This window comes from Lagenorhynchus albirostris, chromosome 3 (assembly GCF_949774975.1).
Source record: "Lagenorhynchus albirostris chromosome 3, mLagAlb1.1, whole genome shotgun sequence".
NCBI lineage: Eukaryota > Metazoa > Chordata > Mammalia > Artiodactyla > Delphinidae > Lagenorhynchus > Lagenorhynchus albirostris.
The window spans coordinates 117570006-118143676 of record NC_083097.1 but is presented as its reverse complement, the minus strand read 5'-3'; the positions used below and the strand labels follow the sequence as shown (position 1 = coordinate 118143676).

At 45.2% G+C, this 573671-nt stretch overlaps 24 protein-coding genes, 3 long non-coding RNA genes, 1 other non-coding gene and 1 pseudogene across 69 annotated transcripts in view; 8 read left to right on the top strand and 21 right to left on the bottom strand.

Moving 5' to 3' along the window:
• Window positions 1–93820: 93820 nt before the first annotated feature.
• ARAP3 (ArfGAP with RhoGAP domain, ankyrin repeat and PH domain 3) lies at window positions 93821–117918 on the top strand. Of its 5 annotated transcripts, none has more exons than XM_060143840.1 (33): window positions 93822–93940; window positions 95569–96112; window positions 96224–96285; window positions 96391–96502; window positions 100306–100506; window positions 100652–100721; window positions 100991–101111; window positions 101201–101385; window positions 101466–101572; window positions 101804–102003; window positions 102102–102187; window positions 102348–102530; window positions 102616–102751; window positions 103370–103486; window positions 103938–104085; window positions 104193–104295; window positions 106138–106357; window positions 107049–107112; window positions 107359–107522; window positions 109913–110125; window positions 110396–110501; window positions 111588–111735; window positions 112214–112282; window positions 112966–113040; window positions 113139–113253; window positions 114862–114990; window positions 115070–115203; window positions 115441–115523; window positions 115620–115655; window positions 115791–115854; window positions 115955–116092; window positions 116295–116333; window positions 116875–117918. In XM_060143840.1, exons 2-33 carry the CDS (start codon window positions 95586–95588, stop codon window positions 117358–117360), a joined length of 4641 nt encoding a protein of 1546 aa, XP_059999823.1. In that variant the 5' UTR covers window positions 93822–93940; window positions 95569–95585; the 3' UTR covers window positions 117361–117918. The 5 variants fall into 5 exon arrangements, with proteins under 5 accessions (XP_059999827.1, XP_059999823.1, XP_059999825.1 ...); XM_060143843.1 differs by having other exon boundaries at window positions 93877–93940; window positions 95601–96112; XM_060143842.1 differs by lacking the exon at window positions 112966–113040.
• Window positions 117919–119786: 1868 nt separating this feature from the next.
• FCHSD1 (FCH and double SH3 domains 1) lies at window positions 119787–131493 on the top strand. 7 transcript variants are annotated; one of them, XM_060143827.1, is made up of 20 exons: window positions 119787–119854; window positions 120088–120185; window positions 120777–120822; window positions 121205–121272; window positions 121598–121733; window positions 121819–121955; window positions 122054–122117; window positions 122963–123091; window positions 123528–123650; window positions 123823–123918; window positions 124348–124473; window positions 124879–124983; window positions 125179–125340; window positions 126112–126240; window positions 126318–126401; window positions 126569–126686; window positions 126784–127004; window positions 127767–127854; window positions 129015–129070; window positions 129209–131493. In XM_060143827.1, exons 1-20 carry the CDS (start codon window positions 119834–119836, stop codon window positions 129272–129274), a joined length of 2073 nt encoding a protein of 690 aa, XP_059999810.1. In that variant the 5' UTR covers window positions 119787–119833; the 3' UTR covers window positions 129275–131493. The 7 variants fall into 7 exon arrangements, with proteins under 7 accessions (XP_059999810.1, XP_059999809.1, XP_059999815.1 ...); XM_060143826.1 differs by having other exon boundaries at window positions 121577–121733; XM_060143831.1 differs by lacking the exons at window positions 119787–119854; window positions 121205–121272 and having other exon boundaries at window positions 120121–120185.
• RELL2 (RELT like 2) lies at window positions 128953–133857 on the bottom strand. Of its 3 annotated transcripts, XM_060143837.1 has the most exons (8): window positions 133058–133857; window positions 132391–132630; window positions 131932–131997; window positions 131770–131836; window positions 131142–131327; window positions 130499–130874; window positions 130349–130382; window positions 129699–129903 (listed from the first exon to the last, which is right to left on the bottom strand). In XM_060143837.1, the coding sequence occupies exons 2-7, from the start codon at window positions 132572–132574 to the stop codon at window positions 130350–130352; spliced, it is 912 nt and encodes a 303-aa protein (XP_059999820.1). In that variant the 5' UTR covers window positions 132575–132630; window positions 133058–133857; the 3' UTR covers window positions 129699–129903; window position 130349. The 3 variants fall into 3 exon arrangements, with proteins under 3 accessions (XP_059999821.1, XP_059999820.1, XP_059999822.1); XM_060143838.1 differs by lacking the exons at window positions 129699–129903; window positions 130349–130382 and adding an exon at window positions 128953–129134; XM_060143839.1 differs by lacking the exon at window positions 130349–130382 and having other exon boundaries at window positions 133058–133853.
• A 52-nt stretch (window positions 133858–133909) lies between these two features.
• On the top strand, window positions 133910–146035 carry HDAC3 (histone deacetylase 3). Of its 4 annotated transcripts, none has more exons than XM_060143833.1 (15): window positions 133910–134105; window positions 134213–134295; window positions 135630–135772; window positions 137946–138027; window positions 138159–138215; window positions 138546–138658; window positions 138756–138913; window positions 139422–139502; window positions 139929–140002; window positions 140158–140222; window positions 141440–141529; window positions 141655–141713; window positions 141972–142051; window positions 142363–142520; window positions 145387–146035. In XM_060143833.1, the coding sequence occupies exons 1-15, from the start codon at window positions 134051–134053 to the stop codon at window positions 145454–145456; spliced, it is 1368 nt and encodes a 455-aa protein (XP_059999816.1). In that variant the 5' UTR covers window positions 133910–134050; the 3' UTR covers window positions 145457–146035. The 4 variants fall into 4 exon arrangements, with proteins under 4 accessions (XP_059999816.1, XP_059999819.1, XP_059999817.1 ...); XM_060143834.1 differs by having other exon boundaries at window positions 133952–134105; window positions 138780–138913; XM_060143835.1 differs by lacking the exon at window positions 138546–138658 and adding an exon at window positions 138335–138390 and having other exon boundaries at window positions 133952–134105; window positions 138780–138913.
• Window positions 146036–147882: 1847 nt separating this feature from the next.
• LOC132518403 (protein diaphanous homolog 1-like) lies at window positions 147883–191251 on the top strand. Its single transcript, XM_060146368.1, has 17 exons — window positions 147883–148085; window positions 174587–174613; window positions 175625–175780; window positions 178467–178568; window positions 178906–179036; window positions 179231–179317; window positions 180162–180225; window positions 181406–181545; window positions 182762–182870; window positions 183331–183441; window positions 183760–183878; window positions 184541–184657; window positions 185286–185401; window positions 187131–187195; window positions 188126–188305; window positions 189444–190211; window positions 191099–191251. Exons 1-17 carry the CDS (start codon window positions 147969–147971, stop codon window positions 191249–191251), a joined length of 2562 nt encoding a protein of 853 aa, XP_060002351.1. The 5' UTR covers window positions 147883–147968.
• Window positions 191252–192072: 821 nt separating this feature from the next.
• On the top strand, window positions 192073–244438 carry LOC132517156 (protein diaphanous homolog 1-like). The gene is made up of 12 exons (XM_060143825.1): window positions 192073–192090; window positions 203979–204061; window positions 226773–226871; window positions 231028–231122; window positions 231448–231549; window positions 231771–232010; window positions 232143–232272; window positions 233011–233135; window positions 233778–233942; window positions 234076–234211; window positions 236145–236231; window positions 242505–244438. The coding sequence occupies exons 1-12, from the start codon at window positions 192086–192088 to the stop codon at window positions 242657–242659; spliced, it is 1422 nt and encodes a 473-aa protein (XP_059999808.1). The 5' UTR covers window positions 192073–192085; the 3' UTR covers window positions 242660–244438.
• LOC132517157 (uncharacterized) lies at window positions 235781–240762 on the bottom strand. The gene is made up of 3 exons (XR_009539602.1): window positions 239386–240762; window positions 237982–238080; window positions 235781–236255 (listed from the first exon to the last, which is right to left on the bottom strand). It is a non-coding gene; the product is annotated as an uncharacterized LOC132517157 (long non-coding RNA).
• Window positions 244439–247400: 2962 nt separating the features above from the next.
• On the bottom strand, window positions 247401–416316 carry LOC132517152 (protocadherin gamma-C4). 23 transcript variants are annotated; one of them, XM_060143820.1, is made up of 5 exons: window positions 338515–338706; window positions 336136–337494; window positions 261815–261873; window positions 254405–254493; window positions 247401–249429 (listed from the first exon to the last, which is right to left on the bottom strand). In XM_060143820.1, exons 1-5 carry the CDS (start codon window positions 338557–338559, stop codon window positions 249203–249205), a joined length of 1779 nt encoding a protein of 592 aa, XP_059999803.1. In that variant the 5' UTR covers window positions 338560–338706; the 3' UTR covers window positions 247401–249202. The 23 variants fall into 23 exon arrangements, with proteins under 23 accessions (XP_059999803.1, XP_059999804.1, XP_059999781.1 ...); XM_060143821.1 differs by lacking the exons at window positions 336136–337494; window positions 338515–338706 and adding exons at window positions 268852–269922; window positions 279003–279164; XM_060143798.1 differs by lacking the exons at window positions 336136–337494; window positions 338515–338706 and adding an exon at window positions 413752–416316.
• On the bottom strand, window positions 326814–329673 carry LOC132517903 (protocadherin gamma-B1-like). The gene is given in 6 exon segments (XM_060145939.1): window positions 326814–326825; window positions 327333–327425; window positions 327427–328715; window positions 328718–329014; window positions 329017–329107; window positions 329446–329673. Coding segments are annotated over 6 exon segments (2010 nt in total).
• Window positions 352454–354461, top strand: LOC132517155 (uncharacterized). The gene is made up of 3 exons (XR_009539601.1): window positions 352454–352651; window positions 353693–353744; window positions 354159–354461. It is a non-coding gene; the product is annotated as an uncharacterized LOC132517155 (long non-coding RNA).
• On the bottom strand, window positions 380212–382651 carry LOC132517902 (protocadherin gamma-B3-like). Its single transcript, XM_060145938.1, is given in 3 exon segments — window positions 380212–380391; window positions 380394–382303; window positions 382306–382651. Coding segments are annotated over 3 exon segments (2436 nt in total).
• On the bottom strand, window positions 397452–402020 carry LOC132518416 (protocadherin gamma-A4-like). 3 transcript variants are annotated; one of them, XM_060146378.1, is made up of 2 exons: window positions 399478–402020; window positions 397452–397841 (listed from the first exon to the last, which is right to left on the bottom strand). In XM_060146378.1, exons 1-2 carry the CDS (start codon window positions 401899–401901, stop codon window positions 397764–397766), a joined length of 2502 nt encoding a protein of 833 aa, XP_060002361.1. In that variant the 5' UTR covers window positions 401902–402020; the 3' UTR covers window positions 397452–397763. The 3 variants fall into 3 exon arrangements, with proteins under 3 accessions (XP_060002361.1, XP_060002362.1, XP_060002363.1); XM_060146379.1 differs by having other exon boundaries at window positions 397452–397767; XM_060146380.1 differs by having other exon boundaries at window positions 397452–397713.
• LOC132517901 (protocadherin gamma-B1-like) lies at window positions 403986–405612 on the bottom strand (annotated as a pseudogene).
• LOC132517154 (protocadherin gamma-A3-like) lies at window positions 408468–410973 on the bottom strand. The gene is given in 2 exon segments (XM_060143823.1): window positions 408468–408518; window positions 408520–410973. Coding segments are annotated over 2 exon segments (2490 nt in total). The 5' UTR covers window positions 410959–410973.
• A 3191-nt stretch (window positions 416317–419507) lies between the features above and the next one.
• LOC132518415 (protocadherin gamma-A1-like) lies at window positions 419508–423606 on the bottom strand. Its single transcript, XM_060146377.1, has one exon. It carries the CDS (start codon window positions 423460–423462, stop codon window positions 421027–421029), a length of 2436 nt encoding a protein of 811 aa, XP_060002360.1. The 5' UTR covers window positions 423463–423606; the 3' UTR covers window positions 419508–421026.
• A 4505-nt stretch (window positions 423607–428111) lies between these two features.
• LOC132517151 (uncharacterized) lies at window positions 428112–437057 on the bottom strand. The gene is made up of 3 exons (XR_009539600.1): window positions 436670–437057; window positions 431080–431168; window positions 428112–428826 (listed from the first exon to the last, which is right to left on the bottom strand). It is a non-coding gene; the product is annotated as an uncharacterized LOC132517151 (long non-coding RNA).
• A 362-nt stretch (window positions 437058–437419) lies between these two features.
• On the top strand, window positions 437420–439743 carry LOC132517150 (transcription initiation factor TFIID subunit 7). The gene has a single exon (XM_060143797.1). The coding sequence runs from the start codon at window positions 438162–438164 to the stop codon at window positions 439209–439211; it is 1050 nt and encodes a 349-aa protein (XP_059999780.1). The 5' UTR covers window positions 437420–438161; the 3' UTR covers window positions 439212–439743.
• Window positions 439744–444420: 4677 nt separating this feature from the next.
• LOC132518407 (mitochondrial ornithine transporter 2-like) lies at window positions 444421–445326 on the top strand. The gene has a single exon (XM_060146371.1). The coding sequence runs from the start codon at window positions 444421–444423 to the stop codon at window positions 445324–445326; it is 906 nt and encodes a 301-aa protein (XP_060002354.1).
• An 11602-nt stretch (window positions 445327–456928) lies between these two features.
• Window positions 456929–484320, bottom strand: LOC132517148 (protocadherin beta-15-like). 3 transcript variants are annotated; one of them, XM_060143796.1, is made up of 3 exons: window positions 481926–484320; window positions 467528–467588; window positions 456929–457951 (listed from the first exon to the last, which is right to left on the bottom strand). In XM_060143796.1, the coding sequence occupies exons 1-3, from the start codon at window positions 484182–484184 to the stop codon at window positions 457920–457922; spliced, it is 2352 nt and encodes a 783-aa protein (XP_059999779.1). In that variant the 5' UTR covers window positions 484185–484320; the 3' UTR covers window positions 456929–457919. The 3 variants fall into 3 exon arrangements, with proteins under 3 accessions (XP_059999779.1, XP_059999778.1, XP_059999777.1); XM_060143795.1 differs by lacking the exons at window positions 456929–457951; window positions 467528–467588 and adding an exon at window positions 468885–468902 and having other exon boundaries at window positions 481803–484320; XM_060143794.1 differs by lacking the exons at window positions 456929–457951; window positions 467528–467588 and adding an exon at window positions 478188–481020 and having other exon boundaries at window positions 481808–484320.
• A 2475-nt stretch (window positions 484321–486795) lies between these two features.
• On the bottom strand, window positions 486796–489346 carry LOC132518401 (protocadherin beta-18-like). The gene has a single exon (XM_060146366.1). The coding sequence runs from the start codon at window positions 489234–489236 to the stop codon at window positions 486846–486848; it is 2391 nt and encodes a 796-aa protein (XP_060002349.1). The 5' UTR covers window positions 489237–489346; the 3' UTR covers window positions 486796–486845.
• Window positions 489347–495412: 6066 nt separating this feature from the next.
• LOC132518395 (protocadherin beta-14) lies at window positions 495413–498328 on the bottom strand. The gene has a single exon (XM_060146360.1). It carries the CDS (start codon window positions 498326–498328, stop codon window positions 495929–495931), a length of 2400 nt encoding a protein of 799 aa, XP_060002343.1. The 3' UTR covers window positions 495413–495928.
• Window positions 498329–507474: 9146 nt separating this feature from the next.
• LOC132518391 (protocadherin beta-16) lies at window positions 507475–510535 on the bottom strand. Its single transcript, XM_060146355.1, has one exon. It carries the CDS (start codon window positions 510188–510190, stop codon window positions 507791–507793), a length of 2400 nt encoding a protein of 799 aa, XP_060002338.1. The 5' UTR covers window positions 510191–510535; the 3' UTR covers window positions 507475–507790.
• A 1293-nt stretch (window positions 510536–511828) lies between these two features.
• LOC132517147 (protocadherin beta-8-like) lies at window positions 511829–516706 on the bottom strand. Its single transcript, XM_060143793.1, has one exon. The coding sequence runs from the start codon at window positions 516561–516563 to the stop codon at window positions 514164–514166; it is 2400 nt and encodes a 799-aa protein (XP_059999776.1). The 5' UTR covers window positions 516564–516706; the 3' UTR covers window positions 511829–514163.
• A 2735-nt stretch (window positions 516707–519441) lies between these two features.
• LOC132518390 (protocadherin beta-7-like) lies at window positions 519442–521833 on the bottom strand. The gene is given in 5 exon segments (XM_060146354.1): window positions 519442–519486; window positions 519488–519561; window positions 519564–520415; window positions 520418–520933; window positions 520936–521833. Coding segments are annotated over 5 exon segments (2385 nt in total).
• A 4093-nt stretch (window positions 521834–525926) lies between these two features.
• Window positions 525927–525999, bottom strand: TRNAW-CCA (transfer RNA tryptophan (anticodon CCA)). Its single transcript has one exon. It is a non-coding gene; the product is annotated as a tRNA-Trp (tRNA).
• An 11430-nt stretch (window positions 526000–537429) lies between these two features.
• Window positions 537430–540743, bottom strand: LOC132517145 (protocadherin beta-17-like). Its single transcript, XM_060143791.1, has one exon. The coding sequence runs from the start codon at window positions 540393–540395 to the stop codon at window positions 538002–538004; it is 2394 nt and encodes a 797-aa protein (XP_059999774.1). The 5' UTR covers window positions 540396–540743; the 3' UTR covers window positions 537430–538001.
• Window positions 540744–542897: 2154 nt separating this feature from the next.
• On the bottom strand, window positions 542898–545376 carry PCDHB6 (protocadherin beta 6). Its single transcript, XM_060143792.1, has one exon. The coding sequence runs from the start codon at window positions 545374–545376 to the stop codon at window positions 542983–542985; it is 2394 nt and encodes a 797-aa protein (XP_059999775.1). The 3' UTR covers window positions 542898–542982.
• An 11358-nt stretch (window positions 545377–556734) lies between these two features.
• On the bottom strand, window positions 556735–559596 carry LOC132518386 (protocadherin beta-5). Its single transcript, XM_060146349.1, has one exon. The coding sequence runs from the start codon at window positions 559427–559429 to the stop codon at window positions 557039–557041; it is 2391 nt and encodes a 796-aa protein (XP_060002332.1). The 5' UTR covers window positions 559430–559596; the 3' UTR covers window positions 556735–557038.
• Window positions 559597–572086: 12490 nt separating this feature from the next.
• The window catches only part of LOC132518382 (protocadherin beta-4), a 2386-nt gene continuing 801 nt past the window's right edge, over window positions 572087–573671 (bottom strand). Inside the window, exon 1 of the mRNA XM_060146347.1 lies at window positions 572087–573671. This exon is cut by the window's right edge and continues 801 nt beyond it. Coding sequence (XP_060002330.1) covers window positions 572087–573671 — 1585 coding nt within the window.

Sequence of the window (573671 nt, the reverse complement as noted above, 5' to 3'; positions counted from 1 at the left end):
GTTACTAGAAGGAGGCAGGGCGGCTGGGTGGTTTCTTTCAGAGCTCTGAGAGGGGGGAATGCTCTGCGTCTGAGGCGGGCGGACAGGAGGGCTTTGTGAGGCCTGGGGCGGGGGGCAGTGGCTGGGGGAACTCTGAGTCACTCTTGTTCAGAGCCTGGGACCTCTGGGGTGGGGGAGGGCGGTCTGTGCGGGCAAGGGCCACCTCTGCTCCTCGGAGGCAGACCACGCTCGGCTCGCTCTGGCTGCTCTGGATCCTGTTGCCATGGAGACACCAAGGCTCCTCTGAGAGCATTAGAGGTACTGGGCACGTCCTGCCCTCAGCATGGTTTAAAGCCTGCAGCGGGGGTGTGGCTGCAGTTGGGGCAGCAAAGAGCTTTGGTAGGACCTTGTCGGGCACAACACCAAAGACATAGGCGACGTGGCAGCCACCGGCTTTAGAGTCCACAGACCTGGGCCAGAATCCCATTTATTAACTGGTGGCCTTGGACAAGGGACATCACACCTCTGAGCCTCAGTTCCACCATCTGTAAAACGGGGTCGATAAGAGTCTTCCCGGGGTTGTCCTGCCGCTCTCTCGAGCCTGCGCTCGGAAAGCACAGTGCTGGGCCGGGGAGACTCGGTGAGTGGTAACCATTAGTTCTCTAATGGGCATTAGGGTTGGTGCTCTGCAGGAGTCTGCCTTGAAGGCAGCAGCTCCCTGCCCTCAGCCTGCTCTTTGGGACGCCTGGGTGGGTCTGGAGAGCGGCCTGACTCTTCTCCACAGACGCAGGCGATCAAGAGTCAGGACTTATGTCATCCTTTGAACGTGGGCCTGGAGGCTCTGCCGCAGGTACATCTGAAAAATAAATAATAACAACTTGAATAATTCACAGAATCCGCGTGAATAATTCACCATGGCCTCCCAAGCACCAGCCGATTAGTCACCGCAGACCCAGGCTCCGGTCCTCTCTGCCTCTGGCTGTCCTGGGGAATGTGGCCTGGCCCCAGGGGCGGGAGGCGGAGCACATGCAGGACCACTTGCGGGGCGGGGAGCCGGGCGTAGGGAGGACTCCCAAGGCTGTAGGGGCCTGGGGGCACAGCTGGGGAGGTAGGGTCCATGGTGTCTGTGGGTTCTACAGAGACCTCTGTGCTGGGGCAGCCAAAGGGGACTGTCCGAGGGTCCCTGAGCAAAGGGGATCCTGCAGCTGGCCATCGCTGCTTCCCCTCTGGGCTGCCTTTTGGAGACTTAGAGGGAGGACAGCCCTTCTTGGTACATTTTCATAACTAGTGACTAACCCACTGTAGCCCCATCTCCACAGGGACCCCAGGCTGGGAGGTCTCTCAGCCCTGAAATCAATCCTCCTGCAAAGCCCACACAGACCTCTCATGTTTCTCCTGGGAGGTAGGATGAGGTGGGGATTAAATGCCTCCGCTCAGGGCTCAGGCAGAGTTCAATTCAACCACCCGCTCACTGACTATGCGACTTGACCAAATGGCACAAATGTTCCGGGTCTCCACTTCCTGGTCTGTAAAATGGGGATTAAAAACACCTGCTTCATAATGTTATTACTGTTCTGCGGATGAAATGATGTAATGACCATAAATTGCTTAGCGCAATGCCTGGCACGTAGTAAGTGCTAAAAAACAGTAGCTGTGATAGAGACTCATTATCTTTCCCAAGATAGCATGCTGGGGACTCAGGGCAGGAAGAGGGCTGCTCAGACATTGCAGATGTTCACATAAGACATGATCTGCAGGCCCAGGAGACGGGCGTAGACTGCCAGGCGACCCAAGGGAGGCCCGTCTGTTAAAGTGTGTGTGGCCTCCAAGATCCTGCCTCCAAGGAGGTCCTCCACTCGAAACACCCGGGATCCTCCTGAGCACTTGCCACGATTTGTGGTTATTTTCTTGGCTATTTATCCCATTCTGATTACGTGCCTTCCCCAGTCGACTGTGAGCTCCATGAGGACAGGGGCCTCATCTGTCTTGTTGACCAGTATCTCCGCAGGCCCTAGAATACTGCCTGGCACGTAGTAGGTGCTCAGTAAATATCTGTCCATTGAATGAATAGATGCCTCAGCTGGGCAAGGTTTTAGAAGGCACGAGATCATGAAGAGCTGCTGGAACGGAGCCTCCACTGTGGGTGGGTCGGGAGGGGTTCTGGCAACAGGAGCTGGGTGTGCAGCTCAGAGGGGGAAGGTGGTCCTGGGGCCCCTGCCACACTGGCTGCTGGTGATGCTTCAGGGGTGGGGGCAATGCCTGTCTCCCTGCTTCTTACCTCCCAGGTAAGCCTTCCCTAGACCAACAGCACAAAGGAGGCTTAAAGGTGGCACAGGCTCGCTGCACCTTCCCCAGTAATGATTTAATCGCTTGTTTAGAATTTCCTGTGGCATTAATGATTATCCCCCAGAACAGAGGGAATAATCGTCTGTGTTCTCATGGTGAGCGAGCTCCTTGTTAGCGGGGAGCTGAGCCTGCTCTTCTGTAATCTTCTTCTCTCACCTGCCTGTCACTCACCCGCCAGGTGACAGGGATGGATGAGCTCCTGCGTGCAGGGCTGCTGGGAAGCCACCTGGAGCTGCACGACCTCGCCAGGGCTAGGAGGCTGCAGGGAGGGCAGAGGGACTGAGGAAGAGAACGCAGAAACGCAGAGAGCGATGGAGAAACAGCAAGAGGCAGAGACGGTGAGAGAGAATGATACTGGGAGTCTGTGTTCTTGGGCTGAGTAATCCCCACGCTCAGCTCCAGTTCTCCCCAGCCGCCTCACTCGTGCTGTTTTACAAAAGCTTCTGTGCATGAATGTGAACACTCCTGTGTGCACGTGTGGACATTTCTAGGGCAGTGGTTCTCAAAGAGCGGTACCCGTACCAGCAGCATTAGCAGTACCTGGCGTTTGCTTGAAATGCACATTCTCAGGCCCCACCCCAGACCTTCTGAATCCCAAACCTGGAGGTGGACCATAGCACTCTGATAAGCTTTCTAGGTGATCCTGGTGTACCTAAGGGTGAGATGGCCTGCTCTAATGTACAGAGTGTGTAGAGGTGTGTCAGGTGGATACACGTGCTGCTGTGTGGGCACGTGGCCACGTGTACACATATGTGTACAGGTTGCTGGCCTCAGCTCTGACCCCCTGCAACGTGGCTCAAAGGGAACCATGTCCTGGCCCCGCTAGACCGGGGACTGGGAATCCCAGGGACCTGTCTCCACCCCACCCCTCCGTGAGCCACTGCTGTTGGGCTTTGAGGAAGTGACTTTTCAGGGATTAAGCAATTTAAGGAGTACTATGCAAGGCTGGGGGAGCGAATGATTGGCTCTCAGCCGAGAGCCACAGCACCCACCTGCCGGAGCAGCCGGCAACTCAGCACAGTTTTGGCTTGTGGGTGATATTTCAGGAAGGGAGAGTGGGAGGCAGGGTGGGGTGAGAGCGACCCTGGGTTCTCTGAGGGTGGCTCTGGGATGTGAGGGTATTGCAGGGGGAGGGGAGGGGAGGGGAGGGGGAGAGGAGGGTTATGATGGGGGGTGTGCGTGGGGAAGGAGGGGGAAGACGAGGGAGGCTGGGCAGACTGAAGGAAGTGAGGGAGGGAAGAGGAGGGAGAAGAGCAGAGAAGGGAGATACTGTGGGTGGAGGAAGGAAGAGAAAGAGAGACGAGTGGTCAAGACAGCAGAACAGTGAGGGTGGTGTTACCAAAACGGTCTTTAGGGGGCTAGATGGAGGGAGGTCTCTAGGGAGTGGGGATGCCTGAGGCTCAGGGAGGAGGGGGCATGGGGCCCCCTCCCACCCTAGGCTTACCTGAAGGAAGGGGTGTGGGCATGAAATTCACTAGGAATCTGAAACAAATAAAGTGAGCTGCTTGTTGGGTTTTGTATTTAACAAGACAAATAAATGGAAGGAGTATGAATAATTAGGAAGTAATGAAGACCTTGCAAAAATAGCTTTTTCTTAAAAAAAAAAAAGGTAGAAAAGAAAATAGGTACTCAGAAAGCCAGAACATATGCAAATTACCCAACCTGGGCTGGTGAGTGAGTCAGCAAGCCAGGACACCGGCCGGAACAGCTCAGCTGGGCCTGGGGAGGGGGGGGAGGGGGGCAGTTGACCAGGCAGCCAAATCCTGCCAGAGTGGGCTGGGAAGTTGAGATCATGTACCTCCCCCTCGCTTCCCAGCCTGCCGCTCTCTGCTGGAGCACCTGGGACCCATTTGGGGGAGACCATAGCAGTCCCCAGCAGGGATGCTGACCTCAAATGTCTAAGCCCAAACCCCCAGCAGCTCTCACTTCCTTTAATTACCACTGGGGACCCATCATCCATTAATTTCATGCAACCCTTTCTGAACTCCTTTCTATTTTCAGCTTGTGCAGACCCCTTGAGGGTAACAAATTCCAGAAGTTGGACAGCAGCTGTGTAAAGCAGGACTTCCCTTTAGAAATCCTAAATTAAGTAACTCCAGCTTCAGAAGGAACCTCCCTGTTCTGCACTAAGGTTTCCTTATCAGTAACTTGGTAGGTTTGGTCCATCCCTCCTCCCAGCCCGCAATGTTTCCAACAGCCCCCTTGCTCCAACATTACAAATATTCTGAGCTCTGAAGTCAGACTTGGGTCCAAACAGGGGCTCTACCACTTCCTAGCTGTGTGATCTTTGAGCAACTCACTTATCTTTCTGTCTGTAGTGTTTCCATCTGAAAAATGAGAAGTAATTATATTGCCTATTTCAAAAATTGGCACATGATGAAATAATGTACGTAAATCATCTAAAACAGTTCCTAGCACATAGTAAGTTGTGGTTCTGCGCTGTTCTAGCCCCAGTGGGAGAGCCGTGAGCAAGACAGGGAGACCCCTGCCCTCGGGCAGCTGCCATCCCAGGAGGATGTGGGGAGGTGACCATTAGCCAGGACACAAAAGAATACAGTGATCCCAAAGAGTGGTGGAGCTCTGAGGACAATGAAAAGGTGATGGGAAGGTGGGGGACAGATGGCTGATCTGGGAAGACCTCTCTGCTAAAGTGGCATTTGAGCTGAGAAGAAGCCCGAGAAGTCGTCTGGGGGAGGAATTTTTGAAATTAATCTCAAGGTTCGTAAGCAGTTCAGGACCACACTTTCTGTATCCTGTGTGATTTCAGAGAATTTGACCCCCTCAACCCTCATCCTACTCTCCTTCCTACTCAGGTTCCCCGCTCTGGGCTGAGTCCCCGTCTGTTCACGGTTCCAAGGCCCGAGAAAGCAGTGGAGCTGCCAAGGGGCTAAGAGCTCGGCCTCCTCCTTCCTTCGCTCCCTCACTCCCACGCCGTCCCTCCCTGGTTCTCTCCCCTTGCCACTGCCCAGGGTGATGGATGCCTCCTTCCCAGGGCTGAGTCATGCGCTGCCTCTTGGAAGCCCTGGGCGATGTCTCTGCCACCTCCCCACTCCCTGCCAGCCGCAGTGGGGAGGCACCTTTATAGGGCCTTTCCCCGGGGACACACATAAATTCTGCTTCACTCTGGCTTCAGGCTGCCGGAGAAGGGGCCGCTGCTCAGAGCTACTGTCTTTAATGCACACCAGGAAACTGAGACAGGGAGGCTTGCCTGTGCCGCCACCCAGCAGAGGCTGAGCAGGGGCTTGAGGCCAGATCTCCAGACTCTGTGTCCAGTGCTCTCTTCCTGGCACACTTGACTGCTTGCCTGCATTTAGGGCTTTGCCAGGATCTCAGCTTCTTGAGTTCCAGAGCTGGGTCTGTGCAGCCTCCTCTGAGTAGCCCACAGTCCAGCGCTCTGTGTAACTAGCCTCACTGTGGCTCTGGGACTGATGGTTAGTGACTGCTTAGGGTGCGTGTTGAGATTTTTGATGCTGCATGGGGCTTAGAGGAAAGAGCGTTATAGTTAAGTGGTTCTCAAATTTCAGCCTGCATCAGAATCACCTGGAGGGCTTATTAAAACACAGATTGCTAGCTTCCACCCCCAGAGTTTCCCATACAAGGGGTCTGGTGTGAGGTCTGATAATTTGCATTTCTAACCAATTCCCAGGTGACGCTAACAGCTGCTGGTCTGAGAACCACTTTGAGAACCACTGCTGTAATTGTCTAGTGCTGTCTGCTTTGGGTATGAGAATGGGCAATTCTGACAAGTATGGAATAAATTTTCCATCCCTCTTCTAATATGATTTCTGAATCTTTTTGTCATAATTTGCAAATCTTTATTTCACAGACAGCCAGAGTAATCTTTTCAAGATGCAAATATGATCATGTGATTTAAAACCCTTTGAGGACACCAGATAAAGAGAAAAGGCCATAATGTGGTCTACAGGGTCCTGCACCGTGTGGCCACTGCCCACTTCTCCAGCCTCATTTCATACCACATGGCCCCCTATGTCTCCCTTCAGTCCCTCCCATTTGCTAGCATCTCTTTGGGCACAGGACATTTGCACATGCTGTTCCCGCTGTCTAGAATGCTCCTACCACCAGTCAAGCTCCCTGACTAATAAACTCCAACTTATTTCTCAGATCATCTGGGCAGAGGGAAGAGCAAACGCAAAGACCCTGAGGTGGGAATGAGCTGGAGCAGAAAGAAGGTCTGATGCCTTTAGTGAGGTGAGTGGATTGAGGAGAGTGATGAGGGATAAAGTCGCAGGGTCAGGTCATCCATGTCTGTGCATAGACAGATGAAGGCCAAGGTGAGGAGGCGAGCTGATGACCAAGCAGGTTGCCGCTGACTGCTCTTAGGAACAGGGGGAGGTGGGCTTCTTCTCAGAGTCAGAGAGGCTGGGCCCATACCTGGACCAGAGCATCCCCCTCCAGGCAGGACCTGAATGAAGACCTGTCTGTGGCATCCTTGCAGCCAAGATGCAGGCCCAGGAAGAGCCCGTCTCCTGACCACTCACAGTCCTGGTGAGATTTCCTGGATCCCCTACTCAAGAAAAAACTGGGATGTGCCTCTCAGGTACAGTGATGAACAGGTGTTCTTTGGCAGGTGTTTCCACGACTGGCGGGTGTTTCTGAGTTGGGGGGTGTTGAGTCCCTCTGTCTTGGCCTCATTTCTGGGGCTCGAGCAGCCCCTCCCTGGGGCAGCCAGACTTGGGGGGTGGGGCTTCGGCAAGCGCGATACAGCGAGGAGAGCTATTTAAAGCTGCCGGCAGCTCGCCCCTTCTGTTCACGGCTCTGGGCTCTGGGCTCTGCCGGGTGGGAGCTGCCATCGTCACGCGCCCACCGGCGCACACAGCAGCCCAGTGCACCCACACAGAGACGTGGGGGAGGGTCTTTCTGCACCTCCACATTCTGGCCGGGGGTCCTGCTGCTCATAAGGCAGGGCCAATAAGGCAGGTGTGGATCCTGGGGAGCCCCTCACTCCCAGCGCATGTTCCCATCCACAGCCCAGGCGCGTCGCCTAAATTTAGGTCACTCCCACCCACACTGGCTACAAGTGTAACCAATTAACGGCTTTCCGAGGGTGTTGGTGGGGGGCGCAGGCGGGGGGTGGGGGTGGGGGAATCTTCAGGCCCACGAGGGACTGGAGGGGCTTCTTTGGTTCCGGAAGGCTGTCCCAGACCTTGAGGGAGGAACCATGAGCCCCCGGCTCCTCCCACAGCTGCAACCCCAAATGAGTGGGTCCCCCTGGAACGGTAGTTAGCGGTCCTCCCATCTGCCACTCACACCTCCCAGGGTCCCACAGCAGGGAATCGCCTGTGAGGGCTGCCCAGGGTCCGCAGGGGTTCAGAGCATAATCCGTGGAGGCAAGCGGGCCCTGGTATGAACCAAGCAGGTAGCTTAACCTGAGCCTGTTTCTTTCTCTGGGAACTGGGGGTAAAAATAATGTCCACCTCGTAGCTATGAGGATTTTAATTATAAATGCACAGAGCTTCGCCACAGACTAGCACTGAGTAAGCTCTGAATAAGTGATGGCCTTTGCCAACATTACTATGGTTATCATGCTATATTTTGAAATTGGCCCCTTCTCCCCCACACCGGGTACGGTGGCCCCCTCCAGGCCCCTGTAGATACAGACCTGGGCTGAAAGTCCTGGGGGCAGGGGTGGGGGTGGGGGACACAGTAGGTGACTTTGGCCTTGACTGTATGTGCTGGTTGTGTCCTGGACACACACGGGCCCTGAGCACACATCAGGATTCTAGCAGTGCTGACGAGAATGTGCTGGAAACTCCGTCTCTGCTGTGATCCTCAGCAGAAGCACATCTGGCTCACAGAGCCCAGGCCCAGGAGCTACGCCACCGGCTCCTTCTCAGGTGAGAACCGCTGATTCCTCCAGACTGGGGCAAGTGGGAACTGGGGCTCTTCTTTCTGGACCAGGCAGACAGGTAGACAGGCAGACAGACAGCTCTCTGCAGGGTCAGCCCTGAAATACAGTCTGCCACCTGCAGGACCAGCCCACCCCTTACAGATGTGGGGATCCACAGGGGCGATGTCCTAAGTAGGAAAGGCTGTTAGCAACTCACAACTGCAGAGGGAGAGTGGAGATGGGGAAGCCTAGGAACTGAGAGGTGAGGGCTGGAAGCAGCAAAGTGAGTGAGGGGAGAGAGAGGGCTGCATGAGGTGCAAGTGGGGAGAAAGGAGAGGGGCAAGCAGATGGAGGGCCCTAGGAGGCTCATCCCATGGCCTTTCACCACATCCATGCCTCTTGTTTCATTTAATGCCTACTTCTGACCCCTCCTATAACCGCTCCACTCACATTCATTGTCCCTTGAATCCTCTCCTGTGTCCCATCACTCCCCCCACCCCAGGCTCCTCCCCCCCCCAGGGGCTCCTTCATCACACCCAACCAATGTCCCTTCCTCCCACCCCAGCCCTTCACTGAACCCTCTTCACATCTAGGCCACGTCGTTGCATCCAATGGGGCCACGACCCCCACCCAAGCCCTCCATTGTCCCGCCCAGAGTCTCCTCTAGAAAGCCCCAGGTCCTCTGCCAGAGTTCCAGAGATCCAGCTCCAGCCCAGCTCCCTTTTCTGGGTCCCCATCACCCGCTTCCATCATCGTGTTCCACAGCCAGCCACCCGGGAGCTGAATCAGAGCCACAGAGCTAACATTTTGCACACACGTCTCTCCAGATGACAGGCAAGATGGGCCTTCTGCCCTCGGCCCACACGCACCGGTGCTCAGGAAGTACAGAAAGCCAGGGCTGCACCCCACACCGGGTGGGGGAAGAGGGCTGGGGGGCCCTTCTCCTTCTGGATAACTGGCCTGGACCCGGCCTCTCGAGATTTTGCTCAAGGCTGGGACTTACCTTTTACGGAGCAGAAAAAATACACTGTAAGATGGAGAAAGACATAGAGGCTGTAGACAGAGACTGGAGGAAAGTTCCTATCAGAGATGGGGATGGGACAGGAAAACAGGGCAGGAGAGGCAGGGCGAGAGACTGGTTAGACACAGACATCAGAGACAAGGACAAGGAGAGACAGAAATAGGGAGACGGAGAGGGAGACGGAGAGGGAGACGGAGAGGGACTGAGGAGGGGAGACGGAAGCAAGATGAGCAAAAGGAAGGTAATTGTGAGAGTGGGGGAGGGAGAGGAAAGGGACCCTGAGAGCGGACAGGAGCTGTCAGCCAAGGGGGGGAGGAGCTGCGGGAGCGGGAGCTAACACTGAGGGGAGCCCTCACAGACACTCAGGGAAAACAGAACCCAGAGCCTCCACAGAAGGATCCAGAGCTTTACCCTGAGGGGGGAGAGCAGAGGCAGTTCCCAGGCACCCCCCACCCACCCACCCTGCCCTGGGACCAGAGGGGAGCTGCTGGCAGGCGAGCCTGAAGAGATGGTGAGGACCACGCACCCCCGACCTGGCAGAGCCCAGGCCCAGACTCCTGCTAGGAAGGGTTGGGCTGAGCCCAGGGGAGGCCCCTGATGCCAGCCCAGTGCTCTCTTGCTGCCAGCATTGCTTCTGCCCAATCATATTCACAATAGCCACCATTTATTTGCACCCCTACTAGGTGCCACTTACATCCGTTATCTCTTCCAATCCTTTCACATAAAATGCTGCAAGGCCAACACCATTGTTACCCCCGTTTTACAGATGAGAAAACTGAGACTCAGAAACATGAAGAGAGGGGCTTCCCTGGTGGCGCAGTGGTTGAGAGTCCGCCTGCCGATGCAGGGGACACGGGTTCGTGCCCTGGTCCGGGAGGTTCCCGCATGCCGCGGAGCGGCTGGGCCCGTGAGCCGTGGCCGCTGAGCCTGCGTGTCCGGAGCCTGCGTGTCCGGAGCCTGTGCTCCGCAATGGGAGAGGCCACAACAGTGGGAGGCCCGCGTACCGCAAAAAAAAAAAAAAAGATGAAGAGCTTTGTTTAGATCTAACTCCCCACATTGTCTGTGAGCCTCTGCTTTTCTAGCGGTACCATGAAGTTCCATCTCTGCTCTAACATTTTGTGATTCTGCAGTTTTCCAACACATACACGTGGGTGGACTCCAGGACACACACACACACACACACACACACACACACACACACACACACACACACACGTGTCCCCGGAGGGGACTTGGCATCTGTCCTTCATCTGCCCCTTGGCTTCCCCACCCCCACCCCCAGCATCTCATGCTTTCCCTCCACAGTATCTCAGATTGCCTCCCTCTAGCTCAGCAGCTAAGCACGAGGATGATGTCATTCTTTTTATTTAAAGAAAAGGGCTGAGCTGGAGCTTCAGGATGGCAGTCCACGTGGGAGAAGGAGGCAAGTGACGGGCCACGCCGGCTCCTGGCGCAACCTCTTCTGTCCCCCCAGCTGCCATCTGCTGGGCTGCTTCATGACCCTGGCCCCTTTCCCCGAGAAGCCCCTTAGGAGGCCCTGCTCAGCACGGGAGCAGTATGGGTGAGACGAATGGGAGAAGGAAAGTGGATGCCAGAGGTCTGCAAGGATAGCATGCTTGTTAAGGGCTCCCTGGGCTCAAGGAATGTGGTGCTGTTAAAGCCGTGATGCAGGGGAAACTGAGGCTCCAGGACAGAGTAAATCACTCAGGGTGGTTATCTATGTACAGCATCCCGGTTAGAGGGTACCTGGGAGGAGGACTGAAAGGGGAACTTACTCCCTGAGTCACTAAGTCTGAGTTCTTCCTCCTTCCTCATTTCATGGTCAGAGTCTAGTCACCTGTTTCTCTCTGGATCACCCAAGAGTGGGCATCAGTGAGGAAGAGCCCCTGTTCCAGGAGCGGGACCTGCTTGGCTTGCCCTCAGTTCCCAGTTCCCTTCCAGGGCCTGTCCTCCCATCCATGCAAGACCTCCTAGCTGTATCTCTACCCCGTTCCAGCCTCAGCCTCACTCCCTTCTGGGAAGCCTCTTTTTGGAGGGGCATGGAGAATTTATGACCTCATGTAAATCTAGCAACATCGCTAAGAGGTTGGTATGACAACTGCCTTCCTCATTTTACAGCCAAGGCAACTGAGGCTGGGAAAGAAGGAGCAGCCTGCCCAGGTCGCACAGCTGGTCAGTGGCAGAACCAGCGTGCAAATCCAGGTTTGTCGCGTTCCGAAGCCACTGTCCTCTGCTTCTCCCTATTCTGCAGGACTCTCCCTCAGCTCCCGAGAGACCCCCACAGCTTCCCTGCGCTCCCCAGCCCTCTGCCAAGGCTGAGGAGCTATTAGGAGTCCACGGGCCCCCATTCTCTTCAACTATGTCCTGGCGAGAGGCTCCATACCCGGTGAACACCAGCTTCTGTTCCCCCAATCTGTTCCCAGGGTCCCTGGCCCAGGCAGCGTTCAGTGAGTCCCTGCCAGAAGCAGGCGGAGATGCTTGTTCTATGTTTTATTTAGCCACTAATTGCCTGCATTTAAAAGGCATCACGGTGCCACAGTCGTCCTCTGTTTTATGCCCTGATGCGTGTTTCTGCACGAAGGGACACGGGGGCAGGGGAACCAGTGAGCGAGAGGCCACGGGCTCCCCAGTGACGGCTTTAAAAGCCTGACCCCAGCGCTGAGTGCCAGAGGATGTCAGGTCATCACCCTGAGAAGCACGACGGGGGCGGGCAGGGCTGGGGCCTCTGCAGAAAGGAGGAGAGAGGTCAGGGCTCTGCCAAGGGCCAGGAAGGAGTGGGAGGGGGCACTCCATGTCCCCACTCACCCCCAGGATGAGGGCCCCGCTGATGGAGCCCTACCCAGAATGCTTGGAGACCTCTGCGACAAGCAGCTGCCTGGAAGAGAACATGGTACAGGCCTCAGTCATATCTGCTGTGCTCAGGAAGGAGGTGACATGTGAGCCTTGCCTGTGCAAGAACAAGAGGTGAAGTCAAAGGAGATGAGGGCAAGGGTGGGAAGGTGGAGGTAAGTGGGTGAGACAGGTGGTTGGCGGCAGGTACATTTTGAGACAGCCCCAGTAGCCCACTTTGGGTTTTCCACCTGTTCACCCAGGTAGGTGAAGAGGAAACTTGTTTCCCACCATTTCCCAGTCACTTCCAGGTCTAGTTTGGAGCCAAATATCGTGTCACTCTGACCCCAGCTCTGACTCACACCAATGTCAGACCTATACTTCAGCGACAACCCTCACCTTATCTCCAACCTCAACTCCAACCCTCATCCCAGCTCCAACTTCACCCCCAATCCCTCCCCTGATACCAAAATCAAGCCAAAGCCCACCCCCAATTCTTACCCTAACAGCAATAATAGTCCCCATCCCATTTCCAACTCCAACCCCCACCCTGTCTCTCATATCAACCCGCCTTAACTCCATCCCTGCCTCCAGCCCCATCCATCCTCTAATACCCATTTCAGATGGGAGTCCACCCCCAACTTCCTTTCCAGTCCTTATTTCTCACCTGATCTGACCTTTTCTCCAGCCCAAGATGACCTCCTAACTGCCACTGATGCCAGTCCCTCTCCCTGGCACCACCCCCTGCCCCTGGCCTGGTCCCACGGTGCCTGGTGAGGCTGAATGTGGGTTAGAGGTCTGCCATCTTGAGCCGAGCCACCAGGCTACGGGGAGCTTTGGGGCGGTGCCTCCCCGCTCAGAATGCTCGAGGTCCCAGCTCTGAGTGCAGGAATCTGGGCCACTCCTGCCCTTTTCAGTTCTCAGCAACCGGCCAATGACACCAGGACATAGGCAGGGATGTGGCAGACCCCCCCCAGCTGAGGAGCCGTGCTTCTCTGGAGGAATGGCGAGGTTAGTACTCTGCAGAGCAGCCCACCACTGCCACTCCTCACACCTCACTGGGTAATTTCTACACGGCCAAGGACTGAGGCTAATGGGCCGCCTCCTTCCATCCAGCTGCACAATCAGGGAGGGCAGCCCCCAGGCGCTCCCACAGACCGAGGGGCTCTGCGTTCTGCTGAAAGGATGCCATTTCCATCCTACATCCGTCACAAGAGAAGGGCACTCTGAAAGCTTGGAATCCTGCAGCCACTGGGAGAGAATGAGCAAGTTAGAATGCTCCGCTGAGCCCTAAGAAGCAGGAAAACTTTCTCTCTGGGGATGGGCAGAGAAGGCATCCCTCTCAGTGGCTTGAGTGCCAAGGAGCCACCGTCTGAGCTCAGCGAATGCCGAGTGATTAAGCCTCCAATGTGCAAAGCCTTCCAAACAGCCCCTTCCAAGAACAACTTGGTGTACCCGTGCCCTGTTCCCGAGGCCCACCGCTGTCCACCCTCGAGCCACCCGGTGACAAACACCGGCCCTCACCACCGCATGGGCTGGCGCCCCCCCAGCCCGCTGTCATCACCCACCCCTCTTCCTGGGGTCTGTCTGCCTGCTCAGATGGGGAGCTGGTGGCCGGGCTAGCTGCCAACTCTGCACTTCCTGCCGGGCCCAGTGCACCATGGTCGCTCACCAAACACAAACTAAATGTCTGGTCCGAACTTTCTCCAGTTTCATTTCCCGGCAACTTCCACTTCCTGGGAGGTGAGATGGTGACTTTTGCTCCATCCTGCAGGGAGGCAAGATGGTCCAGTGATTGAGAGTTCCAGTTCTAGGATGAAACAGATGTACCTGGACGCCACCCACACTTCCAGCCCCACCATTTGCTAGCTGTGTGACCTTGGGCAGGGTGTCTTCACTTCTCTGAACCTTGGTTTTCTGTTTTGTAAAATGCAGGTACTTACGGGATCTGTCTCACAGAGCTGCTTTAAAAATTCAATGAGGTGGTGCACAATCAGTGTGTGTGTGTGTGTGTGTGTGTGTGTGTGTGTGAAGTGTCAAGCATAGTAGCTTTAGGTCCTCAGTAAACACTAGATCTGCTGATGATACGGCTACAGACGCTGGTGCCTAACTTCAAGACAAGGTCCCAAGAGAGCAGGACAGCTTGGGTCCTTCTCCTGGGGAGAGAATATTCGATACTGTTTACAGTCCTGTCTGAAGCACCCACTCCCCTTTCTCTTCATCCCACCAGACATTCTCCTTTGCCCGTCCCCAAGCCTGGGCCAGGGAATCTAGTTATGTTCATTCATTTGCTCATTCACACCTTCCTCTAACAAATATTTATAGATTGACTATTCTGGGCAGGTCCTGTGCTATGGGCTGGGAGAGAAGCAAACAGGTCGAGGTCGTTAACCTCACAGAGCTCGTGGTCTAGAGGGGTGGGGACAGGGGCTTGTCAGCATAAGCATGGGGGGCGCACAGGAGGACCCCCGGACTAAGGGAAGGGAGGTGGGATGGTCTGAGCTACCATCTGGAGGACCAGATAGGAGGTAACTGAGGAAAGGGGAGAAAGAGAGGAAAGCAGAGGAAACAGCCCCAGCAAAGGCCTGGGTAGGAGAGAAAAGGCAGATTTAGGGCTTCGAGAGTGTCCAGGGTAGAAGCAAAGCCATAGGTGATGTGGCATCATCACACAGGCTGGCGTTTGCCTCTGTCTTCAGAGCTCTTCCTTTGGAGACTGACAAGGCCTAATGCTTTCCCCTCTCTCTGCACGTGGCCTCTTGTCTCCACAAGGAGCCCTTCCTGAGCCCCTGCCTAGTTGGTGCGCAGTGGGAGGAGGTAGGGTGGGACCCAGGAGAGGCGTTCACACCTGGGAGGGCCTGGGATGGACGGAAACCAGGAGGAGGAACTTGTCAGCTGGAGAGAAGGTCTGCCACTGCCAGTGTGACCAAAGCATTCACTCTATTTTCTCGCTCAATATTCCCAACATTGCAAGAAGATACCCTTGGTAGTTCCATTTCACAAATGAGGAAACTGAGGCACTGAGATTTTCAATAACACAAATGTGGCCCTGGTATCAGTCCCCAAAGCCAGTGTTCCGAACCACCAGGCCACCCTGGAGGTGGGATAGCGCTGGGGGAGAGGACCAGGCACAGGAGGGGACAGGAGAGGGAATGGAGCTTTCCGGGGGGTGACTCTCCTTGGCCTCCCCACTGGCCTCTTCCCCAGACACAGACCCCGGGAGCCAGAGCCTGCCAGTCCCTTGAGGGGACAAAGCCCCCATTCAGGGCTCTGACCGTCTCCCCTCCCAGCTGCTCAGCTCCTTGCAAAGCATTTTCCCTTAATAGCCTCCCATTCAGCAGGACGCCTGCAGCCCACATCTGTGGAAACCAGGGCACAGCAACTCCTCCTACCAGGCCAGCAAGGCTGCCACGCCATGGTCACCATGTCCCAAGTGTCTCCTTTTCCTCCAAGTCAGGAACCTTCCAACCCCCTTCCACTCCACCTGCTATTTCTGGGACTCTGCCTGTAGAGGGGGAGAGAGCTGAGACCCTGTCCTTCAGGCCAGTCCTTAACTTTTCTCTGCAAAATGTGTCTGAAGGGTGGGGATGGAGAGCAGGAGGAAGAGAAGATCTCTGGGTTCTAATCCCTCCTCTGCCTCCAATTTGCTGGGTGACCTTGGGAAAGTTCCTTCACCTCTCTGGGCTTCCTGTTTTTTCAACTGTAGAATGAGGAGGTAGCCCAGGCATGGATTCAGACCACCCAGGACTGAATCCTGGACCCACCACTAGCAAATTGTGTGACCTTTGACATACCTCTCTGAACCTCAGTTTCCTCATCTGTGTGAATGGGATGACCTACCTCAACGGCCGTTGAGAAGATTCGAAGAGGTAATCAGTGTGAAGCACTTAGCATAGTGCCTGGCTCACAGTAACAATCAATAAATGTTTGCTGTGATTATTACTATTACCGTAATAGATGTTTTTCAAAACAGCTGTAGAATTTTTTTCTTTTCGAACACAATTTATAATCAAAACTCTGATAGTGGGAAATGGCGGGCAGGGCCTGTCCACCCTTTCTTCCAGCTCTTCCCAGCTCTCACCCACAGTGGCCTCTGGTTGTAACCAGTAAGTCTCAGACCTGGCTGGTTCTCAGCTCCTCCTGGGAGGGTTTTAAAGTCAGCTTCCCAGGCTCCACCTCTGAGATTCTCATCCAAGTAATCTCGGGGGAGCCCAGAAGACAGATCTTGTAGAATCACCCCAGGTAGTTTTAATGATCTCCCAGGTTCAGGCTGCACTAAGGTCCTTTCTGGCCCTTAGGTGACATCAAGACTTTAAGGACAAGGGCCTCCTTCCCCGTCGCCCCCTCTGAGGCTGAAAAGTACCCCACACAGGCCCAGAGGGTTCCAGTGGTCCCCACAGCCTTGCCCAGCTCCCAGTCTGTCCCCTACCTTCATCAGAATCCCTTCTGCAAATTCTCGACTGAGAGGGGACAGAGGTGAAGGGCTCCTTCACCCACCTCCAGGCCCAGCCCTCAGGCACCATGTTCCTGCCCCTCCTTTCCAGGCCTGTCTCTTTTGCTAATAATGTTTAAAAAGCCTGGGAGGGCTTACCATGTGCCGGGCCCTGTGCTAAGCTCCTTATAGATATCATCTCGTTAAATCCTTGCAAAGCCCTATGATGTATGAATTACCATCCCCAGCGACAGATGAGAAAACAAAAGCATAGAGAGGTTAAGTGACTTGATTCTAGTCACACAGCTATAAGTAGCCCAGATGAAACTCTACCCTAGGTCTGCCCAACGCTGTAACTCATGCTCTTAACCGCTTTGCTGACGTCCTCCCCTCAGTGCCCCCACTCCTAACCCTTCTCCATGAATCCCCACTCCCTGCCTCTACATCCCCAGGGGCCTGCTGAAGCTTCTCCCAAGAACGTGGCTCTGGCCACAGCTCCAATGGCAGGCAAGAAGCACCGCAGCAGAGCTTGCTCTAACTGGCGCCTGAGAGCATGCCTAACCTTGGGGTAGAGAGGCCAGACACTCCCTTGGGAGATCACAGATGCCCTGGTGAATCCAGTCACCCAGCCAGCTCCTCCCAAGCAGACTCCCATCAGCCCTTCTGTCTGCCATGTGACAGTCATCCATCCATCCGGACATCAGGTCAGCCTGCACTTACCAGCCCTGGGCATCTGTCAATCTTCCTTCTGACATCAGAGGCCACCAGATGGTCCTTACATGCTTCTCGGTTCATCAGTCAGTCAGTCCCTCTCCTCAGACCAAGGGCCTTGATGTGTGAGTCTCCAGGGTGGAGATCCCTGACGCAGGGTCAGTGGGAACAGACCTAGCAACTGTCCCTGGAGACCTTATCATCGGACATCCACAGAGCCAGCATTCACCCAGCAGCCGCCTAGGTCATGATGCCAAACAGATCTCCCATCCTGACCCACCGCCACCTCATCTCCCCTGGGCCCATCTGCCCCCCCACTGCTGGGGACCTTTCCCTTGGCGACATGTCTAGGTAATTTGGAAGGTGATTAACAGCAATCATGCTTGAGTTTGACATCCAGGCATGGCCGCTAAATTGAGGCTCACAAAGCCTCCTTGACATCCAATATGTTATATGCTTTTCCCCTTAATTAGGAGCTAAAGTGGATAAATATGAAGTTGCCATGGCAACACCCTCCCAGGTTGGTGGAGGGATGCAGCTCAGTTTCTGTCGGCTGGCTGGCTGACATGTTGGCTGATGGACCAAGTCGGCTCCTGGGAAGGAGTAGGATGGGGCCCCCTTCCACTTCCCTGGGAACCTGTCCCCCAGGCCCAGTTCTGGTTATTCTGTCACTGTTCACCAGACTTCACAGAGCCCTGGAATGCCCCACCTGGACCATAGACCTCAGCTGGTCTAAGCCCCTCATGGAGAAGGTGGGGAAACTGAGGAGGAAAGTCTCTGCTCCAGGAATGAAAGGCAGACAAGACCTACTGACTTTGGGACCAGAGTCCATAGTCATTCCTCACCAACCTGGGATCCTAGATCCTTTGGAGGATCTGCTGAAGCCTATGCATTGTCTATCTGGATACACTTTCAGGAGGTCCAGGCCCCCGAAGCGTGTCTGTGTACTGTACCCAGCTTTTACCACCTGCAGAAACTCCTAAAAAAATGCATTTGTGTGGTAAGTCTTCACTCTTTCATGTCTGCTTTCCCCCACTTGATAGTTTTGTCTGAGACACCCCGCAATCTTCTCTTCCTCACCCCACCTCTCTTAGGCACCCTTGACAAGGTGCCTAAGCTCTTCCTCCACCAGGATTCTATGTGTGTAGCCGGAGTGGGCAGGGGGCAAGGGTAGGACGGTAGGGGTGGGGAGCCTCTGGGACTGCAGCATGGCTTCAGCGAACAGCTTTTCCTGCTCTGCAGCTGGAGGGTGACCTACACGTTTGGTTTTTGCCTGGGAACGGGAGGCTTGGGGCTGTGGGGGCAGTGATGGGGTGAGCAGAGTCAGTCAGATCTGAGGGGAAGTCTCTGCAACGTGGGCCTGAGATCAGCCACATAGTGGGGTTCAGGCCCAGAACTGGACTTTGCTTTTAAACTTTCATAACTAATAGCTGAGCACTTACGGTGTGCATTTTCTCATATTATCTCATTTAATCCTCAGCAATTCTACAGAGCCGGTACTATGATGATCCCTACTTTACAGAGGAGAAAACAGATTCAGAGAGATTTAGCCATCGTCAAAATCACACAGCTAGTAGGTGGAGTCGTCAGAATTTGCACCCACGTCTGTCTGACTGCAGAATCCAAACTCTAACCACTACACTCCACGGGCATTTGAACTGCCTTTCCCTGACCCACAAGCTAGCAGCTATGGGGTTTCAGCCAGGGAGCCTTTCTGCTGGGGAGGTGGGGACACTGAAAAACTCCTCCGTCTCTGCCCCCAGCTCTGCTCTTGGGGCCGGTGGAGGAGAGTCTATGGGCTCATGCCTCACACAAGTTCCCCTACTGAGGAAGAGCCAGCCTCAAACAGCTTCTAACAGAGTCAAGATGTTTAAACCTTGAAGGAGGAAGTGAGGGCCCTGGTCAAAGAGTCCACAAAAGGAAGCACCTCAGAGTGACCTAGTCCTATTTCAGGAGACCAAACTGGGTCTTTCTTCTTCTCCACCCTCTCCCTCTGTGCCACAGCCCTAGTGCAGAGCCGCGTGTTCAGGCAGGGAGAGGAAGCTGCACTCCCTCCCCAGCCCCACTGCGGAGGGAGCGTGTCCCCTCATCTCATCCATCGGTCCTGCGCCTGTGCTGGCAGGTGGGAGGGAGCCTCCTGAGGAGCTGGGACTCGGGGCTCCCACGCGCCCCCGCACCACGTGCCGTGGGTGCTGGCAGCGGGAGCTGGGGCTGGTGGCGTGGCCCCCGAACTTCCTTTCCTTCCAGTTCTGACTAAAGATAGAGACGGCAGGGACGAAGCTCGTCCTGTCAGACAGTGTTGGGGGGGATGCCTGTGCAGACACAGCTCCCCGCTTCTTGGCACGTGACACCCAGCCCCCAATTTTCCCCACGTACACCCCCTGCTTCTCACAGTCTCCCTCTGCTGTGGCAGCGACGGCCCAGGATCCAGGGTTTCTTGGGGGAGATCTGCTGCTTTCCCCCAAATCTCAGCAAACGTCCTCATTGGTCTCTGACTCCAGGGAGGGGTCCAGGTCGGGGCTGTAGTCTAGAGGAGCAGAAGACCTGACTTCAGGGGTTTCCTTTCCCTCTTCCCTCAAGCCACATAAGGTGGGGCGACAGGGCTGTCAGGACTGGGGCCCCTTCATATCTTTCAATATTGGAATAAGGCCCAGAAGCCCAGTCAGCTAAGTGGAATAGTCTTGGTGGTAGAGGCAGGGGAGGGGAGCATGTGCTCTAAGAATGTCTTGCATTTTTCAGGGAGGATGACTTTCAAGCCTCAAGCCTCAGGGTCCCTCCTGCCTCTTGGCCTTCCTGCAGGTTCCCCTGCTTCAGGTGACTGAGAGAAACCAGGCCCAACTTAGTCTCCTGTTTAGCTGCTCGGTTCCTGTAGGCAGCCCCACACAGCAGAGAGGCCTGGAGGGGTCTACAGTAAGGGCTAAGGGAGGAGCCTGGCATCCTTTGCTGCTCCTCTCTGCCATCCCCACCCCACCCTGGCTGCCCAGTCTGGAGCTCTGCTTGGGGAGAAACACACACACACACACACACACACACACACACACACACACACACACACACACACACACACACATTATCCTGGACACAGCATGAATTTATAAGCTCACACCAGGTCCTGAGGGCATGAAAAGCTAGTGCTGGGCTGGGGACGGGCACAAAAAAGATACCTCTACCACAGTTCCTTGTCACCCAAAGAGATGCTTTTCTCTTGGGGACAGAGACCAAAGCTGAGACCTCTTCTGATCCCCAACCCCAATCCGATCCAGGCGCCCGAAAGGTTCTAGATCTCTGCTGGTTCAATGGCACATGGGGTGGAGGGCAGTGGGCAAGAGGAAACAGTTTGCTGCTGTATCCCCAGTGCCTGAAGCAGTGCCTGGCATGCAGTAGGTGCTTAGAAATATCTGTTGAGTAAGTGAATGAAAGAATAAACGAACAAACAGGATGCAGTCGAGACCCAAGACAGGAAGGGGATCATCATCATGGCACGTTTGCACCAGGGCTGGATTGGAAAACGAGAGAGCCAAGGGTAGGCTAATAAATTCAGTGCCTCCTCAAACCAACACTCTCTCAATATTTGTTCAGTATTTGTTTGGAAGAGAAGCTGTGCAGGGACTGGGCAGGGAGCCCCGCCTCCGCCCCCGCTGCAGCCCTCAGCCTCTCCTCCACCAGCCCCAGTGATTCAGCTTTGGCCCTAACCTCACCAGTCCCGCCAAGCTACACAGAAACCCTTTGGTTCCGCAGGACCCCCTACTCCGAAAGGAGTTTAGTGAATAATTGTTGTAGCTTGAGCGCCCTGTGGGAATCTCACCTCTGTGCCCAGCGGTTTATGGAAGCATTCCTGCCACCCCTCACTCCCACCCCAGGCTTGTGCCTGGTAACTACTCTTTTCTCCAATTCGTTAAGTGACCAGTGAAGCTTTAGCGCACTTTAGAGATGGGTGCCCTGGGCAGCTGCCTGGTGGGCCGCCCTCCGCTGGATCTCCTCTCCGGGTGACTATGGAGGGGAGAGGCATGGGGGTGTCTACACAGTGCCCTCTTCAGCTCCGACAATCTCCTTCCCCCGTACCTAGGAGGGAAGGTCAGGATGGGGAGGTGGAGTGTCCGGAGGAGGTAAACCCCCTTGCTTCCAGCTCTGAGCAGGTGAGAGGCGAGTGACCAGCAACCAGAATGGACTCCTACTCCCTTCCCAGGGAGCTCCAGGGGCAGACCCGCTGCTCTCTGGCCCCCATTCTGCAGGGTAATGACCTGAGCCCCGAGATCCAGCAAGTGCAAGTGAGCCCAGGACAAATGGCATTAGAGCTGCTGAACTAACGCCACCTGACTTCCATTCCGCAGGGGTGACTGTGAAAACCAGATGTCTGGCCAATGAGACCATCACCGGAACAAAATCTTTAAGTAAATACACAGTCACTCATAGTCACTCACTTCCGTTTCCTCTGCTCTGCCTGACCCGCCCTCCCCTGCTTTCTGATTCCAGCCCCAACTTCCCACCTCAGCCTGCCTGCCCCCTGCCCCCATCCTCTCCCTGCAGCTGCTTTCCCGGCCCCCACCCCCGCCCGCGGAGGGCTTCTCCATCCTCTCCCAAGCCCCCTGCCACCTGAGCAGCATAAAATGAAACCTCTGAGCACCTGTGCAGGTGAAGGAACAGTAACAACATGAACACTATTTCTCGAGCACTCACCCTGTGCCAGACGCTGGGCTACAATACTTCTTTTATTTATTTATTTATTTGGCTGCGCCCGAGCGGGGGCTACTCTTCGTTGCAGCGCGTGGGCTTCTCATTGCGGTGGCTTCTCTTGCTGTGGAGCACGGGCTCTAGGTGCGCGGGCTTCAGTAGTTGCAGCATGCAGGCTCAGTAGTTGTGGCGCACGGGCTTAGTTGCTCCACGACAATGAGATCTTCCAGGACCAGGGATCGAACCTGTGTCCCTTGCACTGGCAGGCGGACTCTTAACCACTGCGCCACCAGGGAAGTCCCTGGGCTACAATACTTCTTTATGTGCATTATCTCATTTACTCCTCACAGCGACCCTGAGATATGGATACCATACATCATTTAGGATAAGGCTCTAGGGTCAGACAGAGTCCCAGCTTTCTCGCTCACCAGCTGGGTGACTACAGGAAAATCACTTAGCCTCTCTGAGCCCCTGTTTTCTCAACTGTAAACTAGGGAGATTCACAGTACCTACCTTATAGGGCTGTGAGAGGATATGAAGAACTAAAGTGCTCAGCACAGTGCCTGGCACATAGGCAGGCTGACTCGCGGCGCCATAATCATTATTATCTTCTTTTCAGTTGAGGAAACCAGGGAGGCTAAGTCAGGTGCCAAGGTCATGAGTGACTAGAACATGGCAGGGTCCGGGCTCTCACCAAGGCCTCCCCATCCTGTCTGAGGGGCTCAGCTTGGGGCCAGGTCAGACATCTCCCCCATCCCTTGACTCTGCCGGCCCCCAGGGTCACGGCCCCTCTTTCTCCTGTGGGAAGGAAACTGGAACTGAACGAGCTGGAGTGAGCCTGTGGATCTCTGGCGACAGCCAGCATCCCACAGTGTTCTCCGGAATGTGTGCACACGCCCACCTGCCAGGCCTGGAGGAATCCAGGCTTTAGACTTGAAAGGTAATTCCATCCCCCGTGCTTCCTACCCTCCCCCGCAGCCCTGGGTGTCCATGACCGCAACACAGACCCAGTTTCAGAGGAACAAGCCCTCAAGTGCAGAGCCCGATGTGCGCCCGCCTTGCTCTCAGGCAGCCTCCCTGGTGGAAGCAGCAGCTCTGCAACTAGCTGGAGACATAGCCACCCCTGGCCTCTCACACCTCCTCTGGACTTGACAACTCTCCACCCTTTCCTCAGCCTGCCGTGTCCAGGCTCCTCGTCTCTCTCCCTCGCCCCAGCCTGGGGAAGCTCCATCTCCCTGCCCATCCTCTCCCCTGCCTCCCAGGCCCCCGACCCAGGGTCACTTCTCATCACAGTGGACACTCCACGACTGCCCCTGTGCCTCCCCATTCACCTACCACCTCCATCCCCACCCTCTACCTGTTTCTCTCCACCCAGTGGCCCAACTCAGCTCAGGCCCTGAGCCTGGTGCCCAGCGCTTGGGACTGGGTCAGGAGGAAGCCTGGAGCAGCTCAGAGCTCTGTTTAACTACTAATGAGAATGAAGCAATCTGTAATTAGGGGATGGGGGCATGTGGCTGTGCTCCGTGGACCCTGCGCTGGGGGAGGGGGCTGGAGCCCCTGCACACGTCCTCACATGCCTCCGGCCCCCCATCTCTGGCCAGATTCCTCTCTCACTCACCCTCCCACTTCATACTGGGTCCCGTGGCCAGCTCTCTGACCGTGATCCCCATTCATTCAGTCCGCAGGACCTTCACCACTCAATCCTGCCCCGGCTTCTTGTCCCAGCCTTCTCCACTGAGCAGAAGGTGCCCATTCCCTGCAGTCACAGAAATCCCCAACTCTCGCGGCATCACAACTCCCTCAGGGGGCCAGGCCAGACCCCCATCCCCAGCCAGGCCTTGAGTACTTGGAACAAGAAGCCCCCGCAAAGGAATCCACAACGAGTCAAGCCCCACGCCTCTCCTGCTCCGCCATTTGGCTTCTACTTTCTGTCCCCCTCCATTGGCATCTGCCCTATTCTCCCCACCCACCCAGCAGGGGGCCAGTGATAACCCCTCCAGCAACCTTCCCCATCCCAGCCAGTCCCCTGTCCTCTTCCCCTCTGACTCCTATGAGAGCTTCTTGGGTGGTGGGAAGGCAGCACCCCACCCCCTTCCCACCCCCACACCCCTTTGTCCAGGGACAGGAGGAGGATGTTGCCCTCCAGTGGCTGTGGCTAGCAGTAGCCCAGGGAGGGAAGGATGTCCAGGCTCCTTGGACTGTCTCAGGCCCCCATCTGTCTAGGGGCGGAAGCTGGAGGGGGGGGTCCTGCCAGGCACCTTTAGAGCTGGGTGCTGCCTAGTAGCCTAGTTAGCGCTGATCCCCTCACTCTGGCCCCGTGGGCCTGCTTGATCAGGTTCATCCCTGACCCCTCCCCCCACCGGAATATTTTCTGATACTTTCACCAGCTCTTGAGATCTATTCTAGCACATACTCTACCCACACCCTCCCACCCAGCACCGTCCAGCAACGGGCCTGGCACAAGGTATCAATTAATTACGAAAATGACAAGCAAGATCAACACTCCTATGGAGCACTCCCTGCTTCCTCTGCGCTAGGGAAGGGCTTTGCAAACGCTGGCCGCTCAGTCCACACGGCAGCCCCAAGAGGTGAGGGAAATTGTCAACCCCACGTTACAGATGAGGAAACAGACTCTCAGGGAAATGAGGTAATATCCTTGTTCACCCAGCCAGGAGGGGCTGACTTAGGGGTCTGACTCGAGAGCCCAGCTCTTGGCCAGGAGATATTTGGCCATAATGGCCATTGATGGAGGGCTGTATGTAGGTGAGAAGGGGGTTAGGGACAGGCAGGGGGTGTGGCCAGCATAGGGACATGAGGAGCGAAGTGGGAGGTGAGGGAGTGTCCGGAGCAGCAGAGGGTTCCAGAAAGTGATGTGAGGCGGGGATGTGCAGGGTGGATAGAGGGTGAGAAGTGGTGGGGAAAGAGTGTGAGGGGTGCAGGGGTGAGCCAGGGAGGGGTGAGGTGTGAGGAGGGAAAAAGGAGGGGAGGGGGTGTCCAGCATGTGAGAGACGTGTACGCAGGGAGTGGTACAGGGCTGAGGTTGAAGAGAGATGAGGTTTGGGGTGAGAGGGCAACGTGAGGACAAAGCAGGAGGTGGAGAGAGTGTCAGTGTGTGGGGGGGTGTGAGGCGGAGGGCGGGAGGCCTGAGGGGCACGAGGGGTGAAAAGGTAGGGCAAGGATGAGTGGGAGGTGGGGGGAGTGTCAGGTGTGGAGGTGTGAGAGGCACGAAGCGTTTGAGGGAGAAAGTGAGAAAGGTGTGTGGGGATTGCGAAGGTCCCTGAGTATCTGGAGGACATGAGCAGGGGAGAGGAGCGGAGGAGGGGCGGGCATGGGTGGTGTGGGGAGGGGTGCATGGATCTGAGGGGCTTCCACAGTTTGGCTTTTGTCCCTGTTTTCGTCCCCAGCTGCCGCAGCCCTGCCAGAGCTGGCCTCACTGCCAGGCTCATTTCAGGGATGGGTGGAAATTTCCATTTCAGCAAAATCCATTTGTGAAGCCCTGGAGCTGTGAGCCTTGTTCTGCTCTGCCCACCTGGCTCTGGCCTGCCCAGCCAGCCCTACTCTCTACCCCAGACCTCCCTCTGCTCTCCCTCCCCTTCAGGCAGGGGTGGACTCAGGGACTTGCCACCCCCAGCCCCGCCAGACTCCACTCCAACTCCGCCCGTATAGCCTGCAGAGGAGCCTGCACTGCAGAGCATCTCGATCTCCTGGATGCCCGCAGGGTCTGGCGGGTGTGAGGGCCTGGTCACCGCCTTGTACTCAGCTAGAGTACCATCAGTACACCGTCTGTCCCCACTGCCCCCTTTCCCAGTGCTGTGGGTGGGTGTGACATCACAGGATAGCAGAATGGGACAGGCTCTTCTTTTTTCTCTTTTTAATTTATTTATTTTAATTTATTTATTTTTGGCTGCATTGGGTCTCTGGGCAAGCAGGGGCTACTCTTTGTTGCGGTGCCCACGGGCTTCTCATTGCTGTGGCTTCTCTCGTTGCGGAGCATGGGCTCTAGGTGCGCAGGCTCAGTAGTTGTGGCACACGGGCTTACTTGCTCGGCGGCATGTGGGATCTTCCCGGATCAAGGCTTGAACCTGTGTCCCCTGCATTGGCAGGCAGATTCTTAACCACTGCGCCACCAGGGAAGCCCGGGACAGGCTCTTCAAGATAATCCTATTTAGAGCTCTTCACTTTCTAAATGAAGAAATAGAGGGCCAACCAGGAAAAGGCACTTATTTGTCCAGAGCTACACAACTGGCTGGTGTGCAGGGCCTGCACGACCCCCTTACTTAGAGGAGGAATTGTAGAAAGACAGTCATGCAAACTTAGATGCAAACCAAACCTGGTTCTGTTGGAGTGGCATGCCTTCAACAAGTGGTTTTACTTCTCTGCACCTCAATGTGCTCACCTACCAAGTGGGGCTTGTGACCACCCAGGCTGGCGTAAGGGTGGTGAGTGGACCATAGCTAGATGCAGTGAAGTGGGCGTAGGTAAGAAAAGCTGCTGGGCCCTTGAGTCCATGGGGCAGGCAGGCACAGACACCAGTTCTAGATTCTGGCCTTTTGCCTTGCTCCACACCTTCCCAAGGACCACAGAAACTGCAGGGACCATCTGGGATGACATGGCCAGGGACTGGGGCTCTGGATGGAAAGATGAGCTGTGGGCTCCTGGGGTAGAAAGTGAGGGGACACCTTGGGCCATCTCACTCAAGCCTCTGAGCAAGGCTTTCCTCTTCTAGCCCGTAAGGAGTGGCCACTCTGGACTCAGGGAGGAGGGATGGATCCCCTGGGTTTGAGCCACAGCCCTGCATTGGGGGAAAGACGGAGCTCCTCAGGAGCAGGGGCAGGGTCTCTCTTGCTCACTTCTGTATCCTGGCACGGCACGCGGCAGACAGGGTACACCCCTCAGGCGCTGCCACAGCTAGAGAGAGCTTAGGACAGATCTTAGTAGCCAGTACATGGCAAGCACCAAGGGCCACTTGACCTAGCCTGCGATCTGCCCAAGACCCACATCCTAGGTGCACCCTGCACACATGCCCCAGCACACACTGGAGCCAAGCTCAGCTCTAGCACGTGCCCCAGCACATCCTCCAGCTGCTGCCCTCCTCCCCCAGCCTCCACAGGAATCCCAGGGCCCATCTGCTCCACTTTCCTGAATCCCCCCTGAACATCTGGACTGCTCCCGAAATCTGACTTCAGGGAGTTGCTGGAGGGAAGAGGAGACTCCTAGGTCCCATTTGTCCTGAGCTGGAGCCAGGGAAGTCTCTGCCTGACCCGCTACTCACAGCCTGCAGCTACCAGAATGAACAGGCCTGATGGGACCCTGGTCCCTAGCTCCTACTTCCCCTACCCTTGGGTACCCCCTTGCCTGTAGGGTTGTAACTATCCTCTTCTCTCCGTGCACATGTTACGCACCCTACACAACCTCCCCAGCATCTGCCCAAGCGTCACTCCATTCTCTTGAAGAAAATACATAATCTGAACGTATTTAATTTCACTGAACTGTACACTTAAGAATGGTTTTTATGTTATGTGTACTTTATCAAGAAAAATAAAAAAAACAAACAGACCCCAAACCCCAAACCATAATCTGCTCATGTGTTTAGTTTTGCACTCGACACACAAAGGCTCCCAGAGCTTCCTAGCAAGGGCTGTGGTCCATCCAGAACTGTACAGCCCAGAGCACAGGCTGCCCCTCCTCCCCCTCCCCCTCTCCTTGGTTGGGTTGTGGGGGACTTTGTCCAGGGCAGCAACCAGTCTAGGTCCCAGTTAGGAGTCAGCCAGCCTAGGAGAGCCAGGCTGGGAATGACCCTCCCCTATGTCCAAACCTTTCCCCACCACCTCTCCCTTACCTCCACCTCACCAGCTCTCTTACAGGCTATCCTAGTTCTTTCTTTGGTTTGGTTCAGGAGAGGGCCTCTCCCCGGCGTGATGCTCTCCATGGTCCTGAATCACCAGGTCAGGGCCGTATGACTTCCCCTTAACCTTGAGGAGTGGGTCACACTGACCCACACATCTCCAAGGCACATTGACCGAGGTAAGGAAGGAGATGATAGTGAAAGAGAGGACAGTGGAGAGACAACAGAGGCAGAGAATGGGGACACAGGGACAGAGAGAAAGGGATCAACATGAGACTGCCAGAAGGAAGAAAAAGTGATTTTTGTTGTTCCTTCTAAGAAAGGCAACCTTCCCTCTGGGTACTTGGATGTGATTTAAGACCTCCTCCCTTATCCTATGCAGATGCCAGCTCCTGTTTGCCCCTGCAACCTTCCAGCTGTCCCACCTTCCAGTTCCTTCTCTTACCCACTGTTTCCTGCCCCTCGCTGACTTGGGATCCCTGTGTGTTGAGTGCCATCCCCAGCCCTGGCCCTAAAGGCTCAGCTGCTGCTGCCTTCTCCCTGAAAGCTGAGAGAGGCGACCACTCACCAAACTTCTCCCATCCACCACTCCTCCAAGAGCAGGTTAGGGATGCAGAAGTCCTGTTCAGTCTCCCTAGAGTGGCGCCCCCCTCCCCCAGTGCCCTCCTGAGCAGAGGGATGCCTGTAGCCAGAGGGAGGGACGGACCCAGCCTGGGGGAGTCCTCGGGACTGAGCCTGGAAGGAAGGAGCTGGGGAAACAGAAAAGAGTGCAAAGCGGTTTCCCGTTCTGTTATGGCTGTTATTATTTATTTATTCATGTATTTTTTTTATTAAAGAGGAGATGGCCTAACGAGCGGGAAGCCCTGCCGGCTCTCAGGGGCGGAGCTGGGGGTAATGGGGCGCTAGCCACTCATGCAGGGCTCCCTCCCCAGCCGCCAGAAGTCCTCAGTAGAATCTCCTCCATGCTGGCTCCCTCCCGCTCCACACTGCGCCTCTGCCTGTGCCACAGGGGCCCAACCCTCACCTGGGCAAGCATTTCTCTCTTCCCCATCCCTCCCAGGTTCTGTGGACACAAGAGCCAGGGCTGGAGCCTCAGAGGATGTCCCTCTTCCTTCTCTGACAGCCCCCTTCCCACACCCCACCTGGTGAGACCATCCCCCTCCCAGGCTCCTTCTCTAACTACAGAGCCAGCTCCCAGCCCTCGCCAGGTAGGGGAACAGCCCGGCTCTCATCCCCTCGTCAAAGGTCATGCCAGCCTTCATCAAGGACAAGATTTAGCTTCAGCTCTAGCTTTCAGTCAACAGCAAGCTTCAGACCTAGGTACACTTCAAGTCTTAAATCCAGCTCCTAACAGGCAGCTAGCCTCAGACCTGGACTGGATCCTCACTCCCTGCACGTGGAGACAGCGGCAGCCTAGTCCCAGCTCTGAGGCTCTCTCTGGGAAACTAGGCTTAGACCCAGCTCAAGAACCAGCACCTATGGTAGGTGTAGCCTCAATCCCTGCCTGTACTGTAGAAGAGCCTCAGACCCAACCTCCAGCCCCAAGCCCAACCCCAGGGTTTAGGGCAGTGAAGAAGGTGAACACTTTTGGAGGTGATGCCAGTAATAGCTTGGCTGGTTCGGGGAATATGGCTGCGGGGACGAGCAGGGGCGACTGGTTGTTCCTTTTGCACCGGACCACTGCAGGCTTACTCCACTGGCAAAGGGTCGCCTCCTACTTGTCATAAGGACCTAGCGGAGGGCACACCCTGGGAATTTATGGAGAGGAGGTGGGGGTGTGGGCCCTGAGAGACCCCTACCTATGTGAGCACAGCGCCACAATTTCCATCAGGTTCCCCTCAACGTCCAATGGAAGCTGGACCAAGGGAAGTGATGCGTACAGCAAACATGAGCAGTGCCCTGCTGTGTGCCAGGATCTGGGGACAAGAAGAACATCCCCAATAAGCCACGTCTCTCTAACGGTGGGTGGGGGACAAGCATAAAGGTCTTAGCAGCACCGAACTACTGAGCATGTACTTATGCCAAGCCCTGTGCCTCACAGCATTAACCCACTGCATCACTACAGCCCTACAAGGTACACGCTGTTATTGTTCCCCTTTTATTTATTAAATAACATTTTATTATTACAGAGGCAATACATGTGCGCTGTGGAAAATTTAAAAACACAAAAAGCAAAAACATAAAAATAAAAACATCACATTCCTACCACGATTCACACCTTAATGTACATCCCTCCAGACCTTTTTCTTACTTATAAGTATCTTTTAACCAAAATATGACACATTTTACATACATACTGTTTCATGATCACCTTTTTTTCAGTCAACAATCTCCAGCTTTCCATTTTAGTACGTTTTCATCCCTTTTAATATCCAGACCCTACACAAACCTCCCCGTTTGCTGCCCCCCGAAGTCCTTTATGGCTGGTTTGTCAGAATCCAACACCAGGCCGCACATGGCGTCTGATCATTATGTGTATTAAATTGTTTAAGATGGCGCATTGCCCCATTTTTTTTTTTGGCCACCGCACCACGAAACAGCCAAGTCAGTTTTCCTACAGAGTATCCCTCCTTCTAGATGTCTGGTTACTTTCTTGTGCTGGATACTTCCAGTGTTTTCTGTAAACCAGAAGTTAGATCTAAAGGCTAGAATGATTCAAGTTAAATGTTTTGGGCTAGAACACATGCGAGGCTCTGTCACACACTTCACTTCCTACCACATCGGAAGACACAACATATCTCATTCATCCACTGATAGAAATGCTCAGATGAACACCAGCTAATGATAGTTATGGCTCTCTCTTCACCTTGCTCCTAGAAAATAGTGTGTGTGGGTTACTATGGCACCAAACAAATGCCAATGTCCCCATCAACCATTCCCTTAATAGTTTTTTTTTTTTTTTTTTTTTGCGGTACTCAGGCCTCTCACTGTTGTGGCCTCTCCCGTTGTGGAGCACAGGCTCCAGACGCGCAGGCTCAATAGCCATGGCTCACGGGCCCAGCCGCTCCGCGGCATGTGGGATCTTCCCGGAACGGGGCACGAACCCGCGTCCCCTGCATCGGCAGGCAGACTCTCAACCACTGTGCCACCAGGGAAGCCCCCCCAATAGTGTTTTTTTTTTTTAAACATCTTTATTGGGGTATAATTGCTTTACAATGGTGTGTTAGTTTCTGCTTTATAACAAAGTGAATCAGTCATACATAAACATATGTTCCCATATGTCTTCCCCTAATAGTTTTTAATACCAATCCACAACCCTTGTCTGATTACTTCCAGTTTTAAAGATGAGAAAACTGAGACTCAGGTCGGGGAAGAAAACCAGTCAAGCTCACACAGCCAGCAAATTTTCGTCAGGTTTTCGTCCTCTTTCCCACCATACTGAGCTGGGTGCACAGTACGTATCTGGTACACATTTAAATGAATGAAAATCTGGGACTTCCCTGATGGCGCAGTGGTTAAGACTGCAAACTCCCAATGCGGGGGGCGTGGGTTCGATCTCTGGTCAGGGAACTAGATCCCACATGCCTGCTGCAACTAAGGGTTTGCATACCACAGCTAAGGAGCCCACGAGCCACAACTAAGGAGCCCGCCTGCCACAACTAGTACCCGGCACAACCAAATAAATATTTTTTAAAAATTAAAAAATATATAAATGCATAAAAATATGCGGGGAAGGGGTTTCCCCTCTTCCTAGACTAGGCTGACCAGAGGTGGAAAAGGTTCTTGGTGAGGCCCAACCTGGGTCTGAGAGCTGTTGCCACTAATGATGGCGCTAGCAAAGAGACTTTGCGCCTGTTATGAGGGGGCCCGTGCTAAGTGCTTTACAAATGCGAGCTTCTTTGATCCAGACAACAACCTGCCAGCTATGCACTATTAAAACCCCAAGCCCCAATTTACAGATGAGGAATACGAGGCTCAGAGAGGTAAAGTACTTGCCCAAGGCCACACAGCTAGTGATCAACGGAGCCATGGTTAGTTCTTCTGACTCCAAAATCCAGGCACTTTACCACCACCCTGACCTGCCTTCTCAAGCTGGTCTCCCTCCCAGGCCTGAGACTGGAGAGTAAAACTAACCAGAGGGGCTTTGGGCCTCCTCCTTGCATGGGCTGGTTCTGACCCTGCCTCCAGCCCCTTATGGCCATGAGTCAGCATCGACTGGAGCAAAGAGGGTTCCCTGTGTCTCCTTTGCTGGCCTCTCCTCACCAAGTAGCTCTCTCCATCTGTGAAACTGCTAGAATCTGACCTGGTTCCTCCAGCCTCTGCACCCAGTTAATCCCTCCTAAACTCCATTCACCCTGCCCTCCCCCAAGCCCACTCTAGGCCTTAATGCCCCCATCAGAGCCCTTCACACTTGCACAACAACCTACAGTTTATGAAACACTTCCTTTTTCTCACATGTATGTAGTCGGACCCCACAATCATCTTTTGAGGGAGGCAGGGATCATGTGTCCCGTTTCACAAATGCAGACATTGAGGTTTGCTGAGGAGAGTTCTGAGCTCAGAGCTGCCTCACTCTTCCCCAGTTCAGTACAGTGTTTTCAAGGTGGGACCTAGGCCCGTGTGCCAGCTCAGGGCCAGCCCAGATGATGGAACTTTGCCGTCCTTTGGAAGGTGAGGCTCGTTCGTCCCTGGGAGACGCCTGTGACCTGAGCCCGTCTGAGCCTAGAGCAGGGGCTGAGCGGTCAGCCTCCCGTCTTCCATCCCTGTCAGGGAGCAAATCTCTGAAATGTCACAGCGCTGAGGGCGTCCTGGGAAATGTCAACACGTGCTGATTCGGGTCCCTTGGCAGAGGGTGGAGCCAGCCTTTCTCTGCAGGGCCTCCCTCCACCATCTCCCTGTTCCCAACAGCCAAAGGAACAGATGCCAGGGAACTCTTAGGGCTGGTCCAACCTGATTTTATAGATGGGGGAACTGAGACCCAGGCTCACAGAGCAAGCTGGTGATTTCTTCTTTGAAAACATCAAGGATTAGTGACGAATCCCCACCCACCTCCCCACTCCCTCTTATTTCCTATCTTCCTCTGAGCCCTGGAAACTCACCCACACACACACCCCCACCTCCTCTCCCCGCCCACTCCCTATCCCCGTCACCCCCGAGTCAAGACACCAATTCCGGCAGCTAAGGGAGCAGAGGGAGGGCCTGAGGAGTGGCTCTGGGCCTGGCATCAGGGGCTGTGCTAAGGAGAACAGCTTGAGCTAGCCGCCACACCAGCCTCTGCCTTCCCCACCCCCTCACTGGACTGACACCTGGACCAGGTTCTTCCTGCCACCTCCAGAATAGAGAAAATAAATGTTCTACTGAATGGCGGCACGTGGGCTGCGGCGGCGACGCAGTAGCCTCCATGTACCCTGGGAAGCCACCACCCTCTCCAGTCCCTACGTGCCTGGTGCTCCTGACGTCTCTCACCTTCTCTCTGTTGGGGCCTCTTTTTCCATCACCCACCCCACCTAAGCAAGGAAGGCTGCCTCTTGCCCCAACCCAGGCAGTCCTACTGAGGCTCCATCCATTTGTTTTCACATCTACTGGATCCTGCATCACCATCTCAAAGAATCATCCCCGGGGCCCTGGGGAGTCTGAACCCTCTGTTTTCAGCGGCAGAGTCCACGTCCTTTTCTCTGCCAGCCCTCTCACAATTGTAGTGTATAGCAAATGCTGAGTCCTCTCTGGGCTGCGTCCGTCTATCTGTAACGAGAACAGGATCCAATGCGGGGAGGGCACGTCTGTGTTCGTGCTTACCCTCCAGGCCTGCCATGTCACAAGTACACAGCAAATTATCATTGAGGAAATAAACACTGATATCCCAGATCAGGCCCAGACTGTACCTAATAGTCTGCACTTCTGCCTCGAAACACTTTGAGGTTGGTCTTCCCCACAGACTGTTAGCTCCCTGAAGGCAGGGACCATGTGTTTCTGATTCATTTCTGCATCCTTAGTGATTAACACAGTACCTGGCCCACAGCAGGCGCCCAGTAACTCTTCATGGAAGGGAATGTTTGAGTGGGTGGATGGATAGATACATAAATGGGTGAATCATCTAGGCAGGAGGTTTTTATTCTCTTATTAATGGGGAACTGAGACTCAGAGAGGATGGACACCAGGAAAAGTCTTCCCAGATGTCAAGTGGTAGAGTCAGGATTTTAATGCAGGAAAAGCTGGCCCAGGAGGCTTGGAGCTACAGGCTGGGGGTAGGTGAAGGGAGCGGGGTAGGGTGAGGAGTTGAATGGGGAAGCCTTAGGGCTGCGGCCCAGGCAGTGGAGACTCTGCCTGGGAGGAAGGACTTTCCTGGAATTATCCTGCCTCCAGGTGGAGAAGCAGGGAAGCCTAAGTGGTTTTTCAGATCCTGGAGCTGGGTCCATAAATCATGGCTCCATTCAAGACATGGGTGCCTTCTCTCCAGAGACCGGGTATGACTGGATACACATTCCTAGTGACATGGGAAGGCTTGCAGCCTCCACATGCAGGTGCCTGTGCCACCCTCGCCCAGAATAGAAGGCACCACACAATAGGGTCTGCCAGTCCTCTGCGGTGTGTGAGGCGTATGGGGGCCCAGGGGAGGTGCAAGCCGGGGAGGGGACCCCAGAAAGGCAGTGAGCCCAGAGCGGGAGGGCAGGAGAGTGGCGACAGCCCAAATAGCCTTCCTTTGGTGAGTTCAATCCCACTCACTATTTATCGAGCACCTACCTTGTGCCAGATGCTGTGCTGGGCGCCGGGGCCCCTGACATAGCTCAGACGCAGGAGAGAGAGAGGGAGAGACAGCTACAGAGACGATAATCACAGCACGGGTGATAAGTGCTTGAGAGGGGTGTACAAAGTGCTCTGGGAGCTCAGAGCACCAGGCCATTAACTCTTCCCGCGTGGAGAAGGATTTAGAAGACTTCATCGAGGAGGAGGCGGTTCAGTTGAGTTAGTTCGGTTCAGAGGCTGGGAGAGGGAGGGAAGGGCCCTTCAGGCAGAGGTGAACATGTGCAAAGGCGGGGGTGGGAAAGAAGAGTGAGAAAACTTCTGTATGGCTGGAGCAGAGGGGAGGCAGGAGAAGAAACTGGACAGGGAGCCTCGGGCCAGAATTTGCAAGGCCATGAATGGTCCTACTAGAGAGTTTGGACTTGATCCAGTCGTGGGCAAAGGGGAGCCATTGAAGGATTTCAAGCAGGGCTGTGACAGGACCAGATTTGTGTTTTAGAAAGCCTTCTGGTGGGGGGAGAGAGAATGAACCAGGACTGTGGCCAAAGGGCAGAGAAAAAGAAGTGGATTCTGGGGACGTTTTGCAAGGAAAATGGAGAGGACCTTTTCCTTCCTAAGTAATTATTTTGGACCTTCTTGCCTTTCTACCCAGGCTCCGAGTTCCGCTGGGGAGGGAGCTGCTGCCTCCTTTCTCTGTCTGATGCAGGCTTCTGCATTCACAGAGCTGAATTACAAGGTCTGATTGACTGATGTAGCAGAACTGGCTCCCAGTGGTCAGGGAGTCCTGCTCTGAGGAGGAGCTGGTGACTTCTTTCCAATTCAGTCCATAAACCCCAGAGCAGGACAAAGCTTAACCCAGGCCTGTGGGGAAGGCTCACTTGGCCCTCTCCTCCCTCCTTCCTTTTTTCCTTCTCCTCCCTCCTTCTCCTCACCAGAGCCCAAGCTTCCTTGCTGGGATCCTCTCAGAGCCAGCAGAGCTGTGGATGAAATGGTTCGGTGGCTCCAGCCCAGCTGCTACCATGGCAACCAGGCTGCCTGCCAGACCCACAGTCTAGGAGCAGACCCAGCTTTCCTGCTCTAGAACTACAATTCCCGGAATGCAAAGCATCTGGGGTCTCTGAGAGAAACCCAACTCCAAATGGGTAGACAGCCAGAGCCCTCCAGCTTGGAAGAGGACACAAATGGACACCCCCAGGGGAACACGGTACAGAATGTGGGAACCTGGAGCGGGGGGACAAGGCAAGGGATACTTCTGGGGGAGGCCTGGGAACCCCTTCTGATGGTGGCCCAGCGGACATCCCAGAAGGAGGACAATGGTTACAAGAAGGTGCAAAGGATCAGGATGGGTGCTAGTCCTGGTTTTGCCACCAGCCTGTGGTACGGCTTGAAAACTTTCTCTCAAGAACTGTCCACTACTCTCAATCTCCACCAGCACATTCCTGGTCTGAGCCCAGATGGCTGCAACCCTTACTGGTCTCTGCCTCTGCTCAAGCCCCTCCCTTTCTCCTTCGACTGAAGCCTATTGAACGACCTTTTCAAAATGTAATTCTGATTATGTCACTGCTGCCTAAGCCCGCCCCCCTACTCTTTCAACTCTTCAGTGTTTAAACCTTTTGCTCTTAGATGAAGAACTAAAGTCCTTACCTCACCTGACAAGGCCCTGCATGGTCTGGCTTCTGCCTGCTTTCCAGCCTCCCCATTCACCCCACACACTTCAGACCTTCTGGACTTTTAGTACCATGTAGAAGCCATGCTCCTTCCTGCCACAGGTCTTTGCACATGCTGTTCTCTCTCTTCAGGACACTCTTTCCTCCACTGTTGCTCTACACAACCCTCTCTATCTCAGAGAAATATTTTCTACTCAGGAAACTTCCCTGACCTACTGAACTTGACCAAATCCCCCTTTCATGTACTCTCATTAGCACTACAAGCCTCTAAAGTACCTGTCATGGTTGCAATTTTATAGTAATTTGTATGATTAGTTGACAGCTATCTGTCTCACCACCAGAATGCAGCCTCTGTGAAGAAGGGGAGTGCCTTTTTGCCTGCCTCTGCGTCCTCAGGGTCCAGCGCCATGCCTGATGCTCAAGAACCATTCACTGAAGTAAATGACTCTGTCTAAGCCAGAGTCTTCCTGGCTGAGTGCCCACCACGTGCCATGCACTGTGGACGTGGTGCCAGAGATACAGCAGTGGACAAGACACACAGGTGTGGGCCCTCCTGCTGTGGAGCTCACAGTCTAATGAGGAAGATAGACACTGAATATATAATGACCAGAGGGCTGAGTGTTGCAAACAGTGAAGAATGTAGGGCCCTGGTAGCCCAGAGACAGAGGATCTGGAAAGACCCACCAAGGAAGAAAAGTCGGAGTTACGAGATAAACAGGGTGAGAGAACATTGCAGGCAGAAGGGGCAGCCTGAGCGAGGGTGCTACTGAGGCAGAAGAGAGCATGCGGTGTTTGAGGCATGAAGGAAGGCCAGAGTTGCTGGAGCGTAGAGGGAATGGGAGGTGGTGTTAGCTTCATCTATGTGCTTTGGTTTTACTGGGCAGAAAGTGGCATTACATGAGCTATCTTTTTAAACCAGCTGGCCCTTGTTTCCATCCTCCTCCCCCCTGTTCCAGGCCCAGATGGAGATCCAGCATGAACACACCCAGGCTGTCCCACTGCTCAGGCACACTGTCCTTCACCTCTGAGCACCCACTGCTGTACTTCAGGTGTCCTGTGCGGGCCCTGTCTGTGTCTTGTATGATGGGGCTGTGACATCTGGTGTGTGTGTGTGTGTGTGTGTGTGTGTGTGTGTGTGTGTGTGTGTGTGTGTGGAGGGGGGCATGTGCTGGGGGAGCAGTCAATCAATTGTGGAGCATACACTGTTGACAAGTCGGGGATGGGGTGGGGTGCCTGAAGAGGCAGAGAGGCTGGCCTGGGGCATGGGGGTGGGCACACAGCTTGCCTGGGAAATGAGGCATGACTTACCAGCTGCAGACTTCCATGGGTAGGGAGCAGAGGCCCCTGGGCACAGAGCAGGGAGGGCTTTTCTCCTCCTCACATCTGGTGCTGTCCTCCTCTTCCTTTAGGGTCCTGGGTCAGGCGGGGGAACTATCCCTAGCTGGCTGAGCCCTTCCATTCCTTCCTTTGAATTTGGGGGCTCCCTCACAAGTAGATCCCAGTGGCACATGCTGGAAATAATGGGTGTTAGCTTCTTCATTCCACTGTAGGTATTCCAGCCACTACCCTTCCAACACACACAGAGACATGCACTGAGCAGCCAAGATCTCCGGTTCTGTTGAGATCTCCCTGGAGCAGAAGCCCCCAGCTCACCCATTCCCCAGAACAGTGTTTCTCACCATGTGAACTTCAGACCCACTGCATCAGAATCATGCGGAATGCCTGTGAAAATGCAGGTTTCCGGGGAACTCTGATGCAGAGGTTCATGGACCACATTTTAAAAAGCTTCATCTGGAGGATACCTAATTCTGTCCACAGAACTGCCAAGGCATTCCTTTCCCCAGAAACGTCTCCTCAAATCCATCCAGTGATGGTATACTTGGCGATTCAACCCTGGACCCTGGGCCCATCCCTTCACAGCCAGACCTCTGCCAGAAGGGCAAGCCATCCTGCCCCTTCAGACCTGCCACATCATGCAGTCAATAGACATGCACCAAGGACCTACTAGGTGGTAGGTGCTAGAGTCCTGACAACGACACGGTGCCCACGATCCCTGCCCTCATGGGTCTTCTAAGTTAGGAGTGAGGACAATTATTATAGAAGCAAATAAATAAATAAGCAAGATAATAGCGGCAAGTGCTATGAAGAAAATAAAATACAGTTATCTGAAAAAATTTCCCAGAGGACCCGCTTAATTCCAGGTTCAGGGAAGGGGGCTACCTTGGTGCTTATGAAGAGTAATGTTCTGGAAATGAAAGAAAGAACCCTTCCTCTCCCTTTGCTCCTGTCTTTGTCTCTCTTCTTTCTTTCTTTTCTTTACCTTGGCTTGGCTCTCTGTTTTTCTGGTTAAATTCCCTCTTTGTCTCGTTTCTTCTCTCCTCCTCTGCTTCCCTCCCTCCCGCTCCCTTTGCCTCCCTCTTCTTCCCACCCGCCTCCCTCTCTTCTGCTCCCTCCGGAGAAACAGATCCCTCTGCCTCTCAGGCTAGCCAGCAATAATTGAGCTGTGGGCTTGCTCAGCAGCTGGACCTGAGAGCAGGGCTAGGGGAGGAGAGCAAGGAGGTCAGAGGGGAGCTGGAGGTGGAGGAGAGCTGGAGGGACAGGAGCAGGGAGGGGCCTCGGGAGGGTCAGGACTCTCAGAGGGACTGGAGGTGGCTGCTGTGCCAGGTAATCTAATCGGGGGTGAGTCATAAAGATCACTCACTCCTGTGCACCGGACTGGCCCAGGAGATCACATTCATTTCAGGAGGGTGTAAAATCTACCGAGAATTCCCCTCTTCACCACACACATGAAGATAAACTGTCTTCGGCTTCCAATATGATCTTACAACAGCTTGTCAGTGACAAAACAGCCTCAAATCCGCCCATTTATCAAACGGCCAATCCTGTTAACAGCCTAAAAGAGACATAATTACCTGCGGCCTATTGTGCGATTCTTTATACTCACGCCGCTTCCTTCTTCCTGGCAGAGTTCCAGAACGTGAGCTCAGAATTCATTCCTGGTGACTGGGGAGATCATCGGAGCTGTTAAGGTTGGGGACAAGAGGGAATGGTTGAGGTGAGAAGTTTGCACCGTGGGCGGGTATGTGGGTCAGCACCACGGACAGAGACAGGGCCGGGCGCCTGGGAGTGGTGGCCTGCACGGTGGGGGGAGGAGCCAGGCCCAACTCGTGAGGGCAGAGCGAGGGCCCGCAAGGGGCCTGGCAGGCATCTCAAGGGCTAGGTTCCAGCTGCCTGTATAGAGAATGCAGTGGAGCTTCAGCCCGTGGGGCGTCAGCACTGACAGCAGGGACAGTATAGAGCACAGCTTGACCTGTAGATCAGCAGTTTGGGTAGAATTGTCCACTCTCAGGCAGAGCCAGGAGTCCCTTCTGTTGACCTCAGGATGGCTGACACAATTTGGGTTTCCATGGCTTCAGAATCCGCCATGCTGCTACCTGGGTGAGTAATCATGCTGGTTAGTAAAAGCTAACATTTACTGAATGCTTGCTATGGGCCAGGCTGTTCTAAGCTCTTTAAAGATATAATCTTAATCAATATAAACCTTATGCAAATCCATTATAGGATCCAATTTTATAGATGAAAACATGGGTGAGGTTAAGTTACACGTCCAAAGTCTCCCAGAGCTGATTTAGACTTGCGGTCTGTGAGCTGGGCTGCCTCCAAGGCAGCCTCTGGCCATGATGGGAAATGAGTTTTGCAGCTCTGGTTTGGTCTCTCTCCCTCTCTGCACTTCTTCCTATTCCTCAGGGAGCCCAATCAAGGCAGGTCTCTGCTCTTACAGCTTTGGGGAGAAGGATGGGAGAACAACATGACATGACCTTTTCCTCCATGAGAAATAAGACACCCTGGAAACTGGCGTCTCTCTAGCCAGGGCTGCTCTATTAATGTATCTTCATTCCCTATCCCCTCCCTCTCTCTGCTGGCCCTAGGTACCTCTCCTCCACCCATTCCAAGAGGCCACCACACCCCTCTTCTCCTACTTCCCAGTGCCAAACCCCCTACTTGCTACTAGCTTTCCCCACACTCCTTTCCATTTTCCAGCAGGTCCACGGGAATCCTCTCCTGGGAGGAAACCATTAGAGTTCATTTGGAAGCCAGATAAAGAGGCAGACAATGAGACAGACAGCAAGAGACAGACAACAGACAGACTGAAAATGAATTGTGAAGCACTGTTGAGTTAATGATTGTGGTCAAATCCTGTTGAGAGACAAGGCCAGGATTAGCTATCTGAGACTGTCTCACAGAATTTCTAGAACTCAGCTTTAACTCTGCTGGCTCCCTCTGCCCACCAGCCCTCCAGCCTCACCACTCTCCTTCCCTGGGCTGCCCCCCAAACTAGCATCCTTTCTCCCACCCCACCCAGCCACAGGGCATTCATCACTTGGGTTAGTGATTTATCAAAGTCTCCGACAGTTGCCGCTTGGCAAAAATCAATCTGTGAAGAATGGGACCAACCCAGGGCCCCCTGTTCTCCCAAGCCCCCACCATCAATCTGCCCCAAAGGAACGCAGCAGCTCCAACCTCAGTACTGCCTCCCTGACCTCAGCCTCACCCCAGCCTTGGCGGGGGGGGGGGGGGGGGGGGGCGGGGGGGCGGGGTGTCTCTGGATCCCTTCCTGTTCTTAGAGAGAGGGGAGTGAGGGAAGGAGGACAGAGAGAGAGAGAGGTGTGAATTAGTGCCTTTGTTAAATGTTTATTTTGTTGTTTTTAAGTGAGAAAGTCTGAGCTCTATTAAATGCAATCAATACTTGGCCCAAGAGAAGCTTCCCTTCTCTGAGACATTTGAAATCTGGTCAAATCGTTTTGCCCCAATACAAAGTAATTCATCAATTTCAAAACCCTTCTAATCAGTAGAGGCTATGGAGTCCCCATTCCTGCCCTCTTCTGTGGCAGGACACACACACACACACACACACACACACACACACAGCTGTGCACAAACTCCTCCCTCCCCCCCCCCCCACCTCCCGAGGACTGCAGAATGTCTTCCCCTCAGCTCAGCCTCCAGGCTGGGCGCCATCCTCAACGTCCCCAGCACAGCCTATGTGCTTCTGGCCCAGAGAGGCTGCGGGGCCCCTGCAGGTCTGTGGCGCTCAGCCCTGGGGAAGTGGAGGTGGGCATGGGCCCAGCCACAGTGCACTGCTGAGTGCACTCCTCTTCACCCAGTGAAACAGCCAAGTGGGGACGATTCCTGTTCATAGACAGAGCCCAGGACTGGAGCCAAGCCACCAAAATCATCCCCTAGGACCTTGGCCTTAGTCTCCAAGGGGCAAGCAGGATCAGCTGGTTGGAGAGGGGTTTGCTGGCTGAACCTGGGGATGATGTCACAGTACTCTCCTGCCTCTGAAGCTGCTATTTTTGCCCTCGAGGACAGCCTGTGTCTAAAGGGAGACTGCGACAGCAGCGAAATCACCTTGCAACTCACCTGCCCACTCCCAGGAAGGGTAGCTGGAGCCTTTGCCATGCCATTAGATTGGGTTCTCGGCAAGCCTTTTGTGGCCACAAGCTGTGGTGGCCAGACAGGCCACTGACCTGTGGGTAGGGGCCACCCCCTGAGTGGCTGATTCAAATGCTCTCCCCACAGTGGACTCTGCACATTCCTCCGTCAGAGAGTGACTGAGGAAAGTGACTCAGCAAGCCAGAGGCCACCCCACAAGGGAACTCAGGAGCACAGATGGCATAGGAGCTTTCTGAGACCTCCACCCACAGAACAGTCAATCCAACGGTCTTACCTGGACCTCCAAGGCCCTGCCATGAGGCCTAACCTAAAACCTCCAATAGACCTATGAAAGCATGCCTAGTCCTCTGTAAATATGTGTGCAGTCAATGAATGTGTGGAACTCTCTGTGTAGCTCTGCCCCCTGCTTTGTGCATTCTCCCCCCAAATCCATCACAGCTCCTCTAGGGCTAGGTCTAAGGATTTTGCATATCTTGGGAGCCCTCATAGTTTTTCCCCGAGGCTTCTGCACAAAGTAATATTAAACTAGAGTGAGCAATGTGCCCTACAGTTTATTAGGTATTTTAATATTAACTATCTATTCTGCAATAATGCTGGGGCGTAGGTATTATCCTAGTTTTTACTGAGAGAAACCAAGGTTTAGAGAGGTGAAGTCATGTGTCCCAAATCACGCGGAAAGTGCTAAACCTGGCTTGCCAATCCAAGTTCTCTGAATCCAAATCCTAAAATCTTTCTACATCGTTCACTCCTTCTTTTATCATATAAATATTGAGCCTCCTTCTTATGTCGAAAGCTTTTTTCATGGAAGTCTAAAGTTAGGTGACATTATCCCCTTTCTAGAGACTGGGAAACAGAAACTCCACGGTGAAGTGATTTGCCCAGGTAGCACAGTGTAAGTATGAGATGGAAGTAGATTAAACCCAGGTCTTCTGACCTCAAATCTGGAGTCCTTCCCATTGCACCACACAAAATTTTCATGGCCATGCAGCATATCAAAGAGATATCCATGTAAAGGGGCCATGTTTCTCCTTGATCCTGTAGACCATCTGAGGGCAGCCACTCCAGTCCAGCCCCCCACCAGGACTGCTTGTGGGAATTATGAACGTCATTCCCCCAGGAATTTGAGAAAACAGTAGGAGTATGGCACCACGAGCCACGCTAGCTGGAGGTGGTCCCCAGGGCTAAGCAGAGAGGAGAGGCACACAGATCCAGGGCTGAACCCTTCCAGGGGACAGGTGGAAGCAGAGAATCATTGAGGAGGTGACTGGGAAAGCAGATGACTTCTGGGAACTACGGTGCCCATTACTGTGTTGGATCTCCCAACCCCGCGCCCCCCCCCAGACCTGAGGACTGCCCAAGCCTCCCCCAGGAGGGGACGTCCCCCACAAAGAATGGCTGCAGTACCAACCAGCTCCTCACCCCGATTGCTTCCCACATTGATGGATGAAAGCGCCTCTGCAAATTAGAAAAATAACTAATGTGCTACTCCCAGCCCCTGCTGCCTGTGAGTGGAGGGGGCTTTTCTGGCTTAACCCAAGAAGTGGGAGGAATCAATCCCCTGAATAACAACCTGAAGCAGCAGCAGGGAGAGGCTCCTAGCCTGGTGGGGGTGGAATTACATTTCCTACAGGGTGTTCTCGATGTCGCCTCTCATCACCATAATATTTACATCAAATGCAAAAGGCCTCCTTGGAATAGAACCCTGAGGTTGTAGATGCCAAATCCAAGAATGTCAGCAAAGGCAAAAGATCAAGTTCTTTTTTTTTTTTTTCCCTTTTTTGCGGTAGGCGGGCCTCTCACTGTTGTGGCCTCTCCTGTTGCGGAGCACAGGCTCCGGACGCGCAGGCTCAGCGGCCATGGCTCACGGGCCCAGCCGCTCCGCGGCATGTGGGATCTTCCCGGACCTGGGCACGAACCCGTGTCCCCTGCATCAGCAGGCGGACTCCCAACCACTGTGCCACCAGGGAAGCCCAAAAGATCAAGTTCTTTAAGCAGCAGTCTCTCCCTCCCTGCCTGGTGATGCATGCCACAATCCCCCCGGGGGAGGTGGGTGGGCCCCTGAACAGCCCTGAACCTCACCCAAGATCTGGAATGGCTGGGAACTTGCAGGGAGCTCAAGCTCCCAGAAGGACACTCTTCTCTGGTCCTGGCATGCCAGGAGGTCTTGTCCCTTCCTCCAGGCTTTACACAAAGTCTGAGGAAATGTGTCCACATTTCCTCCCTGTGAAGAAAGGACACCTCATGGACAGAAAGACAGGCGAACTCTCTTCTGTGAACCCCAGAGCCTCCGTGATCAGGCCTCAGTATGGTCAGCAATCCAGTTCTCAGCCCAGTGTGCCCCTCCCTTTTCTAGCTCCACCCTTGGGGAAACTTTTCTGAGGTTGTTTGTCCATCGAGCATTTATTGAGCACTTACTTAGCACCAGGCCCTGGGAATACAATGGTGAACACCCTGCACAGCTTATGTTCTCAAGGGCAAAACACAATGCCCTTGTGTTTTATTAATCAGTCAAGATCGCTCAACAAATAACTTCAGATGGTATTAAGTGCTGTGAAGGAAAGAAATTGGGATGAAGGGATAGAGGGAAGGATGGAGCCCATTGTTGCCTGGGTAGTCATGGAAGCCCTCTCCAGAGAGGTGGCACTTGACCTGAAGAATGAGAAGGAGCCACTTCGTGAAGATTAGGTGGAAAAGCGTTCCAAACAGGGAGGCACAGCAAGTGCAGGAGCCTTGAGAAGAGAATGAGCGCATGTGCAAGAGGAACAGAGAGCAAGCGGGCAGCTGGGGCAGAGTGAGTGATGAGTGGGAGGTGAGGTTAGATGTGCAGGGTCTTACCAACCACAGAACGGAAATGGATATGTTTTTTTTTTTTGGAAACGGATTTCATACTGGAGACGCTGGGAAGTCGTGGGAGTGACTTAAGCAGGGAATGACACTATCTGATGTACATTTTTTTTTTTTTTTTTTTTTTTTTTGCGGTACGCGGGCCTCTCACCGCTGTGGCCTCTCCCGTTGCGGAGCACAGGCTCCGGACGCGCAGGCTTAGCGGCCATGGCGCACGGGCCCAGCCGCTCCGCGGCATGTGGGATCCTCCGGGACCGGGGCACGAACCCGTGTCCCCTGCATCGGCAGGAGGACTCTCAACCACTGCGCCACCAGGGAAGCCCCCCTGATGTACATTTTTAAGTTTTGCTCAGATTATAAAAGTCTCAATCTAGTTCTGGCTTCCCAGCTTACTCACTGTGTGATCCTGGGCCAAGTGCCTGCATTAGTAAACCTCAGTTTTCTTAAGAACTCCTTGGGGAGTCAGAAAGGTGACATGAGTTAACATGCATAGTGTGTCTAGTTCAGGGCCTGGTGTCAGTAGGTGCACAGTTAATGCCCCACATTGTCTCTCCCACTCTGTGCGTCCTCTGAGTCACAGCCTAGGCCCCATCTCTCCCCAGGTGTCACACACTAAGTGCACCCAGGGCCTACCTGGGGTCACAGAGCAGGGGGAGGGGCCTTGTCCACTGGCATCAAGACCAGCTGAGGTGGAGCCAGTGTTCCCTTCACCCAGCATCCCAGCATTTGTGGTCCCCGCCCCTTGGGCCACAAGAGATCAGACTTCACGGGACTCCCCAGGGGCCATCAGTGGAGTGGTGTCCAAGATGCTTAGGCACGTTTGCGTGCAGACACTCTGCATTTCCATGTCACCTGCTGCACCAGTAGGGCAGACACAGCATCCAGGGGAAAGGTTATTGCTGCTATCAAAGGTTGTGCTCCTCTAGACTCATCTGCATTCCTCCCCAAGTCCTTTGCGCCAGAAGTTGCCTGGAGAAGATTGGGGGAAAGGGTGGAAGCAACTGGAGGGAGCAGATTATAAAGGCTTTTGTCAGGCTGTGTGGAAACTGAACCAGGGCTGGGAGCAGATGGGTGACCCCAATTCTCCCTGGAGCTGGCCTCACTCTGCAGCCAGCTCCCAAGTGGGGAGAGGGTGGCAGCTCTGAGAGAGGATCCTCCCAGCAGCTGCCTGGGTCCACAGGTCCCCTTGACTGTCCTCAAGAATAAGGTAGTTCTCCTCCCTCCCTCCCTGTACTGGGCTCCACAGAAAGGATATGATGAGGTTAATTAATTGCTCATAGCAAGTTCTTTGGAAAGAAGAGAAGAGGCAAGAGAGCCATCACGTCTGGAAGCCAGAGGGTCCTCAACACAGGGCTAGCAGCGAAGTCCTGCCAGACACAACAGGGAGTAAGGTGGGGGGGAAGGGGGTTGTGACGGCTGCAGGCAGGCACAGGAAAGGAGAGGGGCAGCAGAGGAAAGGGGTGTGAGAGAGGCCTCAGATAACAGCCTCACAGGAGCCCCCAACCCTGGCATGTTTGGGAAGCCCACAGGAGGAAGAAAGTTTGGTTGGGCAGGGATGGCAAAGCCCAGATTGGCTCAGCCCAGTTCCTCAGACAAGGAGGACGAGGAACGCAACGCAAGCCACAGGCACTTCCTCTCCCTCCTCCCCCCAAATCTAGGTACCCATGAGGGGCCCTCCTTCTCCCCATCCAACTTCTTAGAAACCCCTGTAGCCGCAGTGAGGCCCCCAACTCTCTCTTGAACTTTACACGTAGGGCCACTGTACTTAGCATCTCCACCAAACCCAGAGGTATTAACATGAAGCAGGCTGGAAACAGGCAGAGAAAGCGGGTGCTACCGGAACCCCGAGGGTACTGGCCAAGGTCCTGAACAGCCCAGTTCCTTCTACAGAACCTTCACAGTTCTTCCTATTCACCCTCTCCTCCCATCCCCACCCACACATCTACCCTGCTGTACCTCCAAGGCTTCATCCTGAACGTGAACCCTCGAAGGGCTGGTTAGTCAGGGAGCTGAACTCAAGAAGCTCCTCTAGGTTTCAAACCTCCTCCCGAAAGCAGCCGCCTGCCCCCCTCCCTTCCTCTCCCTAACACTGGCTCCGTCTGTTCTATCAGCTCCTTCAAGGACAGCCCCCTGTGTTCTGACCATGGTAGCAGCTGGCAGGGCCTCAGGCTGCACTTGACATCCTGATCTAACCATATTCTTGGAGAGGAAGCAGGTTGGGAGTTCCGCATGCTTGCACACACCTGCACGTACCGTGCTCACACCCTCAATGTCAGCCTGGACTAGAGAAGTGGTTCTTAGATTTCCTGGGTCAGAGACCCTTTGGCTGTGACGAAAGCCAGGCACCCTCTCTCTGGAAAAATGCACACATACACAACCTTTTGTGTGTCCTATCAGGAGGGCCTGGAAGAGGGGTAGCCCTCCCCCTGATTCCTGCTCTCAGCAGCAATCCTTATCCAGGGGTTGGGGTTCCCCTAAGAAGACGTTTTCCAGGCAGATGGGGATTTGGCCAAATCACAGGGCGCCCTTTCATGGGTTGAGTCTTCAGGAATCGCCAGAAATAGTGCCAGTGGGGCTGGGCTAAGGGGGGCAAGAGGAGTCTGAACAATCTCCAATGCCACCTCCATTTCTCAGACTCAAGGACTCAGTAGTTCTGTCCCACGCATGCCTTTTGCTAGCCAGTGAAGTCCAGGCATTATCCTCCCTGCCTGTGGAGGTTCTTTTTGAACCAGGACAAGTAAGCTCTGAGCTCCTGGTGTCTCCTTGAGTCACTGCACTGTCTGACCAGGTTTTTGCCATCCACAGTGAGCATCAACCATGTAGACAAGAAACCTGAGCTCTGTGTGGTTTCAAAGCTCCCTCTGACCAGGCACGAACTCACTGCCTTGGGTTCGGTGCACACCTGTAGACACACAGGCACTGACACACAAAGCACGCACACACAAATTGTGCAAGAGCATAGAAAAACACACAAACCACAGAAGCAGGAGGAAGCACGTAAAACTGCAAAAGGCACATACATGAACACGCTATTCATATACACATAATCACAGTCACGTAAACCATATGTGTGCCCATACATGCTCTAATGTGTAACTTCCCATTCCCACCTCCTGGGGAACACGCCAGCCCCACTAAACTTTCTATTTCTCTCTGCCATACTTTCGTGTAGTCTGTTCCTTGGGATGGAATCACTCTTCCCTCCTTTTCCTCACATGGTAGTTTCCTAGTTAGCCTAGTAAACCTTCGTATTAGGGTTTTCCTAGGGATGCCATAGCAAAGTACCACACGATGGATGGCTCATAACAACAGAAATTTATTCTCTCACAGTTCTGGAGGCCAGAGGTCTGAAATCAAGGTGTCGGCAGGGTTGATTCCTTCTTGGGAGCTCAGAGTGAGCATCTGTTCATGCCTCTCTCCTAATCCTCTCTGGGGATAGGCAGGGGTGTGCTGATTCTGTACCCCAAGCTGTGGGAACACGGGGGCAGCCCCTGGTAGGGCTCTTCTCCTTCCTCGGAAGCTGTGGATAGTAGCAGTACCTGATGGAAGGGCAGGGTCAAGCTCAACCACTGGTCCCTCCACCCACTCCTTCCCTGGCAGAGGTAAGTGACAAGCTGGCAGAAAGCTTCGCTGACACCTTTGTTGGCAAAGCAGCCCCTGTCGGCCACCGATGACAGGGTGGGGGCCATGGCCAATGGGTAAAATGAAATGGTGCCTCTGGCTCTCAAAGCTCCTTCCCATCCCCCGAGGCCTGGCACCCAAGGGCCCCTGAGGAAATGGCCAAGCAGTGGTGAGGGGAGGCTCAGCCAGGAAGAGGGGGGAGCAGTGCCTGCCCTCACCAGGGAGGGTGAAGAGATGGGGAGCTCTTTTCTGGGTACTGAGAGAAAAGATCATTTGTTCTCTCATCCTGCAGAGACAAGGAAGGACTGAGTCTGGGGCTAGAGAAGCAACTATAAGGCCTCTGTCACCCTACTGGCCTCCTCCGTCACTTGCCATCTCCTAGGGATGTGGGGTTCGGAAGTAGCTGCTATCACGGGAGTTCGGAGAATCCACTAAGAAGAAAGTGGAGACCGCCAGGAAGAGGAGGGGGGCTGGGGGTTCCAGGATGGGAAATTTGGCCTGAGCACCTTCCAACAGTAGACACCCTGTCTCTGTCCCTACAGGTCCTGCTTGGAAAGGCCCCCAGAGGGAAGGAGGAAAGAGTAGGACACACTCTGTGTTTGGAAGGTGAAGTGATTTTCTTGAATCTGCAAGATAGGGTTCTGGAAAACCGTTCCCCTGGGGCACCTGGGTGGGTCATTGGCAAGCAGCTGGGCAAGCAGGTGGAGCTGGAGCCGGGAGCCAAGGAGGGATGAACACTCACGGCCTCCCGGGTACCATCTGCAGCTGCTCGCTCTGCAGTGACCCTGGATACAGCTCTCCTGCAGGCAGCAGGAGTGTGCCGTGGATCGTCCAGCCCAAGTGAGGGCTGCAGTGTGAGACAGGATGAGCACCCCTGATGGAGGGCTGGCCGGCCAAGCAGGCTCCACGGAGAGAGATGGGCCGGAGGAAGCCCACAACTGGACAAAAAGGACAGAAGTAGGTGGCAGCACGAAGGGGGCGAGAGGGCGAGGGAGGGGAGTTTGAGGGGCCAGGCAGTCAGGAGAAAGCTCTGGCAAGCTGTCAGGGGGCCATCTCCCCGCCACAAGGTCTCAGGGGTCCCCCAGTCATGCCCATCTGGGAGCCCAATGACAGCCTCCTGATAGGGCAACCAGGTCTTTCTCGGCAGCCCCCCGTCCAGCTCTTCACGAGGACTTGGTTTGCTAACTTGACACCATTCGCTCAAGTTTACCCCACCGCCAGCCACAGATCGTGGCCAACTGGGGAGTCTGAGGCCAGTTTTCTGGGCTTGCCTTAAGGTGGAACAGGGTAGTCAGACCCCTGGATAGCCGAGCTCCTAGAAGAACTCTTCTCAGAGTCAGAGTCACCCACAAGCCCAGACTTGTCCGTGCCCACGTTCTACCTTCGCTCCCACACCAAGATCCGTCTCCCAAGTCACAGCCGAGATCGGTGGGGGTCGGGCAGAGGCTGACCCAGATGCCGCCTTCTCTCCTCTTTGCTCTTTGTCAGGCCCCCGCCCTGCCATGGCTGCGGGGCCCTACACGCCTCTGTGAAACCCCATTTCCTCTCCATTCAATGACACAGTCTCTCCCACAGACTCTGACTTCCGTCCCACATCCTGAGCATTTCTAGGCCAGAACCCCTAGCCGGCAGGATCACAGAAGCCTGCCGGCCTGCAGCAGCCAGCAGGCAGGAACGCTGATTGGTATTAACAGAGACCAGGCCACCAGATCACAAAAGACTCTCTTCCTGACCAGAGCCACGCCTGGGGCACAGCCTGCTTCTGGTGTCTGCTCCGGGGAGGAGGGGGCCCCTTTGTGGGGAGGGGAACAAAGGCGGGGGCGGGGGCGGGGTGCCCGCTGGGACCCCCCTCCTGGCGCTCATATACACTCAGCAAGGGGCTGGCCCTTCTCACTGACCCGCAACACGAGTCCTTGGGTAGCACAGAGCATACCAGGGACCTTGTCCCCTCAAAGCCCACCCTGTAGGCTCATTTAAATCTAACCTCACCTGGAACAAAAAGCTCTGAGTTCAGAATGCCTGCACTAATATTCCAGACCACACTAACGTGTGTGACCTTGGACCAAAACACGGTGCCTCTGGTTTGCCGTCTGTGAAAGGGAATAACACTACCTACCTCACTGGGTTGTCGTGCAGATTAAATGCTATTCATCAAAAGCTCCTAGCATTGTCCCCAGCATGTAGTATGCACTTCCTCAATAAATGGTAATTGCAGTTATAGGATTATGATTATGATTTCCTGGATTCAGTTCCCTTTATTATAAGAAGTTCCCATTTCAGGACTTCAGCACTGAGCATAGAGAGTGGAATAGAGGGGCATCCCAGAGAAGTTTGTTGAATAGATGGAAGGAAGGCAAGGAGAGAGGGAAGGAGGAAGGAAATCGGATGTATTTATCACAGGTCAAATCAGTTTTATGGGTAGACAAGAAAGACCCCTATTTAATAATCCACCTGATAGACAGTCACTTCCTAAAATTTCACCAATGTTGATTCATTCCTTTGAGTGAAGCACCGCCCTCTTCTCATTGGTCCCCTTTAAGATGCAGACAATCACACTTTAGTTTGAATGAGTTATAAGACTGACTGATGAGAGGAGGTGGTTGGAGAGCACTAGAGCCTTAGTGGGGAGAAAGGGAATTTTGACGTGAAAAGTGAAGGGATCAGGGCTTCCCTGGCGGCGCAGTTGTTGAGAGTCCGCCTGCCGATGCAGGGGACGCGGGTTCATGCCCCGGTCCGGGAGGATCCCACATGCCACGGAGCGGCTGGGCCCGTGAGCCATGGCCGCTGAGCCTGCGCGTCCGGAGCCTGTACTCCGCAACGGGAGAGACCACAACAGTGAGAGGCCCGCGTACCGCAAAAAAAAAAAAAAAAAGTGAAGGGATCATACAGTTGTGCAGGAGGCTGTCTGTAAGAAAATTGAGTGCAGGACACTGCAATTTGCCTTAGTAACAGTTCAGATGTGACTGAACCTTATATTCAAGAATGTCTTCCTTTTCTTTGTCCCAGATCCTTCATGCTATGGATTATAGAACAAAATGGTCATCTATTTCTCCACAATATGGGCCCAGCACAGAATGTATGACTGCATTTGTTCCTGAAGATTTTCTTTTTCTCGTGGTAGGAACTGTCCATATGCAATCTCAATCCTAAAGTGACTTTCATTTGCTGGGGAAATTTGAAGACTATCTTTTGCCAGTCTGAGGTTAAACACAGAGGGAAATCTAAATGCAATTTTCCTGTTTGAGAAGCAATTACAATATTTTTAAACAACTGAAGCTTCAAAATTTCAAATTCACCATACAGTTAGGCCCCCACCACAGGAGCTACAGATTTTGCAAAGTTTACAAAGCAGTGAAATAGCTCCATGGCTTTTCCCCGAGTGCTGAGTCTTTGAGTATTTCACAAATGAAGATGCTCCAGGAGACTAGATGCAGTTTTCTTGGTGTTTGGCTTTTTGGGGCCTTTTAAAGTAAGTGTTACATGGGGAAAAATTAAGAGGAAAGATGGTATAATAAAATATCAGAGCAACAATACATTTTTTTAAAATTAATTCATTTATTTGTATTTATTTTTGGCTGTGCTGGGTCTTCGTTTCTCTGCGAGGGCTTTCTCTAGTTGTGGCAAGCGGGGGCCACTCTTCATCGTGGTGCGCGGGCCTCTCACTATCGCGGCCTCTCCCGTTGCGGAGCACAGGCTCTGGACGCGCAGGCTCAGCGGCCATGGCTCACGGGCCCAGCTGCTCCGCGGCATGTGGGATCTTCCCGGACCGGGGCATGAACCCGTGTCCCCTGCATCGGCAGGCGGACTCTCAACCACTGCGCCACCAGGGAAGCCCAAGACCTATCTCTTTTGCCACAGCTGATTTATCATTATCAGGAATTTGGCAGATGATCCACAGGCGAGAAACCCCCTCTGGGGTCTGGTGGGCGGAAAAAAGTGAGATGCGTTACTCAGAGTTTCTCTTCAAGGAGTCTAAACAGGCAAGCATAAGGACCATGATGGACAGGTACTGTTTTTGTCTGCCCAGCACTCATTTCACAGTTCTCTAATAATAACACCTCCATATTCTTTGGGGGAGCAACTGCTCTACCGCTTTCAGTCCCTAGAGTTTAGGTAAGCTGGTCCCACCCCTAGATTCAGGGATAGAGCCCCAATCCCAAGTCCGACCAGTCAGCAGAACCCACCCCGACCACAACGGTGGGTTCAAGAGGGGAAAATGAATACATTAAGGTATTGGTCTGGCTACTGTAACAAAGAGACCCATACAGCCATCGCTTAAACAAGACAAAAGTTTGTTTCTTTTTCATGTAAAAGCCCAAGTGAATGCAGTAGCTCTGCTCCATGGAAGTCCTCAGGAACCCAGGACTCCTGCTGGACTTCTTCTGTCTTCTGCTCTGCCCCTCTGGGGTTTACTCTCATCCCCTCCACGACCACATGGCAGCCAGAGGCAGGAAAAAAGGAAGGGGAAGCATGACCTTTCCTTTGAAGGGAACAGCCCAAGAGTTGCACATGTCACTGTTGCTTACAACCCATTAGCCAGAATTTAGCCCCAGACCACACCTAGCTGCAAAAGAAGCCTTACGGCCAGCTACAAACTTCTACCAAGTTGGAAGAAGAAGAGAATGACAACGGTGAGGCAACCAGAGGCCCTGCCATGGCAGCCATCCTGTCCCCATGATGGGAGAGTCTGTCCACAGATGGAGTTAACACAGAGGAGAGAAGAGATGACTGATGGCGAGAACGTCACTGAGGCCCACCGATCCAGCCATGCTGAAAGCCAGCTCTACCTCTGATTTTTCAGTTATGTGACCCAATAAACTCCCTTCCTTTTTTTTCTGTTTTCTTTCCTCTTGTTTTTGTTTTTGATTAAACTGGTTTGATTTGGGTTTCTGGCACCAGAACCCAAAGAGCTCCGGCGAATCCATGGCAACATTAGAAGATAAATGGTCGTAAGGAAGAAAGAGGTCAAAGAGACCATGACGAGAAAGCCAAAGGCATGAGGAAACAGGACCCTCACAAGACAAAAAAAAGGGGCAGAGAGTCAAGGATGGTGAGAGGGGAAGAGGTGGACACACAGAGGGAAGATAAACTTTCATCTCCTTCTGTAAATGTCCCTCCTGCCAAGCCACTCTGAGGTTCAAATTACCTTCTAGTTCAGTTACAATGTAGGGAAAGTTGTTTTATTTTTCAAAATATTTGCTGCCCCTCCCTTGGGTGCCCTTTCTGAAGGAGGAATAGACTTCCCATTGATGTCAGCCTTGGCCATGTTATTTACTTTGGCCAATAAAACGTGAAGGGAAGCTTTAAGCCCCAGTGTGCTCCTCTGTCCGCCTGGGCTCCAGAGTGAAGCAAACATGTAGCAGAGCTGCAGCTGACCCACAGCAGACATGTAATATAAAGGAGGAAAAAAAATTTGTCATAAGCCTCTGAGATTTGGGGATTGTTTGTCACTGCAGCATAACCTAATGTAAGCTGACTGATGCACATGTCTTTAAGGCCTATATTTCCTGCAGTTCCTGCTGATCTTGAAGCTTGATTGTTCATCTTTCCATGGGTTCCCAAGCACATATTTCCTTACAGTACTACCTCTCCTCTACTTGTAACCGACAGGGAGTATGCCTTGGAGAATCATCCTGATGTCTAGGAAATTTGGAGAGTTCTATCCATTAAGTCAGGAATGACAGGCCTATGCTTCATGAGCAAGTACCCCTTATTACCAAGTCCTTTTCCAATTCCTTCTCCCCAGTTCCACCTGTAGCCCCAAGAGGACATGGAACAGATCTGATTATTATAAAACTGAGTAACTGCATGATTAAGTAGTTTCATATCTGCAAATCTTACAGAATTTCTGTAAGACAAAATCAGAAATGGATCATTTTACCGATGCTGACTTATCGAACTTGAGGATGTTTCACGTTAGTGTATGTGCTGCACTAGCAACGATAATGATGGTGGACAAATTCACGCAGTGCCTTCTATTTTCAAAGCATGTCACGTATTTGCTTGCTTTAAATTCACAATAGCCTGCAAATATTATCCCCATTTTACATACAGGGAGACCGGGGGAGAGAAAGCTGAAGAGACCTTACAAACTTTGGAGCTCTGGCTCTTTGTCCCGCTTCTTCTCCCTTCCTTCTACCTGAATCACAGCAGGAAGAGAACACCTCCTCCATGACAGGAGCTTGGGAAGGGCAATCAGAGACACCCTGATTTAAATAAATAAGTGAATGCATGAATGTAGGACTAAATGGATGGCTAGGTAGATAGGTGGATGGATGGATGGTGGATAACTGGACGAGTGGATTGATGGACAGATGAATGGTTGGGTGCCTTGCTGGATGGATCCCTTTTGTATGGGTGGGTAATCGGTAGGTGGATTGGGGTGGCTGCTGTGGTCAGAGAGAAAAGGCAGTGGTGTTCTCTCAGAGTCTGAAAAGTGTGCACAATACCTCTAATGCTCTGCTACCCAGAATGCCCTATACTTGGCCAATATCTTAACCCTGCCTGCCCAAGTATTCTAATTCCCCCTCACCCCCAAGAAAATAGAATGTGTTTCACCCAAAAGGTTGCCTACTGTTACTCTACAACTTATAAGCCATGTTCACTACATCTCTCCATGCCTCAGTTTCTTCATTTGTGAAGTGGAAATAGCACCTCCCTCTTAGGGTTGTTGTGGGAATACATAATATATATAGATCATTTAGTAAAGTGCTCAATGTATCATAAGTTCTCCATAAATAATAACTATTAAAATTATTATGTCCTAAAGTTCAGGATGGTTGCCTGTGGAAATCAAGTTAAGTTTCCGCTAAGCATACCCAATTGTGATTACCGTCTTTAGCCCTTTTTCATTAGTAGTGGAATCTGTAATAATACAATAACCTTTATTTTATTACACAGCCCTTGGAAATTGAGGGTTTCATCCGTGTCAATTAATTCCTTTGCAGCCCACGTTGGCAGCGACAGTCAGAATGTCAAAATGTCTCAGAGGATTCCTAGGAAATCTGAGGCCCTTCACGACGAGCCTGCCTGGGTGAGAGCCCAGCCGGAGTGAATCGTTAATGTACTTCACAGGAAGGGGACTCTTCCCAAATGCTAATACAATCAACCTGAAAGGCAAACTAAGCGTCCCGCTCAGTGATCACAGAGGCGCTCCCGGAGCTGGGGCGCTGTCCGCTGAGGAGGCCAGAGGCCCTGCTTCCCGCCCAGCCTTCCCGGGGAGGAGCAGCCCGTCAACGAGGTTGCAGCTGCCTCGTGCAAGGTCAGCAGGCACATCCTGCCACAGACAGCCGGGCAGCGCCCTCACCGACTCTGGCCGCACGGACCTGGGTCCGCCCCAGGGAAACAGCACATTCTGGAGGAGGCTTAGCCAGGAAACCCACATGGAGCGAGAAAGGAGATATCTGGATAAAGGAGGAACTGCCTAATTCCCAGCGTTTGCTCCTGGGACCCTGTTTGCCGCATCCTGTGGAGCCAGACTGCTTCAGTTCAAACCCTGGCTCCCCCGCTCCGCTTCCTAGGTGTGTAGCCTTGGGTACATTACTTAACCTCGTGCGCCTTACTTTTCTCATTTGTAAAGTGCAGATAATAACAACATCCACCTCCTAGGGTTGTGTGAGGATTTAATGATTTAATAACTATAAAGCACTTAGAGCAATGCCTGGTGCATGGAAAGCACTGTATACACGTCTGCTATTATTATTCATTCTTTCTTAAATCCCTTCCTTCATGCCTGCATTAATTCTTCCACCCATCCATTTATTCCTGCACGCGTGCATTCATGTATCCAACCTGCCTATCCGAACCTTGGATGAGGTCATGTTAAAAATGAATAAATAACAAGGTTTGGTTTGAGAGACAAAGAGCTGCCCTGGGTAGCTGGGGAAGGTATCCTAAATCCCCAATTCCTGAGGCAACGTTCCACACAATCAACAGCTGGATGCCTTCGCTCATGTGGTTGTCTCTCTTTGGATAGCTGCCTCCCTCCCTCTTCTCCCCTCAGAAAACTCTTACTCATCCTTCAAGGCTCAGTTCAAAGGGCACCTTTTCTAACTCCCAGGCATATCTATTCTCCATCTCCTCAATGAATGCTTATTTTAATGAGTGAATGAGTGACCGAATGAATAAAGGCTCCCAATGCTTTGTTCATATTAGTTATTATAGCCAGTATCACCTTGTGTTACAATTAGTCATTAGTACTCTCCCTTGTGCCTGGAACACTCTTTCCCCTTCTAGTAGGCCATTCCTATTTGTCATTCAGGTCTTGGTTTGGAAGTCACTTCCTCCAGGAAGCCTTCTTTGACTTACCAGACGGAGTCTTGGAGCGTCTCCTGTAAACTCTTGCAGCCCCTGCTCCTCCCCATCACCTCACTGGCCACACTGTGAGATAATTCCTAGTTCATCTGACTGTCACCCCTATGGGACAGCATCTTCTGTGAGGTTAGGGGCCAGGTCAGGCATTCCCAGCACCCAGTAAGGCGTCAGGTACACATGTCCACAGAATGGACAGCAACGCAAAGGGTTGGGCACTGCACAACTGTGGATGGCAGCCCTGCCCTGGAACGGTAAATTCTATTAACGGTAAATAGATGGTGGCAAAGCCTAGCACTCCAGGTCCCTGTGCCTGGTGTTTCTCCTCTGCTGCTCCAGGCCCCTTCTGGGTGCCGCAGAGGTGTTGCGGCTTCTCTCCTTCTCCTCTGTCAGGAGGTTTTCTGTGTTTGTGAACCTCTCAGTGCACCTGGAGAGAAGTGGATGGTGGAATGGAATGGGATGGAGAGAGGCGGGTTCCCTGAGCCTGGAAGAAAGGAGGCTGTGGCTCTCACCTTGATAACAGTAAATACTGAGCGTTTTCTGGGGATAACGTAGGCCCTGCCCGAACACCTCCCTCCAGCTCTGACAAAGGGTGCCTGGAGCCCCTCCTTCTCAAAACATTTAGGCACTGCAGGACTCTCCCCACAGAGGGCAGGACAGGGGAGTGGTTAAGAGCAGACCACATTGCAAATTCCAACCCACTTCCTACTGGCTGTGTGGCTTTTGGCAGGTTGCTCAGCCTTTCTGAGCTTCATTCTCTCACCTGTTTAAGGATCATACCTCACAGGAAAAATGTGAGAATTAAATGAAATGGCACATGTAATATACCCAGCCCAGAGTAAATGTTCCACGAGTGTTTGCTAAGATTATTATTGTTGTTGTTATTAATCATCTTGTCAGAATCAGATGGGAGCTCAGAACAGATGCGTAATGTGGTGTTGATCTATCCCCACCTCAGTGCAGTCCCTCATTGAGTCCTGGAGGCAAATGACGGTTTGTCAGAATCACAATCTGGCAGCAGAACCAGAACCTTCCCATCAGTGTTCTCCCCACCACGTTGTCAGTGAAATGTCACTTACTTCATTCCTTTCCTCAGCGTCTGGAGGCTACGTATGCAGTGGAGGGTGAGACGGGACACTGGATTGAAATTCTGTGTTTAGCACCTAGCAGCCACGTGAACTTGGGTGAGTTACCCTCTCTGCCCTTCGGTTTCCTCATCTATAAGATGGGAATAATCATAATAATTCCTGCCTTAGTGCGAAGCATCAGTAGATTATCAGAAGTTAATCAGGAAGTTCAAGGAGAGTACTCAGTACACTGGCTGGCACAGAGTAATAACTGTTCATTATTATTATTATTTTATTAGTAAGTCTTAGGGTAGATGGCTGTTGGGGGAGGGAGCATTTAAACTGTGTCCTTGAAGGAGGCTTTTATTCTCCCTGGAAGTCCAGGCTACGGTGCTCCTGACCTGGGCACACCATTCTCATCTCAGGCCTGGGGGCCACCCCCCATGCCCCATTGTGCGATTCCTCCCCACTCCCTTCCATACTGCACCTCGCACTCCACCCAGGCAAGCTGCGGCCTGCTTCTACTTTCCTGGTGACCTCACCAGGGGACACTAATCTCAGATGCTTCTTTCTGCGAAATGCAATCCATGTCTGATGACAGAGGGACCCAGGCTCCCCCAGGCTGGGCTGGCTGCTGGGATGGCTCTGTCTCGTAAGGCAGACAGAAACCTCTACTAACCACAGGGGAGCCGGCTGCTGGCTGCCTTCTGTGTGCTCTGCTCTACCTGTCTGCAGCCGGAGCCGCTGGCTGGTTCTTGAGGACGGGCAACTGACCTGGGGTTTGTTCCTAAGCTGGCATCACTGCCCTCACTCCAGTGTCATCCAAAGAGCTATTTGTCCTCCTATGTCCCAGAGCAACCTAGATGTCTGGGGGCCCCTCTACTCTGTTGTACCCAGGAGCTGTGGGATTCTGGGGAGGGGAGAACCCCTGGCCCCATCCTTTCCTCACATCTCCCACCAACTTCTTTTCTGGGAGCAGATCTGCGGGGCCCCCACCTCCAGGCGCCCAGAGGCCTGAGTTGTCGAAACCACTGAACCTGACATGTATAATCATAGGAGATGCCAGCCGTCTCCTCCAGATGCGGACTAAAAATACAGAGGAGCAAGGGCCCTTGGTAATGGAGACTTTAAGAGCCTGTGACATGCGGCAATGGCTGCGCGGTCGCTAATGAGCTCTGAGCCGGTCGATGCCTGGGCCGGGAGTGAGCGCGTGGGCTGGGAGCAGGGATGGGGGTGTCACTCAGCATTTGTCCATCCTGGCTCAGAAACCTGGAACGCTGGTGTGCGCCAGGGACTTGGGGACCAGCTTGAGTGACCCCTGGACGATCAGATGGGGAGACTGAGGCCAAGTGACAGGAGGTAGGAAGACATCCAGGGCCCCCAGCCACACACCCCAGAGCTCAGCACACAACCTGCACCGGGACAAACGGGTGACGACTGACCAACTGAGTAAACAATTGAATGAGTGAATGAATAAATATCTTCCTCACTGCAATGTGAGCTCCCCAATGACGGGGACTGTAACTTAGTCCCCTGTCCCTCTAGGAGCGCCTGGCACAGAGTAGGCACTCAGACACTGCTTGCTGGCTGAATGAACACGTGATCTGCTTCTTCATCTACCCTCTTCCTGAGTGCAGAGAGAAGGAAGCCTGTGCAAACTGTTCCTGGGGTCTCCTTCCATGGGTCCTGCTGCTCAAAAAGCCAAGGCGTAGTCCCACCTACCAGAGAGAAAAACCACCACGACACAGCAGACGTCTCTTAAACACCCTCCTAAGAACGTGGCACAGATTATCTCACTTAGTCTTCACGTCAACCTTATGAGTTAAACGCCATGTTTACACGCATTTTGCACAGGAGGAAGCTGAAGGGCTCAGAGGGGTTGTGTGACTTGCCCTGGGTCACGCCTCGAGGAAGAACTGGGGCCAGTATTCAAACCGGACCAGCCTGCCCCCCTCCCTCCTGAACCACTGTGCTACCCTGCCTCCCCTAAAGTACAGCAGGAGAGGAGAGGAGAATTGCGGGCCAGAGAGAGCCAGCAGCATGGAGGCAAAAAAAATACCTCCAGGGCTCATAAAGTGTTTGATAAATTCCAGGAGAAGAATAGGAAGAAATAATGAGCATTTGTCAGAGTCTTTTATAGCATATAATACGCTTTCCCCTGCATTCTCTCATGTGATCTTCACCACAGGCCTGGGAGGAAGGTATTATCATTATCTACATTTTACTGGGGAGGAAAGGAAGGCTCCCACGCATCCCTGCTCAGGCTGGGCAGGCTGCATACCTTTGGGGGTCTGGGGAGACGGTGATGTGGTGATGGGGACTTGCTTCCCATCTCCTGGACGTTGTCATAAACCCTTCCCAAACTGTCACTGGCTCAAAGGCTAAATCCAGGCTGAGGCCCATGACATTTCTGAGCTCCCTATCACCACAGGAGAAAGGCCAGAAGAGGGCAGAGGGCGGACCAAATGCCACCTCCGCCAAGGAGCCTGCCTGGACCTGCCCAGGCCTTGCAGGCCTCCGGGAATCTCACTCTTCTCTGAGCTGTTCATCTCCTCCATTTCTTTGGCAGCCCCTCCCAAAGTAGGGCCGAGCTTGCTATTTCTGCGTCATCACAATAGGTATTAGCCAACAAATAGTTACTCTCAGGCGGTGGGAAAGTAAACACCTGTGCAAGTTTGCTGGTGCACTGGTATGTGATGGTTTCAGGGCTGAAAGTATGTGTGGAATGAAGCCAGAGGCCCTCACTCTCTCTTTGCCCCTCTGGCTCCCCAGCTCCTCTGTCAGCTTCTCAACCATCAGAGCTTGTGGCCGAGGCTGGGCACAAAATGGGTGTGGTGACACCTTTTCTGAGGCTCCGCATGAGAAATGAAATTCAGATATAACATGTTGGAGGGCTGGTGGAAGGTTCCTGTCCTACGCCCAGTCACTGTGCTCCAAAGTGAATGAGGGTGTCAGGCAGTGACTGCCCTGTGATTATTTGGAACTCCCTCAGCTCAGTATAGGGTCAGTTGCGTTCAGCATAAGTCATCATCATTACTTTTTGTGCCAGTTCAGATGGATGGAAAAAAAAAATATTGTTTCTCACCAACGCTACAAAAATGAGAACCCAGGGCTTCCCTGGTGGCGCAGTGGTGGAGAGTCCGCCTGCCGATGCAGGGGACACGGGTTCGTGCCCCGGTCCGGGAGGATCCCACATGCCGCGGAGCGGCTGGGCCCGCGAGCCATGGCCGCTGAGCCTGCGTGTCTGGAGCCTGTGCTCCGCAACGGGAGAGGCCGCAACGGTGAGAGGCCCGCGTACCGCAAAAAATAAAAAATAAAAAAATAAAAAAATTTAAAAAAAAATAAAAATGAGAACCCAGGGGCTTCCCTGGTGGCACAGTGGTTAAGAATCCACCTGCCAATGCAGGGAACACGGGTTCAAGTCCTGGTCTGGGAAGATCCCACATGCCACGGAGCAACTAAGCCCGCGTGCCACAACTACTGAGCCCGGGAGCCACAACTACTGAAGCCTGCCTGCCTAGAGCCCGCGCTCTGCAACAAGAGAAGCCACTGCAACGAGAAGGCCGCACACCACAACCAAGAGTAGCCCCCGCTCACCGCAACTAGAGAAAGCCCGCACATAGCAATGAAGACCCAACACAGCCAAAAATAAATAAATAAAATTTTAAAAAATAAATGAGAACCGAGGTTTTATGCGATTGAATTTCTTGGACCCCGGTTAATCCATATGGTGGAGTTTTACAGTCCTTGTGATTGAAAGGGGGAGCCAGAGCAGGAACGTGCCTGAGCAGGAGGCAGGCAGACGGTCCACAAACATATATGGAGCCCCTGCTGCGTGCCCCGCACTGTGCTAGGCTTGGAGGACACAGTGGTGAACCAGGTAGACACTCCCTGTTGTCAGGAGTTTCCAGTCCAGCGGGGGACGGGCAAGCAAACTTCTCAGGGCGGTAGGTGCTCCTAGGGGTGGGGAGGGGGAGGGTGTTTCGTGTACCGAGAGCATGAAAGCCCACAGAAAGCTCCTGACATAATTAAGGAAAGAGAAGACCTCTGGGAAGGGGTTGAACCTGGGCTGAGTCCTAAAGGATGTGTCGTGATAATGAACGCCTGACCTGGAACCTGGGCTCTGCTACTTCTAGGGGGTGACCTTGGGCAAGTCACTTGAACACTCTGTGCCTCGGTTTCCTCATGTATAAAATAGGGATAATAACGGTAACACCCCATGCGGTTGTGAGGATCAAGTGAGTTCACACATATAAAGCACTTAGAATAGTGCCCAGCAAATGGTTAGCATCTCCCACATGTCAACTATGATTATTTTTACCTCTCAGGTTGTTGTGAGGATGAAATAAGGTAACACTGAAGCACTCAGCGCAGAGAGTAAGTGTCAGCTGCTATTATTTTTGTTATTAAGTAGGCACTTGCCAATGCTGGCCAGGTGGAAAGAGGGCCAAGGAGAAGAGGAATCCAAGGCGGACACAACAGCATATGCAAAGAGAGGCCTGGAGGCCACAGAAAGCCCGGTGCATTTGGCAAAGTTTAGACATTCAATTAGACTGGCACATAGCTAGCTTCCAGGAGTGAGGCAGGACCGGGCTGGAGAGGTAGAGGTAGGGGCTGGATGGGGAGGTATTGGGAATACTGAGCCTCCCGCCCCTTACTGACAGCCCAGCTGAGAGTGCCTAGGCGTTAAAGGCTTGCCTGGGATGGGGGGCTGCTCGGCTCCATCCCCCACCCTGCCCAGTGCCACTCTGTGTGGAGCTGCCGGCTGTCAATTAGGCAGCCTCAGTGCAAGAGGCTCTCTTTCCTCATGCAATACATGTCACATCCGGGAACGATCAAAACAGCTTTGCTTTGGCAAAACGTCTTGTGCTGCGTGTTTGTTCTTTGGTGTCTGAGTGTAACTCCTGTTCTTCCTGAGACACCTGTGATTTGCTGGTCCCTGACAGCCATTACCTGCTCATAGTCTCTGCCTGCCACACACCCCGCCTGGTGGCACCACCATTCCTTTCTCTGCCATCCCCAGAGCACTAAATGCCTCTCCGGGCCGCAGGGGTTGAGGCTTGCACGGAATCAGACATAGCTGGCAAGAATGGCCAATTTTAGGGCTTCCCTGGTGGCTCAGTGGTTAAGAATCCACCTGCCAATGCAGGGGACATGGGTTTGAGCCCTGGTCCGGGAAGATCCTACATGCCGCAGAGCAACTAAGCCCGTGCACCACAACTACTGAGCCTGCGCTCTAGAGCCCATGAGCCACAACTACTGAGCCCGCACGCCACAACTACTGAGACTGCACACCACAACTACTGAAGCCCACGTGCCTAGAGCCCCTGCTCCACGATAAGAGGAGCCACCACAGTGAGAAGCCTGTGCACCACCACAACGAAGAGTAGCTCCCACCTGCTGCAAGTAGAGAAAGCCCGTGTGCAACAAAGCCAAAAAAAAAAAGAATGGCCAATTTTAGTAATCACCTCTGCTATTGGAGAATACCTACTGTGTGCCGGGTGCTTTAAATGCCTTATTACTCTGCCCAACAACTCCACAGTTCAGGTTTATTATCTTTATTTAACTGAGGCACAGTAAAGCTAAGAAACTGGCCCAAGTCCACCCAGTAGATAAGAGTCCAAGGCAGCATTTGAACCCAGATCTCTTGGCCGCCACAGCCTGCACACCTGCCGTGACACCAGGCTGCCTCTCTCCAGCTCACTTCCTCCACAGCCAGCTGCTTCTGAAAGGACGGTCTTGAGGATGGCTGGATTCAACATAGGCAGGAGATAAACAGATGAGAAGTCAGCTCCTCTGGCCCCAGGGCCCCTCAGCCCCTGAGGACAGGCCCCCTCGCAGGTAGCAGGCCCCCAGTGCTTGTCTCCAGAGCTCAGGCCCCGACCAGCTCTTCCTGCAGGCAGCCCCTCCCCTGTCTCTTTCAGCTCCTGGACCCATCCTTTGGCCTCCACCATCTACCCACCAAATCTCCCTTTGAGTTCATACGTGTCAAGCATTCAATTCAAGCTAACTGTTGTTAGTATTATAATGGGTGCAATCATAGCCTTATGTAAGGCTTGAGAGCCCTGCCTTTTTCCCTACTTTTCCCCCTTTCCGGGACCAAAGGAGGTACAGCTGCTCCATTTTGTGATAAGCTCCTTGAGGGCAGAGCCCTGTCTGATTCACCCTTATTTTCGCAGTGCCTTGAACCACAGTAGGTACTCAGAAAGTATTTGTTGAATAGTCATCTCCACAGCTGCTATAATTGAGCTGCCCTGAGCATTTCACTTACATGACCCCGTTTAGTTGTGATAGGAACCATATAAAGGGGGTATTATCTTCCCCTCAGATGAGGAAACGGAGGCTCTGAAAGATGGAGCGATGTGTCATCAACCACCGTTAGGAGGTGGTGGAGCCAGGATTCAAAGCTCAGGGCTGCCGGGCTCCAAGCCCGCCTTTCTTACCCTCCATCCTCTACTCTCTGTTAATGTAATCAGTCAATGAATAGTCAGTCAGTGAGTGAATGGAGGAGTCTCACGTGCCCTCTGCAGTTAGCTGCACCTGGCCTGAGCCCTCCCACCATCTCCTAGGACACTGGAGTCCCTGCCCATCCTGCCCCTCCCCTGGCCATGGGCTCAGAGCAAAGCCTCTTCCAACAAGGCTTATTATTTCTAATCTTAGGAGAGAAGCCTCAGTTCAAAGGCATTTCAATTCCATTGGAGACATGGAACACTTGGCCTCTCTGACCCCCTTCTACCCCTACCTCCTCCTCCACCTGGCGCCAATAACACAAGATAAATCTTTCCTCAGAAATATAATAGTTGTTCTTCCTCTTCCCGTTGAAGTCTCTGCCAGGTAATTAGCATACGCTGACACCCTGATAGATGAAAAGAAAGGCATGAGATAATTCCCTTTAACCACTGTAGTATGAAGCAGCCTTTCAGTGTGCCAGTTACCCCATCCAGCATTCCTGAACGCAGCCCACTGTGTGATATGTTATTCTAGCTGATCCTACCATCTCCGGTAACCATCACCAACCCCAGGTCACGCTTGACAGAGCAAATTCTCCCTCTTCACACTGACACCTCTCTAGTAGGAGGGGCAGCCAGGGTTCAGATGGTCTGGAAATTGTAGGGATGATGCCATCACACTTGGTTGGGCACCCCCAGCTGGCAGCCTGAGGCCTCTTCCAAGGGCCTCCAGGGGCACTTTCAGAATCCTCCCCCTCTTCTTCTTTCCTGCTCCCCAAAGAAGCTGGCCTTTGACCAGGGCTCTGGAATCCCTGCATTTGATGATGCAGCAGGAGTTTCAGCTTGCAACTGGTGGTCTTTCTTTCTCCTCACCGACACACACACACAACATACACACACACACACACACACACACACACACACTCACTCTCTGGGCTCATGGGCCTGGCATCTTGGGGTGGTGCCCAGCCTCTTTACAGGGACTGTTCCTCCATGGTCATATGTATGTTTACATGTATATGACTTTCTCCTTGTCCTTTTTGGGGGGTGAGGGATAGGAGAATGAATTCACTTAATTCATTTTACTAAATGAAATAAATAATTTATTAACTGTTTATTAAGTGTTTACTATGTGCCAGGCAGACAGGGATGAACAAGACAGGTTACAGCCCCCGCCTCATGGAGTTTATAATTCAGTCCAAGGAAGCACACAAGGAATTATTAATAAACCAGTAAAAGGTATAATTTCAGATGGTGATATATGCTGTTTAGGGAAACAAAACAAAACAAGTGAGGGCATAGGCAGGGCATGGGAGGACTCTCTTGAGACAGGATGGCCGGAGAGGGCCTGAGATGTGAACTGACAAATGATGAAGGTGAACAAGCCAGCTGTGTATGAGCGCGGGGGAAACATTCCTGGAAGTGGGAACAAATACTCACCACTCACAAACCGGTCTGAGAATGCGTCATCCTGCAGCTGGGACCGTCACTTTGGAGGGGTCTGTCCCACCCTGACGCAGTCTGACTTTCCCTGGGACCGCAGAGGGTGGGGCAGGGTTGGGCGAGCAGCTTGCTCCTCCGTTGGGAGATGGTGAGAAATAGCTACCTGGGTCTACCAGTCACCCAGGCCATCCGCAAGGCTGGGGACCAGGCACCCCACACCCGAGCAGAAACCGAAAGCAGATCAACTCTATCATCCTCTCAAAGGTTGCCCAAAGAAATCTAGCCCCCCTGCCTCAACCCTCTTCCACTCCAGGCAGGAGGCTCAGCTGCCCCTACCTTGCCCTCCCCTGTTTGCCCACTGGCTCCACCTTTTGGATGGGACAGGCTCCTGACACCCTCACACTGGGCCCAGGGGCTGGGGGCTGGGGAATGAGAGCCTGCCAGCTGCCTGCATCAGCACAGACACTACTCTTGTCAGCCAGCTAAGAGAAAGTAAGAATTTTCTTTAAAGGAAACTCATCTAGCAAAAAGAGGAAAAAATAAAAGAGAAAGAAGTCGGCGGGGGGGTGCAGTGGTGGCGGGGGATGCAGAAGCTGGGAAACAGGTATCCACAGAGCTGGGGTTTTGGACTCAAGAAATTCAAACCTAGCCACAGCTCACTTGGCCTCCTGCGGACTTCACCCCACCACCATCCTGTGGCTCAGGATGCAGGAGGGCCTTGGGACAGCGCTCAGGTTGCCAGGTGACTTGTCAGTCATTCTGTTGGGGGGTGAGGAGCACAGGCCCAGAGCCCAACTGGGCCACGTGGAGCCTCTCCTTCCCCTGCGTCACAGGGGACCTGTTGGCGCTCCCAGCCGCCTCAGCCTCCAAACCTGTCTCCCCACCTCACCCTGTGCCCTCCCCCCATCTATTCTCCATACATGAAAACCAGTGATTCTTTTTAAAAACAGTATATATGAATCAGGTGACATCGTTGATGGATAAAACCCTCTACTGAATAAACACTAGGATGGGCAAGAGAGAAAGGTCTGGATACATGGGATGAACAACATGAACTGCCAGCCAGACCTCCCACCTCCCTTCAGGGAAGGGCCGGGTGCCCCAGGTGCTGGAGTGCCGTGGACAGACAGCTGCCAGCCCTCAGCCCCTCCAGAGACTGCCTCAGCTGCAGAGAACAGAGTTCAAGGCCACGCCGCTTCCTGGGGTCTCCGAATCCTAGAACTGACTGATGTAGGACACGAAGGACAAGCCATCAGCTCAGCTCCGAAGGGCCGTGCCAGCTATAGAGCTCCCGATCAGGCTGGCCAAGGCTGTCCTTGACCTATATCCCAGCTCCGCCTCTCCCTCTGCCCTGGCCAGCCTCCTTCCACAGGTGCTGATCCCAAACGAACACCTTAATAAAATCTTGCACACTAAAGCAAAATCAAAACCAGAAATAGGAAAATTCCACTGACCTCCCACAGTATTTTCAATAAAAAAATCAATTTTTTTACGAGAGCCAATAGACCTTGCATGCATGCCCTGACCCCAGCCCGCCTTTCTCAGCTCGTGTCACTGAGGTCCTCCCTGGCCACCTTGTCTAAAATGTCAACCTCACATGGCCATTAATTTTTTTTCTCTTTACTATTTATCACTATCTATCATACTATACATATTTTAAAATTTATTTATCCAGTTTATTTTCTGTCTCCCTACTAAAATATAAGCTCTAGGGGGACAGGAGTTTTGGTCTTTTTTTTCCTATTGTGCCTCCACAGCTTAGCACAGTGTCTGGCACGTAGTAGGTTGTTCAGTGAAATAATCAATGAATCTCCTACCTACTGCTATCTCACACAGAACCTGGAACATAGTAGGCATGAAATAAATATTTGTAGACCAAATGAATGAAAGAAAGAATGAAGCTGTGTCCACCAAGTGGGCCTCTCTCCAAAATCCTCCATTTGTTCTCAAGGGCTCCTGCCCCCCCAGTTCCTTAAGTTCTCTCTGGTAACCCCTCCAGGAGCCCAAGGTCACAGGGATCCGGTGACAGAGTTGTATGCCTGTCCCCACCACCTGTAAGCCTCTGATCATAGACTCTCTGACCACGGACTGTGTGGTCAGTGCTAACAAACCAGGGCTCTGGAACCAAACTGCCCGGATTCAAGTTCTGGTCCAACCGCTTATCAATTGGGTGGCCTTAATATCTGTGAGCCTTTCATCTGCAAAGTAAGGAGGATGACTGTGCCCACCTCATGGGGTTCTGGCATGTGCCTACTGAATGCTCGTCCCCCACTACATCCTGAATGCTCAGAGGGCAGGACCAAATATACAAGGTCACAGCTGACCCCTCAGCACTTAACAGGTACACGGTAAATGGGAGAAGGAAATTCCGTTTCCCACTGTCCATGGCTCCCCAGATGTGCACGAGTGAGCAGAACTGGTGGGACGGCACGGCAGAGGCAGCTCCCTAACGGCTGCACTCAGGGGTCTCTGCCCGATCACCCAGGGTTTGCTTTCTCCTTCCTTCGCCTGAGGACTGCCTCTATTCTCTTATTTGGTGGGGAGGAGGAAGTCCAGTGGTGGTCATCCTATGCCCAGGGGTCCCTGCGTACCCCCGGATGACCACGCTACCCTGCAGCTTCTCTGCTCATGGGCCTCTGACCGAACCCCAATCTCTTCTCTGGCACCCCCTCTCCTTACTCCAGGATCCAGCCGAGTCCTCCTCCAAACAGCCTCTGATAGCTCAGGCCACAATATTCTCTCCCCGTCCTGACCACCCACTGCATCTATCGACTGAATCGTGCTTGCTGGTATTTGCTTCCACCTAGGTCTGCATTTGATTAGGTTCTTCCGCAGGTTCCCATCTCACTTGCCTGTTAGATCTCTCCAAATCGACTTTAATAATAATAACCGTAATGCTCCCACACATCTGGGAACCCACTGCGCACTCATACAAAAGGCTTCAATTGCTTTTATCTCTGTCTCCACCACCACCCCAGAAAGGAGAAAGTGGGGATGTAGACTCTTCCCCACTCTGCAAGTAAGGCAACCAAGGCTCAGATAGGCTCACATCAAAAACTCCTCACCCCGACCCATTCCCCTTTCACCAGCTCAGTCACTGGCACCACTGTCCACCAAGATGCCAAGCCAGAAATGGGGGTGACATCACCATGCTTCACCTCATCCTTTCTCTCACAGCCAGACAGTCCCCAAGCCCTGCCCAGGTCACCTAAGTCTCTCCCCCGACCACTCTCCAGCTCTGCCGTCTTGGCCATGTGAGCTGGCCATCCCCTTCCCTAGAGGATTGCAAAGGTCTCCCTCCTCACCTCCATCATCGTCCCACCCCACCCCATCCTTCTGTACACTGCATCAGAGTGGTCTTCCTCTGCTGCATCCTCATTTATGTATTCATTCATTCACTCATTCAATAGTTTTGAGAGCTTACTCTGGGCCATGCCACTGTTCTAGATGCTCGAGGTTCAGCGATGAACTAAATAAAGCCCTTGTTCTCACGGAGCTTATATTCCAATGGAGAGGTGGGGGACCAATAAGAAATAATCGAGTAAATATATAGCATCTAGAGAGTGTTAACCTTCATGGAAAGAAAAGAAGCAGAGGGAAACAAGGAAGTGCTTGGGCAGGAGAGAGGTTTGGGATTATACAAGGTAGGGAGGGAAGCAGACTTCTCCTGGAAGAAGTGAGGGAGTGAGCCTCCTTGACACCTGGGGCTGTTCCAAGCAGATGGAACAGCAAGTGCAAAATCCTCGGGTGGGATTGCGCTCGGCAAATTCACCTTTGAGGAAGTGCACAGTGACCAGCAAGGCTAGGGGAGTAAGAGAAGAGGGAGGGATTTGGCAGGAGCCCACACCTTGCAGGGTTTGTAGGCCATCTTCAAGATTTTGGCTTTGACTCTGAGTGAGATGTGGAGCCATTGGAGGGTTTGAGCAGAGGATCGACATGATTCGTTGGACATTTTAACAGGATCCCGCTAGCTGCTCGATAGAGAACAGACGACAGGGGGACAAGAGTAGAAGCAGGGAGACCAGTTAGGAGGCCACTGCGGCAACGAGGGGAGAGATAATGATGGCCTGGACCAGGGAGGTGTCTGTGGAAGTGGTGAGAAGTGGTCAGGAGTCATACGATTTACAAAGGTAGAGCTGACAATATTCTCTAATGAATTGGATATGGAGTGTGAAAGAGAGGACGCAGGAATGACACCAAGGACGACTGCAGATCTGATCTTGTCACTCCACTACTTCCCCATTGCTCTTTGGTTTGTCCAAACCCCTTAACAGGGATTATAAGGTCCTCATGATCTGAAGCCCCCCTTTACAGAAGAGGAAACTGAGGCCCAGAAAGGTTAAATAGCATGACCAAGGTCACACAGCTAGTAAACAGCAGACTCAGGATTTGAATCCAGGCATCCGATTCCAATGCTCCTTCTTTAACGAGAGACTGAAATTTCAGTTCCACAACCAGCCATGAGCTCATTCCCCTAAACTCTGTGACTCCCAACAGGCAGCTCCACGTGTCGAGAACATTCTCCCTCCCACCACTCACACACCCCTAACCCACCCCCCCCCCCGCCCCGCCACACACACACACTTTTGTCTGGCTAAATTGCCTTCCTCTGGGAAGCCAGTTAGGGTTAGGCACCCCTGCTCCGAGCAACCACGGCTGCCTGTGCTTGCCGTGTGACAGTCTGCCACGCTGCCTACCTAAGAGCCTGTTTATCTACCTACTAGATGATCTCTGTGTGCACACGGGCCAGTATCCACAGAGCAGGAACGAGGGCCTGGCATCTGTAATTATCTGTGACGGATAAAGGAGACAGAGCTCAGACTCAGACATTCTACCTCTAAGAAGGATGCACTTTGTATCCCCCCTCTAATGAACTCTAGGTCTGTGCCCCTCCACTTTGCCTTCTCACAGCCCCTACACTGCTACCTACGTAGTAGATAATAATAATAGCTGACATTTACTGAGTGCTTACTTTGGACCAGGCACAGTACTAAGCAGTTACATGCACTATCTCTCTTAATCCTCCCAACACATCTATGAGATAAACATGCTTATTATCTCCATTTTACAAGTGAGGTAACTGTGGCTCTCGGAGGTTAAGTAAACTCCCCCAGGGTCAAAAGTACTTGGATGCTAAACTAATAGCTGATGAACTGAACTGATGACATTGGCAGTAACCTGTGCCTGCTTTCTGTGGGTCCACGGCTCTCAGCCCGAGACCTGGCACAGAGTGAACAATCGGCTCAACCAGTGAACAGATCCGCAGCCCAGTTTTCAGGCCACAGAGGAAGACCTCCCTCCTCTCTTCCAGAGCTTCCCTCTCCTCATTCGTCTCTCCCTTCACACCCTTAATAAAAGCCCTGAGAGTGACCGACCGAAGGCTGTGATTTCCTCCGGAGAGCAGCACCATTTACGTGGGAACATTCAAACAGGAACAGAATTCTTCCGCGAGGGCATGGGCTTCAGAAGACAGCTGTGGATGGACAGTTGTTGTTGCGGAGGAGGGGGGTGACCGAGGGATGGGGAACGATCCTTTATTTCCCTCTCAGAGCCTTCACCTTTCATTAAAACAGCCTCCGGATGGGGGTGCAATCAAACATTCATTAGACAAGCAAGGTACATTTAAAAAGAAAACTAACAACGCCCAAACGCGCACGCGCACAGAGCAATCATCTGCGCAATGAAACCAGTCCTTCAGGCGAGAACAGCAGGCTGTGAGCCTCCGCACGATGCTCCCGGGGCCCTGGGTCTACCCCCTGGTGACCGTGGCTCCCTCCCTGGCTGCGTGCCCGCCGCGGTCCCTTAGCTGTCTGCCCCTAAGCTACGACCCTGGGATATGTCACCTGTGGGATACTGCACGTGCGGAGCAGTCCGTACCCCCACCAGCGGGTCTGACACAAGGGGGTCCTTCCTGATGCTCCCACCTCGACAGGTTTGCCCACCGGCCTCAGACGCACAGAGTTCTCACTTGCATCTGTTCGCACATCCCGACCCGAGGCTCAGACCTTGGCCCCGGGGGTCGTCTTCACGGAGCAGTGGCATTTCCCCAAAGCCCGGTGGTTGGGGGAGTGGGGGATGAAAGGCAGTTGTCCGGAGGCCTCGGCTCTCCTCCCCTCAATCACGACCGGCTTCCCGCAGGAGACGGCGGCGGAGCCCGGAACGGGGCAAGGAAGTGGCTCGACAGATGGGGAGTGGGAGGCTCTTCCCAGCATATGGGGCTGCGTAGGCATAAGGAGTCTGGGCCGGGCATGGGGGAGGGGGGCACAGGGCTGAGGAGACGGTCCCTGGAGTCGGGACCCGCACTGGAGTGGGGGTGGGCGTGTGAACTGGACGGAGAGGGGAGGAGGTAACTCCTTAAAGGTGGGGGCGGGGGAGTGGGGGAGGCCTTGGATGCGCTCATCCCAGAGCCTTCGGAGTGCGCAGCACGCCGAGCGCCTTGCACAAGAGCGCCCCCTGATGGCGCTTCTCACGTCAGACACGGTTTCCATTTTCTTCTCTTACCAGTTTAACAAAATCCTTCATGGAGAGCTCCTTCGGAGCCACGCGCTGGGCTGAGATCCTTGGAGGATCCTACCATGTCCATTTTTCAACTAGGAGAATGGAGACCCAGCGAGGTTATACCGCTAGACCTGGGTGGCAGGAGGCAGGATTCCAACCCGTGCACTCATTCATTTCACAGTCATTAAGAAGTCCCTCCTGTGTGCTGGGGGCTAGGGATACTGCAGTACACGAGACCAACGGGTCCCTGGCCTCGTGGGGCTTATGGTCTAGGTGAGGAGACAAGACAGTACACAAGTGAACAAATAAAGGAGCAAGATAATTTCAGTGTGCAGAGGAAATAAACCAGGGTGTGGAGCTAGGCAGCAACTGTTCTCGGCTTCCCCCAGCTGGCCTCCTCCTCACTGCTCCATGGGGGACAGGGATTTGTCAGCCGTGGCTTCTAGGCAGCAGCAGAGGAAGGTGGCTCTGGGGGTGAAACTAAGGTGCAGGGGTGTGCAGATTCCCAAGGCCAGGAGCTGCTCCCCTCCCTGGCACCCCCTCCCACGTGCCACCACCAGCACCTGCAGCCCAGGCTCTCCCACTGTGGCCAGCAGGCTGAATTATCTTCTCATCTCAACCCGGAGAGTTTTTAATCTGTCCTTACACAGGAGCCTGGCTGCCTGCGCCAGGATTATTACTGAGTTCTCTGCACATCGCTCCTGCCTCCCCTGGCTGTTCTGACCAAGTGAGGCTCTGAGATGGAGGCTGGAGGAGTCTCTGCTCCAGAAAGATCTAGGGGAGCACCAGTGCTTGCTGTGGGCAGCGCCCTGAAGCGTTCAGGAAGCAGATGCTCAGGAGTTCAGGGGCACTGTCACGCAAGATGGGGTGCAGCCAGGGTGTAGAGGTGTGGGGAGGAAGGGGCAAAGTTCACCATTGGAGCTCAGGAGACGGGGCTGTTCCTGTAGTACCAGGTTACTTGGCAGCTCCAAGGGGAGAGATGAAAGGAGGCAGGAGAGGCTGGGACGGCCTAGGAAGGGACAGGAGATCAGGAGAACAGGGTTCCGGTCCCACCTCTGCTATTTACAAGCCGTATGCCCTTGGGCAATTCTTTTTTCTGTAAAATGGAGGTGAGGAAAATATTCTGATAACATTTAATGAGGTGGTGTACGCACACGGTATTCCCACAGTAAACACACGGTCGTGTCGGCTGTGGTTATTAATATCATTATCTGTAAGATGGGAGTAGGAGTGCTGGCTCTGCTTCCTGGACAGATCTCTTGTGAAACTCAAGTGGACAGAGGCACCAGGCACACATCTGCGGCCAGCTCACCGAGGCTAGTAAAGGTGTGAGGAGGTGTGAGGCAGACACACGCAGTCAGTCGCTTCCGCGCTGGGTCAGTGACAGACACACACTGACAGCTGTTTATTAGACATGCAGCCTGGATAACCCCAACCCCACGCCGCACCCCGCCTTCGCACCAGGCCTAATAGCAGGCACTGTGGAACGGAAGCTCCCACACGCGACTTTGTGTCTGCCCTGGTGCCAGTGGGTACTTGAGAGTGGACTTTCAAGTACGCAAATCTGAGCGTCTCAATCATTGCCCTGGGATAAGCCCCCGATGCCCTCCGTGGTCTGGGTATGTCTTCTGTTCCCGCCTTGCTGCTCACCTCTCCTGCCCCTAGCACACTGAGTTCCCTAGGGCTCCTATTGTATACTTGGCCTCTCTTATCTCTTCCCCCACACATGCAGTTCCTTCCTCCTGGGACACTTTTCCCTTCAAACTCTAACCCCCGATAACAGAGACTTGGTCTATGGGTTTATCCAAAGTGGATGATCAGTAACTATTGGTTGAATTGAGTTGAATCCACCCTCATCCCAGCTGACTCCTTCCGCCCTCAGCTCAAACCTCAATTCTCAGGAAGAGCCTTGCTGCTGCGGAGGCTGGATAAAGCCTCAGAAAACCACCTGTACCTCCCCTGGGAAGTAGACTAAACTCCACAAGGGCAGGGACAGCTCTTTCTCGTTTACTTTTCTGTCTTCAGTTACCCAGCATGTAGCAGGTGCTCAGGAAATATTTTGAATGAGCAAATAAATGGATGGATGGTACCAGGACACCCTGCTTCCTGTTTTAGTCCCTCCCACTCACCCTCCTTCCCCATCTTCAGAGGAATGACTTCCGTATCTCAGGACCAGGTCTTTATTCTCCAGCCCCTTTTCCTTCTGTCTCCTTCTTCCATACCCATTCACTTCTAGGCCACGCCCTGGCTCCTGGGCACACCCCTCTGGCTGGGCCCTCTCAGCTTTGGGGGCCCGTCCCTGATGAAGAGTAGGGTCTGCTCTGAGCTCCTGGGGCAGGCCTGTCCCTGGGCGCTCTGAGCCCACCTCCCTTCCCCGCTCCAGAGATCACAGGCTGTGAGCCTGCAGACACAGTGAGGCTGGGCGCCTCTCTCCCCTCACCAGCCAGCCCCGCCTAGCAAATGCCGAGTCATCGGCTGCCGCTCGTCTCCAGCTCCTCCAGCCTGAGGAGCTGCCAGGAGCAAACCCAGAAGAGCCGCCCCTGGCAGCATCTGAAGCACTTCACACCTGGAGCCAAGGAACCTCTGCTCCCTTTGTGCAGACTCCCACTTCTGCAAGGTAGGTGGAGGCCCAAAGCTGGGTGGGACCACTGACCCATCTCAGTGCCGCCTCCCCACCCCAACCTCCACTGCCAAGGGCCTCTGGACACACGCTGACAACCGGCCTCAGTTTCTCCACGGGGCCCTTTCCATGAAGGAGCTACCAAGGGAACTGCGCCAAAGCTTTGGTGCCTGTGAATGCAGACTAATAATTAAGCCCCTACAAACTGCCTGTAGAGGAACATAATCCCTGCATTTGTACAGCCCTGCACAATTTCAAAGCCTTTTCACATATATTATCTCATATGATCTCCCACAATAATCCTATTGGGTAGTTACTGGGAAGAAAATTAATGTCCTTATTTTGTAGAGGAGGAAACCAAGACTCAGAGAGGGAAGAGTCTTGTCCGAGGTCACACAGCTTGTGGGGGGCCAGGGTCGGGCCCAGGACACAGGTTCCTAAGAGTCCGTGGCTCATAATTATCCCCTTGCCCGGGATCCTGGAGTAGCCTCTACAGCACAAACCCTCTCAGCTCTCCTGCCCACGTTATAGATGAGGTGGCCAAAACTTAGAGAAGTTAAGTAACAGCCTAAAGTCACACAGGCTCTTCAGATCCAGGACATAATGCTTGTCAGTTTGACCAATCTGACTTTAATCCCTATCCTTAGGCTCTTTCTGGCTTAACTGAGGCTCCTTCTCAGACCCCAAACCTTCAGAACCTCTTCCTTGAAGTCTGGGACTATTAGAGAACTCCCTCTTCCATGGCTCTCTGCACTCCCACGTCCTCATTCACTCACACGTTCATTTGACAAACATTCACCGAGGCCCTTCTCTGTGCCTGGCATTATGAATACCACAGTGGACAGTGGGCCAATCTCCTGCTCTGGAGGAGCTAGCCCAGGCTGCAGAAACCTGGGAAGGCTTCTTGGAGGAAGGGGCACCCAAGATGAATCGTGAAATATGATTAGGGGGCAGGCAGCGGAGAGAGAAGGAAGAATGTGCCAAGCAGAAAGAGCCAGAGGTAAGAGAGAGCAGTATCTGTTCAGAGATGCCATAAGTGAGGCGGTTTGGCTGGAGGAGAGAAGAGAAGTAAAGCTCATACAGTGCTGAAGAGGGGCATGTGGCAGGGTCGTCATCCTGCCAGGCCTGTGTTAAGGATGCTGTGGAGGCTGTGTAGAGGGTGGGGCTGGCACTGGGGACACCGTGTTCCCAGGCCTTTCTTGTCCAGGACCCTTGGAGCCAGGCTTGCAGGCTGTGGGGGTGTGGGAGGGGCCTTCCAGGGCACTCTTGGCTGAGCTTGGGGGAGACTTTGGAGGCCGGGGGGGAGGGTGGTTTGTGGATGCGGTAAGATGTGAGAGCCAAATCTTCCCACCAGTGGTCCCCAGTGAGGTACCCGTTTGCGAGCAAGCAGAAGGAAGGGCATTCTAGACAATGGGAACACCATGTGCAGAGGCCCAGAGGCAAAAGAGAGCAAAGCCAGCTGTGGAGCTAGAGCCGTTCAATATGGCTGAAGAGGGGGTCTGAGCTGGGTGGAGCCCCTACTATGCAGTAGGAGTGAACTCCGACTTTAATGGGTGAGAGTCCAGGGGTTCTGCAGATGGAACACTGCAGGTTCCAGCCCCAGCTCCTACTACCCAGGTGTCCTGGGGCAAATTATGTCATTTCTCTGGTTCTCAGTTTTCTCCTCTATAAAATGGGATTGTTGTGAGGATTATACAAAACAATACACGAAACACAGCATATAATAAACACTTAATAAGTGCAGCCTATGTTATTATCGCTCTCATTAGTATTAGCAGTTTTGCAGTGAGAAATCCAAAGTGGAGTACCATGTTGTAGGGGAGGAATCTCATTTTAAAAAGTAAAAACAAGTTGCAACGTGTGCTTATCTGTAATCTCCACATTCACAGATATGTGTGAAATTTCATCTGCAACTGTTTTCTCACCGTGTCATCTCATCCCAAATCAAATGATGATGTTGGATGTTGGATGTTGTCACAGGAATAGTAGGGGCATCACAGCAAATGGTAACAGGCTTGAGGCTGGGAGTGGGTGCAGGGGAGGGGAGGGGGCCTCTCTCAGTCCCCGGAGGGGTGACGAGCGCATGTTTCTGAGCTGGGACACTCAGCTCAGAGTGGGGGACACTTTGAGGACTGGGAATGAATCTACCTGCCCCAGTTAGGATGAGAGAATCAGCCACACTTTTCTGGAGTGAAGGCTGCGAGAGGAGTCTGGGACACGGCCCCTGCCTCCAGAAGCTTATCATTTTTTAGAGTTATGAATTAATCTCATAGAATCTGCATTGTTTAAGCACGGGGATTGAGATTTTCAGGTGTTAACCACGAGACCCCATAGCTCCAACATGGTCAGACAGGCCAACGAGGACCAGGAAGCCTGTGCTCCAGAGTCCTGCCTGGTTGGAATCCTGCCTCCATCTGTGCACCCATGAGCCTTAGACAAGCTACTTGTCTAGGTTTTGGTTTCCTTCCCTATACAACTGAACCAATAATTAGACCTACCTCAAGGTTTGTGTTAAGATTCAAAGAAATAACGCCTGTACAGTGCTTGACATGGGGCCTCCCACGTGATCAGGGCTCAAAAACTAGCAGTGGTAATTGCTGATGTGATGTGGTCATTGCCAATATGATGTGCTTCTCCTTCTAGGAAGCTTGATGACCAACCTTAGAGCTCCAGGTAGACTGCCCATGGAGAGGGGCAACAGGAACCTCTAACAGCAACTGGGGAACAAACTGGGCCTTGGCCTCAGCAGTGAGAACAGGGAAGGAGGTCAAATCAGCCACAGGGCTGGCTGAACAAGGACCTCTAACCAGCACACGGGGTGCAGAGCCCGGGGCAGGGCGAGGTCTGCATCGGGAGCGCTGGTCTACCTCTTGGTGGAGGTAGGGAGCAAGGCCAATCATTTTCCAGGCCTTCTGAAATTCAGGAACATGAAGCTTTAAAAAACAGCACACACACAAAGAAATGGTTTCTTGCAGCTGTTTTGGCATTTGGGGAGTAATTTACCAACTTGGAGTTCAACTTAATGAAGTCGGGGGTAGGCAGCTTCCATGGGAGTTCTGCTTCCTAGCAATCTGTGTTCGCCTGGCCGGCAAAGAGGGCCGAGCGGGTGGTCGGTGGGGAGCATTAACAGTAACATGTTGTGTATTTGTCATCAGAACGGAGCCCCCAGGCACTGGGGTAGTGCCCATAGCTGCTCAATGATGCATTTGTCATGTGGCCACTGACACAATCAATTGACCCCCTTACACACCGGTGTTTACTAGCCATTGTACAAATATTTCACCCCTCCCCGGCTGACACGTAATCTCTTCTTTGCTGCCTCTGACAAATGAACATTTCTCTGTAGACTCTTAAATGAGTATGTGTCACAGCTATGTCACTGATTAATTTTTTTACCACCACGAACAACGATGCATAGAAATGTAACTTATATTCATTTCCCGGCTTGAGCCTAGCTGTCTAAAAAATTCCACCAGCAGATACGACTGACAGACAGCTATCCTAGCGCTTGGGCGTGCTGACATGTGGTTGTGTGAGTGCCAGCTTGTTAATTACGGGCTTTCTCTTCCGGCCTGGCTGCGGAGTAACCAGCCACAAGGACCTTAATCACTGTCGGGGCCGGGAAGGGCCTGCTTCAGAAGGCTCCGGGGGCTGGCTCCCCAGCCCAGCCTAACCACACACATTTTTTTCCTCCAAGCATTGGCCACATTTGCCTCCGGGCCTTGGTTTGGGAATGCCCCTGAAGTCACCCTGGTAACACTCATTGCCACCTTGAACTCTTCACACACTGATCTGTGAGATCATGAGGTTAGGGACTGGGTCTTATTTGCTAAGCACAGGGTGGATGCTCCCCAAACATTTGCAGACATCAAATGAGCCATGGTGTAATTATTGAACAATGTACCGGACACTTGACATGTATTGTTCATTTCACCTTTTCAGTGAATATTCTTGGAACCCCTACTATGCAGACCTAAAGACCTGGGGCCAGAGGAAAAGGTGACCATTGCTTGGAGAAAAAAACGGAGTGCGTGGTTAGACTGTGGTGGGAAGCCTCTCCCGGGAGTCTTCAGAAGCTGCCATTCCTGGGCCCAACAGTGATTAGGGTCCCTGTGATGGTTACTTGGCCGCTGGGCCAAAATGAAGTTCAGGTTCTAGTGGTGCAGGACTAGAGTTTCTCGGAGTAGGCACTATTTGTACCCTGGTTTGCAGCTGAGAAAACTAAAGGGCAGTTCTTGCCACTGGAGTCTGGCTAAGAGCCTGTGTCATCGATACCAGAGCCTGCACACCTAACCATCCTCTGTCAATCTCCCCACACCCACAATCCTTTCCTGGGGCTGCCTTAGTGTCCCCCCACTGCAGCTCACCTCCCCGCCTGTCCTTTCCTCTCCTTCACATTTTCCTCTTCCTGGCAGATTCCAGACTCACCTTGGGCTTCAGAGCCGACTCAGCATCCCTGCCCCAACCCCGACCCTGTCCATCTGCTGCTTCCCCCTCCCTACCCACCCACCCACTGGCATGGGACTGAGCCTGCAGCAGGTGTCTAGGCTGCTCCCACCCCACCCCCTACCTCCATGCACCTGTGTCCCATGCACCTGTGTGCCTTCTCTCATGTCATGTAACCACTGGCTGGGAGCCAAGTCCACGACACCTGGGGGCACTTCCGATAGATTAACTAACTCACACCAGCTCCACTGTCGCCCGCAAGGCTCTCAAGAGACTGACCTGAGGGAATTCCCGGGCGGTCCAGTGGTTAAGACTCAACATTTTTCACTGCCAGGGGCCCGGGTTCGATCCTGGTTGGGGAACTAAGATCCCACAAGCCTTGCAACGTGGTCAAAAAAAAAATTAAAAAGGGAGATTGACCTGAGATATAGGGATCCTTCCCCTGCCTAATGTCGTGTCCCTGGAGTCCACACAAATCAGTCAAAACCACTGATGTATGTAGTAAGGTAGAGAGCCTGGAATGGGAGACAGTCTGAATCCCAGTTTCTCTATTTACCCACTGTGTATCCTTGGGCAAGTCACTCATTTTCTTCTTGTCTTTGACGCTGGGGCTGCCGATACCCCTTTCACAGGGTTGTTATAAGGGTGAAAAGAGCTCACGTGAAACAGCACCAGGCATGGTGCCTAGCACACAGTAGGTACAGAGTAAATGGCAGACATTTCAAGGAAAGGACTTTCAAGACTCCTTCCCATCTTGACCAATCATCTCCCAGTCAGAGAAGAAAAGCTGATCGAATCCATCTCCTGAGACACACGCAGGTGCCTGTCGATACCCAGCCCACACAGACCTAGGAGGTAGCCCTCTGAGACCCCACGTATCAGGTGGCACTGCCCGCCTTCTCCCCTCCTGGCCTGAGTGGTGTGGGAAGAGGGGCAGCTCTAGGGAATGAGATGAAACTGCTGGGGGTGGAGCTTCCCAGAGGATCTGCTCTCACTTTCAATAAGCATCATCCAAAATGATGGCCACATATGAACATTCAGTCCAGGCAGCACTGAATGAAGGACATGTTTATGTGCATTATCCCCCCGAAAAGTCCCCCAAGCCCTCTGAGTTAGGTATGACCGACCTCCTTCTACTGGTAAAGAAATTGAGACCCAAAGAGATTAGGGAAACTATAAAACGTCACACAGAGCCAGGACTCACTTGAACTTGGGTCTACCTCCTTCCCAATCAAATGCTCTTAACTACCACCATATGTCACCTCCTTCCGATCTCCTTCCCCACTAAGCCTACCAAGTGTGCTCCAGGGGGCAGGTACCACCTGCTCGATGATGTCATCCAGGGCCTGTGCTGTGACGTCACAGCCCCAGTGGGCTTGCCTTGCCCCACCTGTGGGGACTTAGTGGTGCTGAGGGCAAGGTCAGGGGAAGGAAAAGCCCAGATGATGCAGTACTGGGTCAGAACCAGGATGACAGCAGGTCCGGGGAGGGGGCTGATGCAAGAGAGGGGCCCACACAACTGGCCCTTCAGTTGCAGGCTTGGCTGTGCCATCCCCCATACATTTCCTTGTTCGAAATGGAGCCTGGAGCCCCGGAAATCAGGACAAAGCACCACCCACAGCTCTGGTCTCGATGACTCAGATTCCACCTCCCACAGCCTCTTCCTGTGTGTGTTTCTGAATGTGTGCGTACCCGAGCGTGCACCCCGCCAGTGCATGAGGCTGTCAGCTGTGTGTGCACGTGTGTGCACATGCACACACAGGGACGAGTCCACATGTTTACCTGTGTCCATCTGCAGACCTATTTCCAAGCCCGAGCCTGCAGGATATGACAACCAGCAGGGTCGGTGATAATCATAACGTTAGTAGCAGACGCACTTCCTCTGTTCAAAGGCACTGTGCTAAGCACTTTACATGTAGCATCATGTGGAATCCTTACAACAGCCTTATGAGATAGGTACTATCACTATTCCCATTCTACTTATGATGCGACCAAGGCTCAGAGAAGTTACACTACTTTTCCAAGGCCACACAGCCAGGAAATGGTGTAATCTTCAGATGCCAAAGCCTGTGCCCAATAAGATGTGCTTTCCTCCTTGCCCTCTAGGGGGTTTGGAGAGAAGACCCCAAGGGTCCTTTGTATGCAGAAAGCAGCCAGGGTCCCTGAAGGAAAGGGGGCCAGAAGCCAGAGTCTTGGAGGAGAAGGGGGCAAAGAGCACATAGATGCCTGAGCAGGAGGGGGCAGGGCAGCTGTCTCTCAGAACAGGTGTTAGAGAAGCTGTGACAGCCACTTAGAACCATAGTGGCAAGCCTCCTTTACATGCCGATTTGCATATATTTGCATGTATTTGCATCACGAAATCCGTGGAATCGGCCTTAATGGTCCCTGCCTCGGAAGACTGGCAGAAGCTAAGAGGGTAGGAGTGACAGGGTGGGCCTGGGGAATTCGGGAAGGGAAGGAGGGAAGAGGCAGTACTGTGGAGGCACTGGGAGGTGCTGGGCACTGCTAAGAGACAGTTTCTAGGGGAAAGCAGGAAGATTCTTCCCCCTGTGTCCTGAGTCCATCTCCTGAGGGCAGCGGGGAAGAGCGGGGTGGAGGTGAGGGGAAGGGAGGGGGGGGTGGATTCAGAAGTCGGGGACAGCGGAGTGGGGTGTGGGACCTGAGTCAGGGGGTAGGACTCGACAGGAAGGCCGAGGCTGAGTCGAGAGCCCCCAGCCCCAGGTCCTGGGAAGACTGGCAGGAGGACAGGGGAGGGCCTTGCCCGGCGTGTCCCCGCTGGGCGGCCGCCCACTCAGCCGCTGGAGCTCAGTGGCTCGGTGTTGGGCGCCATCTAGTGGACATATGCGGGAACGCTCCTTCTTCCTGCCTACTCTGGCGCAGCACCTTCCTCTGCCTGCCTGAAGAAAATGGGTATCTGCTTTGCCCCTGCGGAGGAAGCACATCGTGGACCACGGTCCCGCAGCCCGCTGTCTGAATGGGCCTGGGAGTTGCGACTTTCCGGAGGATCACCAGCAGGGACCTTCCTATGGGGCTCAGGCCAGGCTAAGATAGGCTAGTATAGCTAAGTGATGAAGAGCTTAGGCCTTAAGGTCAGAAAAACACGGCTGTGCCAGTTACTAGCATTGTGACTTTGGCAAATTAACCTCTGAATCAGTTTCCTCATCCGTCAAAGGGGGGTGATAATAGTTATTTGTGGGACTGAAAGGAGCGAATATATGCTAGGAGCTTATTAGTAGATCAGGATTAGGAAAAGGCAAGTGAGGTGACTGGGATGCAAAATTTAAGGACTTGGGACTTGCAGGACACAGAGACCTCTTTAAAATTTGTGTCCTAGGCCCCACATTCTTTTCCCTCTAGTCCTGGCCTTGCTTATTAGCACATTGCCTTGGCACTGAAGGAGCTACTGTTGGTGTTATTATCACAGCGTTACTGCTGCGAGGATGCTAAGCCTTGGAAGGCAGCCCTACCCCCAAGGCCCAGCAGGCAGTAGCACCCCAGGTCCCATCTGGCCTGGTCTGGCAAGGATGTGAAGCGCAACTGGAACCCAGAGAGGTGAAGGGTCACTTTCCAGTGAGTCAGGAAGTCACAGGCAGATAGGATCTAGGCGGATATTGGGTCACAAACTTTGTGTGGCCTCTTAGGTTCCCTGTGCCCAACTGGTAGACGAGGATGGGGCTCGGGCCTGTTTCACAGAGGGTCAGTGTGATATGTTGGTGAGAGTTGGAAGTGGACTGTGGCCACATTATGGCCCTCTCAGGGTGACCCTAAAGGGCATCAGTGAGGGGAAGTCCCACCCAGTGTGCAAAGCTTTGAGCGGTACTCTTGGTCCAAAAGAAGAGATGGACTGAGGTGTGGATATTCCCTGACTCCTGGGAAGCAGTGCGTGTCTTGGCTGGTTGGTCAGGAGCCTGGAATGAACAAGACCAGTGTCAGTAGCAAAGAGGACTAGGGAAAGGTAGATGGACAGACTTCTGGGAGTGGCCACCAAGTGTGCAAACTTCCGGTCTCAGGTAAACACCCCGCAGGGTGTCCACTGCCAGGAGGCTCTGAACCAGGCAAATAGAGTGATTCATCAGGTGGGTGAATCTCTTCCTGTCCACCCCAAATGCCTGCACCATAGCCCTTGAACAGAGCGGTCATGGTGCCAGGGATGGGGATGAAGCGTGGGCCCGCCAGCCTGGGCTCCCCTCACCAACGCTGAGCTGGTCTACCACCCTGCGGGCTCAACCCACTTACTGCGAGACCTACCCTGAGTGCGTGATGACTCTTCCTCAGAGGAGCAGCCAAGCCCCTGGTGGCAGGTGGATTGCACTGAGCCCCTTCCTTTCACCCTGGAGGGAACAGTGACTCATCCTTCCTGGAACCAGTGAAGGCTCAGGATTCGGGCTTGTCTTCCCTGTCCACAGAGCCTCTGCAAAGAAGGTACAAAAAAGGGGTCATCTAAGACTTTTACACTTGCAGCTCTTACATCTAGGCCTTTGATTGTTTTGGGTTAATTTTTATCTATGGTATGAGGTACTCGTGCGACAGTGATCAGCAGATTCATCTCTCTCACTCCCTTGTACCTCATCACCCACAAGCGGTCAGCCTGGCAGAACAGTGGAGCGGCCTGCTGAATGCTCAGAAGATGCCGGCGGGGTACACCTGTGGGTTTGGGCCCTGACCTCTTTGACAGGGTATTTGTTTTCAACAGCACTGTGTTCCCTATACCTAGAAATTACAGGTCCCAGAGTCAATGTGGCAGTGGAAGTGGCCCATCTCACCCTCAGATTTGCACAGCTTTTGCTTCCTGTCCCCCAAACTTTAGGCTGTGCCAGTTAGAGGTCCTAGCTCCCAGGGAGGGAGAACTTATACCAGGGAACTCAGTAATGTTTCCACTAAACTGAAAACTGTGCCTGCCACCTGGCCACCTTAAGCTCCTCATACCAGGGAACCAATAGCCAAAAAGGGCATCACTGTACATTCAAGGTCATTGGGACTTCCCTGGCGGTCCAGTGGTTAAGACTCCACTCTTCCAACGCAGGGGGCGCGGGTTCGATCCCTGGTCGGGGAACTAAGATCCCACATGCTGTGTGGCGTGGCCAAAAAATTAAAAAATATTAAACAACAACAACAAGGTCATTGATCCTGGTTGCCAGGAGGAACCAGGGCTGTAGCATGTAGATACAATGAAGGCAGGGCAGGGTAGATCTGGACCCAGTCCGGAGATTCATGGGGCATCTCCTAGAACCTCCTACCCAGTGCTAATTGACAATGGACAGCCTCAACAATGCCAATCCCAAAAGGGCAGACAATCAAAGAATCAGACCTTTCCAGGATGAAAGTCTGTATGGTCTCATCAGGTTAGTAGCCCAGATCTGCAAAGGGCTACTTGAGGGGAGGTGGGGAAGGAGATAACATCATCAGTTATGGACTCAGGACCAGCTACAGCGGTGGGTCCTGGGCTCGCTTCACTAACCCTCTTGCCTATATCTTCCTTGAGATCCCATCAGGCACTATCTTAAAGGGGATCTGTTGACAGTGGACTGTGCCTCCCTTTGAGGAAAAAGTGATAACTTTGTTCTCACGGAAGAAAACGGAGGCCCCATGGTGTCGTATGGAAGTCAGGTATAACGGGAGGGCTCCAGGGGATCTCAGTGGCTCGAGCGGTAGGCCGTAGGGAGACACAAACCTTCCTTCTCAAATGCCTTGGCTACCTCCTCTCCTTCTGACGCTGCCCCTCCGCTTTCAGGCCTAGACGCAAGACCGCACTGTGCAGTGTGGGATCTGGTTTCCGAGTGCCACAGGGGCTGGATGACAGAACCCAGAAGTTTGGGGTGCACTGGACGCCCCGGGCTAGGTTGTGGGTGGGAGCTGTGGGCCCCTCCAAGGTGTGACCCTCCTCACAGCCTTCGGCAGAAGCCCCCTACCACACGCTGCGAGCGCACCGGCTGAGCCCTGCAGCGCCTCTCTGTGGCCAGTTTGAAGCACAGCCAGGACAGCAGGGCATCATTGCCCCAACTGGCCTTGCAGCTTCCCCGCCCTCGTTTCCCTTTGCCTCACCCTCGGCCCCCTGGTTTCCACCTGAATCCTAGCCACAAGCTCTGCTTCTAGGGGACCTAAGACAAGGGGTGTCTGAGAGCCGTCTCCCCCGTGTGTCCCATTTCGTGGCCACTGCCGGAGCCCGTCTGACCAACCCAGCACTGCTGCCGAAGCCAAAGAAATGAAGACTTCAGTGGGCGGGGTGGGAGGGGCAGGAACCAGCTAAGGACTTTCCAGATGGGGGACAGAGAGGGTGGGCATCTGAGAGATGAAGGAGGAAGCCCAGAGCAAGAGGGTAGAAAGTTAAGTCCCAGTGAAAGTTGTCTTCTGTAAATGGGTCTATGCAGGGAGCTTTGGGGAGGAAGTGGCTGGAGCCTGGAGGTGAGAAGGGAGGACAGTATTTCCTCCCCACATCGGGTGGCCTCGCAGGGCCAAAGGCAAGTTCCTCTGAGCCCCCTCAGACCTCCATATTCCTGGGTTGGGGAGTGTCTGATTCGCAGATGATGTGGACGGTGAAAACGGCAGGCGTGAGTGAGTGGTGCTGGGGGCAGGAGGAGGCGGCATCAGGCAGAAGGCCTGGAGCAGCAAACAGTTCCCCTTTTCTAGTGCAAGGAGGCCAAGAGGGGCTGGACAGGGGCTGAGCAACCCCCTCCTTGCCGAGGTCTCCCCACCTCCTCTGGCTACTCCAAATCCCCCAGTTCATAAACACTGCAGGCTTCCGGCACGACCCCATCTCTAGAGCACAGCTTCACACTACAGTGCAGTTGTGTGCCCCAGGAGGGACCGTCCCAGTGGCAGTCTGGTGGTTTTCAGGGAGGCCGGGCAGGAGGAAGTTCAAGCAGACACTGAGACCAAATGTCCCTAATGTCACCGCTGCCCCCATCCTGCCTTTCTTTAGATGTATGGGAAGTACTCCATGCTGGGGGCAGAAGTCCTGGCTTAAAACTGTTCTGCTTGGAATATAGCCAGTGTTTTATAATAACTATAAATAGAGTATAACCTTTAAAAATTACGAATCGGGCTTCCCTGGTGGCGCAGTGGTTGGGAGTCCGCCTGCCGATGCAGGGGACACGGGTTCGTGCCCCGGTCCGGGAGGATCCCACATGCTGCGGAGTGGCTGGGCCCGTGAGCCATGGCCGCTGAGCCTGCGCGTCCGGAGCCTGTGCTCCGCAACGGGAGAGGTCACAACAGTGAGAGGCCCGCGTACCGAAAAAAAGAAAAAAACAAACTACGAATCACTACGTTGTACACCTGTAACTTATATAATATTCTTCATCAACTATGCTTCTATTTAAAAAAAAAAAAAAGGACTGTGTTCTGCTAGTCCCTAGGTTCTTCCCAGTCATTCTTCTACCTCCAGGGCAGACCCCACTTTTCTGCATTTTTAAGGCAGAAAGAGGGGCAGGTAGACCAGGGACCTGAGCCCCAGGCAGGGGACCCTGCCTGCTTGGGCCACATAAGTGGGACTGGAGGGGGCCACCTATGATAGAGTGCATGAGAAGGGGTCCATAACTGTCATTGGAATTCTCATAAAAGTTTTGCCCCGCCATGCAGCTTGCAGGATCTTAGTTCCCCAACCAGGGATTGAACCCGGGCCACGACAGTGAATATGCTTTCCTGGTTAGGAAAGTCAGTGGTTAGTGGCTTTCCTAATCACTGGGCCACCAGGGAACTCCCTAAAAGTTTAAGATCTGAATGTGCTGTCCAGTATGGTGGCCACTAGCTACATGTGGCTATTTAAGTTTAAATTAATTACAATAAAATAAAACAAAATAAACTCGTTCAGCTCCTCCAGCTCACCAGCCACACAGTGTCTCAACGGCCACATGTGGCTAGTGGCCACCATGCTGGAAAGCACAGATAGAACATGTCCATCATTGCAGAAAATTCTACTGGACAGCACTGCCCACTAACTTTAAAAAAATTTTTCCCACCTTTATTGAGGTACAATTGACAAATAAAACTGTATGAATTTCAAGCATATGTGCAATGCAACATACATATATATATTGTGAAATGATTATCACAATGAAGTTAGTTAACACATTCACCACCTCACATAGTTACCATTTTTTTGTGTGGTGAGAGCATTCAAGGTCTACTCCCTTAGCAAGTTTCATATATATTTTTAAAAATTTATTTAGGTTGCGCCAGGTCTTAGTTGCAGCACACAGGATCTTCACTGCAGCACGCAGACTCTTAGTGGGGGCATGCAGGCTTTTAGTTGCAGCATGCATGCATACAGGGTCTAGTTCCCTGACCAGGGATCGAACCTGGGCCCCCTGCATTGGGAGCGCAGAGTCTTACCCACTGGGCCACCAGGGAAGTCCCTCCCTTAGCAAATTTCAATATGCAGTACAGTATGGTTAACTGTAGTCACCGTGCTGAACATTAGATCCCTGCCCACTAACTTTACACACCGAGAAACTGAGACCTGTGGAGGGGGTGACCTGCCCAAGGTCCCAAAGGGAGTCTAGTGGTAGCTGCAGGACTAGATGCTCTTCATAAAATGTCTTGCAGTGAAATTGCATTAAAATATCTCCTTATATACAGCTCACATCAACAGCCTGGGGTGGAAGGGACAAGGCTCTAGTTTCAGGGGTGGGGATGGAGGGAAGGGAGGTGTTCTGTGTTTGTTCCTCCCCTCCCAGCTCCCAGGGCTGCCCCAGTCCTCCAAGATAAAGGAGGCTTAGAGGCCTGGCACTCCCTCCCCTCCCCCACGATGACCTCATCCTCACAAAAATGTGCAAAGGGCACTGGGGAGGGGCTGCGTGGAGGGGAGTGTATGGGTGGGGGAGATGGCACAGTCTTCAGGCCAGAGAAACTGGGGGTGGGGAGAGCTGTGAGGACCCTAACTGGTCTTCTGAGTGGGCATCCTAAAAATGCAAGGATGGGGGCTTCCCTGGTGGTGCAGTGGTTGAGAGTCCGCCTGCCAATGCAGGGGACACGGGTTCGAGCCCTGGTCTGGGAAGATCCCACATACTGCGGAGCAACTAGGCCCGTGAGCCACAACTACTGAGCCTGCGTGTCTGGAGCCTGTGCTCCGCAACAAGAGAGGCCGCGACAGTGAGAGGCCGGCGCACCGCGATGAAGAGTGGCCCCCGCTCGCCGCAACTAGAGAAAGCCCACGCACAGAAAGGAAGACCCAACACAGCCAAAAATAAATAAATAAATAAATAAATAAATAAATAAAATTTTTAAAAAAATGCAAGGATGAACCTATCACCTGTTTGAACTCTTCTTGGAATGGAGACCAAATCCCAACCAAGAACAACAAGGGTCTTCATGGCCTGGTCCCTGAGGTCCCTTAATCTTGGGTGGCCTCAAACTCCCAGCCTCTTTGATCTGTCTCTATTCCTCACCAGGCTTGCATCCCCCTCGGGATCTTTGCCTGGAAAACCCTCCTTCCCACCCCCAATTAACTCCTAACCATCTTTCTGATCTCAGCTTAAGCACGGCTTCCAGGAAACGCTTTCCCAGACCCCCAGGCCAGGTTGGCTTCCTCTGTTTCATGTTCTTGTAGTGCTTCCCTTCAGAACACTCATTTTGGGGTGTAATTATACATTTATTTGGGGCACTCCTCTAGTAGACCAAACTCTCCACAGTCTGTTTCTGCTCATTGTTGTACCTTGTTGGGAAGGGGGGAATTTCCCCCTCTACCCCTCTTAAGCTCTTGTGGCTAGACTAATAATAAAACTGACACAGAGAGATTAACAGAGAAAAAGAAACAAATTTTAATTCATGTGCATGAAGGTCTCATAGAAGTGGGACCTAAGAAGTGGCCAAAGCAGGCAGCTTTTAGAGTTTTTAGACAAAGAAACAATAAATGTGTGAGAAATTGACAGGAGACAGAAACATGGGTTTTGGGTGCCCAATTAGTGAAAAATTTAAACAGAGTTTGGGCTTGGGGCAGTACATTAAAGAAGGAACAAGGTTTGTTTATATAGGCTCCTTGGCCTGACTTCCTATCTTTGGTGATAAGGGCATCCTTCTACCTCCAGATGCAGGGAGTGCATCTGTCACGTGAGAGATTGATTTCCTGCTTTCAGGGAGACAGAGAGTCAGGGTGTCCCTCTTGCTTTGGCTGTTTCTTAAGTCACTTTAATTCAAAACAATCAATATGTCATTGAGGCACATTTTGGGGTGGCCAACCACGGACCCCAACACTCTCTAAACCCTTGAGCAGCGGTTGGTCCATAACAGACACTCAGTAAAAATATGAGAGATGTCTAAACATGGGGAGAAATATGAGAAATAAATGAAGTGATCGAATGGGAGTATTCCTTCCTGCAAGAAACGTGCCCCTCAGAGGCCACCCCCACCCCAGCTGGCCCAAATATGGGTGACGGTTGTGCCCTCTACCACACAGAAGGGGAGTGAGACCTGGAGGCCACTGGAGACAATGGAGGTGATCAGGAGTCACAGGGGTGACAGGAAATTAGATGAGGAATAACAAAATTGGTGGAATGGAGATGACAACCAGGGACCTTGGGGGATGGTAGAAATAGGACAAGTGCAACGTGGTCTAATTTAACAATAGGATGCCATGGGATGATTGATTAAAACAAGATCAGGGGATGTACCAGGGCGATGGGGTAACAGGCAAGCTGGTTGTAGTCTAAAGTCACTGTGGAAGTGACTGGTGAAAATAGTAACAAAGAACGGGAAATGTTTATGAGCACTTGCTGTGTTTCAAGCCCTTTGCCCATATTATCCATATATCTCCATGGATTAATCTTTACAGCAACCCTGTGAGGTAGGCACTATTATTATCTCCACTTTGCAGAAAAGGAAACTGAGGCACCAAGATTTAAGTAACTTGCTCAGGTCCCAGCACTGGTAGAGGTGGGGGTCAGGGTTTGACTTTAGAGATTTGCTCTTAATTACTACATCATACCATCCCCTTCCAGGGAGCAAAATGGTATTCTAAGTGACAGGGGCTGTAGCAGTCAGTCTATGGTGCGGGTGGGGAAGGGGAGGACAGAGCCACGCAAAGGGGTACTGGAAAATTCCCTTCCACACCCACCCCTTGTTTCTGTCCCTCCCTCTGCTCACTAGTGCCCCTTTGTCCCATGTGTTAGGGTTAAGATGTACTAATGTCACATTTCATTCTTACTCCTCTCTCCCTGCAAAATGCCAGAGAGGCTGAATCAAACCACACAACAAAGACCATGGGAGACAGAAAGGCAGGGCTGGCTATGGGAAGGTCTTTGGGGAGATGGAGTATCAAGGAGTGAGACGACCCAGACAACTGAGGTTTGTGAAGCACACAGAAGTGTTGCTGTAGGTTACAAGGTCTTTTGAGAGATGAAACATTGGAGAACCTGGCCATTGTTTTTGGTCCTGGACTGTACCTTATTGTTAAACCATGGCTCCATGCACACTCTGGGTCACGTGAGCCCTGCAGCTTATGTTTGGTAGACCAGAGCAGGCAGATCAGACGATGATTGTCAGTAATGCAGTCTCTCTTGCCAGGGTGAACTGGTAGGGGTCCAGGGTTAAGGTTTGAAGAGGGACCCTTCTAAGGGGTACCTTTTGCACACGTGGTACCACTGAAGGAGCCACAGACGATAACCCCCAAAGGAAAAGGCAGCTCAGCTCAGATTACCAGCCGTGGCTGTCCATGGAGTAAAGTGAGTTCCCTGGCTCAGCCTGGCATTGCTGATCTTGCTGTAGGTGGACTCCTTGGGCAGTGAGAAGGAAGGAGGTCTGGTTAAGGAACAGGGATCCAAGACAGCCCCCCAGGGAAAGAGCCCCTTCAAGGGACATGAGCCACCGACCCAGTCTCCCTCTCATTCCTTTGAGCTGGTTTACCCTGCACAATACCACTCCCCCTGCTCTCTTCTCCTAGGATGCCTTCAGCTCTTTCAGGACATGCTGTGACCGCTCTCTACCCCCAGTTTCTGAGACCAACAGCCCTCCCCTGGTCCAAATCATCTTGGGAGGCATACACCCCAACAAGGGAAGAGCTGATTTGGTACTCCACCCCATTCTCAAGTATTCGGAGAAAAGATCAACCCCAGAACTCCATGCTCCCCTTCCTTGAGGCCACTGACCTCCCTTCAGCCCATCCATTAGGGGCCAGGGCTGACATCTGCTGTAGACTTACTCCAGAGCCTCTGTGCCCTCGACCCAGACCTGGTCAGTTGCTCAGTGCTCTTTTGGGGGCCTGGAGGAGGGCAGAGGACAGCCTCGACCTCTGGATTCCTGGACTGCAGCTCCACGGAGTGGAATTCAGGGAAAGACCCCTTGGACCCAAGTCCAGGATCACAGGGGCTTCAGCCCTTGTCTTCTGGAGTCTGGGATGCCTCCATTACCTGCCTTCGTTCTCACTCATCTCTGTCTTGGCCTGTTTCTGCCCCTAAGAAGGCTGAGAATGGAAGAGGGGGTGGGGAAGGAAAGACCTGCATCTCCCCCCAGAGCCCGAGGCTCAGGGACATTCCCTCTTCCAGGTCCCAGTGACCCTAGAATTACAGAGTTCTCCTTGCCCCACTGTGCTCAGGCTACAGGAATCCCCTGAGTCTGCCCTGTTCCCTCAGTGACAGATTATGGGGACACAGAGGCACACAGAGACAGAGACAGAGATTAGAGAAACTGGGAAAAAGAGCCAGGGAGAAAGAGGGAAGGAAGATACCAGCCAAGGACCAGATGCTCCACCAGCCCCAAAGGGTTGAGTCAGAGAGGGGAAGTAGGGTCAGAGGGAAGGAGCTGGGCCTCCTTCTCTGTGGCTCTGCCCTGACTCTCTGACTCAGGTGTCCTTATCTTGGAGTCACTGAACTTGGATGGGAAAAAAAAATTATATTATTTTCACTAATCTCTAGCTGAAATGTAGCATGTCCTTCAATTATGACAGCAGCAACAAACCAGTCATATTAGCCACAACTATGGCTTTGTCACCCATAGAAATCATATATATATTTTTATCATATTATTACAGTATTGCAGATAGTTTGAAATATCATGCACGCTCATCACTGCTTCAAAATTATGTGAGGTGTCAACCTACTGCTAGATCTTCTTTAAAGCATTAATAAAGAAGTACATATATTACTATATCACTTAAAATAGTTTTATAACAGTATTGCAATATAATTGGTTTCCTTTGTAATCCTACATATTTCATTTTATGCATTTTTAAAACATTATTCTGAGATTGGGACCATATCCTTTACCTGATTGCCAAAGAGGAACCTGACACAAAAAAGGATTCAGAACTCCTGCATCTGGGCCCTGACCAGGACCCCCCCCCCACCGGCGCCCATCCCTGCAGGCTCCCCGTGCCCTCTACTAATTTACCCAACTCTCCTTTCTTGCTGGGTTACTCTGAGTCCTCCAAGAAGAAGCCACCACGGCAGGATGAAACGTGCAAGGATCTGATTAAAGCAAAGCAAGGGAGCCAGGAGCTGGGAGAGCTATGAAAGAGAGAGGGAAGGAAGGAAGGGTGAGAGGAAATATCCTAGACCACGTATGCAGAAGAAGGAAAGTTCAGCAAGCCCATGGGGGAATTCTCGAGTCAATGTCAGCTGTGAGAGGAGCCCCCTGTCTTCCAGGGCTAGGCCTGCCTTAGGATCTCTGCTGAGCTTGGTCATTGGCTGGGAGCGGCCCAGGGGGAAGCTGGCCTTAGAGTAGGAGCTGATGGATTTCAGAGAGAAGCAGCTGAGGCCCTTGGTCAATTTTCATTCCTTATAGCTGCAGGTCTATGAGGAGCATTCTCCTGCCCCGCACCCCCCAGTTAACCATCCAGAACGAAGACATCCAGGAGACTGTCTCCTTATCTGTAAAATGGAGGTGGTAAATTCCCTATCTTAAGGGTTGCCGTGAGAATGAATCAAACTGCAAAGCAGTGTTTGCGCAGGGCCTGTGACATAGTCAGCTTTCAATAACTGGTAGCCATTATTATGGCCATTTGAAGTATTAATTATTATCATTCTCTTTCTCAGCTAGAAGGGCTCCAGGAGGCCGAAAATGGCAGTCCCCTTACAAGCTGGGGCAGCTGGGAGAGGCGGGGACCACTTCCCCACATTCCCTTCACCTTCCCCTCAGGCAGGGGTCTTCCCCTAGCTACTGATAGTTCCTGTGTCTGCTGACTCACAGCCAACTTCCTCTCATACAAACCGGAAAGCACAGCCCGGCCAGCGGGCGCCCCTACCCCGCCCCCCAACCCACACACAGCTAAAGGCCAGCCCCACTCGGAGGGGGAGGGGCCTCAGGCTCTGGGGGGCAGGCTCTAAGGTTAGGGCTCCAGGCAAGATCCCGAGAGGGGAGAGGAGCCGTTTCTCCTCAGGGACCCCTCTCCCGCCCCCCCTCACCACACACACACACACACACACACACACACACACTGCAGTGGGAGGGTGGGGAGAAGGGGCTTCGCCCGAGGATGCAAAGGCTGCTCGCCGGGTCACCGTGCTTACAGGGCACCAGCCTTATCTTCAAAAAGGCAGCCCCGAGACCTGACCTTCATCTCTGGGAAGAAACCTAGACCAGGCCCTTGGAGAGGGAGAAGCAGTCGCGGACTCCTCCTCTGGGCCTCTGCCTCTTTCCCCCAGGTCATACGGCTGGGCTCCTGCAGGTTCGCCAGCTTGGAAGGCTGTGGATATCCGTGACTTGTGGATATCAGCTTCTGTTCCCTCATTAACTGGGTACCAGAGTCCAGCCACCCTGCGGGGCGTGGGAGAGATGCCCTGGGGACTTAAGGCCCTATTCTTTTCCCTCCCCTTTCGGCCGGACGGGGAGGGAACAGCGGAGGGCATGCAGAGCTGTCCCCCGCAGCACTCTCCTTCTCTCTCTGGTTCTACCCCTGTCCCCATCTCCGTCTGGTCTCTGCCTTTTTGTCCTGCTCTCTAAGGCTGTCTCGGCCTCCAACCCTGTTCCGGTCCCCCCCCTTTCTTGGCCCCTCAAGGGGCTGAGCTTGCCAGGCTGCGAGATAAGCGCAGCGGTTGGGTAAGGAGCCCAAAGCTTTTGGAGGCCGCCGCTTGCACAAGGAGTGGCCGGGGCCCCGCCGAGGGAACCGACGAGCGGGGCGGGGCTGGGCCCCGTCGGGGGAGGGCTGAGGGGAGGCGGGGCCGGCGCGGCAGGACCCGGAGCCTACTGCAGCGCGTCGGGCACCTGGGAGCCGACTGCAGCCGCTTAGTGAGGTGAGGACCCCCGCGCCCCCGGGCCCCTGCCTCCCAGACTCCTCCCCATCACCTCCTCGAGAGCGTTCGTGGGATCCCCGGCCCGCTCCGCGCCGGGGGCCCTCCCCTCTCCCCCTCCCCGCCGCGACCGCCCCTCCCTCGGGTTGCAGGTCTCTGCCCCCTCCCTCCTTGCCCCCTCCCTCGTCGTAGCCGGAGCTGCTCCGCGCGGCCTGGCCCGCCCCCCCGCACTCCTGCCCCGCGCACCTCCTAGTTCCCAGTCCCATGCCCTCGAGTCGGGCCTGAGTCACCGGGAAACTGGACTCTGAGTCAGGGCGGGAGGCGCAGCACCCCGGCCCTAGCTTGGGGAGGGGCTCGGCCACAGAGAGGCAGAGAGGCCAGAGCTGATGCTGGGGCGAGAGGGAGTCCTGGCCGGGACCCCGCAGGAGAGAAACTGGGAGAGAGCCGTCAGGGCAGAGGCAGAGACAGAAACCTAGAGCCAGTTTCATGTGGCCAGAGACACAGATGAAACCGAACATCTAGTTAAAATTGGAGACGGAGGCAGGGAGAGGCTTAATGACAGAGAGCAAAACAAGGAGAGGGACCAAGATGGATTTAGAGGTAGAGATGGAGATGGAGTGGGGTAGGGACAGGGACAGGGTAGAGATAAAACTCAGGGAGACAGAATCCAAGGTAGGTCTAGGCAGTAGAGCAGGGTCAGGGTCAGGCTGGTGGAATGGGACAGAGCCTCAGAGACCTGAGTCCAAAGGCATGAGCAGGGCGAAGGAGGACTTGGAGAAAGCAGAGGTAGGGGGATGTCATTTCACATTGTGAGTTCCTGCAGGGTGGGTGCTCCTGTTTGCACACACGTGTGTGAGAAGATGCTGCAGAGTGAAGACCCTGGTGTACCCCTGGTCCCTCATCTCTCTGACTCAGTTCTCTGCCCCATCCTCACTCCCCAAGTGGCCTCTGCTCAGATGTCGGTACTGCTTAGAGCTCTCTGGGCAGCCTGACCAAGGGAGGCAGGATGTGGGGGCAGCCAGAGCCGGAGGGAAAGGAAGGAAGTCTGAGCAGAGACAATAGGTGGAAGGGGAGGGGGAACTGGGAACGTCCAGGATTAGGATGGCCCGAGCCTGTACCTCAGCTCTGGAAACCAGCGGGAGTGGGATCTGCATCTCCCCTCTCCTCTTGTGCCACAGCCGCCCTATCCCCACGCTGTGCCACAGCAGGATTAGGGCACATCGTGGGCCCTTCCTCCCCACCATCCCCCCTTCACCCTGCAGGGGCAGGGTTCCGGCCTCTTGTCCCAGACTTACTTAGTTGAACGTGCAGTAATGCAGAGGCAGAGCTTTGACCCAGACACAGGGTGGGCAGGAGCTAAGGGACCAACACTGCCATCGATAAGCCAACTTGCTGTGAGCCCTGAAAGCCTCTTCCCCTCCCTGGGCCTCAGTTTCCTCGTCTGCAAATGAAGGGGTTCACCTGCAATGAGAAAGCATGTTCTGGGATGGCTCTGCCCCCGGATTACAGGCCTCTAGTCATTCTTCTTTGGAGGAAGACTGGAGTCTGGTACCCCTGTCCAGGCCTCAGACTTTGGCACAGGGAGGGGGAATCTCAGCCTGAGCCCTCCCTTCACCTGCCCCTCCCCCCAGCAATGGCCTGAGCCCCCATGGCTGCCCCTCAGGACCTGGACATCGCTGTGTGGCTGGCCACGGTGCACCTGGAGCAGTATGCAGACGTGTTCCGGCGGCATGGCCTGGCCACAGCGGGTGCAGCCCGGGGCCTGGGCCACGAGGAGCTGAGGCAATTGGGCATCAACGCCACAGGGCATCGGAAACGCATTCTGCGCCTGCTGCAGGCGGGAACGGCAGAGGGCTCCCCGGATCCCCAGCTGGGAAGTGCCATGGAGCCACCGCCCAGCCCAGCCCCCCAGGCGCAGCCCCCCAAGCCTGTGCCTAAGCCCAGGACGGTATTTGGGGGGCTCAGTGGCTCCACCACCACCCAGAGGCCTGGGTTGAGTCCAGCTCTCTGGAGACCAGAAGCATCCAAGAGCCCAGAGCCCAGCCCGAGGTCCCCTCCTGTCCCTCAGAGGTCCTCCTCTGAGCAGCCTTCAGCCTTGAATACTGTGGAGATGATGCCCAACGCCATCTACTTCGGCTTGGACTTAAGAGGCGGGGCACAGACAGCTCAGGACACGTGAGTGGAGTTGGCTCCCTGGGGATCCCATGCTGGGGGCAGGGAGGAACAGGGCATGAGGGCTTGTCCTTCCTTCTCTTTCCTTTAATGACACTAGCCCTTTCCCCTAAGGGCCCCAGACAGCTCCCAGACAACTGCCCCCACTCCTGCCCTCAGGCCCACAACGGGCACAGGTAGGTGGGTTATCATGGGTCGGGGGAAGAGGGGCAGTGCCCTTCAGGACGTCAGACACTCTCACCTGACCTCTTCCCTGTCTCCCCTTTTTTTCCTCCTGCCAGTGCACATCATGGACCCTGGTTGCCTGTACTATGGGGTCCAGCCTGTGGGGGTCCCAGGGGTCCCCGACAGAAGAGAAGGCAGAGCTATCTGTCAGGAAAGGGCTGAACACAGGTGAGTGGTCCATAGCATGATGATGGCAGGAAGAGGGGCAGCTTGAGGAGCGGTTGAGCTGGTGGTGGCCGTGTTTCCCGTTATCTGTCAAACGTGCATCGAGTGTCCACTGTGTGCCAGCCGGGTTCTTGAGGTACAGGATGAATATGACAGACCCAGTCCCCCGTTAGGGAGCTTGTGACTCAGTGGGGACAGACAGGAAATAAAACAGGTAGACAAAGAAATGGATGTATGATTTAAAATAGGGAGCAGTGCCTTTCATTCCTTCATTTAACTATCTTTATTGAGCACCTACTGAACGCCGGATATCGTTGTAGATACTTGGGATAGATCAGAGATCCCTGCCCTTGTGGGGAGATAGTTAATTAACAACAGATATAATAAATGAGCTACACCATACGTTAAAAGGTGATAAGTGCCATGGAAAAAATCGAACCGGGTAAGAGGGCTGGGATGGAGTGAGGGGGGAGTGGACTGCAGTTTTTCATGAAGAGTTGCCATTATTAAGAGGATGACATTCAAGCCAAAACTTGAAGGAGGGGACGGAGTTAGCCCTCTTCTAGGAGAAGAGTGTTGCAGGCGGGAAGGGTGGCCAGAATAGAGGCTTTAAAGAGGCCAGTTGCCCACAGGGATCCAGGAGTGATGACAGGGTCGGCCGGGCTGGGGCAGAGTGGGGCAGGGTGGGAAGAGTTGGGGGAGATGCTGCCATCAGAGCTGTAAACGGAGCCAGATGGGTAGGACCTTGTAGGGACTTGCTTTTACTCTAAGTGAAATGGGAAGGCAGCCACTGGAAGGTTTTTCGGTTTTTTTTTTTTTTTTTTTTTTTGCGATACACGGGCCTGTCACTGTTGTGGCCTCTCCTGTTGTGGAGCACAGGCTCCGGACGCGCAGGCTCAGCGGCCATGGCTCACAGGCCCAGCCGCTCCGCGGCATGTGGGATCTTCCCGGACCTGGGCACGAACCCGTGTCCCCTGCATTGGCAGGTGGACTCTCAACCACTGCGCCACCAGGGAAGCCCCGGAAAGGTTTTGACTTACATTTTAAGAATCCCTCTGGTTGCTGTGTTGGGCATGGTCTGTAGGGGGCAAAAGCAGAAGCAGAGAGACTAGTTAGGAGGTTCTTGCAGTGATCTAGGTGAGACATCTCAGGTTAGTGTGATGGGAGTGGAGATGGTGAGAAGTGGTTGGTTTGTGTTGTATTTTGAAGGTGAACCGTCCTGGTAAATTGAGGTGTGAGAGAAAAGAGCAGTCAAGAATGACTTCAGGGGTTCTGGTCTGAGCCTGTACTGTCCATTGTGGTGGCCAGTAAACAAGTGTGGTTGCTGAACGCATGAAACGTGGCTAGTCTGGTGTGAGCTGTGCTGTAACTATGAAACAACCACATTTCAAAGATTTAGTACCACAGCACTGTTCTGAGCAACTGGAAGTCCCTCGAGTTGCCATGGTCGGAGATGGGGAAGACTGGGCATAAAGCAGAGGTAGGTGGGGGGCAGATGAGGCGTTCAGTTTTAGATGTGTTGAATTTGAGGTGTGTACTATACACCCAAGAAGAGGTGGCAAATAGGCCACTGGATATACAAGTCTGGAGTGTGGGGAAGAGGTCCGAGCTGCAGATCCAGATTTGTGAGTCGTCAGCGTTTGGATGGGTATATGTAGCTGTGAGTGAGTGTTGATAGAGCAGAGAACCAAGCACACTCCAGTATCAAGAGGTTTGGGAGAAGAAGGACAATCAGCAAAACAGGCTGAAAAGAAATGGTTAGTGAAGCAGAGGGAAAAGCAGGAGAAGTTGATGCCACAGGAGCTAAGTGAAGAAAATGTACAAGGAGGAGGGAGAGGTCAGCTATGTCAGGTGCTGCTGAGAGGTTGGGTAAGTTGAGGGCTGAGAATCGACCGCTGGAACTGGTAACATGGAGGTCACTCGGGACCTTGACAAGTGCTGAGGATGAAAGCTGGATCAGAGTGGGCTCAAGAGAGAACGGAAGGAGAGGAGTTGCAAATGTGAAGACAACATTTTTTGAGGAGTTTTTCTGCAAAGAAGAGCAGAGAGTTGGAGTGGTTACTGAGAGTAGAAGTGGAGTCAAGAAGGGGGTTTTTATAGCATAGAATGCTACGTATGTTCATAGGTGAATAGGGATGACCTGGTAGAGAGGGAGAACTAGCTGATGTAGGGGAGAGAAAAGAGAGAAAGTCTGGAGCGATGTCATTGTGTAGGTGAGGGGACTAGGATCAAGTGCTCAGAGGACGGACCGGCTTTAGACAGGGCTATTTATTCCAGTACCAGGAGGAAGGCAGTGTGTGTGTGAAATGGGGCAGATGAGGCACTGGGAGTCTGCGGGGATTCTCGTCTGATGGCTTCAGTTTCTCAGTGAAGTAGGAAACAAATGGGGTAGAGGTTCTCAACCTCAGCGGCACTACCTCCTGGGGAACTTTTTTTTTTTTTTTTTTTTTTTACCAGTATATGGGCCTCTCACTGTTGTGGCCTCTCCCATTGCGGAGCACAGGCTCCGGACGCGCAGGCTCAGCGGCCATGGCTCACGGGCCCAGCCGCTCCGCGGCATGTGGGATCTTCCCGGACCTGGGCACGAACCCGTGTCCCCTGCATCGGCAGGCGGACTCTCAACCACTGCGCCACCAGGGAAGCCCCCCCTGGGGAACTTTTAAAACAACAGATGCCTGGGCCTCATTCCCAGAGACTCAAATTTAAGTGTCTGGTGTGGGGCTCATATACAGGTATTTTTAAGTTTCCTGGGTGATTCTGTGCAGCTAAGGTAAGGAACCACTGGAAAGTGATAGAGAATAATAGAGGACTTTCTGAGAAGGAACACTTGAAGGATGAGAAGAAGCAGCCCAGGGAAGCGTGCTCTAGGCAGAGGGAACACTGTGTGCAAAGGCTCTGAACTGGGGAAGAGAATGTGGCTGGACTGTAGTAAGCCAAGGTGAGGGCGATACAGGGTGAGGTCAGGGGAGTTGCCACGGGTCTCACTGTACAAAGTCTTGCAGCCCCTGGTAAGGAATTTCAATTTATCCTAAGTGCAGATGGGAAGTCATTGTAGAGGTTCATGCTGGTGAGTGAAATGCTCTCATTTGCATTGTTAAAAGAGCACTCTGGTGTCAGTGGGAGAACGGATGTTTGGTGGGAGGGTGCGAGTGGAAGCAGGTGACCAGTTAGGCGATTCCCTTCACCTCGGTGAGAACTGATGGAAGCTTGGTCCCCGGAGAGAAAGGCAAGAACTTTCTGGAGCAAGAACCAGTCAGGCTTATTGATGAGATATGGGCAACTGTGGCAGAAAGCCATCTACTCAGCCCTTCCCCAAATTTTCTGCCAAGTAATCCTAATGGCAGAGGCGAAGGACTGAAATTTTTTGTTTGTTTGTTTTTTGGGGTTTTTTTTTTTTTTTTTTTTTTTTTTTTTTGTGGTACGTGGGCCTCTCACTGCTGTGGCCTCTCCCGTTGCGGAGCACAGACTCCGGATGCGCAGGCTCAGCGGCCATGGCCCACGGGCCCAGCCGCTCCGCGGCATGTGAGTTCTTCCCGGACCGGGGCACGAACCCGTGTCCCCTGCATCAGCAGGTGGACTCTCAACCGCTGCGCCACCAGGGAAGCCCAGACTGAAAGTTTTCAAATGCAAAGTCCAAGTGTGCTCGGGGAAGAAGCTCCATGCTAGTGTTTTGGGTTCTCAACCTCCCTGTTCCCCTGTTTGAAAAGCAGATCCAGTACCTGCCAGGCATTCCACTAGGCGCTGAGGGTGGGGCTGTCCAGGGAACTGGGTCTAATGTGTGTCCCTCTCTGTCTTGGCCCCCACAGGCTCAGCAGGCAGGATCTGGAGGCACGAGAGGATGCTGGCTATGCCAGCCTTGAGCTGCCGGGGGATTCCACCCTCTCACTGCCCGCCCTGGACGCGGAGACCAACGATGACCTCATTTCACCCTATGCCAGCTTCTCCTCCACGGCAGACCGCCCCATGCCCCTGCTCAGTGGCTGGCTAGACAAGCTCTCCCCTCAGGGGTGGGGCTGCTGGGAAGGGCAGGGGAGGGGGGCGTGGGAGGCTGCGTGGTGGTGGTGGAGGTCAGGCCCCAAGTGCTCCCAGCTCCTAGGACGCCCCGGGATGCAGCTTCCACCACTTACTGGTATCGGCCCCTGCCTTCCCCAGAAACTACGTCTTCCAGAGGCGCTTTGTGCAGTTCAATGGGAGGAGTCTGATGTACTTTGGCAGCGATAAGGTGGGTCCGGGAGATGCTACATGGGGCCTGGGGAAAGGGAGAGGGAGAGGGAGGGCTGAGGGAGGCTCAGGACTGGAAGGCCAGTCCCCCCCTGGTGGGGGAGGCAGGTACCGCATGACTGGTGTCAGCATCTAAAGGAGCTCGGTTAGCAGCTGTACCCCTGCTTGCGGAATGAGTGCTGATCTCATTAAAAGTTGGCACTGGCCCCCCCGGGGTCAGCGCACGTGGCTGAGTTCCTGTCCCCATGGGCCAATGGTCTGTCCCTCCAGGACCCCTTCCCCAAGGGTGTGATCCCTCTGACAGCCATCGAGATGACCCGCAGCAGCAAGGACAACAAGTTCCAGGTCGTCACTGGCCAGAGGGTGTTCGTGTTCCGCACAGAGAGCGAGGGTGAGGGCCAGGGCCTCCCGGGCCAGGGCAGGGCTGGGGAGGCCAGGTAAGCACACAGCCGGCTGACCCTCTTCCCTGTCCCCCGCCAGCTCAGCGGGACACGTGGTGCTCCACGATGCAATCCTGCTTGAAGGAGCAGCGCCTCCTGGGCCACCCCCGGCCCCCACAGCCACCCCGACCCCTTCGCACGGGCATGCTGGAGCTGCGTGGGCACAAGGCCAAGGTGTTTGCTGCGTTGAGCCCCGGAGAGCTGGCCCTGTACAAGAGTGAGCAGGTGAGGAGGGCCGGGCTGGGGCCGAGGGGCCTGACCTATAGCCCATTCTGGCCTCACTGTGCCTGCCCCGACCCTGCCAGGCCTTCTCTCTGGGCATCGGGATCTGCTTCATTGAACTGCAAGGCTGCAGCGTCCGGGAGACCAAGAGTCGCAGCTTCGACCTGCTCACACCACATCGCTGCTTCAGGTGGGGCCCAGACTGGCAGGAGGCAAGGCTCGGGGAGAGACATTGGTGGGGGCACAGGGGTGCAGAGGACCCGGGACCTCCTCAGTAGGATTCAGTGGGTGTGCACTGACAGGAGGCCAGTGAACAGGGTCAAGGATGTCAGGAAGGTCTGGGCTGGCCCACATGTGGCCAGGGGGATGGAACAGGTCGGGGGGTATGTCCATGCCCACGGACTGGCTGTCCACCCCTCAGCTTCACAGCCGAGTCTGGGGGGGCTCGGCAGAGCTGGGCGGCCGCTCTGCAGGAAGCAGTAACCGAGACCCTGTCTGACTACGAGGTGGCTGAGAAGATCTGGTCCAATCGGGCAAACCGGCACTGTGCGGACTGTGAGGCCTCCCGCCCGGACTGGGCCGCTGTCAACCTGGGGGTGGTCATCTGCAAGCAGTGCGCAGGTGAGGGCTGGAGCCTGTAGCTGAAATGGGGAGAAGGAGGGAGTTGGGGGCAGGAGGGCTCAGGGTGCCCCTGCCACATGCCCTTCATACCCTAACAGGTCAGCACCGGGCCCTGGGTTCTGGGATCTCCAAGGTGCAGAGCCTGAAGCTGGACACAAGTGTCTGGAGTAATGAGATAGTGCAGGTGAGGAGTCTGAAGAGGAAGAAAGTGTGTGTGGGGGGCCGGGGTTGCGGATGGAAGGAGAGCATGCAGAAAAGGCCTTGGGTCCTGCTTGGGGCAGGATTGGAATGTCTGGGGACTCTTGAGTTCCTGTCACTTGCCTCTGCCCCTTGTCATCCTACAGTTGTTCATTGTCCTGGGAAATGATCGTGCCAACCGCTTCTGGGCTGGAGCGCTACCCCCAGGTGAAGGGCTGCATCCAGATAGCACCCCTGGCCCTCGGGGAGAGTTCATCTCCCGGAAGTACCGGCTAGGTCTCTTCCGGAAACCCCACCCTCAGTATCCAGATCATAGCCAGCTTCTCCAGGTAGGAGGGAGGGCCGGGGCTGACGGGGAGGGGGGAAAGCAGTCTCTGAGTTGAAATGCCTAAACTTGCAGTGTTCTCCCTGTAGGCACTATGTGCAGCTGTGGCAGGACCCAACCTGCTAAAGAACATGACCCAGCTCCTCTGCGTCGAGGCTTTTGAGGGAGAGGAGCCCTGGTCCCCTCCAGCCCTCGATGGCAGCTTCCCTGGTCTCCTGCCCGCAGGTAATCCCCACCAATGCCTCCTCTCTCTCCCTGCAAGAACTCCCAGCCCCGACCTGAGCCTTGGTTCTTCCGGGGGGCGGGGGGAGGGGCAATTACCTCTCACCCAGCCCATCACAATGGTCCAGCCTGGGCAGTTTCCCAACCCTCCAGGTCCTCCAGGTCCTATTTCTTGATGTTATGAAATGACCACTGTCTGGAATGGATCTGGAGGTTTGAGGTGTTACTTTTGGCCTACCCCTGATGGGATCAACCAGTAGGCCGGGTCCCACCTCCCCAGGGGTAGTCTGATCATAGAAATGGTCATGTTATAGAGGCTGGTCTCCAGTAGTCGTGCCAAAGGGGCCAAGACACTTGCAGGATGGCCCATGCTCTGAGGCCTCCACCCAGAGCTGACTTGTGGTGGGGACAGACAGTGGGCAAGGCCTGGCTTGGAAGCCTCGTCACTCCCTGCCACCCTCTTTTCTAATCTAGGTGGTGAGATGTCCCCACTGGGCTCTACTTGGCCATGCTGCCAATGGAGTTGGGTCCCACTGTCTTGCTTGATTCAATCCCTTCCCAAGGAGGTCAGGCTGTCCCATTACACTGGCTTGACCTGACCACTTCTTCTTCCCCTTGCAGACCCCTCCCCTGGCGTGTACAATGAGGTGGTGGTGCCTGCCACTTACAGCAGCTTCCTGTACTGTGGTCCCGTTAGCAACAAAGCTGGACCGCCACCCCCTCGCAGGGGCCGAGATGGTGAGAAGGGAGGGCAGAAACCCTCTGGGATGCGAGGAGGTGGGCAGAAACCAGGATGGGAACGGGTGTTCCATAGAGGGACAGGGAGGAGAGGACGGGGATGGGACATGCCTTGGAGTGGGCTGAGTGCCGGGAGTCAGAGAGGGACCATGGCAGGTGGCAGCATTGGGTGATTGTTGAGAGGCTGTGCTTTGAAGTCAGACTGTGGAGGTCAAATTCCAACTCCGCTACTTTCTACCCATGTGACTTGGGCAAGCTACTCAAATTCTGAGCCCCAGTTTCTCCTTCTGCAAAACAGGAGTGAATGTAAAACCCACCTCATAGAGCCGTGAAGATTACGTGAGATCATACACAGGCAGAGGGCTTGGCATAGAATAAATATCTGGTAAATGGGAATTCTGACAGTGGGGACAGAGGTCAGCCGCCTGCTGACCATCAGTTTCCTTCTTAGCTCCCCCCCGACTGTGGTGCGTGCTGGGTGCGGCTCTGGAAATGTTTGTGTCAGAAAGCAGCCCTGAACCCCTCAACCTCATCCAGCCCCAGGATGTCGTATGTCTGGGTGTGAACCCCCCACCCACTGACCCAGGTGACCTCGACAGGTAACACCCACCATGTTCCCTGAACTCCCCTTTTCCCTTCCTGAGCCTGAGCCTGCCAACCCCCTCACTCACCCCCATTCTCCGCCCGGACCTCATCTTCTCTCCAGGTTCCCCTTTTCCTTTGAGCTCGTCCTCACTGGGGGGAGGATCCAGCATTTTGGCACAGATGGAGCCGAGAGTCTGGAGGCCTGGACCAGCGCCGTGGGCAAGGTGAGATAGCCGAGACCCCCTCCCTGACAGCTCATGGTTTCCCTGTCCCCACCTGCCCCCATCCTGTCCTCTCTTATTCCTACAGCCACTCCTACCCCTTCCACTAACAGCTAAGGTTGACTGAGCGCTTATTCTGTACCAGGCCCTGTGTTAAACTCTGCCCACTCAATGTCTCAGTTAAATTTCACAACAACCCTCAGAGGTAAGGATTATTAATACTTCACACCTAAAGAACTCAGAGGTTATGAAGTCACGTGGTCAAGGTCACAGAGCTAGGAGGCAGCAGAGCACAGGGCGAAAATCAGGCCTCCGTCTCCAAAGCTCATGGGCCAAACCTCACTGTGCTGGGCCTCTTTCCACAGAGAGGCTGCCTCTGACTCCCACTCCCTTCCCCCAACCCTCAGATCTCCAAGTCCACAGGCAAAGCTGCCTTCATCTGTTCCACCTTCTCCATTCCCAGGGAAGCCACTGTCTCTCCACCCTGCATCCCCTCTGTGGCATTAAAAGTTCAGGCGCGAGAGTCAGATATCCTGGGACTTGAGTCCTCCAACTCTCACATGTGAGCTCTTCCATGTGAGTAGAGTGGTGTAAAAGACCCCACCCCCTAGTGTTGAGGATTAAGTGACACGCGAGGCCTACACTGCCCGGCACGCAGCAAGCCCTCCACCTGTGGGTGCTGAAGTAGTAATGGCAATGATGATGACAATCGCTCCCATCCTTAAACAGCTTTTCCCCCAGCCCTGCTCCACCTTCCACTCACCATCCTGGCGCCCTCCTGACAACTCCTTAGAAAGTTGTGTGCTCTGGCAGCCTGCAGTTCCTCCTTAACCCCTTGTGGCTGCCCCCCTCTGCCATACTCTTCTGAGCTGCTACCCTGCAGGTGGCTGGTGACCTGTCCTTGGTAAAGTCCAAGGGCCTCCTTCTGGCCTCACCAGGTAGTCTCTGCATCTCACACTCCTCTGTGGGAAATGCTCCCCTGCTTTGGCTTCTGACCCCACTCTCCTGGTTTGCCTGTAACTCCTCACACCAAGAAGTTATCTCCATATCCTCTAAGGGCTTTGTCATGGCCCTCCCAGCCAGGTCCAAGTCTCTTCGTATTATCTACTCTCCAAAAATCTAGCCCATCCTTTAAGGCAGTGCTACCCCAAGTGTGGTCTGTTAACCCATCCTGGCCCAGGGACTCTGTTATGGCCCATGACAGCTTAAGTACAGGGCTTGAGTCAGCATTTAGAGTCTTTCATAGCAATTTGACAGAGAGATTTTATGTGTGCAATCTAATTTTAAAACTTGGGGGCTTATTTTGTAATTCTTCTCATTTCATTTTTCTAGTAATTCATTTTGTTGCTTTTTAATGAAAGTGTTGGTTCGTGACAGATTGGAAAATTTTTTTAAAACTCCCTGTTCCTTCACCGCAAGTAGCTTGAGAAGCACTGCTTTGAGGTTCACCTCGAATAGTCCTTTCTCCATGAAGCCTCTGCCCAGCCCCAAGAGGGTGGGACTTCCCGGGGCCTCGTGACTCTTCGGTTACAGCATGTAGCTACCCATTCCGTCTTCCCCTACATCCCAATTAAGGGCATAAGGCTGCCTGCCACACAGGGATCTTCTCTGGGTTGGCTGGAGCAAATCAAATTGAATTGCATTTCTTTCTTGTTTTTCTCCATCCATCTCCTGTCTCCTTCACTGGTCTTTGCTTCATTCTCTCCCCATCCCTTTCATTCCTCTGTTTCCTTGGCTTTCTCTCCATGTTTTTCTCTGCCTTTCCCTATCCCTCTCACTCTTCTCTCCCCCACTCCTTGTCTCTTTCCCTATTTTCCTCTCTCCCCTTGTCCTCCTGCCTCACAGTGGTTCTCCCCACTGAGCTGTCACCAGCTGCTGGGCCCTGGGCTGCTGCGGCTGGGCCGCCTGTGGCTGCGGTCCCCTTCCCATACTGCCCTGGCCCCTGGCCTCTGGCTGTCTGGGTTCGGACTTCTTCGTGGAGATCACCTCTTCCTGTGCCCAGCATCGGGCCCGGGCCCCCCAGCCCCCGAGGACATGGTTCATCTGCGCCGGCTACAGGAGATCAGTGAGCAGGGCTGGGGGCAGGGATGGAGGGTGGCTATGGGGAGTTAGGGTGGGTAGTGGACCTTCATCTATTTGGGGGTCCCTATGGGAGACAGCAGGAATAGTGGATTCAGGCACAAGTTCTGGAGTCAAATTGCCCAGATTTAGAACCCCACCTCCATCACTTCCTGGCTGTGTGACCTTGGACAAGTTACTTAACCTCTCTGTGCTTTAGTTGCCTCATCCTCACAACAGGCACAATATTAGGGTTGTAATGAGTTTCAAATAAGGCAATGCCTGTAAAACACTTATCACAGAGCCTGTCAGGAGGCATCTTGTAGGTATTCAATAAATGTTATTTGTTATAAATGTTATTGTTATTATCATTATTTGGAGTTGCTTGCTTGTTGGGAACTGGGAGAAGGGACTGGGAATTCTCATTTCCTCTTAAAAGAGGAACAGTGTAGGATAGTGTTTTGAGGTTTTGGAGACAAACTTGAGTTCTATTTTATAGCAGGTAATCTGAGGCAAGTTACTTAACCTCTCTGAGCTTATGTGTACAATGGGGATAACAATATGTAACTCACAGGATTTATTGCAGTATTGTTTGTAAGGCTCCTAGCATGGAACCTACGTACCTTAAATACTTAATAAATATTAGTCACTATGATGAAGACGACAACGATGATAATGTCCAATGATTCTCCTCCCAGGTGTGGTCTCAGCCACTGACACCCCAGACAAGAAAGAGCATTTGGTTCTGGTGGAGACAGGAAGGTAAGTCTTGCCACTACCCTTGACTCTGGGCCCCCCTTTCTAGAGCACAGCTCACACCCTCCACCCTGGCCTGCTGGACCACTGCCCACTTCCTCAAAGCCACTTCCCTAGTTCAGGGGCCCTGTCTGGGTTGGGTGTTGTTGCCCCCTGCTGGTGTCTCTGGGAGGTCTGGTCCTTGTGCTCCTGGGCCTCTTAGTCGGAGGACTCCTCTGGAGCTGGCTCTGACTCAGGTCTCTTGGGTCTCAGGACACTGTATCTGCAGGCAGAGGGCCGGCTAGACTTCTCAGCATGGAACGCGGCCATTGCCGGGGCAGCCGGCGGGGGAGGCACAGGGCTGCAGGAGCAGCAGATGAGCCGGGGTGACATCCCCATCATTGTGGATGCCTGCATCAGTTTTGTCACTCAGCATGGTGAGTGGGTACTGGCTGACACCGAGTGGGGGATGGGGAACGTGGGCGCAGCGGGGGGGGCAGGTATTTGCCCTGTGTGTGTGTGATTTGCCTTCAAAAGCTTTGCCTCCAGAGACTGCAGCCTGACAGCAACGACTGTATCACCCTTGGCAAGCTGCTTTGCTTTTGTGAGCCTCAGTTCCCTCATCTTTAAAATGGGGCTACTAACAGTGTCATCTTCCAAGATAGTTGTGATAGTGAGATAACACATGTAAAGCATTTAGTGCAGGACCTGGCAGGTAGTGAAGTGTTCCAAGGCAGCTGTTACTGGGGCGTGGGCATGGAATGAGGGGGGCACTGAGTTGTGACTGGAGATGCAGAGCCATGGAGAACAAAGAGGGGGCAGCTACAAGGCAAGAGACATGCTGTGCAGCAAAATCCTTGGGGCTCTGAGCAGAATTATTCTGTGTGGGAGGTTTTCCAGCCATAAAGGATCAGCTATGCAAGGGGTTCCCAGAATGCTTTGTGAGTTTTTGGCCTCCGTTTTATTTTCTTTCCCAAGTAAGGACTAAGTTGAATCTCTTTTCCCCGAAAACCCTCTTTAGAAGGCTGGGCTCTTGAGAAGGAAAATTCACAGAAAACTAAGGAGGACAGTTGGGGTAAAAGGCACGTCCATGCACCGACAAGTAGTTGTGCTTACTACACGGACAAGGGATAGTCAGTGGCTAAAGACATTCTCCACGCCTTGGCAGTAGCCTCGTGCACTGACTTCCCCCACTCGCTAGACCCCTATCCCCTTCCCAGCCTCCCTCGTGTTCATAAGAGGATTGAAGTAGGAGGCCCAGTGAAAAAGCCCTGGGGAAAGTGTGGGTGTTCTTCCCTGCTCCTCCACAGTTCCTGCATTGCCACTCTTCGTTCAGCAAATGTTTATTGAGCTGCTCCCCTGTGCCAGACACGGGGGATATGGCAGTGAACGAGGAAGGTTATATGAAGCTCAGAGACTGGTGGGAGAGATGGGTAATAATTAAGAAAACAAATACAGTCAGTTCTCGCGATTCACAGTACTTATATTCTATAAAGTCACTGAAAGGACTGGATCAATGAATGCTGAACCGTTGCCCCAGTGGAAATACAGGGTTAGGTTCCTGGGAAACTCTGGTCATATTTTCATTAATTGATCAATATGTAACTTTGTTTTATGTGTCTTTCTGTTTAAAGACACTTTTTTTTTAAGCTTCCATCTTTTTTTTTCCTCTTTTTTTTTAAAGTGAAGTATAGTTAATTCATAATGTTGAATGTGTTAGTTTCAAATATATGGCAAAGTGATTCAGTTTTATATATATATATATATATATATATTCTTTTCCATTATAGTTATTATAAGATATTGAGTATAGTTCCAAGCTTTCATCTTTAAAAAAATTTTTTTTGAAGTATAATATTAGATAAATTACAAGGGTATAATATAGTGATTCACAATTTTTGAAGTTTATAGTCCATTTATAGTTATTCTAAAATATTTGCTGTCTTCCCTGTGTTGTATAATATATTCTTTTTTTTTTTTACAATATATTCTTATAGCTTATTTTATACCAAATAGTTTGTACCTCTTACTCCCCTACCCCTATACTGCCCCTCCCCCATTCCTTCTCGTCACTGGTAACCACTAGTTTGTTCTCTGTATCTGTGAGTTTGCTTTAAAGATACTTTATTTAATATAAATTGTTGATTCGTTAGTTTTGACCGCACAGCCAGCAATACTCAGCAACTCATGCCTGAACAAAGTTTATCTGACACATGTATTTTCTCAACAAGGCACATCAGAGCCTTCTTGTGCTTAGGAACACTAGACAGCACTTCAGCACTACACTTGGGGGCTAGTTTAAACCGTGAAATCCCCCCCAAAAAAGAAGCACAAGATGCAAAAAATGTGACTTTAACTATACCACGAAATGATACTTGTTTACCATATGAGGCCTTAGCTAGAAACATGTCCATCAGGCAACTCAAAATTTTCTCCACTTGGGCATGTTCACAAGTGACTGCAAAGTGCCACAAGTATTGATTCGGGGGCTCCAAATATACTTTAGCAAGTAGATGAATTCATAAGTATAGAACCTGTGAATAATGAGGCCTGAGTGTAATGTGATTTCAGAGTGCTATTTAAAGATCAAAGTGGGGGAGGGGAGAAAGAGAGAGAGTGAAGGGTGCTGCTGTGTGATTAGGCAAGGACCTTCTGATGATGAGGGCTGGAGCAGGGACCTGAGAAGCAAGACCACAGAGGCCGATTTCTTCCTCTCTGACCCTCCTGCCTCCAATAGCCACATACCATGAGGGGTGACAGACAGGATGGTGGGTGGGTTGTGGCAGGTCTTTGGGCAGCGGTGAGCTGAGATAATGGCCGTTCTCAGGGCTCCGGCTGGAGGGCGTATACCGGAAAGGGGGTGCCCGCGCCCGCAGCCTGCGGCTCCTGGCTGAGTTTCGGCGGGATGCCCGGTCAGTGAAGCTCCGACCAGGGGAGCACTTTGTGGAGGATGTCACTGACACGCTCAAACGCTTCTTTCGAGAGCTTGATGACCCTGTGACCTCTGCTCGGTTGCTGCCTCGCTGGAGGGAGGCTGCCGGTAGGTGCTCCCAAGATCCCTAAGAACTCCTCACCGACAACCAAGACCCAACCAGGAACTCCACCCACCCCACCAGAATCCCTGAGCCTCCCCTGTGGGATTGGGCGGCCGCCCTCCCCAATACCCCTCCACTGGAAGATCACCCAGGGACTCAGCTCAAGGCAAGGTGGGAAGGGGGCAGAAACACATCCATCCTGGGTTTGTTTCTCTAAAAATCCCTCTACTCTTCCTTCCCTGACCCTCTCCAACCCTTCCCCATCCCATCCCCAGAGCTGCCCCAAAAGAACCAGCGCCTGGAGAAATACAAAGAAGTGATTGGCTGCCTGCCACGGGTCAACCGCCGCACGCTGGCCACCCTCATTGGGCATCTCTATCGGTCAGTACAGCCAGACCCCCTGCAGGCTTCCTCCCTGACCCTTCATCACCTCTGTCCAACCCCCTGGCTTACATTCACATATTCATCCCACAGATAATTGTTAAGTGAAGGTATCACAACATAAAGGCTCACAGCGTGGACTTTGGAGTCAGACAGACCTAGGCCTTAATCCAGCTCCACTATTCTAGCGCATGACTTTATTTTTTTATTTATTTTGGCCACACCGCGCGGCCTGCGGGATTTTAGTTCCCCAACCAGGGACTGAACACAGGCCCTTGGTGGTGAAAGCTCAGAGTCCTAACCACTGGACCGCCAGGAAGTTCCCTAGCGTGTGGCTTTAGAGAAGTTATTTGCTGTCACTGAGCCTCGGTTTCCTCATTTGTAACAGGAAGATGGTATAAGGAATAGTATCGACCGCATAGGTTATACGAGATTTAAATGAGATGATCCTTGTAAGCTTCTTACTACAGCACCTGGCATGTATGTAGTAAGCATTCAGAAATGGTGAGCAATCAGTATTATTTTGTTTTATTTATTATTCTATGCCAGGCAAAGATTAGATGTTGACGACACAAAGAAGAATAAGATGCACACCTACCTTTACCAGTCTATTGGGGAGACAGAATTTTAAATGATTCCAGGGTGAGCCTCAGCTCTGTTGTACTGATTACACTATATCACAGGGACTGGACAACTATGGCCTATGGGCCAGATCCAGCCCATTACTTGCTTTTGTAAATAAAGTTTTGTACATAAAATATAAAGTCATGCCCATTCATTTATATATTTTCAATGGTTCCTTTCACCCTACACAGCAGACTGTATAGCCTGAAAGCCTAAAATATTTACTCTCTGTCCCCTTACATAAAAAGTTTGCTGACCCCTATTTATAAGTCTGTCTCTCCCCTAGACTGGGAGCACTTAGAGCCAGGGTTTTGTCTAACTCACTGCCGTATCCCAAGCGCTTAGCTCAGGGCCTGGCATACAGTAGAGACTCAATAACCTTTTGCTGAGTGAAGGGAGGGGTCGATGAACAAGTGAGCGGAAGCTCACTGCATTCCTCATGACCCTCACACCCCTCTGCAGGGTGCAGAAGTGTGCGGCTCTAAACCAGATGTGCACGCGGAACCTGGCCCTGCTATTTGCACCCAGCGTGTTCCAGACGGATGGGCGGGGGGAGCACGAGGTGCGGGTGCTGCAGGAACTCATTGACAGCTACATCTCTGTGTTTGATGTAAGCTTTCCCAACCCCTGACCTACAGTCCCTCTTCCTGGACTCTGGATCCTGCTCACCCTAACAAAGGCCCAGCCTAGCCCTCTGAAGGCCTTCCACATCAGGGACCACCTCCCAGAGCCCTGGGCCCCAATCTCCTGTAACTATGCTCCTAACATGCTTGCCCCACTGGTTCTTAGCTCTTCTGGCCTCTAACCCTCTCCTACAGGTGCTCCGGTCTTGCACATCTCTCCCTGCTTCCCTCCTTTCCCGGCAGCCCGCCCCCCCCGCCAATGCGCGCGCGCGCACACACACACACACACACACACACACACACACACACACACACACACACACACACACACACACACACACACACACACACACACACACACACACACACACACACACACACACACACACACACACACACACACACACACACACACACACACACACACACACACACCCCGCCTTCACCCTTTTGGCTCTTCCACAGATCGACCCTGACCAGGTAGCTCAGATTGACTTGGAGGTCAGTCTTATCACCACTTGGAAGGATGTGCAGGTAACTTGTCCTGACCCTAGACTCCCGAGTGGGCCAGGAGGGGACATCAGGACAGGAAGGTGACCATCTGCTTCTGGACACTGGCCCTCAGTTCTTTGGGACACAGGAAACCCAAGGAGAGGAGTGCTTTGGGGAGGGGGTTTGGTTTAGGATTTGCTCCATTTATTCCACCATGAGGATTCTTTACAAAAGGGTGGCAGGAGCACTTCAGTTTCATGTGTAAGAGATCCAAGGAAGGGTTAGCTAAGTTAGACAAATAGGTGAGAAGAATAACAAATACAGTAGCAAACAGCTGAGGACTAATTATATTCCAAGCACCTGTACTCTCACTTTAGCATCACCCAACTCCAGGAGGTAGGTAGTCCCATTTTTTCAAAGAAACTGAGGTTTGGAGGGTCACTTACTCAAGGTTGTACTGTAGCAAGTGGCAGAGTTGGAACCCAGACAGTCTGACTCCAAACCTGTCTTCCCAAGCACAGCTGCACTGCCTTGGGAAGCTCTGTACACAGTTCCGCCATGCCTGGAGATTTTTCTCTTTGAAGGACCTGAGCGATGTTTGGAATGAGGGTTGGGAGGAGGCTTCTGTGGCGGGGGGGAGCACTCGTGAGGCAACCCGAGGAGTCCTCTGACCTTGATTCTTTGCACCGTCTGGGTCCTCCTGATTTCTTTACCCCTCCCCTCAGCTGTCCCAGGCTGGAGACCTCATCATGGAGGTTTTTATAGAGCAGCAGCTCCCAGACAACTGTGTCACCCTGAAGGTCAGTCCTGAGGGGACAGGAGGGGAGATGAGAGGATGGTGGGGGGCTGGGGCAATGGCCTGACCGGCACGGGTCCTCTGCTCTTGCCCTGACCCCAGGTGTCCCCAACACTGACTGCCGAGGAGCTGACTAACCAGGTACTGGAGATTCGGGGGACGGCAGCCGGGATGGACTTGTGGGTGACGTTTGAGATTCGAGAGCGTGGGGAGCTTGGTGAGTATGACCGTGCATGTGCGCATGCACGTGTGGTGCGGGGTGAAAGTCACCAAGACTTATGTGTTACCAGATATGCAGTTGTCCACTTGCTCTTTCTCAGTACTCTCTGCCCTCTTGGCTTTCGTGGACCCCACAGAACCTTGGTTTCCCTTCCACCTCAAAGGAGGCTTCTCTTTCTCCTTTGCCCAGACTCCAAATGCTGGAGGAACCAAGGGCTCAGTCCTCAACCCTCTTCCTTTCTCTGTCTACATTTTTTCCTTGGATGAGCTCATCCATTCCCGTGGCTCTAAATGCCATTAATAAGCTGGCCCCCAAATGTTTATGTGTGACCCAGACCTCTCCTCTGAGCTCCGGCCTCACATATCCAGCTGGCTACTTGACACATCCACTTGTACATGTTATAGCATCTCACATTTAAAACGTCTAAGACCAGGACTTCCCTGGCAGTCCAGTGGTTAAGACTCCATACCGCCACTGGAGGAGCTGCGGGTTTGCTCCCTGGTTGGGGAACTGAGATCCCACAAGCCGCCTGGCACAGCCAAAAAAAAAAATGAAAAAAAAAAAAAAAAGTCTAAGACCAAACTCAGTTCCCAGTCCCCTCCCCTAACAAAATGCCCAAGCCATTTCCTAGTTTCCCTAACTCGGTCAGTGCACCAGCATTCACCCAGTTATCAAGGACAGACACTTGGGAGTCTTCTGGTACTCCTTCCTTTCCTTCATCTTCATACACAATGGGCAACTAGTCCTCTTGAGTCATTTCGAATCTATCACCTCCATCTCCATCGTTACCACCAACCTAGTTGAAATCACCATGATCTTTCTACTTCCCAGCATTAACCACTAAAATGTACAGCCCGGGAAAGGGCATAGCTGGCCAATGTTCCCTTCTCGCCCCCCAACAATCCATTTTCCGCGCAGCAGTCAATGAGCATTTCAAGCATAAATCATCATGCTATTCGCATGGTTAAACCCTTCCAATGGTTTCCCATTGAACTTAAAATAAAATTCAAACCCCTTATTATAGCCCACAAGACCCTGAATGTCTGGCCCTTGCTTATTTCTCAGACCTCGTCTCACATAACGTATTCTCTTTGATTGAGCCACACTGACTGTTTAGTTCCTCAAGCACATCTTTCTAACTCAGGCCCTTTGGTGTTGCATTTTGTCACGCCTGAAGTCTTCTTCCCCCGATCTCAGTGTGGCTTGTTCTTCCCAATCCTTAGGTCCTCTGAGTCTCATCTTCAAATGCCTCCTCTGAAAGGCTTTGCCTGGTCACCCTGTCTCAGTAGCTGCCCTGTTACTGTCTCTCAGCTTCTTATTGCTTCTTTCAGAATAATGGTTTGTCTTTAGTTACCTCATTTACTTATCCGTTATTCTCTGCTCCCTCGCCAGGCTGTGGGCTTTGTGAAGGCAGGCTGTGTGTTTCATGCTCCCCACTGTATCCCCAGGGCAGCCCAGCACCTGGCACAGTCAGTGCTAAATAATGTCTGTGGCTGGATGGTGGAATGGACGAATGAATGAATGAGCGACTGGTGGGCGAGGAGGGGGGCGCTCCAGGCTGTGGATCGATATCTGGTTGATACCTACCCTCATCTTGCCCCTTAGAGCGGCCACTGCACCCCAAGGAAAGGGTCCTAGAGCAGGCCCTACAATGGTGCCAGCTCCCAGAGCCCTGCTCGGCCTCCCTGCTCTTGAGAAAAGTCTCCCTGGCCCATGCCAGCTGCCTCTTCACAGGTGAGCCTCCTGCTTCAGCCCAGCACCTCCCAGGCCTCTTTCAGGGACCCTCCACCTAGCCCTGCCCATCTGTGCCCAGGTATCCGCCGTGAGAGCCCACGGGTGGGCCTGTTGCGGTGTCGGGAAGAACCGCCCCGCCTGCTGGGAAACCGCTTCCAGGAGAGATTCTTTCTGCTGCGTGGCCGCTGCCTGCTGCTGCTCAAGGAGAAGAAGGTGGGCCCTAGGCGAGCAGGGAGGGATGCTGGGTGGCCGTGTGGGAGGAGCCCTGACGGCACTGACCCTGTCACTCCACAGCCCATGTTCTCATCAATCTCATTGCTTCCCTGGCCCTTTGACTTCTGTGACCCTTTGACCTCACACAACCCCAGTGCTTCCATGACTTCTTGACCTCCTTAACCACGATCCTTCTCTCTCACCTCTCAACCTCACTGACTGCCTTCGCGTTGTCAGAGCTCTAAACCAGAACGGGAGTGGCCTTTGGAAGGTGCCAAGGTCTACCTGGGAATCCGCAAGAAGTTCAAGCCTCCCACCCCGTGAGTTTTTTTCCCCAGTCCACACTTCTAGAGCCTTCCTGCTGCCACCCTGCTGGCCTTTCCGATCACCCATCACTGTTCTCCTTTGCCTCTCAGGTGGGGCTTCACGTTGATCCTGGAGAAGATGCACCTGTGAGTACCTCCCAGCCTGGCTTCTCCTGTGGCCCAGTCAGGCTCCCTGTCCTCTACCTTCTCGCTTTTTCTATCTTCCATCCCTCTAGCTGTGACCCCTTCCCCTCCTGCTGATTCCCCTCTGATCACCCCCAGCTACCTGTCCTGCACAGACGAGGATGAGATGTGGGACTGGGCCACCAGCATCCTCAAAGCCCAGGTGAGGGGAAAGAGAGAGCTGAGGGGTAGGTCTGTGGACTCAGCACTAACCCTCAGCACCTCCCATGCCCACCAGTGCCATCCCCTCACCCTCTCTCCAGCATGATGACCAGCAGCCAGTGGTCTTACGACGCCGTTCCTCCTCTGACCTCGCCCGTCAGAAGTTTGGCACCATGCCTTTGCTGCCCATCCGTGGGGATGACAGTGGGGCCACCCTCCTCTCTGCCAATCAGACCCTGGTGAGGTCCCCCTAGCCTGCCCCAACCCCTCCGGATCCCTGCTCACGCCCTTGCCACACTGCAGAAAGGAGTGGCGTGCCTGCCAGCCTGGTGCCCCCTCTGCCTTCTCTATGCCCCAATCTCTACACCTGCCTCCTGTTGCCAGGCCTCACTGTGTCTCTGTGTCTCTCCCTCCCTGCCTCCCCACCCCACCTGTGCCCAGCGGCGACTTCACAACCGGAGGACCCTGTCCATGTTCTTTGTGAGTACTGTGCCTGCTCCAGTTGTGTGCCTGTCAACCCTGTGTCCCTGTGTTCCTCTGTGCTGCCTGAGCCGGTGTGCTCTCTGTATTTGTCCTGATGCAGACCATCATTGAGTGTGTGTGTGTGTGTGAGAGAGACAGAGAGAGAGAGAGAGAGAGAGAGTGTGTGTGTATTGGGACCAAAAGGAATGAGGAAAACAAGGGATGGGAGGATGCGGTGAGGAAAGGGGAAAGTGGTCACAGGATCTGAGAAATAGAAGGGAAGTGGTTACGTGAATGCATTTTGGAGTCAGACAGACCTGGGTTCAAGCCCCAGCACCACCTTTTACTTAACTGTGTGACTTGGGCAACTTACTTAACCCCTCTGTACCTCAGCTCACTCACCTGCAGTGTAACCATCATACAGGGTTGTTTTTGACATCATACATGCAAAGTATTTTGCAGCATCTGGTAAAGAGGAAGAGCTCAATAAATGTTAGCGATTAATAATCTGGTAACTCTAACTCTGTGCCTGCCTCTGGTTACCCCCATTTCCATCCAGCCGATGAAGTCATCCCAGGGGTCTGTGGAGGAGCAAGAGGAACTGGAGGAGCCTGTGTACGAGGAGCCGGTATATGAGGAAGTGGGGGCCTTCCCCGAGCTGACCGAAGACACCTCCACCTCCTTCTCCATCACACCGGAGCGGACAGCCAAGCCAGAGACCCCACTGGCCAGCCAGCGGTCCTTTGATCAGTCTCCTCTGCCCAAAGCAGGCCCCCTGGGCTGGGAGGAGAGACCACCTGAGCCCCCTCCGGGGCCCCCTTCAAAGAGCAGCCCCCAGTCACGTGGGTCCCTGGAGGAGCAGCTGCTCCAGGAGCTCAGCAGCCTCATCCTGAGGAAGGGAGAGACCACCGTAGGCCTGGGCAGCCCCTCTCAGCCCTCCAGCCCCCAGCCCCCGAGCCCCAATGGCCTTCCAACACAGACACCTGGCTTCCCCACCCAAGCTCCCCGCACTTCCAGTCCATCCCCCAGCCAGCCCCTCACATGACCCTGGGACCAGCAGTCTGAGGGGTAGGTAACCAAAGGCCCAAGCTCTCCCCATGGCAGACCCTGCTGGGAGCATCCTTTGCCCTGGTTGATAAGACTCTAGAAGCCAGTATAGTGCTGTGGAAGGAGAACGGGGCCGAGAGCTCCCGAGGCTGCGTCCTGCTCAGAGAAAGGCAGGTCGTGGTGCCTCTCTGGGCCTCCGCTGACTTACCTGTACCATGAAGTAACTGAAATAAGGAGAATGGTGAATCTCAAACTGTTTCTCAGAGCTGTAAGCCCCACATAGTTTCCCTCGAGAAGGGCAGCTTCCGCTCTATGTATTTGATATGTAGGGGTTCTATGAGAGATCTTGGGTTTGAAAAGAATGGTTTTATGCATTAACAAAAAAAAGATTTGGAAGGCACAGATTTGAATGATCTCCAAGTTTATCCCACCCCACCTTCAACATTCAGAGACTACAGTGAAGCCCCAGAGTGGGGAGGTTGATTAGGGCTGGGAACTGGGGCAAAGAGGAGCCAGAAAGGATGCGTCACTGTTAATAAACCTTGGAACAAAAAGACTGCCATTTTTTACTTCATTCATTCAATTATTCAACAGATATATATATATATATATATATTTTTTTTTTTTTTTGCGGTACACGGGCCTCTCACTGTTGTGGCCTCTCCCGTTGCGGAGCACAGGTTCCGGACGCGCAGGCTCAGCGGCCATGGCTCATGGGCCCAGCAGCTCTGCGGCATGTGGGATCCTCCTGGACTGGGGCACAAACCCGTGTCCCCTGCATCGGCAGGTGGACGCTCAACCACTGCGCCACCAGGGAAGCCCCAACAGATATATATTGAACACCTAATTGGTGCCAGCTATTGAGGATATAGTGTGAACAAAAGAGATGGGGGTCCTTGCTTTAAGGGGAACAGAATATGCACACACAAACAAAGGGCTGTGAAGAAACTAAACCAAAGTGATGTGCTTGTGGAGGTGACATTTGGGCTGGGTGGAGGGTAAAGGTAAGAAGCCAGGCATGTGGAGTGCTGGGAGGAGGAGCACTCCAGAAGGAAAGGGAAGGCAGTAGGCATGAAGGCTCTGCAACAGGAAGGGAGTTGTCATGTTGGGGGAAGAGCAAGGAGGCTGGAGTGGCTGGAGCACAGTGAGTGGGGAGCTGGACAGGAGGGGGAAAGACTGGCAGGGACCCAGTGATGAACAGCCTTGTGGGCCATGATTTTATTCTGAAGCAATTGAGGAGTCTTAGGGAAGAGAGGGATGAGATTTTGCTTCCTTTGAACAAAAAGATCAATCACTCTGGCTGTTTTCTGAACAATGGGTTGTAGGGGGAAGACTGGAAGCAAGGAGGCCAGATATCAGACCAGGAGACTGATAATGGGGACTTGGACCAGGTTGGTGGTTCTGGAAATTGAGGGAAGTTGATCAATGGGAGATAGAACCTATAGGCCTTGCTGATGGATGGAAGGTGGGGGTAGGAGGAAGGGTACATAGACTCTGGCTTTCTGACTCTCCTAAGTGGATGGAGAATGGTTCCATCTAGTATGTTACCTGGGGGAGGTGACTGGGGAAGGATCAGGTAGAAGGAGCCGTTTGAAAGTTTGAGGTACCTATTTAGATGAAGTGGTGGTGTCAGGTGAGCTGTTGGAAATGTGAATCTGGAGTTTGGGCCACAGATATCTGCCTTTTCCAAGTCGGGGGTGTAGTGAGGAGGTGTGGGCCATGGATAGGTGAGGAGGATGAGGAAAGTGTGTGTGCAGATCCTCAGAAAGCAGTGCCAGGGCGGGGATAGGGGGTATGTCCTGGGGTGTAGAACCTTAAGGGCAGGCCCTAAAGCCGATAGGGGCTTTCTGGGTTGCAAGTCCCCACTCTCATCTCCCAGCTCTCATCTCCCAGCTCACGCCCACTCCATTGGCCCTGTCTTTTCCTCTGGTACTGGTTCCTTCCTGGCTCCAGGCGTCTTTCTCACCCTCACTCACGCAGGCTTTTCCAGTTCAGTGGGAATTAGGAAAAGGTCTGGGATCAGCCCTGTTTCTCTCATCACACGCATCTGCGCTCAGGCATCCAGTGATTCAGTTTCCCTGGTTACAGATTTGAGTTCCTCACCATCCTTCACCCATCGCGTCGGGATTGGAGGTCTGCATATGTAAATGAATGATTAGAAATAATTACGAGCTAAGTCAATAGCTCTCCACCAGAAATAGAACCCAGGCGTCTTGACACAGAAACCTGGGGTTCCCCCTACCGCCCAGCGGACGCGGCGTCCACAGGGCGGCGCGGACCCTTTCCGGGGTATTCTCAGCAGTAACAGAGGTTTAGTTCCTGCCGCTCTTGGCGCTTCGCGGCCCAGCGAAGGGACTGATCAGGCGTGGGCGGGGCGAGGGCGGAGCTGGGCCAGATCCTGGGCGGGGCTTAGCTGTGGGCGGGGTTTCCTCGAGTTCCGGAGTCGAGTTGCTGCCTGGGCCGGAGCGGAGATGCAGCCGCCGCCCCGAAAAGTGAGCTTGGCCTGGGGACGGGGATTCCTGGCGGGCTGGGGGAGTGATGCGGCCCAAAGGGGCACCAGACCTGCGGTGGGGGACGAAGAGTAGGAAGGGGTTCAAGGGCCAACCCAGAAGTAACCGAGGAAACAGCCCAGCTCCTCCCTGGCCCCGCCCCCTCACCGCTCCCTGCGCGGAGTGTTTTTCAGGTCCCTGCGCCAGGGGTCTTCATCTTCTTCTTACCCACACAGGTGAAGCCATCCCAGGAGGTGAAGCTTCGCTTCCTGGAGCAGCTGAACATCCTTCAGACCCGGCAGCAGAGAGAGGCGGACCTACTGGAGGATATCAGGTAGCCCTGACCCCCTCCACGTACCCCGACTTTCTCTGTCACACGCTCCGCCTTTTCTCCAACATACTACAGCTGTCGCGGTGGGCGGGGGTGAAGAGCTCTCCAACCTGCCCATTCAAGGCCGTCATCCTAGGCCTCCCTCTCCAGATGCCGGATACGAATTATCCTTCCACGCACCCCAACACACATAAACACACAGGGACCCTCTCTCAAACCCCTTCACTCCACACCGCCCCCTCCACACCCACAATCAAACTCAGGACAGAATCCCCCCTCCCTCTTCCAGACCTGTTGGAAGGCTGGCACACACTGTACTCAGCTGACCCCCATCAGTCCTCACCTCCAAGCACACAGATGGTTCTCCAGGGGTGGGGAGGATCCTGCTGAGGCTCTGAGCACTGAGATGAGGTTGTCCTTTGCTGCGGCTGCCCGAGGTGATCTCAAGGACTCTGTCTTCAGTCTCAGGCCCTCCTGGTATAGTCACACTCCAGGCCTGGCTCCCCTCTCCCTCCTGCCCAGGCTAAGGAGAGGGTCGAGGGTGGGAGAAAAGGACCGAACAGTAAGACCACCCCATCCCCCTAATCTCCACAGATCCTACAGCAAGCAGAGGGCAGCCATTGAACGGGAGTATGGGCAGGTATGGGACTCCTTTCTCTGGACCTTCCCTTTTGTTCTAGCCTCCTTTACACTACCAGCAATGTGCCTCCACGCATACTCCTGTTCTGGTCAAGAGCAAATGCCTAGCACCAGGCAAATTTGTGTCAAATCCCTGCTGTGGTACTTTTTAGCTGTTTGACCTTGGACAAGTTACTTAACGTTTCTTGGCCTCAATTTCTTTCTCTGTAAAATGGGAATAATAATAACTGTACCTTCACGCAAGGTTGTTGTAAGGACAGAATAAGTTAATGCATGTAAAGCACTTAGCAAAGTGGGTGGCATTATTATACTCTGATCGTATGTTCTCCCAAGTGGGGAGAGTCTTTGAAAGGGAACTGGGTCTGTGATGACTTTCCCACCAGGCACTCCAGAAACTGGCTGGGCCATTTCTGAAGAGGGAAGGACACCGGAGTGGGGAGATGGACAGCAGGTGGGTCCCATGGTGGGGTGGCAGGGAGGCCAGGGAGCCAAGAAGGGATGAGGAGCTCAACCCCAGGAACCTATGAGGAGGGCACGTGAGCGGCAGGTAGAGCTGACACGGCAGCGGGATAGCAGCTGACCCAGCAAGGACACTGGATGGGGGCGGAGGGCATAAGTGATCCTTGTGGCCGAGCTAATGGGCTGATCGATTGATGGGCTCCCAGACGAGGGGGATGGGAAAGCAGTCTGTCTCCCATGGTGTTGGGGGGGGGCGCATCTCGTGAAGCTTTGGAGTGCTCCCCTCGTCAATGCAGACTTTCTCTGGGGAGAGGCAGGATGGTGTTTGGTGCCTGGCGCTGCCTGCTGGATGCCACCATGGCTGGGGGCCAAGCCCGGCTCCAGGCATCTGACCGATACCGTGACCTGGCAGGAGGCACAGGGCGGAGCGCTAAGGAGCAGGTGCTTAGGAAGGTACGGCTCAGTGGATGGGGTGAAGGAAGGGCTGACTCAGGGATGGAGGTGATCTGGATCAGGACTTGTGTGTCCATGCCCCTAGGGAGCAGAGAACCTCCAGAGGGCGCAGGCCGAGGTGCTGCAGTCTGTCCGGGAGCTGAGCCGAAGTCGAAAGCTGTATGGGCAGCGTGAACGGGTGTGGGCCTTGGCACAGGAGAAGGCGGCTGATGTCCAGGCCAGGTGGGGTCATGGGGAGTTAGGAAGCCTGTGGCGTCGGGGGATGGAGCCAAGGTGCCATGGCTGGGCCTGACCTCCGCTCCTCTCCCTTGCCTGCACAGGCTTAACCGAAGTGACCATGGCCTCTTCCACACTCGGACCAGTCTCCAGAAACTCAGCACCAAGGTTCAGAGGATGTGGGCATGAGCCGGGGCAGGGAGAGGTGGGCAGATTAGTCTAGTGGTTTGGAACCCGGGGGCATAAGTCAGAGAGACTGGGATGAATCCAGGCTACCCTACTTCCTTGGTGCCTAACCTTGGTAAATTTGATCTCTCTGAGCCTCATTTTCTTCATCTATAAAACGGAAATAGTACCTTTGTTTTTCATTCCTTTAATATGCAGTGATTGAGGACTTCTATGTACTTGGCATTGTTTGAAACACTGGGGAGATGATGGGGAACACTACCAGCAGAGCTCCTGCCTCCACAGCCTGGTTAGGGGAGACAGATAGTAAATAAACAAAGACTCAGAATAAATGAAAAGAAGGTGATATGATAAAGCATAACAGGGGAGTGTAATTTAGAGGGAAAGCCTCTCTGAACAGGTGGCCTGAGTGTCAAGGAGGAGCCAGCCGTGCAGAGATGTAGGGGAAGAACATTCCAGGGAGAGGCAGCGGTGAGTGCAAAGGCTCTGAGGTGGGAATAACTTTGTAGGCTCGAGGAACTGAGGGAAGGCCAGTGTGGCTGGAGCACTGTGAGCAAGGGGACGAGCACTGTGGAAAGACTCAGAGAGGGTGCAGGGGCCAGCTCATGTTGGACCTGATAGACCACCGTAAGGAGCAGTTGGGATTTTATCCTAAATGTATGCAGTTGCCACTAGAGAATTTTGAGCAGGAATTGCGAGTATGTAAAATTTTTAGTATGGTTTGCCAGTTATCTCAGTCATGTGAGAATCCATTCTGGATCTGGCTTGGCCGTGGAAGGACCCCAAGGGTCCAGGGCTCCCAGTTGACACCTATGTTCCTCTCCTAGCTGTCTGTCCAGTCGGCCCAGTACTCCCAGCAGCTGAGAGCGGCCCGCAATGAGTACCTGCTCAACTTGGTGGCCACCAATGCCCACCTTGACCACTACTACCAGGAAGAACTGCCGGCCGTGCTCAAGGCCAGTCTCAGCCTAGATACCCCTGCCTCTCAGCAGGGAGGGCATCTCCCTGCTTCCCACCACGATCAGGCTGGGTGGGGCTGGGGACCTAGTCTGCTGAGTGGGCAGAAGATACATACCTAGGTTCTGCTTCTGCTTCTAGCTGGCTGCATGACATTGTGCAGAACACTTGCCCCTCTGAACCCCAGTTTCTTCCTCAGGACTAACCCCTGCTCTGCCTACTTTATAAGACTAATGGGGCTCAAGGGAGAGAATGAAGGTGAAAATGCTTTTTAAACTGTTAAGTGCTGTGCACACATGAGGGCCTATTATTAGAAGCATAATAATGTCTTATTCCTTCTCAATTTCCCATACCTCATACCCATCACCCATTCAAACCTGGACAGAGAGCCTGCTTGGGGGAAGGGTGGTGTCAGCATCTTGGGGTTCTCTCCAGGCCCTGGTCAGCGAGCTGTTGGAACACCTGAGGGACCCGCTGACTTCACTGAGCCGCATGGAGCTGGAAGCTGCAGAGGTGGCTCTGGAGCATGCCCACCGTGGGGGGCAAGCGACCTCCCAGGTAAGCTCCCCAGAGATCCTCTTTACCCTTCTCTCCCAGTACAGCGCCCCCTCCACCACTGCATGTCTGCCCCTTTCCTTCTCACCTTGTCCTCTCTCTACCAAGAAGGGCTGGGGACAGGCTTGGAGAGGGAGCCAGTGAGTGGCCGACTTTGATTTTTTCCAACTCCCAGGTAAGCTGGGAGCAGGATCTGGAGCTTTTTCTTCAGGAGCCCGGAGTATTCTCCCCCACCACAGCTCAGCAGTTTCAGCCAGCAGGGAATGATCAGGTAAGACCTCTCTGCTAGGTGCAGTCAGGCCACTTGGAAAGGGGACTGTGGTGTAGGCCTCTTCCCCATTATCCTTGTCCTGGTTTTAACTTAGGGACTATTAAACCATGGAGAGAGGGTTTCAGAACCCCAGTTCACCTCCCTCCCACCAGGACACAAATTAACGCACTTCCTCCCACCCTTCTGTCCCTTCACTGCACTATCTTCTTCATTCTACCTCTGTCCCTCAACCTGGATCCCACTTCTGGGACTCTCTGTGTGTCCACATGAATGCACTCCTGTGTCCACAGTCATAGGTGTGTGCTCCCACCTATTTGTCCCTGACCCTGGAGGTCAGGAGACAGGGAAGAAAAAAAGGAGGGAACTGGAGGGAGGGGGAACGGAGAAGGAGCAGCATCAGGGCATCCTCACAGCTCCCCATTCATTCAGGTGTGTGTCCTGGAGCTCGAGCGGGGCGCAGGAGGTGTGGCCGGGGAGAGTGGCCTGGAGAAAGAAGTTCAACGCTGGACGAGCCGAGCTGCCCGAGACTACAAGATCCAGAACCATGGGCAGCGGGTGAGGTGGGGAGTGCAGGTGTCGGGGGTGGGCAAGAAGAGCTGAGAGATGGGGATCCCGGCCTCACTGGGGATGTCATGGGGCTGCAGGCAGGAGGGGAGGGAAGGGTAATTTAAGCCGACAGTGTGGCACAGTAATTTAAGAGCGTAACCTTTGGGACTAGACTCACCTGGGCTCAAATCTTGCTCTGTTGCTTCCTAGTTATGTAACCCTGAGTAAGGGAGTGACTTAAGCTCTCTGGACCTCAGCTTCCTCATCATTAAAGTGGGGCTAATGATAGCACCCACATCACAGGGAAGATGAGATGACATAATGCATGTGAAACAACTAGGAAACTCCCGGGTTATCAGTAAGTTGTGCCCCATAGTATCTCCACCCACTCCTGTCCTCTGCGTCCCCAACCAGGTGCTGCAGCGGCTGGAGCAGAGGCGGCAGCAGGCTTCAGAGCGGGAGGCTCCAGGCATAGAACAGCGGCTGCAGGAAGTGAGGGAGAGCATCCGGCGGGCACAGGTGAGCCACAGCCCTGGGGTTAGAGCCACTGAGACCGCACCTCCTCCGGCAACACCCTCCTCTGCTCCTTTATCTGATGGTGGGGAGACTGGAGGCAGGAGGTAGAGGGTGGACACATCTGGGGAGGAGGCTCCACTCACCTCCCAAGGGCAGGCCCAGCCACAGCCTTGACTGACCCCCTCTTCCCTGTGTCAGGTGAGCCAGGTGAAGGGGGCTGCCCGGCTGGCCCTGCTGCAGGGGGCTGGCCTGGATGTGCAGCACTGGCTGAAGCCAGCCATGACCCAGGCCCAGGTTGAGGTAGAGCAGGAGCGACGGCTCAGCGAGGCCCGGCTGTCCCAGAGGGACCTCTCTCCCACGGTGAGCTCCCTCCACTCCCTCCCCATACACACCAGGAGGGTAAAGAGCCCCAGTGGAAAGCAGAGCTTATAAAGTGGGAATCACACTAGTAGCTAACTCAAAGGGTTGTTGTGAGGCTGAAATGAAATCACTTAAGTATGACTCTTGGCACAGTTTGTAACATAGAGAGCTCTCAATGAACTTTTATTATGGAGTATAGGATGGTGGTTATGAAAGGTCCCGAGAGCAGACTATAAGCAGTTTGAGTACCAGCCACTCCACTTACTAGCTGTGTGATCTTGGAAAGTGACTTAGCCTTTCTGAGCCTCAGTTTCCCATTAAGTAAACTGAGGTTGATAGTTTCGCAAAATAACACTGGGTTATTAAGAAGTTTAAACAAGACAATGTACGTAAGATACTTAGCATTGTGCTTGGCACATATAAGCGCTCAATACTGTAACTCTGTGATTATTGTTAGTGTTATCTTGCTCTGTGGTGGTTCTGCCTGTGACCCAGGGTGAACGGATGGGTGGTACTACCTGGGAGGAGGATCCACAATGTTAAGGGTAGGATGGGGTGGGAGGGAGGCGCAAGAGCGAGGGGATATGGGGATATATGTATACATGTAGCTGATTCATTTTGTCATACGGCAGAAACTAACACAACATTGTAAAGCAATTATACTCCAATAAAGATGTTTAAAAAAAAAAAAGGTAGAATGGAGGAGTGAGAGATATAGTGGGTGGTACTTGAGACTGGGCCTCACAACGATGCCTGTTCTCTGTCCCCCAGGCTGAGGATGCTGAACTGTCTGACTTTGAGGAATGTGAGGAGACGGGGGAGCTCTTTGAGGAGCCCGCCCCCCCAGCCCTGGCCACCAGGCCCCTCCCCTGCCCTGTCCATGTGGTGTTTGGCTATCAGGTATGAATGGAGGTGGGGACCTCAGACAGGCAGGGATGGGGAACAGCCAGTCCTGAATCCTTCTTTGTGGGTCCCAGGCAGGACATGAGGACGAGCTGACCATCACAGAGGGCGAGTGGCTGGAGGTCATAGAGGAGGGAGATGCCGACGAATGGGTCAAGGTGGGTATGGACCCGGGGCTCTGCCCTTGGCAAGGGGGCAGTGGGAGGGACTTCTCTGTGGTCCGTAAAGACCCAGCCAGGCAAAGCTGGAAGCCTGAGTGGAGGAGGGCCAGGGCCGTGGACTGCTGAGGCAAGCCTGCTTTCTGTTCACGTTGCTGGGTGAGCAGGCTCGGAACCAGCACGGTGAGGTAGGCTTTGTCCCTGAGCGGTATCTCAACTTCCCGGACCTCTCCTTCCCTGAGAGCAGCCATGACAGCGACAATCCTTCGGGGGCAGAGCCCACAGGTAAGAAAGGGAGAAGAGTTACTGAGTGGTTGTAGCCCTGGTCTGGGGGCACTGCTGCCCGCCTCTTCCCCTCACCATCTCTCCCGGGCTTCCGCAGCGTTCCTGGCCTGCGCCCTGTACAGCTACACGGGACAGAGCGCAGAGGAACTGAGCTTCCCCGAGGGGGCGCTTATCCGCCTGCTGCCCCGGACCCAGGATGGAGTGGATGATGGCTTCTGGAGGGGAGAATTTGGGGGCCATGTTGGGGTCTTCCCCTCCCTGCTGGTGGAGGAGCTACTTGGCCCCCCAGGGCCATCTGAACTGTCAGACCCTGAACAGGTGAGGCTTCCTTTTCCCTGGGTCCCCAGGCACCAATGGGTTGACCCTCCCATGCCAGGGAGGTCCCATATTCGTCTTAATGCCCCCTCCCCCCCTATAGTGGCTTGGGACTCCCCATCTCCTTTGGCACAGAGAAAAGGGACACCAAGGCAGTCTTCATTAGAGTTTGGTCGTCCTGCTTTAGAGCTGGCTCTTAGTTCAGATTCCTGTTCTGTTACTTTAGGCAGTGATTAGACCTCTCTGAGCTTGTTTCTTCACATGCATGTAAAAGGGGGACAATAATGCCTCTTTCAGGAGGCTAACTATCCTGATTAGAGATAGTGGAAGTGAAGTGCTTAGCACAGTGGCCCATAGGTGCTTTGATATATGGTACCTGTTGTTCTAGCAAGAAGAGCATAGGAGTAGGAGTCAGGAGTTCTAGCCAGGACTTTGTCACTAACTAGCTCTGTGATTTTGGATAGATGGATTAACCTGAGTCTCACCTCTGACATAGGAATCATCAAATCCTTACCTCATGGGGTGGTGGTGAGGACTGAATGAATTAGTGCATGCGAAGTGCTAGCAAAATGCCTGGGACATATTAAGTGTCAATATATATTGACTGTTGAAATGTGTATCACCTACAAGCCTCACCCAGATACAAGCATTTGGTCACTCTCTGAACTGGGGTGTGACGGGACAGGAACTGAAGATGGGATGGGAGGAAGAGCTGGTGAAACCTTCCCACATGCCGGGAATAACTCTTTGCCCCCTCATCCCCAGATCCTGCCATCCCCTTCCCCTCCCAGCTTCTCCCCTCCTGCACCCACCTCTGCCTTGGATGGCTCGCCTGCACCTGTCCTGCCCGGTGGTGAGTAGAAGGAGCTGGGGCCCTGGGAGGGTAAGAGACAGGAAGAAGGAGGAAGTCTGGAGCTCCTGGGTTACACTCAGCCCCTCTGCCTGCCCTCAGGAACCTCCTCCATCAGGCTCTCTGATGCATGATGGTAGAAGAGCTTGGGCTTTGGAGCTGGGCCCACTGTTCAAACTCTGCTCTATGACGTCCTAGTGTGTGATTTAACATGCCTGGGCCTTTACAGAGTGAGAAGGAAGGTCCCTCCCTCACTGAGTTGTGAGAGTTAAAGGGATGTGTCTATAGAGTGCCCAGCGTTGTGCTGGGCACATAGCAAGCATGCAATTAGTAGCTGTTTTCTCATTATTATTATTTTAAAAATTAGCCAGGGGGCTTCCCTGGTGGCGCAGTGGTTAAGAGTCTGCCTGCTGATGCAGGGGACACGGGTTCGTGCCCCGGTCCGGGAAGATCCCACATGCCGCGGAGCGGCTAGGCCCGTGAGCCATGGCCACTGAGCCTGTGCGCCCGGAGCCTGTGCTCCGCAACGCGAGAGGCCACAACAGTGAGAGGCCCAGTTACCGCAAAAAAAAAAAAAAAAAAAAAAAAAAATTAGCCAGTTTCTCCCACAGTGTTTTCCCAATACACATCCTCTGCCCTTAGTGTTCTTGAATCCTGCAAACACCTGGTTTGCATCATCATTTTCCTCATCCATCTTTTCTTTTTTTTTCCTTGTTTTTGTTGTTACCTCATTCATCTTTCCTAAAACCATCTTTTCTAAAAGGTTCTTTCACTTTCTTCACTGCACCCCCCACCCACCGCGACCCTGGAACCCCGTGAGCGTTTTCTGCACCCTGCTTCTCCAGCACCCGTCGTTCACTTTGAATGATTTAGTACTCAGTCATTCATTGTGTCTGTTAGTGTTTCATTATGTGGTTCCTGGCAGCCATTAGGGGTGGGGGCGGTGTGGATCCCTCCTGCCCCCGGGTACCTTTAGCAGGCCCGATTATACAGCAGGTGCTCAATAAGCGTTGAGGTTGGATGGATTGATGGATATTATGACCCAGGTTAGTGACTATTTGTTAATTCAACAAATATTTACAGAGTGCCACTGTCCTAAGTGCTGGAGATACAGAAGCGAACAAAACAAAGTCGTAAGACTGACTTGTGGTTCTTATTTCCAGACCAAGACCTGGACTGCCCTGGACCCCTGGATGTGGTGGCGCCTCGACTCAGGCCGGTAAGGGCCCCGCCCTTGGAGGAGGGTGTTTGGAGAGGGGTCACTCCAACTTGTCCTGTTTTATCTGCAGGACAGAGGGAATGGACAGGGATATCCCCAAGGGAGGCATCTGGTGCACTGACTGTGTGTTCCCTACAGATGCGTCCACCGCCTCCCCCGCCAGCTAAAGCCCCGGATCCTGGCCACCCAGATCCTCTCACCTGAAGCCCGGGGGAATCACTTTCCCCCAGTGATGCTGCTGCCCCTATCTCCGTGCTATCAGAGACCACCCCTCCCCACGGTGATCCAGAGCGACACAGCCAGAAGCTGGAATCTCCCTGATTTCCGTTCTCACCTTCACGGGTAGAAATTTCTTCTCTCCCCATTTCTGGGGCTGGAACCCACTCCTTTTTTGCCATCATCCTCCAGCCATCTCTAAGGGCTGAAACTACTCCTTTGTCTTCTGCTACCACCCCATCTCTAGGGTGGTGAAGTACCCTGAAATCTCTGGGACTGGAATTCATCCCCCAAAGTCTCGAGTGGCTCTGGCTTATTTGTGTCTCCACCCTGGTTCTGTGAATCACCCCACTCCAGATGCCAGAGCCACGGGGGATGGGGGCAGGCCTGTCAGAAGGAGCTGGAGCCAGTATGCGAAGCAGCTGTAATCATCTGAGCGGATTTATTGACAGTGAATAAAGGGCACAAAGCCCAAGCCAGGGCCTGGGCCTCTTGTGCCAAGAGGGCAGGGGGTCTAAGGTGCTATTGCTTTAAGGGCCCACCAAGGGCAGGGGCCTGCTCCCAGCCGCACGCTCTAGCATATGGAGTGAGGTGATGGGGAAAGCAGGTCAGGCGGCCTGTTGGCAGACAGGGGAAGGGGAAGAGACTGAGGACCAGAGGTGGGACTTCTCCCAAGGTCCCCCAGCCTGAGACCGTGCAGTTCCAGGTGGAAGTAGGGCTGGTCCCTCAGCTGGGGGGCAGTGCTGTCCAGTTGAGAGGAGGGGCTTCATGCCCACCCAACCCCTGGCCCTGCCAGCTGGTAGTCCATCAGCGCAATGAAGGAGAGGAAGGGTAACAGTGTTGCCTCCTCTTCAAGCTGTGTCCCTGCTTTTCCCCAGGGGCTGCAGGACCTTCCCTGTCCCCTGGAGCACAAGCCCACTCCCCACCACCAAACCAAGGAATATGTACCAAAGGCTAAGCCTGCAGTTTAGCTTGGGGGTTCAGGGAACCAATGGGCTTAGGTAGTTTAAAGTAGGGGGTGGGAGGATGAGATTATCTGACTTGGGGCCCAGGCAGACTCACCTCACACACCCCCTGCCCCCTGTGGTGGGGACACCTGAGAGAGAGAGGAGGGGTCACCAGTGGGAGAACAGGAGGTGGGTCATATCAGTGCCCCCTAGAGTAGGGGCAATAAGAGCTGAGCCCCCCGCAGCCCACCACATGTCTTCATACCTGGTGATCTGAGGTGTCCGGTTTGCTTGGCTGTCCATTTGCCTCTTGACTGGCCAGCCCTGGGCTTGGGCCCCTTCCTCCAGCCCCCAGCATCGACTCTGCAGAGGCTCCAGGGCTCCTCTCAAGTGCACGAGGGACTAGGCTGCTGTCCCTGAGTCCTCCATTCCGCACTGGGGGGCTGGCAAGGGCCAGGGGCTGCGGCCTCTCAGGGGGAAGGCTCTCAGTGGCAGGCATCCCTGTCCTGGGCTGCCCTCCCCCAGACCCCTGGCCACCCCCTGGGTCCAGCCCCCCACCAGATCCCCAGCTCCTGTCCGTGGGGGAGCCATCACGATGCTCATGCAGCCCATAGCGCTTCTCAATGTGTGTCACCCGGAACCTGGGAGGGGAGGGAACACTGGGGCTTAGGACCACCACTCAGAGGCTGCTTGGCCCTTCCCTCCGGTCAGGGACATCCTGGGTTTGATAGGCACTTCCCTCTGGCCTAGGGCAGGGGAGACCAGATTGTGGGGCACATTGTGCAGCCTGGCTTCTGCTGTGGCTCACAGGCCACAAAGAAAGAGCCAGGGCCTACCTTTGGAGGCAGGTGCCTGACCGTTGGGGTCCCCACCTCAACCTCCCTTTCCCTGGGGCACTCTATACCCACCTGCCCACAGAGAACACAGTGGTCTCCCCAGGCCGGGGGCGACTCTTTCCTTCCTTGGAGCGTCCCTGACGGACAAGTGGGGGTCTCTTGTTGCGGCTGCAGTGGATGCAGGGGGCTGCGGAGCCCAGGTGCACTGTGTGATGATGGGAGGGGGCTCCGTCCTGCAAGCTGGAGGTGGCATCCACACTGGACGGTAGGGAGGAAAGGACCAGGGGTGACATTCCCAGTTTTCTTCCTGTTCGACTTGCTCCTGTTCTTTCAGCGTGCTCCTTAAACCCCAGATGCCCCACTTGCCCCAGGCCCCACCGTTCGTTTCTTGTCTTTATCTAATAAACTCAATATGAAGATAGTAGTGACCATGTGTTCTCCCTCCCGGGGCTAAAAAGCGGGCAATGCTTAATGCAGAGGAGTGGCATAAGGGGTGAAGGTTAGGCTTGATGATATCCAGAGGAGAGATGTGGTTTGAAGGACTCAGGATTTCTACAAAACGTCCTTCTTCCTGTATGTTAACCAGCCTTACTCTCCCTTGTCAACCCAAACATGCAAGGAGACTAGGAGAGGAATGTGCAGGAGGAGAGGGTACTCTCCAAGGCAAGCTCAATCGTGCTGGCCCTTGTTCTCAGCTCACCTGGACAGCTGCATTGTCCCTTCTCCTTCACTGTCCCCCAGCATCTCCTTCAAGGCCTCAGCATTGGCTGAGGGCAGAAGGAAAAGAGGGGGTCAGCGGAGGCAAAGGCCGGGGCAAGGGAAAGCTGAGGAGGTGGGGAACAAGGGGCCAGCATGCACCCACCTTCATTTTGGATGATGCATCGAACAATCCTCTCTACTGTGTCCTCATTCATGTCATCGTCCTCAGCTGAAGGATGAAAGAGGTCGGTAAGGAAGCAGCAAATGAGTCAGCTTTGGGGGTACATTACCTGGTGGCTTCTGTGGCTTCTTGCTCAAGACCTACCCCTTTAGCAAATTGCCATGGTGCTGTACATTAGCATTCCAAGGGCCAGGGCAGAAAAGATGGGGAAATCAATGGGAGTCCAAGACTCATCAGTGGGCCCTTCCCACCCATGCTGCCTGCTCTAGCCCTGCTTTCGGGGTGGTGGCAACCCAATTGCTTTTGCAGAGTCAAGAAAGCATTACTAGACCTCCTGAAAACTTGGTCGGGATTTGGCCTGGGTCTGTTGACCAGGAAGAGGTGTGGGGAGAAGGGTCAGGGAGAAAGGTGACTGAGCCAGGTTCTAGGCTGTTCACTCACGGGGCTGGAGCTGGGTGTCGTCAGGCTCCGAGCCCCTCGAGGTGCGGCAGCGGTAGCCTTTCTTCTTGAGCACGTGGCAGATCATGAAGCCTACCAGGCCCATGAGGAAGAAGACCAGCACAAGCAGGAAGAGCATGTACAGCCCATGTTGGGGCGGCTCCAGGTCAGGCTGTGGTTCCGACATGAGGCCCTGGGGGGCGAGCGCGGGCCAGGGCGCCTCCTGGGGTTAGGGGGCTGCAGCTAGAGATGGGGGGAGGGATAGGAATGCCTCCTTCAGGATCCGAGACAGGCAAGCCTCTAAGGTCTGGCCCCACCCCCCTACCCAACCAGGGAGCTGTCCGTGCCAGGGGTGCTGGTCCGGGCCAGGGGTGCCAGACGGCAGCTGCGCAAGCTGTCTTCCACGACCCTGGTCCGCTTCCCCGACGCCCAGAACGTTCCCCTTTCCAGCTTGTCCTGAGCTTCCGTCCCTCCCAAGGACACTGCAGAGCGAGATGGGACGGAATTCTCAGGCGGCCTGCACAAGGATCGTGCCTGAGTCAGCGTCCACACCTCCTCTGCGTTGGCCTGAGCCAGGCCTCCACAGCCCCCTCCCCTTCCTGTACTCTCGCGTACACACCCCCTCCCGCCTTTCTATTCCTCCCATCCTGACCACCTGGCCCACCGGTACCGGTGGTTTAGCTCTGGCTCCGGCTCCGGCTCGGGTTCCGGTTCCAGGGGCGTCCTAGTCCGGCTCAGGGCCCCCGACGCCCTCCCGGCGCTCATCCCTTGCTTTCTTCCCCTCCCCCCTTCGCCGCCTCAAGGGCTCCGGGCTGCGGCCGCAGATACCCTTGCCGCGGCAGGCGGGGGGAGGGAAGGATGGAGAGGGATGCGGGCTGGTTGGGACCGGGGAGAGGCTCCGGACAACTCCAGCCCTGGGAAGGGAAGAAGGGGGACGCCGCCGCCGCCGCCCTGGGTTCCCAAAAGCCTTCGACCGTCGCCGGCCCGGGACCAGGGGGCGGAGCGCAGGTGTGCCGGGCGGAGAGCGAGAGCCTTGCGCGCTTGTGAGCGCAAGTGTGATGCGCGCGTGACTGCGCCGCTCCCCCCCTTCCCCGACCCCGCGTCGGGGGAGTGTGCGGTGCCGAGTCTGGGTCCGGTGAGGAGGACAGGCAGTCAGGCGAGAGTGCTCTCTACTGGTCTATCGGGCACGGCTGGCTTGGCTTCTGCCCTCAGATGCCCCGGCCGGATGTGTAGCAGGGAATCTTCCCAGCGGGCCGGAGGGAGCCGGCTTTCTGCACCCGAAAGGAACACAGTGGCCGGTTCTCCGGAGCCTCCTAGAGAGGTGACATGGCCTGCGCCCCGTTTTGGAGAGGTAGCTGGACGGGATGGCTCGGCTTCCCGAGGATTTGACCCCCGCCCGGAAGGAAATGGCCCTATCATACTATTACCGACGCTACAGTCCTCCGGCCAACGCCAGACGCTCACGCCCCAGAACCTAGAAGGGCGTAGCAAGGCGAGGGCGGAACTCCGCAGGGGGCGTGGCCTGGGCGTGGTCTAAGGGAGGCCGGCTTGGGTCTCCCAGTTCCGCAGAGGCAGGCTGCGTGCTTACGCAGCACGCAGGACCGGGGGTGGGGCAGGCGGCCAGGCTGGCGGCGGAGGCGCTGGGCCTGGTCCCGCCGGCACCATGGCCAAGACTGTGGCCTATTTCTACGACCCCGACGTGGGCAACTTCCACTACGGTGAGGGAACAAGGTTGTAGGCGAGGGATTTCGGGACGCGGAGGTTTCGAGGTCGGGGCTACAACTCCAGGAATGCGTACTGACGAACTCTCTTCTCTCACCCCCAGGGGCTGGTCACCCTATGAAGCCCCATCGCTTGGCATTGACCCATAGTCTGGTCCTGCACTACGGTCTCTATAAGAAGATGATCGTGAGTCTCGCGGCTTCTGCTGGGGATTGAGGTTGGGGAGGAGCTGCGGCCCTAGGGATGGGTAGGCTGCACTGAATGCGCCAAGAGCGACCCACCCACCCCTAGAGTGTGTGTGTGGGGGTAGAAGGAACCAGGAGCACCCCCATATGCAGAGTGTTGGTGGGTGCATCCACTGACTTAATGAGAGATACTTTTTCACCTTAGGTCGGCCACCTTTTGACCTCAAGTGGACCAACTCTTGGCCTAGGGTTAGGGTGGAGTGGGGCTGGTTTGAAGACACAAAATTTTTCCCTCCTCAGCATCTTAGGGCAGTTCTGTGGCCTCAAAGAAGAGAAGGTGGCTGGATCACTGTATCTGGATGTGAGGTTTACCCTCATTCCCATACCTTCTCTGCCACCTCTCTCCACCTCCAAGCTAGAGCTCCAGGGAGGACTTTGCAGCCCTCTGTGTAAATGTGTATGTGTGTGTAGGACAGAAGGAGATGTCCTGGGTATTCCCTTTTCAACCTAGAATACCACCCGCCCCCCCCCCCCACACACACATAGTTATACTTAATTACTACCTATCCCTCCATCTCCTGGATATACACATGCTGTCTGTTCCTGGCCTGGCATTTATAGCAGTGATATGTGATTATAACATATTGCTCGGCCCTGATGCATTGCAAGGGGAATTAGTCAACAGTATGAATGAGTGTCCACTGCTTGTGCTGAGGCACAGACAAGTTAATTGGTCGTAGAAAAGACTGAGGTGATGTTAGTGCATGAATCCCTGACTCTCTTGAAATTGTTTGCCAGTATGTGCCTTTGAGCATTTTCTGGGGAGAGAAAAACTTTTTGCTCTTGTCCAATTTCTAAAGAAATGTGTGAACCACTCAAAAGATAATAAATCTCTGGCTTATTAGCACCTGGGCATCTTGGGTTTTAATTAGAAGGTTGTCATGTGTCCCATATTATTTGATTCCAAAATTAAGAAGAACTCAGAGGAGAGAGTGGACAGAATCAGAGCCCAGGGGAGAGGAGTATGAAGAGAATCAGGAATAGGAGATCCAAGGAACAGGGCAGGTGGAAGGGGGTTAAGGTTTGAGAAGGTAGGAAAGGTGGGATGGAAAAGGCAAGCCCAGTGGTCTTTAGGGGGCTTGATCATAATAAACCACCAAGCTAATCAGAGTCTCTCTTCACTGACATTTGTCTCATAGAATAACAAGGATTGGGGGGCGAGGGGACTGCTGTGTGTAGTTTTGGACAGTCCCCAAGTCTGGGCTCAGTGTGGGCAGTCTCAGCCCAGTGAGTGGGACTGACCCTGCCTGGGTTCACCTTGTGTTTCCATCCGAGGTCTTCAAGCCATACCAGGCCTCCCAGCATGACATGTGCCGCTTCCACTCTGAGGACTACATCGACTTCCTGCAGAGAGTCAGCCCCACCAATATGCAAGGCTTCACCAAGAGCCTTAATGCCTTCAACGTGGGCGATGACTGGTGAGGGGAGGACTGGGACCTTTGATGCCAGACACCTTGTTGCCAGGCATTTCAGTGAGAGCACTTGAGTGAGGTCTTGTGGCAGCAGTGGGAAGATATGATGGAGGGGGGATACTTGTCAATGAATCATCATTTACTCGTTTATTCAACAAATATTTATTGGTCATTGGCTCTAGGCCAGGCCCTGCGCTAAATGCTAGGGACGCAATGATCAACAACAACAAAACAATTTTAATATTGCACTTGTGCTAAGGCCTGTGAAGGAGACGTATATGACAGACTATGAGAGTGTATACATGGGAGAATTCTGTAGCCTGGGCAGGGGCTGGTCAGTGGAGGCTTCCTAGAGGAAATAATAAAGATTGAGCTGAGATCTAAAGAAAGTAGGAGGTAGTTAGAGGAAAGGTAGTTGGGAGGATGGAGGGTGAGGGGAAGAATGTCTTGGGCAGTAGGGACAACATGTGCTAAGGGTCTGTGGTAGGACAGAGTGAGACTTATTTGAGGAACAGAAAAAAGGCCACCCACACAATCTGAGAGTGATCTGAATCGAGGCTAAAGAGATAGGTAGGGCCTTTGAAAAGTAAACAGCCCTATTATGAATTGGGGTTTTGAACCTCTTGAGTAGGGGGAAGTCATCAAAGGGTTTTAAAAAGCAAGAGAGTGATTAGACACTACCACATTTACATTGAACTCATATCATAAGAAGTAGACTCAGAGTTAGGCCCTGTGGGAAGAAGGTGGACAACAAAGATAAGCCATGATCCTTGCTTCCATTCTAGTCTACATCCACAAAAATATAGTGACCACAACAGCTGCCATCTGCACAATTCATTTCTAAACTTTTTGTTAGGGAAAATTTCAAACATTTCTGAAAGTACGGTGAACCCGCACGTATCTATCACTGAGCTACAACACTTAGAGCAAATGGCTAATCTTACTTCGTCTATATCCTCCCATGTTAGATTATTCTAAAGCAAATTCCAGATGTCACACCCTTTTATCCATAAATACTTTACTATATATCTCCAAATAATACTCTTTAAAAAAAAGTGAACAATATCATCACACCTGAAAAATTAACAGTAATTCCTTCATATCATCAAATATGCAATCAGTACTTAAATTTCTCCAGTCGTCTCAAATTTTTTCCTTTTTGCAGTTAAATTACTTTAATTAAGATTTAAACAAGGTCCACATATTATATTTGGTTGCTACGTCTCTTAAGACTTTTAACCTATAATGTTTCCTTCTCTCCTTTGAATTTATTTTTTGAAGAAACGTGGTTGTTGATCCTATAGTTTCCTACAACAGCTACAGTTTATTGAGTACTTATTCTGCTGTGCCAAGGATTACTGGTATATCCACCTAATTCTCACACCACCCGTGAGATGTACTAGTCCTTTTCCTGATGGTAGGCATAAGTACATAAACTGAAATTTGAGGAGATTTTGGTAACTTAACCTGAGTCACATAACTGGTCAGTGGAGGTGGCAGGATTCAGATCCAGAGCCTAGGTTTTTAAACACTACATTAATCCGTTTCCCTGAAAGATCCTACCAACAGAAGCAGCCTGGGCTGGAGGATAGAGGCCAACTCCTCAGGCTGGCCCTGAGCACCTTCCCAATCTTATCCCCACACCCCTGCTGCACAGGGTATCTTCCTGGAGTGCCCTTTGTTCCCCATTCAGCCTCACCAAGGCCTTCTCAGCCTTCACACCACCATGAAGCTTCATGCCATGGAGCCTTTCTTGAGCACACCAGTCGCAGTGGTCTGTCCTGCACACGCTGCCCTGCCCATTGGATTTTTCAGTTACATGCTGTCTTGGGAGGTTTTTGTTTTTTGTGTTATTGCTGCTGCTATTTCTGAGTTCACTTTATAGATCTGGGAATGCAGAGTCAGCCCTCAGGCCACAGCTGGGGCCGTAAATGCTCTTTGTGCAGCTAGGGAATACTACCACTGGGCTTCCCTACTTCCCATCCAGTGCCTCGCACAAGGCTCGGTACATGGTTTGGTCTAAAATATTTGTCAAATAAATTTGCAGATAACCCAGGTATGTAGGAGGGGCAGGGGGGTTATTGAAGCATGGAGATCAGAGGGCTTTGGGGTAGGGAGAGAGGTGTAGGAAGGGAGTGGACAAAGGTAAAAGGGCTCCAACTTGCTCTTCTTCCTGCAGCCCAGTGTTTCCCGGGCTCTTTGAGTTCTGCTCCCGTTACACAGGTGCATCTCTGCAAGGAGCAACCCAGCTGAACAACAAGGTGACCATAGCCCCGAGTCCTATTTCCCCCTTCCTGTGGGTCCCTGAATCCAAGGCCTTAACCCTGATCCTGAGCTCCCAGCTTTGGCGGTGGGCAGGAGAAGGACTGTGAGTTGGGTGTTTGTCTTTCAGATCTGTGATATTGCCATTAACTGGGCTGGTGGTCTGCACCATGCCAAGAAGTTTGAGGTGAGTGAGGAGGAGATAGGGGAGACAACAGCTACTGTAGGGTAGGAGGTCAGGATGACACTAGGGGGCAGCTGGGTGGAGGAGTCGTTCCTCTCTGTAAGACCACTCTCTTACCATAGGCTTCTGGCTTCTGCTATGTCAATGACATTGTGATTGGCATCCTGGAGCTGCTCAAGTAAGTAGCCTGGGAGGAGATGGCGGGACTTAAGAGGCTCTTGGCTGAGGAGGTCTGAGACTGCCCTGGCCCTGACCCTGACCTCCACCCCACACTAGCTTTTCCCAAGTTCTTGATGCTTTTCTCAGGCTGCCTCTTCCTGTGCTCTGCTGCAGATTCCCCGCTGCCTGCTCACATTTCAGCCTTCTCTGCACATCCCTCTCCTGTCCCTGCCTCCAGGCTGGAGCCCCAGGGTTGCCCTTAGGGAACTGGTGGTATTAGGTTTCAGGTGACTTGGGCCAATGTAGACTCTTCATAATTCCAGACCTTGTGTTTGGGAGGAGCGGGTTGGGGGGTTTTCCTCCTGGGGTTCACCTCTGCCTCAGACCCCGGCTTTGCCCTCACCCCAGGTACCACCCTCGGGTGCTCTACATTGATATTGACATCCACCACGGTGACGGAGTTCAGGAAGCCTTCTACCTCACGGACCGGGTCATGACAGTGTCCTTCCACAAATACGGAAACTACTTCTTCCCTGGCACAGGTATGGGAATAGGAACGTCTGTCCCCTTCGTACTCTTCAGCTCTTACCATGACTTTCTCCTCCTCAGCCTCAGGTCTCAGCTCAGATGGCCCCCTCCTTGGAGAAGGCTTTCCTGATCACCCCGTTACTCTGTCACATCACTCTGCTTAGTTTTTTCAGAGCACTCACTGCTGTTTGAATTTATTGCGGTGTTTTGTTTTGTTTACTGCCTCCCCCCTTATCATGCCTACCTCCCAAGAACATAAGCTTGGTGGGATTTCAATCATTTCGTTAGTTCTCTTTACTGCTGTATCCCCAGTGCCTCGCTCCCAGCTTGGCTCATGGTAGGCCCTCCAAAAGTATCTGTTGAATGAATGCAAGCTGCAGGGGACTTAGTGGTTCGAGGGAGTGAGTGGCGGGCGCACATAGATGGAGTGAGAGGCCCTCGGAGTACAGTTGGGGTTGAAGCGGCTGGGTTGTAGATACCTCCCGGGTACCGCTGCCACTCCCACCCCCCACTTCCCTACAGGTGACATGTATGAAGTTGGAGCAGAGAGTGGCCGCTACTACTGCCTCAATGTGCCCCTGCGGGATGGCATTGATGACCAGAGTATGTACTGAAGTCTTCTCCCCGCTCACTAGGCTCCTGCTCTCTCTCCTTGAGTTAACTTCTTCTGCCTGATGTTGTCTACTGTTGGGCCAGGTGTCCTTAAGGATGAATGGCCTTCAGAGGGACCGTGAATTCCCCGGAAATTGTATGCAACATATTGTATGTGCATTTTTCTGGGAAAAGGGTCATTAGCTTCCATCAGTCACTCCAGAAGTTCATCAGACCCCACCTAGAAGTTCAGAACCAGTGGTTGCCCCTTTGGGTTTCCCCATTCCTGGGGCAACATCTAGAAGCGTATACTTTGGCTTTTGGTAACTTCTGCCACGCGTTCCTGGGCTCCACGCTCTCTGAACCCCCTTTTTCCTTTTGTTCCCTGTCTCCCCATCCCCTTGGGGTGCCAGGTGCCCATCTTTGGCCCTCTCCCAGGTTACAAGCACCTTTTCCAGCCAGTTATCAACCAGGTGGTGGACTTCTACCAACCCACGTGCATTGTGCTCCAGGTAATACTGTCAGTGCCTCCTCAGGCACTGGGCTTGAGGGAAGAGAGCAGGAAAGAGGAGAGTCCCTAGGCTGGTGGGGGAAGGGAAGTGAAGGACATCTGTGACATTCTGAGTAGTTATCTCACGGTAGCCACCTTGGGTTTTGGTTTTTGCAGTGTGGAGCTGACTCTCTGGGCTGTGATCGATTGGGCTGCTTCAACCTCAGCATTCGAGGACATGGGTGAGGCCTGCCCTCCTTCCACTCCCCCAGGTTTTCACATGGCCTTGGGCCTCAATACATGGAATGGGAGTAGTTGGGGAATGGACCTCACCTCCTTTTGTGACTCAAAAATAGCTACATGTTGTACTTTGAACCAGAAATGTCACCTTGAACAGTGTTCCCCAGTTGGTCATTCATTCACAGTAGGTTTTTGTTAAGCACCTATTATGTTCCAGGCATTGTACTAGGAGATGGGGATGCAGTGGGAAAACTCCCATGGAGTTTACAGTTTAGCCTAGGAAACAGACAAAAAATAAGTAAGCAAACAAGACAGGTAGATAGTTATAAATTCTGTGAAGGAAAAAGATAGAAAGCTAAGACACAGGATAACAATGGAGAACCTACTTTAGATAGCACGATTTGGGAAGAATTTCCCAAAATTCTGAGCTGAGACCTGGAGGCTAAAAGGAGCGAGCCATAAAAGGAGCAGAGGGAGGTCTATCCCAAGCAGTGAGAAGGACCCATGCAGAGGCTCTGAGACAGGGCAGAGCTGGTATAGTGGAGGAGATGAAGTAAAACCAACAAGGTAGGGACAGGGAGAGCAGGCTGCAGGTGGTTTGAGGTGAGATCTGAGAAGTCGGCAGTGGTGGGGTTGTGCAGAGCCTTTAGACCCTGGTAAGGAGTCTGGATTATATTTCAGATGTGATGGGAAACTTTAGACAGGTTTTAAACAGGGAAGTGATATGATCCGGCTTATATTTTAAAGTGACTGCTCTGAGTGCTGAATGGAGAAAGGTTTGGGGTGGCGGGGGGGCGGTACACAGGAGTGGAAGTGGGAAGACCAGTTAGGAAGCTATTGGTATTGTGTAGGCAGGATGCCAAGTTGGAGGAGGTGGTTGATGGAGAGAAGCAGATGATTTGAGTTATATTTTGGTGGCTGAACTGACAGCACTTGCTGGTGCCTTGGTGAGAACAGTTGATTAACAGGTCGGGTGCCAGGGTGGGTGCTGAGCAGGACAGAGGTAGGAGTGCGCCCTATTTTAAAGTTTTTATTGAGACACAACATGTGGATAATACAGTGCGCAAATCTCAGGGATATAACTTAGTGATTTTCACTGCCTAGATCAAGATAGAGAACATTTCTAGTTTCCTTGTGCACCTTTCCAGGCAATATCTAGAAGCATATACTTTGGCTTTTGGTCACTTCTGCCACCTGTTCCTCTGGTTCCTTTTAACAGGGAGTGCGTTGAATATGTCAAGAGCTTCAATATCCCTCTGCTGGTGCTAGGTGGTGGTGGCTATACTGTCCGGAATGTTGCCCGCTGTTGGTGAGCACGCCCCCGTTTTTCCTCCTCCCCCTTGTCCAGTGTGAGCTAGGGGCTCCCTGAGAGATGGCCAGGTGGGCCCTTCAGCCCACTTGTTCAGCCCGCCCCCCTCTGCTGGTTTGTTTCAGGACGTATGAGACATCGCTGCTAGTAGAAGAGGCCATTAGTGAGGAGCTTCCCTACAGTGGTAAGGACCACCCCATGATGCCCCCAGAACAGGAAGGCCATTTTCACAAGACCCCAAAATGGCCTGGTTTGAAAGCAGGTGGAAAGTTTGACTTTCTCAGAGCTCTGCAGACTAAACCCCTGGACCCAGGTCAGGGAAAAGGTTGGGCAGCTATTACGTAGGGGTTTCAGATGGAAAGGAAAGGGAGTGGCAAGTCTTGGGACCTGCCTGCCTCTATCTGAGCCATAACGTCTCCTCCTAATCTCCTTTTCCCCCAAGAATACTTTGAGTACTTTGCCCCGGACTTCACGCTCCATCCAGACGTCAGCACCCGCATCGAGAATCAGAACTCACGCCAGGTCAGCAGCTCGGAGAAGCTGAGCACCAGGGCCGGGGAGCCCAGGAGAGGTCCAGGATGTGGGAAGTCAGAGAAACCAGGGAAGAAAAGAAGTTCTCAGCCATCACTGTCACTGTTCTCAGCTAGGAGGCAGCCCAGGTTAAGGCAGAAGCAGTCAGGGTTGGGAGGAGGGACAGTTAACAGCTGGGAGACTCAAACTAAGATGCGAGGTGGGATTGAAACTAGGACAGTAGGGGCAAAAGGCAGTTAGAAGCATAGATGCCCTGGGAATCACTGGGAGCTGCTCACTGTCTATTCCTCATCCCCAACCAGTATCTGGACCAGATCCGCCAGACAATCTTTGAAAACCTGAAGATGCTGAACCATGCACCTAGTGTCCAGATTCACGATGTGCCGGCAGACCTCCTAACCTATGACAGGACTGATGAGGCTGACGCAGAGGAGAGGGGTCCTGAGGAGAACTACAGCAGGTCTGGGGCAGGGACTTGAGAGCAAGGGATTCCCACAAGCTTTTTGGGGAGGTTAAGAGGGAAAAAGTACATTAGAGGGCATTAGCCTAATTGTCCTTGGCTTACCTCCTTTGGTATGTGGCAATCCCACACTTTTCTGCCCTGCTTCTAATGACGTAAGTAACATATGTTTGTTGTAAAAATTTTAAACAGCACCAAAATATGTTCAGTTTGCTTTTACACGATCCCAGACCCGTTTCACAAAGTATCCAATGTTAATAGTTTGACTTCTATCTTTTCAGATTTTTTCTGTAGATTACAACTGTACTATTTAACATTCACATATAAACACAAGGGCACACATACACTCATTTTCAGAGTTGTGCAGTCTTTTTTTTTTTAATACAAATTGGATTACTCTATACATGTTCTACAATTTCCAACTTTTTTTTAACATAACAGTGTATCTTTTCATGCCAATATATATAAAAATCTGCTTCATTATTTTATTAGCTCCATTGTGTGGATGTAGCATAATTTAACCAAGTGCCATTGACAGGCATTTACATTATTTCCCATTTTATCCATATTACAAAGAGTATGGAAGTGAATCCCCGTCCATATACATCTTTGCATGCTTGTTTGAGTGGGTGAGATTCCTGGAATTGTTGTTGCTAGGTCAAAGGCTGTGTGCACTAAAATTTTTTTATTTGTTGCCAAATTGCCTTCCATAAAGTCTGTAACAGTTTATATTCTTGGCAGCATTTTACTCACTCCTTCCAGATTCTAAGCTGGACAGGTCACTGCCCATGTACTGCTCTTGAAAGGCCCTTAGATTTCTTTCCTCTGTTAATTTTCTCAGTTGTATTATGTATGTGTGTGTGTTTTTATGTCTTTACCTTTCTGAGATACATATTAAAATATTTACAGATGCACTGAATAGGGGAAAAAAAAAGACTAGAATAGACTTTTTAAAAAACTCCAAACCAGACTTTTCTGAAAAATGAAGGGAAAAAACAGCAGAACCCAGAAGTGCAGAAACAGATGCACTTAATAGAGAACAGATTTCCTTACGTGACTGGGGGATAACCACAGCTGGTCGCTTGTAGGACACCTGGTCCTGCTCCCATGCACTGTTAGATGTTTGATCTGGCTCTGCTGCGGAGTCTGATGGGCTTCTCAGTCCCTTCCAGAATCTTCTGTCTTTCTTAGAGTTCAGGCTTTCAGATCTCTCCTCTGGACCTGGGCTCTACTGCTTAGACCCTTGGGACCACTCCAACCCTTCTTCTCCATGAGTAACCCCTTATTTTCTCTCTTGGTTGAGGAAGTATCTGAACATCTGGCCTCAGGGATCCTTTTTGACCCCTCATCTCCTTCTCAACTTCTCCAGGTCTCTGGGGCTTGACTTTTAGAAATTGATTTTCTTAAAAATCTGTTTTTAAGTTCTTCCTTTTGGCAAAGTTTGTTTTATTTTTATCTGTAGTTCCAGGCTGGTATCTGGGCCTAGTTTCTGCATTATACAGCCTGCTCTCAAGAGCCAGCAGAAAAGCCTCAGGCCTCTTCCTGTCCTAAGCCCTACCATCAGACCACCCACTGAACTCCTTTTCTTTGATGCCTATAGCTCCAGCTTGCATATCATTTGCAGAGTAGTAATAAGTTTTACCACTTTTTGTGGGTTTGCTAAGCAGCAGACTGTTACTGAGTGCTTTATATTAAAACATACATGATACAATGTCATCCTGTCATCAGTCTCTTGCCATCAGACAACCCTAAGAGGCGCTATTCTTAAATTACCAGAAGAGGAATCTAAGGCTCAGAGAGGCTAAATAACTTTCTGAAAGTCCCACAGCTAGCTAAATATCAGGGCTGAGATTCAAACTCGAGTCTCTGACTCCTCACCTTTAACCCTTGTGCACTTAGAGGTAACTGAGACATTGCTTTCCAGGCAGAGGGGCCTTTCCTGACTTTGTTCCCTGGCTTCTCTTTGATGACTTTCTTCCTTCTTTCTCAGTTATCAGCCGTGGGCAGGATAATTCAGTTATACATATTCTCCCAGAGAATAGTTTTCCAAAAAGAAAGAGAGCAGTATTGAGTGCTTACGGGATCTTGTGTTGCTTTCACATCCCTTTGCTCACTACAGGTTTATAGTATATCACTCGTCTGCTAAAAATGCTCCTTTCCATTGCACTTAGAAGAAAATCCAAATTTCTGACGGTGGCTTTAAGAGGCCCTGCATGCTTTAAAGGCCCTTACCTATGTCCCTGGTCTCATCTCTAATGACCATCGTCTGTGCACACTTCCCCTAGCCATCTTGACCTCCTTTTCTCACTGGAATACATCAGTCTCCGTCCACCTTATAACTTCTGTACTTGGTTTTCTTGCAGCTTGGAATGGTCTTCCTGATGTCTTTGCCTGTCCAGCTTCTTCTCAGACTTCAGGTCTTACCTTGTTAGAACAGCCTCTCCTGATAATCCTATCTGAAATTTTACCTGTTTCCTCCCATCACGCTCAGTCACATCCCTTTATTTCATTTTATTCGTAGTGCGTTCCACCATCTGAAATTACCATATTTATGTTTTTACTTTGTTAGTTATTGTCAGTCTCATTTATTCGGTGAGTTTTTTGAGGATAGGCAGAAATTTTGTCTGATTGATTCTCTACTGCTAAGGCTTATGACAGTGTCTGGCACAGAGCAGTCTGTCAGTAAATGTTTATTGACTATATGAATGCATGAATGAATAGCAGTCAGTCTCTACCAGCAGAAGGAGAGGAGTGGTTCCCTGACAATGGGGGCCTGAGAAATGGCTCCAGAGAGGGTACCTATGTGGGAGAAGATTGGAACTTGGAGAGTGGGAACCTGACCTCTCTCTCTTTCCTTACTTTGTAGGCCAGAGGCACCCAATGAATTCTATGATGGAGACCATGACAATGACAAGGAAAGCGACGTGGAGATTTAAGAGTGGCTGGGCTTGCTGTGTCCCCAGATATTCCTTTTTACCTCTTGGTTGGGTGGGAGGGAAAAGGTGTGGCTCTTCCACCCCTGGTCAGGTTACTCTCAGGGCTTTTACCAACGCTGGGGGAGGGTTTGGAGACCACATCTTGTTCTGGAACCAACTATCCCCTCTCTTCTCCCTCCCAAGGTCTGAGAATGGTACCTATTAGGGATTGGATGGGGACAAGGATAGCCATCTCTAGGACATCTTGGGCGGTGAGCCCTAGAGGCTAGTCCCAGCCCTTCTGGCTCACTTATTCCTTCCCTACTTCCCTGTAACCCAGAGGCTTTAGGGGTGAGGGGGTAGACAGGAGTAAGGTTGCCTTTGACTTCCTCCTGGGTTCTCCTAATGCAGGCCTTGTTTCCAGTGCAGGTGAAGAGTAAGGGATTTTAGGGGGCTCTGGCTCCCTAACACCTTAACCCAGATGATGGGAAGTGCAGCTTTGAGATCGGGGAGGGTGTGAAAATGTCCTGTTCTAACTTCTGGCTTTATGTCCATTTTACCACCCTTTTTATTCAATAAACCAAGTTGGTATTTTTTGTACCTTTTGCCTTTCTGGGAATATTCTTAATTCTTGCTAGCTGCCTGTGTATGAAGAGAGAGGAAATGGGGTGATGATGTATATAATAAAAATCATAGTTAACATTCATTCAGCACTCACCTTACATTAGGACCTGTATATATGTATTCTACATGGATTGTCTTACTCATATATAGGGAGTTAAGAGAGCATATTAGTTAAGAGTTAGACAAACCTGAGCAGATTACTAGCTTAAGAGAGGGAGTAGAAGATGACTTCAGGTTTTTGAACCTGGGTGTTGGGATTGGTGATGCTAGTTGGTGAGGATACACTGAGATAAAATGGTGACTGACATAAGCAGTTGCTCCTTATCTTCATTGTCTATGTGAAGAATGATGCTAGATATTGTAGTAGCCACAAACATGGACTCTTCCCCAGTAGGGAGTAAGATAAATGCTATAGTAGATGTAGACAGTGGTACAAGAAAGAAGAGTAATACCTGGATCACTCCTTGCATGCTCTGATCCTGTCGTTTCTCAACACTAGCATAGAAAGTAAGTAGCTTTTGAACTGTTTGGGACAAATTGATTTCGAAGTGTGGGCTGGACAACTCTGCAACTGTCCATCAGGCAATTAGAAAGTGGAAGGTAAGAGATGAAGGTCAGATTTAGGAGCCAGCCAGCTTGGCAGAGTCTTTGTAAAATAACAGACCCTAGACTGAGCACTGGGCTCCCTAATGAATGAGTCACTGACTGCCCTCCAGGAACATGCAGTTGAAATCTTTTGCCAGTCGTGGGAAAGATAAGTCCAGACTTTGAGGACTTACTGGGTACCACAGGCTTTTCACACAAGGGACAGATGTAGCTATTCTTGAGAATAGATGAAATCACTGAGGGAGGAATCAAGCTAGTAGAGCAAAGAACATACTTTTGGAGAATGCCTGTTTTTTTCACTCAGGTTTGGTTTATGTCAGTAGGGAATCCTGGTTAAATATAGGGCTTGGCCGTCAGACCAACCTGGTTTTAAGTTTTTTGTCACTTCATTATGTGTCCCTGGGCAAGTCACTTCAATTGTCGATGTCCAAATTTCCTATCTTTAAAATGGTGAGACTAGTGGAATCTATCACATGGCATTGTGGGGATTCAGTGAGAAAATAGGTGTAGAGTGTTTTTGCATAGAGTCTGGCATAGAACAAGTGTATGGTAAATGGTTAGCTATTATTAAGCTTCAGGCACACTGCAGCAATAACTAGTTTTTCCAGATTAGAAACATGGAAAGTAGTAGACCTTGGATTTAGAACTAGGTAATCTAACTCCAGAGCTAGTCGACTTCAGTCTAGCACTGGCCCTGGACCAAGCTCTGTTCTTGGTACATAGCTTTCAATAAATGGTAGCTATCACTTTATTTTTTCATGTGCTCCATGGGTATTGAACACATAAAAACTATATTATCCTGGAAAGCCCGGCACTAAATTTTCTGCAAAGATAACAGTCTCTCTTATGCGATTTTTGGTTCAGATAATAATATCCTGGTCTGGAGTGTGAGAGGGTCCAGGCTTTACAGCCACGTGGGCACTGCGTGGGAGCAGGGCGGCCTGCGCCGCTCCAGCCGCCAGGTGGCGCTGCCTGGGAGAGTTGCACCGCCCACTCACCATCACCCCCCCAACGTGGGTCCGAATGGTTAGGCCCGCCAGGCAGGTAGTGCGCTTCCGCGGCTTTCCTCCACCCCCCCTCCCTTACCCCGTTGGTAGGGGCTGCGTGTCCGGGCGGAAGTGGGGCAGGCGGGCGGGAGCGAGGCGTCGCGGTTGTATATTCATGAGGCGCGCGCAGCCCGGCATGCTAATGAGGCGGGGCGCGGCGGCTGGCTGAAGAGCTGCTGGGCGGCGGCGGCGGCGGGCTTGGAGCTGCCGGGCGGGAGCGGCGTAGGCGCGGGGTCACTAGCAGCGCGAACCTGGACATGGAGCCGCCCGGCGGGGGCCCGGGGCCCGGTCGCGGGACCCGGGACAAGAAGAAGGGCCGGAGCCCGGACGAGCTGCCTTCGGCGGGCGGCGACGGCGGCAAATCCAAGAAATTTGTGAGTGTCCCTCCCACCCGGTTCCCTCAGCCTGGCCCCGTAACCGCCCTCCGGACCCCGGAGACCTCCGCAGCTGGCCCCAGGGGTGCACGCCAGTCTCTGGGGAGCCGACCCCGCGCTTCCCTTCCTCATTTTGCTCGGTCCTGGGCTCCAAAGCCCAACCTCCGACTGCTCCGGGACCTCCCGGAGCCCCGGAGTCCCAACTGGCTCTTGCCCCGGCAACCTCGGGGCTTCCTCATCCCCCAGCTCGCACGCTCTGCTCTTAGCCCCCGTAGCCCTGGCCGGTCTCGGCCCCATCTCTTCCCTCTCAGCCCCACTTCCTTTCTTCTTTCTCCGTTACCCGAACACGCCTTCTCTATCTCGATCCTGTGTGCTTTACGGGGTCCATTTTCTCTTATTACCCTTCCCCCTGTTTTTGGTATCCTCCTGTTTGCTTCTCCAAAGGTCACTTCCTTGCCCAAGATTGATCTCTTTCACCTGCTAACTTTCCTCCCGCCCAGTCTCCTCTCTGGGCCCTCAGCCCAGTGTCACCTGATAATCCTTCCCCCCAGGAATGTTACCTGACTTTGGCCCTGCCTTCCCTCCTCCCTTGGACGTTTGTCCTTGCGGCTGCAGGAATGGGTACCTGCCCAGTTACTCTGGTCATTGGGCATGACGGTAGTTGGCTTCCCAGTATTTCTTTATCCAGAGAACCTGTCCTTTTGCCCTGTTGCTTATCACTTAGCAAGGGGTTCGAACTTCTCTCATGAATATGCCCTTCTTAGGACGGTGATCACCCTCCCCCATGGGGAGGAAGTTAGACTAAAAGGCCAAGAAGTTTGTGAGTACCTAAGGGAATTGCCTTTTGTACGTTTCCCATGATAACTATCTCTTCAGCTCTTCTGCCACATCCTGTGCCCCAAGGCTACTGACAACCCTTTTCCAACCTGTAGAAGAGTCTGACTTTCATCAGGTGCCAATTCCAATCTGAAAGAATATTGATAATTCGTGTAACACTGTGGTATCTCATTACCTTTGCACACACTGCATCTTCTTTTTTACTCCTCTCTCCAGGGAGTTGTTTGCTTTTTACTGTAGAAGCTTTGAAAGATAGGGGGCGCTGTCCAAGAGAGGGAGTTTTGGATCTTAATAACCGTTTGCTAGTCGTAACTGTAATGTAGTCTTCTCTCCCACGTAATTACTCTGCCACCCCAGTATCTTTTTCTACTAACCAAAAGGTTTCTAACTTTTTCCTCTTTCTTTCTCTTTTCTCTTATCCCCACCCCTTAGCGTTCGGACCCAACTCCACAAGTCTGGGAAGAAAACTGAGAAAGTGATGAAAAAGGATAATGTTGCTTTGGGACCTAGAGGGTTGGAATGTGGAGAGCACTAAACAGAATTAAAATAGTGACTCATCTCTTCCTACCTATTTCTAGCAAGACAGGTGCTTCTGGATGTCCTTTCCTGTGACTGTAGGCTGGCAGTCACTGCCTGTGTTTTTATCTGGTGAACATCTTTTTTCCCCCAGAAATGTAGGTTTAATAGTAGTGACAGTTTTCCCCCTATGGTGACCAAAGCAATATTTCCCTGTGTTTCTTTAGGATAAGCATGAACTTCTAGTTAGGGAGCTTTCCTTCTAAGCCTTAAGTTTTAAGGCCCATATTTCTTCTATTTATGTATCATTTTGTTTTGCTTTTGTTTCCATGGTTACCCTTTGACCTTTCTCACCCAAATTCCAGCAGTTTTTGCTGATCTATAGTGACCTCTGTGACTTGTAAATGTTTTTCAGGTTCTAAATGGAATTTTACATGTGCTTTTGTTTTATCTAACACTTACGTGTTTCACAGATTTGTAAATTCTACTAAGTGTGTGGGGCTGAAAGGTGAGATACCTGAGGAAATTCAACTTCTTTTCACCTGTTTTTTGGCATGTCCGTGGAGTCTTGTGTATGCTGAGTGCATTAGGCTCAGAGTCGTTGGTATTTGCTTTAGAGAGGGTACAGCTGAACCAAGTTCTCTTTTTCTTTCTGAGGTGTTGGTCTTAACTCTTAATCTGCTGAATTTTAAAAAAATATGTAGCACACACAGGTAGTGAGGAGAATTGCATTCCTGGCTAGGAATTGGAAAGTTTCCAGGAAAGTAGAGCTGCTTAACCCCTTTATTGCCAACTATACCATACCTCAAGGCTTCAGGATATTCTGTCTTTCTCATTGCTCTTTATATAAGAACTCTGTGGAAATGAGAGCCTAGGAGGAGCATTGCAATCCACCTCTCTTTGTGTCTGTGTATGTATATGGCGGTGGGTAGAGTGGGCGAGATTGCTGGTTTGCTTTTGTTACCCATGGTGTAGTTTTCTTGAACTACAGGCTAAAAGTGAACTCAAAGCTGTTTCGCCTGCTCCACCTTTTCTACAGTGTGTGTCCTCGGGAGCTACATTAAGAATACATTTTATAAAACTGCACTGGTTTGGACCTAGTGTGCCTGAAGGTATTTGTTTGCACCTGAGGGGTTACTAATCCCTTTAGCTGCTACATACCTTTCCAAGCTGATGCAGGTTCTAATTACAGATCAACTGATGAGAACACAGAGCTCACAAATTGCCTAAGATCTGCTCTTTACCCTTAAAGGCATCTAGTGTGGAAAGGACACAAGGAGTCTAAGTTTAAACAGTGGTAGGGCTCATCTTTTTAAAACATGTGGTTGTTCGAGATGCTAATGTGTGTGGTGAAGCCAGGCTGTCTGGTGTTCCATTCCCCTTGGTTCTTCTTGAGTCTGTCGTCTCCTGGACCATGAGCTTATCCCCTTGTCCAGCATTATACCAGTTCCTTTTGGAAGCCCTTAAGATGAAGGGAAATAAAAATGCTAAATGAACAGAGTGTTTTCTGCCTTTTCAGCAGTAATGAATGTGGGTGTCAGAGAGACTGATTTCTGAAATATGTGTAAGGGGAGTAAGTATAACCAGGATGTTAGGAAGCTGCAGAGTATTCCTGCATTTTACAGACTCCATGTCTTCTCATACAATCGAGAACTGATCCATTTTAAGAAAGACTATCGCATCTTGATTCAACTAGGAGCCTAACTTCGTAAAACATGAATTTTAGTGTGGGATTAGAAATAATAGAAGATATGTAATTTTTAAAATCTTGTTTAGTTTTGGATACTAAAATTATGTATGTAAAATTATTGCTGTGTTGCAGTTTCATGCCCTTCTAAAAGCAAAGTGAGGGACTTCCCTGGTGGCGCAGTGGTTAAGAATCCGCCTCCCAATGCAGGGGACACGGGTTTGAGCCCTGGTCCGGTAAGATCCCACATGCCATGGAGCAACTAAGCCTGTGTGCCACAGCTACTGAGCCTGCACTCTAGAGCCTGTGAGCCACAACTACTGAGCCCGTGTGCCTAGAGCCTGTGAAGCCACCGCAATGAGAAGCCCTCGCACCACAATGAAGAGTAGCCCCCACTTGCTGTAAGTAGAGAAAGCCCGTGCGCAGCAACGAACACCCAACATAGCCAAAAATAAAAAATAAATACATTTATTTTTAAAATAAATAAATAAAAGCAAAGTGAGAGTGAAAGTATATTTAGTTGTAGACCCCTGTTCATCCAAAATGAAGGATGCCAGGCAGAATTTTTTTTTTTTTTTTAAAGATATTGGGGGTAGGAGTTTATTAGTTTATTTATTTTTGCTGTGTTGGGTCTTCGTTTCTGTGTGAGGGCTTTCTCTAGTTGTGGCAAGCGGAGGCCACTTCTAATCGCGGTGCGCGGGCCTCTCACTATCGCGGCCTCTCTTGTTGCGGAGCACAGGCTCCAGACGCGCAGGCTCAGTAGTTGTGGCTCATGGGCCCAGTTGCTCCGCAGCATGTGGGATCCTCCCAGACCAGGGTTCGAACCCATGTCCCCTGCATTAGCAGGCAGACTCTCAACCACTGCGCCAGCAGGGAAGCCCCGCCAGGCAGAATTTTAAACAAATATTAGGAAAAGTAGAGATTATGAAAGAAGTGGAGTTGTTCATGCAGATACCTGCTTTAATTTTGATCCAAAAGGTCGCTGAAAACCAAGGAGTATGCGTAGAACTTTGTATAAGTCATTTGTGTTTTTTGAAGTTGATAAACACAGGGATTACTTAGTTTGGAAAGAGGGAGGGGAGCCTACAGGAATGTTATTGAGAGTTTGAGATGACAGAATGATACCTTAAAAATTTGCCCTCTGCCTGCCTGGTCTTTAAAGAGACAGCACAAGGATCCACTGGATAATGTTACATTTACTTGTCTCAAAGGAAATCCTCCCTCACAGGAGGTGAAACTGAGGGAATGCCTCAATTAAAATCTCTGCCTTGAGAGAGTTGTTAAATGTTCGGATATTTTTATAAAAAGAGTTGAAATTTTTATGACCTGTAAATTGTTTATTTAAAAAGCTAAGAATATAGTAATAAGTGAGAAGTGATTTAACTTTGTTGATGGGCATATGGGTCAGAATAGACTAATTTTATTTCCTGTGTGATAAAATCACCTTTTGTTATCCCCTGGGGTGTTCAGTGTATTTTATAAATGGATTGCCACGTTATTCTTGGAGAGTGTTATATTTTCAGTGAAATGTAACAGAGGCTTAAAAGATAAGGTTATACCACGTATGATTTAGAAAAACAGCTTAAAATCATGTTTATTAACAAGAAATATTAGGTATTATAGAGAAACAGAGTTTGTATATGCAGGTGGTGTTTTCTCTCATTTTATGTCTCAGCTGAAATCATGACTACAAAAAGCATCCCCATATTGAAAGAAATCTTAAGTGTTTTTCTTTATTATGTTGAGCCTTCTATTCTCAATCACTTTTGTCTGAAAGTAGTAGGAAAAAATTCATCTCTTGCTAACCAGCAAAGCAGCATTGGGTGTTTGCCCCTTGTTTGGGTTAGATGAGACAATGCCAACCCTCTCCCTGTGCCTAGCTGTCTTATCATTCCCTCCCTCTTTGTTTTTACTACTGCCCTGCTGCTATAAGGACTCGTTCTAGTTCCTTGGATAGCCAGACCTTTGGGGAATCAGGAGCAGTAAAAGATGCTTATACTAAAATTTCTTAAAACCTTGAAGCTAAAATGGAAAAACAAAGAATATTTTAATCACTATGAACATATCTTACCTTATTTTCTACCTGTCTTTTTTTTTTTTTAACAAACACAGTTTTTCTAATCAAAGAACCTTTTTTAAGAAAGTAAGAGAATTACTGTAGGAAAAGGGAAATTGAGACCAGTATTTTAAGGAATTTTACCACTGATTACAGGATAACTCTGGGTGAATCATTGTTCTTTCAACTTTGAGATTCTTACTTCCATTCATTAGTAAAGCTTGCTGTGAATGGTAGTCTTAAAATTTTAGAGTTGGAAGGGACTTTAAATGTCATCAAGCCCAAACACCTGCTCAGTGTAGCATCCCTTCTTACAGTTGTAGGTTGGAAATTGGATAAATAAATGGACGAGGCAAAAGCATAAAATTTTGGATTCTACATTTCCTTTAGTAAATTTCAGGATCTTGGAGGAAAGGGATTATATAAAAGGAAGAGATACGCTAGAAGCTATGAGACTGAAAGGGAAAAGATTGAAGAAATTGACTCTGTTGCTTGGCTCTGTGACAATTAGGGAGTGTCAATTGGTCCTTTAAATATTTGCTTAAATTTCTTCCCTTCAAGAAGGGGGATGAAACAGATAAGGGGACAAAAAAGAGAAAAATCATAAAGAACTTAATTAAGAGAAAGAAACACAGCATTCCTATATGGAAGCATTATTATATGGAAGATGGGAAATTCCATCCTTGATTGTGGTTATGAGTGGTCTTTAGGCAGTAGCTACTTTGTCATTTTGTTAGGTAGCAGATACAGGTAGCGTTTATGGTGTCCTAGATTATTTTTCTGGATTTCTGATTCTGTGACTTATTCCCTGTTTTAGGAATAGTACTGTTTGAAAGCAATAGGATTTGCATTTTCTTTGAAGAAATAAAAAGTAAATCCTTTTTACTTTTTATTTCTTTTATTTCTTCAATAAGGATTTACTTATTGAAGAAGTAAATCCTTACTTCAAGGATCCAACAGAGGTTGCTTTATAAACCATCTTTGATCCTAAAGGTCACAGAAAACCAAGGTAGTGGGCTTATATCTCAGATATAGCTGCCTTTTTTTTTTTAATGTTAAGTAATTAACATTAAAGTAAATCAAGTAAAAAGATAACCCATGCTTGCTTTTTTTTTTTTCACCTAGAGTAGCTGATACTTTATTCAGGGGTCTTCACCTGTTTGTTTTGCCACAGATCCTTTGGACATCTTTTTTCTTTAAACATCTTTATTGGTGTATAATTAACATACAATAAACTGCATATATTTAGTGCACAATTGGTGAACCCATTGCCACAGGCAAGATAACAAATATATCCATCACCCTCAACAGTTTTTTCCTGCCCCATTGTATTCTCTCCTTCTCATTCCTCCTTGTGCCCCAATCCCCAGGTAACTAACGACTGATTTGCTTTCTATAACTATAGATTAGTTTGTATTTTCTAGAAGTTTATATAAATAGACTTATACACAATATGAACCCTTTCTTTTGTCTTCTTTCAGCATAATGTATGTTAGCTATATTAATAGATCATTCTTTTTTATTCCTGAGTAATATTACATTGTATGGGCTTACTGTACTGTAATTTGTTGATGGGCATTTGGATTGTTTCCAGTTTTGGTTCTTTTTTGTTTTGCTGTGAACATTCATGTACAAGTTTTTGTCTGGACATATGCCTTCATCTCTCTTTTGTAAATACCTAGGAGTGGAATGACTAGGGTATATGGTAGGGCTATGTTTAACTTTTAAAGAAGTTGCCAAACTGCTTCCAAAGTGGTTATACCATTTTACATTCTCACAAGCAATACATGGGTTCTGGTTCCTTGTCAGCTCTTGGTATGATCAGTCTTAAATTTTAGCCATTCTAGTGGGTGTGTAGTGAGTGGACAAAGAATGTCACTGTCGCTTGCCATTTCAGTAAACAAAGGATGTTGTGGCCATAAAGTCATCAGCCACTGTAGGAGTCCCTGTTGGTGCACCCTGAGGGGAATGCAGGAAGGAGAAAAACAGGTTGCCAGCCACCAAGCCATCAGTCACTGTAGCTGTCCAGACTATGCACCCTGAGGGGAATTCAGGATGGAGAAAAACAGGATACTGGCCTTAGGTAGTTAAGATGCATATCAAAGGAATGATTTCAGTAAGCCCAGACTCTTACATCTTCCCATATACAGAAAAGCACTAAAAATCATTAACTTGAGATGTCTGTTTTTTTGTGATTAGCAGTAATCTTTTGATGTTCAACTTCATGGTTTGTTTTTTTTTTTCCAGCAAGAATTCCCGTATATCCCGGCTCCTCTCTTAAATCTTTGGAGTAGTCCCTCAGAACTATCTGAGAGGCTGCCATCCGGTGCTTTAGTCCTCAGTAAGGCCTCTGAATAAAACATAATTTTCAACTTTTAAGTTGTGCATTTTTTTTCCAGTCTACAAACGGTATCTCAGTGTGGCTTTAATTTGCATTTCCTTAATGATGTTGAGCATTTTTTCATGTGTTTATTTGCTGTATATCTTCCTTGAAGTATCTGTTCAAAAATTTTGCCCACTTAAAATTTTTTTATTACTGTCTAAATACAAGTCCTTTGTTGGATATGTTTTACAGATGTTTTCTTCCTCCTGTGACTTGCCTTTTCATTTTCTTAACAGTGTATTTTGAAGAACAAAAATGTTTAATTTTGATGAAGTCCATCCAATTAATTGTTTTTGCTTTTTGTATCATATTTCAAAAATCTTTGCTAAAATCATAGTCACTAAGATTTTTCTCCTAAAAGTTTTATAGATTTAGCTCTTAAATTCTCCTATCACTGTGGAAATGTCAGTTATATTCCACATGTTCTCTTTGGGGTATTAATTTTCACCTGTAGACAAGACAGACCATTTCTGATACTCTTGGAATTGGGGACCTTTGAGATTCTATTTATAGTGAAAGCATTTTCATCTCTTATGTGGTGTTAGAAACCTTTTGTTTTCCTGTGCTCAGTGTGTTACAGGTTGTATAATGCCAATCTTCCTATCTATAGATATTAACGAGTGCTCATCATCTTTATAGATAGGAAGATTACTTCATTGCAGACTGGAAGGACAGGGAGTAATAATAACTGTAACAGTAATAATAGCACTTGTTTGTTGCATACTTGCTATAGCCCTAGAGCTGCACTGAACAGCTCTAGATATAAAATAGGTACTATTGTTATTCCTGCTTTCTAGGTAATTAAACTGAAACTCAGTGAGATCAGCAACATGCTTTAGGTCATAGAACTGGAATTCAAACCTAGGTCTGGCTGATTTAAACACACACACACACACACACACACACAGCCATCTTCTTGTTCACTGCATTGTATTGACAGTTTACAAATGTCCAGTTTTTGCACTTGTTGTATCAAAGGGTATTCACTGTTAGGAATTTCATAGAAAATTTTGATGGCATATCTTTAGAGCCCTTTGACTACTGCAGTCTATTAAAACTGGACTCTTTTTCAGTTCAGTTAGTGGGAAAAGAAGTGTTGGGTCTAGATGAACAAAGTGCAGTGGCTAAATGCCTGACTGCGTTTTGCATTTAATAATTTAGACTTTGAGACCATTGCAGGAATCTTAATTAAACCTTTCTTAGGCATGTAAAAGTAGCTGTTATAGTGCATGCAAAATATACCTTTCCCCTGGCTCATACGTTATTAAGAAGTTGTCTAAATTATTATTATTTTTTAATGTAACCTTATCTCCTTTGTAAATAGAACAGCTCTAACAGCATCACCTGGCAGGAATTTTAGTTGTTTAAATTGCTGCGAGCAGCAAGTAGTGGTGACGTATAGGAAGGAGGAAGCTGTTGCTAGACCAGCTCCATAGTTATCTTTTCTATATTTTAGAATTGGCCCTGAAACAAATAAGGATTGCAAATGGTTACTAACTCTAGGGTCTCTCCTGAGTCTGGGGACTGCTGAAGTTTATTCTTTAGACCTGGCAGTTATTTGCCTGTGGTTAATAATTAAGACTTTGCCACAGAGGTCCAGGTACCTGGAACTAGGATTTTCTGTATGATTGGTGGCAAAGAGTAGAGAATAGAGTTTCTCTTGTTTGTGTGAATCTACCCTAGATCCAACAGGCTGAAGATCAAGAGCCATGTTTTTGACCTATCAGGTTCAGTCCATGCTTTTTAAGAGATTGTAATCTCAGCCGTGTCTGTAGAAGAATAGGTAGGAAAAGCTTAAAAGCCATGAGCATAGACTTCAAAAGCTGTAGAAATTCAGAGAATTTAAGGAATTATGTGGAAAGATTACTGAGCTGAGAGTCAGAAGACCTGTTTCAGAATCATAGAATGCTGAAGGTGAAAAGGATGCTATTTAATTCAAATCCTTTATTTTATAGATGAAGGAATGTGGGCCTAGAGAAGTGATCTGTCCAAGTTTACAACTAGACCTAGGACTAGAACCCCCATCTCTCACTCTTACTGAAATATTCTTTCCATATATTGCTACTTAGTTTGACTTTGCTACTAATTAACTGTGTGAACTCTGGGCAAGTCACTCTTCTTTCTTGGTCTTTCCTCATAAAATGAGAGAGTTAGCATGAATGATTTCAAAGGTCTATACTAATGTCCCAAATTCTACATAAATGATCTAGAATACAACTGTGGGCAATGCTAGTTAGCCTCATGGAAGATGAAGCCCTGGAACATGAAGGAACATGATAGGCCCTGGAAGTAAATCCAGGGATTGGTAGAGGAGAGGGGTAAGGGGTTTCGTGGGGTGGGGAACAATGTGAACAGAGGCTCAGAGGTTTGAATGTATGGCTGTAGTAAAAAGAAATGGCCCGGTTATAGCAGTCAAGAGGATCAGTGGGAGATGAATCATTTAAGAAAGCCACTTCATAGAGATTATTTTATCCCTGGGAAGGGCTTTTAGGTTCTCTTTCTGTAGAAACCCACGGAAAGCAGAATGGAAAAACTTGCATTTTGTAACATGTCATGATGCATGTTGATGCAGTTTTTGGCCTTGTGAATATGTGGTGGTGAAGAACATGAACAGATTAGTGTTAAGGTTCCAGCAAATCACTTCTGCTATCTAGATGGGAGTTTAGGTAGTTAAGTTTGTTTGATTTCCATTCCTTATCCATTGTAATAATCCATCTTCTCAGACTTTCAGTGATCATTCTAGATTTTAAAAGATGTGACTGTCTTCATCTGGATCTCAGCACTGTATAGTCAAATTGTGGGCTCAGAGACTTCCCTGGCGGTCCAGTGGTTAAGACTTCACACTTCCAGTGCAAGGGGCGCAGGTTCAATCCCTGGTTGGGGAACTAGGATCCCACATGCCATGCGGTGCGGCCAAAGAAAAAAAAAGTTGTGGGCTCAGGTGGGAAATTGTGGGAATAATCTGAGCCTATCTCTGGGACCTGTTATTTTCTTCTAAACATACTTTAGCACAGTGCAGTTATACTGGTTTTGATTGCATGCTTATTTGAAGTGTTCTTTAGTCTTTCATGAATGCACTATATATATATTATGTATATATATTGTGTGTGTATATATATGTATGTATAAAGAGACAGAGAGAGAAAGACAATGATATCGAAATCTCTTGAGGAGGGTGGGTCTTATCTCCCATCTAGCTTGTAAGGTATCTTAAGAGTGGTGGTGTTTAGCTCATATTAGCAATAACCTGTTATGTATTTTAGTTTTACTGTGAGTCTTGTGACTCTTGGGATTACTTTCAAGTCTCTCCATTTCTGTGGTCTAATGTAGGAGATTGACGGTTTTGAAAACATTAGTCCTCTCACCAAGGTAACTGTGAGGCAAAGAGAACCACTGATATGACTATACCAGACCAGAAGAACTCTGTTGAGAAAAGATTTTTATTTTTCTCTAGAGATAGTGTCTTAGGTTTTGTCTTGTATCAATATTTAATGAAGGATCATGTCTATCGGATTTTAAATCTGCATTATTTTACATAGCACAGGGCTGCCAGCTTTTATCGTTATAAATGAGAGCAGTATTTGACCCACTGCTCTAGGGATTGATAACATACATTTAAAGGGAATAATTGCTAAGTTCCTATATTATTTGAATCAGTACCACAGTCTTTCATGGCTACAGAAAGGTTTACACAGAATATTAAATAAAGGAGACCAAGATGAGTCTTCAGGTCCTCAGGATATGTCTGGATCTCCACAGAAAATGCTGCTGGCAGTAGGATTGCCTTAGTTTTTTCTCAAAGTCACATATTTCTGTCCATAGCTATGGAGTTCCTTTGATTCCTTCATTTGGCCGTAGAAGCAAAGTAGTTTTAAGGACTCTTCTAAAATTATTTCATCATGCTTTCACGGGGCCTAAAGAGATATTTTTAGTTTTGTTAGTTTTTGTGAAAGATGTGTGTCAGGCTCCCCAGACATAGAGGTTTCTAGTGATTTCTTGATTCTGGTATTTTAAAAAGATGGGAGTTGGCCTTAGTTGGCAGCTCTTTGCATCCGCCAGGGCTTGTTCGTTACTTACTTCTAGGCCCATGGGTGACGTCTGTTTCCTGTGATTGAAACCACAAGAAGAAGTGGTGAGAAGTCTCTGTAGGATATGTCCTATCAAGCAAGCAGCAGGCATTGGGCTGCCCTCAAAAAGAACACTAGTAACTAAGCACTGTCTTTAAGGGTCCCTGAAGAGACCCTAGAAATTATCTGACTCAGCCTCCTCATCTTAACATGAGAATGCCACTGAGGCCTAGAGGTATTAAGTTGCTCAAGGTCATGTAATTAGGTAAGCTAGCTTTTAGACTCCACTAACTGTTCATTATTCTTTCTCACATTGCATTGTCATCCCTAAATTTTGTGACTGTGCCCTGCCAGAGTGCTGCCTTAAGCAAAGTACTACTGGAAAAGAGTAAATGCTGGTGGGCATTTTGAATATGAATATTGGATATTTTGCTTTTCGATGCTGTGCTAATTTTTATACTCTTTTAAAATAATTTTTATACTCTTTTTGAAAAGACATATACATACATTTTCAAAATAGCAAAATCTAAGAACCCCCAATTTTTATTTTTTACTTCACTTAGTATTTGAATATTCTAGTCATCTCTATGCACAGATATTTTTACAACATTGCAATTACAGTTGCTACACATTTTCTGCTTTTAAAACAATGTGTCATAAACATTTTTCAGCTCTCTAATCTTTGAAAATTGGTACTTTTGTTTGAAATGGAAATTTTGTTTTATTTTGCTTTGGCCGCACCGCACGGCTTGTGGGATCTTAGTTCCCCGACCAGGGATCGAACCCCAGCCCTCAGTGAAAGCATGGAATCCTAACCACTGGACCACCAGGTAATTCCCTGGAAATGTATTTGTATCATAAAAATGATACACATTTTTCTAAGAAAATGTAGATGTGTATAAAAATAGAGTAAAACAATATCCTAACTCGTTTTCCAGAAATTTTAGTTATTTTTCAGTAGTTAGAACCAAAGAGAAAAATACATGGTACATGGAAGTCTCTTTGGAGCCTAAGTACTTTGGCATGAAATTCTGTGATGTGTTTGCATTAGAACATAGTTCCACACAAGTATCGTTGCTAGAAGTATTGGAAGTTTCTTGTTTTAACTCTTGCTTATATTTCTGGTTATAGAGGAGTAATGAGATTTCACCTCATGCTGTCTCCCTCCTCCCTTCTCCAAATTTTCTCAAAATAAAATCTTAATTCTAGATTTGTAAAAGGCCAGTAAATGTTTACTGTGGTTTCATAAGATCAAGTCTGGCTTTTTGAGTAGTAGTATAATTTTTGGATCAGTTAAGCTATTATCAGTAGGTCGTGATTACTTCTTGTATTCAGGAATGATGTGAGGGTAGAAGAAGTGTAACCATCATTTAGAAATGAAGGGTTTGAGAATGGGATTTAAAACAAGGTGGCCTCATGCTTGGTGCCTGTATGTAGAAGCAATATCAGCTGCAGGAACTTCCTGTCTGTCAGGCCGTTGGGTGTGTCATTCATGTGCTCACCCTTGAGAAAGAGTAGATGTCCTGCTACTCACATCACAACATGGGAGGAGAAGACAGTTGCTATGGAGATTGGGAAACAGCATTCCTGAGTCATTGACTGTTTCCAAATGAATGAACAACACCCCTTTTTTCTTAGCTTCTCTAAGCTAAGGCAGTGAAGAGAGAGGCCTAATAAGAAAGTAAAGAACAAGTATCAGTATTTGGAGCTTGAGTAGTATGTCAAAACTTTGGAAAAGTAGGTTAACGTTATTTATTGTTTTCTATATATGTATTTGAAAGTTTTATTAGAACCTTTGGATGTTTGAAAGGGAGGAAGCTTTGCTTACTCTGCCCTCTCACCAGATGACAGAATGTGTGTGCGCCTCCTTCCTGACAGCAAAGGAGAGGAGCGTGTCTGCCACGTCATGTGGTACTTGATAGGAAACTAGGACTTCTAGAATCTGAGCACCTTCTCTAGTGGCAACTTGTTTTCCCGGCCCTTGAGTGCTTTGTAGTGCAGGGGGCTGGCAGTTTGTGTGCATGGACATAGAGGAAGAATGCAATGTTCCCAGCCTGGTTTCCACCTGTTCTGCTGAGCTGGAATAGTGAAACCTGAGTGGACTGTCCTTCTTCCTCGAGGCTATCAGCTATCTAGGATGCAGTCTCTGCCAGTCCCAGGCTTCAGGATGAGCTAAGCTGGAGGCAAAAAGTTGCCCTCTCCTTTTCCCCAAGAGACTTGCCTTCTTGGACTATTAGAGAACTGTTCGAACGTACTGGACCTGTCTCTCAGAGGATTGAATTCTAATATTAAGATAGTTTTTTCCCCTCATTTTAATTATAGTCGGGAAATGTGGTTTATTGGAAAGCAGACTCTAAACAGTTTTAGACAGTCGTGAGGGAAATTGAGTTTGTTGCTTTGAATTTATAAGCAAATTGCTTCAAGTTTATAATTATTGAAACGAGATGGAGTACAGTTACCTAATAATATTCTTTACATGGCCTTTAAAAAATGTATTTTTTTTTTTTTTTTTGGCTGCGTTGGGTCTTAGTTGCAGCATGCAGATCTTTTGTTGCGGCAGGCGGGCTTCTCTCTAGTTGTGGCGCATGGGCTCCAGAGCATGTGGGCTCTGTAGTTGCAGCACACGGGCTCTGTAGTTGTGGCATATGGGCTTAGTTGCCCCACGGCATGTGGGATCTTAGTTCCCCCACGGCATGTGGGATCTTAGTTCCCCAACCAGGGATCGAACCCACGTCCCCTGCTTTGGAAGGCAGATTCTTAACCACTAGACCACAAGGGAAGTCCCCTATATGGCATTTCTAACTTGTGCTTCACATGGGCCACTGCCTGGAATCTTTCTGGACTCCCTGGGTTGTATCAGGATAAAGATACTGATTCTAGAAGGCAGGGGTAGATTGAAAGACGTCTTTTAATTAGGAGTAAAAGATCTTGGGGGCTTCCCTGGTGGCGCAGTGGTTGAGAGTCTGCCTGCTGATGCAGGGGACACGGGTTCGTGCCCTGGTCCGGGAGGATCCCACATGCCGCGGAGTGGCTAGGCCCGTGAGCCATGGCCGCTGAGCCTGCGTGTCCGGAGCCTGTGCTCCGCAGCGGGAGAGGCCACAACAGTGAGAGGCCCACGTACCACAAAAAAAAAAAAAAAAAAAAAAAAGATCTTGGGCTCTTCTCTACTGTATTTCCTGTGTTGTCTCTTGTATGAGTTGTCACAAATTTAACTCTCCAATACTGAGTTTAGCTGTGGGGCTGCTGAGGCAGTGTGGAACTAAGTGGATGAGCTGCTAGAGTCTTACTTGTTCCTTTAGCACTTTTTCCTTAGCAGTCATGGAGAACATGAGTGTGCCATCTCATTTCTGGGGGTTGCTAGATAATCTTCAGTTTTCTTTCCCTTAAGCGCATTTAACTTTATAATGGTAAATTAGCTTTAGAGTTCATATTTTTCAATTTCTAGTCATTTGGTGCTCTTGTTTTAGACTTCCTTTCCTCTGATATACCTTTTTTCTTTGATTTTCTTTTTTGAAGTGGGTACTCCAGTTTTACACAACTCCTGTTGAGGCTGTTGGCACTAATAAGTAGTGATGTCAGGATCTAGTTTGTTTCTCTGTAAATGGAATATGAGATATTGACTCATTCCATGCCATCCATGGGCCGTTATTTTAAAATGGAAGGGAAAATTTCCTACATTTGAAGGTATCCATTATTTCCTTCTCTCTAGTTCGAATTGACTTCTCTATAAGGAGTGGGAATTGAAGGGAGTTTCATTGGTTCCATCATCATATATTATTTACCTTTTACAAAACACTTTGCAAAACAAAGTGCTTTACGTCTATTTTATTATTTATTCTTCACACAAGCCCTATGAGACAACATAGTCCTAAAGATAGGAAGGCTGAAACTGTGGTGGATAAAAAGAAGAGCTTGGGACTTCGCTGGTGGTGCAGTGGTTAAGAATCCTCCTGCCAATGCAGGGGACACAGGTTCGATCCCTGGTCCGAGAAGATCCCACATGCCGCAGGGCAACTTAGCCTGTGCACCACAACTACTGAGCCCGTGCTCTAGAGCCTACGAGCTGCAACTACTGAGCCCACACGCCTAGAGCCCGTGCTCTGCAACAAGAGAAACCACCGCAGTGAGAAGCCTGTGCACCGCAACAAAGAGTAGCCCCCACGCTCAGCAACGAAGACCCAGCACAACCCCCCCCAAAAAAAAAGCTTACCCTGCCTTTACTGTCCTTTAGTGGAAATGTAGCAAATCTTGTGGCAAAGCTGGAATAGGGCTTGTTGGTAACTGAATTCACATCCATGTTATGACCCTCTGTTGCCTCACTATCCTAAGAAACTGAATGTCAGTCCTGTGCTAGAATAAAAAAATGAATCAGAGCCAGACCCTGCTCTTTGTTCTTTCTGATTCTGAATGACAGATACCTGACCTGTTCCTTCCTGGGTAGGTATATTGGGACTTGAAAGGAAACTGTTGTTGGCTGCAGTGAGACTTATTTCCCATTTTACCCATAGGTAGCCTATATCTTTACTGAAGGCTTATTGCTTTTCACAGGTGGTGGAAGACTCCCTAGGTGACATGTGTGCCATAATTGGATATTTTCCCCACGGACAACTAACAAATATGTCATGTGGGCTGAAGCATCACTCAGGGTCTCCTGGCCTTATTCATAGGGAAAGACATTATTCTTGAAGGTTTGGTCTGAGCTGTCTATAACAATCATACTGTACTGTCATAAACCTTAACTTGAAACTTTTCTTTAGCTTGTTCAATTTGCATAAAGTAATGAATAAATGAATATACTGTGCTTAGGATGATGTTCTTAAATCTAGAGTGATGATAATTTTTAAAATATTTATTAAATATTGGACATGTCAAATGAACAAAGCATGGGTTCTTGCCCCCAAGCAACTTACAGTCTGGTCCACAGAAACAGCTACAATAACGGTCTGAAGAAGGATCTGATATAAAATATCAGATCAGAGCCTGGCTTGGCTGAGTCCTTTAGATCTTTTTGTGAAATGATTGGCTATGGCTAAGTATACAATTTACAGATGAGGAATAACTTTTTCCTTATGCCATGTTGTAGGAGTACCGTGTCAACTAGTACATGTGTATATTTTATGAGAATATATTTCTGTAGTAATAAGAGTACAATTGCTTTTATAGAATGCTCTCTCACTCCATTTTATGATCTTAGTTGTCCCAAGAAGTGTGTGTCTGGTTTTGTTTTGTTTTTTAATAAATAGGGGAACTGAAGCATGAAGAATTAACGCGATTTGCTCAGAATCATACTTGCAGTTGTTTAGCATGCCATAAATAAAAATTAGGACTCATGATCTTTTTCCTTTAGCTAAAGTTCTAGATAAATTTTGTCAGTTTGCTTACTGTATTAGTTGCCTACTTTTACATGACAAACTCAATAGCTTAAAATAAAACCCACTTATTAGCTCGCAGTTCCGTTGGTCAGAAGTCCAGCAAGGATAGTTTGGCTGGGTTCTCAGAGTATCACAGGGCTGAAATCAAGGTGTCAGCTGGGCCTTTTCTCATCTGTAGGTGCTGGAGGAAAACCTTCCAAGCGCATTCAGGTTGGAAGAATTCAGCCTCTTGCAGTTGTAGCACTGAGGTCCCTGTTTCTTTGCTGGCTCTCAGCTCCTAGATGCTGCCTGTAATCCCTGCCATTTGGCTTCTTTTATGCTGAAGCCAGAAATGGCATGTTGGATCCTTGTGTTTCTGACCTCTTACCCTAGGTTTAAAGGGCTTGTGTGATTGGGTCAGACCCACATGGATAATTTCCCCTTCTTAAAAGTCAGTTGTGCTAAATAATATAACCTAATCACAAGAGTGATATCCTATAATATTTACAGTCCTGGTGATTATACAGCGTATGTACTTCAGGCTGGGAATCTTGGGGGACGTCCTAGAATTCTACCTACCACACTAAATATTTCCCTCACGCTGAATTAGCCCATGAGCAAGTGTGGATGTCAGAAGAGGGAGAGGTGGGAATTGAGTATATTGAGGCAGTGAATTGCATTGTGATTATAGGTGTTATGAGAAAAACCTGGACCTCCTAGAATCATCACAGAGCAGGGGCCAAGTGGCATTCACCTGTGGTGTTCTCCCTTAGCCGAGAGTTCAGATATAGTTGTCCCCTATAAGTTAGCCTGAACAAAATCTTTAGAAAGTACCGAAATATGGGCTTGCTCTAATAGGTTTATATTACCCGTATGCTAGCCACATGGTTCATGAGGTAAAAGTCCATGATTAACTGTTCCTGTGAAGCACATTGGTAGGAATTAGAAACACTTTTTGCTATGTAAAGTACTCTGTGATCAGAGTAATGATTAATCATATTCTCTTATTAGATCTCTCCTAACCTCTCTTCTGCTAAGGACACTACCTAATTACTTTTTGTTAGGCTACATGAGTATCCTGTTCCAAGAGACTGTCCTTAATTGTCTGAGAATCCTATGCCCTTTTTGTGACCAGATGGAAAAGTTAAAGATTCAGGGAACTGGGTAGAAGTGAATCAGTGCCTTGGATGAATTTTCTTATATCCTTGAATTTATAATAAGACCAGTTCTGTTACTAGGCAAACAGAGGGAACCTCTGTCCAAAAAGACTGCCAAGTTTAGTCCGATCGGCCCACTTTTAAAAAGCTGAAGTGCTAATAGATGCAGCCACCACCACCACAACAAATCCAGCTGTGGAAAAGGAGTCTTAGATTTCATTTGCATTTATTATGATAATAATTGATCAGAGTATGTTTCAGACTCATTCAGTCATGAATTTATTTTAATTAGCTTGGCCTCATAGGGCATACCTTGGGAGATTGACTTTAATTTTTGGTTTCTTAGAGAAACCAAACTGTAAAGTCTCTAGGAAGTTTCTTATTTCCTGCAGATGGTAACCAAAAGATTTATCTTACCACATATTACATTAGGATGTGGTGACTGAATCAGCGCTTTGAATTACACTCTGGAAGGAGAGCGAAGGGACAGCTTTTCATTTTTATGTTGATTGATGGTCTTAATGCAGAGCAGTGCCCAGCCAAGTATATTTATTCTGATGCTATTACTTTTGATGCAGTGTACCTTTGAGCAATTTGTGTTAATTTAAGTAAGATTTGATAATACTGAGAATCTTTTAGAGGAAATGAATCTTATTTTAATAAATGCAGTTTTGTTAAGGTCTTTTCCTGTACCAGCTAATGACCTTCAGAAATTTATTTACCCATCCCATTCTATTGAATAAAAAATTCCTATAGAATAAATGTTTTTCTGCCCCTTTAAAAAATATTTTGTGCTTCTATTTATCATTGTTTGCGTATAACTGAAAGATTTATTATAAAAATTGAGTAAGAAGCAAAAATCTAGACTATATTTAAATGACAATATTGCCACCCTGAGGAGGAGGCTCCCAAGTGTTGGAGTCATAGTCTGACTTTAGATTCTCTGTGTGTTTACAAGGGCTCCTTCTGAGGGTATCCGTGGGTTAAGCCATGAGGAATGTAGGGGATCACCACAAAGATCCTGGAATCTTTGTCCTAGGGATTTCTTTTACCTCTTTCATGTGTTAGATCTCCTGTTTCCTGTATTTCAGGTCTTTAACTTTCTTGGTTTGCTCCCTCATTTTGGTGGAGCGTATCCTACAATTGCTTCCTAAAGTGCACGGGGATAAATTTTTTGAAAGCTTCAATGTCTGAAAATATCTATTTTGAACTCACATTTGATGAGTAATTTGGTTGGGTATAGAATTCTAAGTTAGAAGTTTTTTTCTTTTTTTTTCAGATTTTAAAAAGGCCTTTTTTCATTGTTTAGCTTTTTGTATGTAGTTTAAAAAATTCAAAGCTTCTCTGATTTCTTTGTATATGACCGGTTTTCCTCCCTTCTTCCCCGCCCCCGCTTGCCCCAGCCGCACTGCATGGCATGCGGGATCTTAGTTCCCTGATCAGGGATTGAACCTGCTCCCCCAGCAGTGAAATTTCGGAGTCTTAACCACTGGACAGCCAGGGAAGTCCCCCTTCTTTCAAACTGTAGGATTTTCTTTGTTTTCCCAGTGTTTTGGAATTTCACCATGATATACCTTTGTGTGGTGATCTGTTTTTGTCTTTTGTGATGGGAACTTATCCTTCAGTACTGGAAAATTTTTTTAAAAATTGACCTATAGTTGATTTACAATGTTGTTAGTTTCTGCTATACCCCAAAGTGATTCAGATATACATATGTATACATCTTTTTAATATTCTTTTCCTTTATGGTTTATCACAGGATTTTTTTTTTTTTTTTTTTGGCTGTGTCGGGTCTTCGTTGCTGCACGCAGGCTTTCTCGAGTTGTGGTGAGCGGGGGCTACTCTTACTTGCAGTGCACAGGCTTCTCATGGCGGTGGCTTCTCTTGTTGCAGAGCATGGGCTCTAGGTGCATGGGCTTCAGTAGTTGTGGCTTGCGGGGTCTGGAGTGCAGGCTCAGTAGTTGTGGTGCATAGGCTTAGTTGCTCCATGGCAAGTGGGGTCTTCCCGGACCAGGGCTCGAACCCGTGTCCCTTGAATTGGCAGGCGGATTCTTAACCACTGCGCCACCAGGGAAGTCCCTATCACAGGATATTGAATATAGTTCCCTGTGCTATGTGGTAAGACCTTGTTGTTTATCCATTTTAGATATAATAGTTTACATCTGCTAACCCCAGCCTCCCAATCCATCACTCCCCCACCCCCCTCCTTGGCAACCACAAGTCTGTTCCCTATGTCTATGAGTTTGTTTCTATTTCATAGATAGGTTCATTTGTGCCATATTTTATTTATTTTTATTTTCTTAATTTAAAAAATTATTATTTTATTTATTTTTGGCTGCGTCGTGTCTTCGTTGCTGTGTGCGGGCTTTCTCTAGTTGCGGCGAATGGGAGCTAGTCTTCGTTGCGGTGCGTGGGCTTCTCATTGCGGTGGCTTCTCTTGTTGCGGAACACGGTCTCTAGGCGCTTGGGCTCAGTAGTTGTGGCTCGTGGGCTCTAGAGTGCAGGCTCAGTTGTGGCGCACAGGCTTAGTTGCTCCGCGGCATGTGGGATCTTCCCGGACCAGGGATCAAACCTGTGTCCCCTGCATTGGCAGGAGGATTCCTAACCACTGCACCACCAGGGAAGCCCTGTGCCATATTTTAGATGCCACATATAAGTGATATCATATGGTATTTGTCTTTCTCTTTCTGACTTACTTCACTTAGTATGATAATCTCTCAGTACATCCACGTTGCTGCAAATGGCATTATTTCTTTCATTCTTATGGCTGCGTAGTATTCCATTGTATATATAAACCACGTCTTCTTTATCCACTCATCTGTTGATGGACATTTAGGTTGTTTCCATGTCTTGGCTATTGTGAATAGTGCTGCTGTGAACATAGGGTTGCATGTATCTTTTAAAATTATAGTTTTTTTCTGGATATATGCCCAGGAGTGAGATTGCTGGATCATATGGCAACTCTATTTTTAGTCTTTTGAGGAACCTCCATACTGTTTTCCAGAGTGGCTGCACCAACTTACATTCAGTACTGGGAAGTATTCTTGAATTATTTCCTTGATAGCTTCCTCCTCTGTTCTCCTGTTATTTGGATATTGGACCTCCCAAACTGATCTAATTTTCTTATCTTTACTCTCTTATTTTTCCATCTCTGTCTTTTTGCTCTAATTTTGGGAGATATCCTCAAATTCTTATCTTCCAGCCCTTATATTGAGTTTTCTCTTGAGTTTCTGTTCTCATGTGTTCAATTTCTCAGGGTTCTTTTTCCTCTGAATGTTTCTTTTTAAAATGGCATTATAGGGACTTCCCTGGCAGTCCAGTGGTTAAGACTCTGCACTTCCACTGCAGGGGGCGTGGGTTTGATCCCTGGTCGGTGGGCTAAGATAATGGATGCCGCACAACATGGCCAAAACTTTAAAAAAACAATTTAAAAAAATGGCATTATGTTCTCCCTTGTGGATATTAATTTTTTTTCCTAATCTTTCTTTTTCTTGCATAGTCTCTGTATAATGAGTTGCTTTTTCCCCCCCTCTTATTAGGATTTTTCCTCATGTGTTTGATAATCCTTGGTTGTCTGTTAATGTTTAAAAATGCGGGGCTAAAAAACTCATTGGTAACTCTGGATGCATGGGTAGGGTTTGTTAGCTGTGCAGTTTATTGTAGGCTAGCCCTGTCCAATAGAAATATAATGTGAATCACATATGTAATTTTAGATTTTCTAGTAGCCACAGAAAAAGAAAAAAGTGAAAAGAAACATGTGAAATTAACTTTAATAATAAAATTTTTAATCCAGTATATCTAAAACATTATTTTAACATGTAATAGATATAACAATTATATATAATTATATATAACAATTATATATATCTATAACAATAGATATAACAATTTTAACATGTAATAGATAATAACAATTATTACCTTCTGTTTTTTATATGAAGTTATTGAACTCCAGTTTTTATTTTACATTTATAGCACATCTCAATTTGGATGCTAAATTTTCATGAAGATACTTGATGTGTATTTAGATTTGAAAAAATTTACAGGTGAAAGGTAGATTCACATACCTAGCGTGTTCCAAGCACATTGATACTTAAGTTTAACAATAACAGTAAAATATTAGCTTTTAATTTTAAATTTCAATAAAATTAAATAAAGTGAAAAATTCCTTTTTCAGTTGCACTAGGCACATTAGAAGTGCTTAATAGTTACCTGTGTCTGGTAGCTACCATATTGGATGGCATGGTTCATCTGCTTGGACTATGTCAGTAGCTTAATGTTGTTTTTCAATTCCCCAGAGAAGGCTCTTCCAACCTTCTGCCTCAAGGGTAAGGGTTTTGGGGTGCTGGGGTCCTGAGAAACTAGAAGGGGGAAGGTGCTGGGTGTCTCAGCACCTCAGCTGGGTGTCTCAGCTGGGTGTCTCATATAATCTATGCTTATAGTATGCATAGATTATTACTCTTCCTTTTGGTATAGGATCTCTGCCCACAACTGTGCCTAGCATCCCCTGATCCAGAGATATGTGTTTCTTCTAAGAATAAATTTCCAGACTTTTGCTGGAGTAAGGGAGGGTAGTCTCCCAATGGCATGGGGGGAGGGGTGTTGGGGGGTAACGGAGGATCTACCTGTCCAACTGCTTCTTAAACAGCTTTCAAACCAATCTTATTTTTGGGTCTCCCCCTCCCTCCAACTGCCCATTTCTTTAGGTACCTGGTGCTGCTAATTCCTGAGCCTGTTGAGGATCCTGAAGTACAATTTGGATTGGTCATTAGCTTTTCCTATGGCAGGTTTAGGACTCAGTTTTCTTAGGTCTGTTGGGTCTTAGTCCTAGCTTCAAAAGTTGATTGCAGTTACGCTTTTCTTGTTCTTCCCAACCTTGTAGGCTCCTTTCCTCTATCATTTTTTCTTTCTAAAAATTCCTTTTCTGTAAATTTAGAAGGGTTTCAAAAAGCGGGGAAATTTGATTCAGTCTACCGTCTTTTATCTGGAAGTTCCTATTAATCTGTATTCATGAGCAGATTTTGATATGCTAAAAAATTTCATTCCGTATTTATGCTTCCTTCAGTATCTGTATTTGTAGTTAAAGGTTTTAGTATAGTTTTAGTGGAAGACTCAGTAGGAGGGACAGGACGATGAAGTATTTAGTGAAGATAAGTAAGGGTTTATAGTTTGGGGGCAGAAAATAATTGATAGCAAACAAGGAGAAAGGTGAGTGTAGAAGCATTTAGAAAGAAGTAGGTGGGATCATTAGAGACTATGTTAAAAAGCTTGAACCTCTGGGGCATAAGGCATAAATATAGCTCCAGTAGCATTTATCTTCAAGGTCTCCACTATTTTTAGTCCTTCTTACTTTTCATGAGCTAGGAACCTCTTGTTGCATATCTCAGAGAATCCACAAAACAGTTAATGGTACAGTTAAAAAAAAAAAAAGCTGTTTGTAAACTGTATGTTCAAGATCTGTAAGGAAAGCACACATAGTATTAAATAAGTAAATTAATACACCCTCAGTATACTGTAGCAGCAGGTTCCATTTCAGTAATGGAACTGAGCTTGCTGTTTGGGTGTTCTGTTGGGTTCTGAAACAGAATTTTGCCTGTAGTACTGTGATTCACTTTGCTGGTAGATGCTGCCCTCTGTTGGAGTAGTTGAGGAAATGCATGGATCATTTTTACTGTCCTTACTCAAATTGAGCACTAAAGCATGGATAATTTTTTTAAGGAATAAATCTGTTTCTAATGATGCACCAAGGAAAGCAAGGGAGACTGGTTTCTTCCTTCTTAAGAAAAGAGATGTTTACTTTTGTATGTAAAGGCAACAGTTAGTGGGCATTAAATGGGAACAAGACAAGAATCTGGAGAATGCAAATATTTAGGGCTTTGGAATCTGGAAACCAGAGTTCTATACCCAGCTTGCCCTTATTCATGTGACCTCAGTGATTTACTCCACCTATCTGGGCTTCAGTTTCTTCACTAATGCAGTGAAGAGGTGGAATAGATTTGAGGGCTTTTGCAGGGATTAGTATTTTAGGAGAGCAGCCCCAGATTATGGTATCTGTTCATAGGAGATATAATGACTAAGTCTTAGGCTCTACCCTGAAGGAACTTAGTCTGGAAATGGCTAGAGGAGGCAATCAAAAGAGAGTTGTAATCCACTTCTAGTGCTGTGAGACAGGAAAGTATCTATTTCTATATACACACAAGGAGAGGTACCCATCCAATTAGAGGAGGTATCATCCTGTAGGGCCTGTTGGAGCTAGCCTTGAAAGCACAGTCTAGTCTGAGGGAAGCAGCAGCCTAGAGAAAGTCTTGGGTTGTGAGACAGCAAGATCTGTTTGTGGACCTGCAAACTAGTTAGGATGCCCAGAACATAGAGTTTGAAATGGAGGGTTTGTTGAGAGATGAGTCAAGGGAGAGAAGCCAGAAGTGTCATATGCCATGCTAAGGAATTTGGATCTTAACCTGAGGGCAGTAGGGAACTATTGCAGGGTTTTAAATGGGAAATAACGTGGACAGCTTGGCATTTTAGAACGATTACTCTTGGGTATAGTATATAGAATGGATTTTGTGTTGGGCAGATGGGATTGAAGGCAAGGAGATCAGTTAGGAGGCTATTACAGTAAATCAAACAGGAGATCATAGTGGCGTGAAGTTCAATAGTGGGAATGGAGGGAAAAGAAATAAGAGTCTGCAGACAGAACAAGCTGCTGGTTTGTTGTTCTTTAACTTAACCTGCAGCTGAGATTGATTCATTAGACCCAGGTTCTGTTACCTACATTATATCCATCCCAGAATTGTTTGGGTTGTTGCTTGGTTCTGAGGGAACATTTTGAGTTTGGAGGACAAGGTTCTGGAAGCACTTGCTCTAGGAGCAAATAAGTTTAACCTTCGCAATGGCAACCTAACTATAAACATTCATCCTTTTTGTGGCTTGTTTCACTTCTGTGTGTCAGGTGACAGGGTGGTGACAAAAGGAACTGTGAGTCTCCTTGGGTGTTGCGGTCTCTGCTTCATCATCCTTCTGCCTTTGCTGCCCTTCTGCCTTTACTTTGTGTAAACAGCACACACAAAGTAACTTTAGATTCCATTGACACTGAGCAAGGATCCTATGGTTTCGGGTGAGTGATTAGCATTCCATCAGTAGAAGGTTGACCTCCTCTGGACCGTGGAGGGCAAAGTTAAGATTCACAGTTCACACTGGATTTAACCGAACTCTGACATGGGGCACATGAACATAAGGACATAGATTTTTCTCGTCTGTAAAAAGGTTGGTAAAGTAGCTTTGTGGCAGTGTCAGAAATAGTTTTTCATTAGTTGAGAAAAGTTCATCAAGAGGCATTTACTATACTCTTCTAAGGACATTAGCAAAAATAGATATGGTTTAAAACTAAGTATTAGAATGAAGAATTCCTGCTTTCCTGGAATACCTGCTTGTTCAGATTTTTTGGGGTAAAGTGTAGCACATATACAGAAGAGAATATAAAACATACAGAATAATTATAAACAGAACATCCATGTAACCATCATCCATATCAAGAAATAGAATATTATTGTAAGCACCCCTGAAGCCCCCTGTCCCCTTCTGCAGTCATTACTCTTCCACCCACTTCAGGTAACCACTCTTTTGCCATTTGTGGTAATCATTCCCTTTATAATTGTACATCCTAAATAATATAATTTAGTCTTGCATGTTTTTAATCTCAGTGTATAAGAAATAATACATTCACTTTTATGTTTGTGAGTAGCTGTAAGTTCATTCACTTTCTTTGTGTAATTGTTTTCCACTCTACCATTATACGAGTTTATCCATTCTATTCTTGATAGCTATTTGGATTGTTCTCTGTTTTATTGATAGATATTACAGTGTTGCTGTGAACATTCTTGTTATACACAACCTGCTATATATGTGCAAGTTTCTGAAGGGTAGATTTATAGGAACTGATATGTTGAGTTGTAATATATCTGCATATTTTAACTTTACTAGATCATGCCATACTGTTTTCCAAAGTGGCCATAGCAATTTACATTCACACCCACAGTGTGTGAGAGCTCCCGCTGCTCTGTGACTAGACAGACACACATGAAAATTTTTGCCAGTCTTGAGTGTGAAATGATATCTCGTTGTGGTTTTAGTTTGCATTTCCTTGTTTACTAATGCAGTTGAACACATTTCATAGGTTTATCAGTCATCCCATTTAGAGTTTTTTCAGTTCTCCACCTTTTTTTCCCCAAAGGATTGTTATATTTTAGTGACCTTAAAACTCCTACCCCTTACCTAAGGGAATGTGCCAAGGAATAGTCTGGCAGAAATCTAGCATGTGGGAAGGAGCCTAGATCCTTTCAACTTATTTTCTCCTCTTTTTTTCCCCAACCCATCTGGTATTTGGGAGCTTTCCTGGCATTTCACTGATCTCTCTTCCCTTTCTTCTCCCTCGTTTTTCCTGTTCCTAGACTCTGAAGCGGCTCATGGCAGATGAGGTAAGGAAATTTTGTTCAGCATGTGCATGGCTCATTTCCTACACTATGATATTTACCAGTTGCAATAACTTTGACTTTCTATAACTTATAAATGTGATATGGGTTCTATTCTCAGATCATCCCAAAGCTTTTTCCTAACTCTTTGCTCTGTTTGACCCATTGCATGCATTTTCCTGGCACATTCATTGGCTTCCAAGGTTAGGCATGTTCTTTAAACTCCAAGCTGACTTGCTGTCTGGATGTCACTCTTATCATTTGAAGCCCCAGAATGCTTGCAGATATTTACTGTTATTTTCAATCAGGTAGTGCCGATAAGCTGCAGCTTATCGGTAGCTCTTTTTGAATCGAACACTTGTCCTTGCGGTTTGAGGAGCGGTTCATAAGCATTTGGTTGACAGAGAGATGACATATATACCCCTGAAGTAGATTATATTCTTTGCAAAGGGGATTTTGGAGAATATGTACTGAACTTTTGCTGCTTACATAACACAAGTGCTATGGAGCGTACAGAAGAAAGAAAAAGGAATGGTTGCTGGTTTTAAGGCATTTCCTTGTTTCTTGTATATGACTTATATCTATCAAAATCTATGGTCACACTTACCTCTTGAAGGGAGAGATCCTCTGAGGGCCTGGCCATATTTATTATTGGATAGCTAGAGGGAAACAAAAGGCATTTTACTGAGCACTCTGCACATGAGGTGCTGTCAGTTCTGTGCTGCTAGAGGGCTTAGAAATGACAGGGGAGCTAAAGAACAAAGTTTTCTCTTTTTAGAGAGTTGCCAGTTCTTAATACTTCATTCCTCTTATCTTTGGATGAAGGTGAGAGTACAGAGTCCGTGTAGTAAATTAGGTACAAGGAAGATTGGTTTCTCTTTTTCATGTCAGAAGAGCCTTGAACTGGCCACAAACCAGAGGAGCCATGCACGTATAAGAAGTTAGAGGCTATTTGATGTGTGCTTTGTTGTGTAAACGAAAATGGATCACTGCTAATACTTTTTTATTCTTTCTCAGCTGGAGAGATTTACCAGCATGAGAATTAAGAAGGAGAAAGAGAAGCCTAATTCTGCTCATAGAAATTCTTCTGCATCATATGGGGATGATCCCACTGCACAGTCATTGCAGGATGTTTCAGATGAGCAAGTTCTAGTACTCTTTGAACAGATGCTGGTAAGTTTCCCACCCCAGAGCATTGCTTCTTCTTGAAAATGCTTTTACGAGCATGATGGGCCCTTTTTTGTGTACAGTCCCCCTTAACTATCCTTTAATTACAAAAAATTCCAGACTTAACAGAAAACTTCTTAATAGCAGTCCCATTAATGAAGGGACTACATATACAAGCGCCAGTCCGTAAGATTGGAATCTATGAATTAGGCTTGGAAATATCTGATCACTGACCACCTTGTTAATGTCCTTCAGCCCAGCAGCACTTTAGCCACAAAGATATAAAATGAGTGGGCCAGCTCTTGTGGTAGTGTGATGACCACCTTTGGGTTAGCCAGAGTAGATAAAGTTTTAAAACATTCACAACAAAATCTATATGAAGAAGAAGCTGAGTGACTTCCCTGGTGGCGCAGGGAATCCGCCTGCCAATGCAGGGGACACAGGTTCGATCCCTGGTCTGGGAAGATCCCACATGCTGCCAAGCAACTAAGCCTGTGCGCCATAACTACTGAGCCTGCACTCTAGAGCCCGTGAGCCACAACTACTGAGCCTGCGTGCCACAACTACTGAAGCCCGTGAGCCTAGAGCCCATGCTCCACAACAAGAGAAGCCACCGCAGTGAAAAGCCTGTGCACCGCAACGAAGAGTAGCTGCCGCTCGCCACTAGAGAAAGCTCACGCGCAGCAATGAAGACCCAACACGGCCGAAAATAAATAAATAAGAGGGAGGGAGGGAGGGAGGGAGGGAGGGAGGGAAAGAAGAAGCTGAGGAATAGAAAGGCATCGTTTGCCCGAGATCTTCTACTTAGTGGTGAATCTGGAAAGAGAATTCTGATGTTACAATCACTAGAAGACCTTTAAAGGTTGGGGCTGAGGTCAGTTCAATAATGAGCTGTGCATGGATGTGACTGACTTTGCTGTCTTCAGTGAGGACCATTGCGTGGGGAGGACACTGAGTGAATGTCCGCTAGTGCTAAGTCTTGGAAAGTTTTGAGTACATGCTTATAAGGTTTCATGAGACCTATATATTAACTTGGATTTATGATCTCAGATTCAATTAGAGATTAGTGGCAGGCCTAACTTAATTAAAAGCATGCACTTAAAACCCTTAAAACTGAGGCCTGGTACCTGTGGTAGTCACCACTCAACCAGTACTACTATTATTACTTTTCCTTGAAGCTTTCAGTTTGTCTCATAATAATCCAAGTGTGTTAAGAGTCCAAGAGTATGATCTATCAAGACAGTCTCTTGGCCTTGGATTGCAAATTAAATGTCTTTAGGGCCAAGGGAGGAAGCATAAGTAAGTTAAGCAGGCTACATAGAAGATGATAAAAAGGAGAAAGGACTGCAGTAAAATGAAGGACTTTGGGCATTTTTGATAAACTCCAACCACGATTCAGTTCCAGTAGGTTTTGTAGCATTCCAGTTGGGAATGCTAGCCCAGTAGTGCCAGATATTTTTGTTTTTCAAAAGAAACCAGAAATCTCTATTTTTTTAAAAAAACAAAAATTGTTTTTTAAAAAACAAGTATCATAGCCAGCATTCAGATTTCCTGAATTAGGTCATTTTTAGAAAAACAATTTGTTTGTTCAAATTATAATTCCAGGTAAGGTCCGTTGTGATACTCTACTAAGTTTCATTTGAACTATAGGTTTTCCTCCCTCTCTTTAATCCTTGCTTTTGTTAGAAAAAATTTGTTGAAGAAGCTGTTTGACCTGTAGAGTTTTCCATAATCTTAAATTTGCTGATCGCATCCCTTGGCGCTATAAATTCATATTTTTATATGAAGTCTCTCAAATTTAAAATGTTGAGCTAGCCAGACAAAACGTACTTTATCTTTGGTTCTGATTCAACCTGAGGGCCAGTATTTTGCAACTTCTTTGTTCAGTTTATCTGTAAAAGGAGGAAGAAAGCACCAGGAATTGAGTCAGAAAGAAGTCAAATTATTACTGTGACAATTTGGTGGTGGTGATTCCTTCACACATCACACACATACACAAACACACACATGGGGAAGAAATTGAATATACCCTTTTTTTTTCTCCTATACTTTCCCCGTTTCAAATAATATTCTGGACTTGTTAGGGTTAAACTTGTGCTCACAAAAATAGGAGGCTCAGACACATGGTTATATATGTAACAGGGTCAAGCAGAGCCTTTCCCCCAATGACACACTCCAGGTTATGTCTGCTGAGGGAATTTGTCACAGTTTCCAGTTCTTTCTTCATGGGAAAGGAGTTTGTACAGGGACTTAGTTAACCAGGGGTAATGGGTGTTTAGGCCCTAGAGTGGTGCCGATTTTGCTGGTGTTTGCATGATGCCAGTCATCCAGTGCTTCAGTCTGAAGAGATGATTAAGGTCCATCCTAAGTGCAGAAAATACTATGTTTGCTTTTCTTTCAATAATGCAAAATAAGTTTTCCCTCTATATTGAGAGTCCACTTTTGTTAGGGAAAAATTCAGTGTATGTGTATAAAAATGTCTGTTGGGATTTATAATAAACTGTTAACCATGTTTATCCCTAAGGAATTCCTATCATCTATAATAGCTTAAGTCTCTAAGGATCAGGAAAATTTATTTATTCAATAAGCATTTAGTATGTTCATCTCTTTACTAAGTATACTAAACATTAAACACTGAAAACTTGTAAGGAATTCAAGCCAATTTTTCCCCCTTTTTTCCTCCCGTTTCTAGTTGGATATGAACCTGAATGAGGAAAAACAGCAACCTTTGAGGGAGAAGGACATTATCATCAAGAGAGAGATGGTGTCCCAGTACTTGCACACCTCCAAGGCTGTGAGTCCTGGGGCAGGTACCCACGACGTGGGAGACTGTGCCCTTATCTTGGACCTGTTTGTTTTGCTACTTTTATAGAACTTTTCATGTCCACATCAGTTTTATTTCATTCTTTTATATAAACCTACTCATTTGAGTTACTTTTCTTGCATACTTTTGCCTGATTCGATCTTCATGAAGTATGTATGGGTAATGGGAAGGAAATTCTGAGTCTCACACAGTTTGGTGGTATATATAATGGGTGTTTGCCCTCATATTGTTTAAACTGTATTAACTAATTCTGGTCCAATTTATGACTGAGTCCAGTGTTTACTAATCTCTGTATGCTCCTTTCCAGGGCATGAGTCAAAAGGAGAGCTCTAGGTCAGCTATGATGTACATTCAGGAGCTGAGGTCGGGCTTGCGGGATATGCCTCTGCTCAGCTGCCTGGAGTCCCTTCGTGTCTCCCTCAACAACAACCCTGTCAGGTGAGGATTCTGAGGTAGTAACAGGAGTGAGAGCCCAGTGTTGGAGCTCACTGGTGGGGATTAAAGATCAAAGGAGTCAGGGAAGTATGAGACTGTTTTGGATTGGAAGTAAAGAGTTGCCAGGATATACTTCATTTTGGTGGATATTTATTGATTTGATTTGATATTGCATCGTCTTTGTCTCTTCCTTACAGTTGGGTGCAAACATTTGGTGCTGAGGGCCTGGCTTCCTTATTGGACATCCTTAAACGACTTCATGATGAGAAAGAGGAGACTGCTGGGTGAGGACTTCCGAGTCTTGGCATCTTCTAGGTGGAGGGTAGTAGAGGACTTGGCTGTTTGCTCTAAAGGAGAAAATGGCAGTTAAATGGAAAGTTATGGACTAGGATATTATGTTGTTAGCTGAGAATGGGGTTTATCGTAGGGGTGACTGGAGAATGAGGGATGATTATAGGTACAGGGAAAGGAGGAACTTAAATTTCACGGTGAATAACACAAGATATATACCACATAAGATTGTGAGTCTCCCAGCACAGGTTCTTATCCAGTCTGGAAACAGGGTCTGATTTAGTCTAAAGCTCTTCTGTGATCTGGTCTGGGTCATATCTCATTTGGAAGTCTTATAATACACTTGATCAGTTTGGGACTAGCTTTATGACAGTCTTCAGGATTGGAATAATTCTGGGGATACCTTGCACTGTCTTAGGTTAGGCTACCTTGAAGCCAGCCTGACCCAAAATGATTTCTCTACTTCCTGGGATCTTTCCAAAACAAAACACAGGACCTCTACCTCCTGAACGTACAGACTTGAAACCTCTGACGCAGTGAGGCAAGCAGTAATAGGTGGGATGTTATCCTGATAGAATTTAGCCCTTAGGAGCCTACAGGGAGTTAAAGAGAAGATTTTAATATAATACTGAATTCTTGGTTTATGAGAGGATTAACCAATGGTTCTTTCTTCAGCTACCTCTTTTCACCAGTGTTTTAGGGTAGAGTGCTATGTGCTAGAATTTACTCAGCTACTAGTTGGGAGTGTTCCTAAGACCCTTGTTTACAAGATTGAAAAGTCAAATGGGGAGGGGTATAGAATGAAGGGACTTCACTGATTATGTCTTCTACATGCAGAAGCTATGATAGCCGTAACAAGCATGAGATCATCCGCTGCTTGAAAGCTTTTATGAACAACAAGGTAAGATATTTCCCATTCTCATTCAACCCCCATCGTGACCGCTGTTTTTTCTCTTCTGTTGGCAGACTCAAAAAGGGACCTAGGAATATGAGGTTCAAGGCTTCTAGCTTTCCCTTTTAGTACCGTAACTTTTTGATCACCACATACACATACTTTTATGGATCTTTTCCCTCAGTTGTAATGTCTGTTTCAGAGGATAGGCTTAATTTTCTTCTTCTGTTTATACTTTTTTTGCTAATTCTTAAATTTCCTGACCTGTAGTTATTATTTTTGGAAGGTTTACTTTATTTTCTGCTTATTTGTTGTTGTTTTTTCCCCAGTCTATTCCTACTTTACAATCTTTTCTTCCTTCCTTTCTTTTTCTTTCTCTCTTTCTCTCTCTCTTCCTCTTTCTTTTTCTTTTTTTGTCTGTTTAGTATTTAAACTTAGGGATCCTACAGTTATCTGTTCCTCAGTGCAAATCTGTCTTCCTCACTATTTAATTTTGTTATAATTATTCCACTGGCTTAGGGGGAGCATTGAAAAGAAACATAAGAATCAAAGTTTTTATTCTTGGAAGACGTAGAATTCTGTTGTGTCTTCTAGAAAATTATTTTGCTCTGCTCATTTCTGTTTAGCTATATTGGAAAAAGTGTTCTACCCTATATTAGTTTGCTAGGGTTACTATAACAAAGTACTACAAACTGGGTGTCTTAAACAACAGAAGTTCATTTATCTCACAGTTCTAGAGGCGATACATCCAAGATAAGGTGTTGATAGGGTAGGTTCCTTCTGAAGGCTGTGAGAGAGGGTATGTCCCATGCCTGTTTCCTAGCTTCTGGTGTCTCGCTGGCAATCCTTGACATTCCTTGGCCTGTAGATGCATCACCCCAATCTCAGCTTTTGTGTCCACATGGCGTTCTCCCTGTGTGCACATTGTGTCCAAATTTCCCCTTTTTATAAAGATAACCATTATATGGGATTAAGGGCCCACCCTACTCTAGTCTGACCTCATGGTAATCTAATTACACCTGCCAATGACACTATTTCCAAATAAGGTTACATTCTGAGGTAATGGGGGTTAGGACTTAAACATACGAATTTTGGGAGGAGCACCATTCAATCCATAAGAACCCGTAAACTTGTCCTTGGTTAGATGCTCTCACCTTTAAGCCTCCCTTTTCTCTTTTTGTCCTACCAGTTTGGAATCAAGACCATGTTGGAGACAGAAGAAGGAATTCTGCTGCTGGTCAGAGCCATGGATCCTGCTGTTCCCAACATGATGATTGACGCAGCTAAGCTGCTTTCTGCTCTTTGTATCCTAGCACAGCCGGAAGACATGTATGTGACTGGAATTATTTTTCTTCTCTATTTTTTTATCATCTTCTTTAGTCTAGAGGAATATTAAGTTGCTTGGGTGTCCACTTAGTCTTAAATACTAGGTAAGACTATATTTCTTACATGAACACTGTGTATCTTAATATTTAAGAAAGATTGTTAAGAGATGGAAGCTGTTCTGCATGTACCACTGGTTATCAAAGGTACAGCAGGATCTCCTAGATCTCCATTAATGTCTGTATTGTCTAGGACAAGGGTTTCTTTTTACATTTTTTTAAAATTCAGAAGTAACACACCATTATTTTTAAAATTCAAACAACATAGAAGTATATGAAGTACAATTTAACAACATCATCCCTTTGGCAAACCCTATTCAGCAGAGGTAACCACTGTTAATGGTGTGGTACAGTCTCATAGATCATTTTCTAGCACAGACAAATATTTACTAAATTCTAACACACCTGCCACTCCAAAAGATGGTTTCTTAGAATTAAGGAAAGATGGCTTATGCCTATAAAACCAATCTCATGTATAGGATAGATTTTTATTTTTATGGAGGGGTTTGGTTTAACAAAAGCTAAATCATACCACCATTCTTTTCAACTTGTTTCTTTTTATTTAACAGTAGCTCTTGGACATTCTTCTCTGGCAGTACTTCTAGATCTATCTTATTATCTTTAGTGGCTGTTTAGCATTTCATACTCTGTACGTCCCATAATTTAATGATTCCTTCATTGCTAGACTTTTAGGTAGAATTTTTTTTAGCACATTCTGACCCCTGCTCCAGATGATAAAAAATTTTATTATCAATTCTTGTGCATATATTCTTTGTACATATATTATTTCATATTTATGTGTTTATGTTACATAGATTTTCTAGAAGTAAGCCAGTGTTATGTGCATTAAAAAATTGGTACTGTTAAATGCCCCTCCAAAAGTTGTACCAATTTATATGCCATAGAACAGGGGTCTTAATTTGGTAAATATAGGTAGGAGTCTGGGGCGGATTTTAGAGAGTGCATTTTTCTGAAGAGATGGTCCTTAGTTTCCTGTTGATCTGGCCTCTGCTCCAGGTGATGAGAAGAAGAATGTGAGAAATCCAGAACATTGCTAATGTCTGTTTCCTAACTGATCTATGCCTCTGTATAATATACCTGTTGTGTACCTGTCTGTGTCAGAGCACCCAACCAGTTCTCTCCCTTTCCTTACTGTCTGGCAGGAATGAAAGAGTTTTGGAGGCGATGACAGAAAGAGCTGAAATGGATGAGGTGGAACGTTTTCAGCCACTGCTGGATGGATTAAAAAGTGGGACCTCCATTGCTCTCAAGGCATGTATACCTATGAAACTTGGCCCAAAAGTAGAATTCAAGATAGAAAGACTTAAGTTCATTTGACCTTTTAAGAGAACACATGGAGTGGTTACCAATGATATATATTTCAAAGTTCTTTCTGAAGGGAAAATGATTACCCTTCTCTCCAAGAAGGCAGAGAAAGAACTGTCTTCCTCATTATGAGATGGAAAAAAGTCATGGTATTTATTTACAGGCTAGAAAAATCAAGGCCTAGAACAAATTATACCATAGAATCTCTGGAAGCCTTTAGACCTCTGAACTCTCCAGACCTGTGTTTAAACCAAGTTGTATTGCTATATATAAGGAAGTCATTCTTGTAGTTTTTGTACTGAATCTTCTAGGTTATATTTGGGGGCCTCAGAATGCATGTAAAGAGAATGGAATCTTGATCTCTAGGAGTTAACATTGACACAGCTGCTGAATTTTCTTATTTTAGGTGGGATGCCTACAGCTGATCAATGCTCTCATCACACCAGCTGAAGAACTTGACTTCCGAGTTCACATCCGAAGCGAACTGATGCGCTTGGGGCTGCATCAAGTGTTGCAGGTGAGATGCAACACTTCATTAGAAAGGCTGGGCTGGTTCCTTCCTGCTCTTATAACCCCATCATCCCTGGGAAGACTTCGGTTTTCAGTTTAAAAACCAGGTTGAGGGAGTGCCCTGGTGGTCTAGTGGTTAGGATTCAGCACTTCCACTGCCGTGGGCTAGGTTCAATCCCTGGTTGGGGAACTGAGATCCCGCAAGCCATGCGGCATGCCAAAATTTAAAAAATTAAAAAAAAAAAAAAACAGGTTGAAATGTTTGGGTTTTTAACCAGCATAGGACACTTTTGGGTTCCCTGGCCTATACTTTTGCTGTTGACAGGACCTTCGAGAGATTGAAAATGATGATATGAAAGTGCAACTAACTGTGTTTGATGAACAAGGAGAAGAGGATTCCTATGACCTGAAGGGACGTCTGGATGACATTCGAATGGAGATGGAATATCCTTTTACTGACTGGGTTGAAGACACCAGACATTCAGTTGCATTCAGTTGTAGATCCCTGTAAGGAATGGTGTGGAGTTGATGACTTACACGAGGGCATTAGCCCTGTCTTCTTTGTAGGTGCCTTTTGATTGCCATCGGATATATTTACGTCATTGTGGACCAGAGAAGTTGGGAAAGGCGATCTGAGGGTTGCTCAACATGGAAGCAGCCATCATAATTAGTATAGACCTCCTAGAACATGATAGCTTAGCTTATTAAGATGTAGAGCTGGTTTTGGGAGAACATAGACAAGTCAGGGAGTGAGGTTGTAATTTGCTCTCTTGTATGTTTCCATGAGACTGACGGGGAATAATTTGGTTACCTATTGATACTTGCCACAAGTGACTTTGAGGCAGTTACCTTTTTGTGTCTTGTCTACTGCTCGATTTTCAAGCCAAGTACTAGGAGTTTTCTATCTCTGTGTATAGTACCCCCTGACCCACTGGTCCCCTGGCCAAAGAAAGTTTATAGAGCTTAAAGTTTAGGGCAGGGTTTACAGGAGGAACAGCTGTTAGAATAGAAGTGGCATCTTGCTACTTCTCCCGAGAGTTGGGCAAGCTACCTGTCAAACTTAGTTTCTAAATATATGCTTTCCTTAGCCTCTTCTCCTTTTCCACTGACTTCAGTGAAGTCTTCCAGATTCTCTTAAACACAGTGAAGGATTCAAAGGCAGAGCAACACTTCCTGTCCATCCTGCAGCACCTACTCTTAGTCCGAAATGACTACGAGGCCAGGTAAGGTGGTATACCTGTGGGAAGTTTTGAATTTGAGCCTAAGTGGAGAGTGCAAACTGCTTAAATTCAAAGATTGTCTGTAGAGAGAAAAGGAAAAGACAAAGACATGGATTAGAGTTCATTTTTAGTTTCAGACATTAAGGGAGTTGCCAGTTGTCCCTTTAATCCAACTGAAAGGCATCTCTGTGGAAGAGATGAGAGTGTATAAGGTGAACTGCCTCCCTCTTTTGGAATGGGGTGGTGGGGTGGAGTGAAGATGATAGCAAAGGAAGGCAGCCATTTAAAGTTGATTCATGTTGGAACATGAGATTCAAGCAGTAGAGTAGAGATTCAGCAATAGTAGTATCCATCACAGGCAGGATCAAGCTCGAATTTTAGATGGAAAAGGATTTGCACTCGGAGGCAGATGGCAAGAAGTTTTGACTATCTGAAGTAGATGGGGTAGCTGATGTGAAAGAGGGGGATTTCTTAGCATGGCAGCAATACTCTGTTAATTTTATGAAAAGGTCTTTTCCAGAACATTTATCCTCAGGTCCTTCTGCTGTCAAAACAGTTACCTTTCTTGATCCTGAATACCAAAATTTTATTTTGGTTTTCCTTTAATAACCTTATTTTGTTTCTTCTGTAGACCGCAGTACTATAAGTTGATTGAAGAATGTATTTCTCAGATAGTTCTGCACAAGAATGGGGCTGATCCTGACTTCAAGTGCCGGCACCTCCAGGTTGATATTGAGGGATTGATTGGTAAGCATATTTGTCTGTCTGGTTCCATAAAACATTGCTTCTTCTATCTTTCATTTTGCATCTTTCTTTCAGTGAAAATTTCAGAGAAGATACTTTTCTAGCCCCTGGTATTTCCATTTTCACCCTTTCTTAGGTGATATAACCAATACCTGTGCTAGGAATATATAGGCCTTTAGTTTATTTCTACATAATTCTAAAAATTTATCCTGTCTCATACACCACCCCACGTTTTGAAGGGACATCAGCTATTGTCTGCTACTCCTGCTGGTCCCAGAGATTCATAAGTATTACTTGTAGGTGTTCTCTGTGCCACCTGACATGGTGGCCTTACTGCATAACAGGCACTCAGAAATTATATGTTGAACTTAACTGAAAGTTCCATTTCTTTGTCTAGTACAGAACATTCTTTGTCTAGTACAGAACATTAAGAACATTTCTTTGTCTAGTACAGACATTCTTTGTCTAGTACAGAACATTCTTTGTCTAGTACAGAACATTAAGAACATTTCTTTGTCTAGTACAGAACATTCTTTGTCTAGTACAGAACATTAAGAACATTTCTTTGTCTAGTACAGACATTCTTTGTCTAGTACAGAACATTCTTTGTCTAGTACAGAACATTAAGAACATTTCTTTGTCTAGTACAGACATTCTTTGTCTAGTACAGAACATTCTTTGTCTAGTACAGAACATTCTTTGTCTAGTACAGAACATTAAGAACATTTCTTTGTCTAGTACAGACATTCTTTGTCTAGTACAGACATTCTTTGTCTAGTACAGAACATTCTTTGTCTAGTACAGAACATTCTTTGTCTAGTACAGAACATTAAGAACATTTCTTTGTCTAGTACAGAACATTCTTTGTCTAGTACAGAACATTAAGAACATTTCTTTGTCTAGTACAGACATTCTTTGTCTAGTACAGAACATTCTTTGTCTAGTACAGAACATTAAGAACATTTCTTTGTCTAGTACAGACATTCTTTGTCTAGTACAGAACATTCTTTGTCTAGTACAGAACATTCTTTGTCTAGTACAGAACATTAAGAACATTTCTTTGTCTAGTACAGACATTCTTTGTCTAGTACAGACATTCTTTGTCTAGTACAGAACATTCTTTGTCTAGTACAGAACATTCTTTGTCTAGTACAGAACATTAAGAACATTTCTTTGTCTAGTACAGAACATTAAGAACATTTCTTTGTCTAGTACAGACATTCTTTGTCTAGTACAGAACATTCTTTGTCTAGTACAGAACATTAAGAACATTTCTTTGTCTACTACAGACATTCTTTGTCTAGTACAGAACATTCTTTGTCTAGTACAGAACATTCTTTGTCTAGTACAGAACATTAAGAACATTCTTTGTCTAGTACAGAACATTCTTTGTCTAGTACAGAACATTAAGAACATTTCTTTGTCTAGTACAGACATTCTTTGTCTAGTACAGAACATTCTTTGTCTAGTACAGAACATTAAGAACATTTCTTTGTCTAGTACAGACATTCTTTGTCTAGTACAGAACATTCTTTGTCTAGTACAGAACATTAAGAACATTTCTTTGTCTAGTACAGAACATTAAGTTCCATTTCTTTGTCTAGTACAGAACATTATTAAGAAAAATAAAAAGAACAAAGACTGCCCTTTGGTTATGTAGAAGGGCTTAGGCAGAGAGAGGATAATACGAGAATTGGGAACTTGACTTCCTGACTGTTTGCCTTCTTTTTAGATCAAATGATTGATAAAACAAAGGTGGAGAAATCTGAAGCCAAAGCTACAGAGCTGGAAAAAAAGGTATGTATGAGAGATCAAAAATAATTGGAATATATCTTTCTTTATCTAAGGATTTTGATTTTTCTGACATGTGAAACAGTTACCTGTGATATATTCAGTGTTTAGCACACAGTAGCAGTTCCTAGGGGAACCCTTTCTGCTGTAGGTTACTCAGTGGAGAAAGTGGTGTGGATGTGATCATGAGGAGCTAGTCAGTCGTGAGTTTGCACAGTTCTTGGGCCCCTGAGCAGGAGGAAAGACAGGTGACACTCTCATATAACATTGACAGCACTTGGGTTTGCTTGGCGACTCAGGCCTTTTATCCATAGAACAACAGGAACTGGAATATGTCTGAATTCTCTTTTTCTCTTTGATTAAGGACTCCTATTGTTTTTGTTTTTTTAATTTTTTTTTTTTTTTTTTTTTTTGCGGTACATGGGCCTCTCACTGTTGTGGCCTCTCCCGTTGCAGAGCACAGGCTCCAGATGCGCAGGCTCAGCGGCCATGGCTCACGGGCCCAGCCGCTTCGCGGCACGTGGGATCTTCCCAGACCGGGGCACGAACCCATGTCCCCGGCACTGGCAGGCGGACTCTCAACCACTGCGCCACCAGGGATGCCCAAGGACTCCTATTGTTGATAGGTTTTTGATCCTTCAGAATACTGGGATTGTGCACCTTAGCTGTCCTGGTTAAATGTCTTTAAAATCTTAGTTGTTGCTGTTTTTAAAAATAACTCCAAGTATAGATAGACTATGGAAATAATCCCTGGCTTCCCCCTCCTTTAACCTTGATTTTAAGGTTGAAATCATGGTGGCCTTTTTTCCAGGCATCCCTTGGGTCAGTGAGCTCAATGGATCAAGGATTAGCACAAAACAGTAAATTATGGGGACTAACACCTGGCCTTTGCTGAGTTGGAGAGCTTACTGGGAGCCTGATTTCTTTCTCCTCTAGCTGGACTCAGAGTTAACAGCTCGACATGAGCTACAGGTGGAAATGAAAAAGATGGAAAGTGACTTTGAGCAGAAGCTCCAGGATCTTCAGGGAGAAAAGGATGCATTGGGTTCTGAAAAGGAAAAAATTGCCACAGAGAAACAGAACCTGGAAGCAGAAGTGTCTCAGCTCACAGGAGAGGTAATATCTGAACAGAGAAGGCAGAGTGACCTGTAACTGCCATCAGCAGCCTCAGAGTGAGCTTGTGTTGGAGCAGGACTGTCACCTTACTCCCAGGGAGGGTTCAGATACTAATAGGTAATCTAGTTAGATGGCACATATTTTTAAAATCATAGCTGTTTTGTTTTGGAAGTAAGTAATACATAGATGGAAAATTTGGAAAATACAGAACAACACAAAGAATAGATGAGTCACAGTACTACCCAGAAATAAAGATAGTAGCCTTCTAATAAATTTAGGAGTAAATACTAAATAAACTGTTCTCATATTTGCTATTTTTCTCTTATTTTAGTCGTCTCTGGACAGATTTATGCCCACACACTCTCTGCAGTTATAGATATTTATATGATCTGTGATACTTGATAACTTGATCACCTAGGTGGTTATATAATTACCTGTATAGCACATATGTTAATTACATACCTAGAATATTTGATTTACTTGATCTTTGCATTTTCTTTCTTTTTTAAAAAATTAATTTATTTTATTTTTGGCTGCATTGGGTCTTTGTTGCTGCGCGTGGGCTTTCTCTAGTTGCGGTGAGCAGGGGCTACTCTTCGTTGCTGTGTGCAGGCTTCTCGTTGCGGTAGCTTCTCTTGTTGTGGAGCACGGGCTCTAGGCATGTGGGCTTCAGTAGTTGCAGCACGCAGGCTCAGTAATTGTGGCTCGCAGGCTCTAGAGCTCAGGCTCAGTAGTTGTGGTGCACAGGCTTAGTTGCTCCGCGGCATGTGGGATCTTCCCGGACCAGGGATTGAACCTGTGTCCCCTGCGTTGGCAGGCAGATTCTTAACCACTGCGCCACCAGGGAAGTCCCGATCTTTGCGTTTTCTAATCAAAGGGAGAGTTTAACATAAACTTTGAAGTTGCCGTTTTAATGCAAAGCATACTGAACTAGGAACATGAAGACCTGAATTCTAGTTTTGTCTCTGTCACTAAATAGCTATGTGACTTTAGGTGGAGCCTTTCAACTGTCTGACTCCTTTCACTCCCTTCATGTGTAAAGTGAGAAGTTTGGATTAAGTAACTTCTTGGGTCCTTTCCAGCCCCAGTGGTCCCTGACATGGAGTGAGAAGTACTCCCATTGGTGTTATTTCTTTAGGTTGCCAAGCTGTCCAAGGAACTGGAAGATGCCAAGAAAGAAGTGGCTTCACTCTCCACTGCAGTTACTGCTGCAGCCCCTCCTAGCAGTGCTACTTTTCCCCCTGCCCCTCCTTTACCTGGTGACTCTGGGCCTGTCAGTCCCCCCTCACCCCCTTTACCAGGAGAGGTTAGCACAACCTCTGCACCCCCTCTTCCTGGGGGTGGGGCCATTCCTCCTCCACCACCTCCTCCTCCTCCTCTGCCTGGGGGTGCCTACGTCCCCCCACCCCCTCCTCTGCCTGGGGGTACCTGCATCCCCCCACCTCCCCCTTTGCCTGGGGGTGCCTACGTCCCCCCACCCCCTCCTCTGCCTGGGGGTGCCAGCATCCCCCCACCCCCTCCTCTGCCTGGGGGTGTTGGCATCCCCCCACCTCCCCCTTTGCCTGGGGGTGTTGGCATCCCCCCACCTCCGCCTTTGCCTGGGGGTGTTGGCATCCCCCCACCTCCGCCTTTGCCTGGGGGTGTTGGCATCCCCCCACCTCCGCCTTTGCCTGGGGGTGTTGGCATCCCCCCACCTCCTCCTCCCTTGCCTGGAGGACCAGGAATACTACCTCCCCCTCCCCCTCTTCCTGGTGGAATCCCTCCCCCCCCTCCATTTCCTGGAGGCCCTGGTATTCCTCCACCTCTCCCTTTTGGAGTTCCTGCAGCCCCAGTTCTGCCATTTGGATTAACCCCAAAGAAACTTTACAAGCCAGAGGTACAGCTCCGGAGGCCAAACTGGTCCAAGGTGAGAATTTCTGTCCATCTCTTCATCAGTAGATTTTAAGAGACCACTTCAGTTTCCTACTTTGTGTTTTGTGCATGGTTGGGCTTCCCTTTCTTATGGCTCACATCTGTCTGTCTTCAAGTTTCACTCATGTGTATGTTTATTCAGCAGATAATAGGCAAATCCTATATGCTGGATATCACTCGGGAGAGTTCTTCGAGCCCTATACTCTGCTACAAAACCTAAACTTATCCTTAAGTTAATATTTTTGCCCTTTTCTCTGAGGATATGAGTGCCATGGGATACCACACAGTTTGATAATAGTCATTTCACCAATCTGCAAGGTACTGATAAATTTTGCTGATCCAAAAGTCATGGATTTATGGATACAACTCCCTACCACTCCCACCCACCCCCACCCCGGTAAATAAGTTACACAGGATATGTTTGCATGGCACAGTGTGTGTTTGAGAGCGCTGTGATTCTGCATCAGCCTTTTGCTTCTGGAAACCAAGGTAAAATAAAGGAGCTTAGGGATTTGTTCATATAAAGTGAACAAATTTGGTACAGTTCACCACCCTGATGGGAAAAGTGTAATGTAGAGCAAGGGAAGATGTGAAATAAAGCCTTAATGCTTCTAAAAGTAGAGGATTTGGGGTTAGAAGGAGGATAAGCAGCATAACTGATTCTAGTTGTTGAATAATCACCAATAAACACATAACCTGGAATCGTCGTCTCCTGGTCCCACCACAAAGAGCATAGCTGTTCTCTGTGTCTCAGGTTAGTCTTATTTTAGTATGATGTTGACAATAACCAGCCAGCTGCTTCTTTTGCATCTTAATCAGTTTTCTAGGATGGAAAGTACAGAGCTCAGTTTAGTAACTCTTAACACCTGCCTGTATCCACAGTTTGTCGCTGAGGACCTTTCCCAAGACTGCTTCTGGACAAAGGTGAAGGAGGACCGATTTGAGAACAATGAACTTTTCGCCAAACTTACCCTTACCTTTTCTGCCCAGACCAAGAGTGAGTCCTTTCCTCTTTCATGCAAAGGGCCAGTGTAGGACTTAGAACATTTGTTAAGGGGGTCTCCCATTTCTTTCCCTTCCCTGGGCGAGGGTTGAAGAGAGCTGGGAGTTCCTATTCAGAAGAAAATAAGCTGGTTTTGAATTCTGGGGATGCTGGAGTTGGCAAAGAGAACTGTTGCGTGTACGTATTTTTCCCCCCAGTTTTTTTGCATGTAGGTATTTTACATGCATGTAGGTATTTTACACAAGTGTAACGTGTGGGGATATGAGGTTAATGTGACAGAGCTCAGGCTGGTCTGAGAGTATCATTTTGATGATACTCTTGAATGGATTCTGGCACTGCCTTTAAGGCGCCTTCTTTAGACCTACATATGTAATTGATAAGAGCTGAGCAGAGTCTTTAGTAGGTGAGGTGGCTGAACAACTGTGTTTGTAAAATAACAACCATATGTGATCCCTTTTCTTTTTTCCATTTCTTTCCAATATCTGATGCTTTCTCCTTCCTGGCACTTTGCTCCTGCAGCTTCAAAAGGTAAGAATACAGAAGAGCCTTGTAGTTGGGTCTCTTGAATATTAGAGAAAAAAAATGAAACAGATGTAAAGGGATTTCTCTTTAGAAAACTAAGACTAGAAATTGGGGATTGATTTCTCTTTTGCTAGGTTTTTCTTGAGAGTCCAGAAGGACCAGTAGCTCTGATGTTAGCTGACAGGGAAGAAAATTATTTTAAGTTGAAGCTACAATATACTTGCTCTTTCTTTGGAAGGTGAGGGACAACTTAAATAATACTGTTACTTTACATTTGTGTTGTATTTTACAAATTTCAAAGTGCTTTAACATATTCTACCCTATTAGGACTGCAAAGAAACCTTATGAGGTAGGTTGGGTGTATATTATCTCCGTTCCATAGCTTACATAGCCTTATTAGTTAGGTAGCTTGCCCGAGGTTTTATATGGCCAGATCCAGGGGTCTTGACTTCTGGTCTGTCTTTTCATATAAATTCTTGCTTTTCTTTTTCACCTTCATATCTTCCCCTTTATTTTAGAAGAGCTGATCTATTTTGCCCTTTTCTTTCTTCACTTCCTAATTCTTGTGGTTTCGTGCTGTCTTGTGATGGGACACTTACAGTTATTTCCCCAGAGGGATGCAGTATTTGCAAGATATTGTCATGTACCTAATGACAGTTATAACCTAATAATTTTGTATTTCCATCTTCTTCCAGCTTTTTTGTTTATTTAGAGGTTTATTATGACCCTAGTGATGACAATTAAGTGCAACTTCAGAGCACTCCTCCCTCCCCCTGCCAGTAAATAAGCATTTTTAAAGACAGTTACTACTTTTTTCCTTAAGTGATCTGATGGGACTAGGCTGCACTTCATTCTAATAAGATACCTAACAGAGGGAGTTTTCTGGTGGCCTAGTGGTTAGGATTCGGTGTTTTCACTGCAGAGGCCCGGGTTTCATCCCTAGTCAGGGAATCATCCCGCATGCTGCATGGCATGACACAGCCAAAATACAAAAAAAAAAAAAAAGAAAGAAAGAAAGAAAAGAAACCTGTGCCTCTGGCAGCCCCTAGTTACACATATGTATCTAGGAGTCAAAGATCACAGTGCTCAGGCCTGCCCTGTTGCCCTAGCATTCTGGGCAAAGTTGCCTTTTCCTCTAAGAGATATATCACCTTCTGAACTAAAGTTCAGCTCGGAGAATTACTTCTACCTGCTATTAAAAATGCTGTGATAATGACCACTTATACTACTCTAGAATATCAGCAAAGACTAGTTGACAATCAAAATCAAATCTGTAAGTTCACAGAATACATCCCTGTGTTGGCCTCTGGTGTCATTTTCTTTCTGGTGGCTGCATTCTGAGTGCCACTGCAAACGTACACTGACTCGGTCCCTTTTCCTGCCTGCTCTGTCACCATCCTTCTTTTATCCTGTACATTTGTATTGCTGTTGATTGCAGTGGAGTTTTCTGCAGTTTAGTGGTTTGCCTCGGCATTTTATTCCCACTGTGAATTGGTATGTAGTGTGTGTGTATGTATTTTTTTTTAGGCTGCGTTGGGTCTTCATTGCTGTGCAAGGGCTTTTCTCTCTAGTTGTGGCGAGCAGCATCCACTCTTCATTGCGGTGTTCGGGCTTCTCATTGCGGTGGCTTCTCATTGCGGAGCACGGGCTTTAGGCGTGCGGGCTTCAGTAGTTGTGATTTGCGGGCTCTAGAGCACAGGCTCAGTAGTTGTGGCACACGGGCTTAGTTGCTCCGTGGCATGTGAGATCTTCCCAGACCAGGGCTTGAACCCATGTCCCCTGCATTGGCAGGCAGATTCTTAACCAATGCGCCACCAGGGAAGTCCTGGTATGTAGTGTTTTTTTTTTTTATTAATTAATTAATTTTTGCCTGTGTTGGGTCTTCGTTTCTGTGCGAGGGCTTTCACTAGCTGCGGCGAGCGGGGGCCACTCTTCATCGCGGTGCGCGGGCCTCTCACTGTCGAGGCCTCTCTTGTTGCGGAGCACAGGCTCCAGACGCGCAGGCTCAGTAGTTGTGGCTCACAGGCCCAGTTGCTCCGCGGCATGTGGGATCTTCCCAGACCAGGGCTCAAACCCATGTCCCCTGCATTGGCAGGCAGATTCTCAACCACTGCGCCACCAGAGAAGCCCTGTAGTATTTTTTAAATACCTAAGCAAGACCTTATCTCATCGTTTGTTATTTTCAACAGTGTAACCAAACTTTTTAATGTTCTTTTAGCCTTCAATTTCTGCCCTGGAAGCTATTTTCTGTTCATTGATGATTCTAACTTCCTGACAGCTTTGGCTCCCGCCCCCGCCCCTTAAATTATTCTTAGAAATCTCTGTATCTTAATCTGAAAGGAATAAGTATGAATTAGTCAATTTAGTTTAGTGTCAGTATTGATTTTCATGTAATAATAATCATCATTAGTAGTTTGCTGCTACTTTGACGAAGGACATTTCTAGCTAGTCTTTAAATATCTTTAGTTAGCACTTTCAGGTGTTAAATTGGCACCCTGCCTTAATTTCCCAGTCTTTTTATTAGGAAGCACTAGAGAAGGTGTTCTTGAAAATTATTAAATCATGAACAATTTTCCAAACATCCTAAATCTTACTCATTTAAAACAATTCCTGGGATAGATTTTTTTTTTTTCCTATCAAACAAGTACTTATGGTTTACCCAACTCTAAGAGTTATCACATGCAACGAAACCTTCCTGCTTGTCATCAACCACACTACATCTGTATGTTTCCAGTCATCTTCTCCCAAGAAACAAATGCTGCTCCCTTTAAAAATTATTTCTTCCTTGCATTTTCAGTGTTTTACTGACTTTAATGTTTGGTTTATTTTTTTCTTCTACATTTTCTTGCTTTCTTTTCCTTTGAGTTACTCTGCAAGTCTATAGTGATGCAAGCAGTATTTGAATGTCAGGGCTTGTTCTAATGTGTATTTCTTGGTGACAGAATAGTTGCTTTGACATCGTGTACATGGGCATCAAGTAGCAGACGGAGGTGCTGCATGTGGACCCAGTGCCACAGTACCCACCGTGATCAGGGTAACTCATCTGCTCTGCCTTTTCTGATGCAGTTTTGAGCCTCCCTCTCTTGGTGCTCTGGTTGACAGACTTAATACAGACTCCTCCCAAGTAGCCCCTTTCTTTCAACATGGCCCCCCAAAAACACTTTAGTAAAAAAGACTTTAGGCTTCTAGAGTTTAGGTTTTTATCAGGTAAGGAATTTCAAGCTAAGAAAACTTCAGAGGTGAGGACTCAGAGGATCTAGAGCTCCTCAGTATGAAGGCAAGGTTTACTTTGCTTTTGGTGCTTTGAACATCTCTAGTATAACATTTCAGAATACCTTCATTCTTAATCCTTTTTTCGAGTAGGTAACCAGTTTCAGTTACCAAGTCTCTCATTCATAGCCTTAATATTGATGGTATAATTAAATGATAGATAAATACTCATTGCCACTCTATAACTATTTCATCTTCCAGATGAAGTAGAGATATGGGTTAAATAATTTTTTCAAGGCCTTATAGTAAGTGCCAGAGGCAGGATTCAGACTCCAGAGTGTGACTCCAAAGTCCTGCTCTAACCCCCTGCTTCCCAGATGTGTATGTCCCTGCCCTAAGAGCTTCTGAAAGCTTAGATCCAGACAGAAGCTTGAAGAAGGAGATATGCTGGCTTCTGCTACCACCTCATTCATTCTGTCACAAATATTCTTAAATTGGAAGTGACTCTTATGAGTACAAAAAAGGAACAACATTAGATTAGGGAAAGTAAGATACCAGATATTTAGGGTTGAAGAAGAGAAGCCATGTTCTGATTACAGTATATTCAACTCTAGCAAAACTAATCCAGCTGGAGAAGCACGACATGCATATCTAGTACATAGACATCTTGCTTAAATGATTTCAGCCCAGTAGTTGCCAGTCTTGATGAAGAAGTTATCTGGACACAAGGTTTGCATAATATTGCATTGTTTCATCTCTCACTTGCTAAACACAACTCTCTGCTGTTTGTTAAGCATAGCTGTATCCCCCTTATATTTTAGTGGTACCTGAAACCTCCCATATACTGATGGCTCCTCCAGGAATGAACATCAAAGAAAACATCCGCCTCACTCTTGACATCTGCCTCCTGTAGGTCAAAGGTCTCGAGCCACTGCTTCATTAAGGTTCAGGAAGATGTGTGCCTTTTACTAAGAAGAGCTAAGAGAGAGGAAGTGGTTCTCAAGTTTATACTACAGATTCTTTTACGCATTTTTCTCTCTTAAGGATTATTGTCTTGTTTCTGATCTCTTGACTTTCTGTAAATCAGGAATTTACTTAGTTGATTTATTCCTTGACAGAGAATACTTTGAATTTTGATTTGATAGGCAGTGCTGTAAAACTTTTAGTCCTTTTTCACTCTCATGCTTATGGTTATCAGCCAGGAGTCTTTTTTTTTTTTTTTTTGCGGTACGCGGGCCTGTCACTGTTGTGGCCTCTCCCGTTGCGGAGCACAGGCTCCGGACGCATAGGCTCAGCGGCCATGGCTCACGGGCCCAGCTGCTCCGCGGCACGTGGGATCTTCCCGGACCGGGGCACGAACCTGTGCCCCCTGCATTAGCAGGCGGACTCTCAACCCCTGCGCCACCAGGGAAGCCCTCAGGAGTCTTTTATCATGGTTTCTTTGTTGAATCTGCTTCTTGAATTCCTTGGGAACATGTTCAGTAGTTAAATTTTATTCTTTTTCATCTTCTCCTAGGGAGCATTTTCATCACTGTGGTGGTGGCCTCAGGTCATTATTTGTATGTACAAGATAACTAGTTTTTCATTCTGCTTTCCTTCTCTTACTCTCTTTTGTTGATATCATGATCCCATTAAAAGTATCACCTCTTAAAACGTAGGGTGGTAAGTGATAACTGATGTCCGAAGTACAGTGATGTTTTTCTTTTTTGGTTTATTCCTTCCTTCCAAAAAAAATTCTGCTCTTGTAAGATCCACAAGCTAATCGTCCTTAGTAGGTGTGCGGCAGTGGACAATATGTAGCATTAGACCCTCTCCCTGTTAAAGTATGAGGTGCATTTCAGGAATTACGAGCATCAGAGCAGTTCTACAAGTGGTTAATAGCAGTAATGTTGAAAGAACTCTGGCTAAAAAGTAAGATCCTGGCAAAAAGTTGAGAATTTCATAAACAGTAACAATATTCTAATTAGGATTTGACTGTCGGCCCAGATTCCAAGGTTTGTGCTGTAGTCGCGCAAGTCTGAACTATTGGTGACAAGCGGTAGGTTTACCTGTCTACTGCTGTCCCAGAACCTTCTTGCTTAAGGCTTCAGTCTACAACAGGAGCCTATGTTGGGGAAGCAATCCCATCTTTCCCAAAAGGGATCTAAGGGTCTTTTTCCTTTTCCCTGTGATCCTTTTCTGTCCACTAGGTAGCACCCACCCAGTTGGATCTTTATCAGGAAACACCTTAGTGAATCTTTACAGCCTCTGCAACTTTATCCTCTAGAAATAAGATTTTCTAAGAGCTCCTCATGCTCCACCTTAGTCAGTGATTCTTTTGGCAGAAGGGTGTCTGTTTCATCAGTTCCCTACCCTTTCAAGTGTATAGGATTAGGACCAGAAGTGCTGCTCAAGTGAACATTTGTCTTTTAATTACTTGCTACTCTTGGATTTTGAGCAGGGTCAGGCCATTAGCTCAAAGCAGTTGGGAAGTTCTGTAATATCAGATAGTACTCCCTTGTGATTTAAAAACATAAATCTACCTGTATCGCCTGGGGTTATGAGGACTCCTGCATGTGGAATAAGTACCACACTTCCTCTGGGTTGTGATCTCCCATCATCAGTGGTATAAAAGAAGAACCGCAACTACCCCCTCACATATCCCTCAAAACTCCAAACCTTGTCATCACTATTTGCCTTGAACCCACTGGATCTAATATTGTGTCATTTATCTAGGTTTATGTCACTCACCACAGGAAGGCGCAGACTCCCAGGTTCCCCTCATCTCCCATACTCGAATCCCCATAGGTTCTGTGTGTCTCCTATTCTGCCTCCTCCTGCCATCCCACCTGAGCTCTTGAAACCTGTCCACTGTGCCCTCAGGAATTCATGGTCCATTACTAACAAAATCTCCTATATCATCGACTTCACTTTGTTGCTCTAACAGAAACCAGGCTTTCCCTTTTGCCCTCTCGTGTGTTTTTTTTTCCCTCTCATAAACCTCACCCCAGTGGACCTGAAGATGGGGTAGATGTCCTCTTTGTTCTTCATTGCCACTTTCAGATCAGTCCACCTTTTTCTTTCCTAAAAACCCATAATTTTGAATTTCATGACATCAAGTCATAATCACCCAATTTCTCTCTTTGTGCTGTTGTCTACTAACACCCCAATTTATTCCTCTGTAGTACTCCAGTGCTGTTTCTTAAATCTTAGCAATTTCTGTATAAAAGGGTCATGATCCTCCCAATATTCTGGCCTCACATTTCCTGGCACTCTTCTTTTCTAGTGATGATCTGTCCTTCACCCCATCTCACCCATCTGTCTTACGGTCATCACCAGAACTGCAGCCCCTCCACGATCTCAATTTCATACCACCCACCTTCCATTTTTTTTCTTGTGAAAGATATAGTTTATGTCCAAAAAATATGTATCTATTGTTGCTGTAAAAACTAGATGTAATGCTAAGTGAAGAGAAATTGAACCATAGTAGCAGCACAAAATAAAATGCTGAAATAGTTTCATTCTGGAGAACACAAGACATGGTCACAGAATTCAAAATAGGGTGCTGTGGATGTGAGTTTAGAAACAGAAAAAAGATGAGAGGGTATTTCTTAATAGTACCACCTTCTATCTTTTTACCTTGCTGTCTTTGGTACCCTGACCCCAACAATCCTCCAGCCCTACTGAGACGCCACTCCATTTATCCTTCAGTTTTCACTGTCCTTCACCCCCTTGAAGACTTCACTTTCTTCAGGTAAAATTATCATTAATAATTATAATAACCCTTCCCTAGGTTTTTTTTTTTTTTCTTTCCCCATTTCTCTCTCATTTCATCTTACTTGGTTTGCAAGATCACAGTCCTGGTTATTAATTCCATCTCTATCCACCCTGCACCTGTAGCGGTGCAAGTGGACACACTGGAGAAAAGGATACAACTTGCTCTCCTTTATACACTTTCTTCTCTTGGCTTTCAGGACAGCAGGGTCTCTTTCTCCTGCCTCACTGGCTGTTTTTTCTCCTGTCTCTCCTCTGCTCAGTTGGCAATATTGCTTGGCCTTGCCAGGCAACAGATATTAAACATTTCTAGTCCATTCAGTTTCCTACTCTCCTAAATGATTATTTCGCACCTTTTCTCTCCTCAAAGGCCCAACACCTCCCTCATCCTCATTCTTAGTTGAGGATGTTTTCTTTCTACTTCACTGAGAAAATTGAATTAGAAGAGGAGCTTCCACAGACTCCCACCATTACTTTTACCTACTTTCTGTGTCTTCCTCTGTGACCATGTTCCTGTCTAAAGCCAGTTTCTGGGCCAACGTGATATCCTCATTTCAACAAATGTATAGAATACACTGAAAGTATAAAATCTCCTTCTCCCCTCTCGACCATGGTTAACCATACCTTTCATATGCATATGTTATTCTAATAAAGGAATAGGTAAAATCCTTTTCTCCTTTAGTTCAGGAAAGAAAATGTAGGAAATTTTCAAATAGAACCGTACTGGAAAATTAAGGGGCAGGGGAATTAAAAGATAAAATTATAGAAATGTGAAGGTATATACATATTTTTAATGTAATGTGTGTGATCCCATTTGGTATCCACTGCTCTGCCTTTTGCTTGACATGTTTTAGCATCTCTTGATATCATTAGATCTACCTCATTTCTTTTTTCTTCTTTTTTTTAAATTGAAGTATAGTTGATTTACAATGCTGTGTTAGTTTCTGGTGTACAGCACAGTGATTCAATTATACGTATATATATTCTTTTTCATATTCTGCCTCATTATTTTTAATGGATAGTTGAATTCTGTCAGATAAATAGTACAAGACGATCCCTTATTGAGAATTTAAATTACTGATTTTTTATATAACAACAAACAATGCTGCCAGAAATATTTTATATTTATCCCTGCATACTTGCATTTCTACATGGTAAATTCTTAAAGTAAAATTTCTGGGCCCAAATTACTAGGTGTAGGATTGTACCACTTTACACTTCCACCAGGAATAAGAAACTATTATAATTTCTGATAGGGCAAAAGTGTTACCTTGTTTTAATCTGACCACTAATGAGACTGAACCAAAGGTTATCCATCATACCTTGACTCTCTCCTCATCTGTAAAATGAGATAGATAAACCTAAAGATACCTTTCAGTTCTAAACTTATGGTTCTCTTACTGTATTTTCCTTTTTTCCTTGAATAAGCTGTCTTCGGTGTTATCTGTCTACATCTCACTCTTGTTTTGACAGCTTTCTAAGTTCTTGTGTTGGTTTACTTGTTTTGGTCTGAGTTTCATGCATCTTATCCCATGCACTGGGGCCAGGCATTAGGACTTCCTCCTTGCTTACAACCAGTATTTGGGGATAGAGAGCTAAACTGGTGTAAAACTTTAAAACTTTTGCATGAAGCCTGCTGGTATAGATTCCACGGAAGACTTACTGGTGGAGATTTAAGGGAGGGTGTAATCAGATAAAGATAATTAAACTTTAATTCCTTCTAAACTAGAGGAATTTGATATATTTTATCTGCAGTGTGCTCTTCTCCTTTTTCACCACCAGATGGCACATGGAGCTCTTCTATTTTCGATGTGTCATTGTTACGTCTGGTAGTGACGCAGTCACGTTAGAGAGAGGCAACCTCTGTTGTTTTCAAATACACACTGCCTGGTATGCTGCCCTCTACCTGTCAGGAAATTCACTTGGAGGACTGATAGTAAAACGAAGACAGGAAGCTATAACTTGCCCTTTAAGGAAAGCATCTTGTCCTGTTGCAGCTTGTATTTTTATAGGAGCAATATTAGTGCTCTTTTGGGGGCCCAGAGGCTGGAGAATGCTTTTGAGTTTGTTTTTGTTTTAGTCTGATATTTTCATGAAAGCATAGCCTTCATTTCAGAGGGCTTAAAGAGGGGCTTAAATTTTACCAGCTTGGTAGTTCATTTTGTAATCCCATTATATACACGTTCCTAACACCATCTTTGTCTCAATTTCTGCTGAATAGCTACTTTAGGCACACAATAGAACTACCCACTGATTATATACTGATAATTTCCCAGGGATACTATACTGAATTGCCTTCAGGGAATTCCCCTAGCCTATCTTGGGTAGAATTTGCTGCTGCAGAAAGGCTTTTACAGTCAACCCTTCTGTCATTTGTTAACTCCTGATTATCTTAAAATAATCCCAGTTTTAGAGCCTCTTTCTAGCTATTCAGACTTTAGTTTGTGCCTCTGTTACTATTCTAGACATAAACAGACTGAAACTGTATCTTTTAAACCCAAGGTCCTATCTCGCATTACCTACAGATTCCAGATTTTATTTCTGACAAAATGTTCTTTTATATGGCATTGGCTGAGACTCAGGCCATCTGCCATGGGATGAGTATTGCCTAAATTTCTGTCAACTTAGTGCAGTTAGTCCTTATCCTTAAATATCTATTTCTACCAGTAATTCCCAGACTTCAGTGTGCATAAGGATTACATGAGGAGTTTGTTAAAGGTATAAATTCCTGGGCTCCACCTCCAGAGATTCCAAGGACTGTAGAAGGGTATGATTTTAACAAGCTCCTCATGTAATACACTAATATGGCTTGATCCATTGCTTCAGTATTTATTTCTTTTTCCATTTTCTGCTCGCTGTCTTCCCACTCTCTGCCGTAGTCTAGAAGCTGATTTCTACTTTTTCTTGTAATAACATTTTGATGTGTCTATCAGAGTGAGTGTTGTACAATTATTCTTGTTTTTATGGAGGTCATGCATGATCAATTAGGAAACAATCTGACATTTTCTGTTAACTGGTACCACACTTGCTTTTACAAAATTCTTTTCTTGCCATCCTCCCAGCCAGGTCTCGACAGGCATCTTAGAAGGATGGTTCTAAAGAAGTTCTCTGGAGTCAGTGAAGTAGCTGGGAAGCACTTTGAGACTGACTAGCCTGGAGAGGGTGGATGGAGGGCAGATGATGAGAGGTCTCTCAGGCCCACACAGCAAAAATGGAGCTGTGAGGAACTAGAGGAAGTCCAGATCATGATGAAAGATGTTACAGCTGTGCAGCTATAACTCTTATTCAAGTTTGGTTGTTCTCTCACCATGGAGACCTGGAGTTGGTAGGGATTAGAGACGTGTGTAGGAAGAGGAATGGGATCTCAGGGAGATGTGAGAGCAGAGCTGGGCTTCGGATGGGTTTTGCAGAAGAGTGATCCAGTGCTCTATGGGCTCCTACTGGAGCCCAACAGCGCTGCCTCAAAGAAAAAGCACTGTTCTGAGGATCCCTTCTAGTCTTTGGGAATCATTCGGTCTGAACTTGCTTTTCTGTTGGTATGGGACAAATCTGCCTCCTAACATGAGGTTGGGAAGACTAGTTTTCAGGGAGTACAGAGGGTGTCTCCACTATAGACTATTTCCTCTGGGACTTTTCTTTCTGCATCTCTATTATCTATTTTTTATGTAGGTGATATAGGTAGTTCAGAAGTAAAGATGATATTTTTAAAAAGTCTTAATTCCCTTCCTAGTATTCATGCATCCCAACCTTCTCCCTCTCTGGCTGTGCCATGTAGCTTGCGGGATCTTAGTTCCCCAACCAGGGATTGAACCCGGGCCACAGCAGTGAAAGCACTGAGTCCTAACCACTGGACTGCCAGGGAACTCCCTAGAAGTAACCATTTTTATTAATTTCTTTTAGAGTTTTTAAAAAATGCAATTGTAGCAAATACTAATATAAATTCTTATCCTCCCTCCCCTTACCAAAAGTACTGTCTATACTGTTCTATACCTTGCTTCTATATCCTGGAGATTTTTCTTATTAGTACATAGAGATCTTTCTCATTAAAAAAAATTCTAAATTAAAAATTTTTTTTAGTTACCACTTTTATAATGAACAGTACGAAAAAACAAATACATATAGTAATGAAGTAATCTGTCCTTTTTTTGGAAACAGTCCCCGCAGTAACCCATTTGATCTGATTGCATCTTAGTGTGAACGTGTCCTTGTGTCCTCCCTGCTTTCCTTGCAAACTCTTTCATGTAACGACTAAACAGTTAGTTACCAACACCAACTCTAAATGTACAGCAATTCATACTAGAGCCTTACAGCCACTGTGGTATGGGGAAGAGAGACTTGAGAATTTCTGCTAAGGGGCCTTCCAGACCTCCAGCTACTTCCCTGGAGTAGGAGCCGAGCTTTGTGTCACTAGCACAGGGACACTACCCGTAAAAGGGTATGGCCTTCCTACTTAGTTTTTGTTCTGGAGATAATTGCTGTAGAACTTAATACCCTGTAACTATCCCATTTTATGACTCTGGTCCATCACCTTTGGAGCAACATGGAAGAATGCTCATGATACAGTGTTAGGTGGGAAAATGCAGGAAACAATTATATTCAACCCTTATTGCAATTGTGTTTTACAGAAAAAAATGCAGAAGTAAAAGTCTGAAAGGGAATATACCAGAATATTATAACAGATTTTGTTCGGGTGCTAGACTTTTTTTTCCTTCAACTTTTCTATACTGTGGTCTCTTAGTTTTATAATGGGAAAGACAAAAGGGTTAAGAAGGAAATTTGCTAGTGTCCAGAATGCTTGAAAAGGGGGTTTCTAGAGTATTTGGACCTAATAGATTAATTTCTGCAAGGCAGAGTGCTAATGCCCAGTTCTGAAGAGCAGGTAACAGCATCTTTTACTTCATTCTCCCTAATGATCCTAGCCTGCTTCTCTTTGAAAAGTCAGATTACAACTTAAAAAGCTATTTGTTCTCTTTTCCGCTACCCTGGGTAAGGGAGCCCCAGTTATACAACAAAAGGGCATTGGTAGCCCCATGTCTGCAAGATGGGATGGAATCATTCATCCCTCCTGATCCTTCAGCAATCCCAACTCTGTTCTTAAAGTCAGTGATATTTTCTCTTGGATCTATTAGATGAAAAGATAAGGCACTCTCCTGTCTGTCTGTGTGTGTTTAAATTTCCTCTTTGCAAGAAAAACTGCTAAAATCCTTCCAAGAAGAGTGTCCCCCTTTTCCTGTTCTCCTTGCATTCCTGTTCTGCTTGCATTTTTCTTTTCAGCCACGGGGCGTGCGCAGTTGAGCCATTTTGGCTCAGATTCCAGATTGTGAGGTCAGAGACCAGGGATTGGAGGAGACTATCAGGTGACTTTCTGTAACAGTGATGATGGTCCAGCCCTCATCCCCACCCCTTCCCTCCCCCCTCCGCCCACCCTTTCCTGGCTTCCACCTTAGGAACAAAGAAAGGGAAAAAACAGCAGTGTGACGAAAACCAGCAGCTGCGTCTGCAGACTCAGGCTGGGGGCTGGGTGTTTATTCCATCTGTTCTCTTTGTTATTCTTTTACCCTGTTACTTCCCCTCCCAAAACCCAGAATAAAATGGAGGGTATTTCTAGGATTCTTTGTTACAGAGAATGGGTTAGAATTCTGCAGTTTACTCCGTGTTTAGGTTGGGGGCTGAGGGAGGTAGGCTGAGCAGAGATTAAAACTGTTCCCAGCACCTAGGAAAAGATGAACGTATTTTGTCTTCTCATTCCATTTTGTCCCAGAATTCCTATTTAATGTCAGATACAGTGACAGAGGCTTATCACCCATTCTTTCTAATTATTAAAACAATGCTCCCTAATAGGTATTATCTTCATTTTATAACCGACAGTTATGAAGTATAGAATAGTTAACATGTCCTTTGCTTACTGAGAGCTTATAGCAAGTAAATACCAAGCCAGGATTTGACCCCAGGTCTGTTGGGCTCAGAATCCAGCATTATTGAAGGGAGTGGCAAGAAGGCAGGAATGTCAGAAAAACCTGAGATGCTAGCTGCTGGGGACTGTCCTGGCACTGTGGCAGTGTTCTTTGCTTTTCACAAGTGACGAGTGTCCTGATTTCTTCAACAAGTAAATCTCAAGGGATAAAAGGAGATGGAAGGGAACATATACGTTAAAAGAGAGTCTAAAAATACGTCAACCCCTTATTCAGATCCTGATTCATTTTTTAAAGGAAGGAAAAGTCTTTATTCCCAGCGCCTTATTTTGATGCCTTTTCTCCTGCCCTCTCATGCACCTGTTCCCTTACATAAACCCGTCCTACCCTTTTGCTGACTTGCTTGGGGCAGTGCCTGTCCTTCTAGCCCCTACCCACCCACATCTCGGAAGCTGATCTCGTTGTTAGCACTCCCTTATTGAGTCACCATCCTGGGTGTGCTGGGAAAGTATCTGTGAGAAGCTCAATGACTGTATTGTCTGAATGAGCAAATGCTTGTGAAGTGCCCAGATTCTGAACGCTGCGTTTCTGCCACCCTTTCATACTTCTGTTTGCCCCCTTCTTGCTAACTCAGCATTTGGTTCTTGTAGATTTGGAATTCTGTCTGGCTTTGTTCTTGACCTTCAGATTTATCCATCTCTGCCACTTTGCTCCATCCTTCCTTACAGCTTGCACATCCATGATGGCCCAGTTCTGTTGGATTTAGCAGATAGGTATTTATTTTGGCCAAGAGGTCAGTGATAGAAATCTGGTTACCTTTGGGCAGGAATAACAGCCGTTCAACTGGCATGCGGTTTATCTGTTCCCCCACAGTTCCCACCGAGGTGTATACCTACAAGTGGCTTTGAGGTACTGAATTTTTCCCCCCGTGCATATTACAGCTATGGGGAGTATAAAGTAGAAATCCCCCACGTGGGCTGCTTCTTACATTAGCACATGATAGGGCTCTCTTGCTCTGTCCCCTTCCCAGAATCAAAGAGTTAGTGTAGAGCTTAACAGACATGGTTTATTGTATGCTGGGTGGACTTGGTGATTCTATAGCTATGTTATCCTCACAGAAAGTTTGTTGTCATTTCCTAGAGGTCTAACTAAGTATTCTCGTCTTTCAGATATGCTAGGGAGACCTAGGCCTCTTCCACAAAGACCCTGTTTTTTTAGAGAGAACTGTAGTGGTACCAGAGTCCACTTTTTTTTTTTTAACTTCCTATTATGATTCTGTGCTCATGTGTGTTGTATGTATTGCCATTATCTCACTTTATGGACATTGGATAAACTCACATGTTTGTGCTGCCTCATTTAAGTAGTGGAAACCGTTGGTGCCTTAGATCCACAGATTTTTCAACATATTTCTGCTTTTTCCATCTTTCTCGTGTGTTCTCTTTTAGTCATAAAGTATTTGGTTTACTCAAGGGAGCTGTAGCATAAGACTATGGAGGTGTTCCCTGTAGAATAGGGACAAATGTCGCAGGCTTCATCCTGGGCAGAGCAAGTAGTGTGTGGTCCTGAGACAATAAGTGAGAATTAAGGATAGGTGGAGTTGTTTTATAGATCAGCCTGAATCTTTCATCCCTTCAGGTGTAACTGGCTTTAGAGCCAGTCTGTGTTCTCAGCAGTATTTCACCAAAGTCCTTTTTCCTATCCCACTTAGTCACTCCCACCTGTGATTCTTAGGAACTTAGTTGCCAGGATGTCAGGCAACTCCCCACTCCTCCATTTCCTGTTTGTGGTCTTCATTGAGAGAAGCCTGCAGCAGGAATTCCTGGGGAAGTGATGGCTATAGCTGTGGGACTCCGGAGGCCATTAGCTCTTTCTTAAGTTGGGGAATACTGTGCTGAGATGGACCTCCCTTCCGTTCTGCAGGCTCTTAGAAACTGTTAATAATCATAACCAAAGTATAACTGGGACTCTGGCTGCTGTTGTGCCTTGACTCTGCTCTCTTTAGAAACGGAGAATTATTTTCTTTTCTTAGCCTCAATTTCTACCCTCTGAAATTTAGAGTTAAAACATAATTTTCAAGATTCATGACAAAATTGCTTGGACTCTGTAGGATTGATTCTTTTGACATATGCAAAAATAGCAAAAAAAGAAAAATAGGGTCCGTGTGTTGGACAGCAGGGGGTGCCCTTTCCCTTCGCTTTATTGCCTGGCACTCCCTGCTGCATTCAGCCATTTTAGATAGATTGTTTTTGCTCCCAGCTAACTCCATTTTGTGTTTGTGACGCAGGAAAAAAAAATTCTGCAAGGGAGGAGCCTGGCTGGGGGAGGGAGTGAGACAGGCTGAGGCAGGGCTTCAGATCTTTACTCAGCACTTGTTCATCAGGGACTTACCTTGCTGCAGGCTGCCTGCATCCTGAGCAATAGATGCAGCAAGTCCCTGCCAGCTGAGCGAAGAACAGAGTGATGCCTGGCTACTGGACGCCTACTAACCGTGGCTGGGTGCTGGTTTTGAGACAGCATGCAGGACATCCCCTTTGCCTTATGAAGAATCTAAGCCTGGCTTCGGTGGTTTTTACCACAGAGATATTTAGGCTGGTATCCTCAATTAAAGAATCGGCTAAGAAGAAAAGATACCCTTTTCTCTGAGTTGTCTGAGAAGAATCAGATGCCCTAATGACTTCAGGGAAACAATACGAGTTAAAAAACAAACTTTTATTTTTGAAAATGTAACCTCTCCCCACACACATATATAATACGTACATACATACACACACACACGCACACACACACATATATGCGAAGAAAATAGTATGAATACCTGTCTCCATCACCCAGTTTCAAAACTTAACTCATGGCCAGTCTTGTTTCATGTACCTGCATCAGCCTCCTCTTCACCACCCCAGTTATTGTAAAGCGTATATCATTTAATATCCTTAAGTAGTTGAGAATGTGTATGAAAAAATAAGGACTTTTGAAAAAAAAAGAGAATTGTATTATCACATCTGAAAAATTCTTTAATATCGCATATCCACTCAGTATTCTTAAAGTAGTATTTTTTGAAGTTTGTTCATCTGAATCAGAGCCACACACAGTCTATACATTACAATTGGTTGATGTCTCTATAGGTTCCCTCTCTAGCTTGCCTTTGTCTCTTATTTTTTTATCTTGCAGTTTGTGTATAGACTTAATTTCTTAAGGAGAGAGGGAGGATCTCTCAGGTTGGGATTGAGAAGATTCAGAGCCAAACTTCTCTTCTTCACACAGCGGAGCCTCCCATCTTCAGGATTTCCCCAGAGGTGATGGGAGAGGAGGTGAAGGCACAGTGCTCTGCAGCCTTCAGAGGGAGAAGGGACTGGAGTCTTTTACTAGGAGAGTGGCTTGTTTCTCCTGACATGATAGCCTGTTACCTACCCAAAGTCTTTAGAAAAGTTTGCAGACTGCTCTCAACAGAGAACATGGTCAAAGTGGACCATGCTGTTTCCTGGGAATTAAAGGAGAGGTTTTAAGCTTTGGGACACCAAATTTACCTGTTCTTTAATAGCTGCATCTCTAGAGTGATTCCAGGTCCTCAGCTTTATCTCCCAAACCTTTCTTTTTACTTAATTGGCAGCCTTTCTCCCTGATCAGACTTAATTAGTTAGTAATACTTCATAGACTGTTCTGCAGGAAGAAAAAATATCATGTTGTGTGGGGAACGGGCACATGAGAAAATTCTTTCATGGCTTTGGGATTTTAACATCCCCATGACCTTGTTGGAGATAACCCCAGGGACGGACCTGGATGCAGATGATGAGATGAAATCTCTTGGTGTTCTTTTTCCCCTTTTGGAAATGGGTCAGTGACTCTGACTTTCAGCAGCCACAGCAGGCAGTCTATTCCCTTGCTTTGTGGGAGAGCACAGGTTACAGAAGGGAAGTTGCAGTAGTTGACTTCTTGGCAAGGCTGGCAGGGCAGTGGTAAAGTCTGGTCCTTGGAGACTAGGTTGGCCAACTGCCTAGTTTGGAAGCTGTAGTTCCCATTAACCAAAGTGCTAATTTTTAGGTTCTCTCTTCATGTTTAAACTTTTATGGTTAAATATAATAAAAATATAGAAAGTACATAAAACAGATGTGCAACTTAGTGAATTATTATAAGGTGAATACCCTTGAAATGTCACATGTCAGGAGATAGAAACTTTCCAGGAGACTCCTAGGAACATCCATGTGCCTCTTCTCCTCTAAAAGAAACCAAAATCCCGACTTAAGGTATGGTCTCCATTTTTTGAAAAAGCTTTATCACCCAAGTTTATATTCCTGAACACTATAGTTTAGTTCTACCCATGTTTTTTAATGTCTTCTTTTTTTTTCTTTAAATTTTATTTATTTATTTAGTATCTTCAGCTGTGTTGGGTCTTTGTTGCTGCGCATGGGGTTTCTCTAGTTGCGGCGAGTGGGGGCTACTGTTCATTGCGGTGCACAGGCTTCTCATTGCGGTGACTTCTCTTGTGGAGCATGGGCTCTGGGTGCGTGGGCTTCATTAGTTGCGGCATGCGGGCTCAGTAGTTGTGGCTCACAGGCTCTAGAGCACAGGCTCAGTGGTTGTGGCACATGGGCTTAGTTGCTCCGCGGCATGTGGGATCTTCCTGGACCAGGGCTCGAACCCGTGTCCCCTGCATTGGCAGACGGATTCTTAACCACTGTGCCACCAGGGAAGCCCCTTAATGTCTTCTTTATGTCTTAAATCTATTGGCTTTTTCCTCTTTCTCTTTTTTTTCCCCCTTGCAGTTAATTTGTTGTAAAAAACTGTATCATTAGTCTGTGGAGTTTCCCATAATATCAACTTTGCGATTGTATTCGCAGTGTAGTGTGTGATTTCTGTCCTGTGTATTTGGTGTAAATTGGTAATTGGATCTAGAGGCTTAATCAGAACTAGGCTCCATTTGTTTGTCTTTCACCAAGACTTCTTCATAATAGGTGTTAGGTTCCTCTTCAGAAGGCACATAATATGTGGCTGTCCCCTCTGTGATGTTAGCAGCTGTTGATTCTCAATACATAGATCTGTTCATTCATTACGATTGCAAAATGGTGCTATGCCAAACAAAAGGAATTCCTTATATATCCTAGATATAATTCCTTTGTCCTTCTCTGACTTTGTGGCTTTTCGCTTTTTTAAATAAATTTATTTATTTATTTTTGGCTGTATTTGGTCTTCATTGCGCGCGCAGGCTTTCTCTAGTTGCGGCAAGCAGGGGCTGCTCTTCATTGTGGTGTGCAGGCTTCTCATGGCGATGGCTTCTCGTTGCAAAGCATGGGCTCTAGGCGCGTGGGCTTAAGTAGTTGTGGCACGTGGGCTCAGTAGTTGTGGCTCACGGGCTTAGTTGCTCCACGGCATATGGGATCTTCCTGGACCAGGGCTTGAACCTGTGTCCCCTACATTGGCAGGCGGATTCTTAACCACTGAGCCACAAGGGAAACCTACTTTTTTTTTTTTTTAACAGTGTCTCAATATAAACAGTGTCTTTATATAAAGTGCTTAGATTTACTAGTGTTTTCCTTTATGAGTAATGCATCTGTGGCTTATTTAAGAAATCCTTTAGTCATCAAGATAATTAATCCTATAGCTTTTCCATTCACATTAAGGTTTTTAATTAATCTGTAGTTGATTTATTTGCATATGGGTACAATTGCTTTTTTTCATACGGACACTTAGTTCCAGTCCCATTTATTGGGAAGTCTGACATGCTCAGTCTGTTATATCAAGTGCTCTTTTACACCTGGGTCTGTTTTCTGGACTGTGCTCTCCTTGTTGATCATTTTGTCTATCCCAATGCCGGTACCATACGATCTTGATTTATTACTGTTATAAAGTGTATTAATCTCCTATCTTTTGCTGCTTTTCCAAGAATGTCTTAGCTGTTCTTCTTTGTATTTCCATATAAATTTTAGAATCAGCTTGTCAACTTAAAAAAAGAACCCTGTTGGAATTTTTATTCTACTGACTCTATAAATCAATCTGGGAAGAATTGGTATCTTGTTATCAAGTCTTTTAATCTATGGATCTTAAAATCTACATTCACTTTTTTATCATTTTTAATGTTTTTCAGAAAAGCTATATTGTTTCTCCTAGAGGTCTTACACAACTTTTATGAAATTTATTCCTAGGTGCTTCATATTTTTATATGATATTTAAAATTTCTTTATAGATTATTTTGGATTTTTTTATACTGATAATCAGTATCTTCAGATGAGAGTGTTATTTCTTCTTTTCTAATGCTTAAGATTTTTTTCTTGCCTTACTGCACTGGCTCAGACCTCCAGCCAGTATTGTTGAATGAAGTGGTAATGATGAATATTCTTCTCTTGCTCCTAATCTCAAAGTTTTCAACATTTTACCTTTAAGCATGGTTTTTGCCTTCAACTTTTGGTAACTACTCTGTCGAATTAAGGAAGTTCTCTTGTATTCCTACTTTGCTGAGAGTATTTTTCATGAATGGGTACTGAATTTGATCAAATGCTTTTTTGTATTGTTAAGATTATCACATAATTTTTCTCCTTCAATCTGTAATTGTGGTGAAGCATAATAATTGGCTTCTCTTACACTAATCTTGCATTCCTAAAATAAATCCAATTTGGGCATTATATATTATCCTTTTTATTTTATATCGTTTAATTCAGTTTGTTGGTATTTCAAGAATTTTATGCTTATGAGTAAAAGTAACCTATGATTTTTTGTTCTTTTACATTTTGCTATTAAGATTATACTAGCCTCATAGTGTGACTTGAGGAATATTTCCATTTTCTGTACTGTGGAAGAATTTTTACATACAATTAGGGGAATTATTTACTCCTTGACTGTTTGAAATAATTGGCTGGTGAAGTCATCTGGGTCTCCTAGGAAATACTGACTACCAATTTAATAGCTTTCATAGTTATAGGGACTGATCAGGTTTTCTCTTATTGAGTCAGTTTTGGTAAGTTACATTTTTCTAGAAATTTGTCCATTTCATCTAGATTCTCACATATATTTTGTATGAAATTATTTACTTTAATGCCTGAAGCATATTTATTCATTTCTGTTTTTGTTTTTGCTTTTGTTTTTTGTGGTGCTTGTTCCCGACGTTGGATGCCTAATTGCTCTCTCTCATTTTTAAATACTGATCAGTCTCACCAGAGGTTTTCTGAATTTACGAGTCTTAAAAAAAAAAAAAACTGTTGGCTTTGTTAATCTCTGTTATAGATCATTAATTTCTGCTTTTACCTGTATTTTCTTTTAAAATTTTTCTTTAGAGTTTATTTTACTGTTCTAATTCTAGTTTTTTTTTCCCTCTTTTTTTTTTCCCTGATTTCTTGAAATGAATAGTTAACTCATTAGTTTTGGGTCTTTTTTTTTTTTTCCCGTATATGTGTTTGACACTAAGTTTCTGTTTTAGGTGTAGCCCCTAAGTTTTAATAGGCAGTGTATTAGCTTATTAAGGCTGCCATAGTGTTCCACGGACATGGTGGCTTAAAAAGCAGATATTTATTTCTCACAGGTCTGGAGGGTAGAAGTCATAGATTTAGGTGTCAGCAGGTCTGGTTTCTTCTGAGGCGTTTTCCCTTGGGCTGCATATGCTGCCTTCTTGCCATGTCTTCACATGGTCTTTTCCTACGTGCCTGTATTCCTGGTGTCTCCTTGTCTGTCCAGATTTTTCTTGTTATAGGGACGCCAGTCAGATTGAGCAGGGTCCACCCTAAGAGCCTCCTTTTAACTTAATCACCTCTTCAAAGACCCTGTCTCCAAATACAGCCATATTCTGAAGCACCAGGTGGTGGGGGGTGCAGACAGGGGGCCGTGGGACGTGTTAGGGCTTCAACATATGAATTTGGGAGGAACACAACTCGGTCCATAACAGGAAGCATTTTTATTATTCAGTCCAATAAATTTTGATTTTCATTATAATTTCTTTTCATGGGTTATTTAGAAGTGCTTTATTTCTAGATATATGGAATGTATTAATTTCCTATTGCTGCTATAACAAATTACCACAAATTTAGTGACTTAACAGGAATATAAATTTATTTGGAGTCCACAGTCCTAATATCAAGGTTTTGACAGAGCTGTGTTTCCTTTGGAGGCTTTAGGGGAGAATCCGTTTCCTTGCCTTTTCCAGCTTCTAGAGGCTGCCTGCATTCCTTGGCTTAGGGCCCCTTCTCCATCTTCAAAGTTAGCATCATAGTATCTTCATATCTCTATCTCTGTCTCTCTTTCTCTCCTCTGCTTCTGTCATCATGTCTCTTGTCTTGCTGTGACCCTCCTACCTCCTTATAAGGATCCTTGTAATTACATGGGATCGATCAACCAGGTAATCCAGAATAATCCTCCCATCTCAAGATCAACTTTACCACACCTGCAATGTACTTTTTGTATGTAAAGTTGAATTAGGATGTGGATATCTTTGGGGAAACATTATTCTGTCTACCAGTGTGAGTTCTCAGGATTTTTTTAAATGTCTTATTAATGTCTAGCTAGTTGTGTTTTGGTCAGTGCTCTTGTTTTTTGTTTTTTTGGGGTTTTTGCTTTTTGCTTGCCTTTTCTTTTATATATGAAATCAGCAAACCACAAAGAAAAAAAGATTTTAAAAAAAGAGAAGAGGTGGGGGGAACAAAAAGGAAAGTAATTGCTGAGGTGATTTCGTACCTTGAGGTAGTTTACTTCGCGCACTTTACCTGATGGACTCCACCCACATGTCATGGTTGTCTGGTTGTTATTGTTGCAATGTCAGAAGAAGGTTAGTCCAAACATGGGCTCTTCCACATGCAGAGAGGGCTTCCTCCCTTCCCAGCATACTTAATAGCATTGTCCAAGGTAGCTAAAGTGCACCACCTGGCTAATATGCGCTGACAATCAATACTTTAGGAGGGGAGGCCTAACTGGTCACTGCTCTTGTGATTTCAGTCTTAAGAAATTTGTGGAGTTTCCCTTTATGACTCTGAATATTGTTAAATATTATAAATGTTCTATGTGCACTTGAAATTCATGTATTTGTTCTTCAGTTGCATGAAGTGTTGTATATATCTCCATTAGGTCCTGTTTGTTAATTGTGTGGCTTAAATTTTCTGTATCTTTACTTTTTCTTTGCTTGTTTTATCAGTTACTTAGAGAAATGGTTGAAACATCCTACTTTGTGGATTTAGCATTGTAATTCTGTCAGTTTTTGCTTTATATTTCTTCTTTTAATTTTTTATATCAACTTTTTATATCAATTTCAGACTTACAGAAAAGTTGCTAGAATAAAGCAAAAAATTTCCTGCACATACTTTACCACATTCCTGAGATGTTAACATTTTACCACATTTGCCTTACTCTTCTGTGTGTGTGTTATTATATTTTTCTGAAGCATACAGATCAGTTGCCTCTTTATCCTTTGGTGTGCATGTGCTAATAGTAGATCCATAGCCACATATCAAAATTAGGAAATTAACATTAATGTAATAATATTATTTAACCTGACCTTTAGATTTTGCCAATTGTCACAGTGACATCCTTTGCAGAAAAAATACTGGATCATGCATTGCATTCAGTTGTCCCTTAGTATTCTTTAATTGGGAATAATTTCTGTTATGGTCACCTGCAAAGGCATATGGACCCCTACTCAAAATTTGGTTTGGATGTCAAGAATGATGATGCCCCACACACACCAAGAGGGTATGAAAAGGTTTATTAACTTAAATGATTGAGGTCTCTGGGAAGAGGAGAATAGTCCTCTCAAGCAGGTTTGAAATGGCTTGAAAGGGCAAGACAAGGAGACTGGCCTAAGTTTTTATTGTGTTTAGGGTAGGGTCAGGCTTAGAGTTCCTGCACAAGGACCTTGCATAGTCTGAATCTCCACTGGCACCAAGGAGGGAGCACTGAGGCCTCTGTGTTCCTTTGCCCAGATGTGAGGCACAAGGTGAAGTGGGAGAGGTGAGGCTTAACAGCTGTCAACCGTTAAACCAAAAATGGAGTCAGACTCCTCATTGTAGTTCCTTGGTCTTTATCTTTTAATACCTTGGCATTTTTTTAAAGAGTATAGACCAGTTAGTTTGTAGAATGTCCCTCAGTATGGATTTGCCTAATGTATCCTCATGATTAGATTAAGCTTATCCTTTTTTGGTGCTTTATATATCTTAATACATAAATATGTGTTGTTATCAGGTGCATACAAACTCAAAATTCTTATATTTTCCTGACAAACTAAAACTTTTATTGTTATAGTGTGTCCCTATTTATCTTTGTAATGCTTTTTGTTGCCTGGAAAACTGATAATATTAATGTACCTTCATCATCTACATTGTTGGTCTTAAGTGGAGCGTATAGTCTGTCTGCACTTAACATAATTACTGAAATATTTGGATTTAAATCTACCATCTTATTTTGTGTTTTCTACTAGTTCTATCTGTTCTATGTAATATGTTGATTTCATTCTGTTCAAAATATTTTCTAATTTCTTTTGTGATTTCTTCACTGACTCCAGAGTTATTTGGATATTTATTCAGTATCCAAATAATTGGGAACTTTGTAGTTATCCTTTTACTGATTTCCAACTTAATGCAATGCTAGTGTGATCAGAGAAAATACTTTGAATGATTTCTATCCTTTGAAATTTGTTGGTTTGCCCAGCATATGGTAAATTTTGGTAAATGTGCTGTGTGTGTTTGGAAAAAAAGGTGTAATTTGTCACTGTTGGTGCATTGTTCTAATGTATCAATTAGGTCAAGTTTGTTAGATGTGTTCATATTTTCTATATCCCTTCCAAGTTTTTGTCTGCTTGTTTTATTAGTTACTGTACAAAGGGTGTTAATTCTTCCGCTGTAGTTATGGATTTACCCTTTTCTTTTAGTTCAATTTTTACTTTATATATTTTGAAACTAAATTATTGGATGTATTTAGATTTAGAATGATCATATTTTCCTTGTGGATTGACCCTTTATCACTATGAAATGTGTCTATTCAAGGCAGTAGCATTATTACAGATAAAATCTTTATCTGATATTAGTACAGCTACATCAGCTTTCTTTTGGTTAGTATATTTTCTTCCACTATTTTGTCCTGAGACTTCTGTGTCTTTATTTAAGGTGTGTCCCTTGTAAGCAGTACATATTTAGTGTGTGTGTTTTGTAAATCCAGTCTAATGATCTTAGTCTTTTCATTGCAAAGTATTTAATCCACCTGAATTGATATATACCAAATTGCTCTTTGTTTTCTGTTTTATTTTTCCAATTTACATCCTTTTTTCCTGTTCTTCTTACTGATTCATTTAAAACTTTATTATTTCACATTTCCCCTATTCTTAGTTACACGTTTTTTTTTTTACTATCCTTTTAGTGTATACCTTAGAAATTACAACATGCATGCTTGACTTATTACAACCTAATAAATATTAGAACTTTTACCACCTTCCAGGTAATGTTAGAACTTTACAATATTTTAACTCTATGTACTACACATCTTTTGAGTCATGGATTTCATGCATTTTAATTCTGCATATTTTTTAAACCCTATAAACATTTTTACTCTTATTTTATAATATCAGTATTCACTTAAAAACTCCTTTCTGTGTTTTTCCTTCCTACCTGCATTTCTGTATTTCCTTTTGGGATACTTTATTTTCTGCTTGAATAAATAAATACCCCCTTTACTATTTATTTTAGTTCAGGTCTACTTGTAATGAATTCTCTGTTTTTGTCTGGATATATCTTTATTTCACTTACTTTTTTTGTGTGTGTGATACGCGGGCCTTTCTCTCTCTCACTGTTGTGGCCTCTCCTGTCGCGGAGCACAGACTCCGGACGCGCAGGCTCAGCAGCCATGGCTCACGGGCCCAGTCACTCCGCGGCATGTGGGATCCTCCTGGACCGGGGCACGAACCCGTGTCCCTTGCATCGGAAAGCAGACTCTCAACCACTGCGCCACCAGGGAAGCCCCATCACTTACATTTTTGAAGGATATTTTTTGTTTTCCCTTAAGAAACAAACAAACAAACCAAACCCTCCACTGTCAGTGTTACTGTTATTCATTTGAAGATACGTTCCACCTCCTGCTACTTTGAGAATTTATTTTTTACTCTGACTTTTAGCAGTTTTACTGTGATAATGTGCTATGGTGTGGTTTTCTTTGTATTCATACTTGGGGTTCTCTGAGCTTTTGATTCTGTGTGTTGAAGTCTTCATCACTTTTAGAACAAATATTTTCTCTTCAAATACTGCTCCTGTCTAGTTTTTCTTGTTTTTTGTTTTAATTATTGGCATTTTATTTTGCTTTCAAATTCAGTGCCAGTGAATATCACATTTAGCATTCCATTTTACGTGTGTGTGTCATGGGGCTTTTTTGTTTTTGCTTTGTTATTTTTAATATTTTACTTTCCCTGAGTACCTGTCTAAGGCTTCTGTTTGAGACTGAAATCCTGGGACTTTTCCCATGCTCCAAGTCACGTTTCTCCCCCTTCTCCAGCCTTCAGCTTTATTCTGGTATATTTAATATACAAAAAATTGCACATACTTAATGTATACATTTTGATGAGTTTGGACATATGCATATACCTGTGATACCATCACTGCAATCAAGGTAGTAAACATATCCATCACCTCCAAAAGATTTCTGAAGTCCCCTTGTTTTCATTTTCATTTTTGTTGGAAGAACACTTAACATGAGATCTGTCTTCTTAATGAGTTTTTACATGTACAGCACCATATTGTTAATTGCTCTGTCCAATTTTTTCTTCTCTTTCTGGGCCTCCAATTACACACGTCCCTTGCACTCTTTTTGTTACTTTCCATCTTTTATCCCTCTGCTGTAGTTTGTATCTTTTTTTTTTTTGCAGTACACAGGCCTCTCACTGTTGTGGCCTCTCCCGTTGCGGAGCACAGGCTCCAGACGCGCAGGCTCAGCGGCCATGGCTTACGGGCCTAGCCGCTCCGCAGCATGTGGGATCCTCCCGGACCGGGGCACGAACCCGTGTCCCCTGCATCGGCAGGCGGACTCTCAATCACTGCGCCACCAGGGCAGCCCTGTAGTTTGTATCTTTTTTATTGATCTGTCTTGCAATTCAGTAACTTCTATTTTGTCTCTAGTTAAACCCATCTATAGAGCTCTTAATTTCATTTAGTTCTAGAACGTCCATTTATTTATTTTTTTAAATAAATTCTAGTTCTCTGGTAAACTTCTCCATCTTCATCTATTTTTATTTTTCCCTCAATATTCTTGAACATGTTAGCTATCATTACTTTAAAGCTCCAATGTCTGGATCATGCATAAGTCTGTTCCTATTGTGTTTTCCTCTCTAGGCAGATAAGTGTGTGGGCTGATCACCTTCATGCAGTCAGGGAGTGAGCTATGCCAAGGTTTGGTTGTGGTTTTGGAAAGGCTTGATCTACCTCTGGTTCACCCTTTTCCTAGAGTGTAGGCTTTCTAGGGCTCCCAAGTGCAAGCCTGTTGTGATCACTTTTATCTCTGAGGATGTAGCCTTTTGGGTTCCCAGCTAAACAGGAGAGAGTCTCATATGAGATTCCCCACATTAGGCAGAAACTGGATCTTGATTCCTGTGTACCCCCTTGCTGCACAAAGCCCTCAAACTGATATTGGAACAATGCTCCAGTGTTTTGCTCACTGTTTCTCTGGAGCAATTCATCATCTTCTCAGCTCTTCTGTGCTTCAAGGTGATTTTTTAAAATACCATACCAGCATTTTTAGATGTTTTTCCATGGGAGACTTGACCCCCAATGCTGGAAATGGAAATTTTCATTTCTTTTCATATATTTTATGATGATTTTCACACTGAAAAACAAAAATTTTATGTACTCAAATCAATCTGTCTTTTCCTTTATACCATCTTTATTTTGTGTTATTCTTAGGAAAGTTTTCATTTATTCAAAATAACACTGTATTTTGGTTTTTAACATTTAGCTGTTTAATGTATCTGGAGTTTATTTTTGTGAATAGTGTAAAGTTAGGATCTAACTATTTTCCTTTAACATGGAGAGCCAGTTGTTCCAACACTATTGATTAGATCAGGAGTCAGAAAACTATGACCAACCCATTTTTGTTAATAAAGTTTTATTGGAACGTGGCCGTGCCCATTTGATTACATATTGGCTCTGACTTCTTTAATATTATACCAGCAGAGTTGAGTAGTTCCAACAGAAACTGTATGGCCCACAGAATCGTATATTTACTTTCGGGTCATTTAAGAAAGTTTACCAACTCCTGTGTTAGACTATACTTTTTTAAATTAATCTGAGTTTTTACTTTAGCATATAAATGTGTTTCATATCTATTTCTAGAATCTCTTCTATTTATTATTATTTATTATTAAGAACTTCATTTGTTCTTCTTTCATTATCACTCTTAGAGTTACTATAGCTTTATACTAATACATTTTATTGGCCTTGAAGATACAGTGTGTTTAGGCAGGTTTATTGAGGCATAATTTGCATACAGTAAGATTTACCCTTTTTATGTGTACATTTCTGTGAATTTTGACAAATGTATACAGCCATGTAAAGATAGAGAACATTTTCATCACTCTTAAAGTTTCCTCCTCCCCATTTGTCCATCGCCTCTCCTCACCACTAGGCCCTGGCAGGGGCTGATATGTTTTCTTGTCCCTACAGTTTCTTTTTCGGAATGTCATATAAATGGAATCATACACTGAGGAGTCTTTGAAGTCTGGATTCTTTCACCAAGTATCTTGTGTTTGAGATCTGTCCATGTTGTTTGCATGCGTGGTCATTCCTTTTTATTGCTGAGTAGTATTTCCTTGTGTCCATTCACTGGTTGATGGACATTTGGGTTGAATCCAGTTTTGGGCATTTATGAATAAAGCCAATAGAAACATTTGCATACAAGATATTGTCTGGACATACATGTTTTTCTTTTTCTTGGACAGATACCTAGGAATGGGATTGTTGGGTCATATGTTACAATAAATGTATGTTTAACTGTATAAGGAACTGCCAAACTGTTTTCACTTTACTTTCGAAAGTAGCTGTACCATTTTTTTCATTTCCACCATCAATGTATGAGAGTTGCAGGTGCTTTGCATCCTTACCGGCACTTAGTATCATCAGTTTTGTTTTTCCATTTTAGTGATTCTAGTGGGTTGGGCATTATAGTTTTAATTCCTAATTAATTTAATTCTTAGTTCGTATTCCTAATGACTTAATGATGTTGAGCATCCTTCTCTGTGCTTATGTACCATCTGTGTATCTTCTCGGTGAAGTGTCCAAATGTCTTTTGCCTGTTTTAAAAAATTGGGTTGTTTGTTTTCTTATGGTTGACTCATGAGACTTTTTTTATATGTTCTGAACACTAGTCCTTTATCAAAAATGTGTTTTGCAGGCATTTTTCTCCCAGTGTGTGGCTTGTCTTTTTATTTCTTAGCAGTGTCTCTGAAGAATAAAACTTTTAAATTTTTATAGAGTCCACTTTATCAATTTTTTCTTTTATGTTTTGTGTTATCTTCTATTGCCGTGAACAAATTACCACAAACTTAGCAGTTTAAAACAACATAGATTTATTATCTCACAGTTTGCATGGGTCTGGAATCCAAGTTAGCTAGATCCTCTGCTCATGGTCACACCAAACTGAAGTCAAGGTTCTGGCTGGGCCGCATTGCCTTCTGGAGCTCAGTGTCCTTTGCCACGCTCATGTGGTATTTGGCTGAATCCAGTTCCTTATAATTGTAGGACACAGGTTCCTCTTTTCTGGCTGGTCATCAGCCAGTGGCCGTTCTCAGCTCCTGGAGGCTGCCCACCATTTCCTGCCACATGGCCTTCTCCACAACATGGCGGTTGCTTCTTCAAGAAAAACAAGAGAGCATCTGCTTCAGTTTCAAATCTCTCTGACTTCTCTTGTCTCTGAGCTCTAAACCCTTGTTTAAAAGGGCTCACCAGGGCTTCCCTGGTGGTGCAGTGGTTGGGAGTCCGCCTGCCGATGCAGGGGACACGGGTTCGTGCCCCGGTCCGGGAAGATCCCACATGCCGCGGAGCGGCTGTGCCCGTGAGCCATGGCCGCTGAGCCTGCGCGTCCAGAGCCTGTTGCTCCGCAACGGGAGAGGCCACAACAGTGAGAGGCCCACGTACCGCAAAAAAACAAAACCAAAAACAAACAAAAAAAACAAAACAAAAAAAAAGGGCTCACCAGAATAAGTCAAGCCCACTCACATTCAACGGAGAGGATTATACAGGGTATGTGCACTAGGAGGGAAACTCCTAGTTTCCTAGAACTCCAAGAAAATCCCAGGATGCCAACTTAGGATTCTTCCTACCACATGGTTTGTACTTTTTTATTTCTGAGAGATCTTTGCCTACTCCAAAGTGGTGAAAATTTTTCTGATGTCTTTTTTTTTCTTTTTGGCTGTGCTGCATAGCTTGTAAGAGCTTAGTTCCCCGACTAGGGATTGAACCTGGGCCATGGCAGTGAAAGCACCAAGTCCTAACCACTGGACCACCAGGGAATTCCATATGATTTCTTTTAGAAGGTTAATAGTTTTAGGGTTTCTATCTAGACCTGTGGTTCATTGTATGCATGTATGTGTTTATTTATGTATTAAGATAAATTCACCCTTAATGTGTACAATTCCATGGTCTTTTGTATATCACAAAGTGGTGCAGCCACTGAATTAATTCTAGAACATTCTCATGACACACAAAAGAAACCCTTAGTTCATTAGCAGTCACTCTCCACTTCTTTTTCCCACAACTTGGCAACCACTGATCTACTTTGTCTTTGAATTTGCCTATCCTAGATGTCTTGTATCAGTGTACTCATACAATATGTACACTTTTGTGTCTGACTTTTTCACTAATCCTGATGTTTGCAAGGTTCACCCATGTTTTAGCATGTATTAGCACTTCATTCCTTTTTATGGCTGAATACTACTCTACTGTATAGATATACCACATTTTGTCTTTCCATTTGTCAGTTGGTGGACATTGGGTTGTTTCTATGTTTTGGCTATTATGAATAATGCTGCTGTGAATATTCTCTCTTTTTCTTTTTTAACTGAACTGTTTGAGATAAAGTACCAACTTCATGGCCCTTTACCCCTAAGTTCTTCTGCATGCCTTTCCCAAGTATGAGGACTTTCTTTTTCGTAACTACAGTGTAATTATCACATTTAGGAAATTTATCATTGATATAATACTGTTATTTAATATACAATCCATATTCAAATTTCACTGATTTAATTAGTGATTTTAAATATCTTAAACAGATGTTTAAAAATTACAGATTTTTTTATTAAGGTGAAATTCACCTATCATAAAATTAACCATTTAAAGTGGATAATTTGGTGGCATTCATAAAATGAAGTAGAAAGTATTTTTTTTCCTTTTTTATTTTTTGGAGGAGATTGGCATTAATTTTTCTTGAAATGTTTGGTAGAATTCTCTAGTGAAACCTTTTGGCCAGGAGATTTTCTGTTCAGGAGACTTTTAGTTATGAATTCAGTTTTTTAAATGATTTCAGTAATACTCAAGTTATCTGTTTCATCTTGGTTGAGTTTCAGTAGTTTGTGGGTTTTGAGGAATTGGTCCATTTTTTGGTAAATTGTTCAGTTTATGAGTACTAAGTTGTTTGTATTATTCCCTTGTTATCCTTTTGATGGCTGCAGGACCTAAAGTGATACTGTTTCATTCCTGATGTTGGAGAGATAGGTCTTCTCTCTTTTTATCTTTGTCAGTATTTCTAGAGGTGTATCTATTTTATTAATTTATTTTTTAAACCAGCTTTTTGCGTCGTTGATTTTTTTTTTTCCTGTTGTTTTCATCGTTACTGATTTCTGTTCTTTTATATTTCCTTCCTTCTGCTTGCTTTGGGTTTCTTTTTTTTCTTCTTTTTCTACTTTGTTGAAGTAGGAAATTAGATTACTGATTTGAGCTCTTTCTTCTTTTCTAATATAAACTTAGCACTGTCAGTTTCCCTCTCAGCATTGCTTCAGCTATGCCCCATATATTTTGATATGTTGTACTTTCATTTTCATTCATTTCTAATGTATTTTTTAAATTTATTGTGAGATTTTCTCTTTGACCCACAAATTATTTAGAAGTGGTTCTTTAGTTTCTAAGTGTTTGGATGTTTTCCTGTTATCTTTCTGTTATTGATTTACAGTTTGATTCCATTATGGTCAGAGAACATGCTCTATGATTTTAATCCTTTAAATTTGTTGAGGTTTATTTTATGGCCCAGGTGGATATTTTTCTTGGTGGATATTCAGTGAGCACTTTAAAAAAATTTATTCTGCTCTTGTTGGATGAAGTGTTCTATATATGTATATATCAATTAGACCCTGTTGATTGATTTTACTGTTCACTTCTATATACTTGTTGATTTTTTGTATAGAGTTCCACCCATTACTGAGATAGGGTATTAATGCCTTGAAGTATTATTGTGGCTTGGCTATGCTGGTTTCCTCATTTCATCTCTATCAGTTTTTGTTTCTTATATTTAAGGCTCTGTTGTTTGGTGCATACACATTTAGAATTGTTATGTCTTCCTGGTGGATTGATCCTTTAATCATCAAGTAATGTCCCGCTTTGTTTCCAGCTATTTTCTTTGCTCTGAAGTCTACTCACTGGATAGAATATAGCCACTCTTAATGTTTGCATGGTATATCTGTTTTCAGCCTTTTACATTCAGCCTTTGTGTTTGAAGAAAGTTTCTTACAGACGGCATATTGTTGGGTCTTTTGTTAATCCATTCTGCCATATTTTGTGTAGGTCTCAGCCTACCAATGCTGTTGCCTGGGAATGCCTGGGGGCACTTACCTGGGCCAGTGTTGTGGCTGGACCAGCCCTTGTGGTTCTTATTAGGATTGCAAGATGCACCTCAGCAACAAGCATCAGAGAACAAGCAAGGTTTTATTGCTCACAGGTCCTGACATGACATGTCTCAGGCCACACATTGAGGTCACAGGAAGAGAGATGGGTAGGGGGCTCTAGGTCATCCCTGGGCTTCTTCCTTTATTGGGGTTGAGGGTGAGGTGCCTAGGGTTTCATGGGTTCTCTCTTTATTGGTGAATTTAAAACATGAGAGTGGGAATTAAAGTGCACAAAAGGAAAAGCAGGGTCACTCTAATGATCAGTTATGTAGGTCACCCACGGCTTTCTAAAAGGGGAAATTCATGGATGGTGGCCTGGTTCTTTATCTAGTTGTGTAGCTGGCAATATGTTTATTCAAGATGGATGTCTTTGGAGTGGATGCCTCAGCAATCAAAAGCTTATTATCAGGTACTTATATTACAATTTAAAAAAAAACAAACTGTCAGGTACTTACACTACAACCAATCTCAGTTAGTTGGTATATTTAGACCGTTTATATTAAAGGTAACTACTGATATTTTAGGGCTTAAGTCTGCCACTGTGTTGTTTTCTGTATGCTTCCTCCTTTTCTCTTTTCTTACTTTTCTGTGTGTTTTTTTGAATATTTTTTATTCCATTTTAATTTATTTATAATGCCTGAGTATATTACTTTATACAGTTTGCTTAGGTGTTGCTCTAGGTATTACATTATACACACATAACTTTTCCCAGTCTAATGATATCAGTGTTTTACCAGTCCACGTGAAGTGTAGAAACTGTATTTCCATTTAGGTCCCTTTACCTTCCCCAATTTTTAAATATAATAGTATTTCCTCCACATGGGGCTACTCCATTTTGGTGAAACTGGAAGCCCATATGCTTATCTTTTATCTGTCACCTTTACTGAATTATTCATTAGTAGTTCTTCATTACTTCTAGTAATTGTCTTGAATTCTACATATAGTTATATCTTCCACAGAAATGACATTTTCATCCCATTCTTTCTTGTATTTATACTTTTCATTTATTTTTATTTTATTGCCAGGCAAAAAGTTGAATCTGTTTTTTCTATTTTTCAACATCAGCAGTGACTCTGTATCTTTTCACTTCTGCTTCTAAGGTTTTGTGATACAGTCTGGATGTTTTAAGTCTAAATTTTTTATCTGACTACCCATGGTTTTTTTTTTTTTTTCGGTACACGGGCCTCTCACTGTTGTGGCCTCTCCCGTTGTGGAGCACAGGCTCCGGACGCGAAGGCTCAGCGGCCATGGGTCACGGGCCCAGCCACTCCGCAGCATGTGGGATCTTCCCGGACCGGGGCACGAACCTGTGTCCCCTGCATCGGCAGGCGGACTCTCAACCACTGCGCCACCAGGGAAGCCCTTCATTTTTTTACGTGATTTGTCTTTAGGGCCTCTCTGACTTCAGCTCCAGCTCACCCCCTCATTCCATCTACTCCACCAATAATGACCTTTTTGCTTTTCCTTTAGCACATCAGGGCCTGCTTCTGTCTCAGGCCTTTGCATTTGTTGTTCTCTCTGCCTGAATTGCTTAGCTTTCTCACCTTCTAAAAGGTCTTTACTGTCATGTCACATTCTCACTAAGACCTTCCCTGGTAATCCCACTAAAGTTATAATCCGTCCCCTCATCAAATCCCCCAGTTCTCTTCCTTACTTGGTTTTCTTTTCATAGCACTTATGACCATCTAATATACTATTTTATCTATTAGCTGGTTTATTGTCTACTTCTCTTCATTAGAATATAAGTTCCATGAAGGCAGGAGTTTTTCTCTATTTTTCTATTTTGTTTTATTCCTGGTACCCAGAACAGAGCCTGGCACACGCAGGTACTCAATAAGTCTTTATTTAAATAACTAATCTTCATCTATTTAGCATTTTCCTTCTTCAAGTTAGAACTCTTAGGCCAAAGGATGTGTTTTTTTATTAATAGTTCTTTGTACCTTTTGCCATATAACTTTCTTTTTTGTTCGCTTTCTTATTTATTTATACCAGGTAATACTTTTCATATGGTTTAAAATTCAACCAGTATAACAGGGTTTGTGTTGAAGAGTATTCCTCCCTCTTCCATAGTCAAGCACCCCATTCCTCTCCTCAAAAGCAACTAGCTTGTTCACTTTCTTGATACTTCTTAAAGAGATAGTCCCATAAGGCTTTCTGAAAAGTTGACAAAATATTTTACAATTGTCTGTCCAGAACAGTTCCTGTTTCTCTTTCTATCTGCTGCTGAATCCTTCTCAATAGGCAGTGTAAATCATTTTTTAGAGGATGTTACTGTCATGCTAGGTGCTGAGGGAGTGATATAGTGAAGAATTATTTTGCCCATGCTCTTGAAGTTCAAAATCCAAATGGGGTGGGAAGGTATCCACACTTACAAAGTAACACAGGATTTAGAAAGATCAAGATGATATATATGAAATGTCATGAACATTGAATTATTAATTGTTGAATGAAATCTAAGTGACAGATACCACGAAAATTAGTTCATCAAAGCAGAGAGTGACTACATTTATCAGAGAAGAATACATTGGTTTTGGATAATCTGAGAAGAGTGTAGAAGGAAAGGAGTATATTATACCTTCTGTGTGTGTACCAACATGATATTTATATACTAGGAATATATTTTTATGCCATGAGATTTTTCGAAGAGGAATAACAAAGTCCTCATCTTGTAAGGGAGAGATTATATGTGATTGTGACAAAGTCAGTGAGAGGACTTGCTGTAAAAAAGTATCACATTCAGTGGGGATTCAGAGAGAGATCATAACCATTTGGGAATCAAGAGAATGTTTATAGGGAGTTCATAATCAAGACAGAGCTTGAAAGATAAGTAATAGTAAGCACAAAAGGATAACACAGTGGAAGACTCTAGTACAGGGGTTGGCAAACTATAGCCCTTAGGCTGACCACCTGTTTTTGTAAGTAAAGTTTTATTGGAACATAGTCATGCTCATTGGTTTATGTATTGTCTGTGACAGCTTTCACTCTGTAGTGGCAGAGTTGAGCAGTTGAGACAGACCACATAGTCTGCAAAGCCTAAAATATTTACTATTTGGTCCTTTACAGAAAGAAAATTTGCTGTTCCCTACAAGTAGATAGGCTATGGGTGGGAAAGTATTATTGCTAACTATTAAAGAAATGAAAATGATATATTTATTATAGCTGGAGGGGGAAGTCACTAATAGAAGGGTGGGTGGCTAAAGAGGAGGTTATCCTTGAAGGAATTTAATAGGAAGACCATTACTAATAGAGAGGAAGTGAAGAGTATCTCTAGGCTGGAACAGTAGTTCGTTTAGACATAGATGTGGTTTGTCCTTAATCATACTTCTCTAATCTTTCCCTCGCTAGCCAAGAAGGATCAGGAAGGTGGAGAAGAAAAGAAATCTGTGCAAAAGAAAAAAGTGAAAGAGTTAAAGGTGTTGGATTCAAAGACAGCCCAGAATCTCTGTGAGTAACTCTGTGATCTCAGCAATTTGAAATATGAAGGAGTTTTTCTAAGAGCTTAATTCTCGTGGATCCAGGGTGCCTTGATATGAAACTTCCATTTGTTAGTTCCTGGCATTGCATAGTAAATACCTGATAGCTAATCCCTTCAATAGCACTGCAAGATTGTTAGCATCTAGTTTTACAGCAAGAAAATAAAGGCTAATAGGACTTTTAGGAATTTGCCTAGTCACATAGCAGGTAAGAGGCAGGTCTGGGAGTTGAACCTCATATTTTCTTATTTCAAAGCCATTACTATTTCCATTGCATCCACAGAAAATCTAACACAAATGTTCTAGGCACTGCACATTTCCTTCTTTCTCATTTTCTTTTAAGTATTTCCTTTAAAGGTGGGCACTGGCTTGACTTCCATTAAATCTAAAGTAACTTTGTGGTTTAGAATAAATAATGTAAATCCTGTACTTCTCAGAGTAGGATCAGTAACTTCAAAGAGTTCTGTTCTGAACTTGCTACCTATACTCATAACTTTGATTGGTGGCAAATTTCAGATCAGAAACTCCTCTGCAGAGTTGATATAGGTAGTATTTAATGATCAGAATGAATGTTCATTTTTTTGTTCATTTCAACTGTTGGTATCCCTACTTTATGTTGCATAATGAAGATTTAAATATTTGTTCAACAAATATTTGACGGTCTGCCAGGTTTCAGGCTCTATTAGGCACATACTAGGTGTGTGTTTCAGAGATGAAAGGGTATGTATTCCATAAAGCCCATTCATGATCCAGTGACATGGCTGTTGTCCCCATTTTACCAAGTGAGAAAACTAAAGTTCAGATGTTACGACTTGGCCAAGATCACACAGGTAATGAGGACACATACCCACAAGTATAGTCAGTGATATAATGAGAACAGTAAGCCTTTACAATTCTTGACTATATAGTCTTAGATCATTGGCAACAGATATTACTAAATAGTGTCTGTCGGTAAGTCCTTTTATGGAAATTAAAGTGATGTGAGATAGTTCCTCTTCTCAAGATTATCTCTAGCAACATTAAAATGAGCAATTGTTATTTTAGAAAATGATAAAAGACTGTGGGGTAGTACATTGTTATTTCCAGTTGAATGATATCAATATGGGAAACAGAATTTAGGAAGAGAATTGAGATTAGGAGGGTCTAGGTGTTATTTAGTGATTCAGTGATTATTAAGTGCCTCTTATATGGTGAGGATGCAAAACTAAGTAAGGTAGTCCCTGTCCTCATGAGCCATATGTCTGGTAGAGACAGAAAAGTAAATAATGGTTATAGCACAAGTTGGTAAGTGTTATGATGGAGGTGTGCTAGGAAGCTTATGAGAGCACTGGGCAAGGGGGCATCTAAATCAAGTGGGAGGAGTATTGGAGAGAGCTCAGTCATTCTAAATGAAGTACTGCTTAAAACTATTTACAACAAACTAAATGAAGGGTGAGGGCTGGCTTGTTTCAGGCAGAGGGATCAGCATGTATGAAGGCACAGAGGCATGTGTGCAGTTCAAGAACTGCAAGTAGTTGAGTACAGCTGAGTAAAGGCCATATGTGGGGGAGTGGTGGTTGAAGAAGCTTTCAAGAAATAGACATAGAGGCTAGATCATAAAGAAGTCTGATAGGCTTAGGCTAAGAAGTATGTATTTTATCCTAAAAACTGTGAAAGTTATTGGAGGGATTTTAATCAGGAAAGTGAGTGATACAACCCTATGTAATTTGGGGGAGGGCTACGTCAGCAGTGATTATGAGGCCGGATTGCTAGGGTAGGGGAAGACTCTAGGCAGAGAGATGTGTTATGTTATGGCTTTAAACTAGGCGAGAGGTGATCAAGGCCTGAAACTAAGTTGTAAGAATGAATAGGAAGGCAGAAGATATTAAGAAGATAGAATTAATGGAACTTAGTGATGGATAGAGGGGATAAAGGAGATGTTTTCTTGGGTTAAGATCACTCTATAGAGAGTGGTACCACTTATTGAAATAGGAAAATCCAGCAGGAGCAGATTCTGTCTTTTGTGGGAGAAATGGTGGACATGAGTGAGAGATGGCAGAGTGGTAGGTAGGAATGATTGATTTAATTTTAGGATAGAATTTAAGGTTCCTGTGGGAATCCTCCAACAGGATGGGTGTATTAGGCATTTGGGTATAGAAATCAGGAGGAATGTCTGGCTGGAGATAAGAATTTAAGAGATAGTATATGAGTCATAGTTGAAGCCAGTAATTTGCTTTGAAGGTCATTAATATTTGGGGGGGCAAGTAACAAAAAGGGGAGACCTCAAAGGAGGCTGGAAAGGAACAGCAAGAAAAATAGTCTGACATAGTCTAAGAAGTGGGAGTCGTAGTCAAGTAAAATCAGGATAGGACAAGTGTCTTTTGGATCTGGCATTAGGAAAGCCAGTGACCTAGGCAGGAATAATTTTAGTATAGCCTAAGTGTTAAGAACAGAAGCTCTGGAATCCGTTTGTATTTAAATCCTGGCTCCAACCCTTACTAGCAGTGTGACCTTGGACGGGTAGCTTAACTTCTTTAAGTATGTTTCCTTTTCTGTCAAATGTGGTTAATAATACAAACTTATACATTATTATAGATAGGGTTAAATGAGATATATATGTAGATTGTGTTTAAGATACTAGGTCTTACATGGAGTATACACTCAACAAATGATTGTCATCTTTTCACTGACTTTGTGGGGACAGAAGAATTAAGGAGAATGTGGAAGCAAGAATAGACTGTTATATTTTTAGAATGTTATAAAGTGAAGGAAAGAAGGAAGTTGGTAATTAAGAATGTTGCATCAGGGAGGATTTTTTTTTTTAAGATAGGAAAAACTTGAACGTGTATATCGTTGTCCCTCGGTATCTGTGGGGGATAGGTTCCAGAACCCCCCTCATATACCGAAATCCATGGGTGCTCAAGTCCTTTATATAAAATGGTGTAGTATAGTTGGCCCTCTGTATCCACAGATGCGGAAGGCCCACTGTATATGCTGAAGGAAAAGGTCCTTAGGGCTACCTGTTCTATTGAAACACGAGAAAAGGATGAGTATATGGATATAGTTCTGCTAAGCTTACGTAAAGAAGTGTCGGCACAAGTTTTCTTCTAGATGATTCCAAAATAGCCCTTACTCGAGCCTTTTCTAGTCTGGTTCCAACTGAGGGCCCCCAGTGCTCAGTTTATAAGTGGCATGAGAGAAAGCTTAGCAAGTAATTTGACCGATGGCTTCAATTTTTCTCAGTAAAAAGCAGCAAGGCCTTTTTAGAACAAATGGGGAAGTGGCAGGACATTTGGGAGAATGGGGATATTTTATGTGGAGGAGCTGCCAAGAGAGCCAGGGGAGCGTGGAGTAGGGACACACAGAAGGATTCCCCACCATCACCGGTGCCACTTCAGATTCGTAGAATCTGATCTGCAGTGTTCATCAGCCCAGGTGTAAGAGGAGAGATATGAGATGGCTGGGTTAACTAAGGACTGGAAGGAGAAGGAAACAAGAGAATAAGAATAGTAGTAATAATAGAATGGGAGTGAAAGGGTAGACTACAGGGTCTAGGTTAAACAGAGAAAGCAAAGTAGAACTGAGACATTCAGAGAAAATGGAACGGTCATCTCTCTCGTGGGAGAGAGAGAGCGCGCAGCAAGAGAGCACTCTGATGAGACTGAAGAGTCAATTTAGGGATAAGTGAGAGAGCTGAAAGGACGGGAAGTGTTTGTTGGGGAATGGGATGTGGCAATTTAAGAATCAGAGCATTTCAAGGCAGTGGCAGCTTTGAGGATGGAGTCAAGGGAGTAAGGAACTAAAATAGAACAGGGTGAACATTTTTGATGTATATATAGAGAGAGATCAAAGACTTCCTGTGTGAGCAAAGACAAGGTGTTTGTAGAATGTCGTGCTTGGAACAGTGTGGCTGGCGTGTGACATAAATGTGGGGATTCGTGGGAGGGAAAGCGGGGAGGTGGGAACCTTAAACACTGAGCTCAGGAACTTGGAGCTTAACTATACGGGCAGTGGGGAGCTGGTGGAGGTTTCAGATCATGACTTTAAGAGAGCACTCCCAGGAAGGTTGTCCAGCATAGGTTTGTAGGGTGGGCTGGAAGCGGGAAGAGACTGAGAAGAACATGTCTTTATATCTCATTTCCTGGCAGCAATCTTTTTGGGTTCCTTCCGCATGCCCTATCAAGAGATTAAGAATGTCATCCTGGAGGTGAATGAGGCTGTTCTGACTGAGTCTATGATCCAGGTAAGGAGCAAGGTCATTCTGGAGCTGGCTCTTTGCATTGCTATACACTAGCTCTGTCTCCTCTCTGCCTAGACGACGAGGACTCTGTAAGCATCGTTGACTTAAAGAATGCTGGCTTTATATAAGCTTCCATCTCTCTGGTGATCAGGTTATTTCTGGTATATTTTTCAAAAGTCCTGCCATCTCACTAGCTGCCTCCCCCACCACCCCCTGCCCCAGCCCGTGTCTCCTTCTTAGTGGTCCTTGGGCAGAGCGAGGGACTGACAGGAGGCTCAAGTTGTCAGCTCATCCCCCTCAAACTTAGACAGTCCCTTCTATCTTGCAGAATCTCATTAAGCAGATGCCAGAGCCAGAGCAGTTAAAAATGCTTTCTGAACTGAAGGACGAATATGATGATCTGGCTGAGTCAGAGCAGTTCGGCGTGGTGGTGAGTGAGGCCTGTGGCACAGACTCTTCTCTGACCCCCGCTTCCCCGAGAGCATCCGGGGCACTTGCTCCTGGCCTCTTGTCTATTCTGAACCCATCTTTCTCTCTTTCTCCTCCCTACCCTGGAACTCAGATTCTGCCATAGGAGGCTTAAGCCTGTATCATCTTCTTCCTTTCCTCTCTTCTCTGTTGGCTATAACGGAACTGCTTGTCTCTCCCCAGATGGGCGCTGTGCCCCGCCTGCGGCCTCGCCTCAATGCCATCCTCTTCAAGCTGCAGTTCAGTGAGCAAGTGGAGAATATCAAGCCAGAGATTGTTTCTGTCACTGCCGCATGTGAGGAGTTGCGAAAGAGCGAGAACTTCTCTAGCCTCCTGGAGATTACCTTGCTTGTTGGAAACTATATGAATGCTGGTTCCAGGAATGCTGGTGCTTTCGGCTTCAATATCAGCTTCCTCTGTAAGGTGAGCCAGGGGGTTAGAGCAGGACGATGGAAGGGAGGGCTGTGGCCTCTAGGAGCCCAGTGTGGCAGACTGCTGTCGGCCTGAGGTGATCGTGGGCGTGTCAGGACTCACCATTTCTCCTCTTTCCCCAAGCTTCGAGACACCAAGTCCACAGATCAGAAGATGACGTTGTTGCACTTCTTGGCTGAGTTGTGTGAGAATAACCATCCCGAGGTCCTCAAGTTTCCAGATGAGCTTGCCCACGTGGAGAAAGCCAGCCGAGGTGAGGCAGATTGGGGTGAAGCTAGAAGGCAGTTCCAAGCCCCAGAAATCTCTGCACGGGGTAGGGAAAGAAGACTCAGTCTAGATTTTAGATCCTTTTCAGTTCAGACAATTTTAAGGAACGGGAGAGAGCACAGGCATGATGTCTAAGCCACAGGGAGGAGTATCGGGCAGAAGAGAGGTCTCCATGTACAGAAGTGGGAAGCACTCTTTCCCTTCTTAGGGAAACACCAGACACCAAAAAACAACTAGAAGAAAGGCAGGTATTTTTAGTTTAAGTCAACAGTTTTTCTCGTTCAGAAAGCGTAGACTGGATTAGCAAAAACCAGGCCTCACCGTCCTGGGACTAGGCAAAGAAAAAGCAGCATTCAGTAGAAATGGGAACAGATTTCTGCCCACCCTCTATATTTCTGTGTAAGGTCTCCTTCCTCCCAAACCCTGTTCTCTAAAATAAATGAGACCAAGATCCCGGGGGATTTCACAGATTCTTGTTAAATTAAATGAAGCCTCTCTTCTCTTCTTAGTATTGTACAGCTTATAGAGGCTGGAGGTTTAATCATCAAGTAATTTATAGTTTCACTGAAAAGCTGTGTGAAACAATTAGAGAGCACGTGAGAGGACTAAAATAATTAAGTACCAGCTGGATGTACAGACTGGAGCAGTGCCCTGAAGAACAGAACAGGGTTTTGAGACCGGAGGTAGTAAAAGCTCTTGCTGTCTGTTTCCGTGTCTACTTTAGTTTCTGCTGAAAACTTGCAAAAGAACCTAGATCAGATGAAGAAACAGATTTCTGATGTGGAACGTGATATTCAGAATTTTCCCGCTGCCACAGATGAGAAAGACAAGTTCGTTGAAAAAATGACCATATCCTTTCTTGAAAGGAGGGAGTTGCCCCCAGGAAAAAAAAGAACTTCCCGTGGGGGGACAACAGGATAGATACGATGATACACAATTTTTCCTTAAAAAATGGTTTTTCATTAAAAAAATGTTTTTTCATTAAATGCATAGTTCTTGAAAAGCATTCTCATTGTTGTGGTTTGCATCAAACCATGCAGATAAAGTAAAAGTCTCCCTTGAGACCTTGCCCTCTGCCCCATCTCCCCACCTGCCAGACACACACATCCCATACTACACACACATACATATTCCCTTCTCCCTCCCCTTCCCAAAGATAACCACTGCCACTGGGCTTCTTTCTGATTTGCACCCTAATGAATGTATTTTAGTAAAAATTGCGCTGTACTGCTTTAGCATTTAATATGTTTGGCCCTGTTTCCATAGCAGTATATGCAGAACAGTCTCTTTTTAAACTGCCACTTCCTATTCTTTAGGAATACCATAGTTTATGGTTTACCATTCCCGTTTGGATGTTTAGATTGCTTCTGGGTTTTGCTAATGCGCCGTGTTGCGCATCCTTGTGCCTGCCGGTACACATCTGTGAGTCGTCCTCAGGGCCAGAGAAGTGGGTCTGCGTCCTGGTGTTGGTTCTTTACTCTTTGGCTGCACAGCTTTGTGAAGGATGCACAGGAACAGTATAACAAACTGCGGATGATGCACTCTAACATGGAGACGCTCTATAAGGAGCTGGGCGAGTACTTCCTCTTTGACCCCAAGAAGGTGTCTGTGGAAGAATTCTTCATGGATCTGCACAACTTTAAGAATATGTTTGTGGTAAGCAGGGTATACCTGCCAACTGAAGCTTTCGTGGACCTTTCTCACTTTCCACTGGGTTCACGTTGGTTGGTGGTGGGTGTGTACATGTGTGAGTGCATACGTGCCCACGTGTTCATTTTCTCCCCCACAGCAAGCAGTCAAGGAGAACCAGAAGCGGCGGGAGACAGAGGAGAAGATGCGGCGAGCAAAACTGGCCAAGGAGAAGGCAGAGAAGGAGCGGCTGGAGAAGCAGCAGAAGAGAGAGCAGCTCATAGACATGAATGCTGGTAAGAAGCGAAGGCGAAGGGCCGATGGGTTGAGACAGGAACATTTGGAAGGCTTCTCTGTCTAGAGTCTAGAGGCCAGAGAACAGCTCATGTCTGAGCTCAACTGCTGGCAAACGATTTTTGGCAGCCTTCTTCCTCCACGATCCTGATGCTGGACTTTAACCCCGACTCCGTTACATGCACGTTCCAGTGCTCAACTCTCAGTTTTTTCCCTCCTTTGCTGGTTCTGCATTATGTCTCATCTCCCCAGTGATTTAGTATTGTTGTAACATGTACTCTTGCCTTCTGCCTGTCCAAAAATTCCCCCGTCCGGTTTTCATACCCTCTAGTACATCTTTTGTTCTTTTTCCCAAACTGTTTTCCTGGCCCTGCTCCTGTCTTTTAATGGCTTGCCTTCGCTTTCTGCTTATTTCACTAAGTATTGTGTCCCCAGTACCTCAGCACAGTTGTACACACCTATCAGATTGTAAATGGATTGAACTTCTGGAAAGGGGGCAGGGGAGCTGGCCACCCTCTTCTTTCTTCAGCAGAATCTCTATTTCACTCTCAGAAGCATGTCTTTGTTGAAACATATGGCCTCAATTACTGGCCCTCTGTTTCCTGTTTCTGCTTCTTTCCTGCTGCCGACTCCCTGCCCCTCTCTGGCTGCTCTCTCTGCGGGCAGCGGAAATCCAGCATCCATTGCACACAGCCCTGAGCTGGTGCCACCCTTCTTGAACCTGAGGGGCTACGAGCCATCTAAGTAAAGAGGTTCTCTGGGCTGCTGGGTCTGGCAAGAATCCATGCTTTGCTGAGCACGAGTGGTGAGGGCTGCTCTGACACTCCAGCTCCCGGGGACTTCTCTTTGTGGCACGATCAGGGACCTGAAGCAGCAGAACTGCCTGCATTTCTGTCTTTTCTTTATACTTTTGGGGGAAGCAGTTCCCCTGCCCTTACTCCAGTTGTATATAAGCCACAAACTTTGCTCTAGTAATGCCATTAAAAAAGCCCACACCAAGTATCCTTCACCTTCCCCCATTCTCCCCAGGCCTCTAGGCTTTGTCCCCAGTTATTGTGTAGGACGTAATAGGGAAAGGTGGAGTCCAGCTGATTTGTGGGAGTCCCGCTGATTCGAAGGCTGCACACAGTCGTCAGGCAGCGCAGGGGACCCTGCCCTGGTCCATGTCCCCAAGGGCAAGCAGATGAGGTTGGAATGTAGGGCAGCTGCACTGGTGGTGTTTGGCCAGCAGGCGGCACTGGGAGCAGTGAGCCCAGCCTTGTGGCTGGCAGCCTACGGGCTCCTAGGGATTTCACAGTTTCAGATTTCACCACCCTTAGCTGTTGCCATGGAAACGGAGTGGGCTGGAATAAGGATCCTACATTAACTCTTTGTATTCCAACCAGAAGCTCCTCTTAGATGCAGAGCTGACTTCCGGAAGATGCAGCCACTGGGGGCAGTACTTAAGTGAAATACACTCTTGATCAGTGGTCTCTCATCTTTCCTCAGCCCTGCTCTGAAACTGAAACCAGGCTTTCCGTGAGAGGTTTATGTAAATTGGAGTGAAACACTTCAGGATAAAGAGAGAGTGATATAATTCTTTATTAATGTCATAATCCCGGTCTCTGTACGTATCCCAGTCTTGCAGTCAAGCAGGTCTACTACACTTTTCTGTGCTAGTTCTGATGGGGGTGGGAAGGGAGGAGGGCACTGCAGGAAAATTATGCAAGGTTTGCAGTGGTTGGTAACCAGTGAAACCTTTTGTTTTAACCATTTTCAAACAGACACGAGTAAACATGGGCTGTGAGACTTGAGGTTGAGCCCTCCGTGTGCTCCAAGCCCCGAGAAACTGTGGGCGCGGGCAAGCAGTTCAGTAGCAGTGCATTTTTTGTGGGGCTCAACACATGAGTGCTACTCGGGCTGAAGAGCTTACATCTCTGTTTTTGTTCATGACAGAGGGCGATGAGACAGGTGTGATGGACAGTCTTCTGGAAGCCCTGCAGTCAGGCGCAGCATTCCGGCGGAAGAGAGGACCCCGTCAGGGTAAGTCAGCAAGTGGAGCCCAGCCTGTGTGTTGAAGGAAGGCAGTGAGGCCTCTCTGCTCCTGGTCCTGCTTGTCTTGGGCTAATGAGCAGGTAATGATGTTCTGAGGGTTTAGAAACTTCCCCACAATAGTCCCTGCATCTAGAGTGGATTACCTGGTCCTCTTCCAACCATGTTAGAAAGTGCTGACTTGGAGAACTAGGACTTGAGGGACTGACAACAGATATTACATTTGATTATTCTTGTATCTCTCCTCATTCTTGAAGCAGAAACGTAGAATAAGCAAACCACTGTGCAGGACACAGAGATTTGAGTAGGCGTTTGTGTATATGAACAAAAAATTTGATGTAAATTCAAAACTGTACATTAGATGTAGGAATACAAAGAAAATAAGTCAAGAGTCCTTACTCTCAGCTTCACAAGCAGAAGAGAGAGAGAGAATAGAAAGTATAGAATCCTATAGAGAGAAGGCGAGGCATCATTCTCCCCAGATGTAAGAATGTAGAGGAGCATCTCAACCGAAGGATTGTGCTGTGTCTGAAACCTGCCTTTTTCTTGGGTGTAATTGGCCTCCACTGCACTTGCCTTCCCCGTTTACTCCCCCGCAGCCTCCTCTCCCGACCTTCAGAAGATTTAAGTGGATTTTGTTGAGCCAGAGCCTCTAAGAAGAATTATGGGGATAGGAGGACAAATGATCCAGGCGTTAGTATGGGGAAGGATCAACGGTTAAACTGCCTTTGAGGGAAGTATATAGTGGCCAAGAGACTGGTCCAGAAGAAGGTATGGCCAAAGCTACTCCTCATGACCTGCGCCACCGAGTCTGGTGAAGGCCCTTTGGGGCTAGGCATGATGGCTTCTTTCCTAGGTTGAAGGGTGGGCATTATAGAAAAGGCAGCATTAAGAGTTTGTACTTCTGAGGTGGTTTAAGCTATGTTCCCTATTCCCTGGCTGGTGCGTTCTGTAGGCCTGTGTGATAGGAGCTTCACTTCAACGTTATTGTACAGATGAGTTGTGTGGTTTGCTTTGGACACTGCTTAGCTATTAACAGTCGTATCTGTAGGACGTGTAGTACCCGTCACAGCCTGTAAAGGTGACCTTATGATCAAGGGTATGGAGCATGTTAGCCCACACAGAGTCAGTGTCCTGGCCCAGACGTTGTAGATCACTATGAGTTTCTTCGTGAATGGCTGACTGCCTGCTTCTGCCAATACTCTGAATACCCAGAGGGAAGTTCCCTCTGAGGGCTCTTCTGTAGGACTTCAGAACCTGCCCCAAACAGAAGAATCCCTCATTACAACTCTGACCTATTTCCTGGCATCCTCTGAGTACAGGCTTTCTGGAGGGGAGGAGAGGTGAGTGTGCTCGACTTAGGTCTTTCTGGGATAGCGTGTTTAGTCGTGTAGATCTAGGTTTGGGCAGAGTATGAAGCTAGTGGTATTTCTGGTGTGTTTAGTCTTTAGAGATTGTTGCGACATTGTTTCCTCCCCACCATATAAGGTGACGTGGCTTGACATTAATTGTTTCTAGATAAACAAAAATACATTGCCTCTCCCTATTTTCCTCTATCCTCTCAGCTAAGTGCCAACCTTCACTGGACTTTTGGTGGGGAATTCCCTTTTAAGCTTCTTCCTGTAGAACTGAACCAGAATCCCAGATGCTTCCTGGACACAGGCAGCCAGACATCAGTGGCTTCCCTCTACTGGAGAGGCCCCATTCTCCACTTCTTCCCAAGTGAGAAACCAGGACTTACAGGCCGAGGAAGCAGGGATTTTGTTAGAACCTAACCTTTCAGCAGAGGACCTGGGTCAGTCAAAGTGCTGTTTCCCAGTGCAAGAAGGACTAGGAGATTCTGAAGCAAAAAGAAGGTGAAAATGAGAACTATGTACTTTTAAAATTGGCTCCATCTTGTATCCTTATCTTTCTGGGGTCACTAAACACACCGAACATATCTGGGAGAATCAGGGGAGACATTTCTAGTTACCCTGGTAACCCCTGTAGACATTGGTACATTCATTTCCGAGAAAGTGACAATGGCCTTCCATTAAACATAAACAGAAGGCCAGGCATCACAGTAGAGTGCAAAGAGCATAGGACTAGGTAGGCATCAGAAGACCCAATGTCACATCCAACTGATGCTGCCTAGATTACCTGAGACAAGTTTCTGGGACTCAATTTCTTCACGTCTAAAATGAGAGTTGGGCTAGAGTGGTCTCCAGGGCCCTTTACAGCTTTAGTATTTTTTTTTTTCTACCGTGACAGTAGGATTAAGAAGAGAAGAAAAGAAGGAGGCTGGACCCAGAAGGCCACATTGTAAAACTATGAAGGTTTCCCTCACTGGCTGCCGGACTTAGCTGGTCCACCCAGTGCCTGGCCGTCTCTGACTGTTCCTGCTGACTGTTTTTGAGCTAAAAAACCGAAGCACTATCATGCAGGTCTGCCTCACAGCCCTCCTCCGTCCCAGAAAGGCAGTTGTCCATATTGAAAGACACAGCCTTTGCCCTGGGATTTAAAGGAATGTCTAAAAAACATCTTCTGGTCTCTGGAGACCTGAGGGAGTGACCAGTATACAAAGACCCATTGAGGGGTTGGAAGAGGAGCGTTACTATCAGGGCTGGTTCATTAAAAGTGACATGTAAACTGCTGTGATCTGCAGGGTGTGGGAGAACAATGCTTGGAGTGTCAAGGGGAAGAATCCATGTGATTGTATTAGAGCTGCTATTTCAGGCTGACGATTGAGTCAGCTTGTGGTTTTAATGACTCAGCTTTATCTCCATGTCTGAATTGTGGCTCCTTATATACAGGCCATCTGCTCACTGGGATAAAAGTCAAGGAAAGAAAGAAATTCATCTCCCTCTCCCTTTCCTTCCCTCTGCCACTTCCCAGCTTCCAGCTAAGCTCTCCCTACACTGATTGATAGAACCTTAGAGTTGGGACCAGCGCTGAAGCCCTCCAGTGATTAGCATCTCACCTTCTCGTAGGTAACAGGACTTGAGACCCAGATAAGGTCTTGCCAAGATCTACAGAACTGGCTAATGATAGAGCCAGAACTGTAACCCACTGTTGTGACTCCAAGTCCAGGAATATTTCCACTAAGCCTATGTGAGGAGGAGATGACAGCGAGCCCTCTGTGTAGGCCAGAAATGCTCTTTCATACCTTCCAGCAAGGAGAGCCCTGGACATGGTGAAATTGCTTCAGGGAGTTTTCCAGCGACCACCTGTCTAGAGAGGTTAAGAGTATATCCTCTACCACCACTATTTCTCCCTCCACTTTTGTAAAAATAGGACAGGAATTATAATTAGAAGTGTTGTAGACAATAATGAGTTCTTTAGGATGGTAATGATTGCCCCATCTGTCCTAGTTTCCTCTTCCCTAAGGAAGCTTATTAACAAGAGTACTTCCTCCTTAGTAGTAGTTCCTAGCCTGTGTGTTATAAATATCTTTTTTCCAAATCATTAACCTTTTTCTAATTCATCCATACTAGCGTTATATGTCTGATTTCGCTGGTGTTTTTATCTAGCTCACCCCTAACTTCTAGAAATCTTGCCTCAGAGAGCTTTGGCCAATGTCTCAAGATTGTTCCCTTTTCCCCACAGTCTGTGGGACTACTAGGAGCTAATAATCCTCCCTGGTCCCGTAGAATCAAAATATGTATCTGCTTCTGTGGCTACTTTTCATCGTCTTAACAAGTACCCAAGTTAGGGAAAGGCTGGGAGAGGTTGTCTTCTGGATAGTCAAGCTGTTCAGCATAACTGTGGCCCTGAAGCCAGAGTGGCAGCCAGGATCCCTCGATTCTGTTCCCAGTTCCAACAAGAGTTTTTCTCTTTTCTGATTCTGACCTTAGGCCACATCAGGTCCATGCCTAGTATCCCTACCTTCTAGGCTTCTTGGTCTTTCCTGACTTACCATCCACTCAGGTTTTATGCAATCTGCAATGCGTCAGAAGCTTTTTGAATCTAGGAAAATACAGAGACGTGCTTGATTAGGTACAACTGGTATCTTCTTAGTTTTAGAGGAAGAAACCAAAGAGAGAAACAGCTGAAGATACTTCACACTTGTACTTTGACTTTTCCCATGTTGTCCAAGACAGGTGTTCCTGAAGACCCAGTGTTCCTTTTCCCTGGGTCCAGAGTCAAATTATTTTAACATATACTTACCCCTTGAGTCACACACACACAAATATAGTTGGAATATTTTCTCACCTGCTCCTGACTGAATTCAAAGGAGCAGCAAAGTGATAATCAAGCCACTGCCTCTTCTGGACATGACAAGTAGGATCCTAGAGAAGGGAGTATTCCAGAAAAAGAGCAGAAACTCAGCAGGTCTGAGGAAGATTTTGCTGGAGATAGGAGACCATCTTAGTCGCACTCCTACGCACCCTTTCCTCCCCCGTCCGTCGCTGAGGCATCATTACACGTTCATAATCCGAGGAGTAGTTTGTGTGAAACCCTATAGTCTTGGTCACACACCTTCCCCCGTAACCAGATGAGCCCTGTGCCTGCCAGCCAGGGTCTTCACTATTCTTTCTCCTCTTGGTAGACAATCCTGCGTGTCCCTGGGAGGAGGAGGAGGAGACCTGTAAATTGGTAACCTGTGGACGTGCTGTGTGCTTCCAGCTGACCCGCGGGTAGCCTCTGCCGTGTGAACACAGTGGCTCTGGGTCATGTTTCTGCAGAGGCTGACAGCCCTGGTGAAGACCTGGGCCCTCTGACCCTGTCTGGCTTCCGTCCCAGCCAAAGCTTTTTGCTGGTCTCGAGAAGGCAAAGTGGACACTTTGTTCACTGACCCTTCTGGACCTCTTCCTTCCTGCTCGTGCCCTGCCGCTGCCCTGGCCTGCATTTAGGGGTGCTGGCCTTCTCTCCTCTGTCTCTGCTTCTTTAAGGTTTAGGCACTGCTTTCTCCACCCAGCTTTCCCATGACCCAGCAAGCTGTTTTGTTTTTTGTTTTTTAATTGGATATAAATCACATACCTAAAATTCACCCTTCTAAAGTATACAATTTACTGGGTTTTTTAGCATATTCACAAGGTTGTACAACCAGCACCACTAATTCCAGAACATTTCATGACCCTAAAAAGAAACCCCATATCCATTCTCCCCACGCCTAGGCCGGGCAACCACAAACCTACTTTCTGTCTCTGGATTTGTCCATCCTAGAGATTTTACAGAAATGGAATTATAGCATCGGTGGCCTTTGTGTCCGGCTTCTTTCACCCCTGGCAGGCAGCTCTTTGGGACCTGCAGTCTCTCTGCACTGCTTGTAGGGCATGGGAAGAGGCAGAGAGCATGAGATGGGCATGGTCCCAAGGAACGGCTTTCTTGTTGAGGATACTGGGACCATAAATGTGGATTCCATGAATGAATATGAGTCTTGGGGATGACACCCAGGAGTTAGGACAGTTAGGACAGAAACTCATGGGCTGATTGGTTCTTCTCTTCCTGTTTAGGGTGGCAAGAGAAGCTTCACTATCCCTTAGCCCATTGGGCTAAGATTTCTTTGTAGGGTTCGTCCTGGCCATCCTTGACCCCAGCTCTGCTTTCCCTGACATACCTTTCACTACCCCTCCCCCTACACACACCCACACACACATATTGCACACCTTGTAGAGCCCTTGGCATTTGGATCATCGCTGCTGCCCTTGAAGAGGTGGAAAAGAGCTCAGCGTGTGGGCACGGCGAGAGAGAGGGAGGGTTGGTGGAACCCAGGCGAGTGTGGCATCATGTGACGTCAGTGCATGGCTGCAGCTCCTCTTTGCGGGAGTCCCTCTGGCCGCCTGCTAAAGGCCTTCCTCTGCTTGGGACAACCCTGCCCAGGGCTGACTGAAAGTGATTTTGGCCTAGGAGCTTCCTGAGAACTGCCAAGAAAACAAAAACAATACTGTTTACTAAGCTTGAGTCTGTTTACTTCCAACAACCCTCTGATGAGAAAACAGATTTTGAGTACTTCTCTCTTTACATTACACTGCTGATACTTGAACTCCGTTGTGTCTGTCTAGCTGTATTCAAACTTCTTATACTGCTTTTCACACAGGAACTCAAGAGCTTGCTCTCCTACCTGTACCGTACTCTCATATTCCCTGCTTGCCCCCCTCCCCGCCGCAAAGGTATCTTCCATGTGTTCCTGGCTTTCTTCCCCTCCTTCTTCAAAAGAAGGGCCTCTGAACTGGACAGGGCCGCCATGTGTGCATGGCTTCTGGCCGAGTATCTGCCGTAGAGATCGATAGGGATTCGAAACTGGCCTTCCATGGATGAGCTCTCTCATGTCTTCTCTTGCAGGCAACAGGAAGGTCGGGTGTGCAGCCATATCTCAGCTAGAATCAGTGCTGACCAGGGACGATGCCATGACCTGTGTTCCTGCCAACATGTCCAAGAGCGAGGAAGTCCCCACCATCCTTGAGGAGGCCAAGGAGTTGCTCGGCCGGGCAAGCTAAGCCAGGTCCTGGGGCCATGGCAGCTCCTCAGTGGAGCTCCAGACTGTCCCTGCCCTGCAGCGTGTGGGTGAAGGGTCACAGAGATATTCCTCTGCGGTGGCCACTCCCATCACCTTGACCCCATCTTTGTCTCCAGCCTGCTGCTCTCTGTACATCACACACAGCTTCAGCTGCCTGGAGGCCAGAAGGAAAGGGCAGGGTGGGGAGGCCTGAGGCCAACCCGGCCAGCCCTGGCTCTCGTATTACCAAAGCAGGCTCTGTGTTTGCTGCCTTAACCCCAAGTGTCTTCTCCGTTCTCCGTGGCCTCATCTCAGACAAGGCCCCACCTGCTTTCTCAGCCTCTACCTTTCCCGTGGGCTTTTGCCTAGGTCAGTCTTGCTGGGTTTATGCTTTTCTTTTGTGTTTTCTCTGGCCCTGAGAACAGCATGGGCTGATGAACCTTTGGGCTCTGTCCCTCCTTTCATTGCTGTCACCACCACCCCGCCTCCCTGCTCCTCCTGCCCCTGGCTCTTGTTATTACTAGGGCTGTGGCATTGGGAGCTGCTTCCAAGGAAGTGGGGAGCAAATCCCCCTTATCCCACTTTTTGGGAAAGGCCTCCCAAAACAAAAAGAACCTGGACCACTTTTATCTGTTCTCCTGTGGCCTAGGCCAGAGCCTAGGGCGGGCAGGCATGGCACAGGTGGGACCTGCCCCCAGCCTGCTGCCATGCTCTGTGCCCTTGCCCCTCTGGACCCTCTGCACCAGCCCTAGGCTACTGAGCCACAGGCCCTTCTCACGCCCTCCCTAGAGCTTTGGTGCATCTCATCCCAACACCTTATCCTCTGTCTCCAGGGAAATGGGAGGTGGAGCCTCCTGGCTGAGAAATTGTTTTGCTAAAGGATCTATTTTTATATGAATTTTTTTTTTTTTAAGAAAAATAACTCTTCCTTCCTCCTTTCCCCTCCATAATATAAGAGGCTTTGATGGCAGGTTCCAGAGTCCCTGGGATTTCTCCCCACAAGCCTCAATTCTGAACAAGCCCCTGGACCTCCACCTCAGCCCTCAAGCCTCTGGGCCCTTGAGGCCAGTGCAGACTCTCTCTCCCAGCATCTGACTCTGGGGCAAGGGGAAGCTCTTCTCTTGTTGAGCTGGACCAGGCCTAAGAGTAGTGGGAGCTCTGAAACGACAGAGTTTTTATAAATTTAATATATTTATCAAGCCAAATGTGCAAATGCTAACTGGCCACTCTGGAGCAGTGCGCACAGGCTGTGCCCCACCCTGCTCTCTTCTCTGCAGTGGGCAGGCCAGACTCTTTGGCGGTCCCAGCCACAGGAAGCTCAGATTCTCCAGTCAAGGTGACGCTTTGCCCTCCTGTGCTCCCTTCAGCTTCCCACCCCTGGGAGAGAGAATGGCACTGGTAGGACCTGGCGCAAAAGTATAGTTATTAGAGCAAGGGGGAGCTTAGGAGACCTAAGGGCGCCTGCAGGGAGGCCTTGAGGCCCGGAAGGAGGGTTCTGGTTGTTGGAGCCTGTGTGTGGAGGGGCAGCAGCAGCTCCTTTGCACTATTTCTGGGAGGACTGCGGTGCAGGGGCCTGCTGCTCCCCTAGGTCCCTCCTCCCTGCTGGCATCTGGGGCTTTGACCCTTTCTTTTTTAATCTACTTTTGCTAAGATGCATTTAATAATAATAAAAAAGGGACAAAATGCAAACCTGTTCCCCTCACCTCTTGGGCTTCTGGGATGTCATCACCTCCAGTTTGTTGGGTTTGTTTCCAACTGTTAATAAAGCATTGAAACAGTACTGCCTTACAGCTTCGTTTGTGAATTTCTCAACTGTTGGCTTCTCCACTCTCATCCAGGCTTCTCCACTCTCATCCAGGCTTCTCCACTCACTCTCATCCAGGCTTCTCCACTCTCATCCAGGCTTCTCCACTCACTCTCATCCAGGCTTCTCCACTCTCATCCAGGCTTCTCCACTCTCATCCAGGCTTCTCCACTCTCATCCAGGCTTCTCCACTCTCATCCAGGCTTCTCCACTCTCCTCATCCAGGCTTCTCCACTCTCATCCAGGCTTCTCCACTCTCATCCAGGCTTCTCCACTCACTCTCATCCAGGCTTCTCCACTCACTCTCATCCAGGCTTCTCCACTCTCATCCAGGCTTCTCCACTCTCATCCAGGCTTCTCCACTCTCCTCATCCAGGCTTCTCCACTCTCATCCAGGCTTCTCCACTCTCATCCAGGCTTCTCCACTCTCATCCAGGCTTCTCCACTCTCCTCATCCAGGCTTCTCCACTCTCATCCAGGCTTCTCCACTCTCATCCAGGCTTCTCCACTCTCATCCAGGCTTCTCCACTCTCATCCAGGCTTCTCCACTCTCATCCAGGCTTCTCCACTCTCCTCATCCAGGCTTCTCCACTCTCATCCAGGCTTCTCCACTCTCATCCAGGCTTCTCCACTCTCATCCAGGCTTCTCCACTCACTCTCATCCAGGCTTCTCCACTCACTCTCATCCAGGCTTCTTCACTCACTCTCATCCAGGCTTCTCCACTCTCATCCAGGCTTCTCCACTCTCATCCAGGCTTCTCCACTCTCATCCAGGCTTCTCCACTCTCATCCAGGCTTCTCCACTCTCCTCATCCAGGCTTCTCCACTCTCATCCAGGCTTCTCCACTCTCATCCAGGCTTCTCCACTCACTCTCATCCAGGCTTCTCCACTCTCATCCAGGCTTCTCCACTCACTCTCATCCAGGCTTCTCCACTCACTCTCATCCAGGCTTCTCCACTCTCATCCAGGCTTCTCCACTCTCCTCATCCAGGCTTCTCCACTCTCATCCAGGCTTCTCCACTCTCATCCAGGCTTCTCCACTCTCATCCAGGCTCCTCCACTCTTGTCCTGCCTCAAGCCCGACTGACCTGACAAAATCATCAAAAGGGTGCTGGCACCTTCAAGGTGCCAGACGCTACGACTGGGCGCAGGGCTAGAACTGATTCATACGTAGTGGCTTCTGTCCCGCCATTTGCCCTCTGTAAAGGAGTAGGGCCCCAGTTCAGCCCCCTACCCTTCCACATTGCTGCCTCTTGCCTTGGAACCCTTTTCTTGGATTCAGTTCTGGGACCCCCACCTCCCCATGACCCCAGACTTCACATGCAGTTTCCTGGCAGTACCTGTGCCTCTTTTGCTAAGGGAAACCTATGACTGCCATTCTGCCATTCTCTCGTATTCCCCTCCCACACTCACTTTTGGTGTCCACAGACCACATTCCAGGCTAGGGCTTACTCTGGGGTGGAAACCTGAGCCTGCCCAGCAGAGGTCAAAAGACAGAGGTCAAAAGACAGAGGTCATGCTCCAGGTGACTTGATGCTCAGAGCCCAGACTTGTTTGAGCACATTGTGACCTGCACAAAGAAATCTTACAAACCAGGTCCAGAACAGACAGGGAAAGGCTTGGAGAGGAACCACAAACCCATTTGGGCAGGCTGCGGAACTGGAAATAAAAGCCTCTTAAGTAATCCTGGAGCCTGTGCAGCTGTCTCCATCGTATGGCTGGGGATGCGGAGGTGGGTTCTCTGCCTCCTCCTTCCCCACCCCCAGAGGCCACGCGTTTCTGGCTTAGAGCTGTATAGGCACACATACCAATTAGGGGACCGACCAACCACAGCTGCTCACGCGCTCTGCCAGTCTCCTGCCGTGCCTGGAATAGAACCCAGGCGACCGGCACCCCACCCTCTGCAGCCTGGCTCTCAGAAACAAAACCCCGCTTCCATCTCAGCAACCACGCACACCATCCTTCCTCCCACGCAAGAAAGCCGCCCCCAGACGCCTACCTAGTTGGAAGGCTTGGTTTCCATGACAACAGACTTCAGAAGCTGGGAGACCGCTTGACCGCCTCTGGGAGAGTACAGAGGACGCCCAGAGACAGCCACCCCCAACCCTGCGGTTGGGCATGCCCTTGCCCTCATCGACCCCCCTGAAAACCCCAATGGGTCTGTCTTTATGTCCTTCCGCCCCTTCCTCCCACTCTGTTGCCTGCAGCTTCTTTGGCGGCAGCAACCTCGAATCCCTCCTTGCTTCCAGGAGGCTGGAGGAGGCGGGAGACGGGCTAGGCGAGAAGTGAATGGAAAGCACAGAGAGAGGGAGAGAGGAAGGGAGGGCATCTGCGCCTGCGGGCAATCTTATATGTCTTGCCCTTTCTGTCCCCTTGACACCGCCCGCCTCCCTCCCCCCCCCCCCCCGTACACATGCATTCCAAGCCCCCTGGGAGGGAGGGTGGGGGAGGTGAGGGGTGTGGAGGAGGACCCTCCTCCCCTGGCAGGGCGCTCGGGGTGGTCATTTTAGCAGGGAAGGGGCGGAACTCAGGAAACGTCCACGGCCCCTCTCCAGCTCTATTTGCCAGCCCGCGCCGCCCCCTCGCCTGGGTCTCCTCTTCTGCCTGGAGACGGCAGCGAACAGACAACGGAACCCGCCGCCGCACGCTGCCACGTCGCGCTCAGAAATCCCCTCCCCCACAGCGGACCCACAAGCCGATTACACACACGGGGTACAGATCCACAAGCACCATTACGGTCAACGCACACCATTATATATGCACGACGGTGTTGCCGCATTTAACAATTATACACAGACTCTCGGGCACTGACCCAAAACCAACACGCAACACAATAATCGCCTCCGATCCCGCTCGTCTTCCAGCATACAACTGTGAGCTCATCACTTCATCCACACACGCCAGGAGCCCCCATCTCTTACATAGAAACGGTGAACCTTTCAGAAGAAATCTTTTAATTTTTTTCAAAGAAAAAAAGCCATATAAATATTAGAGTATAAAACTTGCGTGAGACACAGGAAGGGGGTGGGGTGGGGAGCTACGTGACTATGCAAAGAGAAGCGCTTAGAGGAGTCAGGACGCGGGAGGGGGTCGCCGCAGCGCGTGGACACAGCACAAAACACAGCACGGGCCGCCGCAGGCAGATTCGGGGACAGACGGCTGCGTGGAGCCCGCCGCCCGCGGCCCACTCGCCATTACGGAAAAGCACGCCGCACTATACACTATTGGCTATTCTACACCAGCCGAAAGGGAGGGGGGGGCTCTACACCACTGCAAGGGCCGGGTGGGGTTCTCGCGAAGCCCCGCTGCGTGAACGGGACGCCGGGGGCAGAAGGGGTGGACAGAGGAAGATCTATGCACAAGGCGGCACTGGGGAACTTTAACCAGGCTCTGGCCACGAGGGATCGGACTGGGGGCCTGGGCAGTGGCCTTCACAGAGATGAAATGGCACCTGTCGAGGTGAAGGACTGGGGTTGCTGGATGCAGGGGCCCTGTGGAGAAGCAAGCCCTGATCCTGGGCTGACACTTTCCACTTGGTCCCTGCTCTAGCTCCTTTCCTTCCCAACCGAGGGACCAAAAATGGTCTAGCTGGCCCTCCCTTCCTGCTGGGGCCACACTGATCCTTCCACCAGCAGCACCTCTGGAGTACCCAGCACCCACAGAGGCCCCTCTGACCTCTCCAGGGGACCTGGTCCCAAACCTGCTCAGAGCTTCCTTGGACCATAATGCCAGTTTAAATCCATTGGTGCCCGTAGCTCAGCCCACCGCTGGCTGCCTGGGCTGCCCTGTATATACGATAGATGAGGGTCCAGCCTGGTGCTTGGCTTATGGCTGGAATCTGGGGATCTGGTCAGTACCCTGGGGGCATACAGAGCCTCCAGCAAGACCCTGTTAACTGATGGATCAAGCTTTGTCCATCCCCCCATACACACACACACAGACACACACACACACCCTTCCCTTCTTTATCTTACCACCCCATACTGTCTTAGAACATGCAGTGAAGTCTCTTGTTTGGGGAGGGGGAAGTCACAGCATGCAGTGGGAACATCAAACAATGAAAACCAAAAGACTGGTCCCCAGGGTGTTGGGAAGAGGCATGGTAGCAAAATGCCCTCCCTAAATCCAGCAAGCATCAGTACCATGGGAATGGTGACCATATCTCCCAAAACTTGAGCTTGGTCTCAGGTCCTGGAAGGAGGTGAAGGGATTGGCACCAAACCATGCTTTGGGGGAAGTCTGAGAATTGAAGGAGAGGCCAAGAGGTCATGATGCCCTTCCAACTCTTCAGAACTATGAGCCTTTTTAGGTCACCAGGTACCTCAACACCCCCAAACAACTTAAGAAAGAAGAGCTGTTGAGGAGGAGGGTGGGGTGGGTCGGGTAGGAGGGAGGCAGGGGATGGATGGGCCCGATTGAATTTGGAAGATGGAGGAGTTCAGCTGTAACTGAAAGGGGTGTGATAAATGGTGTCTACACTAACCCACTACCCCCATGGGCACAGCAATTGATTGGATGGGGGTTCCCAGCAGAACTCCCTTTGCATATTCAATCCCCTGGGGGCAGAGGGGGGGTGTTGACTGGGCACTTGTTTCTGTTTCCCAAGGGGAGCATGGCCTGGGCCCCTACCAGTATCCTGGGGGTGAGCCCTGAAAATCCGAGGCCTGGGCACAGGTAGGGAGAGGCTGGGCTGGTTGGGGAGGGAGGCTGCCCTGTGGCTCCAAGGCCTGGCCTCCGCATTACTTCTTCTCCTTCTTGCCCGACTTCTTCTTGTTGCCGTTGCCACCTGCCGGGGCCTTGCCATCTCGCTTGCCAGCTGCGTTGGTCAGAGTGGCATTGCTGCCGGGGATGTAGACGTTCTGGCGGTAGTCGGGCACGTGCTGCAGGGTGAACTGGGGTCCGTAGCGGGCACTCAAGCCCATGGTGCCGGCACTCCCTCCCAGGGTGGAGCTCCCATCAGCGGCTTCTGCAGAGACAAGGGTAGGTCAGGGGCTAAACTTCAGGGTCCCCAACAGTTACTCTCTTATAGCACAAGCAGTTATAGCACTGGACACACCATCCCACCCACAAAGGGGTAGGGCTAAGAGGCTCTAGCGTGACCACCTAGGTTTCATTCCTAGTTCTTTTACCTAGTCAACTGTGATCCTAGTCAAGTGTACCTAACCTCCCTATGTCTCCTCAGTTTCCTGAACTGCAAAACGGGGATAATAATAGTACCTATCTCTTCCGGTTTTCGCGAAGGCTAACCAAGATTACATATGTAAAGCATGTAGACTAGTGACTTCAAACATGCTAGCTGTCATTTCTCTCAGGGCTGAGACACTGCTCTCAAGTCCTTGCCCTAGCCCTTCTCCAAGCAGCCTCTCTGGTCTCCACACTAGACCACAGGCTCCTGGGCGGCCAAGACCATGGTTCGTGCAGGTTCCCATCCTGTTCCACCCAGTGCCAAGCACAGACCGGGCATTGAGTTGTTCTCTTATGAGTTAGGAGTAGGTGCTTTTCCAGGGATTCATTTCGTAACAGCAACCAGTGCCTACTGTGTGCCAAGCACCTTGCTAGATGTTGCACACGCATGACGGCTTTTTACCTCAACTCAACACTCCAGGGACGTGTGTGCTCTTATCCCCGCTTTACAGATGAGAGAAGCAAGGGTCAGAGAAGGTAAAAGACTAGCCCAAGGCCTACGAGCCAGGACAGGTGAGAGCAGAGGTGAGGCCTAAGTGTATCTTAAGTGTATGCTGTAGGGTGTGGTCACCACCACCACCACCACCAGAGGCCTGCACCTCATCGCCGCTCTGAGGATACAGGAGGGGGAGAGAGGCTGAGAAGATGATGATCCCAGGACCAGATGTCTTAGGTACAATGTAGGCACAGGCTCACAATGTCAGAGTAGGTGACATCAGAGAGAGCCTGTAGCCCAACTTCCCATCCTGCACAAGAAGAAACTGGGGTCCAGAGAAGTGCAAATTCTGACCCTGGCTCAGTGTCACCTGGGAGCTTGTGAGAATCACAGACTCAGAACCTGCATTTTAACAAGATCTCCAGGTGATGTGTATGCACGTTAAAGGGAGAGAAGCACAGAAGTACCTACCTCCCTGGGTTTCTGTGAGGATTCAAGGAGACAGTGCTTCATCCAGTGAAGCACTTGGTAAGAGCTCACTAAACGTCAGCTGCTGCCGCCAGCACCACCACCGTCACCATACTGCGTGTCACTGCTTCCATCCTACATGCTCCCGTACCGCCTCCCCAGGGGGCAACAAACCAAGAGTTTTGATGACTCTGGCAGAGCTCATGAAGCCTCTTGCTGGAGTCCTCCCGCAGTTGGAGAGTTAAAGCCCCAGGAGTGCCCAGCCCAGCCCCCATATAGCAGAAGAGGTTCCCCCCACCCTGGCCTCCCTCCACCCTCACCCCAGACCCTGCGAGTGGGTAGACAGGGTGACTAAAGCCGGAGAGGCTGAGTAATCCTGGGACACCAACCAGGGATTGAGAAACAGACAGGAAATATTTTCAAAGAACAGCACCAAAGGGGGAGGGGCAAAAGAGAAAGCCGAGGAGAGATGAGCCCCGGCCTTTCCCCCTCCTCACTCCAGCGCTCAGGTTTCCACAGCCTCCGTTTCAAGCCCCAAATCTCCGCCGTCCGAGGGCCTTCAGGGGGCGGGGAAGTAAGTTGGGTGGGAGGGAGCAGCGCCCACTTCCTCCTCTCCTTCCTCCGGCTGCGCCCCTCCCCCAGCCCTTTCATTGCACGGACGTTTCCTCCGTTTTCCCTAATTAATTCCAGGAGGGAGCGGGTCCTCGACCGCGCTGCTCCCTCCCCTCCCCGCCCCCCCGGAATGGAAGCAATGGGGGAGGGGGCCCAGATCCGGCTTCAAGAGCCAGGGTTCCAGAGTGATTTAGGGGTCAAGAGGGGAGACTGTCAGAGGCGCCAGAGAGAGAGAGACAGAGAGAGGGAGAGAGAAAGGGGAAGAAATAGGGAGAAACAGGGAGAAGGGAGGCAGAAAGAGAAAGCTAGGAAATAGGCTTGACTGGGTAACTGGAAGCCAGGCCCACCCACATCCTACATGCACCCACGATCTCTAAGGAGCACCCTAAGGGGCACCCGAGCAGATGAAATGACGAAGCGAGCCCCGCCACCTCCTCCCCAGAAGCCCAGACCTGATGTTAGCCTGGGCCCTACAGGATGCAGTGAAGCTGGGCTGGACCGGGAGGGAGGAAGATGGGGAAACCCAGAGTGTTAAGAGAAACGGGCTGCCCTTGAGTTCCGTCCGGTCAGCTCTGCCGCGAAGGAGCCAGCTGTGTGACCCTGACCGAGGCCCTGCCTGACCCCGACCTCAGTTGGATTGAAGGCTCTGACCTTCTGTGGAATCAAGTCTCCAATGCCCCCCCCCCCACCTTCTAACCCTGCAAGACCTACACTGGGCAGGAACCAGGATCTCTCCTGAGTCCAAGGAGAAACAGATTTTGAAGAGCAGCAAGAAAGAACCTGGGCATCCTCTGGCCTGGAGGAGGTGAGAGCGCTGCCAGCCTCTCTCCTCAGGGAAGCACCTCCCAGCCCCATCCTCCCCGCTCCTCCCGCCCTCCCCTCCCCACCCCGAGGCTGAGGGCAGCAACTCCAAGCAGTCCAGGAGGCCTGGTGAGACTCAGCCAGGGCCAGCTGAGCCACAGGCTGCAGCCTCCTTGAGAGCACACCTCCCCCTCAAAGGTTTATTTAAAAAGCCTCCCAAGTATACTTGCTCTCCCGCCTGCTTACTCCTCCTCAGCAGCCCCACAGGCCTGGCTGGGCTGGACTCCAGGAACCTCTCTGGCTCCAGGGCCAGGAAGGGGGTGTGAAAGTGAGAGTAGGGCCTGACCCTGCCACCTCCACCCCCAAGGTCCATCCCCCCAGCTGACTCCCGGCTCGGGCCCTGTGTGGGCCAGAGGGGTGGAGCCCTGACAGGGGAGCCAGACTGCGGTGACCCGGGGGCCTTCTGGGAGGGTCTGGGGCTATAAATACTGATTCCATTTCTGTTTTTAAAATCTGGATTTAGGCTAAAAAGTCTGCTTCCTGGCCTTAGGGCTCAAAGCCACAACAGCTAAAATATACCTTACTGTCTGTTTACTTCCCTCAAGAACCCAACTTGGCATCTCCTCAGACCCAGCTAACTCCCTCTTTCCTACTCAGTACCTGGCCTCTCTAGAGCTACAGCAGCTCTCCCACTCCCACTCCCACGCCGAACCGGGGTCAGCTCTGTCCCAGAAGGCTGGCCCCCCACCCCTTCTCCCTTCCTCTTCACCACCCACGGCCTCGCCCCACTGGGCCTCACAGACATCCGGGGAAGGCTTGCCAGATTTAACAAATAAAAAGAAAGGGTGCCCAGTTAAATCTGAATTTCATATAATTTTTTTTTAGTACAGTATGTCCCAGTCCTAACGTTTGGAACCTACTCATGCTAAAACATGACTTGTGTTTATCTGAAGTTACAATTAACGGGTCATCCTGTATTTTATCTAGAACCCTAATCTGGGAGAATAACGCAGCATTAAGAGAAGTTCGGCCTCTAAACTTATTCAGCTAAAAGGGAAACTGAGGCTGAATGGAAAGGCAGACACGGTCACTGGTATACAAAGGGCATGAACTTAGGAGTCGGGCTGGCTTAGGATTCCCAGTTTGCAGCTCAAAATGGGGGCCCTGGAGCAAGCGACTTCTTGGTTCCCTCATCTGTCAAATGGAAGGAGTTAGACCTGCCTTGCAGAGCTGGTGAGAGGATCCACTGACATGTGGCCCATCAGGTTTGCCTAGCATCAAGTTTGGGGCAGCACACAGGCACAACTGTAGTGATTACAGTTCTGACTTTACTTGGTTCTCTACCCACCAGGCCTCCAGACATGCTGGACAGCCGGGCTCTCGGTTCACTATGTAAGGCCACTGCCGGCTTCCATATAAGCCCAGGACTGGCTTCTCCAGAAGCTAGTCCTTATTAGCCGGCGTTATTCTAACTCTACCTTCTATCCCACCATGGGTCAAAAAAGATAATCGTTAATCAATTTTCACCATTGCATATCATGCCCTTCCTCTCTGCCAATCCTATGCTGAGGCCTTACATTCTGCCCTCACGACACCACAGTGAGATCTGTTATTATCGTATGGATTTTGTAGTCAGTGAAACTGCGGTCCAGGGGGCTTAGTCACTTGCCTGATGACTCACAGCTTAGTGGTGGCACCAGGATTTGAATCCAGGCTGGCCTGCCTCCAAAGCCTGTGCTCTTAAGTACTAATGATATTATTCCGCCCCCCTCCGTCCCCACTGGCTCAGGACTCTTCTTACTTTTCAGGGATGAAAACCATCACCTGAATCTCTATTGCTGAAGTTCTTTGTTAGCCTTGTGGGAAAAGCAAAATCCTGCTCTGCAAGTGGGGGCAACCAAAAAAGACAGTGTGTGCTCTGGACACTCATGTCCAGAGTGTGTGCTCCCTGCTGGGAGTATCCACACCCACTTCCATGGATTGAGGGCATGTATGTGCCAGGCCCCGTACTATGTGCTTTACAGTATCATGTCACTCAATCCTTACAACAATCCTTTGAGGTCGCTGTCCGCATTTTCTCGTCTGAGGAAACTGAGGTTTAGAGAGATTAAGCAAACTGATCAAAGTCACAAAGGTAGTTAGCGGCAGAGCTAGGACCTGACCTATAGTTGTCCCTTCCAAGGCTAGAATTTTAACCACTACTCCCTACTTCTCCTGCAAGGATCTTTCCCTGTTCATTCCCCTCTGGGCATCCCAGGACCACCCCCATCCCTCAGCTATTCCCTAACCCGGCTTTATATCCTGGAATTATGGGCTGCCTCAGATCGGCTGAAAGGTCCAGAGGAACCACATAGGTGGAAAGCCAGTCTCAGGGCACGGTGCTGTGGGATGCACCCCAGAACCCCAGGTCTCCCACCCCACACATGCTGGTACAACTTACCGCTGGCGGAGGCCAAGATCATGGCTTGCAGCATCTCTGTGTCAAACTGGTTGTTGGGCCAGGTGCCGGTTTCATCGCCATTTTGGGATCTGCGGAGAGAATGGGATGGTGATCACGGTCTCCCAAGCCACCAGCTCATGCCCCTCCTGTCCTCTCCCAGGGCTCCCACATCCAGTGCCTATCCCCAGCCCATGCCCAAGACCTGCTCCCTTCCAGCAAGGTAGGAGGCAGATTATACAATCCTTCAGAAGCCAGACCCCCCCGCCATTTGCCAGTCCCCCAAACCAGCTTTCTACTGTTTCAGACACCATGGCCCTTCGAGGGAGAGGGCAGGATGCACTGAAGCTTGCCCCGCCTTGAGGGAGCAGTGGCTCACAGTGAGGGGGAGCAGACCCTCTCCTGAGGACAGTGAGGGTGGGAAACGGGAGAGAATGTACCAGAACTTGACAAAGGTGAGAGGACCTCGGGGGAGAGGCTGGGGGCCCCATGAGACAGGGAGAGAGGTTTCTAAAACTCAAGTCTGATCACTTCAGTGGCTCGCTGAGCCCTCAGGATAAAATCCACAGGCACACAAGGACCAGCCCCTCCTATTTCACAAGAACACTCCCAACCTCGCTCTCAAACATTCTATCAGAAACCTTTTCTGAGGCGCTTTCCCTAATTCCTCAAACTCTCTCTTGCGGCACACCATTCCCTAGAATGCAAGTTCCCTACCTCTGCCTTGGTAACATGAATAGGTTGCCAGAGGGGACCCCTAAGCCCACCCAGGCTGGGTTAGGTGCCTCCGCTGTGCTCCCACCCCCACTGTCTGCCCTGTGGTGGCTCTAGTCCCACTGTGACTGCCACTGTCCCCACCTGTCCGCTCCACCCCCAGACCCAGCTCCTTGAGCTCTGGGACCAGGACTGTGCCCGTTTTCTACTGAAGCACCTAGTTAAGAGCTTTAGATGCTCTAAACATTGAGAAAAACACGAGGTGATTCCTAATTGTTAAAAATGTTAATCTGTAAAAGAACTTTAAGGGATGCTAGTCCAACTTGGATTTTTCCCATAGTAACTATTTCCATGCTTTGGGGGGGAATTTTCAGGGATCAAATGATTTCCATTTTTGAGGGAAAGGGGAAGCAGCCTGACACACACGTCTATTAGTCGACCTTTGCACCATCTGGAACACTAAAGTTCCTCAATAAATGTTTGTTGCCTGAATGAACGGGGAAAGCCCTGCCCAGAAAGTTAGGCTCACTATGAGGTAAGAAGGGTTTGGCACCAGGGGAGGGGCTGCAGGGAATGCCTTGAAGGCAAGAAAGAGTGTGTGTGTGTGTGTGTGTCTGTGTGTGTATTTTGTCACAGTGGCTGAGCACAGTCGAGAGCTGTTTTACAATTTTTCCAAGGTCTGTCCCTGCTTATGGTTTCCCCTGATCTGGAATTCCCATCCCCAGGCAGGTGGACTCAGTCTACGGCTCAGACCAGCTGCTGTGTGGTCCCCTCTACGGGGTCACAGCAAATGTAGAGTTAGGGTTGGAGGAGAAAGCAGGAAATGTCATTTCTCCCTCCACAGAATGGGAAGAGCTGGGATTCTGGGTTCATTTATTCAATCAATATTTATTGAGCAAGTACTGTGTGCCAGACACAGGACTAGGTGCTGGGTTTGTAGCTGTGAACATGACTGAACTAGTCTGACTTCACCATGCTCGATCTCCATGGAGAGGCTGATATTAAATAATTACACAATAATTGAATTGTAATTGTGACAAGCAAGTGCTATGGAGGCAAAGAGCAGGGGTACAGGAGAGTTCTGCCTAGTTGGGGTTAGGGAGCCAGTCAGTCCAGGCTTCCTCAAGGAAAGGACAGGGTATTTAAATCTGAAGAGGCTATCCAGGGGATCTGCAGGAGAATGCCAGCCAAACAAATGTAGGAGGAGTGATAGAAAATCAACACTGTATAACTGCTGATGTAAAAACCGATTCAGGCAAGGCTCATCAGTGAATATAAAAGCAGCGAAAGGTTGCTGCACAGTCTCATATATCACCCACAGATTACTTATTAATCACCAATATTTTAAAATATCTTTGTAACAGAGAGATCTGGGAATACCACTTTAACCCAGGGAACAAACTGACAGGAAATGATTCCCAGCAGAAAGTGTACAATGACCCCCACGCAGTATTCTTATCAGACTCTGTAAGCTGATCTCACCATGAGAAAATGATCAGCAAATCCAGACTGTGAGACATTTTGAAAGACAACTGGCCTGGACTCTTTAAAACATGTCTATGTCTTAAAAAAAACAACCCTCCAAAAGGTAAGGAGGCTGTTTTAGATTAAAGGAGATGAAAGAGAGGTAGCAAGCAAATGCAATTTGTGTTCCTTGATTGAATTCTGGAGTTAAAAGAAAAAAAATACAGGTTGAAAGGACATTTGGGGAACATTTATGAAAATCTGCTAGTAGACTGTATATTATTGCATTAATGTTAAATTCTTCAAATGTGATCATTCTTTTGTGGTTATGTACGAGAATGTTATTGTTATCAGGAGAGAGATACTGACGTGTTTCAAATGTTATGATGTCTGCAACTCTCAAATGGTTCAGAAAAAAAAGTGTGTGAGGTGTGTGTGTGTGTGTGTGTGTGTGCATGTTGAGAGACAGAGAGAGAGGAGAAAGTAAATGTGCAAAATATTAACAATTGATGAATCTAGGTTTAAAAGAGTATTTGGATGTTCATCATATGATTCTTTCAACTTTGGTTTGGTTTGAGAGGTTTGAAGCATTTCAGAGTAAAAAACTGAGGGGTAAAATTAAGCTAACTAGGAGAAGCGTAGTGTTGTGAAAGCTTTCCAAGCAGAGGGAGCAATACGCCCCAGCCTCTGAGGCTGGGAGGACCTTGGTGAGTTCAAACCACTAAGAGAAAACCAGTGTGGCGGCCATAAGGCGCAGTGGTGTCAGGGCCTGGGGCTGCAGAGTGTACACTAAAGATTTTGGTCTCATCCTAAGAGCTCTGGGAAGCCACTGAAGTATATAAAAGGGGGGTTGTCATGATCGGATTTAAGTATTTAAAGGTCATGGTTGCTCCTAGGAGAAGACTGAGCGTTGGGGGTCCCTCTGGGAGGACGGGAGCCCAGTGATGGAGCCTCAGCCACCTCTGTCTCCATGAAAATCCAGGAGTCCTTAACTTGCAGGCAGACTGAGCTCTCTCTGGGCCTGCTTGGGGGCGCAGGGCTGAGGCAGGTGGCCTCAGGCCGAGGTGAAGGGTCTAATGGGGAAAGAGTGGGGAGAGCAGGTAGGGGGGTGAGCAGCAGGGAGAAGAGCTTTGGGGCTGTGGGGTAGACAACAGGGTCGGACACCAGGTTAGGATACCCTGTGGTGGTGGGTGATGGTGTTGAGGGAATAAAGGTGAGTGGAAGGGTGGGCCTGGAACCATGATGGCCTGGGCGGAAAGGATTCTTGGGAAATGATTGAAGGCTAGAGGCCAAGCACGTGGGCAGGAGATGAGTAGAGAGACAGACTTCTTTTTGAACCATTTACTCAGAACTTCTTATTTCTGGCTGGTGGGCTGACTAAATTATATACATATTGTCTATTTCAGCCTCAGAACCACCTACAGATTAGTGTTATTATCCCTATTTCCCAGCAGATGAAACTGGGCTCAGAGAGGTTGAGAGGCTTTCCCAAAATCACACAGCTGGCAACAGGCAGAACTACAACCTGTACCCACTATGTGCCAGTGCCTGTGACAGGCCCTAGGATTTAAGAGATGATATGATTCTTGCCCTAAGAAGTTTGTATTCTAGTGTGCTGTGTGCGTGTGTGTGTGAGGGGCAGTCCCAGAGGCTGGGTTGTAAAATTATGAATGCTTTTTCTTTTAAACTGTTTTCTCTATTTCTCATCTTTCTATAATGAGCGTGGGTTATTTTATAAGCAGAAAAAAAATAAGATGCTATTTGTTTGTTGAATGACTGCCCAAACTGAGGGAGAGCAGGGATAGTGTCTCTCAGGGGAGGTGGAACAGAAGGGGAAATGGCAGTGTGGAGCCATCCAAGGAGAACAGTGTGGGGACCAGGGAAAGCCAAATGGAGACCCTCCTCTGGGCAGAGGCTGGGAACAGCTGCAGGGCGGGGCCTGGGGTACAGCCTGAGAAAGGAGAACTGGCTTGCTGGGCTCAGGGCTTGAGACAACAGCTGTTGGGATCAGAAGCCAAAAGGAGGACCTGAGCAGGGGGTAGCGGTGGAGAGGAGCAACACCTGGCAGGCAGGGACTTCCTTTTGTCTAGGCAATGGGACAGGGCGCTGGCTTGAACTTGAACCAGGTTTACTGAAGAACTCGACGCTAGCCCTGCTCTGAACCTGGTGTCCCAGTAGCCAAGGTAGGCCAGAGAAGCAGTGGGGAGCCAGAACCAGGCTTAGACTGAATAAGAGAAATCTCCCCTCTTCATCTTCTCACCCTCATTGACTCCTCAGAATGGCAGCAAAGAAAACCTGCATCATTCTGCTGAGCCTGAGAGGCCTCACCACAGGACCTTTGCACATGCTCTTCCCTCCACCTGGAATGCTCTTCCCTGTTTCCTTCAGCTGGTTAATCCACAGCCTCATTTCCTCCTGGATGTCCTCCTGCTCCCTGACCAGGTCAAATCCCTATTTTATACTCTCACCACCAGGAACTGCTCTTCACAGCACTTACGGTAGCTGTAATCTTACTTTTTTTTTTGAGTAATTATTTGGTTCCTATCTGTCTCCCTCAACACACGTAAACTCCCTAAGGCAGAGGTTATGTCTACCTTATATCTCCTACACCTAGAATACTACCTGTCCTACGGTAGGTGCTTATTAACTATTTATTGAATGAACGAAAGGGGGAAGTTATAGTTGCTGGACTGGGCCCCTAACATTTGACTTCATCTGGGCCCCTGTGCAGCTGAATCATAAATGTTTGTTCCATCCCCCTCAAGTTAACTAAGGAAGGGAGAGCCCTGCACCTTCTCCTCCATCTTCCCAAGAGCTCCCTCATGTACTTTAGGCCACCAAGTCTCTCATTTGATGAAAAGGGACTTGAGGCAGCCAGTCTAGAAGGCACGTAAGAGTCAAAGGGCTAATAAGGACCTGCTGTAGAGCACAGGGAACTCTAGTCAATACTGTGTAATGACCCATATGGGAAAAGAATCTAAAGAAGAATGGATATGTGAATATGTGTAACTGATTCACTTTGCTGTGCACCTGAAACTAACACAATATTGTAAATCAACTATACTCCAATAAAAATTATTAAAAAAAAAGGAGTCAATTGGTGGGGCTCTCAAGTTCAGCAATGAATTCTGCTTCAGGGCCAGTATATGGCCTGGGGTGGCGGTGGGTAACGGGAACATGAATTGCCCTGTACTTCTCATCACCTCAGCTCAAACGGCACTTCCTCCTGGAGGTCTCCTCTACCCCCCTCCCCCATTACACTCACATAACCCTCCTCCCAGAACTTGCCATGATTTGTAACTAGAAGTTTTTTTAGTGTGATTTGTTGTCAATTTTCTGTGTTCCCTGCTGGCATGGCAGCCTGTAAGTGCAAGGATCGTGTCTGCTTGTTCACTCTTACAGGCCAATGTTTAGCACAGGGCCTGGCTCATAGTATATGCTCAATAAATATTTGTTGAATGAATAAATACATGAACGAATACATGAACGACCTAACGGATAAACCTGTGGGAAGGCTGGCAAGACCAGCAGGGAGAAAGGAGAAAGCTGGGGTCAAGGGAGGGGCAAGGGCAGTCCAAGCCATCTGGTTTGCTGCCTTCTAGGGGCCTGCTAGGATCTAACTGCCTTGAGACCTCGGCAGGACTCACATGCCCAGGAGCTGCAGTCTCCACCGTACACCGGGGTGTCCCGGGTTCTTGTGGCAGTGAGGGCTCAGCGTCTGGGGAATGTGGGCAGCAAGTGTCCAACCAGCGAGGAGGTGGGGAAGGCAGCCCAAGCTCTGCCCTCCGTCTCCTGGGCTTCTTGGACTCCACCAGGCTCCCAGGGTCACCAGACTTCTAACAGGGAGGCCTGGCCCAGAGCTGACCCCACTCCCCTCAGACCAACTGCAGGTCTTTTGCTGAAGTCTTCCTCCCCTCAACCCCACCCCCGCCCGCTCGCCCCAGGGAGTTCCTGTCTTAGCAGGAATTCATACCAGATTGATCTGAGCAGCTGGGGCAGCCTGGATGGGAGGGTGTATGGTGGAGAGCAGAGATCAAACGCTCTGTCTGTGAGGGGCTGGGGAGGGAGAGAGCCTGGGGGGCGGGCATGTGTGTGCTGGCTTGCCCACAAGTTTTAGGAAATGAGAGACAGAGAGAGGGACACAGAGTGAAAGACAGAATAAAAGAGAAAGAGAGAGAGATAAAGAAAGAGCAACAGAGAAAGAGACCCATTAAGGCAAAAAGAGACAGACAAGAGACTTGGAGAGATATACAGAGAGAGACAGAGACAGAGACAAAGACAAAGGAGACACAGAGAGGCTGAGAACAGAGAAGAAAGGAGAAATAGAGGGAGAGAAAGAGACTGGAGACAGAAGAACACCAGGACACTAGGAAATGATGAAAGAAGGAGACACAGAAGAGAGGTCAAGGACAGAGACAGGGAAGCAGAGACAGAGGGAAAAGGAGAAACAGAGACTGAGACTAAGGCGGAGTCACGTTTATTCATCGATTCCACATTTATTGAGCACCTAGCCATAGCAGGCGCAGCAAGAGGCACGATCAGTGCAAGTAGACACAAATGGTAGGGACCGAGATACAGCAATAAAGAAAGAAACTGAGATCGAGACGAGAAAGAGAGGGAGAGGCAGAGATTGCAAACTAACGTAGAGACTGAGCCGAGGACGGTGAGAGAGTGTCAGAGACAAAGGGCCTGCAGGCAGAGAAGGCTGCAGGCTCTCCGTCCCCAGCCCCACCGCCAGCTGCCTGACCTCCCTCCCCTCAGCCTCGGCTCTTTCCTGCCGGCTCAGGAGGAGGCTCTGGCTGCTGACAGCTCCTCCCCTCCTCCTCCTGTCCCAGATTCCTCTGCCTGAACCCCAGTCAGGACGGAGGCCAGCCAAATCTGGAGCAGGAGGATGGAGCCGGTGGATAGGTATGAAAACCTTCCTCTCCGCCCAGAGACCTCCTTGAGACCATCCTTTGCTCCCACGGAGCCCCCAAGATACAGGAGAAGGTTTGTGTGGTGGGGCGCAGGGAAGGGATGAGTGTGTGAATTGCGTTTCCAAAATAGCCAGAGTAGGAGCGTCTTCCTTCTGGGGTTTGTGTACCAGCCGCCAACGTACCCAAACCTCCCTGAAATCTGGAACTGAGGGAGGAAGCCATTTGTAGCGAATGCTGAGCCCTCCCCCCATCTCCTCCCACGTCATCACTGAGAAAAATGTTGCAGAGGAGAGGGTGGGCTGGAGAGGCAGTCACCTACCCGCTGGTGCCGGGTCTCTGGGCCTGGGAGAAACGCCAGTCCGTGTTGGGCGGGGCTTGCTGTGGAGAAAACAGAGGGAAAGGGGCTGAGTACCCAAATGGGGTAAGATGAGGGCGAAGTAGGCTCATTTTCAAAAACAAAATACACCTCAGGTCTCAGAGGTCTGAGGTAACAGAGACAAAGAGATAAAATCACAGTTATCTGACCACAGTGAGCAAACCCAGATTCCTTTCCTAAGGAACCGGCCCCTTCCTCCCTGCCCCCAGACTCAGAACTTCTAAGCAGAGATTCAAGGGCTGAAAGCATCTTCTGTGAAACCGGGGGGAGGGGTGCAGAGAAGGCCCCCAAAAGTCGCAGAGGTTTTTTACATGAGAATTCCACCGGCCCTAGAAAGAATTTCATTCAGCTCCTCAGCTGGGAACAAAGCATCCTCTGCGGCAAGATGGCTGCTGCTCTGGGTAACCCTTTTCATGCCAGGTTGTGCCTTTACACATTCAGAAGGACACCCCCTTCAGACCCCTGGCTCTCGAGGATCCCTTCCCACAGCTAAATACATTATTAATTTAGGAGTTATGCCAGACTGGGCCTTTGGATGGCAGGGCATCCAAGCCCCAGGACACCTCCCACCCCCAGAACTCTGTGCCAGACAATGGCTTTGACTAAGGAGGAGAGAACAAGGCAGCTCTGTCTGGAACAGAGAGAACTGCTGGGATGGAGCCCGGCAGAGATCAAGCTCCCACAGGCTCCAAGGAGAGCCAACGCAATCTCCAGGGCTCCCAAGGGGCAGATCTGTAGCCCCCTCCCACCTGGATGAAGGCGTGGGACTCTAGCCAGCCACTTCACTTCCAAGACCCTCCCAGCCTTTGCAGAGGGTGTATTATCCCATCACACACTCTCATGGAGCACTTCTAGAGCCATTTCCTCTCCATTCTGGGGTGCTCTGGTAATTGTCACACTCACTCCCAGGAGCAGAGAGGGAGGTGTGAGCACCTCCGATTACACTGGGGAGAAGGAAGACCCAGGGCTGCCAAATGACTCACTCTAAGTCTCACAGGTGGCAGTGATGTAAGCAGAACCCAGAAACTTAGCATCCCAGGTACAACAGGAGTTACAAGCACCATGCTGGAGCTGCCATGGGGAAGGGCACAGGGATGTCCAGCTCTCAGTTACTATATTCTTAGACACAACAGAATCTACATGGAGATGCAGGAACCATGACAGACTGGAGGACAGGAACTAGGCCAACTCACAACCTACATAAGGACAGCGGGTCCAAGTTTGTTCGATTAGGGATGCTCAGGAATAAGGAGCCCCAGTAGGCTTTTCTTCACGTTTTAGGCTCTAAAGGGGAAAGAATGCCCCCCTTTGCCTCATGCCAGCAGACACAAACCGTCTCTCCTGTTCTCCAGTTTTACAAGTACCAAGTGATTGAAAGCACAAATTCTGGAGTTAAGACAGACCTAGATTAGATCTTTTTCGACCACTTACCCTGTGAACTTGAGCAAGTCACTTGAGCTCTGTGAAACTCAGTTATAAGAGGGAGGATTCTAGTACCTACCCAACAAGTGTGGGGAAGAGCAAAGGAGACGTTGTGGTTCTCTAAGAGGAAGTTGTAGTAAGGCTCTCTCAATCAGCTATCAGAATCACATGGGGGTGTTGTTCCAAATTATAATTCTGATTCGAGGGGCAGGATGGGGTACGGACATATTTTGAATAAAAGCTCCTGGAGTTACAGAAACGTGTGCTTTTTACCATTATAGTTTCCCCATGTATGCAAGCACCCTGCTGGCTTCTGGCAGAGAGAGGCCATGGCTTTCCAACAACCAGGGAAAGAAAGACTTGCCAGAGTGTCAGATAATTTGGTCACTCCCAAAGCCCTGATCCTAGATCGCTGGGCACATGTGGTGACGACGGAGCCAAAAGCCTATGTCTTAGCGTCCAGAGCCCAGGTGTTCCAGGGTCCCACTTCCCACCAGAAGACAGGTCGGTGGTGCCACAGAGGGCCCAGGCGGCCTGTCCTATAGAGGCCCGTTCGCTCGTCCCAGGCCGGACCCCGCCGTCCCTTGGGCCACAGGGCAGCCTGGCCGACCCGAGCTAGGCTTCTGGGCTGGAGGCACCGCCGGCCTCCGCTCTGAGCCCTGGGCCCGGCGGGATCCGCCAGCCCGCGGGTCATAGAGTGCTGCCCGCCCCGCGCCTAGAGCGCCCAGAGTGGCTACACTGCGGGCGACTCTGGCTCGTCAGGAGGCGACTGGTCCAGGTCCGGGCGGGGGCGGGAGGCGGCTCCAGAGTCGTCAGGGGCAGGACGGTCACAACTTGGGCGCGCTCAGTCAGTACCTCTGAGGCGAGCAGCAGGGTGGGAGGGAAGCTGTGAGCGGGCTGGAACAGCCAGTGTACCTGGCAGCGAGCGGCTGGCAGTAAAAGGCGGTGTACGCGGAAGGCCAAGTGCGAGGGGGCGTGTGCGTGCGCGGGTGAGGCGCGGCGAGCCCGTGCGCGGTGCGTGGCTCGTGCGGGCCCTGAGGGCGCGCTTCTGCTTGTCCACGGACGCGTTGGTTTGATGTGGGAATAAAGAGGGTTGGGAATAACAGCGAGGTCACAGGTCAAGGGAGTGGGGAGAAACCTAAGAAGAAACCTCAGGACCAGTGGAGCGTGCCCGCACCGGAGCCTCGGAGGCTGGCTGCAGGCGTGGATCTGTGACCGCCTCCACCCGGACCCCGGACCTGGCGGAAATCGCCAGAATGATCGCCAGACCGCAGGCTTTTCTGAATGTGGGGTCGGTCCTTTCCTGTCTCCCCCTCAACCACAATCACCATCACCTCCCCGGGCTCAGAGCCCCATCCCTGCCTCGCCCACACCTCTGGTTCCACACAATCCGTCCAAACAGTCCCGACATTCGGGCCGAGCCCGCACCAGAGGAGCGGATGCCAAGTTCAAAGTCCCTGATGCGGCTGGGCGGCTTCTCCATTGCCGCCCCCAGGGATCGCGCTGAGCCCCTCACCTGGCTCCGCTCCCGCAGCGTGTTAGAGCGGGACCGGAAGGTGTCAGGCTCCTGTGCCAGCGCTGAGGGCTGCTGGACGCTGAGGGGCCTTAGAAAAGTGAAGTCACTGCCGTCCGAGGCTGGTGAAAAGCACGTCCTGTAGCAATGGCTGTGCGAGTCTGTGGGCCGCAGCGTCACCTCCATGTACTTGAGTGTGCCGTCTGAGCTCACCTGTAGGTTGGGGCCGGACTGCTTATAGAACTCCCGGGAGGGCGAGTCCTGGCGCCCACAGCACTCACCCCCACCCCCATCCCCGTCTGCGTGCCCCCGAAGGCACTTAGCTGACAGAAAGGTGAAGGTGACTAAGGATAAGAGACTGACGGCCACAAGAGCCACAATGAGATAAAGGGTAAGGTCTGAATGCTCAGGAGGGTGTGTGAGGAAGTCGCTGGATTTGGGCATTTCCTCAGGGTCCTTATCCTCCAGAATCAGAAGCACTGTGGCTGTAGAGGAGAGTGAAGGGTCACCATTGTCCCTCACCAGGACCACCACCTGCTGGGTGTCAGGGTCATCCTCCAGTAAGGCCCGGGCTGTTCGCACCTCACCAGTGTGTGCAGACACCAGGAACAGTCCTGGGGCTGTGGACTGTGGCAACAGTGAATAGGAGAGCCAGGCATTGTGGCCTGCATCAGCATCTACGGCTGTCACCTTGGTGACGAAGGAGCCAGGAGGGGCAGAGCGAGGGAGACGCTGGGGGACTGAGAGATCCCGGCCTGGTCTGGGGTGCAGCACGGCTGGGGCATTATCATTCTGGTCCAGGACAAACACATGGAGAGATGTGTTGGCATGCAATGGGGGAGAGCCAGCGTCTCGAACGCCCACCACGATCTGCAGCATCTGCAGCAATTCGTAGTCGAAAGTACGCTGGGCAAACACCCGCCCATCCTCAGGGTTGACATACACAAAGGAGGAGGCTGGGGCTCCCTGAATCTGATTCCCTACAATGAAGTAGGTGAGGCGAGCATTTTCCCCAGCATCTGGATCAGAGGCAGCCACGGTGCAGAGAAGGGAGCCTGGAGGCCGGTTTTCTGGGATGTAAGCAGTGTAGAGCTGCTGGGTGAAGCAGGGTGCATTGTCGTTCACATCTGAAATGTTGAGCCTGACGGTGAGATGGGCGTGCAAGGGAGGTGAGCCCCCATCGCGGGCCAGCAGCTCAATGATATAGTGGGATGTGGCCTCACGGTCCAAAGGCTGGCTGGTTAGCAGTGAGTAGTGGTTCTCAGAAGGCTTAATCTGAAATGGCAGGCCCGAAGAAATATCAAGGCTCACTTCACCATTTCTCCCTGAGTCTCGGTCCCGCACGTTAAATAATCCCACTACTATGCCCACTGGTGTGCTCTCCAGGACAGGGTTGACCAAAGAGGCCAACAGTACCTCTGGGGCGTTGTCATTCGCATCCCCCACATCCACTTGAATCACACAGTGGCCTTCCATGGCTGGCTGTCCTTGGTCACGGGCTCTTGCATGAATTTCATAGAAACTTGATTCCTCAAAGTCTATGGGACCCAACACACGGATTGCTCCACTGCTAGGGTCTAGGCCAAAGAGATTCCGCACTGCCTCAGATGTATGGTCTCCAAAAGAATAGTCTAGTTGGCCATTGGTGCCTTCATCTGGATCAGTGGCATTGAGGCGGAGCAGCAGCGTACCCACGGGCGCATTCTCTGGGAGTCCCACACGTAGAACTGAGGACTGGAAGGTTGGAGCATTATCATTGACGTCCAGCACAGTGATGGAGATAAGGGTGGTCCCCGAGCGGGGTGGGATACCCCCATCCACAGCAGTGAGCACCAGCTGATGGCTTGCCTGGGCTTCACGGTCCAGCTGCTGCTCTAGCACCAGCTCTGGGAACAGCTTCCCATCTTTTAGGGTCTTCACATTCAGAGAGAAGTGGCTACTGGGGCTCAGAGTATAGAAGCTCACGGTATTGGTACCCACGTCTGGATCCTGGGCACTATCCAGTGGGAACAGTGCCCCAAGTGCAGCTGATTCTGAGATGCGTATCTCTCGCTCAGGGGTGGCAAAGCTAGGAGAGTTGTCATTGAGATCCAGGATTTCTACCTCTACACGGATTAGTTCCAGCGGGTGTTCGGTCACCACCTGTAGTGGCAGCAGGCAGCTGGTGCTGGCTCCACACAGGCTCTCTCGGTCAATTTTCTGATTCACTGCCAGAGCACCACTCACCAAGCTCAGGGAAAAATAATGCCCACTCTCCTCAGAGCCCAACCGCAGCCGGCGGCTCAACAGATCTGTCAGCTTTAAGCCTAGATCCTGAGCAACGTTCCCCACCAGCGTCCCCGGCTCAGACTCCTCCACCACTGAGTAACGAAGCTGCCCAGACACCCAGCCCCAGGAGCACAAGGACAACATGCACAGCACTTGCCATTTCCCAGCGAGCTGCGGGGGTGTCTTGGGCCCCATGACCCAGAAGTCCCTTCCTGGACACTGACTCTGTGCTGTCCTGTCTCGAAGGCAGACCCAGGGCTTGGGATGTAGCAGCTGAAATCTCTTATGTCTCCTTCCAGCCTCTTAAAAAACTGCTCCGAGGTTTGTCTGCCTGCAGCAGTTCTTCTTAGTCACCAAATGGCGGGGGTGGGTTGGGGGGGGGAATCGAATCTGAGTGGAGCTGGGGAGCTGGGGGAGGAGAGGCGGGCAGGAAGAGCAGATCCCCCACCTTGGCTCTGAGTCTGATTGGCCCAAAAGTCTGTGCTCCCAACCAATTATCAAGTCTCCTCAGTCCTGGAAACCTTAGGAACAGGCGCTGCAAATCTGTGTCACAGAAGCCTCCTACCTCCCCACTCATTTCATGCTGCAGGTTGATTCAGCCCCCTTGGCAGCTCAGATGGTGCTCAACAGGGAAGACAAAGTGGTACAGAACTTCTCAGTGTTCTGTCCCAGCAACTTCCTGCATGACTTCAGAAGCTCCCACTACTTTGCTTGAACCAACAAAATTTTGTCCTTCTCAGGGAGGCAAAGCCCATGTGTTAGCCCCTCCCTACCCCATCCTACCAAACACTGCCAAGGTAAGAGAAAAGATTTGTCAGGACCCTTTAGAGTCTTGCTCGGACTCTCCAGCAGTACTTCGAGGAATCTCAGTGTCAGCTGATGGCTATAAGGATTCAATTTTTCTGAGATCCCAGACTTTAGCTATGGAATGGGCATCACAGCTTGTGATAGGAGGAACATTTCTAGGACTGATCCAGGTCACCCAAGGAAGGTGACTAGAGTCTAGGCATGGCCTCTAGGCTTTATGGTTTCATCAATTCAGAAGAAACTACTTAAAGACTCCCATAGTGGCTGTCTCTATGAATTCCTCAGCAGTAAAACAGGTTTAGATATTTAGTGATTTCACTTATTGCCTCTTCCTCCCAAAGAGGTGATGTTCCCCTGCCCCAATCTACTGAGTCTAGCTCAAATCCCAGTGGGGACTTGACTGGGAGTCCTGAAGACCTGGACGAAAAGACCCCTGCTTCCACCTCGATGCCTCTCTACTCCCTGGGCTCTTTCTTCTTTTTGCTCTCTGCTATGTTTCAAGCAGAGAGTCCCTTTCACCATGGATTAGGGAGTAGATGATGCTGTGGGGCAAAGATATTAGCTCCCCTTAACCTAGAGTTAAAGTGTTCCAGACCCCGGCCCCCTCACATTCAGGAAGAGTAGAGAAAGCAGCCACCGGGGTTTAGGTGCACCTTGTGCACAAGAGCCTTCCACATGATCCACATTCCAGTCGTGTGTTTCCACAATACCCTGCCTCTCGATCACTTACTTTCAATTCTTACTCTCAGATAAGGGCATAACCCACCTCAAGTACTAATCCGTGAAAACTCCCTGGTTAATTCACAAAACACTTCTACAGCATAGCATCCACCACATGGTTACCACTCACAGAAGTGGTGACATCACTACAGGCTCTTACAGAGAGACCAGTACTCTCTGGGACATGGGCCAGCCACACGCCTGCCTCAGAACAACCCTCAAGCATTGGCTGAGCCTGCAAAGGTCTCACCTCTAGCCCATAGAGAAGATCAGAGGGTGGGCAACTTGGGCGAACAGGTTCCCCTGCCATAGGTGCACTGGGTGACTTCACCATCATGAAGCTATCGCTCCGAGTGGGTGCAGAAGCCAAGGGTGTACAGCCGTGAGAGTGGCCGCCCACATCAACAAACTTGATAGGATCATCTGACCCTAGTTGGATTCGGAGGATCCCATTGGAAGGAGGAAGCCCCTCTCTCCTTCGAGATCGGGTGAGGCAGGCACAGGTGCTAGCAGGAAAGCAGGTCACTCCACAGGCAGCCCCACGCAGGCACTTCGAGATTAGTGCCACGAATGAGCCAAAGGAGACAAAGCAAATTGCCACTAGAGATACAGCCAAGTACAGGGTCAAGCGGGATTCTCCTTCCCTTGGAGCTGAAGATTCTCGAAGATCAGGGACAACTGGATGAGTGTCTTCTTCCAAGGACACCAGGAGAGTAACGGAGGTAGAGAGTGGTGGGCTACCACTATCCTTTACCACAATGACCAGCTTCTGCGGCGGGAGATCAGCTGGGATGGGAACAGCCGTCCGCACCTCCCCAGCATAGCGGGAGACTGCAAACAGGCTGGGATCTGGGGCCTCCAGGAGCTGATACGAAACCCAAGCGTTGTAACCCGAATCCAAGTCCACAGCGGTCACCTTTGTAACTAGGTGTCCAGCACCAACTGATGGAGGCAGTGCTTGTGGACATAAGGAACCAGGTCGGGCTCTAGGGCGGAGCACAGCTGGCGCATTGTCATTGAGGTCCAGTACAAATAGACGAACTGTCACGGTGCTACTAAGGGGTGGGTTGCCCCGATCCCGGGCCTGCACCTCAAACTGCAGTGTCTGTGTTTGCTCATAGTCAAAGGATCGAGTAGCATGAACAGCTCCCGTCTGGGGGTTCAGAGAGATGAAGGAGGAAGCTGACACATCTCGATTTCTGGGCTCTAGGAGAGAGTAGGAGATAAGGGCATTCAAGCCAGAGTCTGGATCAGAGGCTGCAAGGGAGCAAAGCAGGTCCCCTGGGCGATTGTTCTCTGGAACAAATACTTCATGTGACCTCTGAAAGAAAGAGGGTGGGTTATCATTCACATCTGAAATGTTGAGGAAAATGGTCCTGTGGGTACTCAGAGGAGGGCTCCCAGCATCAGAAGCAGTGACCATGATATCATAGCTGGATTTGGCCTCTCGGTCCAAGGGTCCAGCAGTCACCAGGGAGAACTGGTTCTTGAAGGCGGACTTGAGGGCAAAGGGCAAATGGTCAGGAATACGGAGGCTCACATCTCCATTTGAACCTGAGTCGGGGTCCTGCACACTGATGAGCGCCACCACGGTGCCAGGTTCCGCGCTCTCAGGGAGAGTCCCAAGCTCTGAGGTCACTGTGATGTGGGGGGCATTGTCATTTACATCCAGGAGATCCACCCGAAGGCTGCAATGTTGCTCCATGGCTGGAGAACCCCCATCTCGAGCCCGAACATCAAATTCATAGTAATTCTCGCTCTCAAAGTCTAGGGGCCCCTGAAGAGTAAGCTTTCCATTAGTGGGGTGCAGGCTAAAGAGATTTCTCACACGATCAGGGGTGTGACCACTGAAAGAAAAGGTGACGTTACCACTGGGACCCAGGTCTGGGTCAGAGGCATTGAGCTGGATGAGTAGCATGCCGGCTGGCGCGCTCTCCAAAACGCTAATCCTGTAGCTGGATTGCTGGAAGGCTGGGGCGTTGTCATTCACGTCCAGCACTGACACCCGGAGCTCCGCTGTGCCAGATCTCGGGGGGTTCCCTCCATCCACAGCAGTCAGCACTAGGCGGTAGTCTGATTGCTTTTCCCGATCCAAAGGCTTCTCCAGGAGCAGCTCTGGGACCAGGCTGCCGTCGCTGCGCTTCTTGACATCCAGTGCAAAGTGTTCATTGGAGCTTAGTCTATAGCTGCTGATGGAGTTGCTCCCCACATCTGCATCCTGAGCCTTTTCCAAGGGGAAACGCTGTCCTGGAGGAGCTGCCTCCCCAATTTCCAAGTCCAGCTGCTGCCGAGGAAATCGGGGGGCGTGATCATTCACATCCACGATTTCTACCTCTGCTCGGTACATTTCCAAAGGCCCTTCTGTTACAAACTCCAGGGGCACGATGCAGCTGGCACTGAGCCCACACAGTGCCTCTCGATCGATTGGATTCTTGATGAGCAGGGCACCGCTGTCCAAATCCACACGGAAGTGTCTTTGGTTCACCTCTCCAGCGACCTGCAGCCTGCGAGCTGCTAAGCTCTCTGCATCCAGCAGGAAATCTTGGGCGACATTCCCTACAAAAGTCCCTTCCTGTGACTCCTCTGGGACCGGGTATCGGATCTGCCCACAAACGTAACCCAGGTGGCAAAAAAGGAACAAAAGGGTAGTCCCCCGGCAGATTTCTACCCAGCTTCTCACCTTGCGGAGCATTGCTGCCGCCCACTAGTTCTCTATCTGGTCCTGAGAAGCCGAAGAAGCCGACCCGCCCCGAACGGCCACAGCAGCTGGAAGCACCTATCTCCCTTTCCCCGCGCCAGCTCTGGCGCGGCTGGGCCGGCGCCGCAAGGGTTACGCGCCGTTTTTTTTGCTGGTGGCGGGGTAGATTTGTCTGCCTTCCTCCACCCGATTGGCAGACAGAGGCTCCTGGGCTCAGCCAATAGGCTAAGCAGAGAACGTCCCAATAGCAGCAGGGTAAATGCGTCGCAGCATTGGAAAAAGGAAAGAAAAAACAAAAAACAACCCACCTATCTTTTTGCCTTCCTCCTGTTCAACAGCATTTCCCCCCCCCCCCCACGGGTTATTACCTCTATGGAGAGGCAGACAACATACACGGGTTTTTTTTTTTTCTAACACACCAATTCCCAGCCCACACCACCCCGCCCCTTTTCGGTGGGGGAAAACAGCGACAGCCTGAGCCCTAGCAACCTGCAGCCCAGAGAGTGAGTAGCCATTTGAGACTGGTCACTTTGTTCAAGCCAATGTTGTCATCCACCAATATTCTAAATGAGTAGCTTCTGCCTCGGTCTGATTGTATTAGAGCAACAGCTACTTAGAAGCACTGCCTTATACTAAAAACTCTGCCCCTCTGCAGATTATTCAGAAATGTATCCATCTCTTTGCAGAAGAGGCTTACACATTAAGGTAGCCTATTAAATTTATGCAGTACACATTTTTGTTGTAACAGAAGGCGCAGCAGAAACCAAACCTCTCTTATTCAGATACCCACTGGTGGTATACTAAATTGCCATTCATCGATTTCAAGGACAGTATGGAAGGAGGTGAAGGCGCGGGGAGGAAACCGGGAGAGAGAGATGTTCCAAATCAGTAAAGAATCAGTTTGTCTGGGAGACGCTAAGGACTACATCTCACTTCCTGGCAGAATGCTAATGTTCACAGATTTAATAGCTTCCGTGAATGATTGAGATCTGCTACCAAAAGCACAGTGCCTACAAACCTCCTTTATTTGACACCACTGTATGCTTGATATGTTGTTAATTACCAACAGTGACTGTTTCAAAAGAGCAAGTTTTTCACTTAGCCCTAGGGGGCCTTTTGGCAAGGGAGACTTGATCTCACCCCACCCCTACCCTGATCCAGACCCTCCCTGGAGCCTGGCTACCACCTTGCACAAATGCAGAAACATCGTTCAATTCACACTGTAGTTACCTGCAAACTGTAGTTCAAGTCGCAAACAGAGCACAAAGAGAAAAATCCAGCCTGATTTGGACATGAGATTTTTTAAATTCATCTGAATCCTCACCTAGGCTACCAAAACCAGTGGCAAAACCTGAGGTTATCCTCCCCAGGTGTTTTCCCAAGCCCCTGATCCTCAAGAATATCCTTTTGATGGTGAGGCCAGCAACCAACACTCTGCTCTCAAAGGGAGGTATCTGCTTTCTGCGTTCTTTTACTCCCAAACACCTAAACCTCCTCCCATGGGAATGACGGAGATGTCAATCAATCTGACCCATCAGGTGGTTATGCCAGGATTCACTATCTCAGTGGAATGACACCATTAGCCACCCAAGCTGGGTCAGTCACAATGGAGAGGAGTAAGGAGGGTCATCCTTGACTCATTCCTCTCCCTCATTCCCTTTATCATGACAATGAATGAGTGCTGATAATTTCACTACAGTTACCTCCATCTATACTGTCACTGTGCTGGTTCAAGCATTTATCAATCTTCTCAAATACTATAATAGCCTTCTAATTTTTTTTTTGTCTACAGTCCCAATATCCCCAATCCATTTCATTTGTGGCTGCCAGAATAATCTCTCCAAAACAAACAAAAAACCCTGATGACATCACATTGATGTCTCTTCAAAATTCTGCAATGACTATCATGGATATAGAATAAAATAAAAACTCCTTGGCATGGCACAAAGGTAACTCAAGATTTAACTCCTGCCGAATTGCTTCACTTTATCTCCTGCAAAGATTGTTTTACAAACACACTTTAAGGTTCAGCAATAATGAAAAATCATAATCCTTCTGCATGGAATCTCATGCAAGGGTCCCTCTCTACCCCCTTTTCCCCTTTATTATTTGACAAACTACTACTCAACCTTTTGTTCTCAGATCAAGCATCATCACCTCGATGAAGTCTCCCTGATTTCCCCAGGCTTAGGTGTTTCTTTTCCTTTGCTCCCATTGCTTCTTGTATTATACAGATCTCCATTATCGTTTTTGTGGGTGTGTGTGCGTGTCTGTCTCCTACAGTACCCTGCGTACCATAGCGGCAGGGACTGTGTCTTTTTATCTTTTAAAGTGTCTGGTACATAGGGATGTTCAATAAATGGTGAAATGATAACATCAATAATTATTAGTTCAACAAATATCTACTGAATACTTGTACTTTATATGAGTACTTTATATTGAGTATACATTTTATATGCATTACTTTTCACTCTTACACAATTTTGGAAGATTTTATAGATGAAAACACTGAAGATCAGAAAGGTTAGGAGACTTGTGTAAAGCTCAACTAGTAACTGCAGTACTAGGATCTCCCCACTGCCACCTCTGGTCTCTCTAGAAAGAAATAAAGCCTCTTTCTATAACATCTTTCTTTTTTTTTTTAACATCTTTCTTTTTTTTAATGTATTTATTTTATTTTTGGCTGCACTGGGTCTTTATTGCTGCGCACGGGCTTTCTCTAGTTGCGGCGAGCGGGGGCTACTCTTCATTGCGGTGTGCGGGCTTCTCATTGTTGCAGAGCACAGGCTCTAGGCACACCGGCTTCGGCAGTTGTGGCACGTGGGCTCTAGAGCGCAGGCTCAGTAGTTGTGGTGCACGGGCTTAGTTGCTCCACGGCATGTGGGATCTTCCTGGACCAGTGCTTGAACTCATGTCCCCTGCATTGGCAGGCGGATTCTTAACCACTGCGCCACCAGGGAAGCCCCTCTTTCTATAACATCTTAAATCATTTTTCTACCAGTTTGTCATCCCTGTAACCATAAACTCGTCCTTTACTGATGCCTTTACTATCAAAGAACTAGACCTCTTATAGGTCTCAATCCCTTTTATTTGCAAGTTCACAGCAAAACAAACAGGCATATAATCTATATTACTAGAACTGGAAGATCATAAAGCCTAAATCCTACACATCCTAGACTTGACCTTTTTATGCCAGGTATGTGATTCTCCCCTCTCTAGATTTTTAAAACACCTTTATTGAGCTATATAAATAATATATACTTATATATATATATAATTATATATTATTATATATAATTCATCCATTACACCATATGATTCATCCCTTTAAAATGTACAATTCAATGGTTTTTAGTATATTCACATATACTAAAATGATGTAACCATCACCATAGTATAGTTATAGAAAAAAATTTTCATTCCCAAAAGAAATCCATTCCCAAAAGAATGGATTTCTAGGCTAGAAATCCATTGCCTAGCTCTACATTTTTAAAGAAATAGTTGCCCAGGTGCCAGTCGTTGAGGAAGATTTTTTCTTCAGATGACTGAAATATCTTATGTCTTCCTTACAGTGCTCTCCTAGAGCTATTCTATATAATATTTTAAGGTTGGGAAATAACATCACAGAATTCTTTAAAGTTCAGTTTGGCCCAATAAGGCTGGCTGCTGGTTCTGTGAACACCAGAATAACACTTTGCTTCAAAAACATGCTAATTGATAGACTGGCAGGTCCTAGGGCAATGCTTTGCAAAATCGTCTTCACATTGAGATCACTTGGGGACCTTCAAAAACTACTGATGCCTGTGTCCCATCTCAAGAGATTATGCTTTAGTCCATCTGGGATGTGGCCTGGGCTTCAGAATTTTTAAAAGGTCCCTAGGTAATTCTGGTGTGCAACCAAGTTTGAGAACATTGTCCATGGGAAAATGCCAGTTGTTTTCCGGTCTGACCAGAAAAGCAGCAGCTTCTCCTCTCTGGCTTCCATCCTTCCTAGCCTTTCCAACTATGCCTCTACTTTGTCATCTTTGACTGTCTCCAGGTTTGTTCAATTTCTAAAGTGTTTTTAATTAAGATTTGGAGTGGGTTAAGAACTAATAAAAAATATTAGTCACAGCTAAGAATTTTTAACACCTTTGATATTCTAGGCACTGTGCATATATTATATCATGAACTAATGTTATAAAACCCTCGTTACTCCCTTTTTGCATAAGAAAAAGGGTCTAGAAAAGAGATTAACTTGGCCACGGACTCATAGATGGTAAGTGTCTAACTGCCAAACCCAAGGCTTGATAGCAATAATACACTTATTAGTAACAAAGTAACAGTTGTTCTCCCACAAATGGAAGTGTGTTTAATTTCACTCCAAAACAAAGACCTGCACACCATCCTGAATAAATGAAAGCTTTATCTTTTTCTCAGGATATGAATTTGCCTACCTTTCACACTATGTGTATCCCCAAGAAAAATGATGAAAGGATAGGAAATGACACTTTGGGCAAGAAGAACTTTCATTTTTTACTTTACGTTCTTCCAGATTGTCTGGATTTATCTTTGAAATAAATGATTACTTTTACTTTTATAATGAATGGTGGTTACCTTTGGATGTGGAGAATATAATTAGTTTTAATTTTTTCTTATACTTTTACATATTTTCCAAATTTTCTATAATGCACATGTATTACCATAACAAAAAATTTTTTGTGAGTAATGTCCACATAATTTCAGCACTGTGCTTGAAATAAAATTAAAAGGACCCTAGAATTTTATTTCTTTCATAGAAAGTCATCTGAGAATGAGGTACAGGATCTGTGTAGTCAAAGGAAAATTATCAGCAAACCATTAGCTTTAATGCAGATGTGGCAATCATTTGAAAGATGGACAGATGAGGTAGTTCTTATATTCCTAGCAGCTGCCACTGGTTAGAGGTATTCACCAGCTTGTACTCAATGCAAATGACACCAAGCTAAGCTCCTGAGTGCTGAGAGGTGAGTTATAGCTTAATAGCCCTTTAGCAGGATTGGTTAGTTGCTATGGCAAGTGAGTACTGAGGGTGTGAATTGTGTCCACAGATAAGTCAATTAACTCCACACTGTGTGGAACCACAAACCACACTCTAGCTGGGCCATCCCCCTCCCCCAAAGGCACGACGTTTGATCTGGGAAAGGCCAAGTGAAAATGCGGACGCATCATTAGGAAAACACCTTGATCACTGAAAATAAAGGTGGCTACATACTTTCCTGAAACTGATGCAGGAATCAAAAAGCATTAATATCATTCCAGGATGACTCGCTAACCCTTACCTGTCCGGGAGGGGAGCTCTCTGCACCCAACACTTGCCTATAGAACACTGGATCGAGGCTCCGCAGAGTGTTCTGGCGGCTGGCCAGTGGGCTGGCGGCACCTGGTTTCTTCAGCAGCGGGTCGCTGCGTCTCGAGTCAGTGGTGAGGTACACCTGATGGTAAAGGTGTGGAGGCAACAGGCCTCCCCGCACGGCGTCCGCGTGCAGAGAAGGCCCTGGTGTTCGGTACAGGGAACTCACGGGAGCTCGGTATAGGTCCCTGGACTGCTTCCATTTGTAAACTTTGAATACGATCACTCCCAATACTGTGACTGCGAACCCCACGGAGACCAGGATTAAAGAGAGAAGTAGATAAAAGGTGAGATTTTTATTCTGCTCCCTGGGGGCAGAGCCGGAGGGGAACTCAGCTCGGGCTTCAGGAGATTCCTCGATTACTGACACAGTCAGGGTCGCGGTGGTGGACAGCGACGGCTCCCCATTGTCTTTGATCAAGACCGTGAGAGTCTGCCTGGGCGAATCTGTATCCTGGACTGGGCGGGCAGTGCTGACTTGACCCGTGTGAAGTCCCACAGCAAAAAGGCTCTGGTTGGGGGCTCCCAAGAGGCTGTAGGAGAGCCAGGCGTTGTGCCCTGAATCCGGGTCCCAGCCTACCACACGCGTGACCACGTGGCCTGCAGACGTACCTCGAGGCAGCATCTCCACCGAGCTCTGGCCAGGCCGGGGGTATAGGACCTGGGGGGCATTGTCATTGCGATCAGTGACAAATATGTTCACGCTGATATTGGTGGCCAGGACAGGAGTGCCCCCATCGCTGATATGAGCTGTTAATTCGAATGCCCGCCGATCCTCATGGTCCAGGGGCACTAAGGATGACACGACGCCACTGTCACGATTTATCGTGAAATAGCGACCCACTAGCCCTATTTCAGCTCCTTGCTCCAGGAGAAAGAAGGAAAGGCGAGCATTCTGCGGGGCGTCAGGGTCCCAGACACTTAGGTTTAGTATTGGAACACCGGGGAGGTTATTTTCCTCAACGTAAACATCGTAGGAAGACTGGGAAGATTGTGGAGGGTTGTCGTTGATGTCGGACACTTGCACCTGCACTGTCGTGAGGGCTGAGAGGGGAGGGGTTCCCGCGTCCCGAGCCGTGATGCTGAGGTTGTATTCTGGCACAGTCTCCCGATCCAGGGCTGCGCTCGTTTTCAAAGTAAAGTAATTCTTGAGGGAAGATGTAAGGCTAAAAGGGAGACCTGGTGGAACCTCGCAAGTCACCAGCCCGTTCTCCCCAGCATCCAGATCGGTAACACTGAGCAAAGCAATGACAGTTCCTAGGGGTGCATCCTCAGGGACTGGGCTGTACACGGAGGTGACTGTGATCTCCGGGGCGTTGTCATTTACATCCACAACCTCTACCAAAACTTTACAATGTGCTCCCTCAGGACTGGCGCCCTTGTCTTTGGCCTGTATGTAAATCTCATGGAGTTTGGCGTCTTCGAAGTCCAGTCGACCCTTGACGGTCAGCACCCCAGTTACAAGGTCTAAGGAGAATAGTTCCCGCACGCCAGCGCGGTTGTGGCTGCCGAAGGAGTAAATGATTTCGCCGTTGGGGCCTTCATCCAGATCCGTTGCATGGACTTGCACGACGCGAGTGCCGGGGGGTGCATCCTCCAGGACGCGTGCCCGGTACAAGGACTGGTTGAAGGTGGGTGCATTGTCATTCGCGTCCAGCACGACGATTCGAATAGGAAGGCTGGCCGAGCGAGCCGGAGTTCCTCCGTCCAACGCTGTCAGCACCAGCTGGAGATTTGGTTCTCGCTCCCGGTCCAGGGCGCGCTCCAGCACCAGCTCCGCGTACTTGGTGCTATCTTCCCGCGTCTGCACGCGAAGCGCAAAGTACTCATTTCGGCTCAGCTCATAGGTTTGTAAAGAGTTGCTTCCCACATCTGGATCGTGCGCGCTCTCGAGCGGAAAGCGCGTCCCCGGCGCCACAGCCTCGCTAATCTCCAATTTCATTTCCCGGGTAGGAAAAGAGGGATTGTTGTCGTTGATATCCTGGATCACCACTTCCGCGCTGAACAGCTCTAGCGGCCTCTCCACTACCAACTCCAGAGTTATGGTGCAGGAGGGCAGCGTCCCACATAGCTCCTCTCGATCCAGGCGGTCGTTCACGAACATCTCTCCCGTCTCCCAGTTCACCTCAAAGAATCTTCGGCTAGCTCCGGACACCACCCGGAGCCTGCGGGCTGACAGGCTGCCGAGATCCAAGCCAAGGTCCCTAACCACGTTTCCCACCGCGAAACCCTTCTCTCTTTCCTCCAGGATCTCATAGCGAATGACGGCGGCGGAAGCCTTATGCAAGGCACCAAGAAGAAGCAAAACTCCCACCACACTCCCAGTGCTTACCAGTCCACTTCTCCAGGCCTCTGGGACCATCTCACTCAAAGACAGTTCCTCTTAGCGGGGTCCAGATTGGCCCGGCTTCTTTCCTGAGAAACTTTCAGCGGGTTAACGCTCGGGCGCTGGGCTCCGAGTCGGACATGGCTTTCTGGATGCCGTTGATTTGCTCGCCGGCTATTCAGTCTCTGCCTCATCCCGCGGCGCGAAGAGGGGACGGGCCGGGGCCAGATCTCCAGCTTCTTCATTGGCCGACAGCGGCACGCAGAGTCCCAGCCAATAACTGCACGAAAAATGCGCCAGCGCCCGGCTCACTGAGCGGGACCAGCGCTAGCGCCAGGAGCTTCTTTCCTTTGGCTTCCTTCCAGAGTTTACAGCCAGAGCTCCTTGGCAGTATCCGCGCATCGGAAACACACCTTAGCTGTAAAGCTAACTGCAGGGTGATGGAGATGGCCTTTCTGCGAGTCTTCAAGCCGAACTAGGGCCTATTAAACACCTCAACCGCTGACTTTAACACTTCAACCCCCAAGAAGGGGGTTCAAACCAAACCGAAAACGACACAACCTTATCTGGTTTGTTGGAGGACTAGGTACAACTTACCTAGCTGGACCATATTGTGGCGAGGCATTTAGCATTTCTGTGGAGGTGTTGATAATTTCAGTTATATCTTTACCAAATGAGACTGTAGGACTACGGGTCACTTCCTCAGTAGAGAAAATCTACAGGAGCTACCAGCTGTTTGGTTTAACTTTGTTTTATGAAATTTAAAAGTACAATTCAGATTTCTTTTTAAATTGGATGTTGTTGCTTAGCTCTTATTTCTTAACAACCAGGGAGCAATGTGAAATTTCTATTCTGTTTGTCCCAACAAGCATAACCTCAATCAGAGAGCATCTCTAAAGTTTCCCTTTACTTGATCAATTTGTTTCTCAAGATCATATGGCATACCACAAAGAGAAGTTGCATTGCTAATAAAGGATAATACCCCCTCTTCACTCCCCTCCCCCCCAAAAAAAAACATAAAAGAAAAAGACCAGGTTTTATTTACCACCTGGAGCCTTTATAAAATGATTGGGATATCAGAAATACAAAGCCTTTAGCCACAGAATAAAGAGCCTGAAGTTTTCTGCATTTAGGATTGTAGTCAAACAAAATAGTAATGATTAGGATAATGAATAAGAGAGTCAGCTATGATATAAGTTAGAACTGAGTTGTACATCCTTAGACAAGAAACTACCCTCTAAGGGTTCCTGAGTTCCTATCTTATTAAATGAATAAGGCAGATAAAATCCTGGCACATAGTAAGTCTTAATTAATGATGCACATCACCCCATTAGATACTAGATGTAAAGAACCTCATACTATTTCTGTACGCCTATCTTGGACACCACTTTGGTTGCATATAGTCCCTTTCTGAATTTTAACTGAACCCTGAGGAAGGGTGGTAGGCAGAGAGGTTAGATAGGTATATAGGAAGTATACATAGGATATTTATTGAAGAGATGAAAAGGCGTATTTGACCTGTCTCTATGTCCTCAATATTTTCTCTCTTAAAACCTCCAGTTTTAAATACTCAAATTTGACAATTGTCCTTACCACCAAGAAGGTTGATAGGTATTAGAAGATTAGAATATAGAATTTAGAACATATATAGTAGCCCAGCCACTTGCTACTCAGTGTGAGCCAAGGACCAAGGGCATGGGCATCACCTGGGAGCTGTTAGAAATGCAGAAATGCCCCACTCCAGACCTACTGAATCAGAATTTGCATTTTAACAAAAAGCCAGGGTGATTTGAATGTAAAGTTTGAAAAGCACTGAACTAGTAGGTTTTTCAGACATACCAGTTTATCAATCATTTTTTTCCCTATTCACCATCACTTAATTGACATTCTGGTTTTCAAAAACTAGCTTTTAAAAGCTGAAGTAGTTTTCCCTTTAACAATAAGGCCCATAGTTTTCCTAAGACCTCTTCATAAGCCAGCAGAACCCTCCTTGGATCCATTGTTTACAGTAGCAAGAGTGATCTTAAAATTTTAATTGAATCAGAAGATTCTCCAGCTCAAAACTTCTCAGCAGCATCTCACTCACTACTCTTGAAATAAAATACCAAATCCTTTGCATAGTATCCAAGTTCTCAAGCCTTCCCCTTCTCTCAATATGTTATTACACTGCTTTCAGTGTGGTCCGTCAACCAAGCTCTTCATGCTTTTTTCTCCTAGGAAAGCTTCTTTCCCTTCCTTTCCTTTGCTTATTTCTACAAATCTTTCAGGTCTCAGTTTAAATGTTGTTTTCTAATAGAGGTCTTCCTTAGGCCCCACTTAAAACCAGGATCCTTTGTTATGCTCCCACAGAGAACCTTATATCCTCCTTTATTGAACCTAGCACAATTTAAAATTTTATAATTATATTTTGTTTAAGCATAGTGCCTGCCTCTCCCACTAAAACAATAAAGCTGCAAGAAGGCAGAGACCATGCCTGTTCTGATTATCACTTGCCTCCCCAGTGACTAGCACCGTAGGCACCTGATGCTTAATTTTTCCCAGCTTTATGGAAGCATGATTGACAAACAAAATTATATAAATTAAGGTGTACAACACGATGATTTAATATATGTATATATTGTGAGATGATCAACACAATATAGTTAACACATCCATCAACTCACCTAGTTACCATTTTTTAAGGTGTGTGGTAAGAACATTTAAGACCTACTCTCTTAACAAATTTCAAGTTACACTACAATATTGTTAACTATAGTCACCATGCTGTACATCGGATTCCAGAACTCATTCATTTTATAACTGAAAATGTGTACCCTTTGACCAACATCTCCCCATACTTAAGGCTTATTAATATAGCAATCTTTATGCTAATGGCATAGTAATCATTACATGCAGTAAGGACTATATATATTCGTGTGTATCCATTTTCCCTAGGAGAAAGCATTTTTGGAAGATACAGTCAGTCTTTTAAGCTACAAGTGGCGCTAGCGAAACTTTCTTAACCTAATGATTTGAAAGAGAAAACATAGTTTGCCAAAGAGTCAAGCAAGGTGTGGTAATATAACTCACACTGGACATAAAACTTGCTGTCACCTATATCCAGGGGAAATGGAAGTACCAGTGTACAGGATCAACGGAATTTTCCAGTCTCTATCTTCTTTCCTCTCTGTTTTATAATTCCAAGAGAGCCTTAGATCAACAAGATGCAGCAAACAATTTTAAAATAGAAAGTGAATCTATTATAGTGTTCAACAGTGAGGTCTTAGTGTCAAAAAGACTTGAGTTCCAACACTGGACATTATACTTAGTAGCCATGTAACCATGAAGCTTTTATTTTTAACTTTTATTTTCTTTATCTATAAAATGGGAATAATAATAGTACTCCTTGACATAATCACCGGTATCTCAATCTTTTATTTTAGTCTTTGAACAGCTTTGTACTTACCATACAGCTCACTTGGACAATCAATGATTTTTAGCCATTTTATACATTTACACAACCAATATTACAATCCAATTTTAGAATACTCCCATCAACCCCCAAAATCCTTCATGCCTGTCTGCAGTCAATCCTTGCTCTCACCCCCAGCTTCAGGCAGCCACTGATCGATTTTCTATATAGTTTTCCTTTTTCTAGAAATTTCACAAAAAAGGGAATTATAAAATGCATAGCCTTTTGGATGCTCAACATCACTAATCATTAGAGAAATGCAAATCAAAGCTGCAAATGAGGTACCACCTCACACCGGTCAGAACGGCCATCATTTAAAAGTCTACAAATAACGCATGCTGGAGAGGGTGTGGAGAAAAGGGAACCCTCCTAGACTGTCGGTGGGAATGTAAGTTAGTGCAGCCACTATGGAAAACAGTTTAGAGGCTCCTCAGAAAACTAAAAATAGAATTACCATATGATCCAGCAATCCCAATCCTGGGCGCATATCTGGACAAAACTATAATTCAAGAAAGATACATGCACCCCTCTGTTCATAGCAGCACTATTCACAATAGCCAAGACATGGAAACAGCCTAAATGTCCATTGGCGGATGAATGGATAAAGAAGATGTGGTACATATATACAATGGAATATTACACAGTATAAAAAAAGAACAAGATAATGCCACTTACAGCAACATGGATGCAACTAGAGATTATCAAACTAAGTTAGAAAGAGAAAGACAAATACCATATGATATCCCTTATATGTGGAATCTAAAATATGGCACAAATGAACTTATCTACAAAACAGAAGCAGACTCATAGACATAGAGAACAGACTTGTGGTTGCCAAGGGGTAGGGAGAGAGAGAGGGATGGACTGCGAGTTTGGGGTTGGTTGATGCAAACTACTACATATAGAATGGATAAACAACAAGGTCCTACCGTATAGCACAGGGAACTATACCCAATCTCCTGGGATAAACCATAGTGGAAAAGAATATAAAAAAGAATGTATATGTGTGTAACTGAGTCACTCTGCTGCCACACTGTAAATCAACTATACTTCAATTTAACAATTTTTAAAAAATGCAAAGCCTTTTGTATCTGGCTTCTTTCACTTAGCATAACGTCACATCCAACTCTTAACCACACCCTCAAAAATGTTCTGTCTCCAAAGTTCCTCATCTAATAATGGGCACTTCTAGTCTAGTCAAAAACTCTCAGGTCAGGGCTTCCCTGGTGGCGCAGTGGTTTAGAATCTGCCTGCCAATGCAGGGGACACAGGTTCGAGCCCTGGTCTGGGAAGATCCCACATGCTGCGGAGCAACTGGGCCCATGAGCCACAACTACTGAGCCTGCGCGTCTTGAGCCTGTGCTCTGCAACAAGAGAGGCCGCGATAGTGAGAGGCCCGCGCACCACGATGAAGAGTGGCCCCCACTCGCCACAACTAGAGAAAGCCCTCACACAGAAACGAAGACCCAACACAGCCAAAAATAAATAAATTTACAAAAAAAAAATTCTCAGGTCATCCTTAACATCTTTTTCTACATTCCAACATTTAATTCATTACCAGTTCATGTCAATGCTTACTACCTCCAAAATATACTTTGAATCTATCAATTACTTTCCCCTCTACCGCTACCACCTGAGACAAAGTCACCTTAAATACTGTCAGCTTCCTCTCTGGTCTTCTTACTTCCTCTTTTGCTTTCCCTAAACTCCATTTCACATGTGGAAACCTGAAGAATCTTTCAAAAATATATATTAAATTATATACTCTCCTTGCTAAACACAGTGCTTGGTACCAGAACTGGCTACATAATTTGCGGGACAAGCACAAAATGAAAACAGGGGGCTCCCTGTTAAAAAATTAGTACAATTTCAAGATGATGACAGAAGAGCATTAAACCAAATGCAGGGCCCTTCTAAGGTTGGGAACCAGTATGACTGCACAGTTCACATGCCCATGAAAATGGCCTTGCCTGGCCCAGAGAAGCTCTCCATAAGTATTGCCTAGTATTATTTTTAAAATATTAGGTAATTACCTAATATTATTTATTCCAAGAGGATTAATAATATCAAAAAATCTTATTCATGATACTATTAAATTAATGAATTCAAGGAAAAATATATGTATTATCCCCTAAAAGCCTAAATATCATCTAGTAATCTTTGAATTCAATCTAAATTGTTGATTTGAGGAACATCCTAAGGTCAAATTAAGGGATAATTTAAGTAGAAATTATATAAAAACAGATAATCAATAGATCAACATGTACCACGATGCAGACAGGTGGGATATTCAAGGATTTGGTGGAAGCTGAATGGTTTAGCCTTAATATTTCCATGAAGCTCATCTGAAGTTTATTTATGTGAGAAAATATTTTGCATACTTTGATTTGAAAAGATGATCTATGAACCTTAAGAATAAGAAATTATTTCATTAAAATATTTTGGAACTACAATCAGTGATTTAGAGGTCAAAGTTTAAGCAAAAAAAAAAAGAGGTTTACTTCTCCCTTCCATTTGAGTGATAATCTCTTTTAGTCTTGATCACATCAGTACTATTACTGTTCATTATACCACAAAGCTTAAATATGTCAGGAAACTACCCGCAAAAAATTGCTAAATTTGTCCATATGAAAATATCCCAAGAGACCTTAAGTCTCCTTAGAGAGATGAAATTTGTTTAATTTTTCCCCAGCATGCTATTATATTGTTACCTAAATTATTACCAATTTTTTGAAACAGGTAGCCTTGTACGGCTGAGTTATATTTCTAAACAAAGTAATTGACTTCAATATATAATGATAACTTTGAGTGAGAAAGAAGTGTGACTTTCTGATCTTTAAAACCTTCTGGCAAGATAGAAGTTTAGTACATGATATAGATGCAATCTCAAATCACCGAGACAAGGATGAAGTTTTTATGTACTTTTTATGTACTGGGACAACTGGATAGCCACTTAGAAAAAAAAGAAAAAAAGAAAAAATTAGTTCCATACCTCAGCACACACAAGAATAAAGTCCATATAGATCAGGGATCTAAATGTACAAACCAAAATACCATACAAATACTAGAAGAAAACTGATGGATTTTTCTACAACCTGAGTGTGGGACAAGGCTTTCTAACTATGACTCAAAACCTAAGTGCAATATAGAAAAGGACCGATTCATTTGGTTACATAAAAATAAAGGGGGAAAAACATTGCAGTGCAAAAATACCATAAACAAAGTTGAAGGCAAATGACAAGCTAGGAGAAAAATATTTGCAACTTATATCTTGGACAAAGGGCTAATATCTCTAAACATATAAATAACTTTCTAAAAGACAAAATACTAAAAAAAATCTAGAAGATAGAAAATAGAATAATGAATATAAAACATGAACAACTTTTAGAAAGATAAACTGGCTCTTAAACATATGAAAAGGTATTTAACTTCAACAGTAATGAGAGAAATTCTAATTAAAATGATTTTGAGATTTTAAAAACTGATCAGATTGGCAAAAATTAAAAAGCTTGACAACATATTCTATAGATGAGGCTATGGGAAAATAAACATTCTTCTCTACTGGAATGCAAAATGGTACAATCTGTATATAGGGAAATAGTTATATCTAACAGAACTACATATGCACTTGCCCTATGACTTAGCAATCACACTTTTAGAAATTTACCCTAAATATACACCTCAAAAATTATGAAAATACATATATGAACCAGGTCATTCATTACAGCATTATTTGTAACTGCAAAAAGACTGAAAGCTACCTAAATGGAAAACTATAGTTAGTTGAATATACTATGATACGTACACATACAATGGAGTTTTATGAAGCTACAAAGAAAGATCTTTGTAAAATGATATAGAATGATTTCCAGAATATATTGTTAGTGCAAAAAGCAAAGTGAAGGGCTTCCCTGGTGGCGCACTGGTTGAGAGTCTGCCTGCCAGTGCAGGGGACACAGGTTTGTGCCCCGGTCCGGGAGGATCCCACGTGCCGCAGAGCAGCTGGGTCCGTGAGCCATGGCCACTGAGCCTGCGCGTCCGGAGCCTGTGCTCCACAGTGGGAGAGGCCACAGCAGTGAGAGGCCCGTGTACCACAAAAAAAAAAAAAAGCAAAGTGAAAACCTTTTCTTCTGACAATGTAGAACTAGCCATACCACTATAAACAAATAAAAATTGATGAAAATATTTAGAAAAATGCTTTTAGCCATTGGCTCAAAAGGAGTGCAAGACTGAGAGAAGGGAAGCAATGAGATGAGCCCCAGGATCTCTGTTATTTTACCTGGAGGCAATTTTCAGAGAAAAAAAGATTTTAAAAAAATGAACAGTGTTTCAGCAACCTGTGGGAAAATATCAAGTGGTCTAACATAAGTGAAATTGGAGTTCTCTAATTTTGTATGTGTGTGTGTGTGTGTGTGTGCATGTGATAAATAGTATTTGAATAAATATAGCCTCAAACTTCCTAAATCTAAAGAAAATTATAGACCCACAGAATCAAGAAGTTCAAGTATGCTACCCCAAGTAGGATTAAACACACCACAAAGAAAATGCACCATAAAGAAAACACACAATAAAGAAAAATACACCAAGGTCCATCATAATCAAATTTCTAAAAACCATTGATAAAGAGAAAAATTTAGAAGCAGTCAGAGGAAATACAGAAGAACAAACATAAGATTGCAGACTTTGCATCAAAAATAATGCAAGGCAGAAGAAAGAGGAAGAATATCTTTAAAGTGCTGAAAGAAAAAAATTGGCAACCTAGAATTCTATATTTAGCAAAAGTACCTTTCAAAAATGAAAGTAAAATAAAGACTTTTTGTTCAGACAAACAAAAACCTAGAAAATATATAACCAGAAGATCTATACTACAAGAAACATTAAAGAAAGCTCTTTAGTCGAAAGGAATAGTGACACCAATGGAAACTTGGGTCTGTGTAAGGAATCAGTGACAGAAATGATAAAAATGTAGGTTGCATATTAAAGACTTTTCATGTTTAAATTTCTTTAAAAGATAAATGATTACCTAAAGCAAAAATAATAACAACATACTGTGGAGCTTAAAATACTACAGTAGTAAAATGTGTGGCAACAATGGCACTAAAAAACAAAGTAGGGGAAATGGAAGTATACTGTTAAAGTGGTGTAATATTACTCAAATTGTTACATTTATGATCATAAGTTAAAGATGCATAGCGTAAACCCCAGAACAAACACTTAAAAATCAAAGAGGATACTTAATAAACTAATATCAGAGACAAAACAGAATACTAAACAATAACCAAGAAGAAGGCAGGAAACGATCAAAGAAGAAATTAACAATGGATGGAGAGCACACATGGGCAGTGAACAGACACCAATTGCTGCCCCCACCAAACCAGAAGTCTGCTGCACCTACACACACCATATCAAGGGGATAACAGACAGCACACACTGAGGAAAGAGGCAGCAAGCACCCAAACTAAAAGCAGCCCCTTGATTCCGGACAAATTGGTGGAGTAGAAAAACTTGAGCCCACTTCCTGTCACGAAAACACCAAAATCCCAACTGCTGAACAACCATCAACAAAAAAGACTGGAACCAACCAAAAAAGATATTTTACATCAAAAGACAAAGAAGAAGCCACAACAAGATGTTAGGAGTAGCACTTTCATGATATAAAGAAATCCCATAGGGAGTTCCTTGGTGGTCTAGTGGTTAGGATTTGGTGCTTTCACTGCAATGGCCTGGGTTCAATCCCTGGTCAGGGAATTGATATCCTGCAAGCTGCATGGCATGGCAAAAAAAAAAAAAAAAAGGAGGAAGAAATCCCATGCCCACTGGGTAGGCAACTCACAAACTGGAAAAAAAATTATATCACAGAGGATCACCCAGAGGAGTGAGAGTTCTGAGCCCCACGTCAGGCTCCCCAGTCTGAGGGCCTTGCATTGGGAGGAGGAGCCCCCAGAGCATTTGGCTTTTAAGGACAGTGGGGCTTGAGTGCAGGAGCTCCACAGACTAGGGGAAATGAAGACTCCACTCTTGGAAGATGCACACAGATTTTACATGCACTGGGACACAGCACAAAGCAATGACGCCATACAAGCCTGAGCTAGACCTACCTGCAGGTCTTGGAAGGCCTCCTGGGGAGGTGGGGTTGGCTGTGGCTCACTGTGGGGGTAAGGACACTGGTGGCGGAGGCCCCAGGGAATACTGATTGTCATGAGCTCTCCTGGAGGTCGTCATTTTGGCACTGAGACCTTGCCAACAGTCTGCAGGCTCCAGTGCTGGGACCCCTCAGGCCAAAAAAACAGTGATGGGGAACACAGCCCCATCCATCAGCAGTCAGGCTGCCTAAAGTTGTACTGAGCTCACAGTCACCGCTAAACACACCCCTTGACATGGCCCTCCCCATCAGAGGGACAAGACCCAACTCCACCCACCAGCGGGCAGGCACCAGTCCCTCCCACAAGGAAGCCTTTACAAGCACCTGGACCAACCTCACCCACCAGGAGGCAGACACCAGAAGCAAGAAGAACTACGATCCTGCAGCCTGTGGAAAGGAGACCACAACCACAGAAAGTTACACAAAATGAGACGGTAGGGAAATACATTCCAGATGAAGGAACAAGATAAAAACCCAGAAGAACAACTAAGTGAAGTGGAGATAGGTAACCTACCTGAAAAAGAATTCAGAGATGATAGTAAAGATGATCCAAGATCTCAGAAAAAGAATGGAGGCACAGACCAAGAAGATACAAGAAATGTTTAACAGAGAGCTAGAAGATCTAAAGAACAAGCAAACAGAGATGAACAATACAACAACTGAAATGAAAAATACACTAGAAGGAATCAATAGCAGAATAAATGAGGCAGAAGAACAAACAAGTGACCTGCAAGACAGATGGGTGGAAATCACTGCTGTGGAACAGAGTAAAGAAAAAACAATGAAAAGAAATGAGAACAGTCTCAGAGACCTCTGGGATAGTGTTAAATGCACAAACATTCGCATTATAGGGGTCCCAGAAGGAGAAGAGAGAGAGAAAGGGCCCAAGAAAATATTTGAAAAGATTATAGCTGAAAACTTCCCTAACATGGGAAAGGAAACATTCACTCAAGTCCAGGAAGTGCAGACAGTCCTATACAGCATAAACCCAAGGAGGAACACGCAGAGACACATATTAATCAAACTCACAAAAATTAAAGACAAAGAGAAAATAATAAAAGCAATGAGCGTAAAGCAACAAATAACATACAAGGGAACTCCCATAACTTTATCAGCTGATTTTTCAGCAGAAACTCTGCAGGCCAGAAGGGAGTGGCATGATACATTTAAAGTGAGGAAAGGGGAAAACCTACAACCAAGGTTACTCTACCCAGCAAGGCTCTTATTCAGATTTCACAGAAAAATCAAAATCTTTACAGACAAGCAAAAGCTAAGAGAATTCAGCACCAACAAACCAGCTTTAGAACAAATGCTAAAGGAACTTCTCTAGGTGGAAAAGAAAAGGCCACAAATAGAAACAAGAAAATTACAAATGGGAAAGCTCACTGGTAAATGCAAACATACAGTAAATGAAGGAAATCATCCACACACAAATATGCTATCAAAACCAGCAATTGTGAGAAAAGCAGAGTACAAATGCAGGATATTGAAAGTGCATTTGAAATTAAAAGACAAGCAACTTAAAAAAATCCTGTATATATACTATATATATATATATATATATATATACACACACTCTCTATATATATATCAACCTCATGGATACATGTACCCCAAAGTTCATTGCAGCACTATTTACAATAGTCAGGACATGGAACCAACCTAAATGTCCATTGATGGAGGAATGGATAAGGAAGATGTGCAATTACACTTACACACACACACCACACACACACACACACACACACCACACACACAATGGAATATTACTCAGCCATAAAAAAGAATGAAATAATGCCATTTGCAGCAACATAGATGCACCTAGAGAATATTATACTAGGTGAAGTACGTCAGACAGAGAAAGATAAACATAATATGATACCACTTATCTGTGGAATTTTTAAAAAAGTGATACAAAGAACTTATATACAAAACAGAAACAGACTCAGAGACTTCGAAAACAAACTTATGGTTACTAAAGTGGAAACATGGCAGGGAGGGATAAATTACGAGTTTAGGATTAACATACACATACTACTATATCTAAAATAGGTAATCAACATGGTCCTACTGTATAGCACAGGGAAATGTACTCAATATTCTGTAATAACCTATATGGGAAAAGAATCTGAAAAAGAATGGATATATGTATATGTATAACTGAATCACTTAGCTGTACACCTGAAACTAACACAACACTGTAAATCAACTATACTCCAATATAAAATAAAAATTATTAATAAAAAGTTCCATAAGGAAAAAAAACAATGCACGGACAAGGAGAAAACAAAGAGCACAATGGTGGACATAATCATATCAATATTACATTAAATGTAAGTGATCTGAACATGCCAATTAAAGGTCAGTGGTAGATAAAAAAGCCTCAACTATGTCCTTCAGAAAAAATACTTTATATATAAAGAATTGAAAAAGATATACTATGCAGCACTAATTATAAGAAAGCTGGAGTGACCACATTAATATCAGAAAAAATTAGGCCTTAAGACGAGGTATATTAGCAGAGATAAAGAGAGATATTACAAAATGACGAAAAGGTCAATGGATCAAGTATCAAGAATATTTAACAATCTCATGTCTATTTACCCAAAGGAAATTAAAAGGGACAAAGAGGGACATTATATAATGGTAAGAACGTCAGTCCACCAGGAAGATATAGCCATCTTAAATGTGTATGTACTTAACAACAGAACTTCAAAATACATTTAAGCAAAAACATACAACTGAAAGGTAAAAAAGACAAATCCACCAAAATATAGGTGGAGACTTCAATTTGACAATAATTGACAAAACTACTAACAAAAATGTACAAGAAGTGAACATTTGATAAAACTTTTTCAATAACTGATAGAATTACTAACTAGAATATCAAAAAAGTAAGGAACACCATTAACTTATAGGGCCTAATTGACACTTACAGAACATCCCCCCCCAAAACAGAACACATATTCTATTCAAGTACCCATGGAACATTCTGATTGTATCCAGGGTCAGGAAACAAAGCTCAACAATTTTAAAAGAATGGAAATCACACAAAATATATGCTCTGAACATCCTGAAATTAAACTAAAATTCAGTAACAGAAAGTCAACAGGAAAATCGCCAAACATTTGGAAATAAACACAATTCTAAATAATCCATGGGCTAAAGAGTAAGTCTTAAAGAAAATTTAAAAATACACTTACCGAATGAAAATGAAGATACAATGTATCAAAATTTATGGGATGCAACTAAAGTATTCCTAGAGGGAAATATATATCACTAAATAAAGATAAAAATTCTCAAATCAATAAACTGTGATCTCACCTCAAGAAACTAGAAAAAGAGCTAAATAAACACAAAGCTAGCAGAAGCAAAAAATAATAAATTCAATAGCAGAAATCAATCAAATTGGGACTTCCCTGGTGGCACAGTGGTTAAGAATCCACCTGCCAACGCAGGGGACATGGGTTCGAGCCCTGGTCCGGGAAGATCCCATATGCCGTAGAGCAACTAAGCCCATGCGCCACAACTACTGAGCCTGCACTCTAGAACCCGCGTGCCTAGAGCCCACGCTCCACAACAAGAGAAGCCACCAGAATGAGAAGCCTGTGCACTGGACCAAAGAATAGCTCATGCTCACCACAACTAGAGAAAGTCCGCATGCAGCAACGAAGACCCAACGCAGCCATAAATAAATAAATAAATAAATAAATAAATTTAAAAAAAGAAATCAATCAAATTGAGCTCCTAGGTATATATCCAAGGTAAGTTAAAGCATATGTTCATAAAAAGACTTGTAGCAAATGTTCATAGCAACATTTTTCACAATAGCCCCAAACTGGAATCAACCCAAATGTCCATCAATGGTTAAATGGGTAAACAGAATGTGGTATATAACCTTACAATGAAATACTATTCAACAATAAAAGGAATGAAGTGCTGATACATACTACAATATGAAAGAACCTCAAAAACATTACGCTAAGTGAAAAAAGCTAACACAAAAAAACTACATATTTTATATGAAATTTCTACAAAAGGAAAAACTATGGAGACTGAAATCAAGTCAGTGGTTGCCTGGGGCTCAGCGTGGAGTGGGAATTAACTGCAAACAGACACAAAGGAAATCTCTGGGGAAAAGGAAATGTTCTAAAACTGGATAGTGAGGATGGTTGCATAACAGTACAAAGTACCAAAACTGGTCTAACTTGTCACCCTTAAAATGGGTGAAGTTTATGATATGTGAATTATATCTCAATAAGACTTTTTTAAAACAAAAATAGAAATCAATAAAACTGAAAACAGAAAAATAGAGAAAATCAGTGGCACAAAAAGCTGGTTCTCTGAAAAGCAGTAAAACTGGTAAATAAATTGACAAACTCTAGCAAGACTGACAAACCAATATCCACAGTGAAACAGGGGATATCACTACAGACCCAACAAACATTAAAAGGACTATTAGGGAATATTATGAACAACTGTTTGCATCTAAACTTGACAGTTTAGATGAAATGGACCACTTGCTCAAAAATAAAAGCTGCCACAACTTACCCAATATAAAATGGATAATCTAAATAGTCCTATAGCTAGTAAAGAAATTGAATTCATAGTTTAAAAATTCCCCAAAAGAAATCTCTAAGCCCAGATGGTTGTACTGGAGAATTCTACCAAATTTTTAAAGAAGAATTAACACCAATTCTACAATCTCTCTGAGAAAACAGAAGAGCAGAAAACACTTTCCATTTCATTTTATGAAGCAACTATTACTCTGATATCAGAAGGAAAACAAAGAAAGCACACAAAAAAGGGAAAACTACAAACCAATATTCCTCATGAATGTAGGTACAAAAACCCTTTATAAATCATTAGCAAATAGAATTCGGCAATATGCAAAAAGAACTACACTTCATGACCAAGTGGAGTTTATTCCAGGGATGCAAGCCTGGTTCAATATTTGAAAATTAGTTAATGTAATTCACTGTATCAACAAGCTAAATAAGAAAAACCACATGATCATATACATGGATGCAGAAAAAACATGTGACAAAATTTAACACCTATTTATGAAAAAGAAAAAGACTCTCAGAAAACAAGGAATTGGGGAGATCTTCCTCAACTTAATAAAGAGTGTCCACACAAACCTAAAGCAAACATTATACTTAACAGTAGAAGACTAAATTCCCCCCACCTAAGGTTAGGAACAAGCCAAAGATGTCCACTGTCACTATTCTTTTTCAGCATAATACTAGAAGTTCTAGACAGTGCAGTAGGCTAGGAAAAGAAAGGACATACAGATTGAAACAAAGAAGTAGTACTGTGCTATCTGCAGATGACATGATTGTCTACATACAAAATCCCAAGGAATCTACAAGAAAACACCTAGAACCAGAAAGTGACTTCAGCAAGGTCATAGGATACACGATCAACATATTGAAATCTATTCTATTTCTATATGCTGTCAATGAACACATGGAATTGAAATGAAAAACCCAGCACCATTTACAATTGTTCAAAAAGTGAAATTCTTAGATATAACTCTAACAAAATATGCACAGAACTTGTAGGCTGAAACTTAAAAAATGCTGATGAAAGAAATTAAAGGGTAAATAAATGGAGAGAGTGACATACAATGTTCATGGATTGGAAGACTCAATACAGTAAAGATGTCAGTTCCCCCCACTTTGATCTCTAGGTTGTGATTCCTATCAAAATACGAGCAAATGTTTTGTAATATAGACAAGCTTATTCCAAAATTTATATGTAAAGGCACAGGGCCTATAGAATAGCTAAAACAATCTTCAAAAAGAAGAAAAAGTGGGAGGTATTACTCTAACCAATTTTAAGACTTACAAAATATTATAGTAATCAAGACAGTGTGGTGTTGGAAGAGACACACACACATAGTGCAACAAAACAAAACAGAGAACAGGGAAATAGACCTACACAAGTAAGGCCAACTAGTTTTTTTTTTTTAAGCCATAAAAATTTACTGGTTCACACAACTCAAGTCCAGAAGCAAGTAGGTGTCATGATTAGTTTGCTCCAGTAGCATAAATATGTCACAAAGGACCTGATTTCTTTCCTTCCTCTATTTAACATACAATGGTATTCTTCCTGGTATAGCTCCACACTAAGGCTGCCTGCCTCCTCTGTGGTCTTAACATGGTTGTTACTAACTCCTGCATGCTTCCATTTCCTGAGGAATAAAAAACATCTTCTTTAAATCCCAGCATACCCCTCCCTTCAACTTAGTTTGGCCAAGTGGTTTTCTTCTGTTTGTTTTGGGTTTTTTTTTTTTTTTTTTGGCCACATGGCTTGCTGGATCTTAGTTCCCCGAACAGGGATGGAACCGAGGCCATGGCAGTGAAAGCACTGAGTCTTCTCTGATTGCTGTGGCTAAAACTTCCAAAACTATGTTGAATAAGAGTGGTGAGAGTGGGCAACCTTGTCTTGTTCCTGATCTTAGTGGGAATGGTTTCAGTTTTTCACCATTGAGGACAATGTTGGCTGTGGGTTTGTCATATATGGCCTTTATTATGTTGAGGAAAGTTCCCTCTGCCTACTTTCTGCAGGGTTTTTATCATAAATGGGTGTTGAATTTTGTCGAAAGCTTTCTCTGCATCTATTGAGATGCTGTTTTTTTTTTCCTTCAATGTGTTAATATGGTGTATCACATTGATTGATTTGTGTATATTGAAGAATCCTTGCATTCCTGGAATAAACCCCACTTGATCATGGTGTATGATCCTTTTAATGCGCTGTTGGATTCTGTTTGCTAGTATTTTGTTGAGGATTTTTGCATCTATGTTCATCAGTGATATTGGCCTGTAGTTTTCTTTCTTTGTGACATCTTTGGTTTTGGTATCAGGGTGATGGTGGCCTCATAGAATGACTTTGGGAGTGCTCCTCCCTCTGCTATATTTTGGAAGAGGAAAGCACTGAGTCTTAACCACTGGACCACCAGGAACTCCCATGGCCAAGTGACTTTTGACAAAATTGCAAAAGTCATTCAATGTAGGAAGTGTAGTCTTTTCAACAAATGGTACTGAAACAATTGGTCATCCATAGATTAAAAAATTGACTCTCAACCTAAAGACAGAATATGTTTTTTATTTCTTGGATAAATACCTAAATACCCCTATTTTAGAAGATAACATAGGAGAAAAATCTTCAGGGATTAGGGTATGTGAACAGTTTTTAGACCTGACACCAAAAGCATGATCCAAAAAATAAACTGCACTTCACTGAAACTTAAAACTTTTGCTTTAGGAAGATCCTGTTAGGGGATGAAAAGACAAGCTATAGACTGGAAGACAATATCTCCAAACCACGTATCTGACAAAAGACTCATGTAGAATATATAAATAACTCTCAAAATTCAACAGTAATAAAAAATCCAAATAGAAAATGGGCAAAACACAAAAACAGACATCTCACTGAAGAAGTGGTGACAAATAAGAATATGAAAAGATTCAATATCATTAGCCATTATAGAAATGTAAATTAAAACCACCAAGAGATATCATACACTTATTAGAACTGCTAAAGTAGAAAACAGTGACAGGACATTGGTTCAAGATAGCAAAGTAGAAGGACGTGCACTCACTCCCTCTTGCGAGAGCACTGGAATCACAACTAATTGCTGAACAATCATCGGCAGGAAGACACTGGAACTCACCAAAAAAGATACCCCACATCCAAGGACAAAGGAGAAGCCGCAATGAGATGGTAGGAGGGGAGCAATCACAATAAAATCAAATCTCATAACCGCTGGGTGGGTGACTCACAAACTGGAGAACAGTTATACCAGAGAAGTCCACCCACTGGAGTGAAGGTTCTGAGCCCCACATCAGGCTTCCCAACCTGGGGGTCTGGCAACGGGAGGAGGAATTCCCAGAGAATCAGACTTTGAAGGCTAGTGGGATTTGATTGCAGGAGTTTGACGGGACTGGGGGAAACAGAGGCTCCACTCTTGGAAGGCACACACAAAATAGTGTGCATATCAGGACCCAGGGGGAAGGAGCAGTGACCCCATAGGAGACTGAACCAGACCTACCTGCTAGTGCTGGAGGGTCTCCTGCAGAGGCAGAGGACAGCTGTGGCTCACCACAGGGACAAGGACACTGGCAGCAGAAGTTCTGGGAAGTACTCCTTAGTGTGAGCCCTTCGGGAGTCCACCATTAGCCCCACCAAAGAGCCTGTAGGCTCCAGTGCTGGGTCGCCTCAGGCCAAACAACCAACAGGGAGGCAACTGAGCCCCACCCATCAGCAGACAAGTGGATTAAAGTTTTACTGAGCTCTGCCCACCAGAGCAACACCCAGCTCTACCCACCACCAGTCCCTCCCATCAGGAAGCTTGCACAAGCCTCTTAGATAGCCTCATCCACCAGAGGGCAGAGAGCAGAAGCAAGAACTACAATCCTGCAGCCTGTGGAACGAAAACCACAGGCACAGAAAGATAAACAAAATGAAAAGGCAGAGGACTATGTACCAGAGGAAGTAACAAGATAAAACCCCAGAAAAACAGCTAAATGAAGTGGAGATAGGCAACCTTACAGAAAAAGAATTCAGAATAATGATAGTGAAGATGATCCAGGACCTCAGAAAAAGAATGGAGGCAAAGATCGAGAAGATGCAAGAAATGTTTAACAAAGACCTAGAAGAATTAAAGAACAAACAACGAGAGATGAACAATACAATAACTGAAATGAAAAATACACTAGAAGGAATCAAGAGCAGAATAACTGAGGCAGAAGAACAGATAAGTGACCTGAAAGACAAAATGGAATTCACTGGGCTTCCCTGGTGGCGCAGTGGTTGAGAGTCCACCTGCCGATGCAGGGGACATGGGTTCGTGCCCCGTTCCGGGAGGATCCCACATGCCGTGGAGCAGCTGGGCCCGTGAGCCTTGGCGGCTGAGCCTGCGCGTCCAGAGCCTGTGCTCCGCAACGGGAGAGGCCACAGCCGGGAGAGGCCTGCGTACCACAAAAAAAAAAAAAAAAAGAAAAAAATGGAATTCACTGCTGTGGAAAAGAATAAAGAAAAAAGAATGAAAAGAAATTAAGACAGCCTAAGAGACCTCTGGGACAACATTAAATGCACCAACATTCGCATTATAGGGGTCCTAGAAGGAGAAGAGAGAGAGAAAGGACCTGAGAAAATATTTGAAGAGATTATAGTCGAAAACTTCCCTAACATGGGAAAGGAAATAGCCGTCCAAGTCCAGGAAGTGCAGAGAGTCCCAGGCAGGATAAACCCAAGGAGAAACATGCCATAGTAATCAAATTGACAAAAATTAAAGACAAAGGGAAAAATGACAAATAACATACAAGGGAACTCCCATAAGGTTAACAGCTGACTTCTCAGCAGAAACTCTACAAGCCAGAAGGGAGTGGCATGATATACTTAAAGTGATGATAGGGAAGAACCTACAACCAAGATTACTCTACCTGGCAACGATCTCATTCAGATTCAACGAGAAATCAAAAGCTTTACAGACAAGCAAAAGCTAAGAGAATTCAGCACCACCAAACCAGCTCTAGGGACTTTCCTGGTGGTACAGTGGTTAAGAATCGGCCAGCCAATGCAGGGGACATGGGTTCAAGCCCTGGTCCAGGAAGATCCCACATGCCACTGAGCAACTAAGCCCATGTGCCACAACTACTGAGCCTGCACTCTAGAGCCCATGCACCACAACTACTGAGCCCGCGTGCCACAACTACTGAAGCCCTTGGGCCTAGAGCCCACACTCCACAAAAAGAGAAGCCACCGCAATGAGAAGCCCAAGCACTGCAACGAAGAGTAGCCCCTGCTCGCTGCAACTAGAGAAAGCCTTGCACAGCAATGAAGACGCAATGCAGCCAAAAATAAATTAAAAACAAAAACAAAGAAACAGCTCTACAACAAATGCTAAAGGAACTGCTCTAAGTGGGAAACACAAGAGAAAAAAAAGGACCTACAAAACCAAACCCAAAATAATTAAGAAAATGGTAATAGGAACATACATATCGATAATTACCTTAAATGTGAATGGATTAAATGCTCCAACCAAAAGACACAGGCTTGCTGAATGGATACAAAAACAAGACCCATATATATGCTGTCTACAAGAGACCCACTTCAGACCTAGGGACACATACATACTGAAAGTGAGGGGATGGAAAAGGATATTCCATGCAAATAGAAATCAAAAGAAAGCTGGCGTAGCAAGACTCATATCAGATAAAAAACACTTTAAAATAAAGAATGTTACAAGAGTCAAGGAAGGACACTAGATTATGATCAAGGGATCAATCCAAGAAGAAGATATAACAATTATAAATATATATGCACCCAACATGGGAGCACCTCAATACATAAGGCAAATGCTAACAGCTATAAAAGAGGAAATCGACAGTAACACAATAATAGCGGGGGACTTTAACACCTCACTTACACCAATGGACAGATCATCCAGACAGAAAATTAATAAGGAAACACAAGCTTTCAATGACACAACAGACCAGATTAATTTAATCGATATTTATAGGACATTCCATCCAAAAACAACAGATTACACTTTCTTCTCAAGTGCACACAGAACATTCTCCAGGATAGATCACATCTTGGGTCACAAATCAAGTCTTGGTAAATTTAAGAAAACTGAAATCATATCAAGCATCTTTTCTGACCACAAAGCTATGAGATTAGAAATAAATTACAGAGAAAAAAAACGTAAAAGACACAAACACATGGAGTCTAAACAATACGTTACTAAATAACCAAGGGATCACTGAAGAAATCAAAGAGGAAATAAAAAACTACCTAGAGACAGATGCCAACGAAAACACGATGATCCAAAATCTATGGGATGCAGCAAAAGCAGTTCTAAGAGGGAAGTTTACAGCAATACAATCCTACCTCAAGAAACAAGAAATCTCAAACAATCTAACCTTACACCTAAAGGAACCAGAGAAAGAAGAACAAAGAAAACCCAAAGTTAGTAGAAGGAAAGAAATAATAAAGATCAGAGCAAAAATAAATGAAATAGAAACAAAGAAAACAATAGCAAAGATCAATAAACAAAATTGATAAACCTTTAGCCAGACTCATCAAGAAAAAGAGGGAGAGGACTTAAATCAACAAAACTAGAAATGAAAAAGGAGAGGTTACAACAGATACCACAGAAGTACAAAGCATCATAAGAGACTACTACAAGCAACTCTATGCCAATAAAATGGACAAGCTAGAAGAAATGGACAAATTCTTAGAAAGGTATAACCTTCCAGGACTGAACCAGGAAGAAACAGAAAATACGAACAGACCAATCACAAGTAATGAAATTGAAGCTGTGATTAAAAATCTTCCAACAGACAAAAGTCCAGGACCAGATGGCTTCACAGGCGAATTCTATCAAACATTTAGAGAAGAGCTAACACCCATCCTTCTTAAACTCCTTCAAAAAACTGCAGAGGAAGGAACACTCCCATACTCATTCTATGAGTCCACCATCACCCTGATACCAAAACCAGAGAAAGATACTACAAAAAAAGAAAATTACAGGCCAATATCACTGATGAACATAGACACAAAAATCCTCAACAGAATACTAGAAAACAGAATCCATCAATACATTAAAAGGATCAAACACCATAATCAAGTGGGATTTACCTCAGGGATGAAGGATTCTTCAATATATACAAATCAATCAACGTGATACACCATATTAACAAACTGAAGAATAATAACCATATGATCACCTCAATAGATGCAGAAAAATCTTCTGACAAAATTCAACACCCATTTATGATAAAAACTCTTCAGAAAGTGAGCAGAGAAGGAACCTACCTCCACATAATAAAGGCCATATACGACAAACCCACAGCAAACATCATTCTCAAAATCATGAAAAACTGAAAGAATTTCCTCTAAGATCAGGAAGAAGACAAGGACGTCCACTCTCACCACCATTATTCAACATAGTTTTGGAAGCACTAGCCATGGCAATCAGAGAAGAAAAAGAAATAAAAGGAATCCAAATTGGAAAAGAAGAAGTAAAACTGTCACTGTTTGCAGATGACCTGATACTATACATAGAGAATCCTAAAGATGCCACCAGAAAACTACTAGAGCTAATCAATGATTTTGGTAGAGTTGCAGGATACAAAATTAATGCACAGAAATCTCTTGCATTCCTATATACTAACAACGAAAGATCTGAAAGAGAAATTAAGGAAACAATCCCATTCACCATTGCAACAAAAAGAATAAAATACCTAGGAATAAACCTACCTAAGGAGGTGAAAAACCTGTGCTCAGAAAACTATAAGACACTGATGAAAGAAATCAAAGATGACACAGATGGAGAGATATACCATGTTTTGGGAGTGGAAGAATCAATATTGTGAAAATGACTTTACTCAGAAAACTATAAGACACTGATGAAAGAAATCAAAGATGACACAGATGGAGAGATATACCATGTTTTGGGAGTGGAAGAATCAATATTGTGAAAATGACTTTACTACCCAAAGCAATCTACAGATTCAATGCAATCCCTATCAAATTACCAATGATATTTTTTACAGAACCAGAACAAAAAATCTTAAAACTTGTATGGAGACATAATAGACCCCGAATAGCCAAAGCAGTCTTGAGGGAAAAAAACAGAGCTGGAGGAATCAGACTCCCTGACTTCAGACTATACTACAAAGGTACAGTAATCAAGACAATATGGTACTGGCCCCAAAACAGAAATATAGATCAATGGAACAGGATAGAAAGCCCAGAGATAAACCCACGCACCTATGGTCAACTAATCTATGACAAAGGAGGCAAGGATATACAATGGAGAAAAAACAGTCTCTTCAATAAGTGATGCTGGGAAAACTGGGCAGCTTCATGTAAAAGAATGAAATTAGAACACTCCCTAACACCATACACAAAAATAAATTCAAAATGGATTAAGGACCTAAATGTAAGACCAGACACTATAAAACTCTTAAAGGAAAACATAGGAAGCACACTCTTTGACATAAATCACAGCAAGATCTTTTTTGACCCACCTCCTAGAGTAATGTAAATAAAAATAAACAAGTGGGACCTAATGAAACTTAAAAGCTTTTGCACAGCAAAGGAAACCATAAACAAGACGAAAAGACAACCCTCAGAATGGCAGAAAATATTTGCAAACAAATCAATGGACAAAGGATTAATCTCCAAAATATATAAACAGCTCATACCATTCAATATTAAAAAAAAATGAACCCAGTTAAAAAATGGGCAGAAGGGCTTCCCTGGTGGCGCAGTCGTTGAGAGTCTGCCTGCCGATGCAGGGGACATGGGTTCGTGCCCCAGTCCGGGAGGATCCCACATGGAGCGGCTGGGCCTGTGAGCCATGGCCGCTGAGCCTGCGCGTCCAGAACCTGTGCTCCGCAACGGGAGAGGCCACAACAGTGAGAGGTCCGCGTACCACAAAAAAAAAAAAAAAAGGGGGGAGAAGACCTAAATAGACATTTCTCCAAAGAAGACAGATAACTAAGAGGCCTATGAAAAGCTGCTCAACATCCCTCATTATTAGAGAAATGCAAATCAAAACTACAATGAGGTATCACCTCACACCTGTTAGAATGGGCATCATCAGAAAATCTACAAACAACAAATGCTGGAGAGGGTGTGGAGAAAAGGGAACCCTCCTACACTGTTGGTGGGAAGGTAAGTTGGTGCAGCCACTATGAAAACAGTATGGAGGTTCCTCAGAAAACTAAAAATAGACTTACCATATGATCCAGCAATCCCATTCCTGGGCATATATCAGGACAAAACTATAATTCAAAAAGGTACATGCACCCCTATATTCACAACAGCACTATTCACAACAGCCAAAACATGGAAGCAACCTAAATGTCCATTGAGAGATGAATGGATAAAGAATAAATATATTCTTTAATATCTGGTAAATATATACAATAGAATACTACTCAGTCATAAAAAGAACAAAATAATGCCATTTGCAGCAACATGGATGCAACTAGAGTTTAGCACACTAAGTGAAGTAAATCAGAAAGAAAGAAACCATGTGATATCACTTATATGTGGAATCTAAAATATGGCACAAATGAACCTATCTACAAAACAGAAACAGACTCACAGACATAGAGATCAGACTTGTGGTTGCCAAGGGGGAGGGGGGAGGGAGAGGGATGGACTGGGACTTTGGGGTTGGTAGATACAAACTATTATATTTAGAATGGATTAACAACAAGGTCTACTGTATAGCACAGGGAACTATATCCAATCTCTTGTGATAAACCATGTGGAAAAGAATATTAAAAAAATAATGTATATATGTGTATAACTGAGTCACTTTGTTGTACAGCAGAAATTAGAACACTGTAAATCAACTATACTTCAATTTAAAACAAAGTAAGATGATCTTCACAATGAAAAACACAAAACAGTGCTTAAAGTAATTAAAGAATTCTTAAGAGACATACCATGCTCATGGATTGAAAAATTCAAGTTACTTTTTCCCAAATTGAAGCAATAGATTCTGATCAAAATCCAGAAGCTTTTTTTTTTAAACAAAGTGACAGAATGATATGAAAATTTGTATAAAAATTAAAAGATCTAGAATAGCAAAAAACAATTTGGAAAGGAAAACAAAATTGGAGAACTAACACTACCGGGTTTCAAGACTTTATTACAATGCTACAAATATATATGTATTAGAACAGAGATTCCAGAAAAAGACTCACATATATATGGTCAAATGATTTTTAAGGAGGTGCCAAGATTATCTAGTGGGGAAAGGATTAGTGTTCTCAGCAAAATAAAACAAGCAAAAACTCAAAATGAATCATGCACCAAACTGTAAATAATAAAACTACAAAAATTCTGGAGGAAAACGTAGGAGGAGATCATCAGAACTTTCAACAGGCAAAGACTTCTTAAACAGAACATAGGGACTTCCCTGGTGGCGCAGTCGTTAAGAATCCGCCTGCCAATGTAGGGGACACGGGTTCAAGCCCTGGTCCGGGAAGATCCCACATGCCATGGAGCAACTAAGCCCGTGCGCCACAACTACTGAGCCTGCGCTCTAGAGCCCACAAGCCACAGCTACTGAAGCCCGCGTGCCTAGAGCCAGTGCTCGCAAAAAGAGAAGCCACCACAATGAGAAGCCTGCGCACCACAACGAAGAGTAGCCCCTGCTCGCCACAGCTAAAAGAAAGCCCACACACAGCAACGAAAACCCAATGCAGCCAATAAATAAATAAACAAAGAAACAAACAGAACATAAGCAATACAAATTATAAAAGGAAGAAACTGGGGGCTTCCCTGGTGGCGCAGTGGTTGGGGGTCCGCCTGCCGATGCGGGGAACACGGGTTCGTGCCCTGGTCCGGAAAGATCCCACGTGCCGCGGAGCGGCTGCACCCGTGGGCCGTGGCCGCTGGGCCTGCGCATCCGGAGCCTGTGCTCCGTGGCGGGAGAGGCCACAGCAGTGAGAGGCCCGCGTACCGCAAAGAAAGAAAAAAAAAAAAAAGGTAAAAGGAAGAAACTGATAAACTGAGCTTTATCAAAATTACAAGTTCAGCTCTTCAAAAGACACTAAGAAAATGAAAAATTAAGTCAGTCTTTAAGACAAGTCACAACATCCACAAAACATGTATGTGACAAAGAACTCAGATCTAGAATTTATTTTTGAAAACTCTCATAACTCAATTTTAAGAAGAAAACTAATTCAAAGATGAACAAAAGACTTGAACAGACTTCAAGAAGAAAATATACAAATAGCCAATAAGCATATGAAAAGATGTTCAATATCTTCAGTCAACAGGAAAACTAAAGTCAATGATACAGTACTACACACACAGTAGAATGGCTAAAATTTAAAAGTTTGGCAATAGGAAGCATCGATGAGGATGCAGAGCATGTGGAAGTCTCATACACTGCTGAAGTGAATGTAAAGTGATATCAAAACTTTGAAAAATAGTTTTTCAGCTTCTTATAAAGCTAAATATAGACCTTCCATACTATATGATCCAGCAATTGTGCTTTTAGGTATTTATCCAAGAAATGAAAAACATATGCCTACAAAAAGACTTGTACATGAATGTTCATAGCACCTTAATCCAGAGTAAAACCAAACTGGGAAGAACCCAAATGTCCATCAGCAGGTGGGTGAATACACAAATTGTGCTATCTATATAATACAAGACTGCTCAGCAATAAAAAGTAACAAGCTACTGGTACGTGCAAAAATGTGAATGAATTCCAAAAAAAAGCTGAGCAAAATAAGGCAGACACAAAAGAGTATATGTTGCAGGATTCCATTTAGATGAAATTCTGGAAGAAGCACAACTAATTTACAGTGACAGGAAGCAGATCAGTGATTGCCTGGAGCTGGGCATGTGAGGAATTGATCTTGAAGGGGCATGAAGGAACTTTTGAAGGTTATAGAAGTGTTCTGTATTTTGATTAGAGTGGTGGTTACACAGGTGTGAATACTTGCCAAAATTCATTTAGATGTATAATTTTGTTACATTTTATTATATATAAATTATACTGCAATGAAATTGATTTTTAAAAAATTTAAAGCAAAGTGCAAAAGAGTATATACAGTCAGTTCTCACTTTGCATGGTAGTGCAGGATGTAAAAATGACCATGCAAACTGAAACTGTGTAAAGTGATCTTAATAAACAATGGGGGAAATTAAGACTCTTCCATGATCTTTAAAAATGTTTTAATGAAAACATTAAAGAATCTCTCGTAGGGAAGTAAAATAGTAAAACTAATATTTATTTAGTAGATTGTAATCTAAAACAGTAGAACCAGGGCTTCCCTGGTGGCGCAGTGGTTAAGAATCCGTCTGCCAGTGCAGTGGTCACGGTTTCAAGCCCTGGTCCAGGAAGATCCCACATGCCACGGAACAACTAAGCCCATGCACCACAACTACTTAGCCTGTGCTCTAGAGTCCGTGAGCCACAACTACTGAGCCCACGAGCCACAACTACTGAAGCCCGTGCGCCTAGAGCCCGTGCTCCGCAACGAAGAGTAGCCCCCCTCGCTGCAACTAGAGAAAACTCACGTGCAGCAAAGACCCAACGCAGCCAAAAAAAATAGAATAAAATAAAAAAATAAAACATTAGAACCACTGAGAATTAAAGGGTTTTATTTCTTAATAAAAAACTTAACAAGAAGAGCTTGAAAAGGGTTTGGCTTCTTCTAGTCCTATAACTTACAAAACAGAGCAAGCATCTTTTCTATGCCTTGGCGAATTGTCATACACCTTTTTATGTCTGGATCAATATCCAACATTTTATGTATCCTTTGAGCTTTCGATGTCATCAAGTATCTCTGAGAGTTCCTGTAATGCGAACGTTTTGCTGGTGTCATTTTTTTTCTGGGACATCTTCATTTTTCTCATCAAAACCACTTACCTCACTCATGTCATTAAGTTCACCTTCACTAAGTTCCTTTGGCTGCATGTCTAGAGACTCTTGAAGGCAGCAGTGTCAACATTCCCATGGTCAGCTATTTATTCTGTAACTCCATTTACACTCAGTTCAAATTTCACTTAGAGCCTTATCACTTTTATTTCTTGGCTGCACTTTCATGTTTGTTGGTCAACTCCCTCCATACATTTTTGTACAATGTCATGTGGGTTTATCACTTGAAGACAAGAAGCCAGAACAAGTACACGCTCTGCTGTTTGTGCATGAACTAAATAACAGATGCACAGTAACGAATCACTAACAGACTGGAAGAAGCCATGTGATATGCACCACGATCAGTGACCAATCTTTTATTTGCAAAGTAATTTGTGGACTGAAGGGCCAACAGCAAAATTTGTACTTTATGCAATTACTCAGTTAATATACCATGGTAACCGAAGTTTGAATTGTTTTTAGGAGACTGGTATTATTTCAACTGTGGTAAGTGAAATGTATGTATACCGTAACTGTTCAAAGCCAGGAAAGACTGCATAGCATGTTACTTTTTGTGTAAGAAAGAAGACAATATAAATATATGTGATTATTTTTTGCAAAAAGACACACAGTGAGTGGATATGAACAAGGCAGAAGAGAGAGGGGAGGAGCAACAATTTCCTGAGTACACCTTAAAACAAACACTTTTGACTTTATGTAAATGTTTTACATATTCAAAAAGATACTAATCAACACTCAGCAATTTTAGAGTGTGGAAAAACTCTAAAATTGCATACAATGGAAATGAATAAACTTCATTTCAAATGAATAACAAAACCATACTGCAAGTAACTTTGAACACTGTACTTTGACTGATAGAAAGCCAGGTACTATATTTTGAGTTGCCCTATGGGAGAGGTCCACATGGCAAGAAACTGAGGTAGGACTCTAGCTAACAGCCAGCAAGAAAATGAGGTACTCATTCCAACAACCCATGAGGAACTGAACCATAGCCAGATTCCTGATCCACAAAACGTTTAAGATAACAAATATTTGTTATTTTAAACGATTAAGTTTTGGGCTAATTTGTTACACAAGAATGGATAACTAATATACTAACAAAAGATGCCTAGTTTAGATATAATCACGAGGAAGCATAAAACAAACCAAAATTAAGGGCATTCTATGATATAAATGGCTTATAGTCTTTTAAAAATGTCAGTGTAGGGCTTCCCTGGCGCAGTGGTTGAGAATCTGCCTAATGCAGGGGACACGGGTTCAAGCCCTGGTCTGGAAGGATCCCACATGCCACGGAGCAACTAGGCCCGTGAGCCACAACTACCGAGCCTGCGCGTCTGGAGCCTGTGCTCCGCAACAAGAGAGGCCACGACAGTGAGAGGCCCACACACCGCGATTAAGAGTGGCTCCCGCTTGCCACAACTAGAGAAAGCCCTCACACAGAAACGAAGACCCAACACAGCAAAAATAAATAAATTAATTAATAAACTCCTACCCCCAACATCTTAAAAAAAAGACAGTGTAAGGCAAAACAAGGCTGAGGAACTGTTTCAGATTAAAGTAAACTAAAGAGACATGACAACTAAATGCATTGTGTGAGCCTGGACTTGAAAAAATTACTGTAAAGTATGGGTAAAGTTTGAGTACAGACTATAAATAATCATATTGTATCAATGTTAAACTTTCTTATTTTCATTATTGAAAGTCAGTTATATAAAGAATGTCCTTGTTCTTAGAAAATACACAATGGGGCTTCCCTGGTGGCGCAGTGGTTGAGAGTCCGCCTGCCGATGCAGGGGACACGGGTTCGTGCCCTGGTCCGGGAAGATCCCACATGCCGCGGAGCGGCTGGGCCCGTGAGCCATAGCCGCTGCGCCTGCGCGTCCGGAGCCTGTGCTCCGCAGCGGGTGAGGCCACGGCAGTGGGAGGCCCGCGTACCGCAAAAAAAAAAAAAAGAAATACACAATGAAGTGCTCAGGAATAAAGAGACATGATATCTACAACTTACTCTCAAATAGTTCATAAAAACAGTAACCTGTGTACACTCATAAATACGTACACACATGTGTACACACACATAGGAATGATAGAGAATGAGAGAGAAATGATAAAGGAAATGTAGCAAAAGACAAAATATTAACAAGTGGATAAAGTGTATACAGTTCTTTGTAAAATTCTTGCAACCCTTCTGTAAATTTGAAATTATTTCAAAATAAAAAGTTAAAAAAAAAACTTGCTGTGAAGGTATCTATCAAAATTACAAGCCCATTTTTTTCTTTGACTCAGCAATTCCACTTCTGAAAATTTATCCCACAAATATATTGCATATGTACAAAATAATGCAGGTACAAGGCTATTCAGTGCAGTTGTTTGTAATACTCAAAGATTGGAACAACCCAAGTATCAATTTACTAACCAGGAGACTGATTAATAGCACAATAGAATACTAAGCAGCTGTTTAAAAAAACAGCTTTCTTATGTATTAATATGAGAATAGTTTTAAAGGATACATTGAGGAGTGAAGAAAGCAAGATACAGAACAATGTATAGCATGTTATCTCTTTTGTAAGAAAAGTGGGGATATAAAAACATCCATAATTCACCCATATTTGCATAAAGAAATGCTGAAAGGATACTTAAGAAACTAATTAAGTTTACCTCTACGGGTGTTAGGCTGCAGCCCGCGGGCCTACAAGCTCTGTACTCGCCCAACTCCAAGACTGAAGAAAAAGCCCGGAGACCGTGACAGAGACATCAATGATTTGTTGCATAGGGAATCCTACAAGTCAGAAGCAAAAGGTCGTGGAGCAACACTCTACCACGAACAGCAGACAGCAAGCAGGACGTGGCAACAACCTTCGCTACTCACGGGAAATGGAGGTTACCATTTATAAGGGGAAATGACGTCAGGTTGGCTCATCAGTTACCAGGGAAACCAGCAGCTGGGGCAGGGGGCAAGCACGTAGTTACTGATTAAACCCTATGATTAAGAGGATTGGATAATCATGTGAGTAGGGTGTAAGTGATGCAGGGACTGGTCAAGCAGGGGATGTACAGACAGCGAGAGAACAGCCACCTTGAGTGGCCTGACCATACGCTCCACCCCTACGTACTCTGCATGACCCTTACAATCTTGGTTCACCCCCTCTTCCACGATATCCCTGATGTCAGGTATGTAGAGGTGCACTGCAACCACACACCACAAATGCCACACAGACACCAGGAGCTAAAGAGTATCAAGAGTAAGACAGCTGGTATGTGAAAAATACTCATTTGCCATGTGGGCAAATTGTGGAGCCAAGCGCTCACCGAGGTGATGGAGAGGGAATCTATGGCAGGGTTGTCCTGGCCTAAAGCTTTCATAGTAGAGGAAATACTGTGGGAGTTATTGGGTATATATATACAACATTGAGTTTGAATGAGAGCACAGGTCCCGCCTTGTGCTGCCATTAGCATGTCCAGAGCCATCCTGTTTTGAAGGACCACTTGTCTCATTTGGGTGGTCTCCTCAGACAGGAGGGTAATTGCATGTCTAGTATTATTTAAGGCAGCTGCTGTATGTTTAGCCAGGGCTTCTACTTGCCATTCTACAGCAATAGAGGCATCTTGCTGCAGACCCAGCAATCAGACACATTTCACAGTGAGGCCGCCGCCGATGCCCAGTCCGTGAACAGACTCCCTCTGCACAGGCTAGGGATGAAATGTAAGATTTTTAACAGGTACAATACAGAAGATATCATGACCTTTGAGCAAAATACAAGCAGTAACAGCACTCTGAGACAATATCACCCCTGCCTGTGGTTTTTTGTCTTGGCCTGCAGTACCGTACCGCCTATCCACCCTCAGTACCCTCAGCTGGTGCCGAATACTGACAAGGCGGTATAACAAGACCACCAGGTTAAAATGATGCTGACTTTCTCTAGTAAGGGTCTCTGATTAATTACCTTAGTAGTTTAAGTGGGGCTGGGTAGAGGACAGGTGAAATCTATAATTCCCTTTCTAATCCTATTCCCCACATACACTGTGGAGTATGCAAACCCAAACCACTGGGGACTTAACTGCCAGTCGCAGGGCCATTTTGTAATGTTTTCCTCTGGTGGGGAGATCTGGTGGCAAGTGCAAAAGTGAGTTATTGTCCTGACCGATAGTTGGCAATGACCTTTCAGTGATCGACAGTTGAACTAAGGCGGTTTGACTAGTTGCCTCTGGGTTGACAAGCCATCAGCACTGAGACAATGGCTCCTGGGATGTTCAGTTATAGGAGAAGGGGGAGAAGGAGGCTACCCTTTATAGTGCAGTTGATGTCAGGTTGGTTCATCAGTTAACCAGGGAAACCAGCGGCTGGGGCAGGGGGCAAACACATAGGTGATTAAGCCCTATGATTAAGAGGATTGGATAGTCATGTGAGTAGGTTGTAGGTGAAACAGGGACTGTTCGAGCAGGGGATGTTCAGAGGGCAAGAGAGCAGCCATCTTGAGTGCCCTGACCATACAAGGGGGTAGGAGGAAACAAGTGGAATAGAAAAAGGACAGGAATGGGAAAGAGAAAATACATGCCTATTATATTGTTTTGATTTTTGAACCATGTAAATGTGCTTCCTACCCCAAAGTAAAATAAATAAAAGAAAATTAGTAAGATTGAGGTAGATAGCAGACCTATAAGGATTCAAAAAAGGTGTCCCTGAGCTATTATTAACTGGGAAAAGCAGGTTGCAGAACAGTATATGTACTGTAAGACAATCCCTGTTGTGCAAAGAGCACACACATTTACATTTACAGAAAAATGCTTGGAAGTACACATAATCAGGTATTAACAGTAGTGACCTCTTGGGGGTGAGTCTGGAGGCAAGGTGAGGGTGGTGAGGAGAATCTGATGTTTTATTTTCTTAAATCTCCTTTTAAATTGAAATATTGTTTACATACAGTGAAATGCAAGGATCTTAAGTTCAATGAGTTTTGGCAAATGTATACACCCATATAATCCACCCCCATCAAAATATGGAAAATTTCTATACCCTCAAGGGCAAAAGAAGTTCTATGATCATTAATACTGTTGCTTTCAGCTTCAAATGCTTAGTCACTGTTAATTCACTTAAGGAATATTTATTTAGAGCTTAATAGTGTCAAGCACTGTTACAGGCCTTAAAAACATAGCATGAAAAAATAAATAAATCCTTGTCATCTAGGAGCTATATACTTGCTGGTGAGAGAGAGCTAACACATTGATAAGGAGGAAAGTACGTACCAGATGAAAGTCATAGAATAAGAAGCAGTATCTTTTTTACAACGTTACTGGGGACTCTACAGGATGTTTAAGGTAGGTGTGGGTATACAATCTTCCAAGTATATTCACAATATTAAAATCCAAAAATTTTATTATTATTGCTATGCACTTTTTATCCTAAACATTCTTTATCTGAAATTTTACTGTTTATAAGCCAAAAACTGATGGTGAAGAAAAACTGAGCTTAAAAATGTCCATGGAAAACATACAATCAAGTGGGAGAAAATTAAACAACAACAAATTTTAAAAGCCTGATAAGTTATGATCCAAACAGAATTCCAGAGGCAGAAAAGAACTGGGTACCAGGACTAGTCTCAAGAGTGGGTGAGTATGAATTAGAGACAGTGAGGTTCTCTGGGTGCTGGTTGTTTCTAATAGTGAAAAAAAGATCAATAAGAAAAATAAAACACAGGAGTAGCTCTGCCATGAGCCCAAAAACATACCTGTGTAGAGCTATCAGGAAGTTTATCATGCTCAACCTGGTAAAGTTCTACCCATCTGAAGGGATTATCACAATGGAAGAAATCAGAGTAAAAGAATGGTGACCATATGCCCAACCACACTCTTAATATCTGCACTTGGATGTTTCTCAGACTCTTAAACTTAACATGCTTACAACTCAACTCTTGATTTCTTTGAAATCTACCCTTCACTAGTCTTCCACATCTCACTAAATGGTACCTTTGTCCATCCAGTTCCTTAATTCAGAAACCTGGAAATAACTCTTATGCCCCCCTTTTCATCCTTTATTCAGTGAACAATTTTTTATTAAGAATCTATCACGTAAAAAAAAAAAGAAAAGACAAACTATGACAAAAAAAAAAAAGAATCTATCATGTGCCAGGCAATGATATGAAGAATATAATAATAAAGAAAACAGTCCCTGCCCTTACGGAATTTACATTCCACCCACTCCATTATTGTCTTGTTGGATATATTTCCTAAATACATCTCCAATCTACCCATTTATTTCTTTTTTTGTATAAATTATTTTATTTTATTTTATTTATTTTTGGCTGCATTGGGTTTTCATTGCTGTGCACGGGCTTTCTCTAGTTTTGGCGAGCCAGGGCTACTCTTTGTTGCGGTGCGCCGGCTTCTCATTGTGGTGGCTTCTCTTGTTGTGCAGCACAGGTTCTAGGCACACGGGCTTCAGCAGTTGTGGCCTGTGGGCTCAGTAGTTGTGGCTCACGGGCTCTAGAGCGAAGGCTCAGTAGTTGTGGGCTTAGTTGCTCTGCGGCATGCGAGATCTTCCCCGACCAGGGCTCAAACCCGTGTCCCCTGCATTGGCAGGCAGATTATTAACCACTGTGTCACCAGAGAAGTCCCTATCCATTTATTTCTATATCCACCGCCTTCCCTTGAATCCAGTGCAGCACCATTTCTTACCAGGAACGCAGTCTCCCCTCTGTTCTCCCTACTTCCATTTATAACCCTCATATATCTATTCACCACACAGCAGCCAGAGTAATCTTTTAAAAATTTAAACCAGGGCTTCCCCGGTGGCACAGTGGTTGGGAGTCCGCCTGCCGATGCAGGGGACACGGGTTCGTGCCCCCGGTCCGGGAGGATCCCACATGCCGCGGAACGGCTGGGCCAGTGAGCCATGGCCGCTGAGCCTGCGCGTCCGGAGGCTGTGTTCTGCAGCGGGAGAGGCCACAGCAGTGAGAGGCTCGCCTACCGCAAAAAAAAAAAAAAAATTTAAACCATATCTTGTCTCTGCCTTGTTTCAAACCTTTCAATAGCTCCTAAGTACAAGGTTACTTAAAATGTACCTCACTTACTTATTTTCCATTTCTAACCTCCCTAACCCTTTTTAATTTGCTCACCTTTTCTTTTCTTTTTTAAAGGTCCTTTATACATGCTATTCCCTCTACCTGACAATTTCTTCTTTAATCTCCTTGTTACCTAGCTAACTTATATTCATCCTTCAGATAGCACAGTAAGCATCACTTCCTGAAAGAAGACTTACCTGACCCTTCAGACCAGAGTAGGCCTCTCTATTACAAGCTCTCTTAGCACCCGGTTTTTCTCCTTGGTGGCATTTATCAGGCTTGTAAAAGATCATATCATAGAATGGGGACCCATTAATTGCAGAAATCATATCTGCCTGTTCATTGATGCACCCTTGGCACCTAGGACAATGCCTTGCATATAATAGGCAGTTAATAAATATTTGTTACAGAAATGAATGAATGATCCACTCTACTAGACTTGGGGCAGACACTAGTGTTTGCTCTGTTTGGGGGTAGACTCTTCCAACCTACTCCTGCACAGAATGTAAGCCTGAACTTATGTAGAGGTGATTTAAGCTTATACTATATTCTCTTACATTATATTCTCATACAGTATGAGAATAGAGCACCCTACACCTCTTGTTTTTCAAAAGCATATGCAATATACAAAAATCAATCGTTTTTCTGTAAACTAGCAATCAGAAAATGAAATAAGAAATACATTTTACAATAACATCCAAAAGCATCAAATGTGTAGGAATAATTTAATTAAAGATATACAAGACCTAAAACATTGCTGAGAGAAGTTAAAGAAGACCTAAATAAATGGAAATATGAAAATATATACTATTCTCCTGGATTGGAAGTCTCAATATTGTGAAGATGACCCCTCCACCAGTAGATTTATAGTTTCAAGGCAATAAATCCCATTCAAAATCCCTTCAGGATTTTTCCCTTTAGAAAGTGACAAGACAATTTTAATTTATTTGGACAGGCAAAGAACTAAGAATAGTCAAAACAGCATTGAAAAAGAAGAAAAAACTTGGGGGACTTACTACCTGACCTCAAGACTTATAAAGCTACAATAATCAAGACAGAGTGGTATTGGCAAAAGGATGGATAGATCAATGGCACATGATGTAGAGTCTAGGAATAGACCCATATATATAGATCAAATGATTTTCAACAGGGGTACCAAAGCAATTCAATAGGAAAAGGAAAAGTTTTTTGACAAGTGATGCTGGAAAAACTGGGCATCCATATAGGAAAAAAGAACCTTAACCCCTACCTCACTGAATCGCTGCCTCATACCACATATGCAAAAACTACTTTAAAAAATGTAAATAGAAGAGTCAGTAGGTATAAAACAAGTGCCCCTTGTTCACCAGGAATATTCACTGCCTCCTCTAACGTACTGCTAGAACAATGTTAAATAACGTAAAGCCAGTAAATGAAAGTGACACGTATTTGTTGAGATGCTTGCCTTTTCTTGGTTTCCAAGCTTTAGCAAACTTTTCAGGTGAGCATCAGAATCCAGGTTGAAGATGCCAAATTATCTGATTTGTTGAATTCCCTTTGGAGACCAACAGCCAGGTGGAATTTATAATAAAATTAACATATCTTGCACAACAAAACCCACACCAACAAGGAACCCTACCGTGACTAACCAATTAGACGCATTCTAATGCATCTTTCTCCTAATATTCTCTTTCTTTTGACTTACCAGTAATCCTTTCACTCTTTTCAGTGTTTCCATATTATCCATTTTACGTATTTTCACTTTCCAAAGGTAATTGTTTTTCCTTTTTTGTGTGTGGTCGTTGTTGCTATACGGCAAGCTTCCAAAAAGACTGACAGTAAAATATATAATGGGGAATTTTATATGCAAATGTTAGTACCTAATTTTTGAAGTGTTTATAAACTGCAAGTTTGGTGAAATGCCACACTACCATTATTGGGATCCATTTGTACAATTACCTGATTACAAGGAATGTCTCGATTTGGCATTCTGTGCTAGCTCAAATTCACTCAAAGTATTTGAATTGAGTATTTAACTCAATAGCATGGTGGAGTAGGAGATGCAGGCATTGGGTCCCAGATTGGGATCTGCGGTGCAGACTTGGGCAATGCAGGTGCCAGGAGGGTTGTTCTCATCCACGTGGACCACTTAGGAGGACTGATGGAAAACTGGAGCGTTGTTGTTGACATCGCCACTGTGCTGTGTGATGCTTCTGCTGGAGGAGAGTGGTACCTTACTTCTGTCGGCAGCTGTGATGGTAACATTGCACTCCAGGGTTTGCTCCCACTCTAGGGCCCCATCTGTTACAAGCTTGTAGTAATTATTGGTGAAAGATTCAATTCTAAAAAGTGTATTTTCTTGTATCAGACATTTGACCTCCCTGTTTTCTCCTGAATCTGGATCCTGTGTTTTAAACAGAGCAGTTACTATCTGAGGTGCAGAATCTGCAGGAATTATTATGAAAACAGAAGTAAAAATAACCTCTGGGGGGAATTCCCTGGCAGTCTAGTGGTTAGGACCCCGCGCTTTTACTGCCAAGGTCGAGGGTTCAATCCCTGGTCGGGGAACTAAGATCCTGCAAGCCGCCAGTCGCGGCCAAAAAAAAAAAAACCTCCAGTACTTTGTCATCATCATCTAGAATTTTGATCTCAACTACACTGGGAAACCAATCCCCCACACACACCCCCATTCCTTCCTTCCAAAACTATGGAATACTTTTTAATGTCTTCATATTCCGATGTACTTAAGGTTTTAATTTCTCCTCTACCATGATCAAGGCCAAACTGGATATGGGTACTCTGGGCTGCGAAGACATTCTTGATCTCCACTTTGATGCCCTTGTCCAGGTCAGCGGCCCTCAGCCTCATCATGGAGGTGCCTAGGGGCATGTCTTCTTGAAGGCTGACCCTGTATACATTCTGGCTGAAATCGGAGGTTGAGGGGTTGTAGTTGGCGTCGACCACCAGGGTCGGGATCCGAGTGGCTCTGTTTCTGGTGCTTCTCTCCATCTAATGCTGTCAGGACTAAGTGATGCGACCTCTGCTTTTCCCAGTCTAGTGGCTTCTCCAACACAAGTTCAATCTATTTGTTTCCACTGTTGGTCTATTTTACTTGGAAGACAAATATACAGTTGCTGTTAGGGTGATAACTTTGTAAAGGAATTGCTTCCATCATCAGGACCTTTTGCAGGTACTATTGCAAACCTTGCTCCAGGCTGGATCAACTCATATATTTAACTCAATAGCACTCCTGCTGAACTGGGGAGTATTATCGTTTACATCTTGACTATCTATATTAACGTGAAAAACATTTAAAAGATTCTCAACTACCATTTATAAACGTATGATACGAAGTATAGTATGTCGGCATATCTGCTCCAGGTCCATCCTGTTACTCACAAATAAATCCCCACTTTCTTCACTTGGAGTGAGGTATTCTTTTTCCACATTAACTTGCAGCTTCTGAGCCCATTAAGTCCTGGACACCTAGCCCCAGATCTCTGGTAAGGTGTGATTAGGAAAGTCACCCCGTGGAAATATTATGGGATCTCCTTGTTTACCTCTGTTTCTACATGGGCTGATAGCACTGCTCTGCGTCCCTACTCTAGAACTGCAACCTGAAGAAATTAGAGGTCAAGGTTCTGAAGAATTGAGAGCAAAGAGAAAGATGTTTCTCACTGGAATTTGCAAGTTGAGAAGCAGTAGTGCAGTTTTATTCAGGCAATTAAATATTCTTTGAAGTTTATATTCTCAATGACTCCAGCATATGAAACCAAAGCAATGACTTCTTTTTATTTCTTCTAGACATTTAAGAGTATTTTTATTTTTATTTTTTTTTATTTTTTTATTTTTTAATTTTTTTTTATTTATTTTTTTTTTTTTTAGCTGTACGCGGGCCTCTCACTGTTGTGGCCTCTCCCGTTGTGGAGCACAGGCTCCGGATGTGCAGGCTCAGCGGCCATGGCTCACGGGCCCAGCCGCTCTGTGGCACGTGGGATCTTCCCGGACCGGGGCACGAACCCGTGTCCCTTGCATCGGCAGGCGGACTCTCAACCACTGCGCCACCAGGGAAGCCCTAAGAGTATTTTTAGATTGAGTCCCTCTTTTTATTTTTATTTTTTGGTGGGGGAAAAGGCTTTACTTTTTTCATATACCGTCTCAGGATGAACTATTGGTTGGATCTTCAGCTATAAATATATAGAAAGTTTCTAGCAGGTTTCACAACATAGAAATCTTATGGATTGTGGCACCTATTTTAAAAATTTGATAAATCTTCAGTTCCTTATCTTTAGATAGATAGATCAGAGAGTTGGCTCTTATTAGGAGTTTGAGGTAGTGGGAAAGCACACGTAAAATGGATTTGCACTATGATTTTTCCCCAAGAGATTACTTTCTAATCATTGAATTCAAGCCTTTTTTTGAGTATTTAGAAGGTATACAAACCACTGTGTGCAATTCTTCAGAGACTTAAAGATGAACTAAGAAATTATGCTTGTCCTCAATGATTATTAAACATAGTAGATCTTTTTATGGCTTCTCTCAGAGAAATTGTGGAGGTACTGATTTCTTTCTACATATAGATAAATTATTTTATCTCCTCTATGGTCCATCTGATGGCAATTTCATCACATTTTCCTGAACTAGAGCTCTTCCAATTTGCTATCCAGAAAACGTATCCTCTATCAAAGACTTTTTTCAATTATCTTTGCCATTGGCTATCTTTTCCTATCAGTGTTTTAAAAATGTGTCCTAAAGAGTGTGCTCTGTTATTGATAACTTTTCATTAGGTATGGTTTCCTAAAAATGACCTCCAAGTGTAACATTAGAGAATAAATCTGTCTCTTTCCTAATATATACAGTCATTAGTTTGATCAACATCCCGTCACAACTATGTGTTTGCTTAAAATTTTTTAAAATAGCTTTATTGAGGTATAATAGATATACAAAGCGTGGCACATATTTAATGTGAAGGCGTTTACTTTCTTGAACTTGATACCTCGCATAAGGAAAAAGCAGATTTTTCACCAGAACTAATCAATTCATGATCACAGCTATACTCTGTTACATATAACTGAGAAAACTGTAATACAATCCACTCGTTTATCATTAGTCTTCTAATGCAGCTTAAAATAATCTATGAGTTGAGTAGTCTCAACAAGTTGTACAGACTCAGCAAGGATCCTAGGCCATTGCTGCTTCAAGGAGGGTATCTCTTATAGAATGGAAGTGGGGAAAGAATGATGATAGATTACATTCCAATTTTAGGTGCTATAAAATAGAGGAACTACAACTTTTAAGTTATAGCTGAATACTTTAACTAGATTAAGTGAATGCATACCCACCTTCCATATAACACAAAGGAAGATAAGAAAAGTCCTTGACATAATTTCATTACTGAAACCAGAGGAAATAAAATCCAAGCCCATTGTCCAATTACTCTAAAAAAACCAATCAACAAATAACCTAATTATCAACAAATATCCTAAAGCTAAGATTGATATTTTGTGCAGCCATTAACTTAAATTCTCATGTGGCCAAAACCAAATAACTCCAGCTTTCAGATTTTGGTGATCCATTTTCCATTTAAATCATCCTAGCAATTCTATTGGAGTAAATTGTTCCTTAAATAATAAGTTACACAGGACGCTTGTTTAAGTTAAACTATCATTCAGAGAGAGAAAAATTAACATTCATAAAATTGTCTCATCAAAAACAATCTTCCCCCTATCTTTCATGACCCCAAACAGGGCCTTCTCAATCAAGAACGTGCCTAAGCACTTAAAATTTTTACAGTAGCTTTCATAAAATTGTTAGAACAGTTTTACTTCCACTCACAGGTCATCCCATTGTATTGTCTGGAGGAGCACACAAATCATTATTACTTTTCCCAACAGAATGTTAAGTGTACTGATATTGAAAGCAGGACTCCTTTTTCTATCAACAATGTTAAAAAAAAAAAGGAATGTTAATTAAGTACATATTATGAACCAGACGGTTTATATGTTATCACTAGGCTTCACCACAATCTTTCAAATTACATATTACAATCCCTATTTTGCTGAAGCTGAAAGCAATTGAATAACGTCAAAGGTCACACAGTTAGGAGTTACCTCGTTACATAGCTGCTGTTTCTCTGTCACACTACATCTTGGAATACTGATATTAGGTAATCCCCAGAGCACATACATTTGTTCATTCATTCACTCAGCAACTATTTAATGAAGCCAATTTAGCTCATACTGGAAGCATAATTGAGATCACTGATACCTGAGATACAGCCTAAGGGTCATCACTATTCATTGCCCTAGCTCTTAATGATTTGTCCCTAAATCAAGTTACATGAACAAAGTCAGCGTAATTGGACTATGCTAGTTTAGCTTCCCAAATAATTTCTATTGTGTGTCACGTCTTTCATTTTGAATCAACCACCACAAGAAAACTGGCCACGTGATAAACATTTTGATAGCTTTTACAAAACAACAGAAGTTACATTTCTCTCTGTTTTCCTTGGTATTATTTAGAAAGCTCTACTTATTAAATTCCATTTGGAACTTAATGTCAATATGAAGTTTGCCATTTTAGATATGCTCAAAAACTTCCTTCAAGGGGGAAAGGTAAGCTGGAATGAAGTGAGAGAGTGGCATGGACGTATATATACTACCAAAAGTAAAATAGATAGCTAGTGGGAAGCAGCCGCATAGCACAGGGAGATCAGCTCGGTGCTTTGTGACAACCTAGAGGGGTGGGATAGGGAGGGTGGGAGGGAGACGCAAGAGGGAGGAGATATGGGGATATATGTATATGTATAGCTGATTCACTTTATTATAAAGCAGAAACTAACAGACCATTGTAAAGTGATTATACTCCAATAAAGATGTGTTAAAAAAAAAACTTCCTTAAAAAAAAATAAGGCAAATAGATCCACTTTATATCTCCTTTTTTTTTTAATTTCCTATTTTTGTCTTGGCTGTCAAGAAGCATAAAGTGACATGTGAATTTCAGTAGCAGTAACTGCCTCATTTTAGGGCAACTTGATTATCTTTCATTCTCCAAATCGTTTTCAATCTCTTTTATAAGTCTTGGTTTTAATTACCTATTGTATTTTTGAAAACAGGCAACAAGTCAGGAGAAAATAATTAGGATGTTATGATTTCCTTCCCCTTTATAGAATTCACCAAAAGAGGGCTTCCCTGATGGCGCAGTGGTTGAGAATCTGCCTGCCAATGCAGGGGACACGGGTCTGGGAAGATTCCACATGCCGCGGAGCAACTAGGCCCGTGCACCACAACTACTGAGCCTGCGCGTCTGGAGCCTGTGCCCCGCAACAAGAGAGGCCGTGACAGTGAAAGGCCCGCGCACCGTGATGAAGAGTGGCCCCAGCTTGCTGCAACTAGAGAAAGCCCACGCACAGAAACGAAGACCCAACACAAACAAAACCATAATAATAAATAAATTAATTTTTTAAAAATCCTTAAAAAAAAAAAGAATTCACCAAAAGAAACCAGGCTTCTCACAGGTTACAGCAACGCTTTCCCAAGAATAATATATTTTAGCATTTGATTTCTGTTCAACATTCTACAATAACCGTAAGGTTCTCAGGAAACAGAATCTGTGCATTTTCGAGAAAATTGTCCGTGTGTGAGAATTATGGGAAATTTTAAATAAGAAGAGAGAATTACTACAAATTTACCACGATATCAAAAATGTGCTCAAAACACAATCTGTTAACTCTGAATATTCCACAGAGTCACCATAATATCGTCAGTGTGGATAATGGGCAAAAGAAATATCTAAACTGGAAACACATATAGACTTGTATTCCTGAACTCTGTAATGGGGATGAAAAATGAACAATCTCTTCAGTTTTTCCTCATGACAACACTTACACCGTGCATATTTCCGTGAGAACGTTTTAAATGCATAAGAAATAAACTCACGATATTTGGAATTTCATGAATGATGTGAAACCATGAAATAACTTAGGACACTGAGAAAGTATAATGTATGCATCCCTAATAACCAGAATTATTGCACTTGAAAAGAAACTAAATGCAATTTATGAATTTGTTAGGCAATTTCATGTGTAGTCAGAAGCCGCTCTATTTATAATAGTTTATTTAAAATATCATTTATATACTTTTGATTGAATTAGATTTATCCCCTCTAGAAGAATCTGTGTTCTTAAGAGATAAATTGGCATCAGACGTTCAACATAAACCTGCTGGACGGCCGATGGGAAATAAAAACAGCAATCAAAAGCAAGAAGAGCTGTACAGTTGGTAAATTAAATTAGAAAAATTATATAGAGTATTAAAAAGTACTGTATAAAATGGATATAAAATTTTATATATAACATACACAAATATTTTTTAAATTATTATAAATAGACGTGAGGAAAAGCCTGAAGGAAGTTGGTCCGGTTGTCAATGGTACCTGCAATGTTTATAAAAATTTCTTGCTGTCTGTTTTATAAATTCCGAATAAATACTAATTACCTGTAATAAGAGATAACTTGCTCAAAGCTCAGAGGAGAATGTTTGATATGCACTCACCTGAATTAATGCATGATTATCTTTAGAAAACACGGAATCGCCCGAGAGCAAGACAGGCTCGCTTTTCTCACAGCTCTCCTGGCTGATGAGCGTGTCCACGTAGTTGGGCTGTGGGAAGATCACGTGACTCCCCCGCGAGTCCGCTGTGAGCGAGACCTCGTGGGAATAGGTCTGCAGGAAAGCCCGCACCCCGTCCACACCCACAAAGTGAGAGGCGGGCACACCCGCTAACCCGCCTCCTGAAGCCTGGAGCAGGCGCGACGTGTGCCAGCGCCTCAGCCTGAGCGCCAGCAGCACAATGACAAATGCGAGGAAGACGCAGGAGACCGCGGCCACCGCCACCACCAGGTACAGCGTGAGGTCCGAATTGTCGGGGCTGACGGGAGACTCAAGGCTGCCTAGATCAGCCAGGACGTCGGGGATGCTGTCCGCTACTGCCACTGTGAGTGTGACCGTGGCCGAGAGAGGGGGCTGCCCGTGGTCCTGGACCGCCACCACCAGGCTCTGCTTGAGTGTGTCACTGTACAGCAGGGCCCGCGCTGTGCGCACCTCGCCCGTGTGCAGCCCCACCGCGAAGAGCCCTGGCTCGCTGGCCTTGAGGAGGCGGTAGGACAGCCAGGCGTTCTGGCCTGAGTCTCTGTCCACAGCCACCACCTTGGTCACCAGGTAGCCGGGCTCTGCGGAGCGGGGTGCCAGCTCCACGCCCATGGAGCCATCGGTGGGTACGGCGGGGAAGAGGATCTCTGGCGGGTTGTCGTTCTGGTCCATCACGAACAGGCTCAGCGACACGTTGCTGCTGAGTGGAGGGTCCCCGCTGTCATGTGCCATCACTTGTAGCTGCAAGTCTCGGAATTGCTCATAGTCGAAGGAACGCAACGCATACAGGACGCCAGTGTCTGAGTTTATGGAGACGTAGGAGGACAGGGGAGCTCCCTGGAGGCTGTCCTCCGCCAGGGAGTAAGTGACCTGGGCATTCTCTCCATAGTCGGGGTCATGGGCGGTCACAGAGACGATGGACGCTCCTCTGGGGTTGTTTTCTAGGATATATGCGGAGTAGGAGGCATGAGAGAAGGCGGGCGGATTGTCGTTGGTGTCTGCCACGTTCAGGGTGATGTGAGTTTCCGTGGACAGGGGCGGACTTCCTCGGTCAGTGGCAGTCACCGTGATGTTGTAGCTAGGAACCAGTTCTCGGTCTAGGAGTGTGTCTGTTACTAAACTATAATAATTTCCATAAGCCTTTTCTAATTTAAAGGGCAGATTCCCTTGGATGAAACAAATCACCTGTCCATTTTCCCCAGAGTCTTGATCGTTTACATTTAGAAGGGCAATTAACGTCCCTCTGGGAGAGTTTTCCAGAATGGAGCTGGAGAGAGAGGTGACTACTACTTCAGGGGCGTTATCATTCACGTCCAAAACTGTGATGAGGACTTTGGCTCGTGCAGAATATCCTGCGTTATCCATTGCTTGCACTTCCATCTCGTAGAATCCTGATTCCTCGTGGTTCAACTCCCCTATTGTTGAAATTGTTCCTAAATTACAATCTAGCTTGAAAAGTTGGGCCGCTTTGTTGTCCACATACCGGAAGGAATACATCACTTCCGCGTTGGCTCCTTCGTCAGGGTCGGTGGCGTTTACCAGAAGCAGCTCAGTGCCCACGGCCACATTCTCCGGAACGCTCACACGGTACTCCGACTGAGCAAACGCTGGTGCGTTGTCGTTCGCATCAAGGACCATCACACGGATGCGCGCGGTGCCAGTGCGGACTGGATAGCCCGCGTCGGAAGCCGTGAGAACCAGGTGGTGAACGGCCTTTTCCTCGCGGTCCAGGGCGCGCTCCAGCACCAATTCCGGATATTTATTACCATCCGCTCCGCTCTGCACGTCCAGGGAGAAGTGAGTATTACTACTGAGCTCATAGCTCTGGAGTGAATTCTTCCCTATATCCGGATCCCAAGCGTGGGGAAGGGGGAACCGCATCCCAGTGGCTGCATTTTCACTCATTTTTATTTCTAATTCACCTTCCTGGAAATACGGGGCATTATCATTAATGTCCCTCACTTCTACCACTACCCCGTATATTTTCACTTTATCCTCCATCAGAATCTCCAGATTTAGTTGACACTTGATGGCCCCCATACAGAGCTCCTCCCGGTCTATCCTGCCGGCAGTGACCAAGCTGCCGCTTCGCGGATTCAGAGCAAAAAGTTGTGTCCTACCTCTGGAGACGATGCGGACTCCGCGCTCCTCCAGTTCCCAGGGCTCCAACCCCAGATCCTTGGCGATGTTCCCCACCCTAGAGCCTTTCTCCAGCTCCTCAGGAACCGAATAGTGGATTTGGGTGCATCCAGTTTCCCACTGAACCCCCAGGAGAACTCCCAGCAGGACCAGCTTTTTGCAGTCCTGGTGCAGTCGCGCAGGAATCATTGTCACTTTCCTTGAGGATTATTTCCAGTTCTTCCCTTGATCACCGAAGTCCGGATCAGCGCATCCGTCCTTAAAATCCGACAGTTGGGGGACCCGAGCTCTTCCAATCAGTTTCCTCACAGTCCCGGAGATGGTTAGTTTCTATCCGTGCTTTGTGCTTCAACGCGAGTGCCCGGCTAGCAGGATCTCTCTCTGCTTTTCTCTCCCTGATTGGTGAACAGCGGCGCTCAGAGTCCTAACCAATTACTGCACAATCCTGAACTCCAGGAAAGGATTTTGGTTTTCAGACCTTAAATAGCTCCACCTACTGTTCTCCAAATAGGGATGGAAGTGGAGCCAACCAAAACTACAGTATCCATTTTACTTGGAATTTCAGTGAGTTTCTTTTTATTTCCCTAGAGTTTTCATACAGAGACACTTTCTTGAGATTATTTTCTGTACCCGTAGGTGTATTCTGATTTTTCCAATGAGCTTTTACATGAATTTGAAGTTTCTATACACAGTAAATTTAACTGTATATTTTAGTGCACCTGCTTTGATATCACCCCCACCACACATACACACCTATTATGGGAATCTCCTTAGGAGTTTCATGTTTTGAGAAATTATATAAGAGAATAAGTTAAAAATTCTCACCCAGCTAAAATCTGTGGCAAAAATTTTTGGTAGATCCTTAAATTTGCCTAAATGGAAGAACTACTTTAACATGTGGTTGACATTTAACATTTTAAAATCAAATTTTCACAATAATATGGAAACCTAAAAATAAGAAACTTGATTGTACACATTACCAGAATCACACCTCGAAGGAAATCAAGTGAAGAAGACACAGTAACATTTTTAGAACAAAATGGAAGCATTCCAACTAGCATTTGCTTGAAATAAGGGTAGTACTCTACTAATATATTTCAAAAGAATATTTAGTTATCTTTGATAAAGAAGGCAGGAATATACAGTGGAGAAAGGACAGCCTCTTCAATAAATGGTGCTGGGAAAAATGGACAGGTACATGTAAAAGTATGAGATTAGATCACTCCCTAACACCATACACAAAAATAAGCTCAAAATGGATTAAAGACCTAAATGTAAGGCCAGACACTATCAAACTCTTAGAGGAAAACATAGGCAGAACACTCTATGACATAAATCACAGCAAGATTCTTTTTGACCCACCTCCTAAAGAAATGGAAATAAAAACAAAAATAAACAAATGGGACCTAATGAAACTTCAAAGCTTTTACACAGCAAAGGAAACCATAAACAAGACCAAAAGACAACCCTCAGAATGGGAGAAAATATTTGCAAATGAAGCAACTGACAAAGGATTAATCTCCAAAATTTATAAGCAGCTCATGCAGCTTAATAACAAAAAAACAACCCAATCCAAAAATGGGCAGAAGACATAAATAGACATTTCTCCAAAGAAGATATACAGACTGCCAACGAACACATGAAAGAATGCTCAACATCATTAATCATTAGAGAAATGCAAATCAAAACTACAATGAGATATCATCTCACACCAGTCAGAATGGCCATCATCAAAAAATCTAGAAACAATAAATGCTGGACAGGGTGTGGAGAAAAGGGAACACTCTTGCACTGTTGGTGGGAATGTAAATTGATACAGCCACTGTGGAGAACAGTATGGAGGTTCCTTAAAAAACTACAAATAGAACTACCGTATGACCCAGCAATCCCACTACTGGGCATATACCCTGAGAAAACCATAATTCAAAAAGAGTCATGTACCAAAATGTTCATTGCAGCTCTATTTACAATAGCCTGGAGATGGAAACAACCTAAGTGTCCATCATCGGATGAATGGATAAAGAAGATGTGGCACATATATACAATGGAATATTACCAGCCATAAAAAGAAACGAAATTGAGCTATTTGTAATGAGGTGGATAGACCTAGAGTCTGTCATACAGAGTGAAGTAAGTGAGAAAGAGAAAGACAAATACCGTATGCTAACACATATATATGGAATTTAAGAAAAAAAATGTCATGAAGAACCTAGAGGTAAGACAGGAATAAAGACACAGACCTACTAGAGAATGGACTTGAGGATATGGGGAGGGGGAAGGGTAAGCTGTGACAAAGCAAGAGAGAGGCATGGACATATATACACTACCAAACATAAGGTAGATAGCTAGTGGGAAGCAGCCGCATAGCACAGGGAGATCAGCTCAGTGCTTTGTGACCACCTAGAGGGGTGGGATAGGAAGGGTGGGAGGGAGGGAGACGCAAGAGGGAAGAGATATGGGAACATATGTATATGTATAACTGATTTACTTTGTTATAAAGCATAAACTAACACACCATTGTAAAGCAATTATACTCCAATAAAGATGTAAAAAAATGAATAAATAAATAATTAAAAAAGAATATTTAGGATCAATACCCTGTAATAAGCCATGATGGAAAAGAATATGAAAAAGAATATACATATATATATATATATATATGGTATATGAATGACTTTGCTATACACCAGAAACTAACACAACATTGTAACTCAGCTATACTTCAATTTAAAAAAAGAGAGAGAGAGAGATTGTTTAGGAAAAATAGAACCCAAAGAATATTATAAGCTTATCTTTTTCTGGGAAACAAACCTAATTCCAGTTACTGAGATCACTGGTAATACACTGGAAGCCCATCAGAATACAGGAAAAAATCCTCACTATTGTGCTTTCATGTGTGTAAATATTTAGATTCTGAGGATAAACATGTTTGGCAGGTATACCATAAAATAATATCTTTAACACTGGGATGAAATCTACAGGTAGCTCTGAGAAAACGTAGGGCACAAAACTGATCTATTCAATGGCACTCAGAGAATCCCTAGCAAATTGTACCTAGAGTAAAGGAAAGCCTTAAGAAAAGCCTTACATGCCAAGATATTGATGTTCTGAATAAGAGAAACGCCCACAGGAAAAAAATATTATGCTTCCATTAAAATATTTGAATGGCAGCGGCATCATAATACCCACTTCTCACAGTAAGAGAGATTTTGTTTGTGGATAAAGAATAACTCATGAAATTGTCAAAATATTTAAAATACTTGAGGGTTAATAATGGAGTAACTGACCCACTGAGAAAGGGACAGAAGAGACTGAGAGAGGGCAAACAAAACTGAAGTGATAGTAGATATAATATGTTTAAGATTTTCTTTCCTAAATATTGGTTTAAAAGATAAACCAAACCCATATGCAGATGAAAGGCATTCATTGAAACTCACGTAAATGGAAGCAACAGAGCTAGAGTTTAACGTGTTATTCTCCTCAGTGACACTTACTACTAAAAGAGCTTCATTAGAAAGATCTTGCGGGGGCACCATTTCTGGGGTCATGGTGAGAAAACTGAACCTTGTTTTCTGAGAATCAGCAACGTAACAGACTGTAGGAATAAGGCAAGGTTCCCTTGTTGTAGTTCGGAGAAACCCCTGGACCAGTCTTAGAACAGAGATCAGGCTGAAAGCAGCACCAGGTGGCCAGGCTAGAGGAGCGTCGCAGGCGCAGAGCAATGGCCAGAATCACCACGAGGAGGAAGAGCACCGAGATCAAGGCCAAGGTCACCACCAGGTAAAACTGCAGCTCAGCTTGGGGGTCAGTGGGCTCAGAGTGGTCACTGAGGTCCGGCAGCGCCTCTTGCAGGCTGTCCGCGAAAACCAGGTGCAGCGTGGCGGTGGCCGAGAGGGGTGGCTGTCCCCCATCGCGCACAGCAACCAGCAGGCGCTGGCGGGCCGCGTCCCTGTCGCCCAGGGCCCGCGCCGTGCGCACCTCGCCCGTGCGCAGCCCCACGCTGAAGAGTCCGGGCTCGCTGGCCTGCAGCACGTGGTAGGACAGCCAGGCGTTGTGTCCAGAGTCGGCGTCCACCGCCACCACCTTGGTGACCAGGTAGCCGGGCTGCACCGTGTCGAAGAGCGCCGAGCCGTCGGGCCCCAGCGCCGGGTACAGCACCCTGGGCGCGTTGTCGTTGAGGTCGCCCACCAGCACGCGCAGGCTCACGTTGGCGCTGAGCGCGGGCGAGCCGTGGTCGCGGGCTTGCAGCGTCATCTCGAAGGCGCGCAGCTGCTCGTGGTCGAAGGCGCGCTGCGCGAACACCACGCCGCTCTCTGCGCTCACGGACACGTAGGACGACAGCGCGCGCGGCTCCAGGTCGCTGGCCACGATGGAATAGGAGACGTGGCCGTTGGGCCCCAGATCGGGATCGGAGGCGCTGACTTGCGCGATGGAGGCTCCGGGCAGGTTGTTCTCGGCCACGTGGATCACGTAGGAGGCCTGGTGGAAAACCGGAGTGCTGTCATTAACGTCGCTGATGTGTAGAGTGACACTTGCGCTGGAGGAGAGTAGCTGCTTGCCCCTGTCGGTGTCTGCGATGGTGACTGTGTACTCTGGGGTCTGCTCCCGGTCCAGGGCCCCATCTGCCACAAGCTTGCAGTAATTATTGGTGGAAGATTCAATTGTAAAAGGAGCTCTCTCTTTTATGAGACATGTGACCTCCCTGTTTTCTCCCGAATCTTTATCATGTGTTTCGGACAAAGCAATCACTGTTCCCGGTTCTGCAACCTTGGTTATGGAACTAGACACCGAAGTGAAAACCACCTCTGGGCCACTGTCATTCTCATCTAAAATTTTCAGTATAATTTTACACTCGGTGGCTATGCTTCCACCGTCCTGGCCTCTATGCTTATAGTATAACTGCTACTGCTTTCAAAGTCTATAGGGTCTTTGGATTTAATTTCTCCTCTTTGATGATCCAGCACAAACATATTTGCAATATCTCATAGTGTTTTGAAGGAGTAGGTGATCTCTGCACTGATGCCTTCATCCTGGTCAGTGGCCTTCACCTTTAGCACAAAGGTGCCTGGGGGCGAGTTCTCACGCAGGCTAACTTTGTACACATCCTGACTGAACACTGGGGGGTTATCGTTGGCATCAGTGACCTTGATCCTGATTTGAGTTTGCCAGTTCAGACCGGATCACCCCCGTCCACTGCTGTCAGGACCAGGAGGTGAGAGCTCTGTTGTCCCTGGTTCAAAGGCTTCTCCAACACTAATTCTGGGGAATTCTTGCCTTCAGTCTTACCCTCAACCATCAGAGAGAAATGCTCACTATAGCTGAGTTGGTAACTCTGCAGAGTTAAGCCCTATATCTGCATCTATAGTTGATTCCAGGCCAAACCGAGTTCCTGGAATTGCAAGTTCATTGATTTGTAAAACAATGCTATTTTGGGGAAAATGAGGTGGATTGTCATTTATATCTTCTATCATCACGTTTACGTGAGAAACATTTAGAGGATTCTCTGCTACAATTTCTAAAGGCACGACACACAGAGGGTTTTGGGGGGCAGGGTGACTCCCAATCTATTCTGTCACTCACAAGTACTTTCCCATTCTCCATGTTTACAGTAAAGTATTGTTTCTCTGCACTAACTCTGAGGTTGCGGGTCAGTAAATCCCGTACATGCAGCCCCAGGTCCTCAGCGAGATTCCACACCACAAAGCCTCTGTCCATTTCTTCTGGAATAGAATAGCGGATCTGTTCGGAGAGTGCCCCGCATAACAAAGGCATCAAGAAAGGGAAGATTACTTGCCACCGCTGGGTACCGCTCCTCTGCTTCCCCTTATTTCCCATCCTTCTGTGCATTGCTGCAGGCTCCAACGTTAAGAAAAGATGATTTATAAATTTCGTTTAAAATACCCACATCGACTACATAGAAAACTCAATGCTCCCAGTTTGAACACATCCCAATCTGTATTCTGGAATCAGATTTGCCAAGTAGAGAGCCTAAGTCCAGGCTACTCTCCTTTCCGACTTGCTTCTGTGACTACACAAGAAATCACTGGGGTAGATACTGGACGCTAGCTCTTGCAGCGCATTGGCCAACAGCGGCCCTTGGAGTCTATTTAGAAAACTGCAGTCAGAAGCCTTGTAAATAATGGGATTTGGTATTCCAACAGATATGTTGAACTGATGTATATAGGGAATGAGGCAGTTTAGGAGTTTTGGATAGGTCTGTTTTCCAGTGTTTACTACCAAAGAGGGTTCCTTAGAGACGGGATCCTATAGAAGAGCCGTTAAACTAGTAATGAGAAAAGTCTGTCATTTTCTCATTAGAGGCAAGGCACATATTGGAAGAACAAGGCAAAGTCTCCTCTCCAGATTTAGAACAAAGACCACGTGGAAAAAGAGCCCCACCATGTGGTATGAGGAAATTTTGACAGCCATGAAATGACACCCAGTATTATCTTCAATCTGATATGTGTATGATTTTCCTCCTCCTTTCATCAGAGGAAACTGGAGGAGAGATCAAAGCTGTATAGGTTTTACTCAGGATAAGGATAGCCAATACCATAAAGTCTTCTTGTTACTTATAAAAGAGATTTATGAAAAGGATTATGAAGTGTTTTACACTTTCATCATAAAGAGAATATAAAAGCATATCCTAGTAGGTTACTATAGGAATTTAATAACATGAAATGGGAGGGTTTTATTTTTATCCTTTTATTTAACGGTACCAAACATTGCCTCTCAACAGAACTTTATCACTACCGCTAATCAAAACAACCTTCTTAATCTCAAGTGTCAAAACCAACATTTCCTTTTTATTCTCTAAGATCTTGGTTGCCAACTCCTAACAAGTTCAGACTATGTTAAAAAAAAATATGAAACAACCTCCCTCTTCCAGCAAACACCTCATATTCTTTTTATTCATCTAATTTCAGTTCAAGTAAAAGGCCTTAAATCTTTTTTCTCAGTCTGGAATCCCATAAGCATAAATTCTATCCCTAGATGCTCAAAACACTAACATTTTTCTTGATTTCAAGACAAATTTAGGCATGTGTTGCAGGACTTCCCTTTCCTACAGTTGAAATTCTTTTTGTCCAAACATTAGATACTCAATTTTTAGTTAACTATAGTAAGGTCAATTCTGAAATGAGAAGGGATATCTTGAAAGGGAACATGAACATGCAAGTAATTTGCACCAAATATCTAGAAGTGGTGTGAGAGTGCTGAGCTGAATTGACTGTGGAGATGATTCCTGAGATCAATACCCCAGATAAGTTTCCTTTCCCCCCTTGACTTTCCTAAACATTGCTGCAGATAACACATTATTAGGTAACTATCAGGGCTTCAATAACAAGTTGGTTCTGAATATAAGAATCGAGTATACTTATATTTAAAAAATGAGTTTACATGAAACTAACACAACATTGTAAATCAACTATACTTCAATTTTTAAAATGAGTTTACACACAGATTTAGAGAATAGACTTGTGGTTGCAAAGGGGAAGAAGGGGTGGAGGAGGAAAGGATTGGTATTTTGGGATTAGCAGATGCAAACTATTATATGGATGGATAGATAGACAACAAGGCCCTGCCGTATAGCACAGGGAACTATATTCAACATCCTGTGATAAACCATAACGGGGAAAAATATGAAAAAGAATATATATATATGTATAACAGAATCACTTTTCTGTGCAGCAGAAATTAATACAACATGGTAAGTCAACTACAATAGAATTTTAAAAAATGAGTTTACAAAGGAAATGACAAAAGGAATCCAAGACTCCTAAGCATAGTGAAAACAAACAAAAGTATCCAGAGGAATACCAGCTCAATCAGTCTCACGGGTTCTAAGTATCCGCTCCACCTCTTATATTCACAAACTGTTCCCATACAAACAAATCTGAAAAATGGAAGCATGTCTAGCAGATTTGAAAATAACTTTTTGAGAAGGACTGGATCAAAATTAAAAGCTATTTCTGTAGGAGAATTTACTACATTTAAAAAAAAAAACACCCGGCAACGGGAGAGGCTACAGCAGTGAGAGGCCCATGTTCCTCAAAAAAAAAAAACAAAAAAAAAACCTTCAACAATACACAGACACTAAAGTACAAGTAAAAGAATAAAAGGAAAGAACACCAGTTCTACAATTCAACTATTTCTTCAGAACAATCTAATGACTTCACTGTAGAAGTAGAAAAGATGTCTAGAACTTAAGACGAAAAAGTATGCTCTATATTTCCTCTCCCAAGAGACCCTCATATCTAAAAGGCAGTCAGTAGGTCTTGTTTTGGTGGGGTAAATAAATGAGACTAAATTGAAATAATCAACAGGATCTAAATGTATTACCAGCCACCAAAAATCAAAACAGAATTGTTTTGTGCTCAGAGAGAAGCATACGTGTGTAAAAGTGTATATGTGTGAATGTGTGTGTATATGTATTATAGATAAGAGCTAGAGTAAGTATGCTATTGAATCAACAGGCTCAAATATGAACATTAGACATAAAACAAATAATGGTAGAATATAATTATAGATCAATGGAGACAATATGAAGTCAAATTGATGTTTACGAATCATTAATTTGAATAATAACCAGTTTACATTGATAGTCAGATACTGGTGATAGAAAAATATTACTAAAATTCAACTTACAACAAAGCAAGCCATGATAACTGAACTGGACCTTTGAATTAAAACAAAGAAACAAACAAAAGAAGCTGACAGGACCAAAAAAAAAGCCTTTCACAAAACCTTTCTGAAAATTGATGAAAGGTAAATTACAGAAACTCACGTTTTGCTTTAAATATGTAAGAACATATGCCCCACCCCAAACAGATTTTATAACAGGCTCGGAAAAAAGTAACTTAGAAGACCTGTGCAGAGATATCAACAATTGGGAGGCAGGAAATAAATCTCACCTGATTACTGGTAGGATCACATTTGCCTAAACCGGTAGCTGAATCTTCAGCTATCAAAAGAGGCTCGCTTTTCTCACAGCTCTCCTGGCTGAGGAGCGTGTCCGCGTAGTTGGGCTGCGGGAAGATCACGTGACTCCCCCGCGAGTCCGCTGTGAGCCAGGCCTCGTGGGAATAGGCCTGCAGGAAAGCCCGCACCCCGTCCACGCCCACAAACTGAGAGGCGGGCACACCCGCTAACCCGCCTCCTGAAGCCTGGAGCAGGCGCGAGGTGTGCCAGCGCCTCAGCCTGAGCGCCAGCAGCACAATGACAAAGGCGAGGAAGACGCAGGACACCGCGGCCACCGCCACCACCAGGTACAGCGTGAGGTCCGAATTGTCGGGGCTGACGGGAGACTCAAGGCTGCCTAGATCAGCCAGGACGTCGGGGATGCTGTCCGCTACTGCCACTGTGAGTGTGACCGTGGCCGAGAGAGGGGGCTGCCCGTGGTCCTGGACCGCCACCACCAGGCTCTGCTTGAGCGCGTCTCTGTCCAGCAGGGCCCGCGCTGTGCGCACCTCGCCCGTGTGCAGCCCCACCGCGAAGAGCCCTGGCTCGCTGGCCTTGAGGAGGCGGTAGGACAGCCAGGCGTTCTGGCCCGAGTCTCTGTCCACAGCCACCACCTTGGTCACCAGGTAGCCGGGCTCTGCGGAGCGGGGTGCCAGCTCTACACCCGTGGAGCCGTCGGTGGGGAGGGCGGGGTACAGAATTTCCGGCACGTTGTCGTTCTGGTCCAGCACGAATATGCTCAGTGACACGTTGCTGCTGAGCGGTGGGTTCCCACTGTCATGTGCTGTCACCCACAACTGCAGTTCATGGACTTGCTCATAGTCGAAAGAACGCAGCGCATACAGAATGCCGGTGTCTGAGTTTATGGAGATGTAGGAGGATAGAGGTGCTCCCTGGAGGGTATCCTCTGCCAGAGAATAAGTGACCCGGGCATTCTCTTTGCTGTCCCTGTCGAGTGCAGTCACCGAGAAGAAGGAGGCCCCTCTAGGATTGTTTTCAGGAATGTAGGCAGAGTAAGAGGAGTGAGCAAAAGTGGGCGGGTTATCGTTGTCATCTGCTACATTCAGTGAAATATGAGTTTCTGTAGACAAGGGTGGACTTCCCCGATCTGTGGCTGTCAACGTTATATTATAGCTCTGTACCTGCTCCCTGTCCAGTGCTCTGTTGGTTATCAACTTGTAATAATTTCCGTAAGTCTTTTCTAATTTAAAAGGCATATTGTTAGGAATGAAACAGGAGACTTGACCATTTTCTCCGGAGTCTTGATCTTGCACATTTAGAAGAGCAATCACAGTACCTGGAGGAGAGTTTTCCAGCACTGAATTCGTAGAAGATGTGATAGTTATTTCTGGAGCATTATCATTCACATCCACAACTGTGACCAACATCTTAGCAGTGGTGGAGAGACCTCCACCATCTTGGCCTTGAATTTCCATCTCATAGAATCTGTGTTTCTCAAAATCCAGAGAACCTTGTATTAAGACTTCTCCAGATTGAGAATCCAACTGGAATATCTCAGAAGCTTTGCTTTCCATATTCAGGAATGAATATACCACTTCCCCATTGATTCCCTCATCTGGATCAGTTGCGTTTACCATAAGCACCCGAGTTCCGGAGCTGAGGTTCTCAGGAACACTCACTCCATATACAGACTGTGTAAACTTTGGGATATGGTCATTTACATCGAGAACCACCACGCGGATGGAAACAGTGCCCTGGCGGATGGGATCTCCTCCATCTAAGGCTGTGAGGAGGAGGTGGTGAGCAGCCTCTTTTTCCCGGTCCAGGCTCCCCTCCAGCACTAGCTCAGGATTCTTGGCCCCATCCGTTGTGCCTCGCACTTGCAAAGAAAAGTAATTATTAGGGTTGAGCTGGTAGCGCTGGAGGGAGTTCATTCCCACATCTGGATCCCTAGCATTAGGAAGAGGAAATCGCGATCCCGGAGTTGCATGCTCACTGACTTTTATCTCTACTTCCTCCTCCCGGAAGCTGGGGGCGTTATCATTAATATCCATTATTTCCACCTCCACTCCGTAAATCTTAAGGGTATCTTCCACAAGTATCTCCAGGTTTAAAAAACAGGAGGAAACCGCCTCACAGAGCTCCTCCCGGTCTATCCTATCAGCAGTGATCAAGCTGCCACTTCGCGGATTCAAAGCGAAAAGCTGAGTCTTTCCTCTGGAGACGATGCGGACTCCGCGCTCCGCCAGCTCCCTGGGCTCCAGCCCCAGGTCCTTGGAAATATTGCCCACGAAGAAGCCTTTGTCTGTCTCTTCCAGCACCGAGTATCGGATCTGCCCAGCCCCAGACTCCCGCAGCGTCCCCAGGAAAATATACAGTAGGACCAGCCCGCTGCGGTCCAGGAGCAGTTGCCGATTCGCCATGGCAGTGGCTGAGCCTATATTCCGCGGTTTCTTGAGCTGTTTGGTTCTGAATCAGCTTATGCATCTACACAGTCACTCGCCAAGTACATCCAAAATATATTAGAGAGCGAAGAGAAGTACTTTTAAGTTTCCAGCATCACGATCTGTGAGTATCCACTTCACTCTGCTTTGTGTTGTAGAGGTAGGGGAGGGAGGGACTCTAGCTCGCAGCCTCCCGTTTCCCTAATTGGTGAACAGCGGCGCCTAGAGCCCAATCTTATTATTGCAACGAGAAAGAAAAACTCAACTAATGTTGCTGTTCCTGAAGTTATCACACTTACCTCTTTGAGAATCACAAGTATTTGTAAAGCTTAAAATTGCAGACAATAAAGTATTATGTAATGGGATGTTAAAGGTTTACCAAGAGCACTTATGAAAAGAGTGATTATTTAAAAGGCTTGCTAATTTAAAAAAATTCAAACACTACTGGAACTGAAAACTTGCAGGTTAGATTTGGTTCCTCCTGATTTTTACTGACTGAAGGGAACAGCATTTGTGGTTGTGTAACTAGCACGGTTCCAACAAAATCAACAGTTAGGATTATGACTATAATTCTTACCAATGTTTATTGAGTAAAATAAAGATAAAATGTTTGAGAAAATTTGGATGGCATTAGGGTTGTCATTTAAAATCCCACAATATAAATATATAACTGTATTCCATATCCTTAATTAAAAGGTGTTCTATTTCATGAAAAACTGACCTGAGAGTGCTCTATATATTTTACCTTAAAATGCACTTGAGTGGTAGAGGGAATGCAGCATTGTAAACTTTAGTCTTAATAGTAATACCCATAGGTTTGAATTAGATTTTAGGAACTTCATCAAGAGAGGGAATCTAGAAACTCGAAATAACAGTGCTATATTAGAATATATTGGCATATTGGAATATAAAAAGCATTATTTTAAATACTTACCTGTTTAAAAGTGTTCTTATCTGCTTCAACACTAAGAGTTAAAACACTAGCCAATAGCACTGAAGAGCTATCTTTGTTGAGAATATCTTGTGTGGCAGGACAATGTTCAACAGATGTGAGAAAATTAAATTCCGGATTAGTTTGATTCCCAGGCACACATAAATTATCGGCATAGGGCAATGTTCCATCACTGTAGTTGGGAGGAATCTCAGGACCAGACTTGGAGCAGAGAACAGATCCAAAGCAGCCTCCACCAGCGCTGGGGCTGGAAGAGCATCGAAGGCGCAGGGCAATGGCTAGAATCACCACGAGGAGGAAGAGCACCGAGATCAAGGCCAAGGCCACCACCAGGTAAAATTGCAGCTCAGCTTGGGGGTCAGTGGGCTCAGAGTGGTCACTGAGGTCCGGCAGCGCCTCTTGCAGGCTGTCCGCGAAAACCAGGTGCAGCGTGGCGGTGGCCGAGAGGGGCGGCTGTCCCCCGTCGCGCACAGCAACCAGCAGGCGCTGGCGGGCCGCGTCCCTGTCGCCCAGGGCCCGCGCAGTGCGCACCTCGCCCGTGCGCAGCCCCACGCTGAAGAGTCCGGGCTCGCTGGCCTGCAGCACGTGGTAGGACAGCCAGGCGTTGTGTCCAGAGTCGGCGTCCACCGCCACCACCTTGGTGACCAGGTAGCCGGGCTGCGCGGCGCGCGGCACCGTGTCGAAAAGCGCCGAGCCGTCGGGCCCCAGCGCCGGGTACAGCACCCTGGGCGCGTTGTCGTTGAGGTCGCCCACCAGCACGCGCAGGCTCACGTTGGCGCTGAGCGCGGGCGAGCCGTGGTCGCGGGCCTGCAGCGTCAGCTCGAAGGCGCGCAGCTGCTCGTGGTCGAAGGCGCGCTGCGCGAACACCACGCCGCTCTGTGCGTTCACGGACACGTAGGATGACAGCGCGCGCGGCTCCAGATCGCTGGCCAGGATGGAATAGGAGATGTGGCCGTTGGGCCCCAGGTCGGGGTCGGAGGCGCTGACTTGCGCTATGGAGGTTCCAGGCAGGTTGTTCTCGGCCAAATGCACTACGTAGGAGGCCTGGTGGAAAACAGGAGCGTTGTCGTTGACGTCGGTGATGCGTAGGGTAATGGTAGCGCTGGAGGAGAGCGGGGGCTTGCCCCTGTCAGTGGCTGTGATAGTGACGTTGTATTCCGGAGTCTGTTCCCTGTCCAGGGCCCCATCTGTTACTAACTTGTAGTAATTATTAGAAGAAGAATGAATTTTAAATGGAATGTCTCTACTTAAAATACATGTGACTTCTCCATTTTCCTTGGAATCCTGGTCCCGTGTTTTGAAGAGACCTACAACCATTCCTGGCCGGGAATCCTCCAAAATCTGATCAGAGAGAGAAGTGATAATTATTTCTGGGCTGTTGTCATTTTCATCTAAAACTTCTATAATTACTTTACACTGTGTAGAGAGGGATCCTCGGTCCTTTGCTTCTACATCCATGGCATATCTTTTCACATCTTCATAATCCAGGGGTTGATGAGTTATAATGTTTCCTGTAGCTGAATCCAGAGAGAACACGTGCCGGGCTGTATCAGCCACACCAAGGAATGAGTAGGTGATCTCTGCATTGACGCCTTCATCTTGATCAGTAGCGCTCACCCTCAGCACGAAGGTACCTGGGGGCACATCTTCCCGAAGGCTGACCTTGTACACATCTTGGCTGAACACAGGGGGATTATCGTTGGCATCCACCACCAGGATTCGGATCTGAACGGTGCCGCTTCGCGGCGGATCCCCGCTGTCTAAGGCTGTCAGCACCAAGTGGTGAGCGCTCTGCATTTCTCGGTCCAGGGTCTTCTTCAATACCAATTCTGGATATTTGCCACCCTCAGGATTGTCTTTCACCGCTAACGAGAAATACTCATTAGGACTTAGTTGGTATTTGCTCAGTGAATTCATATTAATATCAGGATCTTTTGCAGACTCAAGAATTGTTCCCGTCCCTAGACTGACAGATTCACTGATTTCTAAGTTTATTTCATCCTTATGGAATTGAGGAGCATGGTCATTAATATCCTCAACAACCACAATGATATGAAAAATATTTAAAGGATTTTCCACCACGGCCTCCAACTGCAATTCACATCTTCTTCTCTCTTTACATATCTGCTCACGGTCTATTCGGTCCTTCACAAGTAAGTCCCCACTCTCCGCGTCTACGTTGAAAAGCAGCTTCTCCGCGCTAACTCGCAGCTTTCGAGCCGACACATCCAGGACACTGAGCCCTAGATCCTTAGCGAGATTCCCTACCACAGAGCCCTTGGCCAGCTCCTCGGGAATGGAGTAGCGGATCTGCTCGCAGAGCGCGGGGTAGAACAAAGGCAGCAGGAAGGGAAACAGTACCTGCCGCCGGCCGGCCGGACGTCTCTGCGTGCAGCTCCCTCCCATTGCGCGCTCTAGTTCTCGCTGGGTCCCAGGATTTATAGTTGGAGAAAGTGTACACTGGCGCACTGGTAACGCATTTGGCCCAGGACAGGCGGAGCCCCCAGGCTTGGGGCTGGAAATCCGTTTGTGCTGGGGAGAGTCTGCGCGGCCAGGAGCCCCAGCGTGTAAGCGGGTTTCCTTCTCTCTGTGTTGGTGGCTGCTCTGGAAATCCCTGGCTACAGGCTGAGGAATCCCGGGCGTCTACTAGGCTTGCCCTGCACTGGCCGACAGCGGCGCCCAGAGGCTCCGTGTGGAACGGCAGCTTAGTTTTTCTCTGCTCTATTTAAGGAAGTCTTTTTCTTTAAACGCAGGATGACCGCCGCTAAAATAGTTGAATCTTATTCCTCGGTGACTCCGTTTTCATCATGAAACATTTTTTTCACATGGTCAAAACTATTATATATTTTATATGTTAAAATTTTACATATATTTTGAATAGGTAGAAATATTTCTTTCAAAATCTAAAAGGCACAAAGGAATGTAGAGTGAAAAGTAGGTCTCCTATTCCATTGCCTACTGCTATCCAGTTCTTCCATCCAGAGGCAATCACTGTTGCTGCTTTTAAGACTAATCATCCACAAAAGAAAGTACTAAAGATAAGCAAAAAACTTTTTTTTTTGGTCTTCAATCCAGGCTTATATTTGGCTAGAAAAGTATTAATCCATCCCCCCATATTTAGGAAACAGAATACAAACACTGTCATATTCATTACAATCATCTAAGGTGTCCTATATTGCTTTTAAATCATTATATTTTAACATATTTGCTTCCAATAGTTACCATACCAAAAGAGCAGTTTTTTTTAACCTGTGTTTTTCAAAATAATAGAATTATTTGAAATAGATGCATACTAATTTTGACTCTCATGGTCAGAAATTTTAAATGACAGTTTCAATAATTTAAAAGTTAAAAAATAAAAGTTAATAACTATGACTCTAAAGATAATAACTATGCTCTCCTTCCACAGACATATCCTTGAACAAAAGTTGAATGACATGAAAAAATTCATGGTCTCATAAATATTTTGAAACACATTAGGACATGATTTGACTTTATGCTACCATATTAGTTTAGAAGAATATTAGTAATAAATTATAAGAGATCAAACCAAATACATCACTAACTTCACTTAACTAAATGGGCTCATCAGTAACTCCACTGACCATCTGTTTATAATTCTATGTACTTCTCTGCTTGTATTCCGATCTCATACAGAAATGACATCTCTTTCTTGACCTTAAGTTTATTTTGACTTTAAATTTCAGAGTTTGCAGAGTTTCAGGTGGACATTTCTTTCTCTATATAAAGAGTCACTGAAATGCTTTTGGCACACATGTTTGCCCCTGTACTTGGGAACATGTACCACTCTATCTCCCCAAATTATATATATATATTTTTTTTTTCATCCTTAGAAACTGGAAAATTTAACAAAAAGTACAGAGAGAACAGAACCCCAAATTTGTTTCTACAGGCTCTCTGGAATCCCTATTGAGCAAGGAAAGTAAAATTCAAATGGTATGTCTTCTGGGACTTCCCTGGTGGTGCAGTGGTTAAGAATCTGCCTGCCAATGCAGAGAACACGGTTCAATCCCTGGTCCGGGAAGATCCCACATGCCACGGAGCAACTAAGCCCAGTGCACCACAACTACTGAGCCTGTGCTCTAGAGCCAGTGAGCCACACTACTGAGCCCGAGCGCCACAACTACTGAAGCCTGGGCGCCTAGAGCCTGTGCTCTGCAACAAGAGAAGCCACCGCAATGAGAAGCCCGCGCACCACAACGAAGAGTAGCCCGCGCTCGCCACAACTAGAGAAAAGCCTGCGCAAAGCAACGAAGACCCAACTTAGCCAAAATAAATAAATAAATGGTATGTCTCCCACGTGACAGTATGAAATTGGAATCACAGGCAAAATGGACGCTGCAGTGTTACCAGGTATGATTACACTTGAAAAAATTTAAGCACACATTGTATTGTTATGAATTGTTAATAGAATATTATTGAAAATGGGTAGGATTTCCAGTTAGGCTAATGCACTTGTTTCTGACATTTACCTATTCTTACCAGACCTGCCTTCAAAGCAAGAGGTAGGGTTGTCTAAGGGGCTAGGATTTCAACATGTAGCCACCGGGAGAGCCCACAAATTGACAAGACACTTCTGTATGAAAGTCCTCTCTTAGGAACTGTCAGTAACAAAACTATAAAATACAAGACTCCGTGAAGCTACTCATAACAGCCTATTACAATAAACCTTCATGGGATTAGGTGAATAGTTACCAGAAAGTAAAAACAAATCAGCCTTAATAACCATCAAGTTCTACTCTTCAATGTTTCAGCAAGAAGCAAATGTCATTGAAATGGAGGGAAAAGTGAAAAAATTAAGTTTCCACCAACATGCTGCAAACCTAAAAGTAAAACCAACCATCATTTTTAAAGGATAGAAAAGGAACAAAAATAGAACTCACTGGCACCAAAGGGGTATCTTCTATAGGAAACTTCGAATCATCTAACAAAGACTGAGGATCCTTTTTCTCACAGCTCTCCTGGCTGATGAGCGCGTCTGCATAACTGGGCTGCGGTAAGATCACGTGACTCTTCCGCGAGTCCGAGGTGAGCGAGACCTCGTGGGAATAAGTCTGCAGGAAAGTCCGCACCCCGTCCACGCCCACAAAGTGAGAGGCTGGTAAGCCTGCCAATCCGCCTCCAGAAGCCCGGAGCACACGCGACGTGTGCCAGCGCCTCAGCCTGAGCGCCAGCAGCACAATGACAAAGGCGAGGAAGACGCAGGAGACCGCGGCCACCGCCACCACCAGATACAACGTGAGGCCTGAAGCATCAGAGGCGTGCGGGACCTCCAAGCTGCCCAGATCAGCCAGCACATCCGGGATGCTGTCAGCCACAGCTACGGTGAGCGTGACGGTGGCAGAGAGAGGGGGCTGGCCGTGGTCCTGGACCGCCACCACCAGGCTCTGCTTGAGCGCGTCTCTGTCCAGCAGGGCCCGCGCTGTGCGCACCTCGCCCGTGTGCAGCCCCACCGCGAAGAGTCCCGGCTCGCTGGCCTTGAGGAGGCGGTAGGACAGCCAGGCGTTCTGGCCTGAGTCTCTGTCCACAGCCACCACCTTGGTCACCAGGTAGCCGGGCTCTGCAGAGCGGGGTGCCAGCTCCACGCCAGTGGAACCATCGGTGGGGAGGGCGGGGTACAGGATCTCAGGCGCATTGTCATTCTGGTCCAGCACGAATATGTTCAGTAACACGTTGCTGCTGAGCGGTGGGTCCCCGCTGTCAGTGGCTGTCACCTGCATCTGCAGGTCATGAAACTGCTCAAAGTCGAAGGATCGCAGTGCATACAGTACTCCTGTGTCAGAATTGATGGAGACGTAGGAGGATAGAGGTGCCCCTTGGATAGTGTCTTCAGCCAGTGAGTAAATAACCCGAGCATTTTCTTCACTGTCTGGGTCCAGTGCAGTCATTGAGAAGATAGAGGCACCTCTGGGGTTGTTCTCTGGGATATAGGTAAAGTAGGAGATGTGAGAGAAGGTGGGTGGGTTGTCATTGATATCTGCCACTTGCAGGGTGAAGTGAATTTCCGTGGATAGGGGTGGACTTCCTCCATCTGTGGCTCTTACTGTGATATTGTAAGAAGATACCTGTTCCCTGTCAAGAACTTTGTGTGTCACCAATCTATAATAACTGTCAATGGATTTTTCTAACTTAAATGGTAGATTCCCCAATATAGAACAGGTGACCTGCCCATTCTGCCCGGAGTCCAGATCATGCACGTTTAAAAGAGCTATAACAGTCCCCAGAGGTGAATCTTCCATCAGGGGACTAAACAGAGATGTGATCGTCACCTCTGGGCTGTTGTCATTTACATCTTCTACTGTAATCAACACTTTAGAAGTTGCAAGATATGCCCCTCCATCTTCAGCTTGTATTTCTATTTCATAGAAACCTGTTTCTTCATAATCTAGATTTTCTGATAGTTTTATTTCTCCCGTATTTTTGTTTAGTTGGAATTTCAACAGTTGTGTATCAGGTAATTTTCGGAATGAATATGTCACTTCTCCATTGGCACCTTCATCCCTGTCAGTGGCGGTGACTGTCAACAGCTGTGCGCCCACAGGCAAGTTCTCGGGAACACTCACTCGGTATTCGGACAAACTGAAGACTGGAGCATTGTCATTTGTATCGAAAACAGTCACACTGATGAGGACAGTGCCAGATCGGAGAGGGTCACCCCCGTCGACGGCAGTTAGGACCAGATGGTGCATTGCCTCTTCCTCGCGATCCAGGGCGTGCTCTAGCACCAGCTCTGGGTACTTAACGCCATTGACACGGCTTTGAACTGCTAGGGAGAAGTGCTTATTGGAGCTGAGCTGGTAGCTCTGTAGGGAGTTCACGCCCACATCCGGATCAACAGCTTCCGGGAGAGGAAAACGCGTTCCTGGAGCTACGTTTTCATTAATTTTTACATCTAGATTTTCTGCTTGGAATTTTGGTGCATTATCGTTGATATCAGTTACTTCTATTTCTACTCCGAAAAGTTTCACCCTATCTTCCACAAGAATATTAAAACTCACCAGACACCGCGCGCTCTGAGCGCAGAGCTCCTCCCGGTCTATCCTGCCCGCGGTGACCAAGCTGCCGCTTCGCGGATTCAGAGCAAAGAGCTGCGTCCTACCTCTGGAGACGATGCGGACTCCGCGCTCCGCCAGCTCCCGGGGCTCCAGCTCCAGGTCTTTGGAGATGCTGCCCACAAAAGAGCCTTTCTCTAACTCCTCGGGAACGGAGTAGCGGATCTGCCGAGCTTCGGCCTGCCACGGCATACAGAGGAAAAGGCAGAGCTGGACCAGCGCGCTGCGGTCGGAGCTATTCCTTTGAGCGGCCATTGTTGTCTGGTGACGGAATTCTCGCTAAGTCCTCACTGGGCACGCTGTGTGTTTTGGCTGGGTCCTTTTTCTTTCTCTGGCAGCAGGGAGTCTCTGCAGCCTGCGCACCTTAAATTCTGGAGTGAGTTTCGCTGCATCCCTGGAGCCTGTTTGCAGGAACTGTGGAGCTTTGTGTAGTTGGGAGTCCTGAGAATCCGGATTGAGCGCTGGCTGCGGTTCTCTCCTAATGGGTGAACAGCGGCGCTCAGAGTCCTCAGAAGTTACTGCACCCACTGTGTATGCAATAGAAAACAAACGCTACTCTATTTTTTGTTGTATATTTTATTTTATTTTACATTACTTCTTTGGTTCCTCAACTGACATCCTTAAATCAACTACTATTTGTAGTTTTCTTACTCGGTGGAATAAAAGTACCTCAAACTATTAAATGATAATAGTTGATTGAATATATATTTGCAACACTAATTTTTCCAATAGAAATATATCCACTTTAAAAGGTAAGTAATGCTTACTTTCTTTCCTATGAGCTTCTAGCTATATTCAGAAAATTCTTACAATTTTATTTGAAATTCTGATTTAAATGGTCCAACTGTGTTTAGTAGACACTTATACAGAGACTATGAGATATACCCCTTAAAATTTCACTTAGAATTTTTAAATTTTAGATTGATCAATCAACTAATTAATTATATTTGTTTAGCATTAAGATTGTGTAAAAAGTTTTCAAGTTTTTCTAAAATAGTTTTACTGAGCCTCAATGAATTTTTTGAAAATATATATTTTATTACAGGCATATATTATTAGAAGTTAACTTGACCTATTTAAATGAGTTGAGCTGGTAATCACAAACTAAAAGGAACATGTCTGTATTGCAGTGGGAAGAGAAATACAAGTGCTACAATTTTAAAAAACGGAGTTAGAAATAGTGATGTAGGTTTTTGAAAAATACGTATTTATGTCAAATGACCTGTTTTCACCAGGGCGTTGATGCCTATATAAATAATCTCTTCTTTGCATGTTGTATGGAAGCCCAAAGTAAAGTGGCGTACACATCTTCAGTTGTACATCCCCACCAACCCAGTAGTAGTTCTTTCCTCAAAGATGAGGAGTTTGGAGGTTGACTTCTTTCATGCAGAGAGAACAGGTGGTTCAGAAACGTTTATGTCCCTATGCCCCCAAGTATAGAACTCTTCAAAGATTTTACCTTTTGTCTTCAAAGATTGTATATCAGACAATCAGAGACAGAGATTGAGCACAGAACACAATAGCATTTCATTGGCTTTCTTGAAAATTCCTTATCTTGCAATGTAGAGAAAAAAGGGTTGGGAAAGAGTACAATTTGAGCACCAAGAAAAGTAAAAGGAAAGCCAGAAGGACCAAAACTTGAAGAGAAAAATTCCTCTAGGGTAGTTAGTATTAAGATTTTGGGCCCATAGGAAACCTGGCAATGGAATCAAAGTGTTGACTCCTCTACCAAGAAAAATGCATACATCTGTAACTTTACATGCAATTTCAGGAATTCATGGATCCGCTCACCATGCCCCCTCAAGTGCTTACAGTTTTAAAAATTGTTAAAATAAATGAAGATACCCAAATGCACATACAAGATCATTTGCACTACATGTTTCTTTGAAATGAGCACCTGCTGGGATATTTAATGAGTAGCTAATATTATTAAACTTTAAAAAAGACATAAATAGGGTATGGAAATTTCAACTTAAATCTCAGCAGATTTGAATAGGTTATTATTTATTCATTTAAATTTATTTATTTATTTATTTGGTAAGAAGCCAAGACCACAGCCTCTGTTTTGCTAATCTAAGCTTGACAAGATATCTCCAATTTAGTGACATTCTTTCTGAATTATAGAGCAATTTATGAACCACAAAAGTCTTGAAAATGTACTCAGCAAAAACTGAACATTGAGAAGACAAGACAGTGATTACCTATGTATTTTCTAAATATGATTCTAGATGTAAGAGTGAAAGAGTATGCCCCAAATTTGAAAAACCTAGTAGAATGTTACAGAAGACAAAAAAAAAAGAAACTCACCGGTGTTAGGGTCTCAGGATGTGAAGTCAAATCATTCCCACTCTGAAGTGGAATTAAGGCCCCAGGAGAATCACCACAAACTATGTCTTGAGTGGAATGCAAAGGATCACTACATCTTAGGAAATTAAACTCTGTCTTTCCAGTATGGGCAACGCACAGATTGTAGGAATAAGGTAAAGTTCCTTCACTGTAGTTGGGGGGAACCACGGGTCCAGACTTGATACAGACACCAGGCTGAAAGCAGCCCCAGGCAGCGGGGCTGGAGGAGTGTCGAAGGTGTAGGGCGACCGCCAGAATCACTGCCAGGAGGAAGAGCACCGAGATCAAGGCCAAGGCCACCACCAAGTAAAACTGCAGCTCAGCTTGGGGGTCAGTGGGCTCAGAGTGGTCACTGAGGTCCGGCAGCGCCTCCTGCAGGCTGTCCGCGAAAACCAGGAGCAGCGTGGCGGTGGCCGAGAGGGGCGGCTGTCCCCCATCGCGCACAGCAACCAGCAGGCGCTGGCGGGCCGCGTCCCTGTCGCCCAGGGCCCGCGCAGTGCGCACCTCGCCCGTGCGCAGCCCCACGCTGAAGAGTCCGGGCTCGCTGGCCTGCAGCACGTGGTAGGACAGCCAGGCGTTGTGTCCAGAGTCGGCGTCCACTGCCACCACCTTGGTGACCAGGTAGCCGGGCTGCGCGGCGCGCGGCACCGTGTCGAAGAGCGCCGAGCCGTCGGGCCCCAGCGCCGGGTACAGCACCCTGGGCGCGTTGTCGTTGAGGTCGCCCACCAGCACGCGCAGGCTCACGTTGGCGCTGAGCGCGGGCGAGCCGTGATCGCGGGCCTGCAGCGTCAGCTCGAAGGCGCGCAGCTGCTCGTGGTCGAAGGCGCGCTGCGCGAACACCACGCCGCTCTCTGCGCTCACGGACACGTAGGACGACAGCGCGCGCGGCTCCAGGTCGCTGGCCAGGATGGAGTAGGAGATGTGGCCGTTGGGCCCCAAGTCTGGATCTGAAGCGCTAATTTGGGCGATGGAGGTGCCGGGCGGGTTGTTTTCTGCCACGTGGACCACGTAGAAGGCTTGGTGGAAAACCGGAGCGTTGTCGTTGATGTCCGTTATGTGCAGAGTGATGGTAGTGCTGCTGGAGAGGGGGGGCTTTCCCCTGTCAGTGGCTGTGATGGTGACGCTGTATTCCAGAGTCTGCTCTCGGTCTAGGGCCCCATCTGTCACCAGCTTGTAGTAATTATTAGAAGAAGAATAAATCTTGAAAGGAACATCTCTTCCTATATGACAGGTGACTTCTCCATTTTCTCCGGAATCCCGGTCCCGTGTTTTGAAGAGGGCAACAACCATTCCTGGAAGAGAACCCTCCAAAATCTCATCAGAGAGAGAAGTGATGATTATTTCTGGACTGTTGTCGTTTTCATCCAGGATATCTATGATTACTTTACATTGGGTAGAGAGACCACCTCCGTCCTTTGCTTCCACTTCCATGGTGTATCTTTCTATATCCTCAAAATCCAGTGACTGGTTATTCTTAATCATGCCTGTTTTCTCATCCAGTGAGAACATGTGCCTTGTACTCTGAGCAGTGCTCCTGAAGTAGTAGTGTATTTCAGCATTGGCCCCCTCATCCTGGTCAGTGGCTGTCACCAGCAACACAGAGGACCCAGGGGGTAGATTTTCACTAATGCTGATTCTATATTCATCTTTGCTGAACACCGGGGGGTTATCATTGGTGTCCTTGACAGAGATTTCTATCTGAGCGGTGGCACTTCGTGGCGGGCCCCCTCCATCCAAGGCAGTCAATATCAAGCTATGGGACCGCTGCTTTTCCCGGTCTAGGGGTTTCTCCAAAGATAACTCTGGGTACTTGCTACCATCGGAATTAACTCGAACCATTAATGAGAAATAAGGGTTAGGACTTATCTGATAATCTTTAACTGAGTTCGTGTTTATATCAGGGTCAGTGGCAGGGTCAAGGGATATTCGTGTACCTGAAGATACAGATTCAAAAATTTCTAAATGTATTTCCTTTTTATCGAATTGAGGAGCATGGTCATTAATATCCTCAACAACCACAATGACATGAAAAATATTTAAAGGATTTTCCACCACGGCCTCCAACTCCAATTCACATCTTCTTCTCTCTTTACATATCTGCTCGCGGTCTATTCGGTCCTTCACAAGTAAGTCCCCACTCTCCGCGTCTACGTTGAAAAGCAGCTTCTCCGCGCTAACTCGCAGCTTTCGAGCCGACACATCCAGGACACTGAGCCCTAGATCCTTGGCGAGATTCCCTACCACAGAGCCCTTGGCCAGCTCCTCGGGAATGGAGTAGCGGATCTGCTCGCAGAGCGCGGGGTAGAACAAAGGCAGCAGGAAGGGAAACAGTACCTGCCGCCGGCCGGCCGGACGTCTCTGCGTGCAGCTCCCTCCCATTGCGCGCTCTAGTTCTCGTTGGGTCCCAGTCTTTCCGGAAAGCCAAAGAAAATGCAATCCACGGCGTCACTGGAAGAGCTTTCGGCCCAGGACAGGCGGAGCCGGGAATCCGTTTGTGCTGGGCAGAGCCTGCCCGGCCAGGAGCCTGAGTGCGTGAGCAGGTTTCCCTCTCTCTGTGTTGGTGGCTGCGCAGGAAATCCCAGACTGGAGGCTGAGGAATCCCGAGCGTCAGCGCTTGCCCTGCACTGGCCGACAGCGGCGCCCTGAGGCCTCATGTGAAACCGCAGCCTGACATTTTCGTCTTGAATACAATTTCTCTCCAGAATGTGTATGTATATACACACACATATACATATATATAGTTATGTAATTATATATATGTATAGTTATGTAATTGCCCCAAATTCCAGTTTTAACAGCGTATACGGCAGATGTCTGCATACTTAGTTTTTCAAGAAATTTATTGTGTAAAATTTCAAACTTATACAAAAGTAGGGAGCATTATTATTGAACCTTCATATACCCATCACCCAACTACAACTATGATCAACACAAGGTCATCTTTGTTTACTCTTTATTTCATTCCCTTATTATATGGAAGCAAATCCAAGATATTTTAATAACTCTTCGTTAAAGACAAGACACGAAGATGAGGAAGAATTTTATCCTTAAGCCTATTATATTATATAATCTGTTACCGATGCAAAAGTCCTGCCTCATTTAAGAAAACTGGAACAGCATTTTCCAGTCTGCCCAGTCATTGATCCAAAGAGCCTTGTGTTCTGTTTTTAAAGGCAAGTGACATTTTTATGGAAGAGACTAGTAGTTACCTACCATGACATACAAGCCTTCGTCAATATCTGTTATTACATTTTTCCAAATTAACCATATTTTAATATTTATGTATACTAAGTACTAAAGGTTACTCCCCAAGACAGAAACTTTAAGTGACAGTTTCCCTACTGCATGGTTAAAAATATGACCCTGAAGGATGCTTTACTTTTTTCCTACTAGCTTAGGAATAAAGAGTATTTGAAATAATTATAATGTCTGTATGTCATAATGGATTTCCAGACATGTTAGCCCTCATATTCAGCATGTTCAGAATAGAACTTTGAGTCAATTTCAAAGCTTATTTTCAAAGTCTCCTACAATGCCATTTATTACTTGAAATAACATTGTGTTAAAATCACATTACAGGGCTTCCCTGGTGGCGCAGTGGTTGAGAGTCCGCCTGCCGATGCAGGGGACACGGGTTCGTGCCCCGGTCCGGGAAGATCCCACATGCCGCGGAGCGGCTAGGCCCGTGAGCCATGGCCGCTGAGCCTGCGCGTCCGGAGCCTGTGCTCCGCAACGGGAGAGGCCACAGCAGTAAGGGGCCCGCGTACCACAAAAAAAAAAAAAAAAATCACATTACATAATACATTATTCTTTTCCTTATGTCTAAAAGCCAGTAAAATATTCTTCGAATCTCCATAGCAGTTCCTGAGAATATTTTCCTAAACCATCTCCCATAACCAGATTTATTTCTAGCCTCAAAAGTTGGAGGATTGAGCCATAAAAAACAGTTGAAGAATAAGTTTTATTTCCTATGTTTTGTCTTCTCACAGGGTCCAGTCTAAGAAACCCCTCTTCAGCAAGCATAAACTATAGGAGGTTTCAAATTATTAATAATCTGATATTATAGTGTTAGGAAATCAACAGCTCTGAGGATGAGAATAAATGATGTTAAAGTTTTTCACTATTAAAAGAATAAAGCATCCTTTTCTAGGATTTGGAAATGGATGATATTTGAAGTTTGAAGTATCCTCCGAAATGATCTTTAAATGCAAACAACCTCTACAAACATGTGAACGGAAACACGTCACCTCTAAGGGGTGTTCTCCTGTCACAGAAACAGTAAAGAAGTACTGAGTCTGGGCTTTCAGTTGTTTTTATAAGAAGAATGCATTTCTTATTTATTTACCCTTACAAAAATAGCATCGGCTGCAGAAATGTTTTTAGAGTAAGAATTTCACAGTGGGGCCATTGGAGATAACAATAGTAACAAATTTCAGGAATGGAAACCAGTCTTAAGAATTAGTAGTGAACCGTGGTAACCACTGAAGCAACCTCACCCAAAGAGCCATGCCCAATGCCTGATAATGAGAGCAGTCCCAAGAGGAAGGTTTCCACTGACCTTAGGTTAATCATTATGAGAAAGCAAAAATTATAACAACGATGTAACCAATAAATGCCTCCTATATATGTTAGAGCAAAAATTAGGCCCAGTGAAAATTTTAACGTATGGTGAGAAATATGTTAATATCAACTTATTCTAAAGTGCAAACACTTAAATAGAAAACCAAATTTTTTTAAAAGTAAAGGAAAAATTGAACTCACTGGAACCAAAGGGGTGTCTTCTATAGGAAACCTGGAATCATCTGAAGCGCACAAAGGCTCGCTTTTCTCACAGCTCTCCTGGCTGATGAGCGTGTCCGCGTAGTTGGGCTGCGGGAAGATCACGTGACTCCTCCTCGAGTCCGCTGTGAGCGAGACCTCGTGGGAATAGGTCTGCAGGAAAGCTCGCACCCCGTCTACGCCCACAAAGTGAGACGTAGGCACACCCGCTAACCCGCCTCCTGAAGCCTGGAGCAGATGCGACGTGTGCCAGCGCCTCAGCCTGAGCGCCAGCAGCACAATGACAAAGGCGAGGAAGACGCAGGAGACCGCGGCCACCGCCACCACCAGGTAGAGAGTGAGGCCCGAGTCGTCAGGGCTGGCGGGAGACTCAAGGCTGCCTAGTTCAGCGAGGACGTCGGGGATGCTGTCAGCCACGGCCACGGTGAGGGAAACGGTGGCAGAGAGAGGGGGCTGCCCGTGGTCCTGGACCGCCACCACCAGGCTCTGCTTGAGCGCGTCTCTGTCCAGCAGGGCCCGCGCTGTGCGCACCTCGCCCGTGTGCAGCCCCACCGTGAAGAGTCCCGGCTCGCTGGCCTTGAGGAGGCGGTAGGACAGCCAGGCGTTCTGGCCTGAGTCTCTGTCCACAGCCACCACCTTGGTCACCAGGTAGCCGGGCTCTGCAGAGCGGGGTGCCAGCTCCACACCCGTGGAACCGTCGGTGGGGAGGGCGGGGTACAGGATCTCAGGTGTGTTGTCGTTCTGGTCCAGGATGAACAGGCTCAGAGACACGTTGCTGCTGAGAGGTGGGTCCCCGCTGTCGCTTGCCCTCACCTGCATTTGAAGGTCGCGAAATTGCTCGTAGTCGAAGGAGCGCAGTGCGTATAGCACACCAGTGTTGGAGTTGATGGAGACATAGGAGGACAGAGGTGTACCTCGGATGGTGTCTTCAGCTAAGGAGTAAACAACCCGAGCGTTCTCATTGCTGTCGGGGTCGTGGGCTGTCACCGAGAAGATGGAGGTGCCTCTAAGGTTGTTCTCAGGGAGATAGACTGAATAGGAGGTTTGAGAGAAGGAGGGTGGATTGTCGTTGACGTCGACCACGTGTAGGGTGATGTGAATTTCCGTGGACAGGGATGGTGTTCCTTTGTCTGTTGCGGTCACTGTGATGTTATATTCAGAGGTTTTTTCTCGGTCAAGATTTCGGACTGTCAACAACCTATAATAATCTTCTACTGACTTTTCTAATTGAAAAGATAGAATCTCCTTGATGGAACAAACAACTTGGCCATTCTTCCCAGAGTCTCGGTCATGTGCATTGAAAAGAACGATTACTGTTCCTTGGGGAGCATCTTCCCTCACTGGACTAAATAAAGATGTAATGGTCACTTCGGGTCTATTGTCATTGACATCTTCCACTGAAATGAGCACTTTGGTCCGATCCTTCAATGCCCCACCATCTTCAGCCTGTATTTCCATGTCATAAAATGCACATTCTTCATAATCTAAACTCTTTGCTGTTGATATTTCGCCAGTATTTTCATTAAGCTGGAATAACGGAGATTGTTTTTCACTAATTTTCCAGAATTTATAAGCCACTTCTCCGTTGGTTCCCTCATCCGGGTCGCTAGCGCTTACAGTAAGCAGCCGGGTGCCCGGGGGCACGTTCTCTGGGACTTTCACTCGGTAAATCGGTTGAGCAAAAACCGGGGCATTGTCGTTTGTATCCAACACTGTCACTCGGATGTGCACTGTGCTGGAGCGACGCGGTTCGCCTCCATCGGAGGCGACGAGGACCAGACGGTGAGCAGCCTCCTCCTCGCGGTCCAGGGCGCTCTCCAGCACCAGTTCTGGGCTTATAGTTCCGTCGTCTCCAGTTTGCACGTCCAGGGAGAAGTGGTGATTGGAGCTGAGCTGATAGCTCTGCAGGGAATTCAAGCCCACATCGGGGTCAACAGCCCCTGGGAGTGGATAACGTGTTCCGGGCAAAGCAATTTCGTTAATTTTTACTTCTAGATTTTCGACCTGGAATTTCGGATTATTATCGTTGATATCAGTTACTTCTATTTCTATTCCGTGAAGCTGCACCCTGTCTTCAACCAGGACTTTAAAGTTCACCAGACACCGCGCGCTCTGAGCGCAGAGCTCCTCCCGGTCTATCCTGCCCGCGGTGACCAAACTGCCGCTTCGCGGGTTCAGAGCAAAGAGCTGCGTCCTACCTCTGGAGACGATGCGGACTCCCCGCTCCGCCAGCTCGCGGAGCTCCAGCCCCAGGTCCTTGGAGATATTCCCCACGATATAGCCTTCTTCTGTCTCTTCAGGTACCGAGTAGCGGATCTGGCTAGCCCCGGTCTCCCACAGCCTCCCCAGGAAAAGGCACAACAGGACCAGTCTTCTGTGGTGCAGGCGATTCGTTGGAGCGGCCATTGTTGCTACACTAAAGAGTTTTTTCAGAATAATTTCTGTGAACGCTGATTCCTTAGGTTCTGTTTTCCTCCTGCAGATTATGGTGATCTTTTCCCTCAGGAGAAACCCGTAGTGCCTCAGGCTAAGAGGCTGAGTTATGTTGCAGCCCCGGAGTCGGTTTGTGGGATCCGAGCGGCTTTGTGTAGTTGCAGATCCTAATATCCAGACGGAGCGCTGACTGAGCTTTTCTTAGAGTTGGTGAACAGCGGCGCTCAGAGTCCTAAGCCGTTACTACACCCACCCACTCAAGTACTGAGATATGCAGTACTTCTGTTATAGATGACTGAAAAAGAAAACACTACTCTCTAACGATAATGATTTTAGATTTCTCTAATTGTGTAGTGCGTTCATATTTCAAATTCAATTACCATTTGTGGATATTTTAGTTGGAAATGAAGTGGAATGAAATTCTATTAAATGTCACTTTGGTATCAAACAAACTTAACTCTTATTTTTGCTAGAATTCTGTTCTCTCTCTCTAGATATGTAAATTATTCAAATTTCCTTTTTTATAATGTTTCAAATACTTTCTATAGGTCATTATTTTCTGAAGTAATTAGAATGTGCAATCCTCTTTGGAAATACATTCATATTTTTCTTAATTTTATATGTATGCTTATATATGTATAGTACATAATCATATTGAATGAATATATGGATTATTCACCTTGAAGCTATTTTATAAGCCTAATTCATTTTCATAGTGAAATTCCTGGAGTAAGGTCTCCTTAAGACTTTCTTCACAAAAATTTAATTAGGCAATGGTACTAGATTTTAACACCTAATATTGCTAAACTTTAAATGGATTGGGTTTTTAAATTTTACATAGTTATGATTGTTAAACTTTTATGCTATCACAATTTTTTTAATATTTAGTTTTCTGTGTGAACTCATAGTGCATGCACAGCCTATGGCATCTGGAAGATTCAGATGAACATACATTGAAAAGTAAGTTTCCATTTCAATTCTTCCATCAAGAAATTATGCAATTTTAATTTAATTATAAGCCTCATATTATAAGGGTCATCTAAACTTATGTAATAATGTGGGGAAAAGAACACAAGATGTAGAATGAATTATTACCACAAAAAGTAAGTATCACAATAAGAAATTTCTTTCAGCAATTTGTAGAGAAACTATTTACTGAAGCAGTTCCTAGCAAAAAGACTAATACTTATGTAACGGCATCTTTGTATGTTCTTGAAATTAGTAGGTTTTGCCTTTAAAATGGAAAATTCAGAATTCTCCTTCCCTCCTACAGTTAGAAGAAGGATGAGAAAACCTCCAGTCACTAATGTTTAGGGCTCCAAGTAATAAAACAAATCCAGTGAACTTCCCCCCTTTCTTCTTCAAAAAATATAGGTTGGGAATGACAGCACGTTATGGAGGCAACAACATTTCCTTTTCTTTTACCGAGTATCTCCTTCTGTTAACTATAAAGAAGAAGAGAATTTCGTATTCAAGAAAACTTGAAGGAACTTAGATAATGACTTCGACTTTCTGATGAATTCACTGAGTCGTTCTCTACACACACACACACAACACACAGTAATTTTTCTTAAAATTTTAAGGACTTCAAAGACTCATAAAAAGGTAGACTTAAGGAACTAGACATGAGGAATAAATATAAGAAAGAGATGGAAACTGTACCAATGAAATCAGTGAAAGAAGATACCTAGTAGTACTCTTTTTGCTTTAAAGAATGAATTGATCACCTACTTTAAATTTGATGTTTACTTATATATAATAAACATTAAAATATGTTAAAGAATGAGAAAAATCAATCGGTAAATTTCATTAGCTTAGAAAAAAGATAAGAAATCAGCAAACGAATTTTGCGGCGAAGCAAAGAGCATACTCTCTCTTCTTTGTAACTCCGAACTGAGTAACATAACTCTATTTTATGTCACATGCTTACCCAAATCACCATTCCCCATGATGATTGGATATACAGCTTTCTGATGAGCTATAATATTCCTAACACAACTACAAGATTAAAAATATATTTTCATATGAATAAACAAAATGGTGAAGATGATGAAAAGGAGTAGACACTTAAATGGAACTCACCGCTGTTAGAGTTTCAGGATGGGAGGTTGACTCACTGGAATTACAAAGTGGAAATAAGGCCCCAGATGAATCACCGCAAAGTATGTCTTGTCCTGAACTCAAATGCTCATTACATTTTAGAAAATTAAACTCTGTCTTTCCAGTATGGGCAACGCACAGATTGTAGGAATAAGGTAAAGTTCCTTCACTGTAGTTGGGGGGAACCACGGGGCCAGACTTGACACAGACACCAGGCTGAAAGCAGCCCCAGGCAGCGGGGCTGGAGGAGTGTCGAAGGTGTAGGGCGACCGCCAGAATCACTGCCAGGAGGAAGAGCACCGAGATCAAGGCCAAGGCCACCACCAAGTAAAACTGCAGCTCAGCTTGGGGGTCAGTGGGCTCAGAGTGGTCACTGGGGTCCGGCAGCGCCTCCTGCAGGCTGTCCGCGAAAACCAGGAGCAGCGTGGCGGTGGCCGAGAGGGGCGGCTGTCCCCCATCGCGCACAGCAACCAACAGGCGCTGGCGGGCCGCGTCCCTGTCGCCCAGGGCCCGCGCAGTGCGCACCTCGCCCGTGCGCAGCCCCACGCTGAAGAGTCCGGGCTCGCTGGCCTGCAGCACGTGGTAGGACAGCCAGGCGTTGTGTCCAGAGTCGGCGTCCACCGCCACCACCTTGGTGACCAGGTAGCCGGGCTGCGCGGCGCGCGGCACCGTGTCGAAGAGCGCCGAGCCGTCGGGCCCCAGCGCCGGGTACAGCACCCTGGGCGCGTTGTCGTTGAGGTCGCCCACCAGCACGCGCAGGCTCACGTTGGTGCTGAGCGCGGGCGAGCCGTGGTCGCGGGCCTGCAGCGTCAGCTCGAAGGCGCGCAGCTGCTCGTGGTCGAAGGCGCGCTGCGCGAACACCACGCCGCTCTGTGCGCTCACGGACACGTAGGACGACAGCGCGCGCGGCTCCAGGTCGCTGGCCACGATGGAGTAGGAGATGTGGCTGTTGGGCCCCAAGTCTGGATCTGAAGCGCTAACTTGGGCGATGGAGGCTCCAGGCGGGTTGTTCTCGGCCACGTGGACCACGTAGGAGGTCTGGTGGAAAACAGGAGCGTTGTCGTTGACGTCAGTAATATGCAAGGTGACACTTGTGCTGGTGGAAAGGGGCGGCTTGCCCTTGTCGGTGGCTGTGATGGTGACATTGTACTCCGGTGTCTGTTCTCGGTCCAGGGTCCCGTCTGTTACCAACTTGTATGAATTTTTGGACGAAGAGATTATCTGAAAAGGTACTTCACCCTCTAATCGGCAATTAACCTCCCCATTCTCCCCGGAATCTCTGTCATGTATTTTGATCAAAGCAATTAGCGTTCCCGGCACTGCGTTTTCCAGAATCATTTCGACTAGGGAATGAAACGTAACATCTGGCCTATTGTCATTTTCATCTTGAATGTTAATTTCAACTGTACATTGTGCAACCAGTCCTCCGCCATCCCTCCCTTCCACCACGATAGAATATTCCTTGATTTCTTCAAAATCCAGTGTGTTTAGAGTTGTAATTTCCCCATTCTTTGAGTTCAGACCGAAGACTTGACCGGTCCTGTAGAAGGAATAAGTGATTTCTGAGTTGACGCCCTCGTCCTGGTCGGTGGCTGACACCTGCAAGACAGTAGTGCCTGGGGGCACGTTTTCTCCAAGGCTGACTCGATATACGTCCTGGCTAAATACCGGGGGGTTATCATTGGCATCAGTGACCTGGATCCGGAGCTCAGTAGTGCCATTTAGGGGTGGATCTCCACGGTCTGAGGCCGTCAAGACTAAACGATGATAACCCTGTTGTTCCCGATCTAAGGGTTTCTCCAATACCAGTTCCGGGTATTTACTACCATCTTGTTTCTCCTTATTTATCAACGAGAAACTAGGGCTAAGAGAGAGTTTATAAGTCTGCAGAGAGTTCAAGCCAATATCTGCATCTTCCGCGACTTCTAATATAAATCGCGTGCCTGGCAGCGTAGACTCACTTATTTGTAGCTCAAAGGAATTTTGCATGAATTTTGGTGTGTGGTCATTAACATCCTCGATCTCCACACTCACGTGATAAAAGTTCAATGGATTTTCAGCAACAGCCTCAAATTCTAGAGCACAAGCCGGCTTCTTCCCGCATATCTGCTCCCGGTCTAGCCTGCTGCTAACAAGTAACTCCCCGCTCTCTGAGCTCACAGTGAAGTAAGGCTTCTCCGAACTGACCCGCAGTTTTCGAGTCGGTAACTCGTGGACACTGAGTCTCAGGTCCTTGGCGAGGTTCCCCACCACCGAGCCCTCTGGCATCTCCTCGGGAATCCTGTAGCGGATCTGCTCAGAGAGCGCCAGGCAGAACAAAGACAGCAGGAACGGAAAGAGCACTGGCCGCCTCTCAGCCCAGCCCCTCTCCGCAGCTCCGCTCCCCATCCCTCTTGCTCCCCTCAGCTTGCTCACCGGCTTGGAGACGCCGGATTACAAACAATCTCTGTGCCGCAGTTGTCCGGAGCTCCGAACAGCTTTATTCCGGCGTGGGGGGTCAGGCAGTGTTTCTTCTCCAGAGGAGGAAGCGGTGGAAAGGCTAGCGAGTCTGAGATGGGAAAGTGCGCTGCGTCTGCGCGAGGAGGTCGCCAGCACCAAGCTCTCCACTTTGGCCAACAGCGGCGCCCAGAGTCCGCACTAGGAAACTGCAGCCCCCGCTGCTTAAGTTTAAACAGCTAAAATAATTATAACCGTGTGCCTAATTTAATATGCCATATTTTTATGTTAATATATTTAATACCTTAAATTATCAAGACTTCCTTAAGGTATCTTTTCTCTTGTTTCCAAATTATTAGAAATATCATGTTGGGCCTGTATACAAACTTACATATATTGGTCCATTTATTTCACCATTCTACAAACATACATTGAACTTTTGCTTTGTGCTAAGTACTGTCCTTGTCAGTGGACATATAACAAAGAATAAGACACAGGTCTTGCCCTCAGAAAGTTTATTGTCTGCTAATTTCACGAATCGCTTCTGTTTATTAGCTGTGATATATAAAAAATTTTTAAGCTTCTTTCACTGATTCCTATGTTTATCCCCAACATTTCTACATACTCAATGCTATTTCATATCACATATATTAGAGAAATCAATACTGTTGAAAACCATTTTGTAAAATTGTGTAATTTTGTACCAATCCTCAAACATCTCCTTCTGATCATCTCAACACTCTCTTTACAAAATAATTTCTTTTTACTCTTCTATCTCAAGAATTATTCATTAAAAAAAACTGTCCCTATGATGTAGCCAAGATATTATTAACTGTACCTCCTACTTCATATCTCAAAATTAACTGGCTTATGTCATACCCAATATCACATATAAATTCATCCTTAAAATGTATTGAAATGTTAGTCTATCCTTCAATACAAAGTCACAAAGGGATATTCTAATAGAATGCATTAGCTCCTTATCTATGTACTTCTGTTATGCTAAAGTAATGGCTTCAGAATTGGAGGAATTGAGCTCATGGTAAATGTATTTACATAAATTCACTGAATGTAGTGACACCTGTTCTAATTATTTTACTCCATTTGTTTAAAAAAATTTGCAATTAGTGAATGCTTTGAGCAAGAGTATTGGGGCAACTTTCCACACACTTTTTAAATTTGCAAAGTGTCAACAAAATAGTTGTCTCCTCAAGTGACTGTACACCCAAACACTACAGAAAATATGAAGTTAACTCCTACCCATTGTATACGCAAAATTGGAAGGAACATAGCACAATCCCTGGGAAATGTCCTTTTAATTACTAACGAATAATTCATTGTGATTTCCACTCTCATCTGATGACAAATCAGAGGTTTTATTTAAATGCTATAACAAGGGATATGGAAGTCATATAGTCCAGACGGAATCATTTTTAATTGAATTTTAATCATTTTTAATTGAATCATTTTTGATTGGTTTGTTTAGAATTTGTGTACATGTAACTTCTGTTCTTAAAACCAACACTCTCGAACTCGAACCATGAGAACACAACACATTTCACATGGCTGTACAATCAAAACAGCTCATTGGAATTCTAATGAAACGCGTTCTTCTGTATTTTACAAAAGTCATTTTCAACAATTTAAAATGACATGTTATTGCAAATTTGATGGGGGCAGGGGGCAATGACCATTTTAGGCTTCAGATTCTATGTCTCCATTGGTATGAGTCCTGGGTGACCACTGACACACAAAAACAGTGGTGTGTGTGTTAGGGACCAGTCTCATCTACCACCACCCTTTAAAATATGTTTGTTTTGAAATATAAGAAGTATTAAAGCTTTGAACGGTAGTGATCCAGATGCAGGGCTCAGAAAAGAGGTTTAAAGTGAAGAAAATTTCAAGAGCCTAGTTTTAGTTTTAGCGAAGAATTCTTAGGATTCTTTGCAATCCTAAGAATCCTAAAAATTCTGAGATGTATTTTACTTTTACTAAGCTAATACAAGGGTTTAGAAGCCTCAGTAATGTTTTGTAAGTTTTAACTTATATGTATACATATATATGTGTGTATATATACACACACACATATATTCCTATATATAAAACGAACTGACCATATGTGATTGGGTAACTATTTCTTAAGTGAATAAGTGATAATTGTGGTAAAATATGGAAGGCTTTAAGAGGTCAAGAGTTCATATTTAAACAATCTTGTCTAAGCCTTTGGAAAGCAGATAAAACAATTATGTTGATTAGAACTCAATTTTATGGTATCACTAACACAAACCCAGAACTTTGTGGTACACCTCAAAAATTATTTTTAAACTTTCTTCACAATGCATGTTTCAAAACACAACTTAAATGTATAAAAAATATAATTCCTCTAAGAAATAAACGTAAACAAAGAACTGAACTCACCTGAACAGAAGCAGCTTCATCCCTACATTCATGAAAATCTCTGGATGTTAACAAGGAATCCTTTTTCTCACAGCTCTCCTGGCTGATGAGCGTGTCCGCATAGTTGGGATGCGGGAAGATCATGTGACTCCCCCGCGAATCAGACGTAAGGGAGACCTCATGGGAATAGGTCTTCAGGAAAGCCTGTACTCCCTCCATGCCCACAAAGCCTGAGGCTGGCAGGCCTGCCAACCCGACGCCCGAAGCCTGGAGAAGACTCGACTTGTGCCACCGCCACAGTCTGAGAGCCAGCAGCACAATGACAAAGGCGAGGAAGATGCAGGAAACAACGGCCACTGCCACCACCAAGTACAGTGTGAGGTCTGAATCATCAGAGCTGGTGGGGGTCCTGATACTACCCAGGTCGGCAAGGACTTCTGGGATGCTGCTGGCCACTGCCACGGTGAGTGTGACGGTGGCCGAGAGAGGGGGCTGGCCGTGGTCCTGGACCGCCACCACCAGGCTCTGCTTGAGCGCGTCTCTGTCCAGCAGGGCCCGCGCTGTGCGCAACTCGCCCGTGTGCAGCCCCACCGCGAAGAGTCCCGGCTCGCTGGCCTTGAGCAGGCGGTAGGACAGCCAGGCGTTCTGGCCTGAGTCTCTGTCCACAGCCACCACCTTGGTCACCAGGTAGCCGGGCTCTGCAGAGCGGGGTGCCAGCTCCACACCCGTGGAACCGTCGGTGGGGAGGGCGGGGTACAGGATCTCAGGTGTGTTGTCGTTCTGGTCCAGGATGAACAGGCTCAGTGACACGTTGCTGCTGAGTGGAGGGTCCCCACTGTCACTGGCTGTCACCAGTAGCTGCAAGTCTTGGATCTGCTCATAGTCAAAGGAGCGCAGCGCATATAGGACGCCAGTGTCAGAGTTGATGGAGACATAAGACGAGAGAGGCGTCGCCATGATGGTGTCTTTTGTCAGAGAGTAAGTGACCTGGGCATTGTTGCCACTGTCAGGGTCATGGGCCGTCACAGAGAAGATGGAGGCGCCTCTGGGGTTGTTCTCCGGGATATCGGCTGAGTAGGAGGCATGAGGGAAAATGGGTGGATTGTCGTTGGTGTCTGCCACGTGCACGGCAACATGAATTTCAGTAGATAGAGGTGGGGTTCCTAGATCTGAGGCCATCACTGTTATATTATACATAGAGATCTTTTCTCGGTCCAAATATTCCCATATCACCAATCTATAATAATTATCTATTGATTTTTCTAATTGAAAAGGTAAGTTATCACGTGTGTAACAGACAACTTGACCATTCTTCCCAGAGTCTCGGTCATGCACATTCAAGAAGGCAATTACTGTCCCAGGAAGAGTATTTTCCAAGACTGGGCTAAACAAAGATGTAATGGTCACTTCGGGTCTATTGTCATTGACATCTTCCACTGAAATGAGCACTTTGGTCCGTCCCAGAAGTGCCCCCACATCTTCAGCCTGTATTTCCATGTCATAAAATGCACATTCTTCATAATCTAAACTCTTTGCTGTTGATATTTCGCCAGTATTTTCATTAAGCTGGAATAACGGAGATTGTTTTTCACTAATTTTCCAGAATTTATAAGCCACTTCTCCGTTGGTTCCCTCATCCGGGTCGCTAGCGCTTACAGTAAGCAGCCGGGTGCCCGGGGGCACGTTCTCTGGGACTTTCACTCGGTAAATCGGTTGAGCAAAAACCGGGGCATTGTCGTTTGTATCCAACACTGTCACTCGGATGTGCACTGTGCTGGAGCGACGCGGTTCGCCTCCATCGGAGGCGACGAGGACCAGACGGTGAGCAGCCTCCTCCTCGCGGTCCAGGGCGCTCTCCAGCACCAGCTCTGGGCTTATAGTTCCGTCGTCTCTAGTTTGCACGTCCAGGGAGAAGTGGTGATTGGGGCTGAGCTGATAGCTCTGCAGGGAATTCAAGCCCACATCGGGGTCAACAGCCCCTGGGAGTGGATAACGTGTTCCGGGCAAAGCAATTTCGTTAATTTTTACTTCCACATTGTCGACCTGGAACTTCGGATTATTATCGTTGATATCAGTGATTTCTATTTCTATTCCCCAAAGTTTCCCTTTATCCTCAACCAGGATGTTAATATTTACAAGACACCGCGCGCTCTGAGCGCAGAGCTCCTCCCGGTCTATCCTGCCCGCGGTGACTAAGCTGCCGCTTCCCGGGTTCAAAGCAAAGAGCTGCCTCCTACCTCTGGAGACGATGTGGACTCCGTGCTGCGCCAGCTCTTGTGACTCCAGCCCCAGGTCCTTGGAGATGTTCCCCACGAAGTATCCTTTGTCGCTCTCTTCAGGCACGGAGTAGTGGATCTGTCCTCTCCCGATCTCCCCTAGCGTGCCCAGGAGCGCGCACAGCAGTACCAGATCGCCGCGTCCTCGGTAATTCTTTGGAGTGGCCATTGTTCTTTCACTAAGGAATCCACTCAGAATCTTCACTGGGCATATATGTCTTCTTTACCTTGTTGCTGCTTTGCAGATCATCTTATGGAAAGCTGGAGTTTCCCAAATTTAGGGGCGGAATTTTGCTGCAGTCCTGCAGTTGGTTTGTGAGATCTGCGGGTCTTTGTGAGGTGGGAGCCCAGAGTATCCGGACGGTTTTTGGTTGCATTTATCTCCAAGTAGGTGAACAGCGGCGCTTAGAGTCCTAGGCAGTTACTGCACTCAGATTTGTAATATTGCATGCTAGATTACTTAGGAAAAAGTTACTACTTGCTTTTTATAGTTTGGAATAATTTATCTCTGAATTCATATTTTAAAAGTAATTGCCAAGAAGTGTGGGATGAAGTATGGTTAAAGTCTTACAAAGTATTATTAAATGATCAGATTTTGGGGTTAGTGTCATATTAAATTACTCAAATTTCTGGAATATATTTACTCTGTTAAAAATAAAATTTTATTTCTTATTATGCTCTAAGCTTTATTGTTAATATCTTCAATATCTATTATCAAATAAGAACTATAGTTATCACTGGAAATTAATTCATTTTTAGACTAAAATACACCTATTGGAGATGACTGACCCAGAAGTTGTTTTATTTGGTTTAAAACAATTAATATTTATAGTAAGCTTCCTGTAGAGTTGTTGCCTTTTAATATTCTTTTTAAAATGGCATTTTAATTACACATTAATAATAATGTTTTCAAATTAATTTTGTGATGTTTTACTAGGATATGTGCTTTTACTTTGAAGTTTTATCAGAGATTATTTAAATTTTATATATTTTCTATTTGAATAGAAAATACTTGAAAGATACAAATGAATATACAATGAAAAGCAAGTTTCCATCCTATTCTTCTGCCAGTGAGAGATGATTACATTTTAAAGCCGACTTAGTTAACTTTTAAAGGTATACATATAATCTAAAGGTAATTTTACCTTAACTAGCACTTTGATCAAAAGAACCACAAAATTATCACTAAGGAGTCAAAAAGTGCCAGTGCAAGAATAAATGTCTCTTTTCTTCAGCAGTTTGTACAGTGGCCATTAACTGAAGCAGTTGCTAAGGGAAATCTAGCAAAGGCCCGATACAATGTATTATCATCTTGTGTATGTACTTGTATGCACATAAGACTGTCAGTCTTGTCTAAAATTTGAAGAATTCAACATGCTATTTTTCTCCTAGAGATAGTAGAATGACTAGAAGACCTCTAGCTATATTAGTTTAGGGCTACAAAAAAAAAGATATTTCAAAAATTACATAGGAGAAGTGTGTGTGACAGGAATAACAGAGGCCAAAACATTGTGTTTTCTTTGATAGAGGAAGCCTATAGAATGAGCATCAATACAGATTAATCCTGAAAAACCTATGCTGCAAGTAAGGAGAACATGCTTTTATCTTCTGGTGAACATAATGAATCTACTGATAAATAAAATGATTTTACACACACACACACACACACACACACAGAGCACAATGAATACAATTACAGTAGGCCCATCTACATAAAAATACAGGTTAAGAGACGTTATTCTAGGAGTTTTTGAAACAAAAGAGAAGTAAATATAGGAAACAATATTAGATTAATATGGAAACCATTATAGTTAAATCAATTAAGAAAACTACATAATTTTAGCTTATATTTTTTCTTTAAAGGTTTATTTATATGACTGCCTACATTTACATTTACAGTATATCCAAGCTGAAAAAAATCACAATATATTAAGCTGTGGAAGAAAAATTTAGAGAAAAATCTCAGTAGTTTTATGGGAGACCCTATAACATTGCCTAATGTTTCCCTTGTAGATAAAACCACAACTTGACTGCTTTGTAAATCTGAGCCTGGTAAGACACCACTGAAAGACACATAATTGCTCCGAATTCAACCTCCCTTGAAGAATGGTATGACAGCTTTTAGACTGGCTACTACACTCTTAAGACAATGTTTGGATCGAAAAATTGTATATAGGCACACATTGGTAATATCTTGAGTTTGGTTCCAGACCACTACAATAAAGGGAATAGCACAATAAAGCAGGTCACAGAAATTTTTTGGTTTCCCAGTGCATATAAAAGTTATGTTTTAAGTGTGCAATAGCATTATATCTAAAAAAATGTACATACCTTAATTTAAAATACTTTATTGCTTAAAAATGCTAACCATCATTGGAGCCTTCAATGAGCCAAACATAATCTTTTTGCAATAGTAATATCAAAGATCACTGATTATAGATCGCCATGACAACTATAATGATAAAGTTTGAAATATTTTAAGATTTAAAATACTGTGACACAAACTGTGACACAAAGACATGAAGTAAGCAAATGTTGTTGGACAAATGGTGTCAATAGAGTTGCTTGACCCAGGCTTGCCACAAACCTTCAACGTGCAAAACAACAACAACAACAATGAAAAAACAAAGACTCAGTATCTGCGAAGCGCAATAAAGCAAAACGAAATAAAACAGAGATACGCCTGTATTTTCTTGTGAATATGGAGAACTGTCTAGACCATAAGAAGCAGGTTATACTTACAGGAAACTCACCTGATGGGAGGTTGACTCAGTGGAATTACAAAGTGGAAATAAGGCCCCAGATGAATCACCGCAAAGTATGTCTTGTCCTGAACTCAACTGCTCATTACATTTTAGAAAATTAAACTCTGTCTTTCCAGTATGGGCAACGCACAGATTGTAGGAATAAGGTAAAGTTCCTTCACTGTAGTTGGGGGGAACCACGGGGCCAGACTTGACACAGACACCAGGCTGAAAGCAGCCCCAGGCAGCGGGGCTGGAGGAGCGTCGAAGGTGTAGGGCGACCGCCAGAATCACTGCCAGGAGGAAGAGCACCGAGATCAAGGCCAAGGCCACCACCAAGTAAAACTGCAGCTCAGCTTGGGGGTCAGTGGGCTCAGAGTGGTCACTGAGGTCCGGCAGCGCCTCCTGCAGGCTGTCCGCGAAAACCAGGAGCAGCGTGGCGGTGGCCGAGAGGGGCGGCTGTCCCCCGTCGCGCACAGCAACCAGCAGGCGCTGGCGGGCCGCGTCCCTGTCGCCCAGGGCCCGCGCAGTGCGCACCTCGCCCGTGCGCAGCCCCACGCTGAAAAGTCCGGGCTCGCTGGCCTGCAGCACGTGGTAGGACAGCCAGGCGTTGTGTCCAGAGTCGGCGTCCACCGCCACCACCTTGGTGACCAGGTAGCCGGGCTGCGCGGCGCGCGGCACCGTGTCGAAGAGCGCCGAGCCGTCGGGCCCCAGCGCCGGGTACAGCACCCTGGGCGCGTTGTCGTTGCGGTCGCCCACCAGCACGCGCAGGCTCACGTTGGCGCTGAGCGCGGGCGAGCCGTGGTCGCGGGCCTGCAGCGTCAGCTCGAAGGCGCGCAGCTGCTCGTGGTCGAAGGCGCGCTGCGCGAACACCACGCCGCTCTGTGCGCTCACGGACACGTAGGACGACAGCGCGCGCGGCTCCAGGTCGCTGGCCACGATGGAATAGGAGACGTGGCCATTGAGCCCCAGGTCAGGATCCAGCGCGCGGACTTGAGTGATGGAGGTGCCAGGAGGGCTGTTCTCTGCTACGTGGACCACGTAGGAAGCCCGTTCGAAAACTGGCATGTTGTCGTTTACATCACCGATGTGCAGGGTGATGCTTGAGCTGGAGGAGAGGGGTGGCTTGCCTCTGTCAGTGGCTGTGATGGTGATGTTATACTCAGGGGTCTGCTCGCGGTCTAGAACTCCATCTGTCACTAATTTATACGTGTTTCTTGAAGTATTGAGTATTTTAAATGGAACATCACCTTCTAATTTACAAATAACTTCTCCATTGTGTCCGGAATCCTTGTCACGGATTTTGAGCAAAGCAATGTGTGTTCCCAGCTTGGTGTCCTCCATAATAAGATCTGGTAGAGACTGGAATATCACTTCTGGGACATTGTCATTTATGTCTAGGACTTCTATCTCCACGGTACACTGGGCAATCATTCCTCCACCATCCTTTGCTTCCAAAACTATGGAATATTCTTTGACTTCCTCAAAATCTAATGCATTTAGAAGAGTAATTTCCCCAGTATTAGAATTCAGGTCAAACTGGGTAATCTGGCCTGCTTCAGTGAAAGAGAAGGTGATCTCGGCATTGACACCCTCATCTTGGTCGGTGGCCATAACTCGAAGCACAGTGGTGCCTGGGAGCACGTTTTCTGGAAGCTCCACCCTGTATAGTTCTTGGCTGAATACTGGAGGGTTATCGTTGGCATCAGTCACTAGGACTTGTATCTGTGCAGTACTGCTTAGGGGTGGATCCCCGAAATCCAAGGCCATCAATGTCAAGTGGTAGGACGTCTGCTCTTCCCTGTCTAAAGGTGTCTTCAGTACCAGCTCAGGGTATTTACTGCCATCTAATTTCTCTTTAATCACAAGTGAGAAATGATCATCAGGACTGAGCTGGTAATTCTGTAGTGAGTTGGTACCAATATCTGCATCATGGGCAGATCCTAAAATAAATCGTGCCCCAGGCTTTGTGGACTCACTTATTTGTAGCTCAAAGGAATTTTGCATGAATTTTGGTGTGTGGTCATTAACATCCTCGATCTCCACACTCACGTGATAAAAGTTCAATGGATTTTCAGCAACAGCCTCAAATTCTAGAGCACAAGCCGGCTTCTTCCCGCATATCTGCTCCCGGTCTAGCCTGCTGCTAACAAGTAACTCCCCGCTCTCTGAGCTCACAGTGAAGTAAGGCTTCTCCGAACTGACCCGCAGTTTTCGAGTCGGTAACTCGTGGACACTGAGTCTCAGGTCCTTGGCGAGGTTCCCCACCACCGAGCCCTCTGGCATCTCCTCGGGAGTCCTGTAGCGGATCTGCTCAGAGAGCGCCAGGCAGAACAAAGACAGCAGGAACGGAAAGAGCACTGGCCGCCTCTCAGCCCAGCCCCTCTCCGCAGCTCCGCTCCCCATCCCTCTTGCTCCCCTCAGCTTGCTCACCGGCTTGGAGACGCCGGATTACAAACAATCTCTGTGCCGCAGTTGTCCGGAGCTCCGAACAGCTTTATTCCGGCGTTGGGGGGTCAGGCAGGGTTTCTTCTTCTCCAGAGGAGGAAGCGGTGGAAAGGCTAGCGAGTCTGAGCTAGGAAAGTGCGCTGCGTCTGCGCGAGGAGGTCGCCAGCACCAAGCTCTCCACTTTGGCCAACAGCGGCGCCCAGAGTCCGCACTAGGAAACTGCAGCCCCCGCTGCTTAAGTTTAAACAGCTAAAGTAATTATAACCGTTGTGCCCAGCTGAAAAACCTTTTTTAGATGTCCGTATATTTAATAACGTTTAATTTGTACTATTAGAAACGTCATTATCCCAACTTTCCAGGTTTTTAGGTAAATCAGGTAGGTTTGATATATAAACATCTATATACTGACATAATTATTCCCCGACTTTCAAATCCGCACTAGTAATAGAAGGATAACTATAACACAGACTTGGCCTAAACGATCTCAGAGCATAGTAATTGTGAATGCTTATTAATTAGCAATATACTGGATAAGGTTTTATCTTTTTTTCCCTCGTAGCCTTTTCCCTTACTGTTGTGGTACCTAATTCAATTTTTCCAGAGAGCAACAGTAATGCTGAAATTGCCTTTTAAAAGGGCACAATTTTTTTTTGAGCACAGGCTCCGGACGCGCAGGCTCAGCGGCCATGTCTCACGGGCCCAGCCGCTCGGCGGCACGAACCCGTGTCCCCTGCATCGGCAGGCGGACTCTCAACCACTGTGCCACCAAGCAAGCCCTAAAAGTGCACAATTTATACTTACCTCTCTTCTTCCAAAATAGTTTCAGTGATTTCTTTATAGTAACATTTCTTGATTTTAACTTCCAATATCTCACTTAAAGAAATGATGCAGCCTTTTAGAAAAGAGCCTATCCCTCTCCTTCCCATTGCACGATTATTTTCCTGGGTACAAAATGCAACATAAATTTCCAAAACTACAGGGGAATAATATATTTTGCTTTGCAACACAAACTCACTAAGCATGGTCTATGTACTGAGGCACTTGTTCCCACTTCTGTACTTATCACATCCCGTAATGACGGTTGAAGGAAATAGTCCCTAGAAAGTTTATTTGCAATAGCTCACTGAATTTAGTGACGATTTCTCCCCTTTGTTTAAAAATATTTTTAATCATCTAATAAATTTGGTTGGGGGGGTTCTTTTTCAAAATACCTGATAGCCACATTTCTGCCTCATAGAGTGTCAGTAACATTATCCTCTCCCCCAAGTGATTGTACATCTGAACACTTCAGAATGTATGAAATATACTCCCACAGGACTGCACAGACCTTTATATGCAAAACACCACATAACACAACATTATGCTAGGAAAAATGTGCTCTTACCTAATACTCAAAAGGTCCCAGTAAACAAGATTACCTTGTCATCAACTACTTCCTGATACTAATCAACTGATGTACTGAGTTATACTAAAATGTTGTATAACAAGTATAGAAGTAGTTAATTGCAGACTAGATTACTTCTAACTGAATTTTTCAGCAGACCCAATAAGTAAAATTCACTACTGGTCTAGGACTTGAGTGTATGAGATGGTTGTTTCATAAAGCCAGCATCCGAAATCTCCCACTTATAGAGCCCACATACACACTTTGAATGAATGCATCACTAACACAGCACATTAGAATTTGGGGTAAAAACATGCAATGGCCTATTTCACAAATGTTACTTATGACACTTGAATGGCATTTTATTTGATGTCACATTTTATTGGTTTTGGACAATGACCTTTAGTGTAGTATTAGACTCCATGCCTGTCATTGATAAAGATCTCAGTGAAGCCTGACACACACACATTTCATTCTTTAGGCATCCATCTAACCTTCTACCAGGACCTGACTTTAACAGACAATTGTGGTTTAAATAGGTCAAAAGCCATGGAGGTTTTCAAGGTCACCAGGGGGAGTTACATGGAAGCAGAAGCAAGGCACAGAAAAATTTTTCAAGAGCCTTTTATAGATCTGATCTAAAGAGAGTCCTGAGAAAACAGAAGTGTACTTTCTTAAGAACCTCATGCAATGAGAAAGACTTAACAATTCATTCTCATTTATAAAATACATGAATTAAGAACACCATGTGGAACATAAGTAGAAGGTATAAAAATGCGATTATCCACTTATTCACAATCTTGTCCATATGCTTTCACTATAAATATGATGCCAAAACCTATGTCAATAAGCATTCCATGTTAAAGAATCACCTCCGAAATAAACGATTAATCTTGCTTTACCACTTAAAAGGGTTTTTTTACCCATCTTCAAATCACTTATTTCGCAAAACAATAAAGAAATTTACACAAAATATACTTCTTCAAAGAATATAAAGATAAATGAATGACTGAACTCACCTGAATACCTTGGGCTTTATCCTTACATTCATGAAAATCTATGGATGTTAACAAGGGATCCTTATTCTCACAGCTCTCCTGGCTGATGAGCGTGTCAGCGTAGTTGGGCTGCGGGAAGATCACGTGACTCCCCCGCGAGTCCGCGGTGAGCGAGACCTCGTGGGAATAGGTCTGCAGGAAAGCCCGCACCCCGTCCACACCCACAAAGTGAGAGGCGGGCACGCCCGGCAACCCGCCTCCTGAAGCCTGGAGCAGGCGCGACGTGTGCCAGCGCCTCAGCCTGAGCGCCAGTAGAACGACGACAAAGGCGAGGAAGACGCAGGACACCGCGGCCACGGCCATCACCAGGTACAGCGTGAGGACGGAGTCGCCAGAGTCGTCGGAGCGCTCGAGACTCCCCAGGTCTGCCAGCACATCTGGGATACTGTCAGCCACAGCCACCGTGAGTGTGACTGTGGCGGAGAGAGGGGGCTGGCCGTGGTCCTGGACCGCCACTACCAGGGTCTGCTTGAGCGCGTCTCTGTCCAGCAGGGCCCGCGCTGTGCGCACCTCGCCCGTGTGCAGCCCCACTGCGAAGAGTCCTGGATCGCTGGCCTTGAGCAGGCGGTAGGACAGCCAGGCGTTCTGGCCCGAGTCTCTGTCCACAGCCACCACCTTGGTCACCAGGTAGCCAGGCTCTGCGGAGCGGGGTGCCAGCTCCACACCCGTGGAACCGTCGGTGGGGAGGGCGGGGTACAGGATCTCAGGTGTGTTGTCGTTCTGGTCCAGCACGAATATGTCCAGTGACACGTTGCTGCTGAGCGGGGGGTCCCCGCTGTCACTTGCAGTCACTCTCAATTGCAGGTCACGGAACTGCTCATAGTCGAAGGAGCGCAATGCATACAGGACTCCAGTATTGGAGTTGATGGAAACATAGGAGGATACAGATGGCCCCTGGAGAGTATCTTCAGATACGGAGTATGTGACACGGGCGTTCTCGTGGCTGTCAGGGTCACATGCAGTCACAGAGAAGATGGAGGTGCCTCTGGGGTTGTTCTCAGGCACAAAGACGGAGTAGGAGGAGTGGGGGAAGGCAGGTGGGTTGTCGTTGGTGTCTGCCACATTCATGGATATGTGAGTTTCCGTTGACAAGGGCGGGCTTCCACCATCTGTGGCTTTCAGTGTGATGTTATATACAGAAAATTTTTCCCGGTCTAGGTTTTCTGCTGTCACCAATCTATAATAATTGTCTATTGATCTTTCTAATTTAAAAGGCAGATTTTCTGAAACAGTGCAGGTCACCTGACCATTTTTCCCAGAATCTCGGTCTTGAAGGTAGAAAAGAGCAATTACTGTTCCAGGAGGAGTGTTTTCAGGGACTGAGCTGCTTACAGATGTTACAGTCATTTCCGGGGCATTGTCATTCACATCTAAAATTGTGATCAGTACTTTAGCCCTTGTCATGCTACCAGCACCATCCTGAGCTTGAACTTCCATTTCATAGTAGCCAGATTCTTCATAATCTAGGCCATCTAAAGTTGATAATTCTCCTGTGTGGGAGTTCAGCTGGAATATCTGTAGAATTTTTGGTGTTATTTTCCTAAAAGAGTATGTCACTTCCCCATTGACTCCCTCATCCAGGTCGATAGCATTTACCGTGAGTAGTCTTGTGCCCACTGGCACATTCTCAGGGACAGTTACTTGGTACTGGGGCAAAGAGAAGACTGGCGCATGATCATTCACGTCCACCACTGTTACTTGGACACGGGCGGTTCCGGATCTGGGTGGATCACCGCCGTCAGAGGCTGTGAGGAGGAGGTGGTGAGCTGTCACTTCCTCCCGGTCCAGCACGCGCTCCAGCACTAATTCCGGATATTTAGTTCCATCCTCTCCAGTTTGCACAACCAGGGAGAAGTGGCGATTGGGGTTGAGATGGTAGCTCTGGAGAGAGTTCGTGCCCACATCCGGATCCCTAGCCTCATTTAACGGAAATCGCACCCCAGGAGCTGTATTCTCCATTATTTTCACATTCATTTCTTCCGTCAGGAATTTAGGAGTGTTGTCATTAACATCCATTATTTCCACTTCTATAGGGTAAAGATTCATTTTATCTTCCATCAGAATGTTAAAGTTCACCAGACACCGCACGCTCTGCGCGCAGAGCTCCTCCCGGTCTATCCTGCCCGCGGTGACCAAGCTGCCGCTTCGCGGATTCAGAGCAAAGAGCTGCGTCCTACCTCTGGAGACGATGCGGACGCCCCGCTCCGCCAGCTCCCAGGGCTCCAACCCCAGATCCTTGGCGATATTACCCACAAAAGACCCTGTGTCTGTCTCCTCCGGAATGGAGTAGAGAATACGTCCTGCCGAAACTTCCCTCTGGGTCCCCAGGAGAATGGAGAGCAGGATGAATCCTCTGTAGTCCCCGCCCCTCTCCCGAGCCGCCATTCTTGTTCTGCTCATCTTTAGACACTGGCCTATCTCCTGTTGTGTTTCTGGATGCCAGTATGTCTGCGTGGAGCCCTCTGTATTCAGAAAAGGAGCCCAGAATCCAGTGGTATAGAGGCCTGAGTTTAGTGCAGCTTGGAAGAGAATTTGTCTCAGTCTGGCGTTTCTTTGTGCTGTAAAAGCTCAGTGGTTCTGGCGGATCTTTTGAACCATTTTTCCCCTGGCTGGTGAACAGCGGCGCTCAGAGTCCTTACTGAGTTACTGCACCATATTGAAGCAAAATAACTGATTTTTCAGAAAGTTGTTTTATCCTTCAAAATTCTCCCATTTATATTTCTTCAATTCATACAACTCTGATATCATTTAAAATTAAATTTTAAGCAACTGTGCATTAATGCAACAATGTTCATGGATGGATGTTTATTAATCCCAGATTTTTAACTCTCTGCTCTGCATTGCAATTTTGAAATGATTCTTAGACATTGCCTCACACCTTATTGCACATAGATAAAAATCAGTCATTGCAGATAAAAAAAGTATGATTTATTTTTAAAAGGTGTGTATACATAAGAAAGATGTTATGTAGAAAATGTTTATATCAGCATATACATTTAAGTTAATTCAATAATATTGAACATATACTATGTTCTAGACACCACCATGGAAGGCAGAGAGTCCATTTTTTCATTAACATATAGAGAGATAATTTAATAACATTTTTCATTGAATGGAATCTTAGAGATTGTTTAGTCCAATACCTTCATTTTAATGATTTTAAAAATGAGAGGGAATTGCTTTATCCTTGACTATATAATGGTAGAACCAATGTAGGAATACAAATATCCGCATTCCCAGTCTCCTAAGAAGAAAAAAGGGAATCATTGTTGGCCTTGGCTGATGCTTTATGCTCAAAAAGTGCCATTAGAGATGAGATGAGAAGCCAAGCAGCTCCAATCAGCTACAGAAGCAACTCATTTTATACAGAAGGCATAAATTTGCAGATTCTACTGGCTGTGGATTCATAAGGAAATGAGTGTTGGCTTCACTGTTTCTTTTCATTATGCAATTTAAATAATCACCCTACCCTATAATTGAAAAAAGATGGGTCTCTGTTTACAGCCTTTGAGGATAGATGCAGGACTGTCCGGAGAGGATCCTTAGAGGTACTCACTGCTCCACTGATGTTAACGAAGTAAAACTCAATTGTTGATGGATCTGAGGTTACTCTCAGCTGGCAGAAATAAAACAAATTCTTTCCACATAGTTGCAGAAGAGAGAGACCTGTTCTGAAATGAAGACCTGGCAAGAAATCACCTTGCTTTGTAAATTATTTTCAGCCCTGGGGAGTAGCTAGTAGCACCAGAAGGGAGAACTAGAAGTGACACTGTAAAAGCTTAGCTCAGTTGGTGAGAAGTTCCTAACTAAGTAATCTATTTCTGCTCTCTGATGGCCTTACGTCAAAATACAGGAAATACTTTGAATGAAATGCTGTTTCAATCTATCAAAATAATTCACATCATATTTGCTTTCACCTAGTAGATAAAAGAACTTTTTTGTTGTTCAAAGGAACCAATATGAGTATTGTAGATTAATTACATAATCAGGAGTTTAAAACTATTAGTTTAGTAGAAATCTTGAATTTCTTGTTGATGTAAGCAAAGTATATGGTCATTAAAGATCATAAGTACTTGCAGATATTTTCAAACAAAACTTTCATGTCCATATATTATGGCTCCCAATGTCATAATTTTTTTTCTTCTTGATACTTCAAAATTCATAGCGTAATCTCACATTTGTCTCTTATTCTGTTTTTAAAAAGTCTCGATTAACAATACTTCTGGGTACCTTCTTTGGAGCTAAATAAATAAGATCTAGATAAAGGACACAATCAAGTTTTTAAAGTCACTTTACAACATAAAATTAAATATTAAAAATTTCTACTCAACCACCAAGAGGTGTTTAAATATAACATAAAACTACTGTATAAAATTGAAATAATGTATTTTCAAAGGGAGTATGTTATTATTGATTGAGTTATTGGGAAGAATCTTGACCTTCATTTGTTTACTTACATAAAAAAATTCTATGAAAAGTCTATTCATCTTCCCAGACAGTGAGTTATTTACCTCCTCTCCTTTCTTTATGGGACATTTTTTTCCCTGAAGAACCATTTGTTTGGAGTTCTGTTTAGGTTTTCATTCCCAGGCAAAGATGTAGGATTCTTCCAATGATTCTCTCTGAGATTTTACTTCTTCCCCTTTGACATCACTTGATCAGAATGGGTGGTTTTCACAAGTGATAAAATAGCCCAATAATTTGGTAGATTTTTTTCCTGGTGCTTCCAAATCACTATATGCTCAAAATCTCAGATTGCCTATCTTTTTAATAATGATCTATAGTATGTAAGTCAAAGAGCCTCAGCCACAACTTAGCAAAGTCCATGATTGCCAGGATTTAACACTTGTTCAGTCCACGTGAATGAATGACTATTGTGAGAGTAGAATCTAACAGTTTTTCTGTCAGTGAAATATTTTATTTGTTTAAATGAAATGTTCACGGGTAATTCAGATAAGAGAATAAAGTAAACTACCTAGTATCCCAGTTACTCAGCAGATAAGGAAATAAAATAAACCAGTCTACCAACCATGAAACGGTTAGTGAGTTTTGTTTTTAACAATGGAGGTACAAGATTAGTTTAAATCATCCAAAATTCGTAGTATACTAAATAACATTTACACTCTCACAGTGTGTGAAACAAATCTTAATATTAAAGACCATCTGACTCCCACGACCAATATCCAAGATTCAAGTTCTTTAAAACCTGAATTCTATTAAATTCTGATTAAACCATTAAAGAATTATATCACAAATGTCCAAACAAATTATATTTGAAATGTGTATGACTGGAATCTCTTGGTTAGTCATATACACCTGGAATCTTGAAATAAATAATTCTACAATAATCGCTGAAAGTAAATATCGATCTAGAAAAACATGCATTAATTATCCTTTAGCAGCTAACTTAAAGATATCAACTCAGTATTATCTTTCTTTATAAACACTGACAATTTCAGATTACAAAGGAAGTTCTCACTCATTTTCAAGATATATTCTGAATTGTCTACTTTACACGTGCATACCAAATTTAGATGCACAAATGGCAAATCCATTGTGTTATCAAATATTAGAATCCTAAGCTCAGGATTGGAAAATACCTTGGCTATCATGAAGTTCAACAACTCACCAAATTATATCAATATTACCTCCTGTATGCCATTAATCCCAGGACAATCAACGTCCTTTGGAAAAGCATCAATAATAGAATCTCCTACCTCCTAGGAAGTCCATTTTGTTAGAACAACTTAACTGGAAACTTTGCTGTTTTCTACTCACCAAGCCATAGTTTCATTCACACCTTTGGGCCATGATGATTTAGATTAATCATTCTTTTAAATGACAACCCTTGGGCTTCCCTGGTGGCGCAGTGGTTGGGAGTCCGCCTGCCTGCCGATGCAGGGGACACGGGTTCGTGCCCCGGTCCGGGAAGATCCCACATGCCGCGGAGCAGCTGGGCCCCTGAGCCATGGCCGCTGAGTCTGCGCATCCGGAGCCTGTGCTCCGCAACGGGAGAGGCCACAACAGTGAGAGGTCCACGTACCGCAAAAAAAAAAAAAAGACAACCCTTCTTTCCTTAAATATTTGAATAGGGTTCCTACATAACAAAAGCTTTATTTTATCTGGGTTTAATATGCTAAATCATTTAAATTCTTATTTGAATACTATTAATCCTTCATTCTCCCATTCACTAGTCCTCTAATTTTAGAGCTGTATCTTGTAAGTGGACACTAATTACCACATTTAAAAACTCACTTTCTTTTTCTTTCTTTCTTTTTTTTTTTTGCGGCACGCGGGCCTCTCACTGTTGTCGCCTCTCCCGTTGCGGAGCACAGGCTCCGGACGCGCAGGCTCAGCGGCCATGGCTCACGGGCCTAGCCGCTCCGCGGCATGTGGGATCTTCCCGGACCGGGGCACGAAACCCGTGTCCCCTGTATCGGCAGGCAGGCGGACCCCCAACCACTGCGCCACCAGGGAAGCCCAGATCTTAATCTTTTTAAATAGAGGCTGTGATTCAGTTTTTTCCACAGTATAAAAATAATCTCAGGGGCTTCCCTGGTGGCGCAGTGGTTGAGAGTTCGCCTGCCGATGCAGGGGACGCGGGTTGGTGCCCCGGTCCAGGAGGATCCCACATGCCGCGGAGCGGCTGGGCCCGTGAGCCATGGCCGCTGAGCCTGCGCGTCCGGAGCCTGGGCTCCGCAGTGGGAGAGGCCACAACAGTGAGAAGCCCGCATACCGCAAAAAAAAAAAAAAATCTCAGATATGCCACATGATAGAAAAAAAAGAAAAGAAAACAACTAAGAAGTGAGATGTAAGCAGCCCAAGGCACAAAGAGCTTGCCAAGAGGAGAGGAGTAAAGGAAATTCAGGGCATACATTATTACGATTTATTTTGGTGAAATTCGAGAAAACTAAGATTTAATAGACCTCTACTGATATAAAAGAAAAACCTTCTCAAAACTATGATTCACTGCAAAAGACTAAGAAAACTAAGCACTGATCAAAGAGAATTTTAATTTTTCCTGTTCGAATAAGAACAATAAAAGCAATAACCTCACCTGAACAAGGGAGTCTTGCTCTTTACAAAAATCTTCCTGAATCAAAAGAGGCTCGCTTTTCTCACAGCTCTCTTGGCTGATGAGCGTGTCCGCGTAGTTGGGCTGCGGAAAGATCACGTGACTCCGCGAGTCCGCGGTGAGCGAGACCTCGTGGGAATAGGTCTGCAGGAAAGCCCGCACTCCGTCCACACCCACAAAGTGAGAGGCGGGTAAGCCCGCTGGTACACCTCCCGAAGCTTGCAGCACGTGCGATCTCTGCCAGCGCCGCAGTCTGAGCGCCAGCAGCACAATGACAAAGGCAAGAAATACGCAGGAGACCGCGGCCACCGCCACCACTAGGTACAATGTCAGACCTGAAGGGTCAGAGTCGTGCGGGACCTCCAGGCTGCCCAAGTCGGCCAGGACATCTGGGAGGCTGTCACCCACAGCCACTGTGAGAGTGACTGTGGCGGAGAGAGGGGGCTGGCCGTGGTCCTGGACAGCCACCACCAGGCTCTGCTTGAGCGCGTCTCTGTCCAGCAGGGCCCGCGCTGTGCGCACCTCGCCCGTGTGCAGCCCCACCGCGAAGAGTCCCGGCTCGCTGGCCTTGAGGAGGCGGTAGGACAGCCAGGCGTTCTGGCCCGAGTCTCTGTCCACAGCCACCACCTTGGTCACCAGGTAGCCGGGCTCTGCAGAGCGGGGTGCCAGCTCTACACCCGTGGAGCCGTCGGTGGGGAGGGCGGGGTACAGAATCTCAGGTGTGTTGTCGTTCTGGTCCAGCACGAATATGCTCAGAGACACGTTGCTGCTGAGCGGTGGGTCCCCACTGTCACTTGCAATCACTCTCAGTTGCAGGTCACGGAACTGTTCACAGTCGAAAGAGTGCAATGCATATAGTACGCCAGTGTCAGAGTTGATGGAGATATAGGAGGATAGAGGTCCCCCCTGGACGGTGTCTTCAGCTAGGGAGTAGGTGACCTGGGCATTCTCATGGCTGTCAGGGTCGTGTGCAGTCACGGAGAAGATGGAGGCACCTCTGGGGTTGTTCTCAGGAATGTAGACAGAGTAGGAGGTGTGGGGAAAGACAGGCGGGTTGTCGTTGATGTCTGCCACATTTAGGGAGATGAGCATTTCTGTAGACAGAGATGGAATTCCTTGGTCTGTGGCTGTCACAGTGATGTTGTACGAAGACACCTGCTCTCGATCTAGAACTGTATTCGTCACTAATCGATAATAATTGTCTACTGATTTTTCCAGTTCAAACGGCAGACTTCTTGAGATAGAACATGTTACCAGGCCATTCAGTCCAGAGTCTCGATCATATACTTGAAAAAGAACAATCACTGTGCCTGGCAGTGTACTTTCAGCAACTGACCTGCTTCCAGAGGTAACTACCACTTCTGGTACATTGTCATTCACATCCAAGATAGATATTAAGACTTTGGCTCTGTCTTGTAGACCTGGCCGATCCCGGGCTTCAACATCCAGCTCATAAAAGCTGGAGTCTTCATAGTCTAGATTTGCAGAAGTTGATATTTCTCCAGTCAAAACATTCAAGCAGAAAGTCTTTGAGATCTTTTCTGTTATCCTCACAAAAGAATACGTTACTTCCGCGTGGGCTCCTTCATCCTGGTCCCTGGCATTTACCGACAACACTGGCGTACCTACTGGAAGATTTTCAGGAACACTCACACGGTACACAGACTGAGTAAACACTGGAGCGTTGTCATTTGCATCTAGGACAGTAACCAGAATTCGAGCCACACCTGAGCGGACAGGGTCACCGCCATCCACGGCAGTAAGGACCAGGCGGTGAATGGCCTCTCTCTCCCGGTCCAGGGCGCGCTCCAGCACAAGCTCCGGGTATTTGGGCCCATTGGCTTCGCTTGGCACGTCCACTGAGAAGTGACTATTCCCGCTGAGCTTGAAGCCCTGGAGAGAGTTCACTCCCACATCCGGGTCATAGACCTCCATTAGCGGAAACCGAGAGGATAAGGCTGCGTTTTCGATAATTTTCACTTCCAATTCTTCCCTTAAGAATCGGGGTGCATTGTCGTTAATGTCCACTATTTCCACTTCCACGGGATAAAGATTCAATTTATCCTCAACAAGGATGTTAAAACTCACCAGACACGGTTCGCTCTGAGCGCAGAGCTCCTCCCGGTCTATCCTGCCCGCGGTGACCAAACTGCCGCTTTGCGGGTTCAGAGCGAAAAGCTGCGTCCTACCTCTGTGGACGATGCGGACTCCGCGCTCCGCCAGCTCCCGGGGCTCCAGCCCGAGATCCTTGGCAATGTTGCCCACGAAAGAGGCTTTGTCCAGCTCCTCAGGAATGGAGTAATGGATCTGCCCGGCCCCGGCCTCCCACAGCGTCCCCAGGAGCATGAAGAGCAGGAGCAACACGCTGTAGTGCCGCCGCCTTTGCAGAGCCGCCATTACTGGCTCGTTCTGGACTTCCCTGGGATTACGAGTAGGGTGAACAGGTTCGCATCAATTTTGGGGCTTCTCAGAATTGGAGGTCAAGGTCCATAAACAAGCCGCGATCAGATGCGAAGCGTTTTAGGACAGAATGTCTGCGCAGCTGCAAAGCTTTGGTGTAAGTTGTGCTTTGTGCTTTGAGGATATAACTCGAGTTCTCACTGCTTTCCTTGCCCGGTTGGTGAACAGCGACGCTTAGAGTCCTAACTTAATACTGCACGGTTCCGTGGAAACCATTATACACAGGATCTTATTTCTGCTAAATCTGCATAGATGACACTCAATATTTCTCTCCCCAAGAATGAAAAGCACTTGGAAGAATAAAATAGCGTATTTTGAAATTTTTTATATGTTCCCTGGAGTGACATTTATTTCTGTGACATTTCTTATGGCACTGGAGAACACAGATACGTTTACACTTTTCTATAAATCTTGAAACCCACACTCCACCATCATTTATATTTGTCTCATTTTCAATAAGGGTACCAACAACCACAAACATGTTTGGGACCAATCCACCACTAGGTCACAAGAGTTGCCATTTTTAGACGTCATTACCTATTTTTATCAACATATAGATTAAGAACTGCCCTAATTTAGCCAATATTTGTTTATACCCTCAAGAACATGCAAAGGAAGTGAAAATATATAGGCTACAGTGAAAAAGTATTCTTATATTTATATTATATATAAAACATAGTTTAGGACTGACTACACTGAAACCATGTAAACCACTTAATTGTCTAGATTATATATAAATAATATGTCCTACAACGAGAATAGATACTAGCATATTAAAAATGTTTCAGGACATATTGTTTTAGAATTAACAGAAATTTCAAGATCATCACTAAGCGACATTCCATGAAAGAACAACTGCAACACAGATTAGTGAACAAAGAATTTCTAACAGCCTCCCCATACCCATTCTATGTCCAGAAAAATCAATAAAACACCAAAAAGAAAAGCCCCACAAAAAACAGGGCATACTTAGCCTGTATATTTTTGACCTCTAAAATAGTGAATCGAAACCTAATTATACTTATGGGAGGAAAAGGTTTTGAAGTAACTCACCTGTTGCAAATTGACTGAATTACAAGCAATTTGGGGATTGTCATTACTGGTACTTTCAAGCCAAGAGGCTTCAATATACAGAAGATCTCAATATACAGAATCTCAATATACAGAAGAGCATTTTCAGGCTTTATATTGAGAAATTTAAACTCGGTCTTTGAGGAATGTGTGGCGCACACAGATTGTAGGAATATGGTAAAGCCCCTTCCCCATAGTTGGGGAGAACTCCGGGTCCAGTTTTGGAGCAAAAATTAGTCTCAAAGCAACTCCAGGTGGCAGGCCTGGAGGAGCGTCGCAAACTCAGGGCAACCGCCAGAATCACTGCCAGGAGGAAGAGCACTGAGATCAAGGCCAAGGCTACCACCAGGTAAAACTGCAGCTCAGCTTGGGGGTCAGTGGGCTTAGAGTGGTCACTGGGGTCCGGCAGCGCCTCCTGCAGGCTGTCCGCGAAAACCGGGAGCAGCGTGGCGGTGGCCGAGAGGGGCGGCTGTCCCCCATCGCGCACAGCAACCAGCAGGCGCTGGCGGGCCGCGTCCCTGTCGCCCAGGGCCCGCGCAGTGCGCACCTCGCCCGTGCGCAGCCCCACGCTGAAAAGTCCGGGCTCGCTGGCCTGCAGCACGTGGTAGGACAGCCAGGCGTTGTGTCCAGAGTCGGGGTCCACCGCCACCACCTTGGTGACCAGGTAGCCGGGCTGCGCGGCGCGCGGCACCGTGTCGAAGAGCGCCGAGCCGTCGGGCCCCAGCGCCGGGTACAGCACCCTGGGCGCGTTGTCGTTGCGGTCGCCCACCAGCACGCGCAGGCTCACGTTGGCGCTGAGCGCGGGCGAGCCGTGGTCGCGGGCCTGCAGCGTCAGCTCGAAGGCGCGCAGCTGCTCGTGGTCGAAGGGGCGCTGCGCGAACACCACGTCGCTCTGCGCGCTCACGGACATGTAGGACGACAGCGCGCGCGGCTCCAGGTCGCTGGCCACGATGGAGTAGGAGACGTGGCTGTTGGGCCCCAAGTCTGGATCTGAAGCGCTAACTTGGGCGTTGGAGGCGCCGGGCGGGTTGTTTTCGGCCACGTGGACCACGTAGCAGGCCTGGTGGAAAACCGGAGCCTTGTCGTTGACATCAGCGACTTTCAACGTGACACTTCTTTTAGAGGAGAGGGGCGCCTTGCCCTTGTCAGTAGCTGTGATAGTGACATTGTATTCTGGAGTCTTCTCTCGATCTAAGGCTCTATCTGTCACCAGCTTGTATGTGTTTTTTGTATCTTGAACTATTTTAAATGGGAAATTTCCTTTTAGTTGGCATAAGTTTTCCCCATTAAATCCAGAACCTAGATCATGTGTTTTGATCAAGGCAACCACAGCCCCCAGCTCAGCATCTTCTTGTATATATTTAGATTCAGAATCCAGGGTTATCTCGGGAGCATTGTCATTTTCATCCAAAATATCTATTTGTAGTTTGCAATGCGCAGTGTGACGTCCACCATCCTTTGCTTCCACCCCAATTGTGTAGCTCCCTCTGTCTTCAAAGTCCAGTCCTCCACCAGTGGTGAGTTCCACTGTTTCACTGTCCAGCTTGAACAGTTGTCTCACTGCCTTACCAATATTGATAAAAGTGTAGGTGATCTCAGCATTGATGCCCTCATCCAAGTCAGTGGCCATCACTCTTAGCACAGAGGAACCCAGGGGTAGGTTCTCTTGAACACTGACCCTGTACATGTCCTGGGTGAACACTGGGGGGTTATCATTTGCATCTGCCACAACTACCCTGATCTGCGTAGTGCAGCTTCTGGCTGGCTCACCCCCATCCACAGCCGTGAGGACCAGGTGGTGGCAGGACTGCTCTTCTCTGTCCAGGGGAGCCTGCACTACCAGTTCTGGGTACCTACTGCCGTCTGGGTTCTCCTTCCGGATCAAAGAGAAATGAGGGTCAGGGTTGAGGTAGTATAGCTGCAGGGAATTGACACCTACATCTGAATCTTGTGCAGATTCCAGGGCAAAGGTGGCTCCAGTTAGGGCCAGTTCACTGATTTCCGGCTCAGTGACATTTCGGCTAAAGGTCGGTGGGTTGTCGTTGACTTGAATCTCCACGGTTATATGAAAAAGTTTAAAGGCTTTTCAGCGACCATTTCGAATTCCAGAACACACATCGACTTCCTGCCACAAATCTGCTCTCGGTCTATACGATCGCTCACAAGTAAGTCTACGTTCTCGGTGCTCACTGTGAAGAATTTCTTCTCTGCACTAATCCGCAGGTTCCGTGTACACAAATCTCGCACGCCAAGCCCCAGATCCTTGGCGAGGGTCCCCACCAGCGAGCCCCTGGCCAGCTCCTCTGGAATAGCGTAGCAGACTTGCTCCAAAAGCGCCAGGCGGAACAAAGACAGCAGGAAGAGAAACAAAATTCGCCTCCGCCCAGCCTGGCGCTTCGACCCCAAGCGGTTTCCCATCCCACTCGCTGCGCCTTTGCCTTTCTGATCCCGAAGAGCTGCGATCGCTAAATGATCCCAAGAATTTCTGAGCAGGAGCTACTCCTTGGACACGTCTTGGCAAGCAGATTCTCGGATAGATATTTCTGCCGCAGAAAACCTCAGAGAGTGCACAGTTCGCGGGATTCCGCGGTCCGCAGGCGATTCCTTTGCTTCAGGAGGAGCTGGATACTTTGTTCAGTACTAGCCAACAGCTGCACCCCGCGCCTCGGCTGCAGAACTGCACTAGTGATTACTAAATCAGTTCCAAATATAGAGCCAGCTAGAAGACAAGTCTACTGTGTCCTCATACAGATACTCATTCGTCCCATGTTATAAGGATTTTAACATTTTTAAAATGTACTGTATCTTCGTTCTCGCTGTCATTTCTTTGAACTTGAACTTTATCCATCCAAATCAGGTGATTTTTATTCCTCAAAGCCAGAGGTATCTTGCTGAAGATGTTTATTGGCGTCGTCATGCTTTTAGTTTCCATTTTCATACAGTGGCCATAATAACATCTTCCCTGCATACCTCAGTAAAATTGAAGACCAAATAAAGTAATATGTAGAAAGTGATACAAATGACAGTGTTGGTTGTGACAGAAAGTGTAATATGAAAATTCTTGAAATATCAGCTTGATATGTATTGTTATTTCACTCTATTTCCTTTTCTTCCAACTTTTAAAAGTTATAAATCTCACAGCTTTTAGTTTTATCCTATGCATTGCTTTCTTCTGTCTTTATAATCTTCTTCCCAAAATAACTGATAGATAGCAAGGAGATTGGTTGTCCTTATGAAATAGAAGTATGGTAAAGAAGCAAGAAACTCTCTTTTCCTTAAATCGTAGTCATTTAATTAAAAATAGACACTTTTCCGTGTCTTTTTAATTAAATGACTATGATTTAAAACTATTCCACTAATTTTATTTGTCCACACTACATTACCATTGTCTTTAATTGTACTGTTTCTTCTCAAGTAGCTTAGCAATGGTGAGTTACTTGGATTTTGGGGGTGAAGCATGAGTCTTTATAATGATATATTCCAAAGAAAGTAATCTATGTTGTCCACTTTTCCTTGGTCTCTGGGTTACTATCTGATCATCTCAACTCTTTGTTATTGACACTCTTCCTTTAGCAATAAGCACTTCAGTTTCCATGTTTCTGATAGGTTTCTTAGAGTATTTATTCCATTTCCAAACTAGAAATCTTCATTCAGAAATTGTTTTTTTTGTTTTGTTTTGTTTTTTTGTTTTTTTGTTTTTTTTTTTTTTTGCGGTACGCGGGCCTCTCACCGTTGTGGCCTTTCCCGTTGCGGAGCACAGGCTCGGACGCGCAGGCTCAGCGGCCGTGGCTCACGGGCCCAGCCGCTCCGCGGCACGTGGGATCCTCCCGAACCGGGGCACGAACCCGTGTCCCCTGCATCGGCAGGCGGACTCTCAACCACTGCGCCACAGGGAAGCCCAGAAATTTTTTTTTTAACTACATAATATATGGTCAGTCTAAAACTTGGAAGATGTATAACAATGTAGAACTCATTTTATAGTGGAAAAGCACATTTATCCAGGATTCTAGACAGAAACTCATTGGCATCTCTATACAAACATAAAAAACACTACTGGGCTTCCCTGGTGGCGCAGTGCTTGAGAGTCCGCCTGTTGATGCAGGGGACACGGGTTCGTGCCCCGGTCCGGGAGGATCCCACGTGTCGCGGAGCGGCTGGGCCCGTGAGCCACGGCCGCTGAGCCTGCGCGTCCGGAGCCTGTGCTCTGCAACGGGAGGGGCCACAACGGTGAGAGGCCCGCGTACCGCAAAAAAAAAAGCAAAAAAACCCAACAAAAAAACCCCACTACTGACTCAAGACTGCTCCAAAATATGACTGAGCAAGTGCCTTTTTTTTTTAAACACTGTGTGAGCACTTCAATTAGTGCAGGAAAGTTATCTTTTCAGAACACACATGAAGCTAAAGATTCAAGTATTTCAGAGTATACTATGTATAGTATATACACTCACGGTGTGTAGATCACGCATTTTATTATGTAAAGTCTATTGAAGTTTATAGAGATATAAAAGGTATTTTCTCCCATTGCATGAAAAAGTTAACCCAGGACACATACCCAAATCTATACAGTAATCTTTTCTTTAAAAAATAATGGAAAAGTGAGTTTTCATGTAGGAGTGAATTATATCAGTATTCAGTATTGATCATACAGATTCTCTTGTTACTCTTTGGATGACTTCACTATTCAGTGAGTCTGTACATTGTACCCTGAGATCAGAATTGCCCATATATAAATATAATTAGATCCCCTTCAAATAAATGTTGAAAAAATAAAAATCAAGTGGTCCTAGGTTCCCAAATGTACGGTAACCCTTTCATGTGGTTGAGTAATGTAACCTACTATTCCATTAATAATATTTTATTGCCATTTTCCCCATTTATTCATACTTTGCAGCTGATGTTCAAGTTGTTGAAAGTACAAAATTTTAAAGATTGAAAAATCTTTTAAAAATAAGGATCTGAAAATCATCTTCAGCAAATCATATGCAAAAATGAATAGCGTACATAGTTCTTCCATTACACAAGACATATTCGTGAAATTTGACACACACAGACCAGCATTTCATAAGAAAAATCTCATAGTTTAAGATGAGCACATCCCTGAGAAATAGTTTTTTAAATTTCTAAACCATTTTAAAGTCGTGTCAGTGAAAATTTAATTAACTATCAAGTTAAGAGGAAAAAAAGGGAATTTTATTCGAGCTGAACTGAGGATGATAACCCAGGAAGCAGCTTCTCAGAAAGCTCTGAGAACTGCTCTGCCTGTTAGAAGTTGAAGGCACAGTCAAATACATTTTTGAGACAAAGTATCGTTTATCAAAATGATATACTGATATTCTGTGTAAAGTTCACCAAGGATACATAGTCCAGGTAATTACGTACAAAGTGAGCAGAAAGTCACCGTGACCCTCTACAGAGCTGGGAAAGAACACTATTCTTTTAAGAAGTTACAGCGCTAGCATCAGGAGAAAGAAAAAATATTGAAAGAAAAAATACAGTCAAGCAGGCATTCTCATTTCTGAGGAGCTCTGGTTAATGTGTAATATAGATGTACACTGCACATTAGGGAGGGAGGAGGCCCAAACAAACACAGAGAATTTTATCCTTAATTTTTCTTGTCCTGCCTTACTTTATTTCATCAGTTGAATTGATTTTCCAAATACAAATCTTAAACTCTTCTAATAAAGCAGAATTGTAGCTGCACTTGCAGAAATGCAAACATTCAGGTCAATATTGATTCTGAAAAGTGGAGGGGTTATGTGTAACCAGAAGATGCCAGGTGTATGGTATATATGTATTTAATGAACTGGTATCTAATTATTTGGCGATTTTAAACTGCATCACAGAATTTATTCTAAAGCATAATTCAAAGGATCCTTTGATTTCTTCTCTAAACAATTACACATGTCCAATTATTACATGGGTTAACCCAAACTTTCCAGATTTCAGAATGCCACAGACATTATCATCACTATAAATTTAATCTGTCTTTCTGATACTGATCACGCAGAAGTTTTCTATATTCTTCCACTGATTTATGCAAATTATTAGTACCCTTACAAAAACAGCAGGTACTAAAATACCAATACTGCACAATACTTTCTCCAAAACATATGTGCTATTGGTGTTTAGGCAAATATTCAAAAGAGAACATTACATCTAACAATTTGGATGTTCTAATCAAACAACTCTTCTATTAACAAACAGTTCTGGTATAAGAAAGCCTTTGGATAAAGTGATTATGTATAACCACTTTCTTTTAAAATACTTGGAGCTTCCTTAAAAAACTACAAATAGAACTACCATATGACCCAGCAATCCCACTACTGGGCATATACCCCGAGAAAACCGTAATTCAAAAAGAGTTATGTACCAAAATGTTCATTGCAGCTCTGTTTACAATAGCCCGGAGATGGAAACAACCTAAGTGTCCATCATCGGATGAATGGATAAAGAAGACGTGGCACATATATACAATAGAATATTACTCAGCCATAAAAAGAAACGAAATTGACCTATTTGTAATGAGGTGGATGGACCTAGAGTCTGTCATACAGAGTGAAGTAAGTGAGAAAGAGAAAGACAAATACCGTATGCTAACACATGTATATGGAATCTAAGAAAAAAAAATGTCACGAAGAACCTAGAGGTAAGACAGGAATAAAGACACAGACCTACTAGAGAATGGGCTTGAGGATATGAGGAGGGGGAAGGGTAAGCTGTGACAAAGCGAGAGAGAGGCATGAACATATATACACTACCAAACGTAAGGCAGATAGCTAGTGGGAAGCAGCCGCATAGCACAGGGAGATCAGCTAGGTGCTTTGTGACCGCCTGAGGGGTGGGATAGGGAGGGTGGGAGGGAGGGAGACGCAAGAGGGAAGAGATATGGGAACATATGTATATGTATAACTGATTCACTTTGTTATAAAGCATAAACTAACACACCATTGTAAAGCAATTATACTCCAATAAAGATGTAAAAAAAATACTTGTTTCACTTAAGCCTATGGATATCAGCTATAGTTTCTAAAATATCCACATATTATAGAAAAAAGACATTAAAAACAAAATATAATTTGAAAACAAATGGAGAAAGCATCAATTATCAAATCAAGTTAATCTGTAAATAGAGCAAAGAATGATTCACTATTTACGTACTTAACCGATTTTGAATGGGGCAGAAAAATGATGGAAACAAATGAAGAAAATGCTCCAAACATAGTTACAGAAAAAAGAAAACTCACCTGAACAACTCCTAGCTCTGTTTCCTTTGCGTTTATCTTCTCAGATATCAGGAGAGGCTCGCTTTTCTCACAGCTCTCCTGGCTGATGAGTGTGTCCGCGTAGTTGGGCTGCGGGAAGATCACGTGACTCCCCCGCGAGTCCGCGGTGAGCCAGGCCTCGTGCGAATACGTCTGCAGGAAAGCCCGCACCCCGTCCACGCCCACAAAGTGAGAGGCGGGCGCGCCGGCCAACCCACTGACGGAAGCCTGCAGCACGCGCGACCTGTGCCAGCGCCGCAGTCTGAGCGCCAGCAGCGCGATGACAAATGCGAGGAAGACGCAGGAGACCGCGGCCACCGCCACCACTAGGTACAGCGTGAGGCTCGAGTCCTCAGGGTCGGCGGAGGGTTTGAGGTTGCCCAAGTCCGCCAGCACATCTGGGATGCTATCAGCCACAGCCACCGTGAGCGTGACGGTGGCCGAGAGAGGGGGCTGGCCGTGGTCCTGGACCGCCACCACCAGGCTCTGCTTGAGCGCGTCTCTGTCCAGCAGGGCCCGCGCTGTGCGCACCTCGCCCGTGTGCAGCCCCAACGCGAAGAGTCCTGGATCGCTGGCCTTGAGCAGGCGGTAGGACAGCCAGGCGTTCTGGCCTGAGTCTCTGTCCACAGCCACCACCTTGGTCACCAGGTAGCCAGGCTCTGCAGAGCGGGGTGCCAGCTCCACACCCGTGGAACCGTCGGTGGGGAGGGCGGGGTACAGGATTTCAGGTGTGTTGTCGTTCTGGTCCAGGATGAACAGGCTCAGAGACACGTTGCTGCTGAGTGGAGGGTCCCCACTGTCACTGGCTGTCACCCACAGCTGCAGTTCTCTAACCTGCTCATAGTCGAAAGAGCACAGTGCATACAGGATTCCAGTGTCAGAGTTAATGGAGACGCAGGATGATAGAGGCGTTCCCTGAAATTTGTTCTCAGCCAGAGAGTAAGTGACCTGGGCGTTGTTGCCGCTGTCGGGGTCATGGGCGTTCACAGAGAAGATCGAGATGCCTCTGGGGTTGTTTTCTGGGATGTAGGTGTAGTATAAGGTGTGAGGGAAAACGGGAGGGTTGTCATTGATGTCTGTCACTTTCAGGGAGATGTGGTTTTCTGTAGACAGTGGTGGATTTCCACAGTCAGTGACAGTTACTGTGATGTTGTAATCTGAGATCTCTTCTCTGTCCAGGGCTCCTGTTGTCAGTAAGTGATAGTAATTATCAACTGACTTTTCCAATTTAAAAGGCAAGTTCCTGGGAATAGAACATGAAATCTCACCATTCTCTCCAGAATCACCATCATGTACGCTAAACAGAGCAATTATCGTTCCGGGAAGACAGTCTTCAGAGATGGAACTGGCGAGAGAGGTGAGGATCACTTCAGGCACATTGTCATTCACGTCCTGAACTGTGATTAGTACCTTAGCGCTGGCAAGAAGAGCACCTCCATCCTGAGCTACCACTTCCATGTGATAGAATCTGGATTCTTCGTAATCCAGTGATTGCAGAGTTGAGATTTCACCCAAGTTGGAATCAAGTTGGAAAGTCTCTGAAATTTTGTCTTCTTCATTGCGAAAAGAGTAGGTCAATTTCCCATTTATTCCCTCATCTGGATCCGTGGCGGTTAGTGTGAGCAGCCGAGTGCCGAGAGCTATGTTCTCTGGAACTCTCACTCTATACTCGGATTGAGTGAACAGGGGCGCGTTATCGTTTGCATCGAGGACCATCACGCGGATGTGCGTGGTACCAGAGTGTACGGGGTCTCCGCCATCTAAAGCTGTGAGTAGGAGGTCGTGAACAGCTACTTTCTCGCGGTCCAACGGCTGTTCCAGTACCAGCTCTGGATATTTCTGTCCATCTGTGTCGCTTTTCGCGGCCAAAGAGAAGTGCATATTGGAGCTGAGCTGGTAACTCTGGAGGGAGTTCACACCCACATCGGCATCTCGAGCAAAGGGAAGTACTAACCGCGTTCCCACAGCCGCATTTTCATTAACTTTTACTTTTACTTCCTCATCCCGGAAACGCGGGAAGTTGTCATTAATATCGATTATTTCTACTTCTACCCCATACATTTTCATTTTACTCTCAACCAAGATGTTAAAACTCAGCAGACACAGCGCGCTCTGAGCGCAGAGCTCCTCCCGGTCTATCCTGCCCGCGGTGACCAAGCTGCCGCTTCGCGGGTTCAGAGCAAAGAGCTGCGTCCTACCTCTGGAGATGATGCGGACGCCCCGCTCCGCCAGCTCCCGGGGCTCCAGCCCCAGGTCCTTGGCGATGTTGCCCACGAAGGAGCCTTTATCCGGTTCCTCTGGCACCGAGTAGCGGATCTGCCCGGCCCCGGCTCCCCACAGCGTCCCCAGCAGCATGGAGAGCAGGAACAGCTCTCTGCAGCCCCAACCCCTCAGTGGATCCGCCATTGCCTCTCTCTGACCAGTTTTCTCTTAGTCCTGGTTCCAATCTGCTGTTTCCTTACTTCTCTAAAGCCAAGGGGAACACATTCCCTTGCGGAAATGGGAGAGGGGCGCGGGTGGGCGGCTTTTCCCAGAAGCTTGTCTGGTCTGCGCGTGCTTAGTGCGGAAGGAACAGAGTCTGATCGCATCAGCGGCAGCTTCTTTCCCACTTTGGTGAACAGCGACGCTCAGAGTCCTAACCAGTTACTACACCAATTCTGTTTTGATTTCAAATATGTTTAATTCTATTTTATTTCTAATAATTTTCTGTATCCTTAATATATTACCACGTGACATTCCTTATATTTAAATAAAATTTAATTCTAAAATAGCAAAAGACTTCCACAAGCTTAATTCTGAGACTAATGTAATTATTAGATTATTTTTTACTTCTTTAGAAAAGTTTTATTTACTGTGCCATTGAGCCTATGCCCTTTAATTACCTCTTACCTATATTGAGTCCATTTAATTAGGACATCAGTATTCTTTTGCGGTTTAAAGATTTCACTTTTTAATTAGGATATATTTATGAAAACATGCCCGTTTGTATATAAGAATGCCAAGAAAACAATTCTAGCTCTCAGTAGACCTTTGAAAAAAGGCCTACTGAATTATGCAAATTGCATTAGCTGTCATATGCAGAAGAAATAAAGGGACTTTTTTTTTTTTTGCTTTTTGTTACTTGTGAGGTCTTCAAGAAAGTTTCAAGATTTTCACACTAAGAACATGGCAACTACACTATATCAGATGGAGAGTTTGAGTCGGATTAACTATGCATTATTTATATTTTCCTATTACCATGTCTAAATTGGAGTTAGATGTTTTACAGCTACAGACACCTGGGGAAAATCAGTAGAGTGACTATGGCAGAAAGGGCTTTAGTTCATCACCCTTACAGAAAAACAAGTCCAGATACTTATCATTGAGCAGGCAGTGAGTGGCCTCTCTATGTTAAGACAGATATTTAATGTTATCACCTTTATATGGTAGCAGAAAAAGAAATGCCTCATGACTAAAAAAAAAAAAAGTGGACATTTCAGAGAGTCCATTGAGAGAAGCAATTTTTACTTAATGACACCTTTATAGGAAAATAAAGAAAATAAAGATGTTTTACATCTATACCTAGAAAATTCAAAAAATAAAGTTTTAAGGAAGCAATGTGAGAATAGGTTGCAAAATTTTTCTCAATGTACAATTTTTCACAAGAGCAATTTGTTATTGTGCCTGAGAGAGAAAGATTTCTCCCATTTATTAAACACACTCTTAATAGCAGACACTGCATACCTCAAACTTTTCACAACCTTTTAAAATAGATCTGGGATCCCAAGACACGTAGCTTGTAAAGATACGAAGAGTGCTGGTGTTCATGTCAGTCCTACCCATGCTCTGCTGTTGACAGGCCATGACACTGAGTAAAATTCTTCCTTTCTTTGGTTCCCAGTTTCCCAAACTAGTGAGATGGGGAGCTCTCTTTACTCTTTTTTTTTTTTTTTTTTTGGCGGTACGCGGGCCTCTCACTGCTGCAGCCTCTCCCATTGTGGAGCACAGGCTCCGGACGTGCAGGCTCAGCGGCCATGGCTCACGGGCCCAGCCGCTCCGCCGCATGTGGGATCCTCCCGGACCAGGGGCACGAACCCGCGTCCCCTGCATTGGCAGGCGGACTCTCAAGCACTGCGCCACCAGGGAAGCCCTCTCTTTACTCTTAAGTACTATAATTCTAAGAGGAAGTGCAACTAAAATTAATAAAACTAATATAAAGACCCTGAAGGAAAAAGGAATAGCTTAAGGTCTCAACAGTAATAAACTTTCAGAGGGAAGGAATGTAAAGATGAGGAAGAAAAAGAAGTATTTTATGAAGTAAAAGCTTGTAACTATGTTAAATAAATCATACCTGTCAGATAGAAAACCTATGTCAAAGATTTGTTTAAATATGATTATGATATGTAAGGCAGAAAACCACCCAAATTCTAGCCACAAAACAATAAAATATGAATTGAAGACTTCTACTCCGGTTAGGTGATTTGTTAATAAACATTGAAACCGCAAGGTAAAAAAGTGAATTAAATTAGAGCTCACCTTTAAAATAGTACCTGAGGCAAATGGGACCCCAGCATCTCCGTGATTACTACTTGGCACCCAAGAGGCATCTTCGCAGAGGAGATCCTGAGGGGGAGCCATTTCTGGGGTGACGCTGAGAAAATTAAATTCTGCCTTAGCTGATTGTGAGGCAACACACAGATTGTAGGAATAGGGCAATGTTCCCTCACTGTAGTTGGGGGGAACCACGGGGCCAGACTTGACACAGACACCAGGCTGAAAGCAGCCCCAGGCAGCGGGGCTGGAGGAGCGTCGAAGGTGTAGGGCGACCGCCAGAATCACTGCCAGGAGGAAGAGCACCGAGATCAAGGCCAAGGCCACCACCAAGTAAAACTGCAGCTCAGCTTGGGGGTCAGTGGGCTCAGAGTGGTCACTGAGGTCCGGCAGCGCCTCCTGCAGGCTGTCCGCGAAAACCAGGAGCAGCGTGGCGGTGGCCGAGAGGGGCGGCTGTCCCCCATCGCGCACAGCAACCAGCAGGCGCTGGCGGGCCGCGTCCCTGTCGCCCAGGGCCCGCGCAGTGCGCACCTCGCCCGTGCGCAGCCCCACGCTGAAAAGTCCGGGCTCGCTGGCCTGCAGCACGTGGTAGGACAGCCAGGCGTTGTGTCCAGAGTCGGCGTCCACCGCCACCACCTTGGTGACCAGGTAGCCGGGCTGCGCGGCGCGCGGCACCGTGTCGAAGAGCGCCGAGCCGTCGGGCCCCAGCGCCGGGTACAGCACCCTGGGCGCGTTGTCGTTGCGGTCGCCCACCAGCACGCGCAGGCTCACGTTGGTGCTGAGCGCGGGCGAGCCGTGGTCGCGGGCCTGCAGCGTCAGCTCGAAGGCGCGCAGCTGCTCGTGGTCGAAGGCGCGCTGCGCGAAAACCACGCCGCTCTGTGCGCTCACGGACACGTAGGACGACAGCGCGCGCGGCTCCAGGTCGCTGGCCACGATGGAGTAGGAGACGTGGCCGTTGGGCCCCAAGTCTGGATCTGAAGCGCTAACTTGGGCGATGGAGGCTCCAGGCGGGTTGTTTTCTGCCACGTGGACCACGTAGGAGGCCTGGTGGAAAACTGGAGCGTTGTCGTTGACATCTGCGAGGCGCAGAGTGATGCTTATACTAGAGGAGAGGGGCTGCTTGCCTCTGTCGGTGGCCATTATAGTGACGTTGTATTCTGGGATCTCCTCCCGGTCCAGGGTCCTGTCTGTCACTAGCTTGTAATAGTTCTTCGAGTAAGATTTCAATATAAACTCGGTCTTTCCCAAGATTTGGCAGTAAACTTCTCCATTTTCTCCAGAGTCTCTATCTCTTGTTTTTATCAAGGCGATCACTGTTCCTGGTGGTGAATTCTCTGGTAGGGGAGTAAATATTGAAGTCACAATCACTTCTGGTGCACAATCATTCTCATCGAGAATTTCGACTTGGACACTGCAATGGGCTGCTAGATCTCCAGGATCTTTCGCTTCTATAGTGAGAGTGTAACTACTAGCGATTTCAAAATCAAAATCATCCTTTGTCGTGATTTCTCCTGTTCTTCTGTCTAAGTTAAAAAATCGTTCCACTTGTTCATCCACATTATGAAAGGAGTAGATGATCTCTGCGTTGACGCCCTCGTCCTGGTCGGTGGCTGTCAGTTGAAGCACTAAGAAGCCAGGGGGCACACCCTCTTGCAGGCTGACCCTGTACACGTCCTGGCTGAACACTGGGGGATTATCGTTGGCATCTGTGACTTGGATTTGGATCTGGGTGGTGCCACTTTGGGGTGGGTCCCCACCGTCTACAGCTGTCAGGACCAGATGATGAAAATTCTGCTCTTCTCTGTCCAGAGAATGTTTCAGAATCAACTCAGGATATTTACGTCCATCTGGAGTCTGTTTCTCTGTGAGATCAAAGTGCTCATTTTCATTAAGGTTGTATCTTTGCAGTGAATTAGGACCAGCATCCAAATCCAGCGCCGGGTCTAGTGGAAATGTTTTACCTGGCTTAGTGGATTCTACAATTTTTAAGTCAATCTTACTCTGTTTGAATAGCGGAGTGTTGTCATTTATATCCTGTACTATTACTGATACATGGAAAATATTTAGTGGGTTTTCAGCGACAGTATCGAAATCCAGAATGCACAGAGGCTTCTTCCCACAAATCTGCTCTCGGTCTATTCTATCACTCACAAGTAAGTCCCCGCTCTCAGGGTTTACAATAAAATATTCCTTCTCCGCGGTAACCCGCAACTTCCGGGCCGGCAAGTCCCGGACACTGAGCCCCAGATCCTTGGCGAGGTTTCCTACCACCGAGTTCTTGGCCAGCTCCTCGGGAATTGAGTAGCGAATTTGGTCTGGGAGAGCCCCGCGGAACAAAGACAGCAGGAAGGGCAACAGTACCTGCCGCCACCGCGCTCGGCCGCTCCTCTCTGCGCTCGGCCTCATCCTGTCTCCCTCCACTGCTGCTCCGCTCCTTGGTCGGGAGGAGGAATAAGCAAAATCCGGGATAGGGTCACTTTTCCTGCTTTCGTTTCCACTATCCAAACCTGTACTGGCCTCCCTTGTGTGGTTTGTTTGAGCAGGAAGTTACCCTTTCAGAGGTTCCCAAATGCGTCTCTGATTATCATCTCTTCCTTCTTTTGACCTACAGCGACGCCCAGAGGTTTTCCCCAGAAACTGCACTAATGACTTGTAAATGTTTTGCAAGGAACTATTTTTGTTTTCTCTTTTTTGGGGGGGGGATTTACAAGGAGTATTTATTTGTTTTTAAATAGGTATACATTCATACAGTTCGAAATTCAGAAGGCACATATGGCATATTTTATAGGCTCTCCCTCTGTGCTTTCAACAACATATTTCTCCCAGGAGAAATGAGTGCTATGTTTTTTGTGTATCATTCCATTAGTATGTTTTGTAGAGTTCAGCAGATTTCTAAAAATATTCTCCCCCGGTTTTAGACACAAAAGTATACAATACACAATGTTTTGCATCTTGCTTTTTTCACTCATTATATCTTTTTTTTAATTGATGGAAATTTGCTTTTTATTTTTTGACAGTTTGCAGATGTTTCTTTCAAATTCTCAATCATTTGTTAGTAATAAAATGTAATTTTTTTGATTGTTATCCAATTTGAGGAAACTTCTATTGAGTTTCCTTGAAATCTGAGCTATAAGACTTTGGTGCATTTTATTTTATTAAATTAATTTTTATTGGAGTATAGTTGCTTTACAATGTTGTGTTAGTTTCTGCTGTACAGCAAAGTGAATCAGCTATATGTATACATATACCCTCTCTTTTTTGGATTTTCTTCTCATTTAGATCACCACCAAGCATTGAGTAGAGTTCCCTGTGCTGTACAGTAGGTTCTCATTAGTTACCTATTTTATACATAGTAGTGTATATATAACTCATTATATCTTGAAGATAACGTATTCTAACAGTACATAAAAAGGGTTCCCATTTTTAATTTCTTATGGCTATGTAGTAGCCCATCATATAATTGTGCAACAATTTATTTAACCAGAAATATTACTTTCTAAAAGAAACCCAGTGTCCACTCAAACAAAAATGTATTTCCATGTGATATTAGTTATAAATTATCTACTGCCCTCCTAGGCATTTAAAAAATATATATCACTCTGATTCTGGAATGTATTCTTAATGCCAGCATGCAAATATGTCTGTCACAGTTTCAAGACAATTGATATTTCCAAATTATATTTTAAAGCTTCAGCATTTTAAACGATCTATCCTCAGATACGATTTGTTTCTCAATATTCATTTATTATTTTCTCTTTCCTCTCCTCATGCCAGCTAGTTGTATCATACCACATTCCTGTTTTACTCTATGTATTGCACCACAATTTCCCATGAAGACAAAGGCATTTAGAAACTCAAACTCTCCTTCTTAAGCTGAATTTAGGCATAGTCCACAAGCTATTGCTACAATTTCCAGGTATCCAAAGTTCACTAATTTTTGCAGTCCTAGACATTCATGAATATTTTCCCCAAGTCATATCATCCCAGAGCCCAACGGTGACAGAGATACCTATGAGCAATTTTTGGGACCAGGGCTGAGACCTTCTTACTAAATAGCATAAATCATATCAGTTTAGAATCTAAGTCACCCAACCTGTATAAGAGGCTCCCAAGATGAAAAAGGAAAGATTTTTTAAAGTTATGTTTTCCTCAGAAATCAAAAAGGGTCTCATAGTGATACCATAATAGGTAATTCAGATATTATTAAAATCACTCCTGCAAACTATTAAATATGAGTGAAATTAAATGGGCAATATTTTTGGTAATCACAGAAGTGCACCAGAGGAATCACACATAGTCAGTTGGTGCATCTCACAAACTGCAACAACACAATATATGAAAGGTACCAATCCAGTTGAGAAACTATCCCTGTTAAAGTTATATCTAAATGTTAAGTATATTCCCCAATATTTATAAATTGCCATTGTTTAATCATAATGGAAAATACCTATCCCAAAGGAAAGAAAAGTAATTTTCAAGCAAAGTACATTAGGGTGTAAAAAGAGGAAATTTTAAAATACTCAGTCCAGACACAACAACAGCTTCATAAGGGAGAATGCTTTAATATAAATATACACAATTGCCTCCTTAATAATTGTGAATTATTTCACAATTCTAATCTATCCTTTCAGTAGTGCCTAAAGGAAAATGGCTTTAAAGACGTGAGAGGCAGCAGAGAAGAAAAAGAAATAGAAGGAATTCAAATCGGAAAAGAAGAAGTAAAGCTGTCACTGTTTGCAGATGACATGATACTATACATAGAGAATACTAAAAGATGCTACCAGAAAGCTACTAGAGCTAAGCAATGAATTTGGTAAAGTAGCAGGATACAAAATTAATGCACAGAAATCTCTCACATTCCTATACACTAATGATGAAAAATCTGAAAGAGAAATTAAGGAAACACTCCCATTTACCACTACAACAAAAATAATAAAATACCTAGGAATAAACGTACCTAAGGAGGCCAAAGACTGTATGCAGAAAACTATAAGACACTGATGAAAGAAATTAAAGATCATACAAATAGATGGAGAGATATACCACGTTTTAGGATTGGAAGAATCAACATTGTGAAAATGACTATACTACCCAAAGCAATCTACAGATTCATTGCAACCCCTATAAAACTACCAATGGCATTTTTCACAGAACTAGAACAAAGAATTTCACAATCTGTATGGAAACACAAAAGACCCTGAATAGGCAAAGCAATCCTGAGAAAGAAAAACAGAGCTGGAGGAATCAGGCTCCTGGACTTCAGACTACACTACAAAGCTACAGCAATCAAGACAGTACAGCACTGGCACAAAAACAGAAATATAGATAAATGGAACAGGACAGAAAGCCCGGAGATAAACCCACTAACATATGGTCAACTTATTTTTTTTTAATTTAATTTATTTTTTATTTTTGGCTGCGTTGGGTCTTCGTTGCTGCACACAGGCTTCCTCTAGTTGTGGTGAGCGGGGGCTACTCTTCGTTGTGGTGCATGGGCTTCTCACTGCGGTGGCTTCTCTTGTTGCAGAGCACAGGCTCTAGGCGCGCGGGCTTCAGTAGTTGTGGCACACAGGCTCAGTAATTGTGGCTTGCGAGATCTAGAGCGCAGGCTCAGTAGTTGTGGCACACAGGCTTAGCTGCTCCGCGGCATGTGGGATCTTTCTGGACCGGGGCTCAAACCCGTGTCTCCTGCATTGGCAGGCGGATTCTTAACCATTGCACCACCAGGGAAGCCCTGGTCACCTTATTTTTGATAAAGGAGGCAAGAATATACAATGGAGAAAAGACAGCCTCTTCAATAAATGGTGCTGGGAAAACTGGACAGCACATGTAAAAGAATGAAATTAGAACACTCCCTAACACCATACACAAAAATAAGCTCAAAATGGATTAAAGATCTAAATGTAAGGCCAGACACTATAAAACTCTAGAGGAAAACATAGGCAGAAAAGTCTATGACATAAACCACAGCAAGATTCTTTTTGACCCACCTTCTAGAAAAATGGAAATAAAAACAAAAATAAACAAATGGGACCTAATGAATCTTAAAAGCTTTTGCACAGCAAAGGAAACCATAAACAAGATGAAAAGACAACGCTCAGAATGGGAGAAAATATTTGCAAACAAAGCAACTGACAAAGGATTAATCTCCAAAATATACAAGCAGCTCATGCACCTCAGTCTCAAAAAATCAAACAACCCAATCCAAAAATGGGCAGAAAACCTAAATAGACATTTCTCCAAAGAAGATATATATAAGATTTCCGACAAACACATGAAAGGATGCTCAACATCACACATCATTAGAGAAATGCAAATCAAAAGTACAATGAGGTATCACCTCACACCGGTCAGAATGGCCACCATCAAAAAATCTACAAACAATAAATGCTGGAGAGGGTGTGGAGAAAAGGGAACCCTCTTGCACTGTTGGTGGGAATGTAAATTGATACAGCCACTATGGAGAACAGTATGGAGGTTCCTTAAAAAACTAAAAATAGAACTACCATATGACCCAGCAATCCCACTACTGGGCATATACCCTGAGAAAACCATAATTCAAAAAGAGTCATGTATGACAATGTTCATTGCAGCACTATTTACAATAGCCAGGACATGGAAACAACCTAAGTATCCATCGACAGATGAATGGATAAAGAAGATGTGGCACATATATACAACAGAATATTACTCAGCCATAAAAAGAGACGAAATTGAGTTATTTGTAGTGAGGTGGATGGACCTAGAGTCTGTCATACAGAGTGAAGTTAAGTCAGAAAGAGAAAAATACCATACGCTAACACATATATATGGACTCAAAAAATAAAAAAAAGGTTATGAAGAACCTAGGGGCAGGACAGGAATAAGGACGCAGACGTAGAGAATGGACTTGAGGACATGGGGAGGAGGAAGGGTAAGCTGTGACAAAGTGAGAGAGTGGCATGGACATATATACACTACGAAACGTAAAATATATAGCTAGTGAGAAGCAGCTACATAGCACAGGGAGATCAGCTCAGTGCTTTGTGACCACCTAGAGGGGTTGGATAGGGAGAGTGGGAGGGAGGGAGACGCAAGAGGGAACAGATATGGGAACATATGTATATGTATAACTGATTCACTTTGTTATAAAGCAGAAACTAACACACCATTGTAAAGCAATTATACTCCAACAAAGATGTTAAAAAATAATAAAAACATAAAGACGTGAGAGGGTTAGAAGTATAAACTTAAAAAATTGCTGCTGAAACTATAACTGAGTGAAGATTACAAAGGATAAGTAATCAATAACTATTAGGCGTAGTAACTGTTATTTATCATTATTGAAGGATCATTTGCTGTTCCACTTTAAAGCACTTTAAAGAATACTAAAAAAGAAGTGTCTTTTATATGTAATTGGAAACATTTATGCAGCTCTCTGCCTACGTTTCAGTGTGGCAAGATCTGACTCACCTGTTGAAGACTGGGTTCTCCTTTTCTTTCAGGTAAATCTTGAGATATCAGGAGAGGCCCACTTTTCTCACAGCTCTCCTGGCTGATGAGCGTGTCCGCGTAGTTGGGCTGCGGGAAGATCACGTGACTCCCCCGCGAGTCCGCGGTGAGCGAGACCTCGTGGGAATAGGTCTGCAGGAAAGCCCGCACCCCGTCCACGCCCACAAAGTGGGAGGCGGGCACGCTGGCCAACCTGCTGCCTGAAGCCTGGAGCAGATGCGACATGTGCCAGCGCCGCAGTCTGAGCGCCAGCAGCGCGATGATAAATGCGAGGAAGACGCAGGAGACGGCGGCCACCGCCACCACTAGGTACAGCGTGAGGCCCGAGTCATTAGGGTCCGCTGAGGGCTTCAGGCTGCCTAGGTCAGTCAGGACGTCTGGGATGCTGTCAGCCACGACCACCGTGAGTGTGACTGTGGCGGAGAGAGGGGGCTGGCCGTGGTCCTGGACCGCCACCACCAGGCTCTGCTTGAGCGCGTCTCTGTCCAGCAGGGCCCGCGCTGTGCGCACCTCGCCCGTGTGCAGCCCCACCGCGAAGAGTCCCGGCTCGCTGGCCTTGAGGAGGCGGTAGGACAGCCAGGCGTTCTGGCCCGAGTCTCTGTCCACAGCCACCACCTTGGTCACCAGGTAGCCGGGCTCTGCAGAGCGGGGTGCCAGCTCCACACCCGTGGAACCGTCGGTGGGGAGGGCGGGGTACAGGATCTCAGGTGCGTTGTCATTCTGGTCCAGCACGAATATGTCCAGTGACACGTTGCTGCTGAGTGGAGGGTCCCCGCTGTCGCTGGCTGTCACAAGTAGCTGCAGGTCTCTAACCTGTTCATAGTCAAAGGAGCGCAGAGCATACAATACACCTGTGTCAGAGTTGATAGAGACATAGGAGGAGAGAGGCGCCCCCTGCAGCTTGTCCTCAGCCAGAGAGTAAGTGACCATTGAGTTCTCGTTACTGTCAGGGTCGTGGGCGGTCACAGAGAAGATAGAAGCTCCCCTAGGATTGTTTTCTGGAATATAGGCCAAGTAGGAAGCTTGAGGGAAGGCAGGTGGGTTGTCATTGACGTCTGCCACGTTCAGTGAGATGTGTGTTTCTGTAGACAATGGTGGAGTTCCGTGGTCAGTGGCAGTTACAGTGATGTTATATTCTGAGACTTCTTCCCTATCCAGAGTCCTGTGTGTCAACAACCGATGATAATTTCCAAAGGTCTTTTCAAGTGTGAATGGCAGATTATCTGGAATAGAACATGTGACAAGGCCATTCTCTCCTGAATCACTGTCATGCACATTGAAAAGTGCAATTACCGTGCCTGGGGAAGAAGTTTCTTGAATAGAGCTGGTGAGAGATGTAACTGTGACTTCTGGGGCATTGTCATTTACATCCAGAATTGTCACCAGTACCTTACTTCTGGCTCGGAGACCAGGCCCATCATGGGCTTCTACATCTATATCATAGAACCCAGAGTCCTCATAATCCAGATCCCCCAATATTGTTATGTCCCCCGTCAGAGAATTCAAGTGGAATAGCTGGGATATTTTATCTCTTACTTTCCGGAAAGAATATGTGACTTCTCCATTGGCTCCTTCATCTGTATCAGTGGCTTTTACTGTGAGTAGCCTGGAGCCCACCGGCACGTTCTCCTGCACACTCACATGGTACTCGGGCTGAGTGAATACTGGGGCATTGTCGTTGGTATCCATAAGTGTTACATGAATCCTGGCAGTGCCAGAGTGAACCCGGTCACCGCCGTCGAAGGCGGTGAGAACGAGATGGTGAACCGCCTCTTCCTCGCGGTCCAGGGCGCGCTCCAGCACGAGCTCAGGGTACTTAATCCCATCAGCTCCTCTTTGCACATCCAGGGAGAAGTGACCATTCGAGCTGAGCTGGTAACCCTGCAGAGAGTTTATCCCTATATCCGGATCAAAAGCTTCAGGAAGAGGAAATCTTGTCCCAGGAATTTCATTTTCAGCTACTTTTATTTCCCTTTGCTCTGCCCCAAAGTTGGGCGCGTTATCATTAACATCGATTATTTCCACTTCTACTCCAAAAATCTTCACGTTGTCCTCTAGGAGAATCTCCAGGTTTACTACACACTTTGGAGATCTGTCACAGAGCTCCTCCCGGTCTATCCTGCCCGCAGTGACCAAGCTGCCGCTTCGCAGGTTCAGAGCAAAAAGCTGCGTCCTACCTCTGGAGACGATGCGGACTCCGCGCTCCGCCAGCTCCCGGGGCTCCAGCCCCAGGTCCTTGGCGATGTTGCCCACGAAGGAGCCGTTTTCCAGCTCCTCAGGCACCGAGTAGAGGATATGTTCGGCCCGGATTTCCCACAGGGCCCCCAAGAGAACGCAGATCCCGATCAGCCGGCTGCAGTCTGGGCAATAAGGAGAAGCCGCCATTACAGCCCCGCGGCGGAATAGCTTGCTCGTGGGTGTTCCCTTGGTGGAGGCCTGAGGATCCCAAGGACCCTCAGGGTCCAAGATAATGTGCTTTCACCGTTGGATGCTGGCGCTCTCGGGGGTCCAGTTCGAAGCTTTCTAAAGCCCCAGAGCTAGTGCTTTGTAATGCAGAAATCTTGTGGTTTGTATTAATTTCCTGGTTCTTTTCTTCCCCCGATTGGTGAACAGCGACACTCAGAGTCCTAACCTGTTACTGCAGTCTATTCTTGGTAAATAAAGTATCACTTGTGTACACCATTTCTTTGCCCTATTCTATTTTCCCCCAAAATGATAAAAGTCAAACGCCTGCTGTTCAATTTGCAATGAAAATCCAGAAGTGATCCAAAGATTCCTGTACAATAAGACTTATAAAATAATTTATTTTCTCAGAGACAATTTTTTTTTGGTAAGAATTTTTCTACCTCTTTTTAAGTTTTTGCATTATTTATTCTCATAGCCCAATTGCACTACTGTGTATTGCATAAGGGACATATTTATCCCTCCCAGGAACAAGGTTATACTTGAAGACTGAAAGAATAAATGGATGAAAAGACAGGTCTGGGCTCCAGTCCCAACCTATGCAGAAACAAGTATTCTCACATGGGTTGACCCTTTAGAATCTGGGGCAAATTTTCAATTCTCTTGTAAGAAAATATCTACTGTTCAAAGAGTTAGCCTTACCCCTGTGCAAATGGGCTTGGCAAATACGATAATAGGTTTGGGAAGGACATTTGCTCATTAATTTTATATAAGAAGATTCTAGGCCACAGGTTATATCTGTGATGATCATGTTCACAGTGAGTTCTCACTCTAGAACAGCATCTTTCCTAGAGTATACACTGAAATAATTTTTCAATGCTTAACGAATGAGTCATTAATGCAGCTGCAAAACCTAAAACAATGGGTAAATAACTGACCTTAAAAGGAAATAATAAAGGTAAGAAGACAGAAAAGTTAAACTGAAGCACTGTGAAGAGGAAATGGTGTTTCAGTGATCATTTCCACATTAGGACACATCCAGAAGGTATTATCTTACTTTTATTTATAAGTTTACTTTAGTTTTGATTTTAGAAATAACCAGTAAAAGGAAATATTTTAGTAATTGTATATAATCATTGCATGTTTCATAGTTTTCTTATTCATGAATACTTAATTTACTAATGTGAGAAAACTTGAAATAAAGCAGCAAGCACTCAGTTCTTTAGATTATTACCCACATAATAATTAGTTTCTAGAAATTACTCATAAATTTTGACCAGACACAAAAGTCCATTAACTATTCAGAGTTTTAAAATTCTCAGACTTTGGAGAATAGATTAAAAGTATTTTCCACAATCCTCAAAAGACTCACAAATTGCTGGGGATTGGGAGGCAAAATAAAATATTTTGAAAAAATTTGACTCACTTCTCAGAAACCTATACTAAAAAAAGTAACATAGAAAAGGCTCTGCATACAAAAAATGTTTGTTACATTTCTTACTATACTAGTGACAAAGTAGAAAGGGTATAAAAATAAATTATTTAAGAATGGTCAATAAAATTATTCTTGACAGATTTTGAAGTGGGAAAAAAGACCCAAAGTTAGTGATTCAAATGTAAAACCTGGCAGTCTTTGCTGCACATGATAAGGCAAAAAAGTGCTAAGAGAATTATTGGAAGGCTATATTAAAATACACATCGCAGAAAAAAAGATAAACAACTAGATGTATTTGATGAAGATGAACATTAACTTAGGCAGAAAGAACTGTCAATACATTTACAATCTTGAAAAAAAGGAGTATTACACATCAACTAATTAAGGACAGTTCTATTACTAAGGGTGGTGACATCCAAGAAAACGCTATCTTTAGCAGGATTTGTTGACCATATAGAAATGCCAAGAGTGCAAATTGAGTAGTAATTAGGTAACTGCCAAGACTACTGAGCAATCAAGGGACCAATCTCCACCCATCCTATATACCTCCTCTCCCACTACCACCACTAGAACAATGAACAAGGACCGAAAATAATGATGCACTGTCGAGAATAAAATACAATAATAAAATTTAAGTAAGTCTGCAAAAACTCACGTGATGGGAAAAAGAGGAATCATGAGAGATTTGGGAGTCTTCATTACTGGCACATAATACCCATAGAAGGGTCTTCACCTAGGAGATCCGGAGGGGTAGCTGTTTCTTGGGTCACGTTGTGAAAATTAAATTTCACAATTTAAATCGCACAATTGAATGCGAGGCAACACACAGATTGTAGGAATAGAGCAATGTTCCCTCACTGTAGTTGGGGGGAACCCTCCGTCCAGACTTGGAACTCAGACCAGGCTTAAAGCAGCTCCAGGCAGCGGGGCTGGAGGAGCGTCGAAGGTGTAGGGCGACCGCCAGAATCACTGCCTGGACGAAGAGCACCGAGATCAAGGCCAAGGCCACCACCAGCTAACACTGCAGCTCAGCTTGGGGGTCAGTGGGCTCAGAGTGGTCACTGAGGTCCGGCAGCGCCTCCTGCAGGCTGTCCGCGAAAACCAGGAGCAGTGTGGCGGTGGCCGAGAGGGGCGGCTGTCCCCCATCGCGCACAGCAACCAGCAGGCGCTGGCGGGCCGCGTCCCTGTCGCCCAGGGCCCGCGCCGTGCGCACCTCGCCCGTGCGCAGCCCCACGCTGAAAAGTCCGGGCTCGCCGGCCTGCAGCACGTGGTAGAACAGCCAGGCGTTGTGTCCAGAGTCGGCGTCCACCGCCACCACCTTGGTAACCAACCAGGTAGCCGGGCTGCGCGGCGCGCGGCACCGTGTCGAAGAGCGCCGAGCCGTCGGGCCCCAGCGCCGGGTACAGCACCCTGGGCGCGTTGTCGTTGCGGTCGCCCACCAGCACGCGCAGGCTCACGTTGGTGCTGAGCGCGGGCGAGCCGTGGTCGCGGGCCTACAGCGTCAGCTAGAAGCTGCGCAGCTGCTCGTGGTCGAAGGCGCGCTGCGCGAACACCACGTCGCTCTGTGCGCTCACGGACACGTAGGACGACAGCGCGCGCGGCTCCAGGTCGCTGGCCACGATGGAGTAGGAGACGTGGCCGTTGGGCCCCAAGTCTGGATCTGAAGCGCTAATTTGGGCGGTGGAGGCTCCAGGCGGGTTGTTTTCTGCCACGTGGACCACGTAGGAGGCCTGGTGGAAAACTGGAGCGTTGTCGTTGACATCGCGGATGTGTAGGGTGATGCTTGTACTGTAGGAGAGGGGCGGCTTGCCCTTGTCGGTGGCTGTGATGGTAACATTGTACTCTGCCCTCTGCTCTCGGTCTAGGGCACCGTCAATCACTAGCTTGTAATAATTCTTGGAGGTGAATTCTAATTTGAAGGGAACTCCTTCCTGAATATAGCATGTCACCATATCATTTTGCCCAGAATCCTGGTCTCGGACTTTAATGAGGGCTATTACGGTTCCAAGGTCTGAGCCCTCGGGAATCTGGCTAGAGAAGGACATTAATGTCACCTCTGCACTCACATTGAAAAACTCCTCTGCACTAATCCGCAGTTTTCGAGCTGGCAACTCCTGGACACTGAGCCTCAGATTCTTGGCCAGGTTCCCCACCCTTGAGCCCTTGGCCAGCTCCTCTGAAATCGAGTACTGGATCTCCTGGGAGATTGCCCTCCACAACAAAGACAGCAGGAAGAGAAGCAGTACCTGACTTCTCATTGTTTCAGCTTTTCTGGAGCTCCTAAGCATTTCTTGAACTCTCTGGGAAGTTGCTCTTCAAGATGTCTCTGGGATGTTTAAAAAAATCAATGACAGCTCCCTGGACTTTTGAGATTTGAGGGTAGGACTTATTTGTTAGGCGCTTGAGGTTGCACAGGAGGTGCGTTTGCGTTCTGATGTGCACAGGACAAAGCAGAAAAACACTCTGCCCATCACTCCTGCAGAAATGAGAACCCTTATGTTCCCTTTGGTCAACAGTAGCACCCAGAGGTTGTCTGAGAAAACTGCATATTGCCCAACTATTTATTCCTCAAACTGTAAGCTCTTGAACCTATATATCTTGCCTTTTTATTTGTTGGAAAGAACAAACTATTCAAATTTTCCCTTTAAATCTGATATTTTCTAGCTTTTCATAATCTTTGAAGTGTAGCCATCATTTTATTCTTCTTTCTTCATTAAATATTTTTCATAAGGCATACAGCTTTTTTTTTTCAGTTTTGGGGGCAGAAATATCTTTAGTGATTCCACTGTATTTATAAACACTGGCATGACTAGTATGGATGTAACCAATTAGGTTACTGGGAGTGGATAAAAAGGTCTAATCTTTGCAAAAAAAGGAGTGAGTCAAAGCCCTAGACTTATTTTAATATATTGCTCAACATAGATAATCTTCCCATTACGTACAGAGGAGCCTGATATTTTGTTAAAAAGACCAATCTAAGCACAAGAGACCAATTTGAGCACACACGTTTTTATAAAACTAAATCCTGTGTAAACTTATTTATTTCTTTGAAATCAGTGCTTCTTTACTATATGACTGTATACACAAATACTCCTTAATGCCAATTCTCAGCTCCAGTAAATTTATACCATTAATAAGTGTAATGAGTTTGATTTGACCACTGGTAAATCTTGGAGAGGAAGTGAGAGTTCTTAGACACTCCATTTTGAAACTTACCTGTAATCCTTGAACCAGTCTTGGGTAACTAAAACAAACACCTTTATTTCAAATGCACTACCGAATTAAATACAAACTCAACAATTTATTCTGTTATTTTGCAGTGCTAATCAATACCCCTCTTACATTCCAGTCAAGACAGATTATTATCTGTTTTCTGAAGACATCGTTTCCCTTGTTTTCCCTACTTCATGCCTTTATACTTTCTGTTCCTTTTATTATAAACCCTCCTCCCTTTTTATTGTAACGAAGTCATGCCTATCCTTCAAAAATCCTTTTTAGTTAAAATGGGATGTCTGAGACTTCTTATAATCCATACAAGTAGATGCCTTTGTACTCTGCATTTTCCCAGGGTATATGTAGGCTATGCTATTTTTTAAAAATTAATTTATTTATTTTTGGATGCATTGGGTCTTCGTTGCTGTGTGCGGGCTTTCTCTAGTTGTGGAGAGTGTGGGCTACTCTATGCCGCGGTGCGTGGGCTTCTCATTGAGGAGCATGGGCTCTAGAGTGCAGGCTCAGTAGTGGCGCCAGGCTTAGTTGCTCCGCGGCATGGGGGATCTTCCCGGACCAGGGCTCGAACCCGTGTCCCCTCCATTGGCAGGCAGATTCTTAACGACTGAGCCACCTAGGCTATGTTTTATATGAAATTCTTAGAAAATTCTCTTTGAACATATAAAGTTCCCCTGACCCTAGCCATTTAATTTTTTTCTCATTACAAGGAAAGGTATATTAATATTGTAAAGATTTTTCCTAAAAAATATTCAAAGGTAATGTGCCTTTTTTCTGTGATGCATTTGTAGGCTTGGGTGAGAATATACACTTCTCTGCTTTCAGTTATTTTGTTCAGGTCCTTTTGTCTCACACTTTTGACTGTACCTTTTCCTAACACACTGAAGGAGAGTTGTATTCCTTTGTTTGAGACCTAATGAAATCTATTTTGGCCTAATTTTGGATGACGCTCTGGTGCGATTTTATGGGTGAAATTAATTTCATAAATTTCAAAATGGGCCAACAATTTCTAGCCCAAGAAAGTTGTAGGACTCCTATTCCATTGTTGAAGTGGATGGTCTGGAAACCTCTCATAGAGGTTAAGACATATCTCCTAACATTTTAAAATCCTTCCCAAAGGACAAGACCTGCCACTCCAAGGCTCATAACAATTTAGGCAATTGAGCTTCCCACCTTCAGAGAAAAGGCTGAAATCCACATGGATACATACACACACACACACACACACACACACACACACACACACACACACTTTAAGTATACAAAGTAGGGACTACATGCCAGGTAAAAGAATTTGACCAACATCTATGTTTTTTACCCTATCATTTTTATGTCATCAGGATGAAATGAGTTTGGTCTGTCTTGGAAGGAGTTAAGCATCATATTATTATAGCCTAAAATACCATATATATATGTGTTTATATATATATAATATATATTATATATATATATGCTTTATATATATATATATATATATATGCCTGTTTACCAGGATAGACTAGGTAGGTTGGAGTGACAAACTTCATCACAGTGATTTAAAATGAAAAAAGTCTACTTATCGCAGGTATACAGATCAATGTTGAGTCAACCACAGGGCTCTTCTGTCACTGTAGTTATTCAAGGACCCAGATAGATGGCACAGTCACAAGTTCAAAGAGTAAGTTAGAAATCTGGTAATTTTTACAATGGCAACTAGAACTTCGTTTGGGAAGAAATTCACATACTTCCATTTACAATGTATTGGTCAGAACTATTTACTAGGCCCACTCAGCCATACCAGATCAGCAAGTGCAGCCCCACCACAATCCCAGAAGAAGAGAGGAACATATATTTAAACAAAAGAATCAATGACGACCACATTGCTTTATTTTCAAATAAATGTGTGTTAAAGCTTTATAATAACCACACTGGCATAACTGTTCTTTATAATGTTCAAAAAGAAATAAGCTCACCTGAATTTGCTTGGCATCTCCTTTCATTTCAAGTAAATCTTGAGATATCAGGAGAGGCTCGCTTTTCTCACAGCTCTCCTGGCTGATGAGCGTGTCCGCGTAGTTGGGCTGTGGGAAGATCAAGTGACTCCTCCGCGAGTCCCTGGTGAGCGAGACCTCCTGGGAATAGGTCTGCAGGAAAGCTTGCACCCCGTCCATGCCCACAAAATGAGAGGCGGGCACGCCCGCTGGTACACCTCCCGAAGCTTGCAGCGCATGCGGCCTGTGCCAGCGCCGCAGTCTGAGCGCCAGCAGCACGACGACAAAGGCCAGGAAGACGCAGGACACCGCGGCCACTGCCACCACCAGGTACAGTGTGAGGCCTGAGTCGTCAGGGTCTGCTGAGGGCTTGAGGCTTCCCAATTCGGCCAGGACGTCTGGGATGCTGTCCGCTACTGCCACTGTGAGAGTGACTGTGGCGGAGAGAGGGGGCTGGCCGTGGTCCTGGACCGCCACCACCAGGCTCTGCTTGAGCGCGTCTCTGTCCAGCAGGGCCCGCGCTGTGCGCACCTCGCCCGTGTGCAGCCCCACCGCGAAGAGTCCCGGCTCGCTGGCCTTGAGGAGGCGGTAGGACAGCCAGGCGTTCTGGCCTGAGTCTCTGTCCACAGCCACCACCTTGGTCACCAGGTAGCCGGGCTCTGCAGAGCGGGGTGCCAGCTCCACACCCGTGGAACCGTCGGTGGGGAGGGCGGGGTACAGAATCTCAGGTGTGTTGTCGTTCTGGTCCAGCACGAGTATGCTCAGAGACACGTTGCTGCTGAGTGGAGGGTCCCCGCTGTCACTGGCTGTCACCAATAGTTTCAGGTCTCTAACCTGCTCATAGTCGAAGGAGCACAAGGCATACAGGACTCCGGTGTCCGAGTTTATGGAGATGTAGGTGGAGAGAGGTGCCCCCTGGAAGGCATCCTCAGTCAGTGCATAGGTGATGTGGGCGTTCTCGATGCTGTCAGGGTCCTGGGCGGTCACAGAGAAGATGGAGGCTCCCCTGGGGTTGTTTTCAGGAATGTAGGCAGAATAGGAGGCATGAGTGAAAGCAGGTGGGTTGTCATTGATATCCGCCACATGCAGGGTGATGTGTGTGTCTGTGGACAGCGGCGGACTTCCCCAATCTGTAGCTCTCAGAGTGATGTTATATTCGGACACCTGTTCACGGTCCAGGCATCTGGCTGTCACTAAGCGGTAATATCGGTTTATTGATTTTTCTAAATTAAATGGCATATTTCCCAGAACAAAAACTGTGACTTGCCCATTTTGCCCCGAATCCCGATCATGCACGTTGATAAGGGCAATTTCCCTTCCAGCAGTAGCCTCTTCTGGGACTGATCCTGTGAGAGAAGTAATCGTAATTTCCGGGGCATTGTCATTCACATCCAGAACTGTGACCAGAATCTTAGCTCTTGAAAGGAGACCTAGTCCATCTTGTGCTTCAATTTTAATTTCATAGAAAGTAGCATCCTCATAATCTAGGCTTTGTGATATTGATAAATCCCCAGTCACTGAGTTGAGATTAAAAATCTGAGCGATTCTCCCAGGCATTTTATCTAGTACATAGGATACTTGAGCATTAAATCCCTCGTCAGGGTCAGTGGCATTCACCGTGAGCAGCCAGGTGCCTACCGGCAAGTTCTCCTGAACACTTACTCGATACTCAGGCTGAGTAAATACTGGTGGATTGTCATTTGCATCCAGCACTATCACTTGGATGCGCAAGTTGCTAGAATGAACAGGGTCGCCACCATCAGAAGCAGTTAGGACAAGCTGGTGAACTTTCTTTTCCTCACGGTCAAGAGCCTGCTGCAGCACCAGCTCTGGGTACTTAGCCCCATCATAGACACTCTTCACAGCCAGGGAGAAGTAGTCATTGGGGCTGAGCTGATAGTTCAGCAGAGAGTTCATGCCCACATCTGGGTCAAATGCAGTCTTAAGTGGAAATCGAGTTCCTGGAACCGTTAGTTCACCAATTTTTATTTCCAATTCCTCCGTTAGAAAATCAGGAGCATTGTCATTAAGGTCTTTAATTTCTATCTCTACTTCAAAAATTTTCAATTTGTCTTCAACCAGGATGTTAAAACTCACCAGACACCGCGCGCTCTGAGCGCAGAGCTCCTCCCGGTCTATCCTGCCCGCAGTGACCAAGCTGCCGCTTCGCGGGTTCAGAGCAAAGAGCTGCGTCCTACCTCTGGAGACGATGCGGACTCCCCGCTCCGCCAGCTCCTGAGGCTCCAGCTCCAGGTCCTTGGCGATGTTGCCCACGAAGGAGCCCTTCTCCAGCTCCTCTGGCACCGAATAGCGGATCTGCCCGCATCCGGTCTTGCACAGCGTCCCCAGAAGCGCGTACAGCAGGGCCAGTCCTCCGCCATTTCTGAATCTCAGGTAATTGGTCATTTCCTTTTTGGTGAATTATTTTCTCTGAATTGGGTACCAATTTCTCACGACGGACTTCAGTCTTATTTTCTCAAGGAACTAACCCTTTCGTGGGCCTAATTTATAGGTTACGGAGCTGGCTGACTGAAAGGGTGAGCTTTGGAGCAGCCTCGGATCTTGTAAATGTGATTTGCTGGTTCTTTGCTCTTTGGAAACAAGGAAATGGATTAGCTCTTCAGTGGCGTTTCCCTCCTTGAGTGGTGAACAGCGACGCTCAGAGGCATAACCGTTTACTGCACCCTCTTAGACAAACCCAAGCCAGACTTTCTGTTTCTCAGCACCTGAAATTCTTTTTATCAGAGGTAATGGGATCAGTTTTTATTTCACATAACTGAATCGCTATGTGTTAAAGGATGTGACTTCAAGTTATCTTCCTTGGGAAGCCATGAGCTAATCTTAAGATCATTAATATTGCTTCAAACATGCTGAAGTTACTGTTTTGAAATGTTCAAAGTTTAAGAACCTCACAGAAATATCAGCCACATTTATAGGGCATGCCTCTTGAAATTTGTCCTTGAAAGCCTGACATCTTGGTTTCAATATTTTCCATTTAACCCATTCATTAAACACACATATAATTAAGCGTACGACAAAACCTGGGGATTTAAGGTGAACAATATGAACACAGCCACTTCCTTCACAGAGTTACAAGGATATAAAAGCAAACAAGGAATTACAGTGCATTGAGATAACTACCATAATGGGAGAAGCCAAGGGCAATGGGAGGGCCTCCAACCTGGCCTTGGAGGTTAGCAAAGGCTTCCCCAAGAAACATGAGAGGAGTGGATCAGGGATAAGGCCTGGATGTGAGAGAGGAGAGCATGGGAATGCCTAGATGTGAGAGAGAAACCACAGAACTTCAGGGTACTGAAAGTAGTCCACTTTGCCTAAATCTAGAGTATGAAGTTGTTTTTAAGGACTGAAAAACTGAAACTAGTAGAGATAAAGTTTTGTTTTATATGCCAGAAACCCTTTTGCTGTATTTGTTTTCCTCTCCAAGCACAGAAATAGGAATTCATTTGTCACTTCAATCATGATGCATTATATACCTATGTATAAGGCATTTATTTTCAGGAAGTGTTACTATAAGCACTAGAAGGAACTTTTTATTCAATTTTCCTCAGTTCATACTTTTATTTACCTGCAAAATGTTATGACATATTATTCCACAGTGAGTTCCAACTTTATCTCAAAGAATATTATGTAACAGGAGTAAGACAATGGAATGCATTGTTTCAGATCAATTCTCCCTCCAATGCCCTTAAACAATAAAGAATCCCAGCACCTTAAAGAATGACAATACCATTATATACATGACTTAGTACATGATTATTTCCAAATAAAAGATGATCCCATTTATATATTAGTATAATTTTTGTTTTCTGTTATTAAATATATAACTAACATACTAAAAGCCAACATGGGAAGAGGAATGGGGAAGGTAAACTTGGTTGTAAGGGGGACTTATGTTGGTTGAGGAATTGGAAACATTTTTAACAGCTGCTGTGAGTAGGAAACTTTGAGAAGAGAAATGTAAAAGGAGAACCTTTAGGGGCAATAATTTGATATGGTCTCTGAATCCCTTGAGGATATATATTATTTTTAAAGATGTGGTTTAAAGGCACATGTGGTTTGCACATATGAGAAAAAATAAAAGTAACGGGGGAGGGGAACATCCCTGCCGGCGCAGTGGTTAAGAATACGCCTGCTAATGCAGGGGACACGGTTTGAGCCCTGGTCTGGAAAGATTCCACATGCCATGGAGCAACTAAGCCTGTATGTCACAACTACTGAGCCTGCGCTCTAGAGCCCGCAAGCCACAACTACTGAAGCCCGTGCACCTAGAGCCCATGCTCTGCAACAGGTGAAGCCATCGCAATGAGAAGCCCACGCACCACAATGAAGAGTAGCCCCTGCTTGCTGCAACTAGAGAAAGCCCACGTGCAGCAACGAAGACCCAACGTAGCCAAAAATAAATAAATTTTTTTTAAAAAGTAACACGGAATAGAAACATCTTTACTGTTATACAAACCATGTATTATAGAGCAAATGATAACTCAATCACTTCTTAAAGGAACACAGAGCTACTTTAGAGGCTAATGAGATTTTTAACTAAACAGAGATTCCATGACATACCCTCCTGAAACACGGTGAAGTATATATATTTCTAAATTTGCATCTTTTAATAGGGAAGATCATGCAAATCAAGAAAAATGAAGAATCTCACTGCCAAACTGAAGAAAAAATATTAAGACTGAGTGAGAAGAAAACAACCAACTAAAGTATTTCATTATTCATAAACAAATATAAATAAACATAAAAGCCTTAAATTTTAAAGGAGGGAGGCATCTGGGGAAACATAAAAGTCAACATTTATATTTCTAAGAAGGAAAGAATTGTTGATCCAGGTGCATGAGATGGTTTCCTCAGGGACGAGAAAGAAGTATGAGAAGCCAGACATGCCAGTTCCTCAGGCAGTGCTCTTTTGATAACCTAAATATCACCTTCACTTACTAACTCCTGATTTATAATCATGACGCAATGATTCTAGCTCCTCTTCCTGTTTACACTGTGTGAACACTTAGAACTAGAAAGAAATAATTCACCAGGACTAATTTCCTAAAAATTGAATATATCCGCAAAGAAATATGGGAAATAGAAAAGGTATGGTAAACTGTGGAGACAGCTAAGTAATTAGGTAAATTTATTTCTTTTAGCAAAGTAGCTCACAGGTATATTGCGAAGAGAATTTACCTGAGAAAAAGTTTCTTCTTTGTCTTCAGGTGTAAGTTGAGGTTCTGAAAGAAAATCCTTTTTCTCACAGCTCTCCTGGCTGATGAGCGTGTCCGCGTAGTTGGGCTGCGGGAAGATCACGTGACTCCCCCGCGAGTCCGCGGTGAGCCAGGCCTCGTGGGAATAGGTCTGCAGGAAAGCCCGCACCCCGTCCACGCCCACAAAGTGAGAGGCGGGCACGCCCGCTAACCCGCCTCCTGAAGCCTGGAGCAGGCGCGACGTGTGCCAGCGCCTCAGCCTGAGCGCCAGCAGCACAATGACAAAGGCGAGGAAGACGCAGGAGACCGCGGCCACCGCCACCACCAGGTACAACGTGAGGCCTGAGTCGTCGGGGTTGGCATAGGTCCTGATGCTGCCCAAGTCGGCCAGGGCCTCGGGGATGCTGTCCGCCACTGCCACGGTGAGCGTGACCGTGGCCGAAAGAGGGGGCTGGCCGTGGTCCTGGACAGCCACCACCAGGCTCTGCTTGAGCGCGTCTCTGTCCAGCAGGGCCCGCGCTGTGCGCACCTCGCCCGTGTGCAGCCCCACCGCGAAGAGTCCCGGCTCGCTGGCCTTGAGGAGGCGGTAGGACAGCCAGGCGTTCTGGCCCGAGTCTCTGTCCACAGCCACCACCTTGGTCACCAGGTAGCCGGGCTCTGCAGAGCGGGGTGCCAGCTCTACACCCGTGGAGCCGTCGGTAGGGAGGGCGGGGTACAGGATCTCAGGTGCGTTGTCGTTCTGGTCCAGCACGAATATGCTCAGTGACACGTTGCTGCTGAGCGGTGGGTTCCCACTGTCATGCGCTGTCACCCACAACTGCAGTTCATGGAATTGCTCATAGTCAAAGGAACGCAGCGCGTAGAGGATGCCAGTGTCAGAGTTGATGGAGATGTAGGAGGACAGAGGTGCCCCCTGAATGATGTCCTCAGCCAAGTTATAGGTTACATGGGCGTTGTCATCACTGTCAGGGTCATGCGCCATCATGGAAAAGATGGAGGCACCTCTGGGGTTGTTTTCTGGAATGTAGGCAGAGTAGGAGGTGTGGGGAAAGGTGGGAGGGTTGTCGTTGATGTCTGTCACCTGCAGCAAAATGTGAGCATCTGTGGACAGAGATGGGTTCCCTCCATCTTTAGCGATCACAGTGATGTTGTATAAAGAAAACTGTTCCCTGTCAAGGACTCTGGTTGTAACCAGTCGGTGGTAATTGTCCACTGACCTTTCTAATTTGAAAGGAAGGTTCTCCGGGAGTGAACATGTGATAAATGCATTCTGCCCAGAGTCTCTGTCATGTACATTGAAAAGTGCAATTATGGTTCCTGGAGGAGAGTCTTCAGGAACTGAGCTGGTAGCAGACGTCATGTAAAATTCTGGGGGATTGTCATTTACGTCGAGAACAGTGACAATGACCTTCGTTCTGGTCAGAAGGCCTGGACCATCCTGAGCTTCAATATCAATTTCATGGAATTTGGCATCCTCATAATCTAGGCTTTTTGTGATCGTTATTTCTCCAGATGATGACTTAAGCTCAAATATCTCTGAGGTTTCTTCAGGATTTTTCTCCAGAAAATATGCCACTTGAGCGTTGTATCCCTCATCTGCATCAGTGGCGGTCACTGTGAGTATCCGGGTGCCTACGGGCATATTCTCTGGAACATTTACATGGTACTCGGGCTGTGTAAAAACAGGCGCGTTGTCGTTCGCATCCAGGACCATCACGCGGATGCGGGAGGTGCCAGATCTGATAGGGTCGCCCCCGTCCAAAGCCACAAGAACGAGATGGTGAACGGCCTCTTCCTCACGGTCAAGGGCGCGTTCCAGCACCAGCTCCGGATACTTATTCCCATCTTTTCCGCTTCGCACGTCCAGGGAGAAGTGGTCATCTGAATTAAGTTCGTACCTTTGGAGGGTGTTCTCTCCGACGTCTGCATCATGCGAGCTCTTCAGAGGGATCCGGAATCCTGGCGTAGTCATTTCACTGATTTTTAGCTCCAGTTCCTCTACTACAAAGCGAGGGGCATTATCGTTAATATCTGTTATTTCCACCTCTACTGAATAAATACTCAATTTATCTTCCCGGAGTATGTTGAAACTCAGCAGACACCGCGCGCTCTGAGCGCAGAGCTCCTCCCGGTCGATCCTGCCTGCGGTGACCAAGCTGCCGCTTCGCGGGTTCAGAGCAAAGAGCTGCGTCCTACCTCTGGAGACGATGCGGACTCCGCGCTCCGCCAACTCCTGAGGCTCCAGTCCCAAGTCCTTAGCGATGTTGCCCACGAATGAGCCCTTTTCGATCTCTTCTGGCACAGAATAGCGCATCTGCCCAGCTCCAGCCTCCCATAGGGTCGCCAAAAGAAGGCACAGCAGGACAAGCCTTCCGCGGTTTGGCAACTTTAGCAGAGCCGCCATTTCTTGAGCTGCAGTCTTTTTCTCCCAGGCAACTTCCAGCATCCAGGCCGGGATTCCAATCTTTATTCCTCAGGATCTGAGGTGACCAGCATTCACGGGACCCAGGTAACTGTGGAGAGAAGTAGTGGGCTGCTGGACTTAATTTTTTTTGCCGTCCCGAAGCTTGCGGGCCAAACGCCCAGCCTTTTGTGTTATGCGAGCTGTAATGTTGGAGTGGATGTCTCACAGGCTTACTTCTTAGGTGGTCAACAGCGACGCCCAGAGGCCTAAGTAATTTCTGCACTCTTTTAGGTAAACCCAAGTTATTATTTGTTGCCCCTGTGACTTTCAAGTTGTTTTGAAGAATCTTACAGTTCTAAGATACCTTAGAAGTAGCTCTTTCAAGTCAGAGTCTTTTTTTCAGAATGAATAAGAATGGTGTGAATGAATGTGACCTTGATAGTAGTTGCAAGGAGAGTATCATTGAACGTTGGAGGCATTAATCAAGGCAGCCTCTGCCCTTATGCCAAACATCTTCAACCTCTTATTTTATATTCAGAGACAATAAGATTAATCTAAAAATATTAGCTACATTATATACTAATGTTATATATTTTAAATTTCTGTGCTTAATGGCTTAGTATTGAACTTCAAAACCTGTATTTTTCCCCCAAAATCTGTATTTAATTATTGAATTTTCGGACATTTAATTGGGTGACTACCCAGTTAAGGCCTGACACTTTGCCTGATTGATGCTGGAAATAGAAATGGTGCACCTGATGAACACAGTCCCTGTTCTCGGGAAGCTTACAGGATAAGGGAGGACATAGTAAAGTACACAGAGTATTTTAATAGAGTATGGTAACTGCTATGATGGTTGGAAACCCTGGGCAATGGGAGAATACATAGGAAGGGTATCCAGCCTAGATTTGGGGGTCAGGAAAGACTTTTCCAGGACAAGATTGAAGCTGGATCCTAAAGGGTATGACTGGATCAAGAAAGAGGCTGGAGTGGTGTTCTAGAACCTTAGTACAAATTCTTGGAGGTGAGAGGCAGCAGGAACATTAAGGAAACTGAAGGTGGTTTGTTCCTTGTTCTTTTCAAGATTGTTAGGGCTACTTGAGGTCCCCTGACACTCCATATGAATTTTAGGATGGATTTTTTTTCTATTTATACAAAAAAAGGCATTGGGATTTTGATAGGGATTGCACTGAATCTGTAGATTGCTTTGGGTAGCTCTATAAGTTTTTGATAGATACTCTTTATCAGGTTAAGGACGTTTCCTTCAATTTCCAGTTTGCTAAAAGATTTTAATCATGTGTTGAATGTTCTCAAGACCTTTATTATGCCTCTATTGAAATGAACATATGGCTTTTTATCTTCAATCCCCTAATATGAAGTTTTATATTATTAGATTTTCTTATATTGAAATATTCTTGCATCCCTAAGTAATAAACCCCATTTAGTCGTAAGCTATAAATATTACATATATAGTAGATAGGATTTTGAATCAACATTTTTGAGCGAGATTGCACACTTCTGGTCTCATTTCAGTCTTTTTGCCTTTTGGCTTCTTCCCCATTGAACTTTTTTCATTTTTAACCCATTCCTCTGAGAACCCTGATGAAATATTTATTGGAAACAATTGATATTAACTCACCATGTTTTCTAGTAGAGCCTCTAGTTTGTTTTTTAAAACTTTTTCTTCAACATTGTTTTGATACTTTTGAGTGTCATTAAATAACTGCTCAACATCCCTTATTGTAGTTCTCTAAAGATTTCTGTTTCTTTGTCTTTGACAACATCTGGTTTTACTCTGTATATTATTTCCCACTCATGTTTCTTGCTTCGTATTAAGCTGTTTTATTTTTTCCTAGTCTTACTTGCTTTTCCTTCCCTTTTTCTTTTCCAGGTCTTTGTCTATAATTAGAATTTGGGGTTTTCTTTTAAGATCTCTAAAACGAATTTTAGTCATGCCATCTGACTAGCCGATATTAGTCCCAGCACTGGACTTGACAGTAGTTTCATTTTCTCCCCACTGGTGTCGGCTTCTACTGCTTCATCATCATAATTCTTCTTTGTTTGCATTTCAATAATTTATACTTTTTGTTACTTTTCCTATTATTTTATTTAAATTTATGCTAATATTATATCTTTCTTGCTCTGTTTCTTGAGTGGCAAGCTAAACTCACTTGTTTTAAATCATTTGCTTTTTGAAATTCTTATAGTTGTCTACAGATTTACCCCTAAATATTCTTTTCTCTGCATTCCACAATTTTTAATAAGTAATATTTTAATTCTTGTAGTTTTTATTTCATTGTGATTTTTTAAATCCAAGAGTAATTCAGGGTTGTAGATTTAAATGTCCAAACTTTTCTGTTTCCTTTTACTATTTTAAAATGTTTGCTTTGTGATTTTTCCAGCTTTATTGAGGAATAATTGACAAATAAAATTGTAAGATATTTAAAGTGTACAACATGATGATTTGATATATGTATACATTGTGAAAGGATTCCTCTACTAATTAACACATCCACCGCCTCACGTATTTACCTTTTTGTGTGTGTGTGAGAGCATCAGGTTCTACTCTTAGCAACTTTCTATTATACAATACAGTGTTATCAACTGTAGTCTCACGCTATACATTAGGTCCTAAGGCCTTATTCCTCTTACAGCTGAAGGTTTGTACCCTTTTACTAATCCCTCCCTATTTTCCTCACCAGCCACTTTGTGATTTAACTACATAAGGCATGTATATTATTTGTACTTTGAAATTTGCTCTACCATTTTTGTGATGAGTATGTAGTAAATTGTTGTAGATTTTCCATATGTTCATGTAAAAATTGGCTATTCTATATTTGTTGTGTATACAAATACCCAACAAATCTGTCAGATCAAGCTTATAGATTCTGTTATTCAAATATGCTGTGTGCTTAGTAATTTTCTGCCTGTGTGATGTATTTTTTCTTATGGAACTGTGTTAAAATCTCTTTTAAATTTCAGATTTGAAAATAATCTGTATTGTTTTAAAAGCTATATTGTTTGGTAATAGGAGCTCATGATTTTTATATCCTTTTGGTTGTCTGTTCTTTTTATAAGTATGATCAGTTCATTAAAAAAATCACCACTAATGTTGTTGCCTTAAACACTACTTTGGTGTTATATTAAATTGACATGACTGCTTTCTTGTGTATAGGGTGTGTGTGCATATCTATCGACATCTTTACCTTCAGTGTTTCAGTATAATTTTATGTTAAGCACGTATCTTGTCAGCAGAATAGATGGATTTAAAAAATCAACCAACTTGGCAATCTTGGTGTTTCAATAGGTTAAAAGGTCATTTATATATACACAGAAGCAAAGTTTTAAATTATAAGAGTTGAGAAAATTTTAAATTGTAACAACTTATGGTATTGAGAGTATACTCTTGGTACCAAACAGAAAATAAAAATCCACACTGAGACATACAGCAAGAATGAGAGAATTTTTTTTAAAGCCATCAGAGAAAATAAAGATTACCTAAAAAATAATAATTTGTTGGCAGGAAATTCTCACTAGCAAAAGAAAGTTCCAGAATTCTCCAGGTCCCAGGCCATAACTAGGTATTTTAATGGCACTTTAATGGTATGCAGCAGTGGTATTCTGAATATCACAGCTCAGGTCTGAGAGACTTAGTGTTCATTTCCTGAAGCCAGCATCTGTGTCCACCTTACCCCCTTGGTCTTTAGCTTGCAACAAGTTACGACCATGGGAACTGGTAGGTAATGTTTTTATGTGATTTCCCCCCTTTTTAACTAGCTAAGGGGCCTAACTGCTTATTTTGGATGCAAGCAGTAAGCCTGGCTCAGGTCCCTTGTTTAGCCCGAAGCCCTTTTGTCCCTATTACACTGCTTGAACAATCTCATCTAAGTACAAGACTAGAATTCCCACTTTAGTTTTAGCCTGGCTCACCACTTTCTGTCCCATCTTCGGTCCATTTAGCTATCTATCTTTTATTTGTGCCTGACTATGCTTCTGCTTTCTTCTTTTTTATTTTATACATGTATCTTTAATTTATTGGAGCAGAGTAAGTATATCAAAGCATAGATTTATTCCCCTACGATGCATTTCTTGTGAAGAGCTTGCACACATTAAAATGGAATATATACTTGATTTCTGTTAGTTGTTTACATTACAGGCATAATATACAAATCACAAGGCTTCAAACTATTTCTCAAGTTGCACAGAAAATTTTCTGTCATTCATCTTATTACTTAATTTCATGTTACTTAAACAGTTGATGCATTCTTGAGCATGCATAAAACATGTCAAAATAAATGACTAAACAAAAGGCTAAGAAAGTTTAAGTTTGCAGCTTACCTAGATTTCCATAATTTTATATTAACACAACTTAAAAGTACTACTTTAGACAATCTTTACCTTTTCAAATGTCCCCAAATAAAACAGCGCCCCGACAGATGACATCTACATTAAATTTAAGGATAAATTAGGAGATATTTATAACTTAAGGATATTTGAAAACAGTATTAGTCACATTAATATTGGTGGACCTTTTCTAGTAAAACCCAATCCTTGCTAGATAAGAGAATGGTAAAGCCAGACAAATAAAATTATTTGGTCAGAAGCAAGCAAGAAAACTTCAGAAGCCAAATCTCCTTGTTTCTAATGCAGTGCTCTTTCCACAACTCTTTTCATTAGAACTCTTTGTTCTAATGAAAGAACAATGATAAATATACTCGGATATAAACATTTAATGATTTCCCAGGATTTGTAAATAGAAAGCTACAATGACATATGGGAAATAGAGAACTGTTAGTAGTAAAGAATGGAAGCAAGTAAGTAAAGTCAGGAATTATTTTTACCTAGATAAATTTACTACACAAAGTTTACCTGAGAAAATGTTTGCTTTCTGTCTTCAAGTAAAGACTGGGGTGCTGATAGAAAATCCTTTTTCTCACAGCTCTCCTGGCTGATGAGCGTGTCAGCGTAGTTGGGCTGCGGGAAGGTCACGTGACTCACCTGCGAATCCGCGGTGAGCGAGACCTCGTGGGAATAGGTCTGCAGGAAAGCCCGCACCCCGTCTACGCCCACAAAGTGAGAGACGGGCACGCCCGTCAATCCTCCTCCTGAAGCCTGGAGCACACGCGACCTATGCCAGCGCCACAGTCTGAGCGCCAGCAGCAAAATGACAAAGGCGAGGAAGACGCAGGACACCGCGGCCACCGCCACCACCAGGTACAGCGTGAGGCTGGAGTTGTCCAGGTTGGTGGAGGGTTCCATGCTGCCCAAGTCGGCCAGCACATCTGGGATGCTGTCAGCCATCGCCACTGTGAACGTGACAGTGGCCGAGAGAGGGGGCTGGCCGTGGTCCTGGACCGCCACCACCAGGCTCTGCTTGAGCGCGTCTCTGTCCAGCAGGGCCCGCGCTGTGCGCACCTCGCCCGTGTGCAGCCCCACCGCGAAGAGTCCCGGCTCGCTGGCCTTGAGCAGGCGGTAGGACAGCCAGGCGTTCTGGCCTGAGTCTCTGTCCACAGCCACCACCTTGGTCACCAGGTAGCCAGGCTCTGCGGAGCGGGGTGCTAGCTCCACACCGGTGGAACCGTCAGTGGGGAGGGCGGGGTACAGAATCTCAGGTGTGTTGTCGTTCTGGTCCAGCACGAATATGTCCAGTGACACGTTGCTGCTGAGCGGCGGGTCCCCGCTGTCACTTGCAGTCACTCTCAATTGCAGGTCACGGAACTGCTCATAGTCGAAGGATCGCAACGCATACAGGACTCCAGTGTCTGAGTTGATGGAGACAAAGGAGGATAGAGGTACCCCCTGGATGGTGTCCTCCACCAGGGAATAAGTGACTCGTGCATTCTCATTGCTGTCAGCATCGTGGGCAGTCACGGAGAAAATGGAGGCACCTCTGGGGTTGTTTTCTGGAATGTAGGTGGAGTAGGAGTCCTGGAGGAAGACAGGGGAGTTGTCATTGCTATCTGTCACTTGCAGTGAAATGTGTGTTTCGGTAGATAGAGTCGGAGTTCCCTGATCTGCTGCTGTTACTGTGATGTTGTACTGGGAGGTAAGTTCTCTGTCCATTGTTCTTTCTGTCACTAAACGGTAATAATTATCATCTAACTTTTCTAATTTAAAGGGTAGATTTCCAGAAATGGAACACGTAGTGTGACCATTGTCTCCGGAGTCCTGGTCGTGCACACTGATAAGAGCAATTAGGGCCCCAGGAGGAAAGTTTTCTGGGACTGCAGTGGTGACAGAGGTGATGGTCACCTCTGGGGCATTATCATTTATGTCCAGAACTTTGACCAGCACCTTAGCTCTGGCCATGAGGCTTGAACCATCCTGAGCTTGAATTTCCATTGGATAAATTGTGTATTCTTCGAAATCCAGAGGTTCTTTATTTGATATTTCTCCTGTGTAAGAATCCAAGTGAAATACTTGTGCCACTTTGTGGTCTATATTATGAAACAAATATGTTACTTCCCCATTGGCTCCCTCATCTGGGTCCGTGGCTTTTACCGTGAGCAGCCGAGTGCCCAGCGGCACGTTCTCAGGAACACTCGTGTGGTACTGTGCTTGAGTAAACGCTGGAGGGTTGTCGTTTGCGTCCACCACCTGAACTCGAATTCGGAGGCTTCCTGAACGGACTGGGTTGCCCCCATCAAAAGCGGTGAGGAGGAGGCGGTGGACAGCGTCTTCTTCCCTATCTAGGGGACTCTGCAGCACCAACTCTGGCTGTTGGGACCCATCAGGTCCCTGTTGCACATCCAGGGAGAAATGAGGGTTGGAGCTGAGCTGGTACATCTGGAGCGAATTCATACCCACATCAAGGTCTTGCCCAGAAGGTAGAGGGATCCTGGTACCTGGAGTGGTTATTTCATTCATTTTAAATTCTACTTCCTCTAACTGGAATTGGGGAGTGTTGTCATTAATATCAATTATTTCCACTTCAACAGGGAAAAGCTTCATTTTATCCTCTACCAAGACGTTAAAACTCACCAGACACTGCAGGCTCTGAGCGCAGAGCTCCTCCCGATCTATCCTGCCTGCGGTGACCAAGCTGCCGCTTCGCGGGTTCAGAGCAAAAAGCTGAGTCCTACCTCTAGAGACGATGCGGACTCCCCGCTCCGCCACCTCCTGGGGTTGTAGTCCCAGGTCTTTGGCAAGGTTGCCTACAAAGAAACCTTTGTCTGTCTCTTCTGGCACTGAGTAGCGGATCTTCCCAGCCTGGGCTTCCAACAACATCCACAGAAAAAGGAACAGCAAGACCAGCCTGCGGCAGCCGAGCACCTTCACTCGAATCGTCATTGCTCTCTTGCTTCGTAGTTTTCTCCCAGTCTGGCACCAACAGTATTGTTTCTCTGCTCTTCTGAGTCTAAATTAACCGAATTTTCAGGAGAATTCAGAGCATAAAGGGGTCCTGAAGTAGGATCTGGGCAGCCTCAGAGAGTCTGTTTTCAATCTGGCAGTGATGGAGGTTCTAAGAAGTTTTTTTTTCCCCTCGGTGTGTTTGTGTGTGGGTGTGTGTGTGCGCGCGCGCGCGCGCTGCCTCTATCTCCCAGACTGGTGAACAGCGGCACCCAGAGTCCTAACCAGTTACTGCACTCCTAGATAATACTTGAACTTTCTCTTCTCATTAACCTGATCAACCTTTCCTCAAGTCTTAGTTTATTGTCAAGGAAATAGTTAAGCATTATACATTATAACTATGAAAAGGAGAAATTGCTGTGTTCATTTAATTAGTTACATCTACATATTGCTTAATTGTAACATACAGTAGAATCCAAGCTATCCTGGATATTCCAGTAGTATTCCCAAACTATCAGCTTTCCATTTGCTAGTCAGGAAGTATCACAAAGGGGACAAATCATTCCTCCACTTCTTCTGTAGTACATTTTGATCACTTGATAATTTCACAGGCCATATAGGAGAGCAAATGCCCTTTGACTGGAGGATGAAAAAAACTAAAAGGAAAAATAAACTTTTAGAGTGTAAGCAAGACTTTAAAAAATTGGACTATCCCATTTCCTATCCATTGCGCTCTGAATATTTAGCAGAAACTTTGGAATTTTGAAGGACATATTTTACTCCATCCTTATTTTTCCTCTTTTATTGAAGCATCTATGTATTATGTGGATTTAAAAAGACCTTTAATATGGGTTTTTTTTTTTTTTTTCAGTACGCGGGCCTCTTGCTGTTGTGGCCTCTCCCGTTGTGGAGCACAGGCTCCGGATGCGCAGGCTCAGCGGCCACGGCTCATGGGCCCAGGCACTCCGCGGCATGTGGGATCTTCCCGGACCGGAGCACGAACTCGTGTCCCCTGTATCGGCAGGTGGACTCTCAACCACTCCACCGCCAGGGAAGCCCTAATATGGGCTTTTAAAGACCTTCAACTCAGCTGAAAGTAATATATTTTGATATATTAAAATAACACTGGGCTTGGACTTCCCTGGCCGTCCAGTGGTTAAGACTCCATGCTCCCACCACAGGGGGCAGGGGTTTGATCCCTGGTCGGGGAACTAAGATCCCGCGTGCCACGCCACGTGGCCAAAACAAACAAACAACAAAAAACCACTGGGCTTTTGGAATTTCATTGGAAAAATGTCACATGAATATCTAATTTAGACTAAATTTAAGAGACACAAGAGGTAGTGATATTTTTCAAAATTGAAAATAAAAAGGCCACATCTTTATTTTTAGATAGTCTATATTAGGATAATATGTATTCTCCTACATCCACACTTAATGTTTTCTCCAAAAGAAGTTGGTTTTCTAAAACAGCAAGATTTTAAAACTATATTGCCTTCCTTCTTTTACTCATTGCAAATTAGTAAAAGGTTACTAACTAAAGTGTCTTGGGCTTAGTGTGATTTATTTATCCTTACACAGAAGTTAGGGAAGAATGATCTCTGCATTCCAGAGGCTGACAATTTTAGGAACAAATTGGGCCAGATATTGGCAGCCAACCCATGGACAGCATGACTGAGAAGGCTCTGGAAAATGATGCAGGGAAACAATCAAAGGCCAGAATAGTTCTTGGAGAGAGACTCTATGTTCTTACACAACCAAATCTACAGTTTCCCAGCTTCTCAAAGACAAATATAATGTAGCCCAAGAGCAGAAACTTAAAGATGCAGTGAACCTCCTTCAATATTTCGAGGAAAGAACTCTTTAGCCAGAAACATAATTTTTCAGAACGTACATTAATAGGCACAAAGTTTTGCCCAAAGGAATTTTCTGGGCTAACGAAACAAATCAAAATATACATAGAAACTAGCAAGCAAACTTGTAGAGCTCTCCCACACCCCTAAAGACAACAAAAAATAAGCAGGATTGTTTACAGCAGGGTGATATTTATGAAATAAAAGTGTTAAAACTCACACGAATACATTTGAATCCAATGTAATAGTTAAGGCTTCACTGCTGGTACTACAGAAACTATCTAGTTGAAGATGTTTCTGAGTTAACTTGAAGAAATTAAGACTTTGCAATATCTGAAGTCACATATTGACTGTAGGAATAGGGCAAATCTCTCTTGCTGAAGTGGGAGCAACTCCACGTCCAGTCTTGGACCAGGCTGAATTGCAGGGCTGGAGGAGCACTGCAGGCACCAGGCTATGGCCAGAGTCACTGCTAGGAGGAAGAACATGAAGATCAAGGCGAAAAGGCCATGACCAGGTAAAGCTGTAGCTCTGGCAGTAGGTGCTGGGTGGTCGCTGAGGTCTGTCCACAACTCCTGCAAAGACTAGCTGCAGCATGACGAATGTCGTCATTGAGCATGGTGACCAGCAAGCCCCAGAGAACGGTGTCTCTGTCATCTGCAGTGCCCCAGTGGGCATCTTGCTCTTGTGCATTCTCAGGTTGAAGAGTCAGATTAGGACACCTGATAGGACAGTCAGGTGTTGCGCCCCAGTCACCTTGGCGACCAGGTAGTCGAGCTGCAGTGTGTGATGCCCCATTGAAGAGGCATGTGACTTCCAGGTGCAACTCCAGCATAGCACGTCTTCTGTGAGTTTTTGCAGTGGTAGTACACCATTACAGGCAGGCTCAGGCTGACACAGAGCACTGGTCCCAGGCCACAGAGTCAGCTCAAAGGTAGGCTGCAGTGAACACCACTGTGCTCTGCACTCACTGACACGTCAGACAACAGCACCCAGGTCACTGGTCAGGAAAAATAGGAGGCACTTAGGGCACCAAGTTTCAGTTGGAAGTGCTAAAGTGTGCAATGGAGGCTCTGGGTGAGCCTCCCATTCCCAATCTCCTGGACCATACAGTAGACCTGTTGGACAATTAGAGCATTTTTGTTGATGTGGGTTATATGCAGGCTAATGCTTACACTGGAGGAGAGGGACAGCTTGTCTTTGTTACCTCGTGATTCCGAATCTGCTCCCGGTTTAGAATCCTTTCTGTCAGTAGCTTACAAAGAATTACATAGTAATTCTTTGTTGTGAATTGTTTGGCTATGTGTTTATTACTCTCTACAATATCTTTCACTTTTCTCTTTAAGAAATCTCTGAGTCCTGTTGTTTTGATTAGAGCAACCACAGTTCTTATCTCTAATAGGACTAAACACTCAGCTGAAAATCACCTGCACTGTATCATAGTTCTCAACCTGCGTTTCAACCAGGATTGTGAAAAGCGCCTTTAACTGTCTCCAGTCTTCTCTTCTAAGCTGTGATATAACAGTCATTCTTCAAAATCAAAGATGGTGCTGTCGTTATTGAATATACTGTGTATGCTCTGTGAGACCATGTGGAAAGTGTAGAACTCTACCTTAAAGGTGTCATCTAGGTCAGCAGGGATCACCTGAAGAATGCAGACAAGGAGGTTCTCTGGCAGGCAGACTCTGCTGTATACTTTGTAGCTCAGCATGGGAGGACTGGCTTTGGCATCCAAGACCTGCATCTTGCCCTGAGACTCCTCCCCACCACTAAGTGGTGGCAGCTCTGCTACTCTGGTCCAGATTTCTCCAATAAATAACCAGAATATTTACTGCCCTAGTGTTCTCTTTTACTTTGGGCAGTGAGGGAGATGGTTAACTGAAATTAATTTGATAAACTTGTAGAGAATTACTTGCAGCATCCATATCTACTGCAGTTTAGGAGTAAACTTTGCTCCTATTAAGATGTTTTCCAGAATTTTCAAAACAAAATGGCTGTGCTCAAAGCCGTATGTTATTTATATCCAGGATAAATAATTTATATAAAAAACATTTATAGGATTTCCAGTGAAGGTTGCAGATTCAAGGGGCCTAGGGACTTCCTTTGGCCTATTGGCTAGATCTATCCTGTCATTTGTTCCTTCCTACTCTCTTTACTGGCGGTAAAGAGAGGCTTCTCAGCACTCACCCATGGTTCTTGTCACCAACATGTAGATCTTTGGCGAGATTCCCCACTTTTAAATCCTCGGCTATCTCTTCCGGAATCTCTCAGCATAACTGCTGCGCAGTTCACTAGGCTGAACAAAGACATCAGAAAAAGAAACAGCGCTTCCTGCACTCCCGCGTCTTCCCTGTGGGGAGACTTCTCTCTCTTCACGATGCTGCTTCGTAGGACCGAATGCACCTCGCTACAGTTGCTCCTCGGATTACCAAGGTGCGCTGGAAAGAAAAGGCAGCAGCTCTCTCAGACCTTCCTGACCCAGATATTTGGAGCAGATTGCAAGAGAGATGGCGTGCAGAGTCCGCTCCTGGTGTGTTTCTCAAAAATGTGCATACATCGCTGCGTCAGAACCGCCAGTGGGTTCCTTTGTTTCACTCTAAGCCACGGATTGGCCAACAGCGGCACCCAGAGGTCCAGTAGGATAGCTACCACATGTTATTTCTGAAAGTCCTTACAGGAGACTGTATTTGCTTTATTTCCGGGATTTATTTTTACAATACCAGTTGGTTCAGTATAAAGGCTACAAGTCACTATTTCTTTTTGACAAAATACTAATAAAGTGGTCTTTCCACAAAATTTAAATCAAACGTTTTAATTTATTAAAATTCACATCAGCTTAAAATAAAAATTCTTACACAATTTCCCTCTTGACATTTCCCTTTGAAGAACACTTGAAGCTTCTTTTTATTAAACATTTTTTACTCAAGAAATTACCCACTGTAAAAAGAATTTTACATGAGAAAAGGAAATTCTCACTGTATATTCTACAATATAAAAGAAACTTGCAATATAAAAGGTAGAAAATACTGACAAAAATTTTCAAGTATCAGTAATCGCATTATTTAATTACAATTTTACACATAACATAAAATTTACCAACTTAACCATTTTAAGTGTACAGTTCAGTAGTATTAAATACATTCATAATGTCATGCAACCATCACAATCATCCATCTCCAGAACTCGTTTTATCTTTTAAAGCTGAAACCTATACCCATTAAATGGTAACTCCTCATTCTCCCTCCTCTCCAGCCCCTGGCAAACACCATTCTACTTGCTCTGTCTATGATTTTGACTATTCTAAATACTTCATATAAGTGGAATCATATGGTATTTGTCTTTTGTGTGTGTGTGTGACTGGCTTATTTTACATAGCATAATATCCTCAAGGTTCATCCATGTTGCAGCATATATCAGATTTTCCTTCCTTTTTAAAAGAATATGGAAGTTCCTCAAAAAATTAAAAATAGAACTACCACATGCTCCAGCAATTCCACTTCCGGGTATGTTTCTGAAAAAAACGAAAATACTAATTCAGAAAGATATAATCACCCCTATGTTCACTGCAGCACCATTTACAATAGCCAAGATATGGAAGCAACCTAAGTGCCCGTCAATAAATGAATGGATAAATAAGATGTGGTACATATACAAAGCCATAAAAAAGAACAAAATCTTGCTACTTGCAACAACATGGATGGACCTAGAGGGTATAATGTTAAGTGAAGTAAGTCAAACAGAAAAAGGCAAATACCATATGATTTCACTTATATGTGGAATCCGAAAAAGCAAAACAAATAAACATAACAAAACAGAAACAGATTCACAGATACAAAGAACAAACAGGTGGCTGTCAGAAGGGAGAGGGGTGAGGGGATGAGTGAAACAGGCAAGGAGTATTAAGAGGTACAAACTTCCATTTACAAAATAAATGAGTCACAGGGATGAAATGTACAGCATGGGGAGTACAATATAGTCAATAAAATTGTAGTAACTTTGTATGGTGACAAATTGCAACTACACTTACAGTGGGGGTGATTATTTTGTAATGTACAGAAATATCGAATGACTGTGCTGTGCAACTGGAACTAACATAGTGTTGTAAGTCAATTATACTTCAATTTTAAAAAAGAATTTCCTTCCTTTTCAAAGCTGAATAATATTCCATTGTATGTACACATACCATATTTTGCTTATGCATTCATTGGTTGATGGACACCTGGGGTGCATCTAACTTTTAGCTATTGTGAATAATGCTGGTATGAACAAGGGTGTATAAACATCTCGTAGAGACCCTGCTTTCAATTCTTTAGGGTATACACACAGAATTGGAACTGATGGATCATATAGTAATTCAATTTTTAATTTTTTGAGGAACCACTGACTGTTTTCCACAGTGGCTGTACCATTTTATATTCCCACCAACAGTGCGCAAGGATTTCATTATTCCACATCTTTGCCAATATTTATTATTTCCTGTTTTTTGTTTTTTTTTTTTTTTGCGGTACGCGGGCCTCTCACTGTTGTGGCCTCTCCTGTTGCGGAGCACAGGCTCCGGACGCGCAGACTCAGCGGCCATGCCTCACGGGCCCAGCCGCTCCGCAGCATGTGTGATCCTCCCGGACCGGGGCACGAACCCGCGTCCCCTGCATCGGCAGGTGGACTCCTAACCACTGCCCCACCACGGAAGCCCCTCCTGTTTTTTTAATAGCAGTCATCCTAATGGGTGTGAGGTGGTATCTCACTGTTGTTTTTATTTGCATTTCCCTAATGATTAGTAATGTTGAGCATCTTCTCATGTGCTTATTGGGCATTTGTATCTTTTTTTGAATTACATATATACTACTATAATCCTCCCAATAATCAGCTCTTTCATGGATACCACTGGTTACCTCTATAGACTGAATATTTGTGCCCCCCCAACACCCCAAATTTCACATGTTGAAACCTAATCAATGTGATGGTATTTAGAGGCAGGGCTTTGGGGAAGTGATTAGGTCATGAGGTTGGAGTGCACATGAATGGCATTAGTGCCCCTGTAAAATAGGCTGCAGAGAGCTCCTCCACCCTTCCACCATGTGAGGTTACAGCAAAAAAGACTGCCACCTATGAACCAGGAAGCCTACCCTCACCAGACACAAAAGCTGCCAGTACTTTTATCTCAGACTTCTCAGCTTCCAGATCTGAGAAATAAATTTCAGGTGCTTATAAGGCACTCAGTTTATGATATTTTGACACAGCAGCCCAAATAAATTATGACAGTTGCCCATGCTCTTTCCTCTCTTCTAACACTTCATTTTTAGTTTAGAGGTCCACCCTCTGTGCACCTAAGGGGCAGCTGAACCCATTCATAGCTGTAGTAGGTTCTGATAGGTCTAAACCAATATTGGTGATCTCATTCCTCTTGCCCATGTTTAGTTAGAAATGTGGCTTAAAACAATTAATAATTTAAAAATAAGCTTAGGGCAAGGTTTCTCAACCCTGGTACTATTTTGAGTCAGATAACTTTGTTGGGGGGAGATGTTCTGTGCATTATAGGATATTTAGCAGCACTCATGAGAGGCCAGGAGATCCCACAGGTGCAACAATCAAAATGTCTCTCGACATCACCAAATGTCTCCTTCTCCCCACCATTTTGAAAATCACAGGCTTAGGGTATTCCACTGGTGACTATTATTGAGCCAGGGATAGGTATATAGTCTAAGTTGGTCCAATCAAATTGAAAGACAGATTGTGGTTGGGAAGAGCCACTCTCTGAACTTACCGTGGACAAGGAAGGAAGTTCCCCAGTTACTGCTGGCAGGTTTCTTATGACCACAGACTTTGGAAATTTACAAGGAGGTGAGGGTAAAGCTGAAAGAATAATAAAGTGTAAATAAATGTTCATTATCCAAAATTAGCAAGAGTTAAACAATTTGTGCCAGACCATAATTCGATCCTGCCTAGAGGCAGCCATACTTTTAGAACTGCACTGTCCGACAGAGTAATCACCTGCCACATGTGGCCACTGGGCACTTGAAGTGTGGCTAGTCCAAACTGAGATGTACTGTAAGTGTAAAATAAACACTTGATTTTGAAGATTCAGTACAAAATAAGAATGTAAAATATTGTTAATATTTTATACATTGATTATATGTTGAGCAATATTTTGGTAATTAGGTTAAATAAAATGTCATTGAAAGTAGTTTCACGTGTTTCCTTTTGGCATTTTAATGTGGCTACTAGATAATTTAACATACATATGTGACTTTCACCTGTGACTCACATTATATTTCTATTGGACAGAGCTGCTCTAGACTACCTGGTTTTTGAGATAACACATTTTCTTACTGTTTAAACCAGTGTAAATTAGGCTGGTCTTTTTTTCTATCGAAAGCATCCTATTTGATACAAGAGACTGCTACAATTTAGTTAACTTGCTTTTTACTGATTATATACTGCTGGAACAGTATATAAGTGTATTTTGGGGGGTATTTGCTATTTCCTCACTCCTATAATTTTCAATCTCCAAAATATAAACAAGGCTTCTTCCATCACTCACATTTTTTTTAACCTCCACAGTATAAGGAACTTGAAAGTTTATTAAAGAGAATTTTCAATCATACAGCATTAGCCCGATTGTGATACTCCTTTATCATAGGTAGGAAGCCCTGTGAGGCTTATTACCACACTGGGGAATTTATTGCTCCCCCCCAAATCTTTGGTTCACCAGTATCACAGATATTTTATGGAACAACCACAGGAGTGTAATTCTTTTTATCAACTTAGAGTGTTTCTATATGTCAAGTGGATTTGATTTAAAAAAACAACATTTGACAAAATTCAACACCGATTTATGATAAAAACCCTCCAGAAAGTAGGTATAGAGGGAACTTACCTCAACATAATAAAGGCTATATATGACAAACCCACAGCCAAAATCGTTCTCAATGGTGAAAAACTGAAAGCATTTCCACTAAGATCAGGAACAAGACAAGGTTATCCACGCTCACCACTATTATTCAACATAGTTTTGGAAGTTTTAGCCACAGCAATCAGAGAAAAAAAAACAAATAAAAGGAATCCAAATAAGAAAAGAAGAAGTAAAGCTGTCACTGTTTGCAGATGACATGATACTATGCATAGAGAATACTAAAGATGCTACTAGAAAACTACTAGAGCTAATCAATGAACTTGGTAAAGTAGCAGGATACAAAGTTAATGCACAGAAATCTCTTGCATTCCTATACACTAATGATGAGAAATCTGAAAGAGAAATTAAGGAAACACTCCCATTTACCACTGCAACAAAAATAATAAAATACCTAGGAATAAACCTACCTAAGGAGAAAAGAGACCTATATGCAGAAAACTATAAGACACTGATGAAAGAAATTAAAGATGATACAAACAGATGGAGAGGGATACCACGTTCTTGGACAGGAAGAATCAACATTGTGAAAATGACTATACTACCCAAAGTAATCTACAGATTCAGTGCAATCTCTATCAAGCTACCAATGGCAGTTTTCACAGAAGTAGAACAAAAAGTTTCACAATTTGCATGGAAACAAAAAAGACCCCGAATAGCCAAAGCAATCTTGAGAAAGAAAAACGGAGCTGGAAGAATCAGGCTCCCAGACTCCAGACTATACTACAAAGCTACAGTAATCAAGACAGTATGGTACTGGCACAAAAACAGAAAGATAGATCAATGGAACAGGATAGAAAGCCCAGAGATAAACCCACGCACATACGGTCACCTTATTTTTGATAAAGGAGGCAAGAATATACAATGGAGAAAAGACAGCCTCCTCAATAAGTGGTGCTGGGAAAACTGGACAGCCACATGTAAAAGAATGAAATTAGAACACTCCCTAACACCATACAGAAAAATAAACTCAAAATGGAGTAAAGACCTAAATGTACGGCCAGACACTATCAAACTCTTAGAGGAAAACATAGGCAGAACTCTCTATGACATAAATCACAGCAAGATCCTTTTTGACACACCTCCTAGAGAAATGGAAATAAAAACAAAAATAAAGAAATGGGACCTAATGAAACTTAAAAGCTTTTACACAACAAAGGAAACCATAAACAAGATGAAAAGACAACCCTCAGAATGGGAGAAAATATATGCAAATGAAGCAACTGACAAAGGATTAATCTCCAAAATTTACAAGCAGCTCATGCAGCTCAATATGAAAAAAACAAACAACCCAATCCAAAATTGGGCAGAAGACCTAAACAGACATTTCTCCAAAGAAGATATACAGATTGCCACCACCACATGAAAGGATGCTCAACATCACACATCATTAGAGAAATGCAAATCAAAACTACAATGAGGTTATCACCTCACACCAGTCAGCATGGCCACCATCAAAAAATCTACAAATAATAAATGCTGGAGAGCGTGTGGAGAAAAGGGAACACTTTTGCACTGTTGGTGGGAATGTAAATTGATACAGCCACTACGGAGAACAGTGTGGAGGTTCCTTAAAAAGCTAAAAATAGAAATACCATAGAGCCCAGCAATCCCACTACTGGGAATAAGCCTGAGAAAACCATAATTCAAAGAGTCATGTACCACAATGTTCATTGCAGCTCTATTTATAATAGCCAGGACATGGAAGCAGCCTAAGTGTCCATCGACAGATGAATGGATAAAGAAGATGTGGCACCTATATACAATAGAATATTACTCAGCCATAAAAAGAAACGAAATTGAGTTATTTGTACTGAGTTGGATGGACCTAGAATCTGTCATACAGAGTGAAGTAAGTCAGAAAGAAAAAGACAAATACCGTATGCTAACACATATATATGGAATTTAAGGGAAAAAAATGTCATGAAGAACCTAGGGGTAAGACAGGAATAAAAACGCAGACATAGAGAATGGACTTGAGGACACGGGGAGGGGTAAGGGTAAGCTGGGACGAAGTGAGAGAGTGGCATGGACATATATACACTACCAAATGTAAAATAGATAGTAGGAAGCAGCCACATAGCACAGGGAGATCAGCTCGGTGGTTTGTGACCACCTGGAGGGGTGGGATAGGGCGGGTGGGAGGGAGACGCAAGAGGGAGGAGATATGGGGATATATGTATATGTATAGGTGATTAACTTTGTTATAAAGCAGAAACTAACACACCATTGTAAAGCAATTATACTCCAATAAAGGTGTTAAAGAAATTAAACAAAATTAAATATTCAGTTCCTTGGGACTTGCCTGGCAGTGTAGTGGTTAAGAATCTGCCTGCCAATGCACGAGAAATAGGTTCGAGCCCTGCTCCGGGAAGATCCCACATGCTGCGGAGCAACTAAGCCCGTGAGCCACAACTACTGAGCCTGCGTGCTGCAACTACTGAAGCCCGCGCACCTAGAGCCCGTGCTCTGCAGCAAGAGAAGCCACCGCAATGAGAAGCTCACGCAATGCAACGAAGAGTAGCCCCCACTCGCTCCAACTAGAGAAAGCCCACGTGCAGCAACAGAGACCCAATGCAGCCAAAAATAAAATAAATAAATAAAATTCAGTTACCCAGTCAAAACAACAACAACAAGAACAACAACTGGATTAATCAATAGACATTAAGGTAACGGTGATGTGGCAGGGCCCTTAGCTTTAAGATCAATGTAACTACCCCTCAAAAAACAGCATTCAGAAAATGTATTAAACTCAAAAACAGAAAATATGTTTCAGGATTGAAGGAGGTAGATACTTTAGGGGAAACTTCAGTTGATCCTTTTAATTATCTCTGACAACCTTCCATTTCAAGGTTTAATAACTAAAATACACGATAATTTTGGCAAATCTGAATTGCCCAGAATTTATCTCAAGTTATTTTTTGTGACAAAGATATATGAGCATCATAAAACTCATAGGCAATTAAAATGCAAAGCAATATTTGGATTATTTTCATGTATAAGCACGGCCTCACATTTTATAGGGTTAAATAAAGCATTATGCAAAGGCTAGCATGCTAAACTCATATCTATGAAGTAAAATCAGGTACAATTAAGGGACAAGCACATTGGAAAAACTTCTTCAAAAAGAGGAAATAGATCATCCTGGAAATTACATATACATCAGCTAACGTTCTTCAACACATTACAGAACAAAGAACTAAAGTACAGTTATGTAGAAGAGCATAATTTTCCTTCAAACTTAACATAAAAAACCAGACTGGTACCAAACCATTTAAATTGCACCCCATGACACACAGTAGCACAGTCTACGAAACAAAAGGGGTCACATTCACACACGCTATTTGCAAACTTCTGGCCTCATAACAATTGGCACGGTCCGTGACTGGAGAGGAAATGTATATATAAAGTGGCTCTATCTCATTTTAAGGTGACACAGAATGTATTTTCTGACAAATTACTATAGGATTTAGATTGTATTTATATTCTTTCTGGATGGATCAATTGTTTCATTCAATTAGCAAATATTTTTTATCTCCCACGTTTTGATACTAGGCACTGGGACCGGATGAACATGATATTAGACTCCTGATTATCATGGAGCTTCCAATTTTAGGTGAGGGAGACAATAAGTACATAAAGAAATAAAGTGAATTTTCTAAATGTTAATCACATTTTAAGTGAATTCTCTAAAACTTAGATGCAGGTGTTGATATATTAGAGAATAGAAATTGAAATTTTAGTGACCTCGATAGTCTACCAAATTGATCCTATTAATAAATAAATGGAAATGAAGAGGAATAAGTGGAAACTGTTACACAGTTACACTGAAGTACTATAAATACATGTTGAAGAATACTTGACCACCTAAAGAAGAGGCAAGCAGAAAAGTTATCCAAACAGTAGAGGTGGATTTTTTACAATTCCAAACTAATTTAAAAATTACTGGCAAATGAGTAGAAGGAAGTAATACTTCAATTATATTCTACTTTAATCAGACTATTCGTCTTTCAGCCAACTGTCCTAAATGAACATGGGCCTCCAGAAGAACACGACCTTCTCTGTTTACATTTATATTTACGTCAAACACATTAAAAAGAGGAATCACTACTCAGCCATAAAAAGGAACGAAATTGGGTCACCTATAGAGACGTGGATGGATCTAGAGACTCACACAGAGTGAAGTCAGAAAAACAAATATCGTATATTAACGCATATATGTGGAACCTAGAAAAATGGTACAGATGAACCGGTTTGCAGGGCAGAAATTGAGACACAGACAACAAACGTATGGACACCAAGGGAGGGAAGTGGCAGGGGACGGGAGGGCGGGGATGAACTGGGAGATTGGGATTGACATGTATACACTAATATGTACAAAATGGATGACTAATAAGAAATTGCTGTATAAAAAAAGAAAAGAAAAAGAAAAAAGAGGAATCACCCTTGTTCCCTCAGGGGGTCTTCAAAACAGAAAAAGACCGAGTCACGGGCCCCCTACGGCCATCTTCATAATCAACAAACACAGACTTAGAGTTATAGTAGGCTGCACGTCCTCACTCCACTGACTTGGATACTTTAAAATCCACGGTATGGTTAGTTATAGAGTTTTTTTATCGGCTCCAGATTGAATATAGCCTGCGGAGATGCCGAGATGTTTCAAGAAACAAACACCATTTCCGCACGGACGCCCTATCTCCGGCAATCACGCGGAAGCCTAGGAGGTATCCGGCCCCACAGACATCCGGTAAAAGCCCTGGCTTAGCGGAGGCGGGCGGGAGAATCTATATCCTTCTTAGAACCGTTACTTTTAAAAACCAACAGCTCCTTTTTTTTTTTTTTTTTTTTTTTTTTTTTTTTTTGCGTTACGCAGGCCTCTCAGTGCTGTGGCCTCTCCCGTTGCGGAGCACAGGCTCCAGACGCGCAGTCCCAGCGGCCACGGTTCAGGAGCCCAACCGCTCCGCGGCACGCAGGATCCTCCCGGACTGGAGCACGAACCCGCGTGTCTGCATCGGCAGGCGGACTCCCAACCACTGCGCCACCAGGGAAACCCTAAATCAACAGGTCTTTAAAACATAGTCTTTATCCCGTTAAGGCCAAGTTCTCGCGAGACGACAAGACACGCCGGAGCGCGTAATCGGGCGTTGCGCCTGCGCGCGCTGGGGCAGCCCGCACTTCCGCCCGAGGCGTGTTGCGACTCACAGCAGCTTCCCGTCCCGTGTGGTGACGTAGGTGTCTTTTCTCGGCTAGGTCGGCCGTTAACGGACGGAGGCCCGCTGAGCTGCGGAGTTGCAGAATCTGGCGTTTGGAGCTGCGGTTTTTGGCGAGATTTCGCGTTGCCCGTCCTCCGCCATTTCACCGATAATCAGCGGATCGCTTTGCCAGGTGCCGGGAAGAACAAAGGAATTCGGAAGGAGACGCTCGGCTCCCGGCCACCTTGCTCTGAGTGGCTTCCTTTTCCGCTCGCGCCTGTCCGGAGAAACTGGACTTATAATCGTCACTGGATTGTAAGTACCCGAGGCGAAGAGAGCTCACTACGCCCCGCTTTTTGCGTATCTTTGTTCCGGGAGAGTTTGTGGATTGGGAGTATCTGCTGAGCCTTACTTTCTGTGCCGAAAATCATTCCGTGGGAGCCGCCATTTGCTTTCCCTGCGTTGTCCTGCAGCGGCATCTAGAGGTTGGAACGTGGCATTGCAGCTCATAAATTTAAATGGACCTGAGTAAGGCAATGCGTCCGTAACGACTGGTATTGTTACAGCATATTTACAAAGATTTGGGGCTTAATTCAGAATAGACGCTTTGTTGCTGTTCTACCTAGAACTCTTTGTAATAAAAGACTTCAATTTATAAAGAACTGGTCTTTCTGTTGAAATAGCTGAAATTTTTCAGTGCAACAAGTGGTTATTAGAGAAAAAGTGAGTCACAAAGAAATAAAGATGAGTAAGAGCAAAGATGATGCTCCTCACGAACTAGAGAGCCAGTTTATCTTACGCCTACCTCTGGAGTATGCCTCTACCGTGAGGCGGGCGGTACAGTCTGGTCATGTCAACCTGAAGGACAGACTGACAATTGAGTTACACCCTGATGGGCGTCATGGAATTGTCAGAGTGGACCGGGTCCCATTGGCGTCAAAATTGGTAGATCTGCCATGTGTTATGGAAAGTTTGAAAACCATTGATAAAAAAACCTTTTACAAGACAGCTGATATCTCTCAGATGCTTGTTGCTACAGTTGACGGTGATCTCTATCCTCCTGTTGAGGAACCAGTTGCCACTGCTGATCCCAAAGCAAGCAAGAAAAAGGATAAGGACAAAGAGAAAAAGTTTGTATGGAACCATGGAATTACTCTGCCTCTAAAAAATGTCAGAAAGAGAAGGTTCCGTAAGACAGCAAAGAAGAAGTATATTGAGTCTCCAGATGTGGAAAAAGAAGTAAAGCGGTTGCTGAGCACAGATGCTGAAGCTGTCAGTACCCGTTGGGAAATAATTGCAGAAGATGAAACAAAAGAAGCAGAAAACCAAGGCCTTGATATCTCTTCCCCAGGAATGTCTGGCCACAGGCAGGGCCGTGACTCATTAGAACATGATGAGCTTCGGGAGATATTCAATGACCTTAGCAGCAGCAGTGAAGATGAAGATGAGACACAGCATCAAGATGAAGAAGACATAAACATCATTGACACTGAGGAAGATCTGGAAAGGCAGCTACAGGACAAGCTAAATGAGTCATACGAACACCACCAAGAAAACGAGGGAACTAATCAGCTGGTTATGGGAATTCAGAAACAGATTGATAACATGAAAGGCAAGCTCCAAGAGACCCAGGACAGGGCAAAGCGACAGGAGGATCTCATCCTGAAAGTGGAAAACCTGGCTCTCAAGAACAGATTTCAGGCTGTGCTGGATGAACTGAAACAAAAGGAAGACCGAGAAAAGGAGCAGCTCAGCTCTTTGCAAGAAGAGCTAGAATCACTCCTAGAGAAGTGAGGAGAGTTTTGATACTTAATTTCATTCCTGACAGTGGTCAGCCTTGAAAGAAAAACTTTGTTTTCATCACCTGGACTAGATAGTAAAACTTTGTAGTAGTTCCCAGTTTCCTCCACTGCCTTCTATTGGATTTGTCTTGTAGACAAATATAACTGTGAATTTCTATCTCATTTGTCTTTTGGAACCACTTTGGTGGGTGTTTGTCCTGTAGTAAGTAGGAATGTATAGACAGATAAATGCAGGGAAGTTGTAGGATTAGTGAACAGTTCAGTTTAGTAATTAATCACAGCTTCACTGCAGGACTTTGCTGCTGTTTCTCCGTTTACCAGAAGCTGCCATTGCTACTCTGTGATGCCATCTGAGATAAATTAGTAGAGTCTAGTTTGGTGGCAGTGAAGTTTGTTTACATATGTTTTCCCATGCTGTAGCTATTGTCCCAGTTATTCAAAGCAGTTTTCCACGTTTTGCATTGCAAATCATTTCATAAAGTTGTTTTCACAATAAATAAAAGCAAGTAATTTTCACCTTATAATGTGTCTTGCTCTTTTAGGGGTAGTGGGTATCAGATCCTCTTCTGAAGTGGTTTCTTAATGGGGTTTAATGGACTAACCAATTGGATTCTGTTTTGTAGGAAAAGAAGCAGTTATGTTAGAATTTAAGAAAAAGAGGAACAGCAGAGGCAAAGAAATGAGGAAATGTCATCTTTGCATTATGTTTCCAATCCACCTGCTCCATTTGGAGGTCAGGAGATAAAGAATGTTCCTAAACTATCCTAAATTCTTTTCTTTCAGCCTGATCTCACCACATTCTCTCACTATTTTCAATCCTGAGCTTATTTACATTTTTTTCAAGGAGTTTAATTACTACTCTTTCTCTTTAGTAGTCTATTGGGATAAATACTATTACGCATCTATCATACCAAAGTCTAAGTTACCTGTTGCTCATGTCCTCACTAGGCTGTAAATTTACTGAGATTCCGTACTTTGCCTTGTTAGTCACTGTAAACTTACTAAAGAAGAGTAGAGATTAAAATCACAAGGTCAGGAGATGTGGTGCCTGTGTTTGTATTCTATTTCAGTGACCTAGTTGATATTGATCTTGGGCAAGTAAATTAATCTGTTGGTTTCAGTTTCCTCATCTCTAAAACGGAAGTGATAATACTACCTACCTCAGGGCCCTTGAGTTGTTGGCTATTGAGTTGATACATATAAGGACTTAGAACAATTCATAGAATAAAAGCAAACTATTTATTGCCTATTTACTAGGGTCTGAACATACAGGGATTAAAAATTTGAATTAAAGCCTGATTGAAATGGTAGAAAAGTGTATAAAGAAACAGCTGCTTTAAATGGGGTTGACTGATTTCAAATTAAAGAATCATTCTAAAAGTTTATAAATTACAGCAGAAACAAAGTTTGCTTCAAATACATCCGCAGCATAAGCAAACTGAGTCAGTTTACTACTATAGCTTTGGTTTTTATTTGATTCATTATGGCTTGGTTTTGCATAAATACTAAAACCTCCATAATGAAGAGTAATTATCTGTTATGTAAACTTCAAAAGAGAAAAACTTAACTGAAGAAGATTGGGATCCATTTCCCTTCATGTAAATCCAGAGTTACCAAGAAAGACTCACTTTTCTCACAGCTCCCTTGCCTGATGAGTGTGATGTATAGGTGGGCTACGGTTTTCAATATTTCTGAGTTCCTGAGTGGAAGTTGAATTTTTTAAATTAGTGTTTTAAAATATAAGAAAAAACTCACTGAAAATTTTAAGCAATGCAGAAATTTTACAAATTCTTAATTTTATTCACTCCCCTATTGCCGATCACTTAGGTTGTTCATTTTAAATTTGCTATTACACAGAATGCTGCAATAAGCATGTCATGTGGTCTCTGTTTTGCATTATTTCTATAGATTAGGTAAATGGGATCTTTATGTTCACATCTAAATGTCATAAAGCCTGACGTTTTGAATTTGTAGATCAAATGTTTGAGACAAAAAATTTGGACAAATTGTGACCAATCATGTCTCTGAAGGACTGTCTTCAACTCTGCTTAAACTTTTATTACCTGGTAAGAATTGTGTGAAAACACAGACTAGGAAGACTGCTCACCACACAGCAGATATATTGGCCTTCTTTCTGTATTTCAAACGCCCAGCTCTTTCACACTACAGAGCTCTACTTATATTACACTTATATTTCCCTTTTCCTGGAACAGTCTCCAGATAGTCTCATGGCTAGCTTTTTGTTACTCAGCCCTCAGCTCAAACCTTACTTTCTCTGGTAATCCTATCTGGCTACTCAATCTGATTGCTAGGGTACATGTGATGTGGGTGTGCATCTTCACTGAAAATTTGGAAGTTCCTTTGCCATTGTTTTCCATGTATGCGTGGGAGTACATGTGCTCCAAGTCCAGCTGTTTAAATATATTTCATGGAACTTGAGATCTGTGTATTATTGCACAGCTATGTCTGATAATTCAATGAAATTACAGACGATTTCCCTATTAATGCCCTCATGATCCCTGGCGCTGATTACTAACTTGGTTTCTCCAAAACATATAGATATATGAATTTAATGCAAAAGCAGTTGATGATTTATTGTAGTATCCTGCATCTCTTGTGTTTGTAAAAACAGTATGTGCTTTTAAAAAATAAACAATGAACCATAGGTAATTAATGGACAGTTTTAAAAAACCAAAACAGTTTTTAAAAACCCTCAAATGTGAGGGACTTCCCTGGTGGTGCAGTGGTCAATCCACCTACCAATGCAGGGGACACAGGTTTGAGCCCTGGGCTGGGAAGATACCACATGTTGTGGAGCAACTAAGCCCATGTGCCACAACTACTGAGCCTGCATGCCACAACTACTGAAGCCCGTGCATCTAGAGCCCATGCTCTGCAACAACAGAAGCCAGCGCAATGAGAAGCCTGTGCACCGCAACAAAGAGTAGCCCCCGCTCGCGGCAACTAGAGAAAGCCTGAGCACAGCAACAAAGACCCAATGCAACCAAAAATAAATAAATATATAAATAAAATTAATTTTTAAAAAACCATCAAATGTGATACGAAATTTTAAAAATTAAAAAAAATTTTTTTCTAGTTTAAAATGGCACATTGTTCTCATGAATCTCTTTTCTCTGTCAAACAGCCTGCTAATATAGTCACCCCCAAGGGCAAGGAAAATAGGAGATGAGACAACAGTGGATGAGAGATGTCAATGTTTTCAGAAGGCCAAAGCAGATGAAGAAACGATAAATTCATAGATCACAGAAAGTTACATGCTAAATGTCTGCAAGGAGGTATACCAAGGAGAAACAAACCCACCCACTTGATATAGACACTGAGGCTCAGTTTTTGCAGGCAGTTTCCAAGGAAGAGGGAAGGTGTGAGGCTAGAAACAGGATTCATTAATGTCTGTGTTCAGGGACTTCCCTGACAGTCCAGTGGTTAGGACTCTGGGCTTCCACCGCAGGGGGCACAGATTCCATCCCTGGTCTGGGAACTAAGATCCTGCATGCCATGTGGCACAGACAAAAAAAATAAGATAAAATCTGTGCTCAGAGCTGTTGGATGTCCAGGAGCCCTATCTAACTCAAGCCAGATGACTTTTCCTTCCCCATGCCACAGACAGAAAGTTTATTTTCTGGGTAAATTGAACCAAAGAAGGCACAGATGGAGGCTGGGGGTCCATAGCATTGAACAAGGGAATTGTGTGAAAGTCTGTTTTCTGACTGCAGGATGTCAACCCTCTTCTCCCACTTGGTGTCATTAAATCAGTACCCAAGGTAAACACCACCCGCACCCCCCCTGCCCCGCAAACACACACAGACACACACACAGTCAAGACTGGAAGATTATTCTCTGAAGAAACCATATGGTACCAGAGAAAAGAAATCCAGATACATTTGGGCACTCTCCAAAGAAAAGGCCAAGTCACTACTTACTACAATGAAGTCTACCTGTTGACAAACAGTATCCACGCACAATCTGCTTTTAGGTGCCTCACTTTTAAATATTAACTGATACCCAAAGACTCAGACAAGGAAAGCTTTCTAAATGAAAGAATCCTTTTAGCATACTTTCTGCCCCCTCCACCGTTTTGTTTTTACCCCCAAAGTAAAATACCGCCTAGGGCTTAAAATGTAAACTTTAAGAGAATTCGTTCCAACGCTGGGATTATAAGCATATGGGAGGATAAGTGTGTCCTGACAGCGGTACCCTCACCGATGCCCCAAACTGCATCTTGCCTACTAGGCCTGTAGTCAGTTATATCCAGAACTGCTGCTGCATAAAGCTGCATGGCTCCTCAGCAAGAACCCCGAGACTCAGCACGCACAGAGCGCTGGAGCCACACAGGTCTTTTATATCAAGGTTTTCAGCTGTATGTAAATGTTTTCCAATGCGATTGTACACGGCCTTGACTTACCTCTAGAAATAACGAGGGTGTGCGTCCCACCAGCTCACAGGGCTTCAGGCCAGGATCCTCGGCGATGTTACCACGAAAGAGGGGATCTGCCCGCCTCAGGCCTCCCCCGGCGTCGCCCCCGGCGGGCAAAGAGCTACACCTGGAGAGGCGCGGCGGCCGGCACCTTTGTGGAGCCGCCATTCCTCTCCGGAGACGATTAAGGGTTTTCTGATCCGAAGGAGCCACCGATTGTCAGGTAAACCCCGCAAAGTGTTTGTTCGTTTTCCCTATTTTAAACCTTTGTCTCTGTAGATTGACTCTTTCACCCCAGGCGCGATCAAGCACCTCCCATTTTGTTTTGCCGGGAGGTGGGGGTCTCTGGCCGAACAGGAAGGCAAGTCTTCCTCCGCCGCAGCAGCGCCTAGAGTTTCTGGCCGTAATCGCAGGAATTTATCGGACAGCTTTCTACTGCTGTATTGAGATTTATTAGAAGTGTTTCTCTAGTCGGCCCCGGGGCCCGCGGGCGCTGGGACTAACGGGCGGCGCGGAGCGAGCGGGAGGGCGGCTGACGGGTTTAGGGCCCAGACGCGGCGGCCGCAGGGCGCCAGGACAGGCGCGCGCGGGCCAGCGGGCCGGGGGTTATTTCAGTGCGTGGGGAGGGCGGCCCGCGGCCTAGTCTGGGGTTAAGCGGCTTCTCCCGCGCCGGAGAGAGAGCCAAGAGCAGGCGGCTGGACACGGGACGGCCTCCTAAGCTCCAGAGAGTTCCCTTCCTCGGAGACCAGCAGAAGAGTGGGCGAACATGAAATCCAATCCTGCCATCCAAGCCGCCATCGACCTCACCGCGGGGGCCCTTGGGGGCACAGCATGCGTCCTGACCGGGCAGCCCTTCGACACACTGAAAGTGAAGATGCAGACGTTCCCTGGCCTGTACAAGGGCCTCGTCGACTGTGGCCTGAAGACGTACTCCCAGGTGGGTTTGCGGGGCTTCTACAAAGGGACCGGCCCCGCGCTGATGGCCTACGTCGCCGAGAACTCAGTCCTCTTCTTGTGCTACGGCTTCTGCCAACAGTTCGTGAGGAAAGTGGTTGGATTGGACAAGCAGGCGAAGCTGAATGATCTGCAGACTGCGGCCGCTGGTTCCATCGCCTCTGCGTTTGGCGCGCTGGCCCTGTGCCCCACTGAGCTGGTGAAGTGCCGGCTGCAGACCATGCACGAACTGGAGATGTCAGGGAGGATAGCAAAACGCCATAATACAGTTTGGTCCGTCGTGAAGAGTATCCTTAGAAAGGATGGCCCCTTGGGCTTCTACCACGGACTCACGAGCACTCTGTTTCAAGTAGTACCAGGCTATTTCTTCTTCTTCGGTGGCTATGAACTGAGCCGATCGTTTTTTGCCTCGGATGGATCAAAAGATGAACTAGGCCCTGTCCCCTTGATGTTAAGCGGTGGAATTGCTGGAATTTGCCTTTGGCTTGTCATATACCCAGTGGATTGTATCAAATCCAGAATTCAGGTTCTTTCCATGCTTGGAAAACAGGCAGGACTTATCAGAACTCTTTTAAGTGTTGTGAAAAAGGAAGGAGTAGCAGCTTTATATTCTGGTCTGAAAGCTACTTTGATTCGAGCGTTCCCTGCCAATGCGGCACTATTTTTGGCTTATGAATACAGCAGGAAGATGATGATGAGTCAGTTTGAAGCATACTGAAGTGTCTTGGTGAATCTGGATCCAAGTACACGCCTTTGAGGACTATAATTTAACTCAGAGTTTCATGGAGCACTGGACCAGTGTGGTATTATTTTTGACTTCATGGGAACTTTGCTTTTGTCTTCCCTGCTTATATGCTAAATCTTAACCTTTATGGAAGAACCTCTATTTTATATCATATAATTTCTGCCCATAATTGTATTGAAATAGAAAAGTTGCTGCTCTTGTGTTTGGTGAGATAATACAGGGCGAGTGGGTGGCCGTATGTACCTAATCTGAAAAGCTAAACATAGTTGTATCACCGGGCTTTTGCATAAATCTACACATGTACATGCAGTTTGTTTGCTTATATGTTGTGAGTGAAACACGGTTTGGTTTCCATGTTTAATCTCATGTCACTAGAAAAACCGAGTTAAACATGTTTCAAGATGGTTATAAATGATTACTTAACCCACTCAAGATGTAGGGTCTCTTTAAAAGTCTGCTTAACATGTGCACTATATTAGCCAATTAAAGTTTTTAAAAAGTTTTTGGTGCTTGAAAATGAAAATATCCATCTACATTTTTTCATTTACAATGATTTATTTTATTTTTTATTGAGGTAATCTTGATTTATGGCATTATATTTCTACATCTGTATACCCTACAATGTGCTCACCACCAAAAATTTATTTTTCATCTATCACCATACAGTTGATCCCCTTTATCCACTTTGTCTCCCTCGTTTACCTACCCGCTCTGATAACCACTACTCTGTTGTCTGTAATGACATGTTTGTTTTATTTGGTTTTGGTTTGTTCATTTATTAGGGGTTTTGTTTGTTTATTATAGTTTTTCATATTCCAGATATGAGTGAAATCCTATAGTATTTATCTTTCTCTGTCTGACTTACTTCACTTAGCATAATACCCTCAAGGTCCCTCCATGTTGTCGCAAATGGCAAGATTTCATATTTTTTCTCATCTAGATTTTTTGTTTAATATTTATTCATTTATTTGGCTGCACCGGGTCTTAGTTGCGGCATGCAGGATCTTTAGTTGCAGCATGCAGAATGTTTTTTTAGTCGTGGCATGCGGGATCTAGTTCCCTGCCCAGGGATCCAACCTGGGCTGCCTGCACTGGGAGCGTGGAGCCTTAGTCACTGGACCACCAGGGTGGTCTCTGTCATCTTAGATTTTTAAGAGGAGAATATACCTGCATACTGATGTGTCTTCCACAGCCTCGAGTTAAAGTTTCAGAGTAGGCATCCTGGATTTCCCCAAGATGTTCTACTCTTAAAATCGTGCTATTCATCTTCAAAGTGGGATCATATTCCACACTCTTAGTTAGGTGTGGCCTAGAGCATTAGGCCTCTGGGAAGTAGCCTGGCCTTTGTACCAAATTTCCTTCCTCTCTTCTCCCAAAGAGCTTCCCCTCTGCTCTACTTTAGACTGAGGAAGGGGTGAGGGATGGGGCTATGCTTCTGTGCTTGGATGAAGACCCATGTAGTTGACAACAGTTGTTAGCTTCCAGTCTCAGGGTCCTGGCTTGGGTAGGATTCCAGGATGTACTATTGGCCCATTTAGGGGTTGTTGATTCCTTTTGGATCGTTCACTGTCCTCTCTGCCTCCACCAGTCAGAAACCCTTCCAGGGAACAGAGAGTGCCAAAGCCATGAGAACTTTTTGTGCCCTGATGGTGATCAGGTGACGTTACCAGTGGATGAAGTCCTCTCCTCTCAAATAGAACTAGACAGAACTTAGTGCTTGCAGTCCACAGTGATTAATGTTAGGGCTGACCCATCCTGAAGTTTACCTGAGGGCTGATAACTCCTTGTCATTTTTTTACAGTGTTGGAAACTTCTAAATTTTGTACTGGCCATCTGTGAGTTTTATTGATGACTGTATATATGATGTGATTTTACAAAGCAATGAAACATAAGAAAAGCAACTTTATTAAACTATACCATATGTATATATATAGGCACTGACAAAAACCAAAAACAAAAAAACATAGTTCGTCTGATCCCTACACACTTGTGCATGTGTTCTTTGGCCCTATAATGTAAGAGGGTCATTCTTACTAAAGTAAGCCTCATCATTCCATGATGATCCAAGACCAGCAGAGTCTCTCTCAATAAGAAGTGTTCTTAAGCAGCCTGTAAAGCTGAAAAGAGGTAGGCTCCCAGTGTTAATGATCGCACGTGGCATGTGTGTCAATCACTGCTGGTGGAATGTACACCTGGTATGGAATCCCCAGTTTCCTTCAGCTTTTTTCTATCTGTGAAACCTCTGAGGTAAGTCTAGCCATATTGCCAGAGGCAAGAGGGTCAGGGTGATGGATGTTGACAAATGGGGGCTGGGGCAGACATTTGGGGAGGGGATGCTCAGTGTCATGCCTGGTGTGCTCCAGAGCGGTGGCTGGTCTTCCATTTGCTTTTTCTTTAAAAGAAAACCATTTTTCTACTTTACTTCTAAGTTATTTATACATTTAAGTTATATATTACGTACGTAAGTGGTCAGTAGCTACTTAATGGGGCTTCATTCAAGCAGGTCTGGATTAAAGTAGAAAAGAGAACAGGAATGGCTTCTGCAGGAAGTGGACCTTTAAAAGTCCGAAGGCCCCCTGCTCAGTACCCATGAGCTTGTCTCAATTAGCCCTATAGTCAACGGACCTTTTCACATGTTGTCCATTAAAGGTTTACCTAAATATCTTCAATAGAAATCATTTGAGGCAAGCAAGAGTGGGAGTAAGGAATTGAAACCTAAGTCAGAAGAATTGTTTTCCACCCTTTTTGCTTAATTCATGGTTCAATATTTAGATACAATTTGTACCACTTCAGATCTGTACTCAGACAAAAATATAGTAACTTGAAATATTGTGTTTAAAGAAATTTGAGTGTTCTATCATTAAATTATTTACCTAAATAAAAATATTTTTTGAATTCACACCATTTACAGTATACTGTATTGAGCTCTGGGTATTCAGATATTAATGGTCTGGTTTCTGTTCTCAGGGATCTGATGGTCTAGATGTTTGTTTTCAGTCAGAAGAGCAATATTCTAGAATATAATTTAGAACAAAAAAATACAATCCAAATTATGTGTGTATATGTGTGTGTGTGTGTATGTAAAATTAATGATGTGTGTGTGTAAAATCTTTTCCTTAACTGTGTTTTTGTTTTTATATTGTGGTTTCTTTGTAGTCTTTAAATTAGTTTCATGGTATTTCTTTCTTTTTTCTTGCCCAGCTTTATTGAGATATAATTGACAAATAACATTGTGCATGTTTAGGGTGTAAAATGTTATGATTTTATATATATGTTTATTATGAAATGATTATTACAATAAGGTTAGTTAATGTCCATCACCTCACAGGTTACTATTTATTTATTTATTTATTTATTTTGAGGTGAGATGGTATTTATTTCTAAGATTTAAGTTGGTCAAATCCATATTTCTGATGCGTAGCCTTATTTTAAACTTTACTTCCACATAGTATAATTTATCCCTCAACGTTTTAAAAATTATTTCTTATTGAAGTATAGTTAGTTTACAATGTTGTGTTAGTTTCCAGTGTACAGCAAAGTGATTCAGTCATACATATGTGTGTGTGTGTGTGTGTGTGTGTGTGTGTGTGTGTGTATATATATATATCCTTGTTGTTTACCGATTTTATATATAGTAGTGTGTATATGTTAATCCCAAACTCCTAATTTATCCCTCCCTCCCCCATTCCCCTTTGGTAGCCATAAGTCTTTGACTCTATTTCTGTTTTGTAAGTAAGTTCATTTGTATCATCTTTTTAGATTCCACAAATAACTGATATCATATATTTGTCTTTTTCTGTCTGACTTACTTCACTTAATATGGTAAACTCTAAGTCCATCCATGTTGCTGCAAAAGGCATTATTTCATTCTTTTTATGGCTGCATAATATTCCATTGTGTGTGTGTGTGTGTGTGTGTGTGTGTGTGTATATATATATATATATATATATATATATATATATATATATATATATACCACATCTTCTTTATCCATTCATCTGTTGATGGGCATTTAGGTTGCTTCCATGTCTTGGCTATCATAAATAGTGCTACTATGAACTTGCATGTATCTTTTAAAATTAGAGTTTTCTCTGCTATCCCTCAATTTTTTTTTTTTTTTTTTTTTGGCCATGGTGCAAAACTTGCAGGATCTTAGTTCCCGACCAGGGATTGAACCCAGGCCATGGCAGTGAAAGCACCGAGTCCTACCACTGGACTGCCAGGGAACTCCTTCGTATCCCTCAACTTTGAAAAATCTTATTATACCCTTTGGTCTACTGTCAGGACCAGATGGTATGTATCTTGCAATGCTATAGTGATACTGTAGCTAGAAATTCATTCTCTGTTCCAGCTTTCATGGGATACTAATACCAAGCTACAGCAGTTAAGTATATGTAATATCTCAGAAGGACCATATCTGGCAGTGGAGTATCAAACTTGATCATTTTCTTGAATTAAACAAGAGAATGTCCCCAAGGTGTTGAACTTGGAAGGAAAGTAGGTTCTCTTCTTCTGGCCCATATCTCTAAGAAGGGGTGATATTATTATCAGGAAGTTGTTGTGTGCATAAAACAGTCACAGGAGATTTTTTGCTCAAGCCAGAAAGTACCTTCTGTTTGGAGCCTACGTTTCCAACGTAAGCACCCTTTGAAATTTGAAATTCCTGTTTCAAAGTCTGTGACTCTCTGGTCTCTCTGATCTCTCCAAATTCATGTGGAATGGCCCAGGAATCTTCTCTGAGAGCCTTTTTAGAAAGTAAATTATTTCAGTGTTGGAACTATCATCTAAGTCTGTGGTCTGCCCTTTGAGCTCCATGGTCCACCGTGTTTTCAGTGCCCTCCAAATGCCAGCACTTTTAAATACAGGCTCCTTGTGAATGGTGTAAATGATGTTTAAAAGGCGGACTAGGATCATCCTGTGTCCCTATCTCTTCAAGGTTGGTGGAGTATCATCTGTTCTGATGCTCTGTTCATTGCCACAGATATAATGGCTTTTTCAAAACCACTTCAGAAAATTTGGTATTACTGGCTTTAGTCTGCACCTTGAGACAAAAAATTTCACAGCTGGGTAAGTAGTTTTGTAGAAAATTGATGTCTGTTAACAATTCTGCACATTCTGTGGGGGGAAAAATTGTACTCAGAAAGAGTATTATTTCTGTTACAGGGAAGCCAGATAATTGTCTATATAGTGAGAATTTCTACTCCAGCCTAACGTAGTTTCACTGGGTCCTCCTCAATAACCAGCAGACTTTAATCGGGGCATCCTCCCACTTAATTTCTTTGCACATTGACTTACAAATGGTTCTTTTGTCCATTCAGAGCAAAGACTCCTTTCTGCCTTTCGATGAATGGCAGACCCTTCAACCCATGCTCTGAGTTCCCGATCTAGGTTCTTGGAGGTTTTGTCCACAAAAAGCCTTCTCTGTCTCCTTAGCACCAGACATGGGAATCTACTTGGACTCAGGTGCCCACTTGGTCATGAAGAGGCCGTGCAGCAGGATAAGTCTTGGGTTCTGAGTCCGGAGGCCGGCCGCAGAGCCATTACTCTCTTTTGTAATGCATTAAGGATTTTAGCACACACTGCTTTTTATTTTTAATTCTCTGCTTCTATTTTTATGCTTGCCTCTCCACTTCTCTTTGCCGTCTGGAGTCAAAGCTGAACCACGTCGATAAGAGCCTTGCACTATATCCAAGAGTTTTTCCTCCAGATTGATTCTGGTCTGTTAGTGCGAAGAACTAGGCAGGAAGTCTCCTGGGTTTCAGGACTTTCACTCCTTGAAGGAAGGTCTAAAGGCTTGGTTGAGCTTAAACATTTTTGGCAAGAATACTTCATTGGTGATTCTGTGTGCTTTATATTCTCTCACATGTGCTGTTTTGTTTTATTTTTATACGGTTGGACCTCAAGTTCACAGAATTGGATTATGATAAACTGTCATCATTAGTCCATACCTGACCTGCATTGTTTATTTACTTACCTATCCAGTATCATTTAGCTGTATATCTATATATGTAGTTATCTATCGAAATAGTAATAAGAATTTGTGAACACAGTACCTCCCCACAAATGCCAGGACCTTGGTAGTGATATACATCTGATCGTACAAATGGTCCCTCCTACCACTCCCTGGACCCAGCAGATCAAGGTAACTATCATCCTGAATTCTATGTGCATCATTCTTTGCTCCTCTGAATTTTTTTTTTGTATTATATGTTACTCCCACATATATATTTTTCTAGTTGTTTTAAATTTTATAGTAAGGGTAAAATACTGTATGTGATACTTTGGTACTTTGTTTTCTCTAATATTTATTTTTAAAATCCAATCATCTTGTGTTCCTGTAATTCATTTATTTAGATTACTGTAAAACATTCCATTTTGTGAGTATGCCGTAGCTTATTCATTCAGTTGATAGGCATATGGATTGTTTCCTGATTTTTGCTCCTGTTGCCCACTGTCAATATAAACATTCTTATATATACCTCCTGATGCAAATGTGCAAGAATTTCTTTTGGGTATATAACTAGGAATAGAAATTCTGGAACTCGCAAGTATTTATCTAGGAGGAATCGTTATATTTAATAGCTAATATTCAACTATTTGGCAAAGTAGTTGTATGGATTTTTACATGCACTTGCAATATATAGGCCTGAATCTCTTGTATCCACAGGCTTTCCAACACTTGGCATTGTCAGGCTTTTAAATTTTTGTCAAACAAAAAAATCTACCTGATCTTGGTTTTGATCTATATTTCTCTAATTACAGCAAAAGAACATCTCTTTGTGCATCTATTGGTTATATGTTTCTTCTGTGAAATGTTTGTTCATGTCTTTTACCATTTTTCTATTGTTATTTTTATTTATATTGGTTTGTAGGAGTTCTTTATATATCCTTGATATTAATTCTTTGTCAGTGTGTATATGTGAGTATCCTCTCCTGGTTTGTACCTTTTCACATCTTTAAGATGTCTATTGATGAATGAAGTTTCTTGATTTTATTACAAATGTATTAATCTTTTATTCTATTGTCAGTGTCTTTTTAAAGAAATTATTTCTAGCCCAAGGTCTAAAATCCATTAACCTGTATTTTCCACTAAGAGCTTGAACGTTGTTTTGGATTTTGTTTTTGTTTTTGACATTTGAGTCTTAGAACCATTTGAAGTTGATTTTTAAATTAAGACCCAATTTAATCTTTTTCTGTATGGATAACCATTTTTAATTGAACATTTCATCTTTTCGCATTGATCTGTGTTATGAACTGAATGTTTGTGCCGCACCCCCTACCCTAGTTCATATATTGAAGCCCTAGCCCCCACTGTGATAGTGTTAGGAGGAGGGGCCTTTGGGCACTAATTGGGTTTAGATAAAGTCATGAGGGTGGAGCCCATGATGGGATTAGTGTCTTTATAGGAAGAGGAAGAAATATCAGAGCTGCTTCTTAAACCACGTATACATACATGGGGTATGTATACATACATGGTGTATGTATACATACATGGTGTATGTATACGTACATGGTGAGGAGGCTGCAGCCTGCAAGCCAGGAAGAAGACCATCATTAAGAAACCAACTGCTACATAGAGAATGGACTTGAGGACACGGGGAAGGGGAAGCTGGGACGAAGTGAGAGAGTGGCATGGACATATATACACTACCAAATGTAAAATAGATAGCTAGTGGGAAGCAGCCACATAGCACAGGGAGATCAGCTCGGTGGCTTTGTGACCACCTAGAGGGGTGGGATAGGGAGGGTGGGAGGGAGGGAGACGCAAGAGGGAGGAGATATGAGAACATATGTATATGTATAGCTGATTCACTTTGTTATAAAGCAGAAACTAACACACCATTGTAAAGCAATTATACTCCGATAAAGATGTAAAAAAAAAACAAACAGAAACCAACTGCTGGCACCTTGGTCTTTGACTTCCCAGCCTCCAGAACTATGCGAAATAAATATCTGTTGTTTAAGCCACCAGTCTATGGTATTTTGTTAGAGAAGCCTGAGCAGACTAAGACATTCTGAATTGCCATCTCTGTAATGTTCAAACATTCCATATATATATGTCTATTTTTGAGCTCCCTAATCTATTACATTTGTCAAATTTTCTGCCTGTGCACCAATATCAGACTATCTTGATTAATATAGCTTTATAACAAGTCAATAATAAGTAAGGCAAATTTTTAATCCTACTTTTTTTCTTAAGAAGTTTCCTAGCTCTTATTTTATTCTTTCATATGAATTTTAAAGTAATGTAATGTTTAAAGTAATGTTGTCCTGGGGGAGAAGAGAATTGATAACTTTAAAACATTGAATCTTCCAATTCAGGAACATCATATATTTCTCCATTTATATAAGTCATCTTAGTGTCTCTTCACAAAGGCATATGGTTTCTCCATAGAGGCCTTATACTTTATTAGTTAGACTTATTCCTAGCTACTTGATTTTTTTTAATTATTATAAATTCTATCTTTAAAATGTCAATTTCTGTTTACTGCTTTATAAAATAAATTGATTTTATATTGATTTTCCAAATTCAGCAACTTTACTAAACTCTTTAATTATAATATTTTATCTGTAGGTACTTTTGGATTTTCTTTGTACTCCTTAGTATCATCTACAAATAATAACAACTTTGCTTCTTATTCTGCAATCTACATAACTTGTATTTCTTTGCCTTATTATTCTGGCCAAAACTTCCAGTACAATATCAAATAAATGTAATAGTGGGCATTTGTGTCCTGTTTCTGATGTCAGAGGAAAGGTTTTAACATTTCACCATTAATGTGTTTTGCTGTACATGTTTTCATATCATTTAAGGATTAAGGAAGTTTTATTTCTAATTTAAGGAGTTTTTTCCCCCATTATAAACAGAATTTTATCCAATCCTTCTTCTGTGTCTCTAAAAATTATTGTATGATTTTTTTCTCTTTTACTTTATGTCAGTGAGTGATATTGGCTTTTAATTTTCCTTTCTTGATATCAGGGTTATGCAAAACATTTTAAGGGCATGTTCTCCCTTTTTTTCTATTCTATGGTAGTGTTTGTATAAGATTGGAATTATTTCTTCCTTGAATTTTTGGTACTACTCACAGCGCCTTTCTTTCTTCCTTTGTTTTTTAAAGAAAAGTTTTTCAAAGAAAAGTTTTTTTAATTAACTTGAAAAGTAGTTTAAGTGGGTAAGCAGAAGGGTACCTTGTATAATGCTAGACAGTTGCAGTATGGGAAGAAATGGACTGAGGCCCTGAGATGAAATTGGGGTGGTCCTCCACATCTGGGGAATGGGGACAGCAGCTCTCAGTGGAGCCCAGGCAGCGCCAGTTGTGACCCGACTGTGCGTTTGGTTTCAACCGGCGTCGTCCGCGAGTCCTGCGCTGGGTTACTTTACACTAGTGAAATGTTAACCAGCCATATTGGCTCAATAAATAGCTTCAGTAAGGAGTGAATTTCCTTCTAGAAATCAGTGCCTATTTTTCCTGGAAACTCCATTTTAAATAGTCCGGTTCCATCCGAAGTCAAGCTGTTGTCATTGCTGTCATTCCATGATGTTCTCTCCCGTGACACCTGTAGGTCAGATGAACCACTTTTTTGATTTAGAGATACTTACGTCCTTTGTGTTAAAGTTATTTTGAAGGGGTTGACTTGCTGGATGGCTCTATTCTTTTTCCTCCAGGAAGAAGGGGAGAAATGTACTTGGAAGTAATGTATGTTTATATCAATTTGCAAATTCCTGTACATATATATATATATACATATATATATGTGTGTGTATATATATATATATATTTTTTTTTTTTTTTTTTCGGTACGCGGGCCTCTCACCGTTGTGGCCTCTTCCGTCACGGAGCACAGGCTCCGGACACGCAGGTTCAGCAGCCATGGCTTACGGGCCCAGCCGCTCCGCGGCATGTGGGATCCTCCCGGACCGGGGCACAAACCCGTGTCCCCTGCATTGGCAGGCGGACTCTCAACCACTGTGCCACCAGGGAAGCCCTAGCGATATATTTTTTTAAGCGTGAATGTAACAACATACTGTGAATTCCATCTTGGTTACAAATGAGACTCCTTTAGTCAGTTATGCAAATAAAATCAGTTCTTAAAAAAAAAAACAAAAAGAAAAAAACCTTATGGTTTAGTGGCTCCGATGATACCAAGCCCACGGTAAGCAGCTCTTATGACATTATGATCGTTTGATGTCCCATAGTCAGCCACTCATTCTCTACTAGGGCTAAGGAGCATGACCGCATCTACTTATAAGGACACAGAAGTTATCTGCTATAGAAGGCATGGATCTGCACTATAAGATTTGCACTATAATCATCCTACTGTGGCTTGCTGGTAACTCCACACAGCATCCTTATCCACTACTGGCATTTTTAGCAACATCAGATTGACTAGATGACATCAGATTGGCTAGTATTATCGTTTCAACCTGCTACGTATCTTTTCCTTACTCCGGGCCCTGCTCAAACCTGGCAGCATTTTGAGTTCCAAATATGGTATATGCTGCCTCTAAAATCCAGAGAGGTCCCCAAAGACAGTGCCTCTCTTTTAGTGGTAAGAGATGCAAGAGATAACTTGTATTTTACCTTGGGGGTGTGATTTCCTGGCATGCCCCAGACCCCTAGAATCATCACTGATGGGGCACGCCCCTGAATCTTCACGGGGCTAATCTTTTACTCTTTGACGTGCATGTGTCCTGCTAGGCCATCTAGGGTCCTTTTCATTTACTGCTTATTAGGCCCAATTAGCATGATGTCATCAATATGGTAGTCTAACATTATGTTCTGCAGAATGTTCAATGTTGAGGTCTTTGTGGAGTATGTTACAAAAGAAAGGGAAAGAGTTAACATAGCTCTGGGTCAAGACAGTGAATATATTTTGCTGCCCTGTTATGAGAAGATGAACTGCTTTTGATTTTATTCACTGGTGGAGTTTAAGATGAATGCATTCACCAGAAAAATAGCCACCTACCAAGTGCTAAAGGTTATACTAATCTGCTCCAGTAGAGATAACCACTGGTATGGCAGCTGTAATTGGAGCTGCCAGTTGATTAAGCAAATTGCAGTCCATTGTCATCACTATGATCCATCCAGTTTTTGCAGGGGGTGAACAGGTGAATTAAATGAGGATATGAGGAGACTATCACCTCTGCATACTTTAACTTTTAGACTGTAGTGCTCATCTCTGAAATTAGGATGCAGTGTTACTTATTTACTATCTTGGCTAGGGAAAGGGAAATTTCAGGTTTTCCACTATAATGTTTCTTACCCTACCAGTCAGGGAACAAATGAAAGGGTTTGACATTGAAGGTTTCTAAGACCATCCCCAGTTTTGGTGATTTGCTAGAAAGACTCATGAGACTCAGCATATAGTCATACTCATGACTGTGAGAATGTAAAACGATACAGTAAAAGGATACAAAGAAAAATCAGCAAAGGGAAAAGGTGCATTGGACAAAATCTGGAGGAAAGTAGATAGAAATTTCTAAGATCCTCCTCCTTGGATTCACACAGAATGTGCTTCATTCTTCTAGCATCAGATTGAAACAACATGTATGAAGTGTTGTCTACCAGCGAAGCTTACCTGAAATCCAGGGGTTTTATTGGGTGCTGGACACATGGGCATCCCCTGTCTAGCATAAACTACATTGTTTGTATATACAGTTTAGGCACAGTAAATGGCCTTTATCAGTTATGAAACGCTGGGGACAGTCTCCAAATCCAAGTCCCAGATGCCAACAAAGGGCCAACCTTGCAAGCAGGGCTTTCTAAGGATAGGAGTCTCAGGCCTGCTATGGTAACTCTTTCCTGCACAGCCCATCCCCTTGGCCCTTGGCCAAGGTGTCTTCACAACAAGATTATCATCAGTAGGACCCCATGTAGCAGGGTGAGACCAACATACAATATTGGCCTCAGTTATGCCCTCCATGGGTCCTAGATTTGGCCAGTTAAACAAATCCCACTAACCGTAAAGGCCTACCTTAGAAAGCCAGGTATCTTCCTGTTTAAGTTTTTGTTGTAACCTTTTCACCTGACCCAAGGCATCAAGTCAGGCACAGCACAACTCTGGCTAGGAAGTTGAAGCTGACACAAATGCCTTGTAGGGCTGAGGCAGTGTCATGATAGCAGGGTACACATGGAAGAAATACAGTCCCAGAGGGCACATGTAGTACCTCTGGAAACAGAGAGTTTACATAGTTAGGGCACCCCAAGCAGGACATACGTTAGTTAGGCAGTACTGGTTAACAGAGACTTCAAGATGGCCTCTAACCATGGGGCCTCCTGCTCCAGGATTCTCAGTTCAGTCCAAATAATTCAGTTCAGTTTTTGGTTTCAAAGGGGCTTCCCAAGGCAGTTGGTTCCAAACAGTTTTGCTTGTGCATGACATCACCTTTTCCACCTCACAGGCATGGACAGCATCTGGAAGTGTTCTGCATGGAAAGTGCAGGAGCTGGAGCCATTCTCTGCTGCCTCATAGTCAGCACTGTCAGGTGTGATTGTGGGCTTAGCAGTCCATTTGAATCCAGAATGCTCACAGCAGCTTGGAAAAGCAGCATGGGGAGTTTTCCTTCAAGAAGAGAGGGAAGCTTCCAGGAAGAGTTCTGAAAAACAAACATTGTTAATGTCCTCCCCACTCTCTGTGCCTCTCCGGGCTGTGTTTTCTTCAGTGTTAAAAAATCAATGTGTCCCATTCAGCAATTATGACTTTATATTTTTTTAGTCATCCTCTCCTCTTACCCAGATCTTTTGTCTGAAAGGGTCATATGCAAGACAAAAGCATTTTCACAGAAACAATTTTTTATATAATTTTTACCATAAAGTCATATCATGTTAAGGAATTTATCATGATGATATCCTGAATTTTCAAAGGTTTTCAAAATGGATTTACACAGATCAATCTCTTTCTGGGGATGGTTGCATTTAACAGTCAAATTGCCTTAATAAGATGTGTGTACTAGGTAAAAGGTGAGGGAAATAGAGTCACACTATCAGTTCATTGATGCAAATTGCAACCAATCTAGAAATCTGAACACAAGTCAATAGCAGTGGAACATACCCCATTGGGGGTCCAGAGTCTGATCTGTCAGGAGTGGGTGGAGGGGGTCATAGTTGCTGTGATGTGCCTTCCCCCAACTTGCAGCTTTCCACAGTACTCACAAATTAGAACTGCAACCATTCTCTGTATATCTCTATCAGAAACAAAGAGCCAGGGCTTCCCTGGTGGCGCAGTGGTTGAGAGTCCGCCTGCCGATGCAGGGGACACGGGTTTGTGCCCCGGTATGGGAAGATCCCACATGCCGCAGAGCGGCTGGGCCCATGAGCCTGCGCGTCCGGAGCCTGTGCTCCGCAGCGGGAGAGGCCACAACAGTGAGAGGCCCGCATACCGCAAAAAAAAAAAGAGAAAAGAAAGAAAAAAAAAAGATATATAGAGCCAGTCAGCACCTCAATTACAGATGGCCCCATCGGTAAATAAGACTTTCCTGTGGGCATCTGTAAGTGGTCCAGATGGTCCAGCCAGCATCCATGTTTTCTCTGTTTAAGGCCCCACAAAGGGGTTTCCTAAATCTGTAACAGGCACAGCATCTGTGTTCCCTTTATGGAGCCTGTGGCTGCTTTCAGTTTAGCACAGCTCATGCTATAACTGAAATGGTGCTTAGAAGATAGTATCAGATTTTCCCTTAGAGTCAGATCTAGGCGATTAGGATCTGTGAGTTCAGAATGCCAAGAAAGCCGGTGGTAGGGGACAGTGGAAATGCTCCCCAAATCCAAGTTCCCAGATAACAGCCAAGGGCCAACCTTGCAAGCAGGGCCTTGTAAGGATAGAGTATTAAGCCTGCTACATTAATTCTTTTCTGCACAGGCTTCTTCCAGGTGATGAGTATATCTATCCCAATTATACACTCAGGGACCCAGGAAATACTCACATGGTAGGTCTGGATGCTTTGGACCCACTCAGAGATGGATTTGGGCCTAAATTCCATTCATCTCTTCATCTCTATAATCCTGCATTATAACTGAAGGACCATTATGGTGTTTTAGGTCACCTCTTATCAGAGTCTGCTCAGGAACTATATTTCACCTTCCTTGAGAAGTCTGGATAATCCACTTTCCCAAGTGCAGTTACCCAGGCAAACAGCTGCAGATCTCTTTAGGAAAGGATAGAAGGAACACTTAGAGTCTTTAGCTGCAGTGGCATTGCCCTTCCTTAAGGAGGGTCATCTTCCCCTTCTAACAGGCTCTGGTATGTGATCTGACATATCTAAAAACAGGGTGAGGGACTGCAATTGTCCATTGCAGTAGCTGTATACCAGCTCTCAAATATCTTTATTAAACAAGTCAAGCAACATTTTATTTGGCTGTCTATCTTTCTCACTCCCAGGAACACCATGGTTTATTAGGCATAGCCACAATCCCTATGTGTAAAAACACCTTGGTTGCCATGATGGTCTTGCTGCTGCCGCAGTAGTTAAATCTACTTTGCCACTAATTATGTGAAGCCATTTGGTCTCTGTTATTCTGAAATCTCATTATCCTCATTCATGCCAGAGAGCTCAGTTCTTTGCCAGCATCAATACCACAAACCCTTGTCTATAGGGGATGGTTACCCACTGAGCTTTACAAAAATGTCAGTCTTTTCCTCACTAGAAGCCTCACTTCTGGGCCATCTTAGGGAACATAATTGTCGGGTTCTCAGGGTTTATACAGTAAACCCATTCTAACATTCCCACCTCTCCGAGCCTTCTGATATTCTCCTCCATACTATGTCCAAGGGTAGTTCATATCTCTACTACATTTATTAGCCATTAATTGTGTCTAATCTTCAAAAAGCCTTTGACCTTTCTGGCCAAAGTATTAGGATCTGGTCCAGGTATCCTTGCCAGAAGCTTAAATCCCAAGTCATGGGCAAGTTCTCCATGTCATTTAATTCTACCAAATCTAGGCTTATATTCTGTACCCTGGTCCAATACCCTCAAAATCCACTCTCACATTTTCCCTGTATCCTGCTGGTATGTATTGGTCAGGCCTTGCAATTCTTTCTGTGAAAGTTATCTCCCCCAGAATGGCGAGTATACTTTTCCATAGGTTATAGCCTAAAAGGAATGTGGATTAGAGGGACAGATGTGGAGAAGAACAAGTGTCACTTTGTAAAGCACCTGCCTCCTAAGTTTGTTGTATGATTTCCAGGAAAGGGGATAGTGCTTTCCTCTGGCAAGTAGTAAAAGTCTGCTTATGTTGGCCTGGAGGAGTCAGAGAGTCAAGGGCTTTAAGATTTTCATGTTCATTTAGCAGCAAATACTGGTATAGCTGGGGAAAGGGCTATTTGATATCTTATGGATAGAACTATGCCTGGCACATAGTAAGCATTATGTAATGTTTTTAAAGTAAAAAGCCACATAATTGACCTTCTTTTCAATTTCAGTATTAATATTCACAACTGCAATGTTGAACATTTAGTGAGCATTCATATGAGGCACATATATCTACATACTCTGTACTCCATTCTGGAGAGTTCCGTAAACATATCTCTCACCCAGTGTGATACTGTGATTTATAATAGGAAATATATATTTGATCTTCATCCTCGGTTTCTGATACGGCTCTTAAAACCCTTGGAATTTCCTAAGTGAAGTGAAGAGAGCAATAAAGGTGTCTCTTGTTATGTTATGTTAATGAGGTGACTTTTGGAAGAGCACCTAAGGATGGGATGCTGGTTGCCAGGAGAACCAAACATGTTATTAGAGGGTTAGAACTTTCAGTCCTTCCCCTGACATCTGGGGAGGGGAGAGGGACTGGAGATTAAGTTTAATCACCAATGACCAATGATTTAATCAACCATGCCTATGTAATGAAGCCTCCAGGAAAACCCAAAAGGACAGGGTTCAGAGAGCTTCTCAGTTGGTGAACACATGGATATTTGGGGAGAGTGGCACATTAGGAGGGCATGGGAGCTCTGTGCCCCTTTCTCCATACCCTGCACTATGCATCTCTTCCATCTGGCTCTTCCTGAGTTATACCCTTTTATAATAAACTGGTAATTTAGTAAGTAAAATGTTTCTCTGAGTTCTGCGCCACTCTAGCAAATTAATCAAACCCAAGCTTTGTGGGAACCTCTGATTTACAGTCAGTCGGTCAGAAGTACAGGTACAGCAGTACAGCAACCTGGGCTTGCCACTGGTGTTTGGAGTCTGAGAAGGGAATCTTGGGACCCTCCAATCCGTAGCCAGTTGGTCAGAAGCACAGGTAACAACATGGGCTCGCAATTGGCATCTGCAGTTGGGGTTGCGGGGGGAGTCTTGTGGGACTGAGTTCTCAACTTGTGGAATCAGGTGCCATCTCAGGGGAGATAGTGTCAGAACTGAGTTGACTTGTAGGATACCCAGCTGGTGTCAGAGCATTGCTTGTTGGGGGTGTGGAAGAAAACCCCCTCTCCTCACATTGAAATTGGGTGCTCAAAACACAAAAGAGTTGACGTCAGTGACGTGGGATTTGCTAGATTAGCCCTGGCTCATGGAAACACGTGGTCTGGGAAGAGAAAGGATGAAAGGGCAGGGGATGAAGAACCTCTGATTCCTGGGCCACATGGTCACCCATGGTATGGAGCAGCAGCTCGCTGTAGTCAGTTACTAAAGGTAAAAGTTACCAGTGGAATCCAAATCCTGGGGAATGGAATCACTGGGTGTATAAGGAAGTGCAAAATAATAAGAAGGATGCTAAACATACAATCCCTTGGTTATTGTTATCTGTAATAGCTAAACTAAAAGTAAAAGAGAATGCTGGGTTAGACCTTGATGCTGGTCCAAACTCAGATTTCAGTGAGTCTGAGCTTGGGCCACTAGCCTCAAAGCTGCCCCCAAGGTAAAAAATGTGCAGGGACAACAGAAAGGCCTCTAAGATCTCTGGTCACAAAGAAGGTAATCAACATGGGGGGGGTGGGAGGGGGAGAGGACAAAACCAAGAAACTCCTGAAGCCAGGGTTATGGTGTGAAGGAATTGTTTCATTTTGTAGATCAGTATCATCAGCTTCCTGAAGAACCTTTACTGAAATGAATCATAACTAATGTGGGGGCTGTGTCTTTGGTTTTGAGTGCTGCAGAGTGGAAGAGCATGTTTGGGTTGATACAGGGCCCACAGCTCACTATGGAACAATCACAGATGACTATATGTGAGTCAGATACACAAGAGGTTATTCCTGAGGGAACAGCCAGCCTGATGGACCAGATAAAAGCCACTGCAAGGTCTGTTTACCCTGAAGTGTTTGTCTTCCTCTATGAATGCCAAGTGGAAAACTTCAGATGAAATAGCTGATATGCTTCATATGCAAACCATGTGGTACTGGCTTTATGATGAGTAGGATATTCACCCGCTGAATATACCTGTTACCCAGGTCATGGTAATTCTGAGGTTAAAGGGGCCCCTTCACATGGGCATCCCATATAATCCTATTGTTGCCAAATCAAAAAAGCGTTCAGGGCTTCCCTGGTGGTGCAGTGGTTAAGAATCTGCCTGCTAATGCAGGGGACACGGGTTCAAGCCCTGGTCCGGGAAGATCCCACATGCTGTGGAGCAACTAAGCCTGTGCATCACAACTACTGAGCCTGGGCTCTAGAGCCCGTGAGCCACAACTACTGAAGCCCACACGCCTAGAGCCCGTGCTCTGCAACAAAAGAAGCCACCACAATGAGAAGCCCGTGCACCCCAACGAAGAGTAGCCCCGACACGCCACAACTAGAGAGTCCGTACGCAGCAACAAAGACCCAACGCAGCCAAAAATAAATTAAAAAAAAAAAAGTTCAGGAAACATCAAATTTGCTCTTAGTTTCCCCTCACTGGGTCTTATAGATGCTAATAAAAACATTAAGTTAATTAACTAGAGAATGGGGAGAGGCCAAGGGGGAAGTCACAGGACTCTTCCCAAGGAGGTAGAAATTTTAAAACAGTTATTAAGGAATAAGATGAGAGACTTCCCTGGTGATCCACTGGTTAAGACCCCGCGCTCCGAATGCAGGGTGCCTGGGTTCGATCCCTGGTCAGGGAACTAGATTCCGTATGCCACAACGAAGATCCCACCTGCTGCAACTAAGACCTGGCGTGGCCAAATAAATAAATAAATAATAAATAGGTAAATAAATACATATTTTTAAAAAAGGAATAAGATGAATTAAGTGAATATCAATAGGAGCAAAACAAAGAGAAAACAGAAAGGGGAGTCACAGGACTCATTCCAGAAGAGTAGAAATCCTTAGATGGTTATTTTAAAAATGGAGTGAATAAAATGGACATTGATTGGGTTAAAACAAAGTTTTAATACAGCACTACCTAAGGTTGTGTGGGCCAAAGGAACCCACTCCCCCCCTTTGATCTCTCAACATTAAAGTTGAGAGAGTCCACTCTATTTACCCCTGTTTGGAGAAATTTTAAAAGTCAGAAGGCAGACATTACAATGAGAAACCTGACTGGAAATTGCATGGGAGAGTGGGCAGGCCGATTTATAAGGTAAAGACTGACGAAAGGGCCAGGGTCACTTGGCTCAACCCCTCACTGGGTAGCCAAAGACTTTTGCACTGGAGTGGGTAAAATGGTCAGGGGCTGGAGAAGAGAAGTTTCCAGGACTCAACTGTGGTACCAAAGCCCATTGGTGAAACCCAATTAGATTAAGATTAGATTAGATTAAGATTACCTAAAAAAGGTAATGGTTGATAGGATTATGAAAGTTAGAATTATGTAAAGAAGTGTGGGGCTTTCTTGGTGGCACAGTGGTTAAGAATCCGCCTGCCAATGCAGGGGACACGGGTTCAAGCCCTGGTCAGGGAAGATCCCACATGCTGCGGAGCAACTAAGCCCGTGCACCGCAACTACTGAGCCTGCGCTCTGGAGCCCGCGATCCACAACTACTGAAGCCCGCATGCCTAGAGCCCGTGCTCCTCAACGAGAAACCACCACAATGAGAAACCCGCGCACCGCAACGAAAAGTAGCCCCCGCTCGCCGCAACTGGAGAAAGCCCGCGTGCAGCAATGAAGGCCCAATGCAGCCAAAAATAAAATAAAAAATAAATAAATTTTTAAAAAAAGAAGTGTGTCAACTTTTCCTGAATGTTTTATGGGAATGCATATTACGAAGGGCAAGGGAACACTTCGCCTACCTAGTATTGTAAAATCAAAACCTGTGGATGCTACACACTACCAAATGTAAAATAGTTGTCTGGTGGGAAGCAGCAGCATAGCACAGGGAGATCGGCTTGGTGCTTTGCGATGACCTAGAGGGGTGGGATAGGGAGGATGGGAGGGAGGAGGTGTGGGATAGGGAGGATGGGAGGGAGGCTTAAGAGGGAGGGGATATGGGGACATGTGTACGCATATGGCTGATTCACTTTGTTGTGCAACAGAAACTAACACGATATTGTGAAGCAATTATACTCCAATAAAGTTCTATTAAAAAAAGAACAAACCTGTGGATGAAGTCCTAATAGAGGCTACAGTTAGGAACATATGAGTTGTTGGAATTACAGTAAAAGTTTGTAGGAGAATCGGTATGTTTGAACTTACTAGAGAATGGACTTGAGGATATGGGGAAGGGGAAGGGGAAGCTGTGACAAAGTGAGAGAGTGGCATGGACATATATACACTACCAAATGTAAAATAGATAGCTAGTGGGAAGCAGCCGCATAGCACAGGGAGATCAGCTTGGTGGTTTGTGACCACCTGGAGGGGTGGGATAGGGAGGGTGGGAGGGAGGGAGACTCAAGAGGGAAGAGATATGAGAACATATGTATATGTATAGCTGATTCACTTTGTTATAAAGCAGAAACTAACACACCATTGTAAAGCAATTATACTCCAATAAAGATGTTAAAAAAAAAAAAAAGAACAGGCTTTATGTGAAGTGCTTGTGTCTTTTTTACCAGATTGTATTTGGGAGATAGACACTGAATCTGACTGCGGAACATTTCCCCTACCTAGTATTGTCAAACAGGAGGTATGTAAATCCACCTTTCAAGCAATATTAATTGGACATGCTAAATGGGAACCAGTAAGATTGCCTGAGCCATACAGTGTAGAATGGAAGCTGGAGTGCTGGTGGGGACAAATTCTCTGTGCAATAGCCCTATGTGGGGCATATACTAGGGCTTATGGCTAGAGCCTGTGAGTGCTTCCCAGTGATGACTACTGGGACTTTGGACAAGAGAATTTCCACTCGAGGGGTGTTTACTCCCTTGGAGTAAAAAAAGACACAAACACTTCCCATAAAGCCCTATAAAGAGCCCTTGCCTGGCTGACAGAGCTGCTTGGTTTGTAGATTCCAAGGTGAATAGACAACATCCTGTTTGGAAGGCCATCACTCTGATGGAAGGAGGTAAAAACAAATCAGCTTGGTGGGCTGAATTGCATGCTGTTTCCTCAGCAGTGATGGAAGGATTGAACAGTGGAAAAAAGCCACTATGTTTGGCTTTTTACTGACTCATGCACAGTGGCCAAAATGATTGGAATCGACAAGAAGATATACCTGTGTGTTTGCTTCAGGTGGCCAACTGGGTCCATGAGGTTGAGGGTTTGCAGCAAGGCAGAGATGGGCTGAATCTAAACATATTCCTCTTGTACCCTCTGAGGCACAAAATGTTTTATCTGCCAACAAAATACACAGAGACTGCAGATAGCTGTGTGACCAACTTCCTGGCGGGAAAGCCCTTGAGCACAGCTGGCTGTTACTGGTAGCCCTATGGGGCTACAAATGGGTCGTGATAGGAATAGACACTGATTCTGGTCTGGACTTCGCTTACCTGGTGGTAAATGCAAATGCTCAGAATATTGTGAGAGAATTGGAAGAGGAGGATATTGCACCAATTTGTATAGCTAACTATCATTTCTTCAGACCAATGACCTCACTTTACAGCCCATAATGTCCAACAATGGGCAGAGAGATATCCTCCTCAGAGTAATATTCTGATAGAGAATTGGAACAGGCAATTAAAACATTGATTGTCTAAAACAGGAGGAGATAAAAGCACGAAGGGCTGGTTTACACATATTCATGGGAATGTGCTCACACTCAACAAGAGGGGGGCTAAAAGAGTGTCCTCACTGAATAAATTTCTCTTGTTTTCCTGGTGGATCTGGGGCAGAAGGGTTGGGGAAGGTGCTGGTATACTTCCTTCTTCATATAACCTCATCTTTTTTTTTCTCCTACTTGTTGCATTGGTCATAGGACAGGGCTGCAATTACAAGGACAGGAAACATGAATGGATTCCTAAGCAAGGAACTATAACTATGTTTTTAACCTTATGTCAGAATTCCCAAGGGCCTAATGGGGCAGGATGTACCTTCACACCATCTGGCAAAATTGGGATTAACAGTGAATGCCACTATATTGCCTGGTGGTAAAGATAGCCCACTAGTTCTGCATCTATGTACCTTACTCTATGGGAACAGAGTGGACAGAGGAAGAAGCACTTGCTAGAGTAGTACTGTGGTCTGCAATCTACACCAGCATACTGGCTGAACCTAATGTCCCTTCCAAAGGTAGAAAAGTTTGGGATAAAATGGAAAGAAGAAAAAATAGTAGCTATTGGTAAAGGAATGAAAAATGGGTTATGTAATGAGGGAAATTCAATATTACATTAACACCTCGGAAGAGGCTCAGAGCAAGAGATGATACCCAGACTTTCTTGTTACCAACCCTCTAATCTTATTCCCTTTTACCCCATGGCATATAGGCCAAACCATTAGCCACCACTCATGAATAAGTGCTGTTATGGACTGAATTATGTCCTTGTTGAAAAAGATATATCGGCATCCTAAACCCCAGTACCTCAGAATGTAACTTCATTTGGAGATAGGGTCTTAACAGAGGTAATCAAGTTAAAACAAGGTCATTAGGATGGGTCCTAATCCGGGATGGTTGATGTCCTTATAAAAAGGGGAAATTTAAACACAGAGACAGACACGCATAGAGGGAAGACCATGTGAAGAGAAGGGAGAAGATGGCATCCACATCCAAGGAAACAGAAATGGAGCAGATTCTCCCTCTCAGCCTTCACAAAGAACCCACCCTACTAACACCTTGATTTCAGACCTCTAGCCTCAAAAACTGTGAGACAATGAATTTCTATTATTTAAGCCACCCAGTTTGTGGTACTCTGTTATGGCAGCCCTAGAAAACTAATACAAATGCAAATACATACCTCGGGCCATCTTTCTTTCCAAGAAAAGTGAACAGTCAGATGTACCACTCAAGGTTCTTTCCTATCAAGGGAAGAGAGGCAAGATAGGTGAAGGGGATTAAATAGTACAAAGTACTAAATATAAGATAAATAAGATACAAAGATATAATGTACAGTAGAGGGAATTTAGCCAATACTTTATAATAACTTTATATGGAATATAATCTATAAAAATATTGAATCACTATGTTGTACTTCTGAAAGTAAAATGATATTGTAAGTCAACTATACTTCAATTAAAAAACAAAAAGCAAAAAACAAACCCATAAAGGTCTTTCCTAGCATGAGGAGTTCCTTTCTCTTCTGCCCTTCCGAGCCAGTCCTGTGGGATGTAATACATTACTAGTCTCCTTATGGTTTGTGTCAGAGTTCTGTGAGGAAATATTTTAAAATTAGGCTCAAATTTTCCCTCTTTAGTGATCTGATCACAGGGAATGAGCTGATCATTCCCTTCTCTACTAACTATTCTAGGTTTCTTTTCACCTTCACTAGCATGTCTGCTGGTTTTGGTGGCTTATCTGGTGGTATAATACAGACGTTCATCCGCAATAGATATGAGCCCTTGTCATCAAGCCTTTTCAATATGGGATTGTTGCATATATCCAATTACCAATAAGGCCATAGATATAGGTTGAAAGAGAGGTGGTAATGCAGGAGCAGTAGGTGTATTGCCAGTATAAACCGTCCACTTATGAAACATATTTATGCTCTCCAGACCTGCTCACGTATGATCTTGTATTACTACTTCCACTTGAAGATGGAGTGCTGCTACACATGCTACAATTTTATGGTTTGATAAATCAGGTAAATTATAGACACCTCAGATCACATGTTCACTTTGTGTCCCACAGTCAGGGGTTCAGTCTCTACCGTGGTCCAATAGCAAGCCAGGAGCTGTGTTACTGAGTTGGGATCTCTAAGAAGCAGACTCTGAGATTGAGTTAAAGTAGGGTATTTTCTAGGGAGTTCTTTGAGATTAACATTCATGGGGAGAGCTGACAGAGGCAGGATTCAGCAAAGAGAGAAGTGGGGAACTCTGAAGCTAAAATGTCCCTTTAGAGTTGTGCTGAGCTAGCTGAAATGGCTAGGTCTTTATATTTCCACATTGATCAGTCATTGGATGTGGGCTGCCCTGAAAAGGGTGTGACAGCTGAAGGATGCCTACTGATAACACTCCTGGCATTCCCAGAATCAAGACTTCCATGGAAAGGGAATTTGAGTGGTGCATGTCCATGTCCTTATAGTCCACCTTCTGTGCCTCTCAGATCCTTTTCTTCACACATATTTGGGGAGCAGCTCCTTCATGGTTCTGCTGGTCTTCTCTTCCTGGGGGAAACTTAGAAGAGAAAGTTTAATGGGATGACCTATAGTCTCTACCACTGAAACTGGTTTCAGGGTTAGAACTGATAATCATTGTCTCCCTTCTCTACTATCCATTCTAGGTTTCTTTTCACCTTCACTAGCATGTCTGCTGGTCTTGGTGGTTTATCTGGTGGTATAATCCAGACGTTCATCCCCAAGAGATATTAGTCCTTGTCATCAAGCCCTTTCAATATGGGATTGTTGCATATATACAATTACCAAAATAACTGGGCTAGTGTGTACCAGGAGGCACTCAAGTGGGTCAACTATGTGCCAAACATATTTTTCCTTGAACCCTGTGTGTCACAGCAGCCCTACTTCCTCCTGATGATCAGGGTCAGTTTCCCCTGTCAAGCTGGTGTCTCCTCTCTTGTCTGCTGGACACTGGTCATACGGAACCGAAAGGATTGAGGATATAGCTTTAGCTTATAGTATAGCGGGAATCATGCAATATCCCCTGGTGGAAATGTTTCCCTTTAAGGACAAGGACTTCTAACTCTGCAGAGCCCAGAGTTTCAGAAAAGGGAAGCACAAATTCCCCAAGCAGGTCATTGAGAGCAATGTTAACTGAAGCCATTCCTGCCATATAAAGTAAAGGGCTTAGTGTTTGTCTCTATTGCTGGCATATTGGAAATTTGGATGTGGAAGCACCTAAATCAACCTTGGTAAGTGAGGTGCTTGAATAGCTTTTATCTTTGCCACTGTGGCCTCTTTGTTCATCTGCTCATCATGCCAGCAGTGGTTTGGCTGATGAAAGAGTCTGTCTGATGTCAAAAGGATCAATAATTTTGTCTATTCCAATGTTTAGTGACTCTTTCTTGGTGGAATGCCCTCTGGTGGCCATTAACTTATTAACATATACTTATCACATTAACTTATTAACATATACTTATCACATATAGGTCTTCACACTTTGTGTTTACTCCCATATATTCATCATGCTTCTAATCCATTACTCCTTGTACCCAATCTTCCAGCTTTCCAGGATCCCAAGATTTTATTCTCTAATACCTTTATTCAATGGGAAAAAAAGCAAAGCTCTTTTTAAGAATAGTTGGATACATGTCTGGATCAGCAGAATATAGAATAATTTTGTGACCTCTTGTTATTTCCAGAAAGCAAGGATGCTTTCAAAATCATAGGTTGGGTCAAAAGTCCACAGCAGCCAGTTTGAGGAGTCTCCTGCTGGCCAAGTTGTGATAAGTTACTTGCAAAAATGGACCAGAAATGTATACTTGATTAAAACAAGTTAAGTCCATAGATGCCATGAATATGTAATGATACTAAAAAGAAAAAACTTGATTATTTCTTTTATTTAGTTTATTTATTGATCCTTTTGCCAATACTTCACTGTCTTGATTATTGCAACTATACAAGATGTCTTGAAAAATATATATATATATATTTGCTTGTCACTTGCCAATTTCCACAAAACAGCCTACTTGGATTTTGATTGGAGTTCCATTTCTCTAGAGATCATTTTGGTAACTGTGAACATCTTAAAAGTTTTGAGTCTTCAATCCATGAACATGGCATATTTCTCCATTTATTTAAATCTTCTCAATTTCTGTTTGCAATGTTTTATAAGTTTCAGTGTGAAAGTCTTGCACATCTTTAGTTAAATCTATTCCTAATGTATCTTTTTGATGCTATTATAAATGGTAGCGTTAAACTTTTATTTTCCATTTGTTACTTGCGATTATATATAAACATAATTTATTTTTATATATTAGTCTTATATTCTGCAACCTTGCTAAATCTACTCATTAGTCCTAGTAGTTTTCTTGTAGGTTCTTTAGGATTTTCAACATATACAATTAGGTCATCTGTAAATAAAGACAAATATTTTAAATATCTGTGCCTTTTATTTATTTTCCTGGCTTTTTACATTGACTAGATCTTCCATTATAATGTTGAACAGAAGGAGTGAGAACTTTCTGGCTTTGTCTCTAATATTATGGGGAAGCATTCAATATTTTACCAGTAAGTATGATGTTAGATTTAGGATTTTAGTAGGTTTTTTTTTAAACCACAATGAGGATGTTCCCATCCTCTAGTGTGTTGAAAGTTTTCACAAAATGCATTTTGAATTTTTCAAAGATTTTCTATGCATTTATTGAGATGATCATATATATGTTCTTTATTTTGTTAATATGGTGAATTACATTGATAGTTTTAATTTAACAATACTATGTTTATCATTTAGGAATTTCATTCCGTTTTGACTAACATAAAATTCCCACAAATCAGCAAGGGGCTTATTTCTCTCCTGGGAGAGTCTAGAAATAGGCAACACAAGGACAGTATGGCCACTCAACAATTGCAATAGGGGAGCAAACTTACTCATTTGTTTGTTTTCTTTTGCTGCAACATGTTATGACTCAGGAAAAACAGAGTCACTGGAAGTATTAGGAGAACTATGTGCTCACTATAGAAATTAGACCTTTCAAAAGTGAGGAGAAGAGGTAATCAGAGGATTGGAGAAAGTCTCTAAACACAATATTCTGAAACAGTGGTATGAATGGACAGTTTTGAGTTTTCAAGGAAATTCAAACAGCTGTGCACATCTATCCACCAAAGTAGGACCATGAAGGGTGAGCTCATGGAGATGTTTGTGGAAACTGCTACCTCTGAGGTGACTAAAGTGCTTGTGATTGGCTCAGGGTTGATGTTATTCTGCAAAGACAGTAGTCAGGAAGATAAGCTTGAAGTTTGGAACTTCTGAAAAGTTCTGGATCTGTCAATCGGCTACTTCCACATCATTTTGAGATTAATGGCTTCTTCATTTTTGCATTTCAAATCTCATGTAGCTTCCTCTTTTGTCTAATTCTAACCATACAGCAAGAGGATTCTAGACAATGTAATTCTAAGCTTCATATAACATAATCCAGCACAACCATCATTACCCCTAACTTTCACCCTCATGGTTCCAAGTTCTCTCTTTTCAACTTGAATTGTTGTGTCCAACTTAAAGGAGGAGCAAAGTACAAAAGGTTAAATTACTGAGTCTGATGAAACCATCTTTTTTTGATAATTTTGAACATTTTTTATGTATATCAACTACTTATTAACCAAAACAATTGTTATATACTACACTAGCCACAAAAATGCTGAAGATACACTTCTCAACAGTTAAGGTCAATAACCTGAAAATTTCTAAGTTTTCATGGTAAGGAAGAAGGGTAGAATAGCTACCAGGTAGGCAAATCCCAGTGTCTGCCACAGTAGGCCAGAAAGAAAATCCCAACAAGTACCAAAGTCAATATCCCGAGGACCACGTGCATTGCATATAGTGGAAATTAATTAGAAACAATAACAAAGCTAATTTCAAATACACTTACTTGCATATTAAAAAATACACTTTATTTCAGTCTGAGATTTCACAATGGAAATGAGACAATATACATAGGTGAACCACAATGAAAATAATACATTTTGAAAGTTGTGTGAAATAGCTGAAAGAGTACTGGGAGCAAGTTATTGCCATAGAGGTTTATATTAGAAAATGAAAACTATAAAATATGAGCTAGGGGATCACTTCAAAGATGAGAGACACACTGATAAAGCAATTCTGTATTTATAACATTTGAAACATTTCTCCTCTGTTATTGCTTTCCTTATGCCTAACAAAGAAGAGATGCATCTGAAGGTTTTCCCACATTGATTACATTCATTGGGTTTCTCTCCAATGTGAGTTTTCATATGTTTTTGGAGTATTAGGGAAAACTAAAGGATTTTCCACATTCTTCAAATTCCTATCTCCCAGTATGAGTTCTCACAAAGAATGAGAAAGACCTGAAGGTTTTCCCACATTCTCTACATTTATATGGTCTCTCTTCAGTGTGTGTTCTCATATATGCCCTAAAGTGTTAGGAATTATACTTTCCCACACTTATTACACTTATATGGTTTCTCTCTAATGTGAATTTTCACACAGCTTTGAAAGAATTAGATACAAGATTGTCCTACACTTCAAATACTAATAGGATTTCTTTTCAGTGTGAGTTCTTACAAGTTTCCTAAGTGATGAGGAACAGCCAAAGGCATTCCTGCATTTCATATATTCACAGTGTTTCTCTCCAATTTGTGTTATCACATGTACAGTAAAATGTGAAGACTAAAAGAAGGACTTGTCACATTGTTTACAATTATAGGGCCTCTCTCCAATATTTGTACTCATGTGGTTACTAAAAGAGGAAGGGAACTGTGCATTCCTTACATGTGTAGAGCTCATATCTGGTGTTTTCTCATTTGTAGAGTAATCTTTGAAGAATAAGTGAAGGTTTTCCCACATTCCTTACATTCATAATGCTTCTCTCCAATTCGAGTTCTTATGGGTACTTTAAGGGATGTAGAAGAAATAAAAACTTTCTCACATTCTTTTACATTCATTGGGTATATTTTCAATATGAGTTCTCACATTTGCAACTAAAGGATGAGAGACAATTGAAGATTTTTCCACATTTTTTACCTTCATAGAATTTTTCTCCAATGAGAGTTTTCACATTTTCTTAGAGATGAAAGAAATGGAACGCTTTTTCGCATTATATAAATATGAAGCCTATCTCCACTGTGAATTCTTACATGTATAGCAATGCATGAAGAATGAACAGAAGCATTCCTACATTTTATATATTCACAGTATTCTTCTCCAGTGTGAATTTTCACATGAGCCCTAAGATACAAAGAATAGCTGAAGAGTTCTCTACATTTCTTACACTGTTAGAGTTGTGTCCAGTGTGTCTTAACAAGTGAATGATTAATGAAGGCTGTCACACAGCTAGTGAATTCACAGGATTTCTCTTCAGTATGAGTTCTCTTGTGCACATTTAAGTGCAAATTAAGAAACAGGCTGAAGGCTTTTCCATATTGATTACTCTCATTATAGTTCTCTCCAGTATGAAATGCCTTCCACATAGTAGATATTAACGTCTTTCTGAAATATTTTCCAATTCGATTTTATTCACAGAGATTCTCCACCATAAGAATTCTTAAATATCTCTCCTGTGTCTGAAACTGATCTGTGTCATGGCAAAAAGGATGATAATTACATAATAGGAAGCTTTTCACATTGTAGATGAAGTAGTATAATACTAAGTTAAGGTAGACCATGATAAGTAAAGGCTGTATATTCTTATTCATAGAGGAAATACCTCCCAAAATGTTACAGGTAAAAAGTCAATTTAGGACATAAAATGGAATACCAAAAGATACAGAATTAAGCCAAAAGAAAACAGAAAACAAAAAAAAAGGAGTGAAAACAGAGAGTGTGAATTAAAAAATTCAATAGACACAATTATACAAATAATTATATTAAACATAAATAGAATGCACTCTCCCATTACAAGGCAGAAATGATAATACTGGAGAAAAAAAAAAGATCCAACTCTATGTAGTTTACCAAAGATGAACTTAAAATATAAAGACAGGATGAAAACAGATATATTATACAAACCCCAAGCATAAGAAATATGGATGACTCTATTAATATCGGATTTAAAGTATCACTAGAAACTAAAAGGGATGTTTCATAGTGCTTAATGTCAATTCAACAAGAAGATAAAATAATCCTACTGATGTGCACATCTAACAACAGAGCTTCACAATACGAGGTTTAAAAAAATGCTAGAACTGAAAGAAGAAACAGACAAATACACAGTTATAGTTGAAGAATTAATATTTTTCTCTCAGTAATTGATAGAACATGTAGGAAAATGTGGTAAGGATAAAGAATATTTAAACAACATTATCAAAGCAATTTGGCTTAATTGATATTTACAGAACACTACACACCACAACTGTAGAATACGCATTTCCTTCAAGTACACATGCAAAACTTATCAAGGTAACCCATATGTTAGATAACAACAACAAAACAGCAAAACTCAATACATTTCAAAGGATTGAAATTGTACAGAGTAAGTTCTCAGACCAAAACAGAATTATTTTGGATATCAAAAATAATATCCCTGGATATTTAGAAATTAAGCAATACTTCTAGTTAAGCAATAGATCAAAGAAGAAATCAACAGGGAAACTGTAAATAAAGCCAAACTTAATGGTAATAAAATCACAATGTATCAAAATTCATGAAATGCAGCTCAATTAATGCATAGAAAGAAATTTATCTTTAAATTATATATTTATATATTTTAATCTGTATTAGAAAAGAGTCAATGATCTAAGCTTTCAGAGAAACTAGAAAAAGAATAGAAAACTAAACCTGAAGTAGGTATAAGAAAAGAAATAAAAACCTATGAGTGGAAATCAATGAACCAGAAAACAGAAAGTAATAGGAAAATAACAAAGACAAGGTTGGTTTAAAAAAAGAAAGATTAATAAAATTGACATACTCACTGCAATACTGATAAAGGCAAAAGGAGAGAAAACATGTTTACCAATAACTAGAAGGAAAGAGGGGTACCACTACAGATCCTAAATATATTGAAAAGATAATAAAGGAATATTATAAATAACTTCATGCCAGTGTATTAACATCTTGGGTAAAATGGACAAATTGTTTAAAAAACACAAATTACCAAATGACACAAGAGGAAATAGAAAACTGGAATTGCAGCATATCTATTTAATAAGTTCAATTTGCAATTCAAAATTTCCCCACAAAGAGAACGGTAGCCACACACGGCTTCTGGTAAATTCTATCAAATACATAAAGAAGAAATAATAAATATCTTACACAACCTCTTTCATAAAAGAGAGGTGGAATAAACAATCGTCAACTCATTTTATGAAACCAATATAATCCTGAAACTAAACCTGACAAGGGGATAACATGAAAAAATACAGAGAGACAAATATCCCTCATGAACATAGACGCAAAAACTCTCAACAATGAAGTTGCAAATTTTATCCCCCAATAGATAACATTTTTCACACTGCTGCATGCCACCTGGAAGAAAAACATATGAACAGTTTGCCTGATGAATCACAGCCATACAGGTACTCTTCCGTTCCCAGTCTGCAGGACTCCAGTTTGTCAGATCTCCTTGGATCTTTGTATTCTTCTACTGTTGCTGCTGCTAGCTCATATTCAGAATGGAGATGGACTTGATTCAGATCTCACCACTCAGATTTCAGCTGTGACTACCAAAACTACTGCTATGATGGCCATTTGAACTGGCAAGATGGAAACTACCAAAAGGACCAGAACTAGGGTAAGGCAAGCGTCTCAGAAGCAAAATTAATGGGTCACCCAAAAACTTAGTAGTAAAGATAGATACTACTTAATGCAATATTCTAAAAAGTCAAACTTAATGAAATAATTCATGATAACAAAATATTAATATTTTAAATAAAGACAGGATCCAACCCTACACTTGCAGAACTTGGCCTCACCCTAATTCCAGCCCTGACACATCCTGATATCAACTTTATTGTTTCCTGAGCCCACTGGGGAAAAAAGGACCAAGTCTGGTCTACACTTCCCTCCCCTGGGCTGCTCCTTCAAGGCCAAGAGGGCTACTAAGCTTCTAGATCCAATAATTCTGGCACTGTTAAATTTACAAAGAGAAACATCCTTCACTTTGCAAATATAATCTATTTTAGGATATGTTAGTAATGGCAATTTTATTTATTTTCATTTTATTTATTTATTTTTTATTTTTTTTTGCGGTACGTGGGCCTCTCACTGTTGTGGCCTCACCTTTTGTGGAGCACAGGCTCTGGACGTGCAGGCTCAGCAGCCATGGCTCACGGGCCCAGCCGCTCCGCGGCATGTGGGATCTTCCCGGACTGGGGCACGAACCCATGTCCCCTGCATCGGCAGGCGGACTCTCAACCACTGCACCACCAGGGAAGCCCAGCAATTTTATTTTTTAATTTTTAAGATCACATTTCCTTTTTCCATGCAAATTTTTATTTTTTAAAATTTTATTATTTTTTTTGGCTGCGCTGGGTCTTCGTTGCTGCGCGTGGGCTTTCTATAGTTGTGGCGAGTGGGGGCTACTCTTCGTTGCAGTGTGTGGGCTTCTGATCGCGGTGGCTTCTCTCTTGTTGTGGAGCATGGGCTCCAGGCATGCAGGCTTCAGTAGTTGCAGCATACGGGCCCTAGAGCACAAGCTCAGTAGTTGCGGCACGCGAGCCCTGGAGTGCAGGCTCAGTAGTTGTGGCACATGGGCTTAGTTGCTCTGTGGCATGTGGGATCTTCCCGAACGAGGGATCGAACCAGTGTCCCCTGCATTGGCAGGTGGATTCTTAACCACTGCGCCACCAGGGAAGTCCCAGTAATGGCAATTTTATGACATACACTTATGCACTAAAGGGAAAAATATCTTTACAGTGTGGAAAAGCTATGGAAAAGCATTGTTAATCTGGTATATATCTCTGCATATATACCAGAGATGCACCTCTACCATCTACTAAAGCTACTCCCCTAGACACACACATACACACACACTCAAATGTACACATATACAAACATACACAAATACACAAATACTCTGGGTGAAGCTAAGGAGTTCTAAAACTTCTTGAGGCAATTCCATCATGTAACATGATAGATTTTTATTGATTTTTCATGATTATGCTGATAACCTGGAAGGAATGCTCTTTTCAAGGTATTCCAGATCAGTCCAAGAAAGACATAAGTAGGAAGACTTTGGAGATGCCTTTAAATTCTACACTTTACCAATATTTGTAAAGTAAGACAGGAAAGGAGTAATGGCTCCTGACACACTGAGGCCTCAAAACACACATCTCTGTGTACTGAAAATGCTGTTAGGAATTTCTGATCCTTCCATCAGGCATATTCTACCAAAACATGCAGACTGCTGATCTTCTTATGAAGATTTTCAGGACTCATATTTAGTCAATTTATTTTACTAAGTAAAATTTTTGGCTGTGCCACTTCCCTGCCGGAGAGGGAAACAAGTGTTCTAAACTTCCAGTCATCTTGTAAGGACACCACTGATGCAGGTTAATAGTATAGCTGGCATTTATCAGGTCACTTTCTCATTCTATTTTCCAAAACTCAACTTTTTGGGTTGCTACCAACTAGGTAGCAACCCAAATGTTGCTATTAGTCAAATTGTATGTTTGTATGTATGGTATGTTTATATTAGTCAAATTGTATGTATGGTATGTTTATATTAGTCAAATTGAGAAATGACTGAATAAAGATATAAAGTCAGCCATAGTAACTCAGAGTACTGTCCCTTGATAACACCTAAGGGAAGGTAAAACTATTTTTCTGACAAACATCTCATACATCTTAAACAGACAACATAGGACATAGGTCAGACAACTGTGTAAATCAACCTTACTCACGAGGAGGAGAGATGTGTCAGCTTGGAATGCATTTGTCTGTAATCAACAGAAAACCTGACTACAGTTGTTTAATCACATAGGGGTTTATTTATAAAGTGCAACATAAAGCCTGGGAGAAGGTAGCACAGAGGTGTTGCAGCAGCTTGACAATGTTGTAAGAAATTCAAGGGCTTTCCATCTTATCATACTTAGTATATAATCTTTGTTCTATGGTATTCATCTCATGGTTGCAAGTTGGCTGCTTCAACTCAAGGCTTACTCATCAGTACCCATGCCAGTTAAGAAAAAGGAAAATGGGCAAAGTCCTAAGGAACATGCCACCTCAGATTACCCCTTTCAAAAATATTTCCCTTAATCCCAATTCCCAATTATACTTTTACATCAGTAGCAATAACAAAGTTATATGACACTCCTACCTGCAAGAGATTATGGGAATATGAATATTTTGGACTAGAGTAGGGGAAGGAAAAGAAAAATGGGCTTGGAAATGGCTTTGTTGGTAGCCATTTGTATTCATGTCTTATAGCTGCTGTAACAAATTACCATAAACTTAGTGGCTTAACAACACAAAATTATCTTACCGTTCTGGAGGTCAGAAGTTAAACTGGGCTAAAGTTAAGGTAGAACTATATTCCTTTCTGGAGTCTTTAAGGGAGAATACATTTTCTTGCCTTTTCTAGCTTCTAGAGGCTGTCTGCATTCCCTCATTTTTGGCTCCCTTCTATCTTCAAACTCAGTAATGGCTGGTTCAGTCTTTTTCACAGAACATCACTCTGATACTGACTTTTCTGTTTCCCACTTCCACTTCTTATTCAAGGCTCTTGTGACTACACTGGACCCATTTGGATAACCTAGGGTAATCTCCTTATAAGGTTAGCTGATTATCAACCTTAATTCTATCTGCAACTTTAATTCCCCTTTGCCACATAACATAAGATATTCACAGGTTCCAGAGATTAGGACATAGATACTTTGTGGGGCCATTATTCTCCCTACCACAGTCCACCCTCTTGTCCCCAAAGATTCACATCCATCCCACATAAAAAATATATTTAAGGTCCTCAAAGATCACATCTCATTATAGTATCATCTCAATGTGTATGCCTAGTACAAATATTGTACACCTGTGACATCATTGGCTTTCTCTCCAGAACACACTTTCCTAATTTTAGCATCTTTTACAATCTGAATAGGCTGAGCATTTCTCAAGTCATCATATTCTGGTTCCTTTTTGCTTAACAGTCCTTCCCTCAATCTATTTCATTCTTCTCACATTTTACTATAAGCAGCAAGAAGAAACCACGCTGTATTTTCAACCCATGCCTCCTCAGCCCAAATCTCCTCAGCTAAATATCCAAGTTCATTGCTTACAAGTCCTTTTCCTCCCACATTTCCACTGCAGGACACAATTCAGCTAAGTTTTCAGCCACTATGTAGCAAGGATTCTATTTCCTCCAGTTTCCAATAACATTTTCCTCATTTTTTCTGAGCCCTCATCAGCAGTGACTTTAAACTTTTTTTAAAAAAAATTATTTATTTATTTATTTTTGGCTGTGTTGGGTCTTTGTTGCTGTGCATGGGCTTTCTCTAGTTACGGCGAGCAGGGACTACACTTCGTTGCGGTGCACAGAGTGCGTGGGCTTCTTGCTGCGGTGGCTTCTCTTGTTGCAGAGCACGGGCTCTAGGCACCCAGGCTTCAGTAGTTGTGGCTCGAGGGCTCTAGAGCGCAGGCTCAGTAGTTGTGGCACACGGGCTTAGTTGCCCCGCGGCATGTGGGATCTTTCTGGACCAGGGCTTGAACCCCTGTCCCCTGCATTGGCAGGCGGAGTCTTAACCACTGTGCACCAGGGAACATCCATATTACTACCAAGTCTCCTAAGGTTTTGATTTAGGTAATCTATAAGGCAATATATGTTTTCTCCACCATACTCCTTACTTCCCTCTGAGTCTTCGCTAGTAGAGTTATTAACATCTGTATTTCAACTAACAGTCTGTCCAAAGCAATCTAGGCTTTTTCCATCATGCGCTTCAAAATTCTTCCAGCCTATGCCTGCCACTCAATTCCAAAGCAATTTCCATATTTTTAGTTATTTGTTACAGCAGCACTCCACTTCCAGGTACCAACATCTGTATCAGTCAGGGTTCAACCAGAGAAACAGAACCAGCAGGAGATATATATTAAGAGATTTATTGCAAGGAAGTGACTTACTTGGTTGGGTGAGCTGGCTAGGCAAGTCCAAAATCTGTAGAGCAGGCAATTAGAAAGAGCAGGCTGGAAGTCTGGGGCATAAGAAGCTGCTGCCCACAGTCAGCCTTTCTTCATCTCAGGGAAGACTCAGCTCTGCTCTAAGGCCTTTCAACTGACTGAATCAGGCCCATCCAGATCATCTAGGATATTCTCCCTATTTTAAGACTAACTGATTAGCAACCTTACTTCCTCTGAACCTTAATTTCCTTTTGCAATACAACACAGAATATTCACAGGTTCCAGGGATTAGGATGTGGATGTCTTTAGGGGCCATTACTCTGTCAACCACACCATTCTATAGTATCCACTTATGAGGCTCCTGGAGATAGAGGAGTCCTGACAACAGAGCTGATTATTTCTTCAAATCATTCAACTCCCTCACCAACATATCCTTTACTAAGCTTTCTTTGGTTAAGTAATATTAATTCTACAATGCATTTTCTTTCAAATTCCCTATTAACCAGAACAATGTCATCATCCAAAGGCAAGCAGATATTGGGATGCTGTGTCATCAAAAGCTCCTCTAGGCCCAGAATTTGGAGCTCACTTGAGAATTCATCTACAATAGCAAGGGACAATTGCAGGCAATGCATTACTTGGTCACGTCTAAAGAACTCCTTAAACATAGTCAACCTGGTATCAGTAAACTCTTTAACAGGATCACAACTTCAGTTAGATATAAGGAAGAACTTACAAGTATTTTCAACATTAATTTAGATGAGAAAGAATAGATGATAAATATATACTTGCATGAGATAACATATGCAATGTTTCAGAGTGAAAGTCCAATGATTACAAGTGTGATTTTTGAAATAAATAGCATGAAATTATACATATTGCTGCCTATTGGTAAAACAAAAATCCAAACAGAGCTTGGAAGAAATTGGACATAAGTAAATATAAATTGATTCCACTCCAAACAGAAGATGGGTTATAGACAAGTCTAACTGTGTAAATAATAAAAACTTAAAAAACTTCCAGTAATTAAAAAATGAAGTATGATAAAAAGGGATCAGACATTTTTATGTAGTGTCATATAGTGAGAAATGTACTTTTAAACTTAGAATTACTTTTATTCTGAGAGGCTAACTTTCATATTATCATTTAGAAATAAATACTAAAAGTTTAATCAGAAATATGAAATTTCCTGATATAAAACTTTTACTAACAATAGTTGTAAAAATAATTATAGGACAAACAGGCCAACAAAACAATGAGTAGTATTACTAAGAAAAACCAGAAAAGAAGAAAAACAAGTAGCATTAAAGATTACTACTAGGTTAGAAAAGGGAAAGGTGTAGGAGACAAAACTAATGTTTGCATTGGGGAAGTTTTAGATACCTAACTATTCTGGAAGGTTGAACTTCTTTCTGACTTCCTCCCAAGGTCCGATTCCAGAATATTGGGGAAGACAGGCTTCAAGAATTTGAACTCATTACTCCCAGAGCCTCCCGTCAGACACACCTCGTACTGGTAGCTCTGGGACAGGGTCCCCGTGCCGCTGACGTCCACCAGGTGGCCCGGAAAGTGGCCCTCGGGCACCGAGCAGCGATTCACCGAGGCCCCCCCGTCCCTCCTGCACAGCCGCACCGCGACGAACAGCAGCACCGAGAAGACGAAGAGCGACGACACCGACGCCAAGGCCACCACCAGGTAGACGGTGAGCGGGGCGGCCGGGGCCGCGTCCGCCGCTTCCGCTTCCGGGGCCGGCAGGTAGGGCTGCGAGAAGCCGTCCACCAGCAGCACGTGCAGCGTGACGCTGGCCGAGAGCGGCGGCTCGCCGTTGTCCTTGACCAGCACCAGCAGCCTGTGCTTGGCCGCGTCGCGCTCGCTCAGCAGCCGGGCCGTGCGCACCTCGCCGTTGTGCGCCCACACGCCGAACAGCCCGGGCTCCGTGGCCTTGAGCAGCTGGTACGACAGCCAGGCGTTCTGGCCCGAGTCGCCGTCCACCGCCACCACCTTGGTCACCAGGTAGCCCGCCTCGGCCGCCCTGGGCACCAGCTCGGTGCAGGGCGCCGAGGCGTTCTGCAGCGGGTACAGCACGAAGGGCGCGTTGTCGTTGTCGTCCGCCACGAGCACGCGCACCAGCGCCTGGCTGCTGAGCGCGGGCGAGCCGCGGTCGGCGGCGCCCACGCGGAACTCGAACGCCCGCAGGGCCTCGTAGTCCAGGGACCTCAGGGCGAACAGGTGGCCGTTGTCCGGGTTGATGGACACCAGGGAGGCCAGGGGCACGTGCGCGTCGAGGGGCGGCAGCAGCGAGTAGGTGACCTGGGCGTTGGCGCCCGCGTCTCTGTCTGTGGCGCGGACGCTGCCGATGTGCAGGGCGGGGCTGTTGTTCTCGCGGACGGACAGGGTGTAGGAGGTCTGGGTGAAGGCGGGGGCGTTGTCGTTGACGTCGGACACCAGCACGGTTATGTTGTGCTCGGTTTTCAGTCTCGGTGTCCCCATATCTGTGACGGTGATAGTGATATTATATTGGGCTTTACTCTCTCTGTCCAGCGCCCCATTTGTTACTAGGGTGTAGAAGTTCTCTGCAGATGGTTTCAGGAGGAAGGGGAGATCATCCTGGATGGAGCAAGTCATCCTTCCGTTGTCCCCTGAATCTCGGTCTCGAATCCTAAACAGGGCCACTTCTGTCTCGGGGGAATTTTCAGGAATGGGGTTGGTAAGTGATGAAATAGTTAGTTCTGGGGAGTTATCATTAACATCCATCACCTCAATGGAGACAGAGCATTTTCCAGAAAGTCCCCCACCATCAGACGCATCTATATACAGCTCATATGAGGATATTGTCTCAAAATCTAGTTTTTTAATTAGTCGAACTTCTCCTGAAATGCTGCTTAGCTCAAAAGTTGTGCTTATCTCTTGAGAACTATCAAAAAGGGAATATGATATCTCTCCGTTTGTTCCAGTGTCCAAATCCCTAGCTGAGACCTTGACAACTAGGGTGCCTACAGGGCTGTTCTCTGGGACCTGCACCTGGTAGTGCGTCTGTGCAAACTCAGGGGCGTTGTCATTAACGTCCAAGACCAAGATTCGGACCTGGGCGGTGCCAGACCTGGGCGGAGAGCCGCCATCCAGCGCTGTGAGGGTTAATCTGAGCTCGGCCTGCTCTTCGCGATCCAGCTCTTTGTCCAGCACCAGCTCTGGGTATTTCCTGCCGTCCCCCCAGTTGCGGGTGGAAACATGGAAGTAAGAGTTGTGACTGATATTGTAGTTTTGGATGTTGTTGTTGCCCACGTCCAAATCCTGGGCTGTTTTCAGAGGAAACACGGTCCCAGGAGGGCTAGTCTCTAGGATTTTCAGCGTCATTTCTCTTTCAGGAAACTCAGGAGAATGATCGTTTATGTCTCTCACCAGTAGCTCAGCTCGAAATACTCCCAGTGGTTTTTTCAGTAACACTTGGAAATGCATTACACATGGATCTGTGGGGCCGCACATCTCTTCCCGGTCCAGTTTCTCACTTAATATCAACTCCCCAGTCTGTAGATCAAGCTGCAGCCAGGGTTCGTTGTCCTCGGAGACCACCCGGGCTTCTCGCGCAGCTAGCTCCTCCACTCCCAGCCCCAGGTCCTTAGCAAGATTGGCCACAAAGGAGCCGCTCTCAGTTTCCTCCATCACGAAATAGCGACGGGATTCCCAGCCTGCTAGAGCCACTCCCAGCAAGAGAAAGAGAATCAGGACTTGCCTTTGTTTAGGAAAGCGCTCCCCTCCGGCCTCCATCTTTACTCCCACAAACGCCTTTCCAGGAACAGGGGCCAGCTCTATCTTAGGTAGCAATGGGACTGAGACAGTGGTGAATCTCCCAGTGGGTAACCTGTCCAGAAATGTCGGCGAGCAGCATTCCCTGGAGTTTTTGGTGCTGAGCTTTGCTTACAGGTTTTTCTCTTCCGCTGGAGATCTGAGGTAGAGTTCGTAGCATTTCCTGGGCTTTTTTTTTTTTTTTTTTTTTGACGTCTTAGCCTGCAGCGCCATCATGCGTTGTTTTCGAAAAGAATTGCTGCAATTGCATTCTCTTGGTATATAATCATCTAGATGGCTATTGGGAGTTTGGAAATGGTTTGGGGGAGATGATGTAATCAGAAAACCATGCAATTATAACTATTCATCCCTTCATTCAAAGGAGTGTGACTGATATCTGTGTACTGGGCTCTGAAATACATCAGTAAGCAATCCAGACATTGTCCCTATCTTCTAGAACCTGTCGTCTGGGTGGGGTATTCTGAGGAGAACTGATAAGTGAAAGAAGACTTAAAAGTGATCAGTCATCTTGTAAAAATAACAATATATACCTATGTGATTTCTTAAAGTTCTCTCAGCAAAAAGTTTGAATTCCTCTAGATTTCCTTTCAAATTCTAGGCACCCTATGTGCCAGAATTGTGGTTTCCATTGGTTGAATCACATCAAGGAAAAAGACTATTAGTTCATTCCAATTTATAATACCCTTTCTATATAAGGTCAGAGATTTTATGATTTTATGAAACTTTCAAACTGTGGAAAAATGCATATGAGGGCACTTCCCATATCTCCTCCTGCTTTTTCTCCCTAGCATTGGTCACCATCTTATACAGCATATATGTACACATTTAATTGTTTCTTTTCTGTGTCACTCTTGAGTTTAAGAACTTTGTTTTGTTCACTTCTACATCCATCAACATCTACAATAGTTCCTGGCACCTAGTAGATACTCAACAAATATCTGTTAAATAGATCAATGAATAAATTAATTTTACAATTCTGATAGATGGATTCTCCTCCTAATGTAGAAGCCCCCTGTTTTGCTAACATCCTAGCTCATTGTATGAGCTAAATAAACAAGACAGCATGTTCTCAAGTGACTTTTTTTCTATGCTCCTTTGAATAGTAATTTGAAATAATTCAAAATTATCTAAAATGTTTTTTCACTGAATGACAAAATACCCTGGTTCCCCTAAGCAAAGGAATATATTTTTAAAAAGAAAGAACATAATAACAAGGCTATAATGAGCCTACAAATAAGGCATACATCTCTTAGACCACATTTTTACATTATCAGTGTTATTTTGCAGTAAAGCTATTATGACACTAATGATATTCAAACTCTTATATAATAGAATTTTCTAAGAATTTCTAATTTCTATTAAACACTCCAAAGACTGTACAGTTTGGATATATCCATCAATTCTTCTCAAAATTGTATATTCTAACAAATGCTTGTTCTTGTCCCTTACAGACTACTAATATTCCACAACCTTTTGATCCTAAATATTACATTAATATGAAAACCACAATTTTTAACATCTCAAATTAATAGTAAGGTCCAATCCATGCAAGCATATCTAAAAGTGCTTTTGATAAGAGAACAAATCCACTTAGCTATCTTATTTAGAGGGAAATTTATTTTAAAATTTCATATTTATTTCCAAAAGCTCAAGAGAGAAAGTACATTTGGGAGCGACTGGAAAATCCACAATGAGGCATCTCCTTCCTTTTTGTCTCTAAGTAGATTGGCTTTCTGTGCTTCTTTCATGTATTTAGCCAACATGGTATCACTTTCTTGCTAAGTTTCTAACAGAGATACTATAACCAGTTTCTAAAGTCATTTTTTTAAGCATAGATAGTGAGATTGGGTCAGTTTGGATCAGTAATGTCTACCACCTTGTCTTGTTGTTTGAAATCACAGAGGGAGATGGGTCATATAAAATAAACATGGCTGCAACAGTACCTTTTTACTGAAGAGAGAAGTTTCCAGAAAAAGATGGGGTGGGCTAGACAGACACCACAAAAGGAATCTATTATTTAAATATCCTAAAATAACCTAATAATCTTTCAATACTACTCATATATTATATACTGCAGGTTGATAAAAAAGAGAAAACACCTTTAAGTATAGGATAAATTGTAGTCTTTTCCATTTAATACTACTGTGAAACAAAAACATGCCGTTTTTTCAGATATTTCTCCATTTAAAAGTTTAAGACAAGGAGGCGTAATATCAGATTAAACAGAAGATTTACTAATAATTCATTATATTTGTATCATGCTCATCTCCTAAGTAACCACAACATCAAAAATCTAGAAAAAGTTTCTGGACAACAATCAGAGAATGGGTTTGGGGTCACCTTCAAATCAATAGTGCTTGATGATGAAAAGTTGAAAAACTAACAAATATTCATGACTTTTCAGTAATGAAGTAAAATTGAAAGTTCTTTGTTTCCATCAAAATAGAAATAATAGAGTAAGTATGAGTATATTCTCAAATAAAATTTCTAATCTCCTTAACTAGCAAAATGAAATCAGAAAAAAAAATCAATAAATTCTTTATGGCCCAAAAGGCTAATGGAAACGGTATATTTAGAGAAAACTAACTTTCATCCCGAATGCTCTGAAAAACCAAAAAATTCCTAATTGAATCCAAAACCATTTATAAAGTTTGAGTTTTCCTCTACATCATTTACAGACTCTTGGTGATTGGAGGCAACAGACTTCAGAAAGTTGAACTCGCTGGTCCCAGAGCCCCCCTTCAGACACACCTCGTACTGGTAGCTCTGGGACAGGGTCCCCGTGCCGCTGACGTCCACCAGGTGGCCCGGAAAGTGGCCCTCGGGCACCGAGCAGCGACCCACCGAGGCCCCCCCCACCCTCCTGCACAGCCGCACCGCGACGAACAGCAGCACCGAGAAGACGAAGAGCGACGACACCGACGCCAAGGCCACCACCAGGTAGACGGTGAGCGGGGCGGCCGGGGCCGCGTCCGCCGCTTCCGCTTCCGGAGCCGGCAGGTAGGGCTGCGAGAAGCCGTCCACCAGCAGCACGTGCAGCGTGACGCTGGCCGAGAGCGGCGGCTCGCCGTTGTCCTTGACCAGCACCAGCAGCCTGTGCTTGGCCGCGTCGCGCTCGCTCAGCAGCCGGGCCGTGCGCACCTCGCCGTTGTGCGCCCACACGCCGAACAGCCCGGGCTCCGTGGCCTTGAGCAGCTGGTACGACAGCCAGGCGTTCTGGCCCGAGTCGCCGTCCACCGCCACCACCTTGGTCACCAGGTAGCCCGCCTCGGCCGCCCTGGGCACCAGCTCGGTGCAGGGCGCCGAGGCGTTCTGCAGCGGGTACAGCACGAAGGGCGCGTTGTCGTTGTCGTCCGCCACGAGCACGCGCACCAGCGCCTGGCTGCTGAGCGCGGGCGAGCCGCGGTCGGCGGCGCCCACGCGGAACTCGAACGCCCGCAGGGCCTCGTAGTCCAGGGACCTCAGGGCGAACAGGTGGCCGTTGTCCGGGTTGATGGACACCAGGGAGGCCAGGGGCACGTGCGCGTCGAGGGGCGGCAGCAGCGAGTAGGTGACCTGGGCGTTGGCGCCCGCGTCTCTGTCTGTGGCGCGGACGCTGCCGATGTGCAGGGCGGGGCTGTTGTTCTCGCGGACGGACAGGGTGTAGGAGGTCTGGGTGAAGGCGGGGGCGTTGTCGTTGACGTCGGACACCAGCACGGTTATGTTGTGCTCGGTTTTCAGCCTGGGGGTTCCCATGTCAGTGACGGTGATGGTGATGTTGTACTCGGCTCTTTTCTCTCTGTCCAGAGGGCTCTCTGTTACCAGGGTGTAGAAATTTTTGAAGGTAGGCTTCAAGAGAAAGGGGAGATTGTCCTGAATTGAGCAAACCATCCTCCCGTTGTCCCCAGAGTCTTGGTCTCGTAGGCTAAAAACAGCGACTACCATGTCAGGTGACGAATTTTCCGGTATGGGGCTGGTAAGAGATGTTATGACTATTTCTGGTGGGTTGTCATTCACATCTACAACACTAACTAAAATTGCTGATTTTCCTGAAAGGCTCCCACCGTCAATGGCCTGAATATTTATTGTATAAGACTTAATTAACTCGAAATCCAGAAGTGCTTTTAAACGGACTTCGCCAGAAATGGGATGGATTTCAAATGTTTTCCGTATGTCTCTGGAGACGTGGGAAAATGAATAAGATAGTTCTCCATTTAGTCCTGCATCTAAATCTGTAGCAGACACCTTGACTACCAAGGAGTCCAGAGGGCTGTTTTCTGGTACCAAAACCTCATAGACAGACCTCTCAAACTCTGGGGCATTGTCATTGATATCTGAGACCAACACACGCACCAGTGCAGTTGCAGACCTGGGCGGAGACCCACCATCCAGGGCTGTTAGTGTTAATCTAAGTTCAGGCTCCTTTTCTCGATCCAGAGGTTGGTCCAGCAACAGCTCTGCGTATTTTCTACCCTCCTCACTGTCTTGCAGTTTAAGGTGGAAATGAGGATTGGGGCTTAATGTGTAGTTTTGAACAGCATTCTTTCCTACATCCAAGTCCTGAGCGCTATCCATTTGGAATGAGGTTCCTGGAGTAGTACTTTCTGAGATTTTCAGAAGTATATGTTTGTCTAGAAACGTGGGAGTGTGATCATTTATGTCTTTGACCCTAAGCTCAGCTCGAAAAAATTGCAAAGGATTTTCTAATAATATCTGGAAATTTAATATGCATGGCTCGGTGAGATCGCAAAGCGCCTCCCGGTCCAGTTTCTCATTTAAGATCAAGTTGCCAGTCTGCCGATCCAATTGCAAGTATGGTTTATAGTCATCAAAGATGACTCTGGCCCCCCGCGCAGCCAGGTCTTCCACGCCCAAACCTATGTCTTTCACCACGTTGCCTATAAAAGAGCCGATCTCCAGTTCCTCTGCCACAGAATAGCGCCAGGTCTCTGAACACACCAAAGACCCTCCCAGGAAAACAAAGAAAAGCAGCGCTTGCCTTATCTGCTGAGGGCTTCTTTCTCCCGGCTCCATGGCTCCCTGGCTCCCTAGCCGAACGTCTTTCCGCGGAAATATTTCAATTCAGTCTCAAACTGCTCCTCTCAGCTATTAGCCTGGACCATTGAGAATCTATAGACTTGCAATTCGGTGACGAGGGCGTTGTTGGCTCCCTAGCTTTCTCTTGAAAGCCTCTTTTTATCACCACTGCTTCTCTGGAGCTCTCAGTTCCAGTGGTTCACGGTAACCAGAGCATCTGATGGTACAAAAATTTCCCCATCTTATCCTGCAGCGCCACCACGCGACTCTGCGGAGTCTCAGGTTTTAAACAAAGCCAAGTAAGTTTGAGACAAAATATTAATTTATCTTGCGTGTTTGTTGATGACTCTGAATTATACTTTCTCCTATATTCCTATTTTCTTTTCTCAGTTTTGTTCTTGTGATGCTGTTACTATTCAGTCTTTAACACAATAAACCACAATCTCTAGAGCTGTGGTGGCTATAAAAAGCATATTTAAGATATAGTCCCAACCTCAAATAAGATATGCTATCTCTGTGAAGACAACACAACTAAACAACTAAAACAACTAAAAATAGTTAAGAGGACCTTTTTATGTAATTGACTTAGTGAGCAAGAGGTTCCCAGGAAAATTGGAAATGGGAACCAAAGATCTTAGTCTTCTTTAGATATCAGCAAATATGCTTTGAAAAGACAATAAAGATAATGTCATGTATTTAAAACTGAACTGGTATGTACAAATAATTGTTTTGGGGAGGCTGGACATTTCAGGCTGAGTAAATGGTACTGTTTATTTAGGGATACTCCATAAGTGTAGTCGAAAGTAAGTGCTCAACAGTAGTGAATAATGTAAGACATGTCCAGTTTCTGTCGACATTTTAAAAAAGTTGAACAAACTAGAACCCCGTTTAGTTGTGGAACTGAATTCTGTTTTGTAGACCCAGGACTTCCAGAGACATAATTCTAAATATATTATCATCCATTCATTAATTTTTTCAGCAGATATTTATTGAACATACACTTTGTGTTAGGGATAGAGTGGTAAACAGACAGACATAGTTTCTGTCCTGAAAGATAGAGGCAGAAAAGTGGTCACACATTTAAAATAGAGCATAATGAATGCCATGATAGCAAAAGTTCATGCTAATATAAGAGCATAGACGAGGGTCATCTAACCAGGATTTGAAGTAGAGGAAAGACTTTTCCGGAAAAAGTTAATTCTAATTTGATACATGAAAAACGAGTTTGAGTAATCCAAACAAAAATTGGGTGTGGGGTAAAGTTTCCAGCAAACTAAAAACATGATTGTGCAAATCCAAAAATGAAAGAAGTATTTTGGAAGAACTGAAATAGGATCAGTATGGCTGAGCCATAGAGTAAGAGGAGAGAAATGGTGAGAGCTGAGATTGGAAAGATCAACAAGTATTTTGTAAGCCATGCCAAGTCATTTGGAATCTACATTAATAGAAATGCAAGATTATTAAATAGAAAAGTGACATGACTGTGTTCTTATCTTTCAAGAAGATCATCCTGTTTCAGAGTTGAAGATAAATCACAGAGGAGTTGAGACTAGAGGCAAGGGATGGATTAGAAGTTGTTCCATTAATACAGGTAAGAGATAATATTGCTGTCACCTAGAAATGCAGTTATAGAGTTGTATTAGAATGATAAAGATAAAATATACAGGATATGGTGATTAGACACAGAGTAGAATAGGAAGGAGTAAAAGTCAATGTACTTTTTTTCAGGCTTAGGGAACTGGGAGAGTGTTAGCGCTATTAACTGGTAGAGTAAACACAGGAAGAGGAGAAAAGAGGAACATGTTTAGAGCTGGAGAAGACGTTTAGTTTTGAGGAATAGAAAGTTTTAATTTAAAACATGTTGAGATTGAGGTGTTCATAGAGTATCCATATAAACTGTTAACATAAATTATCTTACATTATATAAATTAAGTTGAGGAAAGAGGTTTGGGCTGCAGAGACAAATGTGGGATTTATTGGTATGAGTGGTGATTGAAGCCCTTTGAGAAAGAATGTAAGTTGTAGATTGAGAGAAGTACATTTGAATTTGTGATTTCAGAGGTGCAGCTCTAAAAGACTACCATCTTTAGAAATTGGCCATGGTCATATAGATCTACTAGACTAAGGTAAAATTAGATGTCACTAGGGATGAAGAAGGCTAGAAATAGAGTAGGTCAAACTCCTGGACTCAGAACTGTGGCAAGGGAGGGACAGAGTAAAACTATAAAGTTATATTTGAAAAATAGCTTTATACCACTTCTTTCCCATGACCTTAATTAATTTAAAACCAACTGACATCCAGTTGATTTGATTCTCTCATTTGATGACTCATATGCAGAGACTATTTAGGCAGGAAGGTTTACTGATTTCTTTCAGCACTTGGAAGGTATCTTTCTTTTAGTTTCCATTAATACTGTTGAGAAATTGTCAACATGGAACATAGCTTTCAGTCTGTCATGTGTTTAAAGATTAAGTGTCTTTTTCCTATGACTTTTCTTTAAAAAGAAAAGTCTTTTGAAATTTGTCTTGTCTTTCTGAAATTTCACAATGGTGTTTCCAGGTATGGTTATCTTTCATTTATCCTGTTAGGTTTACTTGGGTCTATTGAATATGTGCATTAAGGTTTTCATCAATTCTGGACAATTCCCAGCCATTATTCTTTCTCATCTCTCCTGAAATTCTGGTTAAATATATGTTAAACTTTTTTACTCTGTTCTGCATTTCTAACCACATCCTCCATATTTTCCACCTTATTAACCCTCTGAGCTATATGTGGGATAAGTTATAGTCTGACCTATCTTTCGCTCCACAAATTCTTTATTTCACTGCATCTAGTTTTCTATTAAACCTTTTATTCAGTTTAAAATTTTGATTATCATATTTTTCAGTTCCAGGAGCTCTATTTGGTTCTTTCCTAATCTTTCACATTTTATTGTTTCTTGTTCCCTGTACATTTTCAGGTGTAACTTTTATTTCAGTTAAAGTTGTTAGCTTCTCATAGACTGTTTCTGATAATCAAAATATTTGAAGTGTTTGCAAGTTTATGTGTGTTTGCAAGTGTTTTATGTTTTCTGCTGGCTCTCACTCATGGTGTCATGTTTCCTTGTGCGTGCAGTTATATTTATGTTCAAGTTAAGAACATAAAAATTATTTATATGAATAATTCTAGGATTAAGATGAATAAACCTTCTTTCATAGAAGGTCTGCATTTGGTTCTATCAGGATCTGGGAGCGCTATTTGTCAATGACCACCTTAAATCAAGTTCAACGCTAAAACTCAAGTTCAAGGCTGAAATGGCATACAAGGGCTCATCCATTTCCAGTTTAATACTACCATAAAGGTGTCGTTCTGAGGATTCCATATTTATTAAAGTGAGGGTCTTCTATCAGCTTCTCAGTTTGTCAGGCTTTGATTTCCTCCCCCATATACACCATCAAAATAGAGGTTCACATATCCCAGAATTCCAATTGTTCCCAAGGAAAAAAGTGGATTTGGGGCTGATTTTCTCTCTGAGTTACCTTTAAACATTAACTGTGACCTGACATATATTAGTGTTTTATTAGCTATTTTTTTCAGTGGAAGTGTTGGTGTACATAATGTATACCACCCTTATTAAAAAGGTAAATTCTCAAGGATATTGTTATGTCTTAAAATGACAAGCAAATTTTTAGCTTTCATGGAGTATGGGAAATTGATCTTATTGAGAGAATAGAGAAATAATGTGTTTTTTTTAAACCAACTTCATCTGATCAATACTAAATCAACTCTATAATGCTGCAATCAATTTAAACAATGTCTTATCATTGACATTGGTATAGCTCACACTTCTGTCTGCACTCCTATGTAGAAACACACATCTTCTTTCCTACATTTGTTCTTTCTTCTCTTCTTCCAATGTTTATATATTTGTATATTTCTATAAGTTTAAGATATTATGTATTATATGGATATATATGGTATGTACAATAAATCTCAGGCTCTTTCTTCCTTTTGAAACATTTGGAATTTATTCATGTGGTTGTCTGTACACCTAGTTCACTCCTTTTGATCACTGCATAATAATCCTTCACAAACATGTTCCACACTTTATTTATCAATTGCTTTACTGATGGATATGTAGATAGACTCCTATTCTTTGCTTTCCCAAGATGAACATTATCATGCACTTCATTTTGTAAAGCTGTGTAAGAATTTTCTGGCTTATATGCCCCAAAGTAGAATTGCTGGATCATGAAGTATGTACATACTAAATTTCATTAAATACTATTGAAACTCCTTCAAAATGGGGTGTATATGCAATTTCCTATGGTTCTACTTGATGGAAATTTGTCATCTTTACTAATGCTATGGGTATAAACTGCTGTTTTACCATGTGTATCAGCAACTAATGAGGTTGAGTATCACTTCATGTTCTTCTCAGACTTTCTGTTTTCCCCTCTTTTGAATTTCCTTTCCCTTTTGTCCTTTTAAAAATATTCTATTGGCTCTCCCGACTTTCTGACTTTTGCTATCTGTAAGACTAATCTAAATATTAATCCTTCTCAGTGAAAATGCTGCAAGTAGCTTCTCCCTGTCTGTCATCTGCTAGCTTGTCTGGGCTATCCTCTAGTTTTGAGGTAGTAATATTTGTCAATTTTTATCCTTATTGTTGGCACTTTTAAAACCTTGTTTAAGAAATCAAAATCAATAGTAAGGTCATAAAGACATTTTTACTTAGACTTGTTACATTTTTTCCAATTAAATATTTCAAATTCACCTCTTAGATCCACATGAAGTTTATTTTTATATCACATGAGATAAGGATTTTGTTTCTTTATATAGTGAGCCAGTTTTCCCAATAACATTGCTAAGTAATCAGTCTCTTCCCCCCCACCCCAAGTGATTTTGACACCTCTTCAATCATCACCAAATTTTCTTATATAAAATATCTGACCTTGAATTCCATTCTATCTGGTAGTGTACAAGTTTGTTTCTGTATCATTCAAATAGGATATTTTGTTATCTACTCTTACTCTTATGCATAAGAAGCATAAGCTTTGCTTCTAATGACTCTGAGAGATAAAGAGGGCCCAAACATTCTTTTTCAGGATTGTACTGCTTAAATGTCTATTTAATAAAATTCTCACAACTAGTAAATATCTGTTGCAACACAAAATAAGACCAGTAAAAACTGCATGAAGCAAAGAAAAAAATTCCTAAAAAACTGGAATTTGTTTTACCCATTTCACAATGTCAAGCAAAATTGCATTTTACTACATCATCTAGTCTATAATATTTAATTTTATGAGAGAAATCACAGAAATGTATATGCACAGTAGCTCTATATCCACACTACATTCTAGTTACCAAAGTGTCCACTGAACTGTACACTTATAGATTGGAGACATTATAATTTGGAACACCATGAGACATCTATAAACCATTAATATAGACCCATTCCTTCTTTATGAACATCTGAGAGAGGCCACAAAGTATTAAGGATGTTTTTATATTTACTTTTTAAAATCAATAGAAAAGTGAACCTAATTTATTTCTCTACCAGTTTGAATTTTCATTTTAATTTCTTAAGAAGTTTTTATCTGTACTCTTCTGATGTAGGAGTATTTACTCAAGATGATACCATGAACGTATGAGTTACATAATGAACAACATAAAATAATACAAATTTAAACCAGCAAATGTGGTATATTGAAAGAAAACAAAATAGCAACATAAAATCCCAGAACATTATAAGACTCTTCCGAAAACAGCATCAACGACAACAGTAAAAAAAAGGAAAATTACTTAAGAAATCAATAATTTTCAGTGTGGTCACTTTTATCTTGTCATAAAGTGAATTCTTGAAAAACACTATATAACAAAAAACAAACAAATAAGATACCCTACTACTGAATACTGGAGAGGTGGCACTTTTACCCTTTGTGATGAAAATTTTCAAAGGGAATAGTGCAGTAAAATCCAATATACTTTCCACCCAGCTTCAACAGCATTTTTTTAACATCTTTATTGGAGTATAATTGCTTTACAATGGTGTGTTAGTTTCTGCTTTATAACAAAGTGAATCAGTTATACATATACATATGTTCCCATATCTCTTCCCTCTTGCGTCTCCCTCCCTCCCACCCTCCCCATCCCACCCCTCCAGGCGGTCACAAAGCACCGAGCTGATCTCCCTGTGCTATGCGGCTGCTTCTCACTAGCTATCTACCTTATGTTTGGTAGTGTATATATGTCCATGCCTCTCTCTCGCTTTGTCACAGCTCACCCTTCCCCTCCCCATATCCTCAAGTCCGTTCTCTACAACAGCATTTTTAATTTTTGCTGTATCTATGCTTTGATGAAATGTCTAGAAGTAAATTACATACATTGTGGCATTTGGTCTTAATACTTGAGTTTGCACCTCCAAATAATAACATCGTCTTGCATAACTATGCCATTATCAGAACAAAAAATTAGAAATAACTCCATTAATATGACATTTTGACCAAATATATGAAAAAGCAGAACACAGATTATTTTTCCATGTCATTATAGCCACAAATAAAGATTTTTAAAGCAACTGTGAGGAGAACATGAGGAATGATAATGCATGCAACTACCGTCCAACGTAAAATCTATTACAGATTGACAAAATGGATCCACAGTTTGCCAAGAATGACAAAATATTAGAAGTTTAAAGTAAATTATTTTATTGAATGTTGAATCCAAAGCTATTCCTAAAGTTCTCATTTTCTCCTATATGCCTACCGGTGTCTTGGACTGGAAGATTAGGGATAATCGGCTTCAGAGATTTAAACTCATTCGTCCCAGTACCTCCCATGAGACACACCTCGTACTGGTAGCTCTGGGACAGGGTCCCCGTGCCGCTGACGTCCACCAGGTGGCCCGGAAAGTGGCCCTCGGGCACCGAGCAGCGACCCACCGAGGCCCCCCCCACCCTCCTGCACAGCCGCACCGCGACGAACACCAGAACCGAGAAGACGAAGAGCGACGACACCGACGCCAAGGCCACCACCAGGTAGACGGTGAGCGGGGCGGCCGGGGCCGCGTCCGCCGCTTCCGCTTCCGGGGCCGGCAGGTAGGGCTGCGAGAAGCCGTCCACCAGTAGCACGTGCAGCGTGACGCTGGCCGAGAGCGGCGGCTCGCCGTTGTCCTTGACCAGCACCAGCAGCCTGTGCTTGGCCGCGTCGCGCTCGCTCAGCAGCCGGGCCGTGCGCACCTCGCCGTTGTGCGCCCACACGCCAAACAGCCCGGGCTCCGTGGCCTTGAGCAGCTGGTACGACAGCCAGGCGTTCTGGCCCGAGTCGCCGTCCACCGCCACCACCTTGGTCACCAGGTAGCCCGCCTCGGCTGCCCTGGGCACCAGCTCGGTGCAGGGCGCCGAGGCGTTCTGCAGCGGGTACAGCACGAAGGGCGCGTTGTCGTTGTCGTCCACCACGAGCACGCGCACCAGCGCCTGGCTGCTGAGCGCGGGCGAGCCGCGGTCGGCGGCGCCCACGCGGAACTCGAACGCCCGCAGGGCCTCGTAGTCCAGGGACCTCAGGGCGAACAGGTGGCCGTTGTCCGGGTTGATGGACACCAGGGAGGCCAGGGGCACGTGCGCGTCGAGGGGCGGCAGCAGCGAGTAGGTGACCTGGGCGTTGGCGCCCGCGTCTCTGTCTGTGGCGCGGACGCTGCCGATGTGCAGGGCGGGGCTGTTGTTCTCGCGGACGGACAGGGTGTAGGAGGTCTGGGTGAAGGCGGGGGCGTTGTCGTTGACGTCGGACACCAGTACGGTTATGTTGTGCTCGGTTTTCAGCCTGGGGGTTCCCATGTCAGTGACGGTGATGGTGATGTTGTACTCGGCTCTTTCCTCTCTGTCCAGTGCTTTTTCTGCAACTAGAGTGAAAAAGTTCTTGAAGGTCCGTTTCAGAAAAAATGGGAGGTCATCTTGAATAGAGCAAACGACCCTCCCATTTTCCCCAGCGTCTTGGTCTCGGACACTAAAAAGAGCCACAAGGGTCTCTGAGGCGTTCTCTGGAATTGTCTTTGTAATTGATGACATGGTCACTTCTGGTGGATTGTCATTTATATCTATTACTTTAACCAGAAGAGTGCATTCTTCCGAAAGACCCCCACCATCTGTTGCCTGAATATTTATAATGTGTGACTGTATTGCTTCAAAGTCCAAGTGTGATCGCAAATGAACTTCCCCAGATAGTGGATTGATTTCAAATGTTTTACGAATATCTTCTGATGCATGAAAAAATGTGTAAGATATTTTCCCATAGTTTCCTGCATCCAAGTCCTTAGCAGAGATGGTGATAATCCAAGAGCCAACAGGTGTGTCCTCCAGGACCTGCACCTCATAGAGCCTCTGAGGAAACTCTGGGGCATTGTCATTGATGTCCAAGACCTTGATGAGGACCAAAGTTGTCCCAGACCTGGGCGGGGATCCACCATCCAGTGCTATGAGTGTTAATCTGAGCTCAGACTCCTCCTCATGGTCCAACGCTCTGTGCAGGACTAGTTCAGGGTATATCTTTCCATCACCACTGTCTTGAATTTTAATGTGGAAATGAGAATTCGGGCTAACTGTGTAGTTTTGGAGACTGTTGCTTCCTACATCCAAATCTTGGGCACTCTCCATTAGGAATGTGGTTCCAATAATGGTACTCTCTGATATTTTAATAACTATTTCCTTGTCAAGAAATGTAGGAGAGTGATCATTTATATCTTTGATATGTAGCTCAGCCCGAAAAAACTGTAAAGGGTTTTCCAGTACCATCTGAAAATGCAGAACACAGGGCTCCGTGGAGTCACACAGCTCTTCCCGGTCCAGTTTCTCACTTACGAGCAAATCCCCGGTCAGCAAATCGAGGTGCAAATGCTTTTCATTATCATCACACACTACCCGCGCCTCCCGCGAAGAGAGCTCTTCCACCCCAAGCCCCAGATCCCTTGCCAGATTGGCCACAAAAGAGCCAATTTCTGTTTCCTCTGCCACAGAATAGCGCACAGACTCAGGACCTGCCTGAGACAATCCCAGTAAAACAAAGATAAACAGAACTTGCCTTTTCCGCAGAACGAGTGCCCCTCTGATCTCCATGGTTTCTTCAAGAAACCTCTTTTGTAGAAAAATTTAAGTTCAGCTCTAATTTTGCAAGCTGAGGCTCTGATTCTTTTTTTAGTTGGAAACTTCTAGAGAGTATATAAACCTCCAGCAGGTCTGTAGGTGAAGCTCCTTAATCTCTCTCTTTTCAGTGGGTTGGATGTTCTCTGTTCCCGTGAATAATGGAGCCCACAGTGTTGTAGAAGCACTCTTTTCATCTTATCCTGCAGCGCCACCATGTGTCTCTATGAATTTTTTCAGTAGAATTTTTTTTTTCTCTTTGAACAAGTAATTCATAAATTCATCTGGAGTATTTTAAAGCAAATCCCAGACATCACGTATTTTTACCTCTAAATACTTCACTAAGTATCTGTAATAGATAACGACTTTAAAAATATATACTATACCACTATCACAATCTACAAATTTAGTGCTGGTAGCTTAATATAATTTATATTCAATCTGTGTTTGTTTTTACACATTTTCCTCCAAAATATGTTTTACTGTTGGTTTGTTCGAATCAGTATTTAAACAAGGTTCATGAAGTGCACTGAATTATCACTGTTTTGAATGCCCAACAAGAGGAACCATTAAAATGTCCTGAACTGAAGAAATGATATTTTATTCAGGCCATTTATTGAGTAATTGCAAATATATCCTCCCCTACACGCTTGTAAACACTTATAGATTTCAGTCGATTATAGTTAGTAATGTCATTGCTTTTTTCACTTGTATATTTTTAAAAATACATATGTGCATCTTTATGGAGCTCACAGTCTAGAAAATTTGTCAGGCAAGTAATTAAAATATGCCAGAATGTATGCACAGGTAAACAGTAATATATAAATACCAAGAACGGACATCTTATACCTAGGAGACAGCATTGCATAGTGGTTATGAACATGGATTCTGGAACCAAAATGTCTACATTAGAATCCTAGTTCTCCTACTCACTATCTTAAGTCTTGGGCAAGTTATGTACCTCTGCTTCCTTAACTGTAAAATAGGGGTAATAATAGTGTTTACCTCGTAGGATTATTATCATAGGAATCTAATGAGTTAATTTTTACAAAGTGGCTAGTAAGTGCTTGTTAAGTGCCTGTTAAAATAAATAAAATCTAATCCATATTTTTGGACATCACTGAAACCTTTCCTAAGGTATTGAACTACAAGTTGTGATCTGGAGGAGCCCTTCAGGAGACTTTTTTTTTTTTTTTTTTTTTTTTTTGCGGTACGCGGGCCTCTCACCGTTGTGGCCTCTCCCGTTGTGGAGCACAGGCTCCGAACGCGCAGGCTCAGCGGCCATGGCTCACGGGCCCAGCCGCTCCGCGGCACGTGGGATTCTCCCGGACCGGGGCACGAACCCGTGTCCCCTGAATCGGCAGGCAGACTCTCAACCACTGCGCCACCAGGGAAGCCCAGGAGAAGTGTTTTGAACGGATATTTTAAGGAAACTGGGAAGTTAAATATGCCTCAAGCTTTAAACCATGGAAGGGGGAGAATGTTAAAATGAGGTTGGGGGAAAGAAGCAGAGTAAGGACATAAACAATTATATGAGTTATAGCATGCATTTTAAAATTTATCCTAAAGGCACTTATAATACAATGTAGGATCTTAAACAGTTGATTAACATAATTATACCTGCAGTTTTGAAAAATCAAAATTGGCTGAAGTATGATAATCAGTTTCAGGGGGAATAACTGGAATCAGAGAGACCAGTTAGGAGGTGATGGTAGCCTGGATGAAGGTAATACTAGTGTCGATAAGGAGAAGCGGGGTGATTAGAAAGATATTTAGAAGATACAAATATTTAAGACCCAGTGATTGATGGCTTGCATGGGGAGAAAAAGTGGAAAGACTCAAAGATAATGAACACCTCTCTGGGTTGGGTACTGATGGTTAGTGCATCATTCACTAAGACAGGGAATGCTGGCAGAAAAAAACAACAACCAAGATTGAAATAGAAAAAGATAAAGTTAGTTTGGGACATGTTGATATTGAGGTAAGTGCCTGTGGAATGTGTGTGTGTGTGTGTGTGTGTTTACATATATAACTGAAACACAGAAAACAAATCTGGGCTGGAGATATGGACTTTGAGATTCATCAGCATGTACAGGCATACCCCAGAGATATGTTGGGTTCCATTCCAGACCACTGCAATAAAGCGAGTATCTCAATAAAGTGAATCACAAATTTTTTTGTTTCCCAATGCATATAAAAGTTATGTTTACACTATACTGTAATCTATTAAGTGTGCAATAGCATTATGTGTAAAAATAAAATGTACATACCTTAACTTAAAAATACTTTATTGCTAAAAAATGTTAACTATCATCTGAGACTTCAGCAAGTCGTAATGTTTTTGCTGATGGAAGGTCTTGCCTTGATGTTGATGGCTGCTGACTGATCAGGATGATGGTTGCTGAAGGTTGGAGTAGCTGTGGCAATTTCTTAAAATAAGGCAACAATGAAGTTTGCTGCATCGATGGAGCCTTCCTTTCATGAACAGTTTCTCTGTAGCACGTAATGCTGTTTGATAGCATTTTACCCACAGTAAAACTTCTTTCAAAATTGGAGTCAATCCTCTCAAACTCTGCTGCTACTTTATCAACTAAGTTTATGTAATATTCTAAATCCTTTGTTGTCATTTCAGTAATCTTCACAGCATTTTCCCCAGGAGTAGATTTCATCTCAAGAAACCACTTTCTTTGCTCATCCATAAGAAGCAACTCCTCATCCATGAGAAAGTTTTACCATGAGATTGCAGCAGTTCAATCACATCTTCAGGCTCCACTTCTAATTCTAGTTCTCTTGCAGTTTCCACCACAACTGAAGTTACTTCCTCCACTGAAGTCTTGAACCCCTCAAAGTCATGAGGGTTGAAATCAATTTCTTCCAAACTCTTTAATATTGATATATTGATCTCTTCCCATGAATTATGAAATTCTAATGGCATCCAGAATGGTGAATCTGTTCCAAAAGGTTTTCAGTTTCCTTTGCCCAGATCCATTAGAGAAATCACTATCTTTGGCAGCCAAAGCCTTATGATATTTATTTCTTAAATAGTAAGACTTGAAAGTCAAAATGATTCCTTGATCCATGGGCTGCAGAATGGATGTTGTGTTAGCAGGCATGAAAACAACATTAATCTGGTTGTACATCTCCATCAGAGCTCTTGGGTGACCAGATGCATTGTCGATGAGCAGTAATATTTTGAAAGGAATCTTTTTCTGAGCACTAGATCTCAACAGTGGGCTTAAAATACTCAGTAAACTATGTTGTAAACAAGTGTGCTGTTACCCAGGCTTTGTTGTTCAGTTTAAAGAGCACAGGCGGAGTAGCTTTAGCATAATTCTTAAGGGCCCTAGGATTTTCGTAATGGTCAATAAGCATTGGCTTCAACTTAAAGTCACCAGCGGCATTAGCCCCTAACAAAAGAGTCAGCCTGTCCTTTGAAACTTTGAAGCAAGGCGCCTACTTCTACTCTCTAGCTATGAAAGCCCTATATGGCATCTTCTTCCATATTAAGACTATTTCATTGACATTGAAAATCTGTGATATAGTGTAGCCAACTTCATGAATTATCTTAACTAGATCTTCCTGATAACTTGCTGCAGCTTCTACATCAGAACCTGCTTCACCTTGCACTTTCACATCCTAGAGACAGCGTCTTTCCTTAAACCTCATGAACCAGCCTCTGCTAGCTTCAAATTTTTCTTCTACTTCTTCCTCACTTCTCTCAGCCTTCATAGAATTGAAGAGAGTTGGGGCCTTGTTCTGTATTAAGCTTTGTTTTAAAGCAATGTTGTATCTGGTTTGATGTTCTATCCAGGTCACTAAAACTTTCTCCATATCACTAATAGGCTGTTTCACTTTATCATTCATGTGTTCTCTGGAGTAGCACTCTTAATTTCCTTCAAGAACTTGTCCTTTGCGTTCACACTTGGCTGTTTGGTGCAGGAGGCCTAGCTTTCAGCTTGTCTTGGCTTTCAGCATGCCTTTTTCACTAAGTTTAATCATTTCTGTCTTTTGATTTAAGGTGAGAGACATGTGACTCTTCCTTTCACTTGAACACTTAAGGCAAATTGTAGGATTATTAACTGGTCTATTTTCTTTAAAAATTTTTTTTTAATTAATTTATTTTATTTTTGGCTGAGTTGGGTCTTCATTGCTGCGTGAGGGCTTTCTCTAGTTGTGGTGAGCGGGGGCTACTCTTCGTTGAGGTACGCGGGCTTCTCAGGCTTCTCGTTGCGGTGGCTTCTCTTGTTGTGGAGCAGGGCTCTAGGCACGTGGGTTTCAGTAGTTGTGGCTCGTGGGCTCTAAAGCGCAGGCTTAGTAGTTGTGGCACACAGGCTTAGTTGCTCCGTGGCATGTGGGATCCTCCCAGACCAGGGATCAAACCCGTGTCCCCTGCATTGGCAGGTGGATTCTTAACCACTGCGCCACCAGGGAAGTCCCTTAACTGGCCTATTTTCAATATTCTTGTGTCTCAGGGAATAGGGAGGCCCAAGGAGAGGGAAAAAGATGGGGAACATCTAGTTGGTAGAGCAGTCAGAACACACATTTATCTATTAAGTTCACTGTCTTATATGGGTATAGTTCATGGTGCCCCCCCAAACAATTACCATAGTAACATCAAAGATCACTGATCACAGATCACCATTATATTTGTTTTATTATAACAAATATAATAAAATGAAAAGTTTGAAATATTGTGAGAATTACCAAAATGTGACACAGAGACGTAAAGTGAGCAAATGCTTTGGAAAAATGGTGTCGATAGATATGCTCATTGCAGGGCTTTGAATTTGTAAAAACTTTCAATTTGTAAAAACACACAATATCTGCAAAATGCAATAAAGTGCAATAAAATGAGGTATGCCTGTGTATGGTGTTTGAAACCATGAGATCTCTACGAGAACCAAGCAAAAGTGTGTCAAATAAGAATAGAAGAGGCTTAGCACAGAACTCTGAGAAACATCTTCATTTAAAGGAGGGGTAAGGAAGCGGCTTTTTTTTTTTTTTTTTTTTTTTTGCGGTACGCGGGCCTCTCTCTGTTGTGGCCTCTCCCGTTGAGGAGCACAGGCTCCGGACGCGCAGGCTCAGCGGCCATGGCTCACAGGCCCAGCCACTCCGCGGCATGTGGGATCTTCCCGGACCGGGGCACGAACCCGTGTCCCCTGCATCGGCAGGTGGGCTCTCAACCACTGCGCCACCAGGGAAGCCCAGGAAGCATTTTTTAAAAAAAGACAAGGAAGATGCAGAGTTCAGAATCATCAAACTAAAAGCAAATAGCATTTCAAGGAGATGAGGAAGATCAACAGTAGCAAATCCTTCAGAAAACTCAAGAAAAATACGTATTAAAATGGTCCATTGGATTTAAGAAGATGGTCATTGTGGAGGAGTCTGATAGATGTCTGCCAAAATCTGTTCTCCTTTTCTATATAGTAATAGAACTGTACCCAGGCACATGGTGACTCAGCCTCCCTTGTAGTTAGGTGTGGCTAATTAAGTTCTCACAGATTGTGAACAGAATTTTTATTTGCTACCTCTGGGTCTGGAATGGAAGACATCTGTATGTGTCTCTTCCCTCCTAGCCAGCTAGAACCCAGATGTGGCAGTGACCCAGCTACAAGTCATGTAGATTATACACTGAAACAGGGAATGTAAGAGGAATTACTTGGAACAAATTTTGGTTCCAGAAGGACCATGAGGAGCAAAGCTGCCCTATCTACCCAATCATTTACATTGTGGCTGGTACAAGAAAGAGATACATACTTTTACAAGCCACTGTGTAGTTGTGCTGCTCTATTTCAGTAGTGTAACCTTACCTAACTTATACACAAATCTTTGATGAGCTTTACAATAGCAGTTTTCAGTAGAGTGGTTGTGATAAAAATTAGATTTCACTGGGATGAAAAGTGAGAGGGATAAGGAAATAAAAATGTCAATCCTTTTGAGAAATTTAGCTGCAAAAGAAAGAAGTAGATTGGTATCTGGAGGAGAATTTAGACACAGGAGGGTTTTTTAAGCCTAGAGAAATGTTTTTAAATGCTAATTTGCAGTATTGAGTAAAGAGGCAGAAAATTAAGATATACAAGAAAGGATGTAATCAATGTGAAGCCCCTAGAAAGTGGTCAAAATAGGATCCAGGGATCCTATATATGAAGGGATTGGACTTAGGTGGAAGGGACCTCAGCAGAGGAAATTTTCCAAGTACATATGCTATCAAGAGTATAGGTTTGGGGACAGGAAATTGAGATAATTCCCATTTGATGGATTCTGTTTTCTCTTTAAGGTATTAAGCAAGTTCGTCTGCTAAAAGGGGTGTGTAAGTAGCAGGATGAGTAGTTTAAAGTAAGATAAGTAGGTTTGAAGTAGTTGTTATGGAGAAAAAAAGAGAAAGCTGATTAGGAAAATACAAAAAGATTTCTTGATCTTGAAAGCCCAATTAAGTTTGGGTGTGATAAACTTAGTAGCAACAGTACTGATAATTTTCTAAGTTTGTCTTATAGAGTGCAGCATCCCGGGTGTAAGAGAAAAGAGATAACTATATTCATCTCATGTGGAGTTTCATCAGGTGGTGAAGGAAATCCTAGAGTGAAGGCAAGTTGAACAAGAGAATTGAGAATATGAGCATGAAGTGATTGGGAGTGCTAAACAGGGAATCAGCTGGATGGGAAGGAAATTAAAACAGGAGGGGGTTGATAGGTGGTAGTAGCATCATGGAATGGAGGTCATGACAAGGTCAAAGACAAGATGTGATAGGAGTAGCAAGATGAGAGGGCTAAAGGCATAGAAGGTTGTGTTCTCAGAGGGAGAGATCTGAAACCATATTTCATAGAAAGGACAGTTCTGGGTCGTGAAAAAGTACAGCATGTAGCCAAGGCACTAATGACAACTGGAACAGAGGACTGAGAGGCCATGTTAGATTAATCAGTGGATGCAGGAATGCAGTAGTAGGATAAGGACTTGAAGTAGAAAGGAAATGAGGAAAACAATGTGTGTGTAAGTGAAAATGTCCTTATGTCCTTTCTTTCCCATACGCTTGGCAAATGCCAACCTAAAGTGTTATTTTGTTCTTATTGGTAAGGGTTTTCAAGAAAATCATTTCTGGGAGGCTGAGCAGTCTCTTGCATCTCCATTTTGTAAGTGACCTCTTCCCATTGGACAACTTATAGTCCTTTAATATAAAATTGGCTGATACAGTTGGATTCCTATGCACTGGTTTATATTTAACTATAAATAAGGTATCTGAAGCATAAGAGCAAAATCTATTTTTAGCAATACATTGTAAGATAACTGGTTGGTTTACTTATATCTGGGCATCTGAGCTCCTGAAGGCCTGGCCTCTCTCCATTAGAGTCAGGAAACACATAGTTCTTTCCAGAAATAGGCAAGTCCTCCTGTTCAGATAGCTGGAAAAACTCTAAGCAAGAGGACAAGTACCTCATCCTTTTCTCTGCTGTTGTGCCTGTTAGATTTTCTGCCTGAGCTGTTTAAACTGCTCTTTCCCCCTCCCCCATTATAGATGAGAGAGACCAAGCTTACTGGGGAAACAAGCTGCTAGAACACTCCCACCTTGGTTGTTGACAGCTATAACTGTATATCTCTTTAAGCTAGTAGTCCTCCATCTTTTCCCCACTAAGAACAGTAAACACAGGAGGTAACCTTCATACTTAATTTTGATTAATTAATATGAGTTTTTGTTCTCTATGTAAGGAAGCTTTCATTTAGGGAAGAAGAACTTACTCCAAGTTCCACTTCTGAAAATAGAAAATTAGAATTTAGTTAGCCTGCATGGAGAGACTTTTGTTCCCTCCATTTTTCTTGAATTCAAAGAGTAATTAATTAGTCCACACAGTTCAAAAGAACTGGTGGTGAAAATTTAGCATTCAAGGGCTGTAAACATTAGATTATTTTGGATATGTTAGAGCAAGAGGTTTGACTTCCAGGCATTATTAACTGACTAATACCCAGCCCCTCTATAATGTTAAGATTAGAATATCTTCAAGAGGCAGTGCGTGGCATTGACTCCAGTCTGTGGTCCCACCTCAGGCATAAAAGCAATCATTTTACTCACCCTCATGCACCTCCTCTTTCTCATGCCTACTCTCTCTCTCTCACACACACTTCCTTTCCTTCTATACCCTTACTCATTTTGCTCATCTACATTTTCCTTCCACAACACACAGACTTTAGACTTTTTGATGAAATTCATTGGAAAGATCCTCCCCCAACAATGAAGGCTTTCTCTTCTGTAATATAGTCAGGTTACTAAAGGCAAGAGTGGTTGGTTGGTGATTGTACAGCATGAAACAAAACTTCCTCCTACAATGACTTGAAAAAAGTTCGAAAATTAGAATGTTAAAGGACTATCTTTTCATACTTTTCAGTACTCTACAAATATCTGAGAAAAGTGGTTTTGAAACTGTGGATTGCTACCCATTAGTAGGTCATGAAATCAATTTAGTGGATCATGACCACATTTGAAAATTAAACAGAATGGAATAATACAGGCAATTTCAGATTGTATCACAAAAAAGCTAAGCACTGTTCACAAAACATTTCTTTCATATAAAACATGTATGTTATATAATATATACAATATAATTTTTCAGTTGCCTGTGATTTTTTAAAGTTTGAAAATTAGTGCCCAGTGTATATATATTAAATTCTGGGATAACACAGGAGGCAAAAAATTATACACATTAGCAAACAAGTCCACTCTACAATAAACAAATGATTACTAGGGAGCCTGTATTCAACTAGGTTGCATCATACCTTTGTAACATTAATGAGACATCTGGAAAATTATAACTTCTATTCCAGTATTCTGTGGGTGGCCACAATATTAATGTGTCTTCAGAATAACCCTCCAGGATGAGTAAAGAAGAGACACTAAGAAAATTGCCTTCTGCCCCATTCTAACAAGGTATTTATGATTGTATCATAGGACATGATTTTTCAGGTATATTTTCAGCAGTAATAAACATTTTAAAATGTTAAGTAAAACAGTGGTGAATTTAAAGAAAGAATGACATTTCTGAATAGCAACCATTATTCAACCACAAGAAGAACCACAAGAAAGAAAGAAAATGAAGAAATACTTGAACCCTTGAAATACTTTGAAAGTGGTCTGCTTTATTTTATCATAAGCATAATTGTGAATGAAAGTTCAACTGGAGAGAGGGCCATGAGCAAAAACTGATTTGGTGTTATTATTTAAGGAGGCAAATTAATTACAAATTAAGACCTCCTTGGTTAGAGAATAAATTGCTATCTAACTACAACCACAGGTAAAGATAAACATTCACTTAAAAGTAAAGGTGGGTAGAACATGCGAAAATATAAAAGTAACATCAGTACAACTTCAAACACACACATTTTGGGGGAAATAATGTTGGTATGGAAGTGCCACAAAACAACATACCTATGAGATATAAAAGTTATTTATGGTCACTGAATATTGAACCCAAAGCTATTGTAGAAGGTACGATTTTCTTCTATTTCCTTCCCAGGGCATTGGGGAGGGAGGTTGGGGAGAATCGGCTTCAAGAATTTGAACTCATTACTCTCAGAGCCTCCCGTCAGACACACCTCGTACTGGTAGCTCTGGGACAGGGTCCCCGTGCCGCTGACGTCCACCAGGTGGCCCGGAAAGTGGCCCTCGGGCACCGAGCAGCGATTCACCGAGGCCCCCCCCACCCTCCTGCACAGCCGCACCGCGACGAACACCAGAACCGAGAAGACGAAGAGCGACGACACCGACGCCAAGGCCACCACCAGGTAGACGGTGAGAGGGGCGGCCGGGGCCGCGTCCGCCGCTTCCGCTTCCGGGGCCGGCAGGTAGGGCTGCGAGAAGCCGTCCACCAGTAGCACGTGCAGCGTGACGCTGGCCGAGAGCGGCGGCTCGCCGTTGTCCTTGACCAGCACCAGCAGCCTGTGCTTGGCCGCGTCGCGCTCGCTCAGCAGCCGGGCCGTGCGCACCTCGCCGTTGTGCGCCCACACGCCAAACAGCCCGGGCTCCGTGGCCTTGAGCAGCTGGTACGACAGCCAGGCGTTCTGGCCCGAGTCGCCGTCCACCGCCACCACCTTGGTCACCAGGTAGCCCGCCTCGGCCGCCCTGGGCACCAGCTCGGTGCAGGGCGCCGAGGCGTTCTGCAGCGGGTACAGCACGAAGGGCGCGTTGTCGTTGTCGTCCACCACGAGCACGCGCACCAGCGCCTGGCTGCTGAGCGCGGGCGAGCCGCGGTCGGCGGCGCCCACGCGGAACTCGAACGCCTGCAGGGCCTCGTAGTCCAGGGACCTCAGGGCGAACAGGTGGCCGTTGTCCGGGTTGATGGACACCAGGGAGGCCAGGGGCACGTGCGCGTCGAGGGGCGGCAGCAGCGAGTAGGTGACCTGGGCGTTGGCGCCCGCGTCTCTGTCTGTGGCGCGGACGCTGCCGATGTGCAGGGCGGGGCTGTTGTTCTCGCGGACGGACAGGGTGTAGGAGGTCTGGGTGAAGGCGGGGGCGTTGTCGTTGACGTCGGACACCAGCACGGTTATGTTGTGCTCGGTTTTCAGCCTGGGGGTTCCCATATCTGTGACGGTGATGGTGATGTTGTACTCGGCTCTTTCTTCTCTATCTAGTGTTTTCTGGGTTACTAAGGTGTAAAAGTTCTTGACTGAAGGTTTTAGAAGAAAAGGAAGGTCATCCTGGATGGAGGAAATAGTTTTCCCATTGTCCCCAGAGTCAGGATCTGAAACACTGAAAACAGCAACTACAATGTCAGGGGAGTTCTCTGGGATGGGAATGGTGAGTGCAGACACTGTCACTTCTGGAGGATTGTCATTCACATCCACTACTTGCAGGAGAAGAGTGCATTTTCCTGAAAGACCTCCTCCATCAGTGGCCTTGATGTCCACTTCATAAGACAGAACTGTTTCAAAATCAACTTTTTTTCTCAGTCTAATTTCTCCTGTCATAGGATTTACCTCCAAAGTTTTACTAATATCTTCTGAAGGCTGAAAGAATGCGTATGATATTTTCCCATAGACTCCACTGTCTACATCGCTGGCAGAGACAGTGACAACCAGGGAGCCTACGGGGCTGTCTTCGGGAATATGCACCTTGTAGAGGGACTGCTCAAACTCAGGGGCGTTATCGTTAGTGTCCACCACTTCAATGCGCACCCGGGCGGTTCCATACCGAGGCGGAGAGCCGCCATCCAGCGCTGTCAGGGTTAATGAGATTTCAGGCTCCTCCTCCCGATCCAGCTCTTTGTCCAACACCAGCTCAGGGTATTTTCTGCCATCGCTGCGATTTTGGGTTAGAACCCGGAAATGGGAGTTGGGGCTGATTTTATAGTTCTGAACATTGTTGCTGCCTACATCCAAGTCCAGAGCATTACTCAGAGGGAATGAAATTCCTATAGGACTGTTTTCCGGTATTTTTAGAAACATTTCTCTTTCAGTGAACACGGGGGAATGGTCATTTATGTCTTTCACTCTCAGTTCTGCCTGAAATATCTCTAACGGTTTTTCCATTAATACTTGGAAATGTAGTATGCAAGGCTCACTCGGACCGCATAGCTTCTCTCGATCTAGTTTGTCATTTATGAGCAAATCCCCAGTCTGAACCTTGAGCTGCAAATGCTCTTTGTTCCACTGGGAAATGATCCGGGCACCGCGGGTGGACATCTCTGTCAACCCCAGCCCCAGGTCTTTTCCTACATTTGCCACAAAGGAGCCTCTTTCTGTTTCTTCCACTACTGAATAGGGGCCCAACTCTGCGCTCGCCCCATACATGCTCAGCAAAACAAAGAAAACTAGGACTTGCCTTTTTCTCGGATTGTGCATCCATCCAATCTCCATTGCTCTTTCCTGAAAACTGAGTTCACAGGAGCTTCATATATGCCCAGGATCCTGGTAGTCCGGTCCTGCAGTATAGCAGGTCAGAACTATGTCTCTAAATACAGTTTTAAAGAGGTTTCACGCACATTGTGCTCTGACTGAGAAAGCTGTTCTTCAGCTTCCAGGCAGTGTGAAACTGGCTGGATCCTGGAGCTACGTCTGCAATTCTGTTTCTCACCACCTTAACCTGCAGCGCCACCATGCGTTCTTACTATGTCTTATCTTTTCTGGTTTAACGTTGGATGCAAAATTCTAAATGTAACACATAGGCTGTGTCAACCGTGTTCTGTAATATGAAACACTTAGTTCTATTTTCTTGTGGTTCTTATGAGTTCAGAGAGAGCTGTGTTGTTACACAGGAAGAGTACTAAGAGCAAACTTGCATTATGTTGACTGTTTAAAGCTGTTCAGGGTGAATAATTAAATAAAATAATTTAATTAACATTTAAGCTGAGAAGAATATAAATTTAGAAGAAAAATATTTCTGAAATAGTATGGGAACAGTTTGACAAGTACAATATTTTCATGGTACATGTTATAGAATTACAGATGAGTGGACACTGCAAAATTGCAATCAGTGATGGTTCTAAAGAGAGTATTTTATCAACGCCTTATTAAAGAGTAGATTACTTCCTCTTCTTTCCAACACCTAAGCCTGAGGACATGTGTTTTTGAAACTTTCAAATTATTGGAAAGTTATTTCCCAAAAAGGCAGTCTAAGGGTTAGGCCTGACATGTTTTGGGATATTTTTTTATCATGACAAGAATAATTTCTGTTTTATTCCTTTTAAAAGACAGGTTTAATGAGATGTAATTCACATACCATACAATTCACTCATTTAAAGTCTACAATTCAGTGACTTTTAGTATATTCACAGAGTAGTGCATCCATTACCACAGTCAATTTTAGAACATTTTCATCATCTAAAAAAACCCCAAAATACTCTTTAGTTCAGATTTTCCATTTTTAAAATTTAAATTGAATTCCAGTAAAGATTCATAATGTTTTTATAAATCCAGTGTTTTTGTTAACAATCCGTAGAACAATTTTTGATAAATACCTTGTCTGGGGTTAAAGCATTCAATCAATGGGGTCTAAACTTCTGTTATAAAGGTCTTTGTATGCCTTCCTTTGGCCACAGGTCGTCCTGCTAGACCAGATAATTTTCTTCCAAGCTACCTGCGGTAGGCAGAATAATGGCCACCCACCGAAAGATGTTCATGCCCTAATTCCCCAAATCTGTAAATATGTTATCTTACATGGCAAAAGAGAATTCACAGATATAAGTAAATTGAGGACCTTGTCGGGGGTAGGTTATCCTGGATTATCTGGGAGGGACAGAACCTTTCCTGGCTATGGTCAGAGGGGTGATTACACCCCTCTGTGATTACAGAAGAAGTGGACTAAGAGAAACAATGTTGCTGCCTTTGAAGATGGATAAAAGGGGCCATGAGTCAAGTACTGTAGGCAGCATCTAGAAGCTGGAGAAGAGAAAGAAATAGATTCTCCTCTAGAGCCACCAGAAGAGAATGCACCCCTGGTGACATCTTGAATTTAACCCAGTCATACCCATATCAGACATCAGATCTACAGAACTATATAGTAGTACATTTTTATTGTTTTAAGCAACCAAGTTTGTGATAATTTTTAATAGTAGAAATAGAAAATGAATACATAAGCATGAAATTTCATGCACCCAGCATCTGAGTCAACAAAAATTCATCACTCTACAAAATTGGATTATCACAGCAAATGCTGAAGAATGTCTGATTCGGCTCTTGTGAGCCATCCTTTCAGAATAAAGTCATTTATGACCCTCTAAATCTTTTTTCAGCATAATTTTTAAGAGGCGTTGTCAAAGACATATGGTTAGTTTTAATAGAAAATAACTGGAGCCTATCATCTTTATTTCTATTTAATTTCCAGAATCTCTAAATTATTTAGTGATAAAAATTCCTCCACATCATTGCCTATACTTTTCTGAAATTAGTTATTTCATTTAGAGCTAATACTAGAATAGCAACTGCTTTCAAAGAAATAGTGCGCTATAATGAATACAGTATATTTAATTTGAATAAGGGACTTACAGAATGTATATAATAAACTTCCAAAAAAAAGAGAAAATATATATTAGGACTGACAGAAAAAGACTGAAGGAATAGTACAAAAAAACTCCAGAAATACAACCATAGGGTAATTCTACTCCCTGTTTAGGGCCTTCATTTCTGCAATTATGAATGTGATATGTTGAGAAGGTACAGGAAGGTAATCAGGCTGATAAGATCATGATGAAGGTCAATTGTGGTACCTGACCCAGCTTACTTAGGTCAGTGCTTCTGTAAGAACTTTGGGTTTATTGGTCCAGAGCAGTGTGATCTCTGGTATAGAACAATCAAGCTACAGACTAAAAGTTACATTTCTATATAGGAGTTCAATTCATGCAATAGAAGGATTTCACTTCCTTGGTTAGGAAGACAATGCCACCAGTTAATGCCTGCTGTGATAGCGTACTGGTTAAGAACTGGAACATTCCATTCAAGTAGACTTAGAATATATTCCAAATTTTTCCTTTTATTACTTCAGAATTGTGAACAAGTAAAAGAGGAAATAACATGCCAACTTCCTTAGGGTTTGGCAGAGGATTAAAAAGATAATGAATGTAAAGCACTCTGTACTCTTAAGTAAATTAGAAATCAAGGAAAACTTGACAAAGATCAATTAGAGCAAACTACACACTTAAGATCTGTCCATTTTACCGTATTATATAACATTTTAACAAAAAGTCTTACTGTGAAAGCATTAGGATTGGATTCCACTGGAGGTAGCACAAAACTAAAATGATGGTGGCTTAAATGAGATAGAAGTTCCTTTATTTCTTATGTAAAAAAAGCTCAGAAGTGAGCAATCCAGGGATGACATGGTAACTGTGATTATCAGGGGTCCTTATCAATCAGTTTATTCTATACTGACTGTCTTGGTCCATTATTTCCATCCTTAGTGTTGCTTTATGGCTCAATATGACTAATTGTGTTCCAACCAAGACTCCCACATTCCAAGCAGCAAGAAGCAGGTAGAGAAGGACAAAAAGGGACCCCTTCCTAGATGAGTCACCTCCCTTTTAATGGCCTTCTTGGAAGTCTCTAACAACATTTACATATACATGTAGTCAAGTGTCCCGTTTTAGCTGCCAAGGAGCCTGGGAAAACGTTCTTTTGACTAAGCACACTAATGCTCTAAATGAAATTTGGAGTGTGTTACCAAAGAAGAAAAGATGAATGGAGATTGGATAGCTACTGCATTTTCTGTCACAGTATGACCAATGTTTCTCAAGTGGGAAAAGCCAATTTCCTGCTATGCCCTTTCATCACACTGGATAAACACAGTGTAGCTTTTTCTCCCCTTTTACACCAGGGAAACTAAGTGGAAAGCAATTACAATAACTATATTAAAACTAACACTGGTATATTAATGAATATACAATTAATAAGAGAAAATAAGAATCAAGTGCTATGAAAGCAGAATAAAGTAAGAGCCAAATTCTCACTGTACCAGTTCTCTCTCCTTCCTGATTGGGCATGCTTCAGTGTGTTAGTGCAGTACTGCTCTTATGTACTTAATGGTTTAAAAACTAATAAGAAAAACTCAAGGAAATATAACTGATTATACAGAATTAATTTCCCACTGTTTTTCTTCATAACATTTCTAAGCTATGCCAGAAAGAACCTGTACATTTATTGACTTCAACAGTGTTTTGAGAGGCAAGATTTAGGACCATTAATCTTCTTACAGTAATGAAGAAAAGATAGCTTTCTTTAAAACAAAATTTGCAAGCAAGTTGAGTGTAGTTTAAAAGTTCATGATAGGTTGCCAGAAAAACCATCACCTTGAAGTATCATCAATTTAAAATATATGGAACGTGAAACACAATTGCTGTCACTGAATACTGAAACCAAAATCTTTCCTAAAGTTGGGGGTTTCTTCTATATCTGGGCCAGGGGAATGGCCCTGAAAATTGGTCACAATTGGCTTCAGAAACTTGAACTCGCTGGTCCCAGAGCCCCCCTTCAGACACACCTCGTACTGGTAGCTCTGGGACAGGGTCCCCGTGCCGCTGACGTCCACCAGGTGGCCCGGAAAGTGGCCCTCGGGCACCGAGCAGCGACCCACCGAGGCCGCCCCGCCCCTCCTGCACAGCCGCACCACGACGAACACCAGAACCGAGAAGACGAAGAGCGACGACACCGACTCCAAGGCCACCACCAGGTAGACGGTGAGCGGGGCGGCCGGGGCCACGTCCGCCGCTTCCGCTTCCGGGGCCGGCAGGTAGGGCTGCGAGAAGCCGTCCACCAGCAGTACGTGCAGCGTGACGCTAGCCGAGAGCGGCGGCTCGCCGTTGTCCTTGACCAGCACCAGCAGCCTGTGCTTGGCCGCGTCGCGCTCGCTCAGCAGCCGGGCCGTGCGCACCTCGCCGTTGTGCGCCCACACGCCGAACAGCCCGGGCTCCGTGGCCTTGAGTAGCTGGTACGACAGCCAGGCGTTCTGGCCCGAGTCGCCGTCCACCGCCACCACCTTGGTCACCAGGTAGCCCGCCTCGGCCGCCCTGGGCACCAGCTCGGTGCAGGGCGCCGAGGCGTTCTGCAGCGGGTACAGCACGAAGGGCGCGTTGTCGTTGTCGTCCGCCACGAGCACGCGCACCAGCGCCTGGCTGCTGAGCGCGGGCGAGCCGCGGTCGGCAGCGCTCACGCGGAACTCGAACGCTCGCAGGGCCTCGTAGTCCAGGGACCTCAGGGCGAACAGGTGGCCGTTGTCCGGGTTGATGGACACCAGGGAGGCCAGGGGCACGTGCGCGTCGAGGGGCGGCAGCAGCGAGTAGGTGACCTGGGCGTTGGTGCCCGCGTCTCTGTCTGTGGCGCGGACGCTGCCGATGTGCAGGGCGGGGCTGTTGTTCTCGCGGACGGACAGGGTGTAGGAGGTCTGGGTGAAGGCGGGGGCGTTGTCGTTGACGTCGGACACCAGCAGGGTTATGTTGTGCTCGGTTTTCAATCTGGGTGTCCCCAAGTCCGTGACGGTGATGGTGACGTTGTATTCTGCTCTGGTCTCTCTGTCTAGCGGTCTCTCTGTTACTAGGGTATAAAAGTTTTCCATGGAAGATTTAAGGAAAAAAGGTAGATCGTCCTGAATGTAGCAACTTATTTTCCCATTCTCTTCAGAATCAAGATCTGAAACACTGAAAACTGCAACCACAGTCTCAGGAGAGTTCTCGGGGATCTGCCTGGTAAGTGCAGACATGGTGACTTCTGGAGCATTGTCGTTCACATCCATGACTTGAGTCAGAACGGTGCATTTCCCAGAAAGACTTCCAGTATCTCTGGCCTCGATATTGACCTCATAAGACTGAGTTGTTTCGAAATCAAGTTTTTTTTTCAGTCGAATTTCTCCTGTCATGGCGTTGATCTCAAAGGTTTTGCTAATCTCTTCTGAAGCCTGGAAAAGTGAATAGGAAATCTCTCCATTGACTCCTATGTCTATATCCGTAGCAGAGACTTTGACAATCAGGTAGCCTATGGGACTGTCCTCGGGGATCTGCACCCTATAGAAAGGCGGCTCAAATTCAGGGGCATTATCGTTGATGTCCACGACTTCGATGGAGACCTGAGCGGTGCCAAACCGGGGTGGAGAACCGCCATCCTGAGCAGTGAGGGTTAACCTGAGCTCAGGTTCCTCCTCCCGATCCAGCACTTTGTCCAGCACAAGTTCCGGATATTTCCTGCCATCGCTGCGTTTGCGGGTGAGGACCCGGAAATAGGAGTTGGGACTGATGGTATAGTTTTCAATATTGTTTCGGCCTACATCCATGTCCTGAGCGTTCTTCAGAGGAAACTTAGTCCCAGGAGGACTGCTCTCTGATATTTTTAGCAACATATGTCTGTCCATGAACACCGGAGCATGGTCATTTATGTCTATTACCTGTAGCTCAGCTTGAAAAAACTCTAAGGGATTCTCTAGCAACACCTGGAAACGCAGCATACAGGGCTCTGTCTGACCACACAGTTCTTCGCGGTCCAGTTTCTCATTTAGCAGTAAATCCCCAGTCTCCTGATCGAGCTGCAGATACAGTTTGTTTCCTTTGGAAATGACCCTAGCTCCCCGCCTGGAAAGTTCCCCCTGCCCCAGACCCAGGTCTTTTGCTAAATTGGTTACAAAAGAGCTCCCTTCAGTTTCTTCCACCACAGAATAACGCCTAAATTCAGAGCCCGCCTGAGCTAAGCCCAAGAAGAAAAAGAAGAAAAAGACTTGCCTTTGTCTGCAAATGAGCTTCCTGCCAACCTCCATTGTTCTTGCTCGGTATAGCCTCTGGCGAGGGTGGTTCCGCTGAGCTGTAAAGGCCTCAGTACGTTTCTGAGACTGTAGTTATTCCACAAGGTACTTCAGAAATATTCCAGTGAGTAGTCCTTTACAGAGGACCCAGTCCTCCTTCTGTGGCATCCAAGCTCTCATGGGCTTCCAGGCTCTGCTGTAGAGTTTTGCCTGTTAATGGAGACGCAGCTGCGGTTCCGGTTTGTGCCTTATCGTGCAGCGCCACCACGCGTCCTCAGAGAATCTTACATTTTCTGGGTTGAAAATGGATGCAACGTTCCCAGCTCTTCTTGTTTTGCTTTTTAAAATTTTGGCTGAGCCGCGTGGCTTGCGGGATCTCAGTTCCCCGACCAGGGACTGAAGCCGGGACCACCAGGGAACTCCCCAATGTTCCCAACTCTTGCCAGTACGTATCACCGAGCTATGTAAGGCTACAATACTATTTTTACTATCTCTGAACCTTAAGGTTGAGGCAATTGTCTGAGGGCCATACAGGAGAAATGATATTAGTAGAGACTACTTTCAATAATGCTAATTGCGTTTGTAGCAAAAAGAAAATATTTATGTAACAGTTTGCCTGAGAAGAAAGACTATATGCAGAAATTTAAATATATATATAATAACATAGAAAACTTTCAGAATTATATACTTTTATTGCCATGAACTATGGGAATAATTAGTAGCTGTGAACCTTGGACACGTTATTTAACCTCTGCCTCAGTTTTCTCATCTGTCTAAGGTGGAGATATTAATGGTACTTACTACATAGGGCTGCTGTGAGTTCCTCACCTTACAGATGGGGAAACTGAGGCAGAAAGAGATTAACTCCCCCCCACACACACACACCAGGCATGTAATGTGATGCCATCAGGTAGCTCAGTTTGCATTAATCCATTGTCATGACTAAAAAAACCCCCAAGATTCACATGGTAGAATAATTCATGAGCAGCATTATTTCAGAATGAAGTTATCATATCAAACGATGAAACCGGAAAGGCTGGAGAATCTTTCTAATACATGTATAATCTGTGATGGTAGTGATGATTCTGTATCTCAGAAGGGTGTCCTCTTCTCTTTTTACAGTGTCAATTTTTAAAAACCTTTTATTTTGAAAATTTTCAAACCCCATAATGAAGGAGAATAGTACGATGAACCCCCAGGTACTCAAAACTAGCTAGAACAATTATCAATATTTTGCTACAATTGTTTACCCTGTCTCCCCAACATTTTCACATCCCAAACTAAATTTTTACCCATAAAACTTCATTATAAATCTCTAACTTTTAATGTCTTAAAAAACCCACTACAATGCCCTTACCACACCTAAGAAATTAAGTTAATATTGTTTAATATCCCATCTATATTCAGATTTTTCCAATTATTTCAAAGTCGTTATGATTGTTTGAATCAAGATTAAACAAGATCCACTATCCATTGCATTTGGTTGGTATGTCTTAATTTCTCTCATTGTGCAAGATTCCCTCCTCCCCTTTTCCATGCCATTGATTTGCTTGAAAAACTAAATAATTTTATCCTGACGCTATGGAAACAACTTAAGATTTTAATGCTGTGAGGTTCTTTTTTTTTCTGTCGTTAGACTGTATCCCATTAGTAATGCACAGTAATATTACTATTTTAAGAGTTATCAGCACTAGCTTATGATATATTCAGAATACAGCTCTGCAAAAATGATCTGGATAACTGTTAAAGAAAAAGCAGTTACAGATTATTATAACAAACAAAGCTTCTCCTTAACTCTCCAGAATCTTTAAGTAATTCAATGATAATTTGTTTCTCTTTAATATTACATATTTAAAAGTATTCTTTTTCTTATACTTTTCCGATTCAGCACTGAAGTATATTGAATAGAAACTTTAAAAAATAAACTTTCAAATTAAAGGAGAAAAACGTGTTAAAAAGGTAGGGACTACGGTAGGAAAATTACTGCAATGTGAGGAAAATAAACAAATGAAGCGATCAAAATTATGTAATATTTCTATTCATGGTCATTAATCTTTTCTATGAAATGAAGGTCGCATATTCAGATAACAAGGAGAAAGCACAGATTGATCTTTCATTTTTTTGTACTTGAGATTTGGATAGATCAGAGCTTTAAAAATAATAGTTGAATAATTGATCCAGAAAAACTGGATTATTAGTTTGTAAGAAAATAAAACCACAAATACATATCTTATTCTTTGCAAATACACGAAACACTGAACAGGAATATGAGTATGAAAAAAAGATTTCTCCTTAATTAGGGAGAAACTTGCCAGGTGATATCTAACAAGAGAAAACAGTATAGCATCACAGCAAGGCCCCAGAATCAGAAGATTTAGGAGAGATGCTTAGCTCTGCCATTAATTAGTTGGTGACCTTAGTGAACTCACTGAACGTCTATGAACATCTATTTGCTCATTTCTAAAATACCTCCCATCATAGAATTACTTCTAAAATTAAAAGTGGTAAAATAGTGTATGATGCATAGTAAGTGCTTTTTTTAAAAGTTAGGGTAGGTATACTTGTAGAGCACTCTAATCAACTTACAAAATAAAACTAGCAATAATATTTGAAGACAGTGAATTCCAATTTAAAAACATCTCAAATAAGATGTGTCATGTACTAGACTGCACACAAAGCATAATTGAGACAAAAGGTGACAGTAAACAATTCAGGCTTTTTGGAGTGTTCTTAGGGCTGAAGCTGAATCCTTTTCTGTGTCAAGAAATTTATTCTATGACCCTAAGAATACTTGCAATAATGTGAAAGCACTCCTCTACAGGTAAATCGAGATAAATTTCTTAATAGGAATATATTTACAGATATAATACCGGCATTTATTTTTCATTCTTTATCAGAAACCGAAATCATTCTGATATGAGGGATATTCTTCCACTTTTCCTGCCTATGCTCTGGGATGTGAGATGATAATCGGCTTTGGTGATAATCGGCTTCAGGAACTTGAACTCGCTGGCCCAGTACCTCCCCGCAGACACACCTTATACTGGTAGCTCTGGGACAGGGTCCCCGTGCCGTTGACGTCCACCAGGTGGCCCGGAAAGTGGCCCTCGGGCACCGAGCAGCGACCCACCGAGGCCGCCCCGCCCCTCCTGCACAGCCGCACCGCGACGAACACCAGCACCGAGAAGACGAAGAGCAACGACGCCGACACCAAGGCGACCACCAGGGAGACGGTGAGAGGGGCGGCCGGGGCCGCGTCCGCCGCTTCCGCTTCACGGGCCGTCAGGTAGGGCTGCGAGAAGCCGTCCACCAGCAGCACGTGCAGCGTGACGCTGGCCGAGAGCGGCGGATCGCCGTTGTCCTTGACCAGCACCAGCAGCCTGTGCTTGGCCGCGTCGCGCTCGCTCAGCAGCCGGGCCGTGCGCACCTCGCCGTTGTGCGCCCACACGCCGAACAGCCCGGGCTCCGTGGCCTTGAGCAGCTGGTACGACAGCCAGGCGTTCTGGCCCGAGTCGCCGTCCACCGCCACCACCTTGGTCACCAGGTAGCCCGCCTCGGCTGCCCTGGGCACCAGCTCGGTGCAGGGCGCCGAGGCGTTCTGCAGCGGGTACAGCACGAAGGGCGCGTTGTCGTTGTCGTCCACGACGAGCACGCGCACCAGCGCCTGGCTGCTGAGCGCGGGCGAGCCGCGGTCGGCGGCGCCCACGCGGAACTCGAACGCCTGCAGGGCCTTGTAGTCCAGGGACCTCAGGGCGAACAGGTGGCCGTTGTCCGGGTTGATGGACACCAGGGAGGCCAGGGGCACGTGCGCGTCGAGGGGCGGCAGCAGCGAGTAGGTGACCTGGGCGTTGGCGCCCGCGTCTCTGTGGCGCGGACGCTGCCGATGTGCAGGGCGGGGCTGTTGTTTTCGAGGACGGACAGGGTGTAGGAGGTCTGGGTGAAGGCGGGGGCGTTGTCGTTGACGTCGGACACCAGCACGGTTATGTTGTGCTCGGTTTTCAGCCTGGGGGTTCCCATGTCAGTGACGGTGATGGTGATGTTGTACTCGGCTCTTTTCTCTCTGTCCAGAGAGCTATCGGTTACCAGGGTGTAGTAATTCTCTACAGGTGGCTTCAGGACGAAGGGGAGATTGTCTTGGATGGAGCACACCATCTTTGCATTGTTTCCTGAATCTCTGTCTCGAATCCTAAAAACAGCTATGACTGTCTCAGGTGAGTTTTCTTTAATTGCTGTAGTAAGTGATGACATGAGTAGTTATGGTGGATTGTCATTTATATCTGTTACCTGAACCACCATCGTACGTTTTCCAGAAAGTCCTCTGCCATCTTTGGCCTGAATAGTTAATTTATAAATTTGCATTGCCTCATAGTTCAATTCAGCTTTAAATGAAGATTGCCAGATGTTGGATTGATTTGAAACGTTTTGAGAATTCTTTCAGTAGCATAAAAAAATGCATAAACTATTTCCCCGTTACTTCCGGTATCTAAATCTCTAGCTGACATGGTGACAACCAGAGAGACAACAAGGCTATCCTCAGGCACCTGCACCTTGTAGAGAGACTGTACAAATTCATGGGCGTTGTCATTGATGTCCAAAACCAGGATGCATACCAGGGCAGTTCCAGAGCTGGGTGGAGAGCCACCATCCTAGGCGGTGAGGAGTAAACTGAGCTCAGGCACCTCTTCTTGATCCAGCAGTCTATCCAGCACCAATTCAGGATAGATAATCCCCTCCCCACTATCATGGACATTAATGTGGAAATAGGCATTGGGGCTGATGGTGTAGTTTCTCAGGTTGTTTGTTCCAACATCTGAATCCTGTGCACTTTCTAGGAGAAATGCTGCCCCTGGAGTGGTAACTTCTAATATTTTCAAGGATATCTCTCTATCTAGAAATACTGAAGAATGATCATTGATGTCTCTGACCCATAATTCAGCACAGAAAATCTGAAGAGCTTTTTCCAGTAACAACTGGAAAGGCAGCACACAAGGCTCTGTGGGGCCACACAGGTCCTGTCAGTCTAATTTCTCATTTAGAAATAAATCACCAGTAAACGGATCGAGTAGTAAAAATCCTGTATTCTGGTCTGAAATGATTCTAGGTCCCCGGGCTAAGGATTCCCCCAACCCAGGGTCATTTGCTAGGTTGGCCAAAAAGGTGCCTTTTTCAGCTTCCTCTTCCACAAAATACAGTAGTGGTTCCCCACCAGCCCAAGACACTTGCAGAAATACACAAAGAAATAGTACTTGCCTTTGCTGCACAGCACGCTCCACTCTGGCCTCCATTCTTTGTTTAACCAGTCTTCAAAAAACACTTTTTCTCGGCCTCGAGCAATTCAGAAATGGCATCAGCTGAATCCTTAGAAATGAGCTGGATCATAGCAATGCTTGTGGGGAGGGATCCCCACTTTCTCCCAACACCTATTACCACGGCTTCCTTTCCTCGACTTTTCTAGTCTGGTCAGCTTTCCTCTTAACACTGGAATCTGCAACATTCTTTATGCGAATATTTTGTTCTCTTTTTAACCTGCAGCGCCACCTTGCGTTTTGTGGATGTTACTCCCAATTTCAGGAATAGAACAAAAAGATGGCGGATTAAAGGAGCTGGAGTAGGATTTTTTTTTTTCCCCTTAGTGTCTTTGCTATTTCATTTCATATTTTCCCTCAACTGGCCACAGTAATCCTAGTTTGTAAATGCTTACATCGTATCCGTCTCTGTGAGTCTACATTCGCAGAAAAATAAATCAGTCTTTTTCCTTAATTTAGGTGCACAAAATTAAACTCTGGCTTCCCACCAGCAGTTAATCCTAAGAAAACCTTTTCCTGTTTTTAAGATTGATAGTAAAGAATATATAAGAAAATGAAGTCTCCATCAAAAAGTCAACATATATTGGTTGAGAGCCTTTTGTTTATTTGTAAACTGCTTACCAATAATGCTGTACACCCTTCAGAGTAACTGGCCTTTTTTCAGTTTCTTGTGAATTAAATAATCCTTCCAGTTTCAAGGTCTTCACTCTTCACCCGCAATATTTTTTGGAACATTTTCTACCCCCCATCCTCCACCCTTCACCTGATTTAAGTACTATGTATATGTTAGTGTTCACATGACTGGCATTTCCAAGAGTATGCAATGAATACTCTTAAAATTAATAGTAGCAAGTAGGTGTCATTCTTGCCTTTGTGGAAGCACTCCTAGTATTTCATCTTTAACTATGATGGCTGATCTCAGTTTGGGGTAAATGCTCTATTTTTTGTATCAAAAAAGTTTTCATATTTTTCTTTATTCTTTAATATTTTAGAGTAATTTTTGACATCTGGTGAAATTTATTCTTTAGCTTTTTAATTCTTGAGTTCTTGATATAAATGACATTTAACCATTACATATTATTGTTTTAATGCACAGATGGATTTGATGAGCCAGCATAGTTTTAGGATTTTTCTGGCCCTTGCTGCTCTGTGTGTATACATGAATGTGTGTGTTTAGCGTCTATGGTTTTGGTATTAAACTATCCTGGCCTTGTAGTATGGATTAGGAAGCTTTCTATCTATTTTTATGTAACAGAATAGTTTTTATAATTATCATCTGTTTCTACATGCTTTATTGCAACTTGCCTTTTAAATGGGTTGGGTTTGGGTGGTAAATCTATGATTATCTTTTCCATTTTACTTTTGGTTATTAATCTGTTCGGGTTTTGTTTCTTTTTAAAGTAAATTGTAGTTTATTTTTAAAAACCATTTATTTTATCTGGATTTGCAAACATTTTGGTATTATGTTTTCGATTTACAAACATTTTGGTATTATGTTTTCATTGCATTATTTATCTCTAGTTATAACTCTATTCTTATTAGTAATATTTAGTACTTTATCTCCTTTTTATTCTTTTTTTTTGTTTTTGGCAGTATAGGACATTTAAAATTTTTTTTTATTATTTGGCTGCACTGGGTCTTAGTTGTGGCACACGGTATCTTTAGCTGTGGCATGCGGGATCTAGTTCCCTGACCAGGGATCGAACCTGGGCCCCCTGCATCGGGATCGTGAAGTCTTAACCACTGGACCACCAGGGAAGTCCCCTCCTTTTTATCCTTGAGGAGACTTGCAAGATCTCTATTATACTGATCTTTTAAAATACACTTTTTTCAAATAATCTTTGACCTTGATTCAAAATCAAATAGCACTAAAAGGTTTATAAGAAAATACAGTAGTTTTCTGCACTTTCCCTCCTCATTTTCCTAGTTCCCTTACCAATAGGAGACTTTTTTTTTTTGAGGTAACATTGGTTTATAACCTTATTTAAGTTCCACGTGTACATTACATTTTGACTTCTGTATACACTATGATGTGTTCACCACCAAAAGTTTAGTTTTCAACTACACAGTTGACCCCCTTTACACATTTCATCCTACCCCTACACCTCTTCTCTGGCGGCCACTACTCTGTTCTCTATATTTTTTTGTAATTAAAAAATTTTTTTTTTTGCCACGCCACGTGGCATGTGGGATCTTAGTTCCCCGACCAGGGATCAAACCCACACCCCCTGCATTGGAAGGGCAGAGTCTGAACCATTGGACTGCCAGGGAAGTCCCACTACTCTGTTCTCTATATCTATATGTTTGTTTTTGTTTGGTTTTGTTTGTTAGTTTATTTTGTTTTTTTGGTTTTTTATATTTCACATATGAGTGAAATCATACAGTATTTGTCTTTCTCCTTCTGACTTATTTCACTTAGGATAATATCTTCAGGGTCCATCCATGTTGTAGCAGATGGCAAGATTTCATCTTTTTTGTGCTGAGTAGTATTCCATTGTATGTGTGTGTGTCACATCTTCTTTATCCATTTATCTGTCAATGGGCACTTAGGTTGTTTCCATATCTTTGCTATTTTGAATAATGCTGCAATGAACATGGGGTGAATATATCTTTTTAAATTAGTGTTTTCATTTTCTTTAGGTAAATATCCAGAAGTGGAATAGCTGCATCATATGGTAGTTCTATTCTTAGTTTTTTGAGGAATCTCCATACTGTTTTCCATAGTGGCTGCACAAATTACATTCCCACCAACAGTATATGAGGATTCCCTTTTCTCCATATCCTCTCCAACATTTGTTATTTCTTGCCTTTTTGATAATAGCCATTCTATTGGGTGTGAGATGATATCTCACTGTGGTTTTGATTTGCATTTCCTTAAAATTAGGGATGGTTGAATATCTTTTGATGAGGCTGTTGGCCATCTCTTTGTCCTCTTTGGAAAAATCTTTGTTCAGATCCTCTGTTCATTTTTAAATCAGGTTGTTTTGTTTTTGTTGAGTTATATGAGTCTTTATATATTTTGGATATTAACCCCTTATTGGATATATGATTTGCAAATATCTTCTCCCATTCTTTAGGTTGTCCTTTTGTTTTGTTGATGGTTTCCTTTGCTGTGCAGAAGCTTTTTAGTTTGATGTAGTCCCATTTGTTTATTTTCATTTTTGTTTCCCTTGTCTGAAGAGACATATCCGGGAAGAAATTAAGACCAATATCAAAGAGCATACTGCCTATGTTTTCTCCTGGGAGTTTTATGGTTTCGGGTCTTATATTCAAGTCTTTAATCCATTTTGAGTTGATATTTATGTATGGTGTAAGATAGTGGTCTAGTTTCATTATTTTGCATTTGGCTGTCCAGTTTCATCCCATGTCCCCTGCATTGGCAGGCAGATTCTTAACTACTGCATCAGCAGGGAAGTCCCACTTTTTTTTTCTTGAAGTTAATGATTGCCTTGCCTTTTCATTTGCTTGGTTTTCTTTAGATATGTATCACCTATTCTTCTCACACTTCCAATTCCTCCAATACAATTTTCCACATGGTCATTCCCATGTCTCCTGAGATATCAGTTCTCCTTAAAATTGAGTGGTTGCTCCCTACATCTGCTGCATAGGTCTCATCCTGGAACTTTCCTTTGCTGTCATTCTTGGAATTCCCTTTGCCTTTTATTCTGATTGGGTTTCCTATTTCAAGGATTTTATTCTTCCTCTTTTTTGGTTTATTCTATAGCGTTAAGAGATCACATCCTCCAAGAGTTTCATCTGATTGAAGATATGTCAGGGGACTTGCTGATGATATCCTTCGAAATGCCTGTCTCTTGAGTCATACAGCTCCAAACTGGACTAGTTGTTCACTATACTGGAGACAAGTGTCATCCTGGGATCATCCTTCAACATCATGTGGAGATTCATTTTACTTGTTCTGCTTTGGTTTTTGTTTGTTTGTTTTGTTTTGTTTTAATATTTATTTATTTGGCTGCACCGTGTCTTAGTTGTGGCACGTAGGATCTTCATTGCGGCATGTGGGATCTTTAGTTGCAGCATGCGGGCTCTTGAAGTTGTGGCATGTGGGATCTAGTTCCCTGACCAGGGATCGAACCTGGGCTCCCTGCACTGGGAGCATGGAGTCTTAACCACTGGACCACCAGGGAAGTCCCTCACTTGTTCTGCTTTGGATCATCTCTTTTCGCTTTCTTCTTACTTCCTCTCTCCTAGATTACTCTCACATTTTGATAGATATCTTCTAGTAGTTTCCAGAGAACAGTGTATGAGAGGTAAATTTTATTGTGACCTTGAGTGCATTAAATTATCTTTATTTTACTCTCAAACTTGCTTGTAAGTTTGACTGATTATAGAGTTTTAGGTTGGAAATAATTTTTCTTCAGAATTTTAAAATATTTTGTCCATGAGCTCTAAACCAACGTGTTTGTTAAGAAGTCTAAAGTGAATTTTATTTTATATCTTCTTTTTGAGACCTGTATTTTTAGTTCTTCTTGTAGTATATTGTCATTGTCCCAAACATTTGAAAATTAAACACTGATGTGTCTTTGAGTTTATTTTCATCCATTGTACAGGACAATTGGTAAGCAGTTTCATCTAGGAAACTAATTTCCTCCTGCTCTTAGAAATTTTCTATTTTCTCCAATTTACCCTATTTTTTTTTGCTTTGCTTTGTTTTTATTTCTTTTTTTTTCCATTGAGAAAAGGGTTTTAATAAAGTTTTATCAATTATATAACTATTTGGAAAAAGATAAAATTAAGATCTATTCCTTACACCATACTGCTTTGTTTTTATTTCTATATTTCTTCTTAGAAACTTTCTTTAGGAGTCTCATTCAGGTGTCTGTTCTTGATTTAGTTTGGGAGACTAAAGAGCTCAGTAATAGTTTTGAGCGTGTTATCAGGGCTTGTCCATTCTGATTATTACTCTAATGTGAACTGGGAGCTCTTGTTGTTGGAGAAACCTCAGTGTCAGTGTGATTAGGTCTTTTCACTTCGACTGGTCAGATTCCCCAACTCTTTAAAAATCTCCTACCCAGGAGAAAAAGGTATGGATTGAAAAGGTAAAGGATTGAATGGCGGAAGTGGAGTGTAGGCCTGCATTATTCAGGATAGGTTAGGTTATGCTTCAGTACTAAACAGTTACTCCAAATCTCAGTGATTTAACACAATGAAGGTTGATTTCTTTCTCGCACTACATGTCCCATACAGTTCAGCATGGGACCCTCCTCATAGCTGTCAGTGAGGGATCCAGGCTTCTGGAGACTCCCATCTCCACAAAGGCTTTCATGATCACTATAGTGGGCAAAGTAAATGTGTTAAACCATGCACTGTCTCCAAAAGCTCCAGCCCAGAAATAATATATTTCACTTCTCCCATTTTAATGGTGAAATGAAATTACATAGCCACATGTATTTTTTTTTTTTTTTTTTTGCGGTACGCGGGCCTCTCACTGTTGTGGCCTCTTCCTTTGTGGAGCACAGGCTCCACACGCGCAGGCCCAGTGGCCGTGGCTCACGGGCCCAGCCGCTCCGCGGCATGAGCCACATGTATTTTAAAGAGGAAATAGAATTGAAATTCTACCATGTGTCTGAGGGGAGGAAAACTGAAATATTTGTAATTGGTCCCAGTGACTAATATAGCATCTTAACAATCAACATTCACTGTTTAGATGGTCACCTATTTCCACTACGCATATTACTCTTGCCCTCAGTTTTGACTGTGGACCCTCTAATATGATGACTCTCTTTTCCTTCAGTCATCAGAAAACAAAACTCCAGACTTACGCTAGGGATGGGAAAGTAGGTTACTCCATGACTGGAGTCAGGGAAAGTGATTTGACCATTAGAGATTTAACTGATTCTCAGGCAATTTTAACACAATTCTTATTTGGCACCCTGTCATCATTTCCACAGTGTCTAGGGCTGATAGTTCTGATATCCAATACTTCTGAAAATCCTGCAGTCTAACCATGATTGGTTCTCAGCTTTTCCTACTTCAGGATGGGTAGTTGGTTTATCAGTTCTACTAAGTTATCCATCTGCTTTCCAGCTACTAAGATTTTTATCTGCTGTCTTATACCTTATTCTCTCCATCCTTATAGATTTATATTTTTGAAAATATCTCTTCACTTTTGTGTTAGTGCATTTTTAGAGAGAGCCAAATTAAAGGCACATGTCCAATCCACCAATTTATCTCAAAACACCCTTGAATTTTTCAGAGAAATAGACTTGTGTTTAATTGGTCAAATCTATGTGATTTTTATTCTATTTAAGTAATTTATGCTTTTATATTTAAAAATTCCATTTCTTTTATTTTCCTTATTTTTAAAATTGTTTTTCTTGAATCCTGAGTTGTTTGCTTAGCCTATTTGTTCTAATAAATCTTGATTTCTAAGAAATGCATGTAAGTCTCACTATTTTCTCTATTCATTCTTTGGTTCTTACCTTAAATATCACTTACTTAAAAAGCTTACTATATCAGCTAGAATTATGTTCTATATAATTTTAGCCTGAAATAATAGAAAAACCCTAACAACAACTGCTTATACAAAATAGAATTTTATTTTTCTCTCATAAAATAAGGCTAGTGGCTGAAATGCACTGCATGATATCTGGGACCCAGTCCCATTCCATTTTGTTGCTTTACCATCTTCAGGACATGACCTTTACCTCACAGTCCAAGACAGCTGCCTAATATCCAGCTATTACATTGCCATTCAGACCAGCAAATAGGAGAAAGGGAAAGCTGTGCCTTCCTTTTTAAAAGGCTGCTTCTAACAAGTATTCCATGGCACTTGTGCTCATGTCTCACCGGCCATAACTTAGTTATAAGACCATACCCAGCCACAACAGAAGTTGGAAAGTATAATCTATAGCCCACATATCCACATGGGCAGCTAAAAATGAGAAGTCTGTTAATAATAAATAATGAGAGAACATATATTTGGGTGAAATTAGTAGTCTATGCCATACCCACTCAGATCACAGCTGTAGCCCCCACTACCCACTAGGAGGAGATAGGATCAAATAAATTGCCTGATTGGATTGGTTTTTAGAGGAGCATATGATTGTATTTCTCCATATTGGTGGTGTGTTTTATTTATTTATTTTAAAAATTTATTTATTTTATTTATTTATTTTTGGCTGTGTTGGGTCTTCGTTGCTGTGCGCGGGCTTTCTCTAGTTGCAGTGAGTGGGGACTACTCTTTGTTGCGGTGTGTGGGCTTCTCATCCTGGTGGCTTCTCTTGTTGCAGAGCACAGGCTCTAGGCGTGCAGGCTTCAGTAGTTGCGGCACACAGGCTCAGTAGTTGTGGCTTATGGGCTTAGTTGCTCCACGGCATGTGGGATCTTCCCGGACCAGGGGTCAAACCCGTGTCTCCTGCATTGGCAGGCGGATTCTCAAGCACTGCACTACCAGGGAAGTCCTGGTGGTGTGTTTTGCAGCCAAAAAATTCTTGTTCCACTGAAAGTTTAGCCCTCAAAGCAATTAAGTACTAAATTCAATTTCTGGGACAAGATCCTTTGAACCAGTGATGCTTCCCTAGTGTGCTATTGGCACCTGTCATCCATTCCTACTTCTTTTTATTAACTTTAAAAAAATTTAGGGTCTGCAAAGCTTAAAACTCCATTTTACAGACTCCTTTGAATTATTATTCTGGATGTAAATTAGATTTTACCAGTGAGATGCCTTCACATGAGCCTTTGAAGACAGGCAAAGGTCATCTTCATGTTGTCATTGCTGCTGACCAGCAGGTCAGAAAGATGTGAGTGCTTGCAGCCAAGTCAGCATTTCTGTGTCTAACCATCAGTTTCATGGGGAACTGGAGGCCATTGCGGCAGCCAGACTCTATGTTCCACTGTGTAGTCACCAATTTTGGAGGTGGGAGAGGAGAGGCCATTGTGGGAGTAGCATTTTGGGTAGTAGCAGCAGCAGCAGCTTCCTAATTTCTCTATGGCAACAATGGTAGTATGCCTTCAAAACCAGTAGTTCAGTGTTGATTCTCGCTTCTGTTTGTCCAGTTCTTCTGATTTTGTAAGCAACTAATCCCTCTATAAAATTTCTTTTTTTTCCTTTAGTTAGATGTACATAGAATGGTTTCTGTTTTTTTGTTTTTGTCTTGAACTCCGAATAATTCAGTTTTATACCTTCACGTGAATTATAAGGAATAGGAGCTTCTCAATTAGAGTTTGTAAAGGAAAAGATGTAAAATATAAACTCATTAAGCAGTTAAGACACTATTCTCTTAAGCTAACATGTCTTGGTTTAAGAATAGGGAAGAATGAAAAATTATGGGTGCACTCCTGAGAGACTAAGGATGAAAATTTTAATAAATTTAATGTGTATATTTTTACAAAACAGAGCATGGTCTAAAAGTGAGCCATAAACACTTTCTTTCGCCCCTCACAGGCAACATGGTAGATAAAAATTACTTTTAAAATTTAATTATCTGTGGATAAATAAGAAAAGGGCTCAACATCACATACATTTTAAAAGATGATAACTGGCTCACATTGTTTTTTTCTTTTTGGCCACACCACTCAGCATGCGGGATCTCAGTTCTCCGGCCAGGGATGGAACCCGTGCCCCCTCCAGTGGAAAGATGGGGTCTTAACTGCTGGACCACCAGGGAAGTCCTTGGCTCACATATCCTAAATGATACATAGTTAGGTGAATGAAGCAAGTATCAAATAGTGTAAATAGTATATAAGCATTTTATAAATAAAATATTTTGTTAGTTTTTTTAAAATAAATTAATTTTTTTTATTTTTGGCTGTGTTGGGTCTTCGTTGCTGGGTGCGGGCTTTCTCTATTTGCGGTGAGCGGGGGCTATTCTTCATTGCGGTGCACGGGCTTCTCATTGTCATGGCTTCTCTTGTTGCAGAGCACGGGCTCTAGGTGTGCAGGCTTCAGTAGTTGTGGCACGTGGGCTCAGTAGTTGTGGCTTGCAGGCTCTAGAGCTCAGGCTCAGTAGTTGTGGCGCACAGGCTTTAGTTGCCCCGTGGCATGTGGGATCTTCCCGGGCCAGGGCTTGAACCTGTGTCCCTTGCATTGGCAGGCGGATTCTTAACCACTGCGCCACCAGGGAAGCCCTTGTTATAGTTTTTAAGTTTATAAAGCCAGACAATAAAATAACAGATTGAAATTTATTCATTAATTTATTCAATACTCATTCATCCATAATTACTGCAGTATGTATTTTTCTAAACACAGTAGAAAAACAGCTCTCTCCATGAGGAGCTTATAATTTAATAGGGAAGGGAGATCATTGATTTGACTGGGCAGAATACCCAATGAATGGAACATTATATTCAATGGATTCAAAGAAAAAATAGCCTAATATGTCATTGAAATTATGGCAAAATTGAATCTTCAAATTGAAAAGACGTTAGGAAGAGCTTTTTAGTTCTGAAACTGATGAAAATTCAGATGAACCTCATGTGGAAAACAATAAAAAGTGATGGACAAGACTTTTGAAAAATCACTTTAGGGAATTCCCTGGTGGTCCAATGGTTAGGACGCTGCACTTCCATTGCTAGGGGCCTGGGTTGGATCCCTGGTTGGGGAACTAAGATCCCGAAAGCCCCATGGTCCAGCCAAAAAACGAAATAACATAAAATAAAATAAATCACCTTAAAATATTAAAAAGGTGAAAATAGCCTAATTTTTTTTTTTTTTTTTTTTGCGGTACGCGGGCCTCTCACTGTTGTGGCCTCTCCCATTGTGGAGCACAGGCTCCACATGCACAGGCTCAGCGGCCATGGCTCACGGGCCCAGCCGCTCCACGGCATGTGGGATCTTCCCAGACCGGGGCACGAACCCGTGTCCCCTGCATCGGCAGGCGGACTCTCAACTACTGCACCATCAGGGAAGCCCAATAGCCTAATTTTGATGGAAGCCTGTAATAGAAGGGTAAACAGTATATCAAAACAACAAAACTTATTATTCTTTCAGGGCATGTGAAAACATTTTCCCTTGGGCTTTGATTTGAAGTGATGTGAGATCAAAGAAATACAAATCAAGTCTCAGGGCCAGCCAGAGGTGCAGCATATTATAATGAAGATCCTCCCCATTTTAAGGGACCCCACAGGGCTACATCCACAATATAAACACAGTGTAAACACCAAAAAAATCTAAACATGCTCCCTCCCCTCAACTCCAGGGAATTATATAGAAGGCTCCCTGGTGTTAAGTAGAGCAGAAGAAAGAGAAGAGAAAACATGCGGGGGAAATTGTAGCTACCGAGTGGGCCTCATGTGTGTTTGTATTTTGAATCTGCATAGGTTGACTTGCAAGAAACCTTAAGCTATAACTTGGTTTGTGATGGTCCCCTATTTATAGTGTTTCTATCCTGGCTAAAACAAATGAAAACCACTTTTGAAAGATGGAACATGCAACCAAGGCTTTGAGGACACCCTACAAATAAATTTTCAGGTGCAGTCAACCATATAATTCACACGAACAAACAGACAACATAAATGAGAAGAATAAGAAATAATACAGCAGAAATAGACCCATACAAACTTCAGATGTGGGAACTATCAGAGTTAAAAACCATTTATACTTACCATATATAAGTAAATAAGTGACATACTTGAAGCTGCACAGAACAGATTGAAAGGGTACACTGAGCTTCAGGGAAGATAATACAGAAGTATCAAAATTAAGACATAACCTGATAAAGATAATGAATTTCAAGGGTAGAAAGCAAGTCATCTACAGATGAAGAAAATAGCCTCAGACTTCTGCTCATCAACATTTAATACCAGAACATAATGGAAATGTCTTCAGGGTTCTGAGGGAAAGATATTATGGCTCAATAATGTTATACCTAGCCGAGATGTTCAAGTACAAAGATAATAATGCAGCAAACAGGAAAGAATTTATAAAACATTGCATTAGCATTCATGAGTGCTTATTTTGAAAAAAACTACTTAAGGATAAAATTCAGTCAATTTATAGATGAACTGAGAAACTGATGAAAGGGTTAATGTAATATTTGGTATCAACAAATCTCTGAAGAAAGTTGACTGAAGAATTTTATACCCAGCTAAATAACACTTCTCAAGCATGTGATAATTCAAGAAATACAGCACCTATAAACTCTTCTCTAAAGGATTACACCTGATGAAATCCAGTAAACCAAGAGATGATGCACTATAAATAATTCAGGTTTGGGGAAGCTGGGATAAAATAACTGAGAGTAAGGATGGCATTATCATTTCCAGTTTGAGCATACCAGTTTATATCAATTACCCCCTGAAACTTCATTTAAACAATAGAGAGCAAAGGTTTAACATAAATGAACCTATGAAGACAAAAAAATAGAAGAGTAAACAGCAGGGGAGAAAAGTCACTAAAATTTTTGGAAGATGCAAAGTATACAGACAATTGGTTATGGACAGATTTTACTTTTTTCTGTTGTCAAATGAGAGTAGAAAGTAGGGGTGCAGGTGGGTAGGATTAATAAGAAAATCAAATCCAACCAAAGTAATGATTCATATTGAGGGTCCAAGGAGAGGCTGAAAACAACAGTGGCTGAAAATCTGTACAAGGACTACACGTATCTGAGAATTCCTTCCCCAGTCACTGAAGCAAGGTGCCCTCCCTTTTCTCTTAGTGGCAGGAAATGGGAGGTACACTATTTGTAGATGTTATATAGACAGGGCTGGACTGAGGGACACTAGCACAACTGAGAGTAGGGCTGAGACCTTATTGAGAAGAGTATTAAAGAAATTCTACATACTGATTAAGACCCCATTTCCAACCAACGAGCTCTCAGAGCACTGAGTGCCTTCTTTATAATACCTTCCACCACTACTCCCATTCTTACTGAATTCTTCTCTGGAAAACAACATAGGCCCAAGAGAAGAGATTTACAGATATTAACTTTTGGTCCCCAAGCAAAATGTTTTTTCCTATTTAATTATTCTAAGGTGAGATCCACTACTCAACTAGTCCCACCCAAACATGCAGTGCCTAATCAGCTTTTTATTGTCTCATGGAAAAAGAACAAAAACAAAAAACAGACAGCCAAGCAGCATAATACATAAAAAGGAAAGTCTCTAACATGAGAGTGGAGAACAAAGACAGAGAGGATAAAAGTAATACTAAAGAAAAATGAAATGCTAGGATTAGAAGAAAAATTTTAAAAACCTTAAAATTAATATCTTCAGAAGTATAAGAAAAGACCAAGCCTCTGTGATACAATAAAAGGCTGCCATTGATTGATAAAGACCTAAGTGTAAGGGCTAAAACTATAAAACCCTTAGAAGAAAACATAGGTGTAAATCTTCATGACTTTGGATTAGGCAATGATGCTTAAGATATGACACCAAAAGCATAATAAGCAACCAAAGGAAAAAATAAATAAATTGGGTTTCATTAAAATAAAAAAATCTTTTGTGCTTCAAAGGATACTATCAATAAATTTAAAAGACAAACCACAGAATAGGAGAAAATATTTGTAAATCATATGTCTAATAAGGGTCTAGTATCCAGAATAAAGAACTACTCCAACTCAACAATAAAAAGACCAAAATCCTATTTTTAAATGTGCAAAGCATTTGAGTGGATATTTCTCCAAAGAAGATATTCAGATGGTCAATAAGCAAATGAAAAGATGCTCAACGTCATTTGCCATCTGGGAAACGCAAACCAAACCACAATGAGATACTACTTCACACCATCTAGGATAGCTATAATCAAAAAGAAAATAACAAGTGTTGGTGAGGAGAAACTGGAACCCTCCTACACTGTCAATGGGAATGTTAAATGGTACAGTTACTTTGGAAAACAGTTTGACATTTCTTAAGAAGTTAAACAGAGTAACTGTATTTATGACCTAGCAATTCTAATTCTGGGTATATGCCCAAGAGGATCAAAAACATACATCCACATAAAAACTTGTACATGAATGTTCACAGCAGCATTATTCATAATAGTGAAAAAGTGGAAACAAACCCAAACGTCCATCAGCTGATAAAATGTGGTACATCAATACCACATTAATATTATTTGGCCATAAAAAGGAATGAAGTATTGATATGTGCCATGACATGGATGAACCTTGGAAACATGCTAAGTGAATGAAGACAGACCCAAAAGGCTACATGTTGTATGATTCCATTTATATAAAATGTCCAGAACAGACAAATCCATAGAGACATAAAGTTGATAAGTGGTTGCCGAAGGCTAGAGGGAGGAGAGAAGGGAAAGTAACCAACCACTAATGGGAACCAGGTTTCTTTTCAGGGTGATGAAAATGTTCTGGAATTAGACAGCGGTAATGATTGTACAACTGTTTGAATATGCTAAAAACCACTGAACAGCTTTAAAATGTGACTGTTAGGGTATGTAAATTACATCTCAATTTAAAAATTAAAAACTAAAAAGCTATAGAAAGAACCTTCAGAGAACAAGAGAGCTTTTTGAGAGGAAAACTATACTAGCAAAAGCTTAAAACTCAATCAGAAGTGTTAAAAAATAGGTTGAGAAAATCTATTAGAATCCAGGGAAATAAAGACAAAAATAGTAAATAGAGAAATGTTAAGAAAAATTAAATATCAACCAAGGAGGTCACTATACAACTAACAAGAGTTACAGAATAAGAAAACAAAGAACACTGAATAGAGGAAATCATTTTTTAAATTACACACACACACACACACACACACACACACAAATCCCAAATCCTGTCTTAGTCTAAAGAACACATTACACAAGATTGACAAATCTCATTGGGTATTTATCACAATAAACGACAAAATTCTTACACTATGACACATAATTAAGAAATTCTACAACAATGGAGATAATATATGACCTAATTTCATCTTGAGCGAGGTTTCTCAGCTACAACACTATTGGCATTTGGGGCCATATACTTCTTTGTGGGCAGGGGGCTGTCCAGTGCATTGTAGAATGTTTAGCAGCATCCCTGGCCTCTACCCACCAGATGCCACTAGCACCATCTCCTCCACTTGTGACAATCAAAAACGTTTCCACACATTACCAGATGTTGCTGGGTGGCAAATTTGCCCCCAGTTGAGAACCAGGGATCTAGGAAAAAAATAGGTCTCAGAAAAAATGGGTAATCAGAATGTTGAATATCTCAACATTGGAGATTAGAAGACAATGAAGCAATGCCTTCAAAATACTAGTAGCAAATAATTCCTCACCTATAATTCCACATCCAACAAAATCAACAAATCAACATGTGATTTTATAGCATCCAAAATTTTCAGATGTTCAAGTTCTGAATAAATTTGTCACCAAATATTTTTCAGGAATTTAGGGGGGTAAACCAATAAAGAGGAAGACATAATAAATGCAGAAAATGAAATCAAACACATGAGAGAGAGAAAAGAAATTTCCAGGATGAAGGGTATAGCAAACCCCAAACTGCCAGCTGTGGAGTAGGTCTAGAGAGAAAATAGTGTACAATTGAGCAGGAGTCTGGGTGGCTCCACAATAGCTCCAAGAAAAAATAATGGAACTGAGAGGTTTTCTTTATGGGCTTAATAATACAATGAGGAGCTTTAGACTTTAGAAAGTATGGGGATAACTTTAAAATATGTACATAGAAAAATTTACACCTATGTTTTCTTCTAAGGGTTTTAAAGTAAAGTGGAAAATGAGGCAATTATTAACTTAAGAGTAAAGAAATAGAAACAAAATCTTAGAGCAATATGAGGTTTGGGTCTAAGTGATATTTACATAGTCATAATTATTTAAACACTATTTAAACAGAATAATGATACAGGTATGAGAGAGGATGGGGTAGAAGAAATGTGCAAGTTTGTGTGTGTGCCCTTTGGAAGTAAATGGATAATATCTAAAACTTAAATTTGAGAAAAAGCATTTTGTAAGCATATTATTTAGAAATATGGAGGCAAATATAATGGGGGAAAAAAACAAAAGGTTCAAAAGTTGTTACCTCTGGACAGACTTGAATAAGCTTGAAAAAAGTAGCGTTATTTGACGGCTTAAATATTTGAAACATAAAATGTCTAAACAATTATGAAGATTATCCTTTTAAAACACATTGTAAGTGTTATAAACATTGTTAAGGTAACTACATATAACAAAAGTATAAAGTAAGGTGAGGAGAGGAGGAAGTGTAAGAATGTTTATTTGCTTGTCTTTCAGCAGGCAGTTGATTATTGCTAATATCTTAATATGCACCATACTCCTGTTTGTTAACCTTATAGGGAATATTTGCCTAAGCTTAAGCAAGTTCTATAGTTTCATATTATTTTTATTATATTTCAGTAAAATCTGATGGTTTTAATTATAAAGAAGCAGTTTCTTACAGATTCATTTTATAAAATTATTTCCATCCAGCTAGTAACTTATAAGCATCATAGAAATATTTTAGAATGATGATGACATTGATAATTATTCATGAGTGGGAGAACCATGGTATTAATTCACTTTCTCTTTTGGTCTTATTGAATATGTTTGACTCATGTGACTACATATTATTTTAAAAGAATGAAAATCATTATTTGCGTACTAAAAACCATTTATTATGAAAAAGAAATAACTCTACCAACATTTTTTCTATTTAACTGGGATTAAGTCCTTTTAAATTATGGCAGACGGCCTAAATAATATCAGTTTTGTAAAAGAGAATACTCAGAAAACATCCAGATAAAATATTAGTTCATTTGAGGAAAGACAATAGTGTTTTCAAAACAACATTACAGAAATCCAGCGATATTCGAGGTCACAAAATTTTTTGCATAGGTGAAAATTATTTTTAAACCTAAAAGGCATCATTTACAATAGCCTGACATGCTATGATAATCGTAAAACATAATTCTCTTAGTCATAACAAGATATCAACGAACAAGCTCAAATATCAGGAATCTGAAAACATTTGTGACTTCCGAAAATCTGACCACCAAAAAACTGAGACCATTTCACCATTTAATGTCTCATCTCACATGCAAAATGTGAAGGGCTTAAAAAAAAAAAAAGACAGCAACAATAAAAAACACGTAGAGATTCTGAATGTAAAATACTTCAAACTATAAATATGACAAAACTTACGAATGAGTGAATATGTAAACTCTATGTGAATGAAAGGGTTGGCAATTAATACATTAGTGAATATGATCATTTATCACGTCTTGTCAAGTGAGATTCTTAATTGAACCCCAAAGGGTTTCTAAAGTTCGAGTTTTCCTCGGTGTCCGTACCAACCCCTTCACCCATGATGTTGGGGACAAGAGGTTTCAGACACTTGAACTCCCTGGTCCCGGAGCCTCCCGTCAGACACACCTCGTACTGGTAGCTCTGGGACAGGGTCCCCGTGCCGCTGACGTCCACCAGGTGGCCCGGAAAGGGGCCCTCGGGCACCGAGCAGCGACTCACCGAGGCCACCCCGCCCCTCCTGCACAGCCACACCGCGACGAACAACAGCACCGAGAAGACGAAGAGCGACGACACGGACGCCAAGGCGACCACCAGGTAGACGGTGAGCGGGGCGGCCGGGGCCGCGTCCGCCGCTTCCGCTTCAGGGGCCGGCAGGTAGGGCTGCGAGAAGCCGTCCACCAGCAGCACGTGTAGCGTGACGCTGGCCGAGAGCGGCGGCTCGCCGTTGTCCTTGACCAGCACCAGCAGCCTGTGCTTGGCCGCGTCGCGCTCGCTCAGCAGCCGGGCCGTGCGCACCTCGCCGTTGTGCGCCCACACGCCGAACAGCCCGGGCTCCGTGGCCTTGAGCAGCTGGTACGACAGCCAGGCGTTCTGGCCCGAGTCGCCGTCCACCGCCACCACCTTGGTCACCAGGTAGCCCGCCTCGGCCGCCCTGGGCACCAGCTCGGTGCAGGGCGCCGAGGCGTTCTGCAGCGGGTACAGCACGAAGGGCGCGTTGTCGTTGTCGTCCGCCACGAGCACGCGCACCAGCGCCTGGCTGCTGAGCGCGGGCGAGCCGCGGTCGGCGGCGCCCACGCGGAACTCGAACGCTCGCAGGGCCTCGTAGTCCAGGGACCTCAGGGCGAACAGGTGGCCGTTGTCCGGGTTGATGGACACCAGGGAGGCCAGGGGCACGTGCGCGTCGAGGGGCGGCAGCAGCGAGTAGGTGACCTGGGCGTTGGCGCCCGCGTCTCTGTCTGTGGCGCGGACGCTGCCGATGTGCAGGGCGGGGCTGTTGTTCTCGCGGACGGACAGGGTGTAGGAGGTCTGGGTGAAGGCGGGGGCGTTGTCGTTGACGTCGGACACCAGTACGGTTATGTTGTGCTCGGTTTTCAGCCTGGGGGTTCCCATATCTGTGACTGTGATGGTGATGTTGTACTCGGCTCTGCTCTCTCTGTCCAGCGCTCCTTCTGTTACCAAGGTGTAGAAATTTTCTACAGAAATTTTCAGAAGGAATGGGAGATGGTTTTGGATGTAACACATCATTTTGCCATTGTCCCCGGCGTCTGGATCTGAAATTCCGAAAATAGCGACCACAGTGTCAGGGGTGTTTTCTGGGATATCATTCATGAGTAATGACATGGTCAATTCAGGGGCGTTGTCGTTTACATCCGTCACTTCTATGGCTACAGTGCATTTTCCTGAAAGACCCCCGCCGTCTGAGGCCTCAATTTCCATACGGTAAGATCGAATTTCCTCAAAATCCAACATTTTTTTTAATCGAATATCCCCCGTTACTGTGTTGATTTCAAAGGCCTGAATGACTTGATTTGATGATTGGAAAAATGAGTAGGAGAGCTCTCCGTGGGTCCCAGCATCCAAATCTCTGGCAGAGACAGTGATGACAAGGGAGCCTATAGGGCTGTTCTCTGGGACCTGCACCTCGTAGAGCTGCTGAGCAAATTCAGGGGCGTTGTCATTTATGTCCAGGACCATGATGAGAACCTGGGAAGTCCCAGTCTTTGGCGGTGACCCACCATCCAGCGCCGTGAGGGTTAACCTGAGCTCTGGCTGCTCCTCACGGTCCAGCTCTTTGGCCAGCACCAGCTCCGGGTATTTCCTGCCGTCGCTGCGATTTCGAGTGAAAAGGTGGAAATGGAAGTTGGTGCTAATTGTGTAGTTCTGAACTGTGTTACTGCCCACATCTAAATCTTGAGCTATTTTCAAAGGAAATGCGGTTCCTGTATGGCTACTTTCTGAGATTTTCAGTAGGATTTCATTTTCCAGGAACTCAGGGGCATGGTCATTTACGTCTTGGAGCTGTAATTCACCTTGAATAAACTGCACCGGGTTTTTCAGTAACACCTGGAAATGCAGTATACATGGATCCATGTCACCGCACAACTCTTCCCGGTCCAGTTTTTCTTTTAGGAGCAAATTCCCACTCTTGTGCTCGACCTGCAAATGCTGTTTATTCCCTTTGGAAAGAATCCGGGCGCCCCGCGAGGCCAGCTCTCCTAAGCCCAACCCCAGATCTTTTGCTAGGTTGGCCACAAATGAGCCGCTGTGTCTCTCTTCTAGAATGGAATACTTAATGACCGCACCACCCACCTCCCACAATAGTAATAGAATAATAATGGCAGTCACTTGCCTTTTTTGCGTCGCTTTGGGTAGCGGCGTCTCCATGGTTCCTCCGGGTCTAAAAGATGCAGTATTTAATCACAAAATACTTGTTTTGCAGCCAACTCTGCTATCTTGGTTCAGTAATCTTGAGTTAGCTCTTAACGTTGACAGGGGGATAGCTGCCTCTCTGAAATCTTTACCCATCAGTGTGAATGTTTCCTTTGTGAGCTGCCAGAAACGGATCGGTTTTTATGGAGTCTGGGAGCATGCAGCGACAGTTTTTCACTCTCTTAACCTGCAGCGCCACCAAGCGTTCTGCTTCACAACTTCAGGTAGTCTTTATTTCAAAGAGTAACGTAATAATAGCTAAACTGCATTGAACACCTTTTGGGTCATAGAGTGTTATAAACTCCTTTCCCCCTCACCTGTGATGCAGTTTTGTTCAAGTATCTAACAACAGTTGTGAGAGCAAAGTAATACCTATTTATCTATATATTCATCTTCTCTATAAAGGTACAAGTTCAGTAGACAAAACTGGGCTCAAGATAATTTTATTTATTTATTTAATAAGTATTTCTCTGTGCAGGAATTTTTCTAGCTTCTCAGGATAAAGCGGTAAATTAAACACAAAAATTCTTGCTCGCAGGAGCTTACATTCTATTACAAAAATACGAATTTGTTCTATCGTGTTAGAAGAAGTTATAACATTTTAAATCCAGTTTCTACTCCCAGTCAAATTGCAGTGTGCCTGTAACTTCTGAAAAATGTGATTTCTTTTCAGTCTCTGTATACATAACCTTGGGGAATTTTTTTTCCTTCATAAACTCATTGTGTGCATAGCTCACTAAAGTTGAGAAGAAATGCCCATTTGTTTTATTGGAAATAAGTAAGTTCTGAATTCAGGCAGTGTCTTTCTGCAAACATGAAGAAGGCAATAAAGCCAATGAAGTCAAACATATACTTTCTAGGGAAGGGTTTTGACCTCTCAGCATTGGACAGGGCCCATCCCAGTGTACACCCTCTGGAACTGTGCAGATGGGGTTACTGAAAAAATCCACTGCAACAAGTAAAGCCATGTGGTTGGAGTAAGAAGCAGTTCCCCCAAAGAAGAATGAAGGAGGAGAGGGGAAATATCTGGTAATACAAAACAGTAAGGGTTCCCTACACTCATTGAATTGATCAGTAATCATCCCTGACAAAAGAGCCATGATAGTTCATTTATTTGGACACAGAACACAGCTAAATATAATTTAGTTAAGCCCAGTTCCATTTTAATTAAGGATAAAAAGAAAATATTCACTCAATTGTCACTGCCAGACTTTGATGGGACCTTGTAAAGAGGGATATTTCATAAAATACTACAAATATAACCAACAAAAATAAAATCAAATATGGGTTAAACTGTGAAAGTAAATGATTTTGTGGTTAATAAAGATAAATGGTGCATACACAGGGCTGGAAGGGAAAATCTGACATAAGCTAGTAACCTGCTGCTCATAACTTACTTAGGGCTTGGCAGTTATCACACATATAGAAGGAGGAGGAGTTTGAAAAGTATAATTTGGATTTTACCCAAAATACCTCTGAACTTGCAAACTGTTAGACAAAGACAAGGAGATAAAATGTACTCTCAAGCACTTTATATTCTGTAATAGAGATTAGGGTGAACAAGGATGTTTTCTGTTTAGAAGGAAAGTTAAAACAGTGATATTTAATAATTTCACTTATTGGCAAGGATACTATATTGTAAAGAGAATATTAGTATTACTAATTCCTTGAAAGTTATTTTTTTAAATTCACTATTGGTATGTTAATAACATTTAGCAAATATTTATTAAGCATTTATAATTGGCTTGGTGTTGTTTTAAAAGGGCCAGCATATTCTTATATGAAGCTCACAAACTAATTTAATGTGTTGATAATTTTGTTAAGTCTATATTCATAGAAAATATGTATTGGCTATTGTGGTATACTGAAATACACATAAATATGAATGGCTATTTTAGCATTTAGTCATCTTTAGCGTTTATCTTTAGTTTTCCACACTTTAGTTACCCTAAACTTATACTGGGAATACAAAACAGTAAGTGTTCCCTACACTTATTGAATTGATTGGTAATCATCCCTGACAAAAGAGCCATGATAGTTCACTTATTTGGACACAGAACACAGCTAAATATAATTTAGTTAAGCCCAGTTCCATTTTAAATAATATCAAATACATTCAATAATATCACATTAAAATTTTAAATATTTGATTAAATACATTAAAACTTTTTCCCTACATAGCAGTAGTGATGACAATTGTCACCACTACTTAGAAATACAATCTTAAGGACTTTGGAATATAATTTTTGTAAAAAGGATAGATTATTCAATTAAAAATTGTTTAAATAATGCAAATAAAAATTTACTTTTGTTCAAATTTTCAAATATACTTGAGTGAGAGTAATTTTTAAAAACTACTAACGATAATATAGGGAAAATACTGTGCATACCCAGTACCTGATTTTTTTAAATTTCACCCTAAGGAACAGTAATAAAATAATCAGGAAAACGGACCGTCAGTATTATGCATTAGTAACATGTAGGTTTAACTTAAAAGAGATTTCTAACTTATTAAGTAGGGTTTAATAGAATAATCCGATACTTAACTGAACAGGAAACTATTCCGAACGGTGGGGTTTTCCTCCATTTCCCTCCTAGTGCCCTGGGGAGGGAAGTTAGGGTGAATAGGTTTCAGAAACTTGAACTCGCTGGTCCCAGGGCCTCCCGTCAGACACACCTCGTACTGGTAGCTCTGGGACAGGGTCCCCGTGCCGCTGACGTCCACCAGGTGGCCCGGAAAGTGGCCCTCGGGCACCGAGCAGCGACTCACCGAGGCCGCCCCGCCCCTCCTGCACAGCCGCACCGCGATGAACACCAGCACCGAAAAGAGGAAGAGCGACGACACCGACGCCAAGGCCACCACCAGGTAGACGGTGAGCGGGGCGGCCGGGGCCGCGTCCGCCGCTTCCGCTTCAGGGGCCGGCAGGTAGGGCTGCGAGAAGCCGTCCACCAGCAGCACGTGTAGCGTGACGCTGGCCGAGAGCGGCGGCTCGCCGTTGTCCTTGACCAGCACCAGCAGCCTGTGCTTGGCCGCGTCGCGCTCGCTCAGCAGCCGGGCCGTGCGCACCTCGCCGTTGTGCGCCCACACGCCGAACAGCCCGGGCTCCGTGGCCTTGAGCAGCTGGTACGACAGCCAGGCGTTCTGGCCCGAGTCGCCGTCCACCGCCACCACCTTGGTCACCAGGTAGCCCGCCTCGGCCGCCCTGGGCACCAGCTCGGTGCAGGGCGCCGAGGCGTTCTGCAGCGGGTATAGCACGAAGGGCGCGTTGTCGTTGTCGTCCGCCACGAGCACGCGCACCAGCGCCTGGCTGCTGAGCGCGGGCGAGCCGCGGTCGGCGGCGCCCACGCGGAACTCGAACGCCCGCAGGGCCTCGTAGTCCAGGGACCTCAGGGCGAACAGGTGGCCGTTGTCCGGGTTGATGGACACCAGGGAGGCCAGGGGCACGTGCGCGTCGAGGGGCGGCAGCAGCGAATAGGTAACCTGGGCGTTGGCGCCCGCGTCTCTGTCTGTGGCGCGGACGCTGCCAATGTGCAGGGCGGGGCTGTTGTTCTCGCGGACGGACAGGGTGTAGGAGGTCTGGGTGAAGGCGGGGGCGTTGTCGTTGACGTCGGACACCAGCACGGTTATGTTGTGCTCGGTTTTCAGCCTGGGGGTTCCCATGTCAGTGACGGTGATGGTGATGTTGTACTCGGCTCTGCTCTCTCTGTCCAGCGCTCCTTCTGTTACCAAGGTGTAGAAATTTTCAACGGATGTTCTTAGAAAAAAGGGGAGATTGTCATCTATAGAACAAGTAACCTGTTGGTTATGTCCAGAATCTGCATCCGATACGCTGAAAACTGCCACTATGATCTCAGGCAGGTTTTCAGGGATGGGGTTGGTAAGTGACGACATAGTCAGTTCGGGAGCATTGTCATTCACGTCCAGGACCTTGATGACTAAACTGCATTTTCCTGATAGTCCCCCACCATCTGTGGCCTCAACATCCACCTGATATGATTGAAATTCCTCAAAATCCAATGTCTTTCTCAGTCGAATTTCTCCCGTATTTGCGTTTATTTCGAAGGGTTGGTTAACATCATCGACTTGAAATAGGGCATAAGATACCTGCCCAAAGGATCCTGCGTCTAAATCTCTCGCTGAGACGGTGAGAACCAGAGAGCCCAGGGAGCTATTTTCAGGGACTTGGGCCTCATAGAATTCCTGAGCAAACTCGGGGGCGTTGTCATTGCTGTCCAAGACCACGATCTGAATTTTTGTGGTCCCAGACCGGGGCGGAGACCCGCCATCCAGCGCTGTGAGGATTAGCCTGAGCTCGGGCTGCTCCTCACGGTCCAACGCCTTGTCCAGTACGAGCTCTGGGGACTTCCTGCCGTCCTTGCGGTTCCGAGTGAGAACGTGGAAGTGAGGATTGGAGCTGATTTTGTAGCTCTGAAGGCTGTTGCTACCAGCGTCTAAATCCTGTGCCATTTTCAAAGGAAATACCTTTCCTGGCATAGTAATTTCTGATATTTTTAGTAGCATTTCTCTAGCGGGGAACTCTGGGGCGTGGTCATTTATATCTCTAATTAGCAAGGCAGCCTGAAAAAACTGCAAGGGATTTTCCAGTAACACTTGGAAGGGTAGCACACAGGGCTCAGTAGAGCCGCAAAGCTCCTCCCGGTCCAGTTTTTCATTTAGCAGCAAATCATAGGTCTCTGGATCAAACTGCAAATACTGCCTATTCCCTTTAAAAACAACTCGGGCGGCCCGGGCAGCGAGCTCTCCCATTGTGAGTCCCAGGTCCTTTGTCAGGTTGGCCACAAATGTGCCACTTTCTGTCTCCTCCAGTATAGAGTACTGAATCGATTCTGAACCTGCCTCCCACAAAAGAATCAATATAATAAAGATCACCACTTGCCTTTTCTTATGATGTACTTTTGTTTGCACCATCTCCATTGTTATGTCTGGTTCCAGAGGAAAAATCCTTTTCCAATCCCAATCACCACGTCCGCCGTTGACCCTCCAAAATGTCTGCTATAAAATTTCAAATTCGTTCTTATAATTTGTCTGGTGGCGTCCACTCCCCGAACACTTCTATCTTAGCTTTAGCTGTGTGTTCTGTATTTTTTTCTTGGGTTTCTCCGTGAAATGGAGTCCACTGAATGCAGAGCTTTTATCCACTCTCTTAGCCTGCACTGCCACCATGCGTTCAAATTAATAACTTCGTGGGGTGCTGCAGGTCAACACCACATCCAAAATCTGAGCATTAAAAGGTTTTTTTAAAAGTCAGTGTTTCTCAAACTGTAGTGTGTGAAACACATGCATAAAGACTTACCTGGGAGTCTCGGGGTGTTTTTTCAAAGTCAATTCCTGAGCTCCCCTCTAGAACTTGAATCAAATTCTCTGGCAGTACTAACAGAAATTTGCACTTCAGTCTTACTTCTTAAGTGATTCTGATGCAAACTAACACATTTAAGAATCATTCCCTCAGGTAATGTAAACTTCCTATAACCAACTTTTATTCATTGGCAGTGCAGTTTATCTCTGAGGAGCAGTGTAATTTCTGAATCCAAGTATACTATTTAATTGTCCCATCAACAAACTATACAAAATGTAAAAGTTGGTTAGCAAGACCAATCTTAAAATACACAATCATTCTCTAAATTATATGGCTAATAATATGATATGAACAACATACTTACTTTGTTTTGTGGGCACACCTGCACAGTACAGGGAACAATTAGGCTATTAGGAAAATTGAGGCCAAGAAATACTTATGATAGAAGTATCTAATCAAATTAAAGTATTTAAAAGAGGGACTAGGAGCAATCAGGTATCTGTCATAAGTAAGCATTTTAGGATTCCCTTCATTTTTGTATGGGTAGAAATGGTCATGATTTTATTAGTGGTCTTCATTTTATTGTAACTTTTGGGTTAAATTTCCCTGCTATATTAAGTAATTACTCAAGGTCCAAATATATTGCCCTGTTGTAAGAGCATATGCAATGCAGAAAACAAACATTCAAGAATCACCTCTACCAGTCTCTCACAACAAGGATGACACTAGGTCCTATAAATATAGACCAAATAAGGTAGTGTGAAAGGTGAATTATATTTGAGTGGATACCTTGGAATTCAATGATGGTTCATCATGGCTATATTCATTCACAGCTCACCAATTTCTGCTCAGATAAATTGGAAAATGTATCTCTAAACTTCCTGAGAATACATTAAATGGGTCAGTGCATATCTGAGTACACAAAATACACCAAACATAATTCATTTAAGAATGATTTCATATTTATTGAGAGGTGAAATCAATCGAGTTCAAGCAAAATTCACTTCAGGTAAGGAGTGAATATGGAGGATTAAAAATGATATTTTTCAAAATACTTCAACTCTAGCTAAAATAAATAAAGGTAAATAAATCTAAACTCTGAACAGATGAAGTCATTTTGTAGTTGAAAAGCACCTCTATCTACCCAGAAGGATAAAATTAAGATCATTTTGTTTCACTTGATAAATGTTACTGAGAACAGACTTCCTTGAGGATCTGAATAACAAAATACACTGATGAAGTAAAACCAACAATCATAAACATCTTAGATGGGTTTAGTTTCTTCTCTGAAACAAAATTATTTCTAGCTCAATCCTAAATGCTTCCTCCTTTCAGTGGGCAGTCTGAGTTCTGATTCCAACTTAATGGCATCGCTGACATCCACAGTGTCCTTTATTCACTCTCTTTGCCTGCAGGCATCCTCAAATACAGCTTATTAAAATATTTTTTCATTTTAAAGCAAATCTTAATTATTAGTACAGTATGTGTAAAAAATCAAGTTAGATCATTGAAGTGTCTGTGAGAGCATTACCTGTTATGATAGAGAGAAAGAAGATAGTATCTTTTTGTTATCTTCTTTGGTTTCCTCTTTTTTTAAAATTTATTTATTTTTGGCTGCGTTGGATCTTCGTTGCTGCACGCGGGCTTTCTCTAGTTGTGGCAAGCGGGGGCTACTCTTCATTGCCGTGCGTGAGCTTCTCATTGCGGTGGCTTCTCTTGTTGCAGAGCACGGGCTCTAGGCGCGGGGGCTTCAGTAGTTGTGGCTCGTGGGCTCTAGAGCGCAGGTTCAATAATTGTGGTGCACAGGCTTAGTTGCTCTGAGGCATGTGGGATCTTCCTGGACCAGGGCTCGAACCCATGTGCCCTGCATTGGCAGGTGGATTCTTAACCACTGCGCCACCAGGGAAGCCCCTCTTTTTTAAAAAAAAACTTTTTTTTTTTTGGCTACATTGGGTCTTTGTTGCTGTGCACGGGCTTTCTCTAGTTGTCGCGAGCAGGAGCTACTCTTCATTGCGGTGCACCAGCTTCTCATTGCAGTGGCTTCTCTTGTTGCAGAGCACGGGCTCTCCGGCCTGCGGGCTTCAGTAGTTGTGGCACAAGGGCTCAGTAGTTGTGGCTCACGGGCTCTAGAGTGAAAGCTCAGTATCTGTGGCGCACAGGCTTAGTTGCTCTGTGGCATGTGGGATCTTCCCAGGCCAGGGCTCGAATCCATGTCCCCTGCATTGGCAGGCGGATTCTTAACCACTGCACCACCAGGGAAGCCCCAAGAAGATAGTATCTTAATGTAACCCCAAAAGATATCAGTTGGGTATGTGAAGAAACTGCCTTTTTGGAAAGTGGATTACATTAGATTCCAACAGGAAAATGCTTCTCAGTTGCTTTGATTTGATCGGCTAGAGTTGAATTGACTTTGCTTTTACAAACGTCTCACAAGGAATAATTCATTTCAAGTCTTTATTATGGAAAAAGTTCAACACATACAAAGTAAACAGCATAAACTTGCATGTACACATCACCCAGCTTCACAACATTCTGTCTTGTTTCATCTGTACTTTTTCCTCCACTTTATGCCTCCCACTCAGTGTTTTTTTTTTGTATAGTTATTTTCTTTTTTTCTTTTTTTAACATCTTTATTGGAGTATAATTGCTTTACAATGGTGTGTTAGTTTCTGCTTTATAACAAAGTGGATCACCTATACATATACATATATCCCCATATCTCTTCCCTCTTGCATCTCCCTCCCTCCCACCCTCCCTATCCCACCCCTTTAGGTGGTCACAAAGCACCGAGCTGATCTCCCTGTGCTATGCGGCTGCTTCCCACTAGCTATCTATTTTACGTTTGGTAGTGTATATATGTCCATGCCACTCTCTCACTTTGTCCCAGCTTACCCTTCCCCCTCCCCGTATCCTCAAGTCCATTCTCTAGTAGGTCTGTGTCTTTATTCCCATCTTGCTTCTAGGTTCTTCATGACCATTTTTTTTTTGTTTTTTAGATTCCATATATATGTGTTAGCATACGGTATTTGTTTTTCTCTTTCTGACTTACTTCACTCTGTATGACAGACTCTAGGTCCATTCACCTCACTACAAATCTCAATTTCGTTTCTTTTTATGGCTGAGTAATATTCCATTGTATATATGTGCCATATCTTCTTTATCCATTCATCTGTTGATGGACACTTAGGTTGCTTCCATGTCCTGGCTATTGTAAATAGAGCTGCAATGAACATTGTGGTACATGACTCTTTTTGAATTATGGTTTTCTCAGGGTCTATGCCCAGTAGTGGGATTGCTGGGTCGTAGGGTAGTTATATTTTTAGTTTTTTAAGGAACCTCCATACTGTTCTCCATACTGGCTGTACCAATTCACATTCCCACCAGCGGTGCAAGAATGTTCCCTTTTCTCCACCCCCTCTCCAGCATTTATTGTTTGTAGATTTTTTGATGATGGCCATTCTGACCGGTGTGAGATGATATCTCATTGTAGTTTTGATTTGCATTTCTCTAATGATTAATGATGTTGAGCATTCTTTCATGTGTTTGTTGGCAATCTGCATATCTTCTTTGGAGAAATGTCTGTTTAGGTCTTCTGCCCAATTTCGGATTAGGCTTTTTGTTTTTTTCATATTGAGCTGCATGAGCTGCTTGTAAATTTTGGAGATTAATCCTTTGCCAGTTGCTTCATTTGCAAATATTTTCTCCCATTCTGAGGGTTGTCTTTTCATCTTGTTTATGGTTTTCTTTGCTGTGCAAAAGCTTTTAACTTTCATTAGGTCCCATTTGTTTATTTTTGTTTTTATTTCCATTTCTCTAGGAGGTGGGTCAAAAAGTATGTTATAGAGTGTTCTGCCTATGTTTTCCTCTAAGAGTTTTTTTTTTTTTTTTTTTTTTTTTTTTGTGGTACGCGGGCCTCTCACTGTTGTGGCCTCTCCCGTTGCGGGACGCGCAGGCTCAGCGGCCATGGCTCACGGGCCTAGTCTTTCCGCGGCATGTGGGATCTTCCCGGACCGAGGCACGAACCCGTGTCTCCTGCATCGGCAGGCGGACTCTCAACCACTGCGCCACCAGGGAAGCCCCCTCTAAGAGTTTTATAGTGTCTGGCCTTACATTTAGGTCTTCAATCTATTTTGAGTTTATTTTTGTGTATGGTGTTAGGGAGTGTTCTAATTTCATTCTTTTACATGTAGCTGTCCAGTTTCCCCAGCACCACTTATTGAAGAGGCTGTCTTTTCTCCACTGTATATTCTTGCCTCCTTTATCAAAGATAAGGTGACCATATGTGCATGGGTTTATCTCTGGGTTTTCTATTCTGTTCCATTGATCTATATTTCTGTTTTTGTGCCAGTACTGTATAGTTCTTTTCTTAAGATAATGTTTACACAAATTGAAATGCACCAATCTTAACTGTATCATTTTTAACAAATGGATCCATCAGTGTTAAAGATAATGAACGTTTCCATGATTCACTGGGAACTGTCTTAATTATATTTTCCAGGTTAATTTTAATAATTATGTGGCAAAATATTGGTCTCCTCTGGACACAGCACAGAAAGGTAAACAATGTAAAAAATCACCGTGTCCCATGCTCTTTCTTGCTTATGTATGCTAATTTGAAGTGACCATTTCAAGATTAATTTAGTTGTATTATTACCAGTGAGTTGAAATAGTACTTTAACTGATGAAACATTGTAAAGTGTGTTAAACTTAATTTTATTTAGTTAACTTATAACTGTTGCATAGCTGATCAAGCTGATTTCCATTTATATGCCACATGTGTTTGTTTTCCTTTCATTCCATTATAACATTTAAAAAATCTTCAAGTTATTAAAAATGAAAGATAAAGACTAAACTTCAAGGATGGATTGAACCTCTTGGAAATCTTTCTAAATTTAGTTATGTGCAAGGAAAAACACAATTATTCAGGGAAAAGACAGAAATGATATATAAGCCAATAACTTATGAAAACCTTTCAACTGATGTGATATATGCAGCAGAAAAGTTTTAAAATATAAACAGTTTGATGCTAAACACATTTGAAATCTGAAATGGTTGGGGAAGATCATTCACTTCAATATATTTGAAATTTTTCCCTTGAGACTTTGTGTTTGACCCATGGATTAGTTAGAAGTGTGTTGTTTAGTTTCCAAGTGTTTGAAGATTTTCCTGTTATTTTTCTGTTGATTTTTAGTTTGATTCCATTGTGGTTGGAGAACCCATGCTGTATGATTTCAATTTTTAAAAATTGGTTGAAGTTTATATTATGGACTTGTTTAAATGGTCTGTCTTGTATATGTTCTCTGAGCATTTGAAAAGGATGTGTATTCTGGAGTTCTTGGGTGGGTGTTCTATAAATATGTTGGTTGATGGTATTGAGTTTTCTGTACTCTCACTGATTTTCTGCCTAGTTGTTCTGTCAGTTGAGATAGGGTTGAGAGAGGGTGTTTAAGTCTCCAACTTTAATTGTGGATCTGTTTCTCCTTTCAGTTCTATCAGGTTTTGCTTCACATATTTTTCAACTCTGTTGTTTGGTGTGTACATATTTAGGCTTTCTATGTCTTCTTTTATCATTATATAATGTCCTACTATATCTCCAATGTCATTTTCTTTGCATAATATATTTTTCTATCTTTTTATTTTCAATTTGCCTGTATCATTATATATATTTTCTAATTAATTAATTAATTAATTTTTGGCTGCATTGGGTCTTCATTGCTGCGCATGGGTTTTCTCTAGTTGTGGCAAGTGGGGGCTACTCTTTGTTGTGGTGTGTGGGCTTCTCACTGCAGTGGCTTCTCTTGTTGCAGAGCATGGGCTCTAGGTGAGCAGGCTTCAGTAGTTGTGGCTCATGGGCTCTAGAGCGCAGGTTCAATAGTTGTGGTTCACGGGCTTAGTTGCTCCACAGCCTGTGGGATCTTCCCAGACCAGGGCTCGACGCTGTGTCCCCTGCACTGGCAGGAGGATTCTTAACCACTGTGCCACCAGGGAAGCCCCTGTATCATTATATTTGAAGTGAAGTTTCCTATAGACAGCATATGGTTGGTCATTTTTAAAAACCCATTCTGCCCATCTCTGTTTTAATTGGTGTGTTCAGACCACTTACATTTAATATAATTACTGATACGTTAAAGCTTAAGTCTGCCATTTTATTTTTTATTTGTCTATCTTTTCTTTCTCCATTTTCTTTTTCCTGTCTTCTTGTGGGTTATTAGAATGTTTTTTAGAATTCTACTTTGATTTCTCTATAGTGGGTTTTAGTGTATCACTTTGTATAGCTTTTATAGTGGTTGGCCCACACATAACTTATCACAGTTTACTGGTTGTCATTTTACCAGTTCAAGAGAAGGGTTGAAAACCTTCCTCCCTTTACTCTCCCCCATTTATATTGTCTTAAATATTTCCTCTACATACATTTTGAACTATATCAGACAGTATTATAATTTTGGATTCAACCGTGAAACATAATTTAGAAAACTAAATTCTAAAAAGGAAAAGGAAAGTCTATTGTGATTACCCATATTTTTGTTTACTGTGTTCTTCCTTCTGTCCTGATGTTCCAAGATTCCTTTTTTTATTGATTCCTTTCTGTTTGGAGAACTCCCTTTAGCCTTTTTTTTTTAATTTTTTTTTTTAGGGTAGGCCTACTGGCAACCAATTTCTTCCAGGAGGATATTTTCACTGGACATAGAATTCTGGGTTAATTTTTCTTTTCTTTCACCACTTGGAAAATACACCATTTTCTTCTGACATCCATGGTTTCTGATGAGAAATCTACTCTCATTCAGATAGTTATTGCCCTATGGGTAATGTGTCATTTCTTTCTTGCTGCTTTTAAGATCTTTTCCTTCTTTTTAGTTTTCAGAAATTTGACTGTGTCTTTTGGTATAAATTTTTTGTTTGTTTGTTTATCTTGCTTTGGATTTGTTTGACTTCTTGAATCTCTGGGTCTCTATCTTTTGCCACATTTGGAAAGTCTTCTCCTCTCCTTCTGGAATTCCAGTGACACAAATATTAGATCTCTTGGTATTGTCCAACAGGTCCCTGAGCCTCTGTTAATTTTTACACTCTGTTTTCTCTCTTTTGCTCAAATTGGGTACATAATTGCTATTGTTCTATCTTCTAGTTCCCTGACTCTTTGTCTTCCTGTTGTTGAGCTCATCTACTGTTTTTCATTTCAATGATTGTATTTTTAATTTGTAAAAATTCCATTGGTATTCCTTTATATTTCTTTATTTCCTTGCTGCCACTTTACATTTCTTTTCTGAGAATATTTTTTCTTTTGTTTCAAGCATGTTTATAATTGCTCATTGAGGCATTTTTCAGTCCACTTAAAAATCATTCTCAGATATTTCCAACATCTCTTTCATCTTGGTGTTGGCATCTTTTAATAGTCTATTTTACTCACTTCGATATCTTTCTAGTTGTTGTTATGACCCAGGTAGTACCTTCCTAGATGTGCCTGTACCCAAAAGGAACTCTTGCTCAAGTGCATGAGGAGATGTATTCAAGAATGCTTATAGCGGTATTATTATGGTAACAAAACTCTTGGAGCAACCCAAAAGTCAATCAACATTAAAATGAATTTAAAGGTGAAGGTGTATTTATATAGTGGAATACTGTAGAGTGATGTAAATGAATGAACTGCATTAACATGGATGAATTCAATACCATAATGATTGAAAAAAGCAAGCCCACAGATGATCCATACTACATGAATCCATTTATATAAATTTCAAAGACAGACAAAAATCAAACAATGTATTATTTAGCTATATATGTATATCTGATATAATTACAAAGAATAACAAGTAATTAATTAAAAATTCAGGATAGTGGTTGATTATAATGAGGGTGGAAGATGTTATCATGGAGGCACACAGGGATTTCCAAGGTCTTGGTATTGTTCTAATTCTTAAGCTGGGTGATGAACATTTTATTATTTTTATTTTAAACTGCACATATACATTGTATACACTTTTTGGAATGTTTAATAGATTTCAAAATAGAAAAAAATAAAAACAAAAAAGTAATGTCTTTAGGGTCAGGCTGCCTGGACTCAAATCCTGATTCCACCACTTACTAGCTAGGTAGCCTTGGGCAAGTTACTTTAATTCTGTATGTCCAGTTTGTTCATCTCTAAAATTGGCATACCAATTGTACCATTATTTTGAGGATTAAATGAGATATGTGTAAAGAATTTAGAAAACAGTAAGGTGCATAGAAATTGTATAATAGTAATAATAATAATACATTGTATGTAACATATAATTTTAATAATTATTAGTTTCCCTCCAAACCTTCCTTCAAAAACATTAAGGCTCATTTCTAAAGAAATAAAAGAAAATTTTTTGGAGAACACTAGGATATTTATTCCTGACACTTGCCGGGCCACATCCTGAAAAGAGTTCTTTGCCCATTCATCACAATGCCCCTTAAAGTCAAGTCTGATATTTTATAAACCTGGCTCTGCACTACCTCACATGGAGCACCATGTCAAAATTTCCACTCAGGACAGAAACTTGGGTGCAGACCACCTTATCACACAAAAGCAGAGAAGACTTGGGACTTCCCTGGTAGTCCAGTGGTTAACACTTCACCTTCCAATGCAGGGGATGCAGGTTTGATCCCTGGTCAGGGAGCTAAGAACCCACATGCCTCACAGCCGAGAAACCAAAACATAAAACAGAAGCAATACTGTAACAAATTCAATAAAGAACTTAAAAATGGTCCACATCAAAAAAAATCTTGAATAAAAACAAAGCAGAGAAGAGAAAACAGCAATTGCTACACACCAGCTACTCAGTTTCTTTTTCTTACATATGAACAGATAATCTATCACCAGACATATGAAAACCACAAATGACACAGAAACACAAAAAGAGAAATGCAACCTCCAGGAAACAGATCATTCAGGAAATAAAGTGAACTTTGAAAATCCCAAGTGCTACTATGGAAAAGACACAATCAGATAATAAGAAAACTCTTCGGGATTTAAATATGCCACTAAAATTAAAAATTCAAAAAAAATTCAATAAAAATACTCAAAATAAAATGAGGGACTAACTCTAAGTTGGGATATAGAGGAAAAACCAAAGATGTAAAAGAGAAATATAAGAAAGATAGAGAAACAATTTAACATGTTTAATATCCAACAAGTACAAGTCTCAGACAAACATAACAAGCTAAAGTTAGGAATACAATTATTAAGGAAATAATACTAGAGATGAAAAAATCCCAGATATGAAAAGGCACGAATCGTTAGAATGTATAAAACATTGAATGACATAAGTAACATGTAAGACATTTATGAAGTGGAAGTGAAAACTAAATGCATTTTCAGATATGCAGAGACAGAGAAAGTTTATTTTTGTGCACTCTCTCTTAAGAAGCCACTAGAGGATATACTGTAGCAAAGAGAAGGAATTAAAAAAAAAGAAGAAGAAGGAAAGAAGGAGACTTTCTTGAACCCTACCGCAATCACCTAACATAAGCCCAAATCCTCTAACTCCTTTGTAGGGCACTGTTACTTAGTTGACCCATGGTTCCCCATGGTGTGCAGTCTCCCTCATTATAAGTCAGTAAACCCACCTTTACTGACTATAATGTTCTGATATAATGTGTTCCTGGTGATCTTTACCTGCAGGGCATTCATAATTTATATGGTCATTAAAAGTAAAATTTTAACATTGCTTTTCAGGTTTTAAAACATCTATAGACAAACAAGGAATTCTTAGCTACAGTTGTAGAATGGGTCATTAACCCTAACTATATAAAAGTAAAAGCGCATTTTTGAGAGGTTTGAAAGTATAAGGGAAAAACAAGTAACAGGAAAAATAAGAATTCTATTAGTTTCTTTCATCCAAGAAAATCAAAAGAAACTGTTGTTAGTGGAACAATAAATGGAGCTTTCAGTTTGAGCAGAGAAGTAACAGAAAATAGTGAGACAGCTATATGTGAAGGATGTATGAGAGAAATTTTAAGTACCAGATACCAAACAACAATAGCATGAAATTAATTGTTTAAAGTTTACGAAAAAGTTACAAACATATTCTTTAGTGATAAAGTGTTTAAAAAGTTAGAAAATGAAGGTTTAAAAGTGCTTTCCAAAGGGATAAAATGAAAAACAGATAATACCAGGTGTTGGCAGGAATGCTGAGGAACTGGTATATCCAGACACTGCTGAAAGCAATGTAAACTGGAACAACCACTTTGGAAAACGATTTGGAAATATCTACTAAAAGTGGACATGCACTTACTAAATGAGTAGTAATTCCACCCTTAGGTATATACCCAACAGAAATGCATATACATGTTTGTTGAAGGACATGTAAGAGAATGTTTATAGCAGCATTATTCAAACAGCCAAACGTTGCACCAACCCCAATATCCACATACAGTAAGATGGGTTATAAATTGTGACATATTCATACAGTGGAATACTATACAGCAACAAGAATGAAGAACTAAAATTAAAAGCAGTATCACGGATAAATGTCATAAACATATTGTTGAGAAGCCAGATGCAAAACAGTTCACACTCTACTATTCCATTTATATAAATTCAAAACAGGCAAAACTGAACTATAGTATTGGAAGTTGAGATATTTGTTATACATGAGCTGGTAGTGATTTTAAGGGGTAATTTGTGTGGCACCTGGGATGCTAATAATGTTTCGTTTCTTCAAGATGCTGATACCAAGTATGTTCACTTTCTGAAAATACAGTGAGCTGTGTTAAGGATTTTTCACTTTTCTGTATGTATGTTATAATTGAAATAAAATATTCATTTAAAGAATTATTTGCCAGTAGGATGAGAGCTAGGAAAGAAGTGTAAATAGAAGTGTTGGTTTTCATCATGCTTTCTCACGTATTATATTTGTTATATGAATGTATTCCTTTGCAAACAAAATGAATATTTAAACATTTTAAATTTTTGCTATTTAGCATCAAATAACTTAGAGCGTGATGAAACAGAATGAATATAGAGAAAACAATATTTTATTAAGACAGTTCATTGCAACAAGTACCAACGGAAGGAGCAAAAATTTCAGGAAAATCAACAGCATGCAAGGATTTGGAATGGCACACTATAAATAAATGCAATGACAACAGAATTTAGTTTTCAAAAATTGGACAAGGGAAAGTTAACTGGACTAATACATTACAAAAAGGAAATCAAGGCTATATCGGAAGATGGAATTTTTCTCCATGACGCCCTCAAATTCGGTATCTGGGGAAATTAGAGATAAATGACAAATACCTTGCATCATGATGAGATCCCTAGCTGAATCCAGAGCTATTCCGGAAGTTGGCGTTTTCCTCTATTTCTTCACCAGCGCCCTGGGTCGGGAGGTTGGGGAGAATCGGCTTCAAGAATTTAAACTCATTTAACCCGGAGCCTCCCGTCAGACACACCTCGTACTGGTAGCTCTGGGACAGGGTCCCCGTGCCGCTGACGTCCACCAGGTGGCCCGGAAGGTGGCCCTCGGGCACCGAGCAGCGACCCACCGAGGCCGCCCTGCCCCTCCAACACAGCCGCACCGCGACGAACACTAGCACCGAGAAGACGAAGAGCGACGACACCGACGCCAAGGCGACCACTAAGTAGACGGTGAGCGGGGCGGCCGGGGCCGCGTCCGCCGCTTCCGCTTCAGGGGCCGGCAGGTAGGGCTGCGAGAAGCCGTCCACCAGCAGCACGTGCAGCGTGACGCTGGCCGAGAGCGGCGGCTCGCCGTTGTCCTTGACCAGCACCAGCAGCCTGTGCTTGGCCGCGTCGCGCTCGCTCAGCAGCCGGGCCGTGCGCACCTCGCCGTTGTGCGCCCACACGCCGAACAGCCCGGGCTCCGTGGCCTTGAGCAGCTGGTACGACAGCCAGGCGTTCTGGCCCGAGTCGCCGTCCACCGCCACCACCTTGGTCACCAGGTAGCCCGCCTCGGCCGCCCTGGGCACCAGCTCGGTGCAGGGCGCCGAGGCGTTCTGCAGCGGGTACAGCACGAAGGGCGCGTTGTCGTTGTCGTCCGCCACGAGCACGCGCACCAGCGCCTGGCTGCTGAGCGCGGGCGAGCCGCGGTCGGCGGCGCCCACGCGGAACTCGAACGCCCGCAGGGCCTCGTAGTCCAGGGACCTCAGGGCGAACAGGTGGCCGTTGTCCGGGTTGATGGACACCAGGGAGGCCAGGGGCACGTGCGCGTCGAGGGGCGGCAGCAGCGAGTAGGTGACCTGGGCGTTGGCGCCCGCGTCTCTGTCTGTGGCGCGGACGCTGCCGATGTGCAGGGCGGGGCTGTTGTTCTCGCGGACGGACAGGGTGTAGGAGGTCTGGGTGAAGGCGGGGGCGTTGTCGTTGACGTCGGACACCAGCACGGTTATGTTGTGCTGGGTTTTCAGTCTCGGTGTCCCCATATCTGTGACGGTGATGGTGACGTTGTATTCCGCTCTGCTCTCTCTGTCCAGTGGCCTCTCTGTCACTAGGGTGTAAAAGTTTTTGAATGTGGGTTTCAAAAGAAAGGGGAGATCATTCTGGATGGAGCAAACCATCCTACCGTTGTCCCCGGAATCTGGATCAGAAACACTGAAAACGGCCACCACAGTCTCTGGGGAGTTTTCTGGGGTAGAGCTGGTGAGCGTCGACATGGTCAGTTCGGGGACGTTGTCGTTCACATCCACCACCTCTATAACTACAGTGCATTTTCCTGAAAGGCCCCCGCCATCTGTGGCTGCAATCTCCACGTTATAATACCGAGTTGCCTCGAAATCCAATGCCCTTTTCAGACGAATTTCTCCTGTTATTTCGTCTATTACAAATGGTTGAGTAGCTTCATCACCTTGCAATAGAGCGTAGGCTACATTCCCATTCGTTCCTGCATCTAAATCTCGGGCGGAGACAGCGACAACTAAGGAGTTTAGGGGGCTGTTCTCCGGAATCTGTACCTCATAGACCGACTGTAAAAACTCAGGGGCGTTGTCATTGATGTCCACGACTTCAATGCGGACTGCAGTGGTCCCGGACCTGGGCGGAGCCCCACTATCCAGCGCCGTGAGGGTTAAAATGAGCTCAGGCCCTTCCTCCCGATCCAGCGGTTTGTCCAGCACCAGCTCTGGGTATTTTCTGCCATCTCCGCGATTATGAGTGACAACATGAAAATGGGAGTTGGGGCTGATTGTGTAATTCTGAATAGTGTTGCTACCTATGTCAGAGTCCTGAGCTATTTTCAAAGGAAACACAGTCCCTGTCTGGACGTTTTCTGGGATTTTTAGGAGCATTTCCCTCTCGAGGAACTCTGGGGAATGGTCATTTATATCTGTGAGCTGCAGATCAGCTTGAAAAAACTGCACCGGGTTTTCCAGTAATAGTTGGAAATGCAGTATGCAGGGATCTGTCGCCCCACACAGCACCTCCCGGTCTAGTTTTTCATATAGAAGCAAATTCCCGGTCGTTACATCCAGCTGCAAGAGCTGTTTATTTCCTTTGTAATGGATTCGCGCGCCCCGAGTGGCCAGTTCCCCCACCCTGAGCCCCAGGTCTTTTGCCAGGGTGGCCACAAAAGACCCACTTTCAGTTTCTTCTGGCATGGAATACCTAACTGCTTCAGAGCCAGCCTCCCACAAAAGCAATAATATAGCAAGAAAGATAACTTGCCTTTTCTGTAGCGTTTTTGCTGGTGCAGTCTCCATTGTTCAGACCCGGTTCAAGAACTTGCAGTTTCTTCAATTCCGTATGCAATCAACCCAGATGATTTGGTTAAATAAACTCGAATTAGATCTTTCTGACTGACCTGCAGTAGAACGATGCCCTTCTCTGGAGATCTCTGCCTCTAGATCTTATGTAAAATGCTTCCTTCTTTTAGAAAGCATTCAGAGTTCTGATTCCCAGCTTAATGGCTTCCCGGGTATCCACAGAGCCATTCATTCCTACTCCTAGCCTGCAGCACCACCAGGCGTCCTTATTTACTATTGCATATAGTATTTGCCGTCTCTTTCCAAGTTAGAAAGTCACAGAAGTGTTCCCAGTTGTATCTCCACTTCTCAGTTATTGTAAGTTCTAAATAAACATGTGCTAAGTTAACTTCCAGCGAAAGAATACTATTCAGAACAAACTAAAACACTAGTATTCCTCATAAAATATCTTTTGAGTACTTGAAGAAACTTTCTTTTGTGTGATTCTTATTTGATTATATTCACGAAATAAGCAATAATGGATGTTTACAAAAGTTTACACTATTAAAGTTATTTTTATTTTAAAATATTACATATTAGAAAAGGGCATAAATCATGAGTGTACAACTCAAAAAATTTTCAGGAAGTAAACACACTCATAAGCAAAACCTAAATTAAAATTAAAATGTTACAAAAACCCTAGAAGCCCCCTCCTCTCATTGCCCCCTCCCCCCTAAAGGTAAGCACTCTCCTGATTTCTATTATCATAGAGCATTTGAACTTTTATACAAATGGAGTTATAGAAATATAACTATGATTTCTATGATAATAGAAATAGATATAGATATAACAGAAATATATATAGATATATATATATAGATATAACATAGAAATAGATATAACTATGATTTCTATGATAATAGAAATCTCCTGATTTCTATTATCATAGAGCATTTGAACTTTTATACAAATGGAGTTATAGAGTGTTATGTTTGTCTTCTTTCACTCAACATTACCTTTGTAAAATTCATCTGTTACATATTGTTCTAATTTATTTTATTCTCATTGCTTTATGGTATTCTATTGTATGACTATACCACCATTTGTTTTTTTATTCTCCAGTTGATGGACACTGGGGTTTTTCAGTTTGGGAATATTTTGAGTAGTGCTGCTATGAACACTCTTGTATATGTCTTTTGGTGTCTATGTGTGCATTTATATTTACTATATTCCTAGGAGTTAGACTGTTGTGCCTTAAGATGTGCACATATATATATCTTTAATAGATATTGCAAAACAGTTTTCAACTGTGTTTTTACCAAAACCAGCAGAGTGAGAGTTCCAGTTGCTCCATATGCTTGTCAACATTTGATAATATCTTTTAATTTTAACCTTTCTGATGAGTGTGTAATGATGTCATATTGTAATTTTAATTAGCATTTCCCTGATGATTAATTAAATTGAGCACATTTTCCACGTTTATTTTTATTAGTGTATATTCTTGTGAAGTACATAAGTTTTTTGTCTATTTTTCTATTTAGGGTATTTGTCTTTTTTTCTTATTAATCTTTAGAAGTTCCTTATATATTCTGGGTATAAGTACTTTTTTAGAAGTATGTATTGCAAATATTCTCTCCCATTCTATGGCATGCATTTTAACTCTCTTGTGGTATCTTTGAAGAACAAAACTTCTTAACTTTTACTCTAATTTTTCAATATTTTTTATTTATGGTTAGAACTTTTTGTGTTTTCTTTAAATCTTTGCATACACTAAAGTGAAGAAAATATTGTTGGATGGTGCTTTTGAAAAATTAATTACTTTACTTTTCACATTTAGAGCTATAATCCTCCTGAAATTATTTTTTCATGTTAATGAGGTTAGGGTCAAATTATTTTTTTTTCATATAAATATCCAAATGACTGCACCATCTATTGAAAAGAAGTTCCATTCCCAATTGTTTCTGACGTGCCATTTTTTTCATAAATCAGAGGTCCATACTTCTGTTCAAGAGCCTTTTTTTCCCATTTTTCTCTTTGTTTATCCCACAATACAATATTATCTTAATTACTGTACTTCATAATAGGTTTTAGTATCTGATTGCTAAGTCCTCCAGTTTTATTCTTTTTCTTTAAGACTGCTTTGGTTATTATTGTCCCTTTGTATTTCCATATAAACTTTACCTTTCTCTTTTTTTAAAGATTTTTTTTTGATGTGGACTATTTTTTTAAAGTCTTTATTGAATTTGTTACAGTATTACTTCTGATTCATGTTTTGGATTTTTGGCCACAAGGCATGTGGGATCTTAGCTCCCCGATCAGGGACTGAACCCACATCCCCTGCATTGGAAGGCGAAGTCTTAACCACTGGATGACCAGGGAAGTCCCCATATAAACTTTAGATTCAGCTTGTCAGCTTCCACAAAGAAATCTGAAGTTTTATTGCATCTGTAGGTTGAGAAGAACTGACATATTCCCAATATTGAGTCTTCCAACTATTGAACATTATATATTCCTCTGTTTATTCAGATATTTAACTTTTCTCAATAATATTTTATATTTTTCAGTGTAGAAGTCTTATGCATATTGTTATGTTTGTTTCTAGATATTTGATGTTTCTGAAACTATTGTAAATGATGCTTGAAATTTTTAATTTTCTGGGTTTTGTTGCTGTATAGAAATACAATTATTATTTGCATGTAGACCTTATATCCAGTGGCATTACTTACTTCATTTATTAATCCTAATAGTCTACAGATTCTTTATGACTTTTAATGTATACAATCATGTCATTTTTAAAAAAGACTTATTTCTTCTCTTCCAATCATTGTGTCTTTTATTTTTTCTTTGCTTTATTCCACTGGTTAGAACCTATAGTAAAACACTGAAGTGAAATAGTAAAGGCAAGCATTCTTGTCTCATTATTGATCCCTGAGGGAAAATTTTAAATAATTTACCATTAAGGATAATGTTTACTGTAGGTTTTAAAATACTTTCTGAAAGTTCCCTTCTGTTTTCAGTTTGCTAACAATTTTACCATGAGTGTGTGCTCACTAGTGACTTTTTTCTGTATCCATTGACGTAATCATATGATGTTACTCCTTTACCTATTAATGTAATGTAGTATACTGATTGGATTTGCATTCCTAAAATAACACAGTTTTCTCATAATTTATTATTTCTCTTTTATATATTTCTGAATTTTATTTACTGATATTTTGTTTAGAATGTTTCCATCTGTGTTTGTAAAAGAGATTGGTCTCTAGTTTTCCTTCCTTATGATGTCCTATTCAGGTTTGGATGTCATAATCCATTGAAGTCATGCTGGTACCCAGATAATCTGGGAAATATTTCCTGTTTATCTGTCTTCTAAAAGATTTTGTATAAATTGGTGTTAGTTGTTCCATGAGTATTTAGAAGAATTCACTAGTGTGAACTGAAGTGGCAAGGTTTTTAATCACAAGTTTAATTTACTTAAGATATGACTAATCAGATTTCTTCTTGTTTCAGTATATTGTGTTTTTAAAAGATGTTTTCCATTTTACATAAATTACCAAATTTATTGGCATACAGTTGTTCATAACATCCTCTTTTATTTTTTAATGTCTGTAGGATTGGTAGTGATGTTCCTTTTTCATTCCTGATATTTATGATCGATGTTTTCTTTCTTTTTAACATTAGTCTTATGAAGAGTTTTTTTTTTTTTGTCGGGGGGGAGTTACGCGGGCCTCTCACCGTTGTGGCCTCTCCCATTGCGGAGCACAGGCTCCGGACGCGCAGGCTCAGCGGCCATGGCTCACGGGCCCAGCCGCTCCGCGGCATGTGGGATCTTCCCAGACCGGGGCACGAACCGGCGTCCCCTGCATTGGCAGGCGGACTCTCAACCACTGCGCCACCAGGGAAGCCCCTTATGAAGAGTTTTTAATAAGAGTTATTAATTATTACATGGAACCAACTTTAAGTTTTGTTAATCTTCTTGGTTGTATATTTGTCAGCTTTGTATTTATTTATGTTTATATATATATATGTATTATTTTCTTCCTTCTACATTGGTATTTGATTTGTTCTTTTTCTAGCTTCTTCAGATGAAAGCTTAGATTACTGATTTTTAACCTTTCTTTTCTAACCTGTGCATTTAAAATTTTAAAATTTCCCTGTAAAATCTGTTTTGATATATCAGATCTTAACTTTTACCCAGTTCAAAATATATGTAAATTTCTTCTGTGATTTCTTCTTTGACTGATGGATTATATTATTTAATTTTGAAGCATTTGGGTATTTCTTTTAAATTTTTATTTCTGCCTTAATTTCATTGTCAGAGAGCATATTGAGTGATTTCAATTCTTTAAAAAAAATTAGAGACTTGCCTTATGACCCAGAATATGGATAATTTTGATATATGCATGTGCATATAAAAAGAATGTGTACTCTCCAGTGTACTATGTATGTCAGTTTATTCAGATATAATTATTGTGTTGTTCAGATTTTTAATATTAGGTGTGTCTTCTTATTCTATCAGGGGTTGAGAGAGTTGTAATACATCCTCTTCCTATGACTGGATTTATCTATTTCTTATTTATGTTCTTTCAGTTTAACTTTCTATATTTTGTAATTATGGGGATATATTCAGTCTTAGAATTGACATACTTCTGGTATATTTACCTCCTTATCATTATGAAATATCTCTCTTTATCTCTAGTAATGCATCTTTCCTTAAAGTCTCCTTTGTCTTATGTGAGTATATCTATACTTGGTTTATTTTGGTTAGTGTTTGTGTCATGTATCTTTTTCTATTTTTAAATTTTCAAACTTTCTGTCATAACACACACACACAGACACACACAGTTATGTGACAGCATATAGTTGAATTTTTCTTAAACCTAATCGGACAATATTGGTTGTTTAATTGGATTATTTAATCCAATTGCAATTAATGTAATATTTGATATCTATCCACTTATATATACCATCTAAATTTTTGCTATTTGTCCCTAAAGTTTTTTCTTCTTTTTGATTATTTAGATATTTATTTTTTTCCTTCGATTAATTTTAAAATTATTCTCCTTGTGATTATCTTAGAGATTACAATATCCATCTTTGATCTACAAGAGTCTAATACAAATTATTTAATTTTACTACTCCCATGATAATGCTTAGAACCTTAAAATTCCTTAACTCTGTTTATAGCACCTGCCTTTTACATTATTATTGTCATGAATTAAAATTTTATGTATATTTTAAATCCTTTAAGAAACTATTATTTTTGCCTTTAATAATCAATAGCAATTTATAGTTACCCTTATTCTTGTTCTTCATTTCTTCCTGCAAATCTGTGATTCCTTCAGGACTGTTTTCCTTCTGCCTAATGAATTCCACAAAAAGTATTTCTTTTAGTGCAGATGCGACTGTGATTAATTCTTGCAGTTTTTGTTTGTTTGAAAGCTTCATTTTTGAAAGATATATTTTCTGGTGATAGAATTCTAGTCTGGTAGTTATTTTTTTTTCAGGACTCTGAAGACATCATTCCTTTGTCTTTTGGCTGCTTGATAGTCAGCTCTCCATTTTATTGTTGTTCCTTTCAAAGCAATATGTCATCTTCATGTGATTGCTTTTAAGATTTTCTCTTTGACTTTAGTCTTTAGCAGCCTTCCTGTGATATTCCTAGCTGTGCTTTGTTTTTCATTTAACATCTTTATTGGCGTATAATTGCTTTACAATGTTATGTTAGTTTCTGCTGTATAACAAAGTGAATCAGCTATATGTATACATATATCCCCATATCCCCTCCCTCTTGCATTTCCCTCCCACTCTCCCTATCCCACCCTCTAGGTGGTCACAAAGCACTGAGCTGATCTCCCTGTGCTTTGCAGCTGCTTCCCACTAACTGTTTTACATTTGGTAGTGTATATATGTCAATACTACTCTCTAGCTTCGTCCCAGCTTACCCTTACTCCTCCCTGTGTCCTTAAGTCCATTCTGTACATCTGTGTCTTTATTCCTGTCCTGCCCCTACGTTCATCAGAGCCTTTTTTTTTCCTCTTAGATTCCATATATATGTGTTAGCATACGGTATTTGTTTTTCTCTTTCTGACTTACTTCACTCTGTATGACAGACTCTAGGTCCATCCACCTCACTACAAATAACTCAATTTCGTCTCTTTTTATGGCTGAGTAATATTCCATTCTATATATGTGCCACATCTTCTTTATCCATTCATCTGTTGACGGACACTTAGGTAGCTTCCATGTCCTGGCTATTGTAAATACTGCGGCAATGAACATTGTGGTACATGACTCTTTTTTTAAAATAAATTTATTTATGTATTTATTTATTTTTGGCTGTGTTGGATCTTCTTTGCTGCACACGGGCTTTCTTAAGTTGTGGCGAGCAGGGGCTACTCTTCACTGCGGCGCACAGGCTTCTCACTGCGGTGGCCTCTGTTGTCGCAGAGCATGGGCTCTAGCTGCGTGGGCATCAGTAGTTGTGGCACGCAGGCTTCAGCAGTTGTGGCACATGGGCTCAGCCGCTCCGGGGCATGTGGGATCTTCCTGGACCAGGGCTTGAACCTGTGACCCTGCATTGGCAGGCAGATTCTTAATCACTGTGCCACCAGGGAAACCCATGACTCTTTTTGAATTATGGTTTTCTCAGGGTGTATGTCCAGTAGTGGGATTGCTGGGTCATATGGTAGTTCTATTTTTAAGGAACCTCCATACCGTTCTCCACAGTGGCTGTATCAATTTACATTCTCACCAACAGTGCAGAGGGTTCCCTTTTATCCACACCCTCTCCAGCATTTATTGTTTGTAGATTTTTTGATGATGGCTATTCTGACTGGTGTGAGGTGATACCTCATTGTAGTTTTGATTTGCATTTCTCTAATGATTAGTGATTTGAGCATCTTTTCATGTGTATGTTGGCAATCTGTATATCTTCTTTGGAGAAATGTCTGTTTAGGTCTTCTGCCCAATTTTGGATTGGGTTGTTTGTTTTTTTCATATTGAGCTGCATGAGCTTCTTGTATATTTTAGAGATAAATCCTTTGTGAGTTGCTTCCTTGGCAAATATTTTCTCCTATTCTGAGGGTTGTCTTTTCATCTTGTTTATGTTTTCCTTTGCTGTGCAAAAGTTTTTAAGTTTCATTAGGTCCCATTTGTTTATTTTTGTTTTTATTTCCATTTCTCTAGGAGGTGAGTCAAAAAGGATCTTGCTATGATTTATGTCATAGAGTGCTCTGCCTATGTTTTGCTCTAAGAGTTTGATAGTGTCTGGCCTTACATTTAGGTCTTTAATCCATTTTGAGTTTATTTTTCTGTATGGTGTTAGGGAGTGTTCTAATTTCAGACTTTTACATGTAGCTGTCCAGTTTTCCCAGCACCACTTACTGAAGAGGCTGTCTTTTCTCCATTGTATATTCTTGCCTCCTTTATCAAAAATAAGGTGACCATATTTGTGTGGGTTTATCTCTGGGCTTTCTGTCCTGTTCCATTGATCTATAATTCTGTTTTTGTGCCAGTACCATGCTGTCTTGATTACTGTAGCTTTGTAGTATAATCTGAAGTCTGGTAGCCTGATTCCTCCAGCTCCATTTTTCTTTCTCAGGATTGCTTTGGCTATTCGGTGTCTTTTGTGTTTCCATGCAAATTGTGAAATTTTTGGTTCTAGTTCTGTGAAAAATGCCAGTGGTAGTTTGATAGGGATTGCATTGAATCTGTAGATTGCTTTGGGTAGTATAGTCATTTTCACAATGTTGATTCTTCCAATCCAAGAACATGGTATATCTCTCCACCTGTTTGTATCATCTTTAATTTCTTTCATCAGTGTCTTATATTTTTCTGCATATAGGTCTTTTGTCTCCTTAGGTAGGTTTATTCCTAGGTATTTTATTCTTTTCGTTGCAACGGTAAATGGAAGGAAACAATAGCAAATATCAGTAAAACTAAAAGCTGGTTCTTTGTGAAAATAAACAAACTTTATAAACCATTAGCCAGACTCATCAAGAAAAAAAGGGAGAAGACTCAAATCAACAGAATTAGAAATGAAAAAGGAGAAGTAACAACTGACACTGCAGAAATACAAAGGATCGTGAGAGATTACTACAAGCAACTATATGCCAATAAAATGGACAACCTGGAAGAAATGGACAAATTCTTAGAAAAGCACAACCCTCTGAGACTAAACCAGGAAGAAATAGAAAATATAAACAGACCAATCACAACCACTGAAATTGAGACTGTGATTAAAAATCTTCCAACAAACAAAAGCCCAGGACCAGATGGATTCACAGGCGAATTTTATCAAACACTTAGAGAAGAGCTAACACCTATCCTTCTCAAACTCTTCCAAAATATAGCAGAGGGAGGAACACTCCCAAACTCATTCTACGAGGCCACTATCATCCTGATACCAAAACCAGACAAAGATGTCACAAAAAAAAGAAAACTACTTGCCAATATCACTGATGAACATAGGTGCAAAAATCCTCAATAAAATACTAGCAAACAGAATCCAGCAGCATATTAAAAGGATCATATACTATGATCAAGTGGGTTTATCCCAGGAATGCAAGGATTCTTCAATATATGCAAATCAATCAATGTGATACACCATATTAACAAATTGAAGGATGAAAACCATATGATCATCTCAAAGATAGAGAAAAAGCTTTCAACAAAATTCAACACCCATTTATGATAAAAACTCTCCAGAAAGTAGGCATAGAGGGAACTTATTTCAACATAATAAAGGTCATATATGACAAACCCACAACCAACATCGTTCTCAATGGTGAAAAACTGAAACCATTTCCTCTAAGATCAGGAACAAGACAAGGTTGCCCACTCTCACCACTATTACTCAACATAGTTTTGGAAGTTTTAGACACAGCAATCAGAGAAGAAAAGAATAAAAGGAATCCAAATCAGAAAAGAAGAAGTAAAACTGTCACTGTTTGCAGATGACATGATACTATACATAGAGAATCCTAAAGATGCTACCAGAAAACTACTAGAGCTAATGAATGAATTTGGTAAAGTAGCAGGATACAAAATTAATGCACAGAAATCTCTTGCATTCCTATACACTAATGATGAAAATCTGAAAGAGAAATTAAGGAAACACTCCCATCTACCATTGTTTTTTATTCTCCTAATTGGGTTTCATTGAGCATCTTGAGCGGTACATTTTGTTCACCATTTTTGGAAAATTCTTGGTCATTATTTCTTTAAACATTGCTTATTCCCCATTCCTAGTCCTTCTAGGATTACAATCATATGTGTGTTGGAGTTTTTCATTATGTTCCACATGTCACTAAATATTCTTGTCTGTATTTTTAATTATTTCATTCCTCAGTGTTTCTATTTGGATATTTAATATTGGCCTGTCTTGCATTCACTAATCCTATAATCCTTTACAACTACTATGCCATTACACAATCTAATATTTTAAAATTTCAGTTATATTCTTCAGTCCCAAAATTAATTTCCATTTTATTCCATTCTCTTGTGAAATTCTCTTCTACCTATTTTCTGTATTCCTTATTTTAACATATCAGTCATACTTATTTTAACATCACTGTCAGTAAATTCTAGTATGTATTTTATCTGTAGGTCTTCTGTATTGTCTATTTTTCCTCTAGGTTTTATTCATGTCAACCAGCCTTTTTGTATGTGTGCCTCATAATTTTTTATTGAATGCTGAAGATAAATGTAAAAAGCTGTCCAGGATCCAGATGATATTATTTTCTTCCAGAAAGAGTTCACCTTTTCCTCTGTTAGCTTGATAGAGTCATGTCTAATCAAAGTGCCTTAATTCAAACAAGCACTGTGCTTAGTCAAGGTTCTTTGCAGTCCTGAAAAGCACCTGACCCTTCAGAATTTTCAGTTCAGAACTCAGTGTATTCTCCACAGCCTTTCCCATGGCAGATCACAAACTCTAATTTTCATGCATTAAGACTATTAAAACTTCACTCTGCTTTTCTGAAATTTTCCTTCAAGTTTTTAGTCTTCTTCCCTGGAATGTCCCAGAATTTGACAAGCATCATGAGGGGGACAACTGGCCTTGAGCTTGAATCTTCCAGTTTGCCAAAGGCTATTGAAGTTACGCCATCCCTGGCAGAAGCCTTTTGTCTGTTCTTTGAGTTTGCAGATTTCCTTAGGGCAAATTGACTGTAGGAGTCAGTTCAGAACTCCAAGGATTTTCCTTTTCAGGAATCTTAGCCCCTTCAGTTCTTTTTATATCATCTGCTCTCTGTTGCTTGAAACTGGTAATTTCTGAATTTAAAACAGGTTTTATTGTTGTTTTCTGCTGTTAGATAATCCATCTAACCGGGAAACAGAATTCCACCAAATATGTGCATAACTTATAATTTAAGACTATTTAAAATCTATATTTTGTAATTTCTGGTAGTAAGAAATAGAGGGTCTTAAAGTGATGTGGGTTATATTGCCTTCAGTAGAATTTCTGTGCCTAAAACAGCATGTGTTAAACTCACTATATGCTATGCCTAAAAACAACAACAAAGGAATTGTAAAAAATGCACATATAATAGAAGCACTTGAGAAACTATGATTGAAATGGGTATTATTATCCATATATTTGGCCTCCATTCTCTATTTTTGTTTTGCAAAAGTAGAACTGGCCTGTTTTTCTTAAGGTATTCATTTTGTGGAAGTTATTTGGATTATATTTACTATTAAATTATAATCATTGAATTTTAAAATGTTGATCTGTTCTACACCAAAGACTGGTGGTGATCCCCAGCTAGTAAGGAATGATCCATCCTTTATAAATACACACAGTAATTTATAAAGTAATACACAAAGTAATTCATAAATTTACTCATATAAATTCATAAATGTGGTTCTGAGTGTTTGGCCAGTCTCATTTGGGTGATTATATAAATTGGACTTTCCTGGCATAAACAAAAACATGAACTTAGATGTTCATAATGTTGAAATATATTGCTGAAAACTTTAATCACATTTCTTTTCATCATACATAAAAACTATTTCATTTAAATATCTAACAGTAAATGGAGAAGTTAAAGTAAATGGAGAAGTTAAAGTTGACTACCGTATTTATGTCATATATTTGTTTGTGTTTAATTTTGTTCTCATTTTTATCACTTTCTAGTTTCAAGTATTAGATTGGATGAAGGCTAATAGCTATGTTTCAATAATAACTTAAACAGTAATTTTCCTTTTTTATTTCATTATATCCTTAGAAAAAATGTAATTCAGAGAAAGTTGCAAGTAATTAAATTCCAGGAGGATGACACAATATCTAAAAATAAATACTTAGGTTATAAAGCAGGCTCTTTAATTACTCACATTGTGCCAAAAGTTCAATAACTGGTCTTATAGTTACATCCATATAAATTTAGTTGGAAACCACATAATCGTCTTGCTTGGCTTAATGAACACAACATGAAACAATTATAATTCAGATAATTTACTTAATTTCTATTTCTATTCTTGTTGTCTTAAAAGAAAAAACAATGCTTGTTTCTTATTACTAAAAGTTAGCATAATTGAAAAAGTAAATTTATGCAAAATACCCAAACGCTACATTGAAGGACAAAACAAGGTGACTTGGAGATCAAAAATAAATCATTATTTTGTTCATAAAAGCTGCCCATGTTTGCAGAGTAACTTAAAATGAGCAATCAGACTAGAACATAATAACCAAAACTGAGAAGAAATTCTGACTCTTGAAACATGCAGGGAAGCTGCAGGAAAACCAAGAAAAACACATACGTTAAACTACATTTGAACTTTTGTTAATAGGGCAAAAGGAAGGACAAGAAAGTATATGCCCTCTACCTCTTGAGACCTTTTAAAGGATTTAGGGTTTACTTAAGATTCTAAGATTTTAAGTATTTTACCAAGCAGTGACTTAGTTTTATTTTAGTGAAGTGATACCAAGTTATATAAGATTTTCTCTTTAATTGTTATTTATAAATGAGAATAATTTTTATTATAATATCAGTGAGTATTTATGGAGCAATTACAATGTGCTACGTAGGTAGCAAACAAGATAATCTCTAGCATATACGGTGCTCACAATGGGATATGGTCACAACTGTAGTGTATCAATAATTTAATAAAGTGCATGTTTAGGTACAATTTGGGAGAAACAAGTATGCTAATTTATATGTTCATGGCTATTCAGGGGGGCATAGCCTGGTAGAATAGTGAACAAGAAAGGTCTTAGGTAGCTACAAAGAATTTCAAACATTCTGGCCTCGCAAATATAAAGCTATGTGGTAAAGACAAGTACCAAAAATATATAGAAATGTAAGATTACATTTCTTTAAAATGTTTTAAAATGTTTCCCTGAAAAGACATTAACCAAGAAGTTCCTTTAAAAAAAATTTCTTCTTACACTACTTGAGTAATTTATAGTTATGGAAAGATTATCACCAAGAGAAGGTCAAATATGAAGAAATACATAATATCAAGTGTAACTAAAAATGCTAAATCCAATCAATATTAATAAAAGGAAGATTTAGCACAGAGACATGCATAATTTGCAATAGAGATATACATATTTCTACAACAATACAATCTCAAGAGAAAGTAATGCAATGTGAGTCAGGTTTAACAAAATTGAGAGGCTCACTTGACCAAATACGACACTTAACCGAACAAAATTATTCCTGCAGTTGGGGCTTTCTTTTAATTTTCTCTCTCTCTGTTCTGAACCAAGAGTTTGGGAAATACTGGCTTCAGGAATTTGAACTCACCAGTTTCATGGTCTCCCGTCAGACACACCTCGTACTGGTAGCTCTGGGACAGGGTCCCCGTGCCGCTGACGTCCACCAGGTGGCCCGGAAAGTGGCCCTCGGGCACCGAGCAGCGACCCACCGAGGCCGCCCCTCCCCTCCTGCACAGCCGCACCGCGACGAACACCAGCACCGAGAAGACGAAGAGCGACGACACCGACGCCAAGGCCACCACCAGGTAGACGGTGAGCGGGGCGGCCGGGGCCGCGTCCGCCGCTTCCGCTTCAGGGGCCGGCAGGTAGGGCTGCGAGAAGCCGTCCACCAGCAGCACGTGCAGCGTGACGCTGGCCGAGAGCGGCGGCTCGCCGTTGTCCTTGACCAGCACCAGCAGCCTGTGCTTGGCCGCGTCGCGCTCGCTCAGCAGCCGGGCCGTGCGCACCTCGCCGTTGTGCGCCCACACGCCGAACAGCCCGGGCTCCGTGGCCTTGAGCAGCTGGTACGACAGCCAGGCGTTCTGGCCCGAGTCGCCGTCCACCGCCACCACCTTGGTCACCAGGTAGCCCGCCTCGGCCGCCCTGGGAACCAGCTCGGTGCAGGGCGCCGAGGCGTTCTGCAGCGGGTACAGCACGAAGGGCGCGTTGTCGTTGTCGTCCGCCACGAGCACGCGCACCAGCGCCTGGCTGCTGAGCGCGGGCGAGCCGCGGTCGGCGGCGCCCACGCGGAACTCGAACGCCCGCAGGGCCTCGTAGTCCAGGGACCTCAGGGCGAACAGGTGGCCGTTGTCCGGGTTGATGGACACCAGGGAGGCCAGGGGCACGTGCGCGTCGAGGGCCGGCAGCAGCGAGTAGGTGACCTGGGCGTTGGCGCCCGCGTCTCTGTCTGTGGCGCGGACGCTGCCGATGTGCAGGCCGGGACTGTTGTTCTCGCGGACGGACAGGGTGTAGGAGGTCTGGGTGAAGGCGGGGGCGTTGTCGTTGACGTCGGACACCAGCACGGTTATGTTGTGCTGGGTTTTCAGTCTCGGTGTCCCCATATCTGTGACGGTGATGGTGATGTTGTACTCGGCTCTGCTCTCTCTGTCCAGAGGGCTCTCTGTTACCAGGGTGTAGAAATTCTTTAAAGTCGGTTTTAGAATGAATGGCAGATTACCTGGAATAGAGCAAACCATCCTTCCATTGTCTCCGGAGTCTCTATCTCGAATTCGGAAGATGGAGACTACAGTCTCAGGAGCATTTTCTGGGATGGAGCAGGTGAGTGAAGGTATGGTAAATTCAGGGGCGTTGTCATTCACATCTAGTACCTCTATGGCTACAGTGCCTTTTCCGGAAAGGCCTCCTCCATCTGTAGCCTCAATTTCCACGTGGTAAGATTTAATTTGTTCAAAATCCAATTTCTTTGTCAGTCGGATTTCTCCTGTGACTTCATTTATTGAGAAAGTTTGTTTAATTTCCTCTGATGCTTGGAACAAACTGTAGGAAACAGTCCCAAAGTTTCCAGCATCTACATCCCTAGCTAAAACAGTAAGTATTGGGGAGTCT

What these genes read in the sequence shown, in the direction of transcription:
- ARAP3 (XM_060143840.1), top strand. Translation starts at nt 95,586, where the DNA reads ATGGCTGCCCCTCAGGACCTGGACATCGCTGTGTGGCTGGCCACGGTG. An exon ending in GTTCCGCACAGAGAGCGAGG is followed by an intron (nt 101,112 to 101,200) that starts GTGAGGGCCAGG and finishes GTCCCCCGCCAG; the next exon opens with CTCAGCGGGACACGTGGTGC. An exon ending in ATCATAGCCAGCTTCTCCAG is followed by an intron (nt 102,531 to 102,615) that starts GTAGGAGGGAGG and finishes TTCTCCCTGTAG; the next exon opens with GCACTATGTGCAGCTGTGGC.
- FCHSD1 (XM_060143826.1), top strand. Translation starts at nt 119,834, where the DNA reads ATGCAGCCGCCGCCCCGAAAA. An exon ending in AGAGCATCCGGCGGGCACAG is followed by an intron (nt 124,984 to 125,178) that starts GTGAGCCACAGC and finishes TCCCTGTGTCAG; the next exon opens with GTGAGCCAGGTGAAGGGGGC. An exon ending in TTCGGGGGCAGAGCCCACAG is followed by an intron (nt 126,687 to 126,783) that starts GTAAGAAAGGGA and finishes GGGCTTCCGCAG; the next exon opens with CGTTCCTGGCCTGCGCCCTG.
- RELL2 (XM_060143837.1), bottom strand. Translation starts at nt 132,574, where the DNA reads ATGTCGGAACCACAGCCTGACCTGGAGCCGCCCCAACATGGGCTGTAC. An exon ending in CGACACCCAGCTCCAGCCCC is followed by an intron (nt 131,998 to 132,390) that starts GTGAGTGAACAG and finishes TTCATCCTTCAG; the next exon opens with CTGAGGACGATGACATGAAT. An exon ending in ATGCATCATCCAAAATGAAG is followed by an intron (nt 131,837 to 131,931) that starts GTGGGTGCATGC and finishes TTCTGCCCTCAG; the next exon opens with CCAATGCTGAGGCCTTGAAG.
- HDAC3 (XM_060143833.1), top strand. Translation starts at nt 134,051, where the DNA reads ATGGCCAAGACTGTGGCCTATTTCTACGACCCCGACGTGGGCAACTTC. An exon ending in CCACGTGCATTGTGCTCCAG is followed by an intron (nt 140,003 to 140,157) that starts GTAATACTGTCA and finishes TGGTTTTTGCAG; the next exon opens with TGTGGAGCTGACTCTCTGGG. An exon ending in CGGAATGTTGCCCGCTGTTG is followed by an intron (nt 141,530 to 141,654) that starts GTGAGCACGCCC and finishes GGTTTGTTTCAG; the next exon opens with GACGTATGAGACATCGCTGC.
- LOC132518403 (XM_060146368.1), top strand. Translation starts at nt 147,969, where the DNA reads ATGGAGCCGCCCGGCGGGGGCCCGGGGCCCGGTCGCGGGACCCGGGAC. An exon ending in GCGGCAAATCCAAGAAATTT is followed by an intron (nt 148,086 to 174,586) that starts GTGAGTGTCCCT and finishes TCCTGTTCCTAG; the next exon opens with ACTCTGAAGCGGCTCATGGC. An exon ending in ACTTGCACACCTCCAAGGCT is followed by an intron (nt 178,569 to 178,905) that starts GTGAGTCCTGGG and finishes GCTCCTTTCCAG; the next exon opens with GGCATGAGTCAAAAGGAGAG.
- LOC132517156 (XM_060143825.1), top strand. An exon ending in CAGAGCAGTTCGGCGTGGTG is followed by an intron (nt 231,550 to 231,770) that starts GTGAGTGAGGCC and finishes GTCTCTCCCCAG; the next exon opens with ATGGGCGCTGTGCCCCGCCT. An exon ending in GCTCATAGACATGAATGCTG is followed by an intron (nt 234,212 to 236,144) that starts GTAAGAAGCGAA and finishes TGTTCATGACAG; the next exon opens with AGGGCGATGAGACAGGTGTG.
- LOC132518416 (XM_060146378.1), bottom strand. Translation starts at nt 401,901, where the DNA reads ATGGCGGCTTCTCCTTATTGCCCAGACTGCAGCCGGCTGATCGGGATC. An exon ending in GAGAACCCAGTCTTCAACAG is followed by an intron (nt 397,842 to 399,477) that starts GTGAGTCAGATC and finishes TGTGCTGTCCAG; the next exon opens with TTTTCCCAGCACCATTTATT.
- LOC132517152 (XM_060143798.1), bottom strand. Translation starts at nt 416,214, where the DNA reads ATGCTGGAAGTTGCCTGGGAGAAAAAGACTGCAGCTCAAGAAATGGCG. An exon ending in AAGAAGAAACTTTTTCTCAG is followed by an intron (nt 261,874 to 413,751) that starts GTAAATTCTCTT and finishes TTTTCTCCACAG; the next exon opens with CAAGCCCCGCCCAACACGGA. An exon ending in CAGAGACCCGGCACCAGCGG is followed by an intron (nt 254,494 to 261,814) that starts GTAGGTGACTGC and finishes TTCTCTCCGCAG; the next exon opens with ATCCCAAAATGGCGATGAAA.
- LOC132518415 (XM_060146377.1), bottom strand. Translation starts at nt 423,462, where the DNA reads ATGACGATTCGAGTGAAGGTGCTCGGCTGCCGCAGGCTGGTCTTGCTG.
- LOC132517150 (XM_060143797.1), top strand. Translation starts at nt 438,162, where the DNA reads ATGAGTAAGAGCAAAGATGATGCTCCTCACGAACTAGAGAGCCAGTTT.
- LOC132518407 (XM_060146371.1), top strand. Translation starts at nt 444,421, where the DNA reads ATGAAATCCAATCCTGCCATCCAAGCCGCCATCGACCTCACCGCGGGG.
- LOC132517148 (XM_060143794.1), bottom strand. Translation starts at nt 484,184, where the DNA reads ATGGAGGCCGGAGGGGAGCGCTTTCCTAAACAAAGGCAAGTCCTGATT. An exon ending in AAGTTCAACCTTCCAGAATA is followed by an intron (nt 481,021 to 481,807) that starts GTTAGGTATCTA and finishes TTGCTATTGTAG; the next exon opens with ATGAATTCTCAAGTGAGCTC.
- LOC132518401 (XM_060146366.1), bottom strand. Translation starts at nt 489,236, where the DNA reads ATGGAGCCGGGAGAAAGAAGCCCTCAGCAGATAAGGCAAGCGCTGCTT.
- LOC132518395 (XM_060146360.1), bottom strand. Translation starts at nt 498,328, where the DNA reads ATGGAGATCAGAGGGGCACTCGTTCTGCGGAAAAGGCAAGTTCTGTTT.
- LOC132518391 (XM_060146355.1), bottom strand. Translation starts at nt 510,190, where the DNA reads ATGGAGATTGGATGGATGCACAATCCGAGAAAAAGGCAAGTCCTAGTT.
- LOC132517147 (XM_060143793.1), bottom strand. Translation starts at nt 516,563, where the DNA reads ATGGAGGTTGGCAGGAAGCTCATTTGCAGACAAAGGCAAGTCTTTTTC.
- LOC132517145 (XM_060143791.1), bottom strand. Translation starts at nt 540,395, where the DNA reads ATGGAGACGCCGCTACCCAAAGCGACGCAAAAAAGGCAAGTGACTGCC.
- PCDHB6 (XM_060143792.1), bottom strand. Translation starts at nt 545,376, where the DNA reads ATGGAGATGGTGCAAACAAAAGTACATCATAAGAAAAGGCAAGTGGTG.
- LOC132518386 (XM_060146349.1), bottom strand. Translation starts at nt 559,429, where the DNA reads ATGGAGACTGCACCAGCAAAAACGCTACAGAAAAGGCAAGTTATCTTT.